The 492,446-nt window shown below is 45.3% G+C and overlaps 9 protein-coding genes, 245 non-coding genes and 10 pseudogenes across 256 annotated transcripts; 260 read left to right on the forward strand and 4 right to left on the reverse strand.

Moving 5' to 3' along the window:
- Positions 1-14,846: 14,846 nt before the first annotated feature.
- LOC139622650 (zinc finger and SCAN domain-containing protein 20-like) lies at positions 14,847-17,089 on the forward strand. The gene is made up of 3 exons (XM_071480096.1): positions 14,847-16,172; positions 16,447-16,563; positions 16,907-17,089. Exons 1-3 carry the CDS (start codon positions 15,773-15,775, stop codon positions 17,086-17,088), a joined length of 699 nt encoding a protein of 232 aa, XP_071336197.1. The 5' UTR covers positions 14,847-15,772; the 3' UTR covers position 17,089.
- A 958-nt stretch (positions 17,090-18,047) lies between these two features.
- Positions 18,048-19,872, reverse strand: LOC139622636 (uncharacterized). Its single transcript, XM_071480068.1, has 2 exons — positions 19,699-19,872; positions 18,048-19,142 (listed from the first exon to the last, which is right to left on the reverse strand). Exons 1-2 carry the CDS (start codon positions 19,870-19,872, stop codon positions 18,048-18,050), a joined length of 1,269 nt encoding a protein of 422 aa, XP_071336169.1.
- A 6,384-nt stretch (positions 19,873-26,256) lies between these two features.
- Positions 26,257-29,814, forward strand: LOC139622643 (uncharacterized). The gene is made up of 2 exons (XM_071480081.1): positions 26,257-28,379; positions 28,764-29,814. Exons 1-2 carry the CDS (start codon positions 28,090-28,092, stop codon positions 29,656-29,658), a joined length of 1,185 nt encoding a protein of 394 aa, XP_071336182.1. The 5' UTR covers positions 26,257-28,089; the 3' UTR covers positions 29,659-29,814.
- A 6,422-nt stretch (positions 29,815-36,236) lies between these two features.
- LOC139622662 (SCAN domain-containing protein 3-like) lies at positions 36,237-43,018 on the reverse strand. Its single transcript, XM_071480154.1, has 2 exons — positions 38,309-43,018; positions 36,237-38,131 (listed from the first exon to the last, which is right to left on the reverse strand). Exon 1 carries the CDS (start codon positions 39,868-39,870, stop codon positions 38,311-38,313), a length of 1,560 nt encoding a protein of 519 aa, XP_071336255.1. The 5' UTR covers positions 39,871-43,018; the 3' UTR covers positions 36,237-38,131; positions 38,309-38,310.
- Positions 43,019-43,535: 517 nt separating this feature from the next.
- Positions 43,536-43,702, forward strand: LOC139626748 (U1 spliceosomal RNA). The gene has a single exon (XR_011692403.1). It is a non-coding gene; the product is annotated as a U1 spliceosomal RNA (small nuclear RNA).
- A 7,832-nt stretch (positions 43,703-51,534) lies between these two features.
- Positions 51,535-51,672, forward strand: LOC139626761 (U1 spliceosomal RNA; annotated as a pseudogene).
- A 658-nt stretch (positions 51,673-52,330) lies between these two features.
- On the forward strand, positions 52,331-52,494 carry LOC139626669 (U1 spliceosomal RNA). The gene has a single exon (XR_011692376.1). It is a non-coding gene; the product is annotated as a U1 spliceosomal RNA (small nuclear RNA).
- Positions 52,495-53,152: 658 nt separating this feature from the next.
- On the forward strand, positions 53,153-53,316 carry LOC139625747 (U1 spliceosomal RNA). Its single transcript, XR_011692005.1, has one exon. It is a non-coding gene; the product is annotated as a U1 spliceosomal RNA (small nuclear RNA).
- Positions 53,317-59,364: 6,048 nt separating this feature from the next.
- LOC139626772 (U1 spliceosomal RNA) lies at positions 59,365-59,515 on the forward strand (annotated as a pseudogene).
- A 658-nt stretch (positions 59,516-60,173) lies between these two features.
- On the forward strand, positions 60,174-60,337 carry LOC139625862 (U1 spliceosomal RNA). Its single transcript, XR_011692023.1, has one exon. It is a non-coding gene; the product is annotated as a U1 spliceosomal RNA (small nuclear RNA).
- A 658-nt stretch (positions 60,338-60,995) lies between these two features.
- Positions 60,996-61,159, forward strand: LOC139626675 (U1 spliceosomal RNA). Its single transcript, XR_011692377.1, has one exon. It is a non-coding gene; the product is annotated as a U1 spliceosomal RNA (small nuclear RNA).
- A 658-nt stretch (positions 61,160-61,817) lies between these two features.
- On the forward strand, positions 61,818-61,981 carry LOC139625924 (U1 spliceosomal RNA). The gene has a single exon (XR_011692045.1). It is a non-coding gene; the product is annotated as a U1 spliceosomal RNA (small nuclear RNA).
- A 658-nt stretch (positions 61,982-62,639) lies between these two features.
- Positions 62,640-62,803, forward strand: LOC139626509 (U1 spliceosomal RNA). Its single transcript, XR_011692322.1, has one exon. It is a non-coding gene; the product is annotated as a U1 spliceosomal RNA (small nuclear RNA).
- A 658-nt stretch (positions 62,804-63,461) lies between these two features.
- On the forward strand, positions 63,462-63,625 carry LOC139625981 (U1 spliceosomal RNA). The gene has a single exon (XR_011692060.1). It is a non-coding gene; the product is annotated as a U1 spliceosomal RNA (small nuclear RNA).
- Positions 63,626-64,283: 658 nt separating this feature from the next.
- On the forward strand, positions 64,284-64,447 carry LOC139626030 (U1 spliceosomal RNA). Its single transcript, XR_011692083.1, has one exon. It is a non-coding gene; the product is annotated as a U1 spliceosomal RNA (small nuclear RNA).
- Positions 64,448-65,105: 658 nt separating this feature from the next.
- On the forward strand, positions 65,106-65,269 carry LOC139626663 (U1 spliceosomal RNA). The gene has a single exon (XR_011692374.1). It is a non-coding gene; the product is annotated as a U1 spliceosomal RNA (small nuclear RNA).
- Positions 65,270-65,927: 658 nt separating this feature from the next.
- On the forward strand, positions 65,928-66,091 carry LOC139626680 (U1 spliceosomal RNA). Its single transcript, XR_011692378.1, has one exon. It is a non-coding gene; the product is annotated as a U1 spliceosomal RNA (small nuclear RNA).
- Positions 66,092-66,749: 658 nt separating this feature from the next.
- On the forward strand, positions 66,750-66,913 carry LOC139626081 (U1 spliceosomal RNA). The gene has a single exon (XR_011692102.1). It is a non-coding gene; the product is annotated as a U1 spliceosomal RNA (small nuclear RNA).
- Positions 66,914-67,571: 658 nt separating this feature from the next.
- On the forward strand, positions 67,572-67,735 carry LOC139626128 (U1 spliceosomal RNA). Its single transcript, XR_011692120.1, has one exon. It is a non-coding gene; the product is annotated as a U1 spliceosomal RNA (small nuclear RNA).
- Positions 67,736-68,393: 658 nt separating this feature from the next.
- On the forward strand, positions 68,394-68,557 carry LOC139626181 (U1 spliceosomal RNA). The gene has a single exon (XR_011692138.1). It is a non-coding gene; the product is annotated as a U1 spliceosomal RNA (small nuclear RNA).
- A 6,048-nt stretch (positions 68,558-74,605) lies between these two features.
- LOC139626777 (U1 spliceosomal RNA) lies at positions 74,606-74,756 on the forward strand (annotated as a pseudogene).
- A 658-nt stretch (positions 74,757-75,414) lies between these two features.
- On the forward strand, positions 75,415-75,578 carry LOC139626237 (U1 spliceosomal RNA). Its single transcript, XR_011692162.1, has one exon. It is a non-coding gene; the product is annotated as a U1 spliceosomal RNA (small nuclear RNA).
- A 658-nt stretch (positions 75,579-76,236) lies between these two features.
- Positions 76,237-76,400, forward strand: LOC139626299 (U1 spliceosomal RNA). Its single transcript, XR_011692195.1, has one exon. It is a non-coding gene; the product is annotated as a U1 spliceosomal RNA (small nuclear RNA).
- A 658-nt stretch (positions 76,401-77,058) lies between these two features.
- LOC139626348 (U1 spliceosomal RNA) lies at positions 77,059-77,222 on the forward strand. The gene has a single exon (XR_011692234.1). It is a non-coding gene; the product is annotated as a U1 spliceosomal RNA (small nuclear RNA).
- A 658-nt stretch (positions 77,223-77,880) lies between these two features.
- LOC139626608 (U1 spliceosomal RNA) lies at positions 77,881-78,044 on the forward strand. Its single transcript, XR_011692359.1, has one exon. It is a non-coding gene; the product is annotated as a U1 spliceosomal RNA (small nuclear RNA).
- A 658-nt stretch (positions 78,045-78,702) lies between these two features.
- Positions 78,703-78,866, forward strand: LOC139626684 (U1 spliceosomal RNA). Its single transcript, XR_011692380.1, has one exon. It is a non-coding gene; the product is annotated as a U1 spliceosomal RNA (small nuclear RNA).
- Positions 78,867-79,524: 658 nt separating this feature from the next.
- On the forward strand, positions 79,525-79,688 carry LOC139626418 (U1 spliceosomal RNA). Its single transcript, XR_011692264.1, has one exon. It is a non-coding gene; the product is annotated as a U1 spliceosomal RNA (small nuclear RNA).
- Positions 79,689-80,346: 658 nt separating this feature from the next.
- On the forward strand, positions 80,347-80,510 carry LOC139626474 (U1 spliceosomal RNA). The gene has a single exon (XR_011692305.1). It is a non-coding gene; the product is annotated as a U1 spliceosomal RNA (small nuclear RNA).
- A 658-nt stretch (positions 80,511-81,168) lies between these two features.
- Positions 81,169-81,332, forward strand: LOC139626517 (U1 spliceosomal RNA). The gene has a single exon (XR_011692325.1). It is a non-coding gene; the product is annotated as a U1 spliceosomal RNA (small nuclear RNA).
- A 658-nt stretch (positions 81,333-81,990) lies between these two features.
- LOC139626575 (U1 spliceosomal RNA) lies at positions 81,991-82,154 on the forward strand. The gene has a single exon (XR_011692343.1). It is a non-coding gene; the product is annotated as a U1 spliceosomal RNA (small nuclear RNA).
- Positions 82,155-82,812: 658 nt separating this feature from the next.
- LOC139626631 (U1 spliceosomal RNA) lies at positions 82,813-82,976 on the forward strand. Its single transcript, XR_011692365.1, has one exon. It is a non-coding gene; the product is annotated as a U1 spliceosomal RNA (small nuclear RNA).
- A 658-nt stretch (positions 82,977-83,634) lies between these two features.
- On the forward strand, positions 83,635-83,798 carry LOC139626614 (U1 spliceosomal RNA). The gene has a single exon (XR_011692360.1). It is a non-coding gene; the product is annotated as a U1 spliceosomal RNA (small nuclear RNA).
- Positions 83,799-84,456: 658 nt separating this feature from the next.
- On the forward strand, positions 84,457-84,620 carry LOC139626695 (U1 spliceosomal RNA). The gene has a single exon (XR_011692383.1). It is a non-coding gene; the product is annotated as a U1 spliceosomal RNA (small nuclear RNA).
- A 658-nt stretch (positions 84,621-85,278) lies between these two features.
- LOC139626689 (U1 spliceosomal RNA) lies at positions 85,279-85,442 on the forward strand. The gene has a single exon (XR_011692381.1). It is a non-coding gene; the product is annotated as a U1 spliceosomal RNA (small nuclear RNA).
- Positions 85,443-86,100: 658 nt separating this feature from the next.
- LOC139626743 (U1 spliceosomal RNA) lies at positions 86,101-86,264 on the forward strand. The gene has a single exon (XR_011692400.1). It is a non-coding gene; the product is annotated as a U1 spliceosomal RNA (small nuclear RNA).
- A 658-nt stretch (positions 86,265-86,922) lies between these two features.
- On the forward strand, positions 86,923-87,086 carry LOC139626619 (U1 spliceosomal RNA). The gene has a single exon (XR_011692361.1). It is a non-coding gene; the product is annotated as a U1 spliceosomal RNA (small nuclear RNA).
- A 658-nt stretch (positions 87,087-87,744) lies between these two features.
- On the forward strand, positions 87,745-87,908 carry LOC139626700 (U1 spliceosomal RNA). Its single transcript, XR_011692384.1, has one exon. It is a non-coding gene; the product is annotated as a U1 spliceosomal RNA (small nuclear RNA).
- A 658-nt stretch (positions 87,909-88,566) lies between these two features.
- LOC139626802 (U1 spliceosomal RNA) lies at positions 88,567-88,730 on the forward strand. Its single transcript, XR_011692419.1, has one exon. It is a non-coding gene; the product is annotated as a U1 spliceosomal RNA (small nuclear RNA).
- Positions 88,731-89,388: 658 nt separating this feature from the next.
- LOC139626834 (U1 spliceosomal RNA) lies at positions 89,389-89,552 on the forward strand. The gene has a single exon (XR_011692438.1). It is a non-coding gene; the product is annotated as a U1 spliceosomal RNA (small nuclear RNA).
- A 658-nt stretch (positions 89,553-90,210) lies between these two features.
- On the forward strand, positions 90,211-90,374 carry LOC139626839 (U1 spliceosomal RNA). Its single transcript, XR_011692439.1, has one exon. It is a non-coding gene; the product is annotated as a U1 spliceosomal RNA (small nuclear RNA).
- Positions 90,375-91,032: 658 nt separating this feature from the next.
- LOC139626845 (U1 spliceosomal RNA) lies at positions 91,033-91,196 on the forward strand. The gene has a single exon (XR_011692441.1). It is a non-coding gene; the product is annotated as a U1 spliceosomal RNA (small nuclear RNA).
- A 658-nt stretch (positions 91,197-91,854) lies between these two features.
- On the forward strand, positions 91,855-92,018 carry LOC139626623 (U1 spliceosomal RNA). Its single transcript, XR_011692364.1, has one exon. It is a non-coding gene; the product is annotated as a U1 spliceosomal RNA (small nuclear RNA).
- Positions 92,019-92,676: 658 nt separating this feature from the next.
- LOC139626704 (U1 spliceosomal RNA) lies at positions 92,677-92,840 on the forward strand. The gene has a single exon (XR_011692387.1). It is a non-coding gene; the product is annotated as a U1 spliceosomal RNA (small nuclear RNA).
- A 658-nt stretch (positions 92,841-93,498) lies between these two features.
- Positions 93,499-93,662, forward strand: LOC139626710 (U1 spliceosomal RNA). Its single transcript, XR_011692389.1, has one exon. It is a non-coding gene; the product is annotated as a U1 spliceosomal RNA (small nuclear RNA).
- A 658-nt stretch (positions 93,663-94,320) lies between these two features.
- On the forward strand, positions 94,321-94,484 carry LOC139626851 (U1 spliceosomal RNA). The gene has a single exon (XR_011692442.1). It is a non-coding gene; the product is annotated as a U1 spliceosomal RNA (small nuclear RNA).
- Positions 94,485-95,142: 658 nt separating this feature from the next.
- Positions 95,143-95,306, forward strand: LOC139626502 (U1 spliceosomal RNA). The gene has a single exon (XR_011692320.1). It is a non-coding gene; the product is annotated as a U1 spliceosomal RNA (small nuclear RNA).
- Positions 95,307-95,964: 658 nt separating this feature from the next.
- Positions 95,965-96,128, forward strand: LOC139626858 (U1 spliceosomal RNA). Its single transcript, XR_011692443.1, has one exon. It is a non-coding gene; the product is annotated as a U1 spliceosomal RNA (small nuclear RNA).
- A 658-nt stretch (positions 96,129-96,786) lies between these two features.
- LOC139626864 (U1 spliceosomal RNA) lies at positions 96,787-96,950 on the forward strand. Its single transcript, XR_011692445.1, has one exon. It is a non-coding gene; the product is annotated as a U1 spliceosomal RNA (small nuclear RNA).
- Positions 96,951-97,608: 658 nt separating this feature from the next.
- On the forward strand, positions 97,609-97,772 carry LOC139626636 (U1 spliceosomal RNA). Its single transcript, XR_011692366.1, has one exon. It is a non-coding gene; the product is annotated as a U1 spliceosomal RNA (small nuclear RNA).
- A 658-nt stretch (positions 97,773-98,430) lies between these two features.
- Positions 98,431-98,594, forward strand: LOC139626715 (U1 spliceosomal RNA). Its single transcript, XR_011692391.1, has one exon. It is a non-coding gene; the product is annotated as a U1 spliceosomal RNA (small nuclear RNA).
- Positions 98,595-99,252: 658 nt separating this feature from the next.
- On the forward strand, positions 99,253-99,416 carry LOC139626869 (U1 spliceosomal RNA). Its single transcript, XR_011692446.1, has one exon. It is a non-coding gene; the product is annotated as a U1 spliceosomal RNA (small nuclear RNA).
- A 658-nt stretch (positions 99,417-100,074) lies between these two features.
- Positions 100,075-100,238, forward strand: LOC139626872 (U1 spliceosomal RNA). Its single transcript, XR_011692447.1, has one exon. It is a non-coding gene; the product is annotated as a U1 spliceosomal RNA (small nuclear RNA).
- A 658-nt stretch (positions 100,239-100,896) lies between these two features.
- LOC139626884 (U1 spliceosomal RNA) lies at positions 100,897-101,060 on the forward strand. The gene has a single exon (XR_011692451.1). It is a non-coding gene; the product is annotated as a U1 spliceosomal RNA (small nuclear RNA).
- Positions 101,061-101,718: 658 nt separating this feature from the next.
- On the forward strand, positions 101,719-101,882 carry LOC139626890 (U1 spliceosomal RNA). The gene has a single exon (XR_011692452.1). It is a non-coding gene; the product is annotated as a U1 spliceosomal RNA (small nuclear RNA).
- A 658-nt stretch (positions 101,883-102,540) lies between these two features.
- On the forward strand, positions 102,541-102,704 carry LOC139626893 (U1 spliceosomal RNA). Its single transcript, XR_011692453.1, has one exon. It is a non-coding gene; the product is annotated as a U1 spliceosomal RNA (small nuclear RNA).
- Positions 102,705-103,362: 658 nt separating this feature from the next.
- Positions 103,363-103,526, forward strand: LOC139626432 (U1 spliceosomal RNA). Its single transcript, XR_011692274.1, has one exon. It is a non-coding gene; the product is annotated as a U1 spliceosomal RNA (small nuclear RNA).
- Positions 103,527-104,184: 658 nt separating this feature from the next.
- Positions 104,185-104,348, forward strand: LOC139626898 (U1 spliceosomal RNA). Its single transcript, XR_011692454.1, has one exon. It is a non-coding gene; the product is annotated as a U1 spliceosomal RNA (small nuclear RNA).
- Positions 104,349-105,006: 658 nt separating this feature from the next.
- On the forward strand, positions 105,007-105,170 carry LOC139626904 (U1 spliceosomal RNA). Its single transcript, XR_011692456.1, has one exon. It is a non-coding gene; the product is annotated as a U1 spliceosomal RNA (small nuclear RNA).
- A 658-nt stretch (positions 105,171-105,828) lies between these two features.
- Positions 105,829-105,992, forward strand: LOC139626908 (U1 spliceosomal RNA). Its single transcript, XR_011692457.1, has one exon. It is a non-coding gene; the product is annotated as a U1 spliceosomal RNA (small nuclear RNA).
- A 658-nt stretch (positions 105,993-106,650) lies between these two features.
- On the forward strand, positions 106,651-106,814 carry LOC139626592 (U1 spliceosomal RNA). Its single transcript, XR_011692349.1, has one exon. It is a non-coding gene; the product is annotated as a U1 spliceosomal RNA (small nuclear RNA).
- Positions 106,815-107,472: 658 nt separating this feature from the next.
- LOC139626913 (U1 spliceosomal RNA) lies at positions 107,473-107,636 on the forward strand. Its single transcript, XR_011692458.1, has one exon. It is a non-coding gene; the product is annotated as a U1 spliceosomal RNA (small nuclear RNA).
- Positions 107,637-108,294: 658 nt separating this feature from the next.
- On the forward strand, positions 108,295-108,458 carry LOC139626919 (U1 spliceosomal RNA). Its single transcript, XR_011692462.1, has one exon. It is a non-coding gene; the product is annotated as a U1 spliceosomal RNA (small nuclear RNA).
- A 658-nt stretch (positions 108,459-109,116) lies between these two features.
- On the forward strand, positions 109,117-109,280 carry LOC139626926 (U1 spliceosomal RNA). The gene has a single exon (XR_011692463.1). It is a non-coding gene; the product is annotated as a U1 spliceosomal RNA (small nuclear RNA).
- A 658-nt stretch (positions 109,281-109,938) lies between these two features.
- LOC139626934 (U1 spliceosomal RNA) lies at positions 109,939-110,102 on the forward strand. Its single transcript, XR_011692464.1, has one exon. It is a non-coding gene; the product is annotated as a U1 spliceosomal RNA (small nuclear RNA).
- A 658-nt stretch (positions 110,103-110,760) lies between these two features.
- Positions 110,761-110,924, forward strand: LOC139626723 (U1 spliceosomal RNA). Its single transcript, XR_011692393.1, has one exon. It is a non-coding gene; the product is annotated as a U1 spliceosomal RNA (small nuclear RNA).
- Positions 110,925-111,582: 658 nt separating this feature from the next.
- On the forward strand, positions 111,583-111,746 carry LOC139626942 (U1 spliceosomal RNA). Its single transcript, XR_011692468.1, has one exon. It is a non-coding gene; the product is annotated as a U1 spliceosomal RNA (small nuclear RNA).
- A 658-nt stretch (positions 111,747-112,404) lies between these two features.
- Positions 112,405-112,568, forward strand: LOC139626437 (U1 spliceosomal RNA). Its single transcript, XR_011692275.1, has one exon. It is a non-coding gene; the product is annotated as a U1 spliceosomal RNA (small nuclear RNA).
- A 658-nt stretch (positions 112,569-113,226) lies between these two features.
- On the forward strand, positions 113,227-113,390 carry LOC139626947 (U1 spliceosomal RNA). Its single transcript, XR_011692470.1, has one exon. It is a non-coding gene; the product is annotated as a U1 spliceosomal RNA (small nuclear RNA).
- A 658-nt stretch (positions 113,391-114,048) lies between these two features.
- Positions 114,049-114,212, forward strand: LOC139626952 (U1 spliceosomal RNA). Its single transcript, XR_011692471.1, has one exon. It is a non-coding gene; the product is annotated as a U1 spliceosomal RNA (small nuclear RNA).
- A 658-nt stretch (positions 114,213-114,870) lies between these two features.
- On the forward strand, positions 114,871-115,034 carry LOC139626956 (U1 spliceosomal RNA). The gene has a single exon (XR_011692472.1). It is a non-coding gene; the product is annotated as a U1 spliceosomal RNA (small nuclear RNA).
- Positions 115,035-115,692: 658 nt separating this feature from the next.
- Positions 115,693-115,856, forward strand: LOC139626725 (U1 spliceosomal RNA). Its single transcript, XR_011692394.1, has one exon. It is a non-coding gene; the product is annotated as a U1 spliceosomal RNA (small nuclear RNA).
- A 658-nt stretch (positions 115,857-116,514) lies between these two features.
- LOC139626958 (U1 spliceosomal RNA) lies at positions 116,515-116,678 on the forward strand. The gene has a single exon (XR_011692473.1). It is a non-coding gene; the product is annotated as a U1 spliceosomal RNA (small nuclear RNA).
- A 658-nt stretch (positions 116,679-117,336) lies between these two features.
- LOC139626443 (U1 spliceosomal RNA) lies at positions 117,337-117,500 on the forward strand. Its single transcript, XR_011692279.1, has one exon. It is a non-coding gene; the product is annotated as a U1 spliceosomal RNA (small nuclear RNA).
- A 658-nt stretch (positions 117,501-118,158) lies between these two features.
- LOC139625558 (U1 spliceosomal RNA) lies at positions 118,159-118,322 on the forward strand. Its single transcript, XR_011691921.1, has one exon. It is a non-coding gene; the product is annotated as a U1 spliceosomal RNA (small nuclear RNA).
- Positions 118,323-118,980: 658 nt separating this feature from the next.
- On the forward strand, positions 118,981-119,144 carry LOC139625562 (U1 spliceosomal RNA). Its single transcript, XR_011691922.1, has one exon. It is a non-coding gene; the product is annotated as a U1 spliceosomal RNA (small nuclear RNA).
- A 658-nt stretch (positions 119,145-119,802) lies between these two features.
- LOC139625565 (U1 spliceosomal RNA) lies at positions 119,803-119,966 on the forward strand. Its single transcript, XR_011691926.1, has one exon. It is a non-coding gene; the product is annotated as a U1 spliceosomal RNA (small nuclear RNA).
- A 658-nt stretch (positions 119,967-120,624) lies between these two features.
- On the forward strand, positions 120,625-120,788 carry LOC139625570 (U1 spliceosomal RNA). Its single transcript, XR_011691927.1, has one exon. It is a non-coding gene; the product is annotated as a U1 spliceosomal RNA (small nuclear RNA).
- A 658-nt stretch (positions 120,789-121,446) lies between these two features.
- LOC139625575 (U1 spliceosomal RNA) lies at positions 121,447-121,610 on the forward strand. The gene has a single exon (XR_011691930.1). It is a non-coding gene; the product is annotated as a U1 spliceosomal RNA (small nuclear RNA).
- A 658-nt stretch (positions 121,611-122,268) lies between these two features.
- Positions 122,269-122,432, forward strand: LOC139626594 (U1 spliceosomal RNA). Its single transcript, XR_011692352.1, has one exon. It is a non-coding gene; the product is annotated as a U1 spliceosomal RNA (small nuclear RNA).
- A 658-nt stretch (positions 122,433-123,090) lies between these two features.
- Positions 123,091-123,254, forward strand: LOC139625586 (U1 spliceosomal RNA). The gene has a single exon (XR_011691932.1). It is a non-coding gene; the product is annotated as a U1 spliceosomal RNA (small nuclear RNA).
- Positions 123,255-123,912: 658 nt separating this feature from the next.
- LOC139625590 (U1 spliceosomal RNA) lies at positions 123,913-124,076 on the forward strand. Its single transcript, XR_011691936.1, has one exon. It is a non-coding gene; the product is annotated as a U1 spliceosomal RNA (small nuclear RNA).
- Positions 124,077-124,734: 658 nt separating this feature from the next.
- Positions 124,735-124,898, forward strand: LOC139625595 (U1 spliceosomal RNA). The gene has a single exon (XR_011691937.1). It is a non-coding gene; the product is annotated as a U1 spliceosomal RNA (small nuclear RNA).
- A 658-nt stretch (positions 124,899-125,556) lies between these two features.
- Positions 125,557-125,720, forward strand: LOC139625597 (U1 spliceosomal RNA). Its single transcript, XR_011691938.1, has one exon. It is a non-coding gene; the product is annotated as a U1 spliceosomal RNA (small nuclear RNA).
- Positions 125,721-126,378: 658 nt separating this feature from the next.
- On the forward strand, positions 126,379-126,542 carry LOC139626726 (U1 spliceosomal RNA). The gene has a single exon (XR_011692396.1). It is a non-coding gene; the product is annotated as a U1 spliceosomal RNA (small nuclear RNA).
- Positions 126,543-127,200: 658 nt separating this feature from the next.
- On the forward strand, positions 127,201-127,364 carry LOC139625601 (U1 spliceosomal RNA). Its single transcript, XR_011691939.1, has one exon. It is a non-coding gene; the product is annotated as a U1 spliceosomal RNA (small nuclear RNA).
- Positions 127,365-128,022: 658 nt separating this feature from the next.
- Positions 128,023-128,186, forward strand: LOC139626448 (U1 spliceosomal RNA). Its single transcript, XR_011692280.1, has one exon. It is a non-coding gene; the product is annotated as a U1 spliceosomal RNA (small nuclear RNA).
- Positions 128,187-128,844: 658 nt separating this feature from the next.
- On the forward strand, positions 128,845-129,008 carry LOC139625603 (U1 spliceosomal RNA). Its single transcript, XR_011691940.1, has one exon. It is a non-coding gene; the product is annotated as a U1 spliceosomal RNA (small nuclear RNA).
- Positions 129,009-129,666: 658 nt separating this feature from the next.
- Positions 129,667-129,830, forward strand: LOC139625607 (U1 spliceosomal RNA). Its single transcript, XR_011691942.1, has one exon. It is a non-coding gene; the product is annotated as a U1 spliceosomal RNA (small nuclear RNA).
- A 658-nt stretch (positions 129,831-130,488) lies between these two features.
- LOC139625613 (U1 spliceosomal RNA) lies at positions 130,489-130,652 on the forward strand. Its single transcript, XR_011691946.1, has one exon. It is a non-coding gene; the product is annotated as a U1 spliceosomal RNA (small nuclear RNA).
- A 658-nt stretch (positions 130,653-131,310) lies between these two features.
- Positions 131,311-131,474, forward strand: LOC139626452 (U1 spliceosomal RNA). Its single transcript, XR_011692284.1, has one exon. It is a non-coding gene; the product is annotated as a U1 spliceosomal RNA (small nuclear RNA).
- Positions 131,475-132,132: 658 nt separating this feature from the next.
- On the forward strand, positions 132,133-132,296 carry LOC139625620 (U1 spliceosomal RNA). Its single transcript, XR_011691947.1, has one exon. It is a non-coding gene; the product is annotated as a U1 spliceosomal RNA (small nuclear RNA).
- Positions 132,297-132,954: 658 nt separating this feature from the next.
- On the forward strand, positions 132,955-133,118 carry LOC139625624 (U1 spliceosomal RNA). Its single transcript, XR_011691948.1, has one exon. It is a non-coding gene; the product is annotated as a U1 spliceosomal RNA (small nuclear RNA).
- A 658-nt stretch (positions 133,119-133,776) lies between these two features.
- Positions 133,777-133,940, forward strand: LOC139625635 (U1 spliceosomal RNA). The gene has a single exon (XR_011691950.1). It is a non-coding gene; the product is annotated as a U1 spliceosomal RNA (small nuclear RNA).
- A 658-nt stretch (positions 133,941-134,598) lies between these two features.
- LOC139626459 (U1 spliceosomal RNA) lies at positions 134,599-134,762 on the forward strand. Its single transcript, XR_011692286.1, has one exon. It is a non-coding gene; the product is annotated as a U1 spliceosomal RNA (small nuclear RNA).
- Positions 134,763-135,420: 658 nt separating this feature from the next.
- LOC139625640 (U1 spliceosomal RNA) lies at positions 135,421-135,584 on the forward strand. Its single transcript, XR_011691951.1, has one exon. It is a non-coding gene; the product is annotated as a U1 spliceosomal RNA (small nuclear RNA).
- Positions 135,585-136,242: 658 nt separating this feature from the next.
- LOC139625643 (U1 spliceosomal RNA) lies at positions 136,243-136,406 on the forward strand. Its single transcript, XR_011691952.1, has one exon. It is a non-coding gene; the product is annotated as a U1 spliceosomal RNA (small nuclear RNA).
- Positions 136,407-137,064: 658 nt separating this feature from the next.
- On the forward strand, positions 137,065-137,228 carry LOC139625650 (U1 spliceosomal RNA). Its single transcript, XR_011691954.1, has one exon. It is a non-coding gene; the product is annotated as a U1 spliceosomal RNA (small nuclear RNA).
- A 658-nt stretch (positions 137,229-137,886) lies between these two features.
- On the forward strand, positions 137,887-138,050 carry LOC139626463 (U1 spliceosomal RNA). The gene has a single exon (XR_011692300.1). It is a non-coding gene; the product is annotated as a U1 spliceosomal RNA (small nuclear RNA).
- A 658-nt stretch (positions 138,051-138,708) lies between these two features.
- LOC139625655 (U1 spliceosomal RNA) lies at positions 138,709-138,872 on the forward strand. The gene has a single exon (XR_011691956.1). It is a non-coding gene; the product is annotated as a U1 spliceosomal RNA (small nuclear RNA).
- A 658-nt stretch (positions 138,873-139,530) lies between these two features.
- LOC139625659 (U1 spliceosomal RNA) lies at positions 139,531-139,694 on the forward strand. Its single transcript, XR_011691957.1, has one exon. It is a non-coding gene; the product is annotated as a U1 spliceosomal RNA (small nuclear RNA).
- Positions 139,695-140,352: 658 nt separating this feature from the next.
- On the forward strand, positions 140,353-140,516 carry LOC139625664 (U1 spliceosomal RNA). The gene has a single exon (XR_011691958.1). It is a non-coding gene; the product is annotated as a U1 spliceosomal RNA (small nuclear RNA).
- Positions 140,517-141,174: 658 nt separating this feature from the next.
- On the forward strand, positions 141,175-141,338 carry LOC139625670 (U1 spliceosomal RNA). Its single transcript, XR_011691960.1, has one exon. It is a non-coding gene; the product is annotated as a U1 spliceosomal RNA (small nuclear RNA).
- A 658-nt stretch (positions 141,339-141,996) lies between these two features.
- Positions 141,997-142,160, forward strand: LOC139625673 (U1 spliceosomal RNA). The gene has a single exon (XR_011691961.1). It is a non-coding gene; the product is annotated as a U1 spliceosomal RNA (small nuclear RNA).
- A 658-nt stretch (positions 142,161-142,818) lies between these two features.
- LOC139626468 (U1 spliceosomal RNA) lies at positions 142,819-142,982 on the forward strand. The gene has a single exon (XR_011692301.1). It is a non-coding gene; the product is annotated as a U1 spliceosomal RNA (small nuclear RNA).
- A 658-nt stretch (positions 142,983-143,640) lies between these two features.
- Positions 143,641-143,804, forward strand: LOC139625677 (U1 spliceosomal RNA). Its single transcript, XR_011691966.1, has one exon. It is a non-coding gene; the product is annotated as a U1 spliceosomal RNA (small nuclear RNA).
- A 658-nt stretch (positions 143,805-144,462) lies between these two features.
- Positions 144,463-144,626, forward strand: LOC139625683 (U1 spliceosomal RNA). Its single transcript, XR_011691970.1, has one exon. It is a non-coding gene; the product is annotated as a U1 spliceosomal RNA (small nuclear RNA).
- A 658-nt stretch (positions 144,627-145,284) lies between these two features.
- Positions 145,285-145,448, forward strand: LOC139625686 (U1 spliceosomal RNA). Its single transcript, XR_011691972.1, has one exon. It is a non-coding gene; the product is annotated as a U1 spliceosomal RNA (small nuclear RNA).
- A 658-nt stretch (positions 145,449-146,106) lies between these two features.
- LOC139625689 (U1 spliceosomal RNA) lies at positions 146,107-146,270 on the forward strand. Its single transcript, XR_011691973.1, has one exon. It is a non-coding gene; the product is annotated as a U1 spliceosomal RNA (small nuclear RNA).
- Positions 146,271-146,928: 658 nt separating this feature from the next.
- LOC139625693 (U1 spliceosomal RNA) lies at positions 146,929-147,092 on the forward strand. Its single transcript, XR_011691982.1, has one exon. It is a non-coding gene; the product is annotated as a U1 spliceosomal RNA (small nuclear RNA).
- Positions 147,093-147,750: 658 nt separating this feature from the next.
- LOC139625702 (U1 spliceosomal RNA) lies at positions 147,751-147,914 on the forward strand. Its single transcript, XR_011691986.1, has one exon. It is a non-coding gene; the product is annotated as a U1 spliceosomal RNA (small nuclear RNA).
- Positions 147,915-148,572: 658 nt separating this feature from the next.
- Positions 148,573-148,736, forward strand: LOC139626657 (U1 spliceosomal RNA). Its single transcript, XR_011692373.1, has one exon. It is a non-coding gene; the product is annotated as a U1 spliceosomal RNA (small nuclear RNA).
- Positions 148,737-149,394: 658 nt separating this feature from the next.
- On the forward strand, positions 149,395-149,558 carry LOC139626470 (U1 spliceosomal RNA). Its single transcript, XR_011692302.1, has one exon. It is a non-coding gene; the product is annotated as a U1 spliceosomal RNA (small nuclear RNA).
- Positions 149,559-150,216: 658 nt separating this feature from the next.
- LOC139625710 (U1 spliceosomal RNA) lies at positions 150,217-150,380 on the forward strand. The gene has a single exon (XR_011691987.1). It is a non-coding gene; the product is annotated as a U1 spliceosomal RNA (small nuclear RNA).
- A 658-nt stretch (positions 150,381-151,038) lies between these two features.
- LOC139625718 (U1 spliceosomal RNA) lies at positions 151,039-151,202 on the forward strand. The gene has a single exon (XR_011691992.1). It is a non-coding gene; the product is annotated as a U1 spliceosomal RNA (small nuclear RNA).
- Positions 151,203-151,860: 658 nt separating this feature from the next.
- Positions 151,861-152,024, forward strand: LOC139625726 (U1 spliceosomal RNA). The gene has a single exon (XR_011692001.1). It is a non-coding gene; the product is annotated as a U1 spliceosomal RNA (small nuclear RNA).
- Positions 152,025-152,682: 658 nt separating this feature from the next.
- LOC139625731 (U1 spliceosomal RNA) lies at positions 152,683-152,846 on the forward strand. The gene has a single exon (XR_011692002.1). It is a non-coding gene; the product is annotated as a U1 spliceosomal RNA (small nuclear RNA).
- Positions 152,847-153,504: 658 nt separating this feature from the next.
- On the forward strand, positions 153,505-153,668 carry LOC139625739 (U1 spliceosomal RNA). The gene has a single exon (XR_011692004.1). It is a non-coding gene; the product is annotated as a U1 spliceosomal RNA (small nuclear RNA).
- Positions 153,669-154,326: 658 nt separating this feature from the next.
- LOC139626477 (U1 spliceosomal RNA) lies at positions 154,327-154,490 on the forward strand. The gene has a single exon (XR_011692307.1). It is a non-coding gene; the product is annotated as a U1 spliceosomal RNA (small nuclear RNA).
- A 658-nt stretch (positions 154,491-155,148) lies between these two features.
- LOC139625752 (U1 spliceosomal RNA) lies at positions 155,149-155,312 on the forward strand. Its single transcript, XR_011692011.1, has one exon. It is a non-coding gene; the product is annotated as a U1 spliceosomal RNA (small nuclear RNA).
- A 658-nt stretch (positions 155,313-155,970) lies between these two features.
- Positions 155,971-156,134, forward strand: LOC139626481 (U1 spliceosomal RNA). The gene has a single exon (XR_011692308.1). It is a non-coding gene; the product is annotated as a U1 spliceosomal RNA (small nuclear RNA).
- A 658-nt stretch (positions 156,135-156,792) lies between these two features.
- On the forward strand, positions 156,793-156,956 carry LOC139625763 (U1 spliceosomal RNA). Its single transcript, XR_011692014.1, has one exon. It is a non-coding gene; the product is annotated as a U1 spliceosomal RNA (small nuclear RNA).
- A 658-nt stretch (positions 156,957-157,614) lies between these two features.
- Positions 157,615-157,778, forward strand: LOC139625774 (U1 spliceosomal RNA). The gene has a single exon (XR_011692015.1). It is a non-coding gene; the product is annotated as a U1 spliceosomal RNA (small nuclear RNA).
- A 658-nt stretch (positions 157,779-158,436) lies between these two features.
- LOC139625785 (U1 spliceosomal RNA) lies at positions 158,437-158,600 on the forward strand. Its single transcript, XR_011692016.1, has one exon. It is a non-coding gene; the product is annotated as a U1 spliceosomal RNA (small nuclear RNA).
- Positions 158,601-159,258: 658 nt separating this feature from the next.
- LOC139625796 (U1 spliceosomal RNA) lies at positions 159,259-159,422 on the forward strand. The gene has a single exon (XR_011692017.1). It is a non-coding gene; the product is annotated as a U1 spliceosomal RNA (small nuclear RNA).
- Positions 159,423-160,080: 658 nt separating this feature from the next.
- Positions 160,081-160,244, forward strand: LOC139625807 (U1 spliceosomal RNA). Its single transcript, XR_011692018.1, has one exon. It is a non-coding gene; the product is annotated as a U1 spliceosomal RNA (small nuclear RNA).
- A 658-nt stretch (positions 160,245-160,902) lies between these two features.
- On the forward strand, positions 160,903-161,066 carry LOC139625818 (U1 spliceosomal RNA). Its single transcript, XR_011692019.1, has one exon. It is a non-coding gene; the product is annotated as a U1 spliceosomal RNA (small nuclear RNA).
- Positions 161,067-161,724: 658 nt separating this feature from the next.
- On the forward strand, positions 161,725-161,888 carry LOC139625829 (U1 spliceosomal RNA). Its single transcript, XR_011692020.1, has one exon. It is a non-coding gene; the product is annotated as a U1 spliceosomal RNA (small nuclear RNA).
- A 658-nt stretch (positions 161,889-162,546) lies between these two features.
- Positions 162,547-162,710, forward strand: LOC139626533 (U1 spliceosomal RNA). Its single transcript, XR_011692332.1, has one exon. It is a non-coding gene; the product is annotated as a U1 spliceosomal RNA (small nuclear RNA).
- Positions 162,711-163,368: 658 nt separating this feature from the next.
- On the forward strand, positions 163,369-163,532 carry LOC139625840 (U1 spliceosomal RNA). Its single transcript, XR_011692021.1, has one exon. It is a non-coding gene; the product is annotated as a U1 spliceosomal RNA (small nuclear RNA).
- Positions 163,533-164,190: 658 nt separating this feature from the next.
- Positions 164,191-164,354, forward strand: LOC139625851 (U1 spliceosomal RNA). The gene has a single exon (XR_011692022.1). It is a non-coding gene; the product is annotated as a U1 spliceosomal RNA (small nuclear RNA).
- A 658-nt stretch (positions 164,355-165,012) lies between these two features.
- Positions 165,013-165,176, forward strand: LOC139626486 (U1 spliceosomal RNA). The gene has a single exon (XR_011692309.1). It is a non-coding gene; the product is annotated as a U1 spliceosomal RNA (small nuclear RNA).
- Positions 165,177-165,834: 658 nt separating this feature from the next.
- On the forward strand, positions 165,835-165,998 carry LOC139625872 (U1 spliceosomal RNA). Its single transcript, XR_011692025.1, has one exon. It is a non-coding gene; the product is annotated as a U1 spliceosomal RNA (small nuclear RNA).
- A 658-nt stretch (positions 165,999-166,656) lies between these two features.
- LOC139625877 (U1 spliceosomal RNA) lies at positions 166,657-166,820 on the forward strand. The gene has a single exon (XR_011692027.1). It is a non-coding gene; the product is annotated as a U1 spliceosomal RNA (small nuclear RNA).
- Positions 166,821-167,478: 658 nt separating this feature from the next.
- On the forward strand, positions 167,479-167,642 carry LOC139625884 (U1 spliceosomal RNA). Its single transcript, XR_011692029.1, has one exon. It is a non-coding gene; the product is annotated as a U1 spliceosomal RNA (small nuclear RNA).
- Positions 167,643-168,300: 658 nt separating this feature from the next.
- Positions 168,301-168,464, forward strand: LOC139625889 (U1 spliceosomal RNA). The gene has a single exon (XR_011692031.1). It is a non-coding gene; the product is annotated as a U1 spliceosomal RNA (small nuclear RNA).
- Positions 168,465-169,122: 658 nt separating this feature from the next.
- Positions 169,123-169,286, forward strand: LOC139625894 (U1 spliceosomal RNA). Its single transcript, XR_011692032.1, has one exon. It is a non-coding gene; the product is annotated as a U1 spliceosomal RNA (small nuclear RNA).
- A 658-nt stretch (positions 169,287-169,944) lies between these two features.
- On the forward strand, positions 169,945-170,108 carry LOC139626939 (U1 spliceosomal RNA). The gene has a single exon (XR_011692467.1). It is a non-coding gene; the product is annotated as a U1 spliceosomal RNA (small nuclear RNA).
- Positions 170,109-170,766: 658 nt separating this feature from the next.
- LOC139625899 (U1 spliceosomal RNA) lies at positions 170,767-170,930 on the forward strand. The gene has a single exon (XR_011692038.1). It is a non-coding gene; the product is annotated as a U1 spliceosomal RNA (small nuclear RNA).
- Positions 170,931-171,588: 658 nt separating this feature from the next.
- Positions 171,589-171,752, forward strand: LOC139626537 (U1 spliceosomal RNA). Its single transcript, XR_011692333.1, has one exon. It is a non-coding gene; the product is annotated as a U1 spliceosomal RNA (small nuclear RNA).
- Positions 171,753-172,410: 658 nt separating this feature from the next.
- LOC139625903 (U1 spliceosomal RNA) lies at positions 172,411-172,574 on the forward strand. Its single transcript, XR_011692039.1, has one exon. It is a non-coding gene; the product is annotated as a U1 spliceosomal RNA (small nuclear RNA).
- A 658-nt stretch (positions 172,575-173,232) lies between these two features.
- Positions 173,233-173,396, forward strand: LOC139625907 (U1 spliceosomal RNA). The gene has a single exon (XR_011692040.1). It is a non-coding gene; the product is annotated as a U1 spliceosomal RNA (small nuclear RNA).
- Positions 173,397-174,054: 658 nt separating this feature from the next.
- On the forward strand, positions 174,055-174,218 carry LOC139625914 (U1 spliceosomal RNA). Its single transcript, XR_011692041.1, has one exon. It is a non-coding gene; the product is annotated as a U1 spliceosomal RNA (small nuclear RNA).
- Positions 174,219-174,876: 658 nt separating this feature from the next.
- Positions 174,877-175,040, forward strand: LOC139625920 (U1 spliceosomal RNA). The gene has a single exon (XR_011692043.1). It is a non-coding gene; the product is annotated as a U1 spliceosomal RNA (small nuclear RNA).
- A 658-nt stretch (positions 175,041-175,698) lies between these two features.
- Positions 175,699-175,862, forward strand: LOC139626543 (U1 spliceosomal RNA). Its single transcript, XR_011692334.1, has one exon. It is a non-coding gene; the product is annotated as a U1 spliceosomal RNA (small nuclear RNA).
- A 658-nt stretch (positions 175,863-176,520) lies between these two features.
- Positions 176,521-176,684, forward strand: LOC139625929 (U1 spliceosomal RNA). The gene has a single exon (XR_011692046.1). It is a non-coding gene; the product is annotated as a U1 spliceosomal RNA (small nuclear RNA).
- A 658-nt stretch (positions 176,685-177,342) lies between these two features.
- Positions 177,343-177,506, forward strand: LOC139625935 (U1 spliceosomal RNA). The gene has a single exon (XR_011692047.1). It is a non-coding gene; the product is annotated as a U1 spliceosomal RNA (small nuclear RNA).
- Positions 177,507-178,164: 658 nt separating this feature from the next.
- Positions 178,165-178,328, forward strand: LOC139625941 (U1 spliceosomal RNA). Its single transcript, XR_011692048.1, has one exon. It is a non-coding gene; the product is annotated as a U1 spliceosomal RNA (small nuclear RNA).
- A 658-nt stretch (positions 178,329-178,986) lies between these two features.
- On the forward strand, positions 178,987-179,150 carry LOC139625946 (U1 spliceosomal RNA). Its single transcript, XR_011692049.1, has one exon. It is a non-coding gene; the product is annotated as a U1 spliceosomal RNA (small nuclear RNA).
- A 658-nt stretch (positions 179,151-179,808) lies between these two features.
- LOC139625950 (U1 spliceosomal RNA) lies at positions 179,809-179,972 on the forward strand. The gene has a single exon (XR_011692050.1). It is a non-coding gene; the product is annotated as a U1 spliceosomal RNA (small nuclear RNA).
- A 658-nt stretch (positions 179,973-180,630) lies between these two features.
- LOC139625956 (U1 spliceosomal RNA) lies at positions 180,631-180,794 on the forward strand. The gene has a single exon (XR_011692051.1). It is a non-coding gene; the product is annotated as a U1 spliceosomal RNA (small nuclear RNA).
- A 658-nt stretch (positions 180,795-181,452) lies between these two features.
- Positions 181,453-181,616, forward strand: LOC139625959 (U1 spliceosomal RNA). The gene has a single exon (XR_011692052.1). It is a non-coding gene; the product is annotated as a U1 spliceosomal RNA (small nuclear RNA).
- A 658-nt stretch (positions 181,617-182,274) lies between these two features.
- LOC139625965 (U1 spliceosomal RNA) lies at positions 182,275-182,438 on the forward strand. The gene has a single exon (XR_011692054.1). It is a non-coding gene; the product is annotated as a U1 spliceosomal RNA (small nuclear RNA).
- Positions 182,439-183,096: 658 nt separating this feature from the next.
- On the forward strand, positions 183,097-183,260 carry LOC139626548 (U1 spliceosomal RNA). Its single transcript, XR_011692335.1, has one exon. It is a non-coding gene; the product is annotated as a U1 spliceosomal RNA (small nuclear RNA).
- A 6,048-nt stretch (positions 183,261-189,308) lies between these two features.
- LOC139626783 (U1 spliceosomal RNA) lies at positions 189,309-189,455 on the forward strand (annotated as a pseudogene).
- A 658-nt stretch (positions 189,456-190,113) lies between these two features.
- Positions 190,114-190,277, forward strand: LOC139625970 (U1 spliceosomal RNA). The gene has a single exon (XR_011692055.1). It is a non-coding gene; the product is annotated as a U1 spliceosomal RNA (small nuclear RNA).
- A 658-nt stretch (positions 190,278-190,935) lies between these two features.
- LOC139625976 (U1 spliceosomal RNA) lies at positions 190,936-191,099 on the forward strand. Its single transcript, XR_011692059.1, has one exon. It is a non-coding gene; the product is annotated as a U1 spliceosomal RNA (small nuclear RNA).
- Positions 191,100-191,757: 658 nt separating this feature from the next.
- Positions 191,758-191,921, forward strand: LOC139625988 (U1 spliceosomal RNA). The gene has a single exon (XR_011692062.1). It is a non-coding gene; the product is annotated as a U1 spliceosomal RNA (small nuclear RNA).
- A 658-nt stretch (positions 191,922-192,579) lies between these two features.
- Positions 192,580-192,743, forward strand: LOC139625990 (U1 spliceosomal RNA). The gene has a single exon (XR_011692063.1). It is a non-coding gene; the product is annotated as a U1 spliceosomal RNA (small nuclear RNA).
- A 658-nt stretch (positions 192,744-193,401) lies between these two features.
- On the forward strand, positions 193,402-193,565 carry LOC139626731 (U1 spliceosomal RNA). Its single transcript, XR_011692397.1, has one exon. It is a non-coding gene; the product is annotated as a U1 spliceosomal RNA (small nuclear RNA).
- A 658-nt stretch (positions 193,566-194,223) lies between these two features.
- On the forward strand, positions 194,224-194,387 carry LOC139625995 (U1 spliceosomal RNA). The gene has a single exon (XR_011692065.1). It is a non-coding gene; the product is annotated as a U1 spliceosomal RNA (small nuclear RNA).
- Positions 194,388-195,045: 658 nt separating this feature from the next.
- On the forward strand, positions 195,046-195,209 carry LOC139626492 (U1 spliceosomal RNA). The gene has a single exon (XR_011692317.1). It is a non-coding gene; the product is annotated as a U1 spliceosomal RNA (small nuclear RNA).
- Positions 195,210-195,867: 658 nt separating this feature from the next.
- On the forward strand, positions 195,868-196,031 carry LOC139626000 (U1 spliceosomal RNA). The gene has a single exon (XR_011692071.1). It is a non-coding gene; the product is annotated as a U1 spliceosomal RNA (small nuclear RNA).
- Positions 196,032-196,689: 658 nt separating this feature from the next.
- LOC139626005 (U1 spliceosomal RNA) lies at positions 196,690-196,853 on the forward strand. Its single transcript, XR_011692073.1, has one exon. It is a non-coding gene; the product is annotated as a U1 spliceosomal RNA (small nuclear RNA).
- Positions 196,854-197,511: 658 nt separating this feature from the next.
- Positions 197,512-197,675, forward strand: LOC139626010 (U1 spliceosomal RNA). Its single transcript, XR_011692074.1, has one exon. It is a non-coding gene; the product is annotated as a U1 spliceosomal RNA (small nuclear RNA).
- Positions 197,676-198,333: 658 nt separating this feature from the next.
- LOC139626012 (U1 spliceosomal RNA) lies at positions 198,334-198,497 on the forward strand. The gene has a single exon (XR_011692075.1). It is a non-coding gene; the product is annotated as a U1 spliceosomal RNA (small nuclear RNA).
- Positions 198,498-199,155: 658 nt separating this feature from the next.
- On the forward strand, positions 199,156-199,319 carry LOC139626014 (U1 spliceosomal RNA). The gene has a single exon (XR_011692076.1). It is a non-coding gene; the product is annotated as a U1 spliceosomal RNA (small nuclear RNA).
- A 658-nt stretch (positions 199,320-199,977) lies between these two features.
- LOC139626020 (U1 spliceosomal RNA) lies at positions 199,978-200,141 on the forward strand. The gene has a single exon (XR_011692079.1). It is a non-coding gene; the product is annotated as a U1 spliceosomal RNA (small nuclear RNA).
- A 658-nt stretch (positions 200,142-200,799) lies between these two features.
- Positions 200,800-200,963, forward strand: LOC139626024 (U1 spliceosomal RNA). The gene has a single exon (XR_011692080.1). It is a non-coding gene; the product is annotated as a U1 spliceosomal RNA (small nuclear RNA).
- Positions 200,964-201,621: 658 nt separating this feature from the next.
- Positions 201,622-201,785, forward strand: LOC139626555 (U1 spliceosomal RNA). The gene has a single exon (XR_011692338.1). It is a non-coding gene; the product is annotated as a U1 spliceosomal RNA (small nuclear RNA).
- A 658-nt stretch (positions 201,786-202,443) lies between these two features.
- LOC139626034 (U1 spliceosomal RNA) lies at positions 202,444-202,607 on the forward strand. Its single transcript, XR_011692085.1, has one exon. It is a non-coding gene; the product is annotated as a U1 spliceosomal RNA (small nuclear RNA).
- A 658-nt stretch (positions 202,608-203,265) lies between these two features.
- Positions 203,266-203,429, forward strand: LOC139626042 (U1 spliceosomal RNA). Its single transcript, XR_011692086.1, has one exon. It is a non-coding gene; the product is annotated as a U1 spliceosomal RNA (small nuclear RNA).
- Positions 203,430-204,087: 658 nt separating this feature from the next.
- On the forward strand, positions 204,088-204,251 carry LOC139626044 (U1 spliceosomal RNA). The gene has a single exon (XR_011692087.1). It is a non-coding gene; the product is annotated as a U1 spliceosomal RNA (small nuclear RNA).
- A 658-nt stretch (positions 204,252-204,909) lies between these two features.
- LOC139626048 (U1 spliceosomal RNA) lies at positions 204,910-205,073 on the forward strand. The gene has a single exon (XR_011692090.1). It is a non-coding gene; the product is annotated as a U1 spliceosomal RNA (small nuclear RNA).
- Positions 205,074-205,731: 658 nt separating this feature from the next.
- On the forward strand, positions 205,732-205,895 carry LOC139626054 (U1 spliceosomal RNA). The gene has a single exon (XR_011692093.1). It is a non-coding gene; the product is annotated as a U1 spliceosomal RNA (small nuclear RNA).
- Positions 205,896-206,553: 658 nt separating this feature from the next.
- LOC139626058 (U1 spliceosomal RNA) lies at positions 206,554-206,717 on the forward strand. The gene has a single exon (XR_011692095.1). It is a non-coding gene; the product is annotated as a U1 spliceosomal RNA (small nuclear RNA).
- Positions 206,718-207,375: 658 nt separating this feature from the next.
- Positions 207,376-207,539, forward strand: LOC139626065 (U1 spliceosomal RNA). Its single transcript, XR_011692096.1, has one exon. It is a non-coding gene; the product is annotated as a U1 spliceosomal RNA (small nuclear RNA).
- Positions 207,540-208,197: 658 nt separating this feature from the next.
- Positions 208,198-208,361, forward strand: LOC139626069 (U1 spliceosomal RNA). Its single transcript, XR_011692097.1, has one exon. It is a non-coding gene; the product is annotated as a U1 spliceosomal RNA (small nuclear RNA).
- Positions 208,362-209,019: 658 nt separating this feature from the next.
- Positions 209,020-209,183, forward strand: LOC139626072 (U1 spliceosomal RNA). The gene has a single exon (XR_011692098.1). It is a non-coding gene; the product is annotated as a U1 spliceosomal RNA (small nuclear RNA).
- Positions 209,184-209,841: 658 nt separating this feature from the next.
- On the forward strand, positions 209,842-210,005 carry LOC139626076 (U1 spliceosomal RNA). Its single transcript, XR_011692100.1, has one exon. It is a non-coding gene; the product is annotated as a U1 spliceosomal RNA (small nuclear RNA).
- A 658-nt stretch (positions 210,006-210,663) lies between these two features.
- LOC139626088 (U1 spliceosomal RNA) lies at positions 210,664-210,827 on the forward strand. Its single transcript, XR_011692103.1, has one exon. It is a non-coding gene; the product is annotated as a U1 spliceosomal RNA (small nuclear RNA).
- Positions 210,828-211,485: 658 nt separating this feature from the next.
- LOC139626092 (U1 spliceosomal RNA) lies at positions 211,486-211,649 on the forward strand. The gene has a single exon (XR_011692104.1). It is a non-coding gene; the product is annotated as a U1 spliceosomal RNA (small nuclear RNA).
- A 658-nt stretch (positions 211,650-212,307) lies between these two features.
- Positions 212,308-212,471, forward strand: LOC139626098 (U1 spliceosomal RNA). Its single transcript, XR_011692108.1, has one exon. It is a non-coding gene; the product is annotated as a U1 spliceosomal RNA (small nuclear RNA).
- Positions 212,472-213,129: 658 nt separating this feature from the next.
- Positions 213,130-213,293, forward strand: LOC139626099 (U1 spliceosomal RNA). Its single transcript, XR_011692109.1, has one exon. It is a non-coding gene; the product is annotated as a U1 spliceosomal RNA (small nuclear RNA).
- Positions 213,294-213,951: 658 nt separating this feature from the next.
- LOC139626100 (U1 spliceosomal RNA) lies at positions 213,952-214,115 on the forward strand. Its single transcript, XR_011692111.1, has one exon. It is a non-coding gene; the product is annotated as a U1 spliceosomal RNA (small nuclear RNA).
- A 658-nt stretch (positions 214,116-214,773) lies between these two features.
- Positions 214,774-214,937, forward strand: LOC139626559 (U1 spliceosomal RNA). The gene has a single exon (XR_011692339.1). It is a non-coding gene; the product is annotated as a U1 spliceosomal RNA (small nuclear RNA).
- A 658-nt stretch (positions 214,938-215,595) lies between these two features.
- LOC139626102 (U1 spliceosomal RNA) lies at positions 215,596-215,759 on the forward strand. The gene has a single exon (XR_011692112.1). It is a non-coding gene; the product is annotated as a U1 spliceosomal RNA (small nuclear RNA).
- A 658-nt stretch (positions 215,760-216,417) lies between these two features.
- On the forward strand, positions 216,418-216,581 carry LOC139626106 (U1 spliceosomal RNA). The gene has a single exon (XR_011692114.1). It is a non-coding gene; the product is annotated as a U1 spliceosomal RNA (small nuclear RNA).
- A 658-nt stretch (positions 216,582-217,239) lies between these two features.
- Positions 217,240-217,403, forward strand: LOC139626111 (U1 spliceosomal RNA). The gene has a single exon (XR_011692115.1). It is a non-coding gene; the product is annotated as a U1 spliceosomal RNA (small nuclear RNA).
- Positions 217,404-218,061: 658 nt separating this feature from the next.
- On the forward strand, positions 218,062-218,225 carry LOC139626115 (U1 spliceosomal RNA). Its single transcript, XR_011692116.1, has one exon. It is a non-coding gene; the product is annotated as a U1 spliceosomal RNA (small nuclear RNA).
- A 658-nt stretch (positions 218,226-218,883) lies between these two features.
- On the forward strand, positions 218,884-219,047 carry LOC139626122 (U1 spliceosomal RNA). Its single transcript, XR_011692119.1, has one exon. It is a non-coding gene; the product is annotated as a U1 spliceosomal RNA (small nuclear RNA).
- Positions 219,048-219,705: 658 nt separating this feature from the next.
- LOC139626133 (U1 spliceosomal RNA) lies at positions 219,706-219,869 on the forward strand. The gene has a single exon (XR_011692122.1). It is a non-coding gene; the product is annotated as a U1 spliceosomal RNA (small nuclear RNA).
- A 658-nt stretch (positions 219,870-220,527) lies between these two features.
- On the forward strand, positions 220,528-220,691 carry LOC139626136 (U1 spliceosomal RNA). The gene has a single exon (XR_011692123.1). It is a non-coding gene; the product is annotated as a U1 spliceosomal RNA (small nuclear RNA).
- A 658-nt stretch (positions 220,692-221,349) lies between these two features.
- On the forward strand, positions 221,350-221,513 carry LOC139626140 (U1 spliceosomal RNA). The gene has a single exon (XR_011692124.1). It is a non-coding gene; the product is annotated as a U1 spliceosomal RNA (small nuclear RNA).
- Positions 221,514-222,171: 658 nt separating this feature from the next.
- On the forward strand, positions 222,172-222,335 carry LOC139626147 (U1 spliceosomal RNA). Its single transcript, XR_011692126.1, has one exon. It is a non-coding gene; the product is annotated as a U1 spliceosomal RNA (small nuclear RNA).
- A 658-nt stretch (positions 222,336-222,993) lies between these two features.
- Positions 222,994-223,157, forward strand: LOC139626565 (U1 spliceosomal RNA). The gene has a single exon (XR_011692340.1). It is a non-coding gene; the product is annotated as a U1 spliceosomal RNA (small nuclear RNA).
- A 658-nt stretch (positions 223,158-223,815) lies between these two features.
- On the forward strand, positions 223,816-223,979 carry LOC139626151 (U1 spliceosomal RNA). Its single transcript, XR_011692130.1, has one exon. It is a non-coding gene; the product is annotated as a U1 spliceosomal RNA (small nuclear RNA).
- Positions 223,980-224,637: 658 nt separating this feature from the next.
- On the forward strand, positions 224,638-224,801 carry LOC139626157 (U1 spliceosomal RNA). The gene has a single exon (XR_011692131.1). It is a non-coding gene; the product is annotated as a U1 spliceosomal RNA (small nuclear RNA).
- A 658-nt stretch (positions 224,802-225,459) lies between these two features.
- Positions 225,460-225,623, forward strand: LOC139626162 (U1 spliceosomal RNA). Its single transcript, XR_011692134.1, has one exon. It is a non-coding gene; the product is annotated as a U1 spliceosomal RNA (small nuclear RNA).
- Positions 225,624-226,281: 658 nt separating this feature from the next.
- On the forward strand, positions 226,282-226,445 carry LOC139626168 (U1 spliceosomal RNA). Its single transcript, XR_011692135.1, has one exon. It is a non-coding gene; the product is annotated as a U1 spliceosomal RNA (small nuclear RNA).
- A 658-nt stretch (positions 226,446-227,103) lies between these two features.
- LOC139626172 (U1 spliceosomal RNA) lies at positions 227,104-227,267 on the forward strand. Its single transcript, XR_011692136.1, has one exon. It is a non-coding gene; the product is annotated as a U1 spliceosomal RNA (small nuclear RNA).
- Positions 227,268-227,925: 658 nt separating this feature from the next.
- On the forward strand, positions 227,926-228,089 carry LOC139626177 (U1 spliceosomal RNA). The gene has a single exon (XR_011692137.1). It is a non-coding gene; the product is annotated as a U1 spliceosomal RNA (small nuclear RNA).
- A 658-nt stretch (positions 228,090-228,747) lies between these two features.
- LOC139626186 (U1 spliceosomal RNA) lies at positions 228,748-228,911 on the forward strand. Its single transcript, XR_011692139.1, has one exon. It is a non-coding gene; the product is annotated as a U1 spliceosomal RNA (small nuclear RNA).
- Positions 228,912-229,569: 658 nt separating this feature from the next.
- On the forward strand, positions 229,570-229,733 carry LOC139626570 (U1 spliceosomal RNA). Its single transcript, XR_011692341.1, has one exon. It is a non-coding gene; the product is annotated as a U1 spliceosomal RNA (small nuclear RNA).
- Positions 229,734-230,391: 658 nt separating this feature from the next.
- On the forward strand, positions 230,392-230,555 carry LOC139626190 (U1 spliceosomal RNA). Its single transcript, XR_011692140.1, has one exon. It is a non-coding gene; the product is annotated as a U1 spliceosomal RNA (small nuclear RNA).
- Positions 230,556-231,213: 658 nt separating this feature from the next.
- On the forward strand, positions 231,214-231,377 carry LOC139626194 (U1 spliceosomal RNA). The gene has a single exon (XR_011692143.1). It is a non-coding gene; the product is annotated as a U1 spliceosomal RNA (small nuclear RNA).
- Positions 231,378-232,035: 658 nt separating this feature from the next.
- LOC139626198 (U1 spliceosomal RNA) lies at positions 232,036-232,199 on the forward strand. Its single transcript, XR_011692144.1, has one exon. It is a non-coding gene; the product is annotated as a U1 spliceosomal RNA (small nuclear RNA).
- Positions 232,200-232,857: 658 nt separating this feature from the next.
- Positions 232,858-233,021, forward strand: LOC139626200 (U1 spliceosomal RNA). The gene has a single exon (XR_011692145.1). It is a non-coding gene; the product is annotated as a U1 spliceosomal RNA (small nuclear RNA).
- Positions 233,022-233,679: 658 nt separating this feature from the next.
- On the forward strand, positions 233,680-233,843 carry LOC139626206 (U1 spliceosomal RNA). The gene has a single exon (XR_011692152.1). It is a non-coding gene; the product is annotated as a U1 spliceosomal RNA (small nuclear RNA).
- A 658-nt stretch (positions 233,844-234,501) lies between these two features.
- On the forward strand, positions 234,502-234,665 carry LOC139626583 (U1 spliceosomal RNA). The gene has a single exon (XR_011692345.1). It is a non-coding gene; the product is annotated as a U1 spliceosomal RNA (small nuclear RNA).
- Positions 234,666-235,323: 658 nt separating this feature from the next.
- On the forward strand, positions 235,324-235,487 carry LOC139626214 (U1 spliceosomal RNA). The gene has a single exon (XR_011692157.1). It is a non-coding gene; the product is annotated as a U1 spliceosomal RNA (small nuclear RNA).
- Positions 235,488-236,145: 658 nt separating this feature from the next.
- LOC139626221 (U1 spliceosomal RNA) lies at positions 236,146-236,309 on the forward strand. The gene has a single exon (XR_011692158.1). It is a non-coding gene; the product is annotated as a U1 spliceosomal RNA (small nuclear RNA).
- Positions 236,310-236,967: 658 nt separating this feature from the next.
- LOC139626227 (U1 spliceosomal RNA) lies at positions 236,968-237,131 on the forward strand. The gene has a single exon (XR_011692159.1). It is a non-coding gene; the product is annotated as a U1 spliceosomal RNA (small nuclear RNA).
- Positions 237,132-237,789: 658 nt separating this feature from the next.
- LOC139626232 (U1 spliceosomal RNA) lies at positions 237,790-237,953 on the forward strand. The gene has a single exon (XR_011692160.1). It is a non-coding gene; the product is annotated as a U1 spliceosomal RNA (small nuclear RNA).
- Positions 237,954-238,611: 658 nt separating this feature from the next.
- Positions 238,612-238,775, forward strand: LOC139626241 (U1 spliceosomal RNA). The gene has a single exon (XR_011692163.1). It is a non-coding gene; the product is annotated as a U1 spliceosomal RNA (small nuclear RNA).
- Positions 238,776-239,433: 658 nt separating this feature from the next.
- On the forward strand, positions 239,434-239,597 carry LOC139626248 (U1 spliceosomal RNA). The gene has a single exon (XR_011692165.1). It is a non-coding gene; the product is annotated as a U1 spliceosomal RNA (small nuclear RNA).
- A 6,048-nt stretch (positions 239,598-245,645) lies between these two features.
- On the forward strand, positions 245,646-245,792 carry LOC139626790 (U1 spliceosomal RNA; annotated as a pseudogene).
- A 658-nt stretch (positions 245,793-246,450) lies between these two features.
- Positions 246,451-246,614, forward strand: LOC139626253 (U1 spliceosomal RNA). The gene has a single exon (XR_011692168.1). It is a non-coding gene; the product is annotated as a U1 spliceosomal RNA (small nuclear RNA).
- A 658-nt stretch (positions 246,615-247,272) lies between these two features.
- LOC139626258 (U1 spliceosomal RNA) lies at positions 247,273-247,436 on the forward strand. Its single transcript, XR_011692182.1, has one exon. It is a non-coding gene; the product is annotated as a U1 spliceosomal RNA (small nuclear RNA).
- Positions 247,437-248,094: 658 nt separating this feature from the next.
- On the forward strand, positions 248,095-248,258 carry LOC139626265 (U1 spliceosomal RNA). Its single transcript, XR_011692183.1, has one exon. It is a non-coding gene; the product is annotated as a U1 spliceosomal RNA (small nuclear RNA).
- A 658-nt stretch (positions 248,259-248,916) lies between these two features.
- LOC139626267 (U1 spliceosomal RNA) lies at positions 248,917-249,080 on the forward strand. The gene has a single exon (XR_011692184.1). It is a non-coding gene; the product is annotated as a U1 spliceosomal RNA (small nuclear RNA).
- Positions 249,081-255,128: 6,048 nt separating this feature from the next.
- Positions 255,129-255,275, forward strand: LOC139626796 (U1 spliceosomal RNA; annotated as a pseudogene).
- A 658-nt stretch (positions 255,276-255,933) lies between these two features.
- Positions 255,934-256,097, forward strand: LOC139626274 (U1 spliceosomal RNA). Its single transcript, XR_011692186.1, has one exon. It is a non-coding gene; the product is annotated as a U1 spliceosomal RNA (small nuclear RNA).
- A 658-nt stretch (positions 256,098-256,755) lies between these two features.
- Positions 256,756-256,919, forward strand: LOC139626282 (U1 spliceosomal RNA). The gene has a single exon (XR_011692189.1). It is a non-coding gene; the product is annotated as a U1 spliceosomal RNA (small nuclear RNA).
- A 658-nt stretch (positions 256,920-257,577) lies between these two features.
- Positions 257,578-257,741, forward strand: LOC139626289 (U1 spliceosomal RNA). The gene has a single exon (XR_011692192.1). It is a non-coding gene; the product is annotated as a U1 spliceosomal RNA (small nuclear RNA).
- A 658-nt stretch (positions 257,742-258,399) lies between these two features.
- Positions 258,400-258,563, forward strand: LOC139626295 (U1 spliceosomal RNA). The gene has a single exon (XR_011692193.1). It is a non-coding gene; the product is annotated as a U1 spliceosomal RNA (small nuclear RNA).
- Positions 258,564-264,611: 6,048 nt separating this feature from the next.
- On the forward strand, positions 264,612-264,758 carry LOC139626808 (U1 spliceosomal RNA; annotated as a pseudogene).
- A 658-nt stretch (positions 264,759-265,416) lies between these two features.
- Positions 265,417-265,580, forward strand: LOC139626303 (U1 spliceosomal RNA). Its single transcript, XR_011692196.1, has one exon. It is a non-coding gene; the product is annotated as a U1 spliceosomal RNA (small nuclear RNA).
- Positions 265,581-266,238: 658 nt separating this feature from the next.
- Positions 266,239-266,402, forward strand: LOC139626305 (U1 spliceosomal RNA). The gene has a single exon (XR_011692197.1). It is a non-coding gene; the product is annotated as a U1 spliceosomal RNA (small nuclear RNA).
- Positions 266,403-267,060: 658 nt separating this feature from the next.
- Positions 267,061-267,224, forward strand: LOC139626309 (U1 spliceosomal RNA). Its single transcript, XR_011692203.1, has one exon. It is a non-coding gene; the product is annotated as a U1 spliceosomal RNA (small nuclear RNA).
- Positions 267,225-267,882: 658 nt separating this feature from the next.
- LOC139626318 (U1 spliceosomal RNA) lies at positions 267,883-268,046 on the forward strand. The gene has a single exon (XR_011692207.1). It is a non-coding gene; the product is annotated as a U1 spliceosomal RNA (small nuclear RNA).
- Positions 268,047-268,704: 658 nt separating this feature from the next.
- On the forward strand, positions 268,705-268,868 carry LOC139626324 (U1 spliceosomal RNA). The gene has a single exon (XR_011692209.1). It is a non-coding gene; the product is annotated as a U1 spliceosomal RNA (small nuclear RNA).
- A 658-nt stretch (positions 268,869-269,526) lies between these two features.
- Positions 269,527-269,690, forward strand: LOC139626588 (U1 spliceosomal RNA). The gene has a single exon (XR_011692348.1). It is a non-coding gene; the product is annotated as a U1 spliceosomal RNA (small nuclear RNA).
- A 658-nt stretch (positions 269,691-270,348) lies between these two features.
- Positions 270,349-270,512, forward strand: LOC139626327 (U1 spliceosomal RNA). The gene has a single exon (XR_011692210.1). It is a non-coding gene; the product is annotated as a U1 spliceosomal RNA (small nuclear RNA).
- Positions 270,513-271,170: 658 nt separating this feature from the next.
- Positions 271,171-271,334, forward strand: LOC139626330 (U1 spliceosomal RNA). Its single transcript, XR_011692220.1, has one exon. It is a non-coding gene; the product is annotated as a U1 spliceosomal RNA (small nuclear RNA).
- Positions 271,335-271,992: 658 nt separating this feature from the next.
- Positions 271,993-272,156, forward strand: LOC139626333 (U1 spliceosomal RNA). The gene has a single exon (XR_011692224.1). It is a non-coding gene; the product is annotated as a U1 spliceosomal RNA (small nuclear RNA).
- Positions 272,157-272,814: 658 nt separating this feature from the next.
- LOC139626497 (U1 spliceosomal RNA) lies at positions 272,815-272,978 on the forward strand. Its single transcript, XR_011692318.1, has one exon. It is a non-coding gene; the product is annotated as a U1 spliceosomal RNA (small nuclear RNA).
- Positions 272,979-273,636: 658 nt separating this feature from the next.
- LOC139626337 (U1 spliceosomal RNA) lies at positions 273,637-273,800 on the forward strand. The gene has a single exon (XR_011692225.1). It is a non-coding gene; the product is annotated as a U1 spliceosomal RNA (small nuclear RNA).
- A 658-nt stretch (positions 273,801-274,458) lies between these two features.
- LOC139626340 (U1 spliceosomal RNA) lies at positions 274,459-274,622 on the forward strand. The gene has a single exon (XR_011692230.1). It is a non-coding gene; the product is annotated as a U1 spliceosomal RNA (small nuclear RNA).
- A 658-nt stretch (positions 274,623-275,280) lies between these two features.
- On the forward strand, positions 275,281-275,444 carry LOC139626351 (U1 spliceosomal RNA). Its single transcript, XR_011692236.1, has one exon. It is a non-coding gene; the product is annotated as a U1 spliceosomal RNA (small nuclear RNA).
- A 658-nt stretch (positions 275,445-276,102) lies between these two features.
- Positions 276,103-276,266, forward strand: LOC139626355 (U1 spliceosomal RNA). The gene has a single exon (XR_011692237.1). It is a non-coding gene; the product is annotated as a U1 spliceosomal RNA (small nuclear RNA).
- A 658-nt stretch (positions 276,267-276,924) lies between these two features.
- LOC139626647 (U1 spliceosomal RNA) lies at positions 276,925-277,088 on the forward strand. Its single transcript, XR_011692369.1, has one exon. It is a non-coding gene; the product is annotated as a U1 spliceosomal RNA (small nuclear RNA).
- Positions 277,089-277,746: 658 nt separating this feature from the next.
- Positions 277,747-277,910, forward strand: LOC139626514 (U1 spliceosomal RNA). Its single transcript, XR_011692323.1, has one exon. It is a non-coding gene; the product is annotated as a U1 spliceosomal RNA (small nuclear RNA).
- A 6,058-nt stretch (positions 277,911-283,968) lies between these two features.
- On the forward strand, positions 283,969-284,106 carry LOC139626763 (U1 spliceosomal RNA; annotated as a pseudogene).
- A 658-nt stretch (positions 284,107-284,764) lies between these two features.
- On the forward strand, positions 284,765-284,928 carry LOC139626363 (U1 spliceosomal RNA). Its single transcript, XR_011692240.1, has one exon. It is a non-coding gene; the product is annotated as a U1 spliceosomal RNA (small nuclear RNA).
- A 658-nt stretch (positions 284,929-285,586) lies between these two features.
- On the forward strand, positions 285,587-285,750 carry LOC139626370 (U1 spliceosomal RNA). The gene has a single exon (XR_011692241.1). It is a non-coding gene; the product is annotated as a U1 spliceosomal RNA (small nuclear RNA).
- A 658-nt stretch (positions 285,751-286,408) lies between these two features.
- LOC139626374 (U1 spliceosomal RNA) lies at positions 286,409-286,572 on the forward strand. Its single transcript, XR_011692242.1, has one exon. It is a non-coding gene; the product is annotated as a U1 spliceosomal RNA (small nuclear RNA).
- Positions 286,573-287,230: 658 nt separating this feature from the next.
- LOC139626598 (U1 spliceosomal RNA) lies at positions 287,231-287,394 on the forward strand. The gene has a single exon (XR_011692355.1). It is a non-coding gene; the product is annotated as a U1 spliceosomal RNA (small nuclear RNA).
- Positions 287,395-288,052: 658 nt separating this feature from the next.
- Positions 288,053-288,216, forward strand: LOC139626382 (U1 spliceosomal RNA). Its single transcript, XR_011692243.1, has one exon. It is a non-coding gene; the product is annotated as a U1 spliceosomal RNA (small nuclear RNA).
- A 658-nt stretch (positions 288,217-288,874) lies between these two features.
- On the forward strand, positions 288,875-289,038 carry LOC139626387 (U1 spliceosomal RNA). The gene has a single exon (XR_011692244.1). It is a non-coding gene; the product is annotated as a U1 spliceosomal RNA (small nuclear RNA).
- A 658-nt stretch (positions 289,039-289,696) lies between these two features.
- LOC139626394 (U1 spliceosomal RNA) lies at positions 289,697-289,860 on the forward strand. The gene has a single exon (XR_011692245.1). It is a non-coding gene; the product is annotated as a U1 spliceosomal RNA (small nuclear RNA).
- Positions 289,861-290,518: 658 nt separating this feature from the next.
- Positions 290,519-290,682, forward strand: LOC139626652 (U1 spliceosomal RNA). The gene has a single exon (XR_011692371.1). It is a non-coding gene; the product is annotated as a U1 spliceosomal RNA (small nuclear RNA).
- Positions 290,683-291,340: 658 nt separating this feature from the next.
- LOC139626523 (U1 spliceosomal RNA) lies at positions 291,341-291,504 on the forward strand. The gene has a single exon (XR_011692328.1). It is a non-coding gene; the product is annotated as a U1 spliceosomal RNA (small nuclear RNA).
- Positions 291,505-297,562: 6,058 nt separating this feature from the next.
- Positions 297,563-297,700, forward strand: LOC139626768 (U1 spliceosomal RNA; annotated as a pseudogene).
- Positions 297,701-298,358: 658 nt separating this feature from the next.
- On the forward strand, positions 298,359-298,522 carry LOC139626401 (U1 spliceosomal RNA). Its single transcript, XR_011692248.1, has one exon. It is a non-coding gene; the product is annotated as a U1 spliceosomal RNA (small nuclear RNA).
- Positions 298,523-299,180: 658 nt separating this feature from the next.
- LOC139626410 (U1 spliceosomal RNA) lies at positions 299,181-299,344 on the forward strand. Its single transcript, XR_011692256.1, has one exon. It is a non-coding gene; the product is annotated as a U1 spliceosomal RNA (small nuclear RNA).
- A 658-nt stretch (positions 299,345-300,002) lies between these two features.
- LOC139626428 (U1 spliceosomal RNA) lies at positions 300,003-300,166 on the forward strand. Its single transcript, XR_011692268.1, has one exon. It is a non-coding gene; the product is annotated as a U1 spliceosomal RNA (small nuclear RNA).
- Positions 300,167-300,824: 658 nt separating this feature from the next.
- Positions 300,825-300,988, forward strand: LOC139626603 (U1 spliceosomal RNA). Its single transcript, XR_011692358.1, has one exon. It is a non-coding gene; the product is annotated as a U1 spliceosomal RNA (small nuclear RNA).
- Positions 300,989-301,646: 658 nt separating this feature from the next.
- LOC139626506 (U1 spliceosomal RNA) lies at positions 301,647-301,810 on the forward strand. The gene has a single exon (XR_011692321.1). It is a non-coding gene; the product is annotated as a U1 spliceosomal RNA (small nuclear RNA).
- A 2,489-nt stretch (positions 301,811-304,299) lies between these two features.
- LOC139626735 (U1 spliceosomal RNA) lies at positions 304,300-304,473 on the forward strand (annotated as a pseudogene).
- A 38,936-nt stretch (positions 304,474-343,409) lies between these two features.
- On the forward strand, positions 343,410-374,715 carry itga4 (integrin alpha 4). 2 transcript variants are annotated; one of them, XM_071480177.1, is made up of 29 exons: positions 343,410-344,105; positions 345,556-345,756; positions 346,352-346,470; positions 346,960-347,060; positions 347,465-347,597; positions 348,117-348,184; positions 348,633-348,765; positions 352,573-352,658; positions 352,854-352,916; positions 353,000-353,140; positions 353,623-353,731; positions 355,616-355,710; positions 356,517-356,607; positions 356,713-356,758; positions 356,876-357,030; positions 357,449-357,603; positions 357,710-357,862; positions 358,801-358,877; positions 360,362-360,503; positions 360,701-360,799; positions 362,265-362,341; positions 362,838-362,927; positions 363,209-363,296; positions 365,185-365,292; positions 366,152-366,277; positions 366,497-366,622; positions 370,589-370,687; positions 371,372-371,491; positions 371,810-374,715. In XM_071480177.1, the coding sequence occupies exons 2-29, from the start codon at positions 345,569-345,571 to the stop codon at positions 371,909-371,911; spliced, it is 3,090 nt and encodes a 1,029-aa protein (XP_071336278.1). In that variant the 5' UTR covers positions 343,410-344,105; positions 345,556-345,568; the 3' UTR covers positions 371,912-374,715. The 2 variants fall into 2 exon arrangements, with proteins under 2 accessions (XP_071336278.1, XP_071336268.1); XM_071480167.1 differs by having other exon boundaries at positions 343,413-344,105; positions 360,698-360,799.
- On the reverse strand, positions 374,586-410,085 carry cerkl (CERK like autophagy regulator). The gene is made up of 14 exons (XM_071480188.1): positions 409,724-410,085; positions 406,709-406,818; positions 399,157-399,387; positions 389,938-390,069; positions 388,960-389,023; positions 385,861-385,991; positions 385,655-385,729; positions 381,677-381,854; positions 380,617-380,679; positions 379,886-379,923; positions 379,658-379,766; positions 379,472-379,568; positions 376,618-376,814; positions 374,586-375,383 (listed from the first exon to the last, which is right to left on the reverse strand). Exons 1-14 carry the CDS (start codon positions 409,873-409,875, stop codon positions 375,305-375,307), a joined length of 1,656 nt encoding a protein of 551 aa, XP_071336289.1. The 5' UTR covers positions 409,876-410,085; the 3' UTR covers positions 374,586-375,304.
- Positions 410,086-412,661: 2,576 nt separating this feature from the next.
- Positions 412,662-419,365, reverse strand: neurod1 (neuronal differentiation 1). The gene is made up of 4 exons (XM_071480200.1): positions 419,206-419,365; positions 416,905-417,182; positions 414,686-414,915; positions 412,662-413,790 (listed from the first exon to the last, which is right to left on the reverse strand). Exons 2-4 carry the CDS (start codon positions 417,168-417,170, stop codon positions 413,228-413,230), a joined length of 1,059 nt encoding a protein of 352 aa, XP_071336301.1. The 5' UTR covers positions 417,171-417,182; positions 419,206-419,365; the 3' UTR covers positions 412,662-413,227.
- Positions 419,366-424,154: 4,789 nt separating this feature from the next.
- On the forward strand, positions 424,155-469,549 carry itprid2 (ITPR interacting domain containing 2). Of its 2 annotated transcripts, XM_071480211.1 has the most exons (23): positions 424,155-424,301; positions 432,294-432,416; positions 433,153-433,317; positions 434,982-435,024; positions 437,252-437,301; positions 437,545-437,598; positions 441,491-441,530; positions 441,768-441,863; positions 445,378-445,437; positions 445,543-445,690; positions 446,596-446,656; positions 455,595-455,702; positions 456,807-457,179; positions 457,720-457,936; positions 458,502-458,553; positions 460,854-460,936; positions 461,973-463,733; positions 464,049-464,108; positions 464,429-464,553; positions 464,698-464,812; positions 465,326-465,391; positions 465,486-465,803; positions 465,985-469,549. In XM_071480211.1, exons 2-23 carry the CDS (start codon positions 432,374-432,376, stop codon positions 466,090-466,092), a joined length of 4,146 nt encoding a protein of 1,381 aa, XP_071336312.1. In that variant the 5' UTR covers positions 424,155-424,301; positions 432,294-432,373; the 3' UTR covers positions 466,093-469,549. The 2 variants fall into 2 exon arrangements, with proteins under 2 accessions (XP_071336312.1, XP_071336321.1); XM_071480220.1 differs by lacking the exon at positions 445,378-445,437.
- Positions 469,550-470,856: 1,307 nt separating this feature from the next.
- cwc22 (CWC22 spliceosome associated protein homolog) lies at positions 470,857-487,681 on the forward strand. The gene is made up of 20 exons (XM_071480234.1): positions 470,857-470,969; positions 471,894-471,950; positions 472,046-472,266; positions 473,176-473,537; positions 473,703-473,957; positions 474,373-474,501; positions 474,846-475,014; positions 475,755-475,808; positions 475,936-476,071; positions 476,724-476,930; positions 477,019-477,081; positions 477,167-477,265; positions 478,761-478,842; positions 479,267-479,327; positions 483,363-483,440; positions 484,004-484,156; positions 484,299-484,426; positions 484,905-485,006; positions 486,023-486,219; positions 486,954-487,681. The coding sequence occupies exons 2-20, from the start codon at positions 471,896-471,898 to the stop codon at positions 487,472-487,474; spliced, it is 3,072 nt and encodes a 1,023-aa protein (XP_071336335.1). The 5' UTR covers positions 470,857-470,969; positions 471,894-471,895; the 3' UTR covers positions 487,475-487,681.
- Positions 487,682-492,446: the final 4,765 nt, after the last annotated feature.

A 492,446-nucleotide genomic window follows, 5' to 3' on the forward strand; every position in this document is an offset into this window, starting at 1 on the left:
GTGTAGACAAAGATGCTGTCTGCAAGTTTGTCTAAAATGTTGGGTTTCACTGAAGGATTGCTGAGCAGGGTTCCGTCCTTTCTATAAGCTTCATTTGCAGCTTGTAGAATGAGCTCTGTGTCAAAGGAGAAGGTAGGTATCTTAAACTGAGCTGGCCAAGATGAAGAACGAAGAGAGGAGGTGCTCTCTGAAAAGACTGAATTATGGTCTCTGGAGAAGACAGAAGTATGGTACCACTGGATGGATGGGAGGAACTGGAACGGACATCATCTGATGACTCAGCGCAACTGCTATCAAAGCTTTCCTGGAGCCCTTTAGCATTCAAAGAATCTTCAAATGTCAGTGTGATCACTGGTGCAGTAAGAACCACCTTGATGGTGTCTTTGTCCTTTACTTCATTCATTTCAAGAAGAGTAAAAAATTGACCATCAAAATCCTGGTCCTGGAACTGCAAACTAAAATCTTGTTCAATTGCAAATGTCTCCTGTACAATATGCTTCAATTCATCCACAGTCTGCGGGATTCCTGAGGGCAGGGGAAGCTTGCAAATTTCCTCTTGCAGTATGACTCGAAGTCTGGCAGACATGTTGATTACTCTATAGGAAGGGGAAAGAGAGAAGACAGAAAAAAGAAAAAAAAAGGTTCTGTTGAATTTAGGAACACAAACAATAAAATTACATCCTATAACAAAGAGATTACTAAAAGCTTCTATCTTAACCCTTGTATTATGTTCGGGCAGAGAATGGGGGAAACATACAGGCAGTACTTGTTGGTCATGGTCAGGAGTCAAACCAGTGATCTCCTGCACAAGGGCCAGAGTCAATATGGGATGTGCTCTGTGACCACTCACCCACCAGAACACCACCTCAACCAATACTTTGTTTCATTATTTCACATTTTCAGACTGAATCTTTATACGTTTAGCCCCTCACTGCTGAGTGTCCATTCAGAGTGTCACACAATTGAAAATGATTTGAAATACTAATGACAGTGAATTGAAGAATCAGGAACAACTGAAAACATGTCAATATATACTGTATTTAATTACCTAATCTTGAATAGGAATGTGATGCTTCAAAGTGACAAATCGCCTTTGCTCAAAAGCGTATGCTGCAAGAGGGAAGAAGTCTGTTAATTCCTGTTGCTCGAGGATAGTCACTTGTCTGGTAGATTCCAGTTCAAAAGCTCTAAGGTGCTCCCAGTACCAGGAATGAAGACACTTGGCAGCAAATGCAAGCTGGCCACACACAATGAGGATGAGATTTAGTTCAACAAAGTCTGGAAGTCCACCAGTTCATCCGTAGGGCAATATTATTCCCACTGTGGATCACTGTTGCCATGGCGCCGCGGATGGCTGCCTCGGTGTTTTGGTGCGCACTTTTTTGCCTTATTTTCTTTGTAAACCCAGTTTTCTGCTTTGGTTTCCGGAGCTCTTTCACCAGAGAAGAGCTCATTAACATCAGAGAAACAACTCCAGTGGATCTTTTTCCCACCTTTCTCGACTCACCTGTGGAATTATTGGACATTTTGGTCAGAGGTGCACTGACCGTTACTCTCGCAGTGAAACGCTGGAGGAGAGGAAAACGTGCCGGTGCGCTTGCGCGTCTCCGCCGGCGTGGACTCCGCACACCGCTCCCAGGTATCTTTCTCTCCAACGTGCGTTCACTGCCCAACAAACTGGATGAACATCAGCTACTGGTGCAGAAGAACAGAGACTTTTCTTCATCTGCCGTCCTGTGCTTCACGGAGACGTGGCTGTGTGGATCGATTCCGAACTCTGCACTGGAGCTGGCCGGCTTCCAACTCTTCAGAGCGGATCGCGACACAGAGCTGTCCGGCAAAACGAAGGGTGGAGGAATCTGCTTTTATGCTAACAGTGGCTGGTGCAGAGACGTGACAGTGATCCTGCAGCACTGTTCTCCTGACCTGGAGACTTTCATCATAAACTGCAGGCCCTTCTACTCCCCCCGTGAGTTCACCTCATTCATCCTGGTCGGTGTTTACATCCCACCACAGGCCAACGTGCAGGAGGCACAGCGGGCGCTCGCCGATCAGATACTGTGTGTGGAGCGGACCAACCCGGACTCCTTAGTTATTGTCCTTGGTGACTTTAACAAAGGTAACCTCAACCACGAACTGCCCAAATACAGACAGTTTGTTAATTGCCCGACCAGAGAGGGGAACACTCTGGACCACTGTTACACCGCAATCAGTGGTGCTTATCACGCCGTACCCTGGGCTGCACTGGGCCACTCTGACCATGTCATGGTCCACCTGATTCCCACATACAGGCAGAAACTAAAACTGTGTAAACCTGTTGTGAGGACATCGAAGCAGTGGAGCAGTGAAGCCATAGAGGATCTGCGGGCATGTTTGGACTGCACTAACTGGGAAGTGTTCAGGACTGCTTCCAACAGTCTGGATGAGTTCACAGAGGCTGTGACATCATACATCAGCTTCTGTGAGGACTGCTGTATCCCATCACGCACCAGGATGAGTTATAACAATGACAAACCCTGGTTCACAGCTAAGCTCAGTCAGCTCAGGAGGCAAAAGGAGGTAGCTTTCAGGAGTGGGGACAGGGACAAGTTTAAAGAGTCCAAGTACAGGTTTAGCAAAGCGGTGAGAGAAGCTAAACGACTGTACTCTGAGAAACTTCAGCTCCAGTTCTCAGCCAATGACTCTGCTTCTGTCTGGAAAGGGCTCAGAAAGATCACAAACTACAAACCTAAACCCCCCCACTCCATTAACGACTTCCGTCTGGCCAATGATCTGAATGAGTTCTACTGCCGCTTTGAAAGACAATGGGACAAGACTGACACTAACCTCCACATCAGAGCCACATCAGAACCCCCCTCCTACCCTACCAAAGGAACGTCTCTCTCTATCCTGGAGAGAGATGTCAACAGGCTTTTTAAGAAGCAGAACCCCTGCAAAGCAGCCGGTCCTGACTCTGTCTCTCCATCATCCCTGAAGCACTGTGCTGATCAGCTGTCTCCAGTGTTTACGGACATCTTCAACACCTCACTGGAGACCTGCCACGTGCCAGCCTGCTTCAAATCCTCCACCATCATCCCTGTCCCCAAAAAACCAAGGCCCACAGGTCTAAATGACTACAGACCCATTGCCCTGACCTCTGTGGTCATGAAATCATTTGAGCGCCTTGTCCTGTCCCACCTCAAATCCATCACTGACCCACTCCTGGACCCCCTGCAGTTCGCCTACAGAGCCAACAGGTCTGTAGATGACGCCGTCAACATGGCTCTCCACTTCATCCTCCAGCACCTGGACTCCTCAGGGACCTATGCCAGGATCCTGTTTGTGGACTTCAGCTCTGCCTTCAACACCATCATCCCGGCTCTGCTGCAGGACAAGCTCTCCCAGCTGAGCGTGCCTGACTCCACCTGCAGGTGGATCACCAACTTCCTGTCTGACAGGAGGCAGCACGTGAAGCTAGGAAAGCATGTGTCTGACTCCCAGACCATCAGCACTGGATCCCTGCAAAGGCTGCGTTCTTTCTCCTCTGCTCTTCTCCCTGTACACCAACACCTGCACCTCCAGCCATCAGTCTGTCAAGCTCCTGAAGTTTGCAGACGACACCACTCTCATTGGACTCATCTCTGATGGCGATGAGTCTGCCTACAGGTGGGAGACTGACCGTCTGGTGACCTGGTGCAGGCAGAACAACCTAGAGCTAAACGCTCTGAAGACAGTGGAAATCATAGTGGACTTCAGGAAGAGCCCAGCCCCACCCACCCCCATCACCCTGTGCGACTCCCCCGTGGCTACCGTGGAGCATTTCTGCTTCTTGGGTACCACCATCAGAGAGGATCTCAAATGGGAGCTGAACATCAGCTCCCTCATCAAAAAAGCTCAGCAGAGGATGCATTTCCTGAGGCAGTTGAAGAAGTTATTAGATATTATATATATTATACTATATATTATAAGATATTTTAGTGTCAAGGTCTCTAATTGTGTCCTCTGTGTGGAATGGAGAAACAACTAGTTCAACGATGTCTTTCAGGTCCATGAGGAGATGCCATGCTGGTTCGCTCTCTGGCACTTTGAAACCAATGATAAGAGGAAGCAGACGCAACAGGCTCCAATTTTCATGAGCGTTTCCACCCACACTCTTTCGGGTGGCAAAGTTCAGCGGGATAGGCTGCGGGCTGTCAGCTTTGTCACTCCACTTGTAGGGGAACTGTCTGATTAGATCATTGAGTTGAAATAAACTGAAGTATTTTTTCTTAATCAGAACATTAAGGCACAAAGCCAACTCCAGGGGTACTATTCCCTCGAACAGGTCGTGGAGCAGGTCTGGTGGATACCCTGATAAAACATGAAAATACTGCAGTTTATTAGTTAAGGCACACTGCCTTTTCACACCGAAGCAGTGAGTGAGAGTGGTACTTTCTGAAGCTGTTTGAACATGAAGTGAATGTTCCTGCTTTGTTCTGGCTCGGAAGAATCCAGTTCTTACTTCTTTTTTCTTAATCTCAGAGAGCTCTCCCAAACAAAACCTGCAAACATGAGATCCAGAAAAACTTTCCACAAAGCCACCAATTGAATGGGCACCTAAATTGTCAGCTACTACACTAACTATTGTGCCTTTGATTTTCTTCCCAAGCGCAGGAATAAAGAGCCCTTCTTCTTCCAAATGGACAAGGTCTTTTAACAGTGGCTCAAGCACTGCTTCATAACCGTATTTCTTGACATCCACAGCCTTGCAAAGCACAGCTAAATAAATTGACTTCAGTGTAGCACGAAACTGTGGTGGAATATTTGCCAACACCCAATACACTGCTGTAATCTTGTGCTTTTTGCGGGATGTTCCCAGGGGATTGCACACCTCAAAATCATCAACGTAGAGAAGGAGAGGAAGAGTTATATTTTCAGTGGCAAAAAATACATTTTCTTTAAAATGTGTTCCATCATGAAATGACTCGTATCTGCCATCGTGAGTAGCGTATGAAGAGTTGAAAGCCTTCTCCTGGATGTCATTCAGGCTTAATATCTGAGACAATGACAGAAGAATGGGAACATACTGGAACGTTCGACCTTCCTTCTTGTCCAGAATGTATTCAACAGGCTGAACTACATGAAATGTCTTCTTAAAGAACTCCTGTCTTTTGAAAGTTGTAGCTAGAGGACCATCAGCTCTTAAAGCTGTGCTAATTGGGTTTGACTCACTCAACTGTTTGACTAAATCAGAGACTACTGAGTCATCAAGCACACAGCTATGAGTTCACAGTTTTTCTTATGCCAGGACCTGACACCACAGAGGATAAAAACTGGAGTTCAGCTACTACTTCAGTAATGCACTTGCTTGGCACGTTGTAAATGCTCTCTAATTTCAATAAAAGGTGGCCCAACTTCAGTTCAATTTCTTCTTCTTTCAGTTCTTCAGGTTCATACTCTCCTGAACAGTCATATGCTATTGAACACTCGTATGCCTCAGAGCAATGTGCTTCAGCAATATCATCTGTAATATTTGACTGATCTATATATTTGTGTACAATTTCGGCCCGGAAGTCATTTGAAGAATGTGCTATGTGTTTTCGGGATCTGTGTGATGCAAAGGTTCCAAACACATTTGTATAAAAATCACATTCTCTGAAGACACAGTGCACAGTTTGATTTTTCCTAAGATGAACTGTAAGATGTTGGAAAAAATCCTTCTCAGTTGAAAAACTAGAACTGCAAAGTTCACAATTGAAACAAATCACTTCTGGTGTTGACTTGTTAGTTGGATGTTTCCTTGACAAAGGGTATTCCAGGTTTTGAAGGAGCAGGGGCAATCAGCATGTAAACAGGGAAGAAATTCGCTGTGGTCGTGCCTTAACCTGTAGTGCCTCAAAAGTTCATTTGTTTCAGGGGCAACATAGGTACAAATCTTGCAAATCCATCCCATTAAGAATAAAAGCCAGAGTTTAGATCCAAGTACATTCAGACCAATGACGGAGGAGCAAAAGGGGTGGTCTCGCTGGAGGAGGTTAGGGCAGAAGTCAGCTGGGAGATTCAGTGTGATGCCAAGTTATGGGCAGGGGCTCGGCTTCTGTTAGCACAAATTATACAAGAGCGTATGTAGATCAGTCAAATATTACAGATGATATTGTAAAATCTCATTGTTCTGATGCATACGAGAGTTCAGGGCCTTATGACTGTACAGGAGGCTAAGAAATTGAAGAATTTAAAGAAACTGAATTTAGGCCACCTTTAATCTGGTAATCAGGTAAATTTGGCTTTTATTCTAACAGTTTCATCTAGAGAAAATACTGTTAATTTGGCGACAGGTATTCAGGTAACTTTGTCTTTTATTCTGATAGCCTCATCAGGCTTACTTTTGCTACATTTTAGACTGGGCTGTCACAACATTTTTTTAGTGAAAGAGCAAAATCTCTGCCCCCAAAATGATAACTTTTTGTCTTATCTATAAACTAATTGAAATAATCTAACATTTGCCCACTGTTGGGGCACAGGTAGGAGCAATTTGGTTATTGGCTTATCATATTAATGATTATCAGTGATAATCACCAATATATATATAAATGTTTACTACAAGTAGTAACCTCGGGGCACCACCCTGTCACCAGGGACCAATGACCAAATTGATGGCTCAAAATACAGTCTCAGAAGGTTGGTTGAAGGGTAAATTCGAGCACTGACTGTTGTGAATCCAGCTGTTATCACAAATATAGTCACAATAATCACAGACAACGACTAGTTAAATTATAACAGGATTTATAAATAAGAGTAAGAATTATTCAACATAACATCACTTAATATTAAACCGATTATAATTCAACTATAACCTAGCCTCTTACTGTGAGCTGCTCCGGTCCTCCGGAGTCAGAACAGAAAGTCTCTGGGTCTCCACAGCTCGGTCCTCGGCCGGGAGCTCGGTCCTCGGCCGGGAGCTCGGCGGGTCGTGTCTCGCTCTCCTGGCGGTGACGGTGATGAGTTCCTCGGCGGCAGCGGGAAGATCACAGATGAGGGACGGTGAACTTTGTTTGTCTTTAACAAAGTCGGCGCTCGTCCTCACAGGACGTGAAATCAGCTGATTGCACAGCGATCTACGTCGGGTCCGAAAAGAAGAGAAACACAGCAGTCTGTGCGCTCGGCCTGCGAGTTGGAGACTGTGACCTGGGCTTGAAGAAGTTCTGGAAAAGGTCAGATGTTGGCAGATTGCTCCCTTTCAGCAGCCGAGTCGCGGAGAGAGCTGGAGTAGCTCTCTACTGTAACTGGTGCACGGGAATGAAGCGCAGGAGGAGGGTCGCAGCGCAGCTTTTATTACCTGAGTGACGTCACCGGGGATCCCTGCTGGGAATGCCTGGCCGCGGCCAATGCCGTTGCGGAGTTTTCTTTCAAACTCCAATTTTACACCTAGGTGTGAATTGTGGGGGTGGTTTTGGCCCATAGCCTGGAGGGAAATGTAGTTCACTCCTTTGTTCTCCCCACGAGGCATGGCTCCAGTCAGGCTTCAGGAGAAGCACGCGGGCCTCTCTATTGTTCCCTTCAGGATGCATGGTTTGACACTCAGGCCTTGGAGTGGCTTGTAGGCCTCTCCATTGTTCTTCTCAGAACTCATGGCTTGCGATCCCAACACCACTTTCCCCACAACAATTGGAATTGTTTTTACATACCTTCATCCAGTGTGCTTGACACGATAAATCACCTGGTAAGGATACAATGACATAGTTAGTAACTGACCACTAAAGAAAACAAAATCATAGTAAATAATTTATCTTTTAAATTATGTTAAGAATAAAACAAAACAGTGTAAATAATTTATTTAACTCAGTTCAGTCAGACAACTCTGGATGAAATCATATTTAAGAGCATAAATATTTGCAAAACTGAAGCAGAGCATAAATAATATTAGCATGTCTGAAGCAAGTTTGGCGTCAGGCTTTCTAGCTCTGCAGGCTTTGCATCATGAAGTAGGAGAATATAAATATAAATAAACACTTCATCTTTGGAAATACATGGTTTTCACTGGACAGAAAGGCCATGAAAAATTGTCATCTCAAAAGTAACTAAAGCTGTCAGACAATTGTACTATGGTAAAAAGTACAAGCACAAGAAAGCCAAGACCTTAGAGATCACTACATAAGTGTCAGAATGAAGACATGTGTTACTGTGTCAGAGTAAATTCATCAGGAACACAGTGAAAATGTACATTTTTCATCTCCGCCTAGAAAAAACCCCCCACACCATTTAGAGTCAAATCTACCTTTGAATCATGGGATAGTAGCCCAATTAATCTAAGAATTAGTAAAGCAGTATCTCGTGAATAACCAATCATAACCTAAACTGAAATTTGCAATATGTAGGATCATATGTAGTTATGTGTGTGGTGTTAAACTAAGGGAAAACAAACAAAAAAACAACAAACTTCTTGTGCCTGTTTCACGATAAGCATTCATGCGTAAAGTGAGAAACACAGCTGACGCTAGGAAGTAACCCCAAAGATAGTATATGGTAAAAAGAGTGCACACTTCACTCAGGAAGCCCCTTCATCTTTAAGTAAACAAGGACCTTCACAATGAATTTCAGACTAACTACCTAGCTAACTAGCAGTGTTTTATCGAGCTGGAATATATTCTTTGTGTTTCGTGTGGGTGGAAATGCTTGGTATGGGCATTAAGCTGAGTTTCTCCCCGTCATTTTGGTATGCTACATGTTCTGATCGGTGCTACCTAGCGAGCACAAAGATCGTCTATGCACCACGCATCTGACGCTGCCCCCTGTACAGTAGGCTATCGTATTTGGGAACTCTGAAGTCGGTGCTGTCTATCACCTGCACTGAGCTCGCTCTGCCCGATGCTGCGGTTCAGCGGCTAACAAGCAGAGCTAACTTAACAGCCTTCAGCCCCCACTGCGACCAAAAACTGGCCACCCACACCCGGACACACACGGCTGACGTACAGCTAAAACCCCTCACTAACGGCTAACACCGCACAGGTGTGTTCTGCATGCAGCCGAAAACGCGGCACCCGGCGCCGTCTGATTAACGTTACGTGGAAGAAAAAAACACATCCCTGCTTACTTTAAATTACAGTCACTTCCAAACGTTAGCTTCAAATTACATTTGAAACTTGCTAACATTAGTTTCAAGTCACACAAGAAGTCTTTTGAAACCACTTGCTTGCTATTGTTAATTACAAATCACATCTAGAGCCTCCAGTTATCTTATTCATTTCTACAACAATATAAAACCTGAAAGACTGTAGTAATTAACCAACTATATCACTAACATTAACTTAATTCTTACCTTAAAGTTCAGTCTCCCACTTTCTCGAACTTCTGCCGGTGCCCAGACAGTCGGCGCGAAGTACCCAGAATGCACCACACGGGGCGCAGTTGGAGCAGAGTAAATACAACGAGCAAATTGTTTGTTGTGTGGGTCTGCACAAGAAGATTTGTTGAGCTACTTACTTACAGCTTGTTACGGAAAAAAATCAAAATGACTTGTGTTTTGAACAAATGTAGACTAATTCACAACTTGATATATTCATGTCAAGAGACAAACTTAGTTTTTTATTGTTATTATCACAGGCTTAATTATGTCGCAACTACATATTCTTAGATTTACTTTTTTCAGTGTAATCTATAAAGTGTTGCTGAAATATGAACACGTGGACCAATGTTGGTCTCTTAGCAAACAACGCGGCCTACATAGATAATTGGAACACGTTCTGGGGAAAGTCTGGTCTGATTAGGAGAGATGGCGTCCATCCTACTTCAGGTGGCACATCTCTCTTATCTGTTAGTGATTCCAGTCCCTGACAATCACCCAGAGTTCAGACCAGCAAGCAGAGCCGCAGTCTTCCATGCCCCTCTGCAGGTTCCTTAGTGCTGTCACCCACCCAACCCTCCTTTTACCTCATAGAAACTGTGTCTGCCTCGAGGCTGTATAAGCCTAAACCCAAAGCTGGAGGAGTCATTCATAGAAACCTAGTTAAAATCAAAACCACTACTCCAGCAAACCAGACAAATAAAACTATTAAATGTGGTTTGCTAAATATTCAATCTCTCTCATCCAAGTCTCTGCTAGTAAATGATTTGATCACTAATCACCAAATTGACTTACTGGCTCTTGGCTGCAGCAGGATGAATATGTGAGTTTAAATGAATCTACCCCTACTAGTTACATTAACTACTATGTGCCTCCCAAAACTGGTAGAGGAGGCGGAGTGGCTGCTGTTTATCAGTCAGACCTGCTTATTAACCTTCGACCTAATGTCCCACATAATTCATTTGATAGCCTCATGCTCAGCTTCTCTCACCCAGACTGGAAAGCAGAGAAACCACTCTTACTTCCTGTGGTGTATCATCCTCCTGCACCTTATTCTGAGTTCTTCCTTATTCTAAGAATTCCCTGACTTCCTCTCAAACTTAGTAATGAACTCAGACAAAGTCATTATAGTAGGTGACTTCAACGTCCAGGTGATGTTGATGATGACTGTCTGGCCTCAGCATTCAAGTTGCTTTTAGAATCAATAGGCTTCTCCCAGAGGGTACATGAACCCACTCACTCTTTTAATCATGTCCTTGATCTGGTGATTACTTATGGGGTGGAAGTGGACCACATCACTGTTTTCCCTCAGAACCTGGTCTTGTCTGATCATTTTTTAATAACCTTTGAATTTACTTTAACAAATTATACTTAAATTGGGAAAAAATCCCACTACAGTAGATGTTTATCTGACACTGCTGTTTCTAGATTTAAGGAGCTCATCCTGGCAAAGTTTGCTGCCACACCTCATAGTAATATGACGGGCAGCTATGCAGATTTTACTCCCTTACAGGTAGATTATCTCGTAGACAGCACTACAGCAACACTCCTTGGAGCACTGGATGCCGCAGCCCCTCTGACAGCTGGAGAGGAAAACACATTCCAGCCAACGCAAGAAAGACTGTCAAGCCTGGAAAGATAGTTTATTAATATATAAAAAAGAACTTCAATGACAGAAGCACATACTTTTCACCTTTAATCCAAGAGAATAAAAACAATCCCAGGTTCCTCTTTAGCACTGTGGCCAGGCTGACAAAGAACCACAGCTGTTGAGCCATGCATTCTGTCTCTTACTGGGAATGTGGGCATGAGGATACAGTGAATAGAAATTAATTATGAAAATACACATAAATGACAGTGGGCACAATTCAAACCAACCGCCTCCCTCTCAATCACCTGCAACAAGACAATGTAGTATCCAGATAAGAGTCAATGCATGGCCTACAGACATAGCAAGGCTAAAAGGTGCTTGTTATATAATGAGCACTTAAAACAAAGTCACAAAGACCGACTAGGCTGATCTGGGAAATCCACGAAGCAAGGAAAATGACAGAGTGGGCCCAATATGCTGTAAGTAAGGGTTCCAGACCTTATAGAAAGCATCTATTTTGGAGTAAAGCATGCACCTGCAGATAGCAGTCAGCTCACTCACAATACTAGTTCAATACCTTTGTAACTTCACACATGACCAGAGGCAGTGAACATAATTACCAGTCTCAGAATTGCATTTCCAGCAAAGCGGGGAAACATTAGCGTCCATATTGTTTTTGACAACAGGAGTTATATGCGTGCGATGTACAATTTTGAACTGTATGGATATGGTGCAGATACACAGAAATGATCCTGGCCTGAGACCAGACTTCCTGCCAGACAGCATCATCTATAACGACGCCCAGGTCTTTCTCCCAAGCTTGCTTGGTAGTTTGTGAGGTAAGAGGTGAATTAGAGTTCAAGGCCCTGTAAAAAACAGTAATGCATTTCTTACTAATCTGTAGAGACAGGGCCTTCTCCACATATGAAGTGGTTTTATTGGTCATTAAAGTGGTGTCTTTAATTATGAAATTTGTATTATGAATCTGTAGAAGTCACCTTGATTAAATAAACCAAATTGCTGTTGTAACTGCTGAAAGGATAGTAAAGTCTGGCCTTTAAAAAGATCACCTATTTTCTTCAGCCCTTGGTTGCCCCAAACTTTAACTTGCAGGAAGTACAGATTATCAGCCTGGCAGGAAGTCCGGGTTATCAAGAATGGGAGTGAGATGAGATGATAACTGAACCCAGCCTTCTATAGAGCGAATGGATCTCCAGGCTCTGATAGTACTGAGAGTAATAGGATTAGATGAGTATTTTTTAACAGATTCAGGATCATTCATGAACACTAGATAAAACAAGGGACACTTCGACTGAGAAGATTTACTGTTTGATTTTTCTACTACTGATGGATATCAGCTTTGAAATCAGAAAGTAGTAGGGCGCTGAGGAGAGGAGAGATCCCAGCTATCTCCGTGATTAAATCCTGTTTAGGATCTGCAGCCATGTTAGTAGTGCCATGACATGATGAGACTTTGGTTATTAGGGTGGAGAGGCAACTGATGGTAAGCTGAACTTAAATCAATCTGGATAAAATGTGTAGCACCTGCCAGTCTACCAGACTGTCCGGAGCTGAGACTGACCAGAGACCTGGGTTCGTTCAGAGGAAATGATTGCCTTGAATGGAAGTGAATTGCGTGTGAGACAGCATATTCATAATCATACTACTTTTGTGGTGCTGGTTTATATTTATATATATATATATATATATATATATATATATATATATATATATTAAACCTCATCAAATGTTACCTTAACACTATGACTGTTCTTAACGTTCCTCATGGGGACTCGGAAGGGGCGGGTACTACCGTATTTGGTAAATGTGTGTGTGAGGACAACTGAGTGCAATACCAGATGAGGACCTTTAGGGGGGGTTAGTGAGGTAACAGTGTGTGTGTGTCCTGATGGAAAAATGTTACTTATGGGCCAAAGCTAAAAACTTCACAGGCACCTTCAGAATGGCTCCTGCATTCATTTAAAAGGCTTTCCCTAATGGGGACCTCGATTTTGGTCCCCATGGTGTCAGAGGTCCCCATGGCGTGACTGTGTAAACAGATCAATGTCCCCATGAAGATAGCAATATAAGCACACACACACACACATACTTCTTTTTGCCCCTCAGGGGGTCCACCAGTTTTTTGCTAATTTATGGGGTCCACCCTTTCCAGTGGTTCTACAATGCTGTAAAAAAATCAGGTAATGTAAAAAAAAATAATCCCAGTCACAAAAATCACTTCAATTTAACAAAATTCAAAAGTTTTGTGTCCATGCCAGTTTTTTGGTCACTTGTGGGGCTTGTTTCTAACATAAGGTACTTGTGAGGTCCAGTGTTACACACACACACACACACACACACACACACATTTCTAGTTTTTATATCTTTGCAGGGTGTTAGGTTACTATCTGGGGCCCATTAACCACTTGTACCCGAGTGCCCGCACCGATGCAGGGGAGGGTGGCATCATGAGCTTCCCTCTACTTTCAAGCTGACAGCGTTACAAAGACAAGATAAAACAGCAATTTTTTTTTTTATTCTACTACAGAGGGTCTGGGGCATGTCTCAACATTTTGTTTATTTTTGAGCTCACTGATCTGCAAGGAAATGCTGCATCAAGAGAGCATCGGTGACATTTAATTAAATACCCCTGATGTAAATGTTACTAATGTTGCATTAGTCCAAGAAACATTGTTGTTATGAAATATGACTAACATTAACCCGTTTTGCCCCACTGGCAACAATTGTTGCAAACGGGCAAAACGGGTTAACTTGCAATGTGAAGACCTGTGCTCACAGTTAACTCCAGGGTGGAATAAAAAGAAAACAAAACAGTGTTTACTCAAAATTAGATCTTGGGTTCATTAATTTGAAATAGTTAAGTGCTGGTGCTGAAGATAATTATTTGATTATCATGCTACTACCCTGTCTTCCTATTGATGATCTTTTGTCAAGATGATAGCAGATAGACTAGTTAATGAGCTAACAAGGCATGTGAATTTGCAGGTGTAAAGGATAAAGAGATGGAATGAAGGAAGTAGTGAAGTCTATGTGCAATAGAAACCATTGGGGCTGCAGCTATTGAATATTTTGGTAATCAAGTATTCTATCCAATGTTCCATCAATTAATTGAGTACTTGGATAAAACATACCTTTGCTTAATTAATGCCCAAAATATAAAATAAGACAGATCACTTAATAATAAGCTATTTGTTAACTTTTAAAGAAAATTTGACATTTTATTGCATGCATATATTATGCAAAGTAGTAAACAGTTTCAGTCAAAATTTAGAATGCTGTCTGTCAGTACAGCTGCTTGTACAGGCAAGACAAGGCAATTTTATTTGTATAGCCTGTTTTTACAAACAGTTTGTCTCAAAGGGTTTTACATGGCATCATAACAACATCCTCTGTCCTTAGACCCTCATATCCACTGAGGAAAAACTCTATAGCTATAAAATGGTTCAGAGCTACCTGAACCAGCCCTAACTAAAAGCTCTGTCATGCACAGGGTCCAAAACTAACTTTTTGAATTTTTTTTACCAGCCAACCAAATAAGGTTGCTATCAGTATTATTTTACATGTCATTTAGGTCTTATATGTGATTCTCAATAAATATTTTAATAGTATGCACTAATACTAGCAATTAGGGGTGTGCAAAGCATCCGGTATTTGTTGAGAGGGAAAGATCAGCTATTATAATAATTATGGATGTATATGGAATACTGGTTGATGTTTTTCATAATCAATAAATATGAATTAATGTGTGACAAGGAACATAATTGAAAAGAAAATAACGTACTAACAGACATTACCTCATCAACGCTTGAACGCTGGGGTGTACTGTTGATTCTCTCTCTCTCCCACACACACACAGCCTCTTTACTGTCTTTCTGTTCTCTGGGAGTGAGCTGCTTGGCTGTTCTTCTGAGATCCCAGATGTGCATGGATCTGTGTGGGATCCTACATTTGAGTTCTCAGCGGTCAGGTCCGACCAACCCATTCGGACACGCGGGTTCGGAGTTCGTACCGAGAATTAGTCGAACCGCGCTGGTCCATGCTTCAGCACCCGTGTGTCGGGCCGCGTCTGGTTTTAATCAATACTCCCTGTATTGATTCGCCTATTAATCAAATTAAACAATATCCCACTGGCTTCTGTCAGCTCCAGTCACCGGAGCTGATTGCTGCCACTCTAATCAAAGATACTGAGAGTTCTACCGGGCGCGCCAAACAACACAAATGGGTACGCTGAATGACGGCATGATACACTTATGTCACAAAAGATCGTCTCTGCTGAAAAGACACATTACACTGTCAGGTAAACTAGCAGATACCAGCGTTGTTCTCCTCCAGTAACGCTGGTAAAAAATAACTCCCCAGAGTGGCGAGTGGTCTTAAAAATTTACCAGCCAGAGACAAAATCTACTCGTAATTGGCGAGTGTTAGTTTTGGATACAGGAAGGTCTTAAGCTCAGACTTATTAAATGTAGTTATAGTGTCTGCCTCTGACCCATGGAGAGAGCTGGTTCCACAGTAAAGGAGCCCGGTAACTGAAGGCTCTACCTCCTAGTCTGTTTTTAGAGATACTGGGAGTCACTAACAGACCTGCGTTCTGGGATACCCCTTTTCCACCAAACTGGTTCCAGGGCTGGTTCGGAGCTAGAGCCAGACTTAGCACCAGTTCTTTGGTTTTCCACAGACAAAGCACCGGTTCCTGGCTCTCAAAACCGGTGCTAGGCAAGCACCAACTCCTTGCTGGGCCAGTAGAAAGAACCACGTTACGTTGGGGGCTTCGGGCTTACGTCAGCGAGCGGGGGTGGGATTATTGACCAACCAAAGCAGAGAGACGAGACCAACAGAAAAAGAAGAACTTAAATCAAACAATGGATGTTAAAACAAAACAGCAGTCAGTGGAGGAGATAACCTGTCTCCTGGCAGTATGGTCCTCCTCGGAGATCCAGAGAAAACTGGAGGGAGCTACAAGGACCAAACCGGTCTTTGAACAGATCCAGCGAGAAATGGTGGCAGGAGGCTACGAGCGCAGAGTTGACCAGATCGTGAACAAGCTAAAGAAGCTAAAGAAGGAGTACAGGGACCAAAAGACTGAGCTGGGACGTAGTGGCAATGGTCGGCCACGCTTTAACAGCCCGCATTTCGAAATGCTCGATGCTGTCCTCGGTGACCGACCGGCGTGCAACGCTACCGGAGCACTGAATTCAGCCACAGCCATGCTGGAGTCGATGCAGGAGGACACAACCCTGGAGCAAACCTCCACAGAGCCTGGTAAGTTTATTGTTTCAGATGTTTCGCCAGTTGTAGTTTAACTTGGCTTGTAGTTTAACTTCTACTTTTCTGAAATCAGTGTTACTAGGGTAATGTTTGCTGATCAAAAGCTACCCTATAACAACAGCTAACGTTAGCATGCTACTTTGTAGATTTGCCATTGTTTAACATAGCAACGTTACCCTACATTTGGCCTCACAAACGGCTAATCATGTGTTAAGTGTTGTCGGTAAGTTTGTTTATTAAAACACTGCTCTCTTTTTTTTGCTTATAGACTTCACAGAACTGGATGTTAGTGAGGAGCTGCTGCACTCAACTCCCCGGAGAAGTAGCTCACCGACGCCATCCTCCTCCTCAAGTCGCTCATCAGTCTCTGGACAGTCCAGATCAGGTAAGATTTGTTTTACTGGGTATATAGTAACACTAGTCTGGATATTAACCCTTCCTGGGACAAATTGATATTGTTTCCTTCTCTCTTTCTTTCTTTCTCTCCTTCCTTTCATTCTCTGTCTTCCTTACCTTCTTTCTTTTCCTCCTTCCTTTCTCTCTTCCTCCCTCTTCTTTTCATTATCTTTCTTTCTTCCTCTCTCACTTCTTCCTTCTTTTCATTCTCTTTCTTCCTCTCCTTCTTTCTGTCTTTCTTTTCACCCCTTTTTCTCTCAAATATACTTGATAGTAATGTGTGGTGCAGAGTAGTGGTAGTGGTCTAATTGTTATTGATCTTTTCTAAACAGGGAAACGCAAAAGAGATTCAACGGACATGTTGGAGTACCTTGAGAGGGCGGACGAAAAGTTTCTGGAGCACAGCAGGGACATGAACAATGCGCTGCTGCAGAAATTAGGTGAGCATGCAACTGCCTATGTTGCACTGATGGGTCGCATGGTGACCCTGATGGAGGCTCAGCTGAAGAAATGAACATTTGTATTTAATTTGACATAGACTTTATATATATATATGTATAAATATTATTTTTGTTGTTGTTAATAAAGCCATTTTCAAAGTTGACACGTCTGCATCAGTATTGTCTCACTTTATGGGTACCAGTAAAGCTTGTAAGATATGAATAAATCTAAATTCCTCAAATAGTTAACTGCAGGTATGCAAGATGCAACAATATGAAAATTCAGCCATTTACTGTTTTTAGGGATAGACACTACAGGTGAGTATAGGCAATTTCTTTTAAAATTATATCACTATGAAATTCTCATTTGATCACATACACTAGTATGAAGAAACAGTTTAATTATGCATATTAGGTATTGTTATCCAAATTGGGCAATTTTGCATCAACTCTTGGTGCATAAATCTGAATGTATGATAAAGGCAGGTGCTAAATTCTTATTTGATTTTGTTAACACACAAATGAAAAAAAATGGAGGGATTTTAGAATCTGCTTTCAGGAAATCAAAATATACTGTCCACAGCCTTAACAAAGCATATTTTTGCCATATTTTGATTATAATGAGACAAATAAGGATAGGAATGATTTCTTAACAAATCCCTCTAAATATCTTCAGAATACTGCTCTGGAATATGATAAAAAACTAATTTTGAGAAAACAGCAGTTAAAGAATTAAACGGCGGTCAGACTTAATGCTGCAAGTCAACTAAAGGTCATGAAAAACATTTTAATGTTTTCAGTGTTGTATTTATAGGAGCTTGAGACAAAATCTCAATTGACCACTGCATGAAAAAAAAATCAACATTTTTGCCTGTAGTGTAGAAGTAGTGTTTTTTTTTCTGTTGGTAACTTCAGTTGGTCACTTCATCATATGATATCAAAGAAGACAACATGGTAGGTAACTTTACTTTGGTTTTACTGAAAATTCATGGCAAAAGATTCCTTGAACATGACAACAGATATGTATTGTACATCACTCATTCCCTCTGTTGAAGTACTGCATTAATGCTGCTCTAATGTGAGCTCCTTCAGGATTGCCATGGTCGGGCAATGCCTGAAGTGGAGGCTGAATGATCACATTCCTGTCTGGATGCTCCTCGCTGAAATTGTCCCCATGTTCCTCACAAATGTTGTGCAGCACGCAGCAAGTCAGTGCCATTTTCTTGGCCAGCTCCAGCTTGCTGTCGTTCCTTTTCAGGAGGCATCTCCAACGTCCTTTAAGTCTTCCAAAACACATCTCCACAATCGATCGTGCACTGCTCAGCCTGTAGTTGTAGGTGCGTTGCTCAGGGGTCAGTCTGCCAGTGTCCGAAAAGGGCTTCATGAGCCAGTTCTGCATGGGGTAGGCTGGGTCACCAATCAGATAATGCCCAACATCACAGCCAGAGATGGACACCTTGTTTTGGCTCAGTAATTCCCCATCATTTACAATTTCCCACAAATGTGACTGCCGGAGTACCCTTGCGTCGTGCACACTCCCTGGAAAGCCAACACACACATCCCAGAAGAGACCTTTACCGTCCACCACTGCTTGCAAAATAATTGAATGCCATCCTTTACGGTTGTAGTAGTCTCGCGGATGCTCCTCAGGTGCAATAATTGGGAGGTGGCTTCCATCTATGGCACCGACACACTGTGGTACTCTCCAACGATTATTGAAGAATGTGGCTAGTTCGACGAACTTGTCAGCATCAGGACATGTGATATGGGCAGGAAGTAGAACCTTGATAACTGCGTTGCAGAAGTCCTGAAGACAATTAAAAACCGTGCTCAGGCCTATTCCAAAAGGATGGCTGATGGTACTGTACTCACTCCCAGTTGCCAGCTTCCAGATGGCTATTGCAACACGCTTCTCGATCGGGATATACAAACGGTAGTTTGTGTTTCTTCTCCCCATGGCATGCTTGACTTGAGTGCAGATGTACTCAAACGACTCCCTGGACACACGGAAATTCTGCACAAACTGATGAGAGCTGAAATCAGGAACAATTGTGTCCCACCAGTGCTTGGACCGTGGATATGCCCAGACAACAGCTGACCGCCGCTGTGCCCTCAGCCACAAAGCTACCTGTTAAGATAGAAATACACAGACAGAGTATTGACTTGATTTTTAAATGCAGTACAACTGAGCAACAAATAAAATAAAAACACATATACTCTGTATATATCTACATGGCACACACACACACACACACACACACACACACACATTGATAGCAATTACCATGTAAAAAAATGCTTTCTGAGATCAGACTATGGGATTAGAGAAATGTTTCCACAGGTAGATTTTACTCCCCGAAGAAAGTAATTCATGTGTATACGTTAGCAAGTTTCTTATCAGCTTTTATGTGTTACATAACTACATGCAGACAATGAAAACACCACATTACACAGAGCAAAGTATCCTCAGAGCAAAGTAAGTTCATATCTACAATTACTGCATCCGAAGTCGAAAAGAAACTAAAAAGAAGTATCCTATAATGTTGAAATAAGTCGTTTTCCACCGCAGAACATTTGACTGTTTGTTGAATTTGGGCGGGCTGTGAGGACGAGCTCTTGGCTAACATTGAGAACAACAAAGGCTAACGTGCATCTTACGTTCAGTTTTTAAGAGTAACACTTACCCGTCTTCTTGAGCGTGATCGCTGTTCGTGGCATAATCGTCGAGCAGTGTTTACTTGCTGGTTCGCCAAATTTTGCTCCCCAAGAAAGGCTCCAAAAGCCAACAGCAACACTTGAACCGCAACGTAGTCCTCCATCTTTGTTGTGGCGAAATGACGTGACGTATACGTATACATTGACGTGATGACGTGGCTCTCTGGCTGGCACCCGCCTGTGGAAAAGCAAACCGGTTCGTAGTTGAACCAACCACGAACCAGCTCTAGCACCAGCACTAGCACCAGCCCTGGAACCAGTTTGGTGGAAAAGGGGTAGGAGCGGAGTGCTCTGGTAGGACAATAAGGAATAATGAGTTCTTTCAGATAGGATGGAGCTTAATCATTAAGAGCCTTGTAAGTCAATAGAAGCATTTTGAAGTCTATTTTAAATCCTACAAGAAGCCAGTGGAGAGAAGCTAAAGTGGGAGAGATGTGCTCTCCTCCTAACTCCTGTCAAAACCCTCGCTGCACAGGGGTGCAGGCTGGTGCTTTGAGCAGAAACTTGTCCATAAGAGGCTGTGATGATTTACTGAAAAAGATGTGGGGAAAAAAAAATACTTAATAGATATTTTGAAGGCTAAATGTCTTCATCATAAAATAAGCCTTAACAAATCTACACGCTCACAACGTGTCATATCACGGCGCATTGTGAGCTTGTAGATCGGCTATTTTCAAATAGCTGAAGTGTGAATATGTAGGACTGAAGTGGTTACTGTTAAGTTAATTGTCTATGTCTTATTTTGGCCAAATTGTGAAATCTTCCTAGTTCTACTAACAGTGCTGATTCACTGTGCACTACAATGCAAAAAAAATCCAAACAAACTATAAGGCTAGTAATAAAATAAAAATGCTTTCAACAAGTTATCCTGAAAGTGCATGTATTTATTTATGCAAACAGGTTGGTGATCAGACTACATTTTACACTTTGATAATGCGGTAATCAAAACGGAACAATGGATTCAGAATACTCAAAGCTACATTAGGTAACCAACTATTCACCTTAAAATAGCAGCTGTAAAACGATTGGATATACCTAATGGTATACTGACTATACCAACAGTGAATGAATGAAATTAATGAACAGTCAGACTGGCAACTTCAGCCATGGCACAGAGCTGCCATGGCTAAAATGAAGCCAGTTAGATACTGTAGCTACAGACATGACAAAGCTCCAAATTGCTAGTACAGTCATGATTATGACTGTACTGATGATTGATAGATTCAATTAGATTCAATATTGTGATTCAAGTGAATGGGAGAACAGTTAAAACATAGGTTTAGTTTCCAAATAACACACTTCTATTAGTAATCTTCAATGTAGTACACTGTGTGTCATGTACTCACTGGTGTAGTGTGCATATACTAACAGGGTAGTCTTCAAATCAAACACTGCTCGTCACCCCTTAGTGGAAATGTTCTGCTATTTGCCAAGTAATTTGCATTAGCAATATCATTAACAGCAAAAAAAGTGTTACAGACTGCAAAATTAACCAGATGAACAAACATATAACTTTTATCTGACATAACTGAGGTCAAACGTGCATTTGTTTAATGTGTTGTTAACTGCGAAAACCACAGCAGCTACTCCAAACTACAGCGCATTTCCGCTTTGAACAAAGAAGTGTTTGAGGATTTTGTACATTAAACTTAAGCCAAAAGAAAAGGAAAGCCAGCCTACTTAGAATAAAACTAATGAATCAATTTTTGATTTTGTATTAGTTGAGACAGATTTGACTGAGTAATTTAGCCAAGACTTTGTAAACAACAGGCTGAAAATTTTTATGTGACATCAGTTGATATTACTGTACAACTGTGAATTGGGGTTGTGCGCAGTTCTTGTGCCTAGATAGTAGATACTTTAAGAAATTTATGGGGTGGATAGAAGACAGAGAGGGAAACAGAGGGCAAATTGAAAACGTGTGTCCATACTTCTGATCAGTCCACTGCTTTCATTCTAACCTCTTCAGGTGTTTTTCTACTGCAGCAATTTCCTCTGGTGTCCAACAATGTTTTACAGCAGCTTGCTTACCTAAGTAGGCAGAAAAAGATGACATTTTGATTAAACTGACAATTTGCAGAGCTGTGATCGGCTTCGTGATGGGAATGGCAGTTCTTTTGATTATACTGAATCTCTAGATCGACCGGATAGACCGATAGATAGACTGGGCCAGACTCATATATGAATCGCTCCACACGTTCACCATCACTTTATTTAGCATCGGTTCTATTTCACCACATTTCCTCCCTCACTTTACAATCCTTCCCTTAAACTGCAGCTTCTCGTGCCCAACCAAACTATATGTTCACATGAGGCGGTGTATCAGACAGCAGAGAGACAGGCCACTTTTTTCTCCTGTGTGATCAAGGAAATATGACCGTAATTGAATAATGATAATTAAAGCTTTAAAAAAAGAAATTTTTATCGTGATCTCAATAGATCATTTTACATCCCAGCAGTAGCTTCTAGCAACCCGGAGGCTGAAATGCAACTGACGCTGTGATTGGGAGAGAGCGCGTGGGTGGCACAACAGGCCAAAACACAAAATCAAAACATAAACATGATTTGCAGGCTGCAAATAAAATTTTTAAATGTGAATATTCTGGCTGTACTATTGTTGTCATGTTTGTTGACATGATTCCTTAGTCTCTGGTGACATGTTTAGTGATTTTATGATTACTTGCTGTACATTTCTTACATAGAGCTCCTATAAGAAAAGAAGATCGATCAAGACAAGACAGAATGTTTAATATAGTCTAACATATTACTGATCATAAGCCTGTGAATATTCTCATTAGTCCAGGTCATGTTATCTCAAAGGAATTTTAAATCGAAAGCAACTGGACTTGGTTATTTGTCTAGGAAGACGTTTCACCTCTCATCCAAGAGGCTTCATCAGTTCATGCTCGCATCTGACCAGGCTGAGACTGGTCCAACTGTCTGGTGTGGAGACCCTGGTATTTAACCTCTGGGAGGGGCTTTCACAAGGCTGATGATGTCACTGGTTCCCTTTGTGCTCCATGTGCCAATGACAGTCGTTAGAGTGACTGTTTTGGTGGAAAGTTGGTTTCGACTTCGTTAGTGCCCTATTGTGTTACAACGACAGTCGTTGGAGTCACATGCCACTTGTGAACAGTTGTTATTCTTTGAGGCTAAAATGTTGAATCTCCTGGGAAGGGATGAAAGGGCAGCATTGTAAATTGGAGATAGGTGGTGTCTGAGACCTCCTCCCCTGTTGAGGGATGGTTTCTCTACTTTTACATAGATGGCTTCTTTCACTCCTCTTTCAAACCACCTGTCCTCTCTGTCTAGGATGTGAGCATTGCTGTCCTCAAAGGAGTGGGCTTTCTCCTTGAGATGTAAATGGACAGCAGAGTCCAAACCTGAGGAGTTGGCTCTCCTGTGTTGGGCCATGCGTTTATGCAGTGGTTGTTTTGTTTCTCCAATGTAGAGGTCTTTGCATTCCTCGTTGCATTGGACTGCATACACCAGATTGCTTTTGCGGGTGTGTGGTGTTCTGTCCTTGGGATGTACCAGTTTCTGTCTGAGTGTGTTGCTAGGTTTGAAATACATGGGGATACAGTGTTTGTTAAAGATCCTCCTGAGTTTTTTCTGATACCCCAGACACATATTATTACTGATCTTGTTTCACACAAACACAAAGTCAGAGGTAACAACTATGACCCACCCAAAAAAAAACACAGTTTGACCTACTTTTTCCCTCACACAATGGGTCTCATTCCCTTCCTGGGTAGGAATCTCTTTTACGTTTATTAAGAATTCAGAGACATGCTTTTATTGAGTGATATAACCATCAACATTAATTTTCAAGTCAATAGACCTGGGGTCTCATTTATAAAACTGTGCGTGGGATCGTTACTAAAAGTGTACGTACGCCCAAAAGCCAAGTTTTGCGTGCGGCAAAAAATATTCCGATTTATAAAACCATGCGTACACACACTTGTAAGCAAACTTCCCTTTATAAATCACAGAGTGCCTACAAGTGTGTGCAGCTGAATCAGCTTCACGTTCCGCCCTGTACACACCCTGTTTTAACTATAGATGGTCAATGCAAACCACCACATGAATGCAATCTGCATGTAAATGAGCCTGACGTGCTCTTGTTCTGTTGGTGTTGTGAATTGGCTGCACGTGTGAAAGTGGCAACGTGACATGTTGCTGCCGCTGTCAACGGTGTCAGTGGCACAGAGTGCACGGTTGTGTGGTTTTGGTCTCTGCCCTCTCAAATCCTGGACCCGGTTCGGCACAAAGTTACAGCAATGACAACAGTTCTAGTGAATCTGAAACGAGTTATTAACCATTCATCATGGTCTCCCTCTCCCTCCTTATTCTCCTCCAGAGATGCCATGGTGCAGCATTACGCACGGGGCTCACCGCTGTACAGTGATTAGACTGATCGATAACACTTTGAATAATTAGCAGAATCTGTTACATTCTGTGGAATAAACGATCATGACACTTTTCTTTATGCCTGTAGGACTAAGAAAACAGAATGTAAAAATTGTGCAAACGATTAATGGATTTTTTTCCCCCCAGGCTTTGAGATTTAATTGACTCATATGTTCACAGTATCATAGGAAAATGTCTAATTAACTTGTTAGGAAGACTGGATGCTTTACTCCATGCAGCCGCGCCGTCCTCTCCTCCCCCTGTGCTCCGGGAGTGGACAATATGATGGAGAGATGGTGATTAAATATAGAGAAGGAATTTAGATTTTGAGTTTTGAGTTTCAGTTAGATTCCAAGATGTTCCTGAAACAATTGCTCAGTCCAGTGGAAAAAATAATGTTGTTGAATTAAATCATTCTGATACATGGATCTAACGCATGATACGGGTTGAAATTAAATGTGTGACAATTCCCCTTTTCCTCCAAACCATGCGTACGCATGGGTCAGAGTTTGCTTAAGGGTGCGCACATTCTCCCGTCAAGTTTGTTTTTTATAGATCACAACCTTGGCATGGAAAGTCACGTACGCCACTTCCGGGCCCGTTTTGAGCAACCTATTCCACAAAGAGCCACTGTGGCTCCACAACCTTTGTGGAATAGGTTGCCTATGCTTGCAATAGACAATTCTCTTTAAAAGCAAGATAAAAGGCAGTAGCCCAAAAGAGAATCCAAGCCCCAAAGCTTACCTCTTTTTTTTGCAGACACACTCAATTTATGGACTTGTGATGTGGAGGTACATTCTTGGAGGGATGACATGCTGACCTCATCTTCTGACCCCTCTTCTCTTGGCATACTGACATCTAGACACAGAAAGAACTTTATTAAATAATACAAGACAAAAACTGTCAGTAAAGCCCTTTGAGACAAACTGTTTGTAAAACAGGGCTATACAAATAAAATTGCCTTGCCCAGTAGAGCGATTATTTTATTTTATAAAATAATCCAGTATTTGGCATTTGTGTCTCGTCTTAAATAGAAGTGGTAAAAATCAGTCTGCTTTAATTATTCAGGCTCACCTGTTGCAGACCCACCCTGGTCTTGGACTTGGTATGTGGAGGCACATTCGTGCAGGGATGAAATGCTGACCTCATCTTCCGACCCCTCTTCTCCTGGACACAGAAAAGGCTTATTCAAACATGCAAGACAGACATATTAACTTTAATATTAAGTAGTCAAGCTAGTACAGCTAGCTTGATAAGGATATTCATCAAATAACTATTGTGACTCTAACAGCAGTGATAAAGGGTATACAGATTTTAGAAAAGTGATCAGTGGTAAAAATGCATGCCATCACCAAAGGTTCATACCACAAGACAGTGTTTTTAATATTGGGTTTCCGTATCCATTAATGTCACTTCATGTAAATGAAAAAGAACACTGTACGCATCCAGGGACAAAGGCCATTGTATATTGCTTATTTCATTGAAGTATGACTGTGAGCTACAAAGAAGCCTGTGGACCCAGTTCAGGCAGACAACTCAGCTGCACCAAATCTTGATCAGCTGGTGAGTCAAATTGTTAGAGCAGGCTATTCAAACCTCCCTGCTTACCTGATCTTCCCTTTCCTGGGGAGGGGGGTGTTTTGCCATTCATTCCCTGTAACATCTGTCAGGCAGGTCAGGGAATGAATATATCGAGACAGAGCCTGACATCAACTTGCTTGCTGCTAGTTACAATAATTATTCATAACTAATAAAGACATTAAACTAATCAAGAGTTGTCTGACTGAACTGGTTCTTCAAACAGCTGGTCAGCTTATTGTCCCTCTCCTCTGTCCAAATATCTGTCCTGTTTACCATATGATTCTGTGTCAGTGCTGGTTCTTTATTCATCCTCTCCATTTTAATGTAGAACGTAGCATATATAATGATTACCTATCATTAATATTTAGCCATAATGTAATTAACATCACCACCATGTTCTATGCTGTCTCTCTTAATTGGCAAAAGAAACATGGTGACATTCATAATTTCTGAAGCTGCACTTAGAGATTTGCCAAGAGTCTTGGCAAATCTCTAAGTGCAGCTTCAAGCCAGATCTTTACAAAGTATTTGAGACAGCTACCTATTCACACTGCTGCAACTTTGCTCTGCAACATTTTGTAATGATTTTGTCTTGTTCTGAATCTTTGGTGTGAGCTGGGTTTTACAGATGAATGACAGTTCAGAGAAATGTAATATTGTCACTGTACTTTGACAATACAGTGTATCATAAAGCACATTTGAATCCCAGACCCCCATCTTGCTGAATCAGACTTGCACCCTCAATGATGACCGATGATGGCTAGTTTATAACCAATTTAAAAACAATCACCACATACCTTCAATGTCCTCTTCTGAAGGCTCCTCCATGCCAATGGTCTCTAAAATGTTAATTGATATAATATTATTGAGTTGGAAAGCTGAAACTGTGGGCAATCTGCCAATTAAGACTAAACAGTCAAACATACAGTCGAAATACAATACAGAACTATAAAACGTACTCTTTATCTGTATGTTTGTGTCTATGTAAAAGTAAACTATAGACATGGGATAACACTACTGTCATTCTCATCCAGTCACCATTACACCCCTATGTTTTACAGGGTAAATACTTGCTTACTGGATGCTTAAAAATAAATGTCATATATTGCACTTTTAAAATATAATAATAACACTTAGTAACATTCACATCAACTTGAATTTCATCCAGACTTTTTCCTTTGTATTCTCCTAAGCGTCCCTGCTCCATGGCCAGTAGCACTTTGCTGACTTTGGCCAACTGGAGGGTGCCCTCTGGAAGGCGGTAGTGCTTCCGGTGGACAGCGATATTATGCCCGAGGAAGTCTGCCAACTGATCGAGTTCTGTGGTCTTGAGGTTCAATACAGTAGAGAGGGTGGCAATATGTTTCCTCAGTTTTGTTGATGTTAATGCTTTAGGATTTTTGATGTGTGCACATTCTTTCACAAACTGCCTTATGCAGTCAGAAGCCCTTATGTAATGGACAGAGTGTGGTAATGCAAACAGATTTCCATTGTCACACAGCACCCCGCATTCTTTTCTCTTCTTGGTTAGAGCATCGAGTGACTCTCTCATGAGTGGCGTCAAAAGAACGGGAACCTTTCTTCCTCTCTTTCCTACAATTGTAATCCTTACAAAATGTTTGCACAGCTTCTGTTCAAGTGGTGCAAGAGCCAAGCTTACATCTCCATGTGTGTCTGATGTGTCCTTTGACAGGTACGAAGACAGGAGCATCCTGGACACTTCCCCTCCTCTTCGGCGTTTAAACAGTACAACTTGTGTCAGAGTCACTTTTGCAAGCTCTTTCCAGTTTGATGGTGATGGGTGTTCTTGCAGATCATTCAAATGTTGCTGCTGTTTCTCAGCTAGATGACAATGAAGCTTTTGGATATCTTGTGTGAAAGGTAAGAGTTGAGGAGCATTCCATTTGCTCTGGTCAAGCTGAGTTAATGCTTGGCTCGCAATGTCAAATCTCCAACTTTCTTGATAAAGCTGTGCAAAATCCTCAGCATCTTGAGTAGCTTGTTTATCTTTCTTTTTCAGGCCTTCAGATTTGATAAACATGGCCAAAGAATGCAAGCTATGGCCAACCTTGCGAGGAAGAGTTTCTGCCGTATATACTGATGTTAACTGACTATCTTCTCATTCTTCTTGAACAGTCTGTAACCATACTTGAGAAGGCAGCGGTCTTCTTTAATAACAACTGCAATCCTGTCTTGATTCATAACCGTGCGTTCAAACCAAACGCGATGGACGCGATGCCATCGCCCGTATCGCGAGTATCGCGTCGCTCGACACATTTGTGTCACATTTGTGATCATCGCTTAATCGCTTCATCGCGCGATGACGCAATCCACCTCCCGCTATTTTCTTCACATCCCGCTCGTCCACCATGGCTGAGTTAACAACCGTAGCTGCGCTTTATCTGTTGTATTTGGATCGGAAACCCAAACGCCGCCGTGTCTGGGTTCATGATATCCTCCGCAGACGCTCACAGCTGGGTGAATATCATCACCTCCTCCAGGAGCTGCGTCTGGATGACGGCCGTTTCCAGCGGTACTTGAGGCTGACGGTGGCCCAGTTTGAGGACCTCTTGGCCCGGATCGGTGCGAGGATCTCCCGCATGGACACCAACTACAGGCGCTCCATTCCAGCTGCGGAGCGCCTGTCCATCTGTCTCCGGTTAGTTTCTTATATAATTTCTTGATTAAAATGGACTAAATACATAGAAGAAAGTGTTTCTGATTAAAACAAACTGTTGAAAATTGTTTGTCCCCGTCCCCCCTTGTAATTTTCTGGAACATGAACAAAGCCCAATACAAAATATATAGAAAAAACCTACATAGATAATCAAAAAGTATGAAAACAAAACAAATGAATGACTTCTATCTGTTCAAAAAGTATAAACTTGAGTCCTACCCTTTCTAATTTCATATCATATAATAATAATAATGATAATAGTAGTCATTCAAGTATAAATGACTTATCAAATGTATCAAATATATGCATATATATATATATATATATATAAAAAGTCAAGATTATATCATTATTATTGTGTTACAGCTATTTAGCTACAGGTGACAGCTTCAGGACCATTGCCAACAGCTTCCGCGTCGGAGTGTCCACTGTCTCCAAAATAGTCGATGACGTGGTCAGCACTATCTGGGACAGCCTGGTGGACGACTTCATGTCTGTGCCCACAACAGATGAGTGGAGGTCCATTGCTGGGAGGTTTGAGGAGCGGTGGAACTTCCCTCTCTGCTGCGGAGCAGTGGATGGCAAACACGTGGTGCTGAAGGCCCCAGCCAACTCGGGGTCTCAGTTCTACAACTATAAGGGAACTTACTCTATAGTTCTCTTGGCAGTTGTAGATTCTGAGTACCAGTTCCGGGTTGTTGATGTCGGAGGCTATGGGAGGAGCAGTGATGGTGGCATTCTGGCCAACTCAGCCTTCGGCCAAGCGCTGAGATCTGGCACCCTCCATTTGCCTTCTGACCTGCCCCTACCAGGAGCTGAGGACAGAGGACCACAGCCATATGTTTTTGTTGCGGATGAGGCCTTTCCTTTGCGCAGAAACATGATGAGGCCTTTCCCCGGGCGCCTTCTTCCCAGAGAGCGTCGCATTTTCAACTACCGTTTGTCCAGAGCACGGATGGTTGTTGAGAACGCCTTTGGGATCCTGGCATCACAGTGGAGAATGTACCGACGTGCTGTGGAGGTCCAGCCAGAAGTCGCAGAAAGGTGTGTGAAGGCAATCTGTCTTCTCCACAACTTCCTGCAACAGACAACTCCAGCAGCTGCAGCGGTGGGGAGCGTCCCAGGTGGCGAGGTGGAGCCTTTGCCAGGGCTGGGAAGACTTGCGTCCAACAATGCAGCAAGAGAGGCCATCAGGGTGCGTGAGACCTTCACCTCCTACTTCACCAGCGAAGGAAAGGTCCCCTGGCAGGAAAACATCTAGTGCACAAGCACCCCAAAACGGCTCTTTTAAGAGCCACCTACAATTCCAACAGAGCAAAAGTCCTGCAATATCAAAATATTATTTTTAAGTGCCATTTTTGTTGTTGTAATACACTACCGGTATGTTCTCATAATTTAAAAAAAACTTAACTTAACCAATATCTTCAATTTATATCATACGAGACAAAAATTTGTTATATGATCATTTTATAATAAAATTTAACCTCTGAATTGAATGTTATTTGACATATGTACATTATCAACTAGAAAAAGTGGGAAAGAACAAAAAGAACGTAAGTAAAGTAGTTTTTATTATACAAAATATATAAAATGTATAAAATGTTTACAGACAAGATGTAAAATACACAATACAATACTTGTGTATATATATATATACACACTATATCAACAAGGCTAGATCCTGTCGCTGATCCTTGTATGTGAAAACATACTTGGTTATCTGGTTCCTTCCCTGAAGAGGTTGTCACCCAATTAGCTAATCAGCTACAGGTTCCAGATTCAGAGTGTACGTGCTTGCTTCATAAATCATTTTGTGGATTTGAAATTTTACGTATTCTTTTTTTTGGGGTGACAACCTCTTCAGGGAAGGAGATAGGCTGTTGAGGAACTGTGCATCCTCGCACGGTGGTGGAGCTGGTGCTGGAGGTGCTGTCTGCTGCCTCTCAAGTGAGTTGATGAGGAGCTCCTCTATCCTCATCCTCCTGTTATTTCTCTCCCTGGCTCCCTTCCGGCACCTCCAGCCAGCTGAAAATTGAAACACAAACATGGGAATCAAAAGTGTCAGGCAATCAAAAAGTATAAACTTGATTCCGCTTATGTTATAGCAACTTGCAATCTCATTTGTACAGCCCATTTTTTACAAACAGTTTGTCTCAAAGGGCTTTACATGGCATCATAACCACATCCTCTGTCCTTAGACCCTCACATCGACTGAGGAAAAACTCCATAGAAAACCCTTTTAACAGGGAAATGTTAACAAGAGCTTCTGGTGGGAGGAAAGGCAGGGAGAGCAGGCCAGCTTAATGGGAGGACTACATGGCAGACTGGTATGTACATACCAGTGGCAGATCCGCCTTCTCCTGAGGGGCCAGCAGCAGGGCCTCTGGCAGCAGCAGGGCCATCAGCAGCAGAGTCTGGAGTGGCAGAAGGAGGAGCACTGCCACTCTGCTCATCTGAGGACTGATCTGTAGTTGTGACATACATAACTTACTGTATTTTTTTATTTGAAAGATATGTGAATGATTTAGTTCACTCCAGTTTATGACAGAGGTCAACATTTTGCTATACATACCTCTATGAAAATCACAACATAATTTTCTTACCTTATCTTACCAATTTCTAACATTTTCTACTCTAAATATAATGCAAGGTGTTTTATAATCCTCCAGGGTGTATTGGGGGGAAATATACATTGTTGTATATGTGTATCATGTACTAGTCAACCAACCTCCGTGCTCAATCTCAACTGATGATGGCCCTGCTGCTGCTGCCTCATCATCTCTCTCCTCTCCCTCTACCACCATGCTTTCCTCTGCGGCCCCGTCTTCCTCGACCCCCCGAGCCATATTGCCACTAGTTTCCCGGGGTGCAATGAAGGGGTCGAGGAAAGACAGGACCGCAGAATACTTCCATCTCTTCACTTGCCCTGCTGCTGACCCACTCCTTTTCTCTCCCTCTTTCTTCCTCTCCCTGAGGTATGTATCCCGGAGGCTCTTCCATTTTCTCCGACATACTTCCACTAACAATGCATAACATTAGAATCACTTTACGGACAAGATAAACAAATCAACAAATGCTAACATGCTTACATAGGTAACGTAGCCTGACAGTCTGCTGCAATGTGAATTCATGCTAGTGCTAACCGTTGCTAACATAGTCATATCCGATAGCTGTAAACAACCTAAATATTCTTACTAGGAAGCTGTACCTCCTCACCGACCTTCTTCCAGGCATTATCTTTTTTTGTTCTGTCCCGGTAAAAGTAGGACGATGTATCATAAAGTTCCGTGTGTCCACAGACAGCCACAATAATTTTCTCCTCCATTTTTTCAAATGTGCGTCTGACGTAACTACGTCGGTGGCGTGGTTTGGACATCAACGCTGATTGGATGTCGCGGCACAGCGTCACGCGATGTTGCTTGAAAAGTTCAAATTTTTCAACTTCAAGCGATGGACGTGATGGTCGCCCGACGCAGCATCGCGTGTCATCGCGCCATTTACATTGACTTCGAATGGAAACTTGTGGCGTTCATCGCGTCCATCGCGTTTGGTGTGAACGCACCATAACACTTAAGAACTTCCAATAAGCATCGTTGAATCCAGGTGGAGCAGGTTCAGTGAAAGCACACAATGCCTGAACTCTAGTTTTGCCTGGTTTAGTACTCTCAGGTTTGAAGGAGCACACCTGAAAATGACGCCACACCGCTCTTCTGGAGAACAAGCCATAGCAGTAAACACAATGTGCAAAATTCCGTTCCTTCTGATTTTTTCTGTGGTTGCTTCCACGGGATGAGATTGCCTTTTTGTGTCTCCAAAACGTCACTGTTGTGCTCAAAGTTCCCCTTATTTCTTATATAGTCTAACTGCAGTTTCCTTTCTTTTGAGTTTTTTGGCAAGCTTAGGGCTTTTGCAACATCCGTTTCATCCTGGTGTTTACGCCACAAGTGTTGTGACATTTTCTGGACAAACTTTCTGCAATAAAAGCAAAAATGTTTCTTATTATAGCTTCTAGAGCCATCTCCCTTCTTTATCACTGGACTGACATAGATAGACTGTTCTTCAAGGGGCATTGAAACGCTCACATCCTTTTGCGAATATGTTGACACTATTTCCTTTTCAATTCCATCAGCTCTGCTATTCGGAATTTTTTGTGTGGGGGCATGACTTCTTTCAAAGGGTGTCTTCTGGCTAAGATCAAGCAGGCTCTGACTGGAAGACTCACTTGTGTTCTGACAGGAAGACTTGCTTCTCTGCCTGGAGGACTCAATTCCACTCTCCCTGGGATTAAACTTGCTCTGACTGGTTGACTTGCTTCTTCTCTGCCTGGAGGACTCAATTCCCCTCTCCCTGAGCTTGAACTTGCTCTGACTGGAAGACATTCTTCTGCTATCACTAAATGCACCTTTTTTCTTTTTTCCATCTTCCAGGGTTAATTCCAAACTGCTATCACTTTCTGTGCTTTTGTCATTTGGACATGGAATGTACTCATCTTGACTATCTATGTTTGAGTCATCTGATTCCACAACGTTCATCTGAATGTTTCAAAACAACAACAAAAACATGTGTCAATCACTAATTTTGAAACATCAAGTGTCAAAAATCTGAGTATACTTTGAATGTCTAGGCATACTAAGAAAAGAAAATTCTGTATGGAGCCTAGCCTGAGATACTGACTCAATATCAGGCTCACTAGCAAGAACACCAGACATACACAGTCATGAAAACACATACAAGAATCAAAAAAGGCTTACGGGACAGCAAGAGATTCTTCTCGGCCTCTGTGAACTCCTTTCAGGCTTAGAAATGAAAGTGCCCTGTGTGCTGTCATCACTTTAATCGTAGAGACAGCCAGCAAAATCTTGTACTCGATCCATCTGCAAAAAGGAAGACATGGATATATGATTTTCCCTTTTTGTTGGTAGAAAAACAAATGGCAGGTGCTTTTGGGGGAAGAGCTCATCAACTAAGTACTCATACTGTTTAAATAACTTTTAGGGACTTACCAGAATGCCTTTTGTGCGTCTCAGTGGTGGAACAAGTTCATCATCTGATTGCTTGTTGGAATGGTTGTTTGGAGAAGCCTCATCACAGGTTGCTTGCACAATAGTTTCATCTGAAGTGTAGAAATGATCAGACACATCCGGTCCACTATCCATCTACAAAAACAAAAGGTATGTCAAGACGTGCATACATTCATACATAAATGCACATAAAACCAATAACAGCAAGATTTATACAATTACTTGACTAAAAAAATTTGAATGGAATTCAAAGCATTAAAGGCATACCAGAATGTTTTCTGTATTCTTCCTTCCATCACGGTGTGGAGTGGAAGTTTTGTTCTCCAAACAAAGCAACGAGCGAAAACCCTTGGACTTTAAAAACCTAAACATAAAAAAACAGCAAAAATCTGTTAGCTTGAAAAGTTCATATGGCGGAATCTGCCAACTAGAAAAGTTAGCCAAAGCAAAAACTGTTCCTGAGATAGTAGTAGCATATAAACATGGCATAGTCTGATTAAAAAATGCATCCAGAAAAGCAAAGTGAACATTGGCCCATTTGGATGACAGAACAAAATCACATGCAAGTCACCACAGATAAGTTGTGATCACTGTGTCTACAATGGCAAGGCAAGGCAATTTTATTCGTATAGCCCTGTAAGCCCATTTTTACCAACAGTTTGTCTCAAAGGGCTTTACATGGCATCATAACAACATCCTCTGCCCTTAGACCCTCACATCGACTGAGGAAAAACTCCATGGAAAACCCTTTTAACAGAGAAAAATTGGAGAGACCTCAGGGTGAGGAGAGGAGGGATCCCTCACCCAGGACGAGCAGACGTGCAATAGATGTTGTTACAGACAAGAAAACAGTTTATAACACAGAATGTGGGAAACATGGAAATGTTAGCAAGAGTTGATGAAGGCAGCAGGTGTGTAATTTTACCTGTGTGTTAGTCTCATCTGGCTTTGACTCCTCATGGAACATCTGAGCTTCAGGGCTGGTCTCTGTCTCTACTGCTGCTGCAGGAGTCTGAGGGTCTTGCACCTGAAATTTAGATGCCAGACAAGAAGACACTTAGAGCTGACAGAAATCATAGCTGTATGTGGAGACATTCACAGGCTAATAAGGTTACCTAGTGGTAAAACAGATTCTCAAAGAGCACAGAACTTCAAACTGAGATCACAGCACAGTCTTTCTGAGGTAACAGCAACTCCCATGAGCCATTACAAAGATTTGCAGTGGGTCACATTTGAAATATCACTTTAAAACATCTAACAGATCACACAGTGTACAGTTATACATGTTAAAATCAAAGTTGAGATAATGCCAGGTGTTGCCACAGTGTCATAAAAACACCTTCAGTGAGAACCACAGACTAGAAACATACGAGTGTGTAAAGTTACCCTCCCCCATGTGTTTGTGCCATGATGAAAGGACCCCACATGGACATGACTGGAAAAATGTGTGTGTGACATTAACTGGCTGTTATGGCACCACTCAGTAAGTAATCCTGACTGCATTAAAGTAAAGTGAACATTGGCCCATTTTGGTAGCAGAACATCATCAAATACTAGTCACCACAGATAAGTTCTGATGACTGTGTCTACAATGTCATTTTACCTGGGTGTTAGTCTCATCTGGTTTTGACTCCTCATGGAACATCTGAGCTTCAGGGCTGGTCTCCGTCTGTACTGCTGCTGCAGGAGTCTGAGGGTCTTGCACCTGAATTTCAATTAAACAAGAAGTGATGTTGAATCACATCACACAGATCAAACATCACATACATTTCCTTAGATACACTCAGAATAATACTGGAAACATGATTAATATTGGAGAAATACAAAATTTGCTCATTTTTACACTTTAATTTGTCTAAAAAAAATCTCCATGCTTCAGCCAACCAACTCACCTTCTTGCGCCAAGGCCATTTTGAATCACCATAGTTGTACTCAATTTCAGATCCTATTTCTATTTTCTTCATTGCAAAGAGGCACAAGTGTGGCTTGTTGTCAACTATGATTTTTTTCATGACACAGTTTGGTTTTTTGTGGTTGTCATTGACTTATCTTCCAAGAGATTCATCTTCTTCAGATGCATCAAGGCTGAAAAGTATAAGAAAAGTCGTAGTAGTGTTTTAATTTTAAACAGTTTTATTGGAAGAGATATGTGTTAAAGAATTTTACAAGAGTATTTGTACTTTAGTTCATTCATCAACTATTAAAGTTTGTTTTAAGGTTTATTTATCTAGCGGCTATACATCCATATAAAACATCTATATTTACACGCTTACCAAAAGCGACAGTTCTGCCATTCAAAGTCAAAGAGAAATGTGCTTTCAATCTCCGAGTAACGTCGTGACTGGCATTCTACTTGTGTTAGGAGTTTACCCCTGTACTCCAAGACAAAGTCCCCTGGTTCAGTGGGGTTCGTGGCAAACACTCCTCTTCCTACAAGAATATAATAAAGTAAAGGCATGTTACAATTTGTAGTGAAGTGGGTTTGTGTGCAACACTCACGTCTACTCAATATACCTGCAGACAATGCTCAGCACTTCCCCAGTTAGCCTCCTAAAAGAGGTCCCCTATTGTACAAATGCATTGATATGCAAGTACAGTGAATATCTGCAGTATTTTTTAGCAATTTAGCCAGTATAAGTAGAACTTCTCTGTTTTTTTTTGGAGGAAGACCATGTCCTGTCCTGTGAGCCATATAGTGCAGGTAACACACCAGTAAAGCGTGTGTACATTATACAACCCAATGTCAACAAAAATGAACTATCACTGTGACTTTTGACATGCAGCATGTCCCACATTTTGGACGTATCAGACCGATGTCACTGATCCATAAACCAATCCAGATTCCAAAATAGAAATGGAGAACAAAAAAGTGCTACTTAAGGCTTCCTGCACCATTAAAAAAAAAAAAAAAAAAAAAAAAAATCAAAATTACTAACTTTAACTCAGTAAATGAGAATTAAGACCCAACAGGCTATGGGGAACAACAAGAACTGAATTCCACACATGTGAATAATATCTACTTTTAATATTTTGTAATGCAGATGTTTTATCCCTCTTCACATTATCTGCCATGAAACTCGTTCATTTCACCAGTATTTTGTTATGATTCACTGGTGCTGTTCCCCTTTGGGTCCGGATTTGCGTTATCATCATCCGGGGTCTGTAAATTGACTTACTAATCTCAGAACTGTATGATGACGGCTCATTCACTTGGCTTAGTGGTTGCAGAGATATACTCATTTCATTGCCACAGCAATAGCCTCTACTTCACTGGACACTTCAGTAGAATATTTTAACAAAGCACACTATCTTGCCTGGACTGTAAAATATCACACTAATTTCTATCAGTCTGTCTGATTGAAATTATCTGTCAAAAGCAAAAAAGCCACATATAACCTGAACCTAAACTCTGCTTTGTATGTACTTTATGGTTTTGCTTTTGAAATGCAACGCAATGAAAAGCATGGCCCTATATGTATTGTAATTTGTATGTATGTCTATATTTGTTATATGTTTGGAACCTGTACCAATGAGCTGTACTGGAAGCAAATTCCACCAGCCTGACTGTGTGGTCATTAAAAGAATCATCATCATCATCATCATCATCATCAAATGTGACCACCCGCTTGCAAACCTGGGGGTGACACTGGTCATGAGTTGCCTCGATAGCTTGCTGCTAATGCTAATGTTAGCGTATGGGCCGCTAATGTTAGCCGCTAGCAGTTCTCTTCAGATCAACATTGTTATATTTGGCTGAAATAGACTTAACATGCTGGGAGCAATCAATGCTCAAAGCGCTCTGCAAAAAAAAGAAAAAAATAACCGACCACTAACGTTACAGCGGCTGCCAGCCTGTGAAAATGCCTACCTTCGGTGCGGATGGAAAGAGCAGGACCGGATGCCTCCTCCTTTATCTCCCGCCATTGCCAGGCTGATTGGCGCTAGCATTAGCTTCTGGGCTAACCCCACCTGCCATTTCTGCACTGTCTCGCTGTCGCTTTCACTTTCTCGGGTGGTTTTAAATGCGAAGGATGGCTTGCTTACGTAATACAGAATATCGTTAAAGTGTTATTGAAGCTTGTTAATTTAATAGAGTGGAAAATAACTATCGGAAGGGGAGATATCAAGTTACCGTGCGTTCACACCAAATGCGATGGACGCGATGAACGCCACAAGTTTCCATTCAAAGTCAATTTTTTTTCATTAAGATATAAACGATATAAACTGAACAAAAACCATGCCTACCTGTTGCATGCAGATATATCACTTTGTTTTGGTAAATGTGGTACACTGATTTTCAACTGAACACTCCATCTTGGGCCGTATTCTTCTGTCCATTTCCGTTTTTGACCTTGACTCTTCTCTCGAATTCGCAGCAGATCGTACAGCCGAGGAATTTGATTGGCCCAGTCTCTGACCATACTTCCTGAAGTGTGTGTACATTACTTCCGGTAGTGTGTGTCGGTGCTATGCTGCCTTGCCAGCTCCAGGGGCGCTAGTGAGCAAAAAGTTCACACACACTTACACACACTTTTCCAGTTTTTGTCACCATGTGGGCCAAGTAAAAAAAAAGCAAGAGGGACTACAGGGGGGGCTTCTGAGCTCATTTTAATTGAAATCATTTTAATTGGCCCACCATTTTGGGCCCCACTCCGGACTGGACCTCCGGACTGGACCCCCCCACTGTTGGTGTGCTCCTGCCGGTCGGACCCCCTGAAGTAAGAAATGCAAGTGCACACACACACACACACACACACACACAATAATCAGCAATGAGAGAGGAAGAGAGAAAGAAGTCTACATGCGCGCTGCGCGCAGGCACGTGCTCACACACAAATAAGCCACAATTGAGAGAGAGAGAGGGGAGAGAGAGGAGGGGGTGTCACTCACCATCAATGGGAGACGTGAGCCTGGTGCGACACACACAACCGCCCTATCCTGGCAGGGATGGATGAGAGGCAGACACGGAGCTCCTTGTCCACAGTCCTCAGTCGCTCCCTGTACTTGTTCTTGATGTATGTCAAGCTTGAAAAGCTCAGTTTACACAGATAAGTTGTGGAGAAGGGTAGCAAAATAGCAACAGTGCTACTTGAAACCACTGGGTACTGTTTTTCCACTGATATCCAAAACCTGTCCAATTCCATGTCTCCAAATCTCATTTTCAATGTGCGGTCTTCCCTGATCTCCATCAGTTGCTCCTGTGTTGGCAGTGACCAGTCCTTTGCGCTCTCCAGTGCGCTTGAACTCCAAGGATCACGGACCCAGTCAAACTGTGCATAAGACTCCGATGGAAAATAATGATTAAATTGCTCGTCGAGAGATTTCAGATGCTGGGCTATGAGGTCAGAAAGTGTGCTGCTGTTTACATGCACATTGCACAGGGGAAACATATCCAGCCTGCCCTGTTCCACAAAGGAGCGCCAGAGTGTGAGCTTAGATCTGAAGCCATGCAGTTTGTCAGACGAGGAGAGGAGATTTTCTTCTTTGCCTTGCATTTTAATGTTCAGCTCATTGAGGTGCTTAAAGATGTCAGCCAAATACGCAAGTTTTACGCACCATTGCTCATCTGTGAGCAGCTCTGCCTGTGCAGATTTCTCTTCCGTCAAGAAGACTCTGAGTTCTTCTCTTAAATCGTACAATCGGCCCAAAACCTTCCCCCGTGATAGCCAGCGGACTGCCGTGTGCAGCAACAAGCTCTGATGCTCTGCCCCCATTTCCTCGCACAGAATCGAAAACAGGCGGCTCTTTAACGGGCGCGCCTTCATGAAATTAACAATGTCCACTGCTCTGTCAAGCACGTCTGAAAGTTCTTTTGGGAGTGTCTTTGCAGCAAGTGCCTCTCTGTGAAGGAAGCAGTGGGTTGTTCGGATGTCTGGGTTTTGCTCTTTGGCCCTGCTAATGAAACCTTTGGCACAGCCCGTCATTGTGGCCGCACCATCAGTACAGATACTAATACAGTTCTTCCAACTAAATCCTCCCTTTTCAAGATACTCAGTTGTCACACGATACATTTCTTCTCCTGATGTTTTGTTTGGCAGCGGTTTGCAAAATAAAAAATTCTCTCTGATACGGTCCCCATCCACAAACCGAACATTTGCCAAGAGCTGAGTGTGCCCACTCACGTCTGTTGACTCATCAAGTTGTAAAGAAAAATGTCCACTTGTCTTGATTTTCCCCAAAACAACATCTTCAATATCCACAGACATATTGATTTGCCTCCCTATTGTACAATCCGACAGCGGGACCTTTGCAATTTCTTTTGCAGCTTGAGGCCCTAGCATTTTGTTCACTATTGCTGTACATGTTGGCATAATTACAGTCTCTGCAATAGTGTGGGGCTTCTTTGTTTTAGCTACTATTTCAGCTACGAGGTAGCTAGCTTCCAGTGCTTTCTCCGAGACTTTTGCAGATTTAATCATCATTTGTTCTTGACGGCTATGTTGACTTTTCATTCGAACAAAATATTCAGCATCCTTGTCAGCATGTGATGGATGATTAGTGGTCGGGTGTCTTTTAAGTTTGCTCGGAACTGTAACCCAGCTGCCCGTGTGAGTGCTACGCCTCCCCCTACACCCAAGACTCTGCGTTGTGTTAATGTTGTTGTTGGGGCTGGGTGCGACGCGAGGGACGGGTCGGACACACGGGTGGTCAGGATCGTGGCTGAGACCGCCTGGTTTATTGACTGTCGATGCTGGCAGCTTTTCATCCCTTACAAACTATAAACAGACACTGTGTGTCAGTAAAGACATAAAAAGTGATCATACAGTATTCAAAATAAAGCACTGTACCTCTACAGGTATTAAACCTCTTAAAACAACTTCCATCCTCTCTCTATTTTCTGCTGATCCTCCTCTGACTCCACGGCTCGTAGCTCACAGGACAGCTTTATGGCGGGATGTTGATTTCTCGGCGGGTTCCTCTTTGGAACACTGGGCCTGGGAGGCCGGCTGGTGCCACTGGTTGTTACATGTCCCTCCTCTCCTTCACTCACTTGTCCTGTTTCTGTATCCACTTCCTCCAGTTCTGTGTGTTCATACTGTCCATGTGTTGTCTCAGGTACACACTTCTCCACATTTTCCTCTGTGTTTGTCCATCTCCTGATCCTCCACTCTGTCTGACTCATCTCCCTGTATTGTCACCTCACTGGCTTGCTCCTCCACGTCCTCTGTATCCTCCATGCCCAGATCCTCTTCTGTGTCTGGCTCAACCTCTCCTCTTGTCTCCTCACCCACCTGCTCCACAGGAAGAAACATGCACTGTGTAAGGAGATTGCGATGGACCACTCTCTCTGTGTTGCCATTTTCTGATTGCACCACATACACAGGTGTGCTGGGCTGCTTCTTCACCACGACGTATGGGCAAGGCTCCCACTTGTCTCCCAGTTTCTGCCGCCCCTCCACATGACACACTTTCACCAGAACTCTGTCACCAGTGTTGAAAACTTGACTCTTTGCTCTTAGTATTTCTTCTGTTGTCCCTTGGGTTGGTGAGAGGTCTGATTAGCCTGAGCGTAGGCCTGCGACAGACAGTCATGCAGAGTCTGGACATACTCACTGTATTCACATGGCTCAGTAGTGGTCTGGAGCCCGAAGATGAGATCGACAGGGAGCCTGGGATGCCTGCCAAACATCAGGTAATACGGCGTGTAACCAGTAGAGTCGTGTCGTCGTGTGCAGTTGTAGGCGTGTGTCATTGCATCCACGTGTTCATGCCACTGCGGCTTCAGGTGAGGCTCCAGTGTCCCGAGCATGTTCATGAGGGTGCGGTTAAACCTCTCAGTGGTCCCGTTGCCCTAGGGGTGGTAGGGGGTGGGGTGGGTCTTAGTGATGCCAGTACACTTACATAGTTCTTAGACATGACATACTAGGGTTATTGTCTGTCAGTACCGAGAATCTTCGCCCATAGAGGTGGTCATAGAATTTGTCCGTCACCGCCCACTTTAAAGCGAGGAACTCAAGTTTGTGTGCAGGATACCTCATCTCAGCCGGACTCAAATCTCTGCTGGCGAAGGCTATGACCCCAGCCTGGACCTGAAACAAGATGGCGCCAAGCCCCTCTCCTGAGGCGTCTGTCTGGAGGACAAATGGCAGGCTGTAGTCAGGATAGCCCAGCACTGGAGCGGTGGTCAGCTTTTCTTTCAGGGTCTGAAAAGCCGTCTCACAATCAGCAGTCCACAAAAAAGGTGGGTCAGGTGTCAGGCCCTTCTCCCCGCCCCTCTTTTTCTTTCTGGGGTCACCAGCAGTGAGGCGGTATAAGGGAGCAGCCAGGCAGACTATCCACTCACATACCGCCGGTAATAGCCCGCAAACCCCAGGAATTGCAGCACTTCCTTGCGGTTTGTGGGCCTCACCCAGTCCTTAACCCTGCTGATCTTCTCTGGGTCTGTCCGGACTCCCTCAGCAGGCTCCTTAAGCCGATCAAACACCAGCTGCAGTCTTTCCAGATGCTCATCAAATTTCAAATGTGGATTGAACAGAGTTTCTTGCAGGCTGACTTAGACTTGGTTCACTTAAACGTGCAGTCAGGCTGTTGCTCAATTTTAGGAGGTAAAATGGATAAAATAGATGATTTTAGGTCAGCCTTTGTTGTGGAAATACAGCATTGCTCATACTTACCTGGCAGGGGAGATGCCATGATCAAGAAGGTGGTTCACCCATCATTTCTCTCCTATTTAAAAAAGGAGATTTAAAAAAGATATTAAGAACCGGTGCCCTCTTACTTTACTTGGTGTGGACCATAAGATTTTGGCTTAGGCACTTTTTCTATGCATTCAGGAGGTGATGGGGAGGCTGGTCGAGGTAGAGCAGACCTGTGTGGTTCCAGGGCGCTCTATGTGTGACAGCCTTGTCCTAATCAGAGACTCTTACTTATATGCCATAGACCGCAAGATTCCTCTATGTATTGCTGGTTTAGATTTAGAAAAGGCTTTTGATAGAATAAGCCATGAGTATCTAAAGGAAGTATTGTTGAGGTTTGGGTTTGGCCCACAGTTGAGGGCTTGGATTAATTTACTGTATACTGATTGCTTTAGTAGGGTCAATATAAATGGCCACTTCACTGAATCTATTAAGATTCATTCAGGGGTTAGACAAGGTTGCCCATTATCGGTCAGCCTATTTGTCTTAGCCATGGAGCCCTTGGCCTGTGTGATTAGGCAGGACACCGATATTCGGGGCCTCCCTGTGCCTGGCAGTAGTAGAAAGGAGGCCAAAATGTCTTTATACATGGATGATCTGACTATCCTTTGTTCCAGCAATAATTCTATTTTTGAAGCACTCCAGTGGTGTGAGTTATTTTCTCTTGCATCCTGGGCCAGATTGAATAGGACCAAGAGTGAAATCCTCTACCTTAATTGGCAAGGAACAAAATATGATATGGGATTGGTGGAAAAAAGAGAAAGGATAAAAATTTTGGGAGTTGAAATTGGGAAAGGTATGGAAAACATAAACTGGGAATTAAGACTCCCAGCTATAAAAGGGAAATTGTTGCAATGGGAAGAGAGAGACTTGACATTCACTGGAAAGGTCCTAGTCATTAAGGCTGAGGTTTTGGCCTCCTTGAACTTTCTGGCAGCCACTCTGCCAGCACCCAAAAGATTTCTCAATGAAGAAGACTGTTTTCAAGAGTAACAGAGAATGCCTAAAAGCACTGTTTTTGGCAGTACAATGCCATAGCTATTGATGCTAGAACTTAAGTGATTTTGGTTATTATCAAGAAAACATGGGAAATGGCTAGATATCAGCTCTTAAATTAAACTCTTATGAGCTACTTTTGTTGTTATCATTATATTTGTCCAAACAAATATACCTTTAGTTGTACCAGGCATTAAAATGAACAAGAAATGAAGAAAACAAGGGTGGTCTAATAATTTTTTCGATGACTGTATTTAGGGATAGAGGTAAATACAGCGACCAAGAAATTAAAATGAAGTGGAAAATGGAAAAAAAGTCCAATTACTTTGATGGAAGGTTTTTAAGAAAGTGTTGCTATGGATTGATAAATTGGATGTTATGTTGAATGAAATATGTCTTGAGTGAAGTGTAATTGTGATATTTGTTGATTGTAAGTGATATTGAATTCGTATGTTTTGTGTAAAGAAGCACATGATGAATATTTGTCCTTTATTTGACTGAGAAAAATAAAGATTTATAAAAAATGTGGTTCACCCAGGGCGAGGCTCAGCCATTGCACTCCGGTTGTGCTGACCCCTGCGAATTCCCCACATGTGGGAATCTCGACTGCATAATTTCTGGTAGTGGGGGACTGCGTTCGCGCTCTCCCCTGATTATTATGTTGAAGGAAAACCACAGCCTTTCAAGATAGCCACATGCTGCGCGTTGTGCTGGTTTCCAGCTGAAGGTGACGTGGGATTGTCTTGACTTTGAGCTCGGAGGTTACTTTTGCAGTTTGTCCAGAACGTGGCAGTGTTTCCCGTACGCTGTGAAGCTGTGCGTTCACTGAAGACGCTCCCCCGTGATACTGATGATGGAAGTGGGCGTGGCCTTTTGAGATAATGGAAAAACTGCGTGCTCTACTCCGTGATTTCGTGCTGTCTTTCTGGGAAAAGCGTGCGCTAGACATTCTCCTATTGCTATTGGCATCGGTGTCGGGCTTTGGTGCGGTCGCTGCTGTCCCACGGACAAAACAGCGCGCTGCGTGGCTTTTTCAGCTTGCCGAGTAGCTTTACATGCAATCTTACCGCATACCACACTGCAGCAGTGTTTACTTACTTTGTTTTGCCAGAACAAGTGAGCGAGGGAACAAAACAAATGTGTACCACATACCACACTGCAGCAGTGTCTGCAACTTTTCCTGCAACTTGTGCAGCGTCAAAGTTGAGTTGACGCTAAAGGCACTGAACTCTGGGATTATGCGTTTTAAGCACCGTCACCCAGGGCGCCGTGCCTGGGAATGAGCCCCCTGTCTCTGACACTTCCAACTCATACTTACCTGGCAGGGGAGATACCATGATCAAGAAGGTGTTTTTTTTTTTTTTTTTTTTTCCTCAACCTCAGTCCCGTGTATCGCCACCCACTTGCTATCCAACCCATCTACCTGCCAAGCAGGGAGTAGCCAACAACCGCCATTGATATATGGAAACAACATATATCAGCATCAGACCCCAGTCTTCAAACCTTTATCAAACAAGCAAGTGAAGTCTCTCAACCTTCATCAGCTTCCTTGCTTGAGCTCACTGACACCTTCCAGGGACCAGATGTGGTGGGTTCTCCATCTAGAAAACGCCCCAATGAGTCACCCACTTCAGGTGAAGCTTCCCCCTTACCTTCCTCTGGTTACCTCCAGTCTAATTGGCCTGGTTCCTCCCCTATAGCAAACCCTTTTTTAGAGCATGATGATGTTGTTGCCTTTTCCTCTGCTACACAGATTAAAGACATGCCTCAAAAAGATAAAGCTGCTAAACCTAAGAAAAAGAAAAGAAACAAAGAAAAAAAAAACTAATGTTCCACATATGACTGAATTGATCCGCTGACCCCTTTTAAACTACCCTTTAATGGTGATTCTTTCCATAGCATCCCTCAATACAAGAGGATTAAACGACCCTGTTAAATGTATGTCAGCTTTCAATTTTTTGCATTCTGAAGGTAACGACATCTTCCTGCTTCAAGAATGTAATTTATCCTATAAGCAGAGTTACAGGGTCTTTGAGGACAGATGGAGCCATGGCCAATCAGTATGGTCGGGTGATAATAAAAATAGATCTTCAGGGGTTGCAGTATTATTTAGAGGTCAAAATTTCAACATTCAGAGGGTTCAACGGGTAATAGACGGGAGAATTCTGTGTGTGGATGTCACATGGCATCATATTAACATAAGAGTAATTAACGTGTATCTCCCAGTTGACCTTCAAGAAAGGTTAGAGGCATTAAAAGCAGTACAGCCCCTTTTGTTGTGCAGTAATGAAGTTGTTTTGGGAGGTGACTTCAACTGCTTGCTGGACAAAAGAGACAAGCTAACTACCTCTATAGTGAAGTTAGATTCTAGTACGGAAGTCTTAAAAAATATGATAAAAGACTTCAGACTGACAGACACATATCGTGTCAAAAATCCCTGTCTCCCTGGGTACACATGGTCCAACGGCAGAACCCATTCAAGAATAGACTTTCTGCTGGTATCTAGGGGGTTGCAGGTAGCCGAAGCAGCAACTACCCCAGTGTTCTTCTCCGACCATGCCAAAATTGGATGTTCTCTTTTGTTGAAGGGAAATACTATGAAAGGCAGAGGTTTGTGGAAACTGAATACATCTTTATTGCAGGACGCAAAGGTGGTTAGCAACTTTAAGGTAAAACTCAACCACTGGCTCTCTCTTAAACCTTTATTTAATTCGGTGGGAGAATGGTGGGAAGATGTCAAGATTAGAACAAAAAACTTTTTCATCAACGTGGGTAAAAGAACAGCTAAATTGAGACGTATGAAGTTACAAAAACACCAGGCAAGGCTACAGAGGTACTACACAATGGCTCACGCCGGTTTCAATGTAGCCGAGGATATAGCAAAACTGAAGAGAGAGATGTTATGTCTCTCGGCAGAAGCCAGTCATGGGCTACTAATACGTAGCAGAGTCCACCATATGGAGAATAATGAAAAATGCTCAAGATATTTTTTTAGAAAGTTAGCCAAGCCTAAGAACTTTATAGAAGTATTAAAGGATAAAGAGGGGAATGACAAAAATGAAATACAGGAGATTCTTACCTGTGTACACTCATTTTATTTAGATCTTTACAGAAGGGAGGACTTGGATCAGGTAGCATTAGGAAATCTCTTGTCCAAACTGGAAAATAATGTTGATGATTGTGGAGGAAAACTTGACAGTGCGTTATCTTTGATTGAACTTACTAAAGCGGTTGAAAGTATGCAAAACAGCAAGGCTCCAGGAGCCGATGGGTTGCCAAAAGAATTTTATACCACCTTTTGGACAGAGTTAAAGGCCCCCCTCTTGGAGATGTATAATGAGAGCCTTGCCTTGGGGTCATTACCACCATCCCTAAAGGAGGGCATCATTTCCCTCCTATTTAAAAAAGGAGATAAAGATATTAAGAACTGGCGCCCTCTTACTTTACTTGGTGTGGACCGTAAGATTTTGGCTAAAGCACTTTTTCTACGTATTCAAGAGGTGATAAAGGAGCTGGTTGGAGTAGAGCAGACCTGTGTGGTTCCAGGGCGCTCTATGTGTGATAGCCTTGCCCTAATTAGAGACTCTTACTTATATGCCATAGACCGCAAGATTCCTTTATGTATTGCTGGTTTAGATTTAGAAAAGGCTTTTGATAGAATAAGCCATGAGTATCTAAAGGAAGTATTGTTGAGGTTTGGTTTTGGCCCACAGTTGAAGGCATGGATTAATCAGAATCAGAATCAGAATCAGAATCAGAATCAGTTTTATTGCCAAGTATGTTTTCACATACAAGGAATTTTTTCTGGTGATTGGTGCAATTGATCAGCAACAGTGGGGCTCTCTAGCCTTGTTGATGAGGCTAATAGCAGATGGGAAGAAGCTATTTTTGTGGCGAGAGGTTTTGGTCCTGAAGGACCACAGCCTCCTGCCAGAGGGGAGTGTCTCAAAGAGTTTGTGTCCAGGGTGGGAGGAGTCAGCTACAATCTTCCCTGCACGCCTCAGAGTCCTTGAGGCGTACAGGTCCTGGAGGGACGGAAGATTGCAGCCAATCACCTTCTCAGCAGAGTGGATGATACGCTGCAGTCTGTTATTGTCCCTCTCAGTGGCAGCAGCGTACCAGATGGTGATGGAGGAGGTGAGGATGGACTCAATGATGGAGGTGTAGAAGTTCACCATCATAGTCCTTGGCAGGTTGAACTTCTTCAATTGCCTCAGGAAATACATCCTCTGCTGAGCTTTTTTGATGAGGGAGCTGATGTTTAGCTCCCATTTGAGATCCTGTGTGATGGTGGTTCCCAAGAAGCGAAAATGCTCCACGGTAGCCACGGGGGAGTCACACAGGGTGATGGGGGTGGGTGGGGCTGGGCTCTTCCTGAAGTCCACTATCATTTCCACTGTCTTCAGAGCGTTTAGCTCTAGGTTGTTCTGCCTGCACCAGGTCACCAGACGCTCAGTCTCCCACCTGTAGGCAGACTCATCGCCATCAGAGATGAGTCCAATGAGAGTGGTGTCGTCTGCAAACTTCAGGAGCTTGACAGACTGATGGCTGGAGGTGCAGGTGTTGGTGTACAGGGAGAAGAGCAGAGGAGAAAGAACGCAGCCTTGCGGGGATCCAGTGCTGATGGTCTGGGAGTCAGACACGTGCTTTCCTAGCTTCACGTGCTGCCTCCTGTCAGACAGGAAGTCGGTGATCCACCTGCAGGTGGAGTCAGGCACGCTCAGCTGGGAGAGCTTGTCCTGCAGCAGAGCCGGGATGATGGTGTTGAAGGCAGAGCTGAAGTCCACAAACAGGATCCTGGCATAGGTCCCTGAGGAGTCCAGGTGCTGGAGGATGAAGTGGAGAGCCATGTTGACGGCGTCGTCTACGGACCTGTTGGCTCTGTAGGCGAACTGCAGGGGGTCCAGGAGTGGGTCAGTGATGGATTTGAGGTGGGACAGGACAAGACGCTCAAATGATTTCATGACCACAGAGGTCAGGGCAATGGGTCTGTAGTCATTTAGTCCTGTGGGCCTTGGTTTTTTGGGGACAGGGATGATGGTGGAGGATTTGAAGCAGGCTGGCACGTGGCAGGTCTCCAGTGAGGTGTTGAAGATGTCTGTGAACACTGGAGACAGCTGATCAGCACAGTGCTTCAGGGATGATGGAGAGACAGAGTCAGGACCGGCTGCTTTGCGGGGGTTCTGCTTCTTAAAAAGCCTGTTGACATCTCTCTCCAGGATAGAGAGAGACGTTCCTTTGGTAGAGGAGGAGGAGGGGGGTTCTGATGTGGCTCTGATGTGGAGGTTAGTGTCAGGCTTGTCCCACTGTCTTTCAAAGCGGCAGTAGAACTCATTCAGATCGTTGGCCAGACGGAAGTCGTTAATGGAGTGGGGGGGTTTAGGTTTGTAGTTAGTGATCTGTCTGAGCCCTTTCCAGACAGAAGCAGAGTCATTGGCTGAGAACTGGAGCTGAAGTTTCTCAGAGTACAGTCGTTTAGCTTCTCTCACCGCTTTGCTAAACCTGTACTTGGACTCTTTAAACTTGTCCCTGTCCCCACTCCTGAAAGCTTCCTCCTTTTGCCTCCTGAGCTGACTGAGCTTAGCTGTGAACCAGGGTTTGTCATTGTTATAACTCACCCTGGTGCGTGATGGGATACAGCAGTCCTCACAGAAGCTGATGTATGACGTCACAGCCTCTGTGAACTCATCCAGACTGTTGGAAGCAGTCCTGAACACCTCCCAGTCAGTGCAGTCCAAACATGCCCGCAGATCCTCTATGGCTTCACTGCACCACTGCTTTGATGTCCTCGCAACAGGTTTACACAGTTTTAGTTTCTGCCTGTATGTGGGAATCAGGTGGACCATGACATGGTCAGAGTGGCCCAGTGCAGCCCGGGGGACGGCGTGATAAGCACCACTGATTGTGGTGTAACAGTGGTCCAGAGTGTTCCCCTCTCTGGTCGGGCAATTAACAAACTGTCTGTATTTGGGCAGTTCATGACTGAGGTTCCCTTTGTTAAAGTCACCAAGGACAATAACTACGGAGTCCGGGTTGGTCTGCTCCACACACAGTATCTGGTCGGCGAGCGCCCGCTGTGCCTCCTGCACGTTGGCCTGTGGTGGGATGTAAACACCGACCAGGATGATTGAGGTGAACTCACGGGGGGAGTAGAAGGGCCTGCAGTTTATGATGAAAGTCTCCAGGTCAGGAGAACAGTGCTGCAGGATCACTGTCACGTCTTTGCACCAGCCACAGTTTGCATAAAAGCAGATTCCTCCACCTTTGGTTTTGCCGGACAGCTCTGTGTCGCGATCCGCTCTGAAGAGCTGGAAGCCGGCCAGCTCCAGCGCAGAGTTCGGAATCGATCCACACAGCCACGTCTCCGTGAAGCACAGGACGGCAGATGAGGAAAAGTCTCTGTTCTTCTGCACCAGTAGCTGAAGTTCATCCAGTTTGTTGGGCAGTGAACGCACGTTGGAGAGAAAGATACCTGGGAGAGGTGTGCGGAGTGCGCGCCGGCGGAGACGCGCAAGCGCACCGGCACGTTTTTCTCTCCTCTGGCGTTTCACTGCGAGAGCAACGGTCAGTGCACCTCTGACCAAAATGTCCAATAATCCCACAGATGAGTCGAGAAAAGTAGGAAAAAAATCCACTGGAGTTGTTTCTCTGATATTAATGAGCTCTTCTCTGGTGAAAGAGCTCCGGAAACCAAAGCAGAAAACTGGATTTATAAAGAAAATAAGGCAAAAAAATGCGCACCAAAACACCGAGGCAGCCATCCGCGGCGCCATGGCAACAGAAATTTATTATAATTTATTGTATACTGATTGCTTTAGTAGGGTCAATATAAATGGCCACTTCACTGAACCTATTAAGATTCATTCAGGGGTTAGACAAGGTTGCCCATTATCGGTTAGCCTATTTGTCTTAGCCATGGAGCCCTTGGCCTGTGCGATTAGGCAGGACACCGATATTCGGGGCCTCCCTGTGCCTGGCAGTAGTGGAAAGGAGGCCAAAATGTCTTTATACATGGATGATTTGACTATCCTTTGTTCCAGCAATAATTCTTTTTTTAAAGCACTCCAGTGGTGTGGGACCAAGAGTGAAGTTCTCTACCTTAATTGGCAAGGAACAAAATATGACATGGGTTTGGTGGAAAAAAGAGAAAGGATAAAAATATTGGGAGTTGAAATTGGGAAAGGTATGGAAAACAAAAACTGGGAATTAAGACTCTCAGCTATAAAAGGGAAATTGTTGCAATGGGAAGAGAGAGACTTGACGTTCACTGGAAAGGTACTAGTCATTAAGGCTGAGGTTTTGGCCTCCTTGAACTTTCTGGCAGCCACACTGCCAGCACCCAAAACATTTCTCAATACCTTCAAACGTATCATGTTTCAATTTATTTGGGGCTCGCAGCAGGAATATGTAAAAAGAGACATCATGTATAAACCTCTAGCTAAAGGGGGAAAAGCTGTGCCTGAGGTGAGAGTCAAACTGGATGCCCTGTTTTTAACACCAATTGTGAATGCAGTTCTCAGTGAGAGTAATGCTAGTCTTTGGTTCCATTTTGCTAAGTTCTGGGTGGGTTATACTATGCTCAGAGGGATAGGCAAGAGGGTCTCGTTTTGCCTGCCACATGCTGAAAGTAGACCTGCTGTATATAAGACTGCACTAACCCTATTCAAAAAAATTAAATGTGATAAGTCCATGGTTAAAATTAATAGATCTGAGGTAGAGAGAAGTCTGTCACCGCGGACCTATAGTCTTGTGCCGGTAGGAATTTTGACTGAAAACCAATGCATTCGAGTGTGGAAGAATGTAAACTCTCCTTTTTTGTTCAATGAACATAAAGACTTGGCATGGAAGATAGTCCAAGGTTGTGTCCCTACAAGAGCCTTTTTGAAAAGAAGGCGTTGCACACGCAATGCTAAATGTCCAATAAGAGACTGCATTCAAGATGAAGATGTGGCTCACCGGTTTTGGACATGTTCCATCTCAAAGTCTGTGTGGGAAATTGTTAAACCTTGGTTGTCCGACCTTTTTAGAGCACCTAAAGAAAGTGATGTGATACACGGGAACCTTGGAGAAAATAACAATGGGAATGAAAGATGGTGGGCAGTAATCAACTGTGTCAAAGAGGGAATTTGGAAATGTAGAAACCTGGTTGCCTTTAAAATGTTTTGTATTTCGCCTGACAAAGCGGTAAAGGCTGGAATTACGAGGGTTAAGGATTACATACTTAGGGATAGAGGTAAATACAGCGACCAAGAAATTAAAATGAAGTGGAAAATGGAAAAAAGTCCAATTAATTTGATGGAAGGTTTTTAAGAAAGTGTTGGTGTGGATTAACTAATTGGATGTTATGTTGAATGTAATATGTTTTGAGTGAAGTGTAATTGTGATCCTTGTTGATTGTAAGTGATATTGAATTTGGATGTTTTGTGTAAAGAGACACATAATGACTGTTTACCCCTTGTTTGACTGAAAAATAAAGATTTATAAAAAGTGAAAAAGTGGTTCACCCAGGGCGAGGCTCAGCCATTGCACTCCGGTTGTGCTGACCCCTGCGAATTCCCCAAATGTGGGAATCTCGACTGCATAATTTCTGGTAGTGGGGGACTGCGTTCGCGCTCTCCCCTGATTATTATGTTGAAGGAAAACCACAGCCTTTCAAGATGGCCACATGCTGCGCGTTGTGCTGGTTTCCAGCTGAAGGTGACGTGGGATTGTCTTGACTTTGAGCTCGGAGGTTACTTTTGCAGTTTGTCCAGAACGTGGCAGCGTTTCCCGTACGCTGTGAAGCTGTGCGTTCACTGAAGACGCTCCCCCGTGATACTGATGATGGAAGTGGGCGTGGCCTTTTGAGATGATGGAAAAACTGCGTGCTCTACTCTGTGATTTCGTGCTGTCTTTCTGGGAAAAGCGTGCGCTAGACATTCTCCTATTGCTATTGGCATCGGTGTCGGGCTTTGGTGCGGTCGCTGCTGTCCCACGGACAAAACAGCGCGCTGCGTGGCTTTTTCAGCTTGCCGAGTAGCTTTACATGCAATCTTACCGCATACCACACTGCAGCAGTGTTTACTTACTTTGTTTTGCCAGAACAAGTGAGCGAGGGAACAAAACAAATGTGTACCACATACCACACTGCAGCAGTGTCTGCAACTTTTCCTGCAACTTGTGCAGCGTCAAAGTTGAGTTGACGCTAAAGGCACTGAACTCTGGGATTATGCGTTTTAAGCACCGTCACCCAGGGCGCCGTGCCTGGGAATGAGCCCCCTGTCTCTGACACTTCCAACTCATACTTACCTGGCAGGGGAGATACCATGATCAAGAAGGCGGTTCACCCAGGGCGAGGCTCAGCCATTGCACTCCGGTTGTGCTGACCCCTGCGAATTCCCCAAATGTGGGAATCTCGACTGCATAATTCCTGGTAGTGGGGGACTGCGTTCGCGCTCTCCCCTGATTATTATGTTGAAGGAAAACCACAGCCTTTCAAGATGGCCACATGCTGCGCGTTGTGCTGGTTTCCAGCTGAAGGTGACGTGGGATGGTCTTGACTTTGAGCTCGGAGGTTACTTTTGCAGTTTGTCCAGAACGTGGCAGCGTTTCCCGTATGCTGTGAAGCTGTGCGTTCACTGAAGACGCTCCCCCGTGATACTGATGATGGAAGTGGGCGTGGCCTTTTGAGATGATGGAAAAACTGCGTGCTCTACTCTGTGATTTCGTGCTGTCTTTCTGGGAAAAGCGTGCGCTAGACATTCTCCTATTGCTATTGGCATCGGTGTCGGGCTTTGGTGCGGTCGCTGCTGTCCCACGGACAAAACAGCGCGCTGCGTGGCTTTTTCAGCTTGCCGAGTAGCTTTACATGCAATCTTACCGCATACCACACTGCAGCAGTGTTTACTTACTTTGTTTTGCCAGGACAAGTGAGCGAGGGAACAAAACAAATGTGTACCACATACCACACTGCAGCAGTGTCTGCAACTTTTCCTGCAACTTGTGCAGCGTCAAAGTTGAGTTGACGCTAAAGGCACTGAACTCTGGGATTATGCGTTTTAAGCACCGTCACCCAGGGCGCCGTGCCTGGGAATGAGCCCCCTGTCTCTGACACTTCCAACTCATACTTACCTGGCAGGGGAGATACCATGATCAAGAAGGTGGTTCACCCAGGGCGAGGCTCAGCCATTGCACTCCGGTTGTGCTGACCCCTGCGAATTCCCCAAATGTGGGAATCTCGACTGCATAATTTCTGGTAGTGGGGGACTGCGTTCGCGCTCTCCCCTGATTATTATGTTGAAGGAAAACCACAGCCTTTCAAGATGGCCACATGCTGCGCGTTGTGCTGGTTTCCAGCTGAAGGTGACGTGGGATTGTCTTGACTTTGAGCTCGGAGGTTACTTTTGCAGTTTGTCCAGAACGTGGCAGCGTTTCCCGTACGCTGTGAAGCTGTGCGTTCACTGAAGACGCTCCCCCGTGATACTGATGATGGAAGTGGGCGTGGCCTTTTGAGATGATGGAAAAACTGCGTGCTCTACTCTGTGATTTCGTGCTGTCTTTCTGGGAAAAGCGTGCGCTAGACATTCTCCTATTGCTATTGGCATCGGTGTCGGGCTTTGGTGCGGTCGCTGCTGTCCCACGGACAAAACAGCGCGCTGCGTGGCTTTTTCAGCTTGCCGAGTAGCTTTACATGCAATCTTACCGCATACCACACTGCAGCAGTGTTTACTTACTTTGTTTTGCCAGAACAAGTGAGCGAGGGAACAAAACAAATGTGTACCACATACCACACTGCAGCAGTGTTTGCAACTTTTCCTGCAACTTGTGCAGCGTCAAAGTTGAGTTGACGCTAAAGGCACTGAACTCTGGGATTATGCGTTTTAAGCACCGTCACCCAGGGCGCCGTGCCTGGGAATGAGCCCCCTGTCTCTGACACTTCCAACTCATACTTACCTGGCAGGGGAGATACCATGATCAAGAAGGTGGTTCACCCCTTTCCAGTAAGTGATTGTGCTTGTATTGTGGTCGAGCGGTGTATGGGACGCAATACAGTCAGGTGGAGGATCCCTGCTTCAAGCAGGTTTCGAAGTTGTGCAGGTAGTCAGCATGGCTTCAGCACACTCTCAGTCAACCCGAAGGAAAGCTCTCCGTTTTCAACTTCTGGAGGAACTACAGATGGATCGTTTGCAGTTTAGTCGACAGATACTGCAAAAAGAGCTTGGTTGTTCTACCAATCAGCTGGAGTATATCTTTGCTTATCCTGGGAAGAAGGTTTTCGAAGTGATATTTACCACGATGCAACATCTTGAAAGTTGCCTGGACAGTTTTGGTAATAAGAAAAAGTCATCAGCGGTTTTTAGTAAGATTGCCATGACGCCCTTGGCAGAGAGAGACTTAAAAACAGTACATGTTGTTATTTTGTCAGAGAAAGTAAGAAATCAAGATGTCTGGACTTGGATGGCAAGGTATTGTGAAGTGATTCATGCCACTGAAGTAATGGACATTGATGGAATTAAGACAGGAGCCCGACGATTTCAAGTGTGTCTGTTAAGGCAGGATGGTATCTTGCAACATCTTCCAAGTACCATCCAGTTAGGAGCCTTCAGAGGGTCTGTCTTCTACCCTGGTCAGCCCAAGGAATGCAGGAAATGTGGCAGCCTAGGACACCTGGCTGCAGCATGTACAAAGATCATCTGCAAGAACTGTAAATCATCTGACCATATAACAGCACAATGCCATATGCCAGTTAAATGTAACCTTTGCTCCTCAGCCAATCATCGCTTCAGAGACTGTCCACAAGCCTATTCCAATCGGGTGAAATTACCCACAGTCCGAACAATGCCCCCCCCAAGCCAGGAACATACGGGTGAAGAACCAGACAATAATCAAATGCTCATTCCAAATATAAACCCTGTACAGCAGCCTTTGCTCAGAACAATTCAGCAACCAAGGGAGGAGTCTGAATTGGACTTGGAAGGGGGGGTGCAGGATGGGGAGTCGGTCCGGGACTGGAGTGCAGAGTGTTCCGAAGAGGATGAGGAGATGTCTGCCCCTCTTTCTGCTCCTCCTTCGGCACCGGTACCAGCCCTGTGTGGAGCGGACCCTCTCCCGAGGCAGCACTTCGGGAGGAAGATGACATCGATGACACTCCAGGAAACAGGGAGCCTCCTGGATAATATTTTAGCTGGCATCCCTCTCCATCTGGTTCCTGGTAAGGAAGAACTAGCGACAGATCATCTCTTGGGAGGGTTTTTTTCCTCAACCTCAGTCCCGAGTATCGCCACCCACTTGCTATCCAACCCATCTACCTGCCAAGCAGGGAGTAGCCAACAACCGCCATTGATATATGGAAACAACATGGCATCAGCATCAGACCCCAGTCTTCAAACCTTTATCAAACAAGCAAGTGAAGTCTCTCAACCTTCATCAGCTTCCTTGCTTGAGCTCACTGACACCTTCCAGGGACCAGATGTGGTGGGTTCTCCATCTAGAAAACGCCCCAATGAGTCACCCACTTCAGGTGAAGCTTCCCCCTTACCTTCCTCTGGTTACCTCCAGTCTAATTGGCCTGGTTCCTCCCCTATAGCAAACCCTTTTTTAGAGCATGATGATGTTGTTGCCTTTTCCTCTGCTACACAGATTAAAGACATGCCTCAAAAAGATAAAGCTGCTAAACCTAAGAAAAAGAAAAGAAACAAAGAAAAAAAAAACTAATGTTCCACATATGACTGAATTGATCCGCTGACCCCTTTTAAACTACCCTTTAATGGTGATTCTCTCCATAGCATCCCTCAATACAAGAGGATTAAACGACCCTGTTAAATGTATGTCAGCTTTCAATTTTTTGCATTCTGAAGGTAACGACATCTTCCTGCTTCAAGAATGTAATTTATCCTATAAGCAGAGTTACAGGGTCTTTGAGGACAGATGGAGCCATGGCCAATCAGTATGGTCGGGTGATAATAAAAATAGATCTTCAGGGGTTGCAGTATTATTTAGAGGTCAAAATTTCAACATTCAGAGGGTTCAACGGGTAATAGACGGGAGAATTCTGTGTGTGGATGTCACATGGCATCATATTAACATAAGAGTAATTAACGTGTATCTCCCAGTTGACCTTCAAGAAAGGTTAGAGGCATTAAAAGCAGTACAGCCCCTTTTGTTGTGCAGTAATGAAGTTGTTTTGGGAGGTGACTTCAACTGCTTGCTGGACAAAAGAGACAAGCGAACTACCTCTATAGTGAAGTTAGACTCTAGTACGGAAGTCTTAAAAAATATGATAAAAGACTTCAGACTGACAGACACATATCGTGTCAAAAATCCCTGTCTCCCTGGGTACACATGGTCCAACGGCAGAACCCATTCAAGAATAGACTTTCTGCTGGTATCTAGGGGGTTGCAGGTAGCCGAAGCAGCAACTACCCCAGTGTTCTTCTCCGACCATGCCAAAGTTGGATGTTCTCTTTTGTTGAAGGGAAATACTATGAAAGGCAGAGGTTTGTGGAAACTGAATACATCTTTATTGCAGGACGCAAAGGTGGTTAGCAACTTTAAGGTAAAACTCAACCACTGGCTCTCTCTTAAACCTTTATTTAATTCGGTGGGAGAATGGTGGGAAGATGTCAAGATTAGAACAAAAAACTTTTTCATCAACGTGGGTAAAAGAACAGCTAAATTGAGACGTATGAAGTTACAAAAACACCAGGCAAGGCTACAGAGGTACTACACAATGGCTCACGCCGGTTTCAATGTAGCCGAGGATATAGCAAAACTGAAGAGAGAGATGTTATGTCTCTCGGCAGAAGCCAGTCATGGGCTACTAATACGTAGCAGAGTCCACCATATGGAGAATAATGAAAAATGCTCAAGATATTTTTTTAGAAAGTTAGCCAAGCCTAAGAACTTTATAGAAGTATTAAAGGATAAAGAGGGGAATGACAAAAATGAAATACAGGAGATTCTTACCTGTGTACACTCATTTTATTTAGATCTTTACAGAAGGGAGGACTTGGATCAGGTAGCATTAGGAAATCTCTTGTCCAAACTGGAAAATAATGTTGATGATTGTGGAGGAAAACTTGACAGTGCGTTATCTTTGATTGAACTTACTAAAGCGGTTGAAAGTATGCAAAACAGCAAGGCTCCAGGAGCCGATGGGTTGCCAAAAGAATTTTATACCACCTTTTGGACAGAGTTAAAGGCCCCCCTCTTGGAGATGTATAATGAGAGCCTTGCCTTGGGGTCATTACCACCATCCCTAAAGGAGGGCATCATTTCCCTCCTATTTAAAAAAGGAGATAAAAAAGATATTAAGAACTGGCGCCCTCTTACTTTACTTGGTGTGGACCGTAAGATTTTGGCTAAAGCACTTTTTCTACGTATTCAAGAGGTGATAAAGGAGCTGGTTGGAGTAGAGCAGACCTGTGTGGTTCCAGGGCGCTCTATGTGTGATAGCCTTGCCCTAATTAGAGACTCTTACTTATATGCCATAGACCGCAAGATTCCTTTATGTATTGCTGGTTTAGATTTAGAAAAGGCTTTTGATAGAATAAGCCATGAGTATCTAAAGGAAGTATTGTTGAGGTTTGGTTTTGGCCCACAGTTGAAGGCATGGATTAATTTATTGTATACTGATTGCTTTAGTAGGGTCAATATAAATGGCCACTTCACTGAACCTATTAAGATTCATTCAGGGGTTAGACAAGGTTGCCCATTATCGGTTAGCCTATTTGTCTTAGCCATGGAGCCCTTGGCCTGTGCGATTAGGCAGGACACCGATATTCGGGGCCTCCCTGTGCCTGGCAGTAGTGGAAAGGAGGCCAAAATGTCTTTATACATGGATGATTTGACTATCCTTTGTTCCAGCAATAATTCTTTTTTTAAAGCACTCCAGTGGTGTGAGTCATTTTCTCTTGCATCCAGAGCCAGATTGAATAGGACCAAGAGTGAAGTTCTCTACCTTAATTGGCAAGGAACAAAATATGACATGGGTTTGGTGGAAAAAAGAGAAAGGATAAAAATATTGGGAGTTGAAATTGGGAAAGGTATGGAAAACAAAAACTGGGAATTAAGACTCTCAGCTATAAAAGGGAAATTGTTGCAATGGGAAGAGAGAGACTTGACGTTCACTGGAAAGGTACTAGTCATTAAGGCTGAGGTTTTGGCCTCCTTGAACTTTCTGGCAGCCACACTGCCAGCACCCAAAACATTTCTCAATACCTTCAAACGTATCATGTTTCAATTTATTTGGGGCTCGCAGCAGGAATATGTAAAAAGAGACATCATGTATAAACCTCTAGCTAAAGGGGGAAAAGCTGTGCCTGAGGTGAGAGTCAAACTGGATGCCCTGTTTTTAACACCAATTGTGAATGCAGTTCTCAGTGAGAGTAATGCTAGTCTTTGGTTCCATTTTGCTAAGTTCTGGGTGGGTTATACTATGCTCAGAGGGATAGGCAAGAGGGTCTCGTTTTGCCTGCCACATGCTGAAAGTAGACCTGCTGTATATAAGACTGCACTAACCCTATTCAAAAAAATTAAATGTGATAAGTCCATGGTTAAAATTAATAGATCTGAGGTAGAGAGAAGTCTGTCACCGCGGACCTATAGTCTTGTGCCGGTAGGAATTTTGACTGAAAACCAATGCATTCGAGTGTGGAAGAATGTAAACTCTCCTTTTTTGTTCAATGAACATAAAGACTTGGCATGGAAGATAGTCCAAGGTTGTGTCCCTACAAGAGCCTTTTTGAAAAGAAGGCGTTGCACACGCAATGCTAAATGTCCAATAAGAGACTGCATTCAAGATGAAGATGTGGCTCACCGGTTTTGGACATGTTCCATCTCAAAGTCTGTGTGGGAAATTGTTAAACCTTGGTTGTCTGACCTTTTTAGAGCACCTAAAGAAAGTGATGTGATACACGGGAACCTTGGAGAAAATAACAATGGGAATGAAAGATGGTGGGCAGTAATCAACTGTGTCAAAGAGGGAATTTGGAAATGTAGAAACCTGGTTGCCTTTAAAATGTTTTGTATTTCGCCTGACAAAGTGGTAAAGGCTGGAATTACGAGGGTTAAGGATTACATACTTAGGGATAGAGGTAAATACAGCGACCAAGAAATTAAAATGAAGTGGAAAATGGAAAAAAGTCCAATTAATTTGATGGAAGGTTTTTAAGAAAGTGTTGGTGTGGATTAACTAATTGGATGTTATGTTGAATGTAATATGTTTTGAGTGAAGTGTAATTGTGATCCTTGTTGATTGTAAGTGATATTGAATTTGGATGTTTTGTGTAAAGAGACACATAATGACTGTTTACCCCTTGTTTGACTGAAAAATAAAGATTTATAAAAAGTGAAAAAAAAGTGGTTCACCCAGGGCGAGGCTCAGCCATTGCACTCCGGTTGTGCTGACCCCTGCGAATTCCCCAAATGTGGGAATCTCGACTGCATAATTTCTGGTAGTGGGGGACTGCGTTCGCGCTCTCCCCTGATTATTATGTTGAAGGAAAACCACAGCCTTTCAAGATGGCCACATGCTGCGCGTTGTGCTGGTTTCCAGCTGAAGGTGACGTGGGATTGTCTTGACTTTGAGCTCGGAGGTTACTTTTGCAGTTTGTCCAGAACGTGGCAGCGTTTCCCGTACGCTGTGAAGCTGTGCGTTCACTGAAGACGCTCCCCCGTGATACTGATGATGGAAGTGGGCGTGGCCTTTTGAGATAATGGAAAAACTGCGTGCTCTACTCTGTGATTTCGTGCTGTCTTTCTGGGAAAAGCGTGCGCTAGACATTCTCCTATTGCTATTGGCATCGGTGTCGGGCTTTGGTGCGGTCGCTGCTGTCCCACGGACAAAACAGCGCGCTGCGTGGCTTTTTCAGCTTGCCGAGTAGCTTTACATGCAATCTTACCGCATACCACACTGCAGCAGTGTTTACTTAATTTGTTTTGCCAGAACAAGTGAGCGAGGGAACAAAACAAATGTGTACCACATACCACACTGCAGCAGTGTTTGCAACTTTTCCTGCAACTTGTGCAGCGTCAAAGTTGAGTTGACGCTAAAGGCACTGAACTCTGGGATTATGCGTTTTAAGCACCGTCACCCAGGGCGCCGTGCCTGGGAATGAGCCCCCTGTCTCTGACACTTCCAACTCATACTTACCTGGCAGGGGAGATACCATGATCAAGAAGGTGGTTCACCCAGGGCGAGGCTCAGCCATTGCACTCCGGTTGTGCTGACCCCTGCGAATTCCCCAAATGTGGGAATCTCGACTGCATAATTTCTGGTAGTGGGGGACTGCGTTCGCGCTCTCCCCTGATTATTATGTTGAAGGAAAACCACAGCCTTTCAAGATGGCCACATGCTGCGCGTTGTGCTGGTTTCCAGCTGAAGGTGACGTGGGATTGTCTTGACTTTGAGCTCGGAGGTTACTTTTGCAGTTTGTCCAGAACGTGGCAGCGTTTCCCGTACGCTGTGAAGCTGTGCGTTCACTGAAGACGCTCCCCCGTGATACTGATGATGGAAGTGGGCGTGGCCTTTTGAGATAATGGAAAAACTGCGTGCTCTACTCTGTGATTTCGTGCTGTCTTTCTGGGAAAAGCGTGCGCTAGACATTCTCCTATTGCTATTGGCATCGGTGTCGGGCTTTGGTGCGGTCGCTGCTGTCCCACGGACAAAACAGCGCGCTGCGTGGCTTTTTCAGCTTGCCGAGTAGCTTTACATGCAATCTTACCGCATACCACACTGCAGCAGTGTTTACTTACTTTGTTTTGCCAGAACAAGTGAGCGAGGGAACAAAACAAATGTGTACCACATACCACACTGCAGCAGTGTCTGCAACTTTTCCTGCAACTTGTGCAGCGTCAAAGTTGAGTTGACGCTAAAGGCACTGAACTCTGGGATTATGCGTTTTAAGCACCGTCACCCAGGGCGCCGTGCCTGGGAATGAGCCCCCTGTCTCTGACACTTCCAACTCATACTTACCTGGCAGGGGAGATACCATGATCAAGAAGGTGGTTCACCCAGGGCGAGACTCAGCCATTGCACTCCGGTTGTGCTGACCCCTGCGAATTCCCCAAATGTGGGAATCTCGACTGCATAATTCCTGGTAGTGGGGGACTGCGTTCGCGCTCTCCCCTGATTATTATGTTGAAGGAAAACCACAGCCTTTCAAGATGGCCACATGCTGCGCGTTGTGCTGGTTTCCAGCTGAAGGTGACGTGGGATGGTCTTGACTTTGAGCTCGGAGGTTACTTTTGCAGTTTGTCCAGAACGTGGCAGCGTTTCCCGTACGCTGTGAAGCTGTGCGTTCACTGAAGACGCTCCCCCGTGATACTGATGATGGAAGTGGGCGTGGCCTTTTGAGATGATGGAAAAACTGCGTGCTCTACTCTGTGATTTCGTGCTGTCTTTCTGGGAAAAGCGTGCGCTAGACATTCTCCTATTGCTATTGGCATCGGTGTCGGGCTTTGGTGCGGTCGCTGCTGTCCCACGGACAAAACAGCGCGCTGCGTGGCTTTTTCAGCTTGCCGAGTAGCTTTACATGCAATCTTACCGCATACCACACTGCAGCAGTGTTTACTTACTTTGTTTTGCCAGAACAAGTGAGCGAGGGAACAAAACAAATGTGTACCACATACCACACTGCAGCAGTGTCTGCAACTTTTCCTGCAACTTGTGCAGCGTCAAAGTTGAGTTGACGCTAAAGGCACTGAACTCTGGGATTATGCGTTTTAAGCACCGTCACCCAGGGCGCCGTGCCTGGGAATGAGCCCCCTGTCTCTGACACTTCCAACTCATACTTACCTGGCAGGGGAGATACCATGATCAAGAAGGTGGTTCACCCAGGGCGAGGCTCAGCCATTGCACTCCGGTTGTGCTGACCCCTGCGAATTCCCCAAATGTGGGAATCTCGACTGCATAATTTCTGGTAGTGGGGGACTGCGTTCGCGCTCTCCCCTGATTATTATGTTGAAGGAAAACCACAGCCTTTCAAGATGGCCACATGCTGCGCGTTGTGCTGGTTTCCAGCTGAAGGTGACGTGGGATTGTCTTGACTTTGAGCTCGGAGGTTACTTTTGCAGTTTGTCCAGAACGTGGCAGCGTTTCCCGTACGCTGTGAAGCTGTGCGTTCACTGAAGACGCTCCCCCGTGATACTGATGATGGAAGTGGGCGTGGCCTTTTGAGATGATGGAAAAACTGCGTGCTCTACTCTGTGATTTCGTGCTGTCTTTCTGGGAAAAGCGTGCGCTAGACATTCTCCTATTGCTATTGGCATCGGTGTCGGGCTTTGGTGCGGTCGCTGCTGTCCCACGGACAAAACAGCGCGCTGCGTGGCTTTTTCAGCTTGCCGAGTAGCTTTACATGCAATCTTACCGCATACCACACTGCAGCAGTGTTTACTTACTTTGTTTTGCCAGAACAAGTGAGCGAGGGAACAAAACAAATGTGTACCACATACCACACTGCAGCAGTGTCTGCAACTTTTCCTGCAACTTGTGCAGCGTCAAAGTTGAGTTGACGCTAAAGGCACTGAACTCTGGGATTATGCGTTTTAAGCACCGTCACCCAGGGCGCCGTGCCTGGGAATGAGCCCCCTGTCTCTGACACTTCCAACTCATACTTACCTGGCAGGGGAGATACCATGATCGAGAAGGTGGTTCACCCAGGGCGAGGCTCAGCCATTGCACTCCGGTTGTGCTGACCCCTGCGAATTCCCCAAATGTGGGAATCTCGACTGCATAATTTCTGGTAGTGGGGGACTGCGTTCGCGCTCTCCCCTGATTATTATGTTGAAGGAAAACCACAGCCTTTCAAGATGGCCACATGCTGCGCGTTGTGCTGGTTTCCAGCTGAAGGTGACGTGGGATTGTCTTGACTTTGAGCTCGGAGGTTACTTTTGCAGTTTGTCCAGAACGTGGCAGCGTTTCCCGTACGCTGTGAAGCTGTGCGTTCACTGAAGACGCTCCCCCGTGATACTGATGATGGAAGTGGGCGTGGCCTTTTGAGATAATGGAAAAACTGCATGCTCTACTCTGTGATTTCGTGCTGTCTTTCTGGGAAAAGCGTGCGCTAGACATTCTCCTATTGCTATTGGCATCGGTGTCGGGCTTTGGTGCGGTCGCTGCTGTCCCACGGACAAAACAGCGCGCTGCGTGGCTTTTTCAGCTTGCCGAGTAGCTTTACATGCAATCTTACCGCATACCACACTGCAGCAGTGTTTACTTACTTTGTTTTGCCAGAACAAGTGAGCGAGGGAACAAAACAAATGTGTACCACATACCACACTGCAGCAGTGTCTGCAACTTTTCCTGCAACTTGTGCAGCGTCAAAGTTGAGTTGACGCTAAAGGCACTGAACTCTGGGATTATGCGTTTTAAGCACCGTCACCCAGGGCGCCGTGCCTGGGAATGAGCCCCCTGTCTCTGACACTTCCAACTCATACTTACCTGGCAGGGGAGATACCATGATCAAGAAGGTGGTTCACCCAGGGCGAGGCTCAGCCATTGCACTCCGGTTGTGCTGACCCCTGCGAATTCCCCAAATGTGGGAATCTCGACTGCATAATTTCTGGTAGTGGGGGACTGCGTTCGCGCTCTCCCCTGATTATTATGTTGAAGGAAAACCACAGCCTTTCAAGATGGCCACATGCTGCGCGTTGTGCTGGTTTCCAGCTGAAGGTGACGTGGGATTGTCTTGACTTTGAGCTCGGAGGTTACTTTTGCAGTTTGTCCAGAACGTGGCAGCGTTTCCCGTACGCTGTGAAGCTGTGCGTTCACTGAAGACGCTCCCCCGTGATACTGATGATGGAAGTGGGCGTGGCCTTTTGAGATGATGGAAAAACTGCGTGCTCTACTCTGTGATTTCGTGCTGTCTTTCTGGGAAAAGCGTGCGCTAGACATTCTCCTATTGCTATTGGCATCGGTGTCGGGCTTTGGTGCGGTCACTGCTGTCCCACGGACAAAACAGCGCGCTGCGTGGCTTTTTCAGCTTGCCGAGTAGCTTTACATGCAATCTTACCGCATACCACACTGCAGCAGTGTTTACTTACTTTGTTTTGCCAGAACAAGTGAGCGAGGGAACAAAACAAATGTGTACCACATACCACACTGCAGCAGTGTCTGCAACTTTTCCTGCAACTTGTGCAGCGTCAAAGTTGAGTTGACGCTAAAGGCACTGAACTCTGGGATTATGCGTTTTAAGCACCGTCACCCAGGGCGCCGTGCCTGGGAATGAGCCCCCTGTCTCTGACACTTCCAACTCATACTTACCTGGCAGGGGAGATACCATGATCAAGAAGGTGGTTCACCCAGGGCGAGGCTCAGCCATTGCACTCCGGTTGTGCTGACCCCTGCGAATTCCCCAAATGTGGGAATCTCGACTGCATAATTTCTGGTAGTGGGGGACTGCGTTCGCGCTCTCCCCTGATTATTATGTTGAAGGAAAACCACAGCCTTTCAAGATGGCCACATGCTGCGCGTTGTGCTGGTTTCCAGCTGAAGGTGACGTGGGATTGTCTTGACTTTGAGCTCGGAGGTTACTTTTGCAGTTTGTCCAGAACGTGGCAGCGTTTCCCGTACGCTGTGAAGCTGTGCGTTCACTGAAGACGCTCCCCCGTGATACTGATGATGGAAGTGGGCGTGGCCTTTTGAGATGATGGAAAAACTGCATGCTCTACTCTGTGATTTCGTGCTGTCTTTCTGGGAAAAGCGTGCGCTAGACATTCTCCTATTGCTATTGGCATCGGTGTTGGGCTTTGGTGCGGTCGCTGCTGTCCCACGGACAAAACAGCGCGCTGCGTGGCTTTTTCAGCTTGCCGAGTAGCTTTACATGCAATCTTACCGCATACCACACTGCAGCAGTGTTTACTTACTTTGTTTTGCCAGAACAAGTGAGCGAGGGAACAAAACAAATGTGTACCACATACCACACTGCAGCAGTGTCTGCAACTTTTCCTGCAACTTGTGCAGCGTCAAAGTTGAGTTGACGCTAAAGGCACTGAACTCTGGGATTATGCGTTTTAAGCACCGTCACCCAGGGCGCCGTGCCTGGGAATGAGCCCCCTGTCTCTGACACTTCCAACTCATACTTACCTGGCGGGGGAGATACCATGATCAAGAAGGTGGTTCACCCAGGGCGAGGCTCAGCCATTGCACTCCGGTTGTGCTGACCCCTGCGAATTCCCCAAATGTGGGAATCTCGACTGCATAATTTCTGGTAGTGGGGGACTGCTTTCGCGCTCTCCCCTGATTATTATGTTGAAGGAAAACCACAGCCTTTCAAGATGGCCACATGCTGCGCGTTGTGCTGGTTTCCAGCTGAAGGTGACGTGGGATTGTCTTGACTTTGAGCTCGGAGGTTACTTTTGCAGTTTGTCCAGAACGTGGCAGCGTTTCCCGTACGCTGTGAAGCTGTGCGTTCACTGAAGACGCTCCCCCGTGATACTGATGATGGAAGTGGGCGTGGCCTTTTGAGATAATGGAAAAACTGCGTGCTCTACTCTGTGATTTCGTGCTGTCTTTCTGGGAAAAGCGTGCGCTAGACATTCTCCTATTGCTATTGGCATCGGTGTCGGGCTTTGGTGCGGTCGCTGCTGTCCCACGGACAAAACAGCACGCTGCGTGGCTTTTTCAGCTTGCCGAGTAGCTTTACATGCAATCTTACCGCATACCACACTGCAGCAGTGTTTACTTACTTTGTTTTGCCAGAACAAGTGAGCGAGGGAACAAAACAAATGTGTACCACATACCACACTGCAGCAGTGTCTGCAACTTTTCCTGCAACTTGTGCAGCGTCAAAGTTGAGTTGACGCTAAAGGCACTGAACTCTGGGATTATGCGTTTTAAGCACCGTCACCCAGGGCGCCGTGCCTGGGAATGAGCCCCCTGTCTCTGACACTTCCAACTCATACTTACCTGGCAGGGGAGATACCATGATCAAGAAGGTGGTTCACCCAGGGCGAGACTCAGCCATTGCACTCCGGTTGTGCTGACCCCTGCGAATTCCCCAAATGTGGGAATCTCGACTGCATAATTCCTGGTAGTGGGGGACTGCGTTCGCGCTCTCCCCTGATTATTATGTTGAAGGAAAACCACAGCCTTTCAAGATGGCCACATGCTGCGCGTTGTGCTGGTTTCCAGCTGAAGGTGACGTGGGATGGTCTTGACTTTGAGCTCGGAGGTTACTTTTGCAGTTTGTCCAGAACGTGGCAGCGTTTCCCGTACGCTGTGAAGCTGTGCGTTCACTGAAGACGCTCCCCCGTGATACTGATGATGGAAGTGGGCGTGGCCTTTTGAGATGATGGAAAAACTGCGTGCTCTACTCTGTGATTTCGTGCTGTCTTTCTGGGAAAAGCGTGCGCTAGACATTCTCCTATTGCTATTGGCATCGGTGTCGGGCTTTGGTGCGGTCGCTGCTGTCCCACGGACAAAACAGCGCGCTGCGTGGCTTTTTCAGCTTGCCGAGTAGCTTTACATGCAATCTTACCGCATACCACACTGCAGCAGTGTTTACTTACTTTGTTTTGCCAGAACAAGTGAGCGAGGGAACAAAACAAATGTGTACCACATACCACACTGCAGCAGTGTCTGCAACTTTTCCTGCAACTTGTGCAGCGTCAAAGTTGAGTTGACGCTAAAGGCACTGAACTCTGGGATTATGCGTTTTAAGCACCGTCACCCAGGGCGCCGTGCCTGGGAATGAGCCCCCTGTCTCTGACACTTCCAACTCATACTTACCTGGCAGGGGAGATACCATGATCAAGAAGGTGGTTCACCCAGGGCGAGGCTCAGCCATTGCACTCCGGTTGTGCTGACCCCTGCGAATTCCCCAAATGTGGGAATCTCGACTGCATAATTTCTGGTAGTGGGGGACTGCGTTCGCGCTCTCCCCTGATTATTATGTTGAAGGAAAACCACAGCCTTTCAAGATGGCCACATGCTGCGCGTTGTGCTGGTTTCCAGCTGAAGGTGACGTGGGATTGTCTTGACTTTGAGCTCGGAGGTTACTTTTGCAGTTTGTCCAGAACGTGGCAGCGTTTCCCGTACGCTGTGAAGCTGTGCGTTCACTGAAGACGCTCCCCCGTGATACTGATGATGGAAGTGGGCGTGGCCTTTTGAGATGATGGAAAAACTGCGTGCTCTACTCTGTGATTTCGTGCTGTCTTTCTGGGAAAAGCGTGCGCTAGACATTCTCCTATTGCTATTGGCATCGGTGTCGGGCTTTGGTGCGGTCGCTGCTGTCCCACGGACAAAACAGCGCGCTGCGTGGCTTTTTCAGCTTGCCGAGTAGCTTTACATGCAATCTTACCGCATACCACACTGCAGCAGTGTTTACTTACTTTGTTTTGCCAGAACAAGTGAGCGAGGGAACAAAACAAATGTGTACCACATACCACACTGCAGCAGTGTCTGCAACTTTTCCTGCAACTTGTGCAGCGTCAAAGTTGAGTTGACGCTAAAGGCACTGAACTCTGGGATTATGCGTTTTAAGCACCGTCACCCAGGGCGCCGTGCCTGGGAATGAGCCCCCTGTCTCTGACACTTCCAACTCATACTTACCTGGCAGGGGAGATACCATGATCAAGAAGGTGGTTCACCCAGGGCGAGGCTCAGCCATTGCACTCCGGTTGTGCTGACCCCTGCGAATTCCCCAAATGTGGGAATCTCGACTGCATAATTTCTGGTAGTGGGGGACTGCGTTCGCGCTCTCCCCTGATTATTATGTTGAAGGAAAACCACAGCCTTTCAAGATGGCCACATGCTGCGCGTTGTGCTGGTTTCCAGCTGAAGGTGACGTGGGATTGTCTTGACTTTGAGCTCGGAGGTTACTTTTGCAGTTTGTCCAGAACGTGGCAGCGTTTCCCGTACGCTGTGAAGCTGTGCGTTCACTGAAGACGCTCCCCCGTGATACTGATGATGGAAGTGGGCGTGGCCTTTTGAGATAATGGAAAAACTGCGTGCTCTACTCTGTGATTTCGTGCTGTCTTTCTGGGAAAAGCGTGCGCTAGACATTCTCCTATTGCTATTGGCATCGGTGTCGGGCTTTGGTGCGGTCGCTGCTGTCCCACGGACAAAACAGCGCGCTGCGTGGCTTTTTCAGCTTGCCGAGTAGCTTTACATGCAATCTTACCGCATACCACACTGCAGCAGATTTTACTTACTTTGTTTTGCCAGAACAAGTGAGCGAGGGAACAAAACAAATGTGTACCACATACCACACTGCAGCAGTGTCTGCAACTTTTCCTGCAACTTGTGCAGCGTCAAAGTTGAGTTGACGCTAAAGGCACTGAACTCTGGGATTATGCGTTTTAAGCACCGTCACCCAGGGCGCCGTGCCTGGGAATGAGCCCCCTGTCTCTGACACTTCCAACTCATACTTACCTGGCAGGGGAGATACCATGATCAAGAAGGTGGTTCACCCAGGGCGAGGCTCAGCCATTGCACTCCGGTTGTGCTGACCCCTGCGAATTCCCCAAATGTGGGAATCTCGACTGCATAATTTCTGGTAGTGGGGGACTGCGTTCGCGCTCTCCCCTGATTATTATGTTGAAGGAAAACCACAGCCTTTCAAGATGGCCACATGCTGCGCGTTGTGCTGGTTTCCAGCTGAAGGTGACGTGGGATTGTCTTGACTTTGAGCTCGGAGGTTACTTTTGCAGTTTGTCCAGAACGTGGCAGCGTTTCCCGTACGCTGTGAAGCTGTGCGTTCACTGAAGACGCTCCCCCGTGATACTGATGATGGAAGTGGGCGTGGCCTTTTGAGATAATGGAAAAACTGCATGCTCTACTCTGTGATTTCGTGCTGTCTTTCTGGGAAAAGCGTGCGCTAGACATTCTCCTATTGCTATTGGCATCGGTGTTGGGCTTTGGTGCGGTCGCTGCTGTCCCACGGACAAAACAGCGCGCTGCGTGGCTTTTTCAGCTTGCCGAGTAGCTTTACATGCAATCTTACCGCATACCACACTGCAGCAGTGTTTACTTACTTTGTTTTGCCAGAACAAGTGAGCGAGGGAACAAAACAAATGTGTACCACATACCACACTGCAGCAGTGTCTGCAACTTTTCCTGCAACTTGTGCAGCGTCAAAGTTGAGTTGACGCTAAAGGCACTGAACTCTGGGATTATGCGTTTTAAGCACCGTCACCCAGGGCGCCGTGCCTGGGAATGAGCCCCCTGTCTCTGACACTTCCAACTCATACTTACCTGGCAGGGGAGATACCATGATCAAGAAGGTGGTTCACCCCTTTCCAGTAAGTGATTGTGCTTGTATTGTGGTCGAGCGGTGTATGGGACGCAATACAGTCAGGTGGAGGATCCCTGCTTCAAGCAGGTTTCCAAGTTGTGCAGGTAGTCAGCATGGCTTCAGCACACTCTCAGTCAACCCGAAGGAAAGCTCTCCGTTTTCAACTTCTGGAGGAACTACAGATGGATCGTTTGCAGTTTAGTCGACAGATACTGCAAAAAGAGCTTGGTTGTTCTACCAATCAGCTGGAGTATATCTTTGCTTATCCTGGGAAGAAGGTTTTCGAAGTGATATTTACCACGATGCAACATCTTGAAAGTTGCCTGGACAGTTTTGGTAATAAGAAAAAGTCATCAGCGGTTTTTAGTAAGATTGCCATGACGCCCTTGGCAGAGAGAGACTTAAAAACAGTACATGTTGTTATTTTGTCAGAGAAAGTAAGAAATCAAGATGTCTGGACTTGGATGGCAAGGTATTGTGAAGTGATTCATGCCACTGAAGTAATGGACATTGATGGAATTAAGACAGGAGCCCGACGATTTCAAGTGTGTCTGTTAAGGCAGGATGGTATCTTGCAACATCTTCCAAGTACCATCCAGTTAGGAGCCTTCAGAGGGTCTGTCTTCTACCCTGGTCAGCCCAAGGAATGCAGGAAATGTGGCAGCCTAGGACACCTGGCTGCAGCATGTACAAAGATCATCTGCAAGAACTGTAAATCATCTGACCATATAACAGCACAATGCCATATGCCAGTTAAATGTAACCTTTGCTCCTCAGCCAATCATCGCTTCAGAGACTGTCCACAAGCCTATTCCAATCGGGTGAAATTACCCACAGTCCGAACAATGCCCCCCCCAAGCCAGGAACATACGGGTGAAGAACCAGACAATAATCAAATGCTCATTCCAAATATAAACCCTGTACAGCAGCCTTTGCTCAGAACAATTCAGCAACCAAGGGAGGAGTCTGAATTGGACTTGGAAGGGGGGGTGCAGGATGGGGAGTCGGTCCGGGACTGGAGTGCAGAGTGTTCCGAAGAGGATGAGGAGATGTCTGCCCCTCTTTCTGCTCCTCCTTCGGCACCGGTACCAGCCCTGTGTGGAGCGGACCCTCTCCCGAGGCAGCACTTCGGGAGGAAGATGACATCGATGACACTCCAGGAAACAGGGAGCCTCCTGGATAATATTTTAGCTGGCATCCCTCTCCATCTGGTTCCTGGTAAGGAAGAACTAGCGACAGATCATCTCTTGGGAGGGTTTTTTTCCTCAACCTCAGTCCCGAGTATCGCCACCCACTTGCTATCCAACCCATCTACCTGCCAAGCAGGGAGTAGCCAACAACCGCCATTGATATATGGAAACAACATGGCATCAGCATCAGACCCCAGTCTTCAAACCTTTATCAAACAAGCAAGTGAAGTCTCTCAACCTTCATCAGCTTCCTTGCTTGAGCTCACTGACACCTTCCAGGGACCAGATGTGGTGGGTTCTCCATCTAGAAAACGCCCCAATGAGTCACCCACTTCAGGTGAAGCTTCCCCCTTACCTTCCTCTGGTTACCTCCAGTCTAATTGGCCTGGTTCCTCCCCTATAGCAAACCCTTTTTTAGAGCATGATGATGTTGTTGCCTTTTCCTCTGCTACACAGATTAAAGACATGCCTCAAAAAGATAAAGCTGCTAAACCTAAGAAAAAGAAAAGAAACAAAGAAAAAAAAAACTAATGTTCCACATATGACTGAATTGATCCGCTGACCCCTTTTAAACTACCCTTTAATGGTGATTCTCTCCATAGCATCCCTCAATACAAGAGGATTAAACGACCCTGTTAAATGTATGTCAGCTTTCAATTTTTTGCATTCTGAAGGTAACGACATCTTCCTGCTTCAAGAATGTAATTTATCCTATAAGCAGAGTTACAGGGTCTTTGAGGACAGATGGAGCCATGGCCAATCAGTATGGTCGGGTGATAATAAAAATAGATCTTCAGGGGTTGCAGTATTATTTAGAGGTCAAAATTTCAACATTCAGAGGGTTCAACGGGTAATAGACGGGAGAATTCTGTGTGTGGATGTCACATGGCATCATATTAACATAAGAGTAATTAACGTGTATCTCCCAGTTGACCTTCAAGAAAGGTTAGAGGCATTAAAAGCAGTACAGCCCCTTTTGTTGTGCAGTAATGAAGTTGTTTTGGGAGGTGACTTCAACTGCTTGCTGGACAAAAGAGACAAGCGAACTACCTCTATAGTGAAGTTAGACTCTAGTACGGAAGTCTTAAAAAATATGATAAAAGACTTCAGACTGACAGACACATATCGTGTCAAAAATCCCTGTCTCCCTGGGTACACATGGTCCAACGGCAGAACCCATTCAAGAATAGACTTTCTGCTGGTATCTAGGGGGTTGCAGGTAGCCGAAGCAGCAACTACCCCAGTGTTCTTCTCCGACCATGCCAAAGTTGGATGTTCTCTTTTGTTGAAGGGAAATACTATGAAAGGCAGAGGTTTGTGGAAACTGAATACATCTTTATTGCAGGACGCAAAGGTGGTTAGCAACTTTAAGGTAAAACTCAACCACTGGCTCTCTCTTAAACCTTTATTTAATTCGGTGGGAGAATGGTGGGAAGATGTCAAGATTAGAACAAAAAACTTTTTCATCAACGTGGGTAAAAGAACAGCTAAATTGAGACGTATGAAGTTACAAAAACACCAGGCAAGGCTACAGAGGTACTACACAATGGCTCACGCCGGTTTCAATGTAGCCGAGGATATAGCAAAACTGAAGAGAGAGATGTTATGTCTCTCGGCAGAAGCCAGTCATGGGCTACTAATACGTAGCAGAGTCCACCATATGGAGAATAATGAAAAATGCTCAAGATATTTTTTTAGAAAGTTAGCCAAGCCTAAGAACTTTATAGAAGTATTAAAGGATAAAGAGGGGAATGACAAAAATGAAATACAGGAGATTCTTACCTGTGTACACTCATTTTATTTAGATCTTTACAGAAGGGAGGACTTGGATCAGGTAGCATTAGGAAATCTCTTGTCCAAACTGGAAAATAATGTTGATGATTGTGGAGGAAAACTTGACAGTGCGTTATCTTTGATTGAACTTACTAAAGCGGTTGAAAGTATGCAAAACAGCAAGGCTCCAGGAGCCGATGGGTTGCCAAAAGAATTTTATACCACCTTTTGGACAGAGTTAAAGGCCCCCCTCTTGGAGATGTATAATGAGAGCCTTGCCTTGGGGTCATTACCACCATCCCTAAAGGAGGGCATCATTTCCCTCCTATTTAAAAAAGGAGATAAAAAAGATATTAAGAACTGGCGCCCTCTTACTTTACTTGGTGTGGACCGTAAGATTTTGGCTAAAGCACTTTTTCTACGTATTCAAGAGGTGATAAAGGAGCTGGTTGGAGTAGAGCAGACCTGTGTGGTTCCAGGGCGCTCTATGTGTGATAGCCTTGCCCTAATTAGAGACTCTTACTTATATGCCATAGACTGCAAGATTCCTTTATGTATTGCTGGTTTAGATTTAGAAAAGGCTTTTGATAGAATAAGCCATGAGTATCTAAAGGAAGTATTGTTGAGGTTTGGTTTTGGCCCACAGTTGAAGGCATGGATTAATTTATTGTATACTGATTGCTTTAGTAGGGTCAATATAAATGGCCACTTCACTGAACCTATTAAGATTCATTCAGGGGTTAGACAAGGTTGCCCATTATCGGTTAGCCTATTTGTCTTAGCCATGGAGCCCTTGGCCTGTGCGATTAGGCAGGACACCGATATTCGGGGCCTCCCTGTGCCTGGCAGTAGTGGAAAGGAGGCCAAAATGTCTTTATACATGGATGATTTGACTATCCTTTGTTCCAGCAATAATTCTTTTTTTAAAGCACTCCAGTGGTGTGAGTCATTTTCTCTTGCATCCAGAGCCAGATTGAATAGGACCAAGAGTGAAGTTCTCTACCTTAATTGGCAAGGAACAAAATATGACATGGGTTTGGTGGAAAAAAGAGAAAGGATAAAAATATTGGGAGTTGAAATTGGGAAAGGTATGGAAAACAAAAACTGGGAATTAAGACTCTCAGCTATAAAAGGGAAATTGTTGCAATGGGAAGAGAGAGACTTGACGTTCACTGGAAAGGTACTAGTCATTAAGGCTGAGGTTTTGGCCTCCTTGAACTTTCTGGCAGCCACACTGCCAGCACCCAAAACATTTCTCAATACCTTCAAACGTATCATGTTTCAATTTATTTGGGGCTCGCAGCAGGAATATGTAAAAAGAGACATCATGTATAAACCTCTAGCTAAAGGGGGAAAAGCTGTGCCTGAGGTGAGAGTCAAACTGGATGCCCTGTTTTTAACACCAATTGTGAATGCAGTTCTCAGTGAGAGTAATGCTAGTCTTTGGTTCCATTTTGCTAAGTTCTGGGTGGGTTATACTATGCTCAGAGGGATAGGCAAGAGGGTCTCGTTTTGCCTGCCACATGCTGAAAGTAGACCTGCTGTATATAAGACTGCACTAACCCTATTCAAAAAAATTAAATGTGATAAGTCCATGGTTAAAATTAATAGATCTGAGGTAGAGAGAAGTCTGTCACCGCGGACCTATAGTCTTGTGCCGGTAGGAATTTTGACTGAAAACCAATGCATTCGAGTGTGGAAGAATGTAAACTCTCCTTTTTTGTTCAATGAACATAAAGACTTGGCATGGAAGATAGTCCAAGGTTGTGTCCCTACAAGAGCCTTTTTGAAAAGAAGGCGTTGCACACGCAATGCTAAATGTCCAATAAGAGACTGCATTCAAGATGAAGATGTGGCTCACCGGTTTTGGACATGTTCCATCTCAAAGTCTGTGTGGGAAATTGTTAAACCTTGGTTGTCTGACCTTTTTAGAGCACCTAAAGAAAGTGATGTGATACACGGGAACCTTGGAGAAAATAACAATGGGAATGAAAGATGGTGGGCAGTAATCAACTGTGTCAAAGAGGGAATTTGGAAATGTAGAAACCTGGTTGCCTTTAAAATGTTTTGTATTTCGCCTGACAAAGTGGTAAAGGCTGGAATTACGAGGGTTAAGGATTACATACTTAGGGATAGAGGTAAATACAGCGACCAAGAAATTAAAATGAAGTGGAAAATGGAAAAAAGTCCAATTAATTTGATGGAAGGTTTTTAAGAAAGTGTTGGTGTGGATTAACTAATTGGATGTTATGTTGAATGTAATATGTTTTGAGTGAAGTGTAATTGTGATCCTTGTTGATTGTAAGTGATATTGAATTTGGATGTTTTGTGTAAAGAGACACATAATGACTGTTTACCCCTTGTTTGACTGAAAAATAAAGATTTATAAAAAGTGAAAAAAAAGTGGTTCACCCAGGGCGAGGCTCAGCCATTGCACTCCGGTTGTGCTGACCCCTGCGAATTCCCCAAATGTGGGAATCTCGACTGCATAATTTCTGGTAGTGGGGGACTGCGTTCGCGCTCTCCCCTGATTATTATGTTGAAGGAAAACCACAGCCTTTCAAGATGGCCACATGCTGCGCGTTGTGCTGGTTTCCAGCTGAAGGTGACGTGGGATTGTCTTGACTTTGAGCTCGGAGGTTACTTTTGCAGTTTGTCCAGAACGTGGCAGCGTTTCCCGTACGCTGTGAAGCTGTGCGTTCACTGAAGACGCTCCCCCGTGATACTGATGATGGAAGTGGGCGTGGCCTTTTGAGATAATGGAAAAACTGCATGCTCTACTCTGTGATTTCGTGCTGTCTTTCTGGGAAAAGCGTGCGCTAGACATTCTCCTATTGCTATTGGCATCGGTGTCGGGCTTTGGTGCGGTCGCTGCTGTCCCACGGACAAAACAGCGCGCTGCGTGGCTTTTTCAGCTTGCCGAGTAGCTTTACATGCAATCTTACCGCATACCACACTGCAGCAGTGTTTACTTACTTTGTTTTGCCAGAACAAGTGAGCGAGGGAACAAAACAAATGTGTACCACATACCACACTGCAGCAGTGTCTGCAACTTTTCCTGCAACTTGTGCAGCGTCAAAGTTGAGTTGACGCTAAAGGCACTGAACTCTGGGATTATGCGTTTTAAGCACCGTCACCCAGGGCGCCGTGCCTGGGAATGAGCCCCCTGTCTCTGACACTTCCAACTCATACTTACCTGGCAGGGGAGATACCATGATCAAGAAGGTGGTTCACCCAGGGCGAGGCTCAGCCATTGCACTCCGGTTGTGCTGACCCCTGCGAATTCCCCAAATGTGGGAATCTCGACTGCATAATTTCTGGTAGTGGGGGACTGCGTTCGCGCTCTCCCCTGATTATTATGTTGAAGGAAAACCACAGCCTTTCAAGATGGCCACATGCTGCGCGTTGTGCTGGTTTCCAGCTGAAGGTGACGTGGGATTGTCTTGACTTTGAGCTCGGAGGTTACTTTTGCAGTTTGTCCAGAACGTGGCAGCGTTTCCCGTACGCTGTGAAGCTGTGCGTTCACTGAAGACGCTCCCCCGTGATACTGATGATGGAAGTGGGCGTGGCCTTTTGAGATAATGGAAAAACTGCATGCTCTACTCTGTGATTTCGTGCTGTCTTTCTGGGAAAAGCGTGTGCTAGACATTCTCCTATTGCTATTGGCATCGGTGTCGGGCTTTGGTGCGGTCGCTGCTGTCCCACGGACAAAACAGCGCGCTGCGTGGCTTTTTCAGCTTGCCGAGTAGCTTTACATGCAATCTCACCGCATACCACACTGCAGCAGTGTTTACTTACTTTGTTTTGCCAGAACAAGTGAGCGAGGGAACAAAACAAATGTGTACCACATACCACACTGCAGCAGTGTTTGCAACTTTTCCTGCAACTTGTGCAACGTCAAAGTTGAGTTGACGCTAAAGGCACTGAACTCTGGGATTATGCGTTTTAAGCACCGTCACCCAGGGCGCCGTGCCTGGGAATGAGCCCCCTGTCTCTGACACTTCCAACTCATACTTACCTGGCAGGGGAGATACCATGATCAAGAAGGTGGTTCACCCAGGGCGAGGCTCAGCCATTGCACTCCGGTTGTGCTGACCCCTGCGAATTCCCCAAATGTGGGAATCTCGACTGCATAATTTCTGGTAGTGGGGGACTGCGTTCGCGCTCTCCCCTGATTATTATGTTGAAGGAAAACCACAGCCTTTCAAGATGGCCACATGCTGCGCGTTGTGCTGGTTTCCAGCTGAAGGTGACGTGGGATTGTCTTGACTTTGAGCTCGGAGGTTACTTTTGCAGTTTGTCCAGAACGTGGCAGCGTTTCCCGTACGCTGTGAAGCTGTGCGTTCACTGAAGACGCTCCCCCGTGATACTGATGATGGAAGTGGGCGTGGCCTTTTGAGATAATGGAAAAACTGCGTGCTCTACTCTGTGATTTCGTGCTGTCTTTCTGGGAAAAGCGTGCGCTAGACATTCTCCTATTGCTATTGGCATCGGTGTCGGGCTTTGGTGCGGTCGCTGCTGTCCCACGGACAAAACAGCGCGCTGCGTGGCTTTTTCAGCTTGCCGAGTAGCTTTACATGCAATCTCACCGCATACCACACTGCAGCAGTGTTTACTTACTTTGTTTTGCCAGAACAAGTGAGCGAGGGAACAAAACAAATGTGTACCTCATACCACACTGCAGCAGTGTCTGCAACTTTTCCTGCAACTTGTGCAGCGTCAAAGTTGAGTTGACGCTAAAGGCACTGAACTCTGGGATTATGCGTTTTAAGCACCGTCACCCAGGGCGCCGTGCCTGGGAATGAGCCCCCTGTCTCTGACACTTCCAACTCATACTTACCTGGCAGGGGAGATACCATGATCAAGAAGGTGGTTCACCCAGGGCGAGGCTCAGCCATTGCACTCCGGTTGTGCTGACCCCTGCGAATTCCCCAAATGTGGGAATCTCGACTGCATAATTTCTGGTAGTGGGGGACTGCGTTCGCGCTCTCCCCTGATTATTATGTTGAAGGAAAACCACAGCCTTTCAAGATGGCCACATGCTGCGCGTTGTGCTGGTTTCCAGCTGAAGGTGACGTGGGATTGTCTTGACTTTGAGCTCGGAGGTTACTTTTGCAGTTTGTCCAGAACGTGGCAGCGTTTCCCGTACGCTGTGAAGCTGTGCGTTCACTGAAGACGCTCCCCCGTGATACTGATGATGGAAGTGGGCGTGGCCTTTTGAGATGATGGAAAAACTGCGTGCTCTACTCTGTGATTTCGTGCTGTCTTTCTGGGAAAAGCGTGCGCTAGACATTCTCCTATTGCTATTGGCATCGGTGTCGGGCTTTGGTGCGGTCGCTGCTGTCCCACGGACAAAACAGCGCGCTGCGTGGCTTTTTCAGCTTGCCGAGTAGCTTTACATGCAATCTTACCGCATACCACACTGCAGCAGTGTTTACTTACTTTGTTTTGCCAGAACAAGTGAGCGAGGGAACAAAACAAATGTGTACCACATACCACACTGCAGCAGTGTCTGCAACTTTTCCTGCAACTTGTGCAGCGTCAAAGTTGAGTTGACGCTAAAGGCACTGAACTCTGGGATTATGCGTTTTAAGCACCGTCACCCAGGGCGCCGTGCCTGGGAATGAGCCCCCTGTCTCTGACACTTCCAACTCATACTTACCTGGCAGGGGAGATACCATGATCAAGAAGGTGGTTCACCCAGGGCGAGGCTCAGCCATTGCACTCCGGTTGTGCTGACCCCTGCGAATTCCCCAAATGTGGGAATCTCGACTGCATAATTTCTGGTAGTGGGGGACTGCTTTCGCGCTCTCCCCTGATTATTATGTTGAAGGAAAACCACAGCCTTTCAAGATGGCCACATGCTGCGCGTTGTGCTGGTTTCCAGCTGAAGGTGACGTGGGATTGTCTTGACTTTGAGCTCGGAGGTTACTTTTGCAGTTTGTCCAGAACGTGGCAGCGTTTCCCGTACGCTGTGAAGCTGTGCGTTCACTGAAGACGCTCCCCCGTGATACTGATGATGGAAGTGGGCGTGGCCTTTTGAGATAATGGAAAAACTGCGTGCTCTACTCTGTGATTTCGTGCTGTCTTTCTGGGAAAAGCGTGCGCTAGACATTCTCCTATTGCTATTGGCATCGGTGTCGGGCTTTGGTGCGGTCGCTGCTGTCCCACGGACAAAACAGCGCGCTGCGTGGCTTTTTCAGCTTGCCGAGTAGCTTTACATGCAATCTTACCGCATACCACACTGCAGCAGTGTTTACTTACTTTGTTTTGCCAGAACAAGTGAGCGAGGGAACAAAACAAATGTGTACCACATACCACACTGCAGCAGTGTCTGCAACTTTTCCTGCAACTTGTGCAGCGTCAAAGTTGAGTTGACGCTAAAGGCACTGAACTCTGGGATTATGCGTTTTAAGCACCGTCACCCAGGGCGCCGTGCCTGGGAATGAGCCCCCTGTCTCTGACACTTCCAACTCATACTTACCTGGCAGGGGAGATACCATGATCAAGAAGGTGGTTCACCCAGGGCGAGACTCAGCCATTGCACTCCGGTTGTGCTGACCCCTGCGAATTCCCCAAATGTGGGAATCTCGACTGCATAATTCCTGGTAGTGGGGGACTGCGTTCGCGCTCTCCCCTGATTATTATGTTGAAGGAAAACCACAGCCTTTCAAGATGGCCACATGCTGCGCGTTGTGCTGGTTTCCAGCTGAAGGTGACGTGGGATGGTCTTGACTTTGAGCTCGGAGGTTACTTTTGCAGTTTGTCCAGAACGTGGCAGCGTTTCCCGTACGCTGTGAAGCTGTGCGTTCACTGAAGACGCTCCCCCGTGATACTGATGATGGAAGTGGGCGTGGCCTTTTGAGATGATGGAAAAACTGCGTGCTCTACTCTGTGATTTCGTGCTGTCTTTCTGGGAAAAGCGTGCGCTAGACATTCTCCTATTGCTATTGGCATCGGTGTCGGGCTTTGGTGCGGTCGCTGCTGTCCCACGGACAAAACAGCGCGCTGCGTGGCTTTTTCAGCTTGCCGAGTAGCTTTACATGCAATCTTACCGCATACCACACTGCAGCAGTGTTTACTTACTTTGTTTTGCCAGAACAAGTGAGCGAGGGAACAAAACAAATGTGTACCACATACCACACTGCAGCAGTGTCTGCAACTTTTCCTGCAACTTGTGCAGCGTCAAAGTTGAGTTGACGCTAAAGGCACTGAACTCTGGGATTATGCGTTTTAAGCACCGTCACCCAGGGCGCCGTGCCTGGGAATGAGCCCCCTGTCTCTGACACTTCCAACTCATACTTACCTGGCAGGGGAGATACCATGATCAAGAAGGTGGTTCACCCAGGGCGAGGCTCAGCCATTGCACTCCGGTTGTGCTGACCCCTGCGAATTCCCCAAATGTGGGAATCTCGACTGCATAATTTCTGGTAGTGGGGGACTGCGTTCGCGCTCTCCCCTGATTATTATGTTGAAGGAAAACCACAGCCTTTCAAGATGGCCACATGCTGCGCGTTGTGCTGGTTTCCAGCTGAAGGTGACGTGGGATTGTCTTGACTTTGAGCTCGGAGGTTACTTTTGCAGTTTGTCCAGAACGTGGCAGCGTTTCCCGTACGCTGTGAAGCTGTGCGTTCACTGAAGACGCTCCCCCGTGATACTGATGATGGAAGTGGGCGTGGCCTTTTGAGATGATGGAAAAACTGCGTGCTCTACTCTGTGATTTCGTGCTGTCTTTCTGGGAAAAGCGTGCGCTAGACATTCTCCTATTGCTATTGGCATCGGTGTCGGGCTTTGGTGCGGTCGCTGCTGTCCCACGGACAAAACAGCGCGCTGCGTGGCTTTTTCAGCTTGCCGAGTAGCTTTACATGCAATCTTACCGCATACCACACTGCAGCAGTGTTTACTTACTTTGTTTTGCCAGAACAAGTGAGCGAGGGAACAAAACAAATGTGTACCACATACCACACTGCAGCAGTGTCTGCAACTTTTCCTGCAACTTGTGCAGCGTCAAAGTTGAGTTGACGCTAAAGGCACTGAACTCTGGGATTATGCGTTTTAAGCACCGTCACCCAGGGCGCCGTGCCTGGGAATGAGCCCCCTGTCTCTGACACTTCCAACTCATACTTACCTGGCAGGGGAGATACCATGATCAAGAAGGTGGTTCACCCAGGGCGAGGCTCAGCCATTGCACTCCGGTTGTGCTGACCCCTGCGAATTCCCCAAATGTGGGAATCTCGACTGCATAATTTCTGGTAGTGGGGGACTGCGTTCGCGCTCTCCCCTGATTATTATGTTGAAGGAAAACCACAGCCTTTCAAGATGGCCACATGCTGCGCGTTGTGCTGGTTTCCAGCTGAAGGTGACGTGGGATTGTCTTGACTTTGAGCTCGGAGGTTACTTTTGCAGTTTGTCCAGAACGTGGCAGCGTTTCCCGTACGCTGTGAAGCTGTGCGTTCACTGAAGACGCTCCCCCGTGATACTGATGATGGAAGTGGGCGTGGCCTTTTGAGATAATGGAAAAACTGCATGCTCTACTCTGTGATTTCGTGCTGTCTTTCTGGGAAAAGCGTGCGCTAGACATTCTCCTATTGCTATTGGCATCGGTGTTGGGCTTTGGTGCGGTCGCTGCTGTCCCACGGACAAAACAGCGCGCTGCGTGGCTTTTTCAGCTTGCCGAGTAGCTTTACATGCAATCTTACCGCATACCACACTGCAGCAGTGTTTACTTACTTTGTTTTGCCAGAACAAGTGAGCGAGGGAACAAAACAAATGTGTACCACATACCACACTGCAGCAGTGTCTGCAACTTTTCCTGCAACTTGTGCAGCGTCAAAGTTGAGTTGACGCTAAAGGCACTGAACTCTGGGATTATGCGTTTTAAGCACCGTCACCCAGGGCGCCGTGCCTGGGAATGAGCCCCCTGTCTCTGACACTTCCAACTCATACTTACCTGGCAGGGGAGATACCATGATCAAGAAGGTGGTTCACCCAGGGCGAGGCTCAGCCATTGCACTCCGGTTGTGCTGACCCCTGCGAATTCCCCAAATGTGGGAATCTCGACTGCATAATTTCTGGTAGTGGGGGACTGCGTTCGCGCTCTCCCCTGATTATTATGTTGAAGGAAAACCACAGCCTTTCAAGATGGCCACATGCTGCGCGTTGTGCTGGTTTCCAGCTGAAGGTGACGTGGGATTGTCTTGACTTTGAGCTCGGAGGTTACTTTTGCAGTTTGTCCAGAACGTGGCAGCGTTTCCCGTACGCTGTGAAGCTGTGCGTTCACTGAAGACGCTCCCCCGTGATACTGATGATGGAAGTGGGCGTGGCCTTTTGAGATGATGGAAAAACTGCGTGCTCTACTCTGTGATTTCGTGCTGTCTTTCTGGGAAAAGCGTGCGCTAGACATTCTCCTATTGCTATTGGCATCGGTGTCGGGCTTTGGTGCGGTCACTGCTGTCCCACGGACAAAACAGCGCGCTGCGTGGCTTTTTCAGCTTGCCGAGTAGCTTTACATGCAATCTTACCGCATACCACACTGCAGCAGTGTTTACTTACTTTGTTTTGCCAGAACAAGTGAGCGAGGGAACAAAACAAATGTGTACCACATACCACACTGCAGCAGTGTCTGCAACTTTTCCTGCAACTTGTGCAGCGTCAAAGTTGAGTTGACGCTAAAGGCACTGAACTCTGGGATTATGCGTTTTAAGCACCGTCACCCAGGGCGCCGTGCCTGGGAATGAGCCCCCTGTCTCTGACACTTCCAACTCATACTTACCTGGCAGGGGAGATACCATGATCAAGAAGGTGGTTCACCCAGGGCGAGGCTCAGCCATTGCACTCCGGTTGTGCTGACCCCTGCGAATTCCCCAAATGTGGGAATCTCGACTGCATAATTTCTGGTAGTGGGGGACTGCGTTCGCGCTCTCCCCTGATTATTATGTTGAAGGAAAACCACAGCCTTTCAAGATGGCCACATGCTGCGCGTTGTGCTGGTTTCCAGCTGAAGGTGACGTGGGATTGTCTTGACTTTGAGCTCGGAGGTTACTTTTGCAGTTTGTCCAGAACGTGGCAGCGTTTCCCGTACGCTGTGAAGCTGTGCGTTCACTGAAGACGCTCCCCCGTGATACTGATGATGGAAGTGGGCGTGGCCTTTTGAGATGATGGAAAAACTGCGTGCTCTACTCTGTGATTTCGTGCTGTCTTTCTGGGAAAAGCGTGCGCTAGACATTCTCCTATTGCTATTGGCATCGGTGTCGGGCTTTGGTGCGGTCACTGCTGTCCCACGGACAAAACAGCGCGCTGCGTGGCTTTTTCAGCTTGCCGAGTAGCTTTACATGCAATCTTACCGCATACCACACTGCAGCAGTGTTTACTTACTTTGTTTTGCCAGAACAAGTGAGCGAGGGAACAAAACAAATGTGTACCACATACCACACTGCAGCAGTGTCTGCAACTTTTCCTGCAACTTGTGCAGCGTCAAAGTTGAGTTGACGCTAAAGGCACTGAACTCTGGGATTATGCGTTTTAAGCACCGTCACCCAGGGCGCCGTGCCTGGGAATGAGCCCCCTGTCTCTGACACTTCCAACTCATACTTACCTGGCAGGGGAGATACCATGATCAAGAAGGTGGTTCACCCAGGGCGAGGCTCAGCCATTGCACTCCGGTTGTGCTGACCCCTGCGAATTCCCCAAATGTGGGAATCTCGACTGCATAATTTCTGGTAGTGGGGGACTGCGTTCGCGCTCTCCCCTGATTATTATGTTGAAGGAAAACCACAGCCTTTCAAGATGGCCACATGCTGCGCGTTGTGCTGGTTTCCAGCTGAAGGTGACGTGGGATTGTCTTGACTTTGAGCTCGGAGGTTACTTTTGCAGTTTGTCCAGAACGTGGCAGCGTTTCCCGTACGCTGTGAAGCTGTGCGTTCACTGAAGACGCTCCCCCGTGATACTGATGATGGAAGTGGGCGTGGCCTTTTGAGATGATGGAAAAACTGCATGCTCTACTCTGTGATTTCGTGCTGTCTTTCTGGGAAAAGCGTGCGCTAGACATTCTCCTATTGCTATTGGCATCGGTGTTGGGCTTTGGTGCGGTCGCTGCTGTCCCACGGACAAAACAGCGCGCTGCGTGGCTTTTTCAGCTTGCCGAGTAGCTTTACATGCAATCTTACCGCATACCACACTGCAGCAGTGTTTACTTACTTTGTTTTGCCAGAACAAGTGAGCGAGGGAACAAAACAAATGTGTACCACATACCACACTGCAGCAGTGTCTGCAACTTTTCCTGCAACTTGTGCAGCGTCAAAGTTGAGTTGACGCTAAAGGCACTGAACTCTGGGATTATGCGTTTTAAGCACCGTCACCCAGGGCGCCGTGCCTGGGAATGAGCCCCCTGTCTCTGACACTTCCAACTCATACTTACCTGGCAGGGGAGATACCATGATCAAGAAGGTGGTTCACCCAGGGCGAGGCTCAGCCATTGCACTCCGGTTGTGCTGACCCCTGCGAATTCCCCAAATGTGGGAATCTCGACTGCATAATTTCTGGTAGTGGGGGACTGCTTTCGCGCTCTCCCCTGATTATTATGTTGAAGGAAAACCACAGCCTTTCAAGATGGCCACATGCTGCGCGTTGTGCTGGTTTCCAGCTGAAGGTGACGTGGGATTGTCTTGACTTTGAGCTCGGAGGTTACTTTTGCAGTTTGTCCAGAACGTGGCAGCGTTTCCCGTACGCTGTGAAGCTGTGCGTTCACTGAAGACGCTCCCCCGTGATACTGATGATGGAAGTGGGCGTGGCCTTTTGAGATAATGGAAAAACTGCGTGCTCTACTCTGTGATTTCGTGCTGTCTTTCTGGGAAAAGCGTGCGCTAGACATTCTCCTATTGCTATTGGCATCGGTGTCGGGCTTTGGTGCGGTCGCTGCTGTCCCACGGACAAAACAGCACGCTGCGTGGCTTTTTCAGCTTGCCGAGTAGCTTTACATGCAATCTTACCGCATACCACACTGCAGCAGTGTTTACTTACTTTGTTTTGCCAGAACAAGTGAGCGAGGGAACAAAACAAATGTGTACCACATACCACACTGCAGCAGTGTCTGCAACTTTTCCTGCAACTTGTGCAGCGTCAAAGTTGAGTTGACGCTAAAGGCACTGAACTCTGGGATTATGCGTTTTAAGCACCGTCACCCAGGGCGCCGTGCCTGGGAATGAGCCCCCTGTCTCTGACACTTCCAACTCATACTTACCTGGCAGGGGAGATACCATGATCAAGAAGGTGGTTCACCCAGGGCGAGACTCAGCCATTGCACTCCGGTTGTGCTGACCCCTGCGAATTCCCCAAATGTGGGAATCTCGACTGCATAATTCCTGGTAGTGGGGGACTGCGTTCGCGCTCTCCCCTGATTATTATGTTGAAGGAAAACCACAGCCTTTCAAGATGGCCACATGCTGCGCGTTGTGCTGGTTTCCAGCTGAAGGTGACGTGGGATGGTCTTGACTTTGAGCTCGGAGGTTACTTTTGCAGTTTGTCCAGAACGTGGCAGCGTTTCCCGTACGCTGTGAAGCTGTGCGTTCACTGAAGACGCTCCCCCGTGATACTGATGATGGAAGTGGGCGTGGCCTTTTGAGATGATGGAAAAACTGCGTGCTCTACTCTGTGATTTCGTGCTGTCTTTCTGGGAAAAGCGTGCGCTAGACATTCTCCTATTGCTATTGGCATCGGTGTCGGGCTTTGGTGCGGTCGCTGCTGTCCCACGGACAAAACAGCGCGCTGCGTGGCTTTTTCAGCTTGCCGAGTAGCTTTACATGCAATCTTACCGCATACCACACTGCAGCAGTGTTTACTTACTTTGTTTTGCCAGAACAAGTGAGCGAGGGAACAAAACAAATGTGTACCACATACCACACTGCAGCAGTGTCTGCAACTTTTCCTGCAACTTGTGCAGCGTCAAAGTTGAGTTGACGCTAAAGGCACTGAACTCTGGGATTATGCGTTTTAAGCACCGTCACCCAGGGCGCCGTGCCTGGGAATGAGCCCCCTGTCTCTGACACTTCCAACTCATACTTACCTGGCAGGGGAGATACCATGATCAAGAAGGTGGTTCACCCAGGGCGAGGCTCAGCCATTGCACTCCGGTTGTGCTGACCCCTGCGAATTCCCCAAATGTGGGAATCTCGACTGCATAATTTCTGGTAGTGGGGGACTGCGTTCGCGCTCTCCCCTGATTATTATGTTGAAGGAAAACCACAGCCTTTCAAGATGGCCACATGCTGCGCGTTGTGCTGGTTTCCAGCTGAAGGTGACGTGGGATTGTCTTGACTTTGAGCTCGGAGGTTACTTTTGCAGTTTGTCCAGAACGTGGCAGCGTTTCCCGTACGCTGTGAAGCTGTGCGTTCACTGAAGACGCTCCCCCGTGATACTGATGATGGAAGTGGGCGTGGCCTTTTGAGATGATGGAAAAACTGCGTGCTCTACTCTGTGATTTCGTGCTGTCTTTCTGGGAAAAGCGTGCGCTAGACATTCTCCTATTGCTATTGGCATCGGTGTCGGGCTTTGGTGCGGTCGCTGCTGTCCCACGGACAAAACAGCGCGCTGCGTGGCTTTTTCAGCTTGCCGAGTAGCTTTACATGCAATCTTACCGCATACCACACTGCAGCAGTGTTTACTTACTTTGTTTTGCCAGAACAAGTGAGCGAGGGAACAAAACAAATGTGTACCACATACCACACTGCAGCAGTGTCTGCAACTTTTCCTGCAACTTGTGCAGCGTCAAAGTTGAGTTGACGCTAAAGGCACTGAACTCTGGGATTATGCGTTTTAAGCACCGTCACCCAGGGCGCCGTGCCTGGGAATGAGCCCCCTGTCTCTGACACTTCCAACTCATACTTACCTGGCAGGGGAGATACCATGATCAAGAAGGTGGTTCACCCAGGGCGAGGCTCAGCCATTGCACTCCGGTTGTGCTGACCCCTGCGAATTCCCCAAATGTGGGAATCTCGACTGCATAATTTCTGGTAGTGGGGGACTGCGTTCGCGCTCTCCCCTGATTATTATGTTGAAGGAAAACCACAGCCTTTCAAGATGGCCACATGCTGCGCGTTGTGCTGGTTTCCAGCTGAAGGTGACGTGGGATTGTCTTGACTTTGAGCTCGGAGGTTACTTTTGCAGTTTGTCCAGAACGTGGCAGCGTTTCCCGTACGCTGTGAAGCTGTGCGTTCACTGAAGACGCTCCCCCGTGATACTGATGATGGAAGTGGGCGTGGCCTTTTGAGATAATGGAAAAACTGCGTGCTCTACTCTGTGATTTCGTGCTGTCTTTCTGGGAAAAGCGTGCGCTAGACATTCTCCTATTGCTATTGGCATCGGTGTCGGGCTTTGGTGCGGTCGCTGCTGTCCCACGGACAAAACAGCGCGCTGCGTGGCTTTTTCAGCTTGCCGAGTAGCTTTACATGCAATCTTACCGCATACCACACTGCAGCAGATTTTACTTACTTTGTTTTGCCAGAACAAGTGAGCGAGGGAACAAAACAAATGTGTACCACATACCACACTGCAGCAGTGTCTGCAACTTTTCCTGCAACTTGTGCAGCGTCAAAGTTGAGTTGACGCTAAAGGCACTGAACTCTGGGATTATGCGTTTTAAGCACCGTCACCCAGGGCGCCGTGCCTGGGAATGAGCCCCCTGTCTCTGACACTTCCAACTCATACTTACCTGGCAGGGGAGATACCATGATCAAGAAGGTGGTTCACCCAGGGCGAGGCTCAGCCATTGCACTCCGGTTGTGCTGACCCCTGCGAATTCCCCAAATGTGGGAATCTCGACTGCATAATTTCTGGTAGTGGGGGACTGCTTTCGCGCTCTCCCCTGATTATTATGTTGAAGGAAAACCACAGCCTTTCAAGATGGCCACATGCTGCGCGTTGTGCTGGTTTCCAGCTGAAGGTGACGTGGGATTGTCTTGACTTTGAGCTCGGAGGTTACTTTTGCAGTTTGTCCAGAACGTGGCAGCGTTTCCCGTACGCTGTGAAGCTGTGCGTTCACTGAAGACGCTCCCCCGTGATACTGATGATGGAAGTGGGCGTGGCCTTTTGAGATAATGGAAAAACTGCGTGCTCTACTCTGTGATTTCGTGCTGTCTTTCTGGGAAAAGCGTGCGCTAGACATTCTCCTATTGCTATTGGCATCGGTGTCGGGCTTTGGTGCGGTCGCTGCTGTCCCACGGACAAAACAGCGCGCTGCGTGGCTTTTTCAGCTTGCCGAGTAGCTTTACATGCAATCTTACCGCATACCACACTGCAGCAGTGTTTACTTACTTTGTTTTGCCAGAACAAGTGAGCGAGGGAACAAAACAAATGTGTACCACATACCACACTGCAGCAGTGTCTGCAACTTTTCCTGCAACTTGTGCAGCGTCAAAGTTGAGTTGACGCTAAAGGCACTGAACTCTGGGATTATGCGTTTTAAGCACCGTCACCCAGGGCGCCGTGCCTGGGAATGAGCCCCCTGTCTCTGACACTTCCAACTCATACTTACCTGGCAGGGGAGATACCATGATCAAGAAGGTGGTTCACCCAGGGCGAGACTCAGCCATTGCACTCCGGTTGTGCTGACCCCTGCGAATTCCCCAAATGTGGGAATCTCGACTGCATAATTCCTGGTAGTGGGGGACTGCGTTCGCGCTCTCCCCTGATTATTATGTTGAAGGAAAACCACAGCCTTTCAAGATGGCCACATGCTGCGCGTTGTGCTGGTTTCCAGCTGAAGGTGACGTGGGATGGTCTTGACTTTGAGCTCGGAGGTTACTTTTGCAGTTTGTCCAGAACGTGGCAGCGTTTCCCGTACGCTGTGAAGCTGTGCGTTCACTGAAGACGCTCCCCCGTGATACTGATGATGGAAGTGGGCGTGGCCTTTTGAGATGATGGAAAAACTGCGTGCTCTACTCTGTGATTTCGTGCTGTCTTTCTGGGAAAAGCGTGCGCTAGACATTCTCCTATTGCTATTGGCATCGGTGTCGGGCTTTGGTGCGGTCGCTGCTGTCCCACGGACAAAACAGCGCGCTGCGTGGCTTTTTCAGCTTGCCGAGTAGCTTTACATGCAATCTTACCGCATACCACACTGCAGCAGTGTTTACTTACTTTGTTTTGCCAGAACAAGTGAGCGAGGGAACAAAACAAATGTGTACCACATACCACACTGCAGCAGTGTCTGCAACTTTTCCTGCAACTTGTGCAGCGTCAAAGTTGAGTTGACGCTAAAGGCACTGAACTCTGGGATTATGCGTTTTAAGCACCGTCACCCAGGGCGCCGTGCCTGGGAATGAGCCCCCTGTCTCTGACACTTCCAACTCATACTTACCTGGCAGGGGAGATACCATGATCAAGAAGGTGGTTCACCCAGGGCGAGGCTCAGCCATTGCACTCCGGTTGTGCTGACCCCTGCGAATTCCCCAAATGTGGGAATCTCGACTGCATAATTTCTGGTAGTGGGGGACTGCGTTCGCGCTCTCCCCTGATTATTATGTTGAAGGAAAACCACAGCCTTTCAAGATGGCCACATGCTGCGCGTTGTGCTGGTTTCCAGCTGAAGGTGACGTGGGATTGTCTTGACTTTGAGCTCGGAGGTTACTTTTGCAGTTTGTCCAGAACGTGGCAGCGTTTCCCGTACGCTGTGAAGCTGTGCGTTCACTGAAGACGCTCCCCCGTGATACTGATGATGGAAGTGGGCGTGGCCTTTTGAGATGATGGAAAAACTGCGTGCTCTACTCTGTGATTTCGTGCTGTCTTTCTGGGAAAAGCGTGCGCTAGACATTCTCCTATTGCTATTGGCATCGGTGTCGGGCTTTGGTGCGGTCGCTGCTGTCCCACGGACAAAACAGCGCGCTGCGTGGCTTTTTCAGCTTGCCGAGTAGCTTTACATGCAATCTTACCGCATACCACACTGCAGCAGTGTTTACTTACTTTGTTTTGCCAGAACAAGTGAGCGAGGGAACAAAACAAATGTGTACCACATACCACACTGCAGCAGTGTCTGCAACTTTTCCTGCAACTTGTGCAGCGTCAAAGTTGAGTTGACGCTAAAGGCACTGAACTCTGGGATTATGCGTTTTAAGCACCGTCACCCAGGGCGCCGTGCCTGGGAATGAGCCCCCTGTCTCTGACACTTCCAACTCATACTTACCTGGCAGGGGAGATACCATGATCAAGAAGGTGGTTCACCCAGGGCGAGGCTCAGCCATTGCACTCCGGTTGTGCTGACCCCTGCGAATTCCCCAAATGTGGGAATCTCGACTGCATAATTTCTGGTAGTGGGGGACTGCGTTCGCGCTCTCCCCTGATTATTATGTTGAAGGAAAACCACAGCCTTTCAAGATGGCCACATGCTGCGCGTTGTGCTGGTTTCCAGCTGAAGGTGACGTGGGATTGTCTTGACTTTGAGCTCGGAGGTTACTTTTGCAGTTTGTCCAGAACGTGGCAGCGTTTCCCGTACGCTGTGAAGCTGTGCGTTCACTGAAGACGCTCCCCCGTGATACTGATGATGGAAGTGGGCGTGGCCTTTTGAGATAATGGAAAAACTGCATGCTCTACTCTGTGATTTCGTGCTGTCTTTCTGGGAAAAGCGTGCGCTAGACATTCTCCTATTGCTATTGGCATCGGTGTTGGGCTTTGGTGCGGTCGCTGCTGTCCCACGGACAAAACAGCGCGCTGCGTGGCTTTTTCAGCTTGCCGAGTAGCTTTACATGCAATCTTACCGCATACCACACTGCAGCAGTGTTTACTTACTTTGTTTTGCCAGAACAAGTGAGCGAGGGAACAAAACAAATGTGTACCACATACCACACTGCAGCAGTGTCTGCAACTTTTCCTGCAACTTGTGCAGCGTCAAAGTTGAGTTGACGCTAAAGGCACTGAACTCTGGGATTATGCGTTTTAAGCACCGTCACCCAGGGCGCCGTGCCTGGGAATGAGCCCCCTGTCTCTGACACTTCCAACTCATACTTACCTGGCAGGGGAGATACCATGATCAAGAAGGTGGTTCACCCAGGGCGAGGCTCAGCCATTGCACTCCGGTTGTGCTGACCCCTGCGAATTCCCCAAATGTGGGAATCTCGACTGCATAATTTCTGGTAGTGGGGGACTGCGTTCGCGCTCTCCCCTGATTATTATGTTGAAGGAAAACCACAGCCTTTCAAGATGGCCACATGCTGCGCGTTGTGCTGGTTTCCAGCTGAAGGTGACGTGGGATTGTCTTGACTTTGAGCTCGGAGGTTACTTTTGCAGTTTGTCCAGAACGTGGCAGCGTTTCCCGTACGCTGTGAAGCTGTGCGTTCACTGAAGACGCTCCCCCGTGATACTGATGATGGAAGTGGGCGTGGCCTTTTGAGATGATGGAAAAACTGCGTGCTCTACTCTGTGATTTCGTGCTGTCTTTCTGGGAAAAGCGTGCGCTAGACATTCTCCTATTGCTATTGGCATCGGTGTCGGGCTTTGGTGCGGTCACTGCTGTCCCACGGACAAAACAGCGCGCTGCGTGGCTTTTTCAGCTTGCCGAGTAGCTTTACATGCAATCTTACCGCATACCACACTGCAGCAGTGTTTACTTACTTTGTTTTGCCAGAACAAGTGAGCGAGGGAACAAAACAAATGTGTACCACATACCACACTGCAGCAGTGTCTGCAACTTTTCCTGCAACTTGTGCAGCGTCAAAGTTGAGTTGACGCTAAAGGCACTGAACTCTGGGATTATGCGTTTTAAGCACCGTCACCCAGGGCGCCGTGCCTGGGAATGAGCCCCCTGTCTCTGACACTTCCAACTCATACTTACCTGGCAGGGGAGATACCATGATCAAGAAGGTGGTTCACCCAGGGCGAGGCTCAGCCATTGCACTCCGGTTGTGCTGACCCCTGCGAATTCCCCAAATGTGGGAATCTCGACTGCATAATTTCTGGTAGTGGGGGACTGCGTTCGCGCTCTCCCCTGATTATTATGTTGAAGGAAAACCACAGCCTTTCAAGATGGCCACATGCTGCGCGTTGTGCTGGTTTCCAGCTGAAGGTGACGTGGGATTGTCTTGACTTTGAGCTCGGAGGTTACTTTTGCAGTTTGTCCAGAACGTGGCAGCGTTTCCCGTACGCTGTGAAGCTGTGCGTTCACTGAAGACGCTCCCCCGTGATACTGATGATGGAAGTGGGCGTGGCCTTTTGAGATGATGGAAAAACTGCATGCTCTACTCTGTGATTTCGTGCTGTCTTTCTGGGAAAAGCGTGCGCTAGACATTCTCCTATTGCTATTGGCATCGGTGTTGGGCTTTGGTGCGGTCGCTGCTGTCCCACGGACAAAACAGCGCGCTGCGTGGCTTTTTCAGCTTGCCGAGTAGCTTTACATGCAATCTTACCGCATACCACACTGCAGCAGTGTTTACTTACTTTGTTTTGCCAGAACAAGTGAGCGAGGGAACAAAACAAATGTGTACCACATACCACACTGCAGCAGTGTCTGCAACTTTTCCTGCAACTTGTGCAGCGTCAAAGTTGAGTTGACGCTAAAGGCACTGAACTCTGGGATTATGCGTTTTAAGCACCGTCACCCAGGGCGCCGTGCCTGGGAATGAGCCCCCTGTCTCTGACACTTCCAACTCATACTTACCTGGCAGGGGAGATACCATGATCAAGAAGGTGGTTCACCCAGGGCGAGGCTCAGCCATTGCACTCCGGTTGTGCTGACCCCTGCGAATTCCCCAAATGTGGGAATCTCGACTGCATAATTTCTGGTAGTGGGGGACTGCTTTCGCGCTCTCCCCTGATTATTATGTTGAAGGAAAACCACAGCCTTTCAAGATGGCCACATGCTGCGCGTTGTGCTGGTTTCCAGCTGAAGGTGACGTGGGATTGTCTTGACTTTGAGCTCGGAGGTTACTTTTGCAGTTTGTCCAGAACGTGGCAGCGTTTCCCGTACGCTGTGAAGCTGTGCGTTCACTGAAGACGCTCCCCCGTGATACTGATGATGGAAGTGGGCGTGGCCTTTTGAGATAATGGAAAAACTGCGTGCTCTACTCTGTGATTTCGTGCTGTCTTTCTGGGAAAAGCGTGCGCTAGACATTCTCCTATTGCTATTGGCATCGGTGTCGGGCTTTGGTGCGGTCGCTGCTGTCCCACGGACAAAACAGCACGCTGCGTGGCTTTTTCAGCTTGCCGAGTAGCTTTACATGCAATCTTACCGCATACCACACTGCAGCAGTGTTTACTTACTTTGTTTTGCCAGAACAAGTGAGCGAGGGAACAAAACAAATGTGTACCACATACCACACTGCAGCAGTGTCTGCAACTTTTCCTGCAACTTGTGCAGCGTCAAAGTTGAGTTGACGCTAAAGGCACTGAACTCTGGGATTATGCGTTTTAAGCACCGTCACCCAGGGCGCCGTGCCTGGGAATGAGCCCCCTGTCTCTGACACTTCCAACTCATACTTACCTGGCAGGGGAGATACCATGATCAAGAAGGTGGTTCACCCAGGGCGAGACTCAGCCATTGCACTCCGGTTGTGCTGACCCCTGCGAATTCCCCAAATGTGGGAATCTCGACTGCATAATTCCTGGTAGTGGGGGACTGCGTTCGCGCTCTCCCCTGATTATTATGTTGAAGGAAAACCACAGCCTTTCAAGATGGCCACATGCTGCGCGTTGTGCTGGTTTCCAGCTGAAGGTGACGTGGGATGGTCTTGACTTTGAGCTCGGAGGTTACTTTTGCAGTTTGTCCAGAACGTGGCAGCGTTTCCCGTACGCTGTGAAGCTGTGCGTTCACTGAAGACGCTCCCCCGTGATACTGATGATGGAAGTGGGCGTGGCCTTTTGAGATAATGGAAAAACTGCGTGCTCTACTCTGTGATTTCGTGCTGTCTTTCTGGGAAAAGCGTGCGCTAGACATTCTCCTATTGCTATTGGCATCGGTGTCGGGCTTTGGTGCGGTCGCTGCTGTCCCACGGACAAAACAGCGCGCTGCGTGGCTTTTTCAGCTTGCCGAGTAGCTTTACATGCAATCTTACCGCATACCACACTGCAGCAGTGTTTACTTACTTTGTTTTGCCAGAACAAGTGAGCGAGGGAACAAAACAAATGTGTACCACATACCACACTGCAGCAGTGTCTGCAACTTTTCCTGCAACTTGTGCAGCGTCAAAGTTGAGTTGACGCTAAAGGCACTGAACTCTGGGATTATGCGTTTTAAGCACCGTCACCCAGGGCGCCGTGCCTGGGAATGAGCCCCCTGTCTCTGACACTTCCAACTCATACTTACCTGGCAGGGGAGATACCATGATCAAGAAGGTGGTTCACCCAGGGCGAGACTCAGCCATTGCACTCCGGTTGTGCTGACCCCTGCGAATTCCCCAAATGTGGGAATCTCGACTGCATAATTCCTGGTAGTGGGGGACTGCGTTCGCGCTCTCCCCTGATTATTATGTTGAAGGAAAACCACAGCCTTTCAAGATGGCCACATGCTGCGCGTTGTGCTGGTTTCCAGCTGAAGGTGACGTGGGATGGTCTTGACTTTGAGCTCGGAGGTTACTTTTGCAGTTTGTCCAGAACGTGGCAGCGTTTCCCGTACGCTGTGAAGCTGTGCGTTCACTGAAGACGCTCCCCCGTGATACTGATGATGGAAGTGGGCGTGGCCTTTTGAGATGATGGAAAAACTGCGTGCTCTACTCTGTGATTTCGTGCTGTCTTTCTGGGAAAAGCGTGCGCTAGACATTCTCCTATTGCTATTGGCATCGGTGTCGGGCTTTGGTGCGGTCGCTGCTGTCCCACGGACAAAACAGCGCGCTGCGTGGCTTTTTCAGCTTGCCGAGTAGCTTTACATGCAATCTTACCGCATACCACACTGCAGCAGTGTTTACTTACTTTGTTTTGCCAGAACAAGTGAGCGAGGGAACAAAACAAATGTGTACCACATACCACACTGCAGCAGTGTCTGCAACTTTTCCTGCAACTTGTGCAGCGTCAAAGTTGAGTTGACGCTAAAGGCACTGAACTCTGGGATTATGCGTTTTAAGCACCGTCACCCAGGGCGCCGTGCCTGGGAATGAGCCCCCTGTCTCTGACACTTCCAACTCATACTTACCTGGCAGGGGAGATACCATGATCAAGAAGGTGGTTCACCCAGGGCGAGGCTCAGCCATTGCACTCCGGTTGTGCTGACCCCTGCGAATTCCCCAAATGTGGGAATCTCGACTGCATAATTTCTGGTAGTGGGGGACTGCGTTCGCGCTCTCCCCTGATTATTATGTTGAAGGAAAACCACAGCCTTTCAAGATGGCCACATGCTGCGCGTTGTGCTGGTTTCCAGCTGAAGGTGACGTGGGATTGTCTTGACTTTGAGCTCGGAGGTTACTTTTGCAGTTTGTCCAGAACGTGGCAGCGTTTCCCGTACGCTGTGAAGCTGTGCGTTCACTGAAGACGCTCCCCCGTGATACTGATGATGGAAGTGGGCGTGGCCTTTTGAGATGATGGAAAAACTGCGTGCTCTACTCTGTGATTTCGTGCTGTCTTTCTGGGAAAAGCGTGCGCTAGACATTCTCCTATTGCTATTGGCATCGGTGTCGGGCTTTGGTGCGGTCGCTGCTGTCCCACGGACAAAACAGCGCGCTGCGTGGCTTTTTCAGCTTGCCGAGTAGCTTTACATGCAATCTTACCGCATACCACACTGCAGCAGTGTTTACTTACTTTGTTTTGCCAGAACAAGTGAGCGAGGGAACAAAACAAATGTGTACCACATACCACACTGCAGCAGTGTCTGCAACTTTTCCTGCAACTTGTGCAGCGTCAAAGTTGAGTTGACGCTAAAGGCACTGAACTCTGGGATTATGCGTTTTAAGCACCGTCACCCAGGGCGCCGTGCCTGGGAATGAGCCCCCTGTCTCTGACACTTCCAACTCATACTTACCTGGCAGGGGAGATACCATGATCAAGAAGGTGGTTCACCCAGGGCGAGGCTCAGCCATTGCACTCCGGTTGTGCTGACCCTTGCGAATTCCCCAAATGTGGGAATCTCGACTGCATAATTTCTGGTAGTGGGGGACTGCGTTCGCGCTCTCCCCTGATTATTATGTTGAAGGAAAACCACAGCCTTTCAAGATGGCCACATGCTGCGCGTTGTGCTGGTTTCCAGCTGAAGGTGACGTGGGATTGTCTTGACTTTGAGCTCGGAGGTTACTTTTGCAGTTTGTCCAGAACGTGGCAGCGTTTCCCGTACGCTGTGAAGCTGTGCGTTCACTGAAGACGCTCCCCCGTGATACTGATGATGGAAGTGGGCGTGGCCTTTTGAGATAATGGAAAAACTGCATGCTCTACTCTGTGATTTCGTGCTGTCTTTCTGGGAAAAGCGTGCGCTAGACATTCTCCTATTGCTATTGGCATCGGTGTTGGGCTTTGGTGCGGTCGCTGCTGTCCCACGGACAAAACAGCGCGCTGCGTGGCTTTTTCAGCTTGCCGAGTAGCTTTACATGCAATCTTACCGCATACCACACTGCAGCAGTGTTTACTTACTTTGTTTTGCCAGAACAAGTGAGCGAGGGAACAAAACAAATGTGTACCACATACCACACTGCAGCAGTGTCTGCAACTTTTCCTGCAACTTGTGCAGCGTCAAAGTTGAGTTGACGCTAAAGGCACTGAACTCTGGGATTATGCGTTTTAAGCACCGTCACCCAGGGCGCCGTGCCTGGGAATGAGCCCCCTGTCTCTGACACTTCCAACTCATACTTACCTGGCAGGGGAGATACCATGATCAAGAAGGTGGTTCACCCAGGGCGAGGCTCAGCCATTGCACTCCGGTTGTGCTGACCCCTGCGAATTCCCCAAATGTGGGAATCTCGACTGCATAATTTCTGGTAGTGGGGGACTGCGTTCGCGCTCTCCCCTGATTATTATGTTGAAGGAAAACCACAGCCTTTCAAGATGGCCACATGCTGCGCGTTGTGCTGGTTTCCAGCTGAAGGTGACGTGGGATTGTCTTGACTTTGAGCTCGGAGGTTACTTTTGCAGTTTGTCCAGAACGTGGCAGCGTTTCCCGTACGCTGTGAAGCTGTGCGTTCACTGAAGACGCTCCCCCGTGATACTGATGATGGAAGTGGGCGTGGCCTTTTGAGATGATGGAAAAACTGCGTGCTCTACTCTGTGATTTCGTGCTGTCTTTCTGGGAAAAGCGTGCGCTAGACATTCTCCTATTGCTATTGGCATCGGTGTCGGGCTTTGGTGCGGTCACTGCTGTCCCACGGACAAAACAGCGCGCTGCGTGGCTTTTTCAGCTTGCCGAGTAGCTTTACATGCAATCTTACCGCATACCACACTGCAGCAGTGTTTACTTACTTTGTTTTGCCAGAACAAGTGAGCGAGGGAACAAAACAAATGTGTACCACATACCACACTGCAGCAGTGTCTGCAACTTTTCCTGCAACTTGTGCAGCGTCAAAGTTGAGTTGACGCTAAAGGCACTGAACTCTGGGATTATGCGTTTTAAGCACCGTCACCCAGGGCGCCGTGCCTGGGAATGAGCCCCCTGTCTCTGACACTTCCAACTCATACTTACCTGGCAGGGGAGATACCATGATCAAGAAGGTGGTTCACCCAGGGCGAGGCTCAGCCATTGCACTCCGGTTGTGCTGACCCCTGCGAATTCCCCAAATGTGGGAATCTCGACTGCATAATTTCTGGTAGTGGGGGACTGCGTTCGCGCTCTCCCCTGATTATTATGTTGAAGGAAAACCACAGCCTTTCAAGATGGCCACATGCTGCGCGTTGTGCTGGTTTCCAGCTGAAGGTGACGTGGGATTGTCTTGACTTTGAGCTCGGAGGTTACTTTTGCAGTTTGTCCAGAACGTGGCAGCGTTTCCCGTACGCTGTGAAGCTGTGCGTTCACTGAAGACGCTCCCCCGTGATACTGATGATGGAAGTGGGCGTGGCCTTTTGAGATGATGGAAAAACTGCATGCTCTACTCTGTGATTTCGTGCTGTCTTTCTGGGAAAAGCGTGCGCTAGACATTCTCCTATTGCTATTGGCATCGGTGTTGGGCTTTGGTGCGGTCGCTGCTGTCCCACGGACAAAACAGCGCGCTGCGTGGCTTTTTCAGCTTGCCGAGTAGCTTTACATGCAATCTTACCGCATACCACACTGCAGCAGTGTTTACTTACTTTGTTTTGCCAGAACAAGTGAGCGAGGGAACAAAACAAATGTGTACCACATACCACACTGCAGCAGTGTCTGCAACTTTTCCTGCAACTTGTGCAGCGTCAAAGTTGAGTTGACGCTAAAGGCACTGAACTCTGGGATTATGCGTTTTAAGCACCGTCACCCAGGGCGCCGTGCCTGGGAATGAGCCCCCTGTCTCTGACACTTCCAACTCATACTTACCTGGCAGGGGAGATACCATGATCAAGAAGGTGGTTCACCCAGGGCGAGGCTCAGCCATTGCACTCCGGTTGTGCTGACCCCTGCGAATTCCCCAAATGTGGGAATCTCGACTGCATAATTTCTGGTAGTGGGGGACTGCTTTCGCGCTCTCCCCTGATTATTATGTTGAAGGAAAACCACAGCCTTTCAAGATGGCCACATGCTGCGCGTTGTGCTGGTTTCCAGCTGAAGGTGACGTGGGATTGTCTTGACTTTGAGCTCGGAGGTTACTTTTGCAGTTTGTCCAGAACGTGGCAGCGTTTCCCGTACGCTGTGAAGCTGTGCGTTCACTGAAGACGCTCCCCCGTGATACTGATGATGGAAGTGGGCGTGGCCTTTTGAGATAATGGAAAAACTGCGTGCTCTACTCTGTGATTTCGTGCTGTCTTTCTGGGAAAAGCGTGCGCTAGACATTCTCCTATTGCTATTGGCATCGGTGTCGGGCTTTGGTGCGGTCGCTGCTGTCCCACGGACAAAACAGCACGCTGCGTGGCTTTTTCAGCTTGCCGAGTAGCTTTACATGCAATCTTACCGCATACCACACTGCAGCAGTGTTTACTTACTTTGTTTTGCCAGAACAAGTGAGCGAGGGAACAAAACAAATGTGTACCACATACCACACTGCAGCAGTGTCTGCAACTTTTCCTGCAACTTGTGCAGCGTCAAAGTTGAGTTGACGCTAAAGGCACTGAACTCTGGGATTATGCGTTTTAAGCACCGTCACCCAGGGCGCCGTGCCTGGGAATGAGCCCCCTGTCTCTGACACTTCCAACTCATACTTACCTGGCAGGGGAGATACCATGATCAAGAAGGTGGTTCACCCAGGGCGAGACTCAGCCATTGCACTCCGGTTGTGCTGACCCCTGCGAATTCCCCAAATGTGGGAATCTCGACTGCATAATTCCTGGTAGTGGGGGACTGCGTTCGCGCTCTCCCCTGATTATTATGTTGAAGGAAAACCACAGCCTTTCAAGATGGCCACATGCTGCGCGTTGTGCTGGTTTCCAGCTGAAGGTGACGTGGGATGGTCTTGACTTTGAGCTCGGAGGTTACTTTTGCAGTTTGTCCAGAACGTGGCAGCGTTTCCCGTACGCTGTGAAGCTGTGCGTTCACTGAAGACGCTCCCCCGTGATACTGATGATGGAAGTGGGCGTGGCCTTTTGAGATGATGGAAAAACTGCGTGCTCTACTCTGTGATTTCGTGCTGTCTTTCTGGGAAAAGCGTGCGCTAGACATTCTCCTATTGCTATTGGCATCGGTGTCGGGCTTTGGTGCGGTCGCTGCTGTCCCACGGACAAAACAGCGCGCTGCGTGGCTTTTTCAGCTTGCCGAGTAGCTTTACATGCAATCTTACCGCATACCACACTGCAGCAGTGTTTACTTACTTTGTTTTGCCAGAACAAGTGAGCGAGGGAACAAAACAAATGTGTACCACATACCACACTGCAGCAGTGTCTGCAACTTTTCCTGCAACTTGTGCAGCGTCAAAGTTGAGTTGACGCTAAAGGCACTGAACTCTGGGATTATGCGTTTTAAGCACCGTCACCCAGGGCGCCGTGCCTGGGAATGAGCCCCCTGTCTCTGACACTTCCAACTCATACTTACCTGGCAGGGGAGATACCATGATCAAGAAGGTGGTTCACCCAGGGCGAGGCTCAGCCATTGCACTCCGGTTGTGCTGACCCCTGCGAATTCCCCAAATGTGGGAATCTCGACTGCATAATTTCTGGTAGTGGGGGACTGCGTTCGCGCTCTCCCCTGATTATTATGTTGAAGGAAAACCACAGCCTTTCAAGATGGCCACATGCTGCGCGTTGTGCTGGTTTCCAGCTGAAGGTGACGTGGGATTGTCTTGACTTTGAGCTCGGAGGTTACTTTTGCAGTTTGTCCAGAACGTGGCAGCGTTTCCCGTACGCTGTGAAGCTGTGCGTTCACTGAAGACGCTCCCCCGTGATACTGATGATGGAAGTGGGCGTGGCCTTTTGAGATGATGGAAAAACTGCGTGCTCTACTCTGTGATTTCGTGCTGTCTTTCTGGGAAAAGCGTGCGCTAGACATTCTCCTATTGCTATTGGCATCGGTGTCGGGCTTTGGTGCGGTCGCTGCTGTCCCACGGACAAAACAGCGCGCTGCGTGGCTTTTTCAGCTTGCCGAGTAGCTTTACATGCAATCTTACCGCATACCACACTGCAGCAGTGTTTACTTACTTTGTTTTGCCAGAACAAGTGAGCGAGGGAACAAAACAAATGTGTACCACATACCACACTGCAGCAGTGTCTGCAACTTTTCCTGCAACTTGTGCAGCGTCAAAGTTGAGTTGACGCTAAAGGCACTGAACTCTGGGATTATGCGTTTTAAGCACCGTCACCCAGGGCGCCGTGCCTGGGAATGAGCCCCCTGTCTCTGACACTTCCAACTCATACTTACCTGGCAGGGGAGATACCATGATCAAGAAGGTGGTTCACCCAGGGCGAGGCTCAGCCATTGCACTCCGGTTGTGCTGACCCCTGCGAATTCCCCAAATGTGGGAATCTCGACTGCATAATTTCTGGTAGTGGGGGACTGCGTTCGCGCTCTCCCCTGATTATTATGTTGAAGGAAAACCACAGCCTTTCAAGATGGCCACATGCTGCGCGTTGTGCTGGTTTCCAGCTGAAGGTGACGTGGGATTGTCTTGACTTTGAGCTCGGAGGTTACTTTTGCAGTTTGTCCAGAACGTGGCAGTGTTTCCCGTACGCTGTGAAGCTGTGCGTTCACTGAAGACGCTCCCCCGTGATACTGATGATGGAAGTGGGCGTGGCCTTTTGAGATAATGGAAAAACTGCATGCTCTACTCTGTGATTTCGTGCTGTCTTTCTGGGAAAAGCGTGCGCTAGACATTCTCCTATTGCTATTGGCATCGGTGTCGGGCTTTGGTGCGGTCGCTGCTGTCCCACGGACAAAACAGCGCGCTGCGTGGCTTTTTCAGCTTGCCGAGTAGCTTTACATGCAATCTTACCGCATACCACACTGCAGCAGTGTTTACTTACTTTGTTTTGCCAGAACAAGTGAGCGAGGGAACAAAACAAATGTGTACCACATACCACACTGCAGCAGTGTCTGCAACTTTTCCTGCAACTTGTGCAGCGTCAAAGTTGAGTTGACGCTAAAGGCACTGAACTCTGGGATTATGCGTTTTAAGCACCGTCACCCAGGGCGCCGTGCCTGGGAATGAGCCCCCTGTCTCTGACACTTCCAACTCATACTTACCTGGCAGGGGAGATACCATGATCAAGAAGGTGGTTCACCCAGGGCGAGGCTCAGCCATTGCACTCCGGTTGTGCTGACCCCTGCGAATTCCCCAAATGTGGGAATCTCGACTGCATAATTTCTGGTAGTGGGGGACTGCGTTCGCGCTCTCCCCTGATTATTATGTTGAAGGAAAACCACAGCCTTTCAAGATGGCCACATGCTGCGCGTTGTGCTGGTTTCCAGCTGAAGGTGACGTGGGATTGTCTTGACTTTGAGCTCGGAGGTTACTTTTGCAGTTTGTCCAGAACGTGGCAGCGTTTCCCGTACGCTGTGAAGCTGTGCGTTCACTGAAGACGCTCCCCCGTGATACTGATGATGGAAGTGGGCGTGGCCTTTTGAGATGATGGAAAAACTGCGTGCTCTACTCTGTGATTTCGTGCTGTCTTTCTGGGAAAAGCGTGCGCTAGACATTCTCCTATTGCTATTGGCATCAGTGTCGGGCTTTGGTGCGGTCGCTGCTGTCCCACGGACAAAACAGCGCGCTGCGTGGCTTTTTCAGCTTGCCGAGTAGCTTTACATGCAATCTTACCGCATACCACACTGCAGCAGTGTTTACTTACTTTGTTTTGCCAGAACAAGTGAGCGAGGGAACAAAACAAATGTGTACCACATACCACACTGCAGCAGTGTCTGCAACTTTTCCTGCAACTTGTGCAGCGTCAAAGTTGAGTTGACGCTAAAGGCACTGAACTCTGGGATTATGCGTTTTAAGCACCGTCACCCAGGGCGCCGTGCCTGGGAATGAGCCCCCTGTCTCTGACACTTCCAACTCATACTTACCTGGCAGGGGAGATACCATGATCAAGAAGGTGGTTCACCCAGGGCGAGGCTCAGCCATTGCACTCCGGTTGTGCTGACCCCTGCGAATTCCCCAAATGTGGGAATCTCGACTGCATAATTTCTGGTAGTGGGGGACTGCGTTCGCGCTCTCCCCTGATTATTATGTTGAAGGAAAACCACAGCCTTTCAAGATGGCCACATGCTGCGCGTTGTGCTGGTTTCCAGCTGAAGGTGACGTGGGATTGTCTTGACTTTGAGCTCGGAGGTTACTTTTGCAGTTTGTCCAGAACGTGGCAGCGTTTCCCGTACGCTGTGAAGCTGTGCGTTCACTGAAGACGCTCCCCCGTGATACTGATGATGGAAGTGGGCGTGGCCTTTTGAGATGATGGAAAAACTGCGTGCTCTACTCTGTGATTTCGTGCTGTCTTTCTGGGAAAAGCGTGCGCTAGACATTCTCCTATTGCTATTGGCATCGGTGTCGGGCTTTGGTGCGGTCGCTGCTGTCCCACGGACAAAACAGCGCGCTGCGTGGCTTTTTCAGCTTGCCGAGTAGCTTTACATGCAATCTTACCGCATACCACACTGCAGCAGTGTTTACTTACTTTGTTTTGCCAGAACAAGTGAGCGAGGGAACAAAACAAATGTGTACCACATACCACACTGCAGCAGTGTCTGCAACTTTTCCTGCAACTTGTGCAGCGTCAAAGTTGAGTTGACGCTAAAGGCACTGAACTCTGGGATTATGCGTTTTAAGCACCGTCACCCAGGGCGCCGTGCCTGGGAATGAGCCCCCTGTCTCTGACACTTCCAACTCATACTTACCTGGCAGGGGAGATACCATGATCAAGAAGGTGGTTCACCCAGGGCGAGGCTCAGCCATTGCACTCCGGTTGTGCTGACCCCTGCGAATTCCCCAAATGTGGGAATCTCGACTGCATAATTTCTGGTAGTGGGGGACTGCGTTCGCGCTCTCCCCTGATTATTATGTTGAAGGAAAACCACAGCCTTTCAAGATGGCCACATGCTGCGCGTTGTGCTGGTTTCCAGCTGAAGGTGACGTGGGATTGTCTTGACTTTGAGCTCGGAGGTTACTTTTGCAGTTTGTCCAGAACGTGGCAGTGTTTCCCGTACGCTGTGAAGCTGTGCGTTCACTGAAGACGCTCCCCCGTGATACTGATGATGGAAGTGGGCGTGGCCTTTTGAGATAATGGAAAAACTGCATGCTCTACTCTGTGATTTCGTGCTGTCTTTCTGGGAAAAGCGTGCGCTAGACATTCTCCTATTGCTATTGGCATCGGTGTCGGGCTTTGGTGCGGTCGCTGCTGTCCCACGGACAAAACAGCGCGCTGCGTGGCTTTTTCAGCTTGCCGAGAAGCTTTACATGCAATCTCACCGCATACCACACTGCAGCAGTGTTTACTTACTTTGTTTTGCCAGAACAAGTGAGCGAGGGAACAAAACAAATGTGTACCTCATACCACACTGCAGCAGTGTCTGCAACTTTTCCTGCAACTTGTGCAGCGTCAAAGTTGAGTTGACGCTAAAGGCACTGAACTCTGGGATTATGCGTTTTAAGCACCGTCACCCAGGGCGCCGTGCCTGGGAATGAGCCCCCTGTCTCTGACACTTCCAACTCATACTTACCTGGCAGGGGAGATACCATGATCAAGAAGGTGGTTCACCCAGGGCGAGGCTCAGCCATTGCACTCCGGTTGTGCTGACCCCTGCGAGTTCCCCAAATGTGGGAATCTCGACTGCATAATTTCTGGTAGTGGGGGACTGCGTTCGCGCTCTCCCCTGATTATTATGTTGAAGGAAAACCACAGCCTTTCAAGATGGCCACATGCTGCGCGTTGTGCTGGTTTCCAGCTGAAGGTGACGTGGGATTGTCTTGACTTTGAGCTCGGAGGTTACTTTTGCAGTTTGTCCAGAACGTGGCAGCGTTTCCCGTACGCTGTGAAGCTGTGCGTTCACTGAAGACGCTCCCCCGTGATACTGATGATGGAAGTGGGCGTGGCCTTTTGAGATGATGGAAAAACTGCGTGCTCTACTCTGTGATTTCGTGCTGTCTTTCTGGGAAAAGCGTGCGCTAGACATTCTCCTATTGCTATTGGCATCGGTGTCGGGCTTTGGTGCGGTCGCTGCTGTCCCACGGACAAAACAGCGCGCTGCGTGGCTTTTTCAGCTTGCCGAGTAGCTTTACATGCAATCTTACCGCATACCACACTGCAGCAGTGTTTACTTACTTTGTTTTGCCAGAACAAGTGAGCGAGGGAACAAAACAAATGTGTACCACATACCACACTGCAGCAGTGTCTGCAACTTTTCCTGCAACTTGTGCAGCGTCAAAGTTGAGTTGACGCTAAAGGCACTGAACTCTGGGATTATGCGTTTTAAGCACCGTCACCCAGGGCGCCGTGCCTGGGAATGAGCCCCCTGTCTCTGACACTTCCAACTCATACTTACCTGGCAGGGGAGATACCATGATCAAGAAGGTGGTTCACCCAGGGCGAGGCTCAGCCATTGCACTCCGGTTGTGCTGACCCCTGCGAATTCCCCAAATGTGGGAATCTCGACTGCATAATTTCTGGTAGTGGGGGACTGCGTTCGCGCTCTCCCCTGATTATTATGTTGAAGGAAAACCACAGCCTTTCAAGATGGCCACATGCTGCGCGTTGTGCTGGTTTCCAGCTGAAGGTGACGTGGGATTGTCTTGACTTTGAGCTCGGAGGTTACTTTTGCAGTTTGTCCAGAACGTGGCAGCGTTACCCGTACGCTGTGAAGCTGTGCGTTCACTGAAGACGCTCCCCCGTGATACTGATGATGGAAGTGGGCGTGGCCTTTTGAGATAATGGAAAAACTGCGTGCTCTACTCTGTGATTTCGTGCTGTCTTTCTGGGAAAAGCGTGCGCTAGACATTCTCCTATTGCTATTGGCATCGGTGTCGGGCTTTGGTGCGGTCGCTGCTGTCCCACGGACAAAACAGCGCGCTGCGTGGCTTTTTCAGCTTGCCGAGTAGCTTTACATGCAATCTCACCGCATACCACACTGCAGCAGTGTTTACTTACTTTGTTTTGCCAGAACAAGTGAGCGAGGGAACAAAACAAATGTGTACCTCATACCACACTGCAGCAGTGTCTGCAACTTTTCCTGCAACTTGTGCAGCGTCAAAGTTGAGTTGACGCTAAAGGCACTGAACTCTGGGATTATGCGTTTTAAGCACCGTCACCCAGGGCGCCGTGCCTGGGAATGAGCCCCCTGTCTCTGACACTTCCAACTCATACTTACCTGGCAGGGGAGATACCATGATCAAGAAGGTGGTTCACCCAGGGCGAGGCTCAGCCATTGCACTCCGGTTGTGCTGACCCCTGCGAATTCCCCAAATGTGGGAATCTCGACTGCATAATTTCTGGTAGTGGGGGACTGCGTTCGCGCTCTCCCCTGATTATTATGTTGAAGGAAAACCACAGCCTTTCAAGATGGCCACATGCTGCGCGTTGTGCTGGTTTCCAGCTGAAGGTGACGTGGGATTGTCTTGACTTTGAGCTCGGAGGTTACTTTTGCAGTTTGTCCAGAACGTGGCAGCGTTTCCCGTACGCTGTGAAGCTGTGCGTTCACTGAAGACGCTCCCCCGTGATACTGATGATGGAAGTGGGCGTGGCCTTTTGAGATGATGGAAAAACTGCGTGCTCTACTCTGTGATTTCGTGCTGTCTTTCTGGGAAAAGCGTGCGCTAGACATTCTCCTATTGCTATTGGCATCGGTGTCGGGCTTTGGTGCGGTCGCTGCTGTCCCACGGACAAAACAGCGCGCTGCGTGGCTTTTTCAGCTTGCCGAGTAGCTTTACATGCAATCTTACCGCATACCACACTGCAGCAGTGTTTACTTACTTTGTTTTGCCAGAACAAGTGAGCGAGGGAACAAAACAAATGTGTACCACATACCACACTGCAGCAGTGTCTGCAACTTTTCCTGCAACTTGTGCAGCGTCAAAGTTGAGTTGACGCTAAAGGCACTGAACTCTGGGATTATGCGTTTTAAGCACCGTCACCCAGGGCGCCGTGCCTGGGAATGAGCCCCCTGTCTCTGACACTTCCAACTCATACTTACCTGGCAGGGGAGATACCATGATCAAGAAGGTGGTTCACCCAGGGCGAGGCTCAGCCATTGCACTCCGGTTGTGCTGACCCCTGCGAATTCCCCAAATGTGGGAATCTCGACTGCATAATTTCTGGTAGTGGGGGACTGCGTTCGCGCTCTCCCCTGATTATTATGTTGAAGGAAAACCACAGCCTTTCAAGATGGCCACATGCTGCGCGTTGTGCTGGTTTCCAGCTGAAGGTGACGTGGGATTGTCTTGACTTTGAGCTCGGAGGTTACTTTTGCAGTTTGTCCAGAACGTGGCAGCGTTTCCCGTACGCTGTGAAGCTGTGCGTTCACTGAAGACGCTCCCCCGTGATACTGATGATGGAAGTGGGCGTGGCCTTTTGAGATGATGGAAAAACTGCGTGCTCTACTCTGTGATTTCGTGCTGTCTTTCTGGGAAAAGCGTGCGCTAGACATTCTCCTATTGCTATTGGCATCAGTGTCGGGCTTTGGTGCGGTCGCTGCTGTCCCACGGACAAAACAGCGCGCTGCGTGGCTTTTTCAGCTTGCCGAGTAGCTTTACATGCAATCTTACCGCATACCACACTGCAGCAGTGTTTACTTACTTTGTTTTGCCAGAACAAGTGAGCGAGGGAACAAAACAAATGTGTACCACATACCACACTGCAGCAGTGTCTGCAACTTTTCCTGCAACTTGTGCAGCGTCAAAGTTGAGTTGACGCTAAAGGCACTGAACTCTGGGATTATGCGTTTTAAGCACCGTCACCCAGGGCGCCGTGCCTGGGAATGAGCCCCCTGTCTCTGACACTTCCAACTCATACTTACCTGGCAGGGGAGATACCATGATCAAGAAGGTGGTTCACCCAGGACGAGGCTCAGCCATTGCACTCCGGTTGTGCTGACCCCTGCGAATTCCCCAAATGTGGGAATCTCGACTGCATAATTTCTGGTAGTGGGGGACTGCGTTCGCGCTCTCCCCTGATTATTATGTTGAAGGAAAACCACAGCCTTTCAAGATGGCCACATGCTGCGCGTTGTGCTGGTTTCCAGCTGAAGGTGACGTGGGATTGTCTTGACTTTGAGCTCGGAGGTTACTTTTGCAGTTTGTCCAGAACGTGGCAGCGTTTCCCGTACGCTGTGAAGCTGTGCGTTCACTGAAGACGCTCCCCCGTGATACTGATGATGGAAGTGGGCGTGGCCTTTTGAGATGATGGAAAAACTGCGTGCTCTACTCTGTGATTTCGTGCTGTCTTTCTGGGAAAAGCGTGCGCTAGACATTCTCCTATTGCTATTGGCATCGGTGTCGGGCTTTGGTGCGGTCGCTGCTGTCCCACGGACAAAACAGCGCGCTGCGTGGCTTTTTCAGCTTGCCGAGTAGCTTTACATGCAATCTTACCGCATACCACACTGCAGCAGTGTTTACTTACTTTGTTTTGCCAGAACAAGTGAGCGAGGGAACAAAACAAATGTGTACCACATACCACACTGCAGCAGTGTCTGCAACTTTTCCTGCAACTTGTGCAGCGTCAAAGTTGAGTTGACGCTAAAGGCACTGAACTCTGGGATTATGCGTTTTAAGCACCGTCACCCAGGGCGCCGTGCCTGGGAATGAGCCCCCTGTCTCTGACACTTCCAACTCATACTTACCTGGCAGGGGAGATACCATGATCAAGAAGGTGGTTCACCCAGGGCGAGGCTCAGCCATTGCACTCCGGTTGTGCTGACCCCTGCGAATTCCCCAAATGTGGGAATCTCGACTGCATAATTTCTGGTAGTGGGGGACTGCGTTCGCGCTCTCCCCTGATTATTATGTTGAAGGAAAACCACAGCCTTTCAAGATGGCCACATGCTGCGCGTTGTGCTGGTTTCCAGCTGAAGGTGACGTGGGATTGTCTTGACTTTGAGCTCGGAGGTTACTTTTGCAGTTTGTCCAGAACGTGGCAGTGTTTCCCGTACGCTGTGAAGCTGTGCATTCACTGAAGACGCTCCCCCGTGATACTGATGATGGAAGTGGGCGTGGCCTTTTGAGATAATGGAAAAACTGCATGCTCTACTCTGTGATTTCGTGCTGTCTTTCTGGGAAAAGCGTGCGCTAGACATTCTCCTATTGCTATTGGCATCGGTGTCGGGCTTTGGTGCGGTCGCTGCTGTCCCACGGACAAAACAGCGCGCTGCGTGGCTTTTTCAGCTTGCCGAGTAGCTTTACATGCAATCTTACCGCATACCACACTGCAGCAGTGTTTACTTACTTTGTTTTGCCAGAACAAGTGAGCGAGGGAACAAAACAAATGTGTACCACATACCACACTGCAGCAGTGTCTGCAACTTTTCCTGCAACTTGTGCAGCGTCAAAGTTGAGTTGACGCTAAAGGCACTGAACTCTGGGATTATGCGTTTTAAGCACCGTCACCCAGGGCGCCGTGCCTGGGAATGAGCCCCCTGTCTCTGACACTTCCAACTCATACTTACCTGGCAGGGGAGATACCATGATCAAGAAGGTGGTTCACCCAGGGCGAGGCTCAGCCATTGCACTCCGGTTGTGCTGACCCCTGCGAATTCCCCAAATGTGGGAATCTCGACTGCATAATTTCTGGTAGTGGGGGACTGCGTTCGCGCTCTCCCCTGATTATTATGTTGAAGGAAAACCACAGCCTTTCAAGATGGCCACATGCTGCGCGTTGTGCTGGTTTCCAGCTGAAGGTGACGTGGGATTGTCTTGACTTTGAGCTCGGAGGTTACTTTTGCAGTTTGTCCAGAACGTGGCAGCGTTTCCCGTACGCTGTGAAGCTGTGCGTTCACTGAAGACGCTCCCCCGTGATACTGATGATGGAAGTGGGCGTGGCCTTTTGAGATAATGGAAAAACTGCGTGCTCTACTCTGTGATTTCGTGCTGTCTTTCTGGGAAAAGCGTGCGCTAGACATTCTCCTATTGCTATTGGCATTGGTGTCGGGCTTTGGTGCGGTCGCTGCTGTCCCACGGACAAAACAGCGCGCTGCGTGGCTTTTTCAGCTTGCCGAGTAGCTTTACATGCAATCTTACCGCATACCACACTGCAGCAGTGTTTACTTACTTTGTTTTGCCAGAACAAGTGAGCGAGGGAACAAAACAAATGTGTACCACATACCACACTGCAGCAGTGTCTGCAACTTTTCCTGCAACTTGTGCAGCGTCAAAGTTGAGTTGACGCTAAAGGCACTGAACTCTGGGATTATGCGTTTTAAGCACCGTCACCCAGGGCGCCGTGCCTGGGAATGAGCCCCCTGTCTCTGACACTTCCAACTCATACTTACCTGGCAGGGGAGATACCATGATCAAGAAGGTGGTTCACCCAGGGCGAGGCTCAGCCATTGCACTCCGGTTGTGCTGACCCCTGCGAATTCCCCAAATGTGGGAATCTCGACTGCATAATTTCTGGTAGTGGGGGACTGCGTTCGCGCTCTCCCCTGATTATTATGTTGAAGGAAAACCACAGCCTTTCAAGATGGCCACATGCTGCGCGTTGTGCTGGTTTCCAGCTGAAGGTGACGTGGGATTGTCTTGACTTTGAGCTCGGAGGTTACTTTTGCAGTTTGTCCAGAACGTGGCAGCGTTTCCCGTACGCTGTGAAGCTGTGCGTTCACTGAAGACGCTCCCCCGTGATACTGATGATGGAAGTGGGCGTGGCCTTTTGAGATAATGGAAAAACTGCGTGCTCTACTCTGTGATTTCGTGCTGTCTTTCTGGGAAAAGCGTGCGCTAGACATTCTCCTATTGCTATTGGCATCGGTGTCGGGCTTTGGTGCGGTCGCTGCTGTCCCACGGACAAAACAGCGCGCTGCGTGGCTTTTTCAGCTTGCCGAGTAGCTTTACATGCAATCTTACCGCATACCACACTGCAGCAGTGTTTACTTACTTTGTTTTGCCAGAACAAGTGAGCGAGGGAACAAAACAAATGTGTACCACATACCACACTGCAGCAGTGTCTGCAACTTTTCCTGCAACTTGTGCAGCGTCAAAGTTGAGTTGACGCTAAAGGCACTGAACTCTGGGATTATGCGTTTTAAGCACCGTCACCCAGGGCGCCGTGCCTGGGAATGAGCCCCCTGTCTCTGACACTTCCAACTCATACTTACCTGGCAGGGGAGATACCATGATCAAGAAGGTGGTTCACCCAGGGCGAGGCTCAGCCATTGCACTCCGGTTGTGCTGACCCCTGCGAATTCCCCAAATGTGGGAATCTCGACTGCATAATTTCTGGTAGTGGGGGACTGCGTTCGCGCTCTCCCCTGATTATTATGTTGAAGGAAAACCACAGCCTTTCAAGATGGCCACATGCTGCGCGTTGTGCTGGTTTCCAGCTGAAGGTGACGTGGGATTGTCTTGACTTTGAGCTCGGAGGTTACTTTTGCAGTTTGTCCAGAACGTGGCAGCGTTTCCCGTACGCTGTGAAGCTGTGCGTTCACTGAAGACGCTCCCCCGTGATACTGATGATGGAAGTGGGCGTGGCCTTTTGAGATAATGGAAAAACTGCATGCTCTACTCTGTGATTTCGTGCTGTCTTTCTGGGAAAAGCGTGCGCTAGACATTCTCCTATTGCTATTGGCATCGGTGTCGGGCTTTGGTGCGGTCGCTGCTGTCCCACGGACAAAACAGCGCGCTGCGTGGCTTTTTCAGCTTGCCGAGTAGCTTTACATGCAATCTTACCGCATACCACACTGCAGCAGTGTTTACTTACTTTGTTTTGCCAGAACAAGTGAGCGAGGGAACAAAACAAATGTGTACCACATACCACACTGCAGCAGTGTCTGCAACTTTTCCTGCAACTTGTGCAGCGTCAAAGTTGAGTTGACGCTAAAGGCACTGAACTCTGGGATTATGCGTTTTAAGCACCGTCACCCAGGGCGCCGTGCCTGGGAATGAGCCCCCTGTCTCTGACACTTCCAACTCATACTTACCTGGCAGGGGAGATACCATGATCAAGAAGGTGGTTCACCCAGGGCGAGGCTCAGCCATTGCACTCCGGTTGTGCTGACCCCTGCGAATTCCCCAAATGTGGGAATCTCGACTGCATAATTCCTGGTAGTGGGAGACTGCGTTCGCGCTCTCCCCTGATTATTATGTTGAAGGAAAACCACAGCCTTTCAAGATGGCCACATGCTGCGCGTTGTGCTGGTTTCCAGCTGAAGGTGACGTGGGATTGTCTTGACTTTGAGCTCGGAGGTTACTTTTGCAGTTTGTCCAGAACGTGGCAGCGTTTCCCGTACGCTGTGAAGCTGTGCGTTCACTGAAGACGCTCCCCCGTGATACTGATGATGGAAGTGGGCGTGGCCTTTTGAGATGATGGAAAAACTGCGTGCTCTACTCTGTGATTTCGTGCTGTCTTTCTGGGAAAAGCGTGCGCTAGACATTCTCCTATTGCTATTGGCATCGGTGTCGGGCTTTGGTGCGGTCGCTGCTGTCCCACGGACAAAACAGCGCGCTGCGTGGCTTTTTCAGCTTGCCGAGTAGCTTTACATGCAATCTTACCGCATACCACACTGCAGCAGTGTTTACTTACTTTGTTTTGCCAGAACAAGTGAGCGAGGGAACAAAACAAATGTGTACCACATACCACACTGCAGCAGTGTCTGCAACTTTTCCTGCAACTTGTGCAGCGTCAAAGTTGAGTTGACGCTAAAGGCACTGAACTCTGGGATTATGCGTTTTAAGCACCGTCACCCAGGGCGCCGTGCCTGGGAATGAGCCCCCTGTCTCTGACACTTCCAACTCATACTTACCTGGCAGGGGAGATACCATGATCAAGAAGGTGGTTCACCCAGGGCGAGGCTCAGCCATTGCACTCCGGTTGTGCTGACCCCTGCGAATTCCCCAAATGTGGGAATCTCGACTGCATAATTTCTGGTAGTGGGGGACTGCGTTCGCGCTCTCCCCTGATTATTATGTTGAAGGAAAACCACAGCCTTTCAAGATGGCCACATGCTGCGCGTTGTGCTGGTTTCCAGCTGAAGGTGACGTGGGATTGTCTTGACTTTGAGCTCGGAGGTTACTTTTGCAGTTTGTCCAGAACGTGGCAGCGTTACCCGTACGCTGTGAAGCTGTGCGTTCACTGAAGACGCTCCCCCGTGATACTGATGATGGAAGTGGGCGTGGCCTTTTGAGATAATGGAAAAACTGCGTGCTCTACTCTGTGATTTCGTGCTGTCTTTCTGGGAAAAGCGTGCGCTAGACATTCTCCTATTGCTATTGGCATCGGTGTCGGGCTTTGGTGCGGTCGCTGCTGTCCCACGGACAAAACAGCGCGCTGCGTGGCTTTTTCAGCTTGCCGAGAAGCTTTACATGCAATCTCACCGCATACCACACTGCAGCAGTGTTTACTTACTTTGTTTTGCCAGAACAAGTGAGCGAGGGAACAAAACAAATGTGTACCTCATACCACACTGCAGCAGTGTCTGCAACTTTTCCTGCAACTTGTGCAGCGTCAAAGTTGAGTTGACGCTAAAGGCACTGAACTCTGGGATTATGCGTTTTAAGCACCGTCACCCAGGGCGCCGTGCCTGGGAATGAGCCCCCTGTCTCTGACACTTCCAACTCATACTTACCTGGCAGGGGAGATACCATGATCAAGAAGGTGGTTCACCCAGGGCGAGGCTCAGCCATTGCACTCCGGTTGTGCTGACCCCTGCGAGTTCCCCAAATGTGGGAATCTCGACTGCATAATTTCTGGTAGTGGGGGACTGCGTTCGCGCTCTCCCCTGATTATTATGTTGAAGGAAAACCACAGCCTTTCAAGATGGCCACATGCTGCGCGTTGTGCTGGTTTCCAGCTGAAGGTGACGTGGGATTGTCTTGACTTTGAGCTCGGAGGTTACTTTTGCAGTTTGTCCAGAACGTGGCAGCGTTTCCCGTACGCTGTGAAGCTGTGCGTTCACTGAAGACGCTCCCCCGTGATACTGATGATGGAAGTGGGCGTGGCCTTTTGAGATAATGGAAAAACTGCATGCTCTACTCTGTGATTTCGTGCTGTCTTTCTGGGAAAAGCGTGCGCTAGACATTCTCCTATTGCTATTGGCATCGGTGTCGGGCTTTGGTGCGGTCGCTGCTGTCCCACGGACAAAACAGCGCGCTGCGTGGCTTTTTCAGCTTGCCGAGTAGCTTTACATGCAATCTTACCGCATACCACACTGCAGCAGTGTTTACTTACTTTGTTTTGCCAGAACAAGTGAGCGAGGGAACAAAACAAATGTGTACCACATACCACACTGCAGCAGTGTCTGCAACTTTTCCTGCAACTTGTGCAGCGTCAAAGTTGAGTTGACGCTAAAGGCACTGAACTCTGGGATTATGCGTTTTAAGCACCGTCACCCAGGGCGCCGTGCCTGGGAATGAGCCCCCTGTCTCTGACACTTCCAACTCATACTTACCTGGCAGGGGAGATACCATGATCAAGAAGGTGGTTCACCCAGGGCGAGGCTCAGCCATTGCACTCCGGTTGTGCTGACCCCTGCGAATTCCCCAAATGTGGGAATCTCGACTGCATAATTTCTGGTAGTGGGGGACTGCGTTCGCGCTCTCCCCTGATTATTATGTTGAAGGAAAACCACAGCCTTTCAAGATGGCCACATGCTGCGCGTTGTGCTGGTTTCCAGCTGAAGGTGACGTGGGATTGTCTTGACTTTGAGCTCGGAGGTTACTTTTGCAGTTTGTCCAGAACGTGGCAGCGTTTCCCGTACGCTGTGAAGCTGTGCGTTCACTGAAGACGCTCCCCCGTGATACTGATGATGGAAGTGGGCGTGGCCTTTTGAGATAATGGAAAAACTGCGTGCTCTACTCTGTGATTTCGTGCTGTCTTTCTGGGAAAAGCGTGCGCTAGACATTCTCCTATTGCTATTGGCATTGGTGTCGGGCTTTGGTGCGGTCGCTGCTGTCCCACGGACAAAACAGCGCGCTGCGTGGCTTTTTCAGCTTGCCGAGTAGCTTTACATGCAATCTTACCGCATACCACACTGCAGCAGTGTTTACTTACTTTGTTTTGCCAGAACAAGTGAGCGAGGGAACAAAACAAATGTGTACCACATACCACACTGCAGCAGTGTCTGCAACTTTTCCTGCAACTTGTGCAGCGTCAAAGTTGAGTTGACGCTAAAGGCACTGAACTCTGGGATTATGCGTTTTAAGCACCGTCACCCAGGGCGCCGTGCCTGGGAATGAGCCCCCTGTCTCTGACACTTCCAACTCATACTTACCTGGCAGGGGAGATACCATGATCAAGAAGGTGGTTCACCCAGGGCGAGGCTCAGCCATTGCACTCCGGTTGTGCTGACCCCTGCGAATTCCCCAAATGTGGGAATCTCGACTGCATAATTTCTGGTAGTGGGGGACTGCGTTCGCGCTCTCCCCTGATTATTATGTTGAAGGAAAACCACAGCCTTTCAAGATGGCCACATGCTGCGCGTTGTGCTGGTTTCCAGCTGAAGGTGACGTGGGATTGTCTTGACTTTGAGCTCGGAGGTTACTTTTGCAGTTTGTCCAGAACGTGGCAGCGTTTCCCGTACGCTGTGAAGCTGTGCGTTCACTGAAGACGCTCCCCCGTGATACTGATGATGGAAGTGGGCGTGGCCTTTTGAGATAATGGAAAAACTGCGTGCTCTACTCTGTGATTTCGTGCTGTCTTTCTGGGAAAAGCGTGCGCTAGACATTCTCCTATTGCTATTGGCATCGGTGTCGGGCTTTGGTGCGGTCGCTGCTGTCCCACGGACAAAACAGCGCGCTGCGTGGCTTTTTCAGCTTGCCGAGTAGCTTTACATGCAATCTTACCGCATACCACACTGCAGCAGTGTTTACTTACTTTGTTTTGCCAGAACAAGTGAGCGAGGGAACAAAACAAATGTGTACCACATACCACACTGCAGCAGTGTCTGCAACTTTTCCTGCAACTTGTGCAGCGTCAAAGTTGAGTTGACGCTAAAGGCACTGAACTCTGGGATTATGCGTTTTAAGCACCGTCACCCAGGGCGCCGTGCCTGGGAATGAGCCCCCTGTCTCTGACACTTCCAACTCATACTTACCTGGCAGGGGAGATACCATGATCAAGAAGGTGGTTCACCCAGGGCGAGGCTCAGCCATTGCACTCCGGTTGTGCTGACCCCTGCGAATTCCCCAAATGTGGGAATCTCGACTGCATAATTTCTGGTAGTGGGGGACTGCGTTCGCGCTCTCCCCTGATTATTATGTTGAAGGAAAACCACAGCCTTTCAAGATGGCCACATGCTGCGCGTTGTGCTGGTTTCCAGCTGAAGGTGACGTGGGATTGTCTTGACTTTGAGCTCGGAGGTTACTTTTGCAGTTTGTCCAGAACGTGGCAGCGTTTCCCGTACGCTGTGAAGCTGTGCGTTCACTGAAGACGCTCCCCCGTGATACTGATGATGGAAGTGGGCGTGGCCTTTTGAGATAATGGAAAAACTGCATGCTCTACTCTGTGATTTCGTGCTGTCTTTCTGGGAAAAGCGTGCGCTAGACATTCTCCTATTGCTATTGGCATCGGTGTCGGGCTTTGGTGCGGTCGCTGCTGTCCCACGGACAAAACAGCGCGCTGCGTGGCTTTTTCAGCTTGCCGAGTAGCTTTACATGCAATCTTACCGCATACCACACTGCAGCAGTGTTTACTTACTTTGTTTTGCCAGAACAAGTGAGCGAGGGAACAAAACAAATGTGTACCACATACCACACTGCAGCAGTGTCTGCAACTTTTCCTGCAACTTGTGCAGCGTCAAAGTTGAGTTGACGCTAAAGGCACTGAACTCTGGGATTATGCGTTTTAAGCACCGTCACCCAGGGCGCCGTGCCTGGGAATGAGCCCCCTGTCTCTGACACTTCCAACTCATACTTACCTGGCAGGGGAGATACCATGATCAAGAAGGTGGTTCACCCAGGGCGAGGCTCAGCCATTGCACTCCGGTTGTGCTGACCCCTGCGAATTCCCCAAATGTGGGAATCTCGACTGCATAATTCCTGGTAGTGGGAGACTGCGTTCGCGCTCTCCCCTGATTATTATGTTGAAGGAAAACCACAGCCTTTCAAGATGGCCACATGCTGCGCGTTGTGCTGGTTTCCAGCTGAAGGTGACGTGGGATTGTCTTGACTTTGAGCTCGGAGGTTACTTTTGCAGTTTGTCCAGAACGTGGCAGCGTTTCCCGTACGCTGTGAAGCTGTGCGTTCACTGAAGACGCTCCCCCGTGATACTGATGATGGAAGTGGGCGTGGCCTTTTGAGATGATGGAAAAACTGCGTGCTCTACTCTGTGATTTCGTGCTGTCTTTCTGGGAAAAGCGTGCGCTAGACATTCTCCTATTGCTATTGGCATCGGTGTCGGGCTTTGGTGCGGTCGCTGCTGTCCCACGGACAAAACAGCGCGCTGCGTGGCTTTTTCAGCTTGCCGAGTAGCTTTACATGCAATCTTACCGCATACCACACTGCAGCAGTGTTTACTTACTTTGTTTTGCCAGAACAAGTGAGCGAGGGAACAAAACAAATGTGTACCACATACCACACTGCAGCAGTGTCTGCAACTTTTCCTGCAACTTGTGCAGCGTCAAAGTTGAGTTGACGCTAAAGGCACTGAACTCTGGGATTATGCGTTTTAAGCACCGTCACCCAGGGCGCCGTGCCTGGGAATGAGCCCCCTGTCTCTGACACTTCCAACTCATACTTACCTGGCAGGGGAGATACCATGATCAAGAAGGTGGTTCACCCAGGGCGAGGCTCAGCCATTGCACTCCGGTTGTGCTGACCCCTGCGAATTCCCCAAATGTGGGAATCTCGACTGCATAATTTCTGGTAGTGGGGGACTGCGTTCGCGCTCTCCCCTGATTATTATGTTGAAGGAAAACCACAGCCTTTCAAGATGGCCACATGCTGCGCGTTGTGCTGGTTTCCAGCTGAAGGTGACGTGGGATTGTCTTGACTTTGAGCTCGGAGGTTACTTTTGCAGTTTGTCCAGAACGTGGCAGCGTTACCCGTACGCTGTGAAGCTGTGCGTTCACTGAAGACGCTCCCCCGTGATACTGATGATGGAAGTGGGCGTGGCCTTTTGAGATAATGGAAAAACTGCGTGCTCTACTCTGTGATTTCGTGCTGTCTTTCTGGGAAAAGCGTGCGCTAGACATTCTCCTATTGCTATTGGCATCGGTGTCGGGCTTTGGTGCGGTCGCTGCTGTCCCACGGACAAAACAGCGCGCTGCGTGGCTTTTTCAGCTTGCCGAGAAGCTTTACATGCAATCTCACCGCATACCACACTGCAGCAGTGTTTACTTACTTTGTTTTGCCAGAACAAGTGAGCGAGGGAACAAAACAAATGTGTACCTCATACCACACTGCAGCAGTGTCTGCAACTTTTCCTGCAACTTGTGCAGCGTCAAAGTTGAGTTGACGCTAAAGGCACTGAACTCTGGGATTATGCGTTTTAAGCACCGTCACCCAGGGCGCCGTGCCTGGGAATGAGCCCCCTGTCTCTGACACTTCCAACTCATACTTACCTGGCAGGGGAGATACCATGATCAAGAAGGTGGTTCACCCAGGGCGAGGCTCAGCCATTGCACTCCGGTTGTGCTGACCCCTGCGAGTTCCCCAAATGTGGGAATCTCGACTGCATAATTTCTGGTAGTGGGGGACTGCGTTCGCGCTCTCCCCTGATTATTATGTTGAAGGAAAACCACAGCCTTTCAAGATGGCCACATGCTGCGCGTTGTGCTGGTTTCCAGCTGAAGGTGACGTGGGATTGTCTTGACTTTGAGCTCGGAGGTTACTTTTGCAGTTTGTCCAGAACGTGGCAGCGTTTCCCGTACGCTGTGAAGCTGTGCGTTCACTGAAGACGCTCCCCCGTGATACTGATGATGGAAGTGGGCGTGGCCTTTTGAGATGATGGAAAAACTGCGTGCTCTACTCTGTGATTTCGTGCTGTCTTTCTGGGAAAAGCGTGCGCTAGACATTCTCCTATTGCTATTGGCATCGGTGTCGGGCTTTGGTGCGGTCGCTGCTGTCCCACGGACAAAACAGCGCGCTGCGTGGCTTTTTCAGCTTGCCGAGTAGCTTTACATGCAATCTTACCGCATACCACACTGCAGCAGTGTTTACTTACTTTGTTTTGCCAGAACAAGTGAGCGAGGGAACAAAACAAATGTGTACCACATACCACACTGCAGCAGTGTCTGCAACTTTTCCTGCAACTTGTGCAGCGTCAAAGTTGAGTTGACGCTAAAGGCACTGAACTCTGGGATTATGCGTTTTAAGCACCGTCACCCAGGGCGCCGTGCCTGGGAATGAGCCCCCTGTCTCTGACACTTCCAACTCATACTTACCTGGCAGGGGAGATACCATGATCAAGAAGGTGGTTCACCCAGGGCGAGGCTCAGCCATTGCACTCCGGTTGTGCTGACCCCTGCGAATTCCCCAAATGTGGGAATCTCGACTGCATAATTTCTGGTAGTGGGGGACTGCGTTCGCGCTCTCCCCTGATTATTATGTTGAAGGAAAACCACAGCCTTTCAAGATGGCCACATGCTGCGCGTTGTGCTGGTTTCCAGCTGAAGGTGACGTGGGATTGTCTTGACTTTGAGCTCGGAGGTTACTTTTGCAGTTTGTCCAGAACGTGGCAGCGTTACCCGTACGCTGTGAAGCTGTGCGTTCACTGAAGACGCTCCCCCGTGATACTGATGATGGAAGTGGGCGTGGCCTTTTGAGATAATGGAAAAACTGCGTGCTCTACTCTGTGATTTCGTGCTGTCTTTCTGGGAAAAGCGTGCGCTAGACATTCTCCTATTGCTATTGGCATCGGTGTCGGGCTTTGGTGCGGTCGCTGCTGTCCCACGGACAAAACAGCGCGCTGCGTGGCTTTTTCAGCTTGCCGAGTAGCTTTACATGCAATCTCACCGCATACCACACTGCAGCAGTGTTTACTTACTTTGTTTTGCCAGAACAAGTGAGCGAGGGAACAAAACAAATGTGTACCTCATACCACACTGCAGCAGTGTCTGCAACTTTTCCTGCAACTTGTGCAGCGTCAAAGTTGAGTTGACGCTAAAGGCACTGAACTCTGGGATTATGCGTTTTAAGCACCGTCACCCAGGGCGCCGTGCCTGGGAATGAGCCCCCTGTCTCTGACACTTCCAACTCATACTTACCTGGCAGGGGAGATACCATGATCAAGAAGGTGGTTCACCCAGGGCGAGGCTCAGCCATTGCACTCCGGTTGTGCTGACCCCTGCGAATTCCCCAAATGTGGGAATCTCGACTGCATAATTTCTGGTAGTGGGGGACTGCGTTCGCGCTCTCCCCTGATTATTATGTTGAAGGAAAACCACAGCCTTTCAAGATGGCCACATGCTGCGCGTTGTGCTGGTTTCCAGCTGAAGGTGACGTGGGATTGTCTTGACTTTGAGCTCGGAGGTTACTTTTGCAGTTTGTCCAGAACGTGGCAGCGTTTCCCGTACGCTGTGAAGCTGTGCGTTCACTGAAGACGCTCCCCCGTGATACTGATGATGGAAGTGGGCGTGGCCTTTTGAGATGATGGAAAAACTGCGTGCTCTACTCTGTGATTTCGTGCTGTCTTTCTGGGAAAAGCGTGCGCTAGACATTCTCCTATTGCTATTGGCATCGGTGTCGGGCTTTGGTGCGGTCGCTGCTGTCCCACGGACAAAACAGCGCGCTGCGTGGCTTTTTCAGCTTGCCGAGTAGCTTTACATGCAATCTTACCGCATACCACACTGCAGCAGTGTTTACTTACTTTGTTTTGCCAGAACAAGTGAGCGAGGGAACAAAACAAATGTGTACCACATACCACACTGCAGCAGTGTCTGCAACTTTTCCTGCAACTTGTGCAGCGTCAAAGTTGAGTTGACGCTAAAGGCACTGAACTCTGGGATTATGCGTTTTAAGCACCGTCACCCAGGGCGCCGTGCCTGGGAATGAGCCCCCTGTCTCTGACACTTCCAACTCATACTTACCTGGCAGGGGAGATACCATGATCAAGAAGGTGGTTCACCCAGGGCGAGGCTCAGCCATTGCACTCCGGTTGTGCTGACCCCTGCGAATTCCCCAAATGTGGGAATCTCGACTGCATAATTTCTGGTAGTGGGGGACTGCGTTCGCGCTCTCCCCTGATTATTATGTTGAAGGAAAACCACAGCCTTTCAAGATGGCCACATGCTGCGCGTTGTGCTGGTTTCCAGCTGAAGGTGACGTGGGATTGTCTTGACTTTGAGCTCGGAGGTTACTTTTGCAGTTTGTCCAGAACGTGGCAGCGTTACCCGTACGCTGTGAAGCTGTGCGTTCACTGAAGACGCTCCCCCGTGATACTGATGATGGAAGTGGGCGTGGCCTTTTGAGATAATGGAAAAACTGCGTGCTCTACTCTGTGATTTCGTGCTGTCTTTCTGGGAAAAGCGTGCGCTAGACATTCTCCTATTGCTATTGGCATCGGTGTCGGGCTTTGGTGCGGTCGCTGCTGTCCCACGGACAAAACAGCGCGCTGCGTGGCTTTTTCAGCTTGCCGAGTAGCTTTACATGCAATCTCACCGCATACCACACTGCAGCAGTGTTTACTTACTTTGTTTTGCCAGAACAAGTGAGCGAGGGAACAAAACAAATGTGTACCTCATACCACACTGCAGCAGTGTCTGCAACTTTTCCTGCAACTTGTGCAGCGTCAAAGTTGAGTTGACGCTAAAGGCACTGAACTCTGGGATTATGCGTTTTAAGCACCGTCACCCAGGGCGCCGTGCCTGGGAATGAGCCCCCTGTCTCTGACACTTCCAACTCATACTTACCTGGCAGGGGAGATACCATGATCAAGAAGGTGGTTCACCCAGGGCGAGGCTCAGCCATTGCACTCCGGTTGTGCTGACCCCTGCGAATTCCCCAAATGTGGGAATCTCGACTGCATAATTTCTGGTAGTGGGGGACTGCGTTCGCGCTCTCCCCTGATTATTATGTTGAAGGAAAACCACAGCCTTTCAAGATGGCCACATGCTGCGCGTTGTGCTGGTTTCCAGCTGAAGGTGACGTGGGATTGTCTTGACTTTGAGCTCGGAGGTTACTTTTGCAGTTTGTCCAGAACGTGGCAGCGTTTCCCGTACGCTGTGAAGCTGTGCGTTCACTGAAGACGCTCCCCCGTGATACTGATGATGGAAGTGGGCGTGGCCTTTTGAGATGATGGAAAAACTGCGTGCTCTACTCTGTGATTTCGTGCTGTCTTTCTGGGAAAAGCGTGCGCTAGACATTCTCCTATTGCTATTGGCATCGGTGTCGGGCTTTGGTGCGGTCGCTGCTGTCCCACGGACAAAACAGCGCGCTGCGTGGCTTTTTCAGCTTGCCGAGTAGCTTTACATGCAATCTTACCGCATACCACACTGCAGCAGTGTTTACTTACTTTGTTTTGCCAGAACAAGTGAGCGAGGGAACAAAACAAATGTGTACCACATACCACACTGCAGCAGTGTCTGCAACTTTTCCTGCAACTTGTGCAGCGTCAAAGTTGAGTTGACGCTAAAGGCACTGAACTCTGGGATTATGCGTTTTAAGCACCGTCACCCAGGGCGCCGTGCCTGGGAATGAGCCCCCTGTCTCTGACACTTCCAACTCATACTTACCTGGCAGGGGAGATACCATGATCAAGAAGGTGGTTCACCCAGGGCGAGGCTCAGCCATTGCACTCCGGTTGTGCTGACCCCTGCGAATTCCCCAAATGTGGGAATCTCGACTGCATAATTTCTGGTAGTGGGGGACTGCGTTCGCGCTCTCCCCTGATTATTATGTTGAAGGAAAACCACAGCCTTTCAAGATGGCCACATGCTGCGCGTTGTGCTGGTTTCCAGCTGAAGGTGACGTGGGATTGTCTTGACTTTGAGCTCGGAGGTTACTTTTGCAGTTTGTCCAGAACGTGGCAGCGTTTCCCGTACGCTGTGAAGCTGTGCGTTCACTGAAGACGCTCCCCCGTGATACTGATGATGGAAGTGGGCGTGGCCTTTTGAGATGATGGAAAAACTGCGTGCTCTACTCTGTGATTTCGTGCTGTCTTTCTGGGAAAAGCGTGCGCTAGACATTCTCCTATTGCTATTGGCATCAGTGTCGGGCTTTGGTGCGGTCGCTGCTGTCCCACGGACAAAACAGCGCGCTGCGTGGCTTTTTCAGCTTGCCGAGTAGCTTTACATGCAATCTTACCGCATACCACACTGCAGCAGTGTTTACTTACTTTGTTTTGCCAGAACAAGTGAGCGAGGGAACAAAACAAATGTGTACCACATACCACACTGCAGCAGTGTCTGCAACTTTTCCTGCAACTTGTGCAGCGTCAAAGTTGAGTTGACGCTAAAGGCACTGAACTCTGGGATTATGCGTTTTAAGCACCGTCACCCAGGGCGCCGTGCCTGGGAATGAGCCCCCTGTCTCTGACACTTCCAACTCATACTTACCTGGCAGGGGAGATACCATGATCAAGAAGGTGGTTCACCCAGGACGAGGCTCAGCCATTGCACTCCGGTTGTGCTGACCCCTGCGAATTCCCCAAATGTGGGAATCTCGACTGCATAATTTCTGGTAGTGGGGGACTGCGTTCGCGCTCTCCCCTGATTATTATGTTGAAGGAAAACCACAGCCTTTCAAGATGGCCACATGCTGCGCGTTGTGCTGGTTTCCAGCTGAAGGTGACGTGGGATTGTCTTGACTTTGAGCTCGGAGGTTACTTTTGCAGTTTGTCCAGAACGTGGCAGCGTTTCCCGTACGCTGTGAAGCTGTGCGTTCACTGAAGACGCTCCCCCGTGATACTGATGATGGAAGTGGGCGTGGCCTTTTGAGATGATGGAAAAACTGCGTGCTCTACTCTGTGATTTCGTGCTGTCTTTCTGGGAAAAGCGTGCGCTAGACATTCTCCTATTGCTATTGGCATCGGTGTCGGGCTTTGGTGCGGTCGCTGCTGTCCCACGGACAAAACAGCGCGCTGCGTGGCTTTTTCAGCTTGCCGAGTAGCTTTACATGCAATCTTACCGCATACCACACTGCAGCAGTGTTTACTTACTTTGTTTTGCCAGAACAAGTGAGCGAGGGAACAAAACAAATGTGTACCACATACCACACTGCAGCAGTGTCTGCAACTTTTCCTGCAACTTGTGCAGCGTCAAAGTTGAGTTGACGCTAAAGGCACTGAACTCTGGGATTATGCGTTTTAAGCACCGTCACCCAGGGCGCCGTGCCTGGGAATGAGCCCCCTGTCTCTGACACTTCCAACTCATACTTACCTGGCAGGGGAGATACCATGATCAAGAAGGTGGTTCACCCAGGGCGAGGCTCAGCCATTGCACTCCGGTTGTGCTGACCCCTGCGAATTCCCCAAATGTGGGAATCTCGACTGCATAATTTCTGGTAGTGGGGGACTGCGTTCGCGCTCTCCCCTGATTATTATGTTGAAGGAAAACCACAGCCTTTCAAGATGGCCACATGCTGCGCGTTGTGCTGGTTTCCAGCTGAAGGTGACGTGGGATTGTCTTGACTTTGAGCTCGGAGGTTACTTTTGCAGTTTGTCCAGAACGTGGCAGTGTTTCCCGTACGCTGTGAAGCTGTGCATTCACTGAAGACGCTCCCCCGTGATACTGATGATGGAAGTGGGCGTGGCCTTTTGAGATAATGGAAAAACTGCATGCTCTACTCTGTGATTTCGTGCTGTCTTTCTGGGAAAAGCGTGCGCTAGACATTCTCCTATTGCTATTGGCATCGGTGTCGGGCTTTGGTGCGGTCGCTGCTGTCCCACGGACAAAACAGCGCGCTGCGTGGCTTTTTCAGCTTGCCGAGTAGCTTTACATGCAATCTTACCGCATACCACACTGCAGCAGTGTTTACTTACTTTGTTTTGCCAGAACAAGTGAGCGAGGGAACAAAACAAATGTGTACCACATACCACACTGCAGCAGTGTCTGCAACTTTTCCTGCAACTTGTGCAGCGTCAAAGTTGAGTTGACGCTAAAGGCACTGAACTCTGGGATTATGCGTTTTAAGCACCGTCACCCAGGGCGCCGTGCCTGGGAATGAGCCCCCTGTCTCTGACACTTCCAACTCATACTTACCTGGCAGGGGAGATACCATGATCAAGAAGGTGGTTCACCCAGGGCGAGGCTCAGCCATTGCACTCCGGTTGTGCTGACCCCTGCGAATTCCCCAAATGTGGGAATCTCGACTGCATAATTTCTGGTAGTGGGGGACTGCGTTCGCGCTCTCCCCTGATTATTATGTTGAAGGAAAACCACAGCCTTTCAAGATGGCCACATGCTGCGCGTTGTGCTGGTTTCCAGCTGAAGGTGACGTGGGATTGTCTTGACTTTGAGCTCGGAGGTTACTTTTGCAGTTTGTCCAGAACGTGGCAGCGTTTCCCGTACGCTGTGAAGCTGTGCGTTCACTGAAGACGCTCCCCCGTGATACTGATGATGGAAGTGGGCGTGGCCTTTTGAGATAATGGAAAAACTGCGTGCTCTACTCTGTGATTTCGTGCTGTCTTTCTGGGAAAAGCGTGCGCTAGACATTCTCCTATTGCTATTGGCATTGGTGTCGGGCTTTGGTGCGGTCGCTGCTGTCCCACGGACAAAACAGCGCGCTGCGTGGCTTTTTCAGCTTGCCGAGTAGCTTTACATGCAATCTTACCGCATACCACACTGCAGCAGTGTTTACTTACTTTGTTTTGCCAGAACAAGTGAGCGAGGGAACAAAACAAATGTGTACCACATACCACACTGCAGCAGTGTCTGCAACTTTTCCTGCAACTTGTGCAGCGTCAAAGTTGAGTTGACGCTAAAGGCACTGAACTCTGGGATTATGCGTTTTAAGCACCGTCACCCAGGGCGCCGTGCCTGGGAATGAGCCCCCTGTCTCTGACACTTCCAACTCATACTTACCTGGCAGGGGAGATACCATGATCAAGAAGGTGGTTCACCCAGGGCGAGGCTCAGCCATTGCACTCCGGTTGTGCTGACCCCTGCGAATTCCCCAAATGTGGGAATCTCGACTGCATAATTTCTGGTAGTGGGGGACTGCGTTCGCGCTCTCCCCTGATTATTATGTTGAAGGAAAACCACAGCCTTTCAAGATGGCCACATGCTGCGCGTTGTGCTGGTTTCCAGCTGAAGGTGACGTGGGATTGTCTTGACTTTGAGCTCGGAGGTTACTTTTGCAGTTTGTCCAGAACGTGGCAGCGTTTCCCGTACGCTGTGAAGCTGTGCGTTCACTGAAGACGCTCCCCCGTGATACTGATGATGGAAGTGGGCGTGGCCTTTTGAGATAATGGAAAAACTGCGTGCTCTACTCTGTGATTTCGTGCTGTCTTTCTGGGAAAAGCGTGCGCTAGACATTCTCCTATTGCTATTGGCATCGGTGTCGGGCTTTGGTGCGGTCGCTGCTGTCCCACGGACAAAACAGCGCGCTGCGTGGCTTTTTCAGCTTGCCGAGTAGCTTTACATGCAATCTTACCGCATACCACACTGCAGCAGTGTTTACTTACTTTGTTTTGCCAGAACAAGTGAGCGAGGGAACAAAACAAATGTGTACCACATACCACACTGCAGCAGTGTCTGCAACTTTTCCTGCAACTTGTGCAGCGTCAAAGTTGAGTTGACGCTAAAGGCACTGAACTCTGGGATTATGCGTTTTAAGCACCGTCACCCAGGGCGCCGTGCCTGGGAATGAGCCCCCTGTCTCTGACACTTCCAACTCATACTTACCTGGCAGGGGAGATACCATGATCAAGAAGGTGGTTCACCCAGGGCGAGGCTCAGCCATTGCACTCCGGTTGTGCTGACCCCTGCGAATTCCCCAAATGTGGGAATCTCGACTGCATAATTTCTGGTAGTGGGGGACTGCGTTCGCGCTCTCCCCTGATTATTATGTTGAAGGAAAACCACAGCCTTTCAAGATGGCCACATGCTGCGCGTTGTGCTGGTTTCCAGCTGAAGGTGACGTGGGATTGTCTTGACTTTGAGCTCGGAGGTTACTTTTGCAGTTTGTCCAGAACGTGGCAGCGTTTCCCGTACGCTGTGAAGCTGTGCGTTCACTGAAGACGCTCCCCCGTGATACTGATGATGGAAGTGGGCGTGGCCTTTTGAGATAATGGAAAAACTGCATGCTCTACTCTGTGATTTCGTGCTGTCTTTCTGGGAAAAGCGTGCGCTAGACATTCTCCTATTGCTATTGGCATCGGTGTCGGGCTTTGGTGCGGTCGCTGCTGTCCCACGGACAAAACAGCGCGCTGCGTGGCTTTTTCAGCTTGCCGAGTAGCTTTACATGCAATCTTACCGCATACCACACTGCAGCAGTGTTTACTTACTTTGTTTTGCCAGAACAAGTGAGCGAGGGAACAAAACAAATGTGTACCACATACCACACTGCAGCAGTGTCTGCAACTTTTCCTGCAACTTGTGCAGCGTCAAAGTTGAGTTGACGCTAAAGGCACTGAACTCTGGGATTATGCGTTTTAAGCACCGTCACCCAGGGCGCCGTGCCTGGGAATGAGCCCCCTGTCTCTGACACTTCCAACTCATACTTACCTGGCAGGGGAGATACCATGATCAAGAAGGTGGTTCACCCAGGGCGAGGCTCAGCCATTGCACTCCGGTTGTGCTGACCCCTGCGAATTCCCCAAATGTGGGAATCTCGACTGCATAATTCCTGGTAGTGGGAGACTGCGTTCGCGCTCTCCCCTGATTATTATGTTGAAGGAAAACCACAGCCTTTCAAGATGGCCACATGCTGCGCGTTGTGCTGGTTTCCAGCTGAAGGTGACGTGGGATTGTCTTGACTTTGAGCTCGGAGGTTACTTTTGCAGTTTGTCCAGAACGTGGCAGCGTTTCCCGTACGCTGTGAAGCTGTGCGTTCACTGAAGACGCTCCCCCGTGATACTGATGATGGAAGTGGGCGTGGCCTTTTGAGATGATGGAAAAACTGCGTGCTCTACTCTGTGATTTCGTGCTGTCTTTCTGGGAAAAGCGTGCGCTAGACATTCTCCTATTGCTATTGGCATCGGTGTCGGGCTTTGGTGCGGTCGCTGCTGTCCCACGGACAAAACAGCGCGCTGCGTGGCTTTTTCAGCTTGCCGAGTAGCTTTACATGCAATCTTACCGCATACCACACTGCAGCAGTGTTTACTTACTTTGTTTTGCCAGAACAAGTGAGCGAGGGAACAAAACAAATGTGTACCACATACCACACTGCAGCAGTGTCTGCAACTTTTCCTGCAACTTGTGCAGCGTCAAAGTTGAGTTGACGCTAAAGGCACTGAACTCTGGGATTATGCGTTTTAAGCACCGTCACCCAGGGCGCCGTGCCTGGGAATGAGCCCCCTGTCTCTGACACTTCCAACTCATACTTACCTGGCAGGGGAGATACCATGATCAAGAAGGTGGTTCACCCAGGGCGAGGCTCAGCCATTGCACTCCGGTTGTGCTGACCCCTGCGAATTCCCCAAATGTGGGAATCTCGACTGCATAATTTCTGGTAGTGGGGGACTGCGTTCGCGCTCTCCCCTGATTATTATGTTGAAGGAAAACCACAGCCTTTCAAGATGGCCACATGCTGCGCGTTGTGCTGGTTTCCAGCTGAAGGTGACGTGGGATTGTCTTGACTTTGAGCTCGGAGGTTACTTTTGCAGTTTGTCCAGAACGTGGCAGCGTTACCCGTACGCTGTGAAGCTGTGCGTTCACTGAAGACGCTCCCCCGTGATACTGATGATGGAAGTGGGCGTGGCCTTTTGAGATAATGGAAAAACTGCGTGCTCTACTCTGTGATTTCGTGCTGTCTTTCTGGGAAAAGCGTGCGCTAGACATTCTCCTATTGCTATTGGCATCGGTGTCGGGCTTTGGTGCGGTCGCTGCTGTCCCACGGACAAAACAGCGCGCTGCGTGGCTTTTTCAGCTTGCCGAGAAGCTTTACATGCAATCTCACCGCATACCACACTGCAGCAGTGTTTACTTACTTTGTTTTGCCAGAACAAGTGAGCGAGGGAACAAAACAAATGTGTACCTCATACCACACTGCAGCAGTGTCTGCAACTTTTCCTGCAACTTGTGCAGCGTCAAAGTTGAGTTGACGCTAAAGGCACTGAACTCTGGGATTATGCGTTTTAAGCACCGTCACCCAGGGCGCCGTGCCTGGGAATGAGCCCCCTGTCTCTGACACTTCCAACTCATACTTACCTGGCAGGGGAGATACCATGATCAAGAAGGTGGTTCACCCAGGGCGAGGCTCAGCCATTGCACTCCGGTTGTGCTGACCCCTGCGAGTTCCCCAAATGTGGGAATCTCGACTGCATAATTTCTGGTAGTGGGGGACTGCGTTCGCGCTCTCCCCTGATTATTATGTTGAAGGAAAACCACAGCCTTTCAAGATGGCCACATGCTGCGCGTTGTGCTGGTTTCCAGCTGAAGGTGACGTGGGATTGTCTTGACTTTGAGCTCGGAGGTTACTTTTGCAGTTTGTCCAGAACGTGGCAGCGTTTCCCGTACGCTGTGAAGCTGTGCGTTCACTGAAGACGCTCCCCCGTGATACTGATGATGGAAGTGGGCGTGGCCTTTTGAGATGATGGAAAAACTGCGTGCTCTACTCTGTGATTTCGTGCTGTCTTTCTGGGAAAAGCGTGCGCTAGACATTCTCCTATTGCTATTGGCATCGGTGTCGGGCTTTGGTGCGGTCGCTGCTGTCCCACGGACAAAACAGCGCGCTGCGTGGCTTTTTCAGCTTGCCGAGTAGCTTTACATGCAATCTTACCGCATACCACACTGCAGCAGTGTTTACTTACTTTGTTTTGCCAGAACAAGTGAGCGAGGGAACAAAACAAATGTGTACCACATACCACACTGCAGCAGTGTCTGCAACTTTTCCTGCAACTTGTGCAGCGTCAAAGTTGAGTTGACGCTAAAGGCACTGAACTCTGGGATTATGCGTTTTAAGCACCGTCACCCAGGGCGCCGTGCCTGGGAATGAGCCCCCTGTCTCTGACACTTCCAACTCATACTTACCTGGCAGGGGAGATACCATGATCAAGAAGGTGGTTCACCCAGGGCGAGGCTCAGCCATTGCACTCCGGTTGTGCTGACCCCTGCGAATTCCCCAAATGTGGGAATCTCGACTGCATAATTTCTGGTAGTGGGGGACTGCGTTCGCGCTCTCCCCTGATTATTATGTTGAAGGAAAACCACAGCCTTTCAAGATGGCCACATGCTGCGCGTTGTGCTGGTTTCCAGCTGAAGGTGACGTGGGATTGTCTTGACTTTGAGCTCGGAGGTTACTTTTGCAGTTTGTCCAGAACGTGGCAGCGTTACCCGTACGCTGTGAAGCTGTGCGTTCACTGAAGATGCTCCCCCGTGATACTGATGATGGAAGTGGGCGTGGCCTTTTGAGATAATGGAAAAACTGCGTGCTCTACTCTGTGATTTCGTGCTGTCTTTCTGGGAAAAGCGTGCGCTAGACATTCTCCTATTGCTATTGGCATCGGTGTCGGGCTTTGGTGCGGTCGCTGCTGTCCCACGGACAAAACAGCGCGCTGCGTGGCTTTTTCAGCTTGCCGAGTAGCTTTACATGCAATCTCACCGCATACCACACTGCAGCAGTGTTTACTTACTTTGTTTTGCCAGAACAAGTGAGCGAGGGAACAAAACAAATGTGTACCTCATACCACACTGCAGCAGTGTCTGCAACTTTTCCTGCAACTTGTGCAGCGTCAAAGTTGAGTTGACGCTAAAGGCACTGAACTCTGGGATTATGCGTTTTAAGCACCGTCACCCAGGGCGCCGTGCCTGGGAATGAGCCCCCTGTCTCTGACACTTCCAACTCATACTTACCTGGCAGGGGAGATACCATGATCAAGAAGGTGGTTCACCCAGGGCGAGGCTCAGCCATTGCACTCCGGTTGTGCTGACCCCTGCGAATTCCCCAAATGTGGGAATCTCGACTGCATAATTTCTGGTAGTGGGGGACTGCGTTCGCGCTCTCCCCTGATTATTATGTTGAAGGAAAACCACAGCCTTTCAAGATGGCCACATGCTGCGCGTTGTGCTGGTTTCCAGCTGAAGGTGACGTGGGATTGTCTTGACTTTGAGCTCGGAGGTTACTTTTGCAGTTTGTCCAGAACGTGGCAGCGTTTCCCGTACGCTGTGAAGCTGTGCGTTCACTGAAGACGCTCCCCCGTGATACTGATGATGGAAGTGGGCGTGGCCTTTTGAGATGATGGAAAAACTGCGTGCTCTACTCTGTGATTTCGTGCTGTCTTTCTGGGAAAAGCGTGCGCTAGACATTCTCCTATTGCTATTGGCATCGGTGTCGGGCTTTGGTGCGGTCGCTGCTGTCCCACGGACAAAACAGCGCGCTGCGTGGCTTTTTCAGCTTGCCGAGTAGCTTTACATGCAATCTTACCGCATACCACACTGCAGCAGTGTTTACTTACTTTGTTTTGCCAGAACAAGTGAGCGAGGGAACAAAACAAATGTGTACCACATACCACACTGCAGCAGTGTCTGCAACTTTTCCTGCAACTTGTGCAGCGTCAAAGTTGAGTTGACGCTAAAGGCACTGAACTCTGGGATTATGCGTTTTAAGCACCGTCACCCAGGGCGCCGTGCCTGGGAATGAGCCCCCTGTCTCTGACACTTCCAACTCATACTTACCTGGCAGGGGAGATACCATGATCAAGAAGGTGGTTCACCCAGGGCGAGGCTCAGCCATTGCACTCCGGTTGTGCTGACCCCTGCGAATTCCCCAAATGTGGGAATCTCGACTGCATAATTTCTGGTAGTGGGGGACTGCGTTCGCGCTCTCCCCTGATTATTATGTTGAAGGAAAACCACAGCCTTTCAAGATGGCCACATGCTGCGCGTTGTGCTGGTTTCCAGCTGAAGGTGACGTGGGATTGTCTTGACTTTGAGCTCGGAGGTTACTTTTGCAGTTTGTCCAGAACGTGGCAGTGTTTCCCGTACGCTGTGAAGCTGTGCGTTCACTGAAGACGCTCCCCCGTGATACTGATGATGGAAGTGGGCGTGGCCTTTTGAGATAATGGAAAAACTGCATGCTCTACTCTGTGATTTCGTGCTGTCTTTCTGGGAAAAGCGTGCGCTAGACATTCTCCTATTGCTATTGGCATCGGTGTCGGGCTTTGGTGCGGTCGCTGCTGTCCCACGGACAAAACAGCGCGCTGCGTGGCTTTTTCAGCTTGCCGAGAAGCTTTACATGCAATCTCACCGCATACCACACTGCAGCAGTGTTTACTTACTTTGTTTTGCCAGAACAAGTGAGCGAGGGAACAAAACAAATGTGTACCTCATACCACACTGCAGCAGTGTCTGCAACTTTTCCTGCAACTTGTGCAGCGTCAAAGTTGAGTTGACGCTAAAGGCACTGAACTCTGGGATTATGCGTTTTAAGCACCGTCACCCAGGGCGCCGTGCCTGGGAATGAGCCCCCTGTCTCTGACACTTCCAACTCATACTTACCTGGCAGGGGAGATACCATGATCAAGAAGGTGGTTCACCCAGGGCGAGGCTCAGCCATTGCACTCCGGTTGTGCTGACCCCTGCGAGTTCCCCAAATGTGGGAATCTCGACTGCATAATTTCTGGTAGTGGGGGACTGCGTTCGCGCTCTCCCCTGATTATTATGTTGAAGGAAAACCACAGCCTTTCAAGATGGCCACATGCTGCGCGTTGTGCTGGTTTCCAGCTGAAGGTGACGTGGGATTGTCTTGACTTTGAGCTCGGAGGTTACTTTTGCAGTTTGTCCAGAACGTGGCAGCGTTTCCCGTACGCTGTGAAGCTGTGCGTTCACTGAAGACGCTCCCCCGTGATACTGATGATGGAAGTGGGCGTGGCCTTTTGAGATGATGGAAAAACTGCGTGCTCTACTCTGTGATTTCGTGCTGTCTTTCTGGGAAAAGCGTGCGCTAGACATTCTCCTATTGCTATTGGCATCGGTGTCGGGCTTTGGTGCGGTCGCTGCTGTCCCACGGACAAAACAGCGCGCTGCGTGGCTTTTTCAGCTTGCCGAGTAGCTTTACATGCAATCTTACCGCATACCACACTGCAGCAGTGTTTACTTACTTTGTTTTGCCAGAACAAGTGAGCGAGGGAACAAAACAAATGTGTACCACATACCACACTGCAGCAGTGTCTGCAACTTTTCCTGCAACTTGTGCAGCGTCAAAGTTGAGTTGACGCTAAAGGCACTGAACTCTGGGATTATGCGTTTTAAGCACCGTCACCCAGGGCGCCGTGCCTGGGAATGAGCCCCCTGTCTCTGACACTTCCAACTCATACTTACCTGGCAGGGGAGATACCATGATCAAGAAGGTGGTTCACCCAGGGCGAGGCTCAGCCATTGCACTCCGGTTGTGCTGACCCCTGCGAATTCCCCAAATGTGGGAATCTCGACTGCATAATTTCTGGTAGTGGGGGACTGCGTTCGCGCTCTCCCCTGATTATTATGTTGAAGGAAAACCACAGCCTTTCAAGATGGCCACATGCTGCGCGTTGTGCTGGTTTCCAGCTGAAGGTGACGTGGGATTGTCTTGACTTTGAGCTCGGAGGTTACTTTTGCAGTTTGTCCAGAACGTGGCAGCGTTACCCGTACGCTGTGAAGCTGTGCGTTCACTGAAGACGCTCCCCCGTGATACTGATGATGGAAGTGGGCGTGGCCTTTTGAGATAATGGAAAAACTGCGTGCTCTACTCTGTGATTTCGTGCTGTCTTTCTGGGAAAAGCGTGCGCTAGACATTCTCCTATTGCTATTGGCATCGGTGTCGGGCTTTGGTGCGGTCGCTGCTGTCCCACGGACAAAACAGCGCGCTGCGTGGCTTTTTCAGCTTGCCGAGTAGCTTTACATGCAATCTCACCGCATACCACACTGCAGCAGTGTTTACTTACTTTGTTTTGCCAGAACAAGTGAGCGAGGGAACAAAACAAATGTGTACCTCATACCACACTGCAGCAGTGTCTGCAACTTTTCCTGCAACTTGTGCAGCGTCAAAGTTGAGTTGACGCTAAAGGCACTGAACTCTGGGATTATGCGTTTTAAGCACCGTCACCCAGGGCGCCGTGCCTGGGAATGAGCCCCCTGTCTCTGACACTTCCAACTCATACTTACCTGGCAGGGGAGATACCATGATCAAGAAGGTGGTTCACCCAGGGCGAGGCTCAGCCATTGCACTCCGGTTGTGCTGACCCCTGCGAATTCCCCAAATGTGGGAATCTCGACTGCATAATTTCTGGTAGTGGGGGACTGCGTTCGCGCTCTCCCCTGATTATTATGTTGAAGGAAAACCACAGCCTTTCAAGATGGCCACATGCTGCGCGTTGTGCTGGTTTCCAGCTGAAGGTGACGTGGGATTGTCTTGACTTTGAGCTCGGAGGTTACTTTTGCAGTTTGTCCAGAACGTGGCAGCGTTTCCCGTACGCTGTGAAGCTGTGCGTTCACTGAAGACGCTCCCCCGTGATACTGATGATGGAAGTGGGCGTGGCCTTTTGAGATGATGGAAAAACTGCGTGCTCTACTCTGTGATTTCGTGCTGTCTTTCTGGGAAAAGCGTGCGCTAGACATTCTCCTATTGCTATTGGCATCGGTGTCGGGCTTTGGTGCGGTCGCTGCTGTCCCACGGACAAAACAGCGCGCTGCGTGGCTTTTTCAGCTTGCCGAGTAGCTTTACATGCAATCTTACCGCATACCACACTGCAGCAGTGTTTACTTACTTTGTTTTGCCAGAACAAGTGAGCGAGGGAACAAAACAAATGTGTACCACATACCACACTGCAGCAGTGTCTGCAACTTTTCCTGCAACTTGTGCAGCGTCAAAGTTGAGTTGACGCTAAAGGCACTGAACTCTGGGATTATGCGTTTTAAGCACCGTCACCCAGGGCGCCGTGCCTGGGAATGAGCCCCCTGTCTCTGACACTTCCAACTCATACTTACCTGGCAGGGGAGATACCATGATCAAGAAGGTGGTTCACCCAGGGCGAGGCTCAGCCATTGCACTCCGGTTGTGCTGACCCCTGCGAATTCCCCAAATGTGGGAATCTCGACTGCATAATTTCTGGTAGTGGGGGACTGCGTTCGCGCTCTCCCCTGATTATTATGTTGAAGGAAAACCACAGCCTTTCAAGATGGCCACATGCTGCGCGTTGTGCTGGTTTCCAGCTGAAGGTGACGTGGGATTGTCTTGACTTTGAGCTCGGAGGTTACTTTTGCAGTTTGTCCAGAACGTGGCAGTGTTTCCCGTACGCTGTGAAGCTGTGCGTTCACTGAAGACGCTCCCCCGTGATACTGATGATGGAAGTGGGCGTGGCCTTTTGAGATAATGGAAAAACTGCATGCTCTACTCTGTGATTTCGTGCTGTCTTTCTGGGAAAAGCGTGCGCTAGACATTCTCCTATTGCTATTGGCATCGGTGTCGGGCTTTGGTGCGGTCGCTGCTGTCCCACGGACAAAACAGCGCGCTGCGTGGCTTTTTCAGCTTGCCGAGAAGCTTTACATGCAATCTCACCGCATACCACACTGCAGCAGTGTTTACTTACTTTGTTTTGCCAGAACAAGTGAGCGAGGGAACAAAACAAATGTGTACCTCATACCACACTGCAGCAGTGTCTGCAACTTTTCCTGCAACTTGTGCAGCGTCAAAGTTGAGTTGACGCTAAAGGCACTGAACTCTGGGATTATGCGTTTTAAGCACCGTCACCCAGGGCGCCGTGCCTGGGAATGAGCCCCCTGTCTCTGACACTTCCAACTCATACTTACCTGGCAGGGGAGATACCATGATCAAGAAGGTGGTTCACCCAGGGCGAGGCTCAGCCATTGCACTCCGGTTGTGCTGACCCCTGCGAGTTCCCCAAATGTGGGAATCTCGACTGCATAATTTCTGGTAGTGGGGGACTGCGTTCGCGCTCTCCCCTGATTATTATGTTGAAGGAAAACCACAGCCTTTCAAGATGGCCACATGCTGCGCGTTGTGCTGGTTTCCAGCTGAAGGTGACGTGGGATTGTCTTGACTTTGAGCTCGGAGGTTACTTTTGCAGTTTGTCCAGAACGTGGCAGCGTTTCCCGTACGCTGTGAAGCTGTGCGTTCACTGAAGACGCTCCCCCGTGATACTGATGATGGAAGTGGGCGTGGCCTTTTGAGATGATGGAAAAACTGCGTGCTCTACTCTGTGATTTCGTGCTGTCTTTCTGGGAAAAGCGTGCGCTAGACATTCTCCTATTGCTATTGGCATCGGTGTCGGGCTTTGGTGCGGTCGCTGCTGTCCCACGGACAAAACAGCGCGCTGCGTGGCTTTTTCAGCTTGCCGAGTAGCTTTACATGCAATCTTACCGCATACCACACTGCAGCAGTGTTTACTTACTTTGTTTTGCCAGAACAAGTGAGCGAGGGAACAAAACAAATGTGTACCACATACCACACTGCAGCAGTGTCTGCAACTTTTCCTGCAACTTGTGCAGCGTCAAAGTTGAGTTGACGCTAAAGGCACTGAACTCTGGGATTATGCGTTTTAAGCACCGTCACCCAGGGCGCCGTGCCTGGGAATGAGCCCCCTGTCTCTGACACTTCCAACTCATACTTACCTGGCAGGGGAGATACCATGATCAAGAAGGTGGTTCACCCAGGGCGAGGCTCAGCCATTGCACTCCGGTTGTGCTGACCCCTGCGAATTCCCCAAATGTGGGAATCTCGACTGCATAATTTCTGGTAGTGGGGGACTGCGTTCGCGCTCTCCCCTGATTATTATGTTGAAGGAAAACCACAGCCTTTCAAGATGGCCACATGCTGCGCGTTGTGCTGGTTTCCAGCTGAAGGTGACGTGGGATTGTCTTGACTTTGAGCTCGGAGGTTACTTTTGCAGTTTGTCCAGAACGTGGCAGCGTTACCCGTACGCTGTGAAGCTGTGCGTTCACTGAAGACGCTCCCCCGTGATACTGATGATGGAAGTGGGCGTGGCCTTTTGAGATAATGGAAAAACTGCGTGCTCTACTCTGTGATTTCGTGCTGTCTTTCTGGGAAAAGCGTGCGCTAGACATTCTCCTATTGCTATTGGCATCGGTGTCGGGCTTTGGTGCGGTCGCTGCTGTCCCACGGACAAAACAGCGCGCTGCGTGGCTTTTTCAGCTTGCCGAGTAGCTTTACATGCAATCTCACCGCATACCACACTGCAGCAGTGTTTACTTACTTTGTTTTGCCAGAACAAGTGAGCGAGGGAACAAAACAAATGTGTACCTCATACCACACTGCAGCAGTGTCTGCAACTTTTCCTGCAACTTGTGCAGCGTCAAAGTTGAGTTGACGCTAAAGGCACTGAACTCTGGGATTATGCGTTTTAAGCACCGTCACCCAGGGCGCCGTGCCTGGGAATGAGCCCCCTGTCTCTGACACTTCCAACTCATACTTACCTGGCAGGGGAGATACCATGATCAAGAAGGTGGTTCACCCAGGGCGAGGCTCAGCCATTGCACTCCGGTTGTGCTGACCCCTGCGAATTCCCCAAATGTGGGAATCTCGACTGCATAATTTCTGGTAGTGGGGGACTGCGTTCGCGCTCTCCCCTGATTATTATGTTGAAGGAAAACCACAGCCTTTCAAGATGGCCACATGCTGCGCGTTGTGCTGGTTTCCAGCTGAAGGTGACGTGGGATTGTCTTGACTTTGAGCTCGGAGGTTACTTTTGCAGTTTGTCCAGAACGTGGCAGCGTTTCCCGTACGCTGTGAAGCTGTGCGTTCACTGAAGACGCTCCCCCGTGATACTGATGATGGAAGTGGGCGTGGCCTTTTGAGATGATGGAAAAACTGCGTGCTCTACTCTGTGATTTCGTGCTGTCTTTCTGGGAAAAGCGTGCGCTAGACATTCTCCTATTGCTATTGGCATCGGTGTCGGGCTTTGGTGCGGTCGCTGCTGTCCCACGGACAAAACAGCGCGCTGCGTGGCTTTTTCAGCTTGCCGAGTAGCTTTACATGCAATCTTACCGCATACCACACTGCAGCAGTGTTTACTTACTTTGTTTTGCCAGAACAAGTGAGCGAGGGAACAAAACAAATGTGTACCACATACCACACTGCAGCAGTGTCTGCAACTTTTCCTGCAACTTGTGCAGCGTCAAAGTTGAGTTGACGCTAAAGGCACTGAACTCTGGGATTATGCGTTTTAAGCACCGTCACCCAGGGCGCCGTGCCTGGGAATGAGCCCCCTGTCTCTGACACTTCCAACTCATACTTACCTGGCAGGGGAGATACCATGATCAAGAAGGTGGTTCACCCAGGGCGAGGCTCAGCCATTGCACTCCGGTTGTGCTGACCCCTGCGAATTCCCCAAATGTGGGAATCTCGACTGCATAATTTCTGGTAGTGGGGGACTGCGTTCGCGCTCTCCCCTGATTATTATGTTGAAGGAAAACCACAGCCTTTCAAGATGGCCACATGCTGCGCGTTGTGCTGGTTTCCAGCTGAAGGTGACGTGGGATTGTCTTGACTTTGAGCTCGGAGGTTACTTTTGCAGTTTGTCCAGAACGTGGCAGTGTTTCCCGTACGCTGTGAAGCTGTGCGTTCACTGAAGACGCTCCCCCGTGATACTGATGATGGAAGTGGGCGTGGCCTTTTGAGATAATGGAAAAACTGCATGCTCTACTCTGTGATTTCGTGCTGTCTTTCTGGGAAAAGCGTGCGCTAGACATTCTCCTATTGCTATTGGCATCGGTGTCGGGCTTTGGTGCGGTCGCTGCTGTCCCACGGACAAAACAGCGCGCTGCGTGGCTTTTTCAGCTTGCCGAGAAGCTTTACATGCAATCTCACCGCATACCACACTGCAGCAGTGTTTACTTACTTTGTTTTGCCAGAACAAGTGAGCGAGGGAACAAAACAAATGTGTACCTCATACCACACTGCAGCAGTGTCTGCAACTTTTCCTGCAACTTGTGCAGCGTCAAAGTTGAGTTGACGCTAAAGGCACTGAACTCTGGGATTATGCGTTTTAAGCACCGTCACCCAGGGCGCCGTGCCTGGGAATGAGCCCCCTGTCTCTGACACTTCCAACTCATACTTACCTGGCAGGGGAGATACCATGATCAAGAAGGTGGTTCACCCAGGGCGAGGCTCAGCCATTGCACTCCGGTTGTGCTGACCCCTGCGAGTTCCCCAAATGTGGGAATCTCGACTGCATAATTTCTGGTAGTGGGGGACTGCGTTCGCGCTCTCCCCTGATTATTATGTTGAAGGAAAACCACAGCCTTTCAAGATGGCCACATGCTGCGCGTTGTGCTGGTTTCCAGCTGAAGGTGACGTGGGATTGTCTTGACTTTGAGCTCGGAGGTTACTTTTGCAGTTTGTCCAGAACGTGGCAGCGTTTCCCGTACGCTGTGAAGCTGTGCGTTCACTGAAGACGCTCCCCCGTGATACTGATGATGGAAGTGGGCGTGGCCTTTTGAGATGATGGAAAAACTGCGTGCTCTACTCTGTGATTTCGTGCTGTCTTTCTGGGAAAAGCGTGCGCTAGACATTCTCCTATTGCTATTGGCATCGGTGTCGGGCTTTGGTGCGGTCGCTGCTGTCCCACGGACAAAACAGCGCGCTGCGTGGCTTTTTCAGCTTGCCGAGTAGCTTTACATGCAATCTTACCGCATACCACACTGCAGCAGTGTTTACTTACTTTGTTTTGCCAGAACAAGTGAGCGAGGGAACAAAACAAATGTGTACCACATACCACACTGCAGCAGTGTCTGCAACTTTTCCTGCAACTTGTGCAGCGTCAAAGTTGAGTTGACGCTAAAGGCACTGAACTCTGGGATTATGCGTTTTAAGCACCGTCACCCAGGGCGCCGTGCCTGGGAATGAGCCCCCTGTCTCTGACACTTCCAACTCATACTTACCTGGCAGGGGAGATACCATGATCAAGAAGGTGGTTCACCCAGGGCGAGGCTCAGCCATTGCACTCCGGTTGTGCTGACCCCTGCGAATTCCCCAAATGTGGGAATCTCGACTGCATAATTTCTGGTAGTGGGGGACTGCGTTCGCGCTCTCCCCTGATTATTATGTTGAAGGAAAACCACAGCCTTTCAAGATGGCCACATGCTGCGCGTTGTGCTGGTTTCCAGCTGAAGGTGACGTGGGATTGTCTTGACTTTGAGCTCGGAGGTTACTTTTGCAGTTTGTCCAGAACGTGGCAGCGTTACCCGTACGCTGTGAAGCTGTGCGTTCACTGAAGACGCTCCCCCGTGATACTGATGATGGAAGTGGGCGTGGCCTTTTGAGATAATGGAAAAACTGCGTGCTCTACTCTGTGATTTCGTGCTGTCTTTCTGGGAAAAGCGTGCGCTAGACATTCTCCTATTGCTATTGGCATCGGTGTCGGGCTTTGGTGCGGTCGCTGCTGTCCCACGGACAAAACAGCGCGCTGCGTGGCTTTTTCAGCTTGCCGAGTAGCTTTACATGCAATCTCACCGCATACCACACTGCAGCAGTGTTTACTTACTTTGTTTTGCCAGAACAAGTGAGCGAGGGAACAAAACAAATGTGTACCTCATACCACACTGCAGCAGTGTCTGCAACTTTTCCTGCAACTTGTGCAGCGTCAAAGTTGAGTTGACGCTAAAGGCACTGAACTCTGGGATTATGCGTTTTAAGCACCGTCACCCAGGGCGCCGTGCCTGGGAATGAGCCCCCTGTCTCTGACACTTCCAACTCATACTTACCTGGCAGGGGAGATACCATGATCAAGAAGGTGGTTCACCCAGGGCGAGGCTCAGCCATTGCACTCCGGTTGTGCTGACCCCTGCGAATTCCCCAAATGTGGGAATCTCGACTGCATAATTTCTGGTAGTGGGGGACTGCGTTCGCGCTCTCCCCTGATTATTATGTTGAAGGAAAACCACAGCCTTTCAAGATGGCCACATGCTGCGCGTTGTGCTGGTTTCCAGCTGAAGGTGACGTGGGATTGTCTTGACTTTGAGCTCGGAGGTTACTTTTGCAGTTTGTCCAGAACGTGGCAGCGTTTCCCGTACGCTGTGAAGCTGTGCGTTCACTGAAGACGCTCCCCCGTGATACTGATGATGGAAGTGGGCGTGGCCTTTTGAGATGATGGAAAAACTGCGTGCTCTACTCTGTGATTTCGTGCTGTCTTTCTGGGAAAAGCGTGCGCTAGACATTCTCCTATTGCTATTGGCATCGGTGTCGGGCTTTGGTGCGGTCGCTGCTGTCCCACGGACAAAACAGCGCGCTGCGTGGCTTTTTCAGCTTGCCGAGTAGCTTTACATGCAATCTTACCGCATACCACACTGCAGCAGTGTTTACTTACTTTGTTTTGCCAGAACAAGTGAGCGAGGGAACAAAACAAATGTGTACCACATACCACACTGCAGCAGTGTCTGCAACTTTTCCTGCAACTTGTGCAGCGTCAAAGTTGAGTTGACGCTAAAGGCACTGAACTCTGGGATTATGCGTTTTAAGCACCGTCACCCAGGGCGCCGTGCCTGGGAATGAGCCCCCTGTCTCTGACACTTCCAACTCATACTTACCTGGCAGGGGAGATACCATGATCAAGAAGGTGGTTCACCCAGGGCGAGGCTCAGCCATTGCACTCCGGTTGTGCTGACCCCTGCGAATTCCCCAAATGTGGGAATCTCGACTGCATAATTTCTGGTAGTGGGGGACTGCGTTCGCGCTCTCCCCTGATTATTATGTTGAAGGAAAACCACAGCCTTTCAAGATGGCCACATGCTGCGCGTTGTGCTGGTTTCCAGCTGAAGGTGACGTGGGATTGTCTTGACTTTGAGCTCGGAGGTTACTTTTGCAGTTTGTCCAGAACGTGGCAGCGTTTCCCGTACGCTGTGAAGCTGTGCGTTCACTGAAGACGCTCCCCCGTGATACTGATGATGGAAGTGGGCGTGGCCTTTTGAGATGATGGAAAAACTGCGTGCTCTACTCTGTGATTTCGTGCTGTCTTTCTGGGAAAAGCGTGCGCTAGACATTCTCCTATTGCTATTGGCATCAGTGTCGGGCTTTGGTGCGGTCGCTGCTGTCCCACGGACAAAACAGCGCGCTGCGTGGCTTTTTCAGCTTGCCGAGTAGCTTTACATGCAATCTTACCGCATACCACACTGCAGCAGTGTTTACTTACTTTGTTTTGCCAGAACAAGTGAGCGAGGGAACAAAACAAATGTGTACCACATACCACACTGCAGCAGTGTCTGCAACTTTTCCTGCAACTTGTGCAGCGTCAAAGTTGAGTTGACGCTAAAGGCACTGAACTCTGGGATTATGCGTTTTAAGCACCGTCACCCAGGGCGCCGTGCCTGGGAATGAGCCCCCTGTCTCTGACACTTCCAACTCATACTTACCTGGCAGGGGAGATACCATGATCAAGAAGGTGGTTCACCCAGGGCGAGGCTCAGCCATTGCACTCCGGTTGTGCTGACCCCTGCGAATTCCCCAAATGTGGGAATCTCGACTGCATAATTTCTGGTAGTGGGGGACTGCGTTCGCGCTCTCCCCTGATTATTATGTTGAAGGAAAACCACAGCCTTTCAAGATGGCCACATGCTGCGCGTTGTGCTGGTTTCCAGCTGAAGGTGACGTGGGATTGTCTTGACTTTGAGCTCGGAGGTTACTTTTGCAGTTTGTCCAGAACGTGGCAGCGTTTCCCGTACGCTGTGAAGCTGTGCGTTCACTGAAGACGCTCCCCCGTGATACTGATGATGGAAGTGGGCGTGGCCTTTTGAGATGATGGAAAAACTGCGTGCTCTACTCTGTGATTTCGTGCTGTCTTTCTGGGAAAAGCGTGCGCTAGACATTCTCCTATTGCTATTGGCATCGGTGTCGGGCTTTGGTGCGGTCGCTGCTGTCCCACGGACAAAACAGCGCGCTGCGTGGCTTTTTCAGCTTGCCGAGTAGCTTTACATGCAATCTTACCGCATACCACACTGCAGCAGTGTTTACTTACTTTGTTTTGCCAGAACAAGTGAGCGAGGGAACAAAACAAATGTGTACCACATACCACACTGCAGCAGTGTCTGCAACTTTTCCTGCAACTTGTGCAGCGTCAAAGTTGAGTTGACGCTAAAGGCACTGAACTCTGGGATTATGCGTTTTAAGCACCGTCACCCAGGGCGCCGTGCCTGGGAATGAGCCCCCTGTCTCTGACACTTCCAACTCATACTTACCTGGCAGGGGAGATACCATGATCAAGAAGGTGGTTCACCCAGGGCGAGGCTCAGCCATTGCACTCCGGTTGTGCTGACCCCTGCGAATTCCCCAAATGTGGGAATCTCGACTGCATAATTTCTGGTAGTGGGGGACTGCGTTCGCGCTCTCCCCTGATTATTATGTTGAAGGAAAACCACAGCCTTTCAAGATGGCCACATGCTGCGCGTTGTGCTGGTTTCCAGCTGAAGGTGACGTGGGATTGTCTTGACTTTGAGCTCGGAGGTTACTTTTGCAGTTTGTCCAGAACGTGGCAGTGTTTCCCGTACGCTGTGAAGCTGTGCGTTCACTGAAGACGCTCCCCCGTGATACTGATGATGGAAGTGGGCGTGGCCTTTTGAGATAATGGAAAAACTGCATGCTCTACTCTGTGATTTCGTGCTGTCTTTCTGGGAAAAGCGTGCGCTAGACATTCTCCTATTGCTATTGGCATCGGTGTCGGGCTTTGGTGCGGTCGCTGCTGTCCCACGGACAAAACAGCGCGCTGCGTGGCTTTTTCAGCTTGCCGAGAAGCTTTACATGCAATCTCACCGCATACCACACTGCAGCAGTGTTTACTTACTTTGTTTTGCCAGAACAAGTGAGCGAGGGAACAAAACAAATGTGTACCTCATACCACACTGCAGCAGTGTCTGCAACTTTTCCTGCAACTTGTGCAGCGTCAAAGTTGAGTTGACGCTAAAGGCACTGAACTCTGGGATTATGTGTTTTAAGCACCGTCACCCAGGGCGCCGTGCCTGGGAATGAGCCCCCTGTCTCTGACACTTCCAACTCATACTTACCTGGCAGGGGAGATACCATGATCAAGAAGGTGGTTCACCCAGGGCGAGGCTCAGCCATTGCACTCCGGTTGTGCTGACCCCTGCGAGTTCCCCAAATGTGGGAATCTCGACTGCATAATTTCTGGTAGTGGGGGACTGCGTTCGCGCTCTCCCCTGATTATTATGTTGAAGGAAAACCACAGCCTTTCAAGATGGCCACATGCTGCGCGTTGTGCTGGTTTCCAGCTGAAGGTGACGTGGGATTGTCTTGACTTTGAGCTCGGAGGTTACTTTTGCAGTTTGTCCAGAACGTGGCAGCGTTTCCCGTACGCTGTGAAGCTGTGCGTTCACTGAAGACGCTCCCCCGTGATACTGATGATGGAAGTGGGCGTGGCCTTTTGAGATGATGGAAAAACTGCGTGCTCTACTCTGTGATTTCGTGCTGTCTTTCTGGGAAAAGCGTGCGCTAGACATTCTCCTATTGCTATTGGCATCGGTGTCGGGCTTTGGTGCGGTCGCTGCTGTCCCACGGACAAAACAGCGCGCTGCGTGGCTTTTTCAGCTTGCCGAGTAGCTTTACATGCAATCTTACCGCATACCACACTGCAGCAGTGTTTACTTACTTTGTTTTGCCAGAACAAGTGAGCGAGGGAACAAAACAAATGTGTACCACATACCACACTGCAGCAGTGTCTGCAACTTTTCCTGCAACTTGTGCAGCGTCAAAGTTGAGTTGACGCTAAAGGCACTGAACTCTGGGATTATGCGTTTTAAGCACCGTCACCCAGGGCGCCGTGCCTGGGAATGAGCCCCCTGTCTCTGACACTTCCAACTCATACTTACCTGGCAGGGGAGATACCATGATCAAGAAGGTGGTTCACCCAGGGCGAGGCTCAGCCATTGCACTCCGGTTGTGCTGACCCCTGCGAATTCCCCAAATGTGGGAATCTCGACTGCATAATTTCTGGTAGTGGGGGACTGCGTTCGCGCTCTCCCCTGATTATTATGTTGAAGGAAAACCACAGCCTTTCAAGATGGCCACATGCTGCGCGTTGTGCTGGTTTCCAGCTGAAGGTGACGTGGGATTGTCTTGACTTTGAGCTCGGAGGTTACTTTTGCAGTTTGTCCAGAACGTGGCAGCGTTACCCGTACGCTGTGAAGCTGTGCGTTCACTGAAGACGCTCCCCCGTGATACTGATGATGGAAGTGGGCGTGGCCTTTTGAGATGATGGAAAAACTGCGTGCTCTACTCTGTGATTTCGTGCTGTCTTTCTGGGAAAAGCGTGCGCTAGACATTCTCCTATTGCTATTGGCATCGGTGTCGGGCTTTGGTGCGGTCGCTGCTGTCCCACGGACAAAACAGCGCGCTGCGTGGCTTTTTCAGCTTGCCGAGTAGCTTTACATGCAATCTCACCGCATACCACACTGCAGCAGTGTTTACTTACTTTGTTTTGCCAGAACAAGTGAGCGAGGGAACAAAACAAATGTGTACCTCATACCACACTGCAGCAGTGTCTGCAACTTTTCCTGCAACTTGTGCAGCGTCAAAGTTGAGTTGACGCTAAAGGCACTGAACTCTGGGATTATGCGTTTTAAGCACCGTCACCCAGGGCGCCGTGCCTGGGAATGAGCCCCCTGTCTCTGACACTTCCAACTCATACTTACCTGGCAGGGGAGATACCATGATCAAGAAGGTGGTTCACCCAGGGCGAGGCTCAGCCATTGCACTCCGGTTGTGCTGACCCCTGCGAATTCCCCAAATGTGGGAATCTCGACTGCATAATTTCTGGTAGTGGGGGACTGCGTTCGCGCTCTCCCCTGATTATTATGTTGAAGGAAAACCACAGCCTTTCAAGATGGCCACATGCTGCGCGTTGTGCTGGTTTCCAGCTGAAGGTGACGTGGGATTGTCTTGACTTTGAGCTCGGAGGTTACTTTTGCAGTTTGTCCAGAACGTGGCAGCGTTTCCCGTACGCTGTGAAGCTGTGCGTTCACTGAAGACGCTCCCCCGTGATACTGATGATGGAAGTGGGCGTGGCCTTTTGAGATGATGGAAAAACTGCGTGCTCTACTCTGTGATTTCGTGCTGTCTTTCTGGGAAAAGCGTGCGCTAGACATTCTCCTATTGCTATTGGCATCAGTGTCGGGCTTTGGTGCGGTCGCTGCTGTCCCACGGACAAAACAGCGCGCTGCGTGGCTTTTTCAGCTTGCCGAGTAGCTTTACATGCAATCTTACCGCATACCACACTGCAGCAGTGTTTACTTACTTTGTTTTGCCAGAACAAGTGAGCGAGGGAACAAAACAAATGTGTACCACATACCACACTGCAGCAGTGTCTGCAACTTTTCCTGCAACTTGTGCAGCGTCAAAGTTGAGTTGACGCTAAAGGCACTGAACTCTGGGATTATGCGTTTTAAGCACCGTCACCCAGGGCGCCGTGCCTGGGAATGAGCCCCCTGTCTCTGACACTTCCAACTCATACTTACCTGGCAGGGGAGATACCATGATCAAGAAGGTGGTTCACCCAGGGCGAGGCTCAGCCATTGCACTCCGGTTGTGCTGACCCCTGCGAATTCCCCAAATGTGGGAATCTCGACTGCATAATTTCTGGTAGTGGGGGACTGCGTTCGCGCTCTCCCCTGATTATTATGTTGAAGGAAAACCACAGCCTTTCAAGATGGCCACATGCTGCGCGTTGTGCTGGTTTCCAGCTGAAGGTGACGTGGGATTGTCTTGACTTTGAGCTCGGAGGTTACTTTTGCAGTTTGTCCAGAACGTGGCAGCGTTTCCCGTACGCTGTGAAGCTGTGCGTTCACTGAAGACGCTCCCCCGTGATACTGATGATGGAAGTGGGCGTGGCCTTTTGAGATGATGGAAAAACTGCGTGCTCTACTCTGTGATTTCGTGCTGTCTTTCTGGGAAAAGCGTGCGCTAGACATTCTCCTATTGCTATTGGCATCGGTGTCGGGCTTTGGTGCGGTCGCTGCTGTCCCACGGACAAAACAGCGCGCTGCGTGGCTTTTTCAGCTTGCCGAGTAGCTTTACATGCAATCTTACCGCATACCACACTGCAGCAGTGTTTACTTACTTTGTTTTGCCAGAACAAGTGAGCGAGGGAACAAAACAAATGTGTACCACATACCACACTGCAGCAGTGTCTGCAACTTTTCCTGCAACTTGTGCAGCGTCAAAGTTGAGTTGACGCTAAAGGCACTGAACTCTGGGATTATGCGTTTTAAGCACCGTCACCCAGGGCGCCGTGCCTGGGAATGAGCCCCCTGTCTCTGACACTTCCAACTCATACTTACCTGGCAGGGGAGATACCATGATCAAGAAGGTGGTTCACCCAGGGCGAGGCTCAGCCATTGCACTCCGGTTGTGCTGACCCCTGCGAATTCCCCAAATGTGGGAATCTCGACTGCATAATTTCTGGTAGTGGGGGACTGCGTTCGCGCTCTCCCCTGATTATTATGTTGAAGGAAAACCACAGCCTTTCAAGATGGCCACATGCTGCGCGTTGTGCTGGTTTCCAGCTGAAGGTGACGTGGGATTGTCTTGACTTTGAGCTCGGAGGTTACTTTTGCAGTTTGTCCAGAACGTGGCAGTGTTTCCCGTACGCTGTGAAGCTGTGCGTTCACTGAAGACGCTCCCCCGTGATACTGATGATGGAAGTGGGCGTGGCCTTTTGAGATAATGGAAAAACTGCATGCTCTACTCTGTGATTTCGTGCTGTCTTTCTGGGAAAAGCGTGCGCTAGACATTCTCCTATTGCTATTGGCATCGGTGTCGGGCTTTGGTGCGGTCGCTGCTGTCCCACGGACAAAACAGCGCGCTGCGTGGCTTTTTCAGCTTGCCGAGTAGCTTTACATGCAATCTTACCGCATACCACACTGCAGCAGTGTTTACTTACTTTGTTTTGCCAGAACAAGTGAGCGAGGGAACAAAACAAATGTGTACCACATACCACACTGCAGCAGTGTCTGCAACTTTTCCTGCAACTTGTGCAGCGTCAAAGTTGAGTTGACGCTAAAGGCACTGAACTCTGGGATTATGCGTTTTAAGCACCGTCACCCAGGGCGCCGTGCCTGGGAATGAGCCCCCTGTCTCTGACACTTCCAACTCATACTTACCTGGCAGGGGAGATACCATGATCAAGAAGGTGGTTCACCCAGGGCGAGGCTCAGCCATTGCACTCCGGTTGTGCTGACCCCTGCGAATTCCCCAAATGTGGGAATCTCGACTGCATAATTTCTGGTAGTGGGGGACTGCGTTCGCGCTCTCCCCTGATTATTATGTTGAAGGAAAACCACAGCCTTTCAAGATGGCCACATGCTGCGCGTTGTGCTGGTTTCCAGCTGAAGGTGACGTGGGATTGTCTTGACTTTGAGCTCGGAGGTTACTTTTGCAGTTTGTCCAGAACGTGGCAGCGTTTCCCGTACGCTGTGAAGCTGTGCGTTCACTGAAGACGCTCCCCCGTGATACTGATGATGGAAGTGGGCGTGGCCTTTTGAGATGATGGAAAAACTGCGTGCTCTACTCTGTGATTTCGTGCTGTCTTTCTGGGAAAAGCGTGCGCTAGACATTCTCCTATTGCTATTGGCATCGGTGTCGGGCTTTGGTGCGGTCGCTGCTGTCCCACGGACAAAACAGCGCGCTGCGTGGCTTTTTCAGCTTGCCGAGTAGCTTTACATGCAATCTTACCGCATACCACACTGCAGCAGTGTTTACTTACTTTGTTTTGCCAGAACAAGTGAGCGAGGGAACAAAACAAATGTGTACCACATACCACACTGCAGCAGTGTCTGCAACTTTTCCTGCAACTTGTGCAGCGTCAAAGTTGAGTTGACGCTAAAGGCACTGAACTCTGGGATTATGCGTTTTAAGCACCGTCACCCAGGGCGCCGTGCCTGGGAATGAGCCCCCTGTCTCTGACACTTCCAACTCATACTTACCTGGCAGGGGAGATACCATGATCAAGAAGGTGGTTCACCCAGGGCGAGGCTCAGCCATTGCACTCCGGTTGTGCTGACCCCTGCGAATTCCCCAAATGTGGGAATCTCGACTGCATAATTTCTGGTAGTGGGGGACTGCGTTCGCGCTCTCCCCTGATTATTATGTTGAAGGAAAACCACAGCCTTTCAAGATGGCCACATGCTGCGCGTTGTGCTGGTTTCCAGCTGAAGGTGACGTGGGATTGTCTTGACTTTGAGCTCGGAGGTTACTTTTGCAGTTTGTCCAGAACGTGGCAGCGTTTCCCGTACGCTGTGAAGCTGTGCGTTCACTGAAGACGCTCCCCCGTGATACTGATGATGGAAGTGGGCGTGGCCTTTTGAGATGATGGAAAAACTGCGTGCTCTACTCTGTGATTTCGTGCTGTCTTTCTGGGAAAAGCGTGCGCTAGACATTCTCCTATTGCTATTGGCATCGGTGTCGGGCTTTGGTGCGGTCGCTGCTGTCCCACGGACAAAACAGCGCGCTGCGTGGCTTTTTCAGCTTGCCGAGTAGCTTTACATGCAATCTTACCGCATACCACACTGCAGCAGTGTTTACTTACTTTGTTTTGCCAGAACAAGTGAGCGAGGGAACAAAACAAATGTGTACCACATACCACACTGCAGCAGTGTCTGCAACTTTTCCTGCAACTTGTGCAGCGTCAAAGTTGAGTTGACGCTAAAGGCACTGAACTCTGGGATTATGCGTTTTAAGCACCGTCACCCAGGGCGCCGTGCCTGGGAATGAGCCCCCTGTCTCTGACACTTCCAACTCATACTTACCTGGCAGGGGAGATACCATGATCAAGAAGGTGGTTCACCCAGGGCGAGGCTCAGCCATTGCACTCCGGTTGTGCTGACCCCTGCGAATTCCCCAAATGTGGGAATCTCAACTGCATAATTTCTGGTAGTGGGGGACTGCGTTCGCGCTCTCCCCTGATTATTATGTTGAAGGAAAACCACAGCCTTTCAAGATGGCCACATGCTGCGCGTTGTGCTGGTTTCCAGCTGAAGGTGACGTGGGATTGTCTTGACTTTGAGCTCGGAGGTTACTTTTGCAGTTTGTCCAGAACGTGGCAGTGTTTCCCGTACGCTGTGAAGCTGTGCGTTCACTGAAGACGCTCCCCCGTGATACTGATGATGGAAGTGGGCGTGGCCTTTTGAGATAATGGAAAAACTGCATGCTCTACTCTGTGATTTCGTGCTGTCTTTCTGGGAAAAGCGTGCGCTAGACATTCTCCTATTGCTATTGGCATCGGTGTCGGGCTTTGGTGCGGTCGCTGCTGTCCCACGGACAAAACAGCGCGCTGCGTGGCTTTTTCAGCTTGCCGAGAAGCTTTACATGCAATCTCACCGCATACCACACTGCAGCAGTGTTTACTTACTTTGTTTTGCCAGAACAAGTGAGCGAGGGAACAAAACAAATGTGTACCTCATACCACACTGCAGCAGTGTCTGCAACTTTTCCTGCAACTTGTGCAGCGTCAAAGTTGAGTTGACGCTAAAGGCACTGAACTCTGGGATTATGCGTTTTAAGCACCGTCACCCAGGGCGCCGTGCCTGGGAATGAGCCCCCTGTCTCTGACACTTCCAACTCATACTTACCTGGCAGGGGAGATACCATGATCAAGAAGGTGGTTCACCCAGGGCGAGGCTCAGCCATTGCACTCCGGTTGTGCTGACCCCTGCGAGTTCCCCAAATGTGGGAATCTCGACTGCATAATTTCTGGTAGTGGGGGACTGCGTTCGCGCTCTCCCCTGATTATTATGTTGAAGGAAAACCACAGCCTTTCAAGATGGCCACATGCTGCGCGTTGTGCTGGTTTCCAGCTGAAGGTGACGTGGGATTGTCTTGACTTTGAGCTCGGAGGTTACTTTTGCAGTTTGTCCAGAACGTGGCAGCGTTTCCCGTACGCTGTGAAGCTGTGCGTTCACTGAAGACGCTCCCCCGTGATACTGATGATGGAAGTGGGCGTGGCCTTTTGAGATGATGGAAAAACTGCGTGCTCTACTCTGTGATTTCGTGCTGTCTTTCTGGGAAAAGCGTGCGCTAGACATTCTCCTATTGCTATTGGCATCGGTGTCGGGCTTTGGTGCGGTCGCTGCTGTCCCACGGACAAAACAGCGCGCTGCGTGGCTTTTTCAGCTTGCTGAGTAGCTTTACATGCAATCTTACCGCATACCACACTGCAGCAGTGTTTACTTACTTTGTTTTGCCAGAACAAGTGAGCGAGGGAACAAAACAAATGTGTACCACATACCACACTGCAGCAGTGTCTGCAACTTTTCCTGCAACTTGTGCAGCGTCAAAGTTGAGTTGACGCTAAAGGCACTGAACTCTGGGATTATGCGTTTTAAGCACCGTCACCCAGGGCGCCGTGCCTGGGAATGAGCCCCCTGTCTCTGACACTTCCAACTCATACTTACCTGGCAGGGGAGATACCATGATCAAGAAGGTGGTTCACCCAGGGCGAGGCTCAGCCATTGCACTCCGGTTGTGCTGACCCCTGCGAATTCCCCAAATGTGGGAATCTCGACTGCATAATTTCTGGTAGTGGGGGACTGCGTTCGCGCTCTCCCCTGATTATTATGTTGAAGGAAAACCACAGCCTTTCAAGATGGCCACATGCTGCGCGTTGTGCTGGTTTCCAGCTGAAGGTGACGTGGGATTGTCTTGACTTTGAGCTCGGAGGTTACTTTTGCAGTTTGTCCAGAACGTGGCAGCGTTACCCGTACGCTGTGAAGCTGTGCGTTCACTGAAGACGCTCCCCCGTGATACTGATGATGGAAGTGGGCGTGGCCTTTTGAGATAATGGAAAAACTGCGTGCTCTACTCTGTGATTTCGTGCTGTCTTTCTGGGAAAAGCGTGCGCTAGACATTCTCCTATTGCTATTGGCATCGGTGTCGGGCTTTGGTGCGGTCGCTGCTGTCCCACGGACAAAACAGCGCGCTGCGTGGCTTTTTCAGCTTGCCGAGTAGCTTTACATGCAATCTCACCGCATACCACACTGCAGCAGTGTTTACTTACTTTGTTTTGCCAGAACAAGTGAGCGAGGGAACAAAACAAATGTGTACCTCATACCACACTGCAGCAGTGTCTGCAACTTTTCCTGCAACTTGTGCAGCGTCAAAGTTGAGTTGACGCTAAAGGCACTGAACTCTGGGATTATGCGTTTTAAGCACCGTCACCCAGGGCGCCGTGCCTGGGAATGAGCCCCCTGTCTCTGACACTTCCAACTCATACTTACCTGGCAGGGGAGATACCATGATCAAGAAGGTGGTTCACCCAGGGCGAGGCTCAGCCATTGCACTCCGGTTGTGCTGACCCCTGCGAATTCCCCAAATGTGGGAATCTCGACTGCATAATTTCTGGTAGTGGGGGACTGCGTTCGCGCTCTCCCCTGATTATTATGTTGAAGGAAAACCACAGCCTTTCAAGATGGCCACATGCTGCGCGTTGTGCTGGTTTCCAGCTGAAGGTGACGTGGGATTGTCTTGACTTTGAGCTCGGAGGTTACTTTTGCAGTTTGTCCAGAACGTGGCAGCGTTTCCCGTACGCTGTGAAGCTGTGCGTTCACTGAAGACGCTCCCCCGTGATACTGATGATGGAAGTGGGCGTGGCCTTTTGAGATGATGGAAAAACTGCGTGCTCTACTCTGTGATTTCGTGCTGTCTTTCTGGGAAAAGCGTGCGCTAGACATTCTCCTATTGCTATTGGCATCGGTGTCGGGCTTTGGTGCGGTCGCTGCTGTCCCACGGACAAAACAGCGCGCTGCGTGGCTTTTTCAGCTTGCCGAGTAGCTTTACATGCAATCTTACCGCATACCACACTGCAGCAGTGTTTACTTACTTTGTTTTGCCAGAACAAGTGAGCGAGGGAACAAAACAAATGTGTACCACATACCACACTGCAGCAGTGTCTGCAACTTTTCCTGCAACTTGTGCAGCGTCAAAGTTGAGTTGACGCTAAAGGCACTGAACTCTGGGATTATGCGTTTTAAGCACCGTCACCCAGGGCGCCGTGCCTGGGAATGAGCCCCCTGTCTCTGACACTTCCAACTCATACTTACCTGGCAGGGGAGATACCATGATCAAGAAGGTGGTTCACCCAGGGCGAGGCTCAGCCATTGCACTCCGGTTGTGCTGACCCCTGCGAATTCCCCAAATGTGGGAATCTCGACTGCATAATTTCTGGTAGTGGGGGACTGCGTTCGCGCTCTCCCCTGATTATTATGTTGAAGGAAAACCACAGCCTTTCAAGATGGCCACATGCTGCGCGTTGTGCTGGTTTCCAGCTGAAGGTGACGTGGGATTGTCTTGACTTTGAGCTCGGAGGTTACTTTTGCAGTTTGTCCAGAACGTGGCAGCGTTTCCCGTACGCTGTGAAGCTGTGCGTTCACTGAAGACGCTCCCCCGTGATACTGATGATGGAAGTGGGCGTGGCCTTTTGAGATGATGGAAAAACTGCGTGCTCTACTCTGTGATTTCGTGCTGTCTTTCTGGGAAAAGCGTGCGCTAGACATTCTCCTATTGCTATTGGCATCAGTGTCGGGCTTTGGTGCGGTCGCTGCTGTCCCACGGACAAAACAGCGCGCTGCGTGGCTTTTTCAGCTTGCCGAGTAGCTTTACATGCAATCTTACCGCATACCACACTGCAGCAGTGTTTACTTACTTTGTTTTGCCAGAACAAGTGAGCGAGGGAACAAAACAAATGTGTACCACATACCACACTGCAGCAGTGTCTGCAACTTTTCCTGCAACTTGTGCAGCGTCAAAGTTGAGTTGACGCTAAAGGCACTGAACTCTGGGATTATGCGTTTTAAGCACCGTCACCCAGGGCGCCGTGCCTGGGAATGAGCCCCCTGTCTCTGACACTTCCAACTCATACTTACCTGGCAGGGGAGATACCATGATCAAGAAGGTGGTTCACCCAGGGCGAGGCTCAGCCATTGCACTCCGGTTGTGCTGACCCCTGCGAATTCCCCAAATGTGGGAATCTCGACTGCATAATTTCTGGTAGTGGGGGACTGCGTTCGCGCTCTCCCCTGATTATTATGTTGAAGGAAAACCACAGCCTTTCAAGATGGCCACATGCTGCGCGTTGTGCTGGTTTCCAGCTGAAGGTGACGTGGGATTGTCTTGACTTTGAGCTCGGAGGTTACTTTTGCAGTTTGTCCAGAACGTGGCAGCGTTTCCCGTACGCTGTGAAGCTGTGCGTTCACTGAAGACGCTCCCCCGTGATACTGATGATGGAAGTGGGCGTGGCCTTTTGAGATGATGGAAAAACTGCGTGCTCTACTCTGTGATTTCGTGCTGTCTTTCTGGGAAAAGCGTGCGCTAGACATTCTCCTATTGCTATTGGCATCGGTGTCGGGCTTTGGTGCGGTCGCTGCTGTCCCACGGACAAAACAGCGCGCTGCGTGGCTTTTTCAGCTTGCCGAGTAGCTTTACATGCAATCTTACCGCATACCACACTGCAGCAGTGTTTACTTACTTTGTTTTGCCAGAACAAGTGAGCGAGGGAACAAAACAAATGTGTACCACATACCACACTGCAGCAGTGTCTGCAACTTTTCCTGCAACTTGTGCAGCGTCAAAGTTGAGTTGACGCTAAAGGCACTGAACTCTGGGATTATGCGTTTTAAGCACCGTCACCCAGGGCGCCGTGCCTGGGAATGAGCCCCCTGTCTCTGACACTTCCAACTCATACTTACCTGGCAGGGGAGATACCATGATCAAGAAGGTGGTTCACCCAGGGCGAGGCTCAGCCATTGCACTCCGGTTGTGCTGACCCCTGCGAATTCCCCAAATGTGGGAATCTCGACTGCATAATTTCTGGTAGTGGGGGACTGCGTTCGCGCTCTCCCCTGATTATTATGTTGAAGGAAAACCACAGCCTTTCAAGATGGCCACATGCTGCGCGTTGTGCTGGTTTCCAGCTGAAGGTGACGTGGGATTGTCTTGACTTTGAGCTCGGAGGTTACTTTTGCAGTTTGTCCAGAACGTGGCAGTGTTTCCCGTACGCTGTGAAGCTGTGCGTTCACTGAAGACGCTCCCCCGTGATACTGATGATGGAAGTGGGCGTGGCCTTTTGAGATAATGGAAAAACTGCATGCTCTACTCTGTGATTTCGTGCTGTCTTTCTGGGAAAAGCGTGCGCTAGACATTCTCCTATTGCTATTGGCATCGGTGTCGGGCTTTGGTGCGGTCGCTGCTGTCCCACGGACAAAACAGCGCGCTGCGTGGCTTTTTCAGCTTGCCGAGAAGCTTTACATGCAATCTCACCGCATACCACACTGCAGCAGTGTTTACTTACTTTGTTTTGCCAGAACAAGTGAGCGAGGGAACAAAACAAATGTGTACCTCATACCACACTGCAGCAGTGTCTGCAACTTTTCCTGCAACTTGTGCAGCGTCAAAGTTGAGTTGACGCTAAAGGCACTGAACTCTGGGATTATGTGTTTTAAGCACCGTCACCCAGGGCGCCGTGCCTGGGAATGAGCCCCCTGTCTCTGACACTTCCAACTCATACTTACCTGGCAGGGGAGATACCATGATCAAGAAGGTGGTTCACCCAGGGCGAGGCTCAGCCATTGCACTCCGGTTGTGCTGACCCCTGCGAGTTCCCCAAATGTGGGAATCTCGACTGCATAATTTCTGGTAGTGGGGGACTGCGTTCGCGCTCTCCCCTGATTATTATGTTGAAGGAAAACCACAGCCTTTCAAGATGGCCACATGCTGCGCGTTGTGCTGGTTTCCAGCTGAAGGTGACGTGGGATTGTCTTGACTTTGAGCTCGGAGGTTACTTTTGCAGTTTGTCCAGAACGTGGCAGCGTTTCCCGTACGCTGTGAAGCTGTGCGTTCACTGAAGACGCTCCCCCGTGATACTGATGATGGAAGTGGGCGTGGCCTTTTGAGATGATGGAAAAACTGCGTGCTCTACTCTGTGATTTCGTGCTGTCTTTCTGGGAAAAGCGTGCGCTAGACATTCTCCTATTGCTATTGGCATCGGTGTCGGGCTTTGGTGCGGTCGCTGCTGTCCCACGGACAAAACAGCGCGCTGCGTGGCTTTTTCAGCTTGCCGAGTAGCTTTACATGCAATCTTACCGCATACCACACTGCAGCAGTGTTTACTTACTTTGTTTTGCCAGAACAAGTGAGCGAGGGAACAAAACAAATGTGTACCACATACCACACTGCAGCAGTGTCTGCAACTTTTCCTGCAACTTGTGCAGCGTCAAAGTTGAGTTGACGCTAAAGGCACTGAACTCTGGGATTATGCGTTTTAAGCACCGTCACCCAGGGCGCCGTGCCTGGGAATGAGCCCCCTGTCTCTGACACTTCCAACTCATACTTACCTGGCAGGGGAGATACCATGATCAAGAAGGTGGTTCACCCAGGGCGAGGCTCAGCCATTGCACTCCGGTTGTGCTGACCCCTGCGAATTCCCCAAATGTGGGAATCTCGACTGCATAATTTCTGGTAGTGGGGGACTGCGTTCGCGCTCTCCCCTGATTATTATGTTGAAGGAAAACCACAGCCTTTCAAGATGGCCACATGCTGCGCGTTGTGCTGGTTTCCAGCTGAAGGTGACGTGGGATTGTCTTGACTTTGAGCTCGGAGGTTACTTTTGCAGTTTGTCCAGAACGTGGCAGTGTTTCCCGTACGCTGTGAAGCTGTGCGTTCACTGAAGACGCTCCCCCGTGATACTGATGATGGAAGTGGGCGTGGCCTTTTGAGATAATGGAAAAACTGCATGCTCTACTCTGTGATTTCGTGCTGTCTTTCTGGGAAAAGCGTGCGCTAGACATTCTCCTATTGCTATTGGCATCGGTGTCGGGCTTTGGTGCGGTCGCTGCTGTCCCACGGACAAAACAGCGCGCTGCGTGGCTTTTTCAGCTTGCCGAGAAGCTTTACATGCAATCTCACCGCATACCACACTGCAGCAGTGTTTACTTACTTTGTTTTGCCAGAACAAGTGAGCGAGGGAACAAAACAAATGTGTACCTCATACCACACTGCAGCAGTGTCTGCAACTTTTCCTGCAACTTGTGCAGCGTCAAAGTTGAGTTGACGCTAAAGGCACTGAACTCTGGGATTATGTGTTTTAAGCACCGTCACCCAGGGCGCCGTGCCTGGGAATGAGCCCCCTGTCTCTGACACTTCCAACTCATACTTACCTGGCAGGGGAGATACCATGATCAAGAAGGTGGTTCACCCAGGGCGAGGCTCAGCCATTGCACTCCGGTTGTGCTGACCCCTGCGAGTTCCCCAAATGTGGGAATCTCGACTGCATAATTTCTGGTAGTGGGGGACTGCGTTCGCGCTCTCCCCTGATTATTATGTTGAAGGAAAACCACAGCCTTTCAAGATGGCCACATGCTGCGCGTTGTGCTGGTTTCCAGCTGAAGGTGACGTGGGATTGTCTTGACTTTGAGCTCGGAGGTTACTTTTGCAGTTTGTCCAGAACGTGGCAGCGTTTCCCGTACGCTGTGAAGCTGTGCGTTCACTGAAGACGCTCCCCCGTGATACTGATGATGGAAGTGGGCGTGGCCTTTTGAGATGATGGAAAAACTGCGTGCTCTACTCTGTGATTTCGTGCTGTCTTTCTGGGAAAAGCGTGCGCTAGACATTCTCCTATTGCTATTGGCATCGGTGTCGGGCTTTGGTGCGGTCGCTGCTGTCCCACGGACAAAACAGCGCGCTGCGTGGCTTTTTCAGCTTGCCGAGTAGCTTTACATGCAATCTTACCGCATACCACACTGCAGCAGTGTTTACTTACTTTGTTTTGCCAGAACAAGTGAGCGAGGGAACAAAACAAATGTGTACCACATACCACACTGCAGCAGTGTCTGCAACTTTTCCTGCAACTTGTGCAGCGTCAAAGTTGAGTTGACGCTAAAGGCACTGAACTCTGGGATTATGCGTTTTAAGCACCGTCACCCAGGGCGCCGTGCCTGGGAATGAGCCCCCTGTCTCTGACACTTCCAACTCATACTTACCTGGCAGGGGAGATACCATGATCAAGAAGGTGGTTCACCCAGGGCGAGGCTCAGCCATTGCACTCCGGTTGTGCTGACCCCTGCGAATTCCCCAAATGTGGGAATCTCGACTGCATAATTTCTGGTAGTGGGGGACTGCGTTCGCGCTCTCCCCTGATTATTATGTTGAAGGAAAACCACAGCCTTTCAAGATGGCCACATGCTGCGCGTTGTGCTGGTTTCCAGCTGAAGGTGACGTGGGATTGTCTTGACTTTGAGCTCGGAGGTTACTTTTGCAGTTTGTCCAGAACGTGGCAGCGTTACCCGTACGCTGTGAAGCTGTGCGTTCACTGAAGACGCTCCCCCGTGATACTGATGATGGAAGTGGGCGTGGCCTTTTGAGATAATGGAAAAACTGCGTGCTCTACTCTGTGATTTCGTGCTGTCTTTCTGGGAAAAGCGTGCGCTAGACATTCTCCTATTGCTATTGGCATCGGTGTCGGGCTTTGGTGCGGTCGCTGCTGTCCCACGGACAAAACAGCGCGCTGCGTGGCTTTTTCAGCTTGCCGAGTAGCTTTACATGCAATCTCACCGCATACCACACTGCAGCAGTGTTTACTTACTTTGTTTTGCCAGAACAAGTGAGCGAGGGAACAAAACAAATGTGTACCTCATACCACACTGCAGCAGTGTCTGCAACTTTTCCTGCAACTTGTGCAGCGTCAAAGTTGAGTTGACGCTAAAGGCACTGAACTCTGGGATTATGCGTTTTAAGCACCGTCACCCAGGGCGCCGTGCCTGGGAATGAGCCCCCTGTCTCTGACACTTCCAACTCATACTTACCTGGCAGGGGAGATACCATGATCAAGAAGGTGGTTCACCCAGGGCGAGGCTCAGCCATTGCACTCCGGTTGTGCTGACCCCTGCGAATTCCCCAAATGTGGGAATCTCGACTGCATAATTTCTGGTAGTGGGGGACTGCGTTCGCGCTCTCCCCTGATTATTATGTTGAAGGAAAACCACAGCCTTTCAAGATGGCCACATGCTGCGCGTTGTGCTGGTTTCCAGCTGAAGGTGACGTGGGATTGTCTTGACTTTGAGCTCGGAGGTTACTTTTGCAGTTTGTCCAGAACGTGGCAGCGTTTCCCGTACGCTGTGAAGCTGTGCGTTCACTGAAGACGCTCCCCCGTGATACTGATGATGGAAGTGGGCGTGGCCTTTTGAGATGATGGAAAAACTGCGTGCTCTACTCTGTGATTTCGTGCTGTCTTTCTGGGAAAAGCGTGCGCTAGACATTCTCCTATTGCTATTGGCATCGGTGTCGGGCTTTGGTGCGGTCGCTGCTGTCCCACGGACAAAACAGCGCGCTGCGTGGCTTTTTCAGCTTGCCGAGTAGCTTTACATGCAATCTTACCGCATACCACACTGCAGCAGTGTTTACTTACTTTGTTTTGCCAGAACAAGTGAGCGAGGGAACAAAACAAATGTGTACCACATACCACACTGCAGCAGTGTCTGCAACTTTTCCTGCAACTTGTGCAGCGTCAAAGTTGAGTTGACGCTAAAGGCACTGAACTCTGGGATTATGCGTTTTAAGCACCGTCACCCAGGGCGCCGTGCCTGGGAATGAGCCCCCTGTCTCTGACACTTCCAACTCATACTTACCTGGCAGGGGAGATACCATGATCAAGAAGGTGGTTCACCCAGGGCGAGGCTCAGCCATTGCACTCCGGTTGTGCTGACCCCTGCGAATTCCCCAAATGTGGGAATCTCGACTGCATAATTTCTGGTAGTGGGGGACTGCGTTCGCGCTCTCCCCTGATTATTATGTTGAAGGAAAACCACAGCCTTTCAAGATGGCCACATGCTGCGCGTTGTGCTGGTTTCCAGCTGAAGGTGACGTGGGATTGTCTTGACTTTGAGCTCGGAGGTTACTTTTGCAGTTTGTCCAGAACGTGGCAGCGTTTCCCGTACGCTGTGAAGCTGTGCGTTCACTGAAGACGCTCCCCCGTGATACTGATGATGGAAGTGGGCGTGGCCTTTTGAGATGATGGAAAAACTGCGTGCTCTACTCTGTGATTTCGTGCTGTCTTTCTGGGAAAAGCGTGCGCTAGACATTCTCCTATTGCTATTGGCATCAGTGTCGGGCTTTGGTGCGGTCGCTGCTGTCCCACGGACAAAACAGCGCGCTGCGTGGCTTTTTCAGCTTGCCGAGTAGCTTTACATGCAATCTTACCGCATACCACACTGCAGCAGTGTTTACTTACTTTGTTTTGCCAGAACAAGTGAGCGAGGGAACAAAACAAATGTGTACCACATACCACACTGCAGCAGTGTCTGCAACTTTTCCTGCAACTTGTGCAGCGTCAAAGTTGAGTTGACGCTAAAGGCACTGAACTCTGGGATTATGCGTTTTAAGCACCGTCACCCAGGGCGCCGTGCCTGGGAATGAGCCCCCTGTCTCTGACACTTCCAACTCATACTTACCTGGCAGGGGAGATACCATGATCAAGAAGGTGGTTCACCCAGGGCGAGGCTCAGCCATTGCACTCCGGTTGTGCTGACCCCTGCGAATTCCCCAAATGTGGGAATCTCGACTGCATAATTTCTGGTAGTGGGGGACTGCGTTCGCGCTCTCCCCTGATTATTATGTTGAAGGAAAACCACAGCCTTTCAAGATGGCCACATGCTGCGCGTTGTGCTGGTTTCCAGCTGAAGGTGACGTGGGATTGTCTTGACTTTGAGCTCGGAGGTTACTTTTGCAGTTTGTCCAGAACGTGGCAGCGTTTCCCGTACGCTGTGAAGCTGTGCGTTCACTGAAGACGCTCCCCCGTGATACTGATGATGGAAGTGGGCGTGGCCTTTTGAGATGATGGAAAAACTGCGTGCTCTACTCTGTGATTTCGTGCTGTCTTTCTGGGAAAAGCGTGCGCTAGACATTCTCCTATTGCTATTGGCATCGGTGTCGGGCTTTGGTGCGGTCGCTGCTGTCCCACGGACAAAACAGCGCGCTGCGTGGCTTTTTCAGCTTGCCGAGTAGCTTTACATGCAATCTTACCGCATACCACACTGCAGCAGTGTTTACTTACTTTGTTTTGCCAGAACAAGTGAGCGAGGGAACAAAACAAATGTGTACCACATACCACACTGCAGCAGTGTCTGCAACTTTTCCTGCAACTTGTGCAGCGTCAAAGTTGAGTTGACGCTAAAGGCACTGAACTCTGGGATTATGCGTTTTAAGCACCGTCACCCAGGGCGCCGTGCCTGGGAATGAGCCCCCTGTCTCTGACACTTCCAACTCATACTTACCTGGCAGGGGAGATACCATGATCAAGAAGGTGGTTCACCCAGGGCGAGGCTCAGCCATTGCACTCCGGTTGTGCTGACCCCTGCGAATTCCCCAAATGTGGGAATCTCGACTGCATAATTTCTGGTAGTGGGGGACTGCGTTCGCGCTCTCCCCTGATTATTATGTTGAAGGAAAACCACAGCCTTTCAAGATGGCCACATGCTGCGCGTTGTGCTGGTTTCCAGCTGAAGGTGACGTGGGATTGTCTTGACTTTGAGCTCGGAGGTTACTTTTGCAGTTTGTCCAGAACGTGGCAGTGTTTCCCGTACGCTGTGAAGCTGTGCGTTCACTGAAGACGCTCCCCCGTGATACTGATGATGGAAGTGGGCGTGGCCTTTTGAGATAATGGAAAAACTGCATGCTCTACTCTGTGATTTCGTGCTGTCTTTCTGGGAAAAGCGTGCGCTAGACATTCTCCTATTGCTATTGGCATCGGTGTCGGGCTTTGGTGCGGTCGCTGCTGTCCCACGGACAAAACAGCGCGCTGCGTGGCTTTTTCAGCTTGCCGAGTAGCTTTACATGCAATCTTACCGCATACCACACTGCAGCAGTGTTTACTTACTTTGTTTTGCCAGAACAAGTGAGCGAGGGAACAAAACAAATGTGTACCACATACCACACTGCAGCAGTGTCTGCAACTTTTCCTGCAACTTGTGCAGCGTCAAAGTTGAGTTGACGCTAAAGGCACTGAACTCTGGGATTATGCGTTTTAAGCACCGTCACCCAGGGCGCCGTGCCTGGGAATGAGCCCCCTGTCTCTGACACTTCCAACTCATACTTACCTGGCAGGGGAGATACCATGATCAAGAAGGTGGTTCACCCAGGGCGAGGCTCAGCCATTGCACTCCGGTTGTGCTGACCCCTGCGAATTCCCCAAATGTGGGAATCTCGACTGCATAATTTCTGGTAGTGGGGGACTGCGTTCGCGCTCTCCCCTGATTATTATGTTGAAGGAAAACCACAGCCTTTCAAGATGGCCACATGCTGCGCGTTGTGCTGGTTTCCAGCTGAAGGTGACGTGGGATTGTCTTGACTTTGAGCTCGGAGGTTACTTTTGCAGTTTGTCCAGAACGTGGCAGCGTTTCCCGTACGCTGTGAAGCTGTGCGTTCACTGAAGACGCTCCCCCGTGATACTGATGATGGAAGTGGGCGTGGCCTTTTGAGATGATGGAAAAACTGCGTGCTCTACTCTGTGATTTCGTGCTGTCTTTCTGGGAAAAGCGTGCGCTAGACATTCTCCTATTGCTATTGGCATCGGTGTCGGGCTTTGGTGCGGTCGCTGCTGTCCCACGGACAAAACAGCGCGCTGCGTGGCTTTTTCAGCTTGCCGAGTAGCTTTACATGCAATCTTACCGCATACCACACTGCAGCAGTGTTTACTTACTTTGTTTTGCCAGAACAAGTGAGCGAGGGAACAAAACAAATGTGTACCACATACCACACTGCAGCAGTGTCTGCAACTTTTCCTGCAACTTGTGCAGCGTCAAAGTTGAGTTGACGCTAAAGGCACTGAACTCTGGGATTATGCGTTTTAAGCACCGTCACCCAGGGCGCCGTGCCTGGGAATGAGCCCCCTGTCTCTGACACTTCCAACTCATACTTACCTGGCAGGGGAGATACCATGATCAAGAAGGTGGTTCACCCAGGGCGAGGCTCAGCCATTGCACTCCGGTTGTGCTGACCCCTGCGAATTCCCCAAATGTGGGAATCTCGACTGCATAATTTCTGGTAGTGGGGGACTGCGTTCGCGCTCTCCCCTGATTATTATGTTGAAGGAAAACCACAGCCTTTCAAGATGGCCACATGCTGCGCGTTGTGCTGGTTTCCAGCTGAAGGTGACGTGGGATTGTCTTGACTTTGAGCTCGGAGGTTACTTTTGCAGTTTGTCCAGAACGTGGCAGCGTTTCCCGTACGCTGTGAAGCTGTGCGTTCACTGAAGACGCTCCCCCGTGATACTGATGATGGAAGTGGGCGTGGCCTTTTGAGATGATGGAAAAACTGCGTGCTCTACTCTGTGATTTCGTGCTGTCTTTCTGGGAAAAGCGTGCGCTAGACATTCTCCTATTGCTATTGGCATCAGTGTCGGGCTTTGGTGCGGTCGCTGCTGTCCCACGGACAAAACAGCGCGCTGCGTGGCTTTTTCAGCTTGCCGAGTAGCTTTACATGCAATCTCACCGCATACCACACTGCAGCAGTGTTTACTTACTTTGTTTTGCCAGAACAAGTGAGCGAGGGAACAAAACAAATGTGTACCACATACCACACTGCAGCAGTGTCTGCAACTTTTCCTGCAACTTGTGCAGCGTCAAAGTTGAGTTGACGCTAAAGGCACTGAACTCTGGGATTATGCGTTTTAAGCACCGTCACCCAGGGCGCCGTGCCTGGGAATGAGCCCCCTGTCTCTGACACTTCCAACTCATACTTACCTGGCAGGGGAGATACCATGATCAAGAAGGTGGTTCACCCAGGGCGAGGCTCAGCCATTGCACTCCGGTTGTGCTGACCCCTGCGAATTCCCCAAATGTGGGAATCTCGACTGCATAATTCCTGGTAGTGGGGGACTGCGTTCGCGCTCTCCCCTGATTATTATGTTGAAGGAAAACCACAGCCTTTCAAGATGGCCACATGCTGCGCGTTGTGCTGGTTTCCAGCTGAAGGTGACGTGGGATTGTCTTGACTTTGAGCTCGGAGGTTACTTTTGCAGTTTGTCCAGAACGTGGCAGCGTTTCCCGTACGCTGTGAAGCTGTGCGTTCACTGAAGACGCTCCCCCGTGATACTGATGATGGAAGTGGGCGTGGCCTTTTGAGATGATGGAAAAACTGCGTGCTCTACTCTGTGATTTCGTGCTGTCTTTCTGGGAAAAGCGTGCGCTAGACATTCTCCTATTGCTATTGGCATCAGTGTCGGGCTTTGGTGCGGTCGCTGCTGTCCCACGGACAAAACAGCGCGCTGCGTGGCTTTTTCAGCTTGCCGAGTAGCTTTACATGCAATCTTACCGCATACCACACTGCAGCAGTGTTTACTTACTTTGTTTTGCCAGAACAAGTGAGCGAGGGAACAAAACAAATGTGTACCACATACCACACTGCAGCAGTGTCTGCAACTTTTCCTGCAACTTGTGCAGCGTCAAAGTTGAGTTGACGCTAAAGGCACTGAACTCTGGGATTATGCGTTTTAAGCACCGTCACCCAGGGCGCCGTGCCTGGGAATGAGCCCCCTGTCTCTGACACTTCCAACTCATACTTACCTGGCAGGGGAGATACCATGATCAAGAAGGTGGTTCACCCAGGGCGAGGCTCAGCCATTGCACTCCGGTTGTGCTGACCCCTGCGAATTCCCCAAATGTGGGAATCTCGACTGCATAATTTCTGGTAGTGGGGGACTGCGTTCGCGCTCTCCCCTGATTATTATGTTGAAGGAAAACCACAGCCTTTCAAGATGGCCACATGCTGCGCGTTGTGCTGGTTTCCAGCTGAAGGTGACGTGGGATTGTCTTGACTTTGAGCTCGGAGGTTACTTTTGCAGTTTGTCCAGAACGTGGCAGCGTTTCCCGTACGCTGTGAAGCTGTGCGTTCACTGAAGACGCTCCCCCGTGATACTGATGATGGAAGTGGGCGTGGCCTTTTGAGATGATGGAAAAACTGCGTGCTCTACTCTGTGATTTCGTGCTGTCTTTCTGGGAAAAGCGTGCGCTAGACATTCTCCTATTGCTATTGGCATCGGTGTCGGGCTTTGGTGCGGTCGCTGCTGTCCCACGGACAAAACAGCGCGCTGCGTGGCTTTTTCAGCTTGCCGAGTAGCTTTACATGCAATCTTACCGCATACCACACTGCAGCAGTGTTTACTTACTTTGTTTTGCCAGAACAAGTGAGCGAGGGAACAAAACAAATGTGTACCACATACCACACTGCAGCAGTGTCTGCAACTTTTCCTGCAACTTGTGCAGCGTCAAAGTTGAGTTGACGCTAAAGGCACTGAACTCTGGGATTATGCGTTTTAAGCACCGTCACCCAGGGCGCCGTGCCTGGGAATGAGCCCCCTGTCTCTGACACTTCCAACTCATACTTACCTGGCAGGGGAGATACCATGATCAAGAAGGTGGTTCACCCAGGGCGAGGCTCAGCCATTGCACTCCGGTTGTGCTGACCCCTGCGAATTCCCCAAATGTGGGAATCTCGACTGCATAATTTCTGGTAGTGGGGGACTGCGTTCGCGCTCTCCCCTGATTATTATGTTGAAGGAAAACCACAGCCTTTCAAGATGGCCACATGCTGCGCGTTGTGCTGGTTTCCAGCTGAAGGTGACGTGGGATTGTCTTGACTTTGAGCTCGGAGGTTACTTTTGCAGTTTGTCCAGAACGTGGCAGTGTTTCCCGTACGCTGTGAAGCTGTGCGTTCACTGAAGACGCTCCCCCGTGATACTGATGATGGAAGTGGGCGTGGCCTTTTGAGATAATGGAAAAACTGCATGCTCTACTCTGTGATTTCGTGCTGTCTTTCTGGGAAAAGCGTGCGCTAGACATTCTCCTATTGCTATTGGCATCGGTGTCGGGCTTTGGTGCGGTCGCTGCTGTCCCACGGACAAAACAGCGCGCTGCGTGGCTTTTTCAGCTTGCCGAGAAGCTTTACATGCAATCTCACCGCATACCACACTGCAGCAGTGTTTACTTACTTTGTTTTGCCAGAACAAGTGAGCGAGGGAACAAAACAAATGTGTACCTCATACCACACTGCAGCAGTGTCTGCAACTTTTCCTGCAACTTGTGCAGCGTCAAAGTTGAGTTGACGCTAAAGGCACTGAACTCTGGGATTATGCGTTTTAAGCACCGTCACCCAGGGCGCCGTGCCTGGGAATGAGCCCCCTGTCTCTGACACTTCCAACTCATACTTACCTGGCAGGGGAGATACCATGATCAAGAAGGTGGTTCACCCAGGGCGAGGCTCAGCCATTGCACTCCGGTTGTGCTGACCCCTGCGAGTTCCCCAAATGTGGGAATCTCGACTGCATAATTTCTGGTAGTGGGGGACTGCGTTCGCGCTCTCCCCTGATTATTATGTTGAAGGAAAACCACAGCCTTTCAAGATGGCCACATGCTGCGCGTTGTGCTGGTTTCCAGCTGAAGGTGACGTGGGATTGTCTTGACTTTGAGCTCGGAGGTTACTTTTGCAGTTTGTCCAGAACGTGGCAGCGTTTCCCGTACGCTGTGAAGCTGTGCGTTCACTGAAGACGCTCCCCCGTGATACTGATGATGGAAGTGGGCGTGGCCTTTTGAGATGATGGAAAAACTGCGTGCTCTACTCTGTGATTTCGTGCTGTCTTTCTGGGAAAAGCGTGCGCTAGACATTCTCCTATTGCTATTGGCATCGGTGTCGGGCTTTGGTGCGGTCGCTGCTGTCCCACGGACAAAACAGCGCGCTGCGTGGCTTTTTCAGCTTGCCGAGTAGCTTTACATGCAATCTTACCGCATACCACACTGCAGCAGTGTTTACTTACTTTGTTTTGCCAGAACAAGTGAGCGAGGGAACAAAACAAATGTGTACCACATACCACACTGCAGCAGTGTCTGCAACTTTTCCTGCAACTTGTGCAGCGTCAAAGTTGAGTTGACGCTAAAGGCACTGAACTCTGGGATTATGCGTTTTAAGCACCGTCACCCAGGGCGCCGTGCCTGGGAATGAGCCCCCTGTCTCTGACACTTCCAACTCATACTTACCTGGCAGGGGAGATACCATGATCAAGAAGGTGGTTCACCCAGGGCGAGGCTCAGCCATTGCACTCCGGTTGTGCTGACCCCTGCGAATTCCCCAAATGTGGGAATCTCGACTGCATAATTTCTGGTAGTGGGGGACTGCGTTCGCGCTCTCCCCTGATTATTATGTTGAAGGAAAACCACAGCCTTTCAAGATGGCCACATGCTGCGCGTTGTGCTGGTTTCCAGCTGAAGGTGACGTGGGATTGTCTTGACTTTGAGCTCGGAGGTTACTTTTGCAGTTTGTCCAGAACGTGGCAGCGTTACCCGTACGCTGTGAAGCTGTGCGTTCACTGAAGACGCTCCCCCGTGATACTGATGATGGAAGTGGGCGTGGCCTTTTGAGATAATGGAAAAACTGCGTGCTCTACTCTGTGATTTCGTGCTGTCTTTCTGGGAAAAGCGTGCGCTAGACATTCTCCTATTGCTATTGGCATCGGTGTCGGGCTTTGGTGCGGTCGCTGCTGTCCCACGGACAAAACAGCGCGCTGCGTGGCTTTTTCAGCTTGCCGAGTAGCTTTACATGCAATCTCACCGCATACCACACTGCAGCAGTGTTTACTTACTTTGTTTTGCCAGAACAAGTGAGCGAGGGAACAAAACAAATGTGTACCTCATACCACACTGCAGCAGTGTCTGCAACTTTTCCTGCAACTTGTGCAGCGTCAAAGTTGAGTTGACGCTAAAGGCACTGAACTCTGGGATTATGCGTTTTAAGCACCGTCACCCAGGGCGCCGTGCCTGGGAATGAGCCCCCTGTCTCTGACACTTCCAACTCATACTTACCTGGCAGGGGAGATACCATGATCAAGAAGGTGGTTCACCCAGGGCGAGGCTCAGCCATTGCACTCCGGTTGTGCTGACCCCTGCGAATTCCCCAAATGTGGGAATCTCGACTGCATAATTTCTGGTAGTGGGGGACTGCGTTCGCGCTCTCCCCTGATTATTATGTTGAAGGAAAACCACAGCCTTTCAAGATGGCCACATGCTGCGCGTTGTGCTGGTTTCCAGCTGAAGGTGACGTGGGATTGTCTTGACTTTGAGCTCGGAGGTTACTTTTGCAGTTTGTCCAGAACGTGGCAGCGTTTCCCGTACGCTGTGAAGCTGTGCGTTCACTGAAGACGCTCCCCCGTGATACTGATGATGGAAGTGGGCGTGGCCTTTTGAGATGATGGAAAAACTGCGTGCTCTACTCTGTGATTTCGTGCTGTCTTTCTGGGAAAAGCGTGCGCTAGACATTCTCCTATTGCTATTGGCATCGGTGTCGGGCTTTGGTGCGGTCGCTGCTGTCCCACGGACAAAACAGCGCGCTGCGTGGCTTTTTCAGCTTGCCGAGTAGCTTTACATGCAATCTTACCGCATACCACACTGCAGCAGTGTTTACTTACTTTGTTTTGCCAGAACAAGTGAGCGAGGGAACAAAACAAATGTGTACCACATACCACACTGCAGCAGTGTCTGCAACTTTTCCTGCAACTTGTGCAGCGTCAAAGTTGAGTTGACGCTAAAGGCACTGAACTCTGGGATTATGCGTTTTAAGCACCGTCACCCAGGGCGCCGTGCCTGGGAATGAGCCCCCTGTCTCTGACACTTCCAACTCATACTTACCTGGCAGGGGAGATACCATGATCAAGAAGGTGGTTCACCCAGGGCGAGGCTCAGCCATTGCACTCCGGTTGTGCTGACCCCTGCGAATTCCCCAAATGTGGGAATCTCGACTGCATAATTTCTGGTAGTGGGGGACTGCGTTCGCGCTCTCCCCTGATTATTATGTTGAAGGAAAACCACAGCCTTTCAAGATGGCCACATGCTGCGCGTTGTGCTGGTTTCCAGCTGAAGGTGACGTGGGATTGTCTTGACTTTGAGCTCGGAGGTTACTTTTGCAGTTTGTCCAGAACGTGGCAGCGTTTCCCGTACGCTGTGAAGCTGTGCGTTCACTGAAGACGCTCCCCCGTGATACTGATGATGGAAGTGGGCGTGGCCTTTTGAGATGATGGAAAAACTGCGTGCTCTACTCTGTGATTTCGTGCTGTCTTTCTGGGAAAAGCGTGCGCTAGACATTCTCCTATTGCTATTGGCATCAGTGTCGGGCTTTGGTGCGGTCGCTGCTGTCCCACGGACAAAACAGCGCGCTGCGTGGCTTTTTCAGCTTGCCGAGTAGCTTTACATGCAATCTTACCGCATACCACACTGCAGCAGTGTTTACTTACTTTGTTTTGCCAGAACAAGTGAGCGAGGGAACAAAACAAATGTGTACCACATACCACACTGCAGCAGTGTCTGCAACTTTTCCTGCAACTTGTGCAGCGTCAAAGTTGAGTTGACGCTAAAGGCACTGAACTCTGGGATTATGCGTTTTAAGCACCGTCACCCAGGGCGCCGTGCCTGGGAATGAGCCCCCTGTCTCTGACACTTCCAACTCATACTTACCTGGCAGGGGAGATACCATGATCAAGAAGGTGGTTCACCCAGGGCGAGGCTCAGCCATTGCACTCCGGTTGTGCTGACCCCTGCGAATTCCCCAAATGTGGGAATCTCGACTGCATAATTTCTGGTAGTGGGGGACTGCGTTCGCGCTCTCCCCTGATTATTATGTTGAAGGAAAACCACAGCCTTTCAAGATGGCCACATGCTGCGCGTTGTGCTGGTTTCCAGCTGAAGGTGACGTGGGATTGTCTTGACTTTGAGCTCGGAGGTTACTTTTGCAGTTTGTCCAGAACGTGGCAGCGTTTCCCGTACGCTGTGAAGCTGTGCGTTCACTGAAGACGCTCCCCCGTGATACTGATGATGGAAGTGGGCGTGGCCTTTTGAGATGATGGAAAAACTGCGTGCTCTACTCTGTGATTTCGTGCTGTCTTTCTGGGAAAAGCGTGCGCTAGACATTCTCCTATTGCTATTGGCATCGGTGTCGGGCTTTGGTGCGGTCGCTGCTGTCCCACGGACAAAACAGCGCGCTGCGTGGCTTTTTCAGCTTGCCGAGTAGCTTTACATGCAATCTTACCGCATACCACACTGCAGCAGTGTTTACTTACTTTGTTTTGCCAGAACAAGTGAGCGAGGGAACAAAACAAATGTGTACCACATACCACACTGCAGCAGTGTCTGCAACTTTTCCTGCAACTTGTGCAGCGTCAAAGTTGAGTTGACGCTAAAGGCACTGAACTCTGGGATTATGCGTTTTAAGCACCGTCACCCAGGGCGCCGTGCCTGGGAATGAGCCCCCTGTCTCTGACACTTCCAACTCATACTTACCTGGCAGGGGAGATACCATGATCAAGAAGGTGGTTCACCCAGGGCGAGGCTCAGCCATTGCACTCCGGTTGTGCTGACCCCTGCGAATTCCCCAAATGTGGGAATCTCGACTGCATAATTTCTGGTAGTGGGGGACTGCGTTCGCGCTCTCCCCTGATTATTATGTTGAAGGAAAACCACAGCCTTTCAAGATGGCCACATGCTGCGCGTTGTGCTGGTTTCCAGCTGAAGGTGACGTGGGATTGTCTTGACTTTGAGCTCGGAGGTTACTTTTGCAGTTTGTCCAGAACGTGGCAGTGTTTCCCGTACGCTGTGAAGCTGTGCGTTCACTGAAGACGCTCCCCCGTGATACTGATGATGGAAGTGGGCGTGGCCTTTTGAGATAATGGAAAAACTGCATGCTCTACTCTGTGATTTCGTGCTGTCTTTCTGGGAAAAGCGTGCGCTAGACATTCTCCTATTGCTATTGGCATCGGTGTCGGGCTTTGGTGCGGTCGCTGCTGTCCCACGGACAAAACAGCGCGCTGCGTGGCTTTTTCAGCTTGCCGAGTAGCTTTACATGCAATCTTACCGCATACCACACTGCAGCAGTGTTTACTTACTTTGTTTTGCCAGAACAAGTGAGCGAGGGAACAAAACAAATGTGTACCACATACCACACTGCAGCAGTGTCTGCAACTTTTCCTGCAACTTGTGCAGCGTCAAAGTTGAGTTGACGCTAAAGGCACTGAACTCTGGGATTATGCGTTTTAAGCACCGTCACCCAGGGCGCCGTGCCTGGGAATGAGCCCCCTGTCTCTGACACTTCCAACTCATACTTACCTGGCAGGGGAGATACCATGATCAAGAAGGTGGTTCACCCAGGGCGAGGCTCAGCCATTGCACTCCGGTTGTGCTGACCCCTGCGAATTCCCCAAATGTGGGAATCTCGACTGCATAATTTTTGGTAGTGGGGGACTGCGTTCGCGCTCTCCCCTGATTATTATGTTGAAGGAAAACCACAGCCTTTCAAGATGGCCACATGCTGCGCGTTGTGCTGGTTTCCAGCTGAAGGTGACGTGGGATTGTCTTGACTTTGAGCTCGGAGGTTACTTTTGCAGTTTGTCCAGAACGTGGCAGCGTTTCCCGTACGCTGTGAAGCTGTGCGTTCACTGAAGACGCTCCCCCGTGATACTGATGATGGAAGTGGGCGTGGCCTTTTGAGATGATGGAAAAACTGCGTGCTCTACTCTGTGATTTCGTGCTGTCTTTCTGGGAAAAGCGTGCGCTAGACATTCTCCTATTGCTATTGGCATCGGTGTCGGGCTTTGGTGCGGTCGCTGCTGTCCCACGGACAAAACAGCGCGCTGCGTGGCTTTTTCAGCTTGCCGAGTAGCTTTACATGCAATCTTACCGCATACCACACTGCAGCAGTGTTTACTTACTTTGTTTTGCCAGAACAAGTGAGCGAGGGAACAAAACAAATGTGTACCACATACCACACTGCAGCAGTGTCTGCAACTTTTCCTGCAACTTGTGCAGCGTCAAAGTTGAGTTGACGCTAAAGGCACTGAACTCTGGGATTATGCGTTTTAAGCACCGTCACCCAGGGCGCCGTGCCTGGGAATGAGCCCCCTGTCTCTGACACTTCCAACTCATACTTACCTGGCAGGGGAGATACCATGATCAAGAAGGTGGTTCACCCAGGGCGAGGCTCAGCCATTGCACTCCGGTTGTGCTGACCCCTGCGAATTCCCCAAATGTGGGAATCTCGACTGCATAATTTCTGGTAGTGGGGGACTGCGTTCGCGCTCTCCCCTGATTATTATGTTGAAGGAAAACCACAGCCTTTCAAGATGGCCACATGCTGCGCGTTGTGCTGGTTTCCAGCTGAAGGTGACGTGGGATTGTCTTGACTTTGAGCTCGGAGGTTACTTTTGCAGTTTGTCCAGAACGTGGCAGCGTTTCCCGTACGCTGTGAAGCTGTGCGTTCACTGAAGACGCTCCCCCGTGATACTGATGATGGAAGTGGGCGTGGCCTTTTGAGATGATGGAAAAACTGCGTGCTCTACTCTGTGATTTCGTGCTGTCTTTCTGGGAAAAGCGTGCGCTAGACATTCTCCTATTGCTATTGGCATCAGTGTCGGGCTTTGGTGCGGTCGCTGCTGTCCCACGGACAAAACAGCGCGCTGCGTGGCTTTTTCAGCTTGCCGAGTAGCTTTACATGCAATCTCACCGCATACCACACTGCAGCAGTGTTTACTTACTTTGTTTTGCCAGAACAAGTGAGCGAGGGAACAAAACAAATGTGTACCACATACCACACTGCAGCAGTGTCTGCAACTTTTCCTGCAACTTGTGCAGCGTCAAAGTTGAGTTGACGCTAAAGGCACTGAACTCTGGGATTATGCGTTTTAAGCACCGTCACCCAGGGCGCCGTGCCTGGGAATGAGCCCCCTGTCTCTGACACTTCCAACTCATACTTACCTGGCAGGGGAGATACCATGATCAAGAAGGTGGTTCACCCAGGGCGAGGCTCAGCCATTGCACTCCGGTTGTGCTGACCCCTGCGAATTCCCCAAATGTGGGAATCTCGACTGCATAATTCCTGGTAGTGGGGGACTGCGTTCGCGCTCTCCCCTGATTATTATGTTGAAGGAAAACCACAGCCTTTCAAGATGGCCACATGCTGCGCGTTGTGCTGGTTTCCAGCTGAAGGTGACGTGGGATTGTCTTGACTTTGAGCTCGGAGGTTACTTTTGCAGTTTGTCCAGAACGTGGCAGCGTTTCCCGTACGCTGTGAAGCTGTGCGTTCACTGAAGACGCTCCCCCGTGATACTGATGATGGAAGTGGGCGTGGCCTTTTGAGATGATGGAAAAACTGCGTGCTCTACTCTGTGATTTCGTGCTGTCTTTCTGGGAAAAGCGTGCGCTAGACATTCTCCTATTGCTATTGGCATCGGTGTCGGGCTTTGGTGCGGTCGCTGCTGTCCCACGGACAAAACAGCGCGCTGCGTGGCTTTTTCAGCTTGCCGAGTAGCTTTACATGCAATCTTACCGCATACCACACTGCAGCAGTGTTTACTTACTTTGTTTTGCCAGAACAAGTGAGCGAGGGAACAAAACAAATGTGTACCACATACCACACTGCAGCAGTGTCTGCAACTTTTCCTGCAACTTGTGCAGCGTCAAAGTTGAGTTGACGCTAAAGGCACTGAACTCTGGGATTATGCGTTTTAAGCACCGTCACCCAGGGCGCCGTGCCTGGGAATGAGCCCCCTGTCTCTGACACTTCCAACTCATACTTACCTGGCAGGGGAGATACCATGATCAAGAAGGTGGTTCACCCAGGGCGAGGCTCAGCCATTGCACTCCGGTTGTGCTGACCCCTGCGAATTCCCCAAATGTGGGAATCTCGACTGCATAATTTCTGGTAGTGGGGGACTGCGTTCGCGCTCTCCCCTGATTATTATGTTGAAGGAAAACCACAGCCTTTCAAGATGGCCACATGCTGCGCGTTGTGCTGGTTTCCAGCTGAAGGTGACGTGGGATTGTCTTGACTTTGAGCTCGGAGGTTACTTTTGCAGTTTGTCCAGAACGTGGCAGCGTTTCCCGTACGCTGTGAAGCTGTGCGTTCACTGAAGACGCTCCCCCGTGATACTGATGATGGAAGTGGGCGTGGCCTTTTGAGATGATGGAAAAACTGCGTGCTCTACTCTGTGATTTCGTGCTGTCTTTCTGGGAAAAGCGTGCGCTAGACATTCTCCTATTGCTATTGGCATCGGTGTCGGGCTTTGGTGCGGTCGCTGCTGTCCCACGGACAAAACAGCGCGCTGCGTGGCTTTTTCAGCTTGCCGAGTAGCTTTACATGCAATCTTACCGCATACCACACTGCAGCAGTGTTTACTTACTTTGTTTTGCCAGAACAAGTGAGCGAGGGAACAAAACAAATGTGTACCACATACCACACTGCAGCAGTGTCTGCAACTTTTCCTGCAACTTGTGCAGCGTCAAAGTTGAGTTGACGCTAAAGGCACTGAACTCTGGGATTATGCGTTTTAAGCACCGTCACCCAGGGCGCCGTGCCTGGGAATGAGCCCCCTGTCTCTGACACTTCCAACTCATACTTACCTGGCAGGGGAGATACCATGATCAAGAAGGTGGTTCACCCAGGGCGAGGCTCAGCCATTGCACTCCGGTTGTGCTGACCCCTGCGAATTCCCCAAATGTGGGAATCTCGACTGCATAATTTCTGGTAGTGGGGGACTGCGTTCGCGCTCTCCCCTGATTATTATGTTGAAGGAAAACCACAGCCTTTCAAGATGGCCACATGCTGCGCGTTGTGCTGGTTTCCAGCTGAAGGTGACGTGGGATTGTCTTGACTTTGAGCTCGGAGGTTACTTTTGCAGTTTGTCCAGAACGTGGCAGTGTTTCCCGTACGCTGTGAAGCTGTGCGTTCACTGAAGACGCTCCCCCGTGATACTGATGATGGAAGTGGGCGTGGCCTTTTGAGATAATGGAAAAACTGCATGCTCTACTCTGTGATTTCGTGCTGTCTTTCTGGGAAAAGCGTGCGCTAGACATTCTCCTATTGCTATTGGCATCGGTGTCGGGCTTTGGTGCGGTCGCTGCTGTCCCACGGACAAAACAGCGCGCTGCGTGGCTTTTTCAGCTTGCCGAGTAGCTTTACATGCAATCTTACCGCATACCACACTGCAGCAGTGTTTACTTACTTTGTTTTGCCAGAACAAGTGAGCGAGGGAACAAAACAAATGTGTACCACATACCACACTGCAGCAGTGTCTGCAACTTTTCCTGCAACTTGTGCAGCGTCAAAGTTGAGTTGACGCTAAAGGCACTGAACTCTGGGATTATGCGTTTTAAGCACCGTCACCCAGGGCGCCGTGCCTGGGAATGAGCCCCCTGTCTCTGACACTTCCAACTCATACTTACCTGGCAGGGGAGATACCATGATCAAGAAGGTGGTTCACCCAGGGCGAGGCTCAGCCATTGCACTCCGGTTGTGCTGACCCCTGCGAATTCCCCAAATGTGGGAATCTCGACTGCATAATTTCTGGTAGTGGGGGACTGCGTTCGCGCTCTCCCCTGATTATTATGTTGAAGGAAAACCACAGCCTTTCAAGATGGCCACATGCTGCGCGTTGTGCTGGTTTCCAGCTGAAGGTGACGTGGGATTGTCTTGACTTTGAGCTCGGAGGTTACTTTTGCAGTTTGTCCAGAACGTGGCAGCGTTTCCCGTACGCTGTGAAGCTGTGCGTTCACTGAAGACGCTCCCCCGTGATACTGATGATGGAAGTGGGCGTGGCCTTTTGAGATGATGGAAAAACTGCGTGCTCTACTCTGTGATTTCGTGCTGTCTTTCTGGGAAAAGCGTGCGCTAGACATTCTCCTATTGCTATTGGCATCGGTGTCGGGCTTTGGTGCGGTCGCTGCTGTCCCACGGACAAAACAGCGCGCTGCGTGGCTTTTTCAGCTTGCCGAGTAGCTTTACATGCAATCTTACCGCATACCACACTGCAGCAGTGTTTACTTACTTTGTTTTGCCAGAACAAGTGAGCGAGGGAACAAAACAAATGTGTACCACATACCACACTGCAGCAGTGTCTGCAACTTTTCCTGCAACTTGTGCAGCGTCAAAGTTGAGTTGACGCTAAAGGCACTGAACTCTGGGATTATGCGTTTTAAGCACCGTCACCCAGGGCGCCGTGCCTGGGAATGAGCCCCCTGTCTCTGACACTTCCAACTCATACTTACCTGGCAGGGGAGATACCATGATCAAGAAGGTGGTTCACCCAGGGCGAGGCTCAGCCATTGCACTCCGGTTGTGCTGACCCCTGCGAATTCCCCAAATGTGGGAATCTCGACTGCATAATTTCTGGTAGTGGGGGACTGCGTTCGCGCTCTCCCCTGATTATTATGTTGAAGGAAAACCACAGCCTTTCAAGATGGCCACATGCTGCGCGTTGTGCTGGTTTCCAGCTGAAGGTGACGTGGGATTGTCTTGACTTTGAGCTCGGAGGTTACTTTTGCAGTTTGTCCAGAACGTGGCAGCGTTTCCCGTACGCTGTGAAGCTGTGCGTTCACTGAAGACGCTCCCCCGTGATACTGATGATGGAAGTGGGCGTGGCCTTTTGAGATGATGGAAAAACTGCGTGCTCTACTCTGTGATTTCGTGCTGTCTTTCTGGGAAAAGCGTGCGCTAGACATTCTCCTATTGCTATTGGCATCAGTGTCGGGCTTTGGTGCGGTCGCTGCTGTCCCACGGACAAAACAGCGCGCTGCGTGGCTTTTTCAGCTTGCCGAGTAGCTTTACATGCAATCTCACCGCATACCACACTGCAGCAGTGTTTACTTACTTTGTTTTGCCAGAACAAGTGAGCGAGGGAACAAAACAAATGTGTACCACATACCACACTGCAGCAGTGTCTGCAACTTTTCCTGCAACTTGTGCAGCGTCAAAGTTGAGTTGACGCTAAAGGCACTGAACTCTGGGATTATGCGTTTTAAGCACCGTCACCCAGGGCGCCGTGCCTGGGAATGAGCCCCCTGTCTCTGACACTTCCAACTCATACTTACCTGGCAGGGGAGATACCATGATCAAGAAGGTGGTTCACCCAGGGCGAGGCTCAGCCATTGCACTCCGGTTGTGCTGACCCCTGCGAATTCCCCAAATGTGGGAATCTCGACTGCATAATTCCTGGTAGTGGGGGACTGCGTTCGCGCTCTCCCCTGATTATTATGTTGAAGGAAAACCACAGCCTTTCAAGATGGCCACATGCTGCGCGTTGTGCTGGTTTCCAGCTGAAGGTGACGTGGGATTGTCTTGACTTTGAGCTCGGAGGTTACTTTTGCAGTTTGTCCAGAACGTGGCAGCGTTTCCCGTACGCTGTGAAGCTGTGCGTTCACTGAAGACGCTCCCCCGTGATACTGATGATGGAAGTGGGCGTGGCCTTTTGAGATGATGGAAAAACTGCGTGCTCTACTCTGTGATTTCGTGCTGTCTTTCTGGGAAAAGCGTGCGCTAGACATTCTCCTATTGCTATTGGCATCGGTGTCGGGCTTTGGTGCGGTCGCTGCTGTCCCACGGACAAAACAGCGCGCTGCGTGGCTTTTTCAGCTTGCCGAGTAGCTTTACATGCAATCTTACCGCATACCACACTGCAGCAGTGTTTACTTACTTTGTTTTGCCAGAACAAGTGAGCGAGGGAACAAAACAAATGTGTACCACATACCACACTGCAGCAGTGTCTGCAACTTTTCCTGCAACTTGTGCAGCGTCAAAGTTGAGTTGACGCTAAAGGCACTGAACTCTGGGATTATGCGTTTTAAGCACCGTCACCCAGGGCGCCGTGCCTGGGAATGAGCCCCCTGTCTCTGACACTTCCAACTCATACTTACCTGGCAGGGGAGATACCATGATCAAGAAGGTGGTTCACCCAGGGCGAGGCTCAGCCATTGCACTCCGGTTGTGCTGACCCCTGCGAATTCCCCAAATGTGGGAATCTCGACTGCATAATTTCTGGTAGTGGGGGACTGCGTTCGCGCTCTCCCCTGATTATTATGTTGAAGGAAAACCACAGCCTTTCAAGATGGCCACATGCTGCGCGTTGTGCTGGTTTCCAGCTGAAGGTGACGTGGGATTGTCTTGACTTTGAGCTCGGAGGTTACTTTTGCAGTTTGTCCAGAACGTGGCAGCGTTTCCCGTACGCTGTGAAGCTGTGCGTTCACTGAAGACGCTCCCCCGTGATACTGATGATGGAAGTGGGCGTGGCCTTTTGAGATGATGGAAAAACTGCGTGCTCTACTCTGTGATTTCGTGCTGTCTTTCTGGGAAAAGCGTGCGCTAGACATTCTCCTATTGCTATTGGCATCGGTGTCGGGCTTTGGTGCGGTCGCTGCTGTCCCACGGACAAAACAGCGCGCTGCGTGGCTTTTTCAGCTTGCCGAGTAGCTTTACATGCAATCTTACCGCATACCACACTGCAGCAGTGTTTACTTACTTTGTTTTGCCAGAACAAGTGAGCGAGGGAACAAAACAAATGTGTACCACATACCACACTGCAGCAGTGTCTGCAACTTTTCCTGCAACTTGTGCAGCGTCAAAGTTGAGTTGACGCTAAAGGCACTGAACTCTGGGATTATGCGTTTTAAGCACCGTCACCCAGGGCGCCGTGCCTGGGAATGAGCCCCCTGTCTCTGACACTTCCAACTCATACTTACCTGGCAGGGGAGATACCATGATCAAGAAGGTGGTTCACCCAGGGCGAGGCTCAGCCATTGCACTCCGGTTGTGCTGACCCCTGCGAATTCCCCAAATGTGGGAATCTCGACTGCATAATTTCTGGTAGTGGGGGACTGCGTTCGCGCTCTCCCCTGATTATTATGTTGAAGGAAAACCACAGCCTTTCAAGATGGCCACATGCTGCGCGTTGTGCTGGTTTCCAGCTGAAGGTGACGTGGGATTGTCTTGACTTTGAGCTCGGAGGTTACTTTTGCAGTTTGTCCAGAACGTGGCAGCGTTACCCGTACGCTGTGAAGCTGTGCGTTCACTGAAGACGCTCCCCCGTGATACTGATGATGGAAGTGGGCGTGGCCTTTTGAGATAATGGAAAAACTGCGTGCTCTACTCTGTGATTTCGTGCTGTCTTTCTGGGAAAAGCGTGCGCTAGACATTCTCCTATTGCTATTGGCATCGGTGTCGGGCTTTGGTGCGGTCGCTGCTGTCCCACGGACAAAACAGCGCGCTGCGTGGCTTTTTCAGCTTGCCGAGTAGCTTTACATGCAATCTCACCGCATACCACACTGCAGCAGTGTTTACTTACTTTGTTTTGCCAGAACAAGTGAGCGAGGGAACAAAACAAATGTGTACCACATACCACACTGCAGCAGTGTCTGCAACTTTTCCTGCAACTTGTGCAGCGTCAAAGTTGAGTTGACGCTAAAGGCACTGAACTCTGGGATTATGCGTTTTAAGCACCGTCACCCAGGGCGCCGTGCCTGGGAATGAGCCCCCTGTCTCTGACACTTCCAACTCATACTTACCTGGCAGGGGAGATACCATGATCAAGAAGGTGGTTCACCCAGGGCGAGGCTCAGCCATTGCACTCCGGTTGTGCTGACCCCTGCGAATTCCCCAAATGTGGGAATCTCGACTGCATAATTTCTGGTAGTGGGGGACTGCGTTCGCGCTCTCCCCTGATTATTATGTTGAAGGAAAACCACAGCCTTTCAAGATGGCCACATGCTGCGCGTTGTGCTGGTTTCCAGCTGAAGGTGACGTGGGATTGTCTTGACTTTGAGCTCGGAGGTTACTTTTGCAGTTTGTCCAGAACGTGGCAGCGTTTCCCGTACGCTGTGAAGCTGTGCGTTCACTGAAGACGCTCCCCCGTGATACTGATGATGGAAGTGGGCGTGGCCTTTTGAGATGATGGAAAAACTGCGTGCTCTACTCTGTGATTTCGTGCTGTCTTTCTGGGAAAAGCGTGCGCTAGACATTCTCCTATTGCTATTGGCATCGGTGTCGGGCTTTGGTGCGGTCGCTGCTGTCCCACGGACAAAACAGCGCGCTGCGTGGCTTTTTCAGCTTGCCGAGTAGCTTTACATGCAATCTTACCGCATACCACACTGCAGCAGTGTTTACTTACTTTGTTTTGCCAGAACAAGTGAGCGAGGGAACAAAACAAATGTGTACCACATACCACACTGCAGCAGTGTCTGCAACTTTTCCTGCAACTTGTGCAGCGTCAAAGTTGAGTTGACGCTAAAGGCACTGAACTCTGGGATTATGCGTTTTAAGCACCGTCACCCAGGGCGCCGTGCCTGGGAATGAGCCCCCTGTCTCTGACACTTCCAACTCATACTTACCTGGCAGGGGAGATACCATGATCAAGAAGGTGGTTCACCCAGGGCGAGGCTCAGCCATTGCACTCCGGTTGTGCTGACCCCTGCGAATTCCCCAAATGTGGGAATCTCGACTGCATAATTTCTGGTAGTGGGGGACTGCGTTCGCGCTCTCCCCTGATTATTATGTTGAAGGAAAACCACAGCCTTTCAAGATGGCCACATGCTGCGCGTTGTGCTGGTTTCCAGCTGAAGGTGACGTGGGATTGTCTTGACTTTGAGCTCGGAGGTTACTTTTGCAGTTTGTCCAGAACGTGGCAGCGTTTCCCGTACGCTGTGAAGCTGTGCGTTCACTGAAGACGCTCCCCCGTGATACTGATGATGGAAGTGGGCGTGGCCTTTTGAGATGATGGAAAAACTGCGTGCTCTACTCTGTGATTTCGTGCTGTCTTTCTGGGAAAAGCGTGCGCTAGACATTCTCCTATTGCTATTGGCATCGGTGTCGGGCTTTGGTGCGGTCGCTGCTGTCCCACGGACAAAACAGCGCGCTGCGTGGCTTTTTCAGCTTGCCGAGTAGCTTTACATGCAATCTTACCGCATACCACACTGCAGCAGTGTTTACTTACTTTGTTTTGCCAGAACAAGTGAGCGAGGGAACAAAACAAATGTGTACCACATACCACACTGCAGCAGTGTCTGCAACTTTTCCTGCAACTTGTGCAGCGTCAAAGTTGAGTTGACGCTAAAGGCACTGAACTCTGGGATTATGCGTTTTAAGCACCGTCACCCAGGGCGCCGTGCCTGGGAATGAGCCCCCTGTCTCTGACACTTCCAACTCATACTTACCTGGCAGGGGAGATACCATGATCAAGAAGGTGGTTCACCCAGGGCGAGGCTCAGCCATTGCACTCCGGTTGTGCTGACCCCTGCGAATTCCCCAAATGTGGGAATCTCGACTGCATAATTTCTGGTAGTGGGGGACTGCGTTCGCGCTCTCCCCTGATTATTATGTTGAAGGAAAACCACAGCCTTTCAAGATGGCCACATGCTGCGCGTTGTGCTGGTTTCCAGCTGAAGGTGACGTGGGATTGTCTTGACTTTGAGCTCGGAGGTTACTTTTGCAGTTTGTCCAGAACGTGGCAGCGTTTCCCGTACGCTGTGAAGCTGTGCGTTCACTGAAGACGCTCCCCCGTGATACTGATGATGGAAGTGGGCGTGGCCTTTTGAGATGATGGAAAAACTGCGTGCTCTACTCTGTGATTTCGTGCTGTCTTTCTGGGAAAAGCGTGCGCTAGACATTCTCCTATTGCTATTGGCATCGGTGTCGGGCTTTGGTGCGGTCGCTGCTGTCCCACGGACAAAACAGCGCGCTGCGTGGCTTTTTCAGCTTGCCGAGTAGCTTTACATGCAATCTTACCGCATACCACACTGCAGCAGTGTTTACTTACTTTGTTTTGCCAGAACAAGTGAGCGAGGGAACAAAACAAATGTGTACCACATACCACACTGCAGCAGTGTCTGCAACTTTTCCTGCAACTTGTGCAGCGTCAAAGTTGAGTTGACGCTAAAGGCACTGAACTCTGGGATTATGCGTTTTAAGCACCGTCACCCAGGGCGCCGTGCCTGGGAATGAGCCCCCTGTCTCTGACACTTCCAACTCATACTTACCTGGCAGGGGAGATACCATGATCAAGAAGGTGGTTCACCCAGGGCGAGGCTCAGCCATTGCACTCCGGTTGTGCTGACCCCTGCGAATTCCCCAAATGTGGGAATCTCGACTGCATAATTTCTGGTAGTGGGGGACTGCGTTCGCGCTCTCCCCTGATTATTATGTTGAAGGAAAACCACAGCCTTTCAAGATGGCCACATGCTGCGCGTTGTGCTGGTTTCCAGCTGAAGGTGACGTGGGATTGTCTTGACTTTGAGCTCGGAGGTTACTTTTGCAGTTTGTCCAGAACGTGGCAGTGTTTCCCGTACGCTGTGAAGCTGTGCGTTCACTGAAGACGCTCCCCCGTGATACTGATGATGGAAGTGGGCGTGGCCTTTTGAGATAATGGAAAAACTGCATGCTCTACTCTGTGATTTCGTGCTGTCTTTCTGGGAAAAGCGTGCGCTAGACATTCTCCTATTGCTATTGGCATCGGTGTCGGGCTTTGGTGCGGTCGCTGCTGTCCCACGGACAAAACAGCGCGCTGCGTGGCTTTTTCAGCTTGCCGAGTAGCTTTACATGCAATCTTACCGCATACCACACTGCAGCAGTGTTTACTTACTTTGTTTTGCCAGAACAAGTGAGCGAGGGAACAAAACAAATGTGTACCACATACCACACTGCAGCAGTGTCTGCAACTTTTCCTGCAACTTGTGCAGCGTCAAAGTTGAGTTGACGCTAAAGGCACTGAACTCTGGGATTATGCGTTTTAAGCACCGTCACCCAGGGCGCCGTGCCTGGGAATGAGCCCCCTGTCTCTGACACTTCCAACTCATACTTACCTGGCAGGGGAGATACCATGATCAAGAAGGTGGTTCACCCAGGGCGAGGCTCAGCCATTGCACTCCGGTTGTGCTGACCCCTGCGAATTCCCCAAATGTGGGAATCTCGACTGCATAATTTCTGGTAGTGGGGGACTGCGTTCGCGCTCTCCCCTGATTATTATGTTGAAGGAAAACCACAGCCTTTCAAGATGGCCACATGCTGCGCGTTGTGCTGGTTTCCAGCTGAAGGTGACGTGGGATTGTCTTGACTTTGAGCTCGGAGGTTACTTTTGCAGTTTGTCCAGAACGTGGCAGCGTTTCCCGTACGCTGTGAAGCTGTGCGTTCACTGAAGACGCTCCCCCGTGATACTGATGATGGAAGTGGGCGTGGCCTTTTGAGATGATGGAAAAACTGCGTGCTCTACTCTGTGATTTCGTGCTGTCTTTCTGGGAAAAGCGTGCGCTAGACATTCTCCTATTGCTATTGGCATCGGTGTCGGGCTTTGGTGCGGTCGCTGCTGTCCCACGGACAAAACAGCGCGCTGCGTGGCTTTTTCAGCTTGCCGAGTAGCTTTACATGCAATCTTACCGCATACCACACTGCAGCAGTGTTTACTTACTTTGTTTTGCCAGAACAAGTGAGCGAGGGAACAAAACAAATGTGTACCACATACCACACTGCAGCAGTGTCTGCAACTTTTCCTGCAACTTGTGCAGCGTCAAAGTTGAGTTGACGCTAAAGGCACTGAACTCTGGGATTATGCGTTTTAAGCACCGTCACCCAGGGCGCCGTGCCTGGGAATGAGCCCCCTGTCTCTGACACTTCCAACTCATACTTACCTGGCAGGGGAGATACCATGATCAAGAAGGTGGTTCACCCAGGGCGAGGCTCAGCCATTGCACTCCGGTTGTGCTGACCCCTGCGAATTCCCCAAATGTGGGAATCTCGACTGCATAATTTCTGGTAGTGGGGGACTGCGTTCGCGCTCTCCCCTGATTATTATGTTGAAGGAAAACCACAGCCTTTCAAGATGGCCACATGCTGCGCGTTGTGCTGGTTTCCAGCTGAAGGTGACGTGGGATTGTCTTGACTTTGAGCTCGGAGGTTACTTTTGCAGTTTGTCCAGAACGTGGCAGCGTTTCCCGTACGCTGTGAAGCTGTGCGTTCACTGAAGACGCTCCCCCGTGATACTGATGATGGAAGTGGGCGTGGCCTTTTGAGATGATGGAAAAACTGCGTGCTCTACTCTGTGATTTCGTGCTGTCTTTCTGGGAAAAGCGTGCGCTAGACATTCTCCTATTGCTATTGGCATCAGTGTCGGGCTTTGGTGCGGTCGCTGCTGTCCCACGGACAAAACAGCGCGCTGCGTGGCTTTTTCAGCTTGCCGAGTAGCTTTACATGCAATCTCACCGCATACCACACTGCAGCAGTGTTTACTTACTTTGTTTTGCCAGAACAAGTGAGCGAGGGAACAAAACAAATGTGTACCACATACCACACTGCAGCAGTGTCTGCAACTTTTCCTGCAACTTGTGCAGCGTCAAAGTTGAGTTGACGCTAAAGGCACTGAACTCTGGGATTATGCGTTTTAAGCACCGTCACCCAGGGCGCCGTGCCTGGGAATGAGCCCCCTGTCTCTGACACTTCCAACTCATACTTACCTGGCAGGGGAGATACCATGATCAAGAAGGTGGTTCACCCAGGGCGAGGCTCAGCCATTGCACTCCGGTTGTGCTGACCCCTGCGAATTCCCCAAATGTGGGAATCTCGACTGCATAATTCCTGGTAGTGGGGGACTGCGTTCGCGCTCTCCCCTGATTATTATGTTGAAGGAAAACCACAGCCTTTCAAGATGGCCACATGCTGCGCGTTGTGCTGGTTTCCAGCTGAAGGTGACGTGGGATTGTCTTGACTTTGAGCTCGGAGGTTACTTTTGCAGTTTGTCCAGAACGTGGCAGCGTTTCCCGTACGCTGTGAAGCTGTGCGTTCACTGAAGACGCTCCCCCGTGATACTGATGATGGAAGTGGGCGTGGCCTTTTGAGATGATGGAAAAACTGCGTGCTCTACTCTGTGATTTCGTGCTGTCTTTCTGGGAAAAGCGTGCGCTAGACATTCTCCTATTGCTATTGGCATCGGTGTCGGGCTTTGGTGCGGTCGCTGCTGTCCCACGGACAAAACAGCGCGCTGCGTGGCTTTTTCAGCTTGCCGAGTAGCTTTACATGCAATCTTACCGCATACCACACTGCAGCAGTGTTTACTTACTTTGTTTTGCCAGAACAAGTGAGCGAGGGAACAAAACAAATGTGTACCACATACCACACTGCAGCAGTGTTTGCAACTTTTCCTGCAACTTGTGCAACCTCAAAGTTGAGTTGACGCTAAAGGCACTGAACTCTGGGATTATGCGTTTTAAGCACCGTCACCCAGGGCGCCGTGCCTGGGAATGAGCCCCCTGTCTCTGACACTTCCAACTCATACTTACCTGGCAGGGGAGATACCATGATCAAGAAGGTGGTTCACCCCTTTCCAGTAAGTGATTGTGCTTGTATTGTGGTCGAGCGGTGTATGGGACGCAATACAGTCAGGTGGAGGATCCCTGCTTCAAGCAGGTTTCGAAGTTGTGCAGGTAGTCAGCATGGCTTCAGCACACTCTCAGTCAACCCGAAGGAAAGCTCTCCGTTTTCAACTTCTGGAGGAACTACAGATGGATCGTTTGCAGTTTAGTCGACAGATACTGCAAAAAGAGCTTGGTTGTTCTACCAATCAGCTGGAGTATATCTTTGCTTATCCTGGGAAGAAGGTTTTCGAAGTGATATTTACCACGATGCAACATCTTGAAAGTTGCCTGGACAGTTTTGGTAATAAGAAAAAGTCATCAGCGGTTTTTAGTAAGATTGCCATGACGCCCTTGGCAGAGAGAGACTTAAAAACAGTACATGTTGTTATTTTGTCAGAGAAAGTAAGAAATCAAGATGTCTGGACTTGGATGGCAAGGTATTGTGAAGTGATTCATGCCACTGAAGTAATGGACATTGATGGAATTAAGACAGGAGCCCGACGATTTCAAGTGTGTCTGTTAAGGCAGGATGGTATCTTGCAACATCTTCCAAGTACCATCCAGTTAGGAGCCTTCAGAGGGTCTGTCTTCTACCCTGGTCAGCCCAAGGAATGCAGGAAATGTGGCAGCCTAGGACACCTGGCTGCAGCATGTACAAAGATCATCTGCAAGAACTGTAAATCATCTGACCATATAACAGCACAATGCCATATGCCAGTTAAATGTAACCTTTGCTCCTCAGCCAATCATCGCTTCAGAGACTGTCCACAAGCCTATTCCAATCGGGTGAAATTACCCACAGTCCGAACAATGCCCCCCCCAAGCCAGGAACATACGGGTGAAGAACCAGACAATAATCAAATGCTCATTCCAAATATAAACCCTGTACAGCAGCCTTTGCTCAGAACAATTCAGCAACCAAGGGAGGAGTCTGAATTGGACTTGGAAGGGGGGGTGCAGGATGGGGAGTCGGTCCGGGACTGGAGTGCAGAGTGTTCCGAAGAGGATGAGGAGATGTCTGCCCCTCTTTCTGCTCCTCCTTCGGCACCGGTACCAGCCCTGTGTGGAGCGGACCCTCTCCCGAGGCAGCACTTCGGGAGGAAGATGACATCGATGACACTCCAGGAAACAGGGAGCCTCCTGGATAATATTTTAGCTGGCATCCCTCTCCATCTGGTTCCTGGTAAGGAAGAACTAGCGACAGATCATCTCTTGGGAGGGTTTTTTTCCTCAACCTCAGTCCCGAGTATCGCCACCCACTTGCTATCCAACCCATCTACCTGCCAAGCAGGGAGTAGCCAACAACCGCCATTGATATATGGAAACAACATGGCATCAGCATCAGACCCCAGTCTTCAAACCTTTATCAAACAAGCAAGTGAAGTCTCTCAACCTTCATCAGCTTCCTTGCTTGAGCTCACTGACACCTTCCAGGGACCAGATGTGGTGGGTTCTCCATCTAGAAAACGCCCCAATGAGTCACCCACTTCAGGTGAAGCTTCCCCCTTACCTTCCTCTGGTTACCTCCAGTCTAATTGGCCTGGTTCCTCCCCTATAGCAAACCCTTTTTTAGAGCATGATGATGTTGTTGCCTTTTCCTCTGCTACACAGATTAAAGACATGCCTCAAAAAGATAAAGCTGCTAAACCTAAGAAAAAGAAAAGAAACAAAGAAAAAAAAAACTAATGTTCCACATATGACTGAATTGATCCGCTGACCCCTTTTAAACTACCCTTTAATGGTGATTCTCTCCATAGCATCCCTCAATACAAGAGGATTAAACGACCCTGTTAAATGTATGTCAGCTTTCAATTTTTTGCATTCTGAAGGTAACGACATCTTCCTGCTTCAAGAATGTAATTTATCCTATAAGCAGAGTTACAGGGTCTTTGAGGACAGATGGAGCCATGGCCAATCAGTATGGTCGGGTGATAATAAAAATAGATCTTCAGGGGTTGCAGTATTATTTAGAGGTCAAAATTTCAACATTCAGAGGGTTCAACGGGTAATAGACGGGAGAATTCTGTGTGTGGATGTCACATGGCATCATATTAACATAAGAGTAATTAACGTGTATCTCCCAGTTGACCTTCAAGAAAGGTTAGAGGCATTAAAAGCAGTACAGCCCCTTTTGTTGTGCAGTAATGAAGTTGTTTTGGGAGGTGACTTCAACTGCTTGCTGGACAAAAGAGACAAGCGAACTACCTCTATAGTGAAGTTAGACTCTAGTACGGAAGTCTTAAAAAATATGATAAAAGACTTCAGACTGACAGACACATATCGTGTCAAAAATCCCTGTCTCCCTGGGTACACATGGTCCAACGGCAGAACCCATTCAAGAATAGACTTTCTGCTGGTATCTAGGGGGTTGCAGGTAGCCGAAGCAGCAACTACCCCAGTGTTCTTCTCCGACCATGCCAAAGTTGGATGTTCTCTTTTGTTGAAGGGAAATACTATGAAAGGCAGAGGTTTGTGGAAACTGAATACATCTTTATTGCAGGACGCAAAGGTGGTTAGCAACTTTAAGGTAAAACTCAACCACTGGCTCTCTCTTAAACCTTTATTTAATTCGGTGGGAGAATGGTGGGAAGATGTCAAGATTAGAACAAAAAACTTTTTCATCAACGTGGGTAAAAGAACAGCTAAATTGAGACGTATGAAGTTACAAAAACACCAGGCAAGGCTACAGAGGTACTACACAATGGCTCACGCCGGTTTCAATGTAGCCAAGGATATAGCAAAACTGAAGAGAGAGATGTTATGTCTCTCGGCAGAAGCCAGTCATGGGCTACTAATACGTAGCAGAGTCCACCATATGGAGAATAATGAAAAATGCTCAAGATATTTTTTTAGAAAGTTAGCCAAGCCTAAGAACTTTATAGAAGTATTAAAGGATAAAGAGGGGAATGACAAAAATGAAATACAAGAGATTCTTACCTGTGTACACTCATTTTATTTAGATCTTTACAGAAGGGAGGACTTGGATCAGGTAGCATTAGGAAATCTCTTGTCCAAACTGGAAAATAATGTTGATGATTGTGGAGGAAAACTTGACAGTGCGTTATCTTTGATTGAACTTACTAAAGCGGTTGAAAGTATGCAAAACAGCAAGGCTCCAGGAGCCGATGGGTTGCCAAAAGAATTTTATACCACCTTTTGGACAGAGTTAAAGGCCCCCCTCTTGGAGATGTATAATGAGAGCCTTGCCTTGGGGTCATTACCACCATCCCTAAAGGAGGGCATCATTTCCCTCCTATTTAAAAAAGGAGATAAAAAAGATATTAAGAACTGGCGCCCTCTTACTTTACTTGGTGTGGACCGTAAGATTTTGGCTAAAGCACTTTTTCTACGTATTCAAGAGGTGATAAAGGAGCTGGTTGGAGTAGAGCAGACCTGTGTGGTTCCAGGGCGCTCTATGTGTGATAGCCTTGCCCTAATTAGAGACTCTTACTTATATGCCATAGACCGCAAGATTCCTTTATGTATTGCTGGTTTAGATTTAGAAAAGGCTTTTGATAGAATAAGCCATGAGTATCTAAAGGAAGTATTGTTGAGGTTTGGTTTTGGCCCACAGTTGAAGGCATGGATTAATTTATTGTATACTGATTGCTTTAGTAGGGTCAATATAAATGGCCACTTCACTGAACCTATTAAGATTCATTCAGGGGTTAGACAAGGTTGCCCATTATCGGTTAGCCTATTTGTCTTAGCCATGGAGCCCTTGGCCTGTGCGATTAGGCAGGACACCGATATTCGGGGCCTCCCTGTGCCTGGCAGTAGTGGAAAGGAGGCCAAAATGTCTTTATACATGGATGATTTGACTATCCTTTGTTCCAGCAATAATTCTTTTTTTAAAGCACTCCAGTGGTGTGAGTCATTTTCTCTTGCATCCAGAGCCAGATTGAATAGGACCAAGAGTGAAGTTCTCTACCTTAATTGGCAAGGAACAAAATATGACATGGGTTTGGTGGAAAAAAGAGAAAGGATAAAAATATTGGGAGTTGAAATTGGGAAAGGTATGGAAAACAAAAACTGGGAATTAAGACTCTCAGCTATAAAAGGGAAATTGTTGCAATGGGAAGAGAGAGACTTGACGTTCACTGGAAAGGTACTAGTCATTAAGGCTGAGGTTTTGGCCTCCTTGAACTTTCTGGCAGCCACACTGCCAGCACCCAAAACATTTCTCAATACCTTGAAACGTATCATGTTTCAATTTATTTGGGGCTCGCAGCAGGAATATGTAAAAAGAGACATCATGTATAAACCTCTAGCTAAAGGGGGAAAAGCTGTGCCTGAGGTGAGAGTCAAACTGGATGCCCTGTTTTTAACACCAATTGTGAATGCAGTTCTCAGTGAGAGTAATGCTAGTCTTTGGTTCCATTTTGCTAAGTTCTGGGTGGGTTATACTATGATCAGAGGGATAGGCAAGAGGGTCTCGTTTTGCCTGCCACATGCTGAAAGTAGACCTGCTGTATATAAGACTGCACTAACCCTATTCAAAAAAATTAAATGTGATAAGTCCATGGTTAAAATTAATAGATCTGAGGTAGAGAGAAGTCTGTCACCGCGGACCTATAGTCTTGTGCCGGTAGGAATTTTGACTGAAAACCAATGCATTCGAGTGTGGAAGAATGTAAACTCTCCTTTTTTGTTCAATGAACATAAAGACTTGGCATGGAAGATAGTCCAAGGTTGTGTCCCTACAAGAGCCTTTTTGAAAAGAAGGCGTTGCACACGCAATGCTAAATGTCCAATAAGAGACTGCATTCAAGATGAAGATGTGGCTCACCGGTTTTGGACATGTTCCATCTCAAAGTCTGTGTGGGAAATTGTTAAACCTTGGTTGTCTGACCTTTTTAGAGCACCTAAAGAAAGTGATGTGATACACGGGAACCTTGGAGAAAATAACAATGGGAATGAAAGATGGTGGGCAGTAATCAACTGTGTCAAAGAGGGAATTTGGAAATGTAGAAACCTGGTTGCCTTTAAAATGTTTTGTATTTCGCCTGACAAAGTGGTAAAGGCTGGAATTACGAGGGTTAAGGATTACATACTTAGGGATAGAGGTAAATACAGCGACCAAGAAATTAAAATGAAGTGGAAAATGGAAAAAAGTCCAATTAATTTGATGGAAGGTTTTTAAGAAAGTGTTGGTGTGGATTAACTAATTGGATGTTATGTTGAATGTAATATGTTTTGAGTGAAGTGTAATTGTGATCCTTGTTGATTGTAAGTGATATTGAATTTGGATGTTTTGTGGAAAGAGACACATAATGACTGTTTACCCCTTGTTTGACTGAAAAATAAAGATTTATAAAAAGTGAAAAGTGGTTCACCCAGGGCGAGGCTCAGCCATTGCACTCCGGTTGTGCTGACCCCTGCGAATTCCCCAAATGTGGGAATCTCGACTGCATAATTTCTGGTAGTGGGGGACTGCGTTCGCGCTCTCCCCTGATTATTATGTTGAAGGAAAACCACAGCCTTTCAAGATGGCCACATGCTGCGCGTTGTGCTGGTTTCCAGCTGAAGGTGACGTGGGATTGTCTTGACTTTGAGCTCGGAGGTTACTTTTGCAGTTTGTCCAGAACGTGGCAGCGTTTCCCGTACGCTGTGAAGCTGTGCGTTCACTGAAGACGCTCCCCCGTGATACTGATGATGGAAGTGGGCGTGGCCTTTTGAGATGATGGAAAAACTGCGTGCTCTACTCTGTGATTTCGTGCTGTCTTTCTGGGAAAAGCGTGCGCTAGACATTCTCCTATTGCTATTGGCATCAGTGTCGGGCTTTGGTGCGGTCGCTGCTGTCCCACGGACAAAACAGCGCGCTGCGTGGCTTTTTCAGCTTGCCGAGTAGCTTTACATGCAATCTTACCGCATACCACACTGCAGCAGTGTTTACTTACTTTGTTTTGCCAGAACAAGTGAGCGAGGGAACAAAACAAATGTGTACCACATACCACACTGCAGCAGTGTCTGCAACTTTTCCTGCAACTTGTGCAGCGTCAAAGTTGAGTTGACGCTAAAGGCACTGAACTCTGGGATTATGCGTTTTAAGCACCGTCACCCAGGGCGCCGTGCCTGGGAATGAGCCCCCTGTCTCTGACACTTCCAACTCATACTTACCTGGCAGGGGAGATACCATGATCAAGAAGGTGGTTCACCCAGGGCGAGGCTCAGCCATTGCACTCCGGTTGTGCTGACCCCTGCGAATTCCCCAAATGTGGGAATCTCGACTGCATAATTTCTGGTAGTGGGGGACTGCGTTCGCGCTCTCCCCTGATTATTATGTTGAAGGAAAACCACAGCCTTTCAAGATGGCCACATGCTGCGCGTTGTGCTGGTTTCCAGCTGAAGGTGACGTGGGATTGTCTTGACTTTGAGCTCGGAGGTTACTTTTGCAGTTTGTCCAGAACGTGGCAGCGTTTCCCGTACGCTGTGAAGCTGTGCGTTCACTGAAGACGCTCCCCCGTGATACTGATGATGGAAGTGGGCGTGGCCTTTTGAGATGATGGAAAAACTGCGTGCTCTACTCTGTGATTTCGTGCTGTCTTTCTGGGAAAAGCGTGCGCTAGACATTCTCCTATTGCTATTGGCATCGGTGTCGGGCTTTGGTGCGGTCGCTGCTGTCCCACGGACAAAACAGCGCGCTGCGTGGCTTTTTCAGCTTGCCGAGTAGCTTTACATGCAATCTTACCGCATACCACACTGCAGCAGTGTTTACTTACTTTGTTTTGCCAGAACAAGTGAGCGAGGGAACAAAACAAATGTGTACCACATACCACACTGCAGCAGTGTCTGCAACTTTTCCTGCAACTTGTGCAGCGTCAAAGTTGAGTTGACGCTAAAGGCACTGAACTCTGGGATTATGCGTTTTAAGCACCGTCACCCAGGGCGCCGTGCCTGGGAATGAGCCCCCTGTCTCTGACACTTCCAACTCATACTTACCTGGCAGGGGAGATACCATGATCAAGAAGGTGGTTCACCCAGGGCGAGGCTCAGCCATTGCACTCCGGTTGTGCTGACCCCTGCGAATTCCCCAAATGTGGGAATCTCGACTGCATAATTTCTGGTAGTGGGGGACTGCGTTCGCGCTCTCCCCTGATTATTATGTTGAAGGAAAACCACAGCCTTTCAAGATGGCCACATGCTGCGCGTTGTGCTGGTTTCCAGCTGAAGGTGACGTGGGATTGTCTTGACTTTGAGCTCGGAGGTTACTTTTGCAGTTTGTCCAGAACGTGGCAGCGTTTCCCGTACGCTGTGAAGCTGTGCGTTCACTGAAGACGCTCCCCCGTGATACTGATGATGGAAGTGGGCGTGGCCTTTTGAGATAATGGAAAAACTGCATGCTCTACTCTGTGATTTCGTGCTGTCTTTCTGGGAAAAGCGTGCGCTAGACATTCTCCTATTGCTATTGGCATCGGTGTCGGGCTTTGGTGCGGTCGCTGCTGTCCCACGGACAAAACAGCGCGCTGCGTGGCTTTTTCAGCTTGCCGAGTAGCTTTACATGCAATCTTACCGCATACCACACTGCAGCAGTGTTTACTTACTTTGTTTTGCCAGAACAAGTGAGCGAGGGAACAAAACAAATGTGTACCACATACCACACTGCAGCAGTGTCTGCAACTTTTCCTGCAACTTGTGCAGCGTCAAAGTTGAGTTGACGCTAAAGGCACTGAACTCTGGGATTATGCGTTTTAAGCACCGTCACCCAGGGCGCCGTGCCTGGGAATGAGCCCCCTGTCTCTGACACTTCCAACTCATACTTACCTGGCAGGGGAGATACCATGATCAAGAAGGTGGTTCACCCAGGGCGAGGCTCAGCCATTGCACTCCGGTTGTGCTGACCCCTGCGAATTCCCCAAATGTGGGAATCTCGACTGCATAATTTCTGGTAGTGGGGGACTGCGTTCGCGCTCTCCCCTGATTATTATGTTGAAGGAAAACCACAGCCTTTCAAGATGGCCACATGCTGCGCGTTGTGCTGGTTTCCAGCTGAAGGTGACGTGGGATTGTCTTGACTTTGAGCTCGGAGGTTACTTTTGCAGTTTGTCCAGAACGTGGCAGCGTTTCCCGTACGCTGTGAAGCTGTGCGTTCACTGAAGACGCTCCCCCGTGATACTGATGATGGAAGTGGGCGTGGCCTTTTGAGATGATGGAAAAACTGCGTGCTCTACTCTGTGATTTCGTGCTGTCTTTCTGGGAAAAGCGTGCGCTAGACATTCTCCTATTGCTATTGGCATCGGTGTCGGGCTTTGGTGCGGTCGCTGCTGTCCCACGGACAAAACAGCGCGCTGCGTGGCTTTTTCAGCTTGCCGAGTAGCTTTACATGCAATCTTACCGCATACCACACTGCAGCAGTGTTTACTTACTTTGTTTTGCCAGAACAAGTGAGCGAGGGAACAAAACAAATGTGTACCACATACCACACTGCAGCAGTGTCTGCAACTTTTCCTGCAACTTGTGCAGCGTCAAAGTTGAGTTGACGCTAAAGGCACTGAACTCTGGGATTATGCGTTTTAAGCACCGTCACCCAGGGCGCCGTGCCTGGGAATGAGCCCCCTGTCTCTGACACTTCCAACTCATACTTACCTGGCAGGGGAGATACCATGATCAAGAAGGTGGTTCACCCAGGGCGAGGCTCAGCCATTGCACTCCGGTTGTGCTGACCCCTGCGAATTCCCCAAATGTGGGAATCTCGACTGCATAATTTCTGGTAGTGGGGGACTGCGTTCGCGCTCTCCCCTGATTATTATGTTGAAGGAAAACCACAGCCTTTCAAGATGGCCACATGCTGCGCGTTGTGCTGGTTTCCAGCTGAAGGTGACGTGGGATTGTCTTGACTTTGAGCTCGGAGGTTACTTTTGCAGTTTGTCCAGAACGTGGCAGCGTTTCCCGTACGCTGTGAAGCTGTGCGTTCACTGAAGACGCTCCCCCGTGATACTGATGATGGAAGTGGGCGTGGCCTTTTGAGATGATGGAAAAACTGCGTGCTCTACTCTGTGATTTCGTGCTGTCTTTCTGGGAAAAGCGTGCGCTAGACATTCTCCTATTGCTATTGGCATCAGTGTCGGGCTTTGGTGCGGTCGCTGCTGTCCCACGGACAAAACAGCGCGCTGCGTGGCTTTTTCAGCTTGCCGAGTAGCTTTACATGCAATCTTACCGCATACCACACTGCAGCAGTGTTTACTTACTTTGTTTTGCCAGAACAAGTGAGCGAGGGAACAAAACAAATGTGTACCACATACCACACTGCAGCAGTGTCTGCAACTTTTCCTGCAACTTGTGCAGCGTCAAAGTTGAGTTGACGCTAAAGGCACTGAACTCTGGGATTATGCGTTTTAAGCACCGTCACCCAGGGCGCCGTGCCTGGGAATGAGCCCCCTGTCTCTGACACTTCCAACTCATACTTACCTGGCAGGGGAGATACCATGATCAAGAAGGTGGTTCACCCAGGGCGAGGCTCAGCCATTGCACTCCGGTTGTGCTGACCCCTGCGAATTCCCCAAATGTGGGAATCTCGACTGCATAATTCCTGGTAGTGGGAGACTGCGTTCGCGCTCTCCCCTGATTATTATGTTGAAGGAAAACCACAGCCTTTCAAGATGGCCACATGCTGCGCGTTGTGCTGGTTTCCAGCTGAAGGTGACGTGGGATTGTCTTGACTTTGAGCTCGGAGGTTACTTTTGCAGTTTGTCCAGAACGTGGCAGCGTTTCCCGTACGCTGTGAAGCTGTGCGTTCACTGAAGACGCTCCCCCGTGATACTGATGATGGAAGTGGGCGTGGCCTTTTGAGATGATGGAAAAACTGCGTGCTCTACTCTGTGATTTCGTGCTGTCTTTCTGGGAAAAGCGTGCGCTAGACATTCTCCTATTGCTATTGGCATCGGTGTCGGGCTTTGGTGCGGTCGCTGCTGTCCCACGGACAAAACAGCGCGCTGCGTGGCTTTTTCAGCTTGCCGAGTAGCTTTACATGCAATCTTACCGCATACCACACTGCAGCAGTGTTTACTTACTTTGTTTTGCCAGAACAAGTGAGCGAGGGAACAAAACAAATGTGTACCACATACCACACTGCAGCAGTGTCTGCAACTTTTCCTGCAACTTGTGCAGCGTCAAAGTTGAGTTGACGCTAAAGGCACTGAACTCTGGGATTATGCGTTTTAAGCACCGTCACCCAGGGCGCCGTGCCTGGGAATGAGCCCCCTGTCTCTGACACTTCCAACTCATACTTACCTGGCAGGGGAGATACCATGATCAAGAAGGTGGTTCACCCAGGGCGAGGCTCAGCCATTGCACTCCGGTTGTGCTGACCCCTGCGAATTCCCCAAATGTGGGAATCTCGACTGCATAATTTCTGGTAGTGGGGGACTGCGTTCGCGCTCTCCCCTGATTATTATGTTGAAGGAAAACCACAGCCTTTCAAGATGGCCACATGCTGCGCGTTGTGCTGGTTTCCAGCTGAAGGTGACGTGGGATTGTCTTGACTTTGAGCTCGGAGGTTACTTTTGCAGTTTGTCCAGAACGTGGCAGCGTTACCCGTACGCTGTGAAGCTGTGCGTTCACTGAAGACGCTCCCCCGTGATACTGATGATGGAAGTGGGCGTGGCCTTTTGAGATAATGGAAAAACTGCGTGCTCTACTCTGTGATTTCGTGCTGTCTTTCTGGGAAAAGCGTGCGCTAGACATTCTCCTATTGCTATTGGCATCGGTGTCGGGCTTTGGTGCGGTCGCTGCTGTCCCACGGACAAAACAGCGCGCTGCGTGGCTTTTTCAGCTTGCCGAGAAGCTTTACATGCAATCTCACCGCATACCACACTGCAGCAGTGTTTACTTACTTTGTTTTGCCAGAACAAGTGAGCGAGGGAACAAAACAAATGTGTACCTCATACCACACTGCAGCAGTGTCTGCAACTTTTCCTGCAACTTGTGCAGCGTCAAAGTTGAGTTGACGCTAAAGGCACTGAACTCTGGGATTATGCGTTTTAAGCACCGTCACCCAGGGCGCCGTGCCTGGGAATGAGCCCCCTGTCTCTGACACTTCCAACTCATACTTACCTGGCAGGGGAGATACCATGATCAAGAAGGTGGTTCACCCAGGGCGAGGCTCAGCCATTGCACTCCGGTTGTGCTGACCCCTGCGAGTTCCCCAAATGTGGGAATCTCGACTGCATAATTTCTGGTAGTGGGGGACTGCGTTCGCGCTCTCCCCTGATTATTATGTTGAAGGAAAACCACAGCCTTTCAAGATGGCCACATGCTGCGCGTTGTGCTGGTTTCCAGCTGAAGGTGACGTGGGATTGTCTTGACTTTGAGCTCGGAGGTTACTTTTGCAGTTTGTCCAGAACGTGGCAGCGTTTCCCGTACGCTGTGAAGCTGTGCGTTCACTGAAGACGCTCCCCCGTGATACTGATGATGGAAGTGGGCGTGGCCTTTTGAGATGATGGAAAAACTGCGTGCTCTACTCTGTGATTTCGTGCTGTCTTTCTGGGAAAAGCGTGCGCTAGACATTCTCCTATTGCTATTGGCATCGGTGTCGGGCTTTGGTGCGGTCGCTGCTGTCCCACGGACAAAACAGCGCGCTGCGTGGCTTTTTCAGCTTGCCGAGTAGCTTTACATGCAATCTTACCGCATACCACACTGCAGCAGTGTTTACTTACTTTGTTTTGCCAGAACAAGTGAGCGAGGGAACAAAACAAATGTGTACCACATACCACACTGCAGCAGTGTCTGCAACTTTTCCTGCAACTTGTGCAGCGTCAAAGTTGAGTTGACGCTAAAGGCACTGAACTCTGGGATTATGCGTTTTAAGCACCGTCACCCAGGGCGCCGTGCCTGGGAATGAGCCCCCTGTCTCTGACACTTCCAACTCATACTTACCTGGCAGGGGAGATACCATGATCAAGAAGGTGGTTCACCCAGGGCGAGGCTCAGCCATTGCACTCCGGTTGTGCTGACCCCTGCGAATTCCCCAAATGTGGGAATCTCGACTGCATAATTTCTGGTAGTGGGGGACTGCGTTCGCGCTCTCCCCTGATTATTATGTTGAAGGAAAACCACAGCCTTTCAAGATGGCCACATGCTGCGCGTTGTGCTGGTTTCCAGCTGAAGGTGACGTGGGATTGTCTTGACTTTGAGCTCGGAGGTTACTTTTGCAGTTTGTCCAGAACGTGGCAGCGTTACCCGTACGCTGTGAAGCTGTGCGTTCACTGAAGACGCTCCCCCGTGATACTGATGATGGAAGTGGGCGTGGCCTTTTGAGATAATGGAAAAACTGCGTGCTCTACTCTGTGATTTCGTGCTGTCTTTCTGGGAAAAGCGTGCGCTAGACATTCTCCTATTGCTATTGGCATCGGTGTCGGGCTTTGGTGCGGTCGCTGCTGTCCCACGGACAAAACAGCGCGCTGCGTGGCTTTTTCAGCTTGCCGAGTAGCTTTACATGCAATCTCACCGCATACCACACTGCAGCAGTGTTTACTTACTTTGTTTTGCCAGAACAAGTGAGCGAGGGAACAAAACAAATGTGTACCTCATACCACACTGCAGCAGTGTCTGCAACTTTTCCTGCAACTTGTGCAGCGTCAAAGTTGAGTTGACGCTAAAGGCACTGAACTCTGGGATTATGCGTTTTAAGCACCGTCACCCAGGGCGCCGTGCCTGGGAATGAGCCCCCTGTCTCTGACACTTCCAACTCATACTTACCTGGCAGGGGAGATACCATGATCAAGAAGGTGGTTCACCCAGGGCGAGGCTCAGCCATTGCACTCCGGTTGTGCTGACCCCTGCGAATTCCCCAAATGTGGGAATCTCGACTGCATAATTTCTGGTAGTGGGGGACTGCGTTCGCGCTCTCCCCTGATTATTATGTTGAAGGAAAACCACAGCCTTTCAAGATGGCCACATGCTGCGCGTTGTGCTGGTTTCCAGCTGAAGGTGACGTGGGATTGTCTTGACTTTGAGCTCGGAGGTTACTTTTGCAGTTTGTCCAGAACGTGGCAGCGTTTCCCGTACGCTGTGAAGCTGTGCGTTCACTGAAGACGCTCCCCCGTGATACTGATGATGGAAGTGGGCGTGGCCTTTTGAGATGATGGAAAAACTGCGTGCTCTACTCTGTGATTTCGTGCTGTCTTTCTGGGAAAAGCGTGCGCTAGACATTCTCCTATTGCTATTGGCATCGGTGTCGGGCTTTGGTGCGGTCGCTGCTGTCCCACGGACAAAACAGCGCGCTGCGTGGCTTTTTCAGCTTGCCGAGTAGCTTTACATGCAATCTTACCGCATACCACACTGCAGCAGTGTTTACTTACTTTGTTTTGCCAGAACAAGTGAGCGAGGGAACAAAACAAATGTGTACCACATACCACACTGCAGCAGTGTCTGCAACTTTTCCTGCAACTTGTGCAGCGTCAAAGTTGAGTTGACGCTAAAGGCACTGAACTCTGGGATTATGCGTTTTAAGCACCGTCACCCAGGGCGCCGTGCCTGGGAATGAGCCCCCTGTCTCTGACACTTCCAACTCATACTTACCTGGCAGGGGAGATACCATGATCAAGAAGGTGGTTCACCCAGGGCGAGGCTCAGCCATTGCACTCCGGTTGTGCTGACCCCTGCGAATTCCCCAAATGTGGGAATCTCGACTGCATAATTTCTGGTAGTGGGGGACTGCGTTCGCGCTCTCCCCTGATTATTATGTTGAAGGAAAACCACAGCCTTTCAAGATGGCCACATGCTGCGCGTTGTGCTGGTTTCCAGCTGAAGGTGACGTGGGATTGTCTTGACTTTGAGCTCGGAGGTTACTTTTGCAGTTTGTCCAGAACGTGGCAGCGTTTCCCGTACGCTGTGAAGCTGTGCGTTCACTGAAGACGCTCCCCCGTGATACTGATGATGGAAGTGGGCGTGGCCTTTTGAGATGATGGAAAAACTGCGTGCTCTACTCTGTGATTTCGTGCTGTCTTTCTGGGAAAAGCGTGCGCTAGACATTCTCCTATTGCTATTGGCATCAGTGTCGGGCTTTGGTGCGGTCGCTGCTGTCCCACGGACAAAACAGCGCGCTGCGTGGCTTTTTCAGCTTGCCGAGTAGCTTTACATGCAATCTTACCGCATACCACACTGCAGCAGTGTTTACTTACTTTGTTTTGCCAGAACAAGTGAGCGAGGGAACAAAACAAATGTGTACCACATACCACACTGCAGCAGTGTCTGCAACTTTTCCTGCAACTTGTGCAGCGTCAAAGTTGAGTTGACGCTAAAGGCACTGAACTCTGGGATTATGCGTTTTAAGCACCGTCACCCAGGGCGCCGTGCCTGGGAATGAGCCCCCTGTCTCTGACACTTCCAACTCATACTTACCTGGCAGGGGAGATACCATGATCAAGAAGGTGGTTCACCCAGGGCGAGGCTCAGCCATTGCACTCCGGTTGTGCTGACCCCTGCGAATTCCCCAAATGTGGGAATCTCGACTGCATAATTTCTGGTAGTGGGGGACTGCGTTCGCGCTCTCCCCTGATTATTATGTTGAAGGAAAACCACAGCCTTTCAAGATGGCCACATGCTGCGCGTTGTGCTGGTTTCCAGCTGAAGGTGACGTGGGATTGTCTTGACTTTGAGCTCGGAGGTTACTTTTGCAGTTTGTCCAGAACGTGGCAGCGTTTCCCGTACGCTGTGAAGCTGTGCGTTCACTGAAGACGCTCCCCCGTGATACTGATGATGGAAGTGGGCGTGGCCTTTTGAGATGATGGAAAAACTGCGTGCTCTACTCTGTGATTTCGTGCTGTCTTTCTGGGAAAAGCGTGCGCTAGACATTCTCCTATTGCTATTGGCATCGGTGTCGGGCTTTGGTGCGGTCGCTGCTGTCCCACGGACAAAACAGCGCGCTGCGTGGCTTTTTCAGCTTGCCGAGTAGCTTTACATGCAATCTTACCGCATACCACACTGCAGCAGTGTTTACTTACTTTGTTTTGCCAGAACAAGTGAGCGAGGGAACAAAACAAATGTGTACCACATACCACACTGCAGCAGTGTCTGCAACTTTTCCTGCAACTTGTGCAGCGTCAAAGTTGAGTTGACGCTAAAGGCACTGAACTCTGGGATTATGCGTTTTAAGCACCGTCACCCAGGGCGCCGTGCCTGGGAATGAGCCCCCTGTCTCTGACACTTCCAACTCATACTTACCTGGCAGGGGAGATACCATGATCAAGAAGGTGGTTCACCCAGGGCGAGGCTCAGCCATTGCACTCCGGTTGTGCTGACCCCTGCGAATTCCCCAAATGTGGGAATCTCGACTGCATAATTTCTGGTAGTGGGGGACTGCGTTCGCGCTCTCCCCTGATTATTATGTTGAAGGAAAACCACAGCCTTTCAAGATGGCCACATGCTGCGCGTTGTGCTGGTTTCCAGCTGAAGGTGACGTGGGATTGTCTTGACTTTGAGCTCGGAGGTTACTTTTGCAGTTTGTCCAGAACGTGGCAGCGTTTCCCGTACGCTGTGAAGCTGTGCGTTCACTGAAGACGCTCCCCCGTGATACTGATGATGGAAGTGGGCGTGGCCTTTTGAGATAATGGAAAAACTGCATGCTCTACTCTGTGATTTCGTGCTGTCTTTCTGGGAAAAGCGTGCGCTAGACATTCTCCTATTGCTATTGGCATCGGTGTCGGGCTTTGGTGCGGTCGCTGCTGTCCCACGGACAAAACAGCGCGCTGCGTGGCTTTTTCAGCTTGCCGAGTAGCTTTACATGCAATCTTACCGCATACCACACTGCAGCAGTGTTTACTTACTTTGTTTTGCCAGAACAAGTGAGCGAGGGAACAAAACAAATGTGTACCACATACCACACTGCAGCAGTGTCTGCAACTTTTCCTGCAACTTGTGCAGCGTCAAAGTTGAGTTGACGCTAAAGGCACTGAACTCTGGGATTATGCGTTTTAAGCACCGTCACCCAGGGCGCCGTGCCTGGGAATGAGCCCCCTGTCTCTGACACTTCCAACTCATACTTACCTGGCAGGGGAGATACCATGATCAAGAAGGTGGTTCACCCAGGGCGAGGCTCAGCCATTGCACTCCGGTTGTGCTGACCCCTGCGAATTCCCCAAATGTGGGAATCTCGACTGCATAATTTCTGGTAGTGGGGGACTGCGTTCGCGCTCTCCCCTGATTATTATGTTGAAGGAAAACCACAGCCTTTCAAGATGGCCACATGCTGCGCGTTGTGCTGGTTTCCAGCTGAAGGTGACGTGGGATTGTCTTGACTTTGAGCTCGGAGGTTACTTTTGCAGTTTGTCCAGAACGTGGCAGCGTTTCCCGTACGCTGTGAAGCTGTGCGTTCACTGAAGACGCTCCCCCGTGATACTGATGATGGAAGTGGGCGTGGCCTTTTGAGATGATGGAAAAACTGCGTGCTCTACTCTGTGATTTCGTGCTGTCTTTCTGGGAAAAGCGTGCGCTAGACATTCTCCTATTGCTATTGGCATCGGTGTCGGGCTTTGGTGCGGTCGCTGCTGTCCCACGGACAAAACAGCGCGCTGCGTGGCTTTTTCAGCTTGCCGAGTAGCTTTACATGCAATCTTACCGCATACCACACTGCAGCAGTGTTTACTTACTTTGTTTTGCCAGAACAAGTGAGCGAGGGAACAAAACAAATGTGTACCACATACCACACTGCAGCAGTGTCTGCAACTTTTCCTGCAACTTGTGCAGCGTCAAAGTTGAGTTGACGCTAAAGGCACTGAACTCTGGGATTATGCGTTTTAAGCACCGTCACCCAGGGCGCCGTGCCTGGGAATGAGCCCCCTGTCTCTGACACTTCCAACTCATACTTACCTGGCAGGGGAGATACCATGATCAAGAAGGTGGTTCACCCAGGGCGAGGCTCAGCCATTGCACTCCGGTTGTGCTGACCCCTGCGAATTCCCCAAATGTGGGAATCTCGACTGCATAATTTCTGGTAGTGGGGGACTGCGTTCGCGCTCTCCCCTGATTATTATGTTGAAGGAAAACCACAGCCTTTCAAGATGGCCACATGCTGCGCGTTGTGCTGGTTTCCAGCTGAAGGTGACGTGGGATTGTCTTGACTTTGAGCTCGGAGGTTACTTTTGCAGTTTGTCCAGAACGTGGCAGCGTTTCCCGTACGCTGTGAAGCTGTGCGTTCACTGAAGACGCTCCCCCGTGATACTGATGATGGAAGTGGGCGTGGCCTTTTGAGATGATGGAAAAACTGCGTGCTCTACTCTGTGATTTCGTGCTGTCTTTCTGGGAAAAGCGTGCGCTAGACATTCTCCTATTGCTATTGGCATCAGTGTCGGGCTTTGGTGCGGTCGCTGCTGTCCCACGGACAAAACAGCGCGCTGCGTGGCTTTTTCAGCTTGCCGAGTAGCTTTACATGCAATCTCACCGCATACCACACTGCAGCAGTGTTTACTTACTTTGTTTTGCCAGAACAAGTGAGCGAGGGAACAAAACAAATGTGTACCACATACCACACTGCAGCAGTGTCTGCAACTTTTCCTGCAACTTGTGCAGCGTCAAAGTTGAGTTGACGCTAAAGGCACTGAACTCTGGGATTATGCGTTTTAAGCACCGTCACCCAGGGCGCCGTGCCTGGGAATGAGCCCCCTGTCTCTGACACTTCCAACTCATACTTACCTGGCAGGGGAGATACCATGATCAAGAAGGTGGTTCACCCAGGGCGAGGCTCAGCCATTGCACTCCGGTTGTGCTGACCCCTGCGAATTCCCCAAATGTGGGAATCTCGACTGCATAATTCCTGGTAGTGGGGGACTGCGTTCGCGCTCTCCCCTGATTATTATGTTGAAGGAAAACCACAGCCTTTCAAGATGGCCACATGCTGCGCGTTGTGCTGGTTTCCAGCTGAAGGTGACGTGGGATTGTCTTGACTTTGAGCTCGGAGGTTACTTTTGCAGTTTGTCCAGAACGTGGCAGCGTTTCCCGTACGCTGTGAAGCTGTGCGTTCACTGAAGACGCTCCCCCGTGATACTGATGATGGAAGTGGGCGTGGCCTTTTGAGATGATGGAAAAACTGCGTGCTCTACTCTGTGATTTCGTGCTGTCTTTCTGGGAAAAGCGTGCGCTAGACATTCTCCTATTGCTATTGGCATCGGTGTCGGGCTTTGGTGCGGTCGCTGCTGTCCCACGGACAAAACAGCGCGCTGCGTGGCTTTTTCAGCTTGCCGAGTAGCTTTACATGCAATCTTACCGCATACCACACTGCAGCAGTGTTTACTTACTTTGTTTTGCCAGAACAAGTGAGCGAGGGAACAAAACAAATGTGTACCACATACCACACTGCAGCAGTGTCTGCAACTTTTCCTGCAACTTGTGCAGCGTCAAAGTTGAGTTGACGCTAAAGGCACTGAACTCTGGGATTATGCGTTTTAAGCACCGTCACCCAGGGCGCCGTGCCTGGGAATGAGCCCCCTGTCTCTGACACTTCCAACTCATACTTACCTGGCAGGGGAGATACCATGATCAAGAAGGTGGTTCACCCAGGGCGAGGCTCAGCCATTGCACTCCGGTTGTGCTGACCCCTGCGAATTCCCCAAATGTGGGAATCTCGACTGCATAATTTCTGGTAGTGGGGGACTGCGTTCGCGCTCTCCCCTGATTATTATGTTGAAGGAAAACCACAGCCTTTCAAGATGGCCACATGCTGCGCGTTGTGCTGGTTTCCAGCTGAAGGTGACGTGGGATTGTCTTGACTTTGAGCTCGGAGGTTACTTTTGCAGTTTGTCCAGAACGTGGCAGCGTTACCCGTACGCTGTGAAGCTGTGCGTTCACTGAAGACGCTCCCCCGTGATACTGATGATGGAAGTGGGCGTGGCCTTTTGAGATAATGGAAAAACTGCGTGCTCTACTCTGTGATTTCGTGCTGTCTTTCTGGGAAAAGCGTGCGCTAGACATTCTCCTATTGCTATTGGCATCGGTGTCGGGCTTTGGTGCGGTCGCTGCTGTCCCACGGACAAAACAGCGCGCTGCGTGGCTTTTTCAGCTTGCCGAGTAGCTTTACATGCAATCTCACCGCATACCACACTGCAGCAGTGTTTACTTACTTTGTTTTGCCAGAACAAGTGAGCGAGGGAACAAAACAAATGTGTACCTCATACCACACTGCAGCAGTGTCTGCAACTTTTCCTGCAACTTGTGCAGCGTCAAAGTTGAGTTGACGCTAAAGGCACTGAACTCTGGGATTATGCGTTTTAAGCACCGTCACCCAGGGCGCCGTGCCTGGGAATGAGCCCCCTGTCTCTGACACTTCCAACTCATACTTACCTGGCAGGGGAGATACCATGATCAAGAAGGTGGTTCACCCAGGGCGAGGCTCAGCCATTGCACTCCGGTTGTGCTGACCCCTGCGAATTCCCCAAATGTGGGAATCTCGACTGCATAATTTCTGGTAGTGGGGGACTGCGTTCGCGCTCTCCCCTGATTATTATGTTGAAGGAAAACCACAGCCTTTCAAGATGGCCACATGCTGCGCGTTGTGCTGGTTTCCAGCTGAAGGTGACGTGGGATTGTCTTGACTTTGAGCTCGGAGGTTACTTTTGCAGTTTGTCCAGAACGTGGCAGTGTTTCCCGTACGCTGTGAAGCTGTGCGTTCACTGAAGACGCTCCCCCGTGATACTGATGATGGAAGTGGGCGTGGCCTTTTGAGATGATGGAAAAACTGCGTGCTCTACTCTGTGATTTCGTGCTGTCTTTCTGGGAAAAGCGTGCGCTAGACATTCTCCTATTGCTATTGGCATCGGTGTCGGGCTTTGGTGCGGTCGCTGCTGTCCCACGGACAAAACAGCGCGCTGCGTGGCTTTTTCAGCTTGCCGAGTAGCTTTACATGCAATCTTACCGCATACCACACTGCAGCAGTGTTTACTTACTTTGTTTTGCCAGAACAAGTGAGCGAGGGAACAAAACAAATGTGTACCACATACCACACTGCAGCAGTGTCTGCAACTTTTCCTGCAACTTGTGCAGCGTCAAAGTTGAGTTGACGCTAAAGGCACTGAACTCTGGGATTATGCGTTTTAAGCACCGTCACCCAGGGCGCCGTGCCTGGGAATGAGCCCCCTGTCTCTGACACTTCCAACTCATACTTACCTGGCAGGGGAGATACCATGATCAAGAAGGTGGTTCACCCAGGGCGAGGCTCAGCCATTGCACTCCGGTTGTGCTGACCCCTGCGAATTCCCCAAATGTGGGAATCTCGACTGCATAATTTCTGGTAGTGGGGGACTGCGTTCGCGCTCTCCCCTGATTATTATGTTGAAGGAAAACCACAGCCTTTCAAGATGGCCACATGCTGCGCGTTGTGCTGGTTTCCAGCTGAAGGTGACGTGGGATTGTCTTGACTTTGAGCTCGGAGGTTACTTTTGCAGTTTGTCCAGAACGTGGCAGCGTTACCCGTACGCTGTGAAGCTGTGCGTTCACTGAAGACGCTCCCCCGTGATACTGATGATGGAAGTGGGCGTGGCCTTTTGAGATAATGGAAAAACTGCGTGCTCTACTCTGTGATTTCGTGCTGTCTTTCTGGGAAAAGCGTGCGCTAGACATTCTCCTATTGCTATTGGCATCGGTGTCGGGCTTTGGTGCGGTCGCTGCTGTCCCACGGACAAAACAGCGCGCTGCGTGGCTTTTTCAGCTTGCCGAGTAGCTTTACATGCAATCTCACCGCATACCACACTGCAGCAGTGTTTACTTACTTTGTTTTGCCAGAACAAGTGAGCGAGGGAACAAAACAAATGTGTACCTCATACCACACTGCAGCAGTGTCTGCAACTTTTCCTGCAACTTGTGCAGCGTCAAAGTTGAGTTGACGCTAAAGGCACTGAACTCTGGGATTATGCGTTTTAAGCACCGTCACCCAGGGCGCCGTGCCTGGGAATGAGCCCCCTGTCTCTGACACTTCCAACTCATACTTACCTGGCAGGGGAGATACCATGATCAAGAAGGTGGTTCACCCAGGGCGAGGCTCAGCCATTGCACTCCGGTTGTGCTGACCCCTGCGAATTCCCCAAATGTGGGAATCTCGACTGCATAATTTCTGGTAGTGGGGGACTGCGTTCGCGCTCTCCCCTGATTATTATGTTGAAGGAAAACCACAGCCTTTCAAGATGGCCACATGCTGCGCGTTGTGCTGGTTTCCAGCTGAAGGTGACGTGGGATTGTCTTGACTTTGAGCTCGGAGGTTACTTTTGCAGTTTGTCCAGAACGTGGCAGCGTTTCCCGTACGCTGTGAAGCTGTGCGTTCACTGAAGACGCTCCCCCGTGATACTGATGATGGAAGTGGGCGTGGCCTTTTGAGATGATGGAAAAACTGCGTGCTCTACTCTGTGATTTCGTGCTGTCTTTCTGGGAAAAGCGTGCGCTAGACATTCTCCTATTGCTATTGGCATCAGTGTCGGGCTTTGGTGCGGTCGCTGCTGTCCCACGGACAAAACAGCGCGCTGCGTGGCTTTTTCAGCTTGCCGAGTAGCTTTACATGCAATCTCACCGCATACCACACTGCAGCAGTGTTTACTTACTTTGTTTTGCCAGAACAAGTGAGCGAGGGAACAAAACAAATGTGTACCACATACCACACTGCAGCAGTGTCTGCAACTTTTCCTGCAACTTGTGCAGCGTCAAAGTTGAGTTGACGCTAAAGGCACTGAACTCTGGGATTATGCGTTTTAAGCACCGTCACCCAGGGCGCCGTGCCTGGGAATGAGCCCCCTGTCTCTGACACTTCCAACTCATACTTACCTGGCAGGGGAGATACCATGATCAAGAAGGTGGTTCACCCAGGGCGAGGCTCAGCCATTGCACTCCGGTTGTGCTGACCCCTGCGAATTCCCCAAATGTGGGAATCTCGACTGCATAATTTCTGGTAGTGGGGGACTGCGTTCGCGCTCTCCCCTGATTATTATGTTGAAGGAAAACCACAGCCTTTCAAGATGGCCACATGCTGCGCGTTGTGCTGGTTTCCAGCTGAAGGTGACGTGGGATTGTCTTGACTTTGAGCTCGGAGGTTACTTTTGCAGTTTGTCCAGAACGTGGCAGCGTTTCCCGTACGCTGTGAAGCTGTGCGTTCACTGAAGACGCTCCCCCGTGATACTGATGATGGAAGTGGGCGTGGCCTTTTGAGATGATGGAAAAACTGCGTGCTCTACTCTGTGATTTCGTGCTGTCTTTCTGGGAAAAGCGTGCGCTAGACATTCTCCTATTGCTATTGGCATCAGTGTCGGGCTTTGGTGCGGTCGCTGCTGTCCCACGGACAAAACAGCGCGCTGCGTGGCTTTTTCAGCTTGCCGAGTAGCTTTACATGCAATCTTACCGCATACCACACTGCAGCAGTGTTTACTTACTTTGTTTTGCCAGAACAAGTGAGCGAGGGAACAAAACAAATGTGTACCACATACCACACTGCAGCAGTGTCTGCAACTTTTCCTGCAACTTGTGCAGCGTCAAAGTTGAGTTGACGCTAAAGGCACTGAACTCTGGGATTATGCGTTTTAAGCACCGTCACCCAGGGCGCCGTGCCTGGGAATGAGCCCCCTGTCTCTGACACTTCCAACTCATACTTACCTGGCAGGGGAGATACCATGATCAAGAAGGTGGTTCACCCAGGGCGAGGCTCAGCCATTGCACTCCGGTTGTGCTGACCCCTGCGAATTCCCCAAATGTGGGAATCTCGACTGCATAATTTCTGGTAGTGGGGGACTGCGTTCGCGCTCTCCCCTGATTATTATGTTGAAGGAAAACCACAGCCTTTCAAGATGGCCACATGCTGCGCGTTGTGCTGGTTTCCAGCTGAAGGTGACGTGGGATTGTCTTGACTTTGAGCTCGGAGGTTACTTTTGCAGTTTGTCCAGAACGTGGCAGCGTTTCCCGTACGCTGTGAAGCTGTGCGTTCACTGAAGACGCTCCCCCGTGATACTGATGATGGAAGTGGGCGTGGCCTTTTGAGATGATGGAAAAACTGCGTGCTCTACTCTGTGATTTCGTGCTGTCTTTCTGGGAAAAGCGTGCGCTAGACATTCTCCTATTGCTATTGGCATCAGTGTCGGGCTTTGGTGCGGTCGCTGCTGTCCCACGGACAAAACAGCGCGCTGCGTGGCTTTTTCAGCTTGCCGAGTAGCTTTACATGCAATCTTACCGCATACCACACTGCAGCAGTGTTTACTTACTTTGTTTTGCCAGAACAAGTGAGCGAGGGAACAAAACAAATGTGTACCACATACCACACTGCAGCAGTGTCTGCAACTTTTCCTGCAACTTGTGCAGCGTCAAAGTTGAGTTGACGCTAAAGGCACTGAACTCTGGGATTATGCGTTTTAAGCACCGTCACCCAGGGCGCCGTGCCTGGGAATGAGCCCCCTGTCTCTGACACTTCCAACTCATACTTACCTGGCAGGGGAGATACCATGATCAAGAAGGTGGTTCACCCAGGGCGAGGCTCAGCCATTGCACTCCGGTTGTGCTGACCCCTGCGAATTCCCCAAATGTGGGAATCTCGACTGCATAATTTCTGGTAGTGGGGGACTGCGTTCGCGCTCTCCCCTGATTATTATGTTGAAGGAAAACCACAGCCTTTCAAGATGGCCACATGCTGCGCGTTGTGCTGGTTTCCAGCTGAAGGTGACGTGGGATTGTCTTGACTTTGAGCTCGGAGGTTACTTTTGCAGTTTGTCCAGAACGTGGCAGCGTTTCCCGTACGCTGTGAAGCTGTGCGTTCACTGAAGACGCTCCCCCGTGATACTGATGATGGAAGTGGGCGTGGCCTTTTGAGATGATGGAAAAACTGCGTGCTCTACTCTGTGATTTCGTGCTGTCTTTCTGGGAAAAGCGTGCGCTAGACATTCTCCTATTGCTATTGGCATCGGTGTCGGGCTTTGGTGCGGTCGCTGCTGTCCCACGGACAAAACAGCGCGCTGCGTGGCTTTTTCAGCTTGCCGAGTAGCTTTACATGCAATCTCACCGCATACCACACTGCAGCAGTGTTTACTTACTTTGTTTTGCCAGAACAAGTGAGCGAGGGAACAAAACAAATGTGTACCACATACCACACTGCAGCAGTGTCTGCAACTTTTCCTGCAACTTGTGCAGCGTCAAAGTTGAGTTGACGCTAAAGGCACTGAACTCTGGGATTATGCGTTTTAAGCACCGTCACCCAGGGCGCCGTGCCTGGGAATGAGCCCCCTGTCTCTGACACTTCCAACTCATACTTACCTGGCAGGGGAGATACCATGATCAAGAAGGTGGTTCACCCAGGGCGAGGCTCAGCCATTGCACTCCGGTTGTGCTGACCCCTGCGAATTCCCCAAATGTGGGAATCTCGACTGCATAATTTCTGGTAGTGGGGGACTGCGTTCGCGCTCTCCCCTGATTATTATGTTGAAGGAAAACCACAGCCTTTCAAGATGGCCACATGCTGCGCGTTGTGCTGGTTTCCAGCTGAAGGTGACGTGGGATTGTCTTGACTTTGAGCTCGGAGGTTACTTTTGCAGTTTGTCCAGAACGTGGCAGCGTTTCCCGTACGCTGTGAAGCTGTGCGTTCACTGAAGACGCTCCCCCGTGATACTGATGATGGAAGTGGGCGTGGCCTTTTGAGATGATGGAAAAACTGCGTGCTCTACTCTGTGATTTCGTGCTGTCTTTCTGGGAAAAGCGTGCGCTAGACATTCTCCTATTGCTATTGGCATCAGTGTCGGGCTTTGGTGCGGTCGCTGCTGTCCCACGGACAAAACAGCGCGCTGCGTGGCTTTTTCAGCTTGCCGAGTAGCTTTACATGCAATCTTACCGCATACCACACTGCAGCAGTGTTTACTTACTTTGTTTTGCCAGAACAAGTGAGCGAGGGAACAAAACAAATGTGTACCACATACCACACTGCAGCAGTGTCTGCAACTTTTCCTGCAACTTGTGCAGCGTCAAAGTTGAGTTGACGCTAAAGGCACTGAACTCTGGGATTATGCGTTTTAAGCACCGTCACCCAGGGCGCCGTGCCTGGGAATGAGCCCCCTGTCTCTGACACTTCCAACTCATACTTACCTGGCAGGGGAGATACCATGATCAAGAAGGTGGTTCACCCAGGGCGAGGCTCAGCCATTGCACTCCGGTTGTGCTGACCCCTGCGAATTCCCCAAATGTGGGAATCTCGACTGCATAATTTCTGGTAGTGGGGGACTGCGTTCGCGCTCTCCCCTGATTATTATGTTGAAGGAAAACCACAGCCTTTCAAGATGGCCACATGCTGCGCGTTGTGCTGGTTTCCAGCTGAAGGTGACGTGGGATTGTCTTGACTTTGAGCTCGGAGGTTACTTTTGCAGTTTGTCCAGAACGTGGCAGCGTTTCCCGTACGCTGTGAAGCTGTGCGTTCACTGAAGACGCTCCCCCGTGATACTGATGATGGAAGTGGGCGTGGCCTTTTGAGATGATGGAAAAACTGCGTGCTCTACTCTGTGATTTCGTGCTGTCTTTCTGGGAAAAGCGTGCGCTAGACATTCTCCTATTGCTATTGGCATCAGTGTCGGGCTTTGGTGCGGTCGCTGCTGTCCCACGGACAAAACAGCGCGCTGCGTGGCTTTTTCAGCTTGCCGAGTAGCTTTACATGCAATCTTACCGCATACCACACTGCAGCAGTGTTTACTTACTTTGTTTTGCCAGAACAAGTGAGCGAGGGAACAAAACAAATGTGTACCACATACCACACTGCAGCAGTGTCTGCAACTTTTCCTGCAACTTGTGCAGCGTCAAAGTTGAGTTGACGCTAAAGGCACTGAACTCTGGGATTATGCGTTTTAAGCACCGTCACCCAGGGCGCCGTGCCTGGGAATGAGCCCCCTGTCTCTGACACTTCCAACTCATACTTACCTGGCAGGGGAGATACCATGATCAAGAAGGTGGTTCACCCAGGGCGAGGCTCAGCCATTGCACTCCGGTTGTGCTGACCCCTGCGAATTCCCCAAATGTGGGAATCTCGACTGCATAATTTCTGGTAGTGGGGGACTGCGTTCGCGCTCTCCCCTGATTATTATGTTGAAGGAAAACCACAGCCTTTCAAGATGGCCACATGCTGCGCGTTGTGCTGGTTTCCAGCTGAAGGTGACGTGGGATTGTCTTGACTTTGAGCTCGGAGGTTACTTTTGCAGTTTGTCCAGAACGTGGCAGCGTTTCCCGTACGCTGTGAAGCTGTGCGTTCACTGAAGACGCTCCCCCGTGATACTGATGATGGAAGTGGGCGTGGCCTTTTGAGATGATGGAAAAACTGCGTGCTCTACTCTGTGATTTCGTGCTGTCTTTCTGGGAAAAGCGTGCGCTAGACATTCTCCTATTGCTATTGGCATCGGTGTCGGGCTTTGGTGCGGTCGCTGCTGTCCCACGGACAAAACAGCGCGCTGCGTGGCTTTTTCAGCTTGCCGAGTAGCTTTACATGCAATCTTACCGCATACCACACTGCAGCAGTGTTTACTTACTTTGTTTTGCCAGAACAAGTGAGCGAGGGAACAAAACAAATGTGTACCACATACCACACTGCAGCAGTGTCTGCAACTTTTCCTGCAACTTGTGCAGCGTCAAAGTTGAGTTGACGCTAAAGGCACTGAACTCTGGGATTATGCGTTTTAAGCACCGTCACCCAGGGCGCCGTGCCTGGGAATGAGCCCCCTGTCTCTGACACTTCCAACTCATACTTACCTGGCAGGGGAGATACCATGATCAAGAAGGTGGTTCACCCAGGGCGAGGCTCAGCCATTGCACTCCGGTTGTGCTGACCCCTGCGAATTCCCCAAATGTGGGAATCTCGACTGCATAATTTCTGGTAGTGGGGGACTGCGTTCGCGCTCTCCCCTGATTATTATGTTGAAGGAAAACCACAGCCTTTCAAGATGGCCACATGCTGCGCGTTGTGCTGGTTTCCAGCTGAAGGTGACGTGGGATTGTCTTGACTTTGAGCTCGGAGGTTACTTTTGCAGTTTGTCCAGAACGTGGCAGCGTTTCCCGTACGCTGTGAAGCTGTGCGTTCACTGAAGACGCTCCCCCGTGATACTGATGATGGAAGTGGGCGTGGCCTTTTGAGATGATGGAAAAACTGCGTGCTCTACTCTGTGATTTCGTGCTGTCTTTCTGGGAAAAGCGTGCGCTAGACATTCTCCTATTGCTATTGGCATCAGTGTCGGGCTTTGGTGCGGTCGCTGCTGTCCCACGGACAAAACAGCGCGCTGCGTGGCTTTTTCAGCTTGCCGAGTAGCTTTACATGCAATCTTACCGCATACCACACTGCAGCAGTGTTTACTTACTTTGTTTTGCCAGAACAAGTGAGCGAGGGAACAAAACAAATGTGTACCACATACCACACTGCAGCAGTGTCTGCAACTTTTCCTGCAACTTGTGCAGCGTCAAAGTTGAGTTGACGCTAAAGGCACTGAACTCTGGGATTATGCGTTTTAAGCACCGTCACCCAGGGCGCCGTGCCTGGGAATGAGCCCCCTGTCTCTGACACTTCCAACTCATACTTACCTGGCAGGGGAGATACCATGATCAAGAAGGTGGTTCACCCAGGGCGAGGCTCAGCCATTGCACTCCGGTTGTGCTGACCCCTGCGAATTCCCCAAATGTGGGAATCTCGACTGCATAATTTCTGGTAGTGGGGGACTGCGTTCGCGCTCTCCCCTGATTATTATGTTGAAGGAAAACCACAGCCTTTCAAGATGGCCACATGCTGCGCGTTGTGCTGGTTTCCAGCTGAAGGTGACGTGGGATTGTCTTGACTTTGAGCTCGGAGGTTACTTTTGCAGTTTGTCCAGAACGTGGCAGCGTTTCCCGTACGCTGTGAAGCTGTGCGTTCACTGAAGACGCTCCCCCGTGATACTGATGATGGAAGTGGGCGTGGCCTTTTGAGATGATGGAAAAACTGCGTGCTCTACTCTGTGATTTCGTGCTGTCTTTCTGGGAAAAGCGTGCGCTAGACATTCTCCTATTGCTATTGGCATCGGTGTCGGGCTTTGGTGCGGTCGCTGCTGTCCCACGGACAAAACAGCGCGCTGCGTGGCTTTTTCAGCTTGCCGAGTAGCTTTACATGCAATCTTACCGCATACCACACTGCAGCAGTGTTTACTTACTTTGTTTTGCCAGAACAAGTGAGCGAGGGAACAAAACAAATGTGTACCACATACCACACTGCAGCAGTGTCTGCAACTTTTCCTGCAACTTGTGCAGCGTCAAAGTTGAGTTGACGCTAAAGGCACTGAACTCTGGGATTATGCGTTTTAAGCACCGTCACCCAGGGCGCCGTGCCTGGGAATGAGCCCCCTGTCTCTGACACTTCCAACTCATACTTACCTGGCAGGGGAGATACCATGATCAAGAAGGTGGTTCACCCAGGGCGAGGCTCAGCCATTGCACTCCGGTTGTGCTGACCCCTGCGAATTCCCCAAATGTGGGAATCTCGACTGCATAATTTCTGGTAGTGGGGGACTGCGTTCGCGCTCTCCCCTGATTATTATGTTGAAGGAAAACCACAGCCTTTCAAGATGGCCACATGCTGCGCGTTGTGCTGGTTTCCAGCTGAAGGTGACGTGGGATTGTCTTGACTTTGAGCTCGGAGGTTACTTTTGCAGTTTGTCCAGAACGTGGCAGCGTTTCCCGTACGCTGTGAAGCTGTGCGTTCACTGAAGACGCTCCCCCGTGATACTGATGATGGAAGTGGGCGTGGCCTTTTGAGATAATGGAAAAACTGCATGCTCTACTCTGTGATTTCGTGCTGTCTTTCTGGGAAAAGCGTGCGCTAGACATTCTCCTATTGCTATTGGCATCGGTGTCGGGCTTTGGTGCGGTCGCTGCTGTCCCACGGACAAAACAGCGCGCTGCGTGGCTTTTTCAGCTTGCCGAGTAGCTTTACATGCAATCTTACCGCATACCACACTGCAGCAGTGTTTACTTACTTTGTTTTGCCAGAACAAGTGAGCGAGGGAACAAAACAAATGTGTACCACATACCACACTGCAGCAGTGTCTGCAACTTTTCCTGCAACTTGTGCAGCGTCAAAGTTGAGTTGACGCTAAAGGCACTGAACTCTGGGATTATGCGTTTTAAGCACCGTCACCCAGGGCGCCGTGCCTGGGAATGAGCCCCCTGTCTCTGACACTTCCAACTCATACTTACCTGGCAGGGGAGATACCATGATCAAGAAGGTGGTTCACCCAGGGCGAGGCTCAGCCATTGCACTCCGGTTGTGCTGACCCCTGCGAATTCCCCAAATGTGGGAATCTCGACTGCATAATTTCTGGTAGTGGGGGACTGCGTTCGCGCTCTCCCCTGATTATTATGTTGAAGGAAAACCACAGCCTTTCAAGATGGCCACATGCTGCGCGTTGTGCTGGTTTCCAGCTGAAGGTGACGTGGGATTGTCTTGACTTTGAGCTCGGAGGTTACTTTTGCAGTTTGTCCAGAACGTGGCAGCGTTTCCCGTACGCTGTGAAGCTGTGCGTTCACTGAAGACGCTCCCCCGTGATACTGATGATGGAAGTGGGCGTGGCCTTTTGAGATGATGGAAAAACTGCGTGCTCTACTCTGTGATTTCGTGCTGTCTTTCTGGGAAAAGCGTGCGCTAGACATTCTCCTATTGCTATTGGCATCGGTGTCGGGCTTTGGTGCGGTCGCTGCTGTCCCACGGACAAAACAGCGCGCTGCGTGGCTTTTTCAGCTTGCCGAGTAGCTTTACATGCAATCTTACCGCATACCACACTGCAGCAGTGTTTACTTACTTTGTTTTGCCAGAACAAGTGAGCGAGGGAACAAAACAAATGTGTACCACATACCACACTGCAGCAGTGTCTGCAACTTTTCCTGCAACTTGTGCAGCGTCAAAGTTGAGTTGACGCTAAAGGCACTGAACTCTGGGATTATGCGTTTTAAGCACCGTCACCCAGGGCGCCGTGCCTGGGAATGAGCCCCCTGTCTCTGACACTTCCAACTCATACTTACCTGGCAGGGGAGATACCATGATCAAGAAGGTGGTTCACCCAGGGCGAGGCTCAGCCATTGCACTCCGGTTGTGCTGACCCCTGCGAATTCCCCAAATGTGGGAATCTCGACTGCATAATTTCTGGTAGTGGGGGACTGCGTTCGCGCTCTCCCCTGATTATTATGTTGAAGGAAAACCACAGCCTTTCAAGATGGCCACATGCTGCGCGTTGTGCTGGTTTCCAGCTGAAGGTGACGTGGGATTGTCTTGACTTTGAGCTCGGAGGTTACTTTTGCAGTTTGTCCAGAACGTGGCAGCGTTTCCCGTACGCTGTGAAGCTGTGCGTTCACTGAAGACGCTCCCCCGTGATACTGATGATGGAAGTGGGCGTGGCCTTTTGAGATGATGGAAAAACTGCGTGCTCTACTCTGTGATTTCGTGCTGTCTTTCTGGGAAAAGCGTGCGCTAGACATTCTCCTATTGCTATTGGCATCAGTGTCGGGCTTTGGTGCGGTCGCTGCTGTCCCACGGACAAAACAGCGCGCTGCGTGGCTTTTTCAGCTTGCCGAGTAGCTTTACATGCAATCTCACCGCATACCACACTGCAGCAGTGTTTACTTACTTTGTTTTGCCAGAACAAGTGAGCGAGGGAACAAAACAAATGTGTACCACATACCACACTGCAGCAGTGTCTGCAACTTTTCCTGCAACTTGTGCAGCGTCAAAGTTGAGTTGACGCTAAAGGCACTGAACTCTGGGATTATGCGTTTTAAGCACCGTCACCCAGGGCGCCGTGCCTGGGAATGAGCCCCCTGTCTCTGACACTTCCAACTCATACTTACCTGGCAGGGGAGATACCATGATCAAGAAGGTGGTTCACCCAGGGCGAGGCTCAGCCATTGCACTCCGGTTGTGCTGACCCCTGCGAATTCCCCAAATGTGGGAATCTCGACTGCATAATTCCTGGTAGTGGGGGACTGCGTTCGCGCTCTCCCCTGATTATTATGTTGAAGGAAAACCACAGCCTTTCAAGATGGCCACATGCTGCGCGTTGTGCTGGTTTCCAGCTGAAGGTGACGTGGGATTGTCTTGACTTTGAGCTCGGAGGTTACTTTTGCAGTTTGTCCAGAACGTGGCAGCGTTTCCCGTACGCTGTGAAGCTGTGCGTTCACTGAAGACGCTCCCCCGTGATACTGATGATGGAAGTGGGCGTGGCCTTTTGAGATGATGGAAAAACTGCGTGCTCTACTCTGTGATTTCGTGCTGTCTTTCTGGGAAAAGCGTGCGCTAGACATTCTCCTATTGCTATTGGCATCGGTGTCGGGCTTTGGTGCGGTCGCTGCTGTCCCACGGACAAAACAGCGCGCTGCGTGGCTTTTTCAGCTTGCCGAGTAGCTTTACATGCAATCTTACCGCATACCACACTGCAGCAGTGTTTACTTACTTTGTTTTGCCAGAACAAGTGAGCGAGGGAACAAAACAAATGTGTACCACATACCACACTGCAGCAGTGTCTGCAACTTTTCCTGCAACTTGTGCAGCGTCAAAGTTGAGTTGACGCTAAAGGCACTGAACTCTGGGATTATGCGTTTTAAGCACCGTCACCCAGGGCGCCGTGCCTGGGAATGAGCCCCCTGTCTCTGACACTTCCAACTCATACTTACCTGGCAGGGGAGATACCATGATCAAGAAGGTGGTTCACCCAGGGCGAGGCTCAGCCATTGCACTCCGGTTGTGCTGACCCCTGCGAATTCCCCAAATGTGGGAATCTCGACTGCATAATTTCTGGTAGTGGGGGACTGCGTTCGCGCTCTCCCCTGATTATTATGTTGAAGGAAAACCACAGCCTTTCAAGATGGCCACATGCTGCGCGTTGTGCTGGTTTCCAGCTGAAGGTGACGTGGGATTGTCTTGACTTTGAGCTCGGAGGTTACTTTTGCAGTTTGTCCAGAACGTGGCAGCGTTACCCGTACGCTGTGAAGCTGTGCGTTCACTGAAGACGCTCCCCCGTGATACTGATGATGGAAGTGGGCGTGGCCTTTTGAGATAATGGAAAAACTGCGTGCTCTACTCTGTGATTTCGTGCTGTCTTTCTGGGAAAAGCGTGCGCTAGACATTCTCCTATTGCTATTGGCATCGGTGTCGGGCTTTGGTGCGGTCGCTGCTGTCCCACGGACAAAACAGCGCGCTGCGTGGCTTTTTCAGCTTGCCGAGTAGCTTTACATGCAATCTCACCGCATACCACACTGCAGCAGTGTTTACTTACTTTGTTTTGCCAGAACAAGTGAGCGAGGGAACAAAACAAATGTGTACCTCATACCACACTGCAGCAGTGTCTGCAACTTTTCCTGCAACTTGTGCAGCGTCAAAGTTGAGTTGACGCTAAAGGCACTGAACTCTGGGATTATGCGTTTTAAGCACCGTCACCCAGGGCGCCGTGCCTGGGAATGAGCCCCCTGTCTCTGACACTTCCAACTCATACTTACCTGGCAGGGGAGATACCATGATCAAGAAGGTGGTTCACCCAGGGCGAGGCTCAGCCATTGCACTCCGGTTGTGCTGACCCCTGCGAATTCCCCAAATGTGGGAATCTCGACTGCATAATTTCTGGTAGTGGGGGACTGCGTTCGCGCTCTCCCCTGATTATTATGTTGAAGGAAAACCACAGCCTTTCAAGATGGCCACATGCTGCGCGTTGTGCTGGTTTCCAGCTGAAGGTGACGTGGGATTGTCTTGACTTTGAGCTCGGAGGTTACTTTTGCAGTTTGTCCAGAACGTGGCAGTGTTTCCCGTACGCTGTGAAGCTGTGCGTTCACTGAAGACGCTCCCCCGTGATACTGATGATGGAAGTGGGCGTGGCCTTTTGAGATGATGGAAAAACTGCGTGCTCTACTCTGTGATTTCGTGCTGTCTTTCTGGGAAAAGCGTGCGCTAGACATTCTCCTATTGCTATTGGCATCGGTGTCGGGCTTTGGTGCGGTCGCTGCTGTCCCACGGACAAAACAGCGCGCTGCGTGGCTTTTTCAGCTTGCCGAGTAGCTTTACATGCAATCTTACCGCATACCACACTGCAGCAGTGTTTACTTACTTTGTTTTGCCAGAACAAGTGAGCGAGGGAACAAAACAAATGTGTACCACATACCACACTGCAGCAGTGTCTGCAACTTTTCCTGCAACTTGTGCAGCGTCAAAGTTGAGTTGACGCTAAAGGCACTGAACTCTGGGATTATGCGTTTTAAGCACCGTCACCCAGGGCGCCGTGCCTGGGAATGAGCCCCCTGTCTCTGACACTTCCAACTCATACTTACCTGGCAGGGGAGATACCATGATCAAGAAGGTGGTTCACCCAGGGCGAGGCTCAGCCATTGCACTCCGGTTGTGCTGACCCCTGCGAATTCCCCAAATGTGGGAATCTCGACTGCATAATTTCTGGTAGTGGGGGACTGCGTTCGCGCTCTCCCCTGATTATTATGTTGAAGGAAAACCACAGCCTTTCAAGATGGCCACATGCTGCGCGTTGTGCTGGTTTCCAGCTGAAGGTGACGTGGGATTGTCTTGACTTTGAGCTCGGAGGTTACTTTTGCAGTTTGTCCAGAACGTGGCAGCGTTACCCGTACGCTGTGAAGCTGTGCGTTCACTGAAGACGCTCCCCCGTGATACTGATGATGGAAGTGGGCGTGGCCTTTTGAGATAATGGAAAAACTGCGTGCTCTACTCTGTGATTTCGTGCTGTCTTTCTGGGAAAAGCGTGCGCTAGACATTCTCCTATTGCTATTGGCATCGGTGTCGGGCTTTGGTGCGGTCGCTGCTGTCCCACGGACAAAACAGCGCGCTGCGTGGCTTTTTCAGCTTGCCGAGTAGCTTTACATGCAATCTCACCGCATACCACACTGCAGCAGTGTTTACTTACTTTGTTTTGCCAGAACAAGTGAGCGAGGGAACAAAACAAATGTGTACCTCATACCACACTGCAGCAGTGTCTGCAACTTTTCCTGCAACTTGTGCAGCGTCAAAGTTGAGTTGACGCTAAAGGCACTGAACTCTGGGATTATGCGTTTTAAGCACCGTCACCCAGGGCGCCGTGCCTGGGAATGAGCCCCCTGTCTCTGACACTTCCAACTCATACTTACCTGGCAGGGGAGATACCATGATCAAGAAGGTGGTTCACCCAGGGCGAGGCTCAGCCATTGCACTCCGGTTGTGCTGACCCCTGCGAATTCCCCAAATGTGGGAATCTCGACTGCATAATTTCTGGTAGTGGGGGACTGCGTTCGCGCTCTCCCCTGATTATTATGTTGAAGGAAAACCACAGCCTTTCAAGATGGCCACATGCTGCGCGTTGTGCTGGTTTCCAGCTGAAGGTGACGTGGGATTGTCTTGACTTTGAGCTCGGAGGTTACTTTTGCAGTTTGTCCAGAACGTGGCAGCGTTTCCCGTACGCTGTGAAGCTGTGCGTTCACTGAAGACGCTCCCCCGTGATACTGATGATGGAAGTGGGCGTGGCCTTTTGAGATGATGGAAAAACTGCGTGCTCTACTCTGTGATTTCGTGCTGTCTTTCTGGGAAAAGCGTGCGCTAGACATTCTCCTATTGCTATTGGCATCAGTGTCGGGCTTTGGTGCGGTCGCTGCTGTCCCACGGACAAAACAGCGCGCTGCGTGGCTTTTTCAGCTTGCCGAGTAGCTTTACATGCAATCTCACCGCATACCACACTGCAGCAGTGTTTACTTACTTTGTTTTGCCAGAACAAGTGAGCGAGGGAACAAAACAAATGTGTACCACATACCACACTGCAGCAGTGTCTGCAACTTTTCCTGCAACTTGTGCAGCGTCAAAGTTGAGTTGACGCTAAAGGCACTGAACTCTGGGATTATGCGTTTTAAGCACCGTCACCCAGGGCGCCGTGCCTGGGAATGAGCCCCCTGTCTCTGACACTTCCAACTCATACTTACCTGGCAGGGGAGATACCATGATCAAGAAGGTGGTTCACCCAGGGCGAGGCTCAGCCATTGCACTCCGGTTGTGCTGACCCCTGCGAATTCCCCAAATGTGGGAATCTCGACTGCATAATTTCTGGTAGTGGGGGACTGCGTTCGCGCTCTCCCCTGATTATTATGTTGAAGGAAAACCACAGCCTTTCAAGATGGCCACATGCTGCGCGTTGTGCTGGTTTCCAGCTGAAGGTGACGTGGGATTGTCTTGACTTTGAGCTCGGAGGTTACTTTTGCAGTTTGTCCAGAACGTGGCAGCGTTTCCCGTACGCTGTGAAGCTGTGCGTTCACTGAAGACGCTCCCCCGTGATACTGATGATGGAAGTGGGCGTGGCCTTTTGAGATGATGGAAAAACTGCGTGCTCTACTCTGTGATTTCGTGCTGTCTTTCTGGGAAAAGCGTGCGCTAGACATTCTCCTATTGCTATTGGCATCAGTGTCGGGCTTTGGTGCGGTCGCTGCTGTCCCACGGACAAAACAGCGCGCTGCGTGGCTTTTTCAGCTTGCCGAGTAGCTTTACATGCAATCTTACCGCATACCACACTGCAGCAGTGTTTACTTACTTTGTTTTGCCAGAACAAGTGAGCGAGGGAACAAAACAAATGTGTACCACATACCACACTGCAGCAGTGTCTGCAACTTTTCCTGCAACTTGTGCAGCGTCAAAGTTGAGTTGACGCTAAAGGCACTGAACTCTGGGATTATGCGTTTTAAGCACCGTCACCCAGGGCGCCGTGCCTGGGAATGAGCCCCCTGTCTCTGACACTTCCAACTCATACTTACCTGGCAGGGGAGATACCATGATCAAGAAGGTGGTTCACCCAGGGCGAGGCTCAGCCATTGCACTCCGGTTGTGCTGACCCCTGCGAATTCCCCAAATGTGGGAATCTCGACTGCATAATTTCTGGTAGTGGGGGACTGCGTTCGCGCTCTCCCCTGATTATTATGTTGAAGGAAAACCACAGCCTTTCAAGATGGCCACATGCTGCGCGTTGTGCTGGTTTCCAGCTGAAGGTGACGTGGGATTGTCTTGACTTTGAGCTCGGAGGTTACTTTTGCAGTTTGTCCAGAACGTGGCAGCGTTTCCCGTACGCTGTGAAGCTGTGCGTTCACTGAAGACGCTCCCCCGTGATACTGATGATGGAAGTGGGCGTGGCCTTTTGAGATGATGGAAAAACTGCGTGCTCTACTCTGTGATTTCGTGCTGTCTTTCTGGGAAAAGCGTGCGCTAGACATTCTCCTATTGCTATTGGCATCGGTGTCGGGCTTTGGTGCGGTCGCTGCTGTCCCACGGACAAAACAGCGCGCTGCGTGGCTTTTTCAGCTTGCCGAGTAGCTTTACATGCAATCTTACCGCATACCACACTGCAGCAGTGTTTACTTACTTTGTTTTGCCAGAACAAGTGAGCGAGGGAACAAAACAAATGTGTACCACATACCACACTGCAGCAGTGTCTGCAACTTTTCCTGCAACTTGTGCAGCGTCAAAGTTGAGTTGACGCTAAAGGCACTGAACTCTGGGATTATGCGTTTTAAGCACCGTCACCCAGGGCGCCGTGCCTGGGAATGAGCCCCCTGTCTCTGACACTTCCAACTCATACTTACCTGGCAGGGGAGATACCATGATCAAGAAGGTGGTTCACCCAGGGCGAGGCTCAGCCATTGCACTCCGGTTGTGCTGACCCCTGCGAATTCCCCAAATGTGGGAATCTCGACTGCATAATTTCTGGTAGTGGGGGACTGCGTTCGCGCTCTCCCCTGATTATTATGTTGAAGGAAAACCACAGCCTTTCAAGATGGCCACATGCTGCGCGTTGTGCTGGTTTCCAGCTGAAGGTGACGTGGGATTGTCTTGACTTTGAGCTCGGAGGTTACTTTTGCAGTTTGTCCAGAACGTGGCAGCGTTTCCCGTACGCTGTGAAGCTGTGCGTTCACTGAAGACGCTCCCCCGTGATACTGATGATGGAAGTGGGCGTGGCCTTTTGAGATAATGGAAAAACTGCATGCTCTACTCTGTGATTTCGTGCTGTCTTTCTGGGAAAAGCGTGCGCTAGACATTCTCCTATTGCTATTGGCATCGGTGTCGGGCTTTGGTGCGGTCGCTGCTGTCCCACGGACAAAACAGCGCGCTGCGTGGCTTTTTCAGCTTGCCGAGTAGCTTTACATGCAATCTTACCGCATACCACACTGCAGCAGTGTTTACTTACTTTGTTTTGCCAGAACAAGTGAGCGAGGGAACAAAACAAATGTGTACCACATACCACACTGCAGCAGTGTCTGCAACTTTTCCTGCAACTTGTGCAGCGTCAAAGTTGAGTTGACGCTAAAGGCACTGAACTCTGGGATTATGCGTTTTAAGCACCGTCACCCAGGGCGCCGTGCCTGGGAATGAGCCCCCTGTCTCTGACACTTCCAACTCATACTTACCTGGCAGGGGAGATACCATGATCAAGAAGGTGGTTCACCCAGGGCGAGGCTCAGCCATTGCACTCCGGTTGTGCTGACCCCTGCGAATTCCCCAAATGTGGGAATCTCGACTGCATAATTTCTGGTAGTGGGGGACTGCGTTCGCGCTCTCCCCTGATTATTATGTTGAAGGAAAACCACAGCCTTTCAAGATGGCCACATGCTGCGCGTTGTGCTGGTTTCCAGCTGAAGGTGACGTGGGATTGTCTTGACTTTGAGCTCGGAGGTTACTTTTGCAGTTTGTCCAGAACGTGGCAGCGTTTCCCGTACGCTGTGAAGCTGTGCGTTCACTGAAGACGCTCCCCCGTGATACTGATGATGGAAGTGGGCGTGGCCTTTTGAGATGATGGAAAAACTGCGTGCTCTACTCTGTGATTTCGTGCTGTCTTTCTGGGAAAAGCGTGCGCTAGACATTCTCCTATTGCTATTGGCATCGGTGTCGGGCTTTGGTGCGGTCGCTGCTGTCCCACGGACAAAACAGCGCGCTGCGTGGCTTTTTCAGCTTGCCGAGTAGCTTTACATGCAATCTTACCGCATACCACACTGCAGCAGTGTTTACTTACTTTGTTTTGCCAGAACAAGTGAGCGAGGGAACAAAACAAATGTGTACCACATACCACACTGCAGCAGTGTCTGCAACTTTTCCTGCAACTTGTGCAGCGTCAAAGTTGAGTTGACGCTAAAGGCACTGAACTCTGGGATTATGCGTTTTAAGCACCGTCACCCAGGGCGCCGTGCCTGGGAATGAGCCCCCTGTCTCTGACACTTCCAACTCATACTTACCTGGCAGGGGAGATACCATGATCAAGAAGGTGGTTCACCCAGGGCGAGGCTCAGCCATTGCACTCCGGTTGTGCTGACCCCTGCGAATTCCCCAAATGTGGGAATCTCGACTGCATAATTTCTGGTAGTGGGGGACTGCGTTCGCGCTCTCCCCTGATTATTATGTTGAAGGAAAACCACAGCCTTTCAAGATGGCCACATGCTGCGCGTTGTGCTGGTTTCCAGCTGAAGGTGACGTGGGATTGTCTTGACTTTGAGCTCGGAGGTTACTTTTGCAGTTTGTCCAGAACGTGGCAGCGTTTCCCGTACGCTGTGAAGCTGTGCGTTCACTGAAGACGCTCCCCCGTGATACTGATGATGGAAGTGGGCGTGGCCTTTTGAGATGATGGAAAAACTGCGTGCTCTACTCTGTGATTTCGTGCTGTCTTTCTGGGAAAAGCGTGCGCTAGACATTCTCCTATTGCTATTGGCATCAGTGTCGGGCTTTGGTGCGGTCGCTGCTGTCCCACGGACAAAACAGCGCGCTGCGTGGCTTTTTCAGCTTGCCGAGTAGCTTTACATGCAATCTCACCGCATACCACACTGCAGCAGTGTTTACTTACTTTGTTTTGCCAGAACAAGTGAGCGAGGGAACAAAACAAATGTGTACCACATACCACACTGCAGCAGTGTCTGCAACTTTTCCTGCAACTTGTGCAGCGTCAAAGTTGAGTTGACGCTAAAGGCACTGAACTCTGGGATTATGCGTTTTAAGCACCGTCACCCAGGGCGCCGTGCCTGGGAATGAGCCCCCTGTCTCTGACACTTCCAACTCATACTTACCTGGCAGGGGAGATACCATGATCAAGAAGGTGGTTCACCCAGGGCGAGGCTCAGCCATTGCACTCCGGTTGTGCTGACCCCTGCGAATTCCCCAAATGTGGGAATCTCGACTGCATAATTCCTGGTAGTGGGGGACTGCGTTCGCGCTCTCCCCTGATTATTATGTTGAAGGAAAACCACAGCCTTTCAAGATGGCCACATGCTGCGCGTTGTGCTGGTTTCCAGCTGAAGGTGACGTGGGATTGTCTTGACTTTGAGCTCGGAGGTTACTTTTGCAGTTTGTCCAGAACGTGGCAGCGTTTCCCGTACGCTGTGAAGCTGTGCGTTCACTGAAGACGCTCCCCCGTGATACTGATGATGGAAGTGGGCGTGGCCTTTTGAGATGATGGAAAAACTGCGTGCTCTACTCTGTGATTTCGTGCTGTCTTTCTGGGAAAAGCGTGCGCTAGACATTCTCCTATTGCTATTGGCATCGGTGTCGGGCTTTGGTGCGGTCGCTGCTGTCCCACGGACAAAACAGCGCGCTGCGTGGCTTTTTCAGCTTGCCGAGTAGCTTTACATGCAATCTTACCGCATACCACACTGCAGCAGTGTTTACTTACTTTGTTTTGCCAGAACAAGTGAGCGAGGGAACAAAACAAATGTGTACCACATACCACACTGCAGCAGTGTCTGCAACTTTTCCTGCAACTTGTGCAGCGTCAAAGTTGAGTTGACGCTAAAGGCACTGAACTCTGGGATTATGCGTTTTAAGCACCGTCACCCAGGGCGCCGTGCCTGGGAATGAGCCCCCTGTCTCTGACACTTCCAACTCATACTTACCTGGCAGGGGAGATACCATGATCAAGAAGGTGGTTCACCCAGGGCGAGGCTCAGCCATTGCACTCCGGTTGTGCTGACCCCTGCGAATTCCCCAAATGTGGGAATCTCGACTGCATAATTTCTGGTAGTGGGGGACTGCGTTCGCGCTCTCCCCTGATTATTATGTTGAAGGAAAACCACAGCCTTTCAAGATGGCCACATGCTGCGCGTTGTGCTGGTTTCCAGCTGAAGGTGACGTGGGATTGTCTTGACTTTGAGCTCGGAGGTTACTTTTGCAGTTTGTCCAGAATGTGGCAGCGTTACCCGTACGCTGTGAAGCTGTGCGTTCACTGAAGACGCTCCCCCGTGATACTGATGATGGAAGTGGGCGTGGCCTTTTGAGATAATGGAAAAACTGCGTGCTCTACTCTGTGATTTCGTGCTGTCTTTCTGGGAAAAGCGTGCGCTAGACATTCTCCTATTGCTATTGGCATCGGTGTCGGGCTTTGGTGCGGTCGCTGCTGTCCCACGGACAAAACAGCGCGCTGCGTGGCTTTTTCAGCTTGCCGAGTAGCTTTACATGCAATCTCACCGCATACCACACTGCAGCAGTGTTTACTTACTTTGTTTTGCCAGAACAAGTGAGCGAGGGAACAAAACAAATGTGTACCTCATACCACACTGCAGCAGTGTCTGCAACTTTTCCTGCAACTTGTGCAGCGTCAAAGTTGAGTTGACGCTAAAGGCACTGAACTCTGGGATTATGCGTTTTAAGCACCGTCACCCAGGGCGCCGTGCCTGGGAATGAGCCCCCTGTCTCTGACACTTCCAACTCATACTTACCTGGCAGGGGAGATACCATGATCAAGAAGGTGGTTCACCCAGGGCGAGGCTCAGCCATTGCACTCCGGTTGTGCTGACCCCTGCGAATTCCCCAAATGTGGGAATCTCGACTGCATAATTTCTGGTAGTGGGGGACTGCGTTCGCGCTCTCCCCTGATTATTATGTTGAAGGAAAACCACAGCCTTTCAAGATGGCCACATGCTGCGCGTTGTGCTGGTTTCCAGCTGAAGGTGACGTGGGATTGTCTTGACTTTGAGCTCGGAGGTTACTTTTGCAGTTTGTCCAGAACGTGGCAGTGTTTCCCGTACGCTGTGAAGCTGTGCGTTCACTGAAGACGCTCCCCCGTGATACTGATGATGGAAGTGGGCGTGGCCTTTTGAGATGATGGAAAAACTGCGTGCTCTACTCTGTGATTTCGTGCTGTCTTTCTGGGAAAAGCGTGCGCTAGACATTCTCCTATTGCTATTGGCATCGGTGTCGGGCTTTGGTGCGGTCGCTGCTGTCCCACGGACAAAACAGCGCGCTGCGTGGCTTTTTCAGCTTGCCGAGTAGCTTTACATGCAATCTTACCGCATACCACACTGCAGCAGTGTTTACTTACTTTGTTTTGCCAGAACAAGTGAGCGAGGGAACAAAACAAATGTGTACCACATACCACACTGCAGCAGTGTCTGCAACTTTTCCTGCAACTTGTGCAGCGTCAAAGTTGAGTTGACGCTAAAGGCACTGAACTCTGGGATTATGCGTTTTAAGCACCGTCACCCAGGGCGCCGTGCCTGGGAATGAGCCCCCTGTCTCTGACACTTCCAACTCATACTTACCTGGCAGGGGAGATACCATGATCAAGAAGGTGGTTCACCCAGGGCGAGGCTCAGCCATTGCACTCCGGTTGTGCTGACCCCTGCGAATTCCCCAAATGTGGGAATCTCGACTGCATAATTTCTGGTAGTGGGGGACTGCGTTCGCGCTCTCCCCTGATTATTATGTTGAAGGAAAACCACAGCCTTTCAAGATGGCCACATGCTGCGCGTTGTGCTGGTTTCCAGCTGAAGGTGACGTGGGATTGTCTTGACTTTGAGCTCGGAGGTTACTTTTGCAGTTTGTCCAGAACGTGGCAGCGTTTCCCGTACGCTGTGAAGCTGTGCGTTCACTGAAGACGCTCCCCCGTGATACTGATGATGGAAGTGGGCGTGGCCTTTTGAGATGATGGAAAAACTGCGTGCTCTACTCTGTGATTTCGTGCTGTCTTTCTGGGAAAAGCGTGCGCTAGACATTCTCCTATTGCTATTGGCATCAGTGTCGGGCTTTGGTGCGGTCGCTGCTGTCCCACGGACAAAACAGCGCGCTGCGTGGCTTTTTCAGCTTGCCGAGTAGCTTTACATGCAATCTTACCGCATACCACACTGCAGCAGTGTTTACTTACTTTGTTTTGCCAGAACAAGTGAGCGAGGGAACAAAACAAATGTGTACCACATACCACACTGCAGCAGTGTCTGCAACTTTTCCTGCAACTTGTGCAGCGTCAAAGTTGAGTTGACGCTAAAGGCACTGAACTCTGGGATTATGCGTTTTAAGCACCGTCACCCAGGGCGCCGTGCCTGGGAATGAGCCCCCTGTCTCTGACACTTCCAACTCATACTTACCTGGCAGGGGAGATACCATGATCAAGAAGGTGGTTCACCCAGGGCGAGGCTCAGCCATTGCACTCCGGTTGTGCTGACCCCTGCGAATTCCCCAAATGTGGGAATCTCGACTGCATAATTTCTGGTAGTGGGGGACTGCGTTCGCGCTCTCCCCTGATTATTATGTTGAAGGAAAACCACAGCCTTTCAAGATGGCCACATGCTGCGCGTTGTGCTGGTTTCCAGCTGAAGGTGACGTGGGATTGTCTTGACTTTGAGCTCGGAGGTTACTTTTGCAGTTTGTCCAGAACGTGGCAGCGTTTCCCGTACGCTGTGAAGCTGTGCGTTCACTGAAGACGCTCCCCCGTGATACTGATGATGGAAGTGGGCGTGGCCTTTTGAGATGATGGAAAAACTGCGTGCTCTACTCTGTGATTTCGTGCTGTCTTTCTGGGAAAAGCGTGCGCTAGACATTCTCCTATTGCTATTGGCATCGGTGTCGGGCTTTGGTGCGGTCGCTGCTGTCCCACGGACAAAACAGCGCGCTGCGTGGCTTTTTCAGCTTGCCGAGTAGCTTTACATGCAATCTTACCGCATACCACACTGCAGCAGTGTTTACTTACTTTGTTTTGCCAGAACAAGTGAGCGAGGGAACAAAACAAATGTGTACCACATACCACACTGCAGCAGTGTCTGCAACTTTTCCTGCAACTTGTGCAGCGTCAAAGTTGAGTTGACGCTAAAGGCACTGAACTCTGGGATTATGCGTTTTAAGCACCGTCACCCAGGGCGCCGTGCCTGGGAATGAGCCCCCTGTCTCTGACACTTCCAACTCATACTTACCTGGCAGGGGAGATACCATGATCAAGAAGGTGGTTCACCCAGGGCGAGGCTCAGCCATTGCACTCCGGTTGTGCTGACCCCTGCGAATTCCCCAAATGTGGGAATCTCGACTGCATAATTTCTGGTAGTGGGGGACTGCGTTCGCGCTCTCCCCTGATTATTATGTTGAAGGAAAACCACAGCCTTTCAAGATGGCCACATGCTGCGCGTTGTGCTGGTTTCCAGCTGAAGGTGACGTGGGATTGTCTTGACTTTGAGCTCGGAGGTTACTTTTGCAGTTTGTCCAGAACGTGGCAGCGTTTCCCGTACGCTGTGAAGCTGTGCGTTCACTGAAGACGCTCCCCCGTGATACTGATGATGGAAGTGGGCGTGGCCTTTTGAGATAATGGAAAAACTGCATGCTCTACTCTGTGATTTCGTGCTGTCTTTCTGGGAAAAGCGTGCGCTAGACATTCTCCTATTGCTATTGGCATCGGTGTCGGGCTTTGGTGCGGTCGCTGCTGTCCCACGGACAAAACAGCGCGCTGCGTGGCTTTTTCAGCTTGCCGAGTAGCTTTACATGCAATCTTACCGCATACCACACTGCAGCAGTGTTTACTTACTTTGTTTTGCCAGAACAAGTGAGCGAGGGAACAAAACAAATGTGTACCACATACCACACTGCAGCAGTGTCTGCAACTTTTCCTGCAACTTGTGCAGCGTCAAAGTTGAGTTGACGCTAAAGGCACTGAACTCTGGGATTATGCGTTTTAAGCACCGTCACCCAGGGCGCCGTGCCTGGGAATGAGCCCCCTGTCTCTGACACTTCCAACTCATACTTACCTGGCAGGGGAGATACCATGATCAAGAAGGTGGTTCACCCAGGGCGAGGCTCAGCCATTGCACTCCGGTTGTGCTGACCCCTGCGAATTCCCCAAATGTGGGAATCTCGACTGCATAATTTCTGGTAGTGGGGGACTGCGTTCGCGCTCTCCCCTGATTATTATGTTGAAGGAAAACCACAGCCTTTCAAGATGGCCACATGCTGCGCGTTGTGCTGGTTTCCAGCTGAAGGTGACGTGGGATTGTCTTGACTTTGAGCTCGGAGGTTACTTTTGCAGTTTGTCCAGAACGTGGCAGCGTTTCCCGTACGCTGTGAAGCTGTGCGTTCACTGAAGACGCTCCCCCGTGATACTGATGATGGAAGTGGGCGTGGCCTTTTGAGATGATGGAAAAACTGCGTGCTCTACTCTGTGATTTCGTGCTGTCTTTCTGGGAAAAGCGTGCGCTAGACATTCTCCTATTGCTATTGGCATCGGTGTCGGGCTTTGGTGCGGTCGCTGCTGTCCCACGGACAAAACAGCGCGCTGCGTGGCTTTTTCAGCTTGCCGAGTAGCTTTACATGCAATCTTACCGCATACCACACTGCAGCAGTGTTTACTTACTTTGTTTTGCCAGAACAAGTGAGCGAGGGAACAAAACAAATGTGTACCACATACCACACTGCAGCAGTGTCTGCAACTTTTCCTGCAACTTGTGCAGCGTCAAAGTTGAGTTGACGCTAAAGGCACTGAACTCTGGGATTATGCGTTTTAAGCACCGTCACCCAGGGCGCCGTGCCTGGGAATGAGCCCCCTGTCTCTGACACTTCCAACTCATACTTACCTGGCAGGGGAGATACCATGATCAAGAAGGTGGTTCACCCAGGGCGAGGCTCAGCCATTGCACTCCGGTTGTGCTGACCCCTGCGAATTCCCCAAATGTGGGAATCTCGACTGCATAATTTCTGGTAGTGGGGGACTGCGTTCGCGCTCTCCCCTGATTATTATGTTGAAGGAAAACCACAGCCTTTCAAGATGGCCACATGCTGCGCGTTGTGCTGGTTTCCAGCTGAAGGTGACGTGGGATTGTCTTGACTTTGAGCTCGGAGGTTACTTTTGCAGTTTGTCCAGAACGTGGCAGCGTTTCCCGTACGCTGTGAAGCTGTGCGTTCACTGAAGACGCTCCCCCGTGATACTGATGATGGAAGTGGGCGTGGCCTTTTGAGATGATGGAAAAACTGCGTGCTCTACTCTGTGATTTCGTGCTGTCTTTCTGGGAAAAGCGTGCGCTAGACATTCTCCTATTGCTATTGGCATCAGTGTCGGGCTTTGGTGCGGTCGCTGCTGTCCCACGGACAAAACAGCGCGCTGCGTGGCTTTTTCAGCTTGCCGAGTAGCTTTACATGCAATCTCACCGCATACCACACTGCAGCAGTGTTTACTTACTTTGTTTTGCCAGAACAAGTGAGCGAGGGAACAAAACAAATGTGTACCACATACCACACTGCAGCAGTGTCTGCAACTTTTCCTGCAACTTGTGCAGCGTCAAAGTTGAGTTGACGCTAAAGGCACTGAACTCTGGGATTATGCGTTTTAAGCACCGTCACCCAGGGCGCCGTGCCTGGGAATGAGCCCCCTGTCTCTGACACTTCCAACTCATACTTACCTGGCAGGGGAGATACCATGATCAAGAAGGTGGTTCACCCAGGGCGAGGCTCAGCCATTGCACTCCGGTTGTGCTGACCCCTGCGAATTCCCCAAATGTGGGAATCTCGACTGCATAATTCCTGGTAGTGGGGGACTGCGTTCGCGCTCTCCCCTGATTATTATGTTGAAGGAAAACCACAGCCTTTCAAGATGGCCACATGCTGCGCGTTGTGCTGGTTTCCAGCTGAAGGTGACGTGGGATTGTCTTGACTTTGAGCTCGGAGGTTACTTTTGCAGTTTGTCCAGAACGTGGCAGCGTTTCCCGTACGCTGTGAAGCTGTGCGTTCACTGAAGACGCTCCCCCGTGATACTGATGATGGAAGTGGGCGTGGCCTTTTGAGATGATGGAAAAACTGCGTGCTCTACTCTGTGATTTCGTGCTGTCTTTCTGGGAAAAGCGTGCGCTAGACATTCTCCTATTGCTATTGGCATCGGTGTCGGGCTTTGGTGCGGTCGCTGCTGTCCCACGGACAAAACAGCGCGCTGCGTGGCTTTTTCAGCTTGCCGAGTAGCTTTACATGCAATCTTACCGCATACCACACTGCAGCAGTGTTTACTTACTTTGTTTTGCCAGAACAAGTGAGCGAGGGAACAAAACAAATGTGTACCACATACCACACTGCAGCAGTGTCTGCAACTTTTCCTGCAACTTGTGCAGCGTCAAAGTTGAGTTGACGCTAAAGGCACTGAACTCTGGGATTATGCGTTTTAAGCACCGTCACCCAGGGCGCCGTGCCTGGGAATGAGCCCCCTGTCTCTGACACTTCCAACTCATACTTACCTGGCAGGGGAGATACCATGATCAAGAAGGTGGTTCACCCAGGGCGAGGCTCAGCCATTGCACTCCGGTTGTGCTGACCCCTGCGAATTCCCCAAATGTGGGAATCTCGACTGCATAATTTCTGGTAGTGGGGGACTGCGTTCGCGCTCTCCCCTGATTATTATGTTGAAGGAAAACCACAGCCTTTCAAGATGGCCACATGCTGCGCGTTGTGCTGGTTTCCAGCTGAAGGTGACGTGGGATTGTCTTGACTTTGAGCTCGGAGGTTACTTTTGCAGTTTGTCCAGAACGTGGCAGCGTTACCCGTACGCTGTGAAGCTGTGCGTTCACTGAAGACGCTCCCCCGTGATACTGATGATGGAAGTGGGCGTGGCCTTTTGAGATAATGGAAAAACTGCGTGCTCTACTCTGTGATTTCGTGCTGTCTTTCTGGGAAAAGCGTGCGCTAGACATTCTCCTATTGCTATTGGCATCGGTGTCGGGCTTTGGTGCGGTCGCTGCTGTCCCACGGACAAAACAGCGCGCTGCGTGGCTTTTTCAGCTTGCCGAGTAGCTTTACATGCAATCTCACCGCATACCACACTGCAGCAGTGTTTACTTACTTTGTTTTGCCAGAACAAGTGAGCGAGGGAACAAAACAAATGTGTACCTCATACCACACTGCAGCAGTGTCTGCAACTTTTCCTGCAACTTGTGCAGCGTCAAAGTTGAGTTGACGCTAAAGGCACTGAACTCTGGGATTATGCGTTTTAAGCACCGTCACCCAGGGCGCCGTGCCTGGGAATGAGCCCCCTGTCTCTGACACTTCCAACTCATACTTACCTGGCAGGGGAGATACCATGATCAAGAAGGTGGTTCACCCAGGGCGAGGCTCAGCCATTGCACTCCGGTTGTGCTGACCCCTGCGAATTCCCCAAATGTGGGAATCTCGACTGCATAATTTCTGGTAGTGGGGGACTGCGTTCGCGCTCTCCCCTGATTATTATGTTGAAGGAAAACCACAGCCTTTCAAGATGGCCACATGCTGCGCGTTGTGCTGGTTTCCAGCTGAAGGTGACGTGGGATTGTCTTGACTTTGAGCTCGGAGGTTACTTTTGCAGTTTGTCCAGAACGTGGCAGCGTTTCCCGTACGCTGTGAAGCTGTGCGTTCACTGAAGACGCTCCCCCGTGATACTGATGATGGAAGTGGGCGTGGCCTTTTGAGATGATGGAAAAACTGCGTGCTCTACTCTGTGATTTCGTGCTGTCTTTCTGGGAAAAGCGTGCGCTAGACATTCTCCTATTGCTATTGGCATCGGTGTCGGGCTTTGGTGCGGTCGCTGCTGTCCCACGGACAAAACAGCGCGCTGCGTGGCTTTTTCAGCTTGCCGAGTAGCTTTACATGCAATCTTACCGCATACCACACTGCAGCAGTGTTTACTTACTTTGTTTTGCCAGAACAAGTGAGCGAGGGAACAAAACAAATGTGTACCACATACCACACTGCAGCAGTGTCTGCAACTTTTCCTGCAACTTGTGCAGCGTCAAAGTTGAGTTGACGCTAAAGGCACTGAACTCTGGGATTATGCGTTTTAAGCACCGTCACCCAGGGCGCCGTGCCTGGGAATGAGCCCCCTGTCTCTGACACTTCCAACTCATACTTACCTGGCAGGGGAGATACCATGATCAAGAAGGTGGTTCACCCAGGGCGAGGCTCAGCCATTGCACTCCGGTTGTGCTGACCCCTGCGAATTCCCCAAATGTGGGAATCTCGACTGCATAATTTCTGGTAGTGGGGGACTGCGTTCGCGCTCTCCCCTGATTATTATGTTGAAGGAAAACCACAGCCTTTCAAGATGGCCACATGCTGCGCGTTGTGCTGGTTTCCAGCTGAAGGTGACGTGGGATTGTCTTGACTTTGAGCTCGGAGGTTACTTTTGCAGTTTGTCCAGAACGTGGCAGCGTTACCCGTACGCTGTGAAGCTGTGCGTTCACTGAAGACGCTCCCCCGTGATACTGATGATGGAAGTGGGCGTGGCCTTTTGAGATAATGGAAAAACTGCGTGCTCTACTCTGTGATTTCGTGCTGTCTTTCTGGGAAAAGCGTGCGCTAGACATTCTCCTATTGCTATTGGCATCGGTGTCGGGCTTTGGTGCGGTCGCTGCTGTCCCACGGACAAAACAGCGCGCTGCGTGGCTTTTTCAGCTTGCCGAGTAGCTTTACATGCAATCTTACCGCATACCACACTGCAGCAGTGTTTACTTACTTTGTTTTGCCAGAACAAGTGAGCGAGGGAACAAAACAAATGTGTACCACATACCACACTGCAGCAGTGTCTGCAACTTTTCCTGCAACTTGTGCAGCGTCAAAGTTGAGTTGACGCTAAAGGCACTGAACTCTGGGATTATGCGTTTTAAGCACCGTCACCCAGGGCGCCGTGCCTGGGAATGAGCCCCCTGTCTCTGACACTTCCAACTCATACTTACCTGGCAGGGGAGATACCATGATCAAGAAGGTGGTTCACCCAGGGCGAGGCTCAGCCATTGCACTCCGGTTGTGCTGACCCCTGCGAATTCCCCAAATGTGGGAATCTCGACTGCATAATTTCTGGTAGTGGGGGACTGCGTTCGCGCTCTCCCCTGATTATTATGTTGAAGGAAAACCACAGCCTTTCAAGATGGCCACATGCTGCGCGTTGTGCTGGTTTCCAGCTGAAGGTGACGTGGGATTGTCTTGACTTTGAGCTCGGAGGTTACTTTTGCAGTTTGTCCAGAACGTGGCAGCGTTTCCCGTACGCTGTGAAGCTGTGCGTTCACTGAAGACGCTCCCCCGTGATACTGATGATGGAAGTGGGCGTGGCCTTTTGAGATGATGGAAAAACTGCGTGCTCTACTCTGTGATTTCGTGCTGTCTTTCTGGGAAAAGCGTGCGCTAGACATTCTCCTATTGCTATTGGCATCGGTGTCGGGCTTTGGTGCGGTCGCTGCTGTCCCACGGACAAAACAGCGCGCTGCGTGGCTTTTTCAGCTTGCCGAGTAGCTTTACATGCAATCTTACCGCATACCACACTGCAGCAGTGTTTACTTACTTTGTTTTGCCAGAACAAGTGAGCGAGGGAACAAAACAAATGTGTACCACATACCACACTGCAGCAGTGTCTGCAACTTTTCCTGCAACTTGTGCAGCGTCAAAGTTGAGTTGACGCTAAAGGCACTGAACTCTGGGATTATGCGTTTTAAGCACCGTCACCCAGGGCGCCGTGCCTGGGAATGAGCCCCCTGTCTCTGACACTTCCAACTCATACTTACCTGGCAGGGGAGATACCATGATCAAGAAGGTGGTTCACCCAGGGCGAGGCTCAGCCATTGCACTCCGGTTGTGCTGACCCCTGCGAATTCCCCAAATGTGGGAATCTCGACTGCATAATTTCTGGTAGTGGGGGACTGCGTTCGCGCTCTCCCCTGATTATTATGTTGAAGGAAAACCACAGCCTTTCAAGATGGCCACATGCTGCGCGTTGTGCTGGTTTCCAGCTGAAGGTGACGTGGGATTGTCTTGACTTTGAGCTCGGAGGTTACTTTTGCAGTTTGTCCAGAACGTGGCAGCGTTTCCCGTACGCTGTGAAGCTGTGCGTTCACTGAAGACGCTCCCCCGTGATACTGATGATGGAAGTGGGCGTGGCCTTTTGAGATGATGGAAAAACTGCGTGCTCTACTCTGTGATTTCGTGCTGTCTTTCTGGGAAAAGCGTGCGCTAGACATTCTCCTATTGCTATTGGCATCAGTGTCGGGCTTTGGTGCGGTCGCTGCTGTCCCACGGACAAAACAGCGCGCTGCGTGGCTTTTTCAGCTTGCCGAGTAGCTTTACATGCAATCTCACCGCATACCACACTGCAGCAGTGTTTACTTACTTTGTTTTGCCAGAACAAGTGAGCGAGGGAACAAAACAAATGTGTACCACATACCACACTGCAGCAGTGTCTGCAACTTTTCCTGCAACTTGTGCAGCGTCAAAGTTGAGTTGACGCTAAAGGCACTGAACTCTGGGATTATGCGTTTTAAGCACCGTCACCCAGGGCGCCGTGCCTGGGAATGAGCCCCCTGTCTCTGACACTTCCAACTCATACTTACCTGGCAGGGGAGATACCATGATCAAGAAGGTGGTTCACCCAGGGCGAGGCTCAGCCATTGCACTCCGGTTGTGCTGACCCCTGCGAATTCCCCAAATGTGGGAATCTCGACTGCATAATTCCTGGTAGTGGGGGACTGCGTTCGCGCTCTCCCCTGATTATTATGTTGAAGGAAAACCACAGCCTTTCAAGATGGCCACATGCTGCGCGTTGTGCTGGTTTCCAGCTGAAGGTGACGTGGGATTGTCTTGACTTTGAGCTCGGAGGTTACTTTTGCAGTTTGTCCAGAACGTGGCAGCGTTTCCCGTACGCTGTGAAGCTGTGCGTTCACTGAAGACGCTCCCCCGTGATACTGATGATGGAAGTGGGCGTGGCCTTTTGAGATGATGGAAAAACTGCGTGCTCTACTCTGTGATTTCGTGCTGTCTTTCTGGGAAAAGCGTGCGCTAGACATTCTCCTATTGCTATTGGCATCGGTGTCGGGCTTTGGTGCGGTCGCTGCTGTCCCACGGACAAAACAGCGCGCTGCGTGGCTTTTTCAGCTTGCCGAGTAGCTTTACATGCAATCTTACCGCATACCACACTGCAGCAGTGTTTACTTACTTTGTTTTGCCAGAACAAGTGAGCGAGGGAACAAAACAAATGTGTACCACATACCACACTGCAGCAGTGTCTGCAACTTTTCCTGCAACTTGTGCAGCGTCAAAGTTGAGTTGACGCTAAAGGCACTGAACTCTGGGATTATGCGTTTTAAGCACCGTCACCCAGGGCGCCGTGCCTGGGAATGAGCCCCCTGTCTCTGACACTTCCAACTCATACTTACCTGGCAGGGGAGATACCATGATCAAGAAGGTGGTTCACCCAGGGCGAGGCTCAGCCATTGCACTCCGGTTGTGCTGACCCCTGCGAATTCCCCAAATGTGGGAATCTCGACTGCATAATTTCTGGTAGTGGGGGACTGCGTTCGCGCTCTCCCCTGATTATTATGTTGAAGGAAAACCACAGCCTTTCAAGATGGCCACATGCTGCGCGTTGTGCTGGTTTCCAGCTGAAGGTGACGTGGGATTGTCTTGACTTTGAGCTCGGAGGTTACTTTTGCAGTTTGTCCAGAACGTGGCAGCGTTACCCGTACGCTGTGAAGCTGTGCGTTCACTGAAGACGCTCCCCCGTGATACTGATGATGGAAGTGGGCGTGGCCTTTTGAGATAATGGAAAAACTGCGTGCTCTACTCTGTGATTTCGTGCTGTCTTTCTGGGAAAAGCGTGCGCTAGACATTCTCCTATTGCTATTGGCATCGGTGTCGGGCTTTGGTGCGGTCGCTGCTGTCCCACGGACAAAACAGCGCGCTGCGTGGCTTTTTCAGCTTGCCGAGTAGCTTTACATGCAATCTCACCGCATACCACACTGCAGCAGTGTTTACTTACTTTGTTTTGCCAGAACAAGTGAGCGAGGGAACAAAACAAATGTGTACCTCATACCACACTGCAGCAGTGTCTGCAACTTTTCCTGCAACTTGTGCAGCGTCAAAGTTGAGTTGACGCTAAAGGCACTGAACTCTGGGATTATGCGTTTTAAGCACCGTCACCCAGGGCGCCGTGCCTGGGAATGAGCCCCCTGTCTCTGACACTTCCAACTCATACTTACCTGGCAGGGGAGATACCATGATCAAGAAGGTGGTTCACCCAGGGCGAGGCTCAGCCATTGCACTCCGGTTGTGCTGACCCCTGCGAATTCCCCAAATGTGGGAATCTCGACTGCATAATTTCTGGTAGTGGGGGACTGCGTTCGCGCTCTCCCCTGATTATTATGTTGAAGGAAAACCACAGCCTTTCAAGATGGCCACATGCTGCGCGTTGTGCTGGTTTCCAGCTGAAGGTGACGTGGGATTGTCTTGACTTTGAGCTCGGAGGTTACTTTTGCAGTTTGTCCAGAACGTGGCAGCGTTTCCCGTACGCTGTGAAGCTGTGCGTTCACTGAAGACGCTCCCCCGTGATACTGATGATGGAAGTGGGCGTGGCCTTTTGAGATGATGGAAAAACTGCGTGCTCTACTCTGTGATTTCGTGCTGTCTTTCTGGGAAAAGCGTGCGCTAGACATTCTCCTATTGCTATTGGCATCGGTGTCGGGCTTTGGTGCGGTCGCTGCTGTCCCACGGACAAAACAGCGCGCTGCGTGGCTTTTTCAGCTTGCCGAGTAGCTTTACATGCAATCTTACCGCATACCACACTGCAGCAGTGTTTACTTACTTTGTTTTGCCAGAACAAGTGAGCGAGGGAACAAAACAAATGTGTACCACATACCACACTGCAGCAGTGTCTGCAACTTTTCCTGCAACTTGTGCAGCGTCAAAGTTGAGTTGACGCTAAAGGCACTGAACTCTGGGATTATGCGTTTTAAGCACCGTCACCCAGGGCGCCGTGCCTGGGAATGAGCCCCCTGTCTCTGACACTTCCAACTCATACTTACCTGGCAGGGGAGATACCATGATCAAGAAGGTGGTTCACCCAGGGCGAGGCTCAGCCATTGCACTCCGGTTGTGCTGACCCCTGCGAATTCCCCAAATGTGGGAATCTCGACTGCATAATTTCTGGTAGTGGGGGACTGCGTTCGCGCTCTCCCCTGATTATTATGTTGAAGGAAAACCACAGCCTTTCAAGATGGCCACATGCTGCGCGTTGTGCTGGTTTCCAGCTGAAGGTGACGTGGGATTGTCTTGACTTTGAGCTCGGAGGTTACTTTTGCAGTTTGTCCAGAACGTGGCAGCGTTACCCGTACGCTGTGAAGCTGTGCGTTCACTGAAGACGCTCCCCCGTGATACTGATGATGGAAGTGGGCGTGGCCTTTTGAGATAATGGAAAAACTGCGTGCTCTACTCTGTGATTTCGTGCTGTCTTTCTGGGAAAAGCGTGCGCTAGACATTCTCCTATTGCTATTGGCATCGGTGTCGGGCTTTGGTGCGGTCGCTGCTGTCCCACGGACAAAACAGCGCGCTGCGTGGCTTTTTCAGCTTGCCGAGTAGCTTTACATGCAATCTTACCGCATACCACACTGCAGCAGTGTTTACTTACTTTGTTTTGCCAGAACAAGTGAGCGAGGGAACAAAACAAATGTGTACCACATACCACACTGCAGCAGTGTCTGCAACTTTTCCTGCAACTTGTGCAGCGTCAAAGTTGAGTTGACGCTAAAGGCACTGAACTCTGGGATTATGCGTTTTAAGCACCGTCACCCAGGGCGCCGTGCCTGGGAATGAGCCCCCTGTCTCTGACACTTCCAACTCATACTTACCTGGCAGGGGAGATACCATGATCAAGAAGGTGGTTCACCCAGGGCGAGGCTCAGCCATTGCACTCCGGTTGTGCTGACCCCTGCGAATTCCCCAAATGTGGGAATCTCGACTGCATAATTTCTGGTAGTGGGGGACTGCGTTCGCGCTCTCCCCTGATTATTATGTTGAAGGAAAACCACAGCCTTTCAAGATGGCCACATGCTGCGCGTTGTGCTGGTTTCCAGCTGAAGGTGACGTGGGATTGTCTTGACTTTGAGCTCGGAGGTTACTTTTGCAGTTTGTCCAGAACGTGGCAGCGTTTCCCGTACGCTGTGAAGCTGTGCGTTCACTGAAGACGCTCCCCCGTGATACTGATGATGGAAGTGGGCGTGGCCTTTTGAGATGATGGAAAAACTGCGTGCTCTACTCTGTGATTTCGTGCTGTCTTTCTGGGAAAAGCGTGCGCTAGACATTCTCCTATTGCTATTGGCATCGGTGTCGGGCTTTGGTGCGGTCGCTGCTGTCCCACGGACAAAACAGCGCGCTGCGTGGCTTTTTCAGCTTGCCGAGTAGCTTTACATGCAATCTTACCGCATACCACACTGCAGCAGTGTTTACTTACTTTGTTTTGCCAGAACAAGTGAGCGAGGGAACAAAACAAATGTGTACCACATACCACACTGCAGCAGTGTCTGCAACTTTTCCTGCAACTTGTGCAGCGTCAAAGTTGAGTTGACGCTAAAGGCACTGAACTCTGGGATTATGCGTTTTAAGCACCGTCACCCAGGGCGCCGTGCCTGGGAATGAGCCCCCTGTCTCTGACACTTCCAACTCATACTTACCTGGCAGGGGAGATACCATGATCAAGAAGGTGGTTCACCCAGGGCGAGGCTCAGCCATTGCACTCCGGTTGTGCTGACCCCTGCGAATTCCCCAAATGTGGGAATCTCGACTGCATAATTTCTGGTAGTGGGGGACTGCGTTCGCGCTCTCCCCTGATTATTATGTTGAAGGAAAACCACAGCCTTTCAAGATGGCCACATGCTGCGCGTTGTGCTGGTTTCCAGCTGAAGGTGACGTGGGATTGTCTTGACTTTGAGCTCGGAGGTTACTTTTGCAGTTTGTCCAGAACGTGGCAGCGTTTCCCGTACGCTGTGAAGCTGTGCGTTCACTGAAGACGCTCCCCCGTGATACTGATGATGGAAGTGGGCGTGGCCTTTTGAGATGATGGAAAAACTGCGTGCTCTACTCTGTGATTTCGTGCTGTCTTTCTGGGAAAAGCGTGCGCTAGACATTCTCCTATTGCTATTGGCATCAGTGTCGGGCTTTGGTGCGGTCGCTGCTGTCCCACGGACAAAACAGCGCGCTGCGTGGCTTTTTCAGCTTGCCGAGTAGCTTTACATGCAATCTTACCGCATACCACACTGCAGCAGTGTTTACTTACTTTGTTTTGCCAGAACAAGTGAGCGAGGGAACAAAACAAATGTGTACCACATACCACACTGCAGCAGTGTCTGCAACTTTTCCTGCAACTTGTGCAGCGTCAAAGTTGAGTTGACGCTAAAGGCACTGAACTCTGGGATTATGCGTTTTAAGCACCGTCACCCAGGGCGCCGTGCCTGGGAATGAGCCCCCTGTCTCTGACACTTCCAACTCATACTTACCTGGCAGGGGAGATACCATGATCAAGAAGGTGGTTCACCCAGGGCGAGGCTCAGCCATTGCACTCCGGTTGTGCTGACCCCTGCGAATTCCCCAAATGTGGGAATCTCGACTGCATAATTTCTGGTAGTGGGGGACTGCGTTCGCGCTCTCCCCTGATTATTATGTTGAAGGAAAACCACAGCCTTTCAAGATGGCCACATGCTGCGCGTTGTGCTGGTTTCCAGCTGAAGGTGACGTGGGATTGTCTTGACTTTGAGCTCGGAGGTTACTTTTGCAGTTTGTCCAGAACGTGGCAGCGTTTCCCGTACGCTGTGAAGCTGTGCGTTCACTGAAGACGCTCCCCCGTGATACTGATGATGGAAGTGGGCGTGGCCTTTTGAGATGATGGAAAAACTGCGTGCTCTACTCTGTGATTTCGTGCTGTCTTTCTGGGAAAAGCGTGCGCTAGACATTCTCCTATTGCTATTGGCATCGGTGTCGGGCTTTGGTGCGGTCGCTGCTGTCCCACGGACAAAACAGCGCGCTGCGTGGCTTTTTCAGCTTGCCGAGTAGCTTTACATGCAATCTTACCGCATACCACACTGCAGCAGTGTTTACTTACTTTGTTTTGCCAGAACAAGTGAGCGAGGGAACAAAACAAATGTGTACCACATACCACACTGCAGCAGTGTTTGCAACTTTTCCTGCAACTTGTGCAACGTCAAAGTTGAGTTGACGCTAAAGGCACTGAACTCTGGGATTATGCGTTTTAAGCACCGTCACCCAGGGCGCCGTGCCTGGGAATGAGCCCCCTGTCTCTGACACTTCCAACTCATACTTACCTGGCAGGGGAGATACCATGATCAAGAAGGTGGTTCACCCCTTTCCAGTAAGTGATTGTGCTTGTATTGTGGTCGAGCGGTGTATGGGACGCAATACAGTCAGGTGGAGGATCCCTGCTTCAAGCAGGTTTCGAAGTTGTGCAGGTAGTCAGCATGGCTTCAGCACACTCTCAGTCAACCCGAAGGAAAGCTCTCCGTTTTCAACTTCTGGAGGAACTACAGATGGATCGTTTGCAGTTTAGTCGACAGATACTGCAAAAAGAGCTTGGTTGTTCTACCAATCAGCTGGAGTATATCTTTGCTTATCCTGGGAAGAAGGTTTTCGAAGTGATATTTACCACGATGCAACATCTTGAAAGTTGCCTGGACAGTTTTGGTAATAAGAAAAAGTCATCAGCGGTTTTTAGTAAGATTGCCATGACGCCCTTGGCAGAGAGAGACTTAAAAACAGTACATGTTGTTATTTTGTCAGAGAAAGTAAGAAATCAAGATGTCTGGACTTGGATGGCAAGGTATTGTGAAGTGATTCATGCCACTGAAGTAATGGACATTGATGGAATTAAGACAGGAGCCCGACGATTTCAAGTGTGTCTGTTAAGGCAGGATGGTATCTTGCAACATCTTCCAAGTACCATCCAGTTAGGAGCCTTCAGAGGGTCTGTCTTCTACCCTGGTCAGCCCAAGGAATGCAGGAAATGTGGCAGCCTAGGACACCTGGCTGCAGCATGTACAAAGATCATCTGCAAGAACTGTAAATCATCTGACCATATAACAGCACAATGCCATATGCCAGTTAAATGTAACCTTTGCTCCTCAGCCAATCATCGCTTCAGAGACTGTCCACAAGCCTATTCCAATCGGGTGAAATTACCCACAGTCCGAACAATGCCCCCCCCAAGCCAGGAACATACGGGTGAAGAACCAGACAATAATCAAATGCTCATTCCAAATATAAACCCTGTACAGCAGCCTTTGCTCAGAACAATTCAGCAACCAAGGGAGGAGTCTGAATTGGACTTGGAAGGGGGGGTGCAGGATGGGGAGTCGGTCCGGGACTGGAGTGCAGAGTGTTCCGAAGAGGATGAGGAGATGTCTGCCCCTCTTTCTGCTCCTCCTTCGGCACCGGTACCAGCCCTGTGTGGAGCGGACCCTCTCCCGAGGCAGCACTTCGGGAGGAAGATGACATCGATGACACTCCAGGAAACAGGGAGCCTCCTGGATAATATTTTAGCTGGCATCCCTCTCCATCTGGTTCCTGGTAAGGAAGAACTAGCGACAGATCATCTCTTGGGAGGGTTTTTTTCCTCAACCTCAGTCCCGAGTATCGCCACCCACTTGCTATCCAACCCATCTACCTGCCAAGCAGGGAGTAGCCAACAACCGCCATTGATATATGGAAACAACATGGCATCAGCATCAGACCCCAGTCTTCAAACCTTTATCAAACAAGCAAGTGAAGTCTCTCAACCTTCATCAGCTTCCTTGCTTGAGCTCACTGACACCTTCCAGGGACCAGATGTGGTGGGTTCTCCATCTAGAAAACGCCCCAATGAGTCACCCACTTCAGGTGAAGCTTCCCCCTTACCTTCCTCTGGTTACCTCCAGTCTAATTGGCCTGGTTCCTCCCCTATAGCAAACCCTTTTTTAGAGCATGATGATGTTGTTGCCTTTTCCTCTGCTACACAGATTAAAGACATGCCTCAAAAAGATAAAGCTGCTAAACCTAAGAAAAAGAAAAGAAACAAAGAAAAAAAAAACTAATGTTCCACATATGACTGAATTGATCCGCTGACCCCTTTTAAACTACCCTTTAATGGTGATTCTCTCCATAGCATCCCTCAATACAAGAGGATTAAACGACCCTGTTAAATGTATGTCAGCTTTCAATTTTTTGCATTCTGAAGGTAACGACATCTTCCTGCTTCAAGAATGTAATTTATCCTATAAGCAGAGTTACAGGGTCTTTGAGGACAGATGGAGCCATGGCCAATCAGTATGGTCGGGTGATAATAAAAATAGATCTTCAGGGGTTGCAGTATTATTTAGAGGTCAAAATTTCAACATTCAGAGGGTTCAACGGGTAATAGACGGGAGAATTCTGTGTGTGGATGTCACATGGCATCATATTAACATAAGAGTAATTAACGTGTATCTCCCAGTTGACCTTCAAGAAAGGTTAGAGGCATTAAAAGCAGTACAGCCCCTTTTGTTGTGCAGTAATGAAGTTGTTTTGGGAGGTGACTTCAACTGCTTGCTGGACAAAAGAGACAAGCGAACTACCTCTATAGTGAAGTTAGACTCTAGTACGGAAGTCTTAAAAAATATGATAAAAGACTTCAGACTGACAGACACATATCGTGTCAAAAATCCCTGTCTCCCTGGGTACACATGGTCCAACGGCAGAACCCATTCAAGAATAGACTTTCTGCTGGTATCTAGGGGGTTGCAGGTAGCCGAAGCAGCAACTACCCCAGTGTTCTTCTCCGACCATGCCAAAGTTGGATGTTCTCTTTTGTTGAAGGGAAATACTATGAAAGGCAGAGGTTTGTGGAAACTGAATACATCTTTATTGCAGGACGCAAAGGTGGTTAGCAACTTTAAGGTAAAACTCAACCACTGGCTCTCTCTTAAACCTTTATTTAATTCGGTGGGAGAATGGTGGGAAGATGTCAAGATTAGAACAAAAAACTTTTTCATCAACGTGGGTAAAAGAACAGCTAAATTGAGACGTATGAAGTTACAAAAACACCAGGCAAGGCTACAGAGGTACTACACAATGGCTCACGCCGGTTTCAATGTAGCCAAGGATATAGCAAAACTGAAGAGAGAGATGTTATGTCTCTCGGCAGAAGCCAGTCATGGGCTACTAATACGTAGCAGAGTCCACCATATGGAGAATAATGAAAAATGCTCAAGATATTTTTTTAGAAAGTTAGCCAAGCCTAAGAACTTTATAGAAGTATTAAAGGATAAAGAGGGGAATGACAAAAATGAAATACAAGAGATTCTTACCTGTGTACACTCATTTTATTTAGATCTTTACAGAAGGGAGGACTTGGATCAGGTAGCATTAGGAAATCTCTTGTCCAAACTGGAAAATAATGTTGATGATTGTGGAGGAAAACTTGACAGTGCGTTATCTTTGATTGAACTTACTAAAGCGGTTGAAAGTATGCAAAACAGCAAGGCTCCAGGAGCCGATGGGTTGCCAAAAGAATTTTATACCACCTTTTGGACAGAGTTAAAGGCCCCCCTCTTGGAGATGTATAATGAGAGCCTTGCCTTGGGGTCATTACCACCATCCCTAAAGGAGGGCATCATTTCCCTCCTATTTAAAAAAGGAGATAAAAAAGATATTAAGAACTGGCGCCCTCTTACTTTACTTGGTGTGGACCGTAAGATTTTGGCTAAAGCACTTTTTCTACGTATTCAAGAGGTGATAAAGGAGCTGGTTGGAGTAGAGCAGACCTGTGTGGTTCCAGGGCGCTCTATGTGTGATAGCCTTGCCCTAATTAGAGACTCTTACTTATATGCCATAGACCGCAAGATTCCTTTATGTATTGCTGGTTTAGATTTAGAAAAGGCTTTTGATAGAATAAGCCATGAGTATCTAAAGGAAGTATTGTTGAGGTTTGGTTTTGGCCCACAGTTGAAGGCATGGATTAATTTATTGTATACTGATTGCTTTAGTAGGGTCAATATAAATGGCCACTTCACTGAACCTATTAAGATTCATTCAGGGGTTAGACAAGGTTGCCCATTATCGGTTAGCCTATTTGTCTTAGCCATGGAGCCCTTGGCCTGTGCGATTAGGCAGGACACCGATATTCGGGGCCTCCCTGTGCCTGGCAGTAGTGGAAAGGAGGCCAAAATGTCTTTATACATGGATGATTTGACTATCCTTTGTTCCAGCAATAATTCTTTTTTTAAAGCACTCCAGTGGTGTGAGTCATTTTCTCTTGCATCCAGAGCCAGATTGAATAGGACCAAGAGTGAAGTTCTCTACCTTAATTGGCAAGGAACAAAATATGACATGGGTTTGGTGGAAAAAAGAGAAAGGATAAAAATATTGGGAGTTGAAATTGGGAAAGGTATGGAAAACAAAAACTGGGAATTAAGACTCTCAGCTATAAAAGGGAAATTGTTGCAATGGGAAGAGAGAGACTTGACGTTCACTGGAAAGGTACTAGTCATTAAGGCTGAGGTTTTGGCCTCCTTGAACTTTCTGGCAGCCACACTGCCAGCACCCAAAACATTTCTCAATACCTTCAAACGTATCATGTTTCAATTTATTTGGGGCTCGCAGCAGGAATATGTAAAAAGAGACATCATGTATAAACCTCTAGCTAAAGGGGGAAAAGCTGTGCCTGAGGTGAGAGTCAAACTGGATGCCCTGTTTTTAACACCAATTGTGAATGCAGTTCTCAGTGAGAGTAATGCTAGTCTTTGGTTCCATTTTGCTAAGTTCTGGGTGGGTTATACTATGCTCAGAGGGATAGGCAAAAGGGTCTCGTTTTGCCTGCCACATGCTGAAAGTAGACCTGCTGTATATAAGACTGCACTAACCCTATTCAAAAAAATAAAATGTGATAAGTCCATGGTTAAAATTAATAGATCTGAGGTAGAGAGAAGTCTGTCACCGCGGACCTATAGTCTTGTGCCGGTAGGAATTTTGACTGAAAACCAATGCATTCGAGTGTGGAAGAATGTAAACTCTCCTTTTTTGTTCAATGAACATAAAGACTTGGCATGGAAGATAGTCCAAGGTTGTGTCCCTACAAGAGCCTTTTTGAAAAGAAGGCGTTGCACACGCAATGCTAAATGTCCAATAAGAGACTGCATTCAAGATGAAGATGTGGCTCACCGGTTTTGGACATGTTCCATCTCAAAGTCTGTGTGGGAAATTGTTAAACCTTGGTTGTCTGACCTTTTTAGAGCACCTAAAGAAAGTGATGTGATACACGGGAACCTTGGAGAAAATAACAATGGGAATGAAAGATGGTGGGCAGTAATCAACTGTGTCAAAGAGGGAATTTGGAAATGTAGAAACCTGGTTGCCTTTAAAATGTTTTGTATTTCGCCTGACAAAGTGGTAAAGGCTGGAATTACGAGGGTTAAGGATTACATACTTAGGGATAGAGGTAAATACAGCGACCAAGAAATTAAAATGAAGTGGAAAATGGAAAAAAGTCCAATTAATTTGATGGAAGGTTTTTAAGAAAGTGTTGGTGTGGATTAACTAATTGGATGTTATGTTGAATGTAATATGTTTTGAGTGAAGTGTAATTGTGATCCTTGTTGATTGTAAGTGATATTGAATTTGGATGTTTTGTGGAAAGAGACACATAATGACTGTTTACCCCTTGTTTGACTGAAAAATAAAGATTTATAAAAAGTGAAAAGTGGTTCACCCAGGGCGAGGCTCAGCCATTGCACTCCGGTTGTGCTGACCCCTGCGAATTCCCCAAATGTGGGAATCTCGACTGCATAATTTCTGGTAGTGGGGGACTGCGTTCGCGCTCTCCCCTGATTATTATGTTGAAGGAAAACCACAGCCTTTCAAGATGGCCACATGCTGCGCGTTGTGCTGGTTTCCAGCTGAAGGTGACGTGGGATTGTCTTGACTTTGAGCTCGGAGGTTACTTTTGCAGTTTGTCCAGAACGTGGCAGCGTTTCCCGTACGCTGTGAAGCTGTGCGTTCACTGAAGACGCTCCCCCGTGATACTGATGATGGAAGTGGGCGTGGCCTTTTGAGATAATGGAAAAACTGCGTGCTCTACTCTGTGATTTCGTGCTGTCTTTCTGGGAAAAGCGTGCGCTAGACATTCTCCTATTGCTATTGGCATCGGTGTCGGGCTTTGGTGCGGTCGCTGCTGTCCCACGGACAAAACAGCACGCTGCGTGGCTTTTTCAGCTTGCCGAGTAGCTTTACATGCAATCTTACCGCATACCACACTGCAGCAGTGTTTACTTACTTTGTTTTGCCAGAACAAGTGAGCGAGGGAACAAAACAAATGTGTACCTCATACCACACTGCAGCAGTGTCTGCAACTTTTCCTGCAACTTGTGCAGCGTCAAAGTTGAGTTGACGCTAAAGGCACTGAACTCTGGGATTATGCGTTTTAAGCACCGTCACCCAGGGCGCCGTGCCTGGGAATGAGCCCCCTGTCTCTGACACTTCCAACTCATACTTACCTGGCAGGGGAGATACCATGATCAAGAAGGTGGTTCACCCAGGGCGAGGCTCAGCCATTGCACTCCGGTTGTGCTGACCCCTGCGAATTCCCCAAATGTGGGAATCTCGACTGCATAATTTCTGGTAGTGGGGGACTGCGTTCGCGCTCTCCCCTGATTATTATGTTGAAGGAAAACCACAGCCTTTCAAGATGGCCACATGCTGCGCGTTGTGCTGGTTTCCAGCTGAAGGTGACGTGGGATTGTCTTGACTTTGAGCTCGGAGGTTACTTTTGCAGTTTGTCCAGAACGTGGCAGCGTTTCCCGTACGCTGTGAAGCTGTGCGTTCACTGAAGACGCTCCCCCGTGATACTGATGATGGAAGTGGGCGTGGCCTTTTGAGATAATGGAAAAACTGCGTGCTCTACTCTGTGATTTCGTGCTGTCTTTCTGGGAAAAGCGTGCGCTAGACATTCTCCTATTGCTATTGGCATCGGTGTCGGGCTTTGGTGCGGTCGCTGCTGTCCCACGGACAAAACAGCACGCTGCGTGGCTTTTTCAGCTTGCCGAGTAGCTTTACATGCAATCTTACCGCATACCACACTGCAGCAGTGTTTACTTACTTTGTTTTGCCAGAACAAGTGAGCGAGGGAACAAAACAAATGTGTACCTCATACCACACTGCAGCAGTGTCTGCAACTTTTCCTGCAACTTGTGCAGCGTCAAAGTTGAGTTGACGCTAAAGGCACTGAACTCTGGGATTATGCGTTTTAAGCACCGTCACCCAGGGCGCCGTGCCTGGGAATGAGCCCCCTGTCTCTGACACTTCCAACTCATACTTACCTGGCAGGGGAGATACCATGATCAAGAAGGTGGTTCACCCAGGGCGAGGCTCAGCCATTGCACTCCGGTTGTGCTGACCCCTGCGAATTCCCCAAATGTGGGAATCTCGACTGCATAATTTCTGGTAGTGGGGGACTGCGTTCGCGCTCTCCCCTGATTATTATGTTGAAGGAAAACCACAGCCTTTCAAGATGGCCACATGCTGCGCGTTGTGCTGGTTTCCAGCTGAAGGTGACGTGGGATTGTCTTGACTTTGAGCTCGGAGGTTACTTTTGCAGTTTGTCCAGAACGTGGCAGCGTTTCCCGTACGCTGTGAAGCTGTGCGTTCACTGAAGACGCTCCCCCGTGATACTGATGATGGAAGTGGGCGTGGCCTTTTGAGATAATGGAAAAACTGCGTGCTCTACTCTGTGATTTCGTGCTGTCTTTCTGGGAAAAGCGTGCGCTAGACATTCTCCTATTGCTATTGGCATCGGTGTCGGGCTTTGGTGCGGTCGCTGCTGTCCCACGGACAAAACAGCGCGCTGCGTGGCTTTTTCAGCTTGCCGAGTAGCTTTACATGCAATCTCACCGCATACCACACTGCAGCAGTGTTTACTTACTTTGTTTTGCCAGAACAAGTGAGCGAGGGAACAAAACAAATGTGTACCTCATACCACACTGCAGCAGTGTCTGCAACTTTTCCTGCAACTTGTGCAGCGTCAAAGTTGAGTTGACGCTAAAGGCACTGAACTCTGGGATTATGCGTTTTAAGCACCGTCACCCAGGGCGCCGTGCCTGGGAATGAGCCCCCTGTCTCTGACACTTCCAACTCATACTTACCTGGCAGGGGAGATACCATGATCAAGAAGGTGGTTCACCCAGGGCGAGGCTCAGCCATTGCACTCCGGTTGTGCTGACCCCTGCGAATTCCCCAAATGTGGGAATCTCGACTGCATAATTTCTGGTAGTGGGGGACTGCGTTCGCGCTCTCCCCTGATTATTATGTTGAAGGAAAACCACAGCCTTTCAAGATGGCCACATGCTGCGCGTTGTGCTGGTTTCCAGCTGAAGGTGACGTGGGATTGTCTTGACTTTGAGCTCGGAGGTTACTTTTGCAGTTTGTCCAGAACGTGGCAGCGTTTCCCGTACGCTGTGAAGCTGTGCGTTCACTGAAGACGCTCCCCCGTGATACTGATGATGGAAGTGGGCGTGGCCTTTTGAGATAATGGAAAAACTGCATGCTCTACTCTGTGATTTCGTGCTGTCTTTCTGGGAAAAGCGTGCGCTAGACATTCTCCTATTGCTATTGGCATCGGTGTCGGGCTTTGGTGCGGTCGCTGCTGTCCCACGGACAAAACAGCGCGCTGCGTGGCTTTTTCAGCTTGCCGAGTAGCTTTACATGCAATCTTACCGCATACCACACTGCAGCAGTGTTTACTTACTTTGTTTTGCCAGAACAAGTGAGCGAGGGAACAAAACAAATGTGTACCACATACCACACTGCAGCAGTGTCTGCAACTTTTCCTGCAACTTGTGCAGCGTCAAAGTTGAGTTGACGCTAAAGGCACTGAACTCTGGGATTATGCGTTTTAAGCACCGTCACCCAGGGCGCCGTGCCTGGGAATGAGCCCCCTGTCTCTGACACTTCCAACTCATACTTACCTGGCAGGGGAGATACCATGATCAAGAAGGTGGTTCACCCAGGGCGAGGCTCAGCCATTGCACTCCGGTTGTGCTGACCCCTGCGAATTCCCCAAATGTGGGAATCTCGACTGCATAATTTCTGGTAGTGGGGGACTGCGTTCGCGCTCTCCCCTGATTATTATGTTGAAGGAAAACCACAGCCTTTCAAGATGGCCACATGCTGCGCGTTGTGCTGGTTTCCAGCTGAAGGTGACGTGGGATTGTCTTGACTTTGAGCTCGGAGGTTACTTTTGCAGTTTGTCCAGAACGTGGCAGCGTTTCCCGTACGCTGTGAAGCTGTGCGTTCACTGAAGACGCTCCCCCGTGATACTGATGATGGAAGTGGGCGTGGCCTTTTGAGATGATGGAAAAACTGCGTGCTCTACTCTGTGATTTCGTGCTGTCTTTCTGGGAAAAGCGTGCGCTAGACATTCTCCTATTGCTATTGGCATCGGTGTCGGGCTTTGGTGCGGTCGCTGCTGTCCCACGGACAAAACAGCGCGCTGCGTGGCTTTTTCAGCTTGCCGAGTAGCTTTACATGCAATCTTACCGCATACCACACTGCAGCAGTGTTTACTTACTTTGTTTTGCCAGAACAAGTGAGCGAGGGAACAAAACAAATGTGTACCACATACCACACTGCAGCAGTGTCTGCAACTTTTCCTGCAACTTGTGCAACGTCAAAGTTGAGTTGACGCTAAAGGCACTGAACTCTGGGATTATGCGTTTTAAGCACCGTCACCCAGGGCGCCGTGCCTGGGAATGAGCCCCCTGTCTCTGACACTTCCAACTCATACTTACCTGGCAGGGGAGATACCATGATCAAGAAGGTGGTTCACCCCTTTCCAGTAAGTGATTGTGCTTGTATTGTGGTCGAGCGGTGTATGGGACGCAATACAGTCAGGTGGAGGATCCCTGCTTCAAGCAGGTTTCGAAGTTGTGCAGGTAGTCAGCATGGCTTCAGCACACTCTCAGTCAACCCGAAGGAAAGCTCTCCGTTTTCAACTTCTGGAGGAACTACAGATGGATCGTTTGCAGTTTAGTCGACAGATACTGCAAAAAGAGCTTGGTTGTTCTACCAATCAGCTGGAGTATATCTTTGCTTATCCTGGGAAGAAGGTTTTCGAAGTGATATTTACCACGATGCAACATCTTGAAAGTTGCCTGGACAGTTTTGGTAATAAGAAAAAGTCATCAGCGGTTTTTAGTAAGATTGCCATGACGCCCTTGGCAGAGAGAGACTTAAAAACAGTACATGTTGTTATTTTGTCAGAGAAAGTAAGAAATCAAGATGTCTGGACTTGGATGGCAAGGTATTGTGAAGTGATTCATGCCACTGAAGTAATGGACATTGATGGAATTAAGACAGGAGCCCGACGATTTCAAGTGTGTCTGTTAAGGCAGGATGGTATCTTGCAACATCTTCCAAGTACCATCCAGTTAGGAGCCTTCAGAGGGTCTGTCTTCTACCCTGGTCAGCCCAAGGAATGCAGGAAATGTGGCAGCCTAGGACACCTGGCTGCAGCATGTACAAAGATCATCTGCAAGAACTGTAAATCATCTGACCATATAACAGCACAATGCCATATGCCAGTTAAATGTAACCTTTGCTCCTCAGCCAATCATCGCTTCAGAGACTGTCCACAAGCCTATTCCAATCGGGTGAAATTACCCACAGTCCGAACAATGCCCCCCCCAAGCCAGGAACATACGGGTGAAGAACCAGACAATAATCAAATGCTCATTCCAAATATAAACCCTGTACAGCAGCCTTTGCTCAGAACAATTCAGCAACCAAGGGAGGAGTCTGAATTGGACTTGGAAGGGGGGGTGCAGGATGGGGAGTCGGTCCGGGACTGGAGTGCAGAGTGTTCCGAAGAGGATGAGGAGATGTCTGCCCCTCTTTCTGCTCCTCCTTCGGCACCGGTACCAGCCCTGTGTGGAGCGGACCCTCTCCCGAGGCAGCACTTCGGGAGGAAGATGACATCGATGACACTCCAGGAAACAGGGAGCCTCCTGGATAATATTTTAGCTGGCATCCCTCTCCATCTGGTTCCTGGTAAGGAAGAACTAGCGACAGATCATCTCTTGGGAGGGTTTTTTTCCTCAACCTCAGTCCCGAGTATCGCCACCCACTTGCTATCCAACCCATCTACCTGCCAAGCAGGGAGTAGCCAACAACCGCCATTGATATATGGAAACAACATGGCATCAGCATCAGACCCCAGTCTTCAAACCTTTATCAAACAAGCAAGTGAAGTCTCTCAACCTTCATCAGCTTCCTTGCTTGAGCTCACTGACACCTTCCAGGGACCAGATGTGGTGGGTTCTCCATCTAGAAAACGCCCCAATGAGTCACCCACTTCAGGTGAAGCTTCCCCCTTACCTTCCTCTGGTTACCTCCAGTCTAATTGGCCTGGTTCCTCCCCTATAGCAAACCCTTTTTTAGAGCATGATGATGTTGTTGCCTTTTCCTCTGCTACACAGATTAAAGACATGCCTCAAAAAGATAAAGCTGCTAAACCTAAGAAAAAGAAAAGAAACAAAGAAAAAAAAAACTAATGTTCCACATATGACTGAATTGATCCGCTGACCCCTTTTAAACTACCCTTTAATGGTGATTCTCTCCATAGCATCCCTCAATACAAGAGGATTAAACGACCCTGTTAAATGTATGTCAGCTTTCAATTTTTTGCATTCTGAAGGTAACGACATCTTCCTGCTTCAAGAATGTAATTTATCCTATAAGCAGAGTTACAGGGTCTTTGAGGACAGATGGAGCCATGGCCAATCAGTATGGTCGGGTGATAATAAAAATAGATCTTCAGGGGTTGCAGTATTATTTAGAGGTCAAAATTTCAACATTCAGAGGGTTCAACGGGTAATAGACGGGAGAATTCTGTGTGTGGATGTCACATGGCATCATATTAACATAAGAGTAATTAACGTGTATCTCCCAGTTGACCTTCAAGAAAGGTTAGAGGCATTAAAAGCAGTACAGCCCCTTTTGTTGTGCAGTAATGAAGTTGTTTTGGGAGGTGACTTCAACTGCTTGCTGGACAAAAGAGACAAGCGAACTACCTCTATAGTGAAGTTAGACTCTAGTACGGAAGTCTTAAAAAATATGATAAAAGACTTCAGACTGACAGACACATATCGTGTCAAAAATCCCTGTCTCCCTGGGTACACATGGTCCAACGGCAGAACCCATTCAAGAATAGACTTTCTGCTGGTATCTAGGGGGTTGCAGGTAGCCGAAGCAGCAACTACCCCAGTGTTCTTCTCCGACCATGCCAAAGTTGGATGTTCTCTTTTGTTGAAGGGAAATACTATGAAAGGCAGAGGTTTGTGGAAACTGAATACATCTTTATTGCAGGACGCAAAGGTGGTTAGCAACTTTAAGGTAAAACTCAACCACTGGCTCTCTCTTAAACCTTTATTTAATTCGGTGGGAGAATGGTGGGAAGATGTCAAGATTAGAACAAAAAACTTTTTCATCAACGTGGGTAAAAGAACAGCTAAATTGAGACGTATGAAGTTACAAAAACACCAGGCAAGGCTACAGAGGTACTACACAATGGCTCACGCCGGTTTCAATGTAGCCAAGGATATAGCAAAACTGAAGAGAGAGATGTTATGTCTCTCGGCAGAAGCCAGTCATGGGCTACTAATACGTAGCAGAGTCCACCATATGGAGAATAATGAAAAATGCTCAAGATATTTTTTTAGAAAGTTAGCCAAGCCTAAGAACTTTATAGAAGTATTAAAGGATAAAGAGGGGAATGACAAAAATGAAATACAAGAGATTCTTACCTGTGTACACTCATTTTATTTAGATCTTTACAGAAGGGAGGACTTGGATCAGGTAGCATTAGGAAATCTCTTGTCCAAACTGGAAAATAATGTTGATGATTGTGGAGGAAAACTTGACAGTGCGTTATCTTTGATTGAACTTACTAAAGCGGTTGAAAGTATGCAAAACAGCAAGGCTCCAGGAGCCGATGGGTTGCCAAAAGAATTTTATACCACCTTTTGGACAGAGTTAAAGGCCCCCCTCTTGGAGATGTATAATGAGAGCCTTGCCTTGGGGTCATTACCACCATCCCTAAAGGAGGGCATCATTTCCCTCCTATTTAAAAAAGGAGATAAAAAAGATATTAAGAACTGGCGCCCTCTTACTTTACTTGGTGTGGACCGTAAGATTTTGGCTAAAGCACTTTTTCTACGTATTCAAGAGGTGATAAAGGAGCTGGTTGGAGTAGAGCAGACCTGTGTGGTTCCAGGGCGCTCTATGTGTGATAGCCTTGCCCTAATTAGAGACTCTTACTTATATGCCATAGACCGCAAGATTCCTTTATGTATTGCTGGTTTAGATTTAGAAAAGGCTTTTGATAGAATAAGCCATGAGTATCTAAAGGAAGTATTGTTGAGGTTTGGTTTTGGCCCACAGTTGAAGGCATGGATTAATTTATTGTATACTGATTGCTTTAGTAGGGTCAATATAAATGGCCACTTCACTGAACCTATTAAGATTCATTCAGGGGTTAGACAAGGTTGCCCATTATCGGTTAGCCTATTTGTCTTAGCCATGGAGCCCTTGGCCTGTGCGATTAGGCAGGACACCGATATTCGGGGCCTCCCTGTGCCTGGCAGTAGTGGAAAGGAGGCCAAAATGTCTTTATACATGGATGATTTGACTATCCTTTGTTCCAGCAATAATTCTTTTTTTAAAGCACTCCAGTGGTGTGAGTCATTTTCTCTTGCATCCAGAGCCAGATTGAATAGGACCAAGAGTGAAGTTCTCTACCTTAATTGGCAAGGAACAAAATATGACATGGGTTTGGTGGAAAAAAGAGAAAGGATAAAAATATTGGGAGTTGAAATTGGGAAAGGTATGGAAAACAAAAACTGGGAATTAAGACTCTCAGCTATAAAAGGGAAATTGTTGCAATGGGAAGAGAGAGACTTGACGTTCACTGGAAAGGTACTAGTCATTAAGGCTGAGGTTTTGGCCTCCTTGAACTTTCTGGCAGCCACACTGCCAGCACCCAAAACATTTCTCAATACCTTCAAACGTATCATGTTTCAATTTATTTGGGGCTCGCAGCAGGAATATGTAAAAAGAGACATCATGTATAAACCTCTAGCTAAAGGGGGAAAAGCTGTGCCTGAGGTGAGAGTCAAACTGGATGCCCTGTTTTTAACACCAATTGTGAATGCAGTTCTCAGTGAGAGTAATGCTAGTCTTTGGTTCCATTTTGCTAAGTTCTGGGTGGGTTATACTATGCTCAGAGGGATAGGCAAAAGGGTCTCGTTTTGCCTGCCACATGCTGAAAGTAGACCTGCTGTATATAAGACTGCACTAACCCTATTCAAAAAAATAAAATGTGATAAGTCCATGGTTAAAATTAATAGATCTGAGGTAGAGAGAAGTCTGTCACCGCGGACCTATAGTCTTGTGCCGGTAGGAATTTTGACTGAAAACCAATGCATTCGAGTGTGGAAGAATGTAAACTCTCCTTTTTTGTTCAATGAACATAAAGACTTGGCATGGAAGATAGTCCAAGGTTGTGTCCCTACAAGAGCCTTTTTGAAAAGAAGGCGTTGCACACGCAATGCTAAATGTCCAATAAGAGACTGCATTCAAGATGAAGATGTGGCTCACCGGTTTTGGACATGTTCCATCTCAAAGTCTGTGTGGGAAATTGTTAAACCTTGGTTGTCTGACCTTTTTAGAGCACCTAAAGAAAGTGATGTGATACACGGGAACCTTGGAGAAAATAACAATGGGAATGAAAGATGGTGGGCAGTAATCAACTGTGTCAAAGAGGGAATTTGGAAATGTAGAAACCTGGTTGCCTTTAAAATGTTTTGTATTTCGCCTGACAAAGTGGTAAAGGCTGGAATTACGAGGGTTAAGGATTACATACTTAGGGATAGAGGTAAATACAGCGACCAAGAAATTAAAATGAAGTGGAAAATGGAAAAAAGTCCAATTAATTTGATGGAAGGTTTTTAAGAAAGTGTTGGTGTGGATTAACTAATTGGATGTTATGTTGAATGTAATATGTTTTGAGTGAAGTGTAATTGTGATCCTTGTTGATTGTAAGTGATATTGAATTTGGATGTTTTGTGGAAAGAGACACATAATGACTGTTTACCCCTTGTTTGACTGAAAAATAAAGATTTATAAAAAGTGAAAAGTGGTTCACCCAGGGCGAGGCTCAGCCATTGCACTCCGGTTGTGCTGACCCCTGCGAATTCCCCAAATGTGGGAATCTCGACTGCATAATTTCTGGTAGTGGGGGACTGCGTTCGCGCTCTCCCCTGATTATTATGTTGAAGGAAAACCACAGCCTTTCAAGATGGCCACATGCTGCGCGTTGTGCTGGTTTCCAGCTGAAGGTGACGTGGGATTGTCTTGACTTTGAGCTCGGAGGTTACTTTTGCAGTTTGTCCAGAACGTGGCAGCGTTTCCCGTACGCTGTGAAGCTGTGCGTTCACTGAAGACGCTCCCCCGTGATACTGATGATGGAAGTGGGCGTGGCCTTTTGAGATAATGGAAAAACTGCGTGCTCTACTCTGTGATTTCGTGCTGTCTTTCTGGGAAAAGCGTGCGCTAGACATTCTCCTATTGCTATTGGCATCGGTGTCGGGCTTTGGTGCGGTCGCTGCTGTCCCACGGACAAAACAGCACGCTGCGTGGCTTTTTCAGCTTGCCGAGTAGCTTTACATGCAATCTTACCGCATACCACACTGCAGCAGTGTTTACTTACTTTGTTTTGCCAGAACAAGTGAGCGAGGGAACAAAACAAATGTGTACCTCATACCACACTGCAGCAGTGTCTGCAACTTTTCCTGCAACTTGTGCAGCGTCAAAGTTGAGTTGACGCTAAAGGCACTGAACTCTGGGATTATGCGTTTTAAGCACCGTCACCCAGGGCGCCGTGCCTGGGAATGAGCCCCCTGTCTCTGACACTTCCAACTCATACTTACCTGGCAGGGGAGATACCATGATCAAGAAGGTGGTTCACCCAGGGCGAGGCTCAGCCATTGCACTCCGGTTGTGCTGACCCCTGCGAATTCCCCAAATGTGGGAATCTCGACTGCATAATTTCTGGTAGTGGGGGACTGCGTTCGCGCTCTCCCCTGATTATTATGTTGAAGGAAAACCACAGCCTTTCAAGATGGCCACATGCTGCGCGTTGTGCTGGTTTCCAGCTGAAGGTGACGTGGGATTGTCTTGACTTTGAGCTCGGAGGTTACTTTTGCAGTTTGTCCAGAACGTGGCAGCGTTTCCCGTACGCTGTGAAGCTGTGCGTTCACTGAAGACGCTCCCCCGTGATACTGATGATGGAAGTGGGCGTGGCCTTTTGAGATAATGGAAAAACTGCGTGCTCTACTCTGTGATTTCGTGCTGTCTTTCTGGGAAAAGCGTGCGCTAGACATTCTCCTATTGCTATTGGCATCGGTGTCGGGCTTTGGTGCGGTCGCTGCTGTCCCACGGACAAAACAGCACGCTGCGTGGCTTTTTCAGCTTGCCGAGTAGCTTTACATGCAATCTTACCGCATACCACACTGCAGCAGTGTTTACTTACTTTGTTTTGCCAGAACAAGTGAGCGAGGGAACAAAACAAATGTGTACCTCATACCACACTGCAGCAGTGTCTGCAACTTTTCCTGCAACTTGTGCAGCGTCAAAGTTGAGTTGACGCTAAAGGCACTGAACTCTGGGATTATGCGTTTTAAGCACCGTCACCCAGGGCGCCGTGCCTGGGAATGAGCCCCCTGTCTCTGACACTTCCAACTCATACTTACCTGGCAGGGGAGATACCATGATCAAGAAGGTGGTTCACCCAGGGCGAGGCTCAGCCATTGCACTCCGGTTGTGCTGACCCCTGCGAATTCCCCAAATGTGGGAATCTCGACTGCATAATTTCTGGTAGTGGGGGACTGCGTTCGCGCTCTCCCCTGATTATTATGTTGAAGGAAAACCACAGCCTTTCAAGATGGCCACATGCTGCGCGTTGTGCTGGTTTCCAGCTGAAGGTGACGTGGGATTGTCTTGACTTTGAGCTCGGAGGTTACTTTTGCAGTTTGTCCAGAACGTGGCAGCGTTTCCCGTACGCTGTGAAGCTGTGCGTTCACTGAAGACGCTCCCCCGTGATACTGATGATGGAAGTGGGCGTGGCCTTTTGAGATAATGGAAAAACTGCGTGCTCTACTCTGTGATTTCGTGCTGTCTTTCTGGGAAAAGCGTGCGCTAGACATTCTCCTATTGCTATTGGCATCGGTGTCGGGCTTTGGTGCGGTCGCTGCTGTCCCACGGACAAAACAGCGCGCTGCGTGGCTTTTTCAGCTTGCCGAGTAGCTTTACATGCAATCTCACCGCATACCACACTGCAGCAGTGTTTACTTACTTTGTTTTGCCAGAACAAGTGAGCGAGGGAACAAAACAAATGTGTACCTCATACCACACTGCAGCAGTGTCTGCAACTTTTCCTGCAACTTGTGCAGCGTCAAAGTTGAGTTGACGCTAAAGGCACTGAACTCTGGGATTATGCGTTTTAAGCACCGTCACCCAGGGCGCCGTGCCTGGGAATGAGCCCCCTGTCTCTGACACTTCCAACTCATACTTACCTGGCAGGGGAGATACCATGATCAAGAAGGTGGTTCACCCAGGGCGAGGCTCAGCCATTGCACTCCGGTTGTGCTGACCCCTGCGAATTCCCCAAATGTGGGAATCTCGACTGCATAATTTCTGGTAGTGGGGGACTGCGTTCGCGCTCTCCCCTGATTATTATGTTGAAGGAAAACCACAGCCTTTCAAGATGGCCACATGCTGCGCGTTGTGCTGGTTTCCAGCTGAAGGTGACGTGGGATTGTCTTGACTTTGAGCTCGGAGGTTACTTTTGCAGTTTGTCCAGAACGTGGCAGCGTTTCCCGTACGCTGTGAAGCTGTGCGTTCACTGAAGACGCTCCCCCGTGATACTGATGATGGAAGTGGGCGTGGCCTTTTGAGATAATGGAAAAACTGCATGCTCTACTCTGTGATTTCGTGCTGTCTTTCTGGGAAAAGCGTGCGCTAGACATTCTCCTATTGCTATTGGCATCGGTGTCGGGCTTTGGTGCGGTCGCTGCTGTCCCACGGACAAAACAGCGCGCTGCGTGGCTTTTTCAGCTTGCCGAGTAGCTTTACATGCAATCTTACCGCATACCACACTGCAGCAGTGTTTACTTACTTTGTTTTGCCAGAACAAGTGAGCGAGGGAACAAAACAAATGTGTACCACATACCACACTGCAGCAGTGTCTGCAACTTTTCCTGCAACTTGTGCAGCGTCAAAGTTGAGTTGACGCTAAAGGCACTGAACTCTGGGATTATGCGTTTTAAGCACCGTCACCCAGGGCGCCGTGCCTGGGAATGAGCCCCCTGTCTCTGACACTTCCAACTCATACTTACCTGGCAGGGGAGATACCATGATCAAGAAGGTGGTTCACCCAGGGCGAGGCTCAGCCATTGCACTCCGGTTGTGCTGACCCCTGCGAATTCCCCAAATGTGGGAATCTCGACTGCATAATTTCTGGTAGTGGGGGACTGCGTTCGCGCTCTCCCCTGATTATTATGTTGAAGGAAAACCACAGCCTTTCAAGATGGCCACATGCTGCGCGTTGTGCTGGTTTCCAGCTGAAGGTGACGTGGGATTGTCTTGACTTTGAGCTCGGAGGTTACTTTTGCAGTTTGTCCAGAACGTGGCAGCGTTTCCCGTACGCTGTGAAGCTGTGCGTTCACTGAAGACGCTCCCCCGTGATACTGATGATGGAAGTGGGCGTGGCCTTTTGAGATGATGGAAAAACTGCGTGCTCTACTCTGTGATTTCGTGCTGTCTTTCTGGGAAAAGCGTGCGCTAGACATTCTCCTATTGCTATTGGCATCGGTGTCGGGCTTTGGTGCGGTCGCTGCTGTCCCACGGACAAAACAGCGCGCTGCGTGGCTTTTTCAGCTTGCCGAGTAGCTTTACATGCAATCTTACCGCATACCACACTGCAGCAGTGTTTACTTACTTTGTTTTGCCAGAACAAGTGAGCGAGGGAACAAAACAAATGTGTACCACATACCACACTGCAGCAGTGTCTGCAACTTTTCCTGCAACTTGTGCAACGTCAAAGTTGAGTTGACGCTAAAGGCACTGAACTCTGGGATTATGCGTTTTAAGCACCGTCACCCAGGGCGCCGTGCCTGGGAATGAGCCCCCTGTCTCTGACACTTCCAACTCATACTTACCTGGCAGGGGAGATACCATGATCAAGAAGGTGGTTCACCCCTTTCCAGTAAGTGATTGTGCTTGTATTGTGGTCGAGCGGTGTATGGGACGCAATACAGTCAGGTGGAGGATCCCTGCTTCAAGCAGGTTTCGAAGTTGTGCAGGTAGTCAGCATGGCTTCAGCACACTCTCAGTCAACCCGAAGGAAAGCTCTCCGTTTTCAACTTCTGGAGGAACTACAGATGGATCGTTTGCAGTTTAGTCGACAGATACTGCAAAAAGAGCTTGGTTGTTCTACCAATCAGCTGGAGTATATCTTTGCTTATCCTGGGAAGAAGGTTTTCGAAGTGATATTTACCACGATGCAACATCTTGAAAGTTGCCTGGACAGTTTTGGTAATAAGAAAAAGTCATCAGCGGTTTTTAGTAAGATTGCCATGACGCCCTTGGCAGAGAGAGACTTAAAAACAGTACATGTTGTTATTTTGTCAGAGAAAGTAAGAAATCAAGATGTCTGGACTTGGATGGCAAGGTATTGTGAAGTGATTCATGCCACTGAAGTAATGGACATTGATGGAATTAAGACAGGAGCCCGACGATTTCAAGTGTGTCTGTTAAGGCAGGATGGTATCTTGCAACATCTTCCAAGTACCATCCAGTTAGGAGCCTTCAGAGGGTCTGTCTTCTACCCTGGTCAGCCCAAGGAATGCAGGAAATGTGGCAGCCTAGGACACCTGGCTGCAGCATGTACAAAGATCATCTGCAAGAACTGTAAATCATCTGACCATATAACAGCACAATGCCATATGCCAGTTAAATGTAACCTTTGCTCCTCAGCCAATCATCGCTTCAGAGACTGTCCACAAGCCTATTCCAATCGGGTGAAATTACCCACAGTCCGAACAATGCCCCCCCCAAGCCAGGAACATACGGGTGAAGAACCAGACAATAATCAAATGCTCATTCCAAATATAAACCCTGTACAGCAGCCTTTGCTCAGAACAATTCAGCAACCAAGGGAGGAGTCTGAATTGGACTTGGAAGGGGGGGTGCAGGATGGGGAGTCGGTCCGGGACTGGAGTGCAGAGTGTTCCGAAGAGGATGAGGAGATGTCTGCCCCTCTTTCTGCTCCTCCTTCGGCACCGGTACCAGCCCTGTGTGGAGCGGACCCTCTCCCGAGGCAGCACTTCGGGAGGAAGATGACATCGATGACACTCCAGGAAACAGGGAGCCTCCTGGATAATATTTTAGCTGGCATCCCTCTCCATCTGGTTCCTGGTAAGGAAGAACTAGCGACAGATCATCTCTTGGGAGGGTTTTTTTCCTCAACCTCAGTCCCGAGTATCGCCACCCACTTGCTATCCAACCCATCTACCTGCCAAGCAGGGAGTAGCCAACAACCGCCATTGATATATGGAAACAACATGGCATCAGCATCAGACCCCAGTCTTCAAACCTTTATCAAACAAGCAAGTGAAGTCTCTCAACCTTCATCAGCTTCCTTGCTTGAGCTCACTGACACCTTCCAGGGACCAGATGTGGTGGGTTCTCCATCTAGAAAACGCCCCAATGAGTCACCCACTTCAGGTGAAGCTTCCCCCTTACCTTCCTCTGGTTACCTCCAGTCTAATTGGCCTGGTTCCTCCCCTATAGCAAACCCTTTTTTAGAGCATGATGATGTTGTTGCCTTTTCCTCTGCTACACAGATTAAAGACATGCCTCAAAAAGATAAAGCTGCTAAACCTAAGAAAAAGAAAAGAAACAAAGAAAAAAAAAACTAATGTTCCACATATGACTGAATTGATCCGCTGACCCCTTTTAAACTACCCTTTAATGGTGATTCTCTCCATAGCATCCCTCAATACAAGAGGATTAAACGACCCTGTTAAATGTATGTCAGCTTTCAATTTTTTGCATTCTGAAGGTAACGACATCTTCCTGCTTCAAGAATGTAATTTATCCTATAAGCAGAGTTACAGGGTCTTTGAGGACAGATGGAGCCATGGCCAATCAGTATGGTCGGGTGATAATAAAAATAGATCTTCAGGGGTTGCAGTATTATTTAGAGGTCAAAATTTCAACATTCAGAGGGTTCAACGGGTAATAGACGGGAGAATTCTGTGTGTGGATGTCACATGGCATCATATTAACATAAGAGTAATTAACGTGTATCTCCCAGTTGACCTTCAAGAAAGGTTAGAGGCATTAAAAGCAGTACAGCCCCTTTTGTTGTGCAGTAATGAAGTTGTTTTGGGAGGTGACTTCAACTGCTTGCTGGACAAAAGAGACAAGCGAACTACCTCTATAGTGAAGTTAGACTCTAGTACGGAAGTCTTAAAAAATATGATAAAAGACTTCAGACTGACAGACACATATCGTGTCAAAAATCCCTGTCTCCCTGGGTACACATGGTCCAACGGCAGAACCCATTCAAGAATAGACTTTCTGCTGGTATCTAGGGGGTTGCAGGTAGCCGAAGCAGCAACTACCCCAGTGTTCTTCTCCGACCATGCCAAAGTTGGATGTTCTCTTTTGTTGAAGGGAAATACTATGAAAGGCAGAGGTTTGTGGAAACTGAATACATCTTTATTGCAGGACGCAAAGGTGGTTAGCAACTTTAAGGTAAAACTCAACCACTGGCTCTCTCTTAAACCTTTATTTAATTCGGTGGGAGAATGGTGGGAAGATGTCAAGATTAGAACAAAAAACTTTTTCATCAACGTGGGTAAAAGAACAGCTAAATTGAGACGTATGAAGTTACAAAAACACCAGGCAAGGCTACAGAGGTACTACACAATGGCTCACGCCGGTTTCAATGTAGCCAAGGATATAGCAAAACTGAAGAGAGAGATGTTATGTCTCTCGGCAGAAGCCAGTCATGGGCTACTAATACGTAGCAGAGTCCACCATATGGAGAATAATGAAAAATGCTCAAGATATTTTTTTAGAAAGTTAGCCAAGCCTAAGAACTTTATAGAAGTATTAAAGGATAAAGAGGGGAATGACAAAAATGAAATACAAGAGATTCTTACCTGTGTACACTCATTTTATTTAGATCTTTACAGAAGGGAGGACTTGGATCAGGTAGCATTAGGAAATCTCTTGTCCAAACTGGAAAATAATGTTGATGATTGTGGAGGAAAACTTGACAGTGCGTTATCTTTGATTGAACTTACTAAAGCGGTTGAAAGTATGCAAAACAGCAAGGCTCCAGGAGCCGATGGGTTGCCAAAAGAATTTTATACCACCTTTTGGACAGAGTTAAAGGCCCCCCTCTTGGAGATGTATAATGAGAGCCTTGCCTTGGGGTCATTACCACCATCCCTAAAGGAGGGCATCATTTCCCTCCTATTTAAAAAAGGAGATAAAAAAGATATTAAGAACTGGCGCCCTCTTACTTTACTTGGTGTGGACCGTAAGATTTTGGCTAAAGCACTTTTTCTACGTATTCAAGAGGTGATAAAGGAGCTGGTTGGAGTAGAGCAGACCTGTGTGGTTCCAGGGCGCTCTATGTGTGATAGCCTTGCCCTAATTAGAGACTCTTACTTATATGCCATAGACCGCAAGATTCCTTTATGTATTGCTGGTTTAGATTTAGAAAAGGCTTTTGATAGAATAAGCCATGAGTATCTAAAGGAAGTATTGTTGAGGTTTGGTTTTGGCCCACAGTTGAAGGCATGGATTAATTTATTGTATACTGATTGCTTTAGTAGGGTCAATATAAATGGCCACTTCACTGAACCTATTAAGATTCATTCAGGGGTTAGACAAGGTTGCCCATTATCGGTTAGCCTATTTGTCTTAGCCATGGAGCCCTTGGCCTGTGCGATTAGGCAGGACACCGATATTCGGGGCCTCCCTGTGCCTGGCAGTAGTGGAAAGGAGGCCAAAATGTCTTTATACATGGATGATTTGACTATCCTTTGTTCCAGCAATAATTCTTTTTTTAAAGCACTCCAGTGGTGTGAGTCATTTTCTCTTGCATCCAGAGCCAGATTGAATAGGACCAAGAGTGAAGTTCTCTACCTTAATTGGCAAGGAACAAAATATGACATGGGTTTGGTGGAAAAAAGAGAAAGGATAAAAATATTGGGAGTTGAAATTGGGAAAGGTATGGAAAACAAAAACTGGGAATTAAGACTCTCAGCTATAAAAGGGAAATTGTTGCAATGGGAAGAGAGAGACTTGACGTTCACTGGAAAGGTACTAGTCATTAAGGCTGAGGTTTTGGCCTCCTTGAACTTTCTGGCAGCCACACTGCCAGCACCCAAAACATTTCTCAATACCTTCAAACGTATCATGTTTCAATTTATTTGGGGCTCGCAGCAGGAATATGTAAAAAGAGACATCATGTATAAACCTCTAGCTAAAGGGGGAAAAGCTGTGCCTGAGGTGAGAGTCAAACTGGATGCCCTGTTTTTAACACCAATTGTGAATGCAGTTCTCAGTGAGAGTAATGCTAGTCTTTGGTTCCATTTTGCTAAGTTCTGGGTGGGTTATACTATGCTCAGAGGGATAGGCAAAAGGGTCTCGTTTTGCCTGCCACATGCTGAAAGTAGACCTGCTGTATATAAGACTGCACTAACCCTATTCAAAAAAATAAAATGTGATAAGTCCATGGTTAAAATTAATAGATCTGAGGTAGAGAGAAGTCTGTCACCGCGGACCTATAGTCTTGTGCCGGTAGGAATTTTGACTGAAAACCAATGCATTCGAGTGTGGAAGAATGTAAACTCTCCTTTTTTGTTCAATGAACATAAAGACTTGGCATGGAAGATAGTCCAAGGTTGTGTCCCTACAAGAGCCTTTTTGAAAAGAAGGCGTTGCACACGCAATGCTAAATGTCCAATAAGAGACTGCATTCAAGATGAAGATGTGGCTCACCGGTTTTGGACATGTTCCATCTCAAAGTCTGTGTGGGAAATTGTTAAACCTTGGTTGTCTGACCTTTTTAGAGCACCTAAAGAAAGTGATGTGATACACGGGAACCTTGGAGAAAATAACAATGGGAATGAAAGATGGTGGGCAGTAATCAACTGTGTCAAAGAGGGAATTTGGAAATGTAGAAACCTGGTTGCCTTTAAAATGTTTTGTATTTCGCCTGACAAAGTGGTAAAGGCTGGAATTACGAGGGTTAAGGATTACATACTTAGGGATAGAGGTAAATACAGCGACCAAGAAATTAAAATGAAGTGGAAAATGGAAAAAAGTCCAATTAATTTGATGGAAGGTTTTTAAGAAAGTGTTGGTGTGGATTAACTAATTGGATGTTATGTTGAATGTAATATGTTTTGAGTGAAGTGTAATTGTGATCCTTGTTGATTGTAAGTGATATTGAATTTGGATGTTTTGTGGAAAGAGACACATAATGACTGTTTACCCCTTGTTTGACTGAAAAATAAAGATTTATAAAAAGTGAAAAGTGGTTCACCCAGGGCGAGGCTCAGCCATTGCACTCCGGTTGTGCTGACCCCTGCGAATTCCCCAAATGTGGGAATCTCGACTGCATAATTTCTGGTAGTGGGGGACTGCGTTCGCGCTCTCCCCTGATTATTATGTTGAAGGAAAACCACAGCCTTTCAAGATGGCCACATGCTGCGCGTTGTGCTGGTTTCCAGCTGAAGGTGACGTGGGATTGTCTTGACTTTGAGCTCGGAGGTTACTTTTGCAGTTTGTCCAGAACGTGGCAGCGTTTCCCGTACGCTGTGAAGCTGTGCGTTCACTGAAGACGCTCCCCCGTGATACTGATGATGGAAGTGGGCGTGGCCTTTTGAGATAATGGAAAAACTGCGTGCTCTACTCTGTGATTTCGTGCTGTCTTTCTGGGAAAAGCGTGCGCTAGACATTCTCCTATTGCTATTGGCATCGGTGTCGGGCTTTGGTGCGGTCGCTGCTGTCCCACGGACAAAACAGCACGCTGCGTGGCTTTTTCAGCTTGCCGAGTAGCTTTACATGCAATCTTACCGCATACCACACTGCAGCAGTGTTTACTTACTTTGTTTTGCCAGAACAAGTGAGCGAGGGAACAAAACAAATGTGTACCTCATACCACACTGCAGCAGTGTCTGCAACTTTTCCTGCAACTTGTGCAGCGTCAAAGTTGAGTTGACGCTAAAGGCACTGAACTCTGGGATTATGCGTTTTAAGCACCGTCACCCAGGGCGCCGTGCCTGGGAATGAGCCCCCTGTCTCTGACACTTCCAACTCATACTTACCTGGCAGGGGAGATACCATGATCAAGAAGGTGGTTCACCCAGGGCGAGGCTCAGCCATTGCACTCCGGTTGTGCTGACCCCTGCGAATTCCCCAAATGTGGGAATCTCGACTGCATAATTTCTGGTAGTGGGGGACTGCGTTCGCGCTCTCCCCTGATTATTATGTTGAAGGAAAACCACAGCCTTTCAAGATGGCCACATGCTGCGCGTTGTGCTGGTTTCCAGCTGAAGGTGACGTGGGATTGTCTTGACTTTGAGCTCGGAGGTTACTTTTGCAGTTTGTCCAGAACGTGGCAGCGTTTCCCGTACGCTGTGAAGCTGTGCGTTCACTGAAGACGCTCCCCCGTGATACTGATGATGGAAGTGGGCGTGGCCTTTTGAGATAATGGAAAAACTGCGTGCTCTACTCTGTGATTTCGTGCTGTCTTTCTGGGAAAAGCGTGCGCTAGACATTCTCCTATTGCTATTGGCATCGGTGTCGGGCTTTGGTGCGGTCGCTGCTGTCCCACGGACAAAACAGCACGCTGCGTGGCTTTTTCAGCTTGCCGAGTAGCTTTACATGCAATCTCACCGCATACCACACTGCAGCAGTGTTTACTTACTTTGTTTTGCCAGAACAAGTGAGCGAGGGAACAAAACAAATGTGTACCTCATACCACACTGCAGCAGTGTCTGCAACTTTTCCTGCAACTTGTGCAGCGTCAAAGTTGAGTTGACGCTAAAGGCACTGAACTCTGGGATTATGCGTTTTAAGCACCGTCACCCAGGGCGCCGTGCCTGGGAATGAGCCCCCTGTCTCTGACACTTCCAACTCATACTTACCTGGCAGGGGAGATACCATGATCAAGAAGGTGGTTCACCCAGGGCGAGGCTCAGCCATTGCACTCCGGTTGTGCTGACCCCTGCGAATTCCCCAAATGTGGGAATCTCGACTGCATAATTTCTGGTAGTGGGGGACTGCGTTCGCGCTCTCCCCTGATTATTATGTTGAAGGAAAACCACAGCCTTTCAAGATGGCCACATGCTGCGCGTTGTGCTGGTTTCCAGCTGAAGGTGACGTGGGATTGTCTTGACTTTGAGCTCGGAGGTTACTTTTGCAGTTTGTCCAGAACGTGGCAGCGTTTCCCGTACGCTGTGAAGCTGTGCGTTCACTGAAGACGCTCCCCCGTGATACTGATGATGGAAGTGGGCGTGGCCTTTTGAGATAATGGAAAAACTGCGTGCTCTACTCTGTGATTTCGTGCTGTCTTTCTGGGAAAAGCGTGCGCTAGACATTCTCCTATTGCTATTGGCATCGGTGTCGGGCTTTGGTGCGGTCGCTGCTGTCCCACGGACAAAACAGCACGCTGCGTGGCTTTTTCAGCTTGCCGAGTAGCTTTACATGCAATCTTACCGCATACCACACTGCAGCAGTGTTTACTTACTTTGTTTTGCCAGAACAAGTGAGCGAGGGAACAAAACAAATGTGTACCTCATACCACACTGCAGCAGTGTCTGCAACTTTTCCTGCAACTTGTGCAGCGTCAAAGTTGAGTTGACGCTAAAGGCACTGAACTCTGGGATTATGCGTTTTAAGCACCGTCACCCAGGGCGCCGTGCCTGGGAATGAGCCCCCTGTCTCTGACACTTCCAACTCATACTTACCTGGCAGGGGAGATACCATGATCAAGAAGGTGGTTCACCCAGGGCGAGGCTCAGCCATTGCACTCCGGTTGTGCTGACCCCTGCGAATTCCCCAAATGTGGGAATCTCGACTGCATAATTTCTGGTAGTGGGGGACTGCGTTCGCGCTCTCCCCTGATTATTATGTTGAAGGAAAACCACAGCCTTTCAAGATGGCCACATGCTGCGCGTTGTGCTGGTTTCCAGCTGAAGGTGACGTGGGATTGTCTTGACTTTGAGCTCGGAGGTTACTTTTGCAGTTTGTCCAGAACGTGGCAGCGTTTCCCGTACGCTGTGAAGCTGTGCGTTCACTGAAGACGCTCCCCCGTGATACTGATGATGGAAGTGGGCGTGGCCTTTTGAGATAATGGAAAAACTGCGTGCTCTACTCTGTGATTTCGTGCTGTCTTTCTGGGAAAAGCGTGCGCTAGACATTCTCCTATTGCTATTGGCATCGGTGTCGGGCTTTGGTGCGGTCGCTGCTGTCCCACGGACAAAACAGCGCGCTGCGTGGCTTTTTCAGCTTGCCGAGTAGCTTTACATGCAATCTCACCGCATACCACACTGCAGCAGTGTTTACTTACTTTGTTTTGCCAGAACAAGTGAGCGAGGGAACAAAACAAATGTGTACCTCATACCACACTGCAGCAGTGTCTGCAACTTTTCCTGCAACTTGTGCAGCGTCAAAGTTGAGTTGACGCTAAAGGCACTGAACTCTGGGATTATGCGTTTTAAGCACCGTCACCCAGGGCGCCGTGCCTGGGAATGAGCCCCCTGTCTCTGACACTTCCAACTCATACTTACCTGGCAGGGGAGATACCATGATCAAGAAGGTGGTTCACCCAGGGCGAGGCTCAGCCATTGCACTCCGGTTGTGCTGACCCCTGCGAATTCCCCAAATGTGGGAATCTCGACTGCATAATTTCTGGTAGTGGGGGACTGCGTTCGCGCTCTCCCCTGATTATTATGTTGAAGGAAAACCACAGCCTTTCAAGATGGCCACATGCTGCGCGTTGTGCTGGTTTCCAGCTGAAGGTGACGTGGGATTGTCTTGACTTTGAGCTCGGAGGTTACTTTTGCAGTTTGTCCAGAACGTGGCAGCGTTTCCCGTACGCTGTGAAGCTGTGCGTTCACTGAAGACGCTCCCCCGTGATACTGATGATGGAAGTGGGCGTGGCCTTTTGAGATGATGGAAAAACTGCGTGCTCTACTCTGTGATTTCGTGCTGTCTTTCTGGGAAAAGCGTGCGCTAGACATTCTCCTATTGCTATTGGCATCGGTGTCGGGCTTTGGTGCGGTCGCTGCTGTCCCACGGACAAAACAGCGCGCTGCGTGGCTTTTTCAGCTTGCCGAGTAGCTTTACATGCAATCTTACCGCATACCACACTGCAGCAGTGTTTACTTACTTTGTTTTGCCAGAACAAGTGAGCGAGGGAACAAAACAAATGTGTACCACATACCACACTGCAGCAGTGTCTGCAACTTTTCCTGCAACTTGTGCAGCGTCAAAGTTGAGTTGACGCTAAAGGCACTGAACTCTGGGATTATGCGTTTTAAGCACCGTCACCCAGGGCGCCGTGCCTGGGAATGAGCCCCCTGTCTCTGACACTTCCAACTCATACTTACCTGGCAGGGGAGATACCATGATCAAGAAGGTGGTTCACCCAGGGCGAGGCTCAGCCATTGCACTCCGGTTGTGCTGACCCCTGCGAATTCCCCAAATGTGGGAATCTCGACTGCATAATTTCTGGTAGTGGGGGACTGCGTTCGCGCTCTCCCCTGATTATTATGTTGAAGGAAAACCACAGCCTTTCAAGATGGCCACATGCTGCGCGTTGTGCTGGTTTCCAGCTGAAGGTGACGTGGGATTGTCTTGACTTTGAGCTCGGAGGTTACTTTTGCAGTTTGTCCAGAACGTGGCAGCGTTTCCCGTACGCTGTGAAGCTGTGCGTTCACTGAAGACGCTCCCCCGTGATACTGATGATGGAAGTGGGCGTGGCCTTTTGAGATGATGGAAAAACTGCGTGCTCTACTCTGTGATTTCGTGCTGTCTTTCTGGGAAAAGCGTGCGCTAGACATTCTCCTATTGCTATTGGCATCGGTGTCGGGCTTTGGTGCGGTCGCTGCTGTCCCACGGACAAAACAGCGCGCTGCGTGGCTTTTTCAGCTTGCCGAGTAGCTTTACATGCAATCTTACCGCATACCACACTGCAGCAGTGTTTACTTACTTTGTTTTGCCAGAACAAGTGAGCGAGGGAACAAAACAAATGTGTACCACATACCACACTGCAGCAGTGTTTGCAACTTTTCCTGCAACTTGTGCAACGTCAAAGTTGAGTTGACGCTAAAGGCACTGAACTCTGGGATTATGCGTTTTAAGCACCGTCACCCAGGGCGCCGTGCCTGGGAATGAGCCCCCTGTCTCTGACACTTCCAACTCATACTTACCTGGCAGGGGAGATACCATGATCAAGAAGGTGGTTCACCCAGGGCGAGGCTCAGCCATTGCACTCCGGTTGTGCTGACCCCTGCGAATTCCCCAAATGTGGGAATCTCGACTGCATAATTCCTGGTAGTGGGGGACTGCGTTCGCGCTCTCCCCTGATTATTATGTTGAAGGAAAACCACAGCCTTTCAAGATGGCCACATGCTGCGCGTTGTGCTGGTTTCCAGCTGAAGGTGACGTGGGATTGTCTTGACTTTGAGCTCGGAGGTTACTTTTGCAGTTTGTCCAGAACGTGGCAGCGTTTCCCGTACGCTGTGAAGCTGTGCGTTCACTGAAGACGCTCCCCCGTGATACTGATGATGGAAGTGGGCGTGGCCTTTTGAGATGATGGAAAAACTGCGTGCTCTACTCTGTGATTTCGTGCTGTCTTTCTGGGAAAAGCGTGCGCTAGACATTCTCCTATTGCTATTGGCATCGGTGTCGGGCTTTGGTGCGGTCGCTGCTGTCCCACGGACAAAACAGCGCGCTGCGTGGCTTTTTCAGCTTGCCGAGTAGCTTTACATGCAATCTTACCGCATACCACACTGCAGCAGTGTTTACTTACTTTGTTTTGCCAGAACAAGTGAGCGAGGGAACAAAACAAATGTGTACCACATACCACACTGCAGCAGTGTCTGCAACTTTTCCTGCAACTTGTGCAGCGTCAAAGTTGAGTTGACGCTAAAGGCACTGAACTCTGGGATTATGCGTTTTAAGCACCGTCACCCAGGGCGCCGTGCCTGGGAATGAGCCCCCTGTCTCTGACACTTCCAACTCATACTTACCTGGCAGGGGAGATACCATGATCAAGAAGGTGGTTCACCCAGGGCGAGGCTCAGCCATTGCACTCCGGTTGTGCTGACCCCTGCGAATTCCCCAAATGTGGGAATCTCGACTGCATAATTTCTGGTAGTGGGGGACTGCGTTCGCGCTCTCCCCTGATTATTATGTTGAAGGAAAACCACAGCCTTTCAAGATGGCCACATGCTGCGCGTTGTGCTGGTTTCCAGCTGAAGGTGACGTGGGATTGTCTTGACTTTGAGCTCGGAGGTTACTTTTGCAGTTTGTCCAGAACGTGGCAGCGTTACCCGTACGCTGTGAAGCTGTGCGTTCACTGAAGACGCTCCCCCGTGATACTGATGATGGAAGTGGGCGTGGCCTTTTGAGATAATGGAAAAACTGCGTGCTCTACTCTGTGATTTCGTGCTGTCTTTCTGGGAAAAGCGTGCGCTAGACATTCTCCTATTGCTATTGGCATCGGTGTCGGGCTTTGGTGCGGTCGCTGCTGTCCCACGGACAAAACAGCGCGCTGCGTGGCTTTTTCAGCTTGCCGAGTAGCTTTACATGCAATCTCACCGCATACCACACTGCAGCAGTGTTTACTTACTTTGTTTTGCCAGAACAAGTGAGCGAGGGAACAAAACAAATGTGTACCTCATACCACACTGCAGCAGTGTCTGCAACTTTTCCTGCAACTTGTGCAGCGTCAAAGTTGAGTTGACGCTAAAGGCACTGAACTCTGGGATTATGCGTTTTAAGCACCGTCACCCAGGGCGCCGTGCCTGGGAATGAGCCCCCTGTCTCTGACACTTCCAACTCATACTTACCTGGCAGGGGAGATACCATGATCAAGAAGGTGGTTCACCCAGGGCGAGGCTCAGCCATTGCACTCCGGTTGTGCTGACCCCTGCGAATTCCCCAAATGTGGGAATCTCGACTGCATAATTTCTGGTAGTGGGGGACTGCGTTCGCGCTCTCCCCTGATTATTATGTTGAAGGAAAACCACAGCCTTTCAAGATGGCCACATGCTGCGCGTTGTGCTGGTTTCCAGCTGAAGGTGACGTGGGATTGTCTTGACTTTGAGCTCGGAGGTTACTTTTGCAGTTTGTCCAGAACGTGGCAGCGTTTCCCGTACGCTGTGAAGCTGTGCGTTCACTGAAGACGCTCCCCCGTGATACTGATGATGGAAGTGGGCGTGGCCTTTTGAGATGATGGAAAAACTGCGTGCTCTACTCTGTGATTTCGTGCTGTCTTTCTGGGAAAAGCGTGCGCTAGACATTCTCCTATTGCTATTGGCATCGGTGTCGGGCTTTGGTGCGGTCGCTGCTGTCCCACGGACAAAACAGCGCGCTGCGTGGCTTTTTCAGCTTGCCGAGTAGCTTTACATGCAATCTTACCGCATACCACACTGCAGCAGTGTTTACTTACTTTGTTTTGCCAGAACAAGTGAGCGAGGGAACAAAACAAATGTGTACCACATACCACACTGCAGCAGTGTCTGCAACTTTTCCTGCAACTTGTGCAGCGTCAAAGTTGAGTTGACGCTAAAGGCACTGAACTCTGGGATTATGCGTTTTAAGCACCGTCACCCAGGGCGCCGTGCCTGGGAATGAGCCCCCTGTCTCTGACACTTCCAACTCATACTTACCTGGCAGGGGAGATACCATGATCAAGAAGGTGGTTCACCCAGGGCGAGGCTCAGCCATTGCACTCCGGTTGTGCTGACCCCTGCGAATTCCCCAAATGTGGGAATCTCGACTGCATAATTTCTGGTAGTGGGGGACTGCGTTCGCGCTCTCCCCTGATTATTATGTTGAAGGAAAACCACAGCCTTTCAAGATGGCCACATGCTGCGCGTTGTGCTGGTTTCCAGCTGAAGGTGACGTCGGATTGTCTTGACTTTGAGCTCGGAGGTTACTTTTGCAGTTTGTCCAGTACGTGGCAGCGTTACCCGTACGCTGTGAAGCTGTGCGTTCACTGAAGACGCTCCCCCGTGATACTGATGATGGAAGTGGGCGTGGCCTTTTGAGATAATGGAAAAACTGCGTGCTCTACTCTGTGATTTCGTGCTGTCTTTCTGGGAAAAGCGTGCGCTAGACATTCTCCTATTGCTATTGGCATCGGTGTCGGGCTTTGGTGCGGTCGCTGCTGTCCCACGGACAAAACAGCGCGCTGCGTGGCTTTTTCAGCTTGCCGAGAAGCTTTACATGCAATCTCACCGCATACCACACTGCAGCAGTGTTTACTTACTTTGTTTTGCCAGAACAAGTGAGCGAGGGAACAAAACAAATGTGTACCACATACCACACTGCAGCAGTGTCTGCAACTTTTCCTGCAACTTGTGCAGCGTCAAAGTTGAGTTGACGCTAAAGGCACTGAACTCTGGGATTATGCGTTTTAAGCACCGTCACCCAGGGCGCCGTGCCTGGGAATGAGCCCCCTGTCTCTGACACTTCCAACTCATACTTACCTGGCAGGGGAGATACCATGATCAAGAAGGTGGTTCACCCAGGGCGAGGCTCAGCCATTGCACTCCGGTTGTGCTGACCCCTGCGAGTTCCCCAAATGTGGGAATCTCGACTGCATAATTTCTGGTAGTGGGGGACTGCGTTCGCGCTCTCCCCTGATTATTATGTTGAAGGAAAACCACAGCCTTTCAAGATGGCCACATGCTGCGCGTTGTGCTGGTTTCCAGCTGAAGGTGACGTGGGATTGTCTTGACTTTGAGCTCGGAGGTTACTTTTGCAGTTTGTCCAGAACGTGGCAGCGTTTCCCGTACGCTGTGAAGCTGTGCGTTCACTGAAGACGCTCCCCCGTGATACTGATGATGGAAGTGGGCGTGGCCTTTTGAGATGATGGAAAAACTGCGTGCTCTACTCTGTGATTTCGTGCTGTCTTTCTGGGAAAAGCGTGCGCTAGACATTCTCCTATTGCTATTGGCATCGGTGTCGGGCTTTGGTGCGGTCGCTGCTGTCCCACGGACAAAACAGCGCGCTGCGTGGCTTTTTCAGCTTGCCGAGTAGCTTTACATGCAATCTTACCGCATACCACACTGCAGCAGTGTTTACTTACTTTGTTTTGCCAGAACAAGTGAGCGAGGGAACAAAACAAATGTGTACCACATACCACACTGCAGCAGTGTCTGCAACTTTTCCTGCAACTTGTGCAGCGTCAAAGTTGAGTTGACGCTAAAGGCACTGAACTCTGGGATTATGCGTTTTAAGCACCGTCACCCAGGGCGCCGTGCCTGGGAATGAGCCCCCTGTCTCTGACACTTCCAACTCATACTTACCTGGCAGGGGAGATACCATGATCAAGAAGGTGGTTCACCCAGGGCGAGGCTCAGCCATTGCACTCCGGTTGTGCTGACCCCTGCGAATTCCCCAAATGTGGGAATCTCGACTGCATAATTTCTGGTAGTGGGGGACTGCGTTCGCGCTCTCCCCTGATTATTATGTTGAAGGAAAACCACAGCCTTTCAAGATGGCCACATGCTGCGCGTTGTGCTGGTTTCCAGCTGAAGGTGACGTGGGATTGTCTTGACTTTGAGCTCGGAGGTTACTTTTGCAGTTTGTCCAGAACGTGGCAGCGTTACCCGTACGCTGTGAAGCTGTGCGTTCACTGAAGACGCTTCCCCGTGATACTGATGATGGAAGTGGGCGTGGCCTTTTGAGATAATGGAAAAACTGCGTGCTCTACTCTGTGATTTCGTGCTGTCTTTCTGGGAAAAGCGTGCGCTAGACATTCTCCTATTGCTATTGGCATCGGTGTCGGGCTTTGGTGCGGTCGCTGCTGTCCCACGGACAAAACAGCGCGCTGCGTGGCTTTTTCAGCTTGCCGAGTAGCTTTACATGCAATCTCACCGCATACCACACTGCAGCAGTGTTTACTTACTTTGTTTTGCCAGAACAAGTGAGCGAGGGAACAAAACAAATGTGTACCTCATACCACACTGCAGCAGTGTCTGCAACTTTTCCTGCAACTTGTGCAGCGTCAAAGTTGAGTTGACGCTAAAGGCACTGAACTCTGGGATTATGCGTTTTAAGCACCGTCACCCAGGGCGCCGTGCCTGGGAATGAGCCCCCTGTCTCTGACACTTCCAACTCATACTTACCTGGCAGGGGAGATACCATGATCAAGAAGGTGGTTCACCCAGGGCGAGGCTCAGCCATTGCACTCCGGTTGTGCTGACCCCTGCGAATTCCCCAAATGTGGGAATCTCGACTGCATAATTTCTGGTAGTGGGGGACTGCGTTCGCGCTCTCCCCTGATTATTATGTTGAAGGAAAACCACAGCCTTTCAAGATGGCCACATGCTGCGCGTTGTGCTGGTTTCCAGCTGAAGGTGACGTGGGATTGTCTTGACTTTGAGCTCGGAGGTTACTTTTGCAGTTTGTCCAGAACGTGGCAGCGTTTCCCGTACGCTGTGAAGCTGTGCGTTCACTGAAGACGCTCCCCCGTGATACTGATGATGGAAGTGGGCGTGGCCTTTTGAGATGATGGAAAAACTGCGTGCTCTACTCTGTGATTTCGTGCTGTCTTTCTGGGAAAAGCGTGCGCTAGACATTCTCCTATTGCTATTGGCATCGGTGTCGGGCTTTGGTGCGGTCGCTGCTGTCCCACGGACAAAACAGCGCGCTGCGTGGCTTTTTCAGCTTGCCGAGTAGCTTTACATGCAATCTTACCGCATACCACACTGCAGCAGTGTTTACTTACTTTGTTTTGCCAGAACAAGTGAGCGAGGGAACAAAACAAATGTGTACCACATACCACACTGCAGCAGTGTCTGCAACTTTTCCTGCAACTTGTGCAGCGTCAAAGTTGAGTTGACGCTAAAGGCACTGAACTCTGGGATTATGCGTTTTAAGCACCGTCACCCAGGGCGCCGTGCCTGGGAATGAGCCCCCTGTCTCTGACACTTCCAACTCATACTTACCTGGCAGGGGAGATACCATGATCAAGAAGGTGGTTCACCCAGGGCGAGGCTCAGCCATTGCACTCCGGTTGTGCTGACCCCTGCGAATTCCCCAAATGTGGGAATCTCGACTGCATAATTTCTGGTAGTGGGGGACTGCGTTCGCGCTCTCCCCTGATTATTATGTTGAAGGAAAACCACAGCCTTTCAAGATGGCCACATGCTGCGCGTTGTGCTGGTTTCCAGCTGAAGGTGACGTGGGATTGTCTTGACTTTGAGCTCGGAGGTTACTTTTGCAGTTTGTCCAGAACGTGGCAGCGTTTCCCGTACGCTGTGAAGCTGTGCGTTCACTGAAGACGCTCCCCCGTGATACTGATGATGGAAGTGGGCGTGGCCTTTTGAGATGATGGAAAAACTGCGTGCTCTACTCTGTGATTTCGTGCTGTCTTTCTGGGAAAAGCGTGCGCTAGACATTCTCCTATTGCTATTGGCATCAGTGTCGGGCTTTGGTGCGGTCGCTGCTGTCCCACGGACAAAACAGCGCGCTGCGTGGCTTTTTCAGCTTGCCGAGTAGCTTTACATGCAATCTTACCGCATACCACACTGCAGCAGTGTTTACTTACTTTGTTTTGCCAGAACAAGTGAGCGAGGGAACAAAACAAATGTGTACCACATACCACACTGCAGCAGTGTCTGCAACTTTTCCTGCAACTTGTGCAGCGTCAAAGTTGAGTTGACGCTAAAGGCACTGAACTCTGGGATTATGCGTTTTAAGCACCGTCACCCAGGGCGCCGTGCCTGGGAATGAGCCCCCTGTCTCTGACACTTCCAACTCATACTTACCTGGCAGGGGAGATACCATGATCAAGAAGGTGGTTCACCCAGGGCGAGGCTCAGCCATTGCACTCCGGTTGTGCTGACCCCTGCGAATTCCCCAAATGTGGGAATCTCGACTGCATAATTTCTGGTAGTGGGGGACTGCGTTCGCGCTCTCCCCTGATTATTATGTTGAAGGAAAACCACAGCCTTTCAAGATGGCCACATGCTGCGCGTTGTGCTGGTTTCCAGCTGAAGGTGACGTGGGATTGTCTTGACTTTGAGCTCGGAGGTTACTTTTGCAGTTTGTCCAGAACGTGGCAGCGTTTCCCGTACGCTGTGAAGCTGTGCGTTCACTGAAGACGCTCCCCCGTGATACTGATGATGGAAGTGGGCGTGGCCTTTTGAGATGATGGAAAAACTGCGTGCTCTACTCTGTGATTTCGTGCTGTCTTTCTGGGAAAAGCGTGCGCTAGACATTCTCCTATTGCTATTGGCATCGGTGTCGGGCTTTGGTGCGGTCGCTGCTGTCCCACGGACAAAACAGCGCGCTGCGTGGCTTTTTCAGCTTGCCGAGTAGCTTTACATGCAATCTTACCGCATACCACACTGCAGCAGTGTTTACTTACTTTGTTTTGCCAGAACAAGTGAGCGAGGGAACAAAACAAATGTGTACCTCATACCACACTGCAGCAGTGTCTGCAACTTTTCCTGCAACTTGTGCAGCGTCAAAGTTGAGTTGACGCTAAAGGCACTGAACTCTGGGATTATGCGTTTTAAGCACCGTCACCCAGGGCGCCGTGCCTGGGAATGAGCCCCCTGTCTCTGACACTTCCAACTCATACTTACCTGGCAGGGGAGATACCATGATCAAGAAGGTGGTTCACCCAGGGCGAGGCTCAGCCATTGCACTCCGGTTGTGCTGACCCCTGCGAATTCCCCAAATGTGGGAATCTCGACTGCATAATTTCTGGTCTTGGGGGACTGCGTTCGCGCTCTCCCCTGATTATTATGTTGAAGGAAAACCACAGCCTTTCAAGATGGCCACATGCTGCGCGTTGTGCTGGTTTCCAGCTGAAGGTGACGTGGGATTGTCTTGACTTTGAGCTCGGAGGTTACTTTTGCAGTTTGTCCAGAACGTGGCAGCGTTTCCCGTACGCTGTGAAGCTGTGCGTTCACTGAAGACGCTCCCCCGTGATACTGATGATGGAAGTGGGCGTGGCCTTTTGAGATAATGGAAAAACTGCGTGCTCTACTCTGTGATTTCGTGCTGTCTTTCTGGGAAAAGCGTGCGCTAGACATTCTCCTATTGCTATTGGCATCGGTGTCGGGCTTTGGTGCGGTCGCTGCTGTCCCACGGACAAAACAGCGCGCTGCGTGGCTTTTTCAGCTTGCCGAGTAGCTTTACATGCAATCTTACCGCATACCACACTGCAGCAGTGTTTACTTACTTTGTTTTGCCAGAACAAGTGAGCGAGGGAACAAAACAAATGTGTACCACATACCACACTGCAGCAGTGTCTGCAACTTTTCCTGCAACTTGTGCAGCGTCAAAGTTGAGTTGACGCTAAAGGCACTGAACTCTGGGATTATGCGTTTTAAGCACCGTCACCCAGGGCGCCGTGCCTGGGAATGAGCCCCCTGTCTCTGACACTTCCAACTCATACTTACCTGGCAGGGGAGATACCATGATCAAGAAGGTGGGTCACCCAGGGCGAGGCTCAGCCATTGCACTCCGGTTGTGCTGACCCCTGCGAATTCCCCAAATGTGGGAATCTCGACTGCATAATTTCTGGTAGTGGGGGACTGCGTTCGCGCTCTCCCCTGATTATTATGTTGAAGGAAAACCACAGCCTTTCAAGATGGCTACATGCTGCGCGTTGTGCTGGTTTCCAGCTGAAGGTGACGTGGGATTGTCTTGACTTTGAGCTCGGAGGTTACTTTTGCAGTTTGTCCAGAACGTGGCAGCGTTTCCCGTACGCTGTGAAGCTGTGCGTTCACTGAAGACGCTCCCCCGTGATACTGATGATGGAAGTGGGCGTGGCCTTTTGAGATAATGGAAAAACTGCGTGCTCTACTCTGTGATTTCGTGCTGTCTTTCTGGGAAAAGCGTGCGCTAGACATTCTCCTATTGCTATTGGCATCGGTGTCGGGCTTTGGTGCGGTCGCTGCTGTCCCACGGACAAAACAGCGCGCTGCGTGGCTTTTTCAGCTTGCCGAGTAGCTTTACATGCAATCTTACCGCATACCACACTGCAGCAGTGTTTACTTACTTTGTTTTGCCAGAACAAGTGAGCGAGGGAACAAAACAAATGTGTACCTCATACCACACTGCAGCAGTGTCTGCAACTTTTCCTGCAACTTGTGCAGCGTCAAAGTTGAGTTGACGCTAAAGGCACTGAACTCTGGGATTATGCGTTTTAAGCACCGTCACCCAGGGCGCCGTGCCTGGGAATGAGCCCCCTGTCTCTGACACTTCCAACTCATACTTACCTGGCAGGGGAGATACCATGATCAAGAAGGTGGTTCACCCCTTTCCAGTAAGTGATTGTGCTTGTATTGTGGTCGAGCGGTGTATGGGACGCAATACAGTCAGGTGGAGGATCCCTGCTTCAAGCAGGTTTCCAAGTTGTGCAGGTAGTCAGCATGGCTTCAGCACACTCTCAGTCAACCCGAAGGAAAGCTCTCCGTTTTCAACTTCTGGAGGAACTACAGATGGATCGTTTGCAGTTTAGTCGACAGATACTGCAAAAAGAGCTTGGTTGTTCTACCAATCAGCTGGAGTATATCTTTGCTTATCCTGGGAAGAAGGTTTTCGAAGTGATATTTACCACGATGCAACATCTTGAAAGTTGCCTGGACAGTTTTGGTAATAAGAAAAAGTCATCAGCGGTTTTTAGTAAGATTGCCATGACGCCCTTGGCAGAGAGAGACTTAAAAACAGTACATGTTGTTATTTTGTCAGAGAAAGTAAGAAATCAAGATGTCTGGACTTGGATGGCAAGGTATTGTGAAGTGATTCATGCCACTGAAGTAATGGACATTGATGGAATTAAGACAGGAGCCCGACGATTTCAAGTGCGTCTGTTAAGGCAGGATGGTATCTTGCAACATCTTCCAAGTACCATCCAGTTAGGAGCCTTCAGAGGGTCTGTCTTCTACCCTGGTCAGCCCAAGGAATGCAGGAAATGTGGCAGCCTAGGACACCTGGCTGCAGCATGTACAAAGATCATCTGCAAGAACTGTAAATCATCTGACCATATAACAGCACAATGCCATATGCCAGTTAAATGTAACCTTTGCTCCTCAGCCAATCATCGCTTCAGAGACTGTCCACAAGCCTATTCCAATCGGGTGAAATTACCCACAGTCCGAACAATGCCCCCCCCAAGCCAGGAACATACGGGTGAAGAACCAGACAATAATCAAATGCTCATTCCAAATATAAACCCTGTACAGCAGCCTTTGCTCAGAACAATTCAGCAACCAAGGGAGGAGTCTGAATTGGACTTGGAAGGGGGGGTGCAGGATGGGGTGTCGGTCCGGGACTGGAGTGCAGAGTGTTCCGAAGAGGATGAGGAGATGTCTGCCCCTCTTTCTGCTCCTCCTTCGGCACCGGTACCAGCCCTGTGTGGAGCGGACCCTCTCCCGAGGCAGCACTTCGGGAGGAAGATGACATCGATGACACTCCAGGAAACAGGGAGCCTCCTGGATAATATTTTAGCTGGCATCCCTCTCCATCTGGTTCCTGGTAAGGAAGAACTAGCGACAGATCATCTCTTGGGAGGGTTTTTTCCCTCAACCTCAGTCCCGAGTATCGCCACCCACTTGCTATCCAACCCATCTACCTGCCAAGCAGGGAGTAGCCAACAACCGCCATTGATATATGGAAACAACATGGCATCAGCATCAGACCCCAGTCTTCAAACCTTTATCAAACAAGCAAGTGAAGTCTCTCAACCTTCATCAGCTTCCTTGCTTGAGCTCACTGACACCTTCCAGGGACCAGATGTGGTGGGTTCTCCATCTAGAAAACGCCCCAATGAGTCACCCACTTCAGGTGAAGCTTCCCCCTTACCTTCCTCTGGTTACCTCCAGTCTAATTGGCCTGGTTCCTCCCCTATAGCAAACCCTTTTTTAGAGCATGATGATGTTGTTGCCTTTTCCTCTGCTACACAGATTAAAGACATGCCTCAAAAAGATAAAGCTGCTAAACCTAAGAAAAAGAAAAGAAACAAAGAAAAAAAAAACTAATGTTCCACATATGACTGAATTGATCCGCTGACCCCTTTTAAACTACCCTTTAATGGTGATTCTCTCCATAGCATCCCTCAATACAAGAGGATTAAACGACCCTGTTAAATGTATGTCAGCTTTCAATTTTTTGCATTCTGAAGGTAACGACATCTTCCTGCTTCAAGAATGTAATTTATCCTATAAGCAGAGTTACAGGGTCTTTGAGGACAGATGGAGCCATGGCCAATCAGTATGGTCGGGTGATAATAAAAATAGATCTTCAGGGGTTGCAGTATTATTTAGAGGTCAAAATTTCAACATTCAGAGGGTTCAACGGGTAATAGACGGGAGAATTCTGTGTGTGGATGTCACATGGCATCATATTAACATAAGAGTAATTAACGTGTATCTCCCAGTTGACCTTCAAGAAAGGTTAGAGGCATTAAAAGCAGTACAGCCCCTTTTGTTGTGCAGTAATGAAGTTGTTTTGGGAGGTGACTTCAACTGCTTGCTGGACAAAAGAGACAAGCGAACTACCTCTATAGTGAAGTTAGACTCTAGTACGGAAGTCTTAAAAAATATGATAAAAGACTTCAGACTGACAGACACATATCGTGTCAAAAATCCCTGTCTCCCTGGGTACACATGGTCCAACGGCAGAACCCATTCAAGAATAGACTTTCTGCTGGTATCTAGGGGGTTGCAGGTAGCCGAAGCAGCAACTACCCCAGTGTTCTTCTCCGACCATGCCAAAGTTGGATGTTCTCTTTTGTTGAAGGGAAATACTATGAAAGGCAGAGGTTTGTGGAAACTGAATACATCTTTATTGCAGGACGCAAAGGTGGTTAGCAACTTTAAGGTAAAACTCAACCACTGGCTCTCTCTTAAACCTTTATTTAATTCGGTGGGAGAATGGTGGGAAGATGTCAAGATTAGAACAAAAAACTTTTTCATCAACGTGGGTAAAAGAACAGCTAAATTGAGACGTATGAAGTTACAAAAACACCAGGCAAGGCTACAGAGGTACTACACAATGGCTCACGCCGGTTTCAATGTAGCCGAGGATATAGCAAAACTGAAGAGAGAGATGTTATGTCTCTCGGCAGAAGCCAGTCATGGGCTACTAATACGTAGCAGAGTCCACCATATGGAGAATAATGAAAAATGCTCAAGATATTTTTTTAGAAAGTTAGCCAAGCCTAAGAACTTTATAGAAGTATTAAAGGATAAAGAGGGGAATGACAAAAATGAAATACAGGAGATTCTTACCTGTGTACACTCATTTTATTTAGATCTTTACAGAAGGGAGGACTTGGATCAGGTAGCATTAGGAAATCTCTTGTCCAAACTGGAAAATAATGTTGATGATTGTGGAGGAAAACTTGACAGTGCGTTATCTTTGATTGAACTTACTAAAGCGGTTGAAAGTATGCAAAACAGCAAGGCTCCAGGAGCCGATGGGTTGCCAAAAGAATTTTATACCACCTTTTGGACAGAGTTAAAGGCCCCCCTCTTGGAGATGTATAATGAGAGCCTTGCCTTGGGGTCATTACCACCATCCCTAAAGGAGGGCATCATTTCCCTCCTATTTAAAAAAGGAGATAAAAAAGATATTAAGAACTGGCGCCCTCTTACTTTACTTGGTGTGGACCGTAAGATTTTGGCTAAAGCACTTTTTCTACGTATTCAAGAGGTGATAAAGGAGCTGGTTGGAGTAGAGCAGACCTGTGTGGTTCCAGGGCGCTCTATGTGTGATAGCCTTGCCCTAATTAGAGACTCTTACTTATATGCCATAGACCGCAAGATTCCTTTATGTATTGCTGGTTTAGATTTAGAAAAGGCTTTTGATAGAATAAGCCATGAGTATCTAAAGGAAGTATTGTTGAGGTTTGGTTTTGGCCCACAGTTGAAGGCATGGATTAATTTATTGTATACTGATTGCTTTAGTAGGGTCAATATAAATGGCCACTTCACTGAACCTATTAAGATTCATTCAGGGGTTAGACAAGGTTGCCCATTATCGGTTAGCCTATTTGTCTTAGCCATGGAGCCCTTGGCCTGTGCGATTAGGCAGGACACCGATATTCGGGGCCTCCCTGTGCCTGGCAGTAGTGGAAAGGAGGCCAAAATGTCTTTATACATGGATGATTTGACTATCCTTTGTTCCAGCAATAATTCTTTTTTTAAAGCACTCCAGTGGTGTGAGTCATTTTCTCTTGCATCCAGAGCCAGATTGAATAGGACCAAGAGTGAAGTTCTCTACCTTAATTGGCAAGGAACAAAATATGACATGGGTTTGGTGGAAAAAAGAGAAAGGATAAAAATATTGGGAGTTGAAATTGGGAAAGGTATGGAAAACAAAAACTGGGAATTAAGACTCTCAGCTATAAAAGGGAAATTGTTGCAATGGGAAGAGAGAGACTTGACGTTCACTGGAAAGGTACTAGTCATTAAGGCTGAGGTTTTGGCCTCCTTGAACTTTCTGGCAGCCACACTGCCAGCACCCAAAACATTTCTCAATACCTTGAAACGTATCATGTTTCAATTTATTTGGGGCTCGCAGCAGGAATATGTAAAAAGAGACATCATGTATAAACCTCTAGCTAAAGGGGGAAAAGCTGTGCCTGAGGTGAGAGTCAAACTGGATGCCCTGTTTTTAACACCAATTGTGAATGCAGTTCTCAGTGAGAGTAATGCTAGTCTTTGGTTCCATTTTGCTAAGTTCTGGGTGGGTTATACTATGCTCAGAGGGATAGGCAAGAGGGTCTCGTTTTGCCTGCCACATGCTGAAAGTAGACCTGCTGTATATAAGACTGCACTAACCCTATTCAAAAAAATTAAATGTGATAAGTCCATGGTTAAAATTAATAGATCTGAGGTAGAGAGAAGTCTGTCACCGCGGACCTATAGTCTTGTGCCGGTAGGAATTTTGACTGAAAACCAATGCATTCGAGTGTGGAAGAATGTAAACTCTCCTTTTTTGTTCAATGAACATAAAGACTTGGCATGGAAGATAGTCCAAGGTTGTGTCCCTACAAGAGCCTTTTTGAAAAGAAGGCGTTGCACACGCAATGCTAAATGTCCAATAAGAGACTGCATTCAAGATGAAGATGTGGCTCACCGGTTTTGGACATGTTCCATCTCAAAGTCTGTGTGGGAAATTGTTAAACCTTGGTTGTCTGACCTTTTTAGAGCACCTAAAGAAAGTGATGTGATACACGGGAACCTTGGAGAAAATAACAATGGGAATGAAAGATGGTGGGCAGTAATCAACTGTGTCAAAGAGGGAATTTGGAAATGTAGAAACCTGGTTGCCTTTAAAATGTTTTGTATTTCGCCTGACAAAGTGGTAAAGGCTGGAATTACGAGGGTTAAGGATTACATACTTAGGGATAGAGGTAAATACAGCGACCAAGAAATTAAAATGAAGTGGAAAATGGAAAAAAGTCCAATTAATTTGATGGAAGGTTTTTAAGAAAGTGTTGGTGTGGATTAACTAATTGGATGTTATGTTGAATGTAATATGTTTTGAGTGAAGTGTAATTGTGATCCTTGTTGATTGTAAGTGATATTGAATTTGGATGTTTTGTGTAAAGAGACACATAATGACTGTTTACCCCTTGTTTGACTGAAAAATAAAGATTTATAAAAAGTGAAAAAGTGGTTCACCCAGGGCGAGGCTCAGCCATTGCACTCCGGTTGTGCTGACCCCTGCGAATTCCCCAAATGTGGGAATCTCGACTGCATAATTTCTGGTAGTGGGGGACTGCGTTCGCGCTCTCCCCTGATTATTATGTTGAAGGAAAACCACAGCCTTTCAAGATGGCCACATGCTGCGCGTTGTGCTGGTTTCCAGCTGAAGGTGACGTGGGATTGTCTTGACTTTGAGCTCGGAGGTTACTTTTGCAGTTTGTCCAGAACGTGGCAGCGTTTCCCGTACGCTGTGAAGCTGTGCGTTCACTGAAGACGCTCCCCCGTGATACTGATGATGGAAGTGGGCGTGGCCTTTTGAGATAATGGAAAAACTGCGTGCTCTACTCTGTGATTTCGTGCTGTCTTTCTGGGAAAAGCGTGCGCTAGACATTCTCCTATTGCTATTGGCATCGGTGTCGGGCTTTGGTGCGGTCGCTGCTGTCCCACGGACAAAACAGCGCGCTGCGTGGCTTTTTCAGCTTGCCGAGTAGCTTTACATGCAATCTTACCGCATACCACACTGCAGCAGTGTTTACTTACTTTGTTTTGCCAGAACAAGTGAGCGAGGGAACAAAACAAATGTGTACCTCATACCACACTGCAGCAGTGTCTGCAACTTTTCCTGCAACTTGTGCAGCGTCAAAGTTGAGTTGACGCTAAAGGCACTGAACTCTGGGATTATGCGTTTTAAGCACCGTCACCCAGGGCGCCGTGCCTGGGAATGAGCCCCCTGTCTCTGACACTTCCAACTCATACTTACCTGGCAGGGGAGATACCATGATCAAGAAGGTGGTTCACCCAGGGCGAGGCTCAGCCATTGCACTCCGGTTGTGCTGACCCCTGCGAATTCCCCAAATGTGGGAATCTCGACTGCATAATTTCTGGTAGTGGGGGACTGCGTTCGCGCTCTCCCCTGATTATTATGTTGAAGGAAAACCACAGCCTTTCAAGATGGCCACATGCTGCGCGTTGTGCTGGTTTCCAGCTGAAGGTGACGTGGGATTGTCTTGACTTTGAGCTCGGAGGTTACTTTTGCAGTTTGTCCAGAACGTGGCAGCGTTTCCCGTACGCTGTGAAGCTGTGCGTTCACTGAAGACGCTCCCCCGTGATACTGATGATGGAAGTGGGCGTGGCCTTTTGAGATAATGGAAAAACTGCGTGCTCTACTCTGTGATTTCGTGCTGTCTTTCTGGGAAAAGCGTGCGCTAGACATTCTCCTATTGCTATTGGCATCGGTGTCGGGCTTTGGTGCGGTCGCTGCTGTCCCACGGACAAAACAGCGCGCTGCGTGGCTTTTTCAGCTTGCCGAGTAGCTTTACATGCAATCTTACCGCATACCACACTGCAGCAGTGTTTACTTACTTTGTTTTGCCAGAACAAGTGAGCGAGGGAACAAAACAAATGTGTACCTCATACCACACTGCAGCAGTGTCTGCAACTTTTCCTGCAACTTGTGCAGCGTCAAAGTTGAGTTGACGCTAAAGGCACTGAACTCTGGGATTATGCGTTTTAAGCACCGTCACCCAGGGCGCCGTGCCTGGGAATGAGCCCCCTGTCTCTGACACTTCCAACTCATACTTACCTGGCAGGGGAGATACCATGATCAAGAAGGTGGTTCACCCAGGGCGAGGCTCAGCCATTGCACTCCGGTTGTGCTGACCCCTGCGAATTCCCCAAATGTGGGAATCTCGACTGCATAATTTCTGGTAGTGGGGGACTGCGTTCGCGCTCTCCCCTGATTATTATGTTGAAGGAAAACCACAGCCTTTCAAGATGGCCACATGCTGCGCGTTGTGCTGGTTTCCAGCTGAAGGTGACGTGGGATTGTCTTGACTTTGAGCTCGGAGGTTACTTTTGCAGTTTGTCCAGAACGTGGCAGCGTTTCCCGTACGCTGTGAAGCTGTGCGTTCACTGAAGACGCTCCCCCGTGATACTGATGATGGAAGTGGGCGTGGCCTTTTGAGATAATGGAAAAACTGCGTGCTCTACTCTGTGATTTCGTGCTGTCTTTCTGGGAAAAGCGTGCGCTAGACATTCTCCTATTGCTATTGGCATCGGTGTCGGGCTTTGGTGCGGTCGCTGCTGTCCCACGGACAAAACAGCGCGCTGCGTGGCTTTTTCAGCTTGCCGAGTAGCTTTACATGCAATCTTACCGCATACCACACTGCAGCAGTGTTTACTTACTTTGTTTTGCCAGAACAAGTGAGCGAGGGAACAAAACAAATGTGTACCACATACCACACTGCAGCAGTGTCTGCAACTTTTCCTGCAACTTGTGCAGCGTCAAAGTTGAGTTGACGCTAAAGGCACTGAACTCTGGGATTATGCGTTTTAAGCACCGTCACCCAGGGCGCCGTGCCTGGGAATGAGCCCCCTGTCTCTGACACTTCCAACTCATACTTACCTGGCAGGGGAGATACCATGATCAAGAAGGTGGTTCACCCAGGGCGAGGCTCAGCCATTGCACTCCGGTTGTGCTGACCCCTGCGAATTCCCCAAATGTGGGAATCTCGACTGCATAATTTCTGGTAGTGGGGGACTGCGTTCGCGCTCTCCCCTGATTATTATGTTGAAGGAAAACCACAGCCTTTCAAGATGGCTACATGCTGCGCGTTGTGCTGGTTTCCAGCTGAAGGTGACGTGGGATTGTCTTGACTTTGAGCTCGGAGGTTACTTTTGCAGTTTGTCCAGAACGTGGCAGCGTTTCCCGTACGCTGTGAAGCTGTGCGTTCACTGAAGACGCTCCCCCGTGATACTGATGATGGAAGTGGGCGTGGCCTTTTGAGATAATGGAAAAACTGCGTGCTCTACTCTGTGATTTCGTGCTGTCTTTCTGGGAAAAGCGTGCGCTAGACATTCTCCTATTGCTATTGGCATCGGTGTCGGGCTTTGGTGCGGTCGCTGCTGTCCCACGGACAAAACAGCGCGCTGCGTGGCTTTTTCAGCTTGCCGAGTAGCTTTACATGCAATCTTACCGCATACCACGCTGCAGCAGTGTTTACTTACTTTGTTTTGCCAGAACAAGTGAGCGAGGGAACAAAACAAATGTGTACCTCATACCACACTGCAGCAGTGTCTGCAACTTTTCCTGCAACTTGTGCAGCGTCAAAGTTGAGTTGACGCTAAAGGCACTGAACTCTGGGATTATGCGTTTTAAGCACCGTCACCCAGGGCGCCGTGCCTGGGAATGAGCCCCCTGTCTCTGACACTTCCAACTCATACTTACCTGGCAGAGGAGATACCATGATCAAGAAGGTGGTTCACCCAGGGCGAGGCTCAGTCATTGCACTCCGGTTGTGCTGACCCCTGCGAATTCCCCAAATGTGGGAATCTCGACTGCATAATTTCTGGTAGTGGGGGACTGCGTTCGCGCTCTCCCCTGATTATTATGTTGAAGGAAAACCACAGCCTTTCAAGATGGCCACATGCTGCGCGTTGTGCTGGTTTCCAGCTGAAGGTGACGTGGGATTGTCTTGACTTTGAGCTCGGAGGTTACTTTTGCAGTTTGTCCAGAACGTGGCAGCGTTTCCCGTACGCTGTGAAGCTGTGCGTTCACTGAAGACGCTCCCCCGTGATACTGATGATGGAAGTGGGCGTGGCCTTTTGAGATGATGGAAAAACTGCGTGCTCTACTCTGTGATTTCGTGCTGTCTTTCTGGGAAAAGCGTGCGCTAGACATTCTCCTATTGCTATTGGCATCGGTGTCGGGCTTTGGTGCGGTCGCTGCTGTCCCACGGACAAAACAGCGCGCTGCGTGGCTTTTTCAGCTTGCCGAGTAGCTTTACATGCAATCTCACCGCATACCACACTGCAGCAGTGTTTACTTACTTTGTTTTGCCAGAACAAGTGAGCGAGGGAACAAAACAAATGTGTACCTCATACCACACTGCAGCAGTGTCTGCAACTTTTCCTGCAACTTGTGCAGCGTCAAAGTTGAGTTGACGCTAAAGGCACTGAACTCTGGGATTATGCGTTTTAAGCACCGTCACCCAGGGCGCCGTGCCTGGGAATGAGCCCCCTGTCTCTGACACTTCCAACTCATACTTACCTGGCAGGGGAGATACCATGATCAAGAAGGTGGTTCACCCAGGGCGAGGCTCAGCCATTGCACTCCGGTTGTGCTGACCCCTGCGAATTCCCCAAATGTGGGAATCTCGACTGCATAATTTCTGGTAGTGGGGGACTGCGTTCGCGCTCTCCCCTGATTATTATGTTGAAGGAAAACCACAGCCTTTCAAGATGGCCACATGCTGCGCGTTGTGCTGGTTTCCAGCTGAAGGTGACGTGGGATTGTCTTGACTTTGAGCTCGGAGGTTACTTTTGCAGTTTGTCCAGAACGTGGCAGCGTTTCCCGTACGCTGTGAAGCTGTGCGTTCACTGAAGACGCTCCCCCGTGATACTGATGATGGAAGTGGGCGTGGCCTTTTGAGATGATGGAAAAACTGCGTGCTCTACTCTGTGATTTCGTGCTGTCTTTCTGGGAAAAGCGTGCGCTAGACATTCTCCTATTGCTATTGGCATCGGTGTCGGGCTTTGGTGCGGTCGCTGCTGTCCCACGGACAAAACAGCGCGCTGCGTGGCTTTTTCAGCTTGCCGAGTAGCTTTACATGCAATCTTACCGCATACCACACTGCAGCAGTGTTTACTTACTTTGTTTTGCCAGAACAAGTGAGCGAGGGAACAAAACAAATGTGTACCACATACCACACTGCAGCAGTGTCTGCAACTTTTCCTGCAACTTGTGCAGCGTCAAAGTTGAGTTGACGCTAAAGGCACTGAACTCTGGGATTATGCGTTTTAAGCACCGTCACCCAGGGCGCCGTGCCTGGGAATGAGCCCCCTGTCTCTGACACTTCCAACTCATACTTACCTGGCAGGGGAGATACCATGATCAAGAAGGTGGTTCACCCAGGGCGAGGCTCAGCCATTGCACTCCGGTTGTGCTGACCCCTGCGAATTCCCCAAATGTGGGAATCTCGACTGCATAATTTCTGGTAGTGGGGGACTGCGTTCGCGCTCTCCCCTGATTATTATGTTGAAGGAAAACCACAGCCTTTCAAGATGGCCACATGCTGCGCGTTGTGCTGGTTTCCAGCTGAAGGTGACGTGGGATTGTCTTGACTTTGAGCTCGGAGGTTACTTTTGCAGTTTGTCCAGAACGTGGCAGCGTTTCCCGTACGCTGTGAAGCTGTGCGTTCACTGAAGACGCTCCCCCGTGATACTGATGATGGAAGTGGGCGTGGCCTTTTGAGATGATGGAAAAACTGCGTGCTCTACTCTGTGATTTCGTGCTGTCTTTCTGGGAAAAGCGTGCGCTAGACATTCTCCTATTGCTATTGGCATCAGTGTCGGGCTTTGGTGCGGTCGCTGCTGTCCCACGGACAAAACAGCGCGCTGCGTGGCTTTTTCAGCTTGCCGAGTAGCTTTACATGCAATCTTACCGCATACCACACTGCAGCAGTGTTTACTTACTTTGTTTTGCCAGAACAAGTGAGCGAGGGAACAAAACAAATGTGTACCACATACCACACTGCAGCAGTGTCTGCAACTTTTCCTGCAACTTGTGCAGCGTCAAAGTTGAGTTGACGCTAAAGGCACTGAACTCTGGGATTATGCGTTTTAAGCACCGTCACCCAGGGCGCCGTGCCTGGGAATGAGCCCCCTGTCTCTGACACTTCCAACTCATACTTACCTGGCAGGGGAGATACCATGATCAAGAAGGTGGTTCACCCAGGGCGAGGCTCAGCCATTGCACTCCGGTTGTGCTGACCCCTGCGAATTCCCCAAATGTGGGAATCTCGACTGCATAATTTCTGGTAGTGGGGGACTGCGTTCGCGCTCTCCCCTGATTATTATGTTGAAGGAAAACCACAGCCTTTCAAGATGGCCACATGCTGCGCGTTGTGCTGGTTTCCAGCTGAAGGTGACGTGGGATTGTCTTGACTTTGAGCTCGGAGGTTACTTTTGCAGTTTGTCCAGAACGTGGCAGCGTTTCCCGTACGCTGTGAAGCTGTGCGTTCACTGAAGACGCTCCCCCGTGATACTGATGATGGAAGTGGGCGTGGCCTTTTGAGATGATGGAAAAACTGCGTGCTCTACTCTGTGATTTCGTGCTGTCTTTCTGGGAAAAGCGTGCGCTAGACATTCTCCTATTGCTATTGGCATCGGTGTCGGGCTTTGGTGCGGTCGCTGCTGTCCCACGGACAAAACAGCGCGCTGCGTGGCTTTTTCAGCTTGCCGAGTAGCTTTACATGCAATCTTACCGCATACCACACTGCAGCAGTGTTTACTTACTTTGTTTTGCCAGAACAAGTGAGCGAGGGAACAAAACAAATGTGTACCTCATACCACACTGCAGCAGTGTCTGCAACTTTTCCTGCAACTTGTGCAGCGTCAAAGTTGAGTTGACGCTAAAGGCACTGAACTCTGGGATTATGCGTTTTAAGCACCGTCACCCAGGGCGCCGTGCCTGGGAATGAGCCCCCTGTCTCTGACACTTCCAACTCATACTTACCTGGCAGGGGAGATACCATGATCAAGAAGGTGGTTCACCCAGGGCGAGGCTCAGCCATTGCACTCCGGTTGTGCTGACCCCTGCGAATTCCCCAAATGTGGGAATCTCGACTGCATAATTTCTGGTCTTGGGGGACTGCGTTCGCGCTCTCCCCTGATTATTATGTTGAAGGAAAACCACAGCCTTTCAAGATGGCCACATGCTGCGCGTTGTGCTGGTTTCCAGCTGAAGGTGACGTGGGATTGTCTTGACTTTGAGCTCGGAGGTTACTTTTGCAGTTTGTCCAGAACGTGGCAGCGTTTCCCGTACGCTGTGAAGCTGTGCGTTCACTGAAGACGCTCCCCCGTGATACTGATGATGGAAGTGGGCGTGGCCTTTTGAGATAATGGAAAAACTGCGTGCTCTACTCTGTGATTTCGTGCTGTCTTTCTGGGAAAAGCGTGCGCTAGACATTCTCCTATTGCTATTGGCATCGGTGTCGGGCTTTGGTGCGGTCGCTGCTGTCCCACGGACAAAACAGCGCGCTGCGTGGCTTTTTCAGCTTGCCGAGTAGCTTTACATGCAATCTTACCGCATACCACACTGCAGCAGTGTTTACTTACTTTGTTTTGCCAGAACAAGTGAGCGAGGGAACAAAACAAATGTGTACCACATACCACACTGCAGCAGTGTCTGCAACTTTTCCTGCAACTTGTGCAGCGTCAAAGTTGAGTTGACGCTAAAGGCACTGAACTCTGGGATTATGCGTTTTAAGCACCGTCACCCAGGGCGCCGTGCCTGGGAATGAGCCCCCTGTCTCTGACACTTCCAACTCATACTTACCTGGCAGGGGAGATACCATGATCAAGAAGGTGGGTCACCCAGGGCGAGGCTCAGCCATTGCACTCCGGTTGTGCTGACCCCTGCGAATTCCCCAAATGTGGGAATCTCGACTGCATAATTTCTGGTAGTGGGGGACTGCGTTCGCGCTCTCCCCTGATTATTATGTTGAAGGAAAACCACAGCCTTTCAAGATGGCTACATGCTGCGCGTTGTGCTGGTTTCCAGCTGAAGGTGACGTGGGATTGTCTTGACTTTGAGCTCGGAGGTTACTTTTGCAGTTTGTCCAGAACGTGGCAGCGTTTCCCGTACGCTGTGAAGCTGTGCGTTCACTGAAGACGCTCCCCCGTGATACTGATGATGGAAGTGGGCGTGGCCTTTTGAGATAATGGAAAAACTGCGTGCTCTACTCTGTGATTTCGTGCTGTCTTTCTGGGAAAAGCGTGCGCTAGACATTCTCCTATTGCTATTGGCATCGGTGTCGGGCTTTGGTGCGGTCGCTGCTGTCCCACGGACAAAACAGCGCGCTGCGTGGCTTTTTCAGCTTGCCGAGTAGCTTTACATGCAATCTTACCGCATACCACACTGCAGCAGTGTTTACTTACTTTGTTTTGCCAGAACAAGTGAGCGAGGGAACAAAACAAATGTGTACCTCATACCACACTGCAGCAGTGTCTGCAACTTTTCCTGCAACTTGTGCAGCGTCAAAGTTGAGTTGACGCTAAAGGCACTGAACTCTGGGATTATGCGTTTTAAGCACCGTCACCCAGGGCGCCGTGCCTGGGAATGAGCCCCCTGTCTCTGACACTTCCAACTCATACTTACCTGGCAGGGGAGATACCATGATCAAGAAGGTGGTTCACCCCTTTCCAGTAAGTGATTGTGCTTGTATTGTGGTCGAGCGGTGTATGGGACGCAATACAGTCAGGTGGAGGATCCCTGCTTCAAGCAGGTTTCGAAGTTGTGCAGGTAGTCAGCATGGCTTCAGCACACTCTCAGTCAACCCGAAGGAAAGCTCTCCGTTTTCAACTTCTGGAGGAACTACAGATGGATCGTTTGCAGTTTAGTCGACAGATACTGCAAAAAGAGCTTGGTTGTTCTACCAATCAGCTGGAGTATATCTTTGCTTATCCTGGGAAGAAGGTTTTCGAAGTGATATTTACCACGATGCAACATCTTGAAAGTTGCCTGGACAGTTTTGGTAATAAGAAAAAGTCATCAGCGGTTTTTAGTAAGATTGCCATGACGCCCTTGGCAGAGAGAGACTTAAAAACAGTACATGTTGTTATTTTGTCAGAGAAAGTAAGAAATCAAGATGTCTGGACTTGGATGGCAAGGTATTGTGAAGTGATTCATGCCACTGAAGTAATGGACATTGATGGAATTAAGACAGGAGCCCGACGATTTCAAGTGCGTCTGTTAAGGCAGGATGGTATCTTGCAACATCTTCCAAGTACCATCCAGTTAGGAGCCTTCAGAGGGTCTGTCTTCTACCCTGGTCAGCCCAAGGAATGCAGGAAATGTGGCAGCCTAGGACACCTGGCTGCAGCATGTACAAAGATCATCTGCAAGAACTGTAAATCATCTGACCATATAACAGCACAATGCCATATGCCAGTTAAATGTAACCTTTGCTCCTCAGCCAATCATCGCTTCAGAGACTGTCCACAAGCCTATTCCAATCGGGTGAAATTACCCACAGTCCGAACAATGCCCCCCCCAAGCCAGGAACATACGGGTGAAGAACCAGACAATAATCAAATGCTCATTCCAAATATAAACCCTGTACAGCAGCCTTTGCTCAGAACAATTCAGCAACCAAGGGAGGAGTCTGAATTGGACTTGGAAGGGGGGGTGCAGGATGGGGTGTCGGTCCGGGACTGGAGTGCAGAGTGTTCCGAAGAGGATGAGGAGATGTCTGCCCCTCTTTCTGCTCCTCCTTCGGCACCGGTACCAGCCCTGTGTGGAGCGGACCCTCTCCCGAGGCAGCACTTCGGGAGGAAGATGACATCGATGACACTCCAGGAAACAGGGAGCCTCCTGGATAATATTTTAGCTGGCATCCCTCTCCATCTGGTTCCTGGTAAGGAAGAACTAGCGACAGATCATCTCTTGGGAGGGTTTTTTCCCTCAACCTCAGTCCCGAGTATCGCCACCCACTTGCTATCCAACCCATCTACCTGCCAAGCAGGGAGTAGCCAACAACCGCCATTGATATATGGAAACAACATGGCATCAGCATCAGACCCCAGTCTTCAAACCTTTATCAAACAAGCAAGTGAAGTCTCTCAACCTTCATCAGCTTCCTTGCTTGAGCTCACTGACACCTTCCAGGGACCAGATGTGGTGGGTTCTCCATCTAGAAAACGCCCCAATGAGTCACCCACTTCAGGTGAAGCTTCCCCCTTACCTTCCTCTGGTTACCTCCAGTCTAATTGGCCTGGTTCCTCCCCTATAGCAAACCCTTTTTTAGAGCATGATGATGTTGTTGCCTTTTCCTCTGCTACACAGATTAAAGACATGCCTCAAAAAGATAAAGCTGCTAAACCTAAGAAAAAGAAAAGAAACAAAGAAAAAAAAAACTAATGTTCCACATATGACTGAATTGATCCGCTGACCCCTTTTAAACTACCCTTTAATGGTGATTCTCTCCATAGCATCCCTCAATACAAGAGGATTAAACGACCCTGTTAAATGTATGTCAGCTTTCAATTTTTTGCATTCTGAAGGTAACGACATCTTCCTGCTTCAAGAATGTAATTTATCCTATAAGCAGAGTTACAGGGTCTTTGAGGACAGATGGAGCCATGGCCAATCAGTATGGTCGGGTGATAATAAAAATAGATCTTCAGGGGTTGCAGTATTATTTAGAGGTCAAAATTTCAACATTCAGAGGGTTCAACGGGTAATAGACGGGAGAATTCTGTGTGTGGATGTCACATGGCATCATATTAACATAAGAGTAATTAACGTGTATCTCCCAGTTGACCTTCAAGAAAGGTTAGAGGCATTAAAAGCAGTACAGCCCCTTTTGTTGTGCAGTAATGAAGTTGTTTTGGGAGGTGACTTCAACTGCTTGCTGGACAAAAGAGACAAGCGAACTACCTCTATAGTGAAGTTAGACTCTAGTACGGAAGTCTTAAAAAATATGATAAAAGACTTCAGACTGACAGACACATATCGTGTCAAAAATCCCTGTCTCCCTGGGTACACATGGTCCAACGGCAGAACCCATTCAAGAATAGACTTTCTGCTGGTATCTAGGGGGTTGCAGGTAGCCGAAGCAGCAACTACCCCAGTGTTCTTCTCCGACCATGCCAAAGTTGGATGTTCTCTTTTGTTGAAGGGAAATACTATGAAAGGCAGAGGTTTGTGGAAACTGAATACATCTTTATTGCAGGACGCAAAGGTGGTTAGCAACTTTAAGGTAAAACTCAACCACTGGCTCTCTCTTAAACCTTTATTTAATTCGGTGGGAGAATGGTGGGAAGATGTCAAGATTAGAACAAAAAACTTTTTCATCAACGTGGGTAAAAGAACAGCTAAATTGAGACGTATGAAGTTACAAAAACACCAGGCAAGGCTACAGAGGTACTACACAATGGCTCACGCCGGTTTCAATGTAGCCGAGGATATAGCAAAACTGAAGAGAGAGATGTTATGTCTCTCGGCAGAAGCCAGTCATGGGCTACTAATACGTAGCAGAGTCCACCATATGGAGAATAATGAAAAATGCTCAAGATATTTTTTTAGAAAGTTAGCCAAGCCTAAGAACTTTATAGAAGTATTAAAGGATAAAGAGGGGAATGACAAAAATGAAATACAGGAGATTCTTACCTGTGTACACTCATTTTATTTAGATCTTTACAGAAGGGAGGACTTGGATCAGGTAGCATTAGGAAATCTCTTGTCCAAACTGGAAAATAATGTTGATGATTGTGGAGGAAAACTTGACAGTGCGTTATCTTTGATTGAACTTACTAAAGCGGTTGAAAGTATGCAAAACAGCAAGGCTCCAGGAGCCGATGGGTTGCCAAAAGAATTTTATACCACCTTTTGGACAGAGTTAAAGGCCCCCCTCTTGGAGATGTATAATGAGAGCCTTGCCTTGGGGTCATTACCACCATCCCTAAAGGAGGGCATCATTTCCCTCCTATTTAAAAAAGGAGATAAAAAAGATATTAAGAACTGGCGCCCTCTTACTTTACTTGGTGTGGACCGTAAGATTTTGGCTAAAGCACTTTTTCTACGTATTCAAGAGGTGATAAAGGAGCTGGTTGGAGTAGAGCAGACCTGTGTGGTTCCAGGGCGCTCTATGTGTGATAGCCTTGCCCTAATTAGAGACTCTTACTTATATGCCATAGACCGCAAGATTCCTTTATGTATTGCTGGTTTAGATTTAGAAAAGGCTTTTGATAGAATAAGCCATGAGTATCTAAAGGAAGTATTGTTGAGGTTTGGTTTTGGCCCACAGTTGAAGGCATGGATTAATTTATTGTATACTGATTGCTTTAGTAGGGTCAATATAAATGGCCACTTCACTGAACCTATTAAGATTCATTCAGGGGTTAGACAAGGTTGCCCATTATCGGTTAGCCTATTTGTCTTAGCCATGGAGCCCTTGGCCTGTGCGATTAGGCAGGACACCGATATTCGGGGCCTCCCTGTGCCTGGCAGTAGTGGAAAGGAGGCCAAAATGTCTTTATACATGGATGATTTGACTATCCTTTGTTCCAGCAATAATTCTTTTTTTAAAGCACTCCAGTGGTGTGAGTCATTTTCTCTTGCATCCAGAGCCAGATTGAATAGGACCAAGAGTGAAGTTCTCTACCTTAATTGGCAAGGAACAAAATATGACATGGGTTTGGTGGAAAAAAGAGAAAGGATAAAAATATTGGGAGTTGAAATTGGGAAAGGTATGGAAAACAAAAACTGGGAATTAAGACTCTCAGCTATAAAAGGGAAATTGTTGCAATGGGAAGAGAGAGACTTGACGTTCACTGGAAAGGTACTAGTCATTAAGGCTGAGGTTTTGGCCTCCTTGAACTTTCTGGCAGCCACACTGCCAGCACCCAAAACATTTCTCAATACCTTGAAACGTATCATGTTTCAATTTATTTGGGGCTCGCAGCAGGAATATGTAAAAAGAGACATCATGTATAAACCTCTAGCTAAAGGGGGAAAAGCTGTGCCTGAGGTGAGAGTCAAACTGGATGCCCTGTTTTTAACACCAATTGTGAATGCAGTTCTCAGTGAGAGTAATGCTAGTCTTTGGTTCCATTTTGCTAAGTTCTGGGTGGGTTATACTATGCTCAGAGGGATAGGCAAGAGGGTCTCGTTTTGCCTGCCACATGCTGAAAGTAGACCTGCTGTATATAAGACTGCACTAACCCTATTCAAAAAAATTAAATGTGATAAGTCCATGGTTAAAATTAATAGATCTGAGGTAGAGAGAAGTCTGTCACCGCGGACCTATAGTCTTGTGCCGGTAGGAATTTTGACTGAAAACCAATGCATTCGAGTGTGGAAGAATGTAAACTCTCCTTTTTTGTTCAATGAACATAAAGACTTGGCATGGAAGATAGTCCAAGGTTGTGTCCCTACAAGAGCCTTTTTGAAAAGAAGGCGTTGCACACGCAATGCTAAATGTCCAATAAGAGACTGCATTCAAGATGAAGATGTGGCTCACCGGTTTTGGACATGTTCCATCTCAAAGTCTGTGTGGGAAATTGTTAAACCTTGGTTGTCTGACCTTTTTAGAGCACCTAAAGAAAGTGATGTGATACACGGGAACCTTGGAGAAAATAACAATGGGAATGAAAGATGGTGGGCAGTAATCAACTGTGTCAAAGAGGGAATTTGGAAATGTAGAAACCTGGTTGCCTTTAAAATGTTTTGTATTTCGCCTGACAAAGTGGTAAAGGCTGGAATTACGAGGGTTAAGGATTACATACTTAGGGATAGAGGTAAATACAGCGACCAAGAAATTAAAATGAAGTGGAAAATGGAAAAAAGTCCAATTAATTTGATGGAAGGTTTTTAAGAAAGTGTTGGTGTGGATTAACTAATTGGATGTTATGTTGAATGTAATATGTTTTGAGTGAAGTGTAATTGTGATCCTTGTTGATTGTAAGTGATATTGAATTTGGATGTTTTGTGTAAAGAGACACATAATGACTGTTTACCCCTTGTTTGACTGAAAAATAAAGATTTATAAAAAGTGAAAAAGTGGTTCACCCAGGGCGAGGCTCAGCCATTGCACTCCGGTTGTGCTGACCCCTGCGAATTCCCCAAATGTGGGAATCTCGACTGCATAATTTCTGGTAGTGGGGGACTGCGTTCGCGCTCTCCCCTGATTATTATGTTGAAGGAAAACCACAGCCTTTCAAGATGGCCACATGCTGCGCGTTGTGCTGGTTTCCAGCTGAAGGTGACGTGGGATTGTCTTGACTTTGAGCTCGGAGGTTACTTTTGCAGTTTGTCCAGAACGTGGCAGCGTTTCCCGTACGCTGTGAAGCTGTGCGTTCACTGAAGACGCTCCCCCGTGATACTGATGATGGAAGTGGGCGTGGCCTTTTGAGATAATGGAAAAACTGCGTGCTCTACTCTGTGATTTCGTGCTGTCTTTCTGGGAAAAGCGTGCGCTAGACATTCTCCTATTGCTATTGGCATCGGTGTCGGGCTTTGGTGCGGTCGCTGCTGTCCCACGGACAAAACAGCGCGCTGCGTGGCTTTTTCAGCTTGCCGAGTAGCTTTACATGCAATCTTACCGCATACCACACTGCAGCAGTGTTTACTTACTTTGTTTTGCCAGAACAAGTGAGCGAGGGAACAAAACAAATGTGTACCTCATACCACACTGCAGCAGTGTCTGCAACTTTTCCTGCAACTTGTGCAGCGTCAAAGTTGAGTTGACGCTAAAGGCACTGAACTCTGGGATTATGCGTTTTAAGCACCGTCACCCAGGGCGCCGTGCCTGGGAATGAGCCCCCTGTCTCTGACACTTCCAACTCATACTTACCTGGCAGGGGAGATACCATGATCAAGAAGGTGGTTCACCCAGGGCGAGGCTCAGCCATTGCACTCCGGTTGTGCTGACCCCTGCGAATTCCCCAAATGTGGGAATCTCGACTGCATAATTTCTGGTAGTGGGGGACTGCGTTCGCGCTCTCCCCTGATTATTATGTTGAAGGAAAACCACAGCCTTTCAAGATGGCCACATGCTGCGCGTTGTGCTGGTTTCCAGCTGAAGGTGACGTGGGATTGTCTTGACTTTGAGCTCGGAGGTTACTTTTGCAGTTTGTCCAGAACGTGGCAGCGTTTCCCGTACGCTGTGAAGCTGTGCGTTCACTGAAGACGCTCCCCCGTGATACTGATGATGGAAGTGGGCGTGGCCTTTTGAGATAATGGAAAAACTGCGTGCTCTACTCTGTGATTTCGTGCTGTCTTTCTGGGAAAAGCGTGCGCTAGACATTCTCCTATTGCTATTGGCATCGGTGTCGGGCTTTGGTGCGGTCGCTGCTGTCCCACGGACAAAACAGCGCGCTGCGTGGCTTTTTCAGCTTGCCGAGTAGCTTTACATGCAATCTTACCGCATACCACACTGCAGCAGTGTTTACTTACTTTGTTTTGCCAGAACAAGTGAGCGAGGGAACAAAACAAATGTGTACCTCATACCACACTGCAGCAGTGTCTGCAACTTTTCCTGCAACTTGTGCAGCGTCAAAGTTGAGTTGACGCTAAAGGCACTGAACTCTGGGATTATGCGTTTTAAGCACCGTCACCCAGGGCGCCGTGCCTGGGAATGAGCCCCCTGTCTCTGACACTTCCAACTCATACTTACCTGGCAGGGGAGATACCATGATCAAGAAGGTGGTTCACCCAGGGCGAGGCTCAGCCATTGCACTCCGGTTGTGCTGACCCCTGCGAATTCCCCAAATGTGGGAATCTCGACTGCATAATTTCTGGTAGTGGGGGACTGCGTTCGCGCTCTCCCCTGATTATTATGTTGAAGGAAAACCACAGCCTTTCAAGATGGCCACATGCTGCGCGTTGTGCTGGTTTCCAGCTGAAGGTGACGTGGGATTGTCTTGACTTTGAGCTCGGAGGTTACTTTTGCAGTTTGTCCAGAACGTGGCAGCGTTTCCCGTACGCTGTGAAGCTGTGCGTTCACTGAAGACGCTCCCCCGTGATACTGATGATGGAAGTGGGCGTGGCCTTTTGAGATAATGGAAAAACTGCGTGCTCTACTCTGTGATTTCGTGCTGTCTTTCTGGGAAAAGCGTGCGCTAGACATTCTCCTATTGCTATTGGCATCGGTGTCGGGCTTTGGTGCGGTCGCTGCTGTCCCACGGACAAAACAGCGCGCTGCGTGGCTTTTTCAGCTTGCCGAGTAGCTTTACATGCAATCTTACCGCATACCACACTGCAGCAGTGTTTACTTACTTTGTTTTGCCAGAACAAGTGAGCGAGGGAACAAAACAAATGTGTACCACATACCACACTGCAGCAGTGTCTGCAACTTTTCCTGCAACTTGTGCAGCGTCAAAGTTGAGTTGACGCTAAAGGCACTGAACTCTGGGATTATGCGTTTTAAGCACCGTCACCCAGGGCGCCGTGCCTGGGAATGAGCCCCCTGTCTCTGACACTTCCAACTCATACTTACCTGGCAGGGGAGATACCATGATCAAGAAGGTGGTTCACCCAGGGCGAGGCTCAGCCATTGCACTCCGGTTGTGCTGACCCCTGCGAATTCCCCAAATGTGGGAATCTCGACTGCATAATTTCTGGTAGTGGGGGACTGCGTTCGCGCTCTCCCCTGATTATTATGTTGAAGGAAAACCACAGCCTTTCAAGATGGCTACATGCTGCGCGTTGTGCTGGTTTCCAGCTGAAGGTGACGTGGGATTGTCTTGACTTTGAGCTCGGAGGTTACTTTTGCAGTTTGTCCAGAACGTGGCAGCGTTTCCCGTACGCTGTGAAGCTGTGCGTTCACTGAAGACGCTCCCCCGTGATACTGATGATGGAAGTGGGCGTGGCCTTTTGAGATAATGGAAAAACTGCGTGCTCTACTCTGTGATTTCGTGCTGTCTTTCTGGGAAAAGCGTGCGCTAGACATTCTCCTATTGCTATTGGCATCGGTGTCGGGCTTTGGTGCGGTCGCTGCTGTCCCACGGACAAAACAGCGCGCTGCGTGGCTTTTTCAGCTTGCCGAGTAGCTTTACATGCAATCTTACCGCATACCACGCTGCAGCAGTGTTTACTTACTTTGTTTTGCCAGAACAAGTGAGCGAGGGAACAAAACAAATGTGTACCTCATACCACACTGCAGCAGTGTCTGCAACTTTTCCTGCAACTTGTGCAGCGTCAAAGTTGAGTTGACGCTAAAGGCACTGAACTCTGGGATTATGCGTTTTAAGCACCGTCACCCAGGGCGCCGTGCCTGGGAATGAGCCCCCTGTCTCTGACACTTCCAACTCATACTTACCTGGCAGAGGAGATACCATGATCAAGAAGGTGGTTCACCCAGGGCGAGGCTCAGTCATTGCACTCCGGTTGTGCTGACCCCTGCGAATTCCCCAAATGTGGGAATCTCGACTGCATAATTTCTGGTAGTGGGGGACTGCGTTCGCGCTCTCCCCTGATTATTATGTTGAAGGAAAACCACAGCCTTTCAAGATGGCCACATGCTGCGCGTTGTGCTGGTTTCCAGCTGAAGGTGACGTGGGATTGTCTTGACTTTGAGCTCGGAGGTTACTTTTGCAGTTTGTCCAGAACGTGGCAGCGTTTCCCGTACGCTGTGAAGCTGTGCGTTCACTGAAGACGCTCCCCCGTGATACTGATGATGGAAGTGGGCGTGGCCTTTTGAGATGATGGAAAAACTGCGTGCTCTACTCTGTGATTTCGTGCTGTCTTTCTGGGAAAAGCGTGCGCTAGACATTCTCCTATTGCTATTGGCATCGGTGTCGGGCTTTGGTGCGGTCGCTGCTGTCCCACGGACAAAACAGCGCGCTGCGTGGCTTTTTCAGCTTGCCGAGTAGCTTTACATGCAATCTCACCGCATACCACACTGCAGCAGTGTTTACTTACTTTGTTTTGCCAGAACAAGTGAGCGAGGGAACAAAACAAATGTGTACCACATACCACACTGCAGCAGTGTCTGCAACTTTTCCTGCAACTTGTGCAGCGTCAAAGTTGAGTTGACGCTAAAGGCACTGAACTCTGGGATTATGCGTTTTAAGCACCGTCACCCAGGGCGCCGTGCCTGGGAATGAGCCCCCTGTCTCTGACACTTCCAACTCATACTTACCTGGCAGGGGAGATACCATGATCAAGAAGGCGGTTCACCCAGGGCGAGGCTCAGCCATTGCACTCCGGTTGTGCTGACCCCTGCGAATTCCCCAAATGTGGGAATCTCGACTGCATAATTTCTGGTAGTGGGGGACTGCGTTCGCGCTCTCCCCTGATTATTATGTTGAAGGAAAACCACAGCCTTTCAAGATGGCCACATGCTGCGCGTTGTGCTGGTTTCCAGCTGAAGGTGACGTGGGATTGTCTTGACTTTGAGCTCGGAGGTTACTTTTGCAGTTTGTCCAGAACGTGGCAGCGTTTCCCGTACGCTGTGAAGCTGTGCGTTCACTGAAGACGCTCCCCCGTGATACTGATGATGGAAGTGGGCGTGGCCTTTTGAGATGATGGAAAAACTGCGTGCTCTACTCTGTGATTTCGTGCTGTCTTTCTGGGAAAAGCGTGCGCTAGACATTCTCCTATTGCTATTGGCATCGGTGTCGGGCTTTGGTGCGGTCGCTGCTGTCCCACGGACAAAACAGCGCGCTGCGTGGCTTTTTCAGCTTGCCGAGTAGCTTTACATGCAATCTTACCGCATACCACACTGCAGCAGTGTTTACTTACTTTGTTTTGCCAGAACAAGTGAGCGAGGGAACAAAACAAATGTGTACCACATACCACACTGCAGCAGTGTCTGCAACTTTTCCTGCAACTTGTGCAGCGTCAAAGTTGAGTTGACGCTAAAGGCACTGAACTCTGGGATTATGCGTTTTAAGCACCGTCACCCAGGGCGCCGTGCCTGGGAATGAGCCCCCTGTCTCTGACACTTCCAACTCATACTTACCTGGCAGGGGAGATACCATGATATGGAATTTTGTTGGTGCTCTTCCTTTTTATTTTAGGCTTTCACTCATAGGTCTGCTCTACCCCAACCAGCCTCTTTATCACCTCTTGCATGTGTAGAAAAAGTGCTTTAGCCAAAATCTTATGGTCCACACCAAGTAAAGTAAGAGGGTGACATTTTTTAATATCTTTTTTATCTCCTTTTTTAAATAGAATGGAAATGATGCCCCCCTATTTGGCATGGTGCTCATGACCCCAAAGCAAGGCTCTCATTATACATTTCCAAGAAAGGGGCCTTTAACTCTGTCCAAAAGGTGGTATTAAATTCTTTTGGCAACCCATCGGCTCCTGGAGCCTTGTTGTTTTGCATACTTTCAACTGCTTTAGTGAGTTCAATCAAAAATAATGCACTGTCAAGTTTTCCTTTATAATCATTCACATTATTTTCCAGTTTGGATAAGATATTTCCTAATGCTACCTGATCCAAGTCCTCCCTTCTGTAAATATCTAAATAAAATGATTGTACACAGGTAAGAATCTCCTGTATTTTATTTTTGTTATTTCCCTCTTTATCCTTAAATACTTCTATAAAGTTCTTACGCTTGGCTAACTTTCTAAAAAAATATCTTGAGCATTTTTCATTATTCTCCATATAGTGGACTCTGCTAAGTATTAGTAGCCCACAACTGGCTTCTGCTGAGAGACATAACATCTCTCTCTTCAATTTTGCTATATCCTCGGCTACATTGAAGCCAGTGTGAGCCATTGTGTAAAACCTCTGTAGCCTTGCCTGATGTTTTTGTAACTTCATACGTCTCAATTTGGCTGTTCTTTTACCCACATTGATGAAAAAGTTTTTTGTTCTAAACTTGACATCTTCCCACCATTCTCCCACAGAATTAAATAAAGTTTTAAGAGAGAGCCAGTGGTTCAGCCAGTTTTACCTTAAAATTGATAACCACCTTTGCGTCCTGCAATAAGGACGTATTCAGCTTCCACAAACCTCTGCCTTTCATAGTATTTTCCTTCAACAAAAGAGAACATCCCACTTTGGCATGGTCGGAGAAGAACACTGGGGTAATTGCTGCATCGGCTACCTGCAACCCCCTAGATACCAGCAGAAAGTCTATTCTTGAATGGGTTCTGCCGTTGGACCACATGTACCCAGGGAGACAGGGGTTTTTGACACGATATGTGTCTGAAGTCTTTTATCATATTTTTTGAGACTTCCGTACTGGAATCTAACTTCACTATAAAGGTAATTAGCTTGTCTCTTTTGTCCAGCAAGCAGTTGAAGTCACCTCCCAAAACAATCTCATTACTGCACAACAAAAGGGGCTGTACTGCTTTTAATGCCTCCAACCTTTCTTGAAGGTCAACTGGGAGATACACGTTAATTACTCTTATGTTAATATAATGCCATGTGACATCCACACACAGAATTCTCCCGTCTATTACATTATTATTATTATTATTAAAAAATTGAAAGCTGACATACGCTTAACAGGGTCATTTAATCCTCTTGTATTGAGGGATGCTATGGAGAGAGTCACCATTAAGGGAAGTTAGAAGGGGTCAGCAGATGTTGGCTACTCCCTCCCTGGCAGTTAGATAGGTTGGATACCAAGTGGGTGGCAATAATCGGGACTGAGGTTGAGGAAAAACCAGCCCCTCCCAAGAGGCGATCTGTCGCTAGTTCTTCCTTACCAGGAACTAGATGGAGAGGGAAATATGTCTTGAGTGAAGTGTAATTGTGATCTTTGTTGATAGTAAGTGATATTGAATTCATAAGTTTTGTGTAAAGAAGCACATGATGACTATTTGTCCTTTATTTGACTGAGAAAAATAAAGATTTATAAAAAGTGAAAAAAGTGGTTCACCCAGGGCGAGGCTCAACCATTGCACTCCGGTTGTGCTGACCCCTGCGAATTCCCCAAATGTGGGAATCTCGACTGCATAATTTCTGGTAGTGGGGGACTGCGTTCGCGCTCTCCCCTGATAAAATGTGAAATAAAAAAACAGAATCTCTTAACAGCTATATGATAGTAGTCGCTCATATATAGAATAGCTATAGTACAAAATTGTAATAATCTTGGTTTTGGGTGCTGTTGAGTTGTTCCATTCTCAATGAAAGTATGAATCAGAGTGATATAATTTGTTTTCCACTATTTAGGAAGCAAAGGCTGTTCCTTTGACATTATTAATACACTGTGACTCATATTTTTGTCATTAAAATTTGTATTTGTTTTAAAACACCAGCAAGACAGTATTGTCATCATGACAAAACATATACATATAACATCCCTAAGCCAATGTTCGATGTACAAATTTAGAAAAAGAAAAATAACATGAGAATAAAAAAGGAAATTAAAAAAAGAAAAAAAAAATCTTTCATTATAGCAGTCCTACTATAACAATGTCCTTCCGATGGTGTTGGCGAAAAAGCGGTCCTAAGATCTCTTGAAGTTCTCCACTTCGTCATTCACTTTAGCCAACATCTGTTAATACGATAATATTTCCAACATACAAGTCATCAACTTTTTAACATTTGGAGAGGAAGTGCTCCTCCACCATCTGAGGATCACTTGGGCAGCCATGACAACCCCTACTTTATCACAACAAAATCAAATTTTGATATATTGGGCAGTTCTGACTGATCCCCCAGTAAACATAGTCTTAGAGATACTGGCATCTTTAAACCCACCCACTTGCCTATGTGTTCCATTACTTTCCCCCAAAATGGGTAGACATATTTACATTCCCAGATTGTGTTTTTGTCTGACATTTCCAACATAGATTATTGGCCATCAAACCCATCCTGTGGAGTCTAGTAGGGGTAAAATAAAACCTGTGCCTTATCTTATATTGAACAAATTTCCCCCTGGCCTCCTTTAATGTGTTTCCCATTATTTGACAATATTTTTATAATATAAATGGCACATTTAACAGTAAAATATAAAACATTTACAATAAAACGTTACCAATATATAAATAAATATTATATAAATATGTACACTGGGGGAATGGGTAGTAGTTGATGATGGAGGAGGTGAGGATGGACTAAATGATGGCGGTGTAGTGCACCATCATTGTCCTTTGCAGGTGGAACTTCTTCAACTGTACAGAAAGTACGTCCTCTGCTGAACTTTCTTGGTGAGGCAGCTGATGTTCAGCTCCCACCTGAGGTCCTGGTTCCCAGGAAGTGGAGGTGCTCCTCAGTGTTCACAGGGAGTCACATGAGGTGATGGGGTTGGGTGTGGCAGGGCTCTTGCCGAAGTCCACTATCATCTCCACTGTCCCATCGTTACACCAGCCACTGTTAACATAAAAACAGATTCCTCCACCTTTTGTTTTGATGGAGAGCTCTGTGATGCTGTCCACTCTGAAGGGTTAAAAGCTATTTTATATTTCACCTAAGCTTAGTGATGTTCCCCATGAAATATGTTTTGAAATCCTCAGAAGGTTGACATTCCATAGCGAATGAATACATTATGTACAGAGTTAACATTAGTAAATTCTGTGGTATCTGAAACATTAAGTATCGGGTTAAATTGTGCAGTTTGCTCTGTTTCCCACTAGAGACCACCAGAGGTCTATTATTGTTGTGTCACTGGACCGTACGTGCTTATCTCACACAGAGGAGTTACATTGCTTTTGTTGCATTTTTAAACAGTTGCAACAATTCCTTAAATGTGGGAATCTTGACAGGATAATTTCTCGTAGTGGGGTACTGTGTTCACACTGTGCCCCAATAACATGAAAAAACAAAAATCTCAATTAGATCCAATTAGGCATGGTTTGTAATCTGCGGCACAATTTGAGATTTTCTAGGTGTGCAACTAATGGACATCTAAAAATATGCCCTTGTTGTCTGTAAAATATTTAAAATGGCATGTCACAGCTTCCACATATCTATACTATAATCTGGCTGTCAATGTTCTACATTAGATGAATTTTGTTAAAATTGTAAATGCTCATGGTGGAGTTCTTACACCTGAGAAGGAATTTACTTTTAGTCTTCACTTTAACTGCAAAACGTACAGGTCAGAAAGAGCTCATACTGTTAGACAGTGGTTCCCTGCTCAGGTCTATTATGAATGTTCCAGTGTCCAGATGGAGCCACTGCTATCCTCTGTAGCATGAAACTTAGGTCTTATAGATAAGGACACAGGGAAAAGCATAATTTAGAAAAACTGCCCAAATCACAATACCAGCATTGGATGACATTTCAGGATCAAGGCAGCTTTGAGTAAATTGAAGTGATATGTAAATTTTTCCACACTAAAATGTTTAAAATGATAAGACCTATGTTATACTTTTCTTTTTGTTGAGTAATTGCATTATCCCCAGTGTTTCCAGCAATTCTCAAACTTAGAGAAATCTGTGATTTTAATCATGGTAAGGGCCAGATTTATTTGGTCGCTTGTCAGTGATATATCCCCCATTTTTAAGATGCACTTTTTATAACTTGGTCGTTTTCAACTGTATATTTTAACTTAAATCTTAAGTTATCAGAGAAAGTCAAGCTAATGTTGGGCAGCTCAGCTCTGAGATGCCCTGTGTCTCACTCCAGAGTGACGAATTTTAGCAAATTTTATTTAACAAAAATAGTGTTTACTTAATTAGGATAAAATAAGATAATACAAAAAAATGCTTAATTGGCTGAATGGAAAATCAAAACTGCAACAAAGAAAGATGTGGTGCAAAGGAGGAAAAGGGAGTCTCTTTAGTGTCAGGATGGGAAGGGCTTAAAAACTCTTGGAGGACAGTGGCCAGCTGCCTCCACTTCCCCGATGGCCTCCACCCAATCAAAAACCTGCATGAAGATAACACACAATACAGCAACAACACGCACAACTCCTGGTAGAGGCCACAGGGCTGTCACGATGCAAAAATTTGAGAATTACATGTTATGAGGTGCGATTTGTCAAGATGCCTTGTATTCACGTTGTTACCTAAAGTAGATTTGTAAAAAATATGATTAGATGGATGAAATTAGTTTAAAACTGAAGTACTAACTGTTTCACATGATCAAGCAGCGGCATGTAGCTCCACGTGGAACAACATTCCTTTGTGAAAAATACACATTTTGTTGCCGTCTTTCACTCACTCATCTGCTGTGTGCGTTTTTTGATTCTCTACTATCAAGTGATGTTATTGAAACAGATGCTCGGACCTCTTCATGACTGGGACTGTGTGTAGAACAACAGTTAACTCAACAATGTTGCTTCTCGTGGCATGTTCACCTCACCTTGTTATCTCTCATCCGTTGGTTTGGTTTGCAAAACATTGGTGTAACATTTTTTTTGGATCTTGCATGCATCAGTCATGTGAGCGGCATACTTATGTTGTTTGTAATAATGTAATTTTGTTGCAAATAAGTTGTTTTGCTGAAAGAAAATGTTTTCACGAAAATATCTACTAAAATCTATCTACTAAATACTTTGTTTGAAATTTTTTCTAAAAAATGTATTTAATAAATTGAATAAAGAATTGGTACCAATTTGTTTTCCTCTTTTTAAGAGGCAAAGGTAGCTCTTGTGATAAATATGAATTTAACCATATTTAGTAAGATGATTCAAATGCAGTGAATCATGCTCTTGTGTGAAATCGCGGTCCCACTTGGCTCTTCTATCCCCTATGAAAATGATACTGATTGGATATATTCTTTTTCTTTATTACACAGGCTAGCAGCACTGATTGATATGTCAGCCACTTTGGACCACACTAAAATATCTCAACAACTATTGAATCGATTGACGTGAAATTTGAAACATATTGCATGCCACATAAATTGTATTGACTTTGGTGATCCTCTGGCACCACCAAATTTGGTTTTGGGTAAAAACAAAAATCTTAAACTTCAAGATAGTAAAGACATTTGGCACAGACATTGACATTTCGCCTTGTTATATACTTTGGTTTTTAACCAAACACCAGCCAAAACTAATGACATTCCCATCAGCCATTGTACTGTATACTGTATTTAGCACTAATAAACAAATGTTATGGTCAATATGGTAAACATTAAATCTGCTAAACATCAGCATGTTAGTAATGTCATTGGAAACATGTTAAGTTGATGCTAGTATTCAACTCAAAAGCATTGCTGCTAAAAACCTTCGAGCTGCTATCATGACTACATGCTTAATGTGTAGGAGGCAGAGTAATTTGCAGAGTAATTTAAAGATGCTTGATACCTGAATTGCTTCATAATATGAAGTCTATGGGGGGCGATGTTTTAGAGTGGATGTTCTGTGCCTTGTGAGTATATATTTCAAAATTGCATAAGGTGTATATTCAATGAAAAATTCAAACAGCTTGTTTCTCTTTAAGATCTTTTTTTTTTCCCTCTAGTGGTCAGAGTGAAAAGAGGTTTGGTGATGATATTCAGTGTTTTATCATCTCTGTTTAATGAGTTCAGCTCAGTCTTGTGTGTTTCCACAGAAGAAGAAAAAGGTGTTGAGCAACAGATGGTTCCCCTCCTGAGATCAGAGCATCCCGCTGGAGCAACAACACTGCTGTGATTAATGAGAGCACACATACACATGGCTGACACTGCAGGTGATAAATATGTGGTTCAGTTATTATGATGCTGCATTGTTTTATACAGTCCCACTGGAATAACATGCTTAAATACTGCACACATACATACACACTATTATTGTCCTTTTTTTATTCTTTATACTTTTATTTCAAGTAGATACCTCTGCAGATTTATATTCCTGTGAAGACAGATTGCAGTCTGATTAGAGGTGCTCTAATTGATTGAAATCAGCCAATACTTATTTAATGACTCAATCTGAGTTAAAGCCTTTAAAAGTCAGCCTTATGTTTTGTTTTGGTGTTGCTGTGTTTTTGTATGATTCTGATTCTTGAGATTTAGGCTTTCACAACAAAGCAATTACTGTTAATAGAGGTGGAATACAAATAGCTAGCTTACTGTGGACTGCTGGTAATGCTCCTTGTCTGATGGTGCTATTGTCAAGGATGGTTATTCTCCAGATGGCGCCATTGATCATGGTGAAACTTCAAGTGCAGGCAGGCAGCGGTATCAGACACATACTGTGACAGCAAACCTCTGTGATGTGGAGAGTTGTACTTGTGACTGAAGCTTTTTATTTTGCAACCTTTGACCTATAATTGTAGCTATTGTGCTGTTCCTGCAGACACATCTCTGCCATGTGTTCGTACTCATTTTCACATTTTTAGTTTTGGTGTGACAGTGTTGAGTTGCATGCAGTAAAAAGATTTTTAACCTCACATCCAAACCTCCTTATTTGCTACTCTTTAACTTCAACCACCAGACCAGAAAACAATTCAGTCAGTCAGAATTAATGAAACTTTCTGTTTGCTACCCGCTTAACACCAAACAGGAACACAGTTAGAGAATAGCCTGTGAAAAAAGTGGCGCATTAAGCTGTTAAAGAGCCATATTTTTTCTCAGGAGCTGGTTGAGACCAAAAACAGAGCTAAGAGGAGAGTGAATGTTGGACTTAGATTTATCAGGTGGACACATTAATCCAATGAAATGATCGTGTTGCTCTGCTGGCTGTGTGAGTAAGCAACATTTTCGGGTCAGGTTTGCCATATCAACCTTGGTGATGTTTTATTTACAGCTTGTTTCAGTTGCATCCAAGTGGTCAAAAAATTATTGCAAGTTAAAAACACTGAAAAACAACTTTAGCTAGAACAATCAAAGACTTAGTTGAAGTTGAATCGAGCATGCTCAGTCAAACTTATGTTGGTCTGCAAGATAGAATGTCTATTTTCGGATTTACAGGAAAGCTTCAGGCCTGCTGATCCTCAGTGTCTGCTGCTCATCTGTATATTAAACTGTCATGGTTACTCACTGTACCACCGTATATCCTACTCAGTATGTAACATCATCTCCTGATGTCTGGTCTTCACAGAGATGACGACAAAAGGTCTTCCTCACAAAGAGGAAACTGCAGTCATACTGAGACTCAAGTTTAAGCTTTAAGACATCAGAGATGGAGGAATGGCTGTGGGACTAGTAGGAGGTGACCATTGACTTCTGACCTCCCAGCGGTGGACCAACCTTTGACCTTTGTAAGAAGGAAAATGCAGAGCTGCAGATGTGACAACAGAGCTCCATTCTGCTGTCCAGCAACTAAACACTACAGAAAGTGTGTATTTCAGGGTGTGTGTGTGTGTGTTAACCTCTTTATCATTAATATAGTTAGCTTTGTCAGATCTGGGACAAAACAGAACAATAGAGCTGAAACACTAACAACACACACAGACCCGACCTGTATATTTAACCGTTGCACGTCCTCTTGGATTTAACCAGAAAAAGTCCAGCAGTGATTCTGCTCCACTCCTGCTGCTGCAGTTATGGGACATTATTAATGAGGAAGCAGTGAGAGAATACAAATGTAAGCAGAAGTTAATTTGTGATTTGAGATCATGCAGGCACAGATTTAAAAAAAACTTATAAATGTATTTACAGCACAGAGATCTAGCATAACTGTGGGTTGGCCTCTTAAAGCTGGTGATTTATGATTAAAGATGGCAAAACTACATTAAGATTTCGAAGACTTGAAAAACAGACCAGATATGCAAGTGGTGAAAAAAAATGCAGGCAGAATAATTACTTAAATGAAAGTATCAATACCAAAATGTCAAGATACTCCATTCATTCTTTTTTTTCAAATTTTTACTTGAAATTCCAGAAATATTAACAGCAAAATAAAGTATCAATAGTAAAAGTACTCATTTTACAACTACCGTAGATGGCCACTTTAAGTATGTTGTAATTACGTAATATATTGGATGGTTTTAATTGTAAATTTTTAGCTTGTTGAGGTGGAGCTGTTGTGTAGTTTAATCTATAATGTATCATATTAATGAATACGTTATAATGATTTGATCATATGTTCTGTATGAAAAACACTTATCTTCCCTTTGTGAGATGTAGTGCAAATATAAGGTCCCATAAAATGGAAATAAGAAAACCTAAAGTACCTCAAAATTGTAGTGACTGAAGTGCAATACTCTAGTAAATCTTACTTCCTACTTGCCACTACTGCCAGCTATGACTAAATATTAAGGCAACCAATGTAAAATCTGTAGCCTGATAAACTGTCATGTATTGTATATCTCAAAAATGCTCAATATAACAAAGTGTTTTTCACATCAGTATAGGTCAATGCTTTTTCTGTTGGCTCATCGCGAGTGACTGCTTTCACCACATATATTGATTATAGCTTCTTTAAGGGAAATTCAAATCGCAATAGGGTTTTTAAAAACAGTATTTAGATATTTGTTTTGATAAAATTCATAGAAAATATGATTTTCTCAATATGATATGAGCAGAATTTTTCATTTTTTCCTTGTGCTTTGTTTCACCCAAAGTATGAACATTTACAACTTTCTCTACTGCTAAATGTACAGTACAGCAAGTTGGGTCCTGTCCTCCTGCAGAGTTTTGATCTGGGGTGTGTGTCTGTGTCTGTGTCTGTGTGTGTGGGAGGGAGAGAGAGAGTATTTGCGTGTTGCTAGACAATCAAACATCCCCCCAGTCTCTCCCACGGTGACCATGGGAACTGTGAACAGGAAGGACAAATTTAAACTTTAATTAGACATGGTATTTATATGCACACAGACATATACCCACACACTGTGTATGTCCTGATTCATATTTCACATTAAACCTATATATTTATATCTTTGAACTCTTATGACTTAATCACTGGTAGTTTAAGTAGTTTTTCCATCAGTGTGTATCGATTCCTTTCTCAGCTAAGATCAGAGAATTTACTTATTTTTTTAAACACCTTTAACAAGTCACTCTTTATGGTGGTAACTTACAGATTCTACTGCATGTATGTGTTGTGTTTTTAAACTTTATTTTGTTTCTGTAAAGCACCTTGAATGTGTATTTAAAGTGAATAAGAATAAAATATTATTACTCAAATGTTTGTTATTTTTAGATACATTACCTGGTCAGACCAGATCCACCTCTGATTGGCCAGTTTAAAAGCTAGTGATCCAATCACAGGTTCACCCTCATACCTCATAATATTGGTCAGTTTCAGCTCCTATATCAGTGAGTGTTTGTGTTTCTTTTCTCTCTGACATTTTTGATGAAAGTCTGAAATTTGGACTAACTTTATATGAAAGAAAAATAAGCTTCAGTCATAGTCTGGATGTGAGGTAGGTTTCCTTAAACCACAGTTTAACACCAGATGTCAAACCAATGCGACTGCCTCCAACATATGCTCACTCACCAGTTTATTAGGTACACTAGGCTAATTAATCTTTTTAGGTGATTTCAAGAAAAATACTTGGACTAGTTCACTGGTTGAACCATTCATCTATTCATTCATTGTCTGTACCTGCTTATCTTGAAGGGTAAGGGTGGGTAAATGGAGTCCCTCACAGTAAATAAAAAAGGACAATAAATTAGTCTATGTAATGTTTGCGCTGCAGAGGCATATTGTTTTTGGGTTGTCTGTCTGTCCCATTCTTGTGGACACGATATTTCAGGAACCCCTTGAAGGAAGTTCTTCATATTTGGCACAAATGTTCACATGGACTCAAGGATGAACTGATGGGATTTTGGTGGTCAAAGGCCAAGGTCGTCTTGACCTTACAAAACACAGTTTTGACCTTGTGAATGGGATATCTCTGTAACGTCTTGAGCGAATTTCTTCTGATTTGGTAAAATTTTGAGAATTTCAAGACTCAGGGAAGAACTGATTAGATTTTGGTGGCTAAAGGTCAAGGTCCCAGGGACTTCACAAAACACTTTTTAGCCATTACTCAAGACTTCATACAGCAATTATGACAACATTTCACAAAAATGGTTAATATTTTATGACTCTGGATAAACAGGGATGTAATTGTTAACTAGTCTGAGTGGCAGAGGCATAGAACCGCGAGGCGATAATTCTATTTTAAAATCATTTTTGATACTTAAAAAAAAAACACAGATGAATTCCTGAATTAATGCATCATTTGAAAAAAAAAGGGGCAAATAATGGGTCTTGCTCAAGGCTGGATTACCATCTGGGAGAAATGTGAAAATACCCAGATTACCAGTCACCCAGGGGCCCCAACACCCCCAGGTTCACTGTATGTCATCTAGTTGAACATTAATTGATCAAATGTAAGAATGTTAAGGAATTTGAAACATGAAACTACGATAAACTAAACACCAACCCCTGAGGGAAATGTCTGGCTCTTCTGTCAGTGTCTTCCTCAGCCTTGTTCATTTTGTTGTATATACTGGCCCCTCTTCCCCAGTCAGTTGCCAGATATCATCAATGTATCTTTGTGACTTTGCTTTCCAGCCTCTCCTACTTGTTCCCAAACCTGCACCTACCTACCTCTCTGCCTGCCTGTATCTATTACCACCTCTGTTTCTGTTACCCTCTGATTTGTCAGCTATATCTGGCTGAACTAACCACATTTGCTTGTAAATCATAGCATTATTACATCTAAATCACAGAACTGTTCTTGTCTGCCTGGTTGTTTGGTTTGATTTGACTCCTTTGCCTTGCAGCCTTGTATGGTTGGCTTGTATGGTGATGAGCAGGTATTGTACAGTGAGTTTATCAGAGCCTTCATAGTGTCTTTGGCCAAAAAAACACAAACAATGAGCTAAAAGATATTATGAAACTCTGTAGACCTGAGGGGAACTGCAGAATCAGGTGGTAACTCTTAGTAGGTTCATCAAACACATGACTCCTTGAAGCAGTAATTCCCAACCTTTTTTGGCTTGAAACCCCTTAGGATAAAGTAGTGTCTAATTTGGACTCCTTTTCACACTTTGATGTTTGAGTTGTTTGCAGTTTCTGCAAAAAGAGATACTTCCTCTAAAGTTTTTAGGTTTCATTTAAATAATTGTTGAAATCTCAATTTATACAGATGTTAAAAACCTGAATATATGAATTAGAACACTGTTTTTTCATCCATCTCACAGCTCCTCCTTTTTATCTTGTGTCCTTTGGAGGGGCTAAATGAACTGAAACTGAATATGAAGTAGTTAAAACCAGGTGAAACGATAAAATGTTGCTTACACACTGCATCAGTATTAACAATATAATTCATTATAACTGATTAATAATTTATTTTTTTAAGCAACAATGACAAAGGTCCACTGGCACTATCTTTTCGAATCTGAAAACAATTTGCCAGTCTGTTAGTTTTCTGTGACTGTAAACTAACATCCTTGGATTTTTGACTTGGAAAAGATAGACTATTTGAATATGGTTTCTTGGGCTTCAGAGAATGGATAGTTTCCTTGGTTGCCTGCTTTGTCAGTGTAAGAGTAGTGGTCAGTTTCTGTGACTCTGGACAAAAAATGTAACTACCAAGTACTGCTGTGTGTGATTTGTACTTAATCTCTCTCTCTCTCTTCCTCTTTCTCTGTCTCTCTCTCTTTCTCTGTGCCTTGGTCTTTTTCTAGGACTCTTGCCCCTGGACAGAACAGCTGTTTTGCTCTAGAGACTGCTGATTGCTGTGGCAATGCCTCCAGTTACGCCAGCTGTTCTTCTTCCTGATGTCAACATTGCTACTGGCAACCATGATGAAAACAACAACATTTTCATCAAAATAATCCCTATAACGGTAGGGATTAAAACCTGAATTATCATAAATACTGAATACAGCACTGTGTGTGTGTTAGAGTGAGTGAGTGAGTGAGTGAGTGAGTGAGTGAGTGAGTGAATCTCACCACTGAGATGCTCAGTGGTGGAAAATGAGTACATCTTCTCCAGTTCTGTTGATTGAGTACAACTTTGATGTAATATTTTAGAGATAAATATTGTACTTTTTACTGCACTACATTTATCTGATAGTTATAGTTACTAGACAAATTAAGAATTTACATTCAAAGCATACTGAATAATTAGCTTAAAATAGGATGCACTCATAAGTTAAACTTAAATTCAAATTTTAAAGGATGCTGGAATTATTCATGTTATCATATTGCCATGGTTTGGTTACTTTTTTAGAGTTTGTCAGGTAGAATTTGACAACTCTTAACTCATTTTATTTCTTTGATTATTATTTTTATTTCTTGTGACGTGGTTTCGAGTGCTTTTTAAGTTTTGTTTATTTTGCTTTTGTGGAAGCATAATATCAAACAGATCATGTACCAAAAACATGCTATAAATCATAAAAGAAATCATAAAAATAAAATAATGATAATAATATAATTCAAATTAACTCTACCTCGACCAATTGTCACACAAAAATTATACACATCGTACCCATTAGTGCATCAGTAATAATCAACTGATAATGTGATTAATATGAAATATAAAAGTTATCACATATGGGGGCAATGTTTTTGCACAACAAATACTTCAAGTAGTTTGTAATTTTACTTAAGCAGGATTTTCAATGCAGGATTTTTACTTGTAATGGAATATTTTTGACTGCAGCAGTGGGGCGTGACTGAGTGAGTGATCGTGTTGAATGATGAATTACACCATTGGCTGACTAGAGAAAGCCATTTTGTTCTCAATAATAATCAGCTACAGTTTTCAGAGTTTCCCTCTGATGGCTCTGAGGTGACAGGAAGTGACTTCACTGTAACTCTAGTATTTGATTGGAGGCCATTACAGCACCTCTCCCCACACAGGATGTCCCATTCCTGCCATTCTGTCTCACTTGTTATTTGTTTATTTTAGACAAGAAAACAAACAGCAGGATGGGGTTTGTGGAAACTAGTTACCATGGAGATTGCACATACACACACACACACATATACACACACACACACACACACAGTGCAGCTGTCAGCTGGTTGAGAAGACTTCCTTGTTTAGGAGAGAGATGAATGAACAGTAGAGAAGTTGTCAGGAAAACATTCAACAAACATCACATTAAAGTTCTAGATGACCGGTTCTGGTCTGAGAGGTTTTAAAAATAAAACACTCTGCTGAGAGTGTAAACAAAAGCAAATGTAAATAAAACAAGTGATCAAAGTGTGGGCACCTCTGGGTAAGTGATATATTTTGTAAATTTCTGAAGAGAAAGGAAATAAATACAACACCCACATCAGACACTGAAATGAGCCTTTCTTCAGACGTTAATAGAAACAAACGTACAGTTACCGCCTCATGGTTCTTGGCCTCCACCAACCAGTTAAGATGCAGGAAATATGGTCCTGAGTCAAAGCATTGATTAATAGCCAGAAGTGTTTTTGTAGCAACATTATGATGTCACAGTGAAGTTGACCTTTGACCATTTGGATATAAAATGTCATCACTTCATTATTTTATCCTATTAGAGATTTGTGTTAAATTGTCTCATGATCAGGGTATAAACTTGTGAGTTAGTTCATCCGTGAGTCCCAGTGAATGTTAATACATTGCGTTCACAAGAAAGTGAGGTTACTGTGACCTTGACCTTTGACCACCAAAATCTTATCAGTTCATCCTTGAGTCCAAATGAATGCTCATACCAAATTCCTTCACATTATGACTATAGGCTATATGGACAAAGAATATGGACAGAGGGACAACCCAAAAACGTCTCACCTTGAGCGATAGCTGTCTCCATTGCAGGGCAGAAATAAATAGGTAGCTGTTCCTACCTGTTCAGTCTCTTTCTGTCCAGTCTCCCTTTTTCTTCAGAACAGGGCTGAAGAGAAAGTGGCTTTCTCGTCTTCCATACATAAAGTCGCAGAAGTGTTTGTGTGTGAAATTTACACTCATCGAGCACCTTATTAGGAAAACCTGTACACCTGATTATTCATACACTGTCAGGGTAAAGGGCTGGAATGTCTTGTCCTCGCAACTATGGAAAGACCTGTGTGTGTGTGTGTGTGTGTCCAGGATGTTATTTTTTTCTCTGACAGAGGTGAAGGACTAAACTTATTTTGACAGGAGGTCAGCATTTAGTGCTTTTATTTTGACGTCCTTAAACAGAGGCCTTGACAGTGGTCAGCTTCCTGTGACGACAGGGAGAGGGAGAGGCGGAAACAGAGGATGGGTCAACATCTGCTGCCGGGGGCAGTCCCAACGCCAGTGAGTGCCTGACTGTCAAAAAGCAAAGAGGAAGTTCAGTGCAAAAGCCATGGATACTGAGGCATTCACAACCAAAACCAGCTGAGAGGAAGCAGTGGTTCGCATGGTGACCTCTAACTGTATCTGACTAATACAGTTTTTTTCCCAGCCACTGACACATTTCCTTAAACTTTCGTAGGAAAATGAAAAACCACACAAAAACCTCATTCTCAGACCAAACTGTACAGAACTCGGTAGTTTGACCACATAAATTACACATTCACATTCTCTGTATTTGGACGGAGGTGTCTCCCAAATAATTAAGTGTTAATAAAATAGAGTGAAAATTTTATCTGATCCTATATGAAAATATTCCTTTGTGTTTAGTTTGAAAAAATAAGTTGGCATTGACGAGAGAGACAGACAGACAGAGAAAGAGAGAATCTGAGAGGCAAAATTAAGTACAAATCACACACAGCAGTACTTGGTAGTTACATTTATGTCCAGAGACGCAGAAACTGACCAGTGCTTCTATACTGACAAACCAGGCAAAACAGGCAACTGCCCATTCTCTGAAGCCCACTACTCCACTACATTTGCCTGACAGCTGTATTACTAATTAATTGGCAGATTTTACATTAAAATAAACAACCAGTGTCTAGTTGTCATATTTCAGATGTCTGAGTTTTCAGCAGTTCAACAATAGAGATTTCCTCTCTTAACAGTTTGAGGCTCAAAGAGGTAAAAATCACCCAATATTTCACAAAAAAGTAAAGAATAGAGAAAAGTATGTAGATTACTAAAAGTATAAATATATGTTTGTGGACCCCTCTGATTTATCACGTGACTAAACCACTGGACTAAACTGCTTGAAAATGAATATGAAATGGTTAAAACCAGCTGCACCTCGACCAGCTGCAGCAGTTAAAAGTTGCTTGTATGTTTATGCATCAGTAACAATCTAATAATGTATTATATATCAATCACTGGGGACATGTTTTTACAGAACAAGTATTTATTATTATTATTAAGCACATTTTGCTGTTAATATTTTTAAACATTAATCTATTTGTACTTTTACTTAAGCAAACGATCTGAATATTTCTTCCACCACTGTGTAATAGTATGAAACAGAATGTGACCACCCAAAGCTGCATGTTATCTTTCACAATGACGAACATGAGGTTAGCGTAAATATTACTCTTTAATCTACCCTGAATATGCAACTGCCCCCGACCAGCTTGTCGTTACATCGCAGTCAAAGTTGAGTCACATTTGGCATTTTTGCTGGATGACTGTGCATGTTTTATCTGCTGGACCCCTCTGCGTGGAATGATTGAGTGGGCTGTGTTTTCACACAGAGCTGAAGTGTGTCTGAATGCAGCCAAAAGGGCGGGTTATGCTCGAAAAGAACTAGTTCATATGTGTTGTCAGACCATGTTGGAAAGCAGAAGCATTTATAGTTGCTGCAAACGGCCACACTGATAAGGCAGGGTGTGAAGCCGACCGTCATACACTAACCAGTCTCTCCATGAGGACATTCAAAGTGTTGCACATTTACATTAAAGTTACAGAAAAAAAATGTGCTATGGCTATAGGGAGAAGTTCAAACTCTGCTTACTTACTCACCACCCAGCTGCCTGATGCAGGGCAAGGTGGGTGTGAATGTTGGATTATCATAAAGTTGTTACACAAGCTTATGAAGCTGATCAAACATATTTGTAACATTCTTACAATGATGATGCTAATATGATGATGCTAAGCAGGTACAATGTTTATCGTGTTTCACTATATTAGTTACCATGTTAGACATGTTAAACACAAAGTTCAGCTGAGATGATGGGAATATCAGTCAGTTAGCATTTATTTGGTCCAAGAACAAAGTACTTGCACTGGCTCAGTAGATGTTGCTCTGAGGCTGTGTGTGTGTGTGTGTGTGTGTGTTTGTGTGTGTCTCAGTGTCTCATGTGACAGCCATGTTGCATTCAGGTCACCATGTGATTCTGTGATTCCTGAAGAGCTAACAGTAGAAAAAAGCTCATTTCACAGTTGGACTGGTTCAAAACACTTCTGTGAACTGTGAACTACAGTCTGTCTTCAGTCATGTGTTTAAAGTCCCGGAGGTCCTTAGGTCACATGACAGGAAGACACTAACAGAACACAACCACTCACACACATCAACGATCAGACTGATAAACTCTGTCAGATTTGGATGTCAAAATTATCAAAACAGAGTGACTGACTGATGCCATTCGGTTCTGCTGCTAACTAAGGTTTGCTGTCCAAGAATCAGCTTCATTAGCCAAGTGTGTTTGAACAAACAAGGAATTTACTCCAGTTTCTCAGGGCTCTCAATGAGCCTATATAAAGAAGATGTCTTGCATCAATAAGATTAGCATGGGCAGTGGTGTTTTAGGTGGACAAAAATGGTGGGACAGCAACTACTCAGATTCAATTTGACATAATCTGCGATTTCACATTTGAATTTGAATGATAGTGTGACTGAGGGCACACCTGTTCTCAGGCTGCTGAATTCCCTGGGTAGCCATGTTTGCTCTTCTCTACCGTGTTGCCTTTGACTTCTGCTGCTGTCATGTTTGGTGATCCTCTCAGAAAGATGCTTCAGCTCCTAAAAGTCTGTTCTTGACCCAGGTAACATCCCTCTAAATAATACACACTGGAGACATGCACTGTCCATGAAAAGCTAGCAGTAAAACATCAGTGCCACTAGAACCTTTTTTTTCTGCTGCCAGCGATGCTCCACTTTCCTAAATGACCCGTCACCTCTAAGCAAGAGAGACATCATTAAAAGATAGTCACATTTTTTTAAGTCAGTCTTAAAGCAATACTCAAACATTGGTATGTACACTGAAAGAGCTTTTCGGCGCTGAAATCAAGAGGATCCCCTCTTTTTTTTGTTCTTTTTTTTTTTGAGGGGGCATTTTTGGCCTATATAGCTGCAGTGAGAGAGAGAGAGACAGGAAAGTTGAGGAGAGAGAGAGGATGAAATGCAGCAAAGGGCCACAGACTGGACTCAAACCTGGGTCGCTGCCGTAAGGACTGGGCCTTCATGGTATGCGCTCATAGGCTCTACCAGGTGAGCCACCAGAGCGCGCCCTAAGAGATCCATTCTTGGTGTGATTCCAATGTAATAAACGGGGGAAAACAAAGAGGGAATTGTACAGTAAAAAATAACTCACTTTGCAAGACACCCAGTTGATTCTGTGTGAAACCTCTTGTTAAATTCAGCTGAACTTTGAAATGTATTTTTAAACACAGTCCAGAGAATTCTGTATTTCATCTCTTACAATGGGGATGTGTCTGGAAGGACTCTCCTCACAGCCAGTATGGACAGGAGGAATGATTACAGAGACTGGTCATTTTTTTTAATGTACATACACGCAAAATGTAAATAAAGTGTGATTGTAGTGAACAACCACACTGGAAAGCGGGGTGAAAAGCCGATCCTCATAGACAGGGGGGTTAAGATGCAAATGCTCTCCTGTAAGACATTGAGAGTGTTGTACTTGTTGTTCACACAAGAAGTAACAGAAATACTTGTGTTAAGAATAAAAAAAAAAGCTAGAGAGAGAAGGTGCTTACTTTTTCACCTCTGCAGAGCGGACAGTCACACCGTGAAACTGTTGTGAGTTACTGCTTGAATTCAGCTTGTTGGTTTTGCAAAGGTACAAAAATCTCTAGCCCCTCAGATCTGATGTTATAAAGCCGTCTGACCCCGCTACAGGCCTGAGCTGGAGCGTGGTGTTACTTCCTGTGAATAGTTTGGTTTTCATGATGAACTACAGCTGCATGCATCAGATAACACTAAGTGTCAAAGCAGATGGAGATGCAGTTTAGAGGACAGACAGACATTAGAGAACAGTTTTAATGCACAGCATCATGTCAAGAAGAAGAGAACTTCACCTCCAGCAGAGGCTGTTAATGAATAATCAACAGTTGGAAACCAGTCAGGGAGCTGTGGGAGACAACCCAGCTGTTAATGAGAGGGTGTGTGTGACTGTGAGTGGATTTCACAGATAAAGCCACAGTAAGACATCACACTGCAGTCTCTGTCTTAACGCTGACATCATTTTCCATCCCAAATAAGGGTTTAGTTAAAATGAATGAATAAGAAGGTCCCAGGCAATGAAAAGAACCTCTGATCCGTCATGAAAATGAGGAGACATCCATTTTTAATTCTGCCTCCACAGTGTTAAACAGTATGTTATTTCATCCAGCGTGTTTCAGTTCCACACTACCCACCGACATGGAAAACTACATACTGTGTAATGATGCTGACAGGGCATTATTGTGTCAGTAAATGAATGTTCTGTACTGATCTCTATTAACAGATAATACAAGAAACTGTCAACATCACAATTTGAAAACTTTGAAAACCAAAACATTTTTTCTGTGTAATTAGTGGTCTAACCTCAGTATTGATAGGATTCACTTTAGACAATGTACAACATCACCCTTGTTAAAGACTGGAGATGGAGCAGATAAGCGCTGCCTTCAGATGGGTGTAAACAGACTCACCAGTAAAGGAAAGGCCTTCAGTGTAGACTACCCACTACTTACTGTGGATTGCAGAGCTGCAAAGAATATCAATAACCTTTATTAATAAAGAGACTTTATTAATAAAAAAGGCTTTATATAAATAAAGTCAGTTGTGTGATTTTATGAAGATTCATATTGGTGTGATTTCACTGAATAAAGTGAATAAAATAAATAAAAAGCAGCTGACCGGCTCTGAGGAAGCAGATGGTGGTCTGTGCAACATGCACTCAGTCTTGGCATCAATATTAGAGTACACCACTGGTTTCATATCACCACGACCACTACTGTGCCGCTCCTCCCATCAGGGCACATGATACCAAACACCGTTCTATTGCATTTAATGTGTGATGTGTCACTAGGTGGTTGGGAATCTAACTTCAGTGTTGATGCTGTAAGACCGATTGTGTTGTCTGTTTTCTGATCTGACACCTCTGTCAGCATATTTTGCCTGTGCCTTTCACAACCAATACAAATAACTATTGAAAAGTAAGTACACTCAATAAATCCTGTTAACACTTTCATTTCAAATGTATCAAATCCACACAAAATCCTGATGTATTTAAGATGATTTCCTTTAGATTAAGCCACATTTATGAGAGACAGACTCATTTACACCTTTTCAACCTCTGACTAGAATGTGTGTCATACCAACAACGGGATGATTTGAGCAATTAGATTTAACGCTTAGCTTTTTTTTTACATAAGACAGCTATCTTAGTTGGTCTGTAATGTGACAACATTGGTTAAAGTTTGGCTAGATTTAGGCATAAAAACAACTTGGTCAGGAAACAAGCAGCACAATCTCATGTTGAAGTCTAATGTTTTGTTGACTCAGCCATCCTTCAACCTCAACTTCCCCTTTTCTCACAATAAACTCATACTTCCATCATACTTCCTACAACACCTAGAGGATACTGTGACTTGAATGTAAAGAAATGTCTGGGGCATCTACTGAAATTACTGATGCTGTGATGGATCTAAATTTAGCACTGATGCAGTCGTTGTAGTTTATGTTTCACCTGTTCTCATCAGCAAATTAACTCATCACTTGGATCACTAATGTTTTTTGCTTTAAATGGTTTCAGTCGTGCGTTCATCAACACAACTTACTTTGTTCCACCTACTGTAACTGGAGGCGGTCCTCCATCTGCCTGTCTCTCCTTCTGGTATTTGTATTTCTATCTTTGTGAGGACACTCATTGACATGATTTTTTTGTCTGTCACTTTTAAAAGCCCAATTTATAAAGTTGCTTTTCAGTGAATTTTTTCCCTGCATTTTATTTATTTGAATCTTTCTGTTTTTATTGTAAAGCACCTAGTAACTGTGTTTTGAAAGGTGCTGTATAAATAAAGTTTATTATTATTATTTATTATTTACATAATGGATTCCCTAGCCCGTTAACCCTAACCTAAACCTAATTCTAACCTGAACCCTAAAACCAAGTCTTAATCTTCAAACAACCCTAACTTTCTCAAAATGTCCTCACTTCCAAGGTCTAAAACTCAAACTGGTCTTCACAAAGACAGTCACACATGCATACACACACAAACACACACACACATACATACAGGAGCCTCATTAGGGTTGATTTTAGTGTGAACCCGTTATAGCTTCCTTCCCCCAACATACACACCCACCCACCACAGGAGGTCACAGATATGAAGCCAGCAGCTGGATCCAACACACACACACACACACAGAAATCTTTTCCTGTCTGGCAGGAGACCAGAGTGGGACAAGGTCTTGTGTGTGTGTGCAGTTGTCAGAGATAAGCAGGTCAGGACCACAGAGAGATATGGGGGGAGAGTGAAGGCCCCCTCCACACACACTGGCTCTAACGGCAGTTTGAACCAATCAGATCATCTCTCGGCCTTCAGCTCGTTAAAAGACTATCAGTTTCCCTCCAGGAGAGATTTTAGCTGCAGTTCATTAACATAATTAATTGATGCTCGTTAGCCTAATGAGGCTGCAGGTTAACAGGCAGAACAAAGTCCTCAGTGTTCATTTAAGACTCTGACACAGCAGAAGAGTTCATTTAACACTTAAAGTCACATCAGCTCTACGAATAAACAAATAAAATATGTAAACAGTCGATGAAAAATTAACTCACTAACAGTTTGGCAGCATTCAAAACAATATAACAACACGGGAAGCAAACGATATATTCATGCATTACATATTAACCTAATTTAATAACAGTAATTTCATTTCCAAAAGAGGTTATGAGAGTTAGATGGGCTTTTATAATGTGACCTAGAGGTAAGATGTCTGTCCAGGCTGTAGATATTTTTCATTTAACTGATTCGACCGAACGCTAATAATAGTCTGGAGAATGTTTTGTCTATTAAGGTGCTTTCAGACAGCGAGCGGTGCCCGCCACTCCCTCCATTGTTTTCAATGTAAACACAATGGCAGACAGGACAAGAAAGGATGTTTCTTCTGATATCTGAGTTCCCTAAATAATGCGCCTCTTCACCAGCAGTCAACAAACACATCAGTCTTGGAGCAACATCTTTTATCTTTCAGTAACTATGTTGACGATACCAGCTAGCTCTATTTATTGTGCCATTTTGCAGAACATTTCCTCCATTTCAAGCTACTTGTTGCGGGTCCCTAACAGGATCAGATGTAGCCAGTAGCTGCATCTAGGTGACAGATGAAGTGATAACTGTCCACTGTCTGAAACAACCTTTAGAGCCAACTACTGTTATTTTGTGCTGGTTAAAACACCATCCATGAGTGTAGTTAACGAGAAGCATCGATCTCATTGCTCTTGGAAACCAGTTTGATAATTAATCCTATCTGTATGGACTCAACCTAACTCAGTGGTAATAAACCACTGAAAATGCTTTGTGACAGCAGCACTGTTTCTCTGCTTATGCACCACTTGGCCCAGTTTTATTTAGTTTGTAATTTACCAATTTTAAACACACTAAGAGCTGGTTTATGGTCTGTCATGATAAACAAGTAATAAGTTAAAAATGTTTATACCTGATCTGAATGATCTGAGTGGAAAGCCAGGCCATTATAGAGAGGACTTTTCTTTCACCTGCTTTGAGTCAGCTAGAGAAAAGTTTCCCCCAAGAAATGTGACTCTATCTTGTCCGATTCTGCTGGAATAAATGACATTTCAGTTGCATCTTGAAATATGTGGCATCTTCAGAAACATCGTAATTTACTGTTTTAATAAAATATTTATTGGATCCTGTTGGAACATAAATGTAGGTACATTTGAAGAAACAAGACCATGGGGATCTTGGAGAGAAAGGAGTATTCACAAAAGCGTTTCTGTGAACACTAGATACAATACTGGGAAATAAACAGCATAAATTAGGATAGATTAAATTAGAGAGTAATAAGGCAGTAAGATAGACCACACTGTGAGTCAGCCTTAAAGTGTCAGCTACATTTTTAAAGTACATTTTTCTTTTTGTCAGCAAAATGCACCAGACTGTCTCAAGATACTTAACAACAAACAGCCACATATATTATAGCCCTTGTAGTTTATCATTACTGTGTAATTTAAAATACAAACTGTAATTTTACTTTTTAACAAAAAATGTGTTGTGATGTCTTAGTGAAAATAGATAATAAAAAAGGGGTACTCAGATTTTACAGCTACACCCACATAGGATTTATGTCTTGTCTACTTCTTTTCATGATTTGAAATGAAGAGAAGTCAAGAAATCGGACTATAAATGTGAAAATTTGATCCTAGCAGACACTGCAGCAGCTTATACCAGATAGGCAGGAGTAGAAAACAACATGCTTCTCTCAAATGCACGGCTATGACAGGTTTCTATTGTCAGCTGAAGGAAACACTATAATATAATAAAGGTATGTATTATTTTGACATATAGATGTAGAGGGATCAGATATAGCTAATGTTTAAAAAAGTAACCTATAAATCAATTTAACAAGAAGAACCAGGTGTGTGGGCTGTATTATAATGCTCTTTGCATTTTTACACTTAAATTAGAAAATAAGAAGAATAAGAAATAACATATAATTTGTTTTTCCATTTCCTCTCCAATGACCAATTGTTCCCTGATCATAGTCTTGTTTTCTTCCACTGTTCCTACATGTAAGTACCAGTGTAAACCAGTAAGTATTTTATCGGGACCTTATTCATACAACAAAATTACACAGCAGCTCTTTCTACTGATGTGGGCTGTGAATTGCAAAGTACTGCATTGTTGCACATTTATCTGCATTGTGTTTGTATCATATCGTGGACCATGTGTGTACACACATACTGAATCATCTAATAAGGACAGATACACACCTTCTGCTCTTACCTGACCTGTGCTGCTGTGAACCTGCAGCAACTAAACACTGCCAGTGTTAGATTCGTGTCGATGACTCTTCCTGTTCAACAGTAGTGCCAGAGTCAGACTGTACTGACTCAACCTTTGGAGGGTAAAGCGGGCTGTCCACGGGAAGTTCACTTCCTGGCGAGCACAATGGCTCTTGTTTCAGACAGGATGTGACATCATCATCAAGGACTTTGGGACAGGATGGAGATGATGTTGGTGAAACTCAGCATCTCCTCCTGTGAAGTTGAGGACAGTGTTGTATCTGTCCATCCATCTCCTGTTCCATATCCACAGCACTGTTACAGCCGAGGTCAGAGACTGATCCAGTGCAGCAGCTGATTTATACATCAGTGGAGATTTCTTCATTGTTGTAGCTCAGCTGAAAACGTAGATAGATGTGTCCTGCTTTATCAGATCATGTTGTGTATTCAGAGTAATCCTGTTTACATTCTTTCATACACTGTGTGCATAAGAGGAACAATGATGACACAAAGGTTTAAGGAAATGGTTTTACAGTTTGTAGGGAATGAATGTGGCCAAAATGGTCACTATTACATCAGTAAATTACAATATGAAATATAAAATCATAAATATAAATGTAAAATGTGTAAATAACAAAACATTGTTAAGGAGTTTAATAAATTACCAAAACAAATGTCATAATTATGAGACCTTACAGTGCATCTGGAAAGTATTCACAGCGCTTCACTTTTTCCACATTTTGTTATGTTACAGCCTTATTCCAAAATGGATTAAATTAATTTTTTACCTCAAAATTCTACACACAATACCCCATAATGAGTGAAAAAAGTTTGCTTTAAACTTTTGCAAATTTATTAAAAATAAAAAACAAAAATATAACATGTACATAAGTATTCAAAGCCTTTGCTCAATACTTTGTTGAAGCGCCTTTGGCAGCAATTACAGCCTCAAGTAATTTTGAGTATGATGCTACAAGCTTGGCACGCCTATTTTTGGGCAGGTTCTCCCATTCTTCTTTGCAGAACCTCGCAAACTCCATCAGGTTGGATGGGGAGCGTGGGTGCACAGCCATTTTCAGATCTCTCCAGAGATGTTCAATCAGGTTCAAGTCTGGGCTCTGGCTGGGCCACTCAAGGACATTTACAGAGTTGTCCTGAAGCCACTCATTTATTATCTTGGCTGTGTGCTCAGGGTCGTTGTCCTGTTGGAAGATGAACCTTTGCCCCAGTCCGAGGTCCAGAGCGCTCTGGAGCAGGTTATCATCAGGATGTTTCTGTACATTGCTGCATTCATCTTTCCCTCGACCCTGACTAGTCTCCCAGTTCCTGCTGCCAAAAAACATCCCCCACAGCATGATGCTGCCACCACCATGCTTCAATGTAGGGATGGTATTGGCCAGGTGATGAGCGGTGCCTGGTTTCCTCCAGACATGACGCTTGGCATTCAGGCCAAAGGCCACTCTACCATACAGGCCTGATTGGTGGAGTGCTGCAGGAATGGTTGTCCTTCTGGAAGGTTCTCCTCTCTCCACAGAGCAACGCTGGAGCACTGTCAGAGTGACCATCGGGTTCTTGGTCATGTCCCGGACTAAGGCCCTTCTGCCCCGCTTGCTCAGATTGGCCGGGTGGCCAGCTCTAGGAAGAGACCTTCAATGCTGTAGAAATTTTTCTGTACCCTTCCCCAGATCTGTGCCTCGATACAATCCTGTCTCAGAGGTCTACAGACAATTCCTTGGACTTCAGGGCTTGGTTTGTTCTCTGACATGCACTGTCAACTATGGGACCTTATATAGACAGGTGTATGCCTTTCCAAATCACATCCAATCAACTGAGTTTACCACAGGTGGACCCCAATCAAGTTGTAGAAACATCTGAAGGATGATCAGTGGAAACAGGATGCACCTGAGCTCAATTTTGAGTGTCATGGCAAAGGCTGTGAATACTTATGTACATGTAATTTTTTTTGTTTTTTATTTTTTATATATTTGCAAAAATTTCAGGCAAACCTTTTTCACGTTGTCATATGTCATTGTGTGTAGAATTTTGAGGTAAAAAATGAATTTTATCCATTTTGGAATAAGACTGTAAGATAACAAAATGTGGAAAAAGTGAAACGCTGTGAATACTTTCCAGATGCACTGTATTACTTACATTAATCTTGATTTTATCATAGAAAAATTGGCTTTGCATTGTAATTTTGGTTTTTATTTAATTTTTCTGATTTCTCAATAAAGATTTGATTTTGTATTCACACTTTTTATGACAGATGTAACCAGTAAACACCTCCTCAGCCAATCACATGCCTCCAGTCTCCCTTAACAAGCTCCACCATACAGATACAACTAATAAACTCTTTCATTTATCTCAACAAGGCGTCAGATGCTACCATGCTAGCCAGCTAACTACATCACAGTGTTGTGAAACACTAGCAGAAAATGTCTTTTAGCAAATAAGAACAAAATGAGATGTTGAAGGCTATAATGAAACTGAACCCTTTTAGTTTATCAAAATATGAAAGTATAAGAGTGCACACCCCCAAACCAGTAACATTTTCACTTTCACTCACTCACTCAGACCACATTTGGAGGTGGTCTGGGCCACATGTGGCCACATTCTTTTAGCAGTGTGAATGCAAACATGTCCTGACTTCATTGAAAGACCGCCTACTCAACTGACATCCTCTGCCACAGTCTAATTAGTCCTGGACCAGTTTCATAATGATCTGAAAATATTTTACTGCCAGGTCTGAACCTGGTCATAGAGCTTGTTTCTTTTTCCCAAGCTTTCTCCAAGTTGTGGGCTCATGTTTCCTATGTTAACAGCCAACTCAGTTTTTGTGCGTTGTATGTTTTTTTGTTTTTGTTTTTTTAGAAAAATGCTGTTTCTGTTTTATCTGTCTAAATGTATGGTTAAAAAAGGACAAAAAATGCTTACTGAATTGCCACAAGTTATTCCAGACTGACCAAATTGTTTTGTCATGGTGCAAATTTATCAAAAGAAACATTTACCTAAACAGAGCTGACCATTCACAGCTCTCCTGCTGTTCAGATGAATTGTTACAGGTTTGAGTCTCCAGGAGTATAAATCCAGCTCTGTTTAGTTAAGTGTGAAGGCTCAGGCATCATTCTCTGCTTGTCCTAAACATTAAAGACTTAAAATTTTTCTGACTGAATACACACAAGTGAAGTGAGATACACACCAGACTCCAGAGTTGTCATAGCTGCTGTTCGGACTGACAAAATTTTGAGTAGAGCTTATAAGAAGCTAGAATTGCAAGTCTTCACATAAATGTAATGGCAGTTTTACATATTGCTCTTATATATGACGAAACGCCTGAGTCACTTTTACATAGAATTAGAACATTTCTACATCATCTCTAACACGGCACAAATCAGATTAATGTAAAGGCTGCAGCAGGTCAGGTCAGATTTGGTTAAGATCACTCTTATGCTCAAAGAAAATAAAATCTGTTTAATAAACTATGAAATACCGTGAACGTGGGGGAATAAGTAGATTCTCATGTCAGATCAGTCTGTTAAAATGTGTTTCTTGCAGTGCAACACAAAAGATTACAAAAAACCAACCAAAGTCAGAGTCAGAGCAGCTGTCTCCCTCCTTATATTTCCAATTTCTATGCATCTGTGTGAATGAATGAATATGCAGCTAATCACTTTACATACAGCATATGAGCAAACAAGAATTCAATGAGAATCCCAGTTTAATGTCCTATCATTCAGTCAGATTTGATAAAATAGTCAGCAGAATAACACTCTAACAAAATGTTTGATTCTTGTTTCCTTCTGATGGTCAACATTAGTTTCTTTTACCCATGACTATGATCTTCTCCTGATCTAATCAAGTGGTTATTATTATGATAATGATGACTAAGTACTTATTTTAACCCAAATCATGATCTTTTTAACTAAGTTGTTTTTAAACCTTACCAAACCTTAACCATAGCGTTGACACAACATAAAACCAACTTGTTTTTTGCAACAGTGATTTGTATCAAAGGCACAAAATGCAGTTGTCCTGCTGAGACATCAGATCAGAAAACACTTTTGTGTTGCTGTGGATGGAAAATACAAACAGCGCATTTTGTTGTTTAATAAGGAGGGCTTGTTAAACCCTTTTCAACACACCACTGTTGTCACCACTCCTTTCAGTGTATCAGGAGCCAAATAATCACGTGCATGTGGCTCTTTTTGTATATGTCCTGTTATGTTTGAATGAAGCTGTAACATTTATGTAATGCACAGTTACTCCATGTGATAATGATGAAAAATCGTCATGTGTTAGTTGTAGCTTTAGTTTGGAGCCTCATTATTTAACTTAAGAGATGTTTCTCTCTGCAGGATGGACTGTTCCCTTTCTAAAACTTCAACAAGCTCATTATTTGACTTAAACATATAACATGCTGTGATTGGTTGAGGTAATGTGATTTAGTATTACTTAATCACATTTCAATACATGAAGATAATTGTGTATTTCATTTTAGCTTAGGAGACTTCAACTGTGTTCAGAAAAGACTGAGAGCTGTCAAAGTGTCTGAGTCACTGTGTGTAGTCATTTCCTCTGTGTGTGTGTGTGTGTGTGTGTGTGTGTGTCTGTGTGTGTGTGTGTGTCCGTCCGAAGGCATCTTTTTCAGTAACAGCTTGTGTTGCCTGTGGGACAACACACACACAGTATAACTGCTGCAGGCCTGTAGCTCATTACTGATTCAACATATGGCTACACACACACACACACACACAGAGTAAACAGTCTAATTCTTCTGATGTTGTCGTTAATTACTGTTGTATTGAAAAATAAGACCCTGTTCACTGCACTGGATTTATATTTGTTTCACATCTGGGACTCGTACTTCATTCTATGATCAGACTTAAGTTTTCAGTTTTCTATCAGGAAACAGTAGAAAGTGTTCATTTCATCTATGAAGATTATTTAGGTTATAGCACCGAGTCAAAAGCAGTTTCTCTTCTGATCTGAGAGGCTTCTTCAGTTCCCCTGGCTAGTGACAAGTCCCAAATATTTTTAACTTCCTTTTTTATTCGATCTAAATTTGGCATTTTTTCCATGTTTCCACCCAGGCTGTAACATCCACTCCCCTCACACTGCAGTCCTTGTCTCTTTAATGACCCTGAAATACTCTGACATAGCTATGGACTTAAACTGCTGCATAGAAAACCATGTTCACACAGGCATTGTTGGTCTATGTAGTCTGTACAGTCATATATTTGGAGCTGCATGGTAAAAAATATATCACAAAAAAATTATTGAAAATTGTGCATTGCACATGTCCTATGAGCAACAGTCCTCTGTGTAGGACATTATGTGTTTTCTCTGTACACAGCAAGTTGATTTAGGTATTATTTCATATCATGTGATCTCCTAATTGTCAATTCTGTTAGTATCTGCTGATGTTGATGTTTTTTTCAGAACTTGATGACAAAGACCTTGTAAGACCCAAATGTTGTACCAATACAAACTGTTAGGAGCTTACAAATTTCAGGGTCAACATTCCCAACACACACACACACACACACACACACACACACATATACATACATACAGCTTTTTGTTCACATGGATGTTCTCCTGAGTGCAGACAGGCAATGAAGTCGCAGCCAGGAGCCACCTTTAGACAGAGCCAGGCCTTCCCTTCTTTTATGCTAATCTAAGTTTCATATTTATTATACAGACATGAGCATGGTATCACTTTTCTCATTTAGGTCTCATTGTGAAAGCAAATTCCCAATTCCGATCTGTTCCACCTCTGAGACACCCTACAATCTGCCTTTTTTAAACCTACATGTGACAAGTTTCACCAGGATTACTCCAGTGGTGGAAAGCAACAAAGTACATTTACTCAAGTATCATACTTAAATACAGTTTTGATATACTTGTACTTAAGTTGAGTAATTCTTACGCTATTTATTTATTGATTAATTATTTCTATACCCACCTTTTCATGTGCAGCATTAAATATGTACACATTAATGCATTAGCAATACTAATCACATAATATATATTATTCTAAAATGGAGCAATCTGCACAGCAGGTTATTTTACTTTTGGTACTTTTGTTGCTTGTCATGCTGTATTTTGATGCTATTTCTAAAAACTCTGAATGCATGACTGAAGATTTCTACAATTTGGTATAGCTTTTATGACAGCTTCGCTTGTTTACACTAAACCAAACACAACCGGCATAATGCCGCCCCACTGTGTGATATTAGGCAGTATGTTGGCACTCAGGAATCAGAAGCCAGAGGTGTAATACAACAGTGTCAAGCGTGGCGAGGAGTAAAGGTGCAACATTACTGCCCTGAACAGGCAGTGTAAAAGGGGCTTAGTTTATTGCCACTAACCTTTCTTGAATCTGTCACAAGTTGGGTGTTAGTGAGGTCACCTGTGACACAGGTCACACTGCAGTCATGTCATGTCATGTTGTTCACACAAATCTAGGTGAGAATTGATGTGAAACCAAATGTGAAGGATGCAGGACTTGGCGTCAGACTCTTGTCCTTCCACCTCCAGGGTGAAGTTCTCTTTTGTTCCTGTCCATGCACAAATCCCCTCTGTGGCCATGTGCAAACTGACCGCGTACCGACACTGCAACTGCATGTTGTTGTTTTCTTGCGTTTGCTTCCTCGTTCTCCTTATCTTCAAAAACAATGGCAGCCTCTGTTTTTGCCCACTGCATGTGTTTTCAAAAGAGGTGGAAGAAATTTGAAACACACTTGCAGGCTGTGTTTAACTGTGACTAACTGTGAGATAGATGAAGTAATCATTACAATGACAACAGAACACACACACACGCACACACAGAGACACGCTCTGAGGCCTGATGGAACCAATTAGCAGACGTTATCATGGCCTGGAGACGTCACAAGCTGTTCAGACACCCCTACCCTCCCCTCCTCCCCAGAGGGGGTCTGTGAGTCTGTGAGAGGGAGAGACTGTGTGTGTTTGTGTGGGTGTGTGTGTGTGTCACTGCACATACATCACTGCTAAAATATTTACAGTCCTCTGTGCTTTACAGTTTATATTACTGACCTACATCCATCTGCGTGCATGTTTATGCGTGCGTGCGTGCGTGTGTTTGTGTGTGTGTGTGTCTGTGTGTGTGTGTGTGTCTGTGTGTGTGTGTGTGAGAGAAACAGAGGGAGCAAGAGAGAGAGAGATGTCATGGCTAACTGTTAGTGACCTCAGCCACAGGAACATGTCCATATAAGGCTGTAAACACACAGAGCTTCACAGTGTTGTTCATAGTTAAAATCAGACTGTTTTCTCTCGTCTGTGGCATCTTGCTATGAAACGATTTCAGCATCCATGTTGACGCTCACAGGTGAAACTGAGAACAATAGAGTTGCGACGTGGGAACAATTTTGGGCACCTTGGATCAGCATGAAATTGTCTGGGTTGAATCACGAGGACAAAAGATCAACAACTGTGTTTGAAAATATCTGGTTTGATTCTAAAACGACTGTAAAAGCCTCTGTACATAAAAACGTCAAGGGAGAAGTTAACCACGGCTCTCTTTTGGCAAGAAACATCCAATCACAAAGCAGTGAACTTAAATCTGTACAAATCTGTGTCAGATTCAACGAATTTTGACAAGCAAATTTGCATTGCATTGTTGACCTTTTCAGGAACTTGTGTTACACCATCCACTTATATCCACAGTAGGAACTGCCCCACACTGGAGGGATGGTTCACGGACATGAAGGGACAGGAGTCAGTGAGTGTGAACTTATTGTCCTGTTAGGGACCAAGTAGTTCACCAACTACCTCTGTGACTTCTCACTTGTCATCAAGATTGTATACCCACAAAGTCTGGTGTGCCACTGTAGGAGTGCCTGAGCCTTTAGTCACTCTTCAAACAGGCAACTACCAGCCAATCAGAAGCCAGTATTTTCTGCAATCGTGTCGCGGTGTGGAAAACTTAAATTAATAGAATCAAAAGGGGAAATGTGAATATAAATAATAAAAAAGTGCTTTCATCAGATGTGGTCAATAGTCCTGTGTGTGTGTGTGTGTGTGTGTGTGTGTGTGTGTGTGTGTGTGTACGCCGATGAATAAACAGTCATTTCCTTCCATTTTCAGTAATGTCAGCAGCCCCGCCCACAATTCCCCTGTCTCTTCTTGACCCCATACAGCCTGGTCCTCACACACATACACGCACACACACACACACACACACACACACACACACACACACACACACACAACTCTGAGATCAAAGCCATATCTGGATCTGATCGGAGTGATCTGTGATCAATTGATGCAGACACAGCAGGGATCACCACTCTATTAGCATACCACAGATAACACACACGTACAAACACATGCACACTCTTTTATCTGTGAATGAGTTTGTTTTCATGTGGAGCTCCATCAGCAGAGACGAAAAACAGTTACAGACCTACTATTTGTGTCTTTGTTGATGGTTGAAATGTATTTGGTTGTCTTGTAATAATAGTTTTCACATTGTTTTTACCAAACTGATACATTTTTATTTTGGAATTGATTTTGTTTTACAGTTGTTGGCAGTTTTAAGTGGAATGTGAATTAAATTATTTGCTGTAAACCCCCCTAAATTCATCTAGATTGAACTTAGTTTCTACTAAACTATACTTAACAATACTATTTTGAAAATAAACTAAAGAAAAACGAATCTACACAGCTAAAGTAAGCTAAACTCTAAAGCTAAAGTAAACCAGAAACTGCACAGATAAAATAAACCTAAAATCTCAACTCTACTGAACTACTATACTAAAGACAACTAAAATAAATTAACATCTAAACTAAAGTAAACAAGTATAATGAAGAAAACTTAACTTTAAACATCTAGATCTAAACCAAATACAACTAAAATAAACTGAACTGCAGTTAAACAACAACAGTTTTAAAAAATCTGTTAATTTCCTTTTGTTATTTTGGATAAACAGTGATTGAGGCAGAGTATTCTATATTATATATGTTGTCACTGACGTGCTGTGTGTTTGAATGGTCATGATGGCTCGCGGCTAACTGAGGATAAATTGTGGGCTGCTCTCTTGAGAAAGTTGTTGTTTCTCCACATAGGTAAAAACTGTGACACATCAGCTTTTGAGGAAGCTGTAAAACAGGAGAAAATGCTGATTCATCATGAAACAAAGATCACCCAACACATGAGTTTTCAGATTTATTTTCCCTGACGTGACAAAACTGATCAATCAAATTAGAAGTTATGCTGAAACGCAACACAAAGACTAGCTGACAACATGCGCCTACACACAGTTGTCAGTTTATTAGGGTACACCAAGCTAAAAGTAATGCAGTTTATTAAAACAGTATGGTAAGATATCCTAACTTCCCCATTCTCTGTTCCCATTTCAGTTGTTCAAACGACACAGAAGCACCAAGCCCCCCTTTTGGTTAATGTTACGGCCGGCAGTTTGAGTTATCTCAGCTTTGCTTCTGAGAAATCATGTTTTGTCCGTTATTATGACACGGCGGTCAGGTCTGGACTTGCTTCTTCTGTCGAGTAGTGACATGAGACCAATAAACACATGGGCACAGGGCTAATGGGAAATGAAGTTTGTTAAAGGTTGGTAAAAACATAAATGTTGAATAAACAACAATATTAGATCATTTACAGAAAACTGCTGTACTTAAACAGAAAGGCTGTGATGACAAAGTGCCACATTAGCAAGCCCTGACGTACTGACCCAAATGTAGGACAACCGTGATTGTAAGACAGCCAGCATCAGTGTTTGGGGAAAAAGACTTTTGGAGGATAGGAAACACTTTGGCTCTTGTCCTGTTGGGAAAGTTTCTCTGACATACCATTAATACAAGAAGAAAAAAGTTCTCATCCGTGCAGCATTTTCTATCGTGTAAGTAAAGAATGAAATGTGTTCATACGTAAAACCCACTTTAGTGTATGTTGTCTATCAGTCACATACTTACTCTGTCTTCTCAGGCTCTTCAAGTGGTCAAAATAATTTCCTAAGACAGTATTTTCCAAACAGTTTTTGAGCTCATCATATGTGACAGCTGTAATTCTTGGTTATTTGACAGATTTTCTGCAGTAAAGGCAATGGAAGACGAGATGAACAAATTTTCCACTGTCGTTAATAAAGTTCCTTTGTGGCAGCAAAACATGTGACAGGAGCCTTCAGAAACTCCTGTAGGTTTAACTAAACTAATGCAACACTTTGAGGGCCTATTGACTCTGAAAGACTTACTATAAATGGACCTGAAACCACTTGTTAGCCTTGCAAAATTGCTTTGAGTAAAGGCCTCAGGGGCAATCTGCAGCCTTCAACATTCATTGGAAATGTGTTAATCAGCTGTACATCAACACAAAGAGGATCCTGAATTGTAGTGCATTATGCTTGAAGGTGTTTCTATTACTCTGTTCTATTAATTTGTTCATCCTATCTTTATTAATGAGGATATGCTAAATAACAGAATCGAAAGCCCACATCTGGTAAGTAGTGGCACCGACAGCCCCGGCTTACCAAATCATTATATTATGATCACATCATTTGACAAAATCAACATACATACAGGTTAATGACAATATCTATGTGATTGGCTATACAGACATTTAAAATTAGTTTTAACAGAGAAAGTTGTAACACACAGCTGCCCATCCCTACGTCATCATTTTGAAAGCTCTGTTTGGGTAAGAAAATGCTGCTGTAGTTTTGATTTGGGGCTGAAACTGTGAGAAAAATGTATCTGGTTTTGTCTGCACTTATTTTCAGCTCTGTGAAGAAAAAGAGGGAAATGAAAGAGAACAGAGGAAGTGTCATAGCTGTTTGCCACACCAAATTCAAACTAAGACACATAAAATTAGTACATGATGATGGCATGAATTAGTACGGTACACACCTGCTGCTCTATGTGCATGTGAATGGACGTGAGTTACTGGTTATTCTGTCTTAACTGGTCTTATCAGTCTCTTTCAGGGCAGCAGTTTGCTTTGTAGAAAATCAGAGTGAGAGCTTTCACCATTTGTCTCAACATAGCAGTTTATCTGTTTCACATCTCCTGTACTGTCTGCTGCGACCTCTGACCTCTGACCTCCTAATTGCTGGCTGAGAAGAGGTTCACAGTGACCTCAGTGGTCCCATCACACATCTTAAAGGATGCTATTACTGGTAGCAAGAACACAGCAGTCGTGCTGGGAGTTTCCGATGCTATTTTGTTTTGATGTATTGGGTGCAGACCTGTAAATGTATTGAGTATTTTGAGAATTGTGTGTTACATAAAGCTGATTACTTATGAAATCAAGTGTTTTTACCAAACTTACTGAAATAACACTGGGTAATGTTACATGTGGATTGGTACAGTAAAACAAAACTATACCACTTCATGTATGTTGTGTTATAACAGTAGCAGAAATAATAAATGACCTGGAGATCATAAAAAGAAGTTCAATTTCAATTGAAATGCAAAACAGTTATTAACACTAACATTAATGGCAGTTCTAGTTGTATGGCACACTGGGCATAACAAAAAAAACAAAAAAAACAGGTCCAGTCATTTTTAGACATTTGAATGTATATACTGTTGCACACCTTAAATAAGACACACATATTTTAAATTGCACAACTGCCATCTAAAGCCTGACCTTTCTTGCTTTCCTTGATGCAAAGTCATCAATTACATCATCACATGAAGTCTGCCCAGAAATTGTATGGTTAACACTGATACTGTACTGAAATAGAAGTGCACTATTTTGGAAGGCTGGTGGTCAAGCTACCTTACCCCACTCCAAAGCTCTCAAGCAGTCTCTTCGGCATTCATTGGCATACAGGCTACAGTTTGGTATGCGTGGGAAATGTCGAGGGCAATGAGTCTGTACAAGAGCTGGTATCTGCAGCAGCCAAGTTGAGTTGAGTATATGGGATCAATGTGTTTGCAGTATTGAACAGTGTCAGCACTGAGCTACAGAAGGCCCGGAGGGGAAGACACATCAATTAGTCACCTACCACATTGCTCAAAGCTAAAGTTTAGTACAGGACTGAAGTGAGTTTGTAAGAGTATTTAATGTTGTAATGCTTTTATTTATATGGGTGGCAGTTAATTTGATGACATGTAAAAGCCTAGTAGGCGACTCTGAGCTGTGTTAAACAACTAACATGTTCTCACTGAAAGTTTTGTCACCCTTGTCATTACTGAATCACTCGTGTAATGGCAGTTCATAAAAACTTTTTTACAAAGCCAACAGTACCTGACCATTCACTAAAACCCTCCCCAAAACCGTGATGGTCGTGTCAGATCAGGTCTGTAAAGCTTTCATTTCTCCGCATGTTGAAGCAGTGTATATGGTGCTGTAGTAAGACAGATACCTGGGATATAAACTGTTTGGTTGCTGGCGTCTTTCTAAACCAAAAAAAAAAAAAAACAAGAGCAGAAATATAAAGAATGGATTAAACAGTGTATTTGTCTGTTCTGATGTAGCATGGCCAACTAACTACATTACAAACTGCAGTTGTAATTGGCCAAGGAGCACATCATTAACTAGCAACATTAGTTTGTGGGGCTACAAAAAAAAAAGTTCACGATTAGCATATCCACTGTGGCAAACATTAGTGACTCTGTCCTGCTGTTTATTGGATTTGGGGAAGTTAAAACTTAACAAACCCTGACTAACAATACTAGGAATAGTACAAGTGAATGCCCATCCCACCCACCAGACCTGCGCCACTGAATAGCTAGTCATTTCCAATGATTACCAAAGAAACAAGGAGCAACTTAAATATTAAGGGGTTAGATTCTCTGCTTCCACAAATGCCAAATTACATAGAACTTCGGAGCAGACCCTTGGAGAAGAAGCTAACTTTCCCAGCAGTGTTGTTGATGCTCCTTGTCTAATTCTTGGTCATGTATAGATTAATTTAGTCCATAAATCTGTTTCTTCCAACAAGTCTTAACATCAGATAACATTATTATCAGAGACAGAATATAACAGAGTCCTATGCTTCTTAGAGATTGTTGAATCAGATTTTGCATCATCTTTTACATTATCATTAGGTTTTCATTTATTTATGGAAAATGCAGTACATTAAATCAAACCCCTCACTTCCACTTTTCATCTAGTTTTAGTTTTGTCAGTGGATGTCTTTCGTCGCAGTTTTCATTGCCTGAAGTAAGACTGCTTAGTGTATGTTTCATCTCTGATTGGCTGGCAGGTGTCTATCAGAATCACAGTACTAAATCAGTTCTCAACATACACCATTTTAAACAGTGGGTGATGATAGCAACAGCACTGATGCTTCAGACTCCATTAGCAGTTAACTGACTGGTGAAACTAATCTCACCATGGGTTAAAGTGATTAAAACACAGCTTGTCTTTGTTCATCTTGTCAGTGGATGTGATACAAAAGACAAACTACCAGGTGTTCTGATATTAGACAATTACCAACTCAGAGGAGGAAACGTCTTTTTTTTTTAACAATATAAGGACACTCAGAGTGTGTGGGAGGTTGGGAACAGTAGCTGGTCAGATTCCAACATAATAACTGCAGGGTTAGTAACAGGAAATACCAACAAACACTCAGTGAATGTGTATGTGTATATGCAGCGCAGAGTTCCTGTCCGATATTTACCCAAATGGTCTGTCTGCTCCATAACTGTCTTTCCGTCTGGAACTATTTTGGATAAAATGAGACTGGTAGCTCATGTAGTAGTTATATGGTGTTGAGTAGAGATCAGTGTTTTCTTTACCCACTCAAGAGTGTTGAAATTTTAAAAGAAAATATTCTGCCTCTTTTCTTTGTGTCTCTCTGGTTTATTTACTGATTGAAGGCCTGGAGTAAATCACAGGGCGGTTTGGTTCTTCATTGACTCATTCAGGACAAATATTCTTCCCCAGAACTTAAACTTAACACAGTTAAGGCCAGCTGTACATCACTTCATGGTTCAGACTACTTATAAAGTCACCGTTTATTGTGTCCAGTAACCGTTTGGCTCTCATGAAGTAGTCCTTCTGTAGGGAATATTTACAGCTGGATGAATCATTTGATTAATTGATAAAAGATCACTACAGATGAACTGAAAGAAGAGAAGAACTTAGAATAACATAGTGATGCATGATTATGACATTCTGCTGCTGGACAGTACATCTTTACTTTATAATCATGTCTCAGTTGCTCTGACTGTTGAGCTTTATGGGGAGTTTTTGATGCCTTGGTAACCAACAGACAAAATAACACAAATGACATTGTAGCTGTATGAAGCTGCACATACTGTATGAAGAGTGGTGCATAATTGTGCCTTATTTGCTCTGACTGCTGAGCCTCTTGGGGAGTTTTTTGTTCACTTGGTAACCAACAGACAAAATAACACAACTGACAATATACATGCAAGTGGCTGTATAAATCTGTACATACTGTATGAACAGCGGTGCCTTGACCTAAATGCTAATTTCAATTTGCTGTGTAACCTTTATTTAATCAGTTAGTCTTGTTGAGATCAAGATCTCTTTTGCTAGAGAGACCTGTGCACGGAAGATGAAAAGAAAGACAAGTTAGACAAACTAAAATGACAAATACATGCAGTTAGCTTAGCCAGATATAACAAAGGCTTCACAGCATCATAGACAATCCCAGACATCAGTAAATAAAAATTTCGCAAAAGTTCAGTATTTACTTATGTAAGGGGAAACTACAGTTAAACAGACCTGACATCTGGTCAAGTGAGCAGTGGGTTTAACGTTTAGAGAAGTGATACACTGAGGCAGATTTTTGAGGAGAAACAATACAGATAAGTTTTCTTCTTGTTACCAGTGAGGACTAGCCTACTTTTTGACAGTGATAAGTATGATTTCTCCTGCAATGAACCTGGAATACAAGTAAAGGACATCTCTGTAGTCTAGCGCAGACATGATGGCTGACTGTACCATCATTTTCCTGTGAGATATGAGTGTTAACATGCTCACAATGACAAAGCTAACATGCCGATGTTAAGAAGATGTATAATGTTTAGTCTTAACCATTTTGGCTAAGACACAGAGAGTTACTCAGATATGATTTCCAGATCATTTCACTGGCACCTGAAACATGACCTGACCTCCACTTTGGTCCACGATGAAATAACAGCAGCTATTGTAATGAAAATAATTTCAATGAAATTTAGTATAAACATTTCACTCACTATACACTATGTACTATTTATTTTATCTGAGTATCCAGAGCGTGTCTAAGTGTGAAATATAAGCAGTATATAGTCACTTCAAAATTTCCAACAGTGATTAAAAAGCAATAAAAGCAGTGATTTGAAAACACTGATGACGAAGAAATGAAATGACAATGATTCAAGTGTCTGAGGTCTGTCCTCCTTTTTGGAGTAGTGAATAAGCACATGAGGGAGTAATTTCAGATGCATCTTTTGTTTTACTACTTGATATAACACAGCGCTGTATTCAGTTTGAAATCTGCCTTATAGATTCAACTATTTTGCTGGATGACCTTGCTTTTGTTTTTTTGGTACAGCCCTCTGCATCAAGTGCTAATGTAGGTCTTCATACTGTCACAAGTGTGACTTCAGATGACCAGGATGACAGATCACATGACAGCGGTGATGTCACATGACCTCATGACCTCTTGCTTGTCATTTATGGTCAAGCAGTGATGGCAGAAGTACTCAGATGTTTTACTTAAGTAAAAGTTGCAATACACAGTGTAGAAATACTGCTTTCAAAATATTGATGTATCGGCTTCAAAATATACTTCAAATACTAAAGGTAAAAGTATACATCGTACAGAATGGCCCATTTCAGAATAATGTATCGTATATTATTGGATTATATCAATGATGTATTCCTGTGTACACAGCTGGTAAATTTAATTAGTTTACATAGTGCTGGATAGCTTGTGACTTTTCCTCAGGGGATCAATCATTTTTTATCTTGTTTTAACCTGTAATAAAACATCATTATTTATTTGTTGTTACTTTTTATTAATCTGAATCTGCAAATTAATTCAATTTATCAGATAGCGGTGGAGTAAAAAGTACAGTATTTGCCTCTGAACTGTGGTCAAACAGAAGTATGAAGCAGCAAAAAATGAAAAAAATTTACTTTGTTATGTTCCACCACCGTGGTCCAGTCTCACATCTGTCACATCTGTACAAGGTGTACAACAGATCTGTACAACACAGTCTGACTGATATTTACAAGGGGTGCAGCAGTGAAGGTAATAGTGGAACCCAGGAGCCCAACTTTAGACTATAGTAGTTATTTGTACAAATATTTGTGCAGTAGGGAAATTCTGGTAGCCATGATATGGAACTATATGTAAAAGTATGTTAAAAAAAAGTATTCCCCAAATGCACAATAAATAGTGAACATACAGTTGGGACTGAGAATCTAAAACCACTTTGCCATTTGCTTGAATGGGAAAGTGGTGGTTGACTATTTCTAAAATGATATCAGAGTATCTGCATGTCCATCATCATCCTCCTACTAAGGACGACAGACACAGTGAGTCATTTTCAGCAGTTTACACTATTGGTAACAGTATCATAAAGTAGTCCTCTACATTATATATAATGTACACTATTATTTGAATTATTATCATTTTATATACTTGTAATACAAATTATATCTCAACTGATTACAAAGTAATCAGTTGAGATATAATAAACTATATTAGTATAGTTTATGATTAGTTTACCATAAGGGTTTGATGGGTTTTATTGATGGAAATAAACCCTCAGCAGCATCAGACATAGTTGGAAACTAAACCACCTTAATTTTGCAAGTAACAGTTTTATAATTTTATCATGAAATACAGTGAAGCAGTAATGTCTTACTGTTCTATGCTCAGGGTATAATGAAGAGTTAATACTGGGATGTAAATTATGTTTTGTAATATTCTTAAAATTCACAGTGAAAGCTCATCACTGTAATGACAGTAAGTAGAGTAAAGAAACAGAAATATACTGATGTTTTAGATTGTACCAACCATTTTAAAATTCATTTAAAATTAGAAAGGATTACCATGATCAGAACTGCAGATGAATGGGCTCCCACTTGTTGACGAAGTTATTGGTATAGGTGTGGCAGTGGGTTATTAAACGGGAGACTTCATATGTACTGGACCTAGATTTTCCTTCTACACCACTGGATGTTTATTGTGTTGTTTGTTGTTTGTTGTTAGTTTCTGAAGCAGTATCCTGTAGTTGTTGAGTATGTGTGTGTTACAGCGTTCAGACAGTAAAATCTGATTACAGCCACAGGCTCCATTCACACTATAGTGATAACTGAGGAGGAAACACCCGAACACACACACACACACACACACACACACACGAAGCGGCGTGCACTCAGTTAAGGCGGACATTGTGAGAGTGAAAAGGAAACACCGTTACACACACACACACACCCACACACACACACACACACACAGGGAGGGAGGGTCCCCGCTCGCTCAGCTCTCAGTTCCATTGACTTCTTCAGAAACTCAGATGAAGTTTAGTTTTTACTGGTTATTCTCTTCAGTCCATCTTTAGCTTTTCGCCTCTTTTAGCTTCTTTTAGCTTCTTTTAGCCTCTTTTAGCTTTTAGCTTCATCCCTGTCAGAAGTCCCGGGGACTCGCGCGCTGCTGCCTCGCGCTGATGGACAGCCGGTCCACGCGCTGCTCGGTGAACCGCGCGGAGCTTTAACTGGGACCGAGAGGCTCTGCCGGGCTCCTCTGAGGCCAAGCCCCGGTCCTGTCTGCCCGGTACTGAGCGGACATCTGGCCGGCACCGCCTGGACCCACTCGGGACATCCGCTGTGTGAACGGTACCGTGACCTCCCGTTAGTTCAGCCCGGCGGTCAGAGAGTTAACAAGTCATGAAAAGTTTTCACTTAGCGAACATTGTCTTCTTCGTCCGTTTCAGGGCTGTTAGATCAAAAAGAAGTTATTTGGATAACTTGCTTATAGAAGATAAGTTTGTGTTGTTTTTTACAGACAGAACCATTGAGTGGTTAATCGGAATAAATCTGTAAAAACTATGATGAATAAATAATCCTTACTCTCCCAAAATGCTAAGTTTCTAGACTTCTTATTAGACTTCTATTTATTCTTGTAGTAGTTTTATTTATCTTTATTTTTTATTTTATTTCTTTACTTTCTTTTTTTTTTTTTTTTTTACAGGGCTGTACCTAAAGGTTTGGGGGCCGTGGGCAGTTTATTGTCAGTCAGTGTGTCCTGCTCACTTAATCCGTCTGGTTCAACATCAAAGTAGATCTGAAACAAACATTAGTCAGCCACTATTCTGATAATCGATCAATCGTTTCAATTTTTCAAGCAAAAATAGTGAAAATATGCCAAAAATGTAAGACATTTGAAGATGTGAGACCCTGAATTTTCTTTTGACATGTTGTGAAGCCTAAATGAGATTAATTTCTCCTGTCTGGCAATAATAATAATAACAACAACTCACTTTGTACAACACTTTTCAAGCCCAAAGTTCTTCTAAAAATAGGCTACAGAGAATTAGGCAGAACAAATGTGAACAAACACATTTTGAATTAAAAACTAATGACATTTAATAAAATACTTAACAACAAAAACTGAATGAGTTAAAGCGCTGGTTAAACATTTTGGGGGTGTTATGGTTGGACAGAGCTAGGCTACCTGTTTCCCCCCTAAGCTAAGCTAACTGGCTGCTGGTGTTAGCTTCATATTGAAATACAGATATTAGTGTGGTATCAATCACCTCATATTACTCGTGAAAGGATGGTAAATTTGTCCAAAAACATTCCTATAAAATATAAGAGAAGTTCTCTTATTGTCTGACAGTGTGATATATATATTTTTGATTGTCAGTTTACTACTCGATTAATTGACCAATCTTTGTCGCTCTAATACCATGTATTTTCTGGTTTAGCTCCTTTTCACTGAGTGAAATACTCAAATCTTAGGCTCCATGTTTTTATGGCCGCTCCATTCCACCAAATATAAATATTCTTGATGTTTTGTGAATCTTTTTACACCTGTCTCCGAAATTCATCCTGATTTTTGTATATCTGTAAACTTCTATCATTACATACTGTATTATATGTATTTGTACACTGTAGGATCTTCACTAGACTTTAGTTTAAAGTTATGTGAATTTGAACAGAATTTAGACAGTCAACATTATAGTTTATAAAGATGGAGATGGAAACACCAGCAGCTGATGGTTCTTGTTATTCCTCTGGATTTACAGTTCTGATTGTTGATTTGTGTCTCTTTGGTGTCCTGCAGTTTGTCCTCCATCATGTATTCCTCAGCCGTCAGCGTTTGTGTGCACTGCAGTCTTGTACTGGTCCTGATACTGGTCCTGGTGCTGGTCCCTCCTGCAGCAGGATACAATCTGGATCAGGACCACAGTCTGGAGTTCAGCGGCTCGCCGTCCTCCATGTTTGGATACTCAGTCCTGCTGCATCGCCACAGAACTCATAACTGGTGTGGATATATACTGCTCATCTGATAATGACCTGTGATTGACCCTTTGTTCATGTGCTATTGAGACTCTATTGATCTAATATTGACCCCATGTTGTTGATTAATCACCTGTTCTATTGATCCTGTGTTGATCTGTCAGTGATCCTATATTGATCTGCTGTTGGATCTTTTTTGATCTGCTTGTTGATCCTCTGTTGATCCTTTATTGATATTGTCATGTTATATTTAATGTGTTATTTGAAACGTCTGGAAGTCTGCACTTGATGATCTCACCAATGGTGCATGTTGGCAAGTGGCCAATCACTGCTCACATCCCCCATCACAGAAAATAATGTTGTTGTTATCGTAACGGGCGGAACTGTCTCTGGGCATTATGGGTGTTAATGATGAATCTCCTCAGTCATGAATTTTGACCTTAACAATAAATGACTGCTCCGATTATAGATCTGTAGAGATCAGTGATCTGTGTGAGTGTGCGCATGCTAATTACACAGTTTTTGTCAATGACAGAAGCTCTTTGATGCTTTGCACACTGATGCTATTGAGGCACTGACCAGACAGACAGATCCTGTCTAACTCACTCTCTCTCCCTCAGGTTGGTGGTTGGAGCTCCAGTAGAAAACTCAACCTCCAATCCGTCGGTTCAGTCTCCAGGAGCTGTTTACCGCTGCAACATCACTGCTGAGTCTCAGCGCTGCCACCTCATGCCTGCTGGTGTGTTTCTATCTGTGTGTGTTTCTGTATCGTTAAAATCTTTTCCCCTGCATTTGAAAGACTCGTGGAGGTCGTGTTCAGACCGACTTTCCAGTGAATACTTTTTCAGAGTCATCCATTGCCGTCTGATGAGCCATCAAACTCATTACTCATCTGTTACGCAGAGCAAACTTTGGGGATCACTGAAGCAATGCGTCCACACCACAAGCCCTCTTTAGTTTTTTGGATGCAGTGTTGTTGGTTTGGCCACAGCTAAACACATACTATAAGATATTACAAGACGTTTGTGCCCTTAATATGAAATATTTAGGGCACAAACCTCTGGTCTTGCCTGTGAGATATATCCATGGGGCCTAAACTGTCTACTATTTAACAGTATGAGCTGGTCAGTCGTGGCCTTTAACAGTAAAGCACAACTGAATAACCTGTGAAGGCTGCATATGTGTAACAGCGTAAACAGTTGAAATAATTTGTGTGGTGTGTGTGCAGGTGTGCTGAACTGCGGGAAGACATGCGAAGCAGAGAGTGATCACCAGTGGCTTGGAGTCAGTCTGTCCAGACAACCTGGAAACAAAGAAGGACACATCATGGTAAACACAGTTTCTCACCTGAGACGTTAAAGATTTCCATGTCTGAGAGGAGCGTTTAATTTAATGATTGGGCAAAGCTTTTACAGCACCAACTGCCTCCTCACTGCGATCATCTCTATTACACACTGACTGAAAGATTATTGCAGGGGTAAAATAAACACACAACAGACACACACACACACACACACACACACACACACACACACACACACACACACTCACTCACACACACACACACACACACACACACACACACTCACACACTCACTCACACACACACACACACACACACACACACACACATAGAGTCTCTGTCATGGGAACAACAACTGCTGCTAACTTGTGATTGTGTTATTGACAGTAATGAATCCATGTCACATGTTGTTGCGTGTGTGTGTGTTCAGGCATGTGCGCACCGCTGGAAGAACGTCTTCTACTCAAAGAAGGACAGTCAGAACCACAAGCTGCCTAATGGAGTCTGTTATCGCTATGGCAGCGACCTGAGTCACGGCCGACCCATGATCCCCTGCTATAGAGGTACACACAGACACACACATTAAGTACTGGGACAATTTTTGTTGTCTCAGAGCTCCACATTATATCTGAAAAGAAAAAAAGTGGTTTTATCACTGGTGTGTGAGAGGAGCCTTTCTTGATAATTGCCCAAATTCAGCAGACAAATGATAATGCAAGGTAACATCGCTAAATTAGCTCGCCTAGCCAGAACTACTTTGTTGATCCTGGAAATTGCCTCAACATTGTCATGTGATTCATTGTTATAATAAAGATATCAATTATAGCTGCTTTAAACAATGTGTCACTATTCAGATGCTTAATGACTGCAAAAATGAAGACCCCTCTGCAGTTTGATGCAGACACTTGTGAGGACATTCTCGCATTTTTAAATTTGATATTTTAACTAGCCCTCACTTCTCTTGTGTGTGTGAAAGCAGCAGCTGTTCAGCTGCAGAAGGAAATGATTTGGATGTTATCTTATATTTGTTTGTTCACCCTCACCTCTCAACATGTCTGTTTGTCTCGGTCTGTCCCTTGCAGACCATCAGCGGAAGTTCGGTGAGGATTATGGGTCATGTCAGGCCGGTATTTCCAATTTCCTGACAGAGGTTAGTAACACACAGGCAACAAACTTCTTTAAAAGCCTGTTTTGTTCACTGGTTTCACGAGCAGACTGAATGTGATCTGTCACTGCTGTCTTATTCATAACTCCAGATGTGTATCATGTTTTTGGCAGAGCCAACAGAAGCCACGTGCTTTCCTTGTTCCTCCTAATGCTGTCGAAACTAAATGTAGAAATTTACTTTCACCATTTTAGAAAAGAGAACAAGATCTGTCAGTTTCCTGCGAAAACTCACAACTTCAATTTTAAAGTAACACGTTACAGAAACTGCATTTGTGATATTCTGTATATTCTATATCTATATATTATATTTTGTGATATTCAGAGATATGTCACATGTATGATATAGAAATAATAGAGCTTAAGTAGAGATGTAGGGCACACTGTATGCTGGAGACTCTGAAATCTGTGATTATCTCTCTCTCATCCCTCAGGATCTGATCATCATGGGGGCCCCAGGGACGTCCTATTGGATGGGTTCAGTTCTGGTCTTTAACACGTCCAGTGGAGGGATGTCAGTGTACCTTGATGATGACACTGGATCAGTCAGCTTTGGAAGCTACCTGGGTAGATGATACACCTGCCACTACTACCACTATACCACTATATCTGTCCTTATACCTACTGTAGCCACTGCTGGTACTACTTCTGCACTATAGCTACATGCAGGTACTGCCAATACTGTATAGTTACCACTACTGCCACCAAAAAACAACCACTACCTGGGTAAAAAATACACTTGCTACCATTGGTACTGTTGACCGAAAGGATGGATGGATGGATGGATGGATGGATCCTAAGCGCTTTCCAGATGTGGCTTATGTAACATTGCTGGATTCCTCATTTATGGAAAGAGATATGTAGTTGGCATGATATCTAGCACTTGCTGCACAAGGGGAAGGAATATTATTACTGGAGAACAGAGTTGAAAAGTTTAATGATGTCAAAGAAACATCGCTCACACACTGCATCACTGAAATATTTTATAACTTATTTTGACATTAAAGCCTTAATTAATGACCACCCAAAGAACACTCATCCCCAGTTCTCTCTGGTTAATTACTGAATAAACTTAATTGTCACTTAATTAAGTGAAGGACAGGTTAAGAATGATGCTGCCTACTTTATGAAGTCAAAAGTTTTGTCAGTATATGAACAACCACAGATTGTTGTTGGTTCTTTTCTTGTTTGAAGATATGTCTGTTTCATGTGAAAGGGGCCTTATTAATAGCAATGAGGAGGCCTTGTTTTTTCATGCAGTGCTAATCTCGTAACACAAGTTACCGCAAATGCAAACCAAACTTTTCTTGGTGCTTCATGTTAAAATCCGTCACCAGGAGTCTTATTGTGAGTCACTTATATGATGGGTTATGCATTTGCCTTTGAGATTAAGTGGTGCTTTATTGGCAGTGCTATTGTAAAATAAGTGTGGTATACTCCACAAGATTTGGATGTATTTAGCACATTTGGTCAGCAGATCATTTGAAATTTTGCAGGGAGAGATGTTACAAGAAGAAATAGCTACATTGAGAAAAGCTAAAATATAGATTTCATCAATGTAAACATCTTTTACTATTCCATGTTGTGCAGTGAAAAACTATTTGCTCTGTCAGCCTGACTTAAATGATTGCTGTTGCTTATGACTCAGCTCTACATGACTGTTGCCACCCCATATTGGTTGGATGATGTGGAGTGATGGGGCAGAGAGAGGACAGAAGTGAGAACAGAGAGAACACGGGTTTTCTTGGTGTGCATGAGGTACTTATCTCAGTTTCAAACAAAGCTCTGATGCTGTGGAAAATAATGTTAGAAACAGCTGCAGCTGTGCTGTTTCTTTTTTATCTTGCTACAGTGTTGTTGTACAGGGATTCTTTCTCCTACCTGACTCTTTGTCCTGAACATGTTATCTGAAGGTCTGCAAGTTTTAAAAGGCATTACAGTTAGACAGTATTAAAAAGGTATTAAAAAGTCTTACATTTATTTAAAAAAGCCTTAAGCATTTTCTCCTGGCTACTGTAGGCAGTAATGTTTTGTATCTGACTTTGAGCTGTCGGGAGAGATGTTACATACAGATACCTACAGTGGGGTCCAAAAGAATCAGACCATTTTCCCATTAATGGGAAAGTGAGAAAGTGGTCTCATCTATAAATACATGTATAAACAAAGTGGGATTGTTTTGACAGTGGACTGCACACAGGTCAGTCAGCACCATTAGACCTGTGGCACACACGGTCACTGCTACCAGCTACAGTAGCTAGGAAGCTCTTTGTCTCATGGGCAAGTGTTGATTTTTTAGCAAAAACATACTGATTAATCATTGTTAATTAGTTCATCCAGCTATCCACCCATTTTCTGCTGCTTATATGGGTCCAGACTACATTAATTTAATGAACTACATCAATAGGTATTATAATTGGAGTCTCTGTTGTCCCTGCTGTTGTTCATCACACTTTTATAGTTTAGCCAGTGTGATTGTGAAACAGACACTAAATTACATTTTATATGGTATTAAAATGGTCTTAAAAAGTCTGAAATTTAACTTCTTGAATGCAGCAGAAACCCTGTATAAAAAACTAAAGAAGCATTTTTTTTCTTTATGACATGAACTGAATCACTATGAAACCTTGACTTCTCAGTATATGTTCTGAACAAACTCAGCAGGAAGTTTAGCAGAGAGGTGTGATGTTCTGGAGCTGAATGTGTTTTCTTCTTTGTATCTCTGCTCAAAGAAAACACCTGTTGTTACCATGTCAGAAAAGACACAAAAGGGCACAGTACAGCAGCTCAGACAGCAAAATGTGGGCTCTTCAGTTATGATCAGAGAGGAAGCTGCGAGCATGTGTGTCTGCAGTACTTTAACTCACTGATCAACACAAACCACCAGAAAGTAATTGGTTTGGTGAAAGCCCCCCCCCCCCCCCCCCCCCACACACACACACACACACACACACACACACATACACACACACATTCTCTTCTCTATGTTCTTTTTTTGTCATTGCACATTTGTCATTGTCATTGTTTTCATTTCCTGGAAACTCACCTCAACCATAACCGCTTCATGTTAAACCCTAACCCTAACCTTCATCACAGACCAAGTAACCCACACTCCTACTTTCAGTTTTTGGTATGATTTACTGAATAAAATCTGTCTAAACTGTGTTTTCATACTGTGCAGCCGTCATAATGCAGATGAAAAACCAACTTCGTTCATTTGGGATGCCTCCACTAACTACCATGTGCTCACTGCAACATTAAAGAAATAGTCCGATTTGGGAAAACAGGCATTTACAGTTGCTTGCTAAAAGATAGTCAAAGATTTATACTACTTTCAAGTGCAGTTAGCAGCAGGTTAGCTTAGCACAAATGCTGGAAACAGGGATAACTGGCTAGCCTGGTTGTGTCCAAAGATAACAAAATCTACCCACCAGCACCTCTAAAGCTCAGTAATTAACATGTTTTATGTTGTTTGATTAGTCCTCACAAAAATTGAAACATAAAAATTAGAAATTGTTGTTTAATGGGGAGTCATGTGCAGGGACTTATCTTGGACTGGCACAGTGATCTCTTAAAGTCTGGCTGTCATAGTAGACTCAACATAGTTTTTACCAAGTTAAGTTTCTACAAAAGGTTTCATCCATCAGACTGATTTTTTGTAGTTAAGGGAGTTTGGTGAATCTGAATTGGATTTGACTCACAGCAGGAAGAAAAAGAGACATTTAGGATAAGAAAATGAAAATGATCTTGCAGGAGGCACATTGTCATATCAAATGTTGAGCTATGAAGACTTGTCTCATGTAGGTCTGACTCTCGGTGTGCACAGTTTCAGTTGTGAATTGGTCAGGTTAAATGTCAACCAAAAGGCCCATTCTTCTGTGGAGGAGACTGTATTCTGACATTTAAAAGTCACCATCTTTTACTTGATTAATTTTACCAATAAGAGACCATAAAAATGCTTGGTTACAAAAAAAAAGACCTACATTCAAAATCACAGTTAAGTAGAGGTGCAGTCGTAGTGTCAGCTAAATAGTTATAGTATAAAAAGTAAAAGTAGTAGTAGTGGTTGTTTAGTAAAATGTTTAATGTGACTGAAATACAATTAGATATGACATTATTGAATTGTTAATACTGATGCATTAATGTGTAGGCAACATTTTACTGTTGGAGCAGGTCAAGTTGACCTTGTTTTTAACTACTTTATATACAGTACATCTAGCTTTTGTACAAAAAATATTCTCCTCTGAATTACAGTGGAGTAGAAGTAGTACAGAATGGAAATATTCACATTAAAAACTGTACTTCATGTCAGTACTTCAGGAAATGTACTTACTGCAAAAGTCTGACTATGTGACACTGTGTCCTTCTGCTGATCAGGTTACTCTGTTGGAGCCGGTCACTTCCTGAGTCCGGCTACTGTGGAGGTGGTGGGTGGAGCTCCACAATACAACCAGAGGGGCAAGGTAGGACCTGTTCAATTGTCTGACTGTTTCCTTAACTGAACTGAAAATCAGTTTGGACTCCTGGACCAGTCTGAGACATTTTTGCAATGTCAAGATTCCTCACGTCCTCTTGATGTTCCTCTTGAGTTTGTTGTAAATCTTGTGTTGTGTCATGATTAAAATTAGTGTGGTTATGTGTGTCTTGGTGTTGTGCAGGTCTTCATCTTCACAGTAGTCAAGGACTTGTTGCACGTCATCTCTGAAGTGTCGGGAAAAGAGGTAAGAAGCCACTTAGCATTAGCATCCTTCATTTAAGACAGTGGATTACTTAGCACTTAGCGTATGTGTCTTTGTGTGTGTAGCTGGGATCTTACTTTGGATCCAGTGTGTGCGTGGTGGATCTGAATGCTGATGGTTTGTCAGATCTGTTGGTCGGTGCTCCCATGGCAACAGGTGTTACTAGGGAGGAAGGACGAGTCCACGTGTATATTAACCAGGGCGAGGTGAGCGCACACTCACACACACAAACACAAACACAATTGAACACATATTCTATGCATTTCCATCTACATGTGTTGTTGCACACTTTCAATTCTCACTTAAAAAAAAAAACCTGAGCTGCATTCAGACAGAAATTAAGGGTTCTTTATCCTGAAACTATTTTGTTCATACGTCTTCCAGTGTGAACCCCTTAAATTCTCCAAACCTCCTCAGAATGAATTTGTAGTTTGGAATAGGCCTTTTCCACAGCAGCTATTTTGACTTGTCAGTGCAGGAACTGTGTTATTAATAACATTAACATTGGCTCTGTTCAAGTGTCCCAGTAAGTCATGGCAGCGTGACAGTGAGCCAGCGACACCAGGACACTGAAACTGAAGCAGCTAAATGGAATCCACAGCTTTGATTAATGCTGTTCACATATGTGATTTTTCCCACTGTGACACGTCAACATGTCCTCTGTGTTTTCTCAAATTGACTGTCTCAGGCAAAGTTGTTGGAGGCGGAGTTTCAGCTGACTGGCAGCAACGCCTATGCTGCTCGTTTTGGAGAGACCATTGCTGACCTGGGAGACCTGGACGATGATGGTTACCATGGTAAAAATCACACCTGCACAGCCTGACCTATCAGCTTTTATTTTGATGAAAACATTCCAAGTATACACAGTGCTACCAATATGACTACTGCCAATACCACTTGCAAATGCTACTGCTAACCATACTGCATATACAAACTTTCATGCTGGTACTACCAATATTGCTGTGACTATTACTGCTGCTAGTACTATTGCAAATATAAATACTACTAATACTTGCATGACTGCTACTGTAAGGGAGCACAACCCATCCAACACTAACAGTAACTGCCACTTTGTGATAACTAAGAGACTGTGACCACTGAACGCCCTCACACAAAAAGACCCCTCAATGTTTGTGTGTGTGTGTGTAGTGTGGAGGTGTGTGAGGGGTGGAGGGTGTTATTAAGTTCATTAAAGCTGTAATGACAAACTCTTGCTGCTGTCTAGCTGCACCCTGAACCCGCCTTATAATCTGCCACTGCTAGATAAAAGGCTCTGTGTGTGTGCCTTGTGTGTGTGTGTGTGTGTGTGTCTGTGTGTGTGTGTGTTCCAGTAGCTCGGTCTTTGTAAAAAAAAAAAAAAGAAAAAAAAAAGATTTACTTTCAGGCCTTCACATCTTCAAAGGCCTCAGGTTAAACATTAAAGGACAATGCTGGTATTTTCCTAGTGTTTTCTCATGTTGATGTACTAATGCTGAGCACTTTCATCCTGTTGAACATTTTCCAACAGGGTGGAGACACAGTTTTAGGATCACATAGGTTTTAAGTACAAAGCCTCCCCCAACTTCACCCTCCCCAGATAATTAGTACCTGACTCCTAAACAGAAGGTCTTCAAATTTTATTATTTACTTGTATTTTTTAAGCCACGCTAGCAGCTCTATGTAGGGCAATGTCAGTCTGTTGGTCAGTCCACCTCTTTGGTTCAGACTGAATTATGTCATCAACTATTGGATGATTTGCCATTAATTTCTCTAAACATATTCATTATCTTCAGAGGATAAATCTGTAGCTTTGATAATCCTCTGACTTTTCATTTACTGCTATTAGCAAGTCTGGTTTTTCTCTAATGCAGTGAGGTGCCTCAACATGTACTTGAAGGATTGGCTCAAATTTTTATTCAGGTATTTCTGGTTTCAATGTAAATAGTCATGAAAACTGGTGATTGCCTGACTTTTTCTCTAGTGCCACAATATGGTTAAGCCAGTAAAAATTTAAATTTGTTAATTTAGATTTGATAGCATACTAACACGCTAAACTAAGATGCTGACAGTGGTAAACAAACATTATACTCAGCATGGCTGTGTTTAAGTTTCGCCTAACAAAGCTGCTAGCATGGCTGTAGACTCTTAGTCTTGAAAAGTAAAGTAGCAAATTACTAAAGGAAATGGTCAGCATTTTGGGAAACATGCTAATTTGCTTTCTTGCCACAAGTTAGATGAGAAGCTTGATAGCACTTTGATGTCTGTACGCAAAAAATGAAACTACAGCCAGGGGATCGTTATCTGAGCTTAGCACAAAGACTGGAAACCTAAACAGCTAGGCTGGCTCTGTCCAAAGGTAATGAAACCCACCTACCAGCATCTCTAAAGCTCACCAGTTAACACTTATCTTATATCTTGGTTGTCTAATCTGTATGTCAACCAAAGTGTAAAAGTTGCAAATTTACAAGGGGCTGTGTACTTGTGCAAACTTTGACAAAACTAAAGATGACTAAACATTAACAATCTGCAGTATGTTTCAAGTCACTGACAGTTTCATAGAGAAAGCAACATAAACTAATGGCTGTCTGGAAAAAAGGAAATTAATTTGAATGTTAAAGGTTGAGGTTAGGTTCATGGGTTGTTTGATGGAATCAGCAAGTCCTCACAAGTACAGTAACATTAACTTCCTTGTGCGTTTGTAGATGTGGCGGTTGGTGCACCAAAGGAAGATGACCTAAAAGGAGCCGTCTACATCTATAATGGCAGGAAGGAAGGCATCTCACCAACTCCATCTCAGGTACAAACACTCACACTGACACAGATGACCTGTATATGACATTAACAATAAGTAAGTAACATTAGGCTACTAATTACACTAATAACAACAACAACACATATAATATTAATATTAATATTAATATTAATATAATAATATATATTAATATATAATATATTAATATATTAATAATATATTAATATTATTTATAATAACATATTTTATGATTCAAGCGTTTATGAAGATACTCTAAAATAAAGATACTTGATAATTGCAGTTTCTTATATCTGTTGTTTCATTCATATCAGTTGTCCTATAATCTCCTATAGGAGTCTGTGTAGTCCAAAGATAGATATCTATAGATAGAAATGTCAAAATCAACAACTGTAATCATTCCCAAACCATCATTGTTCACACAGGACATGATTCTCATCTGCATCCATTACTGTATTCCACCCTGCATAGTGATGATGATAAGGTGCTGTTTCAGGCAATTTATACAGCCATTCTCTACTTTAATTTTTGTGATAAGGGAGAATATTTATATTAAATTTAATCAGGACTGATTTTGTTTGGTTTGTAAATACACAAAATTAGAGGGAAATGCCCATCATACTTTCACAATTATTCAGTTGACTGTAACTGAAGACAAGGAAAAGCCACCAATTGTCATATCTGAGAAGCTAAAACCATGAAATATTGCACGAAAATGGAAAGTATAGATACCTCCAGTTTGTACTGAAGCACTGCAGTTGAGTAAATGTACTTAGTTATATTCCACCACTAATTCTGATTTCCAACATGGTGGTGTGTTTATGTGTTTTCAGAGAATAACTGGATCCACCTTGGGTCGTAACCTCAGGATGTTTGGCCAGTCACTGAGCTCTGGCGTTGACATTGATGATAATGGCTACCAGGGTAACCCCAAATGGCACTTTCTGTGTCACAACATCTGCCATATTTTCCATTTATGTACATATTAGATCTGCTTTAAACCAGGTTAAACTCTCTCTGTCTCTGCAGATGTGGCAGTTGGTGCGTTCCTCTCAGACTCGGCCGTGGTTCTCAGGTAAAACCACACTGAAGCTTTATGTTCCAACAGGACCTAGAAATATTCCAGATGCTTTCCTTTCAGTCCAGTCATCATGCTGTAATAATTTCTCTGAATGTGTCCTATTTGCTGTAGAACCCGTCCAGTGATTCAGGTGAAGGCGACTCTGGCCCTGCCTGAGGAGATTGACCAGCGGCTGGCGCTGTGCCAAGAACACAAGACTCCAACTGTCTGCTTCAATGTCACCATTTGTTTCAGTGTCAGGTCCAGACAGTTCACAGGAGCTATAGGTACTGTAAACCTGACTGTCTGATATATGAGACTGATTATAGACCCAGCCTGCTCATGTTTAAGATTATACGTCAAACTCAATTGACCTGATATACTGTTATGAATAATTGATCTGTGGGTTGTTTATTTCAGACAGAGGTAGGCAAAAGCAGTTTTTCATATCCAAGTGATGACCGTCAATTGTCGTCAAGATTATTAGCTAAGCAAGCTAATGATAGCTCCATGGTGTCTGTCTGACTTTTTAATGTTTTCAGCTGACTTGGTTTATATATATATATATATATATATATATATATATATCTTGACAGGGAATCACTATTTGGTATAGGAGTTTAGCAAATGGTCAGTTATATTGTACAAAAGAGTGCATGATCTACCCACTGATATTTAGGATTGTTCCTCCCCTCTCCTCTTCAGAGCTTCAATATAATTTGACCTCTGACCTCCTCCATAAGCCATCCTTCCCTCATCGTTTCTATTTCCATGGTAACGGGTCATCCAATAGTACAAGGGGGCGTGTGAGGGCACGGCATGGCCATCTCATTTGCACAACACATGTGGCTCACCAAAGGGTAATACACTCAAACACATGCAAAGAAAACATACAATGAAATGCATTTTTTATCGTCTAAAAGATGTTAATGTCTGATAATATCTACCTGTTTCTCCTTCCTACAGAAAGACGTGAGGGACATTTTTACTCCAGTCCAGTTTGAAGTTTCCTATAGTCTCAGAGAAACAAAAACCCACAGACTGTCTTCTAAAACCTTCCCTCCATTGAAACCTATTCTGCAGCAGAGAGCAGGACACCAAAACACCATCACCAACCAGGTACTGACCAGTGCTAACACCAACCACGTCCCAGCTAGTGCTAAAACCACCCAGCTTCTGGCTACTGTTACAACTTCTGACTCTTTAGAGAAACTGTAAATCCTCTGCAACAGATTATTATTACTATTTCCAAGATAAACTATAAGTACATGGAGTCAATACCAACATTTTTGACAATAAGTAACTCAGCCTAACACTAGCACTTAGCCAGGACTTATGGCACATTAGCAAATGTTCTCAATATGATTGTCATTGTGCTCAAGGCATTTTTTTACTCTGCATATGTCAGTGAAGAACAGTGCAACAATGTTTTTTTCTGCTATAAAAATATTATTACCAGCAGTTGTTGTTTGGAGTAATTTCTTATTAGATAGGTTCGTTTCCAACCCCCCTCCTCGCCACCACCTCCAACTGTAGGGAAAAAACCGAGAAATGAATATTAGCTTAGAGTTAACGTTTAGGTCGACTTATATGTGCTACTTTGCTAATGTGTTGCTAAAGTAAAAGTATATGTGCAGTGCTGCTTGTCAAACTGTCGGTTTGCTGTTGGAGCAGCTTCATGGTGAAATCTGTCTGTCCATCACCAAACTGATCTGTCGGCAAGGGAAGGAAACAGCTAATCTCATGTCAGCTCCACCACACTGACTCATAATGACTTCCTGCTAATCCAGATGTGTTTACAGCTGCAGCACATTAACCAACATCAGTCCACTCATCCTGTGTCCACACCATGTCCCACTGTTTCATAAAAACAGAGGGGGAAGAGTTAACATGTAGGAATTTACAGCTGAAGTTAGTTAGGGGGATATTGTTAATCATCTGTTAATCATCTGTCAGGGGTCAGGGGTCACCAAAGTGGAAAATGATGACTGCTCACTTCATCATTATTATTATTATTGATGTCATAAATAAACTTCTTGCCTCTGTATCTCTTCCAGACTCGGTTTGCTCGTTCCTGTTCTCTGGTAAACTGTTCAACAAACATGCAGCTGTCAGCTCAACTAGTGCTGCCACAGTAAGAACACACACTCACAAACACACACACACACACACACGCACAGAACAGAGAGTTGTGTGTGAGTTGCAAAGAAATACACACAGAGGAGTAGTCTGAAACAAGAGCAGTATTGTTATTTTATTAATTTAGGGCACATAGGACACATAAGTCACACACAGGTCATAGTAGTGATGACTTGTCCTAAATTGGGTTTTGAGAGTCACTCACTCCTCTAAATAACATGGAGGTGATTCCCCTCAGATGATGCTGGCTAATTCAGGAGGATTCATTTAAAATTATATCAGTCAGCAGCAGTGCTGTTATCTCAGTTCTAGTGGGACCATGCTGTTACTGTCTTCTTTAGGGCTCTGTAATATGGCAGAAACACAATATCAATATACAGTATATCACAATATTATAGCAACAGTTTGACATTGTTTTGTGAAATATGCTTATTCATTTTTTTTGGCCAGAGTGAGATGAGACAACTGATACCACTCTCATGTCTGTGTGTTTAGTCCAGCGTTGAAGTCAGGATGTGGTTAGCCTAGCTTGGTATAAAAACTAGAGGAACTAGGGAAACAGCTGCCCAACGTAAAAAATACACCTGCAGAAACTGTCTCTTTGTGTATGGTTTCAAAAAATGTAATATAATCTGTAGTTAGAGTTTCCACTTTTTATGTTAAGATAAGCTAACTGTGCAGCTTCATATGATGAACTCAGATGAGAGTTCTATCAATCTTCTTATCTCTTTCTCTCCAGGAAGTGAATTAGTGTATCTTAGAATGTTAACCAAGTCAGTATTTTTGTTTGTTTTGAGCTTGTAGATTCAAAGGGTTAAAATGGCCAAGAATTGTATGAAAAACAAACAAAAACAGCTGCAAAAACAAAATCTAGAAATTCTACAAAAGTAAAACTAAATCTTGTCCATATAAATTGACATGTCTTGTAGTGTGAAATGTTTGCAGCCAAGAAGATCCTATTAACTCATTCCATACCATAAAATAACATTTCACAATGAAACAACAACTCTGCAAATGCAAAAACAGATTTTCACATATTAAGGTTGTTATGATTCTCTGTATCAACTCATTGAGTTTTCTCTGAAGTTACACTCATCTCTCTCATCTTTCTGACTAATGATACCAAAACATGTGAGGTGTGTTTTGCAAACTTTGCATATTCTGCAGAGCTTATTTTGAAAGTGGGCTGCCAGTTCTCAAAACAATGCCATATAACCAGTTGCTAATATGCCTGGCAGTTAATAATGTTGGCTTTTGATTCTGTGATGTGATTGGTTGTTGGTATGTCATCAAGCAATGTCACTTATTAACAGTATATCAGACTGTCTCATTTTATTATCAGGGAAATGTTTCTATACAAGTAATCAAAATTATTTCTATAACCCAGGCCTGTTGTTTATTGTTAGTAGTCAGCAGCCATATTTTGATGTTGGCTGTGTCTAAAACATTAGTGCTATTATTGTTGTTTTCTGTACTCAGTCAGCAGGAGTACTTCGCTCTCGGCTCTGGACAGACCATCATGTTGAAAACTTCGATGATGAACTCTGGAGATGATGCCTTCCTGCCACGACTGACTCTGTATTTCCCAAACAACATCCACTACATCAAAGTACTGCAGAACGTGAGTTTACCTCATGCTGAGTAAGCAGGTTAAGGAAATAATCCTCAAGATTTCAATCCAAGTTGAAGTTCTGAAATATTAAAATATAATATAAAAAAATATATAATGCAAAAGTAAAGTGTACTTTAACAACGCAAATAACTAATTAAATAAAGTACATACAACAAACTGCATGTGTGAATCTGTGTGCGCAGCAGGACAACGTGGTCAGCTGTGATGTCACTGAGGAAATCAACAGTACAGTGGTGGTTGTTGACTGCAGCGTCACTAGCCTCCTCCTCCCAGCCCACGCCCAGGTAAGACTCAGCCAATCACACACTGTTACTGAAAACGTTTTATAACAAGACTAATGTCTACTGCCATGTTAGCTGCTCTGTGAGCCTGCACTTAAGTACAATGGCACTTTGCGCTAAATGCTTATGTTAGCATGATAATATGCTCACAAGGACAATGCTAACCATGTTCACCATGAATTGTTCACTTTTGCTAACTACTGCCAAACTAAAAGCACAGTGAGGTGACGGGTGAGAATACCATCAAAAATATAAACTCAGGTACATAAATGTCTATATAAAATCTGTTGTGGTGACACTAGAGCAGGATTATTGTAAAGTTGGTTTTTTTGACATTTTTGGCTTTATTGCATTAGGGACAGTGAGAGACAGACAGGAGAGTTAGGGAAGAGAGCGAGGAGTTGACATGCAGCAAAGGGCCTGAGTCAGATTTGAACACTGCTGCAGTAACAACTGTGCTCAAATGGTATGTGCTCTAAGTAGGAAAGAAAAATAAAGAATGTAAAAAACCCTCTTCTTTTTTAAAACTAATTCCCCTTCTCTTCTTTTTTAAACTCCATTTCCCATCTTAACTGTCTCAACCCATCTTAACAGCGGAACAACTTTAACACCTCCTCTTCTCTTTCTCTCCCTCTTATATCGCACTTTCCACAATTATCTCTATTGACTATCGTCTTGTGTCTTCGTGTGTGTATCTCACTCACTGACTCGAGTCGCAGTGATAGGCTGAGTAGCATCACATGACTTGTGCCATAAAGGCTGGCGAGGCTGTGCCAGTTAAAATAGAAACTCTCGAGCAAATGTTAAAGTTCTCAATAAGTTATAATTTATAGGTACAGGTCCGAATAGAACAGATTCTGGTCTGGATCCAGACTGCAGCTATTAGTGACCTCTGCACTAGAGGAAAAGTCAGGGGATGACCAACATCATTAGAATACCTGGTCTGGGAACCTGTAAAGGATTTGTACCAAACCAAACAAGATTGTGCCAATCCCATCAATAGCTGCTGTGATATTTCAGTCTGGACCAAAGTGGTGGACGAGTATTGTCATCCTTTGAACCACGCTGCTAGCATGGCAAACAAAGAAGTTTCACTAACACTGGTCCTTAGCTCAGTCTTACTCAAAACTGCTTGTGGGTCAGAAGTGAGATCCAGTTCATCTGTACTCTCTGTTCTCCAGCTTTTGTCCCATCAGCAGATACTTGCTGTATTTCCTTTTTCTTATTTTTTTGAGTAAATACTGTGATAGAAACTGTTGCAATATCTGAGTTCCTCCCAGAATCAGACAGAGCAGCAGTTTTAGGGTGTAATTTCCATCAACATTTAAAAACATACAAATTAATATGAATTCAATGATTGAACTTTACTGAGGAAGACAAAAAGGGACAATAGTTTTGAGTTTACAGGGAAGGAGGATGAGCGAGACTGAAACCATTTGAAATCACTGACGTTTCCTGTTTCTTGTAGTTGAATATCAACTTCCTACTGGATGTAAACCAGAACAGCACACCTGGTGACATCAACATCCATGTCAACACCAGCAGGTAAGGACACACGCCCTTCTTATCTTCAGAGGTGAAGAAAGACCTCAATTTTACTGTAACAATTTTAACTAAAGCAAAAATATAGAAGAACTGAATGTAAAATAAACTTAAATATCAAAGACTAAAGCTTTCATTGTAAAGAAGATTTAATCCACAGTGTTACATTATTGTTGCAATTTAACATAAATGTTTAGCAGAAAAAAAGACCTTTAAAAATGTAAAGTTTAAGGGGACATCAGGACTTAAATGTAAAAAAGCAATTTCTTATTACAATAATTTGAGAAATGAAATTTGTTAGGCACAATATAAAATTGACATATTGATTTATTATTAAACCTCTAACAAAAACCTTAAGATGAACTTTCTGATGTCTAATTCAGTTTGTCATTTTTGAAGGTCAGAATGAGGCAAGGAGACATTCAGTCCATCTACGAGTTAAAGATTAGACGTTTGCAGGTTGATTATGCATTAATGTATTAAAATGTCTTCTCCTCAGTGACAACTATGAGAGGGAGGAGTATCTCCATGACAACTCCATCAGTCTCCCCCTTCATCTTAAATATGGAGTCAACATCAACATCCACGGGTGAGTCAGCACGCATTACTATTACTCTTTCAAAGTAATAATAATAATAATAATAATAATAATAATATGATAACAACAACAACAATGATGATTAAATTAATAATAACGATAATTACACTAATAACAATAACTCAAGTTAAAGTTTCACATAAAAAAAAAAACACTAATTCCACAAATATAAGATCAAAGAACTGAAAATGAAAACAAATGAAAACGTATACAACTTATTCATTTTCAATTCTGTACAATTCAGTCCTGTTTGACCGTCTGTCTGTTTGCAGTTTTGTGACACCCACCTATTTTGTGTTTGGAGAGGAAGATTTGACTCCAGTTGACTGCTACAGCGAAAGATTCAACTACACATACAAGGTAAATGTCAGTCTGCTTCAGGACTTTCTTCAAGTGTGTTTAGACAGACCTAAACACACCTGTTTTTCTAAATTCTGGAGGCTACATATCACATACAAAGTCAATAGAAAGACACAAGTGGGTGTGAACAGACATAAACACACTCTAGGCAGTGCTAATGGAGGCAAAGACACAGTCACATGAACTGATGATGATTCAGTGTAGTGAGTTAGGATTTATTTACTGTACATAGGAGTTTTCAAAACAAAAGTACTTTACATGAAACGTATTAAACATTAAAAAAGCATGATAGTAACAACAAAATAGAATTTAGTAGTGTAAAATTTCCCTGAGCAATATGAATCTACTAAACAAACATGGTGTGATCACAGAGAGTAGGAGAGAAGCAAACAGATAAAGGGTTGAAACTTTATGACAATTGACAGAATGCAAATACGACACGGTACAGCCATATGACCTAACTGTGACTTATCAAAATGTGATAGTTCCCTGACCTTTGAGAGGACTATTGTAGCTTATTAGCTGTGTTACTTCACCCTCCTCTGTCAGAGTATAAATTGGTTTGCTGACAGTTATGAAATAGGAGTTAATAGTACATAATAGGGTTGCACAATATGCAAAAATTGCAGCTCCTGCAATTGTTTTTTTGCAGCTCTTGCGATTTGGATATTGCACTTCGCCATATTGCGATTTTGTTTATATTTCAATTAATTGTGCAGCCCTAGTACAAAAAATCTTGTGAATTAACTGTGTGAAATTATTCCATTTTCAGCCATAAACAGCTCAGTAGAGAGACATGCAGAAGGTTGGAGAGCTATTGTGACTGATAGCAGTAGCATGTTGTGGGCTGGCAACTGTGTTAGTGCTAACACACAGCCTGCTACAGTAGGTCACCAAATACCCCTATAATCACTCCCTCACCAAGTTTCTATAAAGACATGTGGATTAACTTTGATATTTTATGGTTTGACCAGGTGAGTGCAGAGTCTGTGCTGTTACACTAGAACAGACACATTTGTAAGCTAGTTTCAGGCAATGTCTGTACAGTTGCTATATTTCCACAAAAGGTCCAACAGTCAATTCTGTGTGAGAAAAGCAAGGATAAACTTTGCTTCATGTTCTGTCTGACCGCATCTTTCCATCACTCAGTTGTACAACCAGTGTACACCCAGATCAGCAGTTCTCCTTTGAGGCTAAAAACAGCCTGACAAGACCCTGCTTCCACTTCCTGAGTTGTCTAATTTACCAAAACCTCTGAGGCCAACTGGAAGTGCTGCTGCACTCTCCCTAAACTCCTCCTAGTTTTAGCTTCTGGTGGCAGCCTGGACAGAGAGCCCAGGAATGGAAGTGATTTACTTGTAGTTTGGCCACTGATTAGGATCTCTTATTAACAGAGTCAACAGTAGAAGCTGCAACAGTCGCTGTGACTCATGTCTCATGGAGCTAATTAATTACCTTCAGCCACTTCTTCTCTGGGTTATAACAAATTTGACCTAAAACACATGATACACACATTTTTAGATTCAGTGTTTCACTCTTAGAAGATGTTGTTAGTGTCCATTGGCAATAATCTTTCACATATCTGCTTAGAATGTATGAGAAAAGACATATCTCCAGATTTTTCCTGAATCATCGTGTTTTCACGATTCTTCAGTATGAAAGTAATTCAGTGATAGCTGTCTCTACAGTCATGGGTGCACTGTAAACAAGAACAGCTAGTAGATAATTCAGCATACTTTAAGTGGTGCCAAGTAGCTGAACTTTTAACAAATTAAGACGAACAAAATGGGGCTACAGTTGTATCTAAATCACTGTCTCCATATCAACATTATATTTCCTGATCAAATCTGATCTCTTGTGGTATATCTGTTATTCTGTTTGTCCGCAGGTGTTAAACTCTGGTCCCAGCAGGTCAGTAGATACTGTGGTTGAGATTGCGTTACCAAAGATCCTCACTCCATACCGACACAGACTACTGCAGGTGGTCGACTGGCAGGTACGTGCACTAACAGTACCAGCAGTAGCAGTATCAGGAGTCGTAGTGGGAGCAGAAACAGCACAGACAGTATACATCCTGTTTGTGGTATGTGTGTGGTTTTTAACAGGTTTCTGAAGATACATTTCATATGCGGATGTTTGTGTTGATCACTTGCCGCCACCCTTATCAGTTACTGGAGCCAGAGAATTGTGGTAAAGAGGGCTTTAGCCTTAGGTGGGGCAAACAACCAACAAAATCCATGGCTGAGTTGTAATAGATTGAGACACCTGTAACTAAGGCAAATGTGCACCTAAATACCTCTTTTAGTCTTTAATATCTTCATGGAAGAATGATTATGAAAATCTCTCTCACATAAGGGGAAGTTAAATGATCCACTGAAACCTGAAGTAGTTGTAAAACAAAATGTGTTGACTCTTGTATCTAGAGGGAAACCAGGGATTTTCCTTTTGCAACAGCATCTAGTGGCCATTAGAGGAACTGCTGCTGTAAAAGTCATTAAACTCCAAAGTAATTTCAGAGAACAGGCGGTGAGAATCAACAGTAGACAGATGGGTCAGTACCTGCTTCACCAGCAGATGCTAAAGACAAGGCTTTGGACTTATTTTGGTCAGTACCACACAACGTGTTGACATTCGATACCCAGCACTGGGCTTCACACAGATTTTGGCCTTTAAAGACACTTATGCATTGACACAAACATTCAGCCATGGTGGGTGCTGATTGGGTAACAGTAGCAGCTTTAGTAATGGTAGCAGTTGTGGTTGAAGTAGCAGTAGAAATACAGTAGTAGTAAACACCAGTGGTAGAACAGTGTGTGTATAATATTAATATGTTTATATTAATTGTCTCTTTGCAGTCATCTCATGGTGTGTGTTCGATCAGTGACATGACTGTTTCGGTCATTGAGGACTGTGAAGTCCCACAAGCCTCCTTCATCAAACAACTCATCTTCTTCTTCTCCTTCACTTCCACCCGCAGAATGGTAAACACACACACACACAGTTAGGGCTTGAACTTTGTACAATGTGTAAAATAAATTTAGGTTGTAGCTGTTAAGATATCTGAGTCTGGATTCCCAGAGCCTGGTTGCTAGTGTGTAGTGTGTTTATAAATATCAATATATTTCTGCTGCCATCCCTAGAGCCTTGGTGTTAGTGTGTAGTGTGTGTATAAATGTCAATATATTTCTATGTGTGTGCAGTTTTGTGGCCGTGGTGATGAGCTGTGTGAGAGGCTGGTGTGTCGTCTTGGCAACCTGGAGTCAGGGAGAGATGCCACCATCCAACTGGAGACTAGACTGAATCCTGCTGTACTAATGCAAGCTCCGGTAACAAATGCACGCACACACACACACACACACACACACACACACACACTATAAAAACACTTAAGCAACAGTGTCAAGTTTTTTGGATTTCTGAATTTCCCCTGACTCAACATTAGGTTGAGGAGTTTTGACTCCTGCAGCTCTTCACCTAACCAGCTCATGGTATTTCAATATTCAAACTTTATTTAATCAGGTATTCTTATTGAGCTTCACTTTTACACTAGAGACCTGAAAATAAGAAAACATTCATAATCAGACAAGCACATAAACCAGACACAGAAACGATGCAAATTAATGCCAGGTAACCACAGTCAGCAAAGACTGAATGATAACAGTTAGATGTTATAAATAATCAGATAACAAAGTTTTAAAGATGGCTTTTGTTCAGGAGGTAGAGCGCATCATTCACTAATCAGAGGGTCTGTGGTTCAATCCCTGGCTCCTCCAGTCTGCATGTTGAAGTGACCTTGGGCAAGATACTGAACCGCAAATGGCCCCTGACGTACCATCAGTGTGTGGCTGTGTGTGATAGAGATGCACTGTGTATAAATCATCAGAGTTGCAAATCATCAGAATCAGTTTTATTGCCAAGTATGTTTTCACATACAAGGAATTTTTTCTGGTGATTGGTGCAATTGATCAGCAACAGTGGGGCTCTCTAGCCTTGTTGATGAGGCTAATAGCAGATGGGAAGAAGCTATTTTTGTGGCGAGAGGTTTTGGTCCTGAAGGACCGCAGCCTCCTGCCAGAGGGGAGTGTCTCAAAGAGTTTGTGTCCAGGGTGGGAGGAGTCAGCTACAATCTTCCCTGCACGCCTCAGAGTCCTTGAGGCGTACAGGTCCTGGAGGGACGGAAGATTGCAGCCAATCACCTTCTCAGCAGAGTGGATGATACGCTGCAGTCTGTTATTGTCCCTCTCCGTGGCAGCAGCGTACCAGATGGTGATGGAGGAGGTGAGGATGGACTCGATGATGGAGGTGTAGAAGTTCACCATCATAGTCCTTGGCAGGTTGAACTTCTTCAATTGCCTCAGGAAATACATCCTCTGCTGAGCTTTTTTGATGAGGGAGCTGATGTTTAGCTCCCATTTGAGATCCTGTGTGATGGTGGTTCCCAAGAAGCGAAAATGCTCCACGGTAGCCACGGGGGAGTCACACAGGGTGATGGGGGTGGGTGGGGCTGGGCTCTTCCTGAAGTCCACTATCATTTCCACTGTCTTCAGAGCGTTTAGCTCTAGGTTGTTCTGCCTGCACCAGGTCACCAGACGCTCAGTCTCCCACCTGTAGGCAGACTCATCGCCATCAGAGATGAGTCCAATGAGAGTGGTGTCGTCTGCAAACTTCAGGAGCTTGACAGACTGATGGCTGGAGGTGCAGGTGTTGGTGTACAGGGAGAAGAGCAGAGGAGAAAGAACGCAGCCTTGCGGGGATCCAGTGCTGATGGTCTGGGAGTCAGACACGTGCTTTCCTAGCTTCACGTGCTGCCTCCTGTCAGACAGGAAGTCGGTGATCCACCTGCAGGTGGAGTCAGGCACGCTCAGCTGGGAGAGCTTGTCCTGCAGCAGAGCCGGGATGATGGTGTTGAAGGCAGAGCTGAAGTCCACAAACAGGATCCTGGCATAGGTCCCTGAGGAGTCCAGGTGCTGGAGGATGAAGTGGAGAGCCATGTTGACGGCGTCGTCTACAGACCTGTTGGCTCTGTAGGCGAACTGCAGGGGGTCCAGGAGTGGGTCAGTGATGGATTTGAGGTGGGACAGGACAAGACGCTCAAATGATTTCATGACCACAGAGGTCAGGGCAATGGGTCTATAGTCATTTAGTCCTGTGGGCCTTGGTTTTTTGGGGACAGGGATGATGGTGGAGGATTTGAAGCAGGCTGGCACGTGGCAGGTCTCCAGTGAGGTGTTGAAGATGTCTGTGAACACTGGAGACAGCTGATCAGCACAGTGCTTCAGGGATGATGGAGAGACAGAGTCAGGACCGGCTGCTTTGCGGGGGTTCTGCTTCTTAAAAAGCCTGTTGACATCTCTCTCCAGGATAGAGAGAGACGTTCCTTTGGTGGAGGAGGAGGGGGGTTCTGATGTGGCTCTGATGTGGAGGTTAGTGTCAGGCTTGTCCCACTGTCTTTCAAAGCGGCAGTAGAACTCATTCAGATCGTTGGCCAGATGGAAGTCATTAATGGAGTGGGGGGGTTTAGGTTTGTAGTTAGTGATCTGTCTGAGCCCTTTCCAGACAGAAGCAGAGTCATTGGCTGAGAACTGGAGCTGAAGTTTCTCAGAGTACAGTCGTTTAGCTTCTCTCACCGCTTTGCTAAACCTGTACTTGGACTCTTTAAACTTGTCCCTGTCCCCGCTCCTGAAAGCTTCCTCCTTTTGCCTCCTGAGCTGACTGAGCTTAGCTGTGAACCAGGGTTTGTCATTGTTATAACTCACCCTGGTGCGTGATGGGATACAGCAGTCCTCACAGAAGCTGATGTATGACGTCACAGCCTCTGTGAACTCATCCAGACTGTTGGAAGCAGTCCTGAACACCTCCCAGTCAGTGCAGTCCAAACATGCCTGCAGATCCTCTATGGCTTCACTGCTCCACTGCTTCGATGTCCTCGCAACAGGTTTACACAGTTTTAGTTTCTGCCTGTATGTGGGAATCAGGTGGACCATGACATGGTCAGAGTGGCCCAGTGCAGCCCGGGGGACGGCGTGATAAGCACCACTGATTGTGGTGTAACAGTGGTCCAGAGTGTTCCCCTCTCTGGTCGGGCAATTAACAAACTGTCTGTATTTGGGCAGTTCATGACTGAGGTTCCCTTTGTTAAAGTCACCAAGGACAATAACTACGGAGTCCGGGTTGGTCTGCTCCACACACAGTATCTGGTCGGCGAGCGCCCGCTGTGCCTCCTGCACGTTGGCCTGTGGTGGGATGTAAACACCGACCAGGATGATTGAGGTGAACTCACGGGGGGAGTAGAAGGGCCTGCAGTTTATGATGAAAGTCTCCAGGTCAGGAGAACAGTGCTGCAGGATCACTGTCACGTCTTTGCACCAGCCACTGTTTGCATAAAAGCAGATTCCTCCACCTTTGGTTTTGCCGGACAGCTCTGTGTCGCGATCCGCTCTGAAGAGCTGGAAGCCGGCCAGCTCCAGCGCAGAGTCCGGATCGATCCACACAGCCACGTCTCCGTGAAGCACAGGACGGCAGATGAGGAAAAGTCTCTGTTCTTCTGCACCAGTAGCTGAAGTTCATCCAGTTTGTTGGGCAGTGAACGCACGTTGGAGAGAAAGATACCTGGGAGAGGTGTGCGGAGTGCGCGCCGGCGGAGACGCGCAAGCGCACCGGCACGTTTTCCTCTCCTCCGGCGTTTCACTGCGAGAGCAACGGTCAGTGCACCTCTGACCAAAATGTCCAATAATCCCACAGATGAGTCGAGAAAAGTAGGAAAAAAATCCACTGGAGTTGTTTCTCTGATGTTAATGAGCTCTTCTCTGGTGAAAGAGCTCCGGAAACCAAAGCAGAAAACTGGATTTATAAAGAAAATAAGGCAAAAAAATGCGCACCAAAACACCGAGGCAGCCATCCGCGGCGCCATGGCAACAGAATTTTTAAAGAAAGTTGTGAATGAATATGTGAATGGGTGAATGTGACTCGTAGTGTAAAGCTCTTTGAGTGGTTGTTCAGACGTTCTTCTCTTAAGCAAGTCGAACGAGTGGTTGAGCGGGCTCAAATATTGATATGCAAACAGATGTTTAAGTGCATTTCTACATTAATTTATGGCTAACTTCATTTATAGCCCCACAGAGATGGGGCTCATGCACATGTACCCAGTTCTACGATGACTGAAACTGATAAAACAGAACCAGGTGTTGGCACAGCTTCAGACATCCAACAACATATTTCTGTCTTTATGTGTCGTCATGAATCTACAGAGTTTTATGCACCTGGACTCTGATGTCTGTCTTTGTGTCTCTCAGGGTCGACACAGTATCATGAAGTTGGAGAGCACAGCAATGATATCATCTCCCAGAGAAGATTCTCACACCGTCCTCATCCAGAAACAACTTGCAGCACAGGTGAAACACCACGCAGCCAATCACAAGCAACAGCTTAATCAGTCAAAACAAAGGTTTCACACAGAGACTGATAATAAAATCAAAAAAATATATAATAAGCTTATAAAATACATAATAGTACATAATAAAACAAAATACTTATAAATCATGTTAAAGATTGAACCAGTAGTTCCAAATCTTTGTACTTGTCTGTTTGACCCTTTGGGGGGTCCCGACCCGTAGGTTGGGAACCACTAGACAAAAATACCAAACTGTATATAAAGTAGAAAAAACAAGTTCCACCTCAAGCAACTACAACAGTAAAATTATGTTTACAAATGTATGCATCAATATTATCAATCTAATGATGTCATATTTAATAATGTATCAGTCACAGGGACCTTTCTCTGCAGAATGAGTACTTTTACTCAAATACTTTCAGTACATCTTGCTGTACTTCAGTAGAATTTTAAATGCAGGACTTTTTAGTGACTTTACTTAACTAAAGGATCTGAGTACTTCCTCCACCACTGGCAACAAACATAATGTTTGTTGTAATCAACAGCTACACCACAGCTACAGTAAGTTCACCACCAAAGCCTCATGGGGGTTGTAGTTGTTGAAAGTTAACAAAGGAGATTTAACAAGTGAATAGTTATCCTGTGTGTTACTAATGATCATATATTGTGTGTGGTACATTTCTAGGTCGTGGTTGATGCTCTTTTCACCCAGAAACCCTCAATGACAGTGAAGGTCTTCATCATTGTTGTCAGTTTAGTTTTGGGTCTTTTGATCCTGGCTTCTCTCATCGTGTGTCTGTGGAAGGTAAATATTTGTTTAACATTAACAAATATCCTAGATTTGATAACATTTAATTATATTGGTACTAATTAACCAAAGTATATCCCAATTTAATGGTCTGACTATTGCAATATAACGATACTATATATTGGCAGTATAATGTAGAGATAAACCTATGTAGATTGCAATATAATGGTACTTATAAACTGAATTAATTTGCAAAATAATGGTACTTGTAAATTGCAGTACATCCCAGTATAATGGTAGAGATAAACTGCAGTATATCACAATATAACTGTTGTAGTTGCGACACCAGCTTAATTTTTTCACTGTGTCTCTCAGGCTGGTTTCTTTAAGAGGGAACTTCAGAAGAAGGAGGAGGAGTACAAGAGACACAGCTGGGACTATGTTGCTAAAAGTAATGACAGAGAGAGCATTTCCTAAGTGTCACTTCTACCCATGACCTTTGACCTCTGACTTTAAGGTGGAGTTAACATTTTGACTATGCAGCAGTTTTAATGAGACATACAGAATGTGCTGACGGACAGTGAACATCGACAGCCAATGAAATCTGTCCAGACTGTGTCAGAAGTTTGAAGTCAGACCTGTCTGAGTCTGACGGATGATGAACATGTCTCAAGTGAACGCCTCTTGAACACACCTGTATCTGACCATGACCTCTTAAATTATTTTGCCTGATGTGCCTTCACAAATGCAGCCAAGTGCAAAGACTTAAGAAGACTGTGGCGACGGATGGATGGAAGATTAATAAAAAGGGAAGTGAATCTGAAACAATCATATCTGGACCAATTGGAGGGTCTCAGGGCTTCCTGGGATCATGACAATGTTATTGATGGCCTCCATTTTGACTCATTTAAGAGGAAACAAACCAAAGGTAGTGACCTTCAGTCTCAGGGGATGGAAACCTGGCCTCTGATTGGCTTATATATCTCTGGGAGGCCTCCCTTCTGTCTGTGTACATTATCTTTTTCCATTTTGTTCACCTGCTGACCAACACTGTATGCACTGGGGACACACACAAAGAGCAGACTCACTGACTGTGCACATACCAGATGTCGTCCAGACAGAAGAAATAGTCAAGTGTTGGCAGCCTGAACAACATGTGTTTTTGTAGAAAACAATCAGTGCTGGAGTTTTAAGGGCTTTTGATCTTTCGCCTGTTTTTTCCGTCTGGGATTTGTTTGTTGGAGTTTCTGATCACAGCAGAATCTAAACCAGGAACATGTCGCACATTGGATTTGCTCATGGGGGTGATCTACATCCACGCCAAGTTTTTCTGTCAAATTCAGTTTTTGTGAACTTTGACATGCAAAATTGCAGCGTTGGCCAACAGCCAGCCGTCTTGACAGTGCTGACCTTTGATGGAACAGTGTCGGCCAAAATGGAGGAAATTGTTGTAGCTAATTAGCTGTGTCGCATCATCCATTTTAATTTAACCTTCTTCTGTTGGAGTGTAAACTGCTTCACTGAAGAGATCTGCAGACCTTTGTGAGATGGAGCTTGACAGCACAAATACATCTTTTGCCTTGAGTCATCATCAAGACAATAACTGAGAGGTGGTGCTTGAGCATCAGCTTTGGAGAGCTTTTTCCCTCAGTCACTTTTTTTTAAATTAAATTATGAACAATCCTGAGAGTAAAATGCCAGTATAGTGTAAACAGCCCAGAGCAGAGAAAATAGAAACGCTGGGAAAGCGAGTTGTCACTTGATGGTTCTAATTTGGCTAACATGGCTCCTCACTTCCCTCAATTGCTTGAGGGAAAAAAAAACACTGGGTGGTATAAACCTGGTAAATGACAACAGATAGATGTGCTGTCAGGGAAAGACTGTGACTGATAGAAATGAAACAAAAAGAAAATTTGTTCATGGCTAAAAAGAATAAAATCTATTTGCGACAGACAGGTACAGCTAAGTCTGACACCTTTTTGAGCCCCCGGATGATATTTTACAATTAATAATAATAAACACAACTTAATAGCTGTACATTTTTTCTAAATGAGCAGAGCTGCACTTGGAACATAAAATAAGAAGCGTTTCCAGATTGTGCACACACAATATTTTCCAGTTTCTGAATAAAGAGCTGGTATTTCTGTTTCCACAGGTATTCTGTCTAATCTATAGTACAAGTCATGTAATATTATTTATATTATGATTTCACAACAGCCCAAACCAATCAGTAAGATTCATGTTGAAGTGGTGTAGTGGTCCTTTAAAAAACTTTGGTGAAGGATACACCTTGTCTCCTCTGAGATGTATTCAACCCACCAGAAGATCCTTGATGGCGGACATTGATCGATTTATATTTCAGGGGACTGGGAGGAAAGCAGCCACTGTGAAATATCAAGACAATCTGCGGATGAATTTTTCTGTGCCACACCGTCAGTCTGATTTCACACGTGGGTTTTGTGTTGCCTGTTTATGTAGTCTGCTGTGCGACCGTTTACTGCTGCTGTGAGGAAGCAGTTCAGGGAAATGTACCAGAAAACCGCTCTGTGCAGGAAATGAAAAAACAAGTGCTTCCTCTTTAATCAACCGTCCAAGGAACAAATATTGTATCATCAGTTTTTGCTGTTAAAAGTAAGTAAGATCATCATCATCAGTAAGATATTTTTATGTAAATATCTTGGCAACAGTCATGACACACCAACATGACTATTCTTTATGTGAGAGTTTTATAGTAATTTTATTCATAGAGCACTTTTAAAGATACTCAAAGGTGCTTTACTTGACAGATTAAATATGTAAAAAAGAACTAACTGCACACGACTGATCTCAGACCAGGTGGTTAAGGTCAACCCAGGTAAAGTTTCCTGGTCGACAAAATCTTAATTGAACAACTCATGGATTTGGACTAAAATTTGAGTGAAGCACCAGTAAAAGTAAAAGATGGAACTTGGTGAACACAGACAGCAACACATCGAGCCACAGGGTTAATTAATGGAAGACTACTTGAAAATCAGCATTTAATAAAATGTTTAAGGTATTAAAAGTATTAAAAAGCATTGTTTTAACTGTGTATTCTGTGAATGAAGACAGTTAAGACAACTGCTACCCTCCCCTCCATTTATCTATTTAGTACAAATGCACATCACAGATGTTTTTAATATTTTAATAAATTAGTTTATTGTTATTGTTGTGTATTGTGAAGTTGTTCTGCACTGGAGAGTCTCACTGCTTTTAGCTACACTTTTCTATTAAAATGAAAGATTTTCTATTTAAACAACAACTTGTACATGTTTTTTTTTTCTCATCATTATCACAACTGTTACTCTAAAAATCAGCATTATCTTTTAACAAAGCTTAGACACTTAAAAAGCTTCTACATAAAAACATCTCTGTTATATCAAATATAAAACTTTAAAGTCTTTGGACAGAAAGTCATCCTTTCCAGAAAATAGACAAGATGAAACAAAAAATTAAACTTAATAAAAAAAGAAATATGCAACACATTTAAGTCATCTGAAAGTCTGGTAATTAAAATATGGTAAAATGTAAACATTAATTTGAATATAAAATATGAATCATTATCCTCAGGAAATAAACTTAAAAGCACAGTTAACTTGGAATAACAGTATCATATTAATTAAATTTGTAGTTATTAAAGCTGCAATAATCAAGTGGGGCAAAAAATTGCTTAATGCAGCTTTAACAGGAAGCTGCAAAACTTGCTAGTTTTGTGTCTTTTTGCTTTGAATGAAAGTTTGATATTAGTTCACATGGCCATGGAAGCCGTAATGACCAAAAGACCACTATTGAGTCATTGTGGTTACCAAGGCGACCTGTCTTTGCCCCAACAAACAGCGCCTTCAGCTGGACTCAGATGCAGCTGCAGGAAATGATCGACTCGGCCTCGTCCACCTCCTCCCCGTACAGAGTTATGAGCCGTGGGTGCACCCTGAACACACCACATGCAGGCACACACACACACACACACGGACACACACACGGTCAGATGTATGTTTAGAGAGAGGTTATGATAGAAGTGCAGTGTAAGGTCTGATTTTGTCTGTTTTTCAAGATAATGTGACAGGTAAAAAAGTAAAATAATCTAACTGGTAAAGACGGGTCAGTTCACCCAAGCCACAAAAAAAAAGATTGGAGTGAGATTTGTGGTGCTAAATTCGTTTAAACAAATTAATGTTTACATTGTCCTAGATAATCCTCATAACTCAGTTATCATTTGGGGAGTTTCTTTGTACTGAAATAGTACTGTTTAGTTTTGCACTTCTGTAAAGTTGTGAGATACTTTTTAGCTCATGTCTTACTACTCGAGACTTCACACAGCATTTATGACAAAATTTCACACAATGGTCACACAATGATTAATATTTCATATAAACAGGGATGTAACGTGAAACTAGTCTGAGATTTTTTAAATAACAGATGAAACTGAAGAAGCAGAGGCCCAGAAGTCCTGACTTTTATTGGCCAGAACAGCAACAAGCTGCTGTTTATTGTATAAGGGAACAGGCGTCACTACAGAGTCATGCCATGCAAAAGAGGAAGAAAAACTAGAATTACTGCCTCACGGTTGAATGCCTCCACAACTCAGACTAGTTTCACGTTACATGCCTATTTATATGAAATATTAATAATTTGTGTGAAATCTTGTCATAATTGCTGGGTGAAGTCTTGAGTAGTAATATTTTAGCTAAAAAGTATTTTCTGAGGTGACACTGACCTTGACCTTTGACCACCAAAATCTAATCAATTCGTCCTTGAGACCAAATGGACCAAATTTGAACAAGTTCTTTCAAGGCGTTACTGAGATATCTGCATATTTTTGTATATTATACTTTCTATGTATTTATTTTTATATAATGACATTTTTAACCCATTATTTTTCACAATTCTTTTCCCTGTTTGTTTTGCTTGTCCTTCTTGCATTTTCTTTTCCCTATGGCATTTTTGCAATTGTAATAGGTATTTTTCACTATTTTCTAACATTGTATAGACTATTAATTAAAGTATTAATCAGTGTATAAGGAAAATAGCTGGCATGTTAATCAATAATTAAATTAATCATTAGTTGCAGCCATGTTTATCTCAGTTCAATCATACACTGTACAATATAATTGCACAATATAATATTATTGATTATTATAAGATTTTTAAAACACTCATCATACCTGATGAGCACTTCGTTAGCGATCTCCACCAGCTCTCCGTCGATGTTCCAGGGGAAGGCGGCTCCCTCTGATTGGATGATGGGTGTTGTTTTGGATTCACCCTCCTCTTCGCTCTCCTCCTCTGATAAGCCAGTCAGTGAACGGGGGCGGATCCTCACTGCCGACACAGTGTGCGTCTCCACGAAAGAGAAGCTGAACTGCAAATAGACATTCAGACAGTCAGAAGGACACACTGACAGGAGTGTGAGGATGTGTGCGTGTCAAAGGTCAGCTGAGGAGGTCAGAAAGGCTCATTAAGAATCCTTGTTAAGCAGCTTGTTAATCTGCAGCAGTGACCGGGTTTCTTCCTGTTTACTGTCCTGTTGTCTCTACTCTAACACCATAAAACTCCAACAGGGGGCAGCAAAGACTGACAGACAGACTGTCCTTCTGTCCTGTCTGTCCTGTCTATCTGCTTTCTTTCCTCCACAGGTTTGTGTTTTGTTTTTTTTTAAATGAAAGCTGAAAAAGAAATATGAGGTATCTTATTTAGTATTTCCACTCAATGACACTTATACTTCTCCAGTGTACTTTTTACTCCACCACATTCATTTGATAACTTTGTTAGTTACTTTGCATATTAAGATTTTACAAACCAAATACATGATCTTATAAAATATGATGCACTGCAAAAAAATTTTACCGCCAAGAAGTGTAAAAAGTTTGAGCTTAAATTTCAAATATCAAAGACATTAATTAGTTGGTAATTCTTCATGCAAACATGCAAAACTTTTCACTGTCTCAGCTTCTCTAATATGACGATTTGCAGCTTTTTATCATCTTAAATCACTGTAAACTGAATCATTTTGAGGTTTGGACTGTCACGCTGGACAAAACAAGACAGAAAGGTGAAACTTCTCAGCTCTGGATAAATTGTAAAGGCATTTCCTATCATTGTATGATGCTGAACGAACCAAAACATAAATGAATTGATCAAGAAAATAACCAGCATATTAATCCATAAATGAAAAGCTCTTTACTTATATCTTTAGATAAGAAGTAAAAAATTAGTTTTATTAGATTCATTCTGAACATTAATCTAATGAGAGCCTATGTAATACACTCACAGGGGTCATTTCTCTACATTCAGTACTTTTAATTCAAGTATGTTTTCCTAATAACACATACTTGCTGGAGTGTTTTTACAGGGTGGTAATCGCACTGTTACTCAAGTAAAGGATCTGAATACTTCTTCCACCACTGTAATAGTCAGCTGCTCATATGACCATTGCAGCTTAGCACAGAAACACAAACAGGAAATTCTGGACTAAAAAGCCATAACTCTATTAAAGGCAGAGTAGATGTGTCTGACTCTGATTTTCAGACCACTGCTGTAAATTCTGGTTTACTTTAAATTTTTCACACAGATCTCACCTGGCAAGAGCAACTCAGGTAAGTTACAATGTCCACAGCTGACTGAAACTGGGGTTGTCATAGTTATATGTGTCCTGCTCCATCAGGATGCCCTGTCTTGTCATGTTTGATGTTGAGCTGTCTTTTCAGATGTAGGTCAGTGAGTAAACAGCCTGTTTACTCTGCAGGACAGTGAACGCCACACTGTCAGTATATTTAGTAAGTAGGTTAGTGTGTGGTCTGACAGGCCAGGCCAGTCCAAGCTGAACCAGGCTAATCTATTCATTAACTAGTTTGGGTGTTTTTTTTACCTGAGGACTGCGAGGTCAAGAGTGAGTCTTTTTGGTAAGTTAGCTGCTGACAGTGGATTTTAATTACTTCATGTGCTACTCTGTAGCTTATCAATTTCCTTCAGGGATCAATAAAGTCTTATATGAACCTATAATAATACATCATCTTTTATTTGTTGATTATATTTTGTATTATAAATCTGAATCTGCAAAGTAACTAGAAACTATGATCAGATAATTAAAGTGGAGTAAAAAGGGCAATGTTTGCATTGGAATATTAGTATAAAATAGCAGAATAAAGTAAGTAACCAGTACATTAAAACTGTACTCACAGTACAGTACTTCAAGTATGAACATTACTCGAGTAAATATACTTAGACATATTATCTGATGAGATCAGATATTGGCTCCATTTTGGATCTAGATCCCAGTTGGCAAAATACTCTTCCTTAAACACTGATGCTACAAATCTCTTATCAAACCTTTAAACTCTCCTCACTCTTTATTCGCAGAGGAATGGAAAAAATACAAGTAGTAGCTTCTCATTTTTAGCCGGATGTCTCTGGTTGAAACATAGACTGTATATAAAAATGGACGTAGACTCCGGATCTGAAGAATGAATCCAGTGCAGAAGTGCCTTAAACCTGCTTTCTATCTAATGACCATCAGGGGGTGAGTCCAAAAGAAGTCTGATTGTATTGAAATTTATGGGAAAATAGTCCTACTCCACATTTGATTTACCTCAGTAAACGTTTTCCTAATGATTTTATGGTCTCAATTGCTGGTTTAAAGTTTTCTTCAATAAAACATGATGTTCATTTTTTTGAATTATTGTCCCATCAAACAGACGATAAAGCAGGTTATGCATTAGGGTGTGGCTACTGTGTGATTGACAGACTGAACCACACACGGCGACCTGCCTGACAATCAGGATAGAGTACAGAGCAGGTCAGATCCACCCCTCGCCCCTCCTCAGCTCCACCTTCTCGTCTGAGGATTCAAAACAGCAGTTCACAAATCAATAGGTGAAGTCACGGTGAGTTGCCACTTGGGTTGAAATGACAAACGTCTCTATCAGCAGATTAGATCAGCTGCAGCTAGTTAATGTTAATTCAGCGTTCTCTGGTAAACGTGAAGACTGAGAGGACTGTTTGATTGACAGCTATTCTCACCTGTCCACTGGAGCTGCTGTATCTCTTCAGGTGTTTGATGAACTCTGACCTGGAAGTGTTTCCCACTGCGATCAGTGCCGCGCTGCCATTTGCCAAACTGCCACAAACGGGAAGGAGGAGGAACAGAAGGTTAATGTCACACAACACAGGTGCCTTTACACACCTGCTCGTCATACACCTGTGTACCTGGTGTTGGGAGCCAGTCCTTGAGGTGCATGTGGACTCAAACAGGGGATGGACATGATACTGATGCTCAGATACAGGCCTTGATTGGTCGTCCAGGACTCCTCCCCTTCTGCATCAGGCAGTCACAGAAATAATAAGAATAAAGACAGACTAAAACCTGAACCAGGTTTGATCTTCTGTCCAGACACACAAAGTCTCCAACTTAAGACAGGCAAGTAGCACTCTCACCTGTCCCTGGATCCTGGTCCAGGTCCTGGTCCTCGTCTCTGAGAGAAAGGAGATTAAACTTTGTTTTAAACATGACTGACAGCTACAACAGTGATACACAAGAAATAAGTGTAAATGTGAAGGTACTATGCATAAAACACCACTATTACACTGGCCAAAGTGTGGGCGATCAGACAGAAAACAAATGGTTAGTTTTTTTCTATGACATTTTGGGAAAAAAACTTTTTTGGGCACCGGTCAGATGAGAAGATTCCATTTCATATCTGTCTGATATGAAGCTATAGCCTGGAGATTGGAAACCATTTTTGTACTGATGAAACAAACAATATATGATATGTTATGTAGTGAGCCAGGCTAGCAGTTGGCAAAAATTCAGAAAAAAATTTAGAATGCTTGTCAGGTTGGGTACGGTCATTTACAAGGTACCAATATATGTGTAATCAAGGTAAACAGGCAAGCTGCAATGATGGTCACAAACTGTGCTTTGGCTTACTACTCTCGGCTCGGTTACTACTCCCTATGTGGCCAGATGTGGCACAAGCTGCACTCTATCAGGTACCCATAAGGAAAGACATTTAATCAATTTGTCTTGTTTCGTGCGACCATCAGTCCGAAACCCAAAGATATTCATTTTCCTGTCATGTGTGACAAAAAGATGCTATAATAATGGGATTTTACCGCTTAGGGAAGTTATAACAGTGAAAATCATTTTATCTTTTTGTGTTTCTCACCGAAGTACAAACAGATTTGTGGTTGATTTTGCTGGAAGGAAAGAAAGCTGACAGTCCTCTGGTCTGAGGGAGACAGAGAAAGAAATGTGAGAAAATGTACTTTTTAAATTATGTAACACACTCTGAAGATGGCAACGTCAGTCATTCAATCTGTTCCACCGCTATCGTTGATCTTTTTATCTCAAGTAGTGGATCATAGTGGACGACAACCCTCCCCACATCTTGGACAGCTCAACAAAAAGCAAGCATGTCAAAATATATATATTTTTTCTTTGACATTTTCCTCAACGTGTTGGGTGACGTTGACCAATAGCAGCACACAGCACTCTTCCATGCTAACCTGTAAACATGGCGGAGAGGAGCGATGATGTTGGTGGAGCTGTTCAACAGAGGAAAATTTCATGGAGCTACGGCAACAACACTTCTGCCTTTTTGATGTTGTTTTCTTTTTTTAGGCTTTTCCAAACACAGGACAGAAAGCCTCACGCTGCTTCGGACACCACTGTTTCTTTACATTGATGTTCCCTGAAGTTGCTCCCTGGTACCTACTACGGCAAGCTGTGATTGGTTGGGTTTGTGTAGTCTGTCATGTCTCAACTGAAACTGAAGAAGCTAAAAGGATTCATTAATTTTATTTTTACTCTTGTGCTTTTTCAACTGTGATATGTCAAAATATCCTGTGAAAAAGTTTCAGGCTTAATTCAAATTCACACCCTTTTTACCTTATAGTCCCCCATATTTACTGTCCATCATTTTGTATGTGTCCCAATTGTGAGTGTAAAATTTCCACACCATAGTGCCCTCAAAACTTTCACAATGGAACAAACAAGTATTTTCTGTTGACAATCCCACAGTGTAATTTGTAGCAATTTATGGATGCGACTCAACACTTATCAGTGATGATGCAAAATGTCTTTTATTCAGGGAGTAAGGACTAAGAGAACAAAATATTCAGGTGAATTTTATTTATGTTGCCCCAAATCATTAATTTGTGTTTGAGGGATTTAGAAAAAAAAAATTAAGTTAGTCTTCATAACTTTAAAAGATGTGTGGTTGTTACCTTAGTCTAGCCAGTGTCTTCACCAAAGCGTACTCTCGTCGCCTCGTTGATGACATCCACCTCTTCTTCTCTGCCCGTGCTAAGCTCCGCCCACCAAAGCCAAACATGGCGGAGAAACCAAAACGCACCAACTGACCGAGAGACGAGAAGCTGCACATGTCCACCTGCTGCAGGTGACCTGTGGGGGTGGGGGGTAAATACAGATGTTTGAAAAAGATCCTATTGATGATGAATAATTAGTAGAAAAAATTAGGATTTCTCTCTCTCCATCTCTCTCTCTCTCTCTCTCTCTCTCTCTCACACACACACACACACACACACACACACACACACAAGGAACCTGTAAGGAGGCCAAGTGGTCTTGTGGTGAGAAGTTCATTAATATTCATGAGAAGCAGCACTCCAAATATGGGCGACAGAAGGAGGTCAGGAGAGAGAGAGTATGTGTGTGTGTGTGTGTGTGTGTGTGTGTTAGTATCCACAAACGTCCATCAGTGGAATCACATTGCAGTAGAGGGACCAGTCCCTGGCTGTACACCAGGCCACTCTGACCTGTCTCTGAAGCAGCAGAATTCAGAGACATTTACAGCAGATTTAGGACAAATGTGTCTCCGCTGCTGTTTACTCATGTTCATCATGATTTTATTTGCTAAGACTGTTTCCATTTCATTTGTTATGTTTTGCTTTTCTTGATACAACTTTTTCAACTCAGCCAAGTATAAAAACCCTTTTTGTGATTTTTGAATTTCTGGTGTTTCTGAAATCCACTTTCTAATGTGCTGTTGTAACTGTTTTCCAAAGCAATAAGTCAGTTCTCATTTTTGCGTGAAATTTTCCTTTAATTATGACAAATTCTATAATTTAGTTGTTTCCTACACATACACTTGTACCAGCTGATGTAAAGCAGCCAGCTGTTAAAGGTTTCTGATTGGTTGAAATCACGTTCTTAAGTTTGCTATAACAAAAGTTGAGTATTTCAGTGTTAGGCTATTGGACAATTATTTATTTAACCAGTCCTTATTCACAGAAACTTAAAGAGTTCAACATCATGTTTTCCTGCTGATCACATCTACCCTCAGTTTATTCATTAATCGAAATGTACAAACATGAAGTCAAACGTTTCTGAGCTGATTATTTATGTCAAACTGTATATTTTATCTTTAGCTGAATGTACTAACAAAAATCTGGTAAAACAAATAGTACCTGTGAGCTTTTCACAGTTTCTGATCTATATATATATATATATATATATATATATATATATATATATATATATATATATATATATATTGATATTCTATTAGTAAATAATTATTACATTTATCAATTTATATAAAGAAAATTAGCCAGTAAGTTCACTTAAAAGTCAACTTGTCTGTGACTGACTGGGTTTGGATTGGGAGGACATCACCAACAAGCAACATTGTTTTATCTGATTGTATTCAACGGACAAATTTGTGATGTTGCTTGTTCTCCAAAAATACAGGCCTTTAAAGTAATTCATAGAAATAATAATAATTTAACAGGGTTTCTGCTTTATTCATCAAAATATACTTAAGATTTTTAACAATATTTTTAAACTGAATTTTCATAAATTTTTCACTGTCACACAGATCAAGAATGTGAAGCGATTAATTAATAATGTTTCCTGGACTCAGATATATTTCAGAAAATTGATGCGTAGATAAACCAATGAAAAAGTGATGAATAAAGTTTTTGCTAACAAAAATCAGCCTCATCAAAATCACCATTGAGACCATTCAACAAGATGCTTGATCAGCTTTCACAGACACACACACACACACACACACACAGTGTGCCATCTGGCCACATACCTGCTGTAACCTACTGAACTGCTGTCTCCCCACCTGTCTGTCTGACTGACTGCCTGTCTGTCTCTCTGGATAGAATCTGATTTCCTCACCATATGGCATGTTATCTGTGTGTGTGTGTGTGTGTGTGTGTTTTGAGGATTAAAGCTGAGACGGTCAGTGTGTCAGTGAGATCAAACCTGCAATGCTTCTTAAAGGTGCAACCAATATTTATTTTGACCATGAACTACAGGTAAAATAATACATTAATTTAAATAACTTATTTAAACAATATTTGTAACATTTTCTGATGCTCATCATCACATATTTTTTCACACATTTTTTTCCACCTCCTGTAAACTTAAATAAATAACATGTTGTAACTTGTCATATTTGTTTAATAATATTAACAATGAACAATAATCAAAGTTTAATGTAAAATGTTTATAAAATTGTCATTTTACAAACATTTTATTTTATAACATGTTAATCAGTGAACTTTATAGCTGCTCGTAAAGTGTACTGTTACACAGGGACAGAGCCAGGCTGCTTCCATTTGTGCTTAGCTAAGCTAACAAGCTGCTTGGTGTCACCATTTGATTCAGAATCTATTCTCAGTGCAGCAATGGACAGGGGCCAGTGTTAGTCCTGAGGAAAAGCTGTCACTGTTCAAAACACTATGCAGGATTCTGAAATAAAAGAGACTGTATATTGAATTATTTTCTTCACCCGACCAGAGCAGTAAAAGTTTTGAAAAGTGCTGCTGTGTGTGATTATCAGCCAATCTCGTTTGTTAAGGCTGGAGTTTGGTGCTCTGCTAACAACAGTCTGCAGAGCATCACTGTGCCCTCACAGTTGAGTTTTTTTCGTTCAATTTTTTTTCACCCACCCCTACCTCATATATACCATACAGACACAAGAATGATATCAATCTTTAAATATACTCAATCTAAAAGAAGGAATCACCCAATCAGAAACCCGCTATGTACACAAACTCCTCAGGTACAACGCTGTGAAACCTTAAGCACAGTTTGTCAAGATTTAGTTGCTTCTGCAAATTAATTTATTTGTCACAATACATGGTTTTGTTTTCAACTGTTAAATCCAACAATGGTGTGATTGATGCCTTATCCATCCCTTAGCCATCTCCAAAATCAAAAAGGACAAAAACTGCGACTACTATGTGTGAATCATTTTTGTTTTGTTCTGGCCAACTTTATTTATTATTTTTAGTTCTGTAATCTATTTTGTTATATTGTCCCTGCCTTACAATTTCAACTGGAACTGCTCTGTATGTCTAAAAATGAGGTGTGCTGACAATAATGGGGTCACCACCGCTGAATATAATAACTGTTCAGGTATGTTCACCTGGTTGTGTCATGAACACTTCTGAACTCACCTGGTGTCCGTGGGAACAGCTTCCTGTCTGGGAATATTAACTGTTTTCTATTGTTCAGGAATTAGCCACTGAATACTCCCATCTGTCACACACACGCACAGCTTCCAGTGTTAATTAGTGTTAATGAACCCCCATCACATCACAAACTGTCATTCAAATGCAGAAGGCAGGTCTGCTGCCAGCTGATTGGTCAGCAGGTTTACCTGAGAGGGGGCAAGAACTGGTAAAGGGGGCGTGACTGTAATGAGTAAAGCTGTGATTTAAAGTGAAGCTGATCCTGCTGTTAGACATCTGTCTCCCACCACCCTCCCCAAACTTCTGTTTCCCTGCGTTTGTTTGTTTTCAAACTGCTAACCTGTCTGAGTGACCGTCAGCCAATCACATCAAAGCTCAGCAAGGACACAAGCTCCTGATTGGCTCCCTGAGAGCTGCTCCAGTAAGTTAAACTTGGACGACAATAGGGATTGACTATAGACCTATAACAGATCTGTAATAGATGGAAGCCACTCATGATGACTTCCGGCTGTAGACCTTTAACAGATAGAAAACACCCAGATACCCCACCCTATGGCTATAGATCCATATCAAATAGAACCCACTTATGATGACTCTGACCATAAATCTATAAAAGATAAAAAACCACCCAGGATGACCTTGCAAGAGATTGATGACAGGAAGAACTTAGACCAGGTAGAACCACCACAGCCAGGAGCTCTGATGGTGAGAACAATGAATAAATTAATGTGATCTGGAACAAGCAGAACTTACCCAGAACAATGTGGAGGGCAGCAGTGACTGGATCTCTGACTCCATGAACAGAACAGGAAACCACATCTGTAGAGCCTGTAAAAATGGGAAGAAAGACTGTTAATAAACGGACATCACTACTACCTGACAGTTTTTACATAATATGGGTCTACTGTGTGTGGGTCTACATGCTGTGGATCTACATGTGGGTGTGTTTTCTCTCTCACCTGCAGGAATGATCCCCAGTGGCAGCACTGGCTTCACTGGTTTCTCTGGAGAGTCTGCATCTAGCTGAGCTCTAAGGACCAGAGCGTGACACAGCTCTGCCACTGAGCCGTCCCCCCCAACACACACCACCCTGGCAGACAGGTGGAGACAGACCAGAGTCAGGAGGGTAGACAGGTAGAATCAAAAAGACAGGAAATGATTTGTGCATTTGTAAAGCCTTCTCAATGACCCAAGTCAAAATAAAACTATCCTCTAAACTTTTTTGTGAATTCTGAAATCCAGTGAAAGTGAACAGTATCTCTCTCCTCACAATAGCACTGAGTATCGAACCTCAATATTTTTTGACACTAAATGAACTAAACTAAATGAAATGTTGGTAAAATGTTTTCATTTCTGATCAAAGATGAACCAGATAAGTTTTCCTTTGAAAGGCAACGGGAACTGTCAGGGCTGAAGAAACCTGTGCTCGAATGTCCTCTGTAATATTTTTGGGAATTTGGAGGTTTAAATGCCACATGTCAGACTTTAATACATATATTTACATTGTTTTGTTTTTGTTTAGTTTTTTTAAGGCAGTGTTTTAGACTAAATATCATACAGGCTGTAATTTCAAAAAGGTTCTTGCAGACCATGTCTGAGTTACAGATGAGTAGTTCTAACGACTGTCATACGTTACTTCACTTTATCAACATGACACTTTGACCATCTTCAAGCTTAATTCATACAGGTTCTACCTTTTGTACATCCGTGTTTTTCTGCATGAATTTTGCCTAATGACGGTCTGGGTGTGTGGACTAAACCTTCGTGTTAATAAAGTGAGCTCAAGTGATGGATAGTGTGTGAAATTATCTGGTTTTCATAAAATTTTACTGCTTTAGAAAAAGAACTGAACAAATAAAATGGATTTATTATCCTCAATCAGAATTACATACTTGAGGGTGTAGACAGCTTTGGAACAACATTTAGACCAAAACTTCGGAAGAAAGATTTTATAGAAATTATACTTGAACATTTGTGATAAATAAAATATGAAACAATGTAGTTTTTTACTCCAAAAAAGGTTGTGAGTCAAATATTGTCAGTTTGGTTGGTGGCAAGTCAAAGGGTTGTTAGGCAGGTTCCTTAGGATTTTGCCATGGGACAAAAACTGAAAAAATAAGAAATAATGAGCGTGAAAGAAAACATTCAACCCTGGTTTGTACTTAGAGATGTGCATTTACTTTCAGAACTTTCTTATTATTACTGTCATTATGTTTCATTTTTTATGAATATTGTAAGGTAGGTGTTATTGTGGGTCCACTTTTTTAAAATGTTGTCTAGACAGACAGTTTGTGTGTTGCAGTGGCAGTGGTAGAGACAGTAATAACAGTAATAAAAACTTGATTTTTTAACAGTTCTGTCCTTGTTTTCAGGAGCTCATTGAAAAGCGAGAAGGTTCATCTGCGGAGTTTGTGTTTGCAGTAAATGTGAGGTGAACAGGCTCCGCCCCCTCCCCCTCATCCTGTGTATGGGATTACCTGAAGCTCCGGTCGCCACGGTGACAGCCAGCCTAATTGGCAAATGTAGGTTTCAACCAAATCCTCACCAGAGCAGCCTCATACACACACACGAACACACATACACACACACACACACACAGCAGCTAGCTTAGCAACGCTGAGCTAATCTTCTCTAAGCACATTAAGCTTTATGAGGCCTGAGCACAAAAGCTGCTTACACACACACACACACACACACACACACACACACACGGACATGGACCATCACAGCTAGAGTGATGGGACATTGATCAGTGTTTTTGTGTTTGTAGTTATAGCTGTTGTTGTTATTATTTAATTCAGTTACATAAAATATTATTTTCACTTTTATTAAAGAGGTTAGCTCAGTTGGCATTGACCTCACCTGTTTTTCTCTGTATGTGTGTGTGTGTGTGTGTGTGTGTGTGTGTGTGTGTGTGTGTGTGTGTGTGTGTGAGATCAGTCTGGGTCAGTGTGTTTTAGTGTCAGCCTCTGACAGTAAACTCCTGTTTAATTATCGGGTTCAGTTCAGTCTGTTATTGAATGATGACGCCACAGTTTTGACATGTTAAAATTCATTTAACATTTAACTTTAAATTTTGGTTTTTATTAACTAAAGCTTCATTTAACTTTAACATGTTAAACATTATTCTTCACTGTAAAATGAAAGGGACCTTTTGTCTTATTTTAAAATTGTTGTCTATAATTTTTACCAGTAACAATAACTCTGGGCAAAAGTTATTATCAGAAATCGTGCTACATTTATAAACACATTGGTTAGTTCTCCTAAAAGTCTTTCTCTGCAACATTAAAGTGGAACATATTATAATTTAAAGCATAAATTGAAAATCTGTCTTGTGTGTAAACCAAACATGACTGTAGCTGTAACTGTTGCTCTACACTATAATACAAGAAAACACTTGTACAACATAAAGTCTGCCATTGATAGTTGTTGTTTCAGTCAAAAAACCCATGGTTGCTTGCTATAAGTGAAAAACTGCTTTCGTCTACCACTGTCTGAAATCAAGGAGTCATTGTTTCAAAAATTGCTAAGAACTTCAATGGCAAATCTGCACCATTAACGCTGAAAGCTGAAACTCCTCTGTATAAGTTTGGCTGTGCAGCTAAAGGAGATACAACTGGCAGACTGAATTCCACTATATCCTGGGAATTTTTGCCCATTTTCTCTGGGAAAATACCTCATGTTAAACTCATCATTTTTACCATTTGTGTTCCTGTGCAGTGCATCTGTTTGTGAAGTGACCTTTTCCAAACTTCACTAATGTTACCATGCAACTGCGAAAACTAAAGCATGACAAAGAACTTTTCATGCTGACACAAAATCATGTGAAGTATCCAGTGAAGAAGATCACATATTCTTTTAAGAGGAAATTATCAAATATTAACACATAGCATAAAAGAATAATATCAGAAAATGAAATCTTAAATTAAATTAAACACTAGTTTATGCATGATTAACTTTAACAAACTTAATGTCTTGCAAAAAAAGCACAAGATAAGAGTGAATTACTCCCAGCAGATGTTCATATTTAAAGTCACAGGAGAGAGAGAACAACTAACCCATCATATTCATCCAGCTTGCATTCCTTCATCACTGAGAGAGCATGACCCTTCCTCTCTGTCACTGCAGAGAGGAGAGAGAGAGAGAGAGACAGGTCGAGAGAGAAAGAGAGAGAGGTAGAGAGAGAGAGAGAGGGGAGAGAGAGACGAGAGACAGGTAGAGAGAGGGGGAGAGAGAATGAGAAAGAGAGACAGGTAGAGAGGGAGAGAGAGGTAAACAGATGGAGAGACATTGAGACAGACAGAGACAGAGTGTTCATGCACGTGTGTGGTCACATGTACACAAGTGTGTGTTCGATGGCTGCCAAAAAAAAGTCGGACAACGGATATCACACCATCTGCTGAGAGGAGGAGAGGAGAGGAGGAGGCAAAGAGAGGAAACAAGGAAAGGAAAGAAAAGGAAAGGAAAGGAAAGGGAAAAAAGGGATGGAAAGGAAAGGAGCCAATGTGAAGAAAAGGACAGGAAGAAAAGGAGACAAAATGAAAGGAAAGGAAATAAAGGGAGGATGAGAAAGGAGAGTAGAGGAGATACAGGAGAAAGGAAAAGAAAAAGAAAGGAAAGGAAATGAAAGGAGAAAACGGGAGAAAAAGAAAAGAAACAAGGAGAGGAGAGGAGCAGGTTGTCTCCCTCTGTCACAACAGATGGGCTAGGCTCCGCCCCCTGTATCAGGTTACCTAGCGACCAGAGACCGCCATTAACTCTGACCTTTGGACCTCCTCACATACGTGTGACTCACACACACACTCACACAGACACAGATTTCACATCTTCTCTGATGTCAAAAAAGACGGGATCAAACTGTTCAAACCGCTGCATCAGTTCGTCGCAAAATTTAAACAGAATTTTATCATGATACATGTGAGGTGTAATATGCAAAAATCATCTCCACCCACTGTCGGTGCAAGGTATAAAATAACAGAAAATACTGTTTGTTGTAAAACTGATCAGTAGATAAATAAACAGACGGACGGACTGACCAGTGATGTCGGTGCGGACGTCCGCCATCTTGAAGAGCGGAGCCACATGATCTCTGTAGATGTGAACGGCCTCTTTCTTGTGGCTGCTGGGGTTGATGAATACCTTCAGATACCTGGGTCGACTGCTGAACCCTGTACATACACACACATGAAAATACAGAAAGAGTAAAATCAATTATCTCAACATTTTGATTTTCTTAACAAGATTTTGTTAACCCCCTGACTTTTCATCCAGCATCCTTAGCAGATCAAAGTTTTCACTCATCCAGTTAGACACCACTGGTTCTACTTGATGGAATGGCACCAAAGTTGTACTGAAATTCACGGCTCCCAGATGATAATAACTGGAGATCCTATAACTTTTCATCCAACACCACAATGACCAAAAAGCTCCAAAACGACTGGCATTCCTTCCCTATTTACTATATAGTGCACTACATTTACGATTGGCATATAGGAAATGGCAATCTCTTATTTCTGACTAATGAGTAAAATATTGAGTGTCTATTAGAGAGTAGTGAATGAGTGAACAGGGAAGTGATTTTGGACTCAATTTTAGCCAAAACTGTTTTTCTCTGCAGCTGTATTTCTGATTGGTGAACAGACTTTTTTATGTGTTTAAACCTGCAACTATTATATATAATAATAATAATATTCATTAACCTGTGAGTCTTTATGGTTATTAATCATTCAATTATTTAGTCGATAAAATGTTAAAAGTAGTGAAATATACCATTCATAATTTCCCATAATCTCTTTGATTTCAGCCCCTCAGATTGTCTGTATTAATCATTGTAAATCAAATATATTTGGGTTTCGGTCTGTTGTTCGGATCCTTTAAAGTCTGTGAAACTATTTATGGATTAATTAAGCCAATAATTGACTGAATGATAATGACCATTATTGCTACACTAAAGCTGACACTGTCCTCATTCTGCCTGAAATCAACACTGATTACTACACACTGTTCAGTGAACACACGTTAAGAAATACACCTACAGCTAAGTTTTGCATTTCACCTTAATTTGGAAAAACAACCAACTTGTACTTGTCACATAAATTCCAATTATCATAAGTCTGGATGGATGAATTGTAGATTGTACTTAGAAGAATAGACGCTTGTGTGCTTGTGTGTGGCAGTGTGTGTGTTTACATGGTATCGACTTCAAACTACAGGCACACACACACACACACACACACGTACACCCACACACGCATACTGAACCCCTGTACAGCTCATCATTAGACAGATTTAGAGACCGCATTATAAATCCCCATAGACTAGCACAGATCAATACACACACACACACACACACACACCGGCTCCATTATCCAGCTCATTACAATAATCTGCTCCCAAAAGGCTGTGACCTCGCCCTGTTAATGACCCCACACACATACACACAATGCACCCCCTGCCATCTCTCCGCCCCACGGCTCTGACCAGGCTCTCAGGAGTTCCTGTGTGGAGGAGCTACCCAAAACCCCCACCACTCCTCTCTCTACTGGACCCCCACCATTACCAGAAGCTCCATCCTTTTGGTGTCCCAAAATTACCGAGGCCCCTCTCTACTCTCACTAACATGATCCCTGTGTAAGCCCAAACCCCTGTAACATTTACCTGACTAAAACTTTAATTTCTACAGTAAAACAGTAGAAGATACTTGCAGGCAATGAGCCACTGGTGACCTCAATGTCTTGTTTTGTCCAACAATCCAAAACCCAAAAATATTTAATAAAAGATAAAAAAAGGAGAAATTTCTTGCATTTGAGAACCTGACAGCATCAAACATATGGCATTTTTCACAAAATCACTTAAACAATTACCTGGTGTCGACCAGTGATTAACAGGGTGTCTCAGTGTCATTCAGTTCACCATATCCACCCTGATAGTTCCTGATCCATCAAAAGGTATTAGGATGGAGGGAGTACAGACTTTTTTTTACACCTGGAACTAAATTTAGTCTCTATTTCCCTCTGTGAACCTGCAGATAAAGTTCTTGAGTTCTTCTAAAGGTTTTCGGTCATCTGGGAACAGAGGTTCCTCAGGGGGACGCTGAAGAGTTGCAGAGTGAGAGACGTAAGGCAAAGATACTGCATGAGGAGAAAGAGACAGGTGCATGCCGGTGTCCTGAAAACCACTGGAAGTCAGTTATTTTTGTTTGGATGCTGATTTAGCCCAATATCAGTGCTCTGTCTCATTAACTCACAGAAAAAAGACAGAACCTGCTGTGGACAGATGAAGTTAAAATTGAACCACAATCCTTGGCACAGTCAAAACTAAAAGGAGAAGTATTTGATGAAAAGAACACCTCTTCTATCTGTTAGTAGCCCAAACCTTTGCACATTACAATTACTGTTGGAAGTTTTTTTTCTTCTATTTTTTTAAGTTCATAAAATGAAAAATAACAGTAGTTTCACATTTGAAGAAAGGATTATTTTACGTGTATTTGTTGCAGGGGTTGTATTTACTTCTTTTCACTTTAAAATAAATAAATACATAAATGCAGGTTAAAAAACAGGGTTCTAGTTGTAAGCCAACTAAGTGGCTCATTTACAAAATCACATATTATTCTTGCAGGGAGTATACTGTTTACCTGTTTACAGAAGCAGAGTAATGTTCATGGTGTTAATGATTTAAAACAGGTTAAAATCACTGTTTTATGACACTGATGAAAATAGTTATGAGTCCTAATCCTGAATGCATAAAAAAGGCTTGTCTATCTCCAGCTCTCTCTCTCTCTCTCACACACACACACACAGAGACACACACACAGTCTCACAGGAGATGATGTCATTCACTATGTTGATATTTTCCTCAGAAGAAAGGCAGATAGACACAGAGATGTAGAGAGATCAAGTATCCATCAGATCATCTCCCAGCCTCTGCCAGCAGCAGGTTGCTATGGCACTGCTAAAGCGTTACCATGGTAAACAATCCCAATGTTGTCAAGGAGAAGTGTTGAGTTTCTGACAGAGCACTGAAGACTGAGCTGCCGAGTGTTGTCGACAAAAACAGATTATATTTAAATTCAGACTCCATCTGAACCCCGTGAGCAGCAGTGATCAGTTAGAGGCTTTAAACTAAACTTTCTCTGGTTCCAGCTTCTCCAGGGGGGAATTTACTGCTTTTCTCTTTTTCATATCACTCTACATTGAATATATTTTGACTACACAAAACAAGATGTCATCAGTTATGGAAATATTTTGTTCAAAAGGCCAAAACCATGTTTTGTGATGTCACTCTGACGTTGAACTTTGACCTTTGACCACCAAAGTGTAATCAGTTCATCTTTGAGTCCAAGTGGACTGAACCATCAATCAGTTATTTAGAAAAATAACTGTCAGACCTGTTGGGAAGGAAAATAATTGTTTTGTTTGCGGCCTCACAGTTGTATGATGGATTAAAACTACCTTGCCTCAGGTTTTCAGCGTTCATAACGTTCAAATTACATTAAATCATGTTTCAACAACAAGTCTTACCTCTCAATATGCAACGTTTGAGTTGCCAGGTTGCATTAAAATCGCTGTGTCAAATACAGGGACATACAGGGGATGTCACAGAGTTTGACCTCCTGTACAATCAAGTTTTTTCTTCCTGACAAACTAATAAAGCCTTCTATCTGAATATGAAATAGAGAGACAGGTAGGCACGTTACTATGGATACAGTCAGTGACTTCATGGACACTAGTTAATATGTAACACACACACACACACACACACACACACATACACAGGGCCATAAAAGTCCTCCTTAGACTGAAACGGTCTTTTTTTAAAAGACACAAACTAGACAAGAACAATTATGGTACAGTTCAGTGATGTAAGTGCTGTTTTGTGCAGTCTGTTTGTGGACCTGGTTCTGTTGAGCGTCTCAGGCAGTAAAACCCTCTGTAAAACTAATACTCTTTTATGTTTATCACTTCATTCTTCCTCTGTGGGCCCATGTGCTTGTTGCTTATGGGTCTTGATATTTTAGATTTTGAGAATAAAGTCAGAATATTTTGAGGGGAAAAAAATATTTCACAAGGGAAAAGTTATAATCAGAGCTGAAACAATTGACTGATAGAAATTTTAATCTACTACAACTATTGTGAGAATCAAATCATTATCTAAGTAATTTTTCTAGCACAACCATCCGCTCTCTGGTTCCAGCTTCTCTGTTTTTGCTGCTTTTCTGTTTCATATGATAGTAAATTAAATAAGCTAGGATAATATAAAGACATGTGACATGGGTTTGAGGAAATTCTGATGAGCTTTTTTGCTACATCCGCAAATGTCCATGAGTCAGTGAGTGAGTGAGTGAGTGAGAGTGATGAAGTTACACCACTTGTCAGCCAAGTGTTGGACTTTCCCATTTGGCCATTTATCTTTCAAAATAATTCGGTGTGAACAGTTTCTATCGCGTTATCGCTGATACATGGTCCAGCCATATACAGTTGAAACCAGAAGTGTACATACACTATACAAAAAGGCACATAACCTTTTTGTTCTCACCGTCTAACATTTAATCAGATTAAACTTTTCCTGTTTTTGGTCAATTAGGATTACCAAAATTATTTCCATTTGCTAAATGCCAGAATAATGAGAAAAGGATTCTTTTAGACATTTTTTATTACTTTCTTCAAAGTCAGAAGTTCAAAGTCAGAAGTAATTAGGCTTCCACTAAAAACTGTGATGTTTCTTCCTTATTATCCTAGAAAAAGTGATCAGACATCTTTCACTTGTTACTTTATATTATAGTTTCTGAAAGATAAACTTAAGATTTGTTAAGGTACTCAAAATGGATTTGAAATCAAACTTCCTTCCTACTGGCCACACAGTGTGTGTCAATGCTGTCAATTTCACCGTGTGACATATTACAGTACCACCAACTGACAATCACCACCTCCCAAAGATTACACTTTGTCATGGCGAACCCAAACTAACAGCTCTGTAAGCAAGCAGCAAACTGACATTGGATTGACAAGACAATTGATCTGGGAGGAGTCGCGACAGCACCTGGTGACCAGGGCAAGCTCAGTCTGGCCGTCCCGTGATCTCCGCTGCCGCCATCGGCCTGTCAGTCTGTTGTGCTGTTAAACAACTGCAGTCAATCCATCCCACCATCTGACTGTGCGTATGGAAACAGACTCTATACAGCATCACTGCTCGCCTTTTGTCACTCTGACCGCCATTCACTCTCTGCACAGTATTCTGCAGCTGCTTCACACAGCAAATGGCACTAAATAACGCTCTGGAAACAGGAAGTGTCTGCTCTCTGCTCTCCATTGTGCAGCTGAATGTTCGGACCTGAAGGTTAAGAAGTGGCAGTGGACTGCCCGCTCCGCAACGCCACGATTCACAAGACAATACGCTTTTCACACTGACCTCTGGCTGGAAAATAGGCTTAATGTCCGCACAGCAGCAGAGCGATCGTGTGTGTGTGTTTAACTTCTACACACACACACAAGCACAAACACACACCAAACTACACCACCGCGGTGTGTAAAGTCACAAAAGCCATCACAGTTTGATGTGCAGTGTGACCATGTGAGCTGACACAAGACCTGTGAGCCATTCGTGTGTGTGTGTGTGTGTGTGTGTGTGTGTGTGGGTGTGAGAGAGAGAGGCCAAACACAAACTTAAAGAAGTTGTGACTTTGCTGCTGGGCCTCATGGGTAATCTGGTTTGATGGATAGACAGAGGGACAGACAGACAGGTGACCAGCGATAACATGTCAGATCGATGCCATGGTGACAGGACGACGGCAACATGAGTGCCTGACCTTTGACCTCTTCATTTATGGATAGCTTGTAATGTCTCTGTTGGAGCTGACATCGCTGGATCAACACAGAAAACCTGAAATGTAAAGTATGTGTGTGTGTGTGTGTGTGTGTGTGTGAGAGAGAGTGTGTGATAAATCCATACACCCAGGACTCAGAACATTTCTATTGTGTATTAAGTGTCAGCCAGGCACCGCCCTCTTCAGTGCACCTGGGAAACCAGCGTCTGGGAACTTCAGCCTGCGGCAACGTCCAGAACGTTATTCAACAGGTCCTGTCAGAAGATGTTTGTGTTGCTAAGGGTGAAGTTGCCTGAATTAATGCAACTTTATTTTTACAGGAAACATGTTTAACATGATGAATCAGATTAAAGCTTAGGTTAGCTTGCCTTCACCAGTGAGAAATCGCATTTTCATTGGAACAAGATCTTAACACAACACAGACATATTTTCTCTGGAGCCCTACCAATACAGGCTTTTTAAAGCAGATGCCAATTTTGACATTGTGGCGCTGACATTGTGACGCTGATGACATTGTTAGCAAACAGCTATCTGTTTACACCCATTTATATAGCTATTGATCCAGTTGACACAGATCAACAATAGCATTCATTGGGAGTCATGTTTGTATCCATCTGATGAATGTAAGTCCAATATTCAGTCTTCTTTTAGCTCTGATTTGGTCTTCACCAGTTCCTGATAAAAATAATAGCTAAATACCCTGAAGTGTTTAGCTTTGCCTGTCAATGAATCATGAGTGAAGAAAGGGTAAAAAAACTCAAGAGCTGAGGAAATAAGTATCTGTGGATTTGTCACAGAGAATTGTTTTTTTTTTAAATCATAGATATTCTGGTCCAGTTTGTTTCAGCTAAGATCCTGATCCCAGTCCTTTAATTTTGGGTGTCTGCTGATACTGAGTCCGATCCATCTGTTATTTGGTGCTAAGCAGGTCCAGGTCTGCTGTGACTAAAATGAGTCTGTGAGTCAGTTTGTCGTGGAAAACAGTGTTGGGCCTCAGTAATGTTCTTGCAGTTGAATGGGGTCAAATCCATGTAGCCAGGTTCAGAAATCTGGTGGAAAGTGTGAAACCAGAGGTGTACTGTTACAGCAGTAGATTAATGCTCATGGTTTTGGAACCACATGTTGAACCGTCACATACAGGTGTCACGTTCAAATGTATTTTGTTGTTCAGACTTTCATCTTGAACTAAAATGAAGTGGACCTATGTTCATGTAGACAGTATTGTAGCTAATCTCTCTCACAGACAGAATGATTCAACTGCTGACGACATGTTACTGTCGTTACTGAGTACTGCTGAATGTGTGTGTGCGTGTAATCTGTGTCTTTTTGTTCTGGTGGATTAGCAGATTAGCTCTCCCGTCTGATGTAACTGTGACTCACCTCATTAAACTGAGTGATGAACAAGCTGATAGAAAACAATGAAATTATAATCTGAGTAACTAGCACTTCATCTGTCTGACAACTAGCTAATCCTCGGACATGAGACATGTGCACGTTTTGTCTCATATCATGTCAGTGGAAGCCGCACACACAGATAAATACAGATACAAAGGTGCGGCAATCACAGAGTGAAAACCACTAGTGGGGACCGCATCTAAACATAGGACATTTTGAATGTGTGGCAATTTAAATAATCTGATTTAAAATAATAGATTCGATAAGATCTGGGAAATCACCAGAGAGACGATTAGAAGGACAGAATATATGCATATTATAATCTCCAAGGATAACAACTCTATCATATTTGGCTATAACAGGAGAGAGAAGCTCAGAGAATTCATCAATAACACCATTTAGCTTAGGGGGTCTGTATAAAAGTATGCAGTACCACCATGACCTAAGTGGCAGGAGAGATAAAAATGAGAGAAGGTTGCCTCAAAAAAGGGGACAGGATCATTTGGAGTGAACAAAGTTATTCTAGCCATGAAAAAGTCCAGGCAGTGCTAAGTTAGAGGGATCAGACATTTAACAAACCACATTTTAAAGGGGCAGGTGACAGAACAGGGAGCTGGGGAGTAGGCAGACAATTAATGAGGTGTAGGGGCCTACACCTCATTAATGACCATTCCTAGACTGGCAAATTGAAGCACAAAAAACTGGATCTTGACTTTGAGGTAACAGGGTTGTGATAAACTGCAGGCCAACAGGGGGAGCTATCATGTGAGATGGTGGGTGCAACAACCTGGATTCTAGTTAAGTCACACAGATAGTCATTACAGACAGATTTGCTTTCCTTTTACATCTTCTCAATATAAAGAGTCAGTTTTTCATCTGACATGAAGAATGAAGTGAACGAATGAGGCTGCTATTTTGCATCAGAGTCAGTATAAAGACAACAAACAAAACTGGCTGTTCACAGTGACTTTGTTAAATTGTGTTCATGGTCAGGGACTGAATTCAGTACTAACCTTCGTCATGGTTAACAGTTTGCAATAATGTTTGAATTATTATAAAAAGTATCATCTATGAGCCGGTCTATCTGATGGACAAGTTAATGTATACAAAGACAGTTGGTGCTAATAACAACAGCATCACTCAAAAGTGTGTGTGTTGGTAATCATCTTACAGTATGACGCTCACAGAAGCAATGAGTCATGTTTCCAGTCTATCTCAGCTCTTATGTAACACAGACAAACCCAGTGTTACTTATTCTGTTTTTAATGAGTCTATCAGGTTGACAAGGAAAAGTGTGAGGCTCCAACCTTGTCCCAAAGTAGGATATCTGTGGTTTAAGGGTAAATTAATCCAAATCACAACAAATACATATTCTCAGTGAGTAAATGCCATCTCACTGTGCAGATAGTTTAGGTTTGATTTTGTTTTTTTTGTTTTTCTTTGCCATTTTAATTGGTTTATGATACTAAAACCTTCCAAAAGCATTTGTCACAAGCTTCAGTCCAAACCACCTTCACAGTATTTTTGGGGTTCAGTGATGAGGCTTGTTTATGTTGGTGCTGATCAAATGATCAGATGGTGCTAATCTCAGATGCTCCCACTGCCAGAAGGACAGCACGCCCCAGCTCACCTGCACAGCTGCACCTTACTCCTAATTAACCCTGAAGTTGGTGTTGGACGCTTTAAGCGAGATTTAAGGTCAGCTAATGACTGCAGTTGTGTTTTAATAAATCATCTGATTTTACATTAACATACTAACCCGGGTTAATTGAAGATTTAAGTGTAGGTTTTTATTTGAGTGTTTATTGTTTGTAATAGGAGAGTGACCACTCATTGCTACTGATGATAGACAAACATTCATTTAGAACTGTTTTCTACCAAATTAAAATGGTCAGTTGACTGGACATGGACCAGAGTGTACGTGGTATCAGCTCTAATCAAGTGGTCCATCATAGTCACAACAACTGAACTATACAACTTACCAAAGCTTTGTGCCGCTCTACATCATACTACATGACCAGCTGAATGTGTGTGTTACCTGTGAGCAGCTCCTTCAGGGTGTTGTACCAGGTGTGTGTGTGTTCAGCGGAGGCATTGTGGAGGTGCAGTGTGTCCTCCTCCAGCCTCCTCCCTCTCCTCCTGCAGCAGAAGAGAGCCACCCCAAGCACAGGCCCCCCCGACTCCTGGCCTGCTGCTCGCCGCCGCTTCACCTTCACTGCAAACACATCCTGCAGCAGCACGACACCTGGCTGCTGCACGCAGGCCTCACCTGCAGAGGTAGGGAACGTGGTAACACTCAACATTTGATCACAACATACATCTAACTTAACTAAGAATGTAATTTTTGAAAGATTACTGCTCACTACAAAGTCTAGACTTGTTTGAAAAGTCCCTTGACTTGTGGTCATATTTCGGAGAGAAGATCTGAATTTTTACGTATGAGGGATGAAAATTGTTGCAGAGGCAGAAACAGGACTCCACTTCCACTCTTTATGCTAAGCTAAGCTAAACATGTCCCAGAACAATTCCTATCTGTACTAGATGCACATGGAGAAACCAACATAAAGGTCATCTGATTCTGGAGAAGATGCCAAAAAAGAGTATTTTCTAAAATGTCAAAATGCTATTTGTAAGTTCAGCATTACCAGCTGTTTATTCGTCTGTCCAGAACAAATATTGTGAGTTCAGCATCAAACTTCATTGCTTTGCCTGCTAAGAGCTGTCTCTATTGGTGGAAAGCAACCCTTTTGTTTTGCTTTTATTTCTATCACTTTTTTAGAAGTTAGCATGCTAACCAGCTAGTTCTGTCCCGTCTCGTCACTTTCCGATACCAGTCGCTGTAGGACCCAGTCTGCCCTTAGGGTGTATAATAACCTCATGTATTGTAAATGCAACAATGGCTGAAGCTCTTGGCAAGACTAGTAAGTAAACAGCCCTTAATGCTAACATTGGCTATGTAGCAATACCAAAACTCACAAATAGCTAATTTAAGTCAACTTTAGCATTTAAGCAACATTAGCGTAGCTGTCGATGACGTGAAAAGTTGAACAGTTGAAATTTGTCTTATAAACCAAAACAGGGATGTCTTTGAAAAATCATGTTATTGTTATATCAATTTGTTATTTGTTATTTATTTGTGTTCTTGTTTGTATTGTATATCTCTTTCCATAATTGTTGTATCTGCAAAGTCACTATTTAATGTTTTGCTTTTGCACCAAAAATATGATTATTGATGATAATAAAAACTCTGCAATTAGTTTTTAATTTTGTGAATAACATTATCTATTCACGTTTCTCAAAGAGAGGTGTTCACATTATTTTGTCCTTTCCCCTTGTCAGTCATAGTAAAATGTGAATGTAACGTGTTACTGCTGTTGGTTCATCTGTGTTCATGTTACACAATATAATTAACTCTATTAATCACTAATCCATTGATCAGCAGAGCATATAGTAGAACCTGTCAGCCGATCAGTGTAATCAGAGAGGAATTCTGAAATCTGATTGGTTCACGTCCGATTAATCATCTAATCTTCTGAGGATAATGTCAGCAGAGCTCACAGTTACATAACACACACGTGCACATACAGACACACACTTTATTCATATCTTGTTTGTTAATAACCAAGCTGATACAGAGCAGCAGAGTCAGCCTGCTGCCAGTTTGTCTTGGTGGCTGACTGCAGTACTGCAACAGAAAATCCCCAGAAAGACCAAAAAGCATTTCCCCATAGACCACCCTTATAAAAGAGACGTCTGGAAAACTGTTGAGGTCAATTATCAGTTGTAATCTCTGCTGTCTAAAGTCTATTCTAGCATTCAGCTCTCTCTGTCCTGTTGTTATTAAAGACATGTCTGAAGTAATCGGGAGACCTACAGACTTGCCTCTCCTGTCGAGATGTGATATTTAGCCTGCAAATGTGAAGGGCATGTAGGAAAGGGTGTTCATTATGGGCCAATATAAACATACTTATTAAGTAAACTAGATCATTTTTCAAAAATCTACCATCCCTATCTAAACACATGAAGCGAGCCACATAACGTAGGCTTTTAATGGCCAGTATGACCAGGAGAAATGATCACAGCAAGCAAAATCTGTTTTAATGTTCATATGGGCACCTGGCTTTTGTTAGACACTCTTGAAAAAAATGATTAATTCATTATTTCAAAAAGGACAGTGTACAGCGCAAATATAAATGTTACCATCTGATGAACTGTACGAGATTACAGCTTCAAGCTAATTTGTATCTGTGATGCCTTGGCAGGTATGAGCAAAGAAACAACACAACAGTACAGATTAGAAACAACACAAAATATACAAAAAAAAGATAGAATATCAAAGTCAGTAAGTGCAGGGCTGAGCAGCGTTTAGCACACTTTTAAAGTTGTTTTGAAAGTGCTGATGGAGCTGCAGCCCCCACATCATCAGGCAGACTGTTCCACTGATTTGTGGCTGTTACAGCCGATTGCCCAAAAGCAGTATGGCGTAACTGTATGGTACAATCTCATATAGAGGATATTCTGGAGGATCCAATAGAATTTACTGAGCGAGTGTACACAAAGTGCACACAAAATTATGAACCTATCCTTGATTCCTAAAATAATCAACAATTTACATGATGATGGAATTAGTCATTAGTTGCCACATCACTTGCTTGTGTTTTTGACATGAAAATTGACTTTTATTTTGAAGACAGGGACATATATGTCACAACAGGTGGACAAATATCTGTACATGAAAAAATATTATATTAATCCACTTCAGGAATATTCAAATCCACCCAGATTTCTAATTTATCCAGATCTAAGCCCTGCTATAGACAGACTATAGTATTAAATACTGTATGATATGTAACAGGCCCAGAAGTTGAAGCCCAAACTAAAGTTTAATCTATTTTATGTTTACTTCACAAGCTATTTATAGCTGCAAACCTTTTTGTTGATGCCTACAGAGCTGATCCGCCCAGCATGTTTAATCTCATCTGAGTCCTCTGAAGAAGCCTGGTCATTACTAATTTATTTTTAATATTCTGAACTTGTCTGACCGTTCAGTGAACAGCGACAAAAGGGACTCAGAACACTGTAATATCAAGTGAAGGCATTATTTTGTTATTATAAATTAAAGGGTAATACTGTACTATCCCCTATTAAGCATTTATAAGCAGTATACACTTAGTTAGGTTAGTTAGTTAGTTTTACACACTTCAATGTAAATGTAAGCAGATATAAGGACATTTTTGTATTAATTAATTAAAGTGTTTATTATTGTACAGTATTTATTTACACCTGTAAAATATAAACAGCTGTGAACCGCTCAGACGGGACAGATTCATCAGGAAATTGTTACATTTGATGATAGCTGATTAACCCTTCTGTCTATGAAATACCCTCCTGCTGTTATCAAATATCACATACCCCAAACCATCCACCCCTCATCCACCCGGAGAGGCCAGCATCCATATGTTAGGGTGACAGTGTGTCTGTTGTTGCTTCATTGTCTGCTTACTGTGTTCACTTAATATTGTAAATATTAACGGTTATGTTCAGTTTTTTGAAGTGCGACTGAACAGACCTCTTAATGCAGGACAGACCACATTTGGTGATAATAATACAGAGGTTGAAAACAAAGAGGTGTGTTTTCAGCTTTAAACACACCTCCATCAGGTTTATTTTACTGTGAAGTAGCTGCAGGAGTGCAACGTCTTCTTTATTTCTGTTCTCGTCGCAACCTGTTTATGAAGTGCAGCCATAAAGTTTTGGACAACTGAAAATTATTTGCTCAAATTGAATCACTTTTAACTTTGTGGACAGTAATGTTATTATTGCTGTAATGCTGCTTTAAGCCAGAACAGACACTTGGAAATGTAATTTCCCTTAATTTAAGAAAATTCAGCAATGTGTTGTTGTTCACAAAATTAAGTCATTTATGCATCTGTTTCAACTGAAATGACAAAGTTGCATCAATAACATTTTTGGCCACTTGCAGTCAGAATAACTACTGCACTTTTTTCACCAGCCAAGTTCTAATTTTATCAGTCTGCTGTTGTGTGTTGAGCAGGTAATGTACAGTGGGTTAATTAGAGCTTGTCTGATGAAAGCAGCTGCTTGAAACAAGGTTCATAAAAGCAATGACAACAATAAATGTGTCATTAAACCAAAAACCTTAAGCTATAAAGACAAAAAAGCTCTGTAGATCTGTGGCTTTGTCGTTGTTTCATTGTTTTCTTTCTTAATATGCTTTGGCGACACAAATACCATCCAAACGTCGAGAGAGAGAGAGAGAGAGAGAAACAGATTTTCCATCCACCCCAATAGAGATGACTCTGATCTGAGCTGACAGAACCTACAGAGCTGATGCGCATGCACACACACACACACACACACACACTGTGTTCCGCCCATCACAGGTAGCGTGTTAGTTGGTTCCAGATGGAGATGAGTTTCCCATCATGCCCTCACCAACCCACTGTGCCAACACACACAAACACACCAACGCACACACAGGTTTGTGTGTATGAGGACATATTGACATTATGCATTCAGTAGCCCCCTACTATAATCATAACCATCACAACTAAATGCTAAAACGCAACCCTAAAATTAACCCTCAAACAGCCCTTTGAAATTATGAGGACAGACAGAATTGTCCTCACAACATTAGTTTTGAACAAAAATGTGTCCACACAGCGATAGAAAGAAATGCACACACACACAATGCTATGTCAGTATCATTATCATTGTGAGGCCCTTGTACGAACTTTCATTTGCTCTCTGGAGGCTTCTTCTTCTTTTAATTTTAAATCTTAACAATAAAAACAAATACATTTTTAGACGTTTAGGGACAACACCACAACACACACACACACACACTGTGCCAGTCCAGTCTCATGGTGATCAGGCCATGTGGCTGACTGTGGGGAGTTATGGACTGTAGTTTACACACACACACACACAAACACACACATACACTCTGAGGCTGCAGCACTGCATCACTCCCTCATTGTTACTGATGACAGTGATCATGTAAACTGCTCCACTGCTCTAATACTGTTAATTGATCACAAATTGATCAGTTATTGTTCCTTCACACTTGGTCCTAAAACTTCCAGAGACCTCCAGAGCGTCCCAGTTTCATGCTAATAGTAAACCTGAGCAGGTTTTTTTGATGATAAAAGAGAGAACACACACTAAATTCACTGTCAGAGATGGACACGATGTTCCACGATGCATTGCACAAAAGGAAAAAGGAGCTTGGCACAGCTGGAAAAAATTTTATGAATCTGCAGATGAAGGAAGATCTAATTACTTAATTAATAATAGATTTTATGTACTACATTTACATTTACATTGACATGTACATTAACATTTGGCAAATGCTTTTGTCCAAAGTGGCTATACAGAAAATCAATTGGACTTTTACCTCCAACACCTGGGGCACCCAAAATATCTCCTTCCTCTTTGACACAATTGAAATCTGATAGCATGTATATTATCATATTTCACATCAGTACAAAACAGTAGCATACAATGATTTCTTGTGTACTAATTGCACATTGTGTGAGCTGGGAGTCATTTGAAATTCTTTCATACTGCTGTAGGTACAATACCTGAGGTTCAGTACTGATACAAAACAGTGTCTGTCTGAAAACACAGGTCTCACCTCCATGACAGACAGATAGAGTAGCTGTTGGGTGAGACACGATAAATTCATGAGTAGAAATAAACAACAACAGCTGATCCATTTATATAGAAATATATAATCAACACAAACACACAGCATGCTGACAGGCTGACTGTGTGTGTGTGTGTGTGTGTGTGTGTGTGTGTGTGTGTGTGTGTGTGTGTGTGTGTGTGTGTGTGTGTGTGTGCTCGCGTGTGTTTGTGTGTGCGCGTGCGTTTGTGTGTGTGTGTGTATGTGTGTGTGTGTGTGTGTGTGTGTGTGTGTGTGTGTTAATCTCCTCACACTGAGAGACTCTAATAACCCCCCACGGGCTGAACCAACTGCTCACTACTACTGCCAACACACACACACACACACACACACACACACAGAGTTCTGGCTTAATGACATTAGCTTGGATGAAATACAGCAAAACAGATTGGCTTCACACACACACACACAAACCAGTTCTGTCTGAATGGATTTCAACCAAAAACTAACACACAACACAGGACATTACCAAAACAATATAATAATATTACCGCAACATGACCAAACCAGACACTGTTGACATTCAAGGGATCTGTCACATTATTCCACACTGGAGAATGGTTGTTTTATCTCCATCAGTTTCATACACTTCTCCTCACGCAGAATGAAAATTAAAGCTGTGCATATTTCAACCTGCGTACTAACTGAAAATCCGCGTGGTTTCATTTAGCTTGCTGGAGATGTAGCTGGCCTGAAACTGAGCTGCGGCTGCTGCTGCTTGTAGTCACACAGAATGAAGCATCTTTCTAGAGGTGTCTGCTGTGATCAAAGCTGCAGGAAGCCAACATGGATGAGTAACTGCATGTAGGATGGTGGTGGCCTACACCTGCAGTCGAGGTTGTCAGGGTGGAGAATAGGTGAAGAATCTTAATGTATTCACAGATTCCAAAAACTGATTTTTACATGTTATTAGTAACCTTATGTTGGCAGGTTTAATGATGTATCCACCTCATAAATGACACTCCTCTCTCCCCTACATGATAGTACATTAACTGCTTTTCAGAATAAAAAGGTATCAATATTGGTATTGATATCGCTAACGCTGGCTCTCGTGTTACTTGGTATTTGATTCAAAACCCTTAGTGCATCCAAGTCCTAATATTAGCACAACAGAAGTGGATGGAAATTAACAGTAATTTACAATTTCTTTAGACAGTTTTTGTAAAAATTTGATAAATATTTATCCTCGTCAATGAAGGTAAGTGTGACGTAAAAAACTAGGAGCATCTTAAGAAGGTGGTTAAAGGTTAAACTGCATGAGGTGCCTGGTGGTGTTTTTATTGTTTTTGTTTATTTTTAAGTCTATACTTTTATCACAAATGCTAGTGTTCTAGTAGTATTTAATGTAAAATCAGAGATAGTGTTTAAATGAGAAAAAAAATTAAACTAAGAGATAAGCACAAATGAATTCACCAATTGATTTGCTTATTTTATCTGATAGGTTATATCATCATCATCCTCCTCTCCTTCTTCTTGCCCAATATTTTCATCTCTTCTGGCTGAAATGACACTTCACTGACGCTCCACATCTTCTCTTTTCTTTTTATTTATGGTTTATTTGTTATGCAGTTTGCTGCAGGTCTGATACAGAAATGATGATCACCTTAAGTGACCTCCATATTCACTATATGAATGTATGGAAACCACCACTGCTTTACAGACGAAGCAGGGCCCTGATTAACTTTCCCGCCTCCAATAAAGAGCCATGGGAAGCATTCAGATTCTCCCCCATGCAGTGGATGCATGTGTCCAGATGTCAAGTTTCAGGTGGTCTCAACATGACAGAACCTCTCCATTACAGCACCAGCTGCCTCGACATACACACAGTCTGTCTGCCTGTCAGCAATGATCACCATGACAACCCGTCACTGTGGTAACTGACCTGTGGGGTTTTCTGGGGTGATGGGGGTCCAGGTCAGTCTGGTTCGGGTAAGCAGTACGTCGTGACTCTTCTTCCCCAGTTTGAAGATCCCACGCAGCACAACACAATCACTGACACACACAAACACACAGTTTCTTTCAACCAATCAGAGGTAATTTACAACAAAGAGACTGATCAATCAATCAGCAACTAACAACTATTTTCATTATCAGTTAATCTGACTCACATTCCTATCTGACTGCAAATGACACAACACTTCCCACTTACTCAAACTGTTTCATTTCTTGTGGCATCTGTCTCTGATTAATTACTGCAATTTGAACATACAATGTAACTGTGTCACCTGCTGCACTGAATCAGACAGACCCTGATGTCCTTGGTTTTTGCTGTGTGAATTAGTGTCTCTGCTTGGTTTCACTGAAACTTAATATATTTTGGATAAATGCAATAATTTTTCCTGACATTAGTGGGGGTGTGATCAGCCACCTCTATTATAATACACTGCATTGTTTATCAGATATTGAAAATATAGAGGAGGTCCTTCATATTTTTATAAATTATATCTGTACCAAAGTACAGCAACATAATTACTTTGTTGAGGTCATTTGGAGCAAATACGCAGATCACATTATTTTTCCAATTTAAAGTATCGGTCAAAAGTTTGGAGTCATCTTCTCTAATGGTTTTTCTTTGTTTCTATTGTTTTTTAATCAATCAATACTAAAGACATCAGAAATATGAAATGACAAGTAGTAAGCAGAAGAAAGTGTAAACAAAGCACAGTATTTTTTAAATTTTACAGTCTTAAAAGGAGGTGCCTTTTGCTTTGATAACAGCTTTGCACGCTCTTGGCATTCTCCCGACCACATTCATGGATGCATTTCCAACAGAGTTCCCACATATGCTGAGCACTTGTTGGCTGCTTTTCCTTTACGCTGCGGTCCAACTCAGACGTTGTGGAGGCCAGGTCATCTGATGCAGCACTCCATCACTCTCCTTCTTGGTCAAATAGGCCTTACATAGCCTAGAGGTGTGTTTTGGGTCATTGACTTGTTAAAAAACATATGATGGTCCTACTTAGTGCAAACCAAATGGGATGGGAAATGCAGAATGTTTTGGTAGCCATGTTGGTTATGTGTGTCTTCAATGCTAAATAAATTGCTGATATTGTCACCAGCAAAGCACCCCCACACTATCACACCTCCTGCTCCATGCTTTACAGTTGGAGCCACACATGCAGATACCATCCGTTCACCTTCTGTGCATCTAACAAAGACATGGCCAAAATTTCCACTGGTCTAATGTCCATTCCTTCTGTTTCTTAGTCCAATCATGCCTCCTCTTCTAAATGGTCTTCCTCAGTAGTGGTTTCTTGGCATCAATTAAACCATGAAGTAACTGGCCATTTCTGAGGCTGGTAACTAAAATGAGCTTATCCTCTGAAGTAGAGGTGACTCTCTGTCTTCATTTTCTGGGGCAGTTTACATGAGAGCCAGTTTCATTATTGTGTTTGACGGTTATTGTGACTGCGCACAATAACTTTCAAAGTTATAATATAGATTCCTACAGTAGTCGCATAGGGCTAGTTGCTCTATACTAACACTACCTTGTCACAATACAACTGATGGTCTTAAACACATTAAGAAGGCAAAAAATTCCACCTATCAACTTTTAACTGGGCACACCTGTTAACTAAAATCCATTCCAGTTAACTATCTCATGAGGCTGGGTAGGATACTGTATATTGGTTTGTTTAACTCTTTTCTGTTTACTTCATTATTACATTTGCTATTTCATAGTTTTGATGTCTTCAGTGTTGTTTTACAATGTAGAAAATAGTAAATATAAAGAAAAACCCTTGAATGAATAGCTGCGTCCAAACTTTTCACTGGTATTGTATAACACAGAGTGTTATGCGGGATGGAATCAGTGCATGGTACAGTTGCCTCTCGGTTCAGCTAAAAGCTTGACTGACCAAACACTTCAAGTTTTCAAACTTCTTAAACTAAAAGAAAGTTGTCTCTAGCTGGTAATTGAACACTAGACCCCTCTCAAATTTTATCTGTTGAATATCTGTATTTGCCATGAAGTGCACATTTTGCCTCAGTGTGAGCAATTAAGTGAGTGCACTAGAGATACCTACTGTCAATGTCTGATGTATTACATGTTTAAAGTATTTGTTTTGTTGTTCAGCTACATGTTGTGTTTTGTTATTAATGTAAAACAGAGAACACCTGTGAACGAAAGACAGATTTCAGACTTTATGATAACTTTATGATAATAAAGTGAAATCTAATCAAATTACAACAATAGAGGATGATACATCTTTGGCTGCTGCTGTCGCCGATTTAGTGCTTAATTTGTTATGACTACTGTGACATTAGTTTATAATGGGTGTAACATTAACTACTTTCAGGGGTTTTGTGTGTGCAATGAATTGACATGATTGTGATGGCAGTGCATTGTATTGTCAGCTACTGTATTCCTGAATTCCCCAGGTGTATTAACACATCTGTCAGATCTGATAGACAGGCCTAATGTGACTTCACGATGCTTTCTTGGCTACTGTTAACTGCAGCAGTAAAGAGTAGCCACGGGTCAGCTACTGTCTATAGCGTCATAGATTCAACCACAAATACAGCTACAGCTGCAGCATCAGCCAGCACAGCCAGGCAGAGCAGCTCCAGCTGTGCTCACAGCTGGTGTCTGTACACTGCTTGAGTTCAGCCCTTTGAAAGAAGGAAACAGGAATAAATGCATCACCTCTTCTTCCTGTAGTATGTGCAGAGTGTTTCCCTAAATGGACAGTGTAATATAACTGGACTGTTCCTATGGATCAGGAAGAATGTAAAACATTGCAAGGGAACACAAAAAAGATTTCAGATTAAAAAAATTTGACTACAGGGTTTTTGAAGTGAAGAATTCAGGAATCCATCTTTCACTAAACTTGACATTAACTCTTCTGTCGTTCAGTTTAGACCTTGGACCTGAAGAAACCTCAGAAGAACCGCTCACCTGTGCTCCTCCTCCTCCTCTTCCTCCACCTGCCGCTGTGCTTCTTCTTCCCGCTTCTCCTTCTTCTTCTTCTTTCCACTCCGTTTCTCTTTTTTCTTCTTCTTCGCGCTGTCTCTCTTCTCTCTCTGCAGTTCCTCCTCAGGCTCCGACATGTTTATTGACCAAAACAAACAAACAAACAAACAAACACGGAGTCCCTCTCTGATAAACAAAGCGACAGATAAATGTTCGGTAAGCTGATCACCAAGTGCAGGTTGCGGTGTATTTCCGGGGTCTTGTCGCTATGGTGACTGGCATCAGCTTTACCGCATGGACTCAAAGCTCGGGCACAGCAGGGCCACCGGCGCGTAACCAGCGGGCGCGGGGGCGCGCATATATCCTTAGGATATGCGGGAGCGAGCACACAGTGAGTGGGCTCAAGAGGAGTCTACAGCTGTGTCTTTAAATCGGTTTGTGGTCAGTGAATGAGCAGCGGTGGTGAAAGAAGTATTCAGATCCTCTACACTGAAAATAATACTCAAGTAACAGCATGTATTATCAGGAAAATGAACGTCAAGTAAACCCAGCAAACTGTAATTCTTAGGCCTGTTGCTGCAACTGTAACTCTACATGTTGTCCATGTTACAGGATTATGACAATTATATTATTGCTGTTATCTGAAATACATACCTACCATGACAAATAGGCTAAAATGTATTTATTTAAATTTTCCTTTTGCTGGGTAGATTTTAGAGATTATAGAGAACCATTTTAAACACTGCAGTGTCACCTTTCTACAGCCATTACACTGTGCACTAACAGCACGTCTAGTCCAGTCTCTTACGCAGCTAATTTCAGTGAAAAATTTGTACAAACCCACTTGCTAACTTAGTCTGTACATCAGACAGACTAAGTTAGCAACTGACTGGTGAACATAGTGGAGCATTTAGCGGCTAAAGAGCCCAATATTTCCATCAGGGGTTGGTGGAGACCAAATACAGAGCTAAACGGGCTCAACATTGGACAGGTGGACACAAACACACAGGTTATTCTATGTCGTTTATTATTGTTATTTTCCGTTGGTAATACTTCTCTCGCATTATTCCATTCCTTAAGTCCTCTTGCTGACATGGAACTTGGATATGCATTTTCCTTTCTCAGGATTAATGTTCACAAAAAACAAGCAGTAAACACAAAAAAACAAAAACAAGTAAGCGCTTACCAGGTGTGAAGTATCAGTACTGTTGTTATGGTTACCTGTGGGTAAATATACCTTCAGTACTGACTGTTGAAGCTGTCATGATACTGTATATGACTTTAACAGACACCTGCCAACCAATCAGAAAGCAGGATGTGCGCTGGCTGTGGAATAAATACCTTCTGAGCTACAAATACACAGTGTGTGTGTTGATGACAGATGGCTGAGATTAAGCTGCATTAATCAGTGTTATGATCAGCCAACAGACTGAAACAAAAAACCTCTATCTCAAAGACTACTGCTAATACTGCTATTAATACTGCTTATACTGCTGCTGCTGCTACTGCAGTACCTGTATTCTGGGTGTAATGAGAAATGTCCACACAATGTTCATATCATTTTTTAATGTCTTGTCATTTATTTTAAAAGTGATTTTCTTCATATTGTGACTATCATGATAGTTTTGTTCCAGATACCTGTATCTAGTAGGTATTATCCTTTAAGTATAGTGTGCAAATAAATTCTGTTCCATTTGAACAGGATGAGTGAATCTTTATGCTGCAGTCTGACTTTCTCTCATTATTATTCCACTTTAACAGAGAGGCTAAATGGTGGGATATGGCCACCATATTGTCCCTGTTGACTTACACACTTCATCACACACACACACACACACACACACACACACACACACACACACACAGCAGGACAGCAGGACAGCAGTATGTATGGAGGGGGATCTCATGCATAAACAAGATCATTTTCATAAATTAAAGTCTTGCCTGCAGAACGAACATCTGTGTCCTTCACACACACACACACACACACACAAATCCTGGTTTTGTCCTTCAGTCGATGTGATAATGCTGTTAACATGTTAACAGGGTTTTCTCTGTAAGGAGATATGTGTTTAGCGTCATACTTGGAACCTAAAATCCACTTTAAATAGCACTGTTGTCACACAGACACCTTGTATCTCTGAGACTTCAACCTCTTAGGAAGGTTTTCAGTCTTGTTATTTTTTAGGGATGTCTACAGGTTTGTCAGCTGGTTGCTAAATCTTCTTAAACTGAGAAGACACTGATTTTGTTGATCTTATACGCTGAGTTATCTCTCACTACATGTTTTAATTACCCTGTCTCTACGGCCAATGACTTTGATTTCTGTGCTCACTCTGCATGAATTACTCGACCATGCACAAAGTGGGTGTTCACTTTGAATGTAAACATGGAGCCCTTGAGTTGTTTTGTCTGTTGAAAATTCCAATAAAGTTTGATTAAAAGAGGATTGCCTCGTCCAAAAAAAAAACTGAGTGGTCCACATCTAAGATCCACATCATATCCAGATCTGTAATTCTCTGGGTAATTAATCAGTTGACATGATGGAAATTCCTCCTGGTTCTGAAAAGTTGTGATCAAGAAATTCAGGCTTAATTCATACAGTGTCTGCATTAAGCATTCAGCTGCTGTTAAAGAGTGGCATGACCAAAACTGGAGATAAAGGTTATTATGTGACCATTGAAATATTTTGTGTTTATTACCTGAAATTCTACAGTTTTTATGATCTGAGTGTTTTATGTATAGTTGTGTTTTTAGACATTATAAGTAATGTTCAATTCTCTTTTAAAGAAAGTGTTACCTCTCACTCGAATGTATGCGAATATGAGTGTCTCAAACTGATGGATACAACCATAGTGAACTGGACTAAACTGAAGTGTTTTGTTGTCTTGTTTTGTTGCTGATGAACAGAGTCTCAGATGAATCACATTGAATTCCTTTTAATAAAAGGCCTTTATAAACATCTATCTTATAAAATATGAACAAGAGTCACATGAAATGTTAACAGAACGCTACAGGAACGTTATAAAAGCATAAAGTAAAAACCACATGAACAACATGAACACTCCAGCCCACTCCCGGCTTTAAAACTGGCTTAACACCAGCCCAACATCGCCTGACACACTGACCCAAAAATAGAGAAATCTTTATTCTTTCAACATTTGGAATCATCAGCTGAGCGTTGCTCAGGTTTTAACAAAATTGCATAGTTTATTCCAGATTATTGCTTATTGCTTATTGATTATTTTCTGAAGTCATAATATGGATAATAATGAGACATTCAGAGAGCCTCTCCGCAGGATGAAGCGCTACAAAGAATACATCAACAACGTGATATTATCGCAACACCACTGTCCTCATGACCAAACAGAGTCATAAAGCCTGAGACAGACAGGAAGAAAAAAGGAAAGGACAGAAAGAAAGATATATAATGGTCTGTCTGTCCGTCTCTGTCTCCATCAGTCTCTTAGTCCTTCAACCTCCTCTTCCTCAGGAGTCATGGAAGATGGCGTTCAGTTGGGCGTTCATCAGTCGTTCATGGTGCGAGTGTCCGTCAAAGCCCATCATCCCGTCCACTTGCAGCTCACCACACCGCGGGTTGGACCCCCCGCTGCCATAGATGGCAGCGTGTCCCCCAGCTCCTCCTCCCCCATAGTGCATGCTGAAGGAGAAACTCTTGTCGTACTCAGCGGCTGCAACAGCCTCATGCTTAAAGGACGAGGTGAAGTTTCCATTGATGCTGAGTGGCGGGCTGAGGGGCGGGTCAAAAGCTGGGCCGTCTGACACCAGGACACCATCAAAGAAGGGCTCCAGAGGGCCGTATGGCTGACCTTTGACCTGATGGAAGATGTGGGAGGGCTCCATGGTGCCGTAGGGTGGGCTGGGCAGGCCGGCCGTCAGCCCGGGGCTCTGGTAGGAGAAGTGCCCTGGATAGGCAGCAGGTCCAGCAGGAGGAAGATGAGCCGGCATGTCAGGTGTCTGCTCCGGCAGGAAAGTCCGAGGGTTCAGCTGCAGGCAGCCTGCCACCAGGTTAGTGGTTGGCTGAGACAGACCTGAGAACAGAGACAATAGTCAGTAAGTACTGATCAATACATTTGATTAATACCTGTTAATATCAGTGCCTGTTAATACATATTTCTAAATGTAATGTCAATACCTGTTAAAAAGTGTGAGTGCTTCTTAATATTTATCAATAAGTATGAATAGCATTCAAATAATACTAATATATTTTAATAGCTTTTATAACTGCCAGTAACTGTTAATGAAAATTATTAAATATTAATAATTATCAATATGTCTCACTAAATATTATATCAGAACCTTGTTAGTAATTGTTAAAATCTTTTAATACCTGTTGACCCTAATATTGATACCTGGCAACTGATATTAATATCTTTTCATATTTGTAGTGATATGTTTTAATACCTGTTAATAAAGTCTTGTTGATGAATACCTGTTAATTAATGTGATATAATTTAATGCACCTACTTAATAAATGCCAGTACGTGGTTCTACTTGTTAATAAATATTAATACCTGTTACTAAATGTGACTAAAATGCCTTAACACTCAAGACTGATCCAACAAATGGTATCTCAAACTTTTTGAGCTTGTAATTAATATAAAAATCCATAATATTTGACTTTTTTTTCGTTAAAACATTATGAATTAGCAGATGGAAGTTTCAATTGGTCAATCCACCACTTTGGTCCAGACTGTTGGATGGATTCTCACGAAAAGGTTCAGACATTCACACTCATTTAGTTATAACGCCCAATGGCTCTCCCAGCTTTTGGGCTAGAGGACACTGTAAGTTACTGGGTTTAACTGATATTTCAGTGTAAGGAACTGTCACTGGTTGAGGCCACATATTCACAACCCTTTATATTTATTTCCTATGACCAGATCACTGGTTCCAGACTGTCTGCTGCTTTTTCTTAATACTGACCTTTGCAGAGTGCCTGGACGAAGCTCATGAGGTCAGGTGCCTTCCCGGAGCGCAGGATCTCACTCAGAGCCCAGATGTAGTTCTTGGCGAGGCGGAGCGTCTCGATCTTGGACAGTTTCTGGGTTTTGGAGTAACAGGGGACGACTTTCCGCAGACTCTCCAGCGCGTCGTTCAGCCCATGCATGCGATTCCTTTCCCGGGCGTTAGCTTTCATGCGACGGACTTTAAACCTGCAGAAACACGGTGGATTCATCATTAGCCCACTTATTACATATCACATTTGTAGCGTTCTGATAGTGATAATCTTTATTCAAGAATCACTTTGCAGGTAAACAAATGTCTACAACAATGAGTAATTCGCACATTAGCTTACACCTTTTTTAATGCAGTTTTCTTGTGTACTCTGAAGCATTTAGTCAACTGCCAAAGCCACTGTCACAGCTAAAAGTACAGTATGATTGATGCAGTTACACACGAGTCAGAAAAAATATATTTTAAGCATAAAAAGACACCTCGGTCACAGTTATCTCTCTTGTCAAACGCATGTGAGACAGTCGCCTGAAAAAAAAAAGATTGCATGATTTTGTCAGTGACAAATTTTTAGTAATGTTATGAAAATTTGATCAAACTTGAAGTGAAAACTCAGGGAACTCATGAGGTCACACCAGCCCACTGTTGTTGACTGCTTTATCTTTGATTGATGTTCAATTCCAGTGTCTGTTAAGGAGAATATTTCAATTAAAAATTGTCAGGATGTTGGGGAATTTTTTTCAGGCCTGTAGAGTATCTGCAAATTTTCCTCTCAGACTGCATTTGGTTAGAGGACAGGGCAGCATGTATGTGTCCTGAGAGACAGAATTCAGGGCAAAAACATGTTGACAAAGCAATCACTCCCGCTGGTAAGGTTTATTGCTGTGTGGGCATTGATAGCAACTGAGGGCGACGTAGATGAGCGTAGCTATGTTTTAATCAAATTCTCTTCTCCCATCTTGATTATGAGTTAATCAAATTGTAAATGTGTTGGTCCCGGTGGGAATTTCCCCCTTGGTTTCTCACAGTGCTGTGATCTAATACTCTGCTTTTACTGTACATGGACCGGAAGCTGCTGTTTAACAGAACACTGGCCAGAGGCTATGATCTATAATGTATAATCATTTCTAAGATTGTTTGAATGGTTATGATGGTTTTAGAAAACACCCCTCAAGCTTAAACCTGCAATAACGGATTATTTGGCCACTTGGGAGCAGCAGGAAGAAGTTTACACACATATGCTGAACTTGTTTACAAACAGTAGCATATTTTACACATCCAGCAGTTACAGAGTAACATTATCATCCATTTGGAGTCGTGTTTCTGGCCACCTGATGGCTACAAGCCCAATAATCACTCGCTTTTAGCTCCGTGTTTGGTCTCTACCAAGTCCTGAGGGAAATATGAGGCTCTTTAGCTGCTTCTATGTTCACCAGCTAGTTGCTAACTGGTGCTGAGCAGGTAGTGTACAGTGGGTTTTTCAGAGACTTTTGCTGAAAACAGGTGCTGTTTGTGGCTGCGTGTGAGAATGAACCAAAACAATGAAGTTGCGGGTCAGACAGCCAAACAATGAGCTGAAACTCACTATAAAGCTCCATAAAGTCGATGGGAGCTGCACATTGAGCTGATGATTTTCTCTAGGTCCATCACTTTAACATTGTCCCATTTTTTTCAACTTGTCATCTGTAATATTATTATTATTATTATTAAAAGAAATATCAATAATAGCAGCTTTAAGAATGTTAATAAGATGGATCATTTTAGCCTCAAAGTGCTTTTTAAGAATGGCACCCAGACTGAGACAGAGGGAAACTTAAATTTTAGAATCAAGAATGAAAGCAGAGCTACTGCTGAGGCCTCTGACGTACTGGTCTGGTTTTCTCAAAAAAAAATGTTAGGATCATAGCCTTCAAAATTGGATGATTCTGTTTTTGTATTTTCAAGAAACAACTATGAATTTGTCACACCTACTCAGAGAGATGGTGATGTTAATTTATTCATAACTCAGATTGCCATTACATTTACTGATCATAATCCTGCTCCTCAGAGGATGAACCCCCGGTCTTTCCTATGCAGCCACCGTCCGGAGAAAGTTTAGATTTTTTGCACTTTAGCTGAGCTCACATGCGGAAAATATTTCTTCTAAAAACTCAAGACAAGAAGTGGGAAAACAAAACTATCTCCTTCACCTCTGCATTCGTGCCTTCGTCATCTTCTTCTTCTTTGGCCCCCGCCTCTTGGGTTTGTTCTCACCATCTTCCTCATCCTCCTCCTCTTCCTCGTCGTCGTCGTCGTCATCTTCCTCCTCCAGATGGTGGAGGTGATCCTCCTCCTCTCCTCCTCCTCCTCCTCCTCCTCCTTCACCCCTCTCTGGTTCTCCTCCTGTGGGGCTGTGAAGCTCCTGCTGCTCGTCCGACTCCACTGACGCCTGCTCCTCCCGCACAGACCTGGTCATGATGCTGATTCTCTGGAAAACAGAGGAAATATGTTCATTAGAAAACAATAAAATGCTGCAGCAGAGAGCTCATTATCGCAGAAAGCTAATGAATAGACAAGAATAAACCTGTCTATTGGAGCCCCGGTTATTATTCTCACAGCTGTTATTAAGGTTTTTGGTAAATGTTTAAAAAGTGATAAATAACCACCCCATTTGCTAACTTGTCTTTTTTTAGGATCAGGTGAAATTTATTTTCATATAAACATTTTCTGCAAAACAACAGGATAAGAGAGAGCAATAAATAATCACCAAACATTTTGCTCCAGATTTTCTTTTAAATCTGTTTTTATTGGTCTCGATAATGATTTAAAATGATCAGCAGGGTTGTGTCCAGATAGTCCACAGAGTTATTGTATATTTATTACCACTTTCACATATAGTTTTTAAGTTTATAGCCTCTTATTGTTTTTAGTTTTGTGCTATTAACACTGTTTTTTCTTTTCCAATCTACTGTGTGCATATCTGCTGATCTTGGTGGCAAGCTGCTGCAATAAAATACCCTTAAAATGACCAAGAGAAGTTGTATTGAAGTGAATTGAACTATGAAAAGTTTCATTCCCATGAGATCAGACTCAATATATTTGGTTCATTTCTTTGTGTTGGACAGAATCAGCAGGTGTGTGGATGGATGATGAATGGAGGCTCTAACTTGTATTTTCTTTTAAATAAACAGGGTAGAAACACAATTTTTAAAAAAAAACATATAATTGAGATGCTGGGATGCTCTTTACATGTGTGAACTAAAGAAGAAGAAGATTTTTAAGTGAAAACGTATTGACAAACAGGTTTTAAAATATGCGGCTTTTTTTTTTTTTTTTTTTAACTCGTATCTACAGAAAACGTATTAGGCCTTAGTTGCTTCCTCTTTTGTGTCTCTCCGGGGAAAATCAAATACATGTGACTTTATCAATCTGTTGCGGACGGAGACGGTGCAATAATAGGCGGCCGTCAACATGAAGCTGGAAATGGCAAGAAAAAAAAAAATCCCAGTGTTAAGTTAACTTTATCTATGCACAGGTCAAAACCACAAATCCCCCGAAGAAGACTATATAGTCTGTAGCCCACACATGACCTTTAGTTTGATATTAAACTGTTAAAAAAAATCATGAACCTGTCGGAAAAATGGAGAATTTCGAGCCCAACAGCCTCCGATTTTGTGGACAGAAACGGAATCAGCTTTTCAATTGTTCAAATTTGATGTATTGCTTAATTAAATTGAAGATTTTATTCTATTCACACGACTTCAAATTTAAATCTTTATACATTTAAAATATGTAACATAAAATGTCTCTGAAGATATTTACTTTGCCTGCACAGAAATTTTAAAAACTGAAGCAAATGGTTTAGTTAGGCTACACAATGAAACGCAACGACGAGTTTTAGTTTAGGCTATTTGAACTAGTAGGCTGGAGTCAGAAGTTTTTTTAAGAATGAGAATAAGTATAAGAATAATTGATCTATGCTGACGAACTAAATCCGTTTTTCCTCCATCCCCGCTTTCTGCTGATGGGTCCCGTGAATTTCACAGAAAGACAGACAGGTGGAGGTGAGACAGGTGGAGGTGGTGATGAATATTAATCAAGAAAATAAAACAAACAAACAACAGAAACGATTAAATGAATAATAGCCTACTTCATAAAAATGAAATTGCCGGGAAGAAAACAAGAAAAATATCTGCAGGTAAACGGCTGAGGGAGGACGATTCAATTAAAAAAGACGATTAAAAATGTACTAGCCTTTAAATCCTAACTAATAATAACAATAAAAACCATATATATAAATGATACTAATAAATTAAATCGCAAATCAATGAAAAAAAAAGGACTCTTAGTTTATTTTTGACTCAGTTGGATAGCTACAGATGAGACAGATTTAACAGGTAAATATTCATTTGGTATAATTTCATCATCCTGGAGGTCAAATTATGCAGAAATCTGAGGCACCAATCAGAGCAGGAATTGATCAGTCGGATGTGACTCTGCTGAACACCTACCTGTTGTAAAGGTCCGCTGTCCGTTAGATCGCACGCATCCCGTGCGTTCTCTGTGCGTGTCCGTGCGTGACCGTGATGACCTGCGCTGAGCTGTCTGTGATGTGTTAGTGAGATGATGCCGCTTTTATACCCAGCACTTACACACACACACACACACACACACACACACACACACACACGGGCAGGGGGCAATTAGCATATCGGGGCCCCGCCCTCCCGGCACGCGCCATATGGTGCATACGTCATTAAAACGGCCCCGGGGATCACGTGACAAATCTTCCATTTGTATGAGCCAAAGAAACTCTCTCTCTCTCTCTCTCTCTCTCTCTTTGTGAGGAAAGTTGACCATCTGTCCACATACACACAGGCATGCGCAATGCGCGTTGGTGTGTGTGTAGTATGATATTTAGAGAATATGCCCTTACAGGTTTATCATTACTGTTGTTGAAGATGAAGATATGATGATGATGATGATGATGATGATGATGATGATGATAATGATGATGATGATGATTATGTTATCTGTGATAGAAAAATTAAATCAATGTCTACTTCAAGACCAAACTCTGTCCCAGCCCCTGGAGGCAGGGATGGTCCCACAGAGAGAGGAGCATGATGAGGCTGATCTTGTGTGTGTGTGTGTGTGTGTGTTTGTTTGTTTGTGTGTTTGTGCTGCAGGTGCAATTGCATCAAAAACTTCTGAACACCATGTAAATGTGAGAAAACATGTGATTTAATAGTTGCTGGACATCAGTGGAGCTCCATGGTGCAGCAGAATAAGTTATGTCAGTGTTCAGTTGTAGGAGGCTTGTGATGCTGCTTCCTCAGACGCACATTGTGATTTTCTGTGACTGACAACTACTGTCTGCTCCTTCCTTGCCAGCCCTGTTGGTAGTCCGGTTGGCCTCCGCCTACAGTGACAGGGTAACACAATACATGCCAAGAGGAGGGGACTCCATCACCCCCTGCATTAGATCAACATAGAGAATGACCTCTTAATAATCATCGACCACTCTTTAACTTTCCATTGTTTTCAAAAGCAGTAGAGAGAGTTGTGTCTCAGCAGCTTTCAGCCCATATATCTAACATTAATCTGTTGGAGCCTTTTCAATCTGGTCTGACTCCAAGGACCACAGTGTGTTTCCTACAATAATTCTACTTTAATATTTTCTGTTGTGAAATATGGAGTACCACAGGGCTCTGTTCTTGGCTTTGCTTTTTTCTATTTATATTTCAACTCCAGATCAAATCAAACACAGTCATGGGATTCATTTCCACTGCTATGCTGAGGATACTCAGCTGAGGATACCTGTAAAAGCTGATGACCCTTCTCAAATGGTGGATGGATGTCACAAAAAATTCCTGCTCCTGAATTGCATTAAAACTGAGATGCTGGTCATTGTCCCGGCCCACCGTGACAGTTTGTTCAAGCAACAGTAACGTTTGACAACTGTGTGATTTATCAGCTTATGACAACCAAGAAGCTGGTGTTACATTTGATCCTACCCCTTCTTTTGATCAGCACATTAGAGGCATCACCTGGACTGTCTTTTACCACCTCCATATCCGAATGTCTTCCAGGTGATAATGTTTGAAAATGTCTGCCATTATTGCCAAAGAGAGCTGAAGTCATGATGTCACTTGCTGTCTACCCTCTTCTTCACTTCTTTCAGTCACTTAATGCAGCATTTCAGTTTATTCATAAAAATGCTCAGCTCAGGTACTTCCATCATCATAACTTGGTTTCACCCATATCCATAAAACTCACCAATACTCTTATTTAACTTTCTGGTTAGTAGCTAGTCTAACAAATTGTGACAAATTCAAATTTTTCAATTCAAATTATTCAGTCTGTTCATCTGTCTGTGCAACATCAAGCCTGAATACATGAAAAAAACAAAATGATACTGTACATTTGGACAGCCCTCATGGACATGCCTGCGAGTGCAGTGAACTCCGTACATTTGGATTCAGCTTGATAGCGCAGCCAGACCAAAATTTGTTGTCCATTCATTTCTCTGTGGAACGGAGCGAGACACATTCACTTCAATTTGATTGAACTTTGACCTACACAGTTGTGAGGTTCTCCAGTGTCCAACTGATTCGAGTGATGGTGTGACTGACCTCTCATTCAGAAAATATTGATTGTTCATATTCTTTGTTCATCTTCAAATTAATACAAACAGCAGAGAAGAAAGGAAGCTGTTTGGCTTCAGTTAGTGTTTGACAGTAAAATATTTGTGATAAAACGCTGTTTAGTTTGTCACTTTGTGGAGTGCTGCTGTTAGCCTGCTAGCCGTGCCACCTCCTACAGGTTATGGTTACGACCCTACCTACATTACTTCCTGTCCCCGCCTACTTTTGGCCACACAATGTGAGTAAAATTTCCCCATGTGGATTTTGGTGTGACTGCATCACGGCTGGCTGCATCTGCTCTGATCGACAGGAAAGAAGTCGTGGACTTTGGACCAGGCTGTTCTCCAGTGGAGAGGTCACTATGGTGACGATAAACCAGTTGCTTCGAGGTTACCAGGCAACATTAGAGGACCTGTGTGTCTGTCCATCAGTGTGGATCCTCTGACAGCTAATGGTTAACACAAAATCAATCTCTCTGCTGTTCAGGATTAATGACTATAAAACAGCAGAGAGCATCAGAAATAGACTTTTTTTACTAAGCACTTTTTCTATTTGAAGTTCCTAACAATTTCTAGAATAAAAAACACATATCCCTGTAACACGACAGTCTAATGAACAATGTCTAATATGTCTGTCTGATGTTTTGTGCTGAGCAGGTGGCGTACACTGGGTTTTCAGAGCTTTTTCATTTTGAACAGCTGCACGAGAGACTAAACCAGTCAGGAGATGTGCTGTATATAGGATAATAAAACTCTGTAGAGCTGTGAATTGAGAGTGTTCTTTAGACTTTCTGTTAAATGTTAAAATACAGCATTTTTTATGCATATTTAATGTTGGGTTGGAAATTCAATACTAATTTAATAGTTTTAAGATGTTCATGGGTAAGACTGCTGTTTCAGTTTTTCATGTTTATTTCATGTACCATGTTCTGGGTTGTACATTTTATTAAAAAAAAATTAATAGACTTTATATTGAAGAGGCTTAATTTAACTTGGTGTTTGCTGTTTATAAAGCAGAATAGTTTTTGAAAGTTCAACTAGGTCCACATTAAAAGTTCCAGTTGTAATATGAATTAAATGTGATGCAGCTAATAACAGCACTGTACTAGACAGTAGGTTAGAACTGAAAAACTCACAACAGGGCTGACATTTATAATTTCAAGTGATCAACAAATTCAGAGATGTTGTGATTATACAAATGGAGACAGGAAGAGTTTGAAGGAAGTGAAGAAACAGAAAAGCAACTCGCTGTTGAATAAGAATTATTATTCTATACTGCAGGCTGTGTGTGTGTGTGTGTATAGAGAAGGTCAGATTACCCTATTCATACAGAGAACTAAGCATCCAATGAAAACTCAACACACACACACACACACACACACACAGTTTATACAGCAGCATATCAAACGCAGTGTTTCTGTGATGATACTCATCATTTTAATGGTGTTTGGTTTCCATCTGATGGTTAAATATAGGAACTGCAAGGGCACCCCACACTTCTTTCTTTCTTTCTTTTTTTCTTTCTTTTTCTTTTTCATTTCTTCCTTTGTGAAAAATTTAATTTAATCCAATGCAATCGTTTGCTGTTTGCGTGTTTATGTGGTTTGGGGTGTGCAAACATTTTTATGCACTGAAAGTAAAGTAAGGATGCTTTCCTAACTAATTCCATGAATAGCTTTTATCTATCAGTTCATAGTTGTACTTCATACAAAGTGGACTAAACAAAAAAAAATCTTAAATCGAATCAGTATTTCTGTGACCGCTCTTTGCCCTTAAAAGAGCACCATTTCTCCGACATACACATGCACAGTGCACAGTTTTTAGTAGTGAGGGGAATATTAGAACAAAGTGCTGGGAGGGGCCGTCAAACTATTATGTGTCAAAACAATATTAGTGCCTCTCATTTTACTGCAGATGTCAGACAAGTTTAGTTAAGGTGTAACTAACAGTCATTTCAAGCAGTCATTTAAGGCACTGACATAGTAACGTTTGTAACAATAATATGATGTTTTATTTACATTTTATTTACATTTTTCAGATGCCTGTAGTGAGCACTGTTTCTCAAGTAATCATTTTGTATATATAAGTAGAATGAGTTTACTGTAGAGTTTTGATCAGTTTTCATTGTGTTTAGAAATGTTACTGATGCAGATAAACATTCAGCAGCATCGGAAAATTTTAATTACTTATTACTTATTATTTTGGTTATTTATTTGACATGTGATTTATTTGACATGATATTTAACACGAACCATACAGATAAACATTATTACATACAGGTAAGTATTGCAAAAGATGTAATGTGTATATATTATATATGTGTTAATGAACATTACTCTCCATATTAAGATGGGGCAGTCAGTTTTAGAATGAGAGCATTTTCTAATCCTGCGTTTTAAGCTTTAATACTGAGGATATAGTGTGTATATGTATTGTTCCTTTAAGGTTCAAAGGAGGATGATTTTCCACCTTTGTCTTAAAACTGTGACAGAAAAAAATGTTGTGTAACTGTGTAAAATAATGTAGAGGAAGAGGAAGCTTGTGGAGAAATGGGGCTGAGATTTTTTTTTTTTTTTTTTTTTGGTAAATGCAGACCAACCTAATAACCACTGCAGAGATGCATTTGTTTACATGCTGGTTCAGACTGCGAATGTGTACTGACAGTGTCGCCATTGCTGTGAGCCTGTTTTCTTGTACGACTGCCCGCATTGTGTGTGCAGCCTCAGCCCGGCAGGTGTCGGTGTTTCTCCGCTGCGGGCCGCTCAGGACACGCCTCCCCTGCGCCTCCTCTCTGTCCACGCTGCCGCCGCCGCCGCCGCTGCCGCTGCCGCCGCCGCCGCCGCCGCCGCTGCTGCGGGTGATTTCAGGAAGCGGAAGCAGGAATGTTGGAGTGTTTTTAGAAAAGTTTGGACAAGTTGGAGAGTTTGGGAGCTGAGACACAAACTGCGGAGAAACATGACGGTGAGTCGCTGCGACCGCTCGCAGTACTGATAATAACACTGCTGGTGTTTCTGCTGCAGGGGATAGTGCTGCTGCTGATAGTGTTTGAGCTTGTAGAGAGTTTTACTACGACTGCTGTCAGTGCTATCCTGCGAGTCAGGACGAACAAGACAGTCTGAGCTCAGAGAGGAGAAGAACATGATGGTTTAAAAGGGGCGCTGGTTTTTCTTTATATCAGGAATCATCCTCATGTATCAAGAGTTAAGGAATAATATTCACACTATATGGTTTCGTTACGTGCGTGTGTGTGTGTGTGTGTGTGTGTGTGTGTGCGTGCGTGCGTGCGTGTCGGTGGTGTAAGAAGAAGGGCTCAGATGTTTTACTGAAGTTAATGTATTAATACAAGAGTGTAGAAACACGTCAAGTAAAGATCCTGCATCGTTTTAGCCTCAGAATACACTTAAAGTACTACAAGTACCATCACTCTTAGTGCAGATTTCTTATTCAATGCACAATCAATACACTCACCAATGCATGTTATATTACTGAATTATAGTTGTTGATGCATTAATGTGTGCATCACTTTAATGTTGCAGCTGCTAAAAGTGGGACTAAATTTAATTACTTATTTAATTACTGTATATACTACTGGGTAGTTTTACTTATAATAATACAACACATTTATTTGTCACTGTAGGCTATTTTGTATTAATAATCTATAAAGTAATATGTAAATAAAGCTTTAAGAATAAATACAGTGGAGTAAAAAGTACAATATTTTCCTCGGGACTGTGCTGGAGTAGAAGTAAAAAGTAGAATTAAATACTCAAGTGAAGTACAAGTACCTCAAAATAGTACTGAAGTATAGTAATTGACTAAATGCAGGCTACTTAGTTACTTTCCAGCATTAGTGTGTGTGTGCTATAGAAACTGTTGTTGTTGTGTGTTGATAAACAAGCTGTGTGGTTCTTTGGAAACAGGAAACATTCAGTTGCTTCATCAGAAACAAAGAAGCTAGACAGTGGTGCAAAGTAACAAAGTACATTTACTAAGGTTCAGTGCTTACTTGAGTATTTAATTCTACTTTTATTCCACTAAACTTCGGAGGGAAATATGTTGTACTTTTTACTGCGCTACATTTATTTAGCAGCAGTAACTACTAGGTCAAGTTAGAAAGTCTATGATGATCTTAATAAATACAGTGCAATGCCACTGCATACTGTGGTTCAATTGACCCAACAGTATATAAATTAAGATTAGCTCAATTTGCATCAGTGGGAACATAAAATGCTGCTGACACATTGAGGCACAAATGAAAATAATCCAGTAATATAAGTTGCAGTAATAATTTTGTTATATTTTTTCTACAATAACAACTGAAATCACTTTTAATATTGCACCTATGCCATGCTGAATGAAAAGGTTAATAGCCAATGGGTTATTATGACTCAGTAGTTTTATAAATTAATATTATTGTTGGGTTATTTACCCAAAATAAAATATGGTGTTAGTGCTGTTTTTAATACTGTAAGTACATTTTACTGTTAATACTTTTATTGAAGTAACATTTTGAAGTAACATTTACTATAGTTAGCCTACTAGTTACTTTTCAGATGGAACTTTTACATATAAACCATATGGTCAGCTTACAAAAGATAATGCATTGTTAGATGAAACTGCCCAAAACTTGACCAACTACAATACCGAACATACTGCTTACAGTACTTTTTATACATCAGTCGCAATAATACAAAAATACAATTCTACAACGATTATAAAGGCTATTACATAGATACTTCAAGTTTTCATTTTTAATACTTCAGAATTGTGGTTATATTTTGATACGATAAAGTAAACAGCTTGAATACTTTTTCTACATCTGAATCTGGATATTATCGGGATGTTTTCTAAATGTTTTTGAATGTTATCTGTCTAGTTCAAACACTCAGCCACCTGACAGCTTTCACTTCACTCTTTACATAACATGTAATGTACTTGTCCCAACCTTTTTTTGGCTTGTGACCTTTCATAGCCAAGTATTGGTGCTACTGATGTTTGTTTCATTAGTGATCAATCTACTGTTTACTTATCAGTTAATACTGAAGGGAAACAAGAACTGTCTACTTATGGTGCCACAGTGTAAAGGTTTTGCATTTGATGTATGCATCAGAAGTAAAAGGAGGCTTTTTTTTTTTTTGCAAAACTGTTTCTGTCAACATCATATTTTATTATTTATATTAGGTGATGATTACTGATGCATAAAGGTGTAAGTAGCATTTTATTGTTGTAGCTGGTTTAAATGGAGCTGATTGTGAACCACTTTATGAACTGTTGGGCAGTTTAATGCATCATATTTTATAATTCGACCATATGTTTTTTATAAATAAAATCTGAATCCTCAGAGTGACCAGTAACTCCAGCTTTCTGGTAAATGTAGTGGAGTAAAACCTGCACTGTTCCTGATGCGAGACGCGCTCATGTGGACTGAAGTTCACAGTCCGTGTTAAAACATCAGTCAGGTGATGAACACTGAAACAGCTTTTGTTTGCTTTAATCAGTCTCGAACACGTTGCTGGCAGTGTTGTATTAAAGTGTTTTATTTATTGTTTAGTCAATAAAATATCAGAAAACAGCCAAAAATTGCAACTGTAATTTCCCAGTGTGCAAGCTCTTCAAATTGAGTATTTGAATAAACAAATATATTCAGTTCAATATCATGTGGCAAAGAAAAGCATTAAATCATCACATTTAAGAAAACTAAAACCAGAGAATATCTGGAAGTTTTGCTTGAGAAATTATTAAAAGGATTAATTGATTATCAAAATAATGGTCAATTAGTTGACTGATTGATAAATTGACCAATTGTTTCAGCTCTACAACTGAGCTTAGTTTCTCCTAGGTTTGTCTGCTGATTTCAAAAAGCAGGACTTGAAATAATTATTTTTACTCTATCATGACATTTTAGTGAAGCTAAAGTTAAATAAGATGAAAGCAGTGAAGAAAAAGTAAAATATTTTGTGGAGCATAAAAATTTATAGTTTCACAAATAAATGGGGCCTTTGTTCAGTTTCTCTCTGATCCTCCAGCGTGTTATCCCACAGTTTGCTGTAACAATGACGTAACGGTGATGTAAACAGACTCTGTGTCCCACTTCCACACTGCTCCTCCACTGTGTTTGCCTTGAGCTCTGTCAGCAATGAGAGAGTTCAAGTGTCAGAGCAGCTGGAGTGTTTGCTGTGTTCAGGCTGCAGGAAACGATCTGTAACAGTGTGATTTCATTCATACAGTCGTGACCTGTGAGTCTGGTTTCTGTCAGAGCCGACAGGTTAACTTACAGACAGGCTGGGTATTCAATTCATACAGTCAGTGGGTCATCCTCTCTCAGAGACATTCGGTTTACAGTGCTGTTAAACAGACAAAAACACTATCTTCTCATTTTGAGGTCATAAAACAGATTTACACTTGCTTACCTGATGTGGAGCTGCAATAATTAGTCAATAAATCAATTTCAACAGAAAATTCATTTGCAACTATTTTGATAATCAAATAATTATTTTAGTCATTTTTTGAGCAGGAATAGTAAACCGATGGTCGGACAAAATAAGACCTCTGAAATCTGATCACAAGGCTGCACCTACCCCACCCTTATTTTCCTTAATGGTTAATCTGCCAAATAGTTTTCAGTTAATAATTCAGTCTATGAAAACTCAACAGTGGTCTAAAATCACAAATGTCTTGTTTTGTCCAAATACATGAAAATATAAATTTTTACAATGAAACATGACAAAGAAAAGCTGGAAATTCTCTCATTTGAGATCTTCCTATTTTTACTTGAAAAATGGCTGAAACTATTATTTGATTATGAAAATAGTTTCTCATAATTTTTCTAATCTAATTGACTTTCAGCTCTGATTACTTCTCAAGGCTGAATCACAAAAATAAGATATGTGGGTGGTTTGTGTACTTTCCACCTCGTCTTCTCGAGCAGTTTTCTTTCACTTATATTGTACATTTTGTTTGTATTTTTGGCTTCTTTGGCATTTTTGCTGTGAGTACTCCCTCCAGTACTATTTGTCATTTGATGTACCAATCAACCAGTCACCGGTTTTAATCTTGTGGCCGATCGGTGCCCTTTGCTATGACACTTGAAATCTAGCTCAGGTGCCTCCCATTTCTCTTTATTGTATTTGAGATGTTTCTACACCTGACTGGAGTCCACCTGTGGAAAATTCACTTGATTGGACATGACTTGGAAAGGCACACACCTATCTACATAAGGCCTCACCTCTGACAATACATATCAGAGCAAAACCCAGGCGACGAGGTACTTGTAGAAGGAACTGCCTGCGGGGCTCAGAGACAGGATTGTGTTGAAGCACAGATCCGGGGAAGGCTGCATTGAAGGTTCCCACAGTGGCCTCCATAATTTTTTACATGGAAGACGTTTGGAACAACAGGACTCTTCCTAGAGCTGGCTGCCAAGCCAAACTGAGCAATCAGGGGAGAGGGGCCTTGGCAAAAGAGGTGACCAAGAACCCGATGGTCACTCTGGCTGAGCTCCAGAGATCTTGTGTGGAGATGGGACAAATTTCCAGAAGGACAACCGTCACTGCAGCACTCTACTGGTCTTGGCTTTATGGCAGAGCGGCCTCTCCTCAGTGACAGACACATGAAAACTACTTAGAGTTTGGAAACAGCACCTAAAGAACTCAAGAAACAAGATTTCCTGGTCTGGTGAGAACAAGATTGAACTGTTTGGTTCTTGGCGTCATGTTTGGAGGGAAACAGGCACCTGCCCAGTGCCATCCCGAGGGTGAGCATGGTGGTGGCAGCATCAGGTGAAGGGGTGTTTTTCAGTGGCAGGGACAGGGAGACTGGTCAGGTTTGAACAAAAGCTGAACAGTAGAAAGTCCAGAAATATCCTTTATGAAAAAGTGGTCCAGAGGTTCACCTTCCAACAGGAGAATGATCCATACAGCACAGCACTCAGTAAAGATATTTAAAATATAAAATTAGCTAAATTCAAATTTAAACTAGGAAATATTTTGTAAAGGAAGCTAGAAATCTGACCAGATATTGCATGCCAACTTTCAGTACTTAACATTTTGAGACTCTGTGCCATGGACACGTAGCACAGAGTACCCAGATGTTCAATAGTGAGATGTTTATGCTATTTTTCACCGTTGAATCCATAAATAGCTGAGTCCAACTTGAACTCAACGTCTGTTCTCTGTGAAGAACAACACTACAAGCTTTGAACTTTAGAGCCTCCTTCAAGTCTACAGGAGCTGAGTGGTTTATATTTGAGCTAAAATAACTTGAGAGGACTGTGATGAGGGTGAAAACCAGCCGACCAGCTCATCATTACCCCTGATGTGTTCCCTGATTTGTATTGAAGACAGCTGCAGAGGACTCACTCCCTGCACACAGTTGTGTTTTGTTGTTTTCTGACATTCCAGTTTGTTTTGCATTTACAGCAGCACTCTAAAAATAAACTTATCCCTCCCTCACTCTGATCTCTTTTGCTCGGACAGGAAGTTGTTCTGCTCTTCATTCTAAACACTTGTTTCCTGTTTCACACGTTCTCATTTGGATTTGGCTGCACGCTTATCTTTTTTTTTTTTTTTTGTCCCTCTTCCTCTCAATCCTTTTCTCCTCTATTCAGGGACCTTTATGTATTATTCTATATTTACCCCCCTTGCTTTAGTTTTGTCCTTTCAGCTCCTCATTTTCTCTTTTTTCTGTTACTGTTCATATATTTATGTGGTGTTTTATTTCAGTAAATGTCTTTGTGACTGTATCCCTGGCCGGCTGCAGGGGCTCAGCTGGCCTTTTGCTGGAGAGACTGAGCTGAGGGAGTTATAGTGCCTAAAGAAATGTGAACCTCATTGTGGCACTAAAGGAAAAGTCAAGGGCTCACCAAAATCAGTAGGACTTGTCCTCTGGGGACCATAGATGTCTGTATAAAATTTCATGATGATATTTCAGTCATGGACCGACCGACAAACTGACATTTCCATTCATTCACCTATTGCACTCATAAAATGCTTTCTGCTTCCAGCTCCTCAAATGTGAGGATTTGGTGTTTTTCCTGTTTTGTATCATTGTTACATTAATATCTTTGGCTTCTGGATTGTTTTTTTTTTTTTTTAAAAAGACAAAACAAGATTTTGAAGATGTCACCATGGACCAGCAGAACTTTTGATAGGTATTTTATGATAGGCATCTGATGAATAGATTAAACTGAGAACTAATCTCCACATTATGATGACAATAACCAGCAGTTGCACTCCTAAAATCATATCTAAGAATGTGCCTGCCTGCCTTGTGCTGTTATTTTTAACAGAAGGAGCAGTGACCAGAGCCAAACTAATTCAAAACATCAGACACACCAACAGTTATGTACTGACTGTTGGTGTGTTATGAACTGTACTGTACTTCCTTCCAGGCAGCCACTGGTTCCAGTTCATTTCTATGAAAAAAAATAACCTGCAGAGGCCAGAGGCAGTGGTCCATTAAAGTCAACTTTTAGTCATCTTTATTTTTTTTGTCGGTCATGTTATGATTGTGTGGTAACACAGTTGAGGGAGGAGCCTGTTTGGAAAACTCCCTGTTGGTGTGTTGAAGGATGCTTGGACATCTGAAGTTTGACAGACAGCTGCTGAGCAGAAACCTTTTTAATGCAAGAAATCAAAATATTCACCAGTTTTGTAAAAAAGTCTTCAGATGCTTTACTTAAGTAAAGGCTAATTGTGTCAAGAGAGAAGACATCTCCCTCTGTTGGAGTAGTTGGAAGTACAGAAACACTTTTGTAGTGTTGCACAGTTGTATTACAGGGTGGCGTTTCTTCCCTCACAAATGATCTTTGGCTGAGAACAGACACACAAACGTGACAACAGACTAGTTTACTCCTGTCTGTTACCAAGTTTCACAGAACTGACGTTAATTTGTGACAACTAGTTTGACCTGCTGCCAGCGTCATTTAAAGCAGCTAAACCAGCGTTTAGCACCAGCGACAAAGAATTTGCCGCCATAGTGTTTTGCTAATAAAAATTAGCACCTGCATTTTTACCAACCTTGGTGTCTGAAATCACAATCATTTTTCTCATTTCTCTTTTATTTGTTTAACCCTTTATTTGTTTAAGCCTAAGCCTCAAAGCTCATTGAGGTTTTCCTCATTTGCAATAATGGCGGGATACACAGAAATACACTGAGTTAAAAATTCAAAAGAGGACAATACTCAGCGAAAGCATTTGCACGCTGAGGTGAAATGGTTTGAGAATTGTTGTCTTTTTCACAGACAAGAAAAACCTCCAGTGTACACATTATAAAGACCATTAGATTTAAATATATAAAATCATCTAGATGCTTTCTATATAGCTATACAATTATATAAAGTATATGGTCAAGTAGACTAAAGCAAAGATATATTTAATATTTAAACCTACAATTACTGTTTTTTTAGAAACAACATTGACTTACCAACATCGACTTATCGCCATCTGTCAAGTTAGTTGCTCAACTAACTAACTCAAGACTTTCTCTCCTATAGCTCTTTTTTTGGTGTCCACCAACTCCTGAGGGAAGTGTCAGGCATGTTAGCTGCTAAATGCTCCACTGTGTTCACCAGCTAGATTTGATTTGTTACATAACATTATTTAATAGCTGCATTAATTACAGTGCTGCTGTCAATGTCTTTTAAAGTTACATTCCACCAGTGATTTTTCACTACATCTGTGTTTCCTGTGTTTCCTCTGTGTGTGTGTGCGCACGTGTGTGTGTGTGTGTGTGTGTAATCTCAGCCAGTCTCAGTGTGGGTAACTTGGTCATCAATAATAAAGTCCACTTCTCAAATTCTTATCTCACCACAAACTATCTTTAGCGTACTCTGTTTCATCCCTTTTTTGTGCACATGACTTTGTAACATCTCGTTCTCTCTCTCTCTCTCTCTCTCTCTCTCTCTCTCTCTCTCTCTCTCTCTCTCCCCCTCCCTCCCTCCCTCCCTCTCTCCAGGTGTGTTACCTGTTGCTGATGTTGCTGTAGAGTCGTCAGTCTTCTCTGACTGACTGACCCCACCCAACACACAGTTAGACATGGAGAGTGGAGCTGTGGAAATAGACACGAGTGCTGCTTCAGGTGTGTTGTTTTACTTCAACACTTTAAACAGTTAATGTAAATGGATAAACAGTTGAAATAGTTTTGGTAAAAGTAATGATTAAACAGTTTAAATAAGTCGCCAAAATTGATAAATTAACAGTTACCTAAATGTAATGGACATATGGATAAATATTAAAATAATCTGCTAAAAGTAACATATAAATGGTTGAAAGATCCAGTGTCTGCCTCTACAAGTGGTAATACTATGAATGCAAAGTGACACTGACAATTAAAAGATGTGTAATCTTGATGAAGGGGTGCTTCAGCTCATCTGATTGAGATTGGGGGGAACATAAGACAAAAAAGGCTGTGAGCCACTGGTTTTGATGACTTACTGTTATTTGATGGTGCGAATTCACAATTCTGTGTCACAGTACATAAAAGGTGAACTTCCAGTGACTGTCGCACGCAGATTTGCCTTGCCGCTGCGTGTCTTCAAACATACAGTATTGGAGTACAATGTGATATTGCATTGTCATTAATGCTGACTCAGTCATGTCTTTATTGTTCCTTATCAAACGGGTGGTTGAAAAGAACAGTTAGCTGACCTAGATATGCAGGGTGAGGACTGATGTGTGTGATAGCTCAGCTCCACTCTTGTGTTTTCTCATTGAATCACTTGTAGTTTCTGTTTGTCAGGTTGAATACCTGCCAAACCTGATTGATGACTTCACACTTGTCAGGCTGACAGATCATTTGCTTGATTGATCCTCAGACACCAGGGAGGAGTCAGAGTGTAGCATAGCCTGTCTGCGGCGTCGGGCATGGGCCCAAAGCAGAGACTCCATCTGGCAAAAATCAGAACAAGAGCACCGTGGCCCCCAGGGGCCCCAGCAGAGCCAGAGAGACGGGGACGCACAGAGGCCCTCAGAAGAACCAGGTTAGACTGACACCAAAGCAGTGTTGTAACTGGGGATATTCTGAACGTGAACTGTATTTTTAAACAGCCAAATGTTTGACATTAACCCTGTATTTCAATTATATCCAATATTCACTGCCATCTGCCTGCCATCCAGCTGCCTCTTTAGATGAGTGTGAAACAGTTTTATCTACTCACAGTTATATCAGTATCATATATATGTCAGCTAATAAGTAACACGAAATTGCCAAACAGAAAGGCCGATTATCTAGTGTACTGTATTTGCGGCAACTGAAAAACAGTAAAACAATGTCTCCATTACATAATTTGTCCACCAGAGAGTTTCAGCTGGAAAATCTCCCATTCAGTACACGTCTTGGTTTTAGTTCGTTAATAACTTTTTTTTGGATAATTTTCCAAAAATGTATGCTTATGTACATTATAAAACAAATATTGGCAGATACAGCCATTTGGATTATTGTAACTCTAAGTATAGATATCCTTACAGCCTCAAAAATCCAGCAGATGTAGCTACCAAGATTGTTATAAAAACACTGTCTCAGTCTCTGAAATGTAGAAATCTACCGTTAGCAACATAACATTCTAGCTAAAGTGGTAATTTTAAGTACAGTGCCCCTGGGAGTTTCAGCAGTGTAAATACTGTGCCGGCCAACGTGCAAGGCAAGACCTTGTTACGCTATTGTAAGGTAAATATGGCTTAATGCTGAAATGTGCTGCGCAGGAGTTCCTGCAATTGTCACTAGATTCTGCTTGAACAAAACCCTGATTGTATTATAGTGGATGGAAATACTGCTGAAGAGGGGACATGTGCAGGGCATAGTTTGGAAATTAGGATCAATTCTTTTATCAAGTTATATGTACATACCTTTATATCACAACATTGATACTGATGTATTACTCTTAACAACAATTACTCTCACAGTAAAATATTGCAGCAGAAAACAGTACAACTCCAAAAACACTGAAAAGATGCCACCTGTTTTTACAATACACAATCCATGTGGCATAAAAAGCGACAGGAAGCAGAGACTGAATTTTCCTCAACCACCTCCAAGAGGTTGGCATTCGTGTTGTTGAGTGAAATGTCTCCACAACTATTGGTTCAGATGTGTATCACTCTACTGCAGTGATTTTTACGTTACCTTCAATTTAGCGCCACCATTAGGTCAAAATACTTGTACAATACTCTCAAATTATTGGCTCTTTGTAGATTTTAAACAACTTTTGGACACTTGAACTCTGATTATTGATTAATTGTTTAAGTCAGCCAAACATCAGCTGGTTCCAGCTTTTCACATTTGAACATTTGCTGCTTTGCTTATATTTTGGGACAGTTGGTGGGACAAATCTTGAGACTGAGGATGTCAACTGATAGGCATTTTCTGCAAACGATGAATTGGAAAAATAACTTAATAGATTAATGCACAATTAGAAATCAGTCATTAGTTGCGGCCACAGCGGCATGAACAGGAACTTTATGTGGGTCATTTAGTGAACTGTGGAATGGCAGCCTGCTGGTACAATGATTTTACTCAGCTGAGATATAGAGTTATATAAGTCTGTCACCACTGCAATAGTTTTATAGCATGTTGTAATCACTATTGCATACAGCATCTGCTCGCTTATTACTTTAACATGCTCATCTTTCTCTCTCTGTCTGTCAGGGCGAGTTCCTAATAAGATCGCCAGCTGGCTCATTGAATGCAGGTACAGTATCCACTCACCAACTGATTAAAGGCCCGTACCCATGTTTTTTTGATGTCTTGTCTTAGCCTGTCCGCTGCATATTATGTATAATAAAGCAGTGCGGACTTTACTGATCAAGCTGCACTTGATCATACATCAAAATAAAGCTGACTAAATGTTGACAGTGATGGATTATTTCTCTGCAGACAGTTTCAAGTTGCTGCTAGTTGGTTTTCTTAATAATGAATTGAAACCACTGACCATCTGTAAGAAGGAAATAAATCAAAAAACCGACAGATGGTTAAGAAATGATCGCACGGATGTGTGTAAAATAGACGCAGTAATTCATGGAAAACAGGCAGTATGGTCCTTCAAATCCTGACTGACTGGTTGAGTGACAGTCTGGCTAACTGGTTCCCTGCTTACTGGTTTATTGATGCGTTTTCCTGATGTCCAGTATTGTGTGTATTTAGAAGCAATGTTATCAGCTGCTGACGTAGAAACAACCTGCAGGCAACGCCTAGAAATACAACACACAGAACACACACACACACACACACACACACACACACACACACACACAGAGCAGACCAACGCCCAGATATAGGGCACATAGAGCTGTGAAGGGGCAGAAAGAAAGAAAGGAAGGAGCTGACAGAAGACGGAAAGTAAGGCAGAAAAAAGAAAGGAGGGTAAACAGAGGAGGGGTTCCTTCTGCTGAGTCAACACTGTTATCACACACACACACAGTATTAGCTACTGTCATTCACAACCCTCCAGCTCTGGTGTGTCCTCAGCGTCGCCTAGTAACATGACCAGCAGAATCAGAATCACTGGTTACTATAGCAACAGCAACCAGACAGGAGCCGGGGGCCAACATGGCAGCCTGTGGAAAGTGGGAGGATTAGTGAACACTGCGCCTGCGCACCGTTACACAACCAAACTTGTGTGTGTGTGTGTGTGTGTGTGTTAAATGGTGGCATGAAGTTTGTCCCATTGATAAGAGGTGCAGGTTGTGTAACAGCTCAGTGTTTCCAGTGTCCAAATGCAGACCGCAGCTCAGACCCGCTAGCTGTCAACTAGCCTGACCTGTCAGCTAGCTAGCCTGGGACAACTAGTCTGGTCAGTAGAGCTCCTGGGATGGATACCAAGTGCAGGTTTTAGTCTGGAATATTTAGTTTTGGATCAGGAGCTGACTCCAATAAGTAGCTTTGCCTGACCAGGAGTTAGACTGGGATAGTTGACCTAAGTCTTATCCTTATCCTGACATGCAGTTAGCTCTGGGATAGTTAGACTTAGACTGACAGGTAGTTAGCATGGGTTAATTAGCCTTAGCCTGACAGGCAGTTGGCGCTTGGATAGTTACCCTTAGCCTGATAAGCAGTTGGGTTAGCCTGGGTTACTTAGTCTGACAGGCAGTAAGTTTAGGATTATAGTTAGGTGGGTTATCTTAGCCCAGACTAGGAGGTATCCTGCTATACTTAGTCATATCCTGTTCAGTCGATAACCTGAGATACTTTGCCTTAGTTTTACAAGCAAATGTCCTGGGATATGGTTATCTTAACACAGACTAGGAGGTATCCTGGTATAGTCCTTTTCAGCGAATAACCTGAAAAGCTTTGCCTTAGTCAGGCGGGAAGTTACCGTGCATCAATAGCGATAGTTAGGCTTAGGCTGACAAGTTGTAATAGTGTAGACTGGTCCTCCTTCGCAACCAGGGTTTATCCTGATCTTGTGTTGGCTTCGGATAGTTAGTTTCATGGGTGACTTTGATGGTATGGTTTTTTAATATCAATCTGGAATCAGTCTAAGATAAGTTTATCAGGTTTATCAGGTGTTTGCATGCAATTGTTACTCTCATCTTGACCAGGAGTTAGCCTGGGAAAGATAGTGTAGCCTGGTTTTTCGTTAGCTTGCCTTGCCTGGTTAGGACTTCGCTTGTATGTATCGAAGTAGACAACAGTTAAAAAGCATAATGGTGACACACCGGTGGTGAATATTTTCTACGTAAACCCACTCACTGTGTACCCTTGTCTTCTTCTGTGTGGCATATCTGTTGTGTGCTATAGTCGTATGATACAACACTTAGTTATGCAGCAGGTGTTTTACCACATATAATTTGTGCTGAAAGGGGCTGACCTGACTTCACTGATAGAGTGGTCTGTTGGATCTTTATTTTTTAAATAGTCAGTTTATGGTTTGGGTTGATAAATAACTCTTTTTATCTTTCGCTATGTCTCATGTCCAGGACTCCCCTTGGAGCCTCTCTAGATGATCAGAGTGCTTCTCCCAACAGAGGTAATCAACATTTTCTATGTGTTTTGTTCATATATTATATTGGGAGGCCACCAGCCTTTTTGGACACTTAAGTTTATGATTAATACTTGAAACCAGTCATCATATTTTTAAAGCCCGGTTAACCTCAGGCGTTTTGTGTCAGAATTGATTGAGAAATTTCCCTTACTCTATATTACTATGGATACGTTACTGAAACGATTTCACAACTTAACTGCTTTGCGTGTACTGTGTGTGTGAGAACAGGGGCGCTGAGGAACGGCTGCAGCTTTGAAGATGACCTTTCACTGGGAGCTGAAGGTCAGTACATTGAAAAAACTCACAATACAAACAAGATTAGAGATTTCTGCTTATTGTTAACAGTTTCCCCCTATGTTCGGCTTTATTTTCACTGACGCAACCAACTCAAGGATCATTTTGACATTTTGGTAAATACTTTAGTTCTCCTTTTTATCCACAGTCAAATGAGAAGGTTGATTTTGGCAGGGCTGCACCTCAAAAATCAATGATTTAAATAATTAATCGGGAAGTCCCTGATGCTAACCTCATGTTAGAAGTCAAATCATTAACTGTAAATCTAACTGTTATGGAAACAGAGAAATGTGACAAACCATGTCTCAACCCTCATGTCTGATCGCACCCTCAGTGCTTTCAGCCCCAGTGTTGAATGGTAGTGAATTCCAGTGTGATCGTCATTTGTGTTGACAGTAGTCAATCAGGAGAGGAGCTCTGCAGGGTCACTTAATACCATCCCAACAACCTGCATATTTCCTAAATGAACAATTTAACAATACATAATGCTGAGATACAACATCTTCACCTCCAAACAACTGCAAAAAATAAGTACATTAAAAAGTTGATGCTGTACATGAATGGGCTCCAGGTTTTCAAGAACAGGGGTCAGTTTCACAAAGATTGACTCTGACTATGGCTTAGAAGACTTCAGATTTAGTTAGATTTAGCTGACAGATTTAGTTCATCGATATTGCAAACTAGATTCTTTCAGAGTCACTGTAGTGAGAAGTTGTTCAAACCATCCTCATTGGTGTTATTGTTGTTTGATTTGTTTGCAAGCTGATTGGATCCTTATTAACTTGTCCACCATCAAAATATCCTGTCATGCTTTAATGCTTCAAGTTCATTAATTTTTCATAACTCTGACATGATGAGACACATTTTGTGCAGCACCTGACTGTGATTTTTAGAGATCTGTGATTACCTGTAACTCTGCTAGTGTTGGCACTGAAAAGCTGGGGGAATTACTTGTAAAACAAACAAAAAAAGTCTTACAATCCTGAACTTAGGACTGACACACCCCTTATTTCTACGAGTTTTTACAACTTGGAGATACTTTTACCCTGAAGATGTTTTGTTAATACAATCCTGATGTCTGACAAACACAACATTGTCAGCAGAATCGAAAACATCGTGTGATTCACTACTCCATCTTCATTCCTCGGTCCTGTTTCTTTACGAAGGAAAAGTAAACAGTCACAGAGGTGTGGAGACACAACGCATGCATGACTGGCTGTCCTCAGTGTGTATGTGTGTTTTCATCATTCCTCTAATCTTCTGTGAATACAGAAGTAATGGCTCTGAAGCAAGAGAGTGTTTTTGTTATGAAGAATAGACGGTAATGACTATATGTTGAAGCACTGAACGCTGACATGTTGTGGGGCTCTGTGTGTGTGGTCGAAGGGTCAACTGGTGGAATCCAGGACTGAATAGATGCTAATGAGTTGAGGCTGAGGTTGTGTAGATCTGATCAGAAACGTCCTGTTCAAGAACAGTCACTCCTACACTGGGGTAACTTGTCTAATTTGATTAAAAACTCGCGCAGCAAAAAAGACCACAGTAGCTGCTCCTCTGTTCTCACTTAAATATAGTGCTAAAACAATTGATAATGAATAAATAAATAATTAAATAACACTTAATTTTATCTTTTTCTTTCAGTAATAGCATGTCCCCCAACCTGAAATTTTGAGTTAATTAATTTCTGAATATAAAGTGATATCACTATTACAAAGCTTTGTCATGCTGCACACCAAGTCTGTAGCAGTTATTCTTCAATAAAGATCAGTTACCAAACCTGAAGAAGCTGGATGAGAGATGAATTTGTCCCTAAAAACGGAATTAAAAAATGCTCAACTATTCTAGTGAGGTGCTGGTTCACAAATAGAAATCAAAATAAAAAACTTAATTCAAACTTCAAGAGAGTTTTTGATTCTCTCGATCTGTGTGTTACACCACATCATGCATTCTTCATAATAAAATCCTGCAGTCATCTGACTGCAGATAATATCTGCTTGAAGTAAGTGATCCCATAGCAAAATTTACAGAGTATAAAAACATTTGCGTGGGTTAGGGTTAGGTAAAAGAAGAGTACAAGAAATTACATTAATGCATCTAATCTTTTATTGCCAAAGTCAAAATCAAGAATAATGTCTTGGGATGTGGTGTGTGACAACTTCTCATGAGTTGGTGCCAACAGGATTGAACCTGCAACCAATTGTCTCAAGTTCAAGTCTTCAAGTTGCTATACAATTCCTGCTGCATCTTAATTCTTTGTCATGTTTTGTGAGTCTAAAATTTGTTTTAGGTAAAGAACTAAAATGGGCTAACTGGCTGTGTGTTAATGTGGCCAAGACATTAGGATGAAAAGATAATGGCACAGTCTTTGGATTTGGTTGAAGTCTTTGTTGAAAACCTGAGCAATGTCTTTAGTTAAGTGATTCTGTCTGCTTCCTGTGTCTGCCTAAATCTCACCTCATGTTGTTATGTACTAACCTTTAGTGCCTTTACCATGAGAGTGATGTTGAGTCATGTTGACAATTGACAGAAGTGGCTTTTGTACTCTTTTGAAATGTCATGTATGAACAGATCCTAATGGGCTGTAATGTTGTCAAGACAGGATGGGAAGAGATTAAAGTGTTAATGTGGGAGTAAGATGGAAGTGAATTAGTAAATTAAAAGGGTCAGGGTGGATAGGATGGAAGTGAATGAGTGAATTAGTGTAAGTAGGCATGTCATCGCCATGTTTGGCTTCTTGAATCCAGCTGCCTGTCAGAGAACAAAAGCACTGTGCAAGGTTGAAGAAATCCAGCTGAAATGGTGTGAAAGAGAGATAGAGAGAGAGACATTCAGACAGACTATGGCAGGACAACAGGTCTCGACAGGTTCTTATTAACTGGAAAAGAAAATAAGTGTCACACCTACGGCTGGTGATGACTTTCACTTCTCAGAAAGAATGAACATTAATCTGCCTCAGCTTCACTTATAAATTAGAATGGCAATAGTTTTGCCATTAATATTTTAATGGCTGTTGATGACTGTTGATTATACTCTGTGTATACTCAGTGAAATGACAACTGCCACTGTTTTTTATTTTTATTTTTTTTATTTTATCTGCTAAAGTTAGCTCTGTGAATTGGTTGAAAAAGCTGTCTCTAGCAGATTTTTTAAAATGCTTCTAGGTGACTCATTTACAATGAAGAGTCTCTTGAAAAGGGGCTTGAATGTGCACTTGAAAACTGAGGCTAAAGTGAACAGATCCGGGACAAAGTCAGCACCCTCACCGGTTGATGGTTTATGTAGATTTTTTTAGATGTTTTTGTACTGCAGTGTAGAGCTACTTAGTGTTAGTGTTATAAGTATGACGAAGAAAAATGTTGGTTATTTTGTTTTTCCATAACACTGTTTAGATCCTTATTCTTGTTTGTATTTTCAAACCATATGTTTTCACTTTTAATTTTACAACAGAAAAGGCTGTGAGGATGACGACTGGTATGCTAACATTAGCTCACTAACTGCTAAAATTAGCCTAAACTGTAAAACGGATAGTTTTTTTTTGTTTGTTTGTTTTTTAAAAACATAATACATAACCCCACAACCTAATGTAGTTAGCTAGTGATACTGACCATAGAATTACTGCTGGGTTTGATTGCTAGTCATCTTGAACTCTGGGGGAAACTTGATGGCCATTTTTCATCTTTCTGACATTTAGTAATTCAATGGTACATCAATTGATCAGAAAAAAATATTGTCAGATTAATTAATTAATAATAGAAATAAATCTTAGTCCCAGACTAATATAATAACTAATAACTTTTAGTTTCCTTCAGTCTGTTTTTATTGTTGTTTGCATTGACATGTAAATAATTTGTCTTTAATGTTTTAATGTTTTTCTCTGCAGCCAACCACCTTCTGTCCAATAGCAATAAAACTGAATCTTGGTGAGTTCACTTTTGTGTTTTTTCTCCACCATTCCCTCTACAATTCCAGATCAATAAATTGAGGGGTTGAGGTGCCAAAATAGTTTCAATTTTTTGACAAATTTGTAATTAATCATATGAACCACATGATAAAGAGTAATTCAGGGGCTTATTGGGTCATTTGATTTTTTTAAATGAAGTTCCTCGTGGTCCATATATCAGTTCATCCTCTCTCCACCCTGTGTATGTGTCTTAAAGTTTTGGTCTTGCGGCGGATCAGAAGAGGAGTCAGTATAAAGAGAGAGGAAGAAGTATGAACTCTACAGGATCTGGGAAGAGCAGCACTGTGTCCAGGTCAGTTCACCTTGTCAGTCCTCAGTCAGACTCATGGAGGTTTCTGCAGGAAGTAACTGAAGTGATCTCAGGTAGAGAGGGGCGGAGATACAGAGGGCTGTTATTAAACTTCAAACCAATTCAATGACAATACAGAGAACTCATTTGTACCCAACTAAAAAAGCACCCAGATATGTTGTTATTTAAGCAGATGGATGTAGAGGAGTGGTACCTCACCAAAAGGGCTGAAGATTATTAAAGTTAAAAAGAGCAATCAAAAACATAATTTGCACCTTACAATATTTTTTTCTGATTTTATTCAAAATGTTTTTTCTTGTAATTTGACAGTTAGTTTCCACATCTTCAGGTCCCCAAAAATCGTTTAAATGAAACTATTTAAGCAGGGAAAAATAATTATTTTATTAAAGTTATAATATGTAAGATTTTCATACAATCAAACTCTGTTTTTACTACATGGTAGTTATTATTGTTAGTTGTGTAATCTGCCCTTTGTGCTAGTTTTAATTTGTGATTCATGACAAACGTGCAGCATGTAATCCACAGGATAACTGCAGGTCTTGAAAAGTCTTAAGACATAAGATCGCATCAAAAGGACTTGAATCTCATTTACAAAAGGTTATAAATACTTACTGTTCATCCCTGCAGTAGGCAGTAACATAAGTTACCCAACATTTCCTACTGCTGCGGCTTCATACTATCTGCAGAAATATGCTGCTGTCCTCATTGTGAAGAACCAGAGGACAGTTTGTCATGGAGGTTAATGCTGACTGCTATCATTTGTGAAAAATCTGTCTCAAAATGACCATGTTGATTTTTTTGTCATTTGTGGATCCATTTTAAATTTTGCAGGGAATAATGAAACAAGAGGCCACTAACATGTAAGATTAAGTTACAGGCCAATCGGATCAGAGATAGCTAGTTTGCATGTTAACTTGAGAAAAAGAGAAGTAGCCATAGAAATAGAAGCAAAACAAGAGGGTTTGGTGCTTTCCACCACTGAAGACAGCTCTTGGTGAATAAAGGAATGAAGTCTGTTGTTTGACTCAAAGTTTCTTCTAGACTGGTAAGTAAACATGCTATGCTAATGTTGGCTGTGTAGCAATAGGAAAATGTACAAATGGCTCTTTTAAAGGATTATAACATTTTAGAAAATATTAGTGGCCTCTTGTTGAAAAAATAAAACTTTTGCATATTTGTCAGATCTTTGTCGAACTCTCAAATATCAACATTTGTATGGTCCTCAGAGGACCAGTATGGGCTGGACTATAGTCAAAAGTACACTATGCTTAATTTTAAAATCTCACAAGCACAGGACATTGGAAATCATTCATATAAGACTGTATAAGATTTATGTAAAGATGATATAAAGTTGTCTACACGGTAAACACTATAGCTATTGTAGTTTGTTTCTTTTCGAATGGTTCTCAGTGGATAACTGAAGCTCCTTTCTTACTGTATGTTTCCTAAAACAGTAAAGACTTTTCTCAGAGCTCCTTTAACTGGTTTGAATAATAACAACAGCTCTCAGTGTCACTGTTCCATCAGAAATTGTGGGTTTAAAGTTTTCCACTTCTCCTCATTGAAGTAGGTGTGGTCAGTAAATAAATATCTTAATTTTTGAACGTGCATTGATAGATTCATGTCCGGAGGATTTACTGTTGAACTGACTGTTTGTGGTGAATATTACTGCTTTGGGAGGAAGATTTATTGGTAGTGGCTGGGCAGGGTGTGTGGGTGACGGTGTGTGTCGGTTTGGGCAGTGCTCTAGCAGTTGGAGGTGAATGTGTATATGTTATGGTTCATAATGGGCTGGGGTGGTGCATCATGGGTAATCCATCCTCTGTTGTTGATATGGGTTTGAGAGACTCCTGGGCTGTGTTCAGTGTGACAGTGTTTTGCAGCAAATTGAAGTTTTTTAAGGTTTCTTGGAGCGTCAGGATGAAAACTGTGTGATTCGTGGTGAAAAGCCAAAGGAGCCATGACATATAGAAACACAACACTGTTACAAACAGACGTTGTTCCATTGACGGATAAGTTCACAGTTATTCATGTCTGTCTTAAAAAAATATTCTGGTGCCCATATGAACATTAAACAGTTCGTGCTGGCTGTAAATGTTCCTCTTGTTCACCCTAGTCATTAAAAGGTCCCTTCCTAATGTGGTTTCACTGTAAGTAATGAGGGACAAAATCCACAGTCTGTGCAAAAATGTATTCCAAAGTTTTACTGAAGCTAATGTGAAGCTTCACTGCAGCTCAACAGGGAGACACTGTCTAGGGAAACTAAGTGGGAATTTTACGTCAAAAAGATTTTTGTAGAAAGATATCCACTTGACTTGTTTGACTCAGATAATTGAAGCCACTTGTAAGCGTCAGATAACTTTTGAATCCAGGAAGATGTCTCTTAATTATCAGTGGGAACAAGAGGAAAGGTTACAGCAAGAAAAAACAGTTTCAATGATCATATGGAAACATGACAATGGTTTTAAGATAAATTAAAAAAAATGTGAATCTGTCCTTTAAATATACATCTTAACCTTCACTGTCAGTGGATAAGGACAAACAGCTGAAAATATTTCACTGCTGCAGTAGACACTCATGGTAATTGTGTGATACATGACATTCAGTGCACCACTTATTCCAGTAAAACAATGTAAAAACAAGTTGTCCATTATCTTGGCAGCACTGAATGCAAACCCAGGTTTCATCACGCAGTCCCTCCAGGAATCTGTGATCTTGTTTTCATAAGAGTTAATGCAAATCAGTCCCTGCTGGCAATAACGCCCCCTTGGCAATAATGCTTGCCGGTTTTACCAGTCAGACCTAATTTATTTGCACCATCAATTTAAACCCACGTTCTGGCAAAGCTTCTCCTTTTGAGCATCTAATGCCTAAAAATAATAATTTTATGGTATTGTGGAGCCTTTGGTGGCATTACATGACATGACAGGAGGCACTAAGGTTAGGTTGTAGAACTCAGGAGAAAAACAAGTTACCTGGTTGGCTACCTGCAGACTAGTGGCTATCAGCCCTTAAAAAGCCCATAAACAGGACATTCCTGAGATCCAGAGACATCCCTAAACTAAGTTTATTTTCTCTCTCACTGGAACCTACTCCATACTGAAATTATAAATCATTTCTTTAAGCGTGGAGTTTCGTTTTTTTGTTTTTTTTACACAGGACTAGCAATTTTTAATAGTACTGCAAAAAATCCACTGCAAAATGAGCTCCACTTGGGTTATTGTGGGCCGTAATGACCACGGAACAACTTTACAAGATCCTGGAGGGGCTACTTGTCTGCTGCTGGTCAAGTTTCTACTGGTCTTTACTTTCTCTAGGTGGGGCTACTGAGGAGCTTGGGATTAAAGCATTGTTGCAATCTCCAGGGAGGCTGAGGCATCACACTGAATAACTAGCTCACTAACTAAATAATGAACTAACTATCTCACTAACAGACTAACCCACTAACAGCAAGCTGTGTGTGAGAAGTACTAACTGCCTGTCTGTGTTTTCATAGTGTTTCAGGGGTGATGGAGCACTCAGAGGAGCACCCAGAGGAGATCCTCCTTACCCTGCGGTTAGACTGACTAAACTAACCAGCAGACTAACTCACCAGCAAACTAACTGACTGACTGACACACTTACTGACTGAGAGACTGACTGACTGTGTATGTGTCCACAGTGTGTCAGAGTTGCTGGACCTGTATGAGGAGGACCCTGAGGAAATCCTCTTAAATCTTGGTTTTGGTCGAGAAGAACCTGACCTAGCCTCGAAGGTTCCTTCCAGGTTCTTCAATAACTCTTCCTCAGCGCGAGGCATCGACATCAAGGTACAGAAGACAGCAGTGTGATAACAATGGACACAAATTTTTTATTAAAATAACTGTGGCAGTTTTCAAAGCCTTTTGAACTGCAGATGACCGCAACACAAATACCAGTATACTCCTGGTGACTCTAGGTCTGTTCATTTAAGAGTTCCTAACCCTGATCACCCAGTCTTACACAGTAACACACTCCTACACAACTGCACAGTCCTGTCCAATTCCCCTATCTAAACTAAATTTGATCAAAGTGAGGCTGTGAGGCTGTACTTGGCAACAGTGCAACAGGTTCCCAATGACAATGTTAACATGCATATAGTTAGCAGGTATAATATTTACTATGTTTACTGTCATAGTTTAGCATGTTAGCATGTTAACATTTCCTAATTAGCACTAAACACAAAGTACAACTGAGGCTAATGGGAATTAGTTTTGCAGGTAGACATTTCACTGAAACCACAAATAAGTACCTGATGCTGGCGGTAGAGTAAACCTCAGAGGATCACCAAAGTCATTAGGATTCATCCTCTGGGGCCCATAAATGTCTGTACAAAACTTAGTGCTAGTCCATCCAGTGGATGTGTAGATACAATGTTTCAGTGGATAAGTGAGAACTTTGAGCTACAGGTGGTAAGAGAATCATTAAAGTCATTAGGATTCATCCTCCCAGGGCCATAAATGTCTTTAAAAATTTGACAATCCATTCAATAGCTGTTTAGATATTTCAGTCTGAACCAAAGTGGTGGACCTCCACTAGCACGACTAAATTTATATTTGGTCATAAATGGTCATAAATTTCACCTGTGAGAACAGACTAACAGATTAACTTTTTGGAGTCTGCTGCCTGTGTTTTTGGTACCATTAATCACTGATACTGTTTTATAATGACATCACTTCCTGTGGCTGACCTGCAGGTCTACCTGGGAGCCCAGCTGCAACGCATGGAACTGGAGAACCCCAACTATGCTCTGACAAGTATGTACCTACCTAATGTCTGCAGTGTCTGCATCTGTTCTAGTGTTTATGACCACACTCCACTGTTTACATTTGCAACCATATGTTTCACTGTGGTCAGTTTCAGAGGGATGACATCACCCGAACACATTTGTACTACAGGTGGAGGGTTAACCATGTTAGTGATTAGAAGCTCAGAGTTTCACGTCCTGAAACTGTAGATAGAGGAAGTGAAGTTCAAAGACTGTGTGTGTGTCCTGTTCCCAGTGTTATTGTGGTGTTTAGTGGGGTCCTTCAGCCATATTAGCTGCTCTGCCAATTGCCTGGACAACACCGCCAGCAAGGACAAAGATCTGTTTGTCCCAGACTCATGCACACAAGCGTGCACGCACACACACACACACACACACACACACACAGAGGGGAGAGAGAGAGAGAGAGAGAGACACAGAGAGAAAGAGAGAGAGAGAGAGAGAGAGAGAGAGAGAGAGAGAGAGAGAGAGACCTAGAGACCTGCTCTGCTAACATCCTGGCCTCTTTTGTTTTCAAACCTTCGTTTGCATGGAGGTACTGGCTCAGTAATTAAACACAACACACACACACACACACGGCTGATTTTCTTCTTCTTGACAGTTTGACTGCCTTGGTTCTGTAAAAAAAAAAAAAAAAAAAAAAAAAAAAGGCTTAACCAAGGATCCTCTGTGTGTGAGCAGATGAATCACTCTGTAGCTGAAAGTACATCAGGTCTGCAAAAGTTTGATTTCACACTTCATTGGCTGTTTAACGGTTTGATCATCACTCGTTTGAGATAAACAAGGCAGTCAGTGAGTGTTGTTCAGCCAAGTGGTCTTGGACATAGAATAAATTGGTTTTGATAGGACTTGGCATCTCTGCTCTTTTAGTTGGTTAGTTTTTTTTCAGTGCAGCAAGACTCGTTGACTATTTGTGGCTCTTCTATTTTGCTGTTTGTTCCTGTTCTATTTTTGTCTTTTAACGTCTGGTTGGTTTTGCTGTAAATACAGCCTTAGACTGCTACACATTTCAACATGTCTACATTTCTGAGGAGGACATAAGGCCTGACAACATCACATCCACCACAGATAGCAACTAGCACAACCAACTGTGTTACAGCTGCAGAAAAATTTCTAGAGCTCCGATGGTTCACTTATCACTCATTTATATTATTAGCATTCACCAAAAAATAAGATATTCACACTTATTAAAACACAACATTCCACTGATCTATTTTATAAATAGTATATATTTTATGATATGGTTCACAGTAACAAGCTAGTTACACAGAAATGAGCCCAGGTAATGGTACAGTTTAACTAATCAAATGAGTCTCCACTGTGACGCTGTGTCACACCTTTTGAACGGCGATAATCAGATGTCTGTTACGTTGTTGTGTTGTTAGAAACACATAATAAAACACAAATACAAACACAGTCTGACCAGTCACCATGTTTCCAGCACTATGTAGGAAAATGATCTAATTCGCACCACTACGAAACTGAATGTTATTTAACCTTTATCTACTCTCAAGAGCCGCCTTTTACAAGTGTGCGGTCGATGTTTGTCAGGCTGGGGTGAATGAATGTCTCTCAGTCTCTTCTAGCTATGGCTGCCCTTCACGCTGTTATGTTTCATTGTGAAATTGGTTATACATTTGCTAAAATGCCACTGCAGCATTATCACACATAGCAGATGTTCACTTATACATTCCTACCCCTGGTGCAGACAGGAAGTTAATATACAAAACAGCAGTCGTAGAACTTCCTGGTTACTGAAATGCATAAGGTCAGTAGGTTCATTCTTAGATTATTTTGTCTTTAATACTTGAAAGGCCACATAAAAATACAGTGAATTGATCAGATGGTCACTGGTAAAAAACACATTTCTGATCAGTCTTGCCATTTATTTGGGATTCACGTTTTTTTTTCCTGTTGGTCAAAGTCCACCAGAGGTACCAACCTGTACGATAGATGTCTAAAACAAACAACTTAATGCAGTGCATTATGTACACGGGGAACGGGTGTGACTGCTCATACATATTGTTTCCAACTGCTTATCTCAGCATCACAACCTAATTTTCTTGTTATCTGCAGATAACAACTAAATGAGTCATGAGCTGTTTGGTGGCATGCACATTACAGTTCAATGAACTGAGTCAGGAGAAGAGAAGAAGGCCAGTGTTTAGTGAAATCTGAAGCTGATGGCCAGAAAAACAACTCATGATGACAAAAACAATAGTGAACAAGTACACATCAAAAGGCCTGTTAGTTGGAATAGTCTTCACACACCGTCTGGATAGGAGGGTCTTGGCCCACTTCCAAGTGGACTCTAGAGTGGTTTGTTTGTGATGTGAAAGTAAAATTGACCAATCACTGGACTGTGCTAGTTACAGATACAATATGTCACTCAAGAGCTAAACAACTATTAAAACCATCTGCTGATTGTGAGAACAGTGATCTCCTGATCTGTGATCTATAGGTATAGGTGTAGGAGATCTTTTGTAACCATGGTGACACATATATAAAGCAAGTCAGTGTGTGAGTGTATCTGAGCAATTTTGTCAAATCAATCACAAAATTCCTGTAGTGTTTCTTTGTGGTTGTAATTATTTATAAATTGTGATAGACTTGCTGTTTTGACCAGTGTTGTGTAGTAATGCTTTGCTTAGTAATGTGTTACAGTAAGTTCTGTCTTACCAGGAGATTGGTGGAGGGTTAAAATCCATTTGGTCTCTGTGTACAGTGGGCAGAGTGGTTCAGGGTATGGTTGAGGGGTGGAGAAGGTGGTAGCCTCTACCGAAAGAGGAGACATGCAACTCCTGGTTATTCAAAAGTTGTCTCATTTAAATTTTGTGTACTCTTGGTTGGCTGGCTGACCTTACCTCCTTTTTTGAGTTGGAAGGATTGTAACTGTGATTCTGGACTGGACCTCTAGAGAACTGTGTGCTGTCACCGAGGCTAAGCTAGCTGCTGGATGGTCAGTAAATATCTCCCAAGTTGTATGATTGCCTTCTTGGTAAACCTCAATGTCTTGTTTTCTTTTTCTACATGAGTTAAATACAAAAGATGGGATGTGGGTTTGGAGGATTTGGTTTGTTTAAATGCACCTTTGATGGAGCTGACAGCTGAGTAACAAACCTAAAATAATGAGTAATATAATCCATTATTTTGACTGATGAGTAATTAGTATATAACATTGATTCATGAGCTCTTTCTGACATCAGAGACCATTCATATACACATAAGAGACATTAACCTTTCTGTGGGTTGTGTGTTCATGTAGCACTAATGATGCAGATGAGCCAAGAGGAGTAAACAGGAAGTTATTCAGACTAACTCACTGATTGGACAGTTTTGGTGATGTCATCCTGCTTCACTAGTGCAACATCAGGACCCAGATGGGGAAATCAGATTATGGTGACATTTTCATATTCTTCGGTGTCTCAAAGGGCTCACAGACATAACTGATTATGAGCATTATTAGAATTATTACATTGCAAATTGACTGCATGTTATGAATGATTATGAATGATGAACAGGTACAGACAGGACAAAAAAGGTGCTTCTTGTCCAGCAGCAATATTACAGAGACATATTCTTAGGACTTTTGCTGCTCTTGACTGATTGACAATGGATTTAGGGAAAATTCCTGCACTTGTGTGCTGACGTGCATGTGTTACCATGGTTACCAAATGATTTGCATAAGCACATAGATTGCGTTCTCAGACAGCTTACTCTAAGAGCGTTACCTAAACTTTCATCAGGAAATGAGTTTAATAGTATAGCTTTGGAAATCATGCTAATGGTCCTCCTCCTTCCCAAGTGCTTTCAGTCAGTTTAAGTCCACACCAGAGTTCGACTGACAGCTTTCATACAAGCCCAGAACATTGTAAACAGAAAAATGCGCCAGAGTTTGATTGAAAAAAAACCCAAACAGGTAATGCACTCTTAGACTGAGCCAATTCTCATCAGGATTGTTTCATTTTTCAAACAATTAAAACTTTGGCCTGAAGACTTATTGGAAAAATCTTTAACAGTGGATTGTCAGGTCAGTCTAAGATAGATTACTTTCTAATTAAATGTTACTTTACAAATTATGTACAGTTCAAAGGTTTTAGGCACCAAAAGTAAAAAAAAAAAACGACATTAATAAGTTTATTTATCAGTTGGCTTCATACAAAGTGCAGTAAACATAAAAAAACAGTTCTCCTCAGTACACCTACATGCAGTTTTTCAAGGTGCTTGGAGGGAAGGTTCTTCCAAGTATCTTGGAGAACTTGCCACAGTTCCTCTGTGGATTTAGGCTCCTCTGTCTCTTCATGTGATCCCAGACTGACTCCATAATGTTGAGATCAGGGCTCTGTGGGGGTCAGACCATCTGTTGCAGGACTTGTCTCTGTAGACAATTGTTGGCTGTATGTTTTGGCTGGTTTTTATGCTGCAGAACGGACCTGTCAGGTGCCTCCCTGATTGCACTGCATGATGGATAAGAATCTAAACATACGCAGTACTGTATATATTACTAAAGGTAACAGTGTACTCAAAAACGTTAGTTTATAGTGTTCATAGCTCTTCTGAACGATCACACTTGAAGGTGGGATGAAAAGCTGGCTTTCATAGAGAGGGGTGAGATGTGATAATTCATTGAAGTGAGGATAATTGTGCTTATTTTTGGACAATCTCCCCTTGAGGAGGTTCACTGTGTTGCACTTCTTTGTTCAGATGAAAAGTGACAAAAGTGTGAGGAGACAGCTCAAAGTTACTTCCTCACCTCTGCACACCTGGCCAAACGCTAAAGAAAACTGAGTGTGAATGTTGGATTCTCGTTTTTGGAAACAGACACTGAAAATGTGCGTCGTGGGAGGAGGTTCAAGACGCTGTTTGACAATTTGACAAGCTCTTATTTTGAAGTGTAGTGATACTGATGTCAGTGGAACCCGATGCTGTAAATGCCTGGGGTAAAACTAACTTCATGAAAAGCTGCACTGACTCAGATCAGAATTGGATCTGAGAACTTATTTTTAAGTGAACTGCTCCTTTAACAGTCTCTGGTCTGTCTGTGGTTCCTGGAATCTTTCTTCTTTTCCAGAACATTCTCATACTGTCCCATCGTTTCCCTGGATCCAAGACACGTGTGTGTGTGTTGTTGTTTGTTATGTAAGCCCTGTTCTCACCATTTGAAAGAATCTCTTGGGATGAAGAGTAGAAAAAAGAGCGAGTACGTGTCGTTTTCTCTTATTCCTCACTTCCTGTTTTAGGATCCTAAGAATGAGCAGTAGTGCAGAGTCAGCAGTCAGCAGGAAACACACTCACACAGTATTACTGTCGTCACACAAGGCTGCTGTAATAAGAGGTTCATGTTCTGTAGTCGTATGCAGATGCGACTGAAAAAACTCTACAACCATCAGTTTGACTGACTGGTTTATACAATACTTTGCGTAATGTGTGTTTTAACTTTTCTATTTTTTTATTTTTTGTAGCTTCAATCGGAATCTTTTAGATTGTTTTAAAGATACAAAAATTGATGTTTTGGCCATTTTCTGGCAACAGAATGAACTGAAAGCACAACATTGATATGTTATCAACTTACAAAGTTGTTAGAGCTAACACTTAAGCAAATGTTTGGCTTTTAATACACCCAGTAGACACAGAGCAATCACAATGTGAGCAATAATCACATTGGAGTTGTGTTTGTGTCCAATATTCACTCTACTTTTAGCTCCAGCTTAGTCTCCGCCAAATCCACTGTTTTCTCCAGCTAGTCACTAACTTGGTCAGTTTGCTATCTTTTCCACTGAAAACTGCTGTCTGTTGCTGCTGGAAATGAGGTTAATACAGCACTGAGACTGAACCATACAGTCGATGTGCAATGAAACCAAAACAAGCTAAATAATGCTAAAAAGCTCTATAGAGCAACAAAGTTACCATGGATTCGGTGAGTTATGCTGTGGGCTACAACTTGAGCCATTTTCTTTTTTATGTCACTATATTAGTTTACATATTTGCAAAGTGGCAACAAAAGTATGCAGAATTACCTATGTTTCCTATGTGTATTACCTGTTTGCAATCTACCCTTGAAGTACACACAACTTTAACCCCATAAAAACCTGATAATGCTCAGGCAAGTTGGGTAGTTATAAGGAGCAACTTTTCTCTATGATTTCTAAGTGGATTTATGGACGTTTATTTTCAAGCGACATCAGACATAATGTTATATGTGTAATGTATGTCAAAGTATGTAGTATATGATTTTTTTTTTTTTTTTTTTATCTTTCTAAAGTCAGTTCAGATCAGGTTTTCAGTACAACTGTGCTTAACTATGAAGATGTGCAGATTTTTGGCCGACCTGGTAGCCAAGTGGTTAAAATGCATAGACTGTAATCACAATGTCTCTAGTTCACTTCTGGCTGGGCTCTTTGTTCTATTTCAGTCCGTCATCTATATTTTCACATGACAGCAGTGATGTAACTGAACAATAAAATTTATCGGCTAACACAGTTAGAGGTCTTACTGGGGTCAGAGGTGCGACAGTAAGAGAGAGCAGGGCTGTGCTGTATTTCAGGTGATACTTTAACATCAGAGCGAGTTATGAGGCATTTACAGAGCCACGGAGAGAAGACAGAAGTCTGCGTTTCATAACAGACTGACAAGTATTTAGACACAGTGCGATGGAGAGGAGGAGGGGAGGAAGGAAGGAAAGTATGCAAGTCATCATCCTGTTAAAGACAAGACTGACAGCTCGACTTACACAACCAAAGAAGAAGAAGGAAGGAGGGAGCAGTGGCTCTGACGTCTGTGTTCAGTCCCAACATGACGCATTTTGGGGTTTTTTGAGTCTTTTACGGCAGAAATGTAAAGAAAATAACTATTTTTCAAAACAAGTGTTAATTGTCAGTCAGTGGGATGGAATCTATTTCCATCTGTTTCCAATAATAGTAATTTATGAGAATAAAGTGTCATTTTCTTCTCTCTGTTGCAGAGATCTACCTTATTCTGGGTGTACCTGAACTCACTCTCTCGTCCATTACTCCCTGTATAACAAAGTTACAATAAAATTTAAATATAGATATAAATATAATGCACCATATAGTAAATAATGAATGATTTTAGGGACAGCTCAAGCATTTCCATCCGCCTGTTTTTATACACATTTTTAATTTGTGTGCAGAAAAAAAAAAATCTGTTTAGAAATGCTGGACATGACGCAATATTGCAAGTTAGTGCCTGAAACATGTTTTTCTATTGTATGAGGTTTCACTGGCAATCCTGTCTTTCTCCTTTTCCATTTAATTGTGCCCTGTTCTTCTGAAGCGGTTTAATGTCACTCAGATGGAGAATGAACACCACCAGCTGTTTCTCTCATATTTTACACTTTTCTTGTGTTTTATTTAAAGTTTTGATATCCATGTAGTGTGACATTCCTTCTCTCAGGCTTCCATCCGGAGCTCTAGTAATAACAGGCCAGTCAGCCAATCAGAGGAGAGGCGCTGAGCCTCTCCTCTGATTGGCTGACTGTTTTCTAAGTGAAAGAATAAAAATGTAGCAGATTTCAGGTAAACACTCTGAAGCCAAATCCTGCAAGGTTGGATGGCGGGTCCAGGTGGGTGGGGCTTGGTGCATGGCTGAGGGCAGTGACTGCTTTGTTGTGACATCACAAAGTTGCAGAAGTCCTGACAGCTCATTTTAAAGCTCAGTTTCTGAATACAGGCTGTGTGCATTTCTCTGTGGACTGAGCACTTTGATACTTTCTCAGTATTAAAATAGAACCTAGACCTGCTTTATAATCAAAAAAGACATGAAAATCTCACTTTACACAATACGAGATCTTTGCTTTAATTGCTTTAATAAATCTGCTTTAATCAGCATTTTCTTTTGTTAATTTTTTGAAAATTAGGTTAAAATTTGTGCTTCATTTGGAACTGGAGTTTTATTCTGGTTTATAAGTCTTTCATGTTTTCATAAGGGTGAAGATGAGACTGAATGACCTTGTAAGATGGATGTTTGTTGGGGAGTGCTTTAAAAACAAGCTCAGAGACACCAGGAAACATCTAACCAGCAGAGATATGTGAACTGGCTCAGCGAGGGAAGAGCGTTGCCTGGCAGCTGGATGTTGACATGTTCAGACTTTTAACTAATCTGCCTCCTGATCCACTCACTGCCAGTTATTACACTTAAAGGAACAGTCTTAACATCTTTGGAAATCTTACCCTACTATAAGCACCCTTTACAGTTTCATTTGCTTCCATCAGGACAGAGGTTTTGTTCAGACCAGGCATTAACATGGGTCTCCAGTGATCCGATCACAAGTGAACAGCTCTAGTGTGTTAGTTCACACCTGGCATTAGAATGCGTCTCCACATGCATCTCGAATAACTGATTGTGATCAGATCTCACTTCCCTGCTCTATATGCAAATAAACACATATACACTGTTGTTTTTAGCTGGTCTGACTTCATTCTCAATGTGTGTGTGTGTGTGTGTGAGAGAGAGAGATTAATTGGTTCATAATGAAACTGTGGCAGGTCAAAATTAGACTGTGGCAGAGGACATCAGTTGAGTAGGCTTGAAGTTTGAGTTTGGCTGAAGACACATGTGCATTCACACTGCTAAGAGAACGTGGCCACATGGGGCCCAGACGACCTCCACATGTGGTCTGAGTGATGGGAAGGTTACCTTGACAAAACATGGCCACAAATTAGTTATTATTGTTGCTGATAGCTGACTTACAGAAATAACAACACTTATACTGACACATGAGCACACACAGTGCTAACAGACAAACCAGAGAGCAAAACAAAACAAAATAAAAAACCCCTCCCAATAAGAAAGGGGCAAACCGCTTTGGTTTTCAGTAAAGTTTTCCTAAATTAACAAGCTAATATTTATTTAGGTTTGCGTGTGGTCTCTTTGAAACACTTTGTGACTGTTCTTTTTGTGTCTTGCAGGTCGTTTCCGTCAGATCGAGGTCTTGACCACAGTAGCTAATGAGTTCTTCCAGCTCTACAGTCAGGTTTCTGGTCAGCCTGTCCAACGCATCAGCTCCAGGGACCAAGGTAACTGTGGCAGCTACTGTAAATGCTGACATTGTGAATTTATTATTTATTAACCTCAGAGGCGGAGAGGCCTTTATTTGCAACATGCTTATATTAGAGATAGCTTCTATTAAAAATCTGTCCTGATTTCCAGTTAAAGCAAAGCCATTTGCCTCATGCTTATTCACTTGGTGGTCAATTTCTTTTACATTAAATTGCATTCCAGGCTGCTATTGGTAGGCTTTTAATATACAAACTCTTCAGAAAACTGTTGAATTTCATAGATGGCAATGTAACATTTACTGGGGAAAAAAAGGAAGGTGGAAAAAACTGGACTTATAGGGGGATTAAACAGGCATTTCCTTTAAAATATAGAAACTCAGAGAAGCCAAATGTTGAAGATGACATAAATCTCTACTGATGGAGTTAGTGCTATGGAAAGTTGTCAGGGAACAATCTTTCTGTAACAATCCTGCATGTCCGCCTCAAATAAAATTTTCTCATTTGATGAGGTGCAGGACTACACTGAGTTTTTACAGTTGTGAAACAAGATATTGGATATGTTTTCTACACAAGATGTGGTTATAACAATTTTATTTTGTCCCCCTTTCAAAATCTTAACTCTCATTCTTGGGCTAACAGTGTTGTTTACTTGTGATAATGGGTTAAGTTTCTTGAGAAATCAAAGGGTTGTTTTCTCAATATGACAAAATAATGAAATCTTGAGCTGCAACTTAACTGAGAAATGTATTTTAGTGATCCTGCTGACATTGTTAATATTACTGTACTGTAAGAGAGGTGCTGATTAGCTGGATTTAATGTTACTTGACATGAGCTCTAATTTTATCGAACTTAAGCTTAAACTGATTTCAGGATAGAATGTCTCCTCATTATATGTCAACAAAAATATACAGTGATTTTTTTATTTTATTGTCAAAATCTATTTTAAACAACTATTTTGTCGCCAGTGATATTATAAAGACAGTTTAATGAGAGTTTTAGTTTAATAAAATCTTTTTCATCTCATTAATGTCTTGTCTTTACCATGGACAAAAACCTTTTAGTTGGTACTACATTTGAATGATAGTGTGTTTTATTCTGATTTGTTCATCTCGTCTCTCTCAGGAGGAGAAGTAGGAGAAGGAGGAGGTGATGAACCGACTCCACCTCTGAAGAAGACCAACTCTGCTCTGAACGTCGCCAAACTCCTCAAGAAAACCATCAGCAAACACAACCTGCTTGCGACCGCCCCCGAGTCACCTGAAGCACACACGCCTAACCAACACACACAGCTGAACGGACACACGCCCTCTGATCACAAACACACCAACGGTCACGTATTCGTTGGTCCAGAGAAGGATGCCTGCAGTATTGAACCTACCCACCAGGGGGAGACAGTTGGCCAAAAACATGTCCGCAAGAAAGATAGCTGTTCCCTGGCGACGGTTACCGAGGAAACCAATGGGGATGGAGAGACAGATCGGCTGACAGACAACAGGTACTGCTGGACAGACTAGTAACGGTAGCTACTGCTAGCTGGCTAATATTTAAAACAGTTTTCATTGGTGGAGGAAGCACTCGCATCAAGATCATCTACTTAAAGCTACAGTATGCAATGTTCACTTACTAATTGACATCCATGAGCTCCCACCCTAACTTGGCCTTCTGTGATTGGTTAGAAAGATGAGACCCACTCGAAAACTTTACAAGATAATATATCTGCACTGCTGCCAAGCTGTTCAATGATTCTGTATTATAGAGGCATATAGAGGCACATTCAGATATTTTTGGAGCATATTTCAAATTAAAACATGAAGTTGCATTCTGTAGCTTTAAGTAAAATTACCAATACAACAAAGTGAATAGATTCCGTCACAACTAAACGACCTGCTTTTAAAATCTTACTCAGATAAGATGATTCAGATTCAGCTGTTCAGTAAAAAGTTCAAAATTTACCTCTGAAGGGAAGTGAGTCAGAAAAAAACATAAGCACAGTACTTGAATAAATGCAGTTGACTAACATCTGACCTCCCATCAGTCCTGAATGGAGCGGTACTGGACCAGCAACCAATGGAGTACATCAAACAGAGTCAGCTGACCTTCAGTCAACCAATCAGAGAACAGAGGATGGAGCTCAGATGGTCAAAGAGGAGAAGAATCTGACCTCAACCCCAGAGAAAGCTCCTCTCACCCTGGTCCCACTTCAGCTGGCCCAGCTTCGCACTGAAAACGCAGACTCCTTCGACATGGAGGAGGTACGGTGTTCTCCTGGGCTCCCTCAGGTTCTTTATACTACTATTTGGTAATATTATGGTTCTCCAACCTCCTCCCACACAGAGATGCAGTGTTCTTCAGGGTTCTGATGCTGTGTACTCTCTAATTGTGTAAATCACTTTCCATGCAAAGAACTTGTGATGTTCTCTTCTGTTCATAAAACCTTCTCACAATCCTACCGTAACAAGTGGTGGTCAACATTATGTGGTGTAAAGCAGGTGTGGATTTGTTCTTGGTGTATTGATTTGAAGTGAACTTTGAAGGGCAACTTGGAAAACCAAGCTGAAAACCTGTTTGACTATTCTGCATGATGGAGTAAATACACCTGTACCTTCAGGGCAATTTTACCTCCTGAAGACCCTGATGAAGGTCTGCTGCTGTAGGTGGACAAGCATGTTGACCCAGTTTATCTGCATAAAGCCACCCTGTTGTTTGCAGACTAGCTGGTTAGTGAAAGGTTTTAGGTTTTTCTTTAAGTGAAGGTGGTGACTCTCAGCAGCTCTTTGTTTCTTTATTTTAAAATCCAGTCTGTTGTTTGTCATTCAGATCCAGAGTAATGATGATGAGGGTCTACCATCCAGAACTTCCAGAGCCACCGGTGAGTTTACCCTGACCTCTGATTCCAACTTCTTACCTTAATGTCTCACTTCACTTAAAGATGTCCTGTGGAGTTTTCTTGTACACGCACAGAAGTTGTGTTAACATTACAAAATATCGACAGGAAAATGTGCTTCAGACAATGGGGGCCCAAGGGTGGGTTACCAACAAAGGTTGGAACCTGCCCAAAGTCCCAAGGTCCCCAAGTCCCTAGAAGCTCTTAATACCAGATGCTTACTCAATATTAGTTGGTTCTACATAATTTATTTAATTCCAAATGTGTTTGTGAAATTTGCACCACTGAATAAAAATATTAACTATGATGTGTCCTTCCTCCTCCATCTTGTGGGTCTGATTTGGTAGATGGACCCTAGTTTTAAGACCTAAATTGTGTTTAGTTATAATAAGCTCATTTTTTGTAAAGTTGCATTTTATCAAATTTTTTATGTGTGTCAGTTAATTTACACACAGAAAAACTACAGCAAGGTGGCATCATTCCATCATCAGAGAACTGTAAGGCTACACCGACAGTTATTTTCACTATCAATAGGAGAGTTATTTTCTGTAACAATCCATTGATTATTTAGTATATAAAACTGTCAGAAAATAGTGAAAAATCAATCATCAGTATCTGCTGAAGCACAAGTGAACATCTTCAGATGTCTTGTTTTATCTGACCAGCAGTCAAAAATCCAAAGATGGTGCATTTACTTCCACAGCAAACTGGGAAAACTAGAAAATACTCACATTTGAGAAGCTGGTACGAGTGACTTTTTGCCATTTTGCAGAATTGTTGGCAGTTGTTTACTGTCAAGTAACTAATCAGTTCATCAAATAATTATTTAAGCTTTAGATGACTGGTTGGTTTCTGCGTGCCATGCCTGGGGAAATGAAACTCTATATCTATGTATAGTAGGGGTCGAGACCTCTGTAGATTCTATTAAAAGTGTATTAGATCAACTCTTATGTAATGCAGCTCTGTGACTGACCAATAAAAAACAAAAATCAGCAGGCACATAATTAATTAATCTGTATTATCAAAGGTGTTCAGACAACAAAAGACATGTTTAAACATTTGTTGGGGCTGTACAGATAGACTGTATAAGTCAGGCTTGATCCAGTAAGTCAGGTTCATATTTTAGGAATTTCAGTTCCACAAAGCTGACCGAAACATGATATTTTCTCCACCACTAGAGCTAAACTATGCGCATAAATCACTGAAATACCAAAGTAGTGTTATGTAAGGTTTTTATTAACTTAAGTCTGCAGTTACATCAGGGTGAGACTAGCCTGCTTTAACTACACAGCTCCTTGTATGCGTTCACACCACGTTAGTTTATGTTCTGTTTGAATATACATGTATTTAGACAGAACACTTCTGCTCTTCTGATTCTATGGGTTATGAGTATGATAAAAAATAATGGGTGAAGTTATCTCTCTCAATCGAGATTTTTTTTTTCACAATATAATTGTGAAAAAGGTTTGTAATTACATTGTGAATGTTAAATTGTAATAGCTATTCAACCGCACCTGTACTGTGCCCTTTATATCGAACCTCTAACTGTATGATAGTGAATACATTTAAGGGTTCAAATGTAACCCATAACAGGCCAAATCAGTGTCCCAAACCCTTACATGATTTTTCAAGAAGCCACTGTAGACAACTTAGATGCTAGAAAAGTATGTTTCCAATAGGACTAAAAATCCTAAAAGAACCAAAAGTCTCAGACTTTTAGGAATTTATAAGAAATAATAAAAATGTATCAGACTTTTTAACAGGGTGCAATAAAAGACACAGGGATCCGGTTCAGTTTCTTTTTTGTATTAGTGAAAAAATCCTGGCTGCAGCATTGGGAATAAAGTGTAATTCTATTACAAGAGAAAAGAAAAGAGAGTTGCAATAATCTAAGCAACTCATACTAAAAGCATTTCAGCATTATTCCTTGTTAAAGATCTTGATAAAATTATGTTTTTTATGATCTGTTGAATTTGACAAATCAACAGATCATACTCAGATCTGTTTAGATTTATTTCTGTATATTTATTTATTTCCGAGACCATAAATCATTGCTGTCCCTCCAGTGTATACAGATGAGAGTTTATACTGTATGTAAGCAGTCTGTTTCTGCATGCAGCAAACATGTTTCATATGTCCCAGTTTACCCAGCCCTCAGTCAGGGCAGATGGTCTGTCTCTTTATGTTCAGTATAAATGAGTCTTCTCTGCCAGCTGCTGGACAGATGTGGTACTGCAGAAATAAGCATTGTTTTTTTTGTTTTTTTGTCTGTTTCTCTCTTTTAGATCTGTTGAGGACAGTCAGTCAGCAGTCAGACAGCAGTGGTTTTGCTGAGGAGCCCTCAGCCGACTCCAACAGCTACCTCAAGGTGTGTTTGAGTGTCTTATTCAAAGTCTTCATCTGAGTTTAGGTCACTACCTTTGATCTTTACAGTTATTTGAACTGACTCATTTAATTCCAGCCAGAACCCTATCACACCAGGTGGAGAAACATGCCTCCAGATTAGTCAAATGTTAACCGGAGGAAAATTTTTTCATGGTGTGTAATAAAAGTTTGTATCCCAGTCTGGAACATTTATCTTTCAGGAAATAACATTCAGGACCACTTTGGCTGCTGCAGATTCTCTAATGTTTCTAGAACGAAGGGTTCAGATAATGAAATCCAGATACAGATACAATGCTGCAGCTACAGCTTCATTTATTTTTCCATGAAGACGTTCATCTTATTTTACTAAATAATCACTAATTGGCTCCAAATTTCTGCTTTTAATTCACTTCACAGCACAGCAGATCCATCACAGTGATGGTTCAATTATTGATAAACTGATAATTAGTTGGTTAGTGGTAGCTAGTAACTAAGTATATTTACTCAAGTACTGTACTGTGAGGTACTTGTACTTTACTAGTGTATTTTTAGTTTTTTTCCACTCCATTCTTTTACTCCACTACATTTAAAAATATTGTAGTTTTTTTTAGTTGCAGTTTATTTTTAGAGCTCCCCCAGAATAAATTAATATAAATTTATGTGAATTTTTTTCCTTTCTACCACATTGACCATCTCACGACCACTCAGATTAACAACCTAAACTAGTTAAAATGAGCTCCATCTCAACCTAGTAAAACAGTAAAACACTGATGCATCACTATTAATGATGTCATAATATATATCAGTCACAAGGGAATTTTTTCTACAAAATGAGTTCTTTTACCTTTGATACTTCAAATACTTTTGCAGGTAATACTAAAGTACTTTGACTTAAGCAAGCGTTTGAATGCAGGACATCTATTTGTAATAAAGTATTTTTACAGTTGTGTTGTTAGTTTTACTCAACATGTGGATCTGAGTCCTTCTACCATGACTAGTGATAATTATTATTATTATTATTGTTACTTAATTTTAATCAGGTGCAGGAGAGTAGTGACAGCTGTGACAGTGAGACCACTGTGACATCGCACCCGTCACAAGATGTGGCCACGCCCCTCGCACTGGACCAACCAGCATTCGTTTTGCCTGACGGCAAACAGGAGGAGCCGCGGCCTGATGGTGCTGATGCCAGGAGTAGATCCAGGGAAGAAGACGAGCAAGATGGGAGTTCAGAGCAGGTTCCACAGTATACAGCTCACCAGCTCCCCAGGAACAAGGAGGATAAGGAGCCAGCTGAGAATGGGGACCGGAATGATTCTGAACCAGAACCACAGCCAGAATCAGAGATTTCCAACAGCATATCTGCTGTAGAGCAAGAGCCACAACCCACTCAGAACCAGACCGAGACTGCCGCAGACACAAAGCCACCCACAAAGGGAGTGGAAACTGGGGACGAGGCCCGAGAGGAGCATGCATCCTTGAATGGTTCAGGTATACCTTGTCCATCCTCTCCTGTTCTCAGTGCTCTGAACCGAGCAAAACAGATCCAGCTGAGCAGGAGTGGCCTGAGAGTCGAACCCCAGCCCTGTGAGACATCCCAAACCCTAGGGAGAGGAAGAAGAAGATATGGTATTCCCCTACAGAGGTCCTCCTCCCTGCCCTCCTCGCTCCTCTCACCCACCAGGGTTGTGTCCTCTGTCAGGATCCAGTTTGGGCGAGGCCAGGCATCCTCCACCCAGCCCAAGTTCTCCTTTAAATACAACCAGGAGACTGGAGAGGACAAGAAAGAGGAGGACGACGACGAAGGACAAACCAACTGTCTGTCTACTCTGATCATAAACCCTTCCTCCTCGTCTGGCTCTAACAACCAACCACCAAGGCTTCCCACAGATTCTCCCATCCCACCTAAACCCATCCCACGCTACCTGATGAGGTCATCCTGCTCCCTGCACAGCCCCAGCCCACCTCCTGATTGGTCACCAGGTGGCCATGCTCACTCCTGGAGCACCCAGAGCGTCCCTGATCTTTCCTCTAATCAGCAGCCGTCTGGCCACTTCCAACAAAACATTGGCCCCAGTCAAAACCAGCAAAGCTGGAATCCAGGACCGATGATGTTCTCTTATCCTAATCCCAATGCTAATCCTACAGAGCAGTGCAGTCCCAACCCTAGTCCCAGACTTAACCCCAGCCCATATCTCTTCACTCACCCTCACCTGCAGTACCCCTCCCCTCTCCATCCGTATGCCAGTCTTCCCAACCTTCAGCACAACCACTCCTTGCACCACCATTCCAGTCTGACTAGCCTCCACCAGCCTACAACTCCCACAGTCCCCCAACACAGCAGCCTCTCCAACTTGCATCAGCCCCCAACTTCCATAGCTCCTCACCACATCAATATGGGTAACCAGCACCCTGGATCTCCCATAATGCACCACCAGGGCTACAACCATTCATACAGTCATCAGTCACCTTACCATACTGCTCCTCACACCTCACAGTGTGCCTCGCCCTACTTGGGTTACCATGGCTACAACACAAACCCAAGCCTGGGTTTCCCCCACCCTCTCACCCAGTGTCCACTGTTGGCCTCGGAACACGGCCTCCACCCTGGTCTCACTCCTACTGCTCCAGGTTTCCTCCCAGGCCTGGCCTCAGGCCTCAGCCATGCTCACAGCCTCCATCCAGGGCTCGCTCCTCCTGCTGCTCCAGGTCCAGGACATAGCCAGGGCCCATCCAGCACTGAGATGCAGCTGAGGAGAGTTCTGCATGATATCAGAGGAACGGTTCAGAGTCTGAGCCAGGTTAGTCCTCGTCAGTCCCTGTCTCTTAAGCTCTTGTTACTTAGGCTGTAGTGACTATAGCTGTAGTCTGTGGTTGTAGTCCTACAGTCTTTAAATGAAAACTACGCTGTATTACAACTTGGTTTTACCTTGATACCTTTGCCATCTTGCTGTAAAAAGTTTTAGGTTGTAAACGGACCTTTTAAGTTTTTTTTGTTATTTATGTTAAGTGAATCATCAATAATTCACTGCTGTTGTCACAATGGCTACTCCGCCATTCGCTACTGCCAGATGTGTCCGTCTTCCTATCCTCACATCAGTTTCCTCTCCATCTAGAAACGAGCTGACACTCCGGACACATTCAGTGAGCACAGAGCAGCTCCACCCAGCCACCAGGTACTGTCATCCCTCAACACCCCTGTAATTTACATTTCTTCATGCTGTTAATACAGTAGTAAAATTTGTGGTAAATCCAGCAGGGATAGTTCCTCCAGTTAAATTTAAATCATATTATATATAGCTTTTAGTGTATTTCCATGACACGAACACATTCTGTATTCACTCAAATACTAAATCAACATAGTAGCTTTGCATAAGCTAAAATTTACATAGTGTTAGTTTAAGACTCTTTCCATCCAGGAGGCAACAGAGTGGACTGTTGTTGTCATTATCAATAAATTGTGTTTCACTTTATCTCTCTCTCTCTCTGTTTTCAGTCTTTGGCAGAGTTTCAGCAGAAAAGGCGGAGTCTGAACTTGTTCCGCAGTCAGATGATGGATCTGGAGCTGTCAATCATCCGACAGCAAGCTCTGGTCTACAAACACATGAGTCCTGCCGACAGGTGACTCATAACAGCAAACAGATACGTGTTTCACAGTAAGCTGTACTGTGCTGATATGTGATACTATGGTACTAAACAAACCTTGTGTATGTGTGCTTGTATGTGTGTGTGTGTGTTCCCCTTGGTGTGTGTTTGTGTTTGTAGGATGGAGATGGAGCAGCTTCAGTCTCTGAGATCAGCAGTCAGAGAGGAACTGCAGGAGCTGGAACAGCAGCTGGAAGATAGACTGATGGATCTGACACATCACACACCACACAGGGTATATACTGTATACACAGGATATATGTACACAATGCACAACACAGTTCAAGACAAAAGAGGCATATACACAGAGGACACACATCACAGGGTATATATGCATATACACACACACATACTATAGGGTACACACACTAAACTAAGAGTATAAAAACACAAAGCACAGGGTATACACAGTCACCACATACACACATACCATACCACAATACACTCAGCTAACACAACTGATACACACAACACAGGGTATTCACATAAGACACGCACATTATGTACTCTACCTGTAACACATTCAATACAGTGAACATACACACACCACAAGGTATAAGGTAAACACGGTGCAGCTCATCACTTATATAGCGGGTATATTGTTATTTACTTACACACCACACGCATAAAGGTTTATAGACACAACACAGGGTTTATACAAAAAAATTTGTGTGATTTTGGACTAAACAGATAAACTTGATGTGACATGACATTGTAGTAATGCTGTCAGTCCTGTTCTCCTCCTCAGGGTCTCCATAGAGACAGCAGTGTTGACAGTCTCTCCACCGTGTCTGCACTGAGAGCCATGGAACCGGTCAGTGCGCACACACACACACACACACATGTTTATTCTAAGGCTAATAATGCTAAAGTTCATCTAAATGGACGATCTTTCCCTGTCTGTCCAGGTGTCAGACCTCCTCAGAGAGCAGCTCTTCCTCCAATCAGAGCTCAGCTATGATGGTCACGCTTCCTCCACCAACCCCTCCTCCCGATCGTCCAGTCCAGTCCGAGGAGGAGAGGGCGAGCAGAGACAAGGCATGTACAGGGCATCAATCAACATTACCCCCGTCCCTCCACCTCGACCCAACACACACACAGTGGAAGAGGAGGAGGAAGAGGAGGGAGAGAGGGATGGAGGAGGAGGGGGAGGTAGAGAGGTACCAGAGGTGGAGGGAGCAACAGGAGGAATCAGAGTGGACAACCTGCATCAGCTCATCAGAGAGGTAACAGTCTGTTAGCACTTTCACTTTATAGTAAATTTACTACAAGTCAAAATCAATGAACAAGTGAAGTCATTGGTAAGTTGTTATGTAAATGTTTAATGTTACCTCTGTATATAGAGGATAAACAATTCACAACAGCAGCTGTTGAAACGGTTTTATCACCTCTGTCTGTGTTTTCCAGATACGAGAGAGTGTGGCACAGGAGGTCCGACGGGAGATCTACAGTGAGCTGTTAGCTGCCGTGTCACCACGGCAATCGCCTCTTCCCAACAGACAACACCACCTGTAGTTATGGCAACAGCAGACCACCACCCTTTTGAACTTCAGCCTTAGTAACTACCGCCTGAGGAGCACCACTGTCTGTCTGTAACACTGTATAGCTGAGTAACACTGTCTGTGTGGAACACTATGTGTCTGTAACACTGTATGTCTGTAACACTGATGATGAAATCAACACCTACATGTGATGAACCCCACCCACCTCACCTGTGGCCCGCCCTGCTGTTAACGAGCATGCTCGTCAGTGAGATGTGGAGGACAGAGCCTCAGACAAGATGCAGAGAGGACGTTTCCACCGTCCAGTTGGTTCAAGTGAGGTAGTGTGATGCATGGTGGGAAAGTGCGGACCAGCCTGTCCACGCCTTCTCTTGCAGCATCCATCAGAAATGTGTTTTTTTTCACATCCTGTTTCCTTTTTCTAAACTGTTGTGATCAAAAGACTAAAACTACTACCGTTATCACTATACTATACTAATACTGTGACTACAATTGCTAGTACTGCTAACAGTACTACTACCATTGCCACCACTACTAATCCAAGTTCACAGGGTGTCCTGACCAAATTCATGTCCGGATATCTCCCACATAATACAGCTATGTTGTAAATCCATGTAATAACAACAACAATGATAATAATAATAATAATAATAATAATAGGCAATTTGTAACTCAAAAAATATTTATTGCTGTCTCAAACTGTGGCTAAAACTGTCTGTTTAGGACACTGTTCTGAACTATTCACAAACTGATCAGGGTTAAATGTAACTAATAATAACAGTTCAGAACTACAGAGATTACAAATAGTTGGTTCACTCAAATTACCAAAAAACTAATAAAAACAACTCCTGTTTTCCTTTGTTCCAGTTTTGAGATTTCTATCTACCTCAATATGATAAAGGTGAATTACGTTTAGTATTTTTGGCGCTCACAGCAATGAAAAATGGCATTTGAAAGATTCAAACAGAAGAGTGTCTCTGTTATTCTAAATAATCAGCAGCACAACTGCTTTTAACAGTTTTAATGGGGAGTACTTCTTCAATAGAAGAAGTTCAAGAAGTTTGTTTGTTTAATTTAGTTTGTGTTTCCTGTGGCTTTTTCACAATATAAGCTACCTTTACAATAAAGCAGCATCATTTGGGATGTATTAGCAGTGGCATTAATTGTTGTGGCGAGCTATAAGAGAGATATAGGAGAGCGTGCAGTAAACAGTGAGGCTGAGATCGGTTAGATGAAATTACAGTAACAGTGGACTAAGTGCTGCATCGTTGCATTGTATGTAGAGAGGTAATAATAGCATGTAAGTGCACAGCTATCTATTAGAAGTGCTGATCACAAACAATATAAAAAAAACAGGGTTGGAGTTCACAAAAATCTAAAGATTTATATCTTTAAATGTCATTTTTCGATGCTGTGAACACCACAAATAAAATTCAATAGTCTTCCATTGTATTGAGGTGGGCACAGAAATCTCAGAGACACCACTTGAAGGAAGAGAGAAAATATGCTTTATTATTGTAATTTGGCCGAATTGAGCCTTAAATGTGTTGTAAGAGCAACACACAGAGGAATCCCTTAAAAAATATCATCATCTTTTATTCTATGTGCTCATGCCTCTTAGCAAGAGGTTACATTCCTTAATCTTACTGGTTGCTGAGGGTCAAACTGAACTTTTACACCTTAAAATTACTCATTCCATGCACATTTCAGCTGAACATAATGTTTTTTTGAGGGTTTTAAGGGCTATAATTAAAGAATTATGATGCTGCAGCTGTCAGCATTCCTTCTTCATGATCATCATCATCATGATCATCATCATCATCATTATGCCTCTCTTCGCCTCACATCCTTCACAGCTGATTCTGTTAATTTCAGTTTTCTCTAATGTGACATCACAGTCTCCAGCTGGTTAGTTCGTAAACTACTCATTTCAGACATGTCTAGGTCACTATAACTTTTCAGCATTTTGAAGTGAGTCCCAAGTCCCAGTCCACCTGAAGTTCACTCATGCTTTATTAGCTATCATGTAGTACTCAATATAAGCCCTGGTGAACCGTACTGTAAGCAGCCTGTGAGATGGGGGTTTTGAGATGCTGCGTACAGTCACAGCCTCCAGCAGTTGTTGGCTAACAAATATCTGAAGTGCTAACTGCTGCTAATACCACAATGTCTCCTCTTTACATTTCTATTTCTAAACCTGTTAGGGAAACAATATTCAACATGTAAATCAGACAGCGTTGGAGTTGTTGGAGAGTGAATTGTTTTCTGTCTTGATGGAGCCAGGCTAGCAATTTCCCCCAACTTCCAGTCTTTGTGCTAAGCTAGGCTAAACATGTCCTGAACGCATGGATGTCTGTTCCTCTTTGGTTGTAACTAAGCAGGTGATAAGGGTTGGTCATGATGTCATGAGGTATTGTAGAGGTCAGGCTTAGAGGTCAAAGGTTACTCTATAGCAGCAGCAGGTTTCAGTAAGTTGTCATAGCAGCTGTGATGATGATGATGATGATGTTGAAGATGATGTAATGGCTGGTCAGGGGGAGGGGCTTAGTGAATGGGCAGTGTAGCCCAGACCTTAACTGCATTAGTATGTTAGTTTCACGCTGTCTGATGACAAATCTGTGTGCAATAGTATGAACATACAGTATATTCTGATTACTGAGATTATTGTTGATAAATTACTTCTACATTTCAGATGCGATCAGTCATCCCACAAACTGTCTACTTGCATGTCTAACACAAATTAATATGGAGCTTTCTGGTTTTATTGACAGAGACTCTGATTTTCGTCCCCTTCACACAGAATCTAAAGAACTGATTGATCACTGAACAATTCATTACCATTAATGTTTTTTCTTTTCTGTGTGGTCAAAAAGGTTTGTGGACACCATCAGTTATTGAAATCCGAAAATCTTAGCTGAGCTCAAACGCGCACTCGGCACTTTCCATAGCTGAGTGTGATTGGCTCAGAGACCTGTCAGTCAAGGCAAACACACCCCTAAATACCTCTTTTTTAAATCTTCTTAATGGAACGATGATTTTGAAAATTATCACACAGGCTCACATTAGAATTGATATTATCTACTGAAAGCTGAACTTTGTGTACATTGATGTTCATTCTTGATCTTTGGGAGCAATTTAAAGAGAATATAAGCTCAAAGGTCCACCTGCTGATAATTTGGAGCTTTCAGACACATCTGACAGTCTTCATGTAGCAAGTGGAGCTGGCTCAGGTTTCATTACATGACCTAAATGTGAACTTTCAATCATGCGAATGCTCCAAATTATTATTATATTAAGCAGACCATTGACCTTCGATTCTCTTCATCGTTCATTGACTTTGTGTTTGTGGAAAAACTTTTTTGTCGTGTTTCACTGATTACAAACTCTGCTCTGCTGGACAAACACTTACTGTGAGATCCGACCCTTTACATGCTTTTTTTTTTTTTTTTTTTTTTTTTTTTTTTTTTAAACTGATCAAGGATCCGTCACACACTTCTAATTATACTTTCCTGTCTGACCTTTGGTGTCTATTAATTTCTATTGATGTCTATTAATAATGATGTGTATTTTGTACTGATGTCTTATCAGCGGGATGCAGGGAGGGATCACTCTGTAGAGATAATAATAAAGATGTATTTATTTTCAGTAAAGATGAGTGCTACATCACTTGCTGCCTCACTTTTGACACTATCGTCTGTTTGTGTGTGTGTTTGTGTATAAGGAGGGCTAGTAAGAGGATAGAGAGAAAACTTGGAGCTCCTGCCTCTGCCAGGGCTACAACACTGGTAGATGGTAATTGATAAATCAATCAATTATTTATTTATTAGAATAGCACCTTTCATGCAGGCTCATTAAATTCACAGTGCCTTATAGCCAATAATAAAATAAAACAAAAGTGAACAGTGAAAATAATGCACACGAAAAAGACAAAATGTAATAAATATAAACTAATAAAAACCAATAAAGTAGATTAAAATGAAATGAAAAAAGTAAAACAGGTGTTATTTAATAACAAAATATATATGGGAATAATGTTTTAAAATAAAGAGAATAAAAAATGTCAGCCAAAAAGTGCAGGTTTCAACACCCTCAGATGCTTTAAAAAATTAAAAGCTGCCTCAACAAAAGTTTTTGAAATGACTGAAAGACTCAAAGTGCCTGAGAGGTTGTACTGGTTCTTCACTGGAAGCATGTCAAACAAAAAGCCTGCTGTGAGAACATGAAGTGCATTAAAAACAAAAGATTTTTACAATCAATAATATAGAAACTCACAGGAAACCAGGTAAAAGCAGATGTAAAGTGTTCTCTCCCACTGGTCCTGGATAGCTCTCAGGGAGCAGAGTAAATACATTTTCTTAAGTATCATACTCAGGTAAAAGTTTTAGGTCAATCTCTAGATGAGTTTTTTGTTGTTGTTGTTGTTAGTTTGTTTTTTGCTACTTCTCCATAGATGGAAACATTGCACTTTTTATTGCATATTTTCAGTTTCTATTTTTTTTGCAGATTCATATTTTACATAGAAAACTTTTAATAAGAATATTAAATCATAAGGCGTGTTATAGCTGTTACAGAATAAAATATGCTTAGACATTTCAACCGTTTTTATGTAGGCTACAGTATTTCTATTTCTCTTTTCTTCCATGATAACTCCTTGTTTTCCTGTCCCAACTAACAAACGGAAGGATTAAAAACTCCTTTACAACGTGAGGGTAGTTATCATCCCCACATGCGGGCGATAAGAAAACAGCCACCACTGCTCCACTTGAAGACTTATATTGTGAAATCCGGAAACTATACCTGACCCGGAAGCATTGTCGGTTATTGTAGGAAGTTTTCCGCCAGAAAACGACGCTGGTTTAACGGTGGGACGAAAAGTCGGGAAGCAGAACGGTAAGATGATGTTGAAACAAGAAATAGAGGCAGCAGAAAGATTTAATTGGAGAAAAAGTCTCCCGGTTCATTTGCCCTTGTTGGCTAATAACCAGAGGTTTAACTCGGTAGAGAGAATGTAGCGTTAGCAGAGAAGCTAACTGTAGCTAATCCAAACACACATGGCGACAAAACTGAGACGTTTGTTGGAAATGGTTAAATAGTTACAGATCATATTGTTGTTTTAATATCTTATCCAACGTAACTTGTAAATGTTTGATTTAGTGTTAGCTGTTACTTATCAGTAAGCCCAGTCCCCTTTCAAACGTTAGAAACGTTATATGAAACTCTCTGGATACGCATATATTTTTTTTGAGATGAAACTTATTACAGCAGATCTGGATCACTCACTGGAGCACCAAATATGAATTAATCCAGCACTGAAAATTTAACCCAAAAATGCACTTCCTCCGGTTTACTACAGAGGTCAGCTGTTTTAGGAAAATGACGGATCATGTCTCTATCACAGACATGATACAGTCAGAAAATATTGATAGACAGAGTAACATAATGGTTTCGGTCTTGCATGGGATGTATTGACAGTAAGAAAAATATATGTTATTGATGATTGATGATTCTTGTTCTTTTGATCAACAATTAATTGTATGAATTTAATTTATTTTTAAGAAATGCCAAAAAATCACTGTTTCCAGTTCCACAAGTATGAATATTTGATGTTCTTGTCCTATGATAGCAATGATAAATGTATAGATTTTAAGTTGTCACTTTATGGCTATGATAGGTATTTTTGGATATTTAGTAGAACAATCAATTAATCAGGAAAATAATAAACAAAATTGATCATTAAAATAATTCTTTAGTGCAGCCTTAGATGACCATTATTATACTTGTCTGTCATAACAGGAACACCTATGTGTTTTTCAGGTATGGACTCTCCAGGCAATAGTCGAAGTCCCAGTCCTGCGCCCAGAGAACACAGTGGTGAGCAAAACCAGCTGACACTACTTTATGTTGTTGTAGAAACAGTAACTGTAGTTTCAATATTCATCTGGATCTCTTTTCCTTGGGACTTTCAGAGGACGAGTCCAGTCCAGTTGCAGAAAGGCCCCAAAAGGCCGACTCGGTTGAGAGAACTCCCAAAGACAGGCCATCTCCTCAGGCCAGTCCTGCAGGCCGAAGCCCTCCCAGGAGCGGTGCCTCTAGCAGCTCAGACAGCAGCAGCAGCAGCAGCAGCGAAGATGAGGATGAACATAATGGAGCACAGAGGAGGATTAGGAGCAGCGTGGCCCAGATCAAAGTAAGCTAGAACTAATGTGGATGTTCCTGGCATGTAGTAAATTCACTGGTTTCTGTTGACTCCTGCAGTTGGTAAGCACCGTGTAAAGGAGAGAAATTTGAGAGGTGCACGGCTAAACAGAGGCAGAAACAGTTGGTCTCACAAAATCACCTGGTCTGCAGTGTTAGTTTCCATGACTTTATTAGATGGAGTAGTCTTGGTTAGAGTAAGATAATCTGCTTAATGAGAAAGAGCAGTGAAGAGTATCTCTGCTAAATCAAGATGCAGCTTGATGATTGACAGAATCACAAATAGAAGGGAAGAGAGAGAAGTGAGGGAACTGCGTCCATTACTGTCAACTTAGACACAAACTCCCCAGATACCAACAAGTTTTACTTAGTGTGGAAACTGAACCAGACTGACTCTAAGTTGAACTGGAGCCGCTGCCTTGTCTCTTTTACAGTGAAGGTCAGACTTTTAAAAAAAGATGGCAGCATGTTTTTCTCAGTGTTTCCCACGGTGTTAGATTCTATTTGTGGCATTAGCTGATGGTGGGTAGGCGGAGGAGTATAATACAGTATTAAGTGATTATACGGTATTCTTCAATAATACCATATTTTATTAAATAACAATGTATATAGGGTGCAAATACTTTAATTGGCAAGCACTTTTTGATAAATAAATAACTGAACAATACACACAGCTCCATTGCTTCACAATGTGTCAATCAGAAAGTTTTTATTGTCATTGTATGCTGAGTGTGGCTGAGCACAGCTCTACAATGAAATAACATTTAAAAAAAAAAAAAAAAAGTATCTGGCGGTCAAAATCCGTGTATGGGAAATGCTGTTTTCTGTTGGTGCAGTGTTCTTTGTGGAGTTGGTGTGTGAAGTTAATGTCCAAGTCCATGCTGTTTGTTTGTTTTTCCAGAGGTCCAAGTCCAGAGAGCAAGACAGATCCAAGTCTAGAGAGAGAGATAGATCCAGATCCAGGGGGCAAGACAGATCCCGGTCCAAATCCAGAGAACGAGACACATCCAGGTCCAGCGAGAGGGACAGATCCAGGGGAAGAGACAGATCAAGATCCAGGGGAAGAGACAGATCAAGATCTAGAGGAAGAGACAGATCTAGATCTAGATCTAGAGGACGAGACAGATCAAGATCTAGATCTAGATCTAGAGGACGTGACAGATCAAGATCTAGAGGAAGAAACAGATCCAACTCCTGGGGACGAGACCGATCTAGGTCCAGAGAGAGAGACCGGGAGCGCTATGACAGAGGACGCTATGCCAGGTAACACACAGACAAAAACAAAGACCCACATAGCTTTGGGTTGTAATCATTTTTGTCAGTGACTTTTTTATTACTTTAACATAAGATGATCAACATGTTAAAATTCTGAAACTGGGTCATAAAACCCCTTTTTCAACCCCTTTTGTCTTCCTCTGCTCCACCCAGAGATCGCTATGACGATCGCCGTGATGACAGGAATGGACGTTTCGACCGGCGGACCAATCGGGATGCAGAGTCAGATCAGAGGAGGCGTGGCCGCCTCGCTTCTCCGCCGAGAGAAGGGGATCCGGTGGCGGCCGACGAGCCACCGGTCAAGAAGAAGAAGGAGGAGGTCGACCCAATCCTGACAAGGACTGGTGGAGCTTACATCCCCCCCGCCAAGCTACGCATGATGCAGCAGCAAATATCTGACAAGAGCAGGTAAGACATGTTTACGTCGTTCTCAAGTGAGGTTTAGGGATGGGGCTTGATTGTATTTTATTGACTATGAATGCAGTTCAGAATCCGCTCATTGAATCCAAATCCTTTCTCTATATGAGAGTGTATAAGCTCACAAGTAGTTTGTTTGCTGGTAAATGAAGACATTTGTTAGTTTTAAAAATATACAGTTTTTATTTCACAAAACAAACATTAAACATTTTTGTAACAAAAGATAAGACTTGATGCTTAAGAATCGCTCCAATGTAACTTTTGAGCAGCAGTTTTTTTATCGAGCTCGCTCCACTTAGCTGGGATCAACTCTGTTCTAACTCAAATTCTGAGATGTGCTACCGAAATCTTGACTGGCACCCTATAATCTGTGTGTGTTGTTGCTGACGCCCCGCCTTCTGTGCAGTCTGGCCTATCAGAGGATGAGCTGGGAGGCTCTGAAGAAGTCCATCAATGGTTTGATCAACAAAGTCAACGTGTCCAACATCGTCAACATCATCCAGGAGCTGCTGCAGGAGAACATCGTCAGGGGGAGGTGAACAATAACACACATTAATAAACAACTGCACATTAACACCAATATTCAAATATAAACATTTTAGTTAGTATTAGAAATTTATGTGGCACTTATGTGAACTGTTTGTTGTAGCTGTTTCTGATGAATAGGAAAATGCTTCAGGATAGAACTTACAGATTCAAGTGAAGCCCATGTGGTACAACAAAGGGCTATCAGCCATTTTTGGCCACCTGGCAACAGTTTTTTTTGTCTTTGTCAAAATCATGCTTCCTGACAAATGTGATTCATTATAGAGATTTTTTCTGTTGTGCCTCACAAGAGAAAAAGAGTCAGACTGAACTGTCCCCTTGTCTATGTGTCAGGGGTCTGCTGGCTCGCTCAGTGCTCCAGGCTCAGGCAGCATCTCCGATCTTCACTCATGTTTACGCCGCCGTTGTTGCCATTATCAACTCCAAGTTCCCCCAGATTGGAGAACTGATCCTCAAACGTCTCATCCTGGCCTTCAGGAGGAGCTACCGCCGCAACCTCAAGGTACCTGTCTGTCTGACTGTAGAAACAACTACCTCTCCTGCACTTTGGTGATTCACTCAACAAGAGCAACATAAATACTTGAAGCAAATTCACTAACATAATGGAATAATGTTTAAAATGTAAAAAAATATTTTTTTATAAATTACATTTGAACAAGTAGACATTTAGATTCAGAAATTCCTTTTTAATGTGGTGAAAGCAGGAACATTACTGAGTCGGTCTTGTCTATAAATGAACATGAGTGTTATGTAAGTGTTGCTTACAGTATCTTCTGTCCACACCTGCTTTATACTGAATGAAAATCTTCTTCTTCGGTTCACTAAATCCCTGCAGCTATCTGAAGGCAGCACGACAGATATGTTGATAAATTTTACAGCCTCTGATTTGAGAAGCACTGCATCACAGCACGGTGCCATTATGCATGGCCGTCCACTGAGTTTACCTTAATGAAATCACATGCACATGACACCAGACTGCTACAAAATAACCACACCCACCTCAACACACCTCAGACTGGTAGATTAGGACTTGATATTCTGACTGTTTATGCAGGAGACATCGGATTAGATCATGTGTTGTTTTTTTTATCAGAAGTGGCATTTCATGTTTTTATCTAGAAGAAGATTTGTATAGGCTGGTAAAACTTTTCTTTTATGGGGTTTTATGACACTGACATTAAAGTTACTCTTATCATATAGTGTCCATGATGTATTAAAACCAGTCTGTCTTTTGTTTCCCAGCAACAGTGCCTGACAGCCTCAAAGTTTGTGGCTCACCTCATCAACCAAAACGTGGTAGGTAGTGCCATCTGACTTTAAAATTGATGGAGGGTTTGTGTTGGTGCTCAGCTCTAATGAGATGTGTTTACTCCTCTCTCTTTACCTCTCTCACTCTTCCTGATGCCGTGTCTCTCGCCCTCAGGCCCATGAGGTTTTGTGTCTGGAGATGCTCACTTTGCTGCTCGAGCGACCCACTGACGACAGTGTGGAGGTCGCCATCGCTTTCCTGAAGGAGTGTGGACTCAAACTGACGGAGGTCTCCCCCAGAGGAATCAACGGTACGCTGCAGCTACAACTGTTAATTCATGATCGTAGCTCATCATGGCTGATAATGTCAGTCAGACCTAAAATGATCATCCGTTAATCATTTAAGTCAATTATCACAAACAAAAACACAAAACATTGGTCCCAGCTCTTTAAATTGGAGGATTTGCTTTGTTATATCATTGTTAACTTCATGTCTTTGGGTGTTGAACTGTGTGTTGGACAAAACAAGCAAGTTTAAGTTGTTACCTTGAGGTCCTCATTAAATGTGGGACAGTGGCCTGAAATCTGGAGAATCAGTCCTATGACCAAAAGGTTCCCAGTTCAATCCCTGCAATCTGATTGGATAACGTGAAGGAGCATCTCTCCTTCATTTCCACCACCAAGGTGCTCTTGAGCAAGTCCTTTACTGTTGACTGTGAGAAGGATAACATGTATGTTGTAATGTATGTAAACAATCTAGTTCAGAGCTACTGTTCAAAGCCAAGTTAAATAAGATCAAACTTCAAACATAACATGAGCTCAACCAGCTCAACCTGACCAACCTATTTCCTTTAAACTCAACAGTATTGCATTTGTAGGAGAAAAAAAATACAAGATAGATCCCAAATATCACCACAATAAATCAGAAATATGTCTAAAAATTCTGTCTGTCTCTTTTCTCAGCCATATTTGAGCGTCTCAGGAACGTCCTCCATGAGTCATCCATCGATAAGAGAGTCCAGTACATGATTGAGGTGATGTTTGCCATCAGAAAGGACGGTTTCAAAGATCATCCGGTTATCCCAGACGGCCTGGACCTGGTGGATGAGGACGACCAGTTCACCCACATGCTGCCGCTGGACGATGAGTACAACACGGAGGACATCCTTAGTAAGCTCTCGACAGGGAAGGAGAGAATCTACTGGGCTCTAAGTTTGTATATGGTAGTCCTAACGTGTGTGTGTTTGTCTTCACTCAGATGTGTTTAAGATGGACCCAGACTTCCTGGAGAACGAGGAGAAATACAAAACCATAAAAAGAGGTGAGAATGTGCAGAAACGTCACACTCCAATCAGCTGTCGGCCCCTTCACAGTTTAACCAATCTGCTGTCACTTCCTCCTGACAGATATCCTGGACGAGGGCAGCAGTGACTCAGGGGAGGAGGGAGACGGCAGTGATGAAGATGAAGAAGATGAGGAAGATGAGAACGAGGAAGGGGGAGAAGGTGAGACAAACTGGCCAACCTGATGGACTTTTTTCTTCTATTAATTTTACTCCTCAGCCTGTGAAAATACATGTCAAGTCTGATTAACCAACCCTGTTGATGTTATTGTGACTGGGGTTATCAGCTGTGGGCGTACAAGACAAGGAGAGTCTCACAAAAAGAATGCCATCAAGTTGACCCAGGATTTTTTGAGCTTGTCCCACACTCGAGACCAGAAGTCAGGATATCTTGGCCTCAGCTGGTTTGACTTTGACCGACTGTCCTCTCTGTAATCTCTCTCTCTCTCTATACAAGCCTCCAGCTTTAAAAGTGTAATAATAAATAGCTGAAATACCCATTTAATACACCTGAAAACAGTTGTAAAATCTGTCAAATAGATCACCAATAATACTAACTATTAATACTAACTAATAAAACTACTATAACTACAATAAATCTAAAAACTAAGTAGTAAAACTGGGGAATTCCAGTTTAAAGCCTGTGTGGACAGAGAGTGAGTTAGTTGTCTGAGTTGATTCCTTTGTCAGAAATACAGCAGGTAAATAAGAGCCAAACAAACTTTCGTAGTTAAAAAAAAAAGAAAAAAAAAAGAAAAGAAGTCAGTTAGTAATTGGCTTTTTTCCTTTGGGACGCCTTCATATGATTTCATGTTCCAAGTAGTTTTCCATGCGGCAGCGGGACACAGCAGGAGTTGATAGCTTGCTGAGGAGTTAGAGGTTTGCAGCCTGTCGACTGAAACTTATCATCCAGACATAATCCTGATGAAAGATTGTAGTTGGTGCTAAACAGAGTGACAAACACATTGTGTATTTTCAGTATAGATTAATGAATGGATTATTTTTTGTGATTAAATTATTAAATTGTTTTGTCTATAAAATGTCAAAAAATAGTCTAAAAATATCCAAAGTGACCAAAGTGATGTCTTCTTTTCTCCAATAGTCCAAAACCTAAAGACATTCAGTTTTTAATGATATGTGAAGAAGAGACGTCAAATCCTGACATTTCAGACCCTGGAACCAGAGAGCGTTTGGATTTTTGGAAAGCACAGGTGCATTTGATAACATGGTTTAATGGAACTGAGCCATCGTTAATGAAATTTGTTCCACCTGCGCTTTTCCTGCCACATTACTCTGGATTACATGCTGCATCGTTTCCTGTGAATGTGCTGTGTGTTTGAAGGCGTAAAACCTACTTTATGTAGACAGGTGATTACTAAATGTAAAAACATCGATTGGATGTTGTTGGAAAAAAGCAATTAATTGTATCAAAAACATGGTTTGATTTCATTAAAATCCTAAGGATTATATCTCACTGATCATGTTTACAACTAAATATTCAGATATTATACTCTCTATACTATATACTATCTAGACTATACTCTTCGTCATATGTTTAATATTTTGATGTGAACCTGATTTTAATGTAATACACAATGAGCCAAACAGCATTTTCCATGAGCTTAAAGATGACCTCTGTCTGTCTGTGTGTCCCTCAGATGAGAAGGTCACCATCTTTGATAAGACAGAAGTCAACCTGGTTGCTTTCAGAAGAACCATCTACCTCGCAATACAGTCCAGGTACACACACACACACACACACACACACACACACACACACACACACACACACACACACACACACACAGTGTGTAACACATTACAGAAATACACATTCACGTAGTTGGTGACTCAGTTGTCTCTCGGGGTGTTGGCAGTTATTTACAGCTCCTGCTATATTTGATGGAGTTGGACTCATATTTAAAACTGTGTGTGTGTGTGTGTGTGTGTGTGTGTGTGTGTGTGTGTGTGTGTGTGTGTGTGTGTGTGGCCTACTTGCCATGGTTTAATTAAGTAAGAGTTCACAAGTTTGGACAGACTGAAACAGATTAGAAAATAGAGAATTACACACAAGCTGTAACACACACACACACTCAGACACAGACACACTTGAGCTCATTGATGTACAGTTACTGACTGACTGATTGACTGATTGTTTCTGTAGTTTGGACTTTGAGGAGTGCGCCCACAAACTGATCAAGATGGACTTTCCTGAGAGCCAGACGGTGAGACCACGCACACACAAACTCACTTCTTAAACGATGCAATCACACACATTAATGAGGATAAATCTGTTTTCTCCCTCAGAGTTTGTTTCTCCACATAGGATAAAAAAAAAAAAAACAACTTCACATATGGTATGTTGTCGTTGTCAGTGGCAACAGCTAGACGTAAATCTAGAGCCAAAACATTTGTGTGTGGCTGATATATTATTAGCTTATGAGTACAAAAGTGATGTCACTGGTTTTTCGTTTTGATTTAGTTTGATTTTTTTTTTTTGCATACATAAAACATTACAAATACATTACATCTAGATGATGATGGGATTAAAGCTGATAATTACGTCTGATAATACACAGCCTGTGGACTAGAGATGCATCTTCTCTCTACTGAGCATTAACTGAGCGTTAACACCATTAACTTCACCCACAGCACTGGTGCATTTTACATAGCCATAGAGAACCTGTTATGCTAATAGTATATTGTTATGAGTGAGCTCTAAACAAACACTAATTGTATTTAATGGTTGAGCCTTATTAAAAGCTTATCTTAAAATTTATTAAATTGAATGAATGAAGCCACAGGATATTTTGACGGTTTATTGTAAAAGGCATCTTTCTAAATAGTGGAGTCCGAGGTATTTTTAGTCCAAGATTATCTGTATTTATTCAATGGTTATTGTTACCTGTAAAATGCTTGTCATTAAGGAGATATTGTTAATTATCTACACATCAAACAAAGCATAGCTGTAATTATCATTTATTCTCACGATCAGTTAATCTGTTGTTTATTTTTTAAGTAATCACTCAGTCTGTAAAATTGAGGTGATGTCTTTGATTTTCTTATTTTGTCCGAGTAATAGTTCAAAACCCAAAGATAATCAGTTTATATTGATAGAAAACAAAGAAAAGCAGAACATTGTCAGAATGAAGAAGCTGGTATCAGAGAATATTTGTCAGCTTTTTCTTGAAAAATAACTAACGATCTATTGATTATCAACATAGTTGGCAAATAATTTTCTGTTGATATGCTAATTGATTCATTGACTAACTGTTGCAGTGCCATAGAAAATAAACTAAGGTTATAACTTGAAAAATAACTAATGATGTATTGATTATAACATAGTTGGCAAATAATTTTCTGTTGATATGCTAATTGATTCATTGACTAACTGTTGCAGTGCCATAGAAAATAAACTAAGGTTATTACAAAAAAACTTCAAGGCTCCAAATATTAGTGTTAAAAAATAAACCTGTTAATCTTCCAAAAATACATTTATTGTTCTCATCAAATTATTCTACAGGAAATACTTAAATATTGGTCATCAGAGTTGGTGTGAAATTACATATTAAGCAGAAATGTCAAACTGGTTCTAGCTTCTGAATCAAGTTCACTATTTGATCACTGAAGCATGCAGAGATTTCTTCAGTGTGGAAGATGAAGAGCTTTAGAAAAAACAGTAGTTTCCACATTAGCGTCAACGCACTGCCTGTGCTTGTGCGTGTGTGTGTGGTCCTGAAGCCAGGTTATGTAACAGTAATAGTTGGTTTCAGACGTTGACAGTCGCAGGTCAGCTGTGCATGTGAGTGAGTGTGTGTGGGGGTGGGGGGTGGGGGGTGAGAAACATCATGTGTCAGAGGACAATCGGCTCTATGTTGCTGTTGTTTGAGGACCAGCTTGTGTGGCTCCTCGACACGTCTTCAGACAGAGGTAGACAAAAGCAGCACTTCATTTCTCGACGATGATCATTGATTTTTGTTTGTTAAAATGAAAACTGTCGCTGTCAGATTTGATCAGCAATATTGGAGACAGTCGAACAAAGGGACAGGTTATGATGGACCCTGGGCACAGACTAGTAAAAGGCTCCTCACCCCTCCTACACGGGCCCCAGACACTACAGACATCTGGATCGTCATCTGTAGAGTCTTTCTAGTTCTAGTCCTAGTTGCTTCTCTTTGTGGTTATTTTCCGTCTTTGTGGTCATTGGATTTCTCTTTGTGGTAATTTTGCTTCTTTGTTGTCTTGTGTTGTCTGCCCTCTTCTTCTTGGAATTGAGATGCAGAACCACAAAGTCATTCACCATTTTTATGCATCTGTGCTGGTGACAGCCAGAGCCAGAGGCATATTGTTTTCAGGTTGTCTGTCTGTCCGTCCCATTCTCGTGGACAATATATCTCTGTAAAGCCTTGAAGGAAAGTCTTCAAATTTAATAAAAACATTTATCTGGACTCAAAGATGAACTGATCACATTTTGGTGGTCAAGTATCAAAGGTCAAGTTCGTAGTAACCTTGTGAGCACAATATCTCGAAGTCCTCAAGGGAATCTCCTCAAATTTGGCACAGATGTTCTTGGGAGTCTGATTTTTGTCCTTTTGGAGGTCAAAGGTCAAAGGTGTGTGACCTCATATCACACTTTTTAGCCATTACTCAAGACTCCACACAGCAATTATGACAAAATTTTACACAAATGGTTAATATTTATATGACTTTCCATCAACAGGAATGTGGCCTGAAATTAGTCTGAATGGCAGAGGCAAACACCCGCGAGGTGGTTATTCTAGTTGAAAATGGAACAAGGCAACATTTATTTTCAGTCAACCAGCAACAGTGTTCTCACTACTTGAACAATTTGAACACAAACACATGATCTACTCCTCTCACTCTCAACCTGAAGTTTTATCTTTGGGTTTGGGACTGTTTGAAGACACTTTGACGTATATTTTTTTCATTTGCATTTGTAGATTTATTGCTTCTGTAGTGATGAACAAATATTACTTCACGTTGGAGTTTAAGGAGGCATGGGGACTGTGTGTGTGTGTGTGTGTGTGTGTGTGTGTGTGTGTGTGTGTGTGTGTGGGGGTGTGTGGTCAGAACTGATGACCTTGTCAGCCAGAGTTTCATCAGCATCAGGATGAATCACTCAACACAACAGCTGGAACACACACACACACACACTCTCGTTGAAGATGTTTGTCCTCTGACAAATTTTTCTCACAGCCTCTGTCTCAAACACACTGAACATCCGCAGTCACTGAGGTGTTTGTTGAAAGAAAAAAAAAACATTTCCGTTGAATCACTGAGCTTAAAAACAAGTAATCTCAAAGTGTCTCACATTTTCTGGTCAGAACAAAAAGAAAGATGACGACTTCTCGTGTGACCTTGGGTTAGACCCACTGTATATAATCAGCATGTGCAAGAGGGAAAAAGAAAAGAGGACAGTTTCTGTTCAGCCAGAGGAGAGTAATATATTTGTGAAGAAGAGAGAGAGCAGGGTGATGATAACGTAAACTGGCAGATCAATTATAAAAATCAATGTTCAGTTATTTTGTTTGTCAGTTTGGTGAGTTTTGGGTTCCTTTTGCAGAGTTTAGATTCGTATGAGTCGGAAAGACACACTTGTTAATCTGCAGTTGTTTTTAACAGCGTCTGGAGTTATGATGCTTTTGGGAAACACCGCCTGAGATGAAGAACATCCTCAAAATAAGATGGATTTTACTTGAAATGTAGTCTTGAGATGCTTTAGAAAAATGGGTCAGGTCATTGTTTTAACGTGTGTGTGTGAGATATCAGACAGACATTGTGGTCACAGCTGCTCTCTACACATCACACATGATCAAAACAAAACGGCTTGAGCGGTTGTTTTCCCTCAGGTTGAGTGATGACGCCAAACCTCGCTTTGGCACCACTTTGGATGTAACCCACCACTGGGATTTTACACCTCACTGCTGCTCTCCAGTTCAAATAGTGTGAACTTTAACCCCCTTCAATGCAGAGCTTTTAGAGGTAGATTGTGTAGTAAAGTGATGTACATGTAATTTAACTCAAAGTATTTTTCTGTTAGATTCACAAAGTTTCTGCCTCTGATATCTAGACTGAACCCACCGGGCTTCATCACTCTGACTTATTAATGCAGCTGCTGGAAACGGACACAAACTCGGTTCAGATTTTACATCCACGTTTTGATAAACACAGTGTGAATCTTTATTGTGATTTATATGTATTCCCTTTATTAATGTTATATGTTGTGTCTGTGTGAACAGAAGGAGCTGTGTAACATGATCCTGGACTGCTGCGCTCAACAGAGAACTTACGAAAAGTTCTTTGGTCTGCTGGCCGGGGTGAGACACACACTCACACACTCACACACTTTGGTATTATCGTACTTGTAAGAACATTGTAGTGACTGAGGGAGGCTGACTTTGAAGGGTCAGTTTGTGCATATTACAGAAATCCCATTTTCTCCTTTCCCTCTCGTGGTTTCTGTCCCATCAGATAGTTTTGGTTTTACATGTCCAGATTTTGAGATTTTGTGGTGCTCATTATATTGAGAAAGTACATTTTTAAAATTCTGCTGATAGGCCACCACCTTGTCAACAGTTTCTATTGCAACAATTGAGTAAGTATTTTTATGTGTCAGTTTCTGGTGTGAACGTGCATAGAGGCAAAGCATAAAAGGTTACTGAAATGTTTTTTTCTGTAAGAGGTAGGTGAATATTGCATATGATTCAAGCTCCAAATCAATGCGTCCCAATGCTTTGACAGACACAAAGGTGAACAACAACTTCAGCAGCAGTGTCTCCAAAAATGTGCACATCCACCTTGAGAAGCCCTGACCTGAAACATCTGAAGCACTGAACAGACTGAAAGCACTTGTTTACATGGTGTGTGTGTGTGTTTTCAGAGATTCTGTCTGCTGAAGAAGGAGTACATGGAGAGTTTTGAGGGGATTTTTTCAGAGCAGTACGACACGATTCACAGATTGGAGACCAACAAACTGAGGAACGTGGCCCGACTGTTTGCTCACCTCCTCTACACAGACTCTGTTCCCTGGAGTGTAAGGACACGCACACACACAAACAAACATCCATTAAATCCACTCCAGTGTGATCAAACTTAATTTAATTTAGCTCTCTCTATTTGAATATAACATATATCCCCTCCCTTCCCTCTCTCTCTCATGAATGTCGCTCGACCAGGTGTTGGAGTGTATCAGGATGAGTGAGGAGACCACAACGTCGTCCAGCAGGATCTTTGTGAAGATCCTTTTCCAGGAGCTCTGTGCCTACATGGGCCTCCCCAGACTCAACCAGAGGCTCAAAGACCAGTACGACCACACACACACACACACACACACACAGAGAGACAGACATACAGACAGACAGACAGGACAGTCATGCCACTATCACACAGAGTACTCAGACTGTTTTAACAAAGCCCTACCCCATCTGCTAGATTCTCTTTATCAGTATATTTTCACATACAAGGACTCTTTCATCAGTAAAACATGAACACATATAAATATTGTGTGAGCATTGTACAACTACAGCTCCCATGAGCCTCTGGCAGCTAAAGGTTAGACGAATATCAGCTTTTCAAAAATGACAGAAGTCTGAGGACATACAGGCTGGTGTGTAACAACATACAAAGCGCGACAACTGAAAATGTGGTACTGGCTGCAGGTTACTGTGTTTGTGTTTCAACTACTGGCTGGAAGAGTAAATGAGCCAAAATATGATAATTGGAGAGTGTGTATTATTGGTTACTGAAGTGTGTGTATGTCTGTGTGTGTGTGTCTGTTTCAGGACGCTGCAGCCGTTCTTTGAAGGTCTGTTTCCTCGTGATAATCCCAGAAACACTCGCTTCGCCATCAACTTCTTCACCTCTATTGGACTGGGAGGACTAACGTAAGAGACACATAAACACACAGTATACAGTATACACACACTGTCACAATGTGACCAAAAGTATGTGGACATCTGAACACTATAGCTGTAAAATGTGATAGGAAGGAAACGTGATTCCAAAACCACGGGCGTTAGCCAGATTTCTGAACCTGGCTGCGGGGGTTTGCTCCCATTCAGCCACAGAGAGCATTAGTGAGGTCCAACATAAATGTCGGATGATGAGGTCTCATCTCAAAGGCGGATGGAGATGAGGTCAGTTTGCAGTCCAGTCAACTTCTTCCACACCAAACTGGGAGAACCATTTCTTTACGGAGCTGGTTTTGTGCACAGGACAAAAACAAAAATGTATAAATATAAATAGCACAGAAACTGAGATGAGTAAAGTAGCAAAATTATAAATATTCACATTTAAATCATCTGACAATGTTTGTCCACAATGTTTCTCAAGAGATGAGAAAAGATGAAATGCCTGCCTGCTAGTTTTTTAGAAACTTCACTAACACAAAACAAGGTAATGATGGAAGAAGCAGAAGAAATCTTTTTATGATTGGTTTATGAACGTGATGATGTGACAGTGAGCAGTGTTGTCATATTATCAGTTTCACTGTTGTTAGGCTCCTTTAAAAAATAAGACCACATGTTCTGTAATAGGCTCCAACACATTCTAACTCTCCCAGATTAATAAGGCAGTTTGAGTCTGAACGTTAACTGAATGTGTACAAAAATAAGATAAATGAGAAAAGGACTCAACGTCCTTTTTGCAGAAGAAACAAATAGTGTATGAACGCACAGTTGGTATATATGTAAAATTTTATATGAATATATTACATTTTATGATGAATGTATTGAGGCCTCTCTGAAACTGCTGCACTGACCGAGGCACACTATTGTCTAAAATATGACTGTATACTGTCACTTAGGAGTCTGTGTTTAGACATAGACAACAAACAACAAAGCTATATTGTCCATCAGTGTGCACTGACGTATTTCACACGTATTTTCTCACTGTCTCTCAGGGACGAGTTGAGGGAACATTTGAAGAACGCTCCAAAGATGATCATGACTCAGAACCAAGAAGTGGAATCCTCCGACTCCGACTCGTCTTCTTCATCATCCTCTTCCTCATCTGACTCCTCCTCCTCGGACTCCTCCAGTGAATCAGATTCAGACTCTTCAGACTCGGACTCCTCCTCCAGCAGCAGCAGCAGCTCAGGTACGTCTATATTTATTGACTGCACTAAAATGTGTCCCGGTGTGCATGGCAGTTATCTTGCTGCCTTAGGGATTCTGGGTAATGAACTAATTAGACCTGATGCAAAATGTGTTTGATCCAAGTTCTGTTCCATAAGCACCTAAAGGTTTCACCTAAAGTGTGTGTGAGTGCTTTTGTCTCCAATAGGGAGCCATTGGGAGATAGAAGACTCTTCTAAAGTAAAGGAGGGATTGTTTTGACAGTGGACTGTGCTGCAGGAGGCTGTTCAATCTGTTTTTGTGGAGTCAGAAGCATCGGACCTGAAGCACTGTCCCTACTGTTGCTACAGTAGCTAGGAAGATCATAAACTGATGATTTACAGGTTGACTTTAGTAAAAACTTCAATCAATGTATCATTTTCAAATCGGTTAATTCATCCATCCATTTTCTGCCTTTCTTCCAGGTACAGGTTGTGTTAATTACATGACTTATATCATTAGGAATAACTGATATATACTACTGGGAAGTATTAAAAAGATATTAACTGAATTCTAGACTATATCGTCCCCACTGATTTTCCATCATACTTTCATGCATTGGCTGGTGTGATTATGATTCACATTGCATTCTATGTGATATTTAAAGGGTCTTAACTTGGTCAACCTGCAGGACCCCAGTTTAAAAAGAAATGGCCCGAAGGGTGAGCGAGCAAAGGATTAATAGATGAGTGATTATTTATTCCCCTTTTCCTCCAGACTCAGACAACAAACACAGGAAGAAGAAGAAGAGAAAAGGACAAAGTGAGGAGAAGAACAAGAAGAAAGAGAAGGACAAGAAGAAGAAGAAGGACAAACCCACTGACAAGAAGCGAACCAGACGCAGGAGCGACAAAGATGGAGAGGATGACAGTGACGACGAGAAGCAAGCGAGGAAGGACAGGAAGGGCCATGCACATGAGGTGGAGGAGCGTGAGCGTGCACGTGAGGTGGAGGAGCGTGAGCGTGCACGTGAGGGTGCTCGTCGGAGCAGACGAGACGAAAGAGCAGAAGAAGAAGAAGAGCGGCAGAAAGAAGAAGAGAGGAGACGAAAAATGGACATTCAAGGCAGGCAAAGGGACGGAGAGAGGGAGAGAGACAGAGACAGAAGGAGGGAAAGAGAGCGAGAGCGACCAAGGGAGCGAGAAAATGATGAGAAGAGGGAGAGAGAGGGGGATAGAGAGAGGAATAAAGAGAACAGAGACAGGAACAGAGAGAGAGAGGAGAGGAGGAGGAGATAAAACTCTTCATCCCTCCGTCCCTCCCTGAAGCAGCAGTGATGGACTGATGACTGACAGACAAATGATACTTTTCCTTCTGTCATCCCTCCGTTCTTCACCCCATCCTGTCACTCTGGTGTTTTGGATTCGGGCCCATCTCTCTCTCTCTCTCTCTCTCTCTCTCTCTCTCTCTCTCTCTCTCTCTCTCTCTCTCTCTCTCTCTCTCTCTCTCTGTGTCTGTCTGTATTTTCTATTGTTGATTTTTGATGTTAATGATATGAGAAAAAAAAACATTAAAGTTGATTTACATGTTTTTCAATCTGTTTCTGTTTCAACTGTTTCTGGCTCCTGAAAAGGTGAACAGGGTTTTATTTACTGCGGCATCGCTGGATGCTGTTGTTTGTTTGTTTGTTTGTTTGTTTGTTTGTTTCTCCAAACACTTAAAGGAACAGGAACAACAATCAACTTTCACTTGCCAAGAGTTAAGGTATCAGCTAAGATGGAACGACTCTTGTGTCTGTGCACTAAATATGAAACTTGGTTATCTTAGCTTCTCATAAAGAAGGCGGGAGGACTGTTGTTGGCTGGGTGCAGTGAATCCATGGAGTTTCCAGCCAAGAAATAGTAATGAGATTAATTACTGACCTTAAGAAGTGCTTCTAATGTTTTTTACCTCTTGAGGCTAACTGCTTCCCCTTGTTTGCAGTCTTTACACTAAGCTAAGCTAGGTGATATCAATCCTCTTATCTAACCCTTGGCAAGAAAAAGCGTATTTCCCAAAAGTTTTCCTTTAAACTGACCTTTGTCTACATTTTCTTGATGTGCCCAGACCATAGACTGTGATGTTGATGGACGGATGTATCTCAGAAGAGTTGTACTGATTATTCCTCTTGGAAAGGAAGGTTGTGTTAGAGCAAAAAGCCCAAAACTTTCAGTGACATCAGACAGAGTGAGGGCGCCCCACAAATATCGAAGTAACTGTAAAGTACAGCAAAATTTATGAAATAATAAAAAAAATAAACAATTCTCAGAAAGAAGGAGAAAAATAATATGGTAAATATGCAGAGTGCTGTTGTAAAAGCAGGCAGGGAGTTGTGGTTTGTGTTGTAATAAAGCTGAGTTTGTATTTATAATCTAGTGAGACATGATTCGTAGAAACATTATCTCAGCCTCCACCTCCTCTGCTTATAGCTGCTGCTCCTGCTTACGTCAGTGCAGCGACGTTTATCCACTCGTATCAATACTAATAATATGCAGTTAAGTTTGGTCAGTGAAATAATGGAAAACAGTGAAAAAATACCCATCACAATAAACAACAGCACAAATGTCTTATTTTGTCCAAACAACCCAAAACCACAAAATACTTCATGTACTATCATGAGACAAAGGACACCATCAGATTTTTATTTAAAAATTAGCAACAATAAATCGATTATTATTATTATTATTATTATTATCATTATTATTATCATTTAACTAATTGATAAACACATGAATCAGCTTTAAATAATATACCAGCACCTCTAAAACTGACTAAATTACTTGTTATTTGTGCTTCTAAATTAAGTGTTTTGACGTCTATTGGATATTTTTGCATGAAATTGGTGCAGACATATTCCCCTCAGGATGAATTGTAAAAACCTCAGTGAGCCTGACTCATGGAGACGTTAGACTCTTGAACAGATGGAAGCAGCTGTTTAAAATATCCAAACACTTTGGGAACCCTGATGATACCACGCTACAATGTGACGAACCAGCTCTGTCAACACACACACACACACACACACACACACACACACACACACAGTGGGGGGAGAGGAGCTCAGAGCTCCTTAAATAAGTAAAAGTAACATTACATCACTGTAAAAATACAAATATTCCATCAAAGTAAAAATCACGCATTCAAAAGCTTAAATCAAATTACACAAGTATTGTCAGCAAAATGTGCTTAAAGTGTCAAAAGTAAAAGTCATTCTGCAGAAAAAGAGGCTCGTTTGTTGTGATTATTATTACTAATGTGTTAGTAGCTGTTTTAGAGAGTTAATGTTATTGTGTTTTATTAACCATTTGGCTGTTTAATCTGCGACCTCCCAACCTCAACAAGACGTTTTCTCAATATAAGTGCATCTTGAAAAAAACTAATTCTCTCAAAGCAGGTGGGAAAAATCTGTGCAGCGAGAATAGTGTATTTAACAGGTTTACAGTTAAGTTGTTAAAATACAAGATGAGGCAGGTTGCTGAAACTTTTCGAAAATGTTCTAAACCTCATTGAAAATAGTTTGAAATATTCTGACTCTGATCACTAAACTATGATATGTAATAGAAGCAGATAATATGATTTGTATGAAGTTGTCAGTTCCACTTTCTGATAGGACTCAGTTGATAGGGTTTATGAGAAATTAATGACTTATTATTAGTTAGTAAATAATTTGCTGGTGCTTCAAAAAACAGTTACAAGAACAACCTTGCGGTTGCCAGGTTGTGGAAAATCGTCCTTCATGATGCCACTTTTCTGTTTTTTGTTTTTTTTTTGCTCTTAAATTCATTTATGAGAGTGAAGAATCAAAATGGCACTTGAGTGAATGTTGGCAGTGACTTTCCACCACTGCTGAGTACCACAGGTATGTGCACAACATTTATGTGTTCTGTTTGTAAAGGTTCATCTGCTTCAGGTTTTACCACCTAAAAGTGAAAAATGCAGGTTGTTGAAAGCAGTATTTTTGTTTACAGTAAACTGTCTGTTCTGGTGGAGTCAGCTCAGCATGTGCTGACATCGGCAGTTCATTGCCTCTCATCTCTCCAGAAGGAGCAACAGTGTCTGAACTTTCCCGTCGTACCTGCCTGGTTCCTCTACGCCGTCCTGTGATCAGTGATGTGGAAGGCAACTGTGTCTCTGTCTCTTTCCTCCACTATCTCTTGCCCGTCACAATGTCGCTTCACTGCACATTACAAGTGTGGGCTGCCACTGACCTGGAAGAACAACTGCATTAATGCTGTGAGTCTCCCCCTAACAAACACTGTTGTGTTAAAGTGTTTTGTGTAGCATCTGACAGCATAAACAAGCAATTTGCTGTGTGTAACTGTGCAAGGCTGCAGCACACTGTTATTTACACCAACTGTACACACAGGACATGCATATAATATTAATCAGGGGGATCCCAGTCTGAACACACTTACCATTAAAAAAAAATTTTAATTGGGTTATTTGTTTGCTTTTCGGAAACATTTTAAACTCCTGTTATTCTTATGAAGCTCTCTCTTAGTTCCTCCAAATTACCATTGGTACTGAACTACTTTGTTGCCAGGCACAGATAAAACAGATTAAACAAAGGAGATTCAACATGTAAACAAGAGGAAATGGTAGGTGGATTTTTTTTTTGGACAGAGCCAGGCTGTTGCCAGTCTTGATGCTAAGCTATGTTAGCTGTAGCTTCAAAGTGGACAATGATTCTCCCATATGTTGGAATATATATATATATATATATATATATATATATATACAGCCGTCCTCAAAATTATTCATACCCTTGTTAATTTTGTGATTTTTTATTTTTGTGATGAAACTAATGCATTTTTGTCAAGTTTGTTTATGAATTATATGTGACCAACAAGTGAAAGAACGACAACAATACACAATTCAAGAAACTCTTAAATTCATGGGTATTTTATTGTCGGATTACCAAAAAATGCCATGTTCAAAATTATTCATACCCCTGGCAATATCTCAACAAAAATGTCCCAAATGTGTTCATCTTTGTCCCAAAGTTATTTCATGATGTCTCATTGGAATGAATACCTTTTTTGTTGACCAAATGTTAAACAAGGTTAAAAAAATAGCATCTTTCCAGAAGAGTATAAATAGTGGGAAAGTGTTCAGGTCATTGTTAATCTCTGGTCATCATGGTAAAGAAGAAGGAGCTCAGTGAGGACCTGCGTCAGCGTCTTGTGCAGGCCCACAGTGAAGGAAAGGGTTACAAGGCCATTTCCAAGCAGTATGGTGTCCCTGTCTCAACCGTCCAGAGCATCATCAACAAGCACAAGAGGTTCAACACTGTCAAAAACCTCAGTGGGCGTGGCCGAAAGTGTAAGGTGTCCCCCAAACTTGCCAGGAGAATCTGCCGAGAGGTCAACACCAACCCACGGACCACAACCAAGGCCCTAATTCAAACCCTTGAGCAGACAGGGACAAAGGTGTCACGGTCCACCATTGAGCGAGTTTTGCACAGAGGAGGTCTCCATGGACGTAAACCTCGGAAGACGCCGCTGCTCAGGAAAAAACATCTGGTAGCTCGCCTGGCCTTTTGTAGAGGTCATCTGAAGCAAGATCCCAGCTTTTGGTCAACCATCCTGTGGTCTGATGAGACAAAACTGGAGTTATTTGGCCATATGGATACCCAGTATGTCTGGAGGAAGAAAGGAGAAGCCTATAGACCAAAGAACACTGTGCCCACTGTCAAGTATGGTGGTGGAAGCATAATGCTGTGGGGATGTTTCTCTTCCAGTGGCACAGGCAATCTCGTCAAGGTCCAAGGTATCATGAAAAAGGAGGATTATATCAGGATACTTGATGAAAATGTCAAGGAATCTGCTGAAAAACTCAAGCTTGGCCAAAACTGGATGTACCAGCAAGACAATGATCCTAAACACACCGCCAAGGTAGTCAAGAAATGGTTCAAGGACAATGACATCAGTGTCCTGGAATGGCCAAGTCAAAGTCCTGACCTCAATCCAATTAAGAATTTGTGGCATCACTTGAAGACCAGAGTGATGGCGAGGAAACCAACCAACCTGACCCAGCTTGAGGCATTCGCCAAGGAAGAGTGGGCCAACATCCCACAGGAGACGTGCAAGAAGCTTGTGGACACGTACAAGAATCGTCTGGAAGCAGTCATAAAGAATAAAGGCTATGCCATTGACTATTAAATAAAGACGATGGACTAGGGTATGAATAATTTTGAACATGGCATTTTTTTTGGACTTTATTGGTTAATAA

The sequence above is a fragment of the Trachinotus anak genome, unplaced genomic scaffold (genome assembly GCF_046630095.1).
Source record: "Trachinotus anak isolate AG129_WGS33_773 ecotype Australia unplaced genomic scaffold, CSIRO_AGI_Tana_v1 ptg000001l, whole genome shotgun sequence".
Lineage (NCBI taxonomy): Eukaryota > Metazoa > Chordata > Actinopteri > Carangiformes > Carangidae > Trachinotus > Trachinotus anak.

What these genes read in the sequence shown, in the direction of transcription:
- LOC139622650 (XM_071480096.1), top strand. Translation starts at nt 15,773, where the DNA reads ATGGATGTTAAAACAAAACAGCAGTCAGTGGAGGAGATAACCTGTCTC. An exon ending in GCAAACCTCCACAGAGCCTG is followed by an intron (nt 16,173 to 16,446) that starts GTAAGTTTATTG and finishes TTTTGCTTATAG; the next exon opens with ACTTCACAGAACTGGATGTT. An exon ending in CTCTGGACAGTCCAGATCAG is followed by an intron (nt 16,564 to 16,906) that starts GTAAGATTTGTT and finishes TTTTCTAAACAG; the next exon opens with GGAAACGCAAAAGAGATTCA.
- LOC139622636 (XM_071480068.1), bottom strand. Translation starts at nt 19,872, where the DNA reads ATGTATACGTATACGTCACGTCATTTCGCCACAACAAAGATGGAGGAC. An exon ending in GATCACGCTCAAGAAGACGG is followed by an intron (nt 19,143 to 19,698) that starts GTAAGTGTTACT and finishes CTATCTTAACAG; the next exon opens with GTAGCTTTGTGGCTGAGGGC.
- LOC139622643 (XM_071480081.1), top strand. Translation starts at nt 28,090, where the DNA reads ATGGCTGAGTTAACAACCGTAGCTGCGCTTTATCTGTTGTATTTGGAT. An exon ending in CGCCTGTCCATCTGTCTCCG is followed by an intron (nt 28,380 to 28,763) that starts GTTAGTTTCTTA and finishes ATTGTGTTACAG; the next exon opens with CTATTTAGCTACAGGTGACA.
- LOC139622662 (XM_071480154.1), bottom strand. Translation starts at nt 39,870, where the DNA reads ATGAAAAGTCAACATAGCCGTCAAGAACAAATGATGATTAAATCTGCA.
- itga4 (XM_071480167.1), top strand. Translation starts at nt 345,569, where the DNA reads ATGTATTCCTCAGCCGTCAGCGTTTGTGTGCACTGCAGTCTTGTACTG. An exon ending in TCTCACCAACTCCATCTCAG is followed by an intron (nt 355,711 to 356,516) that starts GTACAAACACTC and finishes ATGTGTTTTCAG; the next exon opens with AGAATAACTGGATCCACCTT. An exon ending in GACTCGGCCGTGGTTCTCAG is followed by an intron (nt 356,759 to 356,875) that starts GTAAAACCACAC and finishes TATTTGCTGTAG; the next exon opens with AACCCGTCCAGTGATTCAGG.
- cerkl (XM_071480188.1), bottom strand. Translation starts at nt 409,875, where the DNA reads ATGTCGGAGCCTGAGGAGGAACTGCAGAGAGAGAAGAGAGACAGCGCG. An exon ending in CACCCCAGAAAACCCCACAG is followed by an intron (nt 399,388 to 406,708) that starts GTCAGTTACCAC and finishes CTACCTCTGCAG; the next exon opens with GTGAGGCCTGCGTGCAGCAG. An exon ending in ACTGGGGATCATTCCTGCAG is followed by an intron (nt 385,730 to 385,860) that starts GTGAGAGAGAAA and finishes CCATTTTTACAG; the next exon opens with GCTCTACAGATGTGGTTTCC.
- neurod1 (XM_071480200.1), bottom strand. Translation starts at nt 417,170, where the DNA reads ATGACCAGGTCTGTGCGGGAGGAGCAGGCGTCAGTGGAGTCGGACGAG. An exon ending in ACGAAGGCACGAATGCAGAG is followed by an intron (nt 414,916 to 416,904) that starts GTGAAGGAGATA and finishes GTGTTTCTGCAG; the next exon opens with GTTTAAAGTCCGTCGCATGA. An exon ending in CGTCCAGGCACTCTGCAAAG is followed by an intron (nt 413,791 to 414,685) that starts GTCAGTATTAAG and finishes CTCTGTTCTCAG; the next exon opens with GTCTGTCTCAGCCAACCACT.
- itprid2 (XM_071480211.1), top strand. Translation starts at nt 432,374, where the DNA reads ATGGAGAGTGGAGCTGTGGAAATAGACACGAGTGCTGCTTCAG. An exon ending in CATCAGCTCCAGGGACCAAG is followed by an intron (nt 455,703 to 456,806) that starts GTAACTGTGGCA and finishes CGTCTCTCTCAG; the next exon opens with GAGGAGAAGTAGGAGAAGGA. An exon ending in GATCGGCTGACAGACAACAG is followed by an intron (nt 457,180 to 457,719) that starts GTACTGCTGGAC and finishes ACCTCCCATCAG; the next exon opens with TCCTGAATGGAGCGGTACTG.
- cwc22 (XM_071480234.1), top strand. Translation starts at nt 471,896, where the DNA reads ATGGACTCTCCAGGCAATAGTCGAAGTCCCAGTCCTGCGCCCAGAGAA. An exon ending in CAACACGGAGGACATCCTTA is followed by an intron (nt 476,931 to 477,018) that starts GTAAGCTCTCGA and finishes GTCTTCACTCAG; the next exon opens with ATGTGTTTAAGATGGACCCA. An exon ending in CAGCAGCAGCAGCAGCTCAG is followed by an intron (nt 486,220 to 486,953) that starts GTACGTCTATAT and finishes CTTTTCCTCCAG; the next exon opens with ACTCAGACAACAAACACAGG.